General features: G+C 42.4%; 2 protein-coding genes and 1 non-coding gene across 5 annotated transcripts; all 3 read left to right on the top strand.

Moving 5' to 3' along the window:
• The first annotated feature begins 1,422 nt into the window (after positions 1-1,422).
• On the top strand, positions 1,423-108,213 carry RPS6KA5 (ribosomal protein S6 kinase A5). Of its 2 annotated transcripts, XM_029067687.2 has the most exons (18): positions 1,423-1,592; positions 27,290-27,361; positions 36,341-36,559; positions 50,275-50,390; positions 53,474-53,581; positions 61,299-61,382; positions 63,372-63,475; positions 73,791-73,941; positions 79,792-79,953; positions 80,902-81,027; positions 81,989-82,122; positions 82,987-83,080; positions 85,422-85,592; positions 89,642-89,833; positions 90,947-91,106; positions 97,663-97,826; positions 101,626-101,894; positions 102,711-108,213. In XM_029067687.2, the coding sequence occupies exons 1-17, from the start codon at positions 1,520-1,522 to the stop codon at positions 101,863-101,865; spliced, it is 2,370 nt and encodes a 789-aa protein (XP_028923520.1). In that variant the 5' UTR covers positions 1,423-1,519; the 3' UTR covers positions 101,866-101,894; positions 102,711-108,213. The 2 variants fall into 2 exon arrangements, with proteins under 2 accessions (XP_028923520.1, XP_028923512.1); XM_029067679.2 differs by having other exon boundaries at positions 101,626-108,213.
• Positions 108,214-140,451: 32,238 nt separating this feature from the next.
• On the top strand, positions 140,452-398,573 carry TTC7B (tetratricopeptide repeat domain 7B). 2 transcript variants are annotated; one of them, XM_029067900.2, is made up of 21 exons: positions 140,452-140,653; positions 167,082-167,236; positions 170,622-170,790; positions 191,790-191,920; positions 197,540-197,661; positions 198,400-198,423; positions 226,541-226,619; positions 231,945-232,117; positions 236,878-236,941; positions 242,683-242,820; positions 257,686-257,769; positions 260,102-260,206; positions 262,668-262,785; positions 266,210-266,267; positions 283,628-283,700; positions 286,050-286,210; positions 305,788-305,904; positions 312,692-312,789; positions 326,897-327,037; positions 345,471-345,673; positions 397,531-398,573. In XM_029067900.2, the coding sequence occupies exons 1-21, from the start codon at positions 140,533-140,535 to the stop codon at positions 397,750-397,752; spliced, it is 2,556 nt and encodes an 851-aa protein (XP_028923733.1). In that variant the 5' UTR covers positions 140,452-140,532; the 3' UTR covers positions 397,753-398,573. The 2 variants fall into 2 exon arrangements, with proteins under 2 accessions (XP_028923733.1, XP_001506427.1); XM_001506377.4 differs by lacking the exon at positions 198,400-198,423 and having other exon boundaries at positions 140,453-140,653.
• On the top strand, positions 180,624-180,761 carry LOC114817466. The gene has a single exon (XR_003765325.1). It is a non-coding gene; the product is annotated as a small nucleolar RNA SNORA7 (small nucleolar RNA).
• Positions 398,574-574,551: the final 175,978 nt, after the last annotated feature.

Genomic DNA, 574,551 nt, shown 5'->3' with positions numbered 1-574,551 from the left:
AAAGAGCACAGGCTTTGGAGTCAGGGCTCATGAGTTCGAATCCTAGCTCTGCCACTTGTCAGCTGTGTGACTGGGGGCAAGTCACTTAACTTCTCTGTGCCTCAGTTCCCTCATCTGTAAAATGGGGATGAAGACTGTGAGCCCCACGTGGGACACCCTGATTCCCCTGTGTTTACCCCAGCGCTTAGAACAGTGCTCTGCACATAGTAAGCGCTTAACAAATACCAACATTATTACTATTATCTCCCCCAGCGCTCTGCACCTAGTAAGCGCTTAACAAATACCCCCATTATTATTAATAATAATAATAATGTTGGTATTTGTTAAGCGCTTACTAGGTGCCGAGCACTGTTCTAAGCGCTGGGGTAGACATAGGGGAATCAGGTTGTCCCACGTGGGGCTCACAGACTTAATCCCCATTTTACAGATGAGGGAACTGAGGCACAGAGAAGTTAAGTGACTTGCCCACAGTCACACAGCCGACAAGTGGCAGAGCTGGGATTCGAACTCATGAGCCCTGACTCCAAAGCCCGTGCTCTTTCCACTGAGCCACGCTGCTTCTCAAATTAAAATGGGGGTGAACACTGTGAGCCTCACGTGGGACCACCTGATGACCCTGGATCTCCCCCAGCGCTTAGCACAGTGCTCTGCATCTAGTAAGTGCTTAACAAATACCAACATTATTATTAAAATGGGGATGAAGACTGTGAGCTTCACGTGGGACCACCTGATGACCCTGTCTCTCCCCCAGCGCTTAGCACAGTGCTGTGCACCTAGTAAGCGCTTAACAAATACCAACATTATTATTATTATTGTTATTAAAATGGGGATGAAGACTGTGAGCTTCACGTGGGACCACCTGATGACCCTGTCTCTCCCCCAGCGCTTAGCACAGTGCTGTGCACCTAGTAAGCGCTTAACAAATACCAACATTATTATTATTATTAAAATGGGGTTGAAGACTGGGAGCCTCCCGTGGGACCACCTGATGACCCTGTCTCTCCCCCAGCGCTTAGAACAGTGCTCTGCACAGAGTAAGCACAGAGTAAGCGCTTAACAAATACCAACATTATTATTATTATTATTAATGGGGGGAGCAGGCGGGAGTCGAGAACGGCGCGCGCGCGCGCTCCCCCCAGGAGGGGGGCGGGGCCTAACCCGAGCGTTGGCCAATGGGAGCCCTCGACACATCCCTCCCTCCCTCCCGGCCCCCCGCGAGCAACAACAATCCGGACGGGAGGGGGCGGGTGGGCGGGGCCAGAGGGCCGGCGCCCGACGGCCGCGTCCAATGGGGATGGAGATTGGCGGGCGCGCGCGGCCGCCGGCCAATGAGCGCCGGCGGCCTGCCTAGCCCGCTGGCGGAGGGGGCGCGGGGCGGTTTGGTTGCGCGGTACGAGCAGTGTCCGCCGTAGGAGAGAAGGAGGAGGAGGAGGAGGAGGAGGGAGCGGGAAGGGCGCCGGGCTCCACGTCCGCCTGTCGCCCCGGCCTCGGCGCAGCGCTTGGAGGGAGACCGCGCAAAATGGAGGAGGAGGACGAGGGCCCCAGCGCCGACGGAGAGCGCCTCCTCACTGTCAAGCACGAGCTGCGGACGGGTGAGTGACCCGCCCTCCGAGCGGGGCGCGCGCACGGCGCCGGCGGGGAAGGGGCGCGTGCGGGGGGGGGGGGGTGGCGCGCGCGCGACGCCGGCCGTTGGGCGCGCGCCGCAGTGGGGGCGCCCTCCCCCCCTCCCCCCCGCCTCGGCCTCCCCAACTTTTCTCCCTCGGGCTGGAAAATGTATTTTTTTAAAAAAATTTAAAATAAATACTAAAAAATAAACGAGGGGGCGCCTCGGAGCGCGCACCTGACTCTGCCTTCGGGCGAGCGGCGAGCAGTGTGGCCTGGGGGGCGGTGTTCATTCATTCAATAGTACTCATTCATTCAGGAGGAGGCAGTGTTCATTCATTCATTCAACAGTACTCATTCATTCAGGAGGAGGCAGTGTTCATTCATTCATTCAACAGTGCTCATTCATTCAGGAGGAGGCAGTGTTTATTCATTCATTCAATAGTAGTCATTCATTCAGGAGGAGGCAGTGTTCATTCATTCAATAGTACTCATTCATTCAGGAGGAGGCAGTGTTCATTCATTCATTCAATAGTAGTCATTCATTCAGGAGGAGGCAGTGTTTATTCATTCATTCAATAGTAGTCATTCATTCAGGAGGAGGCAGTGTTCATTCATTCATTCAATAGTAGTCGACCATCCCCTCCTCCTCCATACCTTATCTCACCTCGGCTTCACGGACTCTGTCCTCTCCTGGTTCTCCTCTTACCTCTCTGGCCGATCATTCTCGGTCTCCTACGCTGGAGCCTCCTCCCCCTCCCATCCTTTAACTGTTGGAGTTCCTCAAGGGTCAGTTCTTGGCCCTCTTCTGTTCTCCATTTACACTCACTCCCTCGGTGAACTCATCCGCTCTCACGGCTTTGACTACCATCTCTACGCAGATGACACGCAGATCTACATCTCCGCCCCTGTCCTCTCCCCCTCCCTTCAGGCTCGCATCTCCTCCCGCCTCCGGGACGTCTCCACCTGGATGTCGGCCCGCCACCTAAAACTCAACATGAGCAAGACTGAGCTCCTCATCTTCCCTCCCAAGCCCGGTCCGCTCCCAGACTTCTCCATCACCGTGGATGGCACGACCATCCTTCCCGTCCCGCAGGCCCGCAATCTCGGTGTCATCCTTGACTCGTCCCTCTCGTTCACCCCACACATCCTATCCGTTACCAAGACCTGCCGGTTTCACCTCTACAATATCGCCAAGATCCGCCCTTTCCTCTCCACCCAAACGGCTACCTTACTATTACGGGCTCTCGTTATATCCCGGCTAGACTACTGTGTCAGCCTTCTCTCTGACCTCCCTTCCTCCTCTCTCGCCCCGCTCCGGTCTATTCTTCACTCCGCTGCCCGGCTCATCTTCCTGCAGAAACGATCTGGGCCTGTCACTCCCCTTCTTAAACAACTCCAGTGGTTGCCTATCGACCTCCGCTCCAAACAAAAACTCCTCACTCTAGGCTTTAAGGCTCTCCATCACCTTGCCCCTTCCTACCTCTCCTCCCTTCTCTCTTTCTACCGCCCACCCCGCACGCTCCGCTCCTCTGCCGCCCACCTCCTCGCCGTCCCTCGGTCTCGCCTATCCCGCCGTCGACCCCTGGGTCACGTCCTCCCGCGGTCCTGGAACGCCCTCCCTCCTCACCTCCGCCAAACTGATTCTCTTTCCCTCTTCAAAACCTTACTTAAAAATCACCTCCTCCAAGAGGCCTTCCCAGACTGAGCTCCTCTTCCCCCTCTACTCCCTCTGCCATCCCCCCTTTACCTCTCCGCAGCTAAAGCCTCATTTTCCCCTTTTCCCTCTGCTCCTCCACCTCTCCCTTCCCATCCCCACAGCACTGTACCCGTCCGCTCAACTGTATATATTTTCGTTACCCTATTTATTTTGTTAATGAATTGTACATCGCCTTGATTCTATTTAGTTGCCATCGGTTTTTATGAGATGTTCTTCCCCTTGACGCTGTTTAGTGCCATTGTTCTTGTCTGTCCGTCTCCCCCAATTAGACTGTAAGCCCGTCAAACGGCAGGGACTGTCTCTATCTGTTGCCGACTTGTTCATCCCAAGCGCTTAGTACAGTGCTCTGCACATAGTAAGCGCTCAATAAATACTATTGAGTGAATAGTCATTCATTCAGGAGGAGGCAGTGTTTATTCGTTCATTCAATAGTCATTCATTCAGGAGGAGGCAGTGTTTATTCATTCATTCAATAGTCATTCATTCAGGAGGAGGCAGTGTTTATTCATTCATTCAATAGTCATTCATTCAGGAGGAGGCAGTGTTCATTCATTCATTCAATAGTAGTCATTCATTCAGGAGGAGGTAGTGTTCATTCATTCAATAGTATTCATTCAGGAGGAGGCAGTGTTCATTCATTCAATAGTACTCATTCATTCAGGAGGCAGTGTTCATTCATTCATCCAATAGTATTCATTCATTCAGTAGGAGGCAGTGTTCATTCATTCATTCAATAGTATTTATTCATTCAGTAGTAGGCAATGCACATTCATTTAATAAAACTTATTCATTCATTCAATGGTAGGCATTGTTCATTCAATAGTATTCATTCATTCATTCAGTAGTAGGTAATGTTCATTCATTCAATAGTATTTATTCATTCAATAGTAGGCAATGTTCATTCATTCAATAGTATTTATTCAGTAGTAGGCAATGCTCATTCATTCATCCATTCAATATTATTCAATAGAAGGCAATGTTCATTCATTCATTCAATAGTATTTATTCATTCAGTAATAGGCAATGTTCAATAGTATTTATTCATTCAGTGGTAGGTAATAATTCATTCATTCAATAGTACTTATTCATTCAATAGGCAGTGTTCATTCATTCAATAGTATTCATTCATTCAACAGTAGGCAGTGTTCATTCATTCAATAGTATTCATTCATTCAATAGTAGGCAGTGTTCATTCATTCAATAGTATTCATTCATTCAGTTGTAGGTAATGTTCATTCATTCAATAGTACTTATTCATTCATTCAGTAGTCGGCAATGTTCATTCATTCAACAGTATTTATTCAGTAGTAGGCAATGGTCATTCATTCAATAGTATTCATTCATTCGGTAGTAGGCAATGTTCATTCATTCAATAGTATTTATCCATTCACTCAGTAGTAGGCAATGTTCATTCATTCAATACTATTTATTCATTCATTCGATAGTAGGCAGTGTTCATTCAATAGTAAGCAATGTTCATTCATTCAATAATAATCATAATAATAATAATAATGATGGTATTTGTTAAGCGCTTACTATGTGCTGAGCACTGTTCTAAGCCCTGGGGTAGATACAAGGTAATCAGATTGTCCCATATGGGGCTCACAGTTTTAATGCCCATTTTTACAAATGAGGCAACTGAGGCACAGAGAAGTGAAGTGACTTCCCCAAGGTCACACAGCAGAAAATTGGCAGAGATGGGATTAGAACCCACGACCTCTGACTCCCCAGCCCGGGCTCTTTCCACTAAGCCACTCATTCAATAGTATTTATTCATTCATTCAATAGTATTTATGGAGCGCTCACTGTGCAGAGCACTGTACAAAGTGCTTGGAATGGACAATTATAATAAGAATGATAGTGATATGTGTTAAGCGCTTACTCTGTGCAAGGCACTGCTCTAAGTGCTGGGGGGATACAAGGTGATCAGTCGGTCCTGCATGGGGCTCACAGGTTTAATCACCATTTTAATAATAATGTTGTTATTTGTTAAGTGCTTACTATGTGCAGAGCACTGTTCTAAGCGCTGGGGTAGATACAGGGTAATCAGGTTGTCCCACATGAGGCTCACAGTCTTAATCCCCATTTTACAAATGAGGGAACTGAGGTCCAGAAAAGTTAAGTGACTTGCTCACAGTCACACAACTTCCAAGTAGCAGATCCGGGATTCGAACCCACGACCTCTGACTCCCAAGCCTGGGCTCTTTCCACTGAGCCACGCTGCTTCTCTTCGCTTGGAATGTACAATTATAATAATAATGATGGTGGTATGTGTTAAGCGCCTATTGTGTGCAAGGCACTGCTTTAAGCGCAGGGGAGGGATACAAGGTGATCGGGTGGTCCCACGTGGGGCTCACAGGTTTAATCCCCGTTTTAATAATAATAATAAAAATAATGTTGGTCTTTGTTAAGCGCTGGGGGAGATACAGGGTCATCAGGTTGTCCCTCGTGAAGCCCACTGTCTTCATCCCCATTTTAAAGACGAGGTCACTGAGACCCAGAGAAGAGAAGTGACTTGCCCAGAGTAACACAGCCGGCAAGCGGCGGAGACGGGATTAGAACCCGTGACCTCTGACTCCCAAGCCCGGGCTCTTTCCACTGAGTCACGCTGCTTCTCTCAGCAGAGGCTTGGGTGTCAGAGGGCGTGGGTTCATTCATTCAATCAATAGTATTGAGCGCTTACTACTACTAATAATGTTGGTATTTGTTAAGCACTTACTGTGTGCCGAGCGCTGTTCTAAGCGCTAGGATAGATACGGGGTCACCAGGTAGTCCCCCCTGAGGCTCACAGTCTTCATCCCCATTTTATAGATGAATTTTAGATTTTACACATTTGAGTATGTGCGGAGCACTGTACTACGCACTTGGAATGTACAGTTCGGGTTCTAATCCCGCCACGTGGCTGCCGCGTGACCCTGGGCGAGTCGATAATCTTGGGCAAGTCACTTAATCATAATGATGGTATTTGTGAAGCGCTTACTATGTGCCCAGCACTGTTCCAAGCGCTGGGGGAGATAAGTTCATCAGGTTGTCCCACATGGGGCTCACAGCCTTCATCCCCATTTTACAGATGAGGGAATAATAATAATCATGATGGCATTTGTTAAACACTTACTGTGTGCCAAACACTGTTCCAAGTGCTGGGGGTGGATACAAGGTAATGAGGTGGTCTCACGTGGGGCTCACAGTCTTCATCCCCATTTTACAGATGAGGAGTAATAATAATGATGACATTTGTTAAATGCTTACTATGTGCCAAGCACTGTTCTAAGCACCAGTGTAGGTACAAGGTCATTAGGTTGTCCACTGTGGGGCTCACAGCCTTCATCCCCATTTTACAGATGAGGGAACTGAGGCACAGAGCAGTTAAGTGACTTGCCCAGGGCCACACAGCTGATAGGTCGCAGACCTGGGATTTGAACCCGTGACCTCGGGCTCCCAAGCCCGGGCTCTTTTCACTGAGCCACGCCGCTTCTGGGCCTCAGTTACCTCATCTGTTAAATGAGGATTGAGACGAGAGTCCCATGTGGGACAGGGACCATGTCCAACTTGATTACCTGGTAACTACCCTGGTGCTTAGAACAGTGCTTGGCACATAATAAGCGCTTCACAAATACCATAATAATTATTAATATTACTAGGTGCCGGGCACTGTCCTAAAAACTGGGGTGGAGACAAGCAAATGGATTTGGACAAAGTCCCCCTGTCCCACGTGGGGCTTTTACAGTGTCCATCTCCATTTTACAGATGAGGGAGCTGAGGCACAGAGCAGTTAAGTGACTTGCCCAGACACACAGCTGATAGGTCGCAGACCTGGGATTTGAACCCACGACCTCTGGCTCCCAAGCCCGGGCTCTTTCCACTGAGCCACGCTCCAGAGAAATGAAGCGGCTTGCTCAAGATCACACAGCAGACAAGTGGTGGAGCCAGAATTAGAACCCGCGACCTTCTGACTCCCAGGCCCGTGCTCTATCCACTACATCATGCTGCTTCCCTAAATATCATAATCTCCCTAGCGCTCAGTAAGGTGCCCCGCACACCGTGAACACTCAGTAGGTACCACTGATTGATTTGCACCCCGCCCTGTTAGAAGAAATACAGTTGCACCTCACCCGCAACTCAATATTTCATTGTCGTATTATTGAGCGCATACTGTGTGCAGAGCACTGTACTGAGCGCTTGGGAAAGTACAGCACAGCAGTAAACCAGACACATTCCCTGCCCACAATGAGCTTATAGTCTAGAGGACTAGAGACTCAATATTTGAGAATCTTTGCTCTGCAATCAGTTGGTGGTGTTTATATAGCGCTTACTGTGTGCAGAGCACTGTACTAAGCGCTTGGGAGAATACCGTATAACAGAATTGGTAGACATGTTCCCAGTCCACAATAAGCTGTCTGTATGTCTATATATGATGTCTGTGTTGTTCCCGACCTGCCCACTTTTCATTACATTTGTGTCACCACATTATTTGGAGGGGGAAACTAAATTCAGCGCTCAATTTTAAAATAAGCGTGCGATAAATCATATTTGGTGCACTTCTCTTTCTCCATCGCCTGCTTCCTCTGAGTTAATTGTGGCTGCCTTTGTGGCTGACTAACACGGAGAGGTGTTTTTAGCCTTTGAAAAAGAAAGCTGGGTCCCTTTCATTCGATGACAGTAATATGAAAATTGAGCTCCCTAAATCCAACAGCACAGAAATCGCCGATTAATTTTCCCGCATCCTGAGCCATACCAGCTCTTCAGTCAGCTGTAGCATGTACAAACTTACTTACGCCCGGGTATATATGCCTGCGGAATTTCTTTATTCTGGCCATTCTAGTTGTAAATAGCATGTAAACTAAGCTCCTTTGCGCAGGGAGTAGGACACTTCATTATTCCCTCTATCCAGATAGCCTAGTACAATGCCCTACACCAAGCGACTGCTCAATAAATGTTAATGCTATTACTACAGAGGGGTATTGCTTTTATTTCTGTTACGGTTAAGATATGCATCTTGTGGACATTGTTGTTGTCTAAGGCTCTGAAAACTTGAAAGTGAAGCTTATGAAGACCCTGAAGCAGATGAGTTAAGTAATATGTAAATATTTCAGGTCAGAAGGGACTGTTTTGAGGTTCAGCACTTTAAAAATATTCTGTAGTTTGGGAGAAGTAAAATATTATATTAATTTGCATATAATTACTTGGGAAAATTGGAGGGAGAATCTATCTCTGATTAGAGAGATCCTACCGTATTTTTTGAATGTCAGAGCTGAATGTTTTTGATTGAATATTATTTTAAATTTACGAAGCGTGTGGAAAAGTGCGCAAGTTGGCATACCAGGAAGTAAATACCTACAGGTATCTAATGCAAAACGTGTGCGCCTATTTGATTGCCTCTTGGACAGAGACCATACCAGAGGCTGAGAATTATTTCACCCTTCCTTCCTGTACTTTGTTGTTTTCACGTCGCTGCCAATTAAGGTACCAGTGTATGTCAGTTGCGGTAGCTTCCTATGTTGTAGTCTAGGTCCCATTAAATAATTTACATAGAGATTATTAAACTGCTTTGCTGGCTTTGGTCAGTACGGAAAAGGGTAAAGCAATTGCTCTGTAATTTATTAGGGTGTGTAAATACTTTAATCCGTTTCCTTGAATGTGTTCTTAATCTAATTTTGGTTTTATTTTTCTTCTCGGGCTTTAGTTTATTGCCAAATGGCATTTCAGAACAGGCTACAGCAGGTCACTGCAAACAATTCTGTAGTATTTTGTTTTTCAAAATGTGAAGTGTAATGGTAGTCCGGAAGTGTCACTCAAGTCTAATCATGTTATCTCTGACCCGACATGACTGCACTGAACCAAATAGGTGCTCAAGATACAATTTGATGACCTTTGCCGTTCTGAATAAAAGGCCCTGCACAAATGGAAACCCTCTCCACTGAACTCAACTCACTTGCTCCCCTAACCCTCCGCGGATCTCGTACCTCTAATCTGCAACCGGGAATCTCCTCCACAGCTTGCTGCCTTCACTCTTGTGCATGAGCCATTCATTCAGTCGTATTTATTGAGCACTTACTGTGTGCAGGGCACTGTACACAGACCGGACATCTCCTTCTTGCCAAATCCATTGCTTTTACCCCGTCTTCATCCTCCTCAACCTCTCAGCTGTCTTCGACACTGTGGACCACCCTCTTCTCCTAGAAATATTGTCTGAATAGTGTATCCCCGATCTCTCCTCTCCTGATTTTCCTACTGTTTCTCTGGCCACTCATTCTCAATATCTTCTGCGGGCTCTTCCTCTGTCCCCCACCCCTCTAAGTGTGGGAGTCCCTCAAAGCTCAGTTCTGGGTCGTCTTCTCTTCTCCGTCTTCACCCACTCCCTTGGAAAACTCACTTCCATGGCTGCAACTACCATCTCTAGGCAGAAGATCCCCAAATCTAGATCTCCATCTCTCCTTCTCTGCGGTCTCACCTTTCCTCCTACCTTTTTCTCATGCTTAACTTGTCCCAAATTCTGTTCCTCCCCTCCAATCAGTAGATTGTATTTATTGGCCACTTACTCTGTTCAGAGCACTGTACCAAGCGCTTGGAAGAGTACAGTTACGTTTCCTGCCTGTAATGAGCTTACAGTCTAGAGGGGGAGACAGACATTAATAAGAAAGAAATGTATAATATATAATTTATAGGTATGTACATAAGCGCTGTGGGGTTGGGGGTGGGGCAAATATCAAATGTTCTAAGGACACTTCCCCTGACTTTCCCATTTCTGTAGACAGCACAATCATCCTCCTTGTCTCACAAGTCCTTAATCTTGGCATTATTTTTGACTCATCTCTCTCATTCAACCCGTGTATTCAGTCGGTTATCAAATTCTATCAGTTCTACCTAAACAACGTTGCTAAAATCTGCCCCTTCTTCTCCATCCAAAGTGCTAATATGCTGATCCAAACACTTACCCTAGCCTGTCTTGACTACTGCACCAGCCTCCTCGCTGATCTCCCTGCTTCTTATCTGTCCCCAGTCCAGTCCTTACCTCACTTTACTGTCCGGATCATTTATCTAAAAATAGTTCAGCCCACGTTTCCCCACTCCTCAAGAATCTCCAGGGGTTGCCCGTCCGTATTCTTATCAAACGAAACTCCTCACCATTGGCTTTAAAACACTCAAGGACCTTGCCCCATCCTATCTTACCTCACTGATTTTGTGCTACAACACACCCTGCTCACTTCAGTCCTCGAACACCAAGTACTAGCATTAACCCCTTTTCCATGTCTTCCTCTGGCCTGGAACTCCCTTCCCCTTCATATTCAACAGATCACCACTCTCCCCACCTTCAAAGCCACATTAAACTTACATCTCCTCCAAGAGGCCTTCCCCCCCAAGTCCTCATTTCCCCTCACCACCCTTATACTTGGATTTCTATCCTTTAAGCACTTGATACTCCCCCCGCCCCCCATTAAATCTTCAGGTCTAATGTACATATGTGCAATTTATTTTAATGTCTGTCTCCCCCTCTAGACTGAAAGCCTGTTTGAGGCAGGGAGCCTTTCTACCAACTCTGTTGTATTCTTGCAAGTGCTTATGGTGCTCTGCACCCAGTAAGTGCTCAGTAAATACCATTGATTGGTGTGTGTGTGTGTGTGTGTGTGGAGGGGGATGGTGACAACATTGGGGAAGATGGAGGAGGAGCATCAAGGGGGGAGAAGGGAAGCAGGACTATGGATAGTTTTTTCTGATGCTACTCCTACTCTGCCTTTCCCTGGCTTGGGAGGTTGGATGATTGGGTAGAAATTTTGAAGGAGTTTCTGATAAATCAACAGACATCTATGTTACTACAGAAGTTGGGCAGTGAGTAACACACATTAGTAGTATCTCGGGGATTTTTTGTTTTCTCTCTCTCTCTCTCTCTTTTTTGCCAAATGCCTGTTTTAAAGAAAATGAGCCTGTTGAACTCCATTAGTCGCATGTGAATCATAAGCCACAAGTTAGCAGTTTAGAAATAGTTTTGATAGATGGGATGATCATGCTTAACTTGTTTGGTAATCAGTAAACGGAAATAAGCATTCATTTTGAGGTATTGGTGACTGCAGAGATGTCTGACCAAATATGGGTAGTCGTAGTGAAATAAACTGCCAAAATCTAATATAGATAATGTGTTCATTCTTAGGTACCTTTGAAAGCATCGTGCTTTCCAGGAATAAATCAGGGCAGAAAAGCATAATGGGGAATTTTCCCAAAGCGTGATCTGCCTGTATTTGAATCCTTCAATTAATCGGTGGTATTTATTGAGGACTTAATTGTATTTATTGAGAGCTCACTTTGTGCAGAGCACTATACTAAGCACTTGGGAGAGTACAATACAACAGAATCGGTAGACACGTTCCCTGCCCATAATAAGTTTACAGTCTAGAAGGGGAGACAGACATTAATAAGAACGAAAGTAATTTACAATATATAATTGAAAGATGTGTACATAAGTACAGTGAGGTTGGGGGTGGGGTGGGGTGAATATCAAGTGTCCAAAGGTCACAGATTGAAGTGCATAGGTGACACAGAAGGGAGAGTGAGCCGGGGGAACTCGGAGGAGAGGTGACTTTAGTAATGCTTCGGAAAGGGAGTGGTGGTCTGGAGTACACAGAGCGGGAGGGAGTTCCAGGCTAGGGGGACTGACACGGGAAAGTGGTCAGCGGTGAGATAGATGAAATTGGGGCCCAAAAAACTGACGCTAGAGGGGCGATGTGTGCGAGTTGGGCTGTAGTAGGAAATTAGGGAGGTGAGGTAGGGTGGGGTGAGCTGATTGAGTGCTTCAAAGCCAAGCTTTGTGTAGAGCACTGTACTAAACACTTGGGAGAGAACTGTACAATAGAGTTGGTAGACATGTTCCCTCCCCACAAGGGAAGTATAATCTAGAAGGAGTTGGAATGTATATTGGATTGAATGGGACAAAGGTGCTGTGAAATTATAAGGAGTGGCAGTTTGTGTGCCTACAATTTCCTTTTCCCCTCCCTGCTCACAGAGAATTTATACTTTCCAGTCTAGAATTGAGTTCAGAAAGAAGGCTGATGCAATAATTGCAGGAGGTGGTGAGCTTGAACCAGAGGGTGGGAAGGAAAGGGGCACATTTGGGAAATATGGAGGTTGAGAAACCAGTGGGATTTAGAGACAGACTGAATGCAGGAGTTAAACGTTAGAGAAAAATCAAAGGTGATACTAAAGTTGCCAGCTTCTGTGGATTTGCGGTGGTGTTAACCAGAATGGCCAAGACAGTCAGTCAATAGTATTTTGTCAAATGACATTTTTTAAGCACTTTGTGCCAGGCACTGTGTGAAATGCTGGGGTAGGTACAAGCTCCCTTTAGTCTGTAAGGTCATTGTGGGAAGACAATGTGTCTGCTTACTGTTGGATTGTATTCTCCCAAGCACTTCGTACAGTGCTCTGTGCACAGTAAGTGCTCAATAAATACAATTGAATTAATGAACAAGCTAGTCAGGTTGGACACACTCCATGGGTGAGGGCGTGGGTGAGGTTCACAGTCTTAATTCCCATATAACTGATGAGATAACTGATGCACAGAGAAGTTGAGTGACTTGCCCAAGGTCACATAGTAGACCCCTGATAGAGCTGGAATAAGAATCCAGGTCCTCTGACTCCCAGGCCCGTGCTTTTCCACTAGGGCACAGAGAGCGCTTATTCTGGAAGAGCACAGAAGTGTTACTAAAACACTTTTACTCAAGGAACTGACAATTTAGTCGGGGAGACAGACACCAAAATAAATTACAGGTGGGGGAAAAAAGAGTTTAAGGATATATATTCAGCGGAGGGGCGGGGGTGACTGTGCAAGGGCTTTTGGGAAGCAGAAATGCTTAAGTGGTAGAGCAGGATGGGAAATAGGGAAGAGACAAGGGAGATTAACTAGGAAACAGTCTAGTCTTTCTAAACTATGACCTTGTGATGGGCAGGGAAAGTTTACCAACTCTGTTGTATTGTTCTCTCCCAAGCACTTAGTACAGTGTTCTGCCCACAGTAAGCGCTCAATAAATAGCATTGATTGATTGGACGGCCTCCTGCAGATGTGATTTCAAAGGGTCTTTGAAGATGGGGATAGCACTGGTCTGCCAGATGTAAAGAGGAAGGAAGTTCCCTCTCTAGATTGTAAACTCGTTGTAGACGGAGAATGTGTCTACCAACTCTGTTATAGAGTCTGCTCCCAAGCGTTTAGTGTAAGTGCTCTGCTTACAGTGAACACTTGATAAATATGATTGACGTTCCTGGCAGAGGGGAAGGCGTGAGCAAGACGTCAGTGGCTAGAGCAGAAGGAGGCACAGTAAGTAGAATATCATGAGAGGAGTGAAGTGAGTGGGGCTCGGGGTTAATGGGAGAGGAGCAAAGGTGTTCTCTCTGACTCATTCTCCCAAGACCATTATTTCTCTTCCTCAGTATCCTCAACTAGGCTCTCAAATGCTCTTACTCTTTCAGCTTTTTTAAGGTCAGTGCCATTTCTATTGGTGAAGGACTTTGATTTTCCTACATTCCCTCCTAAGGGCAGCAGTTTACCCGTGCTGCCTTGGATTTGTGGTGCTGTTAACCAGAGTGGCCAAGACAGTCAAGAGTATTTTTTCAAATGACATTTGTTAAGCACTTTGTGCCAGGCACTGTTTGAAATGCTGGGGTAGGTACAAGCTCCCTTTACTCTGTAAGCTCATTGTGGGAAGGGATTGTGTCTGCTTACTGTTGGTTTGTACTCTCCCAAGCATTTAGTACAGTGCTCTGTACACAGTAAGTGCTCAATAAATACAAGGTTATGAGGGTTAGGAGGAAATATTCTAATCTTGCAAGTAATAATGATGATGGTATTTAAGTGCCTGCTACACGTCAAGCATTGTTCTAAGCTCTGATGCTTCGACTAGTTGGCTAGCAGGGAATGTGCCTGCTAATTTTGTTGTACTCTCCCAAGTACTGAGTACAGTGCTCTGCTCATAGTAAGTTCTCAGTAAATACCACTGATTGATTGGATACCAAATAAAGGGCCTTTTTGTGCCCTTTTTAAAATTCCCGAGTACTTATACAATTTTAGTGTGTTTATTTTCTATATAGGTGAGAAACAAATTTAGGTATATTTATAAATCCACCTTTTGAAAAAGATGAGTGTACACATATGTAGTCTGCCATATGTATATATAAAAAGTTTCTCTGAAAAATCAATCAGTGGTGTTTATTGAACGCACACTCTACTAAGTGCTTGGGGAAGTACAACACAACAGAGTTGATAGACCCATTGCCTGCCCACAATGAGTTTACAGTTTAGAGGATTAAAGATTTTGCAGTTATTTCACTGTATTCAATGATGTGGAAGTAATATACATTTGCCTAGTGTAAAGAGCATGGGCCTGGGAGTCATAGGTCCTGGATCCCTTAATCTTGGCTCCACCACTTACCTGCTGTGTGATCTCAGGCAAGTCACTTTACTTCTCTGTGCTTCAGTTCCCAAATGAGCATTCAATACCTGTTCTCCCTCCTACTTAAACTGTGAACCCCATGTGGGACCTGGTTATCTTTACGCCAGCACTTAGTACAGTGCTTGGCACATAGTAAGCGCTTAACAAATACCATTATTATTATTATTACTATTGTTATTATTATAATAGTTTAATCAGCATTTCAGAATACCCTATAATGTGGGATTGTGTTAAGGCACACTCGTCCTATAGTACAATTCTTTTCTAATGTCCGCTGCCTCAGATGTGCCCAGCCATTTCTTCCAAAGTTGCATTGTATCCGATCAGAAATAGGATATCAGGAAAATCTTCTCTAATTCTGTTGTATTCTAACCAAAAATAATCTTAACCATGGAATTCATTACATGCTTATTATGTGGCAAACACTACTTTAAGCACTGGGGCAGATGCAGTATAACCAGATCAGACATAATCCCTGTGTTATATGGGGCTCCCAGGGAGGAGGATTTAAACCCCATTTTACAGAGGAAACTTAGGCAAAGAGAAGGTAGGTGACTAGCCCATGGTCACTCAGAAGGCAAGTGGCAAAGCTGGAATTAAAAACCGTGACCTCTGGCTCCCATGCCCTTGCTTTTTCCACTAGGTTGGCCTGCTTTGCCCAGTATGGTAGAACCAAATCTATTTTTGTTACTTGAAAAATGGTATTTGATAAAGAATCTCTTCAAACACGAAAAATTCAATTTAATGAGAATATCTATACCTCTTTATATACATACAAGCACATATTTGAAGAATAATTCAGTGTGTTCCATTCCCAATGAGATTTCAGTTATGTATTATGCATTTTTTATATATGTATAATTTTTACTAAAGGATCTTCACCTTATTTTAGACAAACACTGAAGAATCTGAAGTTTTTTTGATTATTTTTTTTTTAACTAGCAAAATTGCCAATTATCTGATCATGTTATATAGCTAAATCATGTCCTCTGCTCATGCTGGGGCCATCTGCATTTATGTAATTGATGTTTCCCCAGGAGGTGTGGGAGTATGTGTGGGTATGTGGCAGGCAGACCTACCCATTCATGCCACATTCATATGCACTCATGCCTGTCTGCTTGGATTGCAAAGGGTCCCGTGACACCAGAGCAAGTGAAGATAGTCTGGAGAGAAGAGAGAAAGAAGTGGAAAAGGGAGTCCCAGAAGAGAGACTCCAGAGGGGGGAAGTGAATATATAAAAGTTGGTAGCATTTGAAGCTGAGGGAGCGTGCCCCCAAGTTGAAGAAGGAGGAGGTGTACTCCTCTGTACTCCTCCCACAGTCAGGGATGCTTCTCCCTGGACTTGAATGCTAACAAGGCCTTACAGATATTTTTTGAAGTACCAGTCTTGTATAGGTGCCTCTGGTTTATAGAAAGGCAACAGTATATCTACCCCTGCTCCATTTTTGCCCATGTGCTAAATGAAAAGTTGGCACCTCTGACGTTTTGCGCACTCCCTCCATGCCCAGATGCTGAACCTCAGCATTTATGCGCTTGACTAGGGATAGAAAGCATGAGTCCAGGCACCTAGATTTAAATGTTGTCCAGAATCGGGGGTGCAACTGGGTGTCCTTGTAATGTTTGCTAATATTTTAATTCAGTAGATTTTTGTTCCACCTGAAATGTATTCCAAGACCAGGGTTGAATGTGGGGAAAAAATATTAGTCAGCCAAGAAAGCATTCTATCATCAGAGCAAAAAGCAATAGGTCTTTATCTAGGTTAGCCTCATCCTACTTTCTCTTTCCCTTGCTTCTTCTTTCCTGGTTCTTCCACCCCAAAGATAAGCTCTTTTGAAACTTTAGCTGCCTTCCCTTCCTGAAGCCTTTACCAAAGGCTTTCTAAAGGGAGAATATTTATTTGGGATGCTTGTATCTTCTTTTTTTTTTAATCTCTTTTCATAACAGTGAAACATTTAGAACTCAAATTGAGTATGGGAAGATATTTTCTGGGAAGTTTGTTATTCTTAAAATGCTGAGCATGATTATATTGTGTTTTTGAAGGATGTGCAAATTCATTTATACTATAGGTTTTGAACTTCTGGACAGTAGGGACCACTTTTTTTTTTTAAATTGTGTGCGTGTGTGTGCCCTCCCAAAATTTAGGACAATGCTCTTCACACAGGTATTCAGTAAATATTATTCAAGGTGCTAGGACCCTATGGAATAGATGTGTAATAAATTAGAACATGGTGGGGTGTGTGTGTGTTTGAGAGAGAGAGAATATTCCACATCTCTTTTACTCCATATGATTCCAAAGTGTTGATATATAATAAACTGAGCATAGTGTTGATATCTGTGTGTTAATAGCACCTTTAGTCCATAGAATCTCTGAAACCTGTATTTACTTTCCAAAATGTGGGTGAAACAAGCACGATAAGTATTTTATTTTAAAACAAAATGAAATTTGGTAATTATTTGTCACCATTTCCCTCTTTCTCGAAGGTTTTACATGTTGGATTGTTTAAAAAAAGTTCATTGATTAAGTGATTTATTTTTTTCCAGAGGATAAAAATGTAGTGTGATCCAGCTCTGAGGAACATGAAGTTCTTACCTTAGGTCCATTTTATGTGAGACCCCATTCTAGGGAGGTCCTTTTGAAAATGCAGTCTTATATTCCCTTTCCCCAACCCCTGTGGATGTTAGGGTTCCCAAACATAAGGACAACGTTTGGGAGTACACATTCCACCCTCTATAATGGACATGAAATGTCGAATTCCATTTTGTAGTAAAGGTAAAATACTTATAATAAAACAACTCAGTACCTGAGCCAAGAGGAGTAGCTGTTCTGACATTGATTATCATCCAGATTAGTCTAGAATTTTAAAAAGCCTCTAGGACTAGAAAAGCAAAATTTATTATATAAGGATCTTTGAGTTTGGAAAAATTCCATCTTACCATTACATCGAAACCGTGTTTTAAGTCAAATTATTGGAACCGAACAAAAAACCTTAGGGATTTTGTTCATTTTCTCTTTTTAGGGTGATTATTTGTTTTAATGGCATTTGTTAAGCACTTACTATGTGCCAGGCAATATACTAAGCACTGGGGTAGATATACCTTAATCAGGTTGAACACAGTCTAAGCCTCACTTGGGTCTCACATTATTAAACCCCATTTTACAGAGGAGGGAGTTGAGGCACAGAGAATCAAGTAACTTGCCCAAGGTCACAGCAGACAAGTGGCGGAGCCAAGATTAGAATCCAAATCCTCTGACTCCCAAGCCCGTGCTCTTTCCACTAGGCCACACTGCTTCTATTGTGTTAATTCCGTCAAGTAACTGTTTGAAACTTACTAAAAAGCTGGTTATTCACTGCTGCTTTTTAAGCAGTTGTTTTTTTAGCGACTCAATGATTTTCTCACTGAACCCATGATCTAATTTCAAAACAGCTGGATAAATACAGTGTCATTCTATCTCCACACACAATATTGTAAACCTGGGAGGAAAGTGATTCTCATACTCAAAGCATGGCATTGTTTTAAAGTCCATAAATATGGGATGTGTGTTTGAAAGAATTCTGGAGAGCAAAACAGTTGGAAATTGATCAGTCTCAGAGCTCTGGAAGTGCCTTTGTCAGTTGGCAGGTGAAAAGAGTCTAAACTGTTAAGGAAATCTCTAGCCATGTGGAGTGTTTTTAAGTCTTCATTTACCATCTAGAGTTGAGCTAACTAGATCGCCTGGCAGTTTGGATTTAAAAGGTAGGAATGAACCTTGTCTCATACTTGTCGAAGCTTGAAGCAGCTAAATGAATGACTCCATTGAGAATCACAGTGGATTTTTTTTTTGTTGGGGATTGGGCGGGGTGGGGGTGGGGAAACATTCACATATTAAAAAGGATTTATTAATGAGAACATTTTGTGCAATTTTCACTTTTGGTCTAAAACTGAAATTGGAAAGTACAAAAACTAGAGAGTGTATTTTTGAAAACTGCAAATGACACAAGACAGATCTTTAAGGCAAGTTGTTTTGCAGCTTTAATTATTGGGTTAGCTTTTGTAAATGAAATGCTAAATACATATTCTAGGACTTGTTAAAATGCTGCGCAAAGATCATTGTGCCAGAGAACCTAAAACCAAGGCAGGCATGAATCCATAAAAAGAATGGGTTGCATTTACTTATTGTTTGCACCCTACATTAGCTGTGACTTGCTTAGGAAGATATGCTGAGCCTCTGGATCTTAGGGCTTTAAGCTGCTTATTTTCGTAGAGAAAGAAGTGGATCAATATGAAAAATTCTTGAGTTTGCATAAAGACGGTGAAAAGTCAAATTTTTCCATATACCTCTATTACATAAACAGTCCCTTATTTGAAAGTGGTTTTTTTTCCCATCAATTCTACTTACCTCTAATATTGTAGAGTCAAAATCATTGAGTAGTTTTAAAACAAGCCTTGGAATGAGTCATGGCTCTACTTCACACTGCCTATGAAAATGTTCTGCAAAATTACTGTTTTTAACGGAATAACTTTAGTATATAATTGACTCCTTAATATGTACCTTGCTGCTATAGAAAAAAAAGTGTAACTCCATGTTTCATGTGCCATAAGACTAAAATTCCACACATTTATTCAAATGATAATTTTGGGTTTTAAATGGCCAAAGCTTAAGGCACTGGGAGCAGATGGCTGCCTTTGAATGTAGGCGTGCCTGCCATGTTTCTGTCTGCTCAGGTAATGTTGCTTTCCAGCACCCTGGAGAGGTCACACCTGTGTTTCTCTCTAATTGGTTTTTGGAATAAAGGACTTGGAGAGCATTCGCACTGGCTAGAGAAGGGCCTGCCCTCTTACCAACCAATATACTGCTCTGCCTACATTGCTATTTAGATGTGAAAATGAGTTTGATGTAATGGGCTCTGGGAGGGCGGAGAGAGAGAAAGCAAGAGAGAGAGAGAGCTGTTCTTGTTTTTCACAAATCAAAGGACTCTGTAATGAAGTAGATAATGTACTATGCCCAGAGTTACCCATCACATCCTTAAAAGACCTAGACAGCATTGTTTTTTGGTTCAATCCACTCCAAGCACGATCAGGGTGTTCAAAAATCTGGGGAAGTCTAAATGGGAAATTGTTTTCTTGGTAGAGAGTTATTGCCTGTATTTATGTACTTTTTTCTGAGAATTAATCGTATTTATTGAGCGCATTGTACAGAGCACTGTACTAAGTGTTTGGGAGAGTAGAGTGTGACATAGCTGGTAGACACGTTCCCTACTCACAATAAGCCTACAGTCTAGATTCAGAGTACATTACTACAACAAAAGCGAGTGATAGCCGGTGGAAAAAATTATATGGTATTCTGCATAATTAATAATATATGTTTAGGTCAGAAATGGGTCCTAAGCATTCCTTCTCTCACCAATCAATCAGTGGTATTTATTGAATGCTTACAGTGTACAGAGCACTGTACTAAGCACTTAGGAAAGTATAGTGTGACAGTTTGTAGATGTGATCCCTGCCCACAAGGGGCTTATAGTCTACACCAGCAGCTCAGTTAATCAACTACTGGCATTTGAGAGCAACCTGCTGAGAGTAAAGCTCCTTGAGGGCTGGGATCGTGTCTTTTTTAGCTTTATTGTATTGTGCTCTGTCAAGTGCTTAGTACAGGGTTCTGCACACATTAAGTGCTCCCTTGATCAACTGAAGCACTTTTCTAAGTGCTTGGGAGAGTCCAGTAGAAGCAGGACACAATTTTCTTGTCCTCAAGGAATTCACAATCTTTTGGGGAAATGGAGTGAGGTGCGATGATGATGATGTTTATTAAAGTGCTCACTACCTACCGAACACTGTGGTAGATACAAGATAATCAGGTCAGACACATCCCTATCCTAGTTGGGCTTTCAGTCAGTCTAAGAACCACCTAAACTCCCACCACACTCAAGTTTGTTTCTCAGCCACCTCCCCTCTCAGCTCTACTCGTCTACTGGTCAGGTGATTGTGCTAACTCTTAGACACCCCTGAACTGAACTTAAATATACCTGTTTTGAGTCCCGAGAGGCTAGAAGGGGAAAAAGTACCTTATTTTTCTTCTTGATCCAGGGTTACGGGAGAATGAGAAAGTTTTGCTGAATTTGCCTAATACAAAATTGGCTAAAAAGTCAAAAAATGCTTTTTAGAAAACCTGAATATGATTGAGGAAAAAGGCCAATCTCATCTGTTGTCTTCATCTGTACAGATGTCATTCCCATCTTTCCTTTCCCTTTTTCCCTTTTATTTCATCCTATCATTCCTCTCCAAACTTCTTGAGCGAGGTGCCTACACCTGCTGCTTCTACTTCTCCTCCAGTTCTCTCCTTGACCCCTTGCAATCCAGCTTCCATCCCCTTCACTCCAGGGAAATCTCCCTCTTGCCAAATCCAATGGCCTCTACTCCATCGTAATCATCCTCGACCACTTAACTGCCTTCAACACTGTTGACCACCCCCTTCTTCTGGAACTATTATCCAACCTTGACTTCACTGACACTGACCTCCTGTTCTCCTAGCTCCCTGGCCACTCATTCTCAGTCTCTTTCACGGGCTTCTCCTCTGCCTCCCACCCCTTAACTGTAGGAGTCGCTTAAGGTTCAGTACTAGCTTCTCTATTTTCCATCTCCACCCTGTCCCTTGGAGAACTCATTCACTCCCATGGCTTCAACCATCATCTCTATGTGGATGATTCCCAAATCTGCATTTCTGTCTCTGACATCTCTCCTTCTCTGCAGTCTCACATTTCCTCCTGCCTTCAGGACATCTCTACTTGGATGTCCCACTGACCCCTCAGATTTAACATTTCGGAAACAGAACTCCTCATAATCCCACCCAAACCCTATCCTCCCCTTGACCTTGCTGTCACTGTAGACAGCACCACCATCCTCCCTGTCTTACAAGCCCGTAACCTTGGCATTATCCTCAACTCAACTGATCTCATTCAACCAACATATTCAGTCTGTCACCAAATCCCATTGGCTTAGCCTTCAGAGCATCGCTAAAATCTGCCCTTTCCTCTCCATCCAAACTGCTACCATGTTAATCCAAGCTCTTATCATATCCTGCCTGGGCTACTGCATCAGCCTTCTTGCTCACCTCCCTGCCTCTTGTCTCTCCCCACTCCAGTCTATAGTTCACTCTGTTGCCTGGATCATTTTTCTACAGAACTGTTCAGTCCATATATTTCCCCACTCTTTAAGAACCACCCATCCACCTCTACATCAAACAAACTCCTTAATATGGGCTTTAAAGTACTCAGTCACCTCGTCTTCTCCTACCTCATCTCGCTGCTCTCCTACTACAACCCAGCCCACACACTTTGCTCTTTTATTGCCAGCCTACTCACTGTACCCCAATCCCATCTATTTAATTGCAGAACTCTCGCCCACATCCTGCCTTTGGCCTGCAATGCCCTACCTCTTCATATCCAACAGACTGTTATTTTCCCTACCTTCAAAACCTAATTAAAAGCACATCTCCTCCAGGAGGCCTCCTACAACCAAGCCTTCTTTTTTTAATGGTATTTGTTAAGCATTTACTATGTGTCAGGCACTATACTAAATGCTGGGTTTGGTACAAAATAATCAGGATGGACACAGTTCCTGTGCCACATGGGGCTCAAAGTCTTAATCCCCATTTTATAGATGAGATAACTGAGACACATTTAACAGAGAAGTTAAATGACTTACACAAGGTCACACACAGCAGACAAGTGGTGGAGCTGGGATTAGAACCCCAGGTTCTTTTACTCCCAGACCCATGCCTTTTCCACTAGCTACATTACTTTCCCACTCCCTTCCATGATGCTTTCACACTTGAATTTGCTCCTTCCCTCATTCCCACAGCCCTTAATGTACATATCTGTAATGTATTCATTTATATTAATGTCTGTCTCCCCCTCTAGACTGTAAACTCACTGTGGGCAGGGAACATGTCTACCAGCTTTTTCGTATAGTACTCTCCAAGAGTGTAGTACAGTGCTTTGCCTGCAGTAAACACTCAGTAAATACCATTCATTGATTTTGCATTTCTTAATACATCAATCATTTGGTTATATCTATCCCAGTGCTACATTCAGAATTATCAGAGGGTGTCTGGTTTGAGAAGAGAGCCTGGGTGGGTGTCAGAGGAAGGTTGTTTTCCTCTTCAGAATTGAATTCGTTGTTGCACCCTCTTGGAATTATGATGAGAATCAGATTGACTATTAGTTTCAGGAGCATATTAAACTGCAATCTCTTTTTGTAGGCATAAAATAAGGAGATATTACTGAACAGAATAACTGAACAGGATACTTAATCAAAAAGAGAGTTAAAGAAAATTACTTTATCATCAGTAGCCACAGAAAGAGTGTTTATTGAGAATCTAGTTTGTGAAGAGCACTGCATTAGCTCTTTCAGGGAGGTACCAAAGAAAAGAAAGACATGGTGCTCCACCTCTAAGAACTGGATCGATTTTGGCTCTTTTGCACTGAAATCCTTTAGGATACAAAGGTTTAATTCTACCCTCTTACTGAGTAAATTCTTTGTCATACTACCTAGTATTTAAGACTTTACGAATCTCTTTTTTTCTTCTTCCAAAGAGTCCAGTTATTTTGTGTATATATGTATATGAAATATGGTATTTTGGAAGAGTTAAGAAGATTAGATGGTGCACACTTATTATTCTCAGAATGGATATGAAGGAGGGTAGTCAGCATTTGGTGTCTCCGAACACCCTCTGGGGCCAACATTAGGGTCGGCATATTTGGCACACAGACTTTTGGTCTAGTGTGGCATTAATTTAGACACAGGCCAAAGGAGAGCCCCAGCCAAGCCTTTGCCTGTGGCAAAATCTCTGTCTGTTTAGACCCAGAGCAGAATTTTAGTTCTCCCTGGATGGAATTTTGGGCTGCTTCTCCATATACATGGGAAATCTGTGGTTTGGAATTTGACATTGAATGCCTTTGGGACAATTTTCATGTCCTCTACTCAAATGGCCTTCCAATTATGAAGCCTAAATGTAGGCCACGTTAGAGACTTTCATAAAAACTCTTGAGATCTTTCTTTGGCTGAATTTGCCTAGGGCCAAGGGATTTATTTATGATTATCTGAATTAGGTAGATGTGACTGTAATTATGGCATGCTTACTTGTAAACATCATGGCCTGCCTGTGATGCTAGTTTGTCTATCAATTTTCTGGAGTGTTCTTTTCATCCATCAACGTGACGTGAACATCAGTGAGAAAATGAACTGAGTGTTCTCACTGCTTCAGGTATTCCCTTGGAGTAAGTTCATTACGGGCAGGGAGCGAGTCTGCTAATTCTATTGTGCACTTCCAGGTTTTTAGTTTAGTTCTGTGCACATAGTAAGTACCCAATAAATACCATTGATTAGTTCATTAAATTAGTCATTTTGAAAAACAGCATTGTTTCATTCCATTCAGTTTCAATTCAGGGATCCAAACCTTACTTTCCTGAAGGGTGGAGCACACACACTCAATATGACCTGCACCATGACTCCCTTTTATTGATTGCCAGAACACATAGTTCCAGCAAATGCCCTGGGACTTTTTGTGCTTAAAAAATTCTTTCCAGGAGGCATGACATCCAAGCCACCATGCTTGCCAGGAGCAACTATCTTCACTGGCCGCAGACTGGTTGATGCTCTTCCTGGGGAAGAGGCCTTGCCCTGTAAAAGAGGCCTAGGGCCAGGGCTCTCAGAAGGAGGAGTTTATGAACCGGGAGAATCTAACACAATATGCCTAAAGTCTCCGAGCTTCTTGGGGAAACAAAAGGCTATTGACATAGCACCAAAGAATCTTACCACAAATAGTAATCTGTTCTAAAGCAAGGATTGTTCTTGAGCTACTTATTATTTGCAGTGACCCTCTAAAAGTGTGCAGCCTCAAGACAGAATTACAGGCTAATTGTAAATTCCAAGCCTGGTAGATTCATGGGCAAATAAAATGCAGACTGACACTCCGGCAGAATGTAGTCTAGAAAATAAAGAAATGTTAAGAGTGTTGATACACTACATTTCCAAAATAGAATTCAGTGTAGAAGTGACAGTAAAGTTGCAGAAGAAATTAGCGCCTAGAAGGAATGAAGTGTTGCCATAACTTGTCTGGGTTTAGCTACATCCTAAGGCTGCCAGCCCTTTTTTTTCCACCCAAGTTTTGAAGTCTGTGGTCATACCTCCACTTTCTTTAGAGTTTAAGGGGTAGCAGAGAGTTTGATGAGCAGAAGCTCCCGTATTTCTCCTGACTGTGTGATTAGTGCTGTGAGTTGGGGTCTTGTGGCCATGCTAGATATTTAATGGTTTCTGGAGTGAGGAGTAAGCATCCCTGGCTCCTCAAACTTGATGAGCACGTGATCTGAAATGGCTGTTGTGTAACTCCTCTAAACACTTCAGGGGGAGAATTGGCTGCTACACTGCTTTAGACATTTTAGTATTTATTTAGATCATGTAAAATTTTCCACTTTTTAGATTAAACATTAAACTGACTCCCCTCAGAAACATTTTGCAAATACTTGGGAAATGGAAAGTTTGTCATGCAGTTCTACACAGATACATTGTTCTCATCCAGTGTGGCATGGCCTGGTCAGTCATACCAGTGAATTGAACCCTCTAGGGATGATCACATTTGCTTTTCCGTGGCAGAGAAAACACTGACCTTTATGGAAATGAGGAAAAAGCGCTAAAAAGGCGACCCTGCTTCCTCGCAGTTAGATGTCTATTGGCTGATTCTGCCCCCTCCCTTGGAAGCCAATAGGGAAAACCCTGTTATCTTCAGATTCATGGTTTAAAATTTTAAAATTTTTCATGTTTTGGGGTAAGTGGGAATGTTCCTATTGTAATTAATAATAATGGTATTTGTTAAGCCCTTACTATGTGTCAAGCATTGTTCTAAGCCCTGGGGTAGATACAAGTTAATCAGGTTAGACACAGTTCTTGCCCCACATGGGGCTCATAGTCTAAGTAGGAGGGAGTAGGATTTAATCTTCATTTTACAGTTGAGGAAACTGAGGCACAGAGCAGTTAAGTGACTTGTCCAAGGTTACTTAGGCAAGTGGTGGAGCGGGATTGGAACCCATGACGTATAACTCCTAAGCCGAAGCTCTTTCCACTAGGCCTTGCTCATCATGGCAAAAGGTGACTAAGAACAGGGGTTTTTCATATTTTTTTTTTTGTGTGTGTGTGTGTAAAAAGTTGCTGTGACAAAAACCTTGAAAATACATTAATGTATACACATCCAGGAAATAAATTCTTAATAGGCTTAAAAGTTCTTGTCATAAATTGAACTTCACCATCTAAGGCTGAGCCTGATGAAAACTGGGCATACTTGAAACAAAATCTCTACATGTCCAGTACCCTGATTCTGTTCATTTTAAACCTAGGAAATTTAAGAGCTAAAGATAAAATTTCCCTAATATTAGTTGGCTTCATGAGTTAAATCAGTGAGCTACAAAACTTCCTTTACTGGATTGGATTTTGTCATATCTAATGAAGTTCTTGCTCTCAACAACCGTTATTAAGATTGTTTCTTCATGGTCTTTGTTAATGTGATACTGCTTTTTAAGAAAATAAAATTGATAAACACCACCAAAAGCATCAGAACTGTGTCGGAGCATTGTAGGACAATGACTTATGAGTAGAAAATTTCTTAAAATGAAAACTCAGTACATGTTTAAAGGCATTGCAATTATGGCTTTTAGTCTTACATCCTAATTATTTCAACTTCAACTGAAAACAGCTGTGGTTTTCAGTACTTCCTATTGGAGTCACAACACTCGGGTTTTGTATTAGTTCTCTTTTTCCCCTTCCTGAAATAAAAATCTGAAAATTACAACTGATAAGTCTCAAATATCTCACCCAGAACAGGACCATCCCCGCTTAGGTGTCAAGTAAGTGCTGTTTAGTGGTGATGACTAGGGCAGCCTGATTTCTTGAGATACACATGTTAATTCTTCAGTTAAATTCTCTTATTAGGAAATTTAGATCACATTACAATTTCTTGTCCATCTCTGCTTCAGTAGTAATTACAAAAATCAGTAACCTTGTATTTTAATAAGCTGCAGAGCTTCAGGTAAACTTATTTTTGTAATTGATGTTTTTTTGAGGGGCAAAGATGGTAATCTCCCTTTTTACTTAGAGTAGGGGTGAGGCACCCTAAGAAGTGGGTATGGGGCAGTGGCTTCACCAGTTGGTCTTACGAGAGAAATGGCCCCTAACAGCGTTATTGTCATATATGTGAAACTCTTATTTATTTCTCACGTAGCCTGGGAAAAAATTGAGAAATACTAGTCTGTCTGGCCCTGCTAGATGTTTTCTAAAGCAAACTGTATAAATTTCAGTGTATCTTTAGCTGTGCACAATTGCGGACTTAAAAGGACAAAGCCAAGCTGTACTCGATCTACTGAGGAGTGTGAAAATTTTGAGTAATATATATCGGCTAATGTTTTTCACTTTTATGTGAAGTTGGGTCTTGGATAGCAGCTTTCAGTGCCCGGGGACAATTCATTGAGCTGATTTTTAACATTTTTTTTCTTTTGTTTTTATTTAGCTAATTTAACAGGGCATGCAGAGAAGGTGGGAATTGAAAATTTTGAACTCCTGAAGGTTCTAGGAACAGGAGGTAAGATTTTTACGGCGACTTTTGAAAATGCTATTCTACTCACTTAATTCTCATACTGAAACTTTGAAATTTGAAAAGAGTATATTAAGTGGTTAGTTGAAATGCAGAGTCTCTGCTTAAAATGGTGATCACTGTACTCTTATTCCTTCTGCCTCCCTGTCTTTTTTTAAATTCTCCCCTGTTGTTCTTTTCCTCTTGCCCTATGCAGATTCATTTTTCTGGTCTTTATATACGTGAATCTGCTCCTTAAGCTCCCATCTGCCCTGCAAATTGTTTTTGGGGAGTAAATTGAAAATATAATCAAGACTCTGTGAAGCTTTCTAAATAATTGGATGAGTTGCTCTACATAATGTTGTAATTTCTAAAATTAAGTTTTAGAAATGGTCTTTCCCATCCTAAATCTTCTATTGAAAGCCTTATTCTAGTCTCATCATTTAAATTCTTCTTAGATTGTGAGCTCCCCGCAGAACGGGGACTGTGTTTTAATTCCCATCAGTGTATTCCTTTCCAGTACTTAGTACAGTACGCTGCACTCAGAAGACACTTCAAAAATACTGCTACTAAATAGTCTTACTACTGTGTCTCTCAACTCTTGGTTGTCTGTATTTCTATCTCTTTTTTCTCTTTGTATACTCATGTATCTCTGTATTTTTCCCTTTGTCTGTCCCTGCCCCTTTTCTCTCCGGCCCTGTTCCCCTGCTGAATTTCCTTATTCCCTCTTTTGTTCTCCTTTATTCCATCATTTAAATGTTCCTCTGCCACTGCCCAGTCATGTAGACTGTCCCATCTGTTTTGCTCTCCTGTTGTTTTCATTGCCTGGCAGTTCTTCTTTCTTGGACCTTTCTAGTCCTCATTCCTGTCCTAAAAACTTTTTTTTTCTTTTTTCCATTTTTGACTGTTCTATTTTACCCTTCCCCCTTCTCTCCTGTTTTCTGTCGCACTATTTTCCTTGCTTCCCAGAGTCCCCACATCTAGCAAGAAATTGCTACCATTCTTCTTTGGAAGTCTCCCCTGTGTGGCTATTAGTAGCTAGTTTTCAGTGGTTCACATACTTAAGTCAGACAGGGGAGAAGGGTCCCATCCTCCCTCCTCATTGATAGCTTTTGAGGAATTTCATGCGACTTAGATGGGGATCTGGACAGAGAAGATGGACTCATGCCCATTTTCCTCAGCAGTCTCTGCTCCGGTGATGGAATTTCTTCACCTCTGTGATGGGGACCTTCTGGGGAATATGGACAGTCTTCCTTGATGCTTTCCCTACACAAGCATGTTATTATTGGTGCATAACTCTAGTTTGTAAGCCCAACCAGAAGGAGTCATTGATCTCACTGTTTTCAGTTCCTTCATTTTGTAAATTTGGAATTTACATTATTATGTATCCTCCTGGCAGAGGCGCCAACTTTCATTGTGATCACTGGTGGTCACTGGAGGATGAGTTCCCGCCAGGGTCAAGAAAGGGTCAAAAATCTCTCTCTCTCTCTCTTTTTCTCTCTTTCACACACACACACACACACACACACACACACACACACACAAAGTAGCTCTCTCTCTCTCCCTTTCTCTTCCTCTCCCTCTCTCTCCAATCCTTCTCCCCCCACAACTCTGGCTGGCACAGGACCCCTGGAGGTGGAAATGTGAATAAGTAAGTGCAGTGCTCTGCACACAGTAAACACTCAATAATTGCTGTTGATTGATGAATTAAATGTACAGACTGGGAGTTGGGAGATGGACACACGGACGGACACAAGCGAGTGACCTGCTGTCACCTGAGGCCAGGATTGGGAGAGCCATCGAGCGTCATCTTTCTGAAACCAGGCCTGGGACGGAGCTGCTGTCTGGACCCCAATCGTTGCGCTCTGATGCCGCTGATCCCCTATTTATTGGGCAGAGCAAGAAACCCCCAAAAGTTTTGAGATAATGCCTTCCGTTGTCCCTTCCCTCAGCATTGGTGATCCTGCTTGTGTGTACTACCTCTGAGATAAATTATAAACTGTTCCCAACTTCATGTGTAACTCTTCATCTTATAGATTTAGTTACCCCATTCTTTCCATCCAATCAATCAATACTGTTTATTGAGCGCTTACTATGTGCAGAGGACGCTAAAAACTTGGGAGAGTACAGTTAAAACCAACCATTACAATCTCTGGACTGTAAGCTTACTTCTTAGACTTTAAGGTTGTTGTGGGCAGGGAACGCCTACCAGCTCTGTTTTATCGTCCCCTCCCAAGCACTTAGTACAGTGCTCTGCACCCTGTGTGCGCTCAATAAATGCGACTGATTACAATCAGATACTGTAGAATCGAGGGGAAGAAATTAAACAATCAGATTTGTGACTCTCGTTAATGAGATGTCATTTTTGAAAGCTTTGTTTTTTGCAGTGCTTGAGGTTTAGAACCATTAATTTTTCTCAAAAGATAGGTGTAGGTCTCATCAGCACAGGGATAAGGTGGTCCCTTCAGAGGTGCCCGAGAAATCGGAGCTGCTGTAAAATGCTTCAGGGCCGACCTGCCAGAAGGAGATCACGAGACCCTCATATCTGAGCAGGTCAGCCCTCCCCCACCAGATTTCCTTGAAGACTAATAAATCACTCCTTAGCCCCCACTACTCTGTGCTAAACAAGCCCAAATCTGTTTCCTTTATTCACAGAGCTTAGTTTTCATCCCTTTTTCATCCCTTTAATTTTGTGGCTCTTCTCTAGGCCTCTGCTAGTGACTTTATATCCTTTTAAAGTGTGATCACCAAAACTCGACTGACCTATGCAGGGCAGAGCAAAATTATCTACTGTATTTTGAATGTTATACTCCCGGTTAATACCATTGTGCTGCTGATTGATATTTAGCTTCTTCCAACGTAATCTCTGAGGTCTTTTTCTGTTGTGCTGTGCATAGTTCGTTTTTTCCACTGGCTATATTCTAGTTTGTGTGTGTGTTTTGCCGTAAGTTTATGATTCTCTATTTATCCCTGTTGAATTTTAACCTGTATTTTGAAGGACCACTCTTCTAATTTGTCTAAGTAGCTTTGGATTTTTTTTCACTTCTTCCAACTGGGGTCAACCCCACTTGATTTAGCATCAACTACAAAGTGGATGAGTAAGTTCCTTATTCTTGTCATTCAAGTCAAAAGCAAAGATTCAGAATATTATTGTTAATATTATAATTAAGTGCTTACTTTGTGTGAAGCACGTACTAAGTGTTGGCGTAGATGCAAGTTAATCAGGTTGGACTCAGCCTGTCTCACAAGGGCCTCACAGTATAGGTAGGAGGGAGGACAGGTATTTAATTCTGCATTTACAGTTGGCGAAGGTGAGGCACAGAAGTTAAGTGACTTGCCTAAGGTCACACAGCAAACAAGTGGCAGAGCTAGGATTACAACCCACGTCCTTTGATTCCGAGTGCCATGCTCTTTCCATTTGGCCACAATGCTTGTCTTGTACTGAGAAGAATATTACATAGTGGCTAATCCTAAGGATGAGCTTCCTGAGAGCAGGGACCATATTTACTAACTCAATTGTACTTGAATAGTGAGTGTTTGGCATACAGGGACTCAATACTCTTGATTGACTGAGTCATAAAAGTTGTAAAGGCTTACACACTACAGTTTTTAATTCAGTTTAATTCTGATAGATGCAAGGAGTAATTTTTGATTGCATACTAGAATAATTTTATTCTAAAGCCCAAATCTGTATATTCAAGAGCTAATTAGTCAATTTGATGGTAATTAGTCTCTTTTTCTCTCCACCTCTAGCCATTTGTATTTTGACTATTTGGGAAATGATTAAAATAGTGAATTTTTAGTGTCCAGAGACAAGATAAGTAATGGAATTAATTACTTTTCCATCTCTTTGAAGCATAGATTTTAGGAGGTTTTATATGCGGAGTTCATTTCTGTTGTTCTTTTCCTTTGTGATGGTAATGCTTTAAAGTTGAGTGTATTTTCAAGTTCTGATAATATCTTGCCGCCAGACTTAGTTTAGTGATGAGAAAAAAGGAAAAGCTTTTTGTACTACTTATGTTCAGAAGTTCACCTAAGTTAACTTCCTCTTTTATGAAAGTGCAACTACCAAAGTTAGATTGGAAATGCTCATTGTAACATTTGAATGCTTCTAAAAATGGTCCTTTAGTTTTATTCAGTACCCTCAGCTTCTAGAACCTCCTGTAATTTATTCCACCAGATAATTTACCACTAGAGGGTGCTGGGAATTTGCCTTTAAAGATACAATACTGATAATACACAACTATCTATTGATAATGCTTGAAATGAATAGCCTGTGTCTGAGTCACAAGTCAAGGTTATATGTGTACAGGTATGATGTGTGAATCATCTGTTGTCAGTTTTATTCCCTTTGTTGGAAAGTGCCTCTTGTGACATTTATTCATTAAACTGTCAAAGTTGGCATTTAAATTGTTATGCAACTTTGTGTTCGAACATCTCTTTGTGTATGCGTAGGCATATGTATATGGATATATAGTATTTCAGAGAAGAACGAATATAGAACCCTTTCAGGGGAGAGCTAAAAGTCAGCCAACTGATGAGGGATAAATGCAATCCATAGATAATCATTCTTCACCAAATCTTTCCTTAAAGCTATCAGCAATGAGCAAAACTAAAAGAATTGAATTTTACCATAGTCTCCTTGCACAGCTCATATCGAGCAGGGAAGTGACTCAAAGACTGACAGCAAGAAGAAATGAGGAGGTGAAGGGAAAAAAGTCAACAAACTTAAACAGATGTTGAACATCTGAAGGACCTGGGTTGTAATCCCAGTTCTGCTGCTTGTCTACTCCTCTAAACCTGTGTAAACTCGTTGTTGGTAGGGAATGTATATACCAACTCTGTTGTATAGTCTTGTTGTACTTTCCCACGTGCTTAGTCCAGTGCTCTGCACACAGTAAGTGCTCAATAAATTTGATTGATTGTAGCTTCCACTAAATTGTAAGGACCTTGAGAAACAGCATGGCCTAATGGAAAGAGCCCGGGCATGAGACTCAGAGGACCTGGGTTCTGATCCTGTCTTCACCACTTGTCTGCTGTGTGACCTTAGGCAAATCACTTAACTTCTCTATTCCTCAAGTTACATGATCTTTAAAATGGGGATTAAGACTTAGAGCTCCACAAGGGACATGTATCTACCCCAGCTCTTAGTATAGTGCTTGACACATAGTGAGCACTTAATGAATACCATAAAAAAAAAAGGAGCTGTTTTGGAAATTCTGCTGTACTCTTTCAAGTGCTTGGTACAGTGCCCTGCACACAGGTGGTCCTTAGTAAATACTGTAGATTGGTTGATAAGGTTCGCCCAAGAACTAAATTTTCTTGGTCACTGAAAGACACTTTCAGATTCATTTCCTCTTGTTGTTTCATACGTTGGTTGTTTCACTTTTCTTGACCCACGGCAGCTGTGCTCCTTTACTAAGTAACTTTGCCTTCATAGCTTTTATGTTTCCAAAAGTGAGGAAGAGCCTGTTTATCTGATGAACGCTTACAGTTTTCTCTTTGGAATTTATTCTTTAGGGTGAATTTTTGTGGCATTCATACCATGTTCTAACAAATGATACTAAATGGATCTTTGTTTGAGTTTGTGTCATTATCTTGTTAGCTGAAACCCAGTTGGCTTTAAAGTACTTCTCCCTAAGCTCAAGTTTCAATTTTCTTTATTTTTGAAATGTGAATTGAAGTGAAATGGAGGCAAAATGTTCTGAGGAATTGTGAGGATGAGTATTTCTAATTAGTGTGTGGGCAAAGCCCTTCAGATTCACTAATCTTTAAATAAACCTACCCACCTAAAAGCCCCCATCCTGGATTTTATGGCAGATATGTATTTTATTGGTAAGATGGCACTGATGCCGTAACTTCAGTAGGACAGATCCTGCCAAATAGTGTCAGAAAATCCAGAAGTTTTCCACCTCCAGGCCCAGCTTCAAGCTTTAGCCAAATGACTGGATTCTAGACCATGAAGTAGTCAAACCTGCCCCTGCAGACCAGAACACTTAGAGGGCTCTTAATTTACTGTGGGCCACAAAGCAGGATTTTAAGATTTATTCTGGGCATTTGATGAGAGAAAAAAATGGAGGTAAACTCCAATATCACTTTTCTTGTCATTTTGTTTATTTCCATATTTCTTGTTACTTTCTGTCACTTCACCATGAAGCTTGTGTTTGAAGATGGTGACCTCTTAGCCATCATTATTAATAACCAAGAAGCAACAATAGAGAAATAGTGCCAAGTGGCATTTTTTTTAATAAGCAGCTTTATTGCCTGGACATTTGCTCATGCTATCTCAAACCTCCTGCCCTCTTCTGGGCTAATACCCCACATTTGGGCAATGGGAGTTTCTCAGGGCTTTGCTTTATCATGATTTACAATATTTTCTTGGATTCAGATTTTTACTGGGTAATTAGAGTAAGTCACAAAATTATCACTTCAGTTGCAGAATTAACTTTCAGGTTACTAAAAATAGCATTCAGATACAGTAAGATGGAATAAAGGAATCTGGATTGAAATGCATATGGATAGATGAACTATTTTTCACTTTCATTTTTGATTAGCTAATGATCATTCATTTTATCCCACCTAGATTATTGCATCAGCCTCCTTGCTGACCTCCTCACCTCTAGTCACTCCCCACTCTAGTCCATACTTCATGCTGCTGCCTGGATCATTTTTCTACAAAAATGCTCAGGACATGTCACCCCCCTCCTCAAAAATCTCCACTGGTTCCCTATCCACCCCATATCAAAAGCTCCTCACCATTGGCTTTAAAGCACTCCATCCCCTTGCCCACTCCTACCTTATCTCGCTTCTCTCCTTCTACACCTCAGCCTGCATACTTCACTCCTCTGATGCTACCCTCTCACTGCACCTCAGTCTCGCCTGTCTTGCTGCTGACCCCTGGCCCACATCCTACCTCGGCCCTGGAATGCCCTCCCTCCTCAATTCCGCCAAGCAATCACTCTTCCCCCCTTAAAAGCCCAACTGAAGGCACACCTCCTCCAAGAGGCCTTTCCAGACTAAGCCCCCTTTTCCTCAGCTCCCGCTCCCTTCTGCATCACCATGACTCTCTCCCTTTGCTCTTCTCCCCCGTCCTCACCCCACAGCACTTATGTGTTTGTGTATGTATATGTGTGTGTGTGTATGTATATGTGTATATGTGTATATATATATATGTGTATATATATATATATATAATATATATATATTGGAGAAGCAGCGTGGCTCAGTGGAAAGAGCACGGGCTTTGGAGTCAGGGCTCATGAGTTCGAATCCCAGCTCTGCCACTTGTCGGCTGTGTGACTGTGGGCAAGTCACTTCACTTCTCTGCGCCTCAGTTCCCTCATCTGTAAAATGGGGATTAAGACTGTGAGCCCCACGTGGGACAACCTGATTCCCCTATGTCCACCCCAGCGCTTAGAACAGTGCTCGGCACATAGTAAGCGCTTAACAAATACCAACATTATTATATATATATATATATATATATATATATATATATATATGTAATGGTATTTGTTAAACGCTTACTATGTGCCGAGCACTGTTCTAAGCGTTGGGGTAGATACAGGGTAATCAGGTTGTCCCACATGAGGCTCACAGTTAATCCCCATTTTACAGATGAGGTAACTGAGGCACAGAGAAGTTGTGATTTGCCCACAGTCACACAGCTGACAAGTGGCAGAGCTGGGATTTGAACCCATGACCTCTGACTCCCAAGTACAGGCTCTTTCCACTGAGCCACGCTGCTTCTCATATATATATATATATATGTGTGTGTGTGTGTGTGTATATATATATATATATATACATATATATAATTCTATTTATTTATTTGATGCCTGTTTACTTGTTTTGATATGTCTCTCCGCCTCTAGAGTGTAAGCCTGTTGTGTTCAGGGATTGTCTGTCTTTATCGGTGTATTTTACTTTCCAAGAGCTTAGTAACAGTGCTCTGCACACAGTAAGCACTCAATAAATATGATTGAATGAATAAATGAATGATTTTTTTTTTCCTTTTTCAAGAGAATGTTTGTACATGGAAGGCATTTAGTAAACATGCTTGGTAATACTGATGATAGCCCATGGCTCTTAGTTCACTTCTCTCGTCCTAGCAGCTCAACTTAGAGGTGCCATGCTTTCAGTTATCCAGGCTGTAAGCTCTTTCTGGGCAGTTTTCGTTTCCACACACAGTCAGTGCTCAATAAGTACCACTGATGGACAACTATGGTACTACGAACTACAAATACAACTCTGATAGTTCATTCAACACAACATAGCAATTTTTTCCTATTCTTCACAGCCACTACAAGGTGGTGGTAACATTCTTTTCCTGAACTCTGCATTTCTTCATTAAAATTGTCAAGTCATTTACAAATCTTTGCTATTCATTTGGCCTGAAATCTACCTCATTAATAAAGAATGTCAGCAAGGTTTACTTTGGCTTATGTGCCTGCTATGAGTGACTGAGAAATGGAGCATTCAGTCACAAGCTAACGTAGCCTTTTATTTTTGTATGTAGTGGCCCACTGAGGTGCCAGGATATATATGGATGTACAAAGTTCCTATTAAAGGACCTGTATTCACCTGCCTATGATTTGTTTGCTGCTGATAATGGATGCCTCGAGGTTTTATTCCATGTCCAAAATGTACTATACTTTTCCAGAATGGAGTTGTGTTTGGTTAACCATAATGACTCTGGCTGTTTTCCTGCTGCTAAAAATACTGAAGAGTGAATAACAAAGTAAAAGAGTGCATACATAGCTCTGCTGGCAGTGGTGAAGTATGCAAACATAGAGGGTTTAAATTGGAAATATACTGGGGCAGAGTTGAAGGAACCTATTAAAGAACTTTGTCTAAAACATGACTGGAGATTCATTTCTTACATGCCTGAAAAATAATGTTTTTGTAAAGAATTATATGTAGTCTGATGTTTCAATTTCCAGTTTATTTAAAATCTCAATGCCCTTTTTTCTGTATTCTTGGTTTCAGCTTATGGGAAGGTGTTCCTGGTCCGTAAAATAAGTGGCCATGATGCCGGGAAGTTGTATGCCATGAAAGTTTTGAAAAAAGCAACGATAGTTCAAAAAGCCAAAACAACAGAGCACACGAGGACGGAACGACAAGTACTGGAACATATTAGGCAATCGCCTTTTTTGGTCACGTTGCATTATGCTTTCCAAACAGAGACGAAACTTCATCTCATTTTAGGTAAATGACCGTTGGATTCAAGCTTCCTTGGGAAGGATCTCTTTCATTTTGGGGTAACTGTGGGTTTCTGGGGCTGACGTACTAATTTGGGATGGCAGATTTCCTTTTTGAGTTAATGAAATTCCTTGTCCCCTCACTATTCTTATTTTTGTGGCATTTTCTCTCTTGTGCTCTTCTGCTTTTTTTATATTTGGTTTTGTAATATTCTATCCCAAGGGAGACCATATTGCAATTCTGAAGGACCATCCTTATTTTGAAATCTAGCAGAAGCCTTTTCTGTAACTTAAATTGCAGATCTGTGATAACAATTTTGGTCTAGAATTTGTCTATCTGTCAATGTAGTATTGTGTTTGTGCACGTTTCCCTTTCCAACTTCTGTTTGGGACTTTTGGCCACTTTTCTTTATCAGTTTCCCTTATCTGAGTATAGAGTTTTGAGTAAAGAGTGTTTTGTGGCCAAGCATAATATTATTTATGATTTCAAGCTAATATGCTCTCATTTGCTAGCCTCTTCACTCTCAAGGACCTGCAGTCAATTATTTAATTAATCATGGGACCACCAGATTAAACAGTTATTGCTGTTGACAATCTCACCTATAACCCTTCAACTTTTCAGACCCCACCATGTCCCCTCAGTTCCTTCTCTCCAATCAGGCTATCCCTGTCCTCTCTTCCTAGCACCCCCTTCCTGCCCCTCCCTTCAACTCTTCACCCCTTCCCCTCCTCCCTTCTTCCCCCTTGCATCCCTGTTGTCCTGTCCCAGCACTACCCCACTTCTCCCTCCTCACACACCAGTTCATCAGCTCATCTTCACCCTACCCCTTCCTGCCCCTTGTGGCGTCCCCTCCCCTGACACCTTCTCCTTAGCCATCTGTAGCCTGTGGAATCCCTGCTCTGTTGTGGGAAAGCTTCCTTCATCCTTCACCTGTTCCTGTTCCAGTCACTGCTCAGGTTCAGAGTCGGAAGGCCATGGGTTCGAATCACGGCTCTGCCGCTTGTCTGGTCTGTAACTTTGGGCAAGTCACTTTACTCCTTTGGGCCTCAGTTTTCCCTGTCTGTAAAATGGAGGTTAAGACTATGAGCCCCATGTGGGACAGGGACTCTCCAACCCAATTTGCTTGAATCCAACCCAGCGCTTAATACAGTGCCTGACTTAATAACAAGTACCATTATTGTTATTAGTGGAGGGCTCTGATGAAGAGGGAGTGTACTTTCCAAGCTCTTAGTACAGTGCTCTGCACACAGTAAGTGCTCAATAAATACAATTGAATGAATGAATTGCTAAAATCTGCCCTTTCCTCTCCATTCAAGCTGCGACCATGTTAATCTAATCACCTGTCCTATCTCTCCTTGATCTCCTTGCTGACCCCCTTGCCACCTGTCTCTCCCTACCCCAGTTCATACTTCACTATGCTGCCCAGATGATTTTTCTGTAAAAATGTTCAGGCCGTACTTCCCCACTCCTCAAGAAAACTCCAGTGGTTGCCTTCCACCTCCACATCAAACAGAAATTGCTCACCATTGGCTTTAAGGCATCAATCACCTTGCCCTCGTTACACTCCCACTGCAACCCAACCCTCACACTTCACTCCTGTAATGCTAACCTTCTCTATGTACCTCAGTCTCGTCTGTCTCGCCGCTGACCTCATGCCCACATCGAACCTCTGGGCTGGAATGCCCTATCCATATCTGACAGACAATTACTCTCTCCACCTTCAAAGACTTATTGAAGGCACAGCTCCTTCAAGAGGCCTCCCATGATTAAGCCCTCCTTTCCTCTTCTCCCACTGTCTTCTGTGTCGTCCTGACTTACTCCCTGACTTGCCTCCTCCCAGCCCCATAGAACTTATGTACATATGTTTAATTTATTTATATTATTGTCTGTCTCCCCCTCTAGACTGTAAGCTCATTGTGGGTGGGAATGTGTCTGTTTACTGTTGTACTTTCCCAAGTGCTTAATACAATGCTCTGCACTCAGTAAATACTCAGTAAATATGATTGACTGACTGCTCCTCCTCACCATCACTGGGTCTCCTCAGATGACACCATCTCCCCTGTTGCTCCCTCTAAAGGGGGCCTCCTCTTCTTCCACTCCCCAAGACTCACTAGGAAAAGGGGAGGAGCAGGTTTCCTTTCACTCCCCAATGCTGTTTTTGCATCATTCTACCTCCTCCATCCCTCTTTTGCCCTTCCTATGAAGCCCATATCGTCTGCCTTTATCACCCACTCTAGTAACTAGTCATAGTCTACTGCTCTCCAGGCATTTCCTCCAATTTTCTGAACCATTTTGATCCCTTTATCACATTCTTTCTCCCTCCATCCATTCATTGATGTTTGGGGACTTCAGTATTTATGTGGGTGTTCTTATGTGGCTGTTTGCTCTCTATCACTCAACTCCAACTGACCTCCTGCTCCACGCCACGTCACCCACTCACCAACTTGGACACACACTCAATCTCATCTCCTCTAGCCACTGTACAGTCTCTCCCCTCTCCAACTGTAAAATCCATCTATCCAACCACAATCTCCTCACCTACCTTCTCTCCCACACACTCCCTCCCCACAAATCTGTCCTTTCCCCGGCAAAGAGACCTCCGATCTTTTGACCCACAGCAATTTTCTCAAATCATCATGCCCCAAACTACCTTCCTTTGGTGACTAAATTGATGCTCTCAACGCTACCCTCTCTATTGAATTTAACTCACTCCTCTGACCCTTTGCCCATCTTGTACCACTAACACTCAGCTCTGGATCATCTCTACAGTCTGCTTGCTTTGTTCTTATGCATAGGTCTTAGAGCACTGCTGGCAGAAATCCAGGTTTTAGGCCTACCTCATCCACTTTGATTTCATCTTTGTCAGCTTTAACACATCCTTTTTCCTATGCCCAGCAACATTATTTCTTTAACCTTATTGACTCCCAGGCCCATTGCCCTCGCCAGTTGTTTCAGATATTTAACGCCTTCCTCAAACCCTCTGTCCTCCCGCTCTCACATCTCTTGCCCCTAATTATGTGGTCAGATACTTTATTGAGAAAATTGAAACCATCAGGCATGATCTTCATAAAAATCTCCCCAGATGCTCTCCGGTCCCTCTGTCCTCCTGCCCTTACTTTCCCCTTCTTTTCTAGCAGTATCTCAAGAGGAGTTCTCCTGCCTCCTCACACTCTACCATAATTATTATCATCATCATTATTATTATTATTATTCTTAAAGAACTTGCCCCCTCCTTTCTTCCCTCCCTGACTGCTGTCTTCACCTGTTCACTTTCCAGTGGCTTCCTCCCCACTGCTTTCAAATATGCTCATGTCTCCCCTAACCTAAAAAAATAACCCTCCCATCACCCCATGGCTTCCTCCAGTTATCGCCCCCATCTCCCTCTTATCATTCCTCCCCAAACTCCTTGAGCAAGCTGTGTACACCCACTGTCTCTGCTTCCTCTCCCCAAGTCTCTCTTTGACTCCTCCCCCTTCACTCCATGGAAACTGCCCTCTCAAAGGTCATCAGTGGTCTCCTTGCCAAATCCAAAATATGCCCATGACACTCTCCCCTTTTCTCTCTCTTTACACCTGACTGGTCCTGTTGGCCAGATGTTATCCTAAAATAGTGTTGGGGCTCATGCAATTGAAGTCTGACATAAAGTCCACTTAAATCCAACCTTGAATTACCATTTTTGCATCCTTCTTTTTGTTCTGACAAACTTTGATGATCTCTTAGTTTTTTCTTAAAAACCCATGGTAGCTCATAATGGAGACTCAGCTCTTTTTGGAATGTTTATTATGCTTTGTATTGCTGCAACAAGAAATGTGTAAACATTCTGAATTTAAAACAAAGCCCTCATTCATTTTAAATAACAAGGGAAAGGGAATTTCATGAAGAAAGACCATTCTTATAAAATTTCTCTTAGTAGCTTTTAGTGATTTTCATGTCAAAAACCCCAGGAGATGTAAGACTGTATCAATTGTCAGATTAATTGGCATAATTCATAAGCTACTGAAGAAGCAAATCACAAAGGCATTAATAAAGGTAATGCCAAAGAGAATTCTTGGCAGTGTATGCCACCCCAGCCTTTTAGAAAGTTCAAAGTCATGAATCACTCACCTCGATATGAGTTGCAAAGCAACTAAGTTTTTGACATTAGTAGTTTAAACCATATCACCTTAATTGAGTCCTTTAAATTGCGTGATTATTACAGTGTATTAAAGTTGTATAGTGCTTTCCGAAACCCTTGCCCTAGTTTTTACATGAAACTTGTGCCTGTTCAGTTATATTTGGTTTGTCCAAATTAAGTAATATGGTGGGATGCCTAAGCTGAACAGATCCAGGTCTGTCCAGAGCACCATGAAACCAAAAACTTCTCAACTTAGCTAAAGATATTATATAGCATGATGCATGCCGTCACAGTAACTCTGAAAAGTGAAGATGATGCCATCCTCCTCACAGACAATGAAGTAACCTTCAATTTCAGCCTTCCTTCTACTATTGAAGATGAGGCTCTGCTGCGTATACATCTCCCAGTATGTGAAGACCTGGCACTTTCATTCATTTAGTTCTATTTATTGAGCGCTTACTGTGTGCAAAGCATTGTACTAAGCACTAGGGAGAGTACAGTGCAACAATAGACAATGCAACAATTAACAGACACATTCCCTGCCTGCATTGAGCTCACACTCACTTGTACCCACTATTGGAGAAGTCACCCCAGCAGTTGGAGCCATGAAAAATGGAAAAGCAATTGGACTGGTTGACATTCCTGCTGAGAGCTACACTCCGCCTACAAACTTGCCCAACTTCTTTGTCAATGTATGGACCACCTAGGCAATAAATCAGTTAATCGTATTTATTGAGCACTTACTCTGTACAGAGCACCGTACTACGCGCTTGCAGAGTACAGTATAACAAAGTTGGTAGACACGTTCCCTGAAATGTATAGTCCAGAAGGAGGGGAATATCACAGAGAAGCAGCATGGCCTATTGGATAGAACCTGGCCCTGGGAGTCCAAAGGACCAGGGTTCTAATCTGGCTCCACCACTTGTCTGCTTTGTGATCTTGGGCAAGTCACTTGACTTCTCTGAGCCTCAGTTACTTCATTAGTGAAATGGGGATTCAAATTGTGAGCCCCATGTGGGACATGGACTGTGTCCAACCTAATTAGCTTGTATCCATCTCAGTGCTTAGTGTAGTGTCTGGCACATAGTAAACGCTTAATACCATAAAACAAAATAAAATTTAAAAACTCTCAAGGTTGTCACCCTCATTACCACCTTCAAGAAGAAAGGTGAAAAATCAGATTGTGACTGTTATCTTAGTCTTCTTTTATGGCCAACAAGATCCTAGCCATGGCACTCCTGGCTTGGCTACTAAGGACTATTGTTGAGCTAATTTTCCCATAATTATGTGGCTTCAGGCCACGGTGTGGTGCAGTGGACATAGTAATGGACGTAGTAATTGCTGCTTGTCAGATACAAGAGAAGGCCAGTGTAAAGCACCAGGATCTTCACACAGCTTTCATTTGCCTTATAATGTCATTTGATAGACTGTAAGCTCATCATGAGCCAGGCATGTGTCTGCCAATTCTGTTGTATTCTCCTAAGTGCTTAGTACAGTGCTCTGCACATAGTAAGCACACAATAAATACCATCTATCGGTTGGTTAGCAGATCTGGGCTCTGGAAGTTACTAAGCAAATCTGGCTGCCCTGAAGAGTTGATCAGGATTCTTAGAGAACTTCATTGACGTCACAGCTGATGGCATCAGAGCCGAGGGTGTCTTGTCGGGTCCATTACCCGTCGCTAGTGGAGCAAAGCAAGCACGGGGTGGGCGTGATTCCGTTAAACTAACTCTTTTCGGCCATGCTGTAGAATGTAACTAGAAATCTGGACGCGAGTGTTAAAATTTGCTTCCGGTCCTCTGGGAAACTCTTCCAACTCTAAAGACCCCATGCCTCGTCCAAAGTCTTGTAAGCAGTCATTCAAGAATGACTGCATACAGTTGCCTAGAGGCCTTCATCCAAAATGATCTGCAGATGAAGTAAATCAACGTTATGGTCTACAGGAAGCCAAGATGTTTTTATCACACTACCCCAGGGAAGCCATATTCACAAAGAAAAATTTACATTGGCAACACAGAGCAAAATGCTGTCACGGAATTCAGTCGTTTAGGCAACACCCTGACTCATAAAGTCACGGTATATAAGGAAGTAGAAAACTGAATCAAGGAGGCCCACACATTCTGTGGGACACTGTCAAACAGTGTATGGTGGCAGCATCATGGTATCAGGCTTTAGTTTGGTCGACTTTCCTTGAGCAATCAGTGGTATTAATAGAGTGCTTACTGTGCAGACAGCACTGTACTAAGCCTCGGGGAAACTCCAACACAATCCCTACCCACAAGGAGATGACAGTCTATGAGGGGAGGAAGATATTAAAGTAGATTAAGGATAGGGAAAATAGAGTGTAAGACTCCTTACCTAGTCAGCTCCATTAGCATCATACGCGGGTCATAATGTTAAATGGCAAGACAAGAGCACAGACAGTGACATTATGGAACATAGTCTATCTCCTAGCATCAAAACTGTTTTCACTGTAACACAGCTGTGCAGGGTGAGACATATGTGGAGAACGAGTGACAGCAGGATACCCAAACAGTTGCTGTAGGGAGAGCTAAAATTGGGGAACTGAAAGTAAGAAGGGGCAAACAAAGCTTTAAGGACTCAATAAAACAAAGCCTTAGCGCTGCCTGTTTGTGCCTGTTGGTGAGACGTACTTCTGATAGGCGCACCTAAGACTCTGCTATGGGCTTTGAGTGGTCTGACAGAGCTGACAGCTCAAGCTGTGAAGCACTCAAGAGAATTTTGCCGTTTACAGAGGTATTTGCGCTGTGGCACATGGCCAGAGTACAGTTGATTTTTCTTGAGTCATCCCCAGCTAATCAGAGTGTCCACTGAGGCAGCTGTGCCTGAAGCCCAGAGTAGGTTTAGGAAGGCTTGAAGGAGTAACTTAATGGATCCTCCAATGAGCTACTTCTATGCAGTACTTAGGGAGACTCAGCTGTTGTTGACCTTACTGTTGTTGACCTTACTGATTACATGTGCCTGCAGCTCTCCCAAGCCACCAGAATTGTGAGAACAACCAAGGCTGAAACACAGTAAGCACTGAACAAAGCATTTAAAAAAAAAAAAGAGGGAGGCTTCCTCAGTTCCTCAGTGCCTCTGTCAATTGATTCTGATGATCTGTCCAAGATCAAACTCCTCATCTTCTCTTCCAAATCCCCTCCTAAACCTGACTTTCTCATCACAGTCGATAGCCACAATCTTTAAGGCCCACCACCTTGGAGGGACAGTTATAAGTGTGTATAAAGGGAAACGGTGCTAATTGACTGAAACCTGTAATCAATATCTCAAAACAGAGCAAAAAATATTTAAAGACGCTTTTTTGAAAAAAAACCCCAAAACCACAGGATCATGGGTACCGGGGTCAATGGATGGAGGCAGAGAGAATTTAGTGGTTTTGTTGTTACCGAAATGTATTTGCATAAGGCTTGCAGGTGGTGACGTGCCATGTTAATTGACCTGTTTCAGTTATTTAGGGGATTTTGTGAAAACAAGGCCCTAAACTGTGGGAATCAGTTGATGAGAAATTTGGGTGGTGTGAGGGAGGGAGGGTAATGTGAGATGAGAAGAGAGAAATAGGTGGGAGGGTAGGTGAAGCTCTTCTGAAATCAAAGTTGGAACTTGTTTTAAAGAAGACATGTGGGAGCAAATGTAATAGCATAAGAAACATAGATACTTGGTAATAGTCATAGGAAAAGAGAATGATCCTTTGCAAACTTAAGGATCTGTGGCAAACACTTAAAGAGTGGGAGGAAGCCATCAAGGGGAAGGTGTCCTGAAAAACAGGTTGATGGTAGTTGAAGTGAGATGTGAATTCCTTATCTTCCCACCCAAATCCTGTCCTCCCCCTATTTTCCCATTACTGTAGATACCACCACCATCCTTCCTGTCTCGCAAACCCCAACCTTGGCATTATCCTTGACTCATCTCTCTCATTCAACCCACATATTCAATCTATCACTAAATTCTTTCAGTTCAACCTTCCCAACATTGTTAAAATCTGTGATCATTTTTCTAAAAAACCGTTCAGTCCGTATTTCCCCACTCAGGAACCTCCCACGGTTACTTATCCACCTCCACGTCAAACAGAAACTCCTTACTCGATGGAGTACTCAGTCAACTTGCCCCCTCCTACCTCACCTCGCTGCTCTCCTACTATAACCCAGTCCATACACTTTTCTCCCGTAAGACGATCTTGTTTATCTCGCTGCTGACCTCTCACCCACATCCTCCCTCTGGGCTGGAAACCCCTTCCTCTTCGTATCTGTCAGACAATTACTCTCCCCACCTTCTGATTCTTATTGAAGGCATATCTCCTCCAAGAGGCCTTCCCTGACTAAGATCCCATTTCCTCTTTTCCCATTCCCGTCTGGGTCGCCCTGATTTGTTCCCCTTATTCCCCTCTACTTCAGCCCCATGGCAGTTATGTATATATATCTGTAATTTATTTATTCATCTTGATGTCTGTCTCTCCCTTTAGACTGAGCTTGTTGTGGGCAGGGAATGTGTCTAATAATAATAATAATAATGTTGGTATTTGTTAAGCGCTTACTATGTGCTGAGCACTGTTCTAAGCGCTGGGGTAGACAGGGCATTCAGGTTGTCCCACGTGGGGCTCACAGTCTTAATCCCCATTTTACAGATGAGGTAACTGAGGCACCGAGAAGTTAAGTGACTTGCCCACAGTCACACAGCTGACAAGTGGCCGAGCCGGCATTCGAACCCATGACCTCTGACTCCAAAGCCTGTGCTCTTTCCACTGAGCCACGTCTACCACCTCAGTTGTATTATAATCTCCCAAGTGCTTAGTACAGTGCTCTGCATACAGTCAACATTCAATAAATAGTATTTATTTGTTGATGTAAGAGATCTGAGGGTCAGACAGAGGAAGAAGCAAAAGTTTGGAGAGTGAAAATAACTATGTGGGTAGGTGGGCCCAAAAGGGAAATGGAATTATGTGCTTCCTTTCTTTACTTACTGATGTGACTCCTTTTCAATAGCTCTGTACTGCCTCTCTTCTTGTTGGAGTACAGGTGAACAAACTACAGCCCTATAGGCAGAAGATTCTTTTCACAATCATCCTTTGGACCATTTGATGGAAATATAATAATAATAATAATAATGTGGTATTTGTTAAGCACTTACTATTTGCCAAGCACTGTTCTAAAAACTTGGGTAGATACAAGGTAATCACTTTGTCCCACGTGGGGCTCACAGTCTTAATCCCCATTTTACAGATGAGGTAACTGAGGCACTAAGAAATTAAGTGACTGGCCCAAAGTCACACAGCTGATAAGTGGCGAAGCAGGGATTAGAACCCACGACATCCAACTCCCAAGCCCATGCTCTTGCCATTGAGCCATTCTACTTCTCAATATCTCCGTTTGTGTCATTTCTGCTTCTTCCTCTGGGTTGAAGGGTCTATCTAGCTTGGCCTGGCTTTGTCTCAGCTAGTCAGACCATCCTGGAGAGGTCAAGCATAAGGCACACCCTGTCATCAGGAGGCCTTGCACTTCTGTTAGTAGTGATGGTTTGTGCTGAGACATGTACACTTTCTTGCTCAGATCCCTGGAAGCCAATAGTATGCCTTGAGAGAATGGTTGGGTAGGTTATGGGTGCAGTCTGTGGCCGTGTCCCAGGCTACCCTCTGAGCAACAGACCCTGCTGTGCCTTCGCGCAGTCTGTGCACTGCAGTTAACTGAGACAGTCACATCCTCTCAGTATTTGTCACTGGAGTCTTTCTTGGAATGTGGCCATGTGGGACAGAAAATCTCTGTGTGCCCTCTCAGTGGCAGACCCTGCTGTGCCCCCAACGGGCCTGTAGAAAATTAGGTATAGCTTGTGGAAGTACAAAGTGTATTTTGTGAAGTTTTAAATGGAAAAGAGTGAAGGTTCAGTTACCAGTAAGAAGGATGAGAACTGCAAAGGAGAAAAGCAGTCTTGGGACTCATATCCCACTCTCAGCAAGTCCTCCTTGCTGCCAGGGAGACCCCTTTTGGACACATGGCATCCGAAAGGTATCCACTCTGTCCAAAGGACCTGCCCAAACCCATGAAGCGAAAAGGAATGCAGTGCTGATTTGAACTTTTGACACTCGAGTTTCCTACCTTTGGGTAGAGACTGCATTCTTTCTATTTGTACAAGAACTTTACTCTTAAGAGGCTTTCAAAATTCTTCATAATTTTGTGAGTACTTACTTTTCACGGATCTTTGACACATAAGACATCATGACAAAGTTCTTAAAAAGCTTATTATTTGCATTTGAATAATAAAACATCATTCATTGAAAGCCATTGAGGACCTAAATGGATGTCAGTTACATAAGAAACATTTGCATGTGAATATGGCATAATTGTCTAGCAGCACACTTAACTGCTCTTGGGTTTTGCTGTCTAAAAAAAATCTTTAAAGCTCATTCCTGTTATATAAGTGTATATTAATGTCTGAAGACTTTAAATTCCTTTTATTTGAAATAGGTGAGAAAAAACACAGCATATTTGATTTAGATTCATTTGAAATATACCTCGAGCCTATATTTAAATTCAGTAAATTTGTTCAACAAAGAAGGGGAGAGTTTGGGCTTGAATTTTCATTACATCTTAGAAAACACAAATATTTCAAGATTATAGGGGAACTATATTTGTCGGTATAGGGCACACATTTGTCATATACCATATATGGTACACATTGTCATTTACAAGCAATTCAGTAGAAAGTGCTAGCTTTTGAAAAAAGCAGATCTCCGATCGACCCAATCATTTTTCAACCCAGAAGGTTCTGGGAAGAGACACCCTAAATCCTCAATTCTGGCTGCCAGTCACAATTTCCTAATCCCAGGACTAGCTCTCAGTCCAGTTCCTAGTCCAGTTTAAAAAATGTCACCTCTCCCTTCCTTGAAAGTGCTCAGGACTGAAAGAAAGGTAAGGGAGTCACTAGACATGGTTAGCTGTGCATGGAAATAAAAGGTAGGTAGTTCATAGCAGCTATCTCTGGAGTCTCTAAATGTTTGATATGTTGTGTATTCAGTATCTCAGTTTTATTGGCTCTAAGGACACCAAATATTAGGTGTACTACCTTCAATACCTTATTAAAATTAAGGCTTCCTTCAGCCCACATAATTATCCATCTCTCCTTCAGCTTCTTCGAGGCAGATGATGATGATGACCTTAGAAGTATTTCCTTTTCCAAGGTGACCTTTCACTTTTTGATTGGACAACTGTGTTATGAGATTCTGGCCTCGAGGCAAACTAGGCAAGAGGCTGTCAGAAGACATGAGAGAGATAGGACTCTGATGGGAGCTGTATATAAGCCTTAGTGGACATGGCTGAGCGAGAACGTTGTGGTTGTTGTTTGCAATTAAGAACATTGGAACATAAAATTAAGCTCTTCCTGGAAGAAACCAATGGCCCATCTAATCTAGTTAGCATTCAGTCTCCAAGAGTGTGAGCAGGGTGCTTGGAGGAAGAACAAGATGGTTGTCCTCAGTGACATCTATTCTAACAAAATAAGGTTAATATGTGAATGCGCATTGAATCAGTTTCCCTTTTGGACCAACCAATGAGCTCAGGCAGCTGCAAGCAGTAGTACTTCCTCCTTTTTCGCTGAATGTCGTTTCCACAGATTTGTGGTCACCCAACCTTAACCCACACGTCTCTGAAGGTTCATTTCTAGGAAGGTGCCCTATAAACCGAGGGGAAAGGAGCTCAAAATATAATAGAAAGAGCTTTAGTTTTGGTAACCTTAGTGTCGCGTTTTCAATCTGTCACTAAATCCTGTTGGTTCAGCCTTTACGACATCACCAAAATCCACCCTTTCCTCTCTATCCAGACTGCTACCATTATAGTTCAGGCACTTATCCCGCCTTGATTACTACATCAGTCTCCTTGCTGACTTCCCTCCCTCCTGTCTCTCCTCGCCCTGGTCCATATTTCATTCTGTTCCCTGGATCATTTTTCTATAAAACATTCAGTCAATGTTTTCCCCACTCCTCAGAAATCTACAGTGGTTGTGCAGCCACCTCTCTATCAAAGAAATGCTCCTTACCGTTGGCTCTAAAACATTCAGTCACCTTACCCCCTCCTGCGTTACCTCACTGCTCACCTACTTCAACCCAGCCAACACACTTCACTCCTCTGTTGCCAACCTACTCACTGTACCTCGATCTCATCTATCTCACCACTAACCTCTTGCCCACGTCCTGCCTCTGGCCTGAATGCCAGTACTTTTCAAATCCAGCAGATCCCTCCCCACCTCCCACTCCCTTCTGTGTTACCCTTGCACTTGGATTTGCTCCCTTTCTTCCAACTCCCTCAGCCCCACCACATTTATGTATATCTCTGTAATTTATATTAATGTTTTTCTCCTTCTAGACTCTAAGCTTGTGGGCAAGGAATATGTCTACCAACACTGTTGTGTTCTTAGTACAGTGCTTTGCACACAGCTCTCAATAAAAGCGATTGAGGGATTAATTGACTTTTGAACTTCATAGAGACTGTTGAGATCCTGGTGCCTAGTGACATTTACAGATTTTAAGGTGCCTAATACTAGTTTATTAGTGCCTCTGGAGACCATGTAAGCATAAATTCTCCAAATTTACCTGAAGCTAGAATAATACATACTTCATTAAGAGTAGGGAAAAGTGAGTTTCCAGTAAGACTGCCCTCCTTTACACCTTTCTTAATATTTTGTGAAAACATATGATAAAATGTCAAGAAGTTTTAGAAAATAAATTATTTATAATTTACACTGTTCTTGTAATTTGCAGGACAAACTAGCCCATTTATTAGGCTTGTTGTACTTTCTTGGATCGGCTTTTCTAAATTTGAAGCCAGAACTCCAAGATGAAGTGTCGAGATGTGTTCCATTATCAAGTTTTCATCTGGTCAGTTCATACACCTTACGTACAGTGCTGTTCTTATTTCTGTGCTCTGATGTCTTGTCACACAGAGTCCAGAAGATCCCAAACCTAGTGTTTATTTTCTTAGTTTTATATTTTTCAGGACTTTTCTCAGTGCAGCATCTCATTCTTTCTTTAAAAAAGCCCATTGTGAGACAAAATGTTGATTTTTCCCAAGGCTGTCCAATTCTTAGCACCAGCTCTGCAGGCACGCAGTGCTCATGAAAAGAGAAAGAAAATCAACTTAAGGAATAACTGACAATTACTATGGAAAACAAGATGTTTTATTGGCAGTCATAGTTGCTGCAATGTTTAATACCTGTTCTAAACTGTTATACTTCAGCAGCAATATTTTTTGCAATGCCAACTTGAAATCATTTATGGAAGTCATTCTTCATGTACAAATATAATTTGACTAGAAACCTAAATTGAAATATTAGTAAATGTTTTGAGACAGTATTTGATTTGCATATTCTATTGTTTATTTAAAGATGTGATAATAATTATGAAGGCTTTTCTTCATCCTCAATAATTAAGGGATCTCAGCCCAAGGGTTACTAAGTTGTAAGTATCTCAGTCCAAGAGATACAAAATGATGATCAAAATATTAAAAGCTGATCTGTAGTCCTTATCTGTATGGTCAGTCTTTTAATTTTTTTTTATGTCGTGAATGCAAATAAGAGAAAGAAGATATCTGTTTTGTTTTGATAGATTATATAAATGGTGGAGAACTTTTTACTCACCTTTCTCAGAGGGAACGATTCACAGAAAATGAGGTACAGATCTATATTGGAGAAATTGTCCTTGCCCTTGAACATCTCCACAAGGTAAGAGATTTCAGCTGTTCCCCTCCTTTTGGGATTCTTTGGCCCTTTTATTTCCATCGTGAAAATATGTTGATGGGCAGGCACTGCAGGATGCTATAATTATCTTATTTAGTGCATCTCTCTTTGTTTGGCAAAGAATTAAAGATTAACAAATTGCCAGCAATGAGGAATAGCTCTCTCATTTCAAAGGTTTTAAAATGATAAACTGTCAGCAGTGAGTTTTAGTTCTCTTGGACTTTCTTTTTCAAGCAGACACATCCTTCAAAGAGGAGACAGGTTGGGATTGCAGCATCTAAAGTGATGCAGGATGAGGTCGATGAGTGTAGGAAAATATTACCATTTCTTGCACAGGCACTGTGATTGTCCAAAATACAAGCCTGGCAATATGTGCAATCAGTGGTATTTAGTGACCACTTAATGTTTGCAGAGCACTATGCTAAACACTTGAGAAAGCACAATGCCACACTTAGTAGACACTTTCTATGCCCAAGAAGCTTACAGTCTAGAAGGGTAGAAAGACATTAAAATAAATTACAGATATATTTATAATTATTATGGGTGGAGTGAATATCAAGTGTTTAAATGGTGCAGATTCAAATGTGGAAGGGGAGTAGGGGAAAAGAGGGCATAATTGGTTATGCCTCTTAGAGGAGATGTAGTTTTAATTAGGTTTTGAGGTAGGGAGAGTGGTGGTCTGTTGCATATGAAGTGGGAGGGAGTTGCAGGCCAGAGGGAGGATATGAGTAAGGGATTGGCAGCAAGAAGGATGATATTAAGGGACAGTGAATAGGTTGGCATCAGAGGAATGACCTCTGTGGATAGGGTTGCCATACGAAGTCAGCTGGGTAAAGCAGGATGGAGTTGAGCTGACTGAGTGCTTTATAGCCAATGGTAAGGACTTTCAGTTTGACGTGAAAGTGGAGGGGCAATCATGGAGCTTCTTGAGGAGTTGAGAGTCGTGGACTGAACTTTTTTTTTTTTTTTTTTAGAAAGATGATCTGGGCAGCAGAGGGAGGTGTAGACTGGAGTGGGGAGAGACAAGAGGCAGGGAGGTCAGCAAGGAGGCTGATGCAGTAGTCAAGGTGAGATATGAGAGAAGCAGCATGGCTAGTGGAAAGACTACAGGCTTGGGAGTCAGAGGACGTGGGTTCTAATCCCGGCTCCGCCACTTGTCTGCTGTGTGACCTTGGGCAAGCCGCTTAACTTCTCTGTGCCTCAGTTACCTAATCTGTAAAATGGAGATTAAGACTGACTGTGAGCCATGTCGGACAACCTGATTACTTTGTATCTACCCCAGCGCTTAGAACAGTGCTTGGCACATAGTAAGCGCTTAACAAATACCATAATTATAAGTATTTGGATCAGCTTAATAGTTTGGATGGAGAGGAAAGCGCGGATTTTATCATTGCGAAGGTGGAATCATTTGGTGACAGATTAAATATGTGGGTCGAATGAGAGAGATGTGTTGAGGATAATGCCAAGATTATGGGCTTGTGAGACAGAGAGGATGGTGGTCCTCTCTACAGTAAGAGGAAAACCATTTGGGAGACAGGGTTTGGGTGGGAAGATGAGTTCTATTTTGGCCGTGTTAAGTTTGAGGTGTCGGCAGGACATCCAGGAAGAGATGCACTAAGCTTTTGGGAGAGTAAAATATAACACATAAAATAGACACATTTCCTGCCCACAACAAGCTTAAAGTTTGAGTCAAGCTGTGGCAAATGTTATCATATCTAATGGAACATTCAATATGAAATAGCAGCAGAGTAGTTGGCAAAAAAAAATTGAACTACCACATTTGTGAGCTGCAATTAGCATGTGAAAATTCAGTCCTGCATTTTGTAGAGTCACATATGAGTGACTATTTTGTCTGAATGTTAGTGTTCTCATTGGATAAAATGATGTTGGTCTAAAGAGATAGATGAAGATATTGAAGGTATTTCAGGAAGCCATGCAATTGATTATTACTTTTAAATTTTCAGTAGGCTGTATCCCCATAAATGATTTTGATTTAGAATTGGAGAAGGTGCAGAGAAAGGCAACCAAGGTGATGAGAATTGGCAGTGTAGCACAAAAGGAATTAAGAAACTTGTTGACAGAATCAGTTATCAAAATGAAGCACAAAAGGAAATGCCGATGGAGCCGGAAGAAAAGAAGGGATGGGAGAGTGTAGCATCAGCGGAGGAGAGCAGTGAATGGGCAGAAGACAGTGCCTACAGGTTTAACAGAGAGATATTATACAGATGCTGACTTTAGCTGGATATAGCACATTTTGAAATATAACACTAGTTTTGAAGGGATGTCATCACCATTTACAATCTTCTCACAATCATCAAGGACAATGTCAAGTGGAAGAAATTCCAAAGGAAATGCATCTTAGCTTAATTCTCAACTCAGCTTCTCTATGATGTCTTTCTTGTAAATATGTTGGCAAATTTTCACTTTAAATCACATTAACCTATTTAAATGGAAGTCAAATTTTTCCTCCAAAATGCATCAGGAGCAAAATGCCCTGCAGTGAAATTTCCTTAGAATCAATACTGTGAGTCAAATGACCTGAAACCATTCCAGTTTTTCCAAGTGTGGGATGTATGGCTTAGACCCTGGAGGGCAGGAACTACAGGGAGACAGTGGTGGAGAGAATCCCCCCCACTCAAGTTGGTAATCACCAGAGGACTGATGACTATATGGATAGAGAGTCTGGTTCCCAACTTAGCAATATCGATAAGGGCTACCTTCTCAGGGGATCAATCCATCAGTCATATTTATCTAGCACTTACTGTGTAAGGTAATGATAGCTGCTTAAGCTGATTACTCTGGAAGAACTCCTGACTAGGAAACGGACTATACAAAGGGTATGAGAACAAATGTATATAACAAGGGGAAGGGTAGTCATCCAAAGGGAAATACTAGAACAAACAATACTCTTTCCCAGATGTGCAAGCTTTTTAATTAACTCAATAGACCTGATCAGTAAGGAGCAAGGGAAATTAAGCTAACTATTCTCCAAATTTAAAATCAGTCTCATAATTCTGAAACTGCCTTTTGAAATTGTTTTTTAAATTTTTATTTATTCACTTTTACAGTTGGGGATTATATACCGTGATATTAAACTTGAGAATATTCTACTTGATTCTAATGGCCATGTGGTACTGACAGATTTTGGCCTGAGTAAGGAGTTCCTTGCTGATGAAGTGAGTATTTAACCTTAAACCATTGGTGGCAGAGTCCTGGTAATAAGAGTAATAACTGGTTTGCAGTGCTTTGGCAAAAAAAAAATATTTCCACATTATTGAGTAAGTCAGTTCAAGTGCAAATTTTGGGATGAATCAAGCTAAACATTTGTTTTTTGAAGTATCAGGTTGAGATGGTCTTCAATCATTCAATCCTAAATTGAATTCAGTCAGGAATCAAGAACGTGTGACAACTGATGATGGAAAATTATGTTTCTGGGGAAGTCTTGTTATGAAAGAATCAGTCTCTAAAATGCGAAAAAGTACTCTTTTTATGTGATGTATTTATATGCTGTTAACTCTGATTAAGTGCAACAGAAACTAAAATTTCCAAGAAAAGCTGAAAGAAATTAATTACCTAAATTACTTGAACAAGTTTGATTTCCAGGCCCACTCAGCAGCAATTAGTTGGTGGAGAATATAGGCCTGAGCAAATGGATTTCCTTGAGAGAGCTTGCTGACCTGAAGCTTGTGATGCATAGGTTCTGGAACATCAGCCTCTTTACTTCCAGTTTTGATTCAGTATGGTATCCATAAATTGTGCCACATTCTATTGTGTAGGACTGGTGGCCTCCGTTACTAGGGTTGGGCCAGAGTAGGTAAAAGTTTACAGTCTCCATTGGCCTGGGGAAGAGAGGGCTTTTCTTTACTTCTCAGGAATTCACTTTCCCAAACTGGTTTGACCAAGCATCAGCTTGTTGACCTTCAGACCCCAGCTCAAAACCTTTCTGTTTTATATGGCCTGTGCATAGTTGTTATTGAAGGATCAGCAAACTCAACTATTGATAATGAAAATGCAGACACTTGGTGTTTAAAAAAATTGGCCAGTGCTTTAGATATTGTAAAATGATACTTTGACTTTGTTTACTCTTTCTCCAAAAATTCTCAAAATCATTGAGGATACTTTTCACTAACTCCCTCAGATTGACAGGAAGAAAACATTTCTATGGAAATCTAATGGACTTGTGAGTCCTTAATGTTAAATAGGTTTGTTTGAAAGAGAGGATGTCAGGCAAGAATAGTACTGGCACCTCTTTTTGGCAACATTTGAAAATCCCTTGTCCCTGTTTTCCTAGGGTGAGACCAATGCTATTAATATTTTTCTTTCAAGTGCCCTCAGTTTCACTCTAATTATATGTGGGATAAATGTATTTCTTTAAAAACTTTTAAATGAATTTCCTATTTGATCACCACCTCTTAACTGGTTTGGATTAAAAGCAGATTTTCCTGAGAGTTTTCCTCTGTGTACTTTAACTATTACCCACAATTAGAATTTAAAGGACTGTGTCCGACCTAATTAACTTGTAACCTACCCCAGTGCTTAGAACATTGTTTGACACATAGTAAGCACCTATTAAGTACCATAAAGCAAACAAAGGGCTGTGGTCATTATGACCCCCTGCCATAGAAACAATATTGATCCTGAGTTCCTCCCTGACTAGAGGTTTAAGGATTGCTGACAGAATGACATGAGGCAAAGCTACTGTTTATAAATCAGATCTGAAATGCACCACCCCTGGTTCCTGCACTTTCCTTTCACTATGATAACTTGTTACAAATATTGATCTAGTTTAAGAAAGATTAGGATTTATTAGTGCAGAATCCTGATTTTTAAAGGGTAGAATTTTGTGAATTTGGATTTCACTCTCAAATGAGTAAATAGGCATGTCTATCTTAGATTGGATTGATATGCCTCTGTCCATTTCTGGTAACAGTACTCAGACTTCGCTGAGCAAAGACGGAGTTGCTTGTTTTGTATGTGGTGTGTTTTTTTTTCAACTTCACTGTTTGCAGAAAGTATAAATAAAATGTACACCACCATTAATTACAAATGCATGTCCTTGGAGGTGAAAACTTCAAATTGTCCAAGGATACCAACTAGATTTATTTCAGATGGGGGCAAATAGTTTATTACATGTAAAACCAAGTGTACAACTATAAGGAAATTTTGAGTTAACTATGCCCCCTGACTAATAATCAGATATTGGCATACATTCACAGTCTTTTTGCATATGTGCCAGGGAAAGAAACAGTTTTGCTTACTCTTATAAAATGAATATAAATTTGTCTTATAAAAATATGGATATTTTATAGGATCATTAAAGGGAAATGATTGGAAAGAATCCACATCTCTCCAACACTGCAGAGTTATATTTTTGTGCAGTAGATAATTTAGCTCTATGAGGACTAATGGAAAATGGTTTGGAAAGTTATCAGAAATCTGTCCATATAATTAAGTTTTGATGAAAAGGTGCAGATTTACTACCAGGGGACCAAGCAAATACATCTAGGCCTGTTACCTTTTCTCTTGCTAAGCTTAGAGCTTGCCAGCAGCTGCTCAGAACTGGGTTTCATGATGCAGCATTTAATACTCTCTCTCATTCCCTTGAAATCAGACCATCGGGTTGCATTTTTTCCCCTCAAATCATTCAAAAACATTTCTTCTGGATTACATTCAAGTACATTTCCAGCATTTTGGTGGGGGGGGGGTGGAATTTTTAGGGGCAGCATATCTTAGAGCTAAACAGTATGCTTGACAGGTTAACCAACTGTTGATAGCAGCACAAGTTACAATATTAAGGATGCAAAGCTGCTTTTCATTGAAAACAGATATCAAAAGCCAGACATTCAACCTAGAGGTTAATATTGTTTCTGATGGATCATATTTTCGGTAAGTAATTTGAGATAATGCGTAAAGAGATTTCACTACTGCATTTTAATAGATAAGGAGATGAAACTAAAGGGATGATAGTCCCCTATGAAATCTCTTCCATTGCAGCAAAAAACGTTCTTTAAAGCTGGTCACTAGGGCAGCACACAACTTCCTTTTTGGAACACTGCTATTCTCATTTGGGTTGTCAACTTGTGGATAGCGGCTGTTCTGAGTGTACCTCAGGATATATGGAAGTGGGAGAAATTGGTAAGTGATACTTGCTGAAAAATTGAAATTTGAAAAGCAAGACCTTTGACTAAGATGTCAAACTCTGGTGCATATGCAAATCAGGTCAGCAGGCATGCAGTTAACTCATTTGCAGGTTTTCAAGGAGGAACTCTCAAGGATCCATCATAAAATTTGGACTGAAACAAAAACCACTTTTGTGGCAAATACCGAACTAGGATGTTTATTTTTTGTAGATTTGATGAAACTTGAGAAAATATGGTGCTGTCTAATTTCTAATAAATCTTGATGTGCAAATGCTCATAATCTGGAGTAAATAAGAACCAGTAAATAAATCAGACCCCTATCATTTTTCTAACTTAAATCATCTTACATTCATCTCTCCATCATGCTCTCAAAACACTAGATAGTACTTCCTGCTGCACAGGGATACCATTTATTTCATTCGTATCCTATTCCACTGCTCAGAAGCATAGCTATTTTTACATTCAGAAAGCTCTCACTCATCAGGCTCTTCATGATTTATTGATAACATAAATGGAATGTGCTCAGATGTTATGTAACAGCTGTATTCTAGGTTCTACTCAGAAAATAGATTTTCTGAGAGGGATTATATTAAAATGGGACTTTGAAATGGCACCTCTCCAAAGGGGACATTTTGAAACCCAGCTCATCTTCAGGGTTTGTCCATATGTGTGTATACTTATTTATTTTTTAAAATGATACTCTTTCAAAAATTATACCCTTCTTACAATTGTATACACTAACAGCCAAAGTTTATACACACATGCAAAGGAGGCTGGATGGAATTCATCCCAAGGAGGTTATGGGGAAAAAAATAAAAAAGAATAGCCAATTTAAACCTTTGGTTACAGAGTGAAAAAAAAGTAAAAAAAAAAAAAAAAAGAGGCCATAGAAGTAGGAAAATATGGGGAAACCAGGTTGGGTTGTGTAAGGGGAAGGAGAAAAGGTCATTTCCCTAATTCAAATGTAGGCTCTTTGATAAAAATGAAATTTATGTCACTGGGGTTTGGGGGGTTTTATTTTAGTTATTGATAATAATAACTGTGCTATTTGTTAAGCACTTACTATTTGCCACAGACTGTCCTACACCCTGTCCTACACCTGATACAAGCAAATCAGGTCGGACACAGTCCCTGTCCCACGGGCTAACAATCTCAATCCCCATTTTACAGATGAGGTAACTGAGGCCCAGAGAAGTGAAGTGACGTTTCCAAGATCACACTTCAGATAAATGGCAGAGCCAGGATCAGAACTCATGATATTGTGACTCCGAAACCCATGCTCTGACCATTAGGCCATACTGCTTACTTTGTGCCAGGCACCGTTTTAAGTGCTGCGGTAGATACAAGGTAATCAGTCCCTGTCCCTCATAGGGCTCACAATCTTAATCCCAATTTTACAGATGAGGTAACTGAGGCACAGAAAAGTTAGGTGGCTTGCCCAAGGTCAAGCAGCAGACAAATGGTGAAGCTGGAATTAGAATCCAGGGCTTTCTGACTCCCAGGCCCATACTCTATCAACTAGGCCATGCTGCTTCTCTTCTTTTGTCAACATAAAATGTGCAGAGCTGTAGTTGCATCCCAAAGGTAACTATTCTAAAATCTTCCAAGTAACCTGAGATTAAGCAAACATTTGATCAATCCATCTATCTGGGAGGAAGCAACCTCGTCAGTTTAAGGTTCTGGAGAAGCAGCATGGCTCAGTGGAAAGAGCCCGGACTTGGGAGTCAGAGGCCATGGGTTCAAATCCCAGCTCAACCGCTTGTCAGCTGTGTGACTTTGGGCAAGTCACTTCTGTGCCTCAGTTACTTCATCTGTAAAATGGGGATTAAGATTGTGAGCCCCATGTGGGACAATCTGATTATCTTGTATCCCTCTGAGTGCTTAGAACAGTGCTTGGCACGTAGTAAGCGTTTAACAAATGCCATCATTACTAGAACAGTGCCTTGCACATAGCGCTTAAATGCCATCATTGTTATTATTATAAAAAAGACCAAGTACCTTAGAAAGGTAGACTGTAAGCTTTTTGAAGGCAAGAGTCATGTCTACCAATTCTATTGAATTGTACTCTTCCAAGAGCTTAGGTCAGTCCAGTGCCTCCCAGAAGTGCTCAATAAATAGCATGGTTTGAATGAGAGAGGCAGAGGTAGCTGCAGCATAGTGAGAGATTGGACATAGTGAGCCAGGTTGGCTGAGGAGAGAGGGGAGAGGAATCGAGGGGATTTCACACCTTATTTGATTGGATTTTTCTTGATTTTTTTACCCTGAAATGGACTTCCTGAAAATTCATCACTAGCAAATTTTACTGAATGCCCATTATGTTTTACACTGCTCATTTTGTTAAAGTACTACAGACTATTCGTGGAAGTATTTATTCTCTTTTCCTCACGGATATTTGGGACATGTTGCTTTTAGCTTTTGGGTAGGCCTATTATCAAAGCTAATAATCTCCAGTGACAGTAATGAAAGTTAGACACACCCTTATGGAACAAAATGTATAATTTTTAGCTTCTTCCTTAGGCACTAAGTGATGTGGAAGAGATTGTGCCAATGAAGTTGAAGAGCTATGTAGGCTAAAAGCTTTGTGGGTGGTGAGTTGTGTGGTCTTTTGAATGTGCTACTGAATCTAGAAGCAAGAATTCAGATTTGCTTGTTTGTCCAAGATAAGTAAAGCCAATGTGTTTTAAAATATGTATTTCCCAAATAGTAAATTGACATTTAATGGAAGGAATAACCCAAAAGACTTTTTTTAAAAAAAAAATAAGATTGCTTAGAGAATTGGCTGGTAACATTTGGGTAGTGAATTAACATTACACAGATGGTGAATTTCCAGAGCTTAAAGCCCAGCAACAAATAGATACAGTCTTTCACCCATTTCATTTTAGATTTTCATTTGCGAATTCAAATGAATAGTGCAATACATTTTTTACATAATTGTTGTTAAGCTTAGTCTCAAAATACACAGTGTCAGGAAAAAGTTATTCCATTTAAATAAATACTGTTACATTCTTATTTGGAAAAAAAAAAAAACCCTAAAAACCCCCAAAACAGTATCCTAAAAAATAAGAATGCTTAATACAGATATTTCTTCAAATGCTCCTAGAAAAGTGACACTTTTTATTACAGCTACAGATTTGGTGTTTAAATTTAATGTATCAATTTATCTTAAGTTTATCCTTCATACATTCAGGGTTACAAAGGAAACTGCATGAGCAAATTGATCTGGAAATGACTAAATAAGAATGTAAATATTTAATGTCTGAATTGTATTAGCTATTCAAACATACTGTCCACTAAACACATTTTAAATGTAGGAGTACAAATATGTGATTTCCTTTCATTTCCTTTTGTTTTTTCTTTAATTTTCAAAATAGATGTAAATGGTAAAAAGAGAGATACAAATCTATGAAAAAAATGTAGGTGGTCTAGATTTTCTTATTCAAATTTTAATAAATTAATAACCAGGGTGTGCTGACAACTCACCTCAGGGAGTTGTATGCTAAGCACTTAAATAATACAAAGGAAGTAAAACAATGCCACTCTGCCCTTGTTGAGCCAATCTAATGGGGCCAACAGTTGGCATGAAGTGGCAAATATACCATAGTTAAGTGTACTCTTGTTAATAATAATAATAATACAATGATAATTTAAGTGTTTACTTTATGCTGAGCACTGTGTTAAGCATTGAGGTAGATTCAGGTTAATTCAGATTAATCACAGTCTCTGTCCCACATGGGGCTCACAGTTTAGAGGGCAGGAATACCCATTTTAAAGAGAAGGTAAGTGATTTGCCCAAGGTCTCACAGCAGCCAAGTGGCGGAGCTGTGATTAGAATCCAGATCTCCTAGCATCCAGTCCTTTTCTCTTAATGTTGGTATTTGTCAATCGCTTACTATGTGCAGAGCACTGTTCTAAGCGCTGAGGTAGACACAGGGGAATCAGGTTGTCCCACATGGGCCTCACAGTCTTAATCCCCATTTTACAGATGAGGTAACTGAGGCACAGAGAAGTTAAGTGACTTGCCCACAGTCACACAGCTGACAAGTGGCAGAGCTGGGATTCGAACCCATGACCTATGACTCCAAAGCCCGTTCTATTTCCACTGAGCCACGATCTCTTTCCACTAGGCCTCATTGCACCCCAGAGAATAAGATAATTATTATAAGTAATAGAATTAAATAAATCAATGCATGAATCCCAAGGTGACTGATGCAGTAGTATCAGGGATTATTTTAAGTCACTCAGTGATATGAATTGAGCACTTACTATGTGTACAGCACTCTGCTGAGTCCTTGAAAGAGTATGGTTCAACAGAATTTGCAGACATGTTCTCTGCCCATAATGAGCTTACAGTCTAGGTGTGCAGGGGGTCTCACGCACATACAACACACATAAAGTAACAGGAGCACTTATGTTTTCGTGATGCAGTGGAATACTGGGAAAGAGTTTAACCTGCAACAGAGTTCAGGGGAGAGCGGAAGGTGCCTCTCACTTTTCCCTTCCAAGCCTACGTATTGAACTTCAGTACGTATATAGCCCAAACCAGGCCCCACTGAAATACTCATTAGAATATTAGATATTCGCTCTTGCAAGGAGGAGCAGGTGTTTTCACACTAATCATTTTATTTATGCAGTACTGTATGACTAGTGGATGATGTAGATAATTGAACATTAGTTTGGAATATGGTAGCCAGGTTTTGCCTATTTTATTCTTTTGTGCTATTTGAAATGAGTTTGAAAATTATTTTTTTTTTAGAATGAAAGAGCGTATTCCTTTTGTGGAACCATAGAATATATGGCACCAGATATTGTCAGAGGGGGAGATACAGGACATGACAAGGTATAGTCTCTTTCTCACCTTCTGTTTGTTTTGCTCAAAACCTGTTACGTTTAAGTAGTAATAAAAAAGCTATCTCATGACATGGTTCAATTATTTGCACAACAAGGTCCCTGTAGTCCATTCATCTGTGTTGACCTTAATTCCTATTGGTGCTAGGTTTCCTAGCAACTATGAAGAGAGAAATATTGCCTAAAATATTAAGGATTAGAAACTGCCGGGCCAACTTCATTGATTTTAAGACTGGTGGAGGGTACATGATGTTAAATAGAGAAAGAACTCCAAAATCAATTTTAAAAAAGTTTTATTTTTAAGCCAGGATTTTTAGCCAAAATGTCTAGCAAAATCCAGTAAGTGCTTTATATTTTATAACTATAACCTTTTTAGCTAAGATGCTATTTATATGAGATGTGCCAAGACAACTAGGATCAGTATATACTGCCAGTATGAGATTCTGCCCCCAAATTGTCAACATTGTAAACTGTACAATTTTACCCTACTTGGCTTGGGCTTCCTTGATATTTGCTATTTGAGAGATTATTAAACAAAATAGCTTTGCAAACAAAAAAACCCCCAGTGTTGAATGCATGTTAAATAGTTCATAACGTGTTACTGTCATGTTAAAATAAAAATTAGATTTTTAAATTCCTCTTCTCTTTTCTATAACCCCTCTAACTTTTTCTTCAATTCTCATAGCACCTTGTACATAGTAAGGTTTAAAGTGAAACCTCCTTAGGATGGCTGTTTGTAGAAAAATCTACAGCATGTATTTTTGTTTCAGTGAATCTCAATGAAGATTTCTTCCTCTTGCTCTTTACACTCTTGTGTGATGAGAGCTATATCACATTCCTGTAAAGCCTTTCTGTTGGCTCTCGGCAACCAGGGGAGTCAAAAAAATAAATAGATCTGCGAATATTCTTCCAATTCTGTACTTGCAGGTTGGTTGATTGTTGGCTGGGGACCAACTCTTTTCTGCCAGTGGTTTCCTAGTCGTTCACTGAAGCTCCCTCCGTGCATAATTAGAAGTCACCTCCAAACAGAAATGCACCCTAAACAACCTCCTCTCCCTATTCCTCTGCCAGTCTCATAAGAATGGCACTGCATTTGGAGCAAGGAATAGCAACAGAGATTCTGCCTGAATTAATGAGATTCTTCCCGCCATGGTGCAGATTGAGTGGGGAGACCATCCTAATGGTGGGATTTTTACATCTAATATCAAAATACTCAAATGATACTACTACCTTTAGTGGCTCCTTTAACTCTTTAGAAGAGCTTTCGATCCTCTGGAAAGTTCAATCATTCAGTCCTATTTATTGAGTGCTTACTATGTGCAAAGCACTGTACTAAGCGTTTGAAAGTTGGTTAGAGAAGTTAACGTTCGTGTTCCAGGTTTGATTCCATAGGGAGTTTGTGGCAGTTTCCTAACGAAATATAAAACCCCATTGGTGGAAATAAGGGCATGGATCAATAATTCACAAGATGTACTCAATCTGCCAATTTTGGCTTTTGTCTGGTCTTTGGTTTATGTGGTATTCCTTGGGATGTATAGCAAAACCTAGATTGGGTTATATTGATCCCAGTAGATATGGATGAAAGTTTGTGGAGCAACCAAGTTGTGCTCTCCCTCAATTGGATCATTTCTGGATATTCTTCATTAACAATGACTGAAAAAAGTGTTACTACATTAAAGCAGATGAAAGCTATTTAATCTTTATTTAACAAATTCTGATCTTTGGATTTACTTTACTATATTTAGTTTCATTAGTAAAATTTACTTTGAGATTGTTTCCAGTTTTGATGGGTTTTTTTTAGTGAATTGGGTTATCTAATCATTTCCCAGTTTTGTTTAAGTTGTTTGTGTGACAGCATTGTTATCCTTGTGTTAAATATTTCCTCCCCAAATTGTTTTATTTTCTTCATGGCAACAATTTATTTCCTTTTTAAATTTTTTTGTTAATAATTCCATAAAATGCAATGATTACTGTTTTATAGGCAGTTGACTGGTGGAGTTTAGGTGTTCTAATGTATGAGTTATTAACTGGAGCATCTCCTTTTACTGTTGATGGAGAGAAAAATTCCCAAGCTGAAATATCTAGGTAAGCTAAAAGAAAATAAAATGAATGTCTTTTTATCATAGAAACTGATTATAATGATAAAATAGATCATCTTTCTAATTTGTTTTTAGCGAGTAGGAAAAGTTTAACTGGTATATTTTAGTTTACTAACATTTTTCATATTCATAGTGAGCTTTTTTAAAGCAACTTTAAATCTCAATGAAGTAGTGGCCCTTTTGCACCAATTTGTACAATTGTAAATGAAAATAAACAGATGTAAAAATCAAAGCAACCTAAATATTTTGTTGAGTATATTTATACAGTTATTTTCTAAGCCCTCCAAAGGCCATGATTGTATGTTTGAGGTACATTTTAGAGGTCTTGAATATTAGAGGTGAATAACCCAAATACCTAATAACTGAATTATAATTGCAATGATATGTAGACATTTTTAAAATAAAAATTTCAAAGTGATTTTAATGCATAATATTTCCAGCTCCTTATGAAAAAAAATTTATACCTAAATATGGATATTGCAATTCACTATAGTAACTTCTATTGCGCTTCCTTCTACAAATGATGCAGTCACTCAAACTGGATACTAGAATATTGTGAGAAATTCCTGGTGTTTTATCAAAATGTGTGCGTGCGCGCATGCCTCTATGTAAAGGCTTGGAGAAATGTTTAAGTGGACAGTCCTCAGAGAGTCCAGATTAGATCCAAAATCTTAGGTTATTTTAAAAATGTAAGGTACCTCCTAACTTTTCAGAGAGAAAAAAATTAGTATATATGAGAAAAGCAGACCTGTTCCAGAAGAAAAAAAAAATCTGACTTTTTTGTAAGCAACTTGAGCGTAGGATCATTTCTTCCAACACCATGCCATGTTCTGTCCATTCAAGACATTGTTGGAAGAATGTTTTCTAATGCTGCCGTTTGCATTTCATCCAAAAAGCTTAGTGAACACATACATTATGGCAGAACTGACTCTACTGTTATTCAGTTACTCACTGTACCCCGATCTTGTTTATCTCACTGCCGACCACTTGCCCACATCCTGCCTCTGGACTGGAACGCCCTCTTCCTTCATATCCGACAGACAATTACCCTCCCTACCTTGAAAGCGTTATTACGGGCATATCTCCAAGAGGCCTTTCCTGACTAAACCCTCATTTCCTTTTCTTCCACTCCCTTCTGTATTGTCCTGATTTTCTCCCTTAATTCACCCCTCCCTCAGCCCCACAGAACTATGTACATATCCATAATTCATTTTATTAATGTCTGTCTCCCCTTCTAGACCGTAAGGTCGTTGTGGGCAGGGAATGTGCTTGTTATATTGTTATATTGTACTCTCCCAAGCATTTAGTACAGTGGTGTGCATGCATTAAGTGCTCAATAGTTACAGTTGATTGATCAGTGCCAGTAATAATAATAATAATTTTGGTGTTTAAGTGCTTACTATGTGCCAAGCACTGTTCTCAGCACTGAGGTAGATACAAGGTAATCAGGTTGTCCTGTGCGAGGTTCACAGTCTTAATCCCCATTTTACAGGTGAGGTAACTTAGGCACAGAGAAGTTAAGTGGCTTGCCCAAAGTCACACAGCTGACAAGTGGCAGAGCCGGGATTAGAACCCATGACCTCTGACTCTCAAGCCCGTGCTCTTTCCATTAGCCATTAAGTGTGAGCTAGTGGGTAGAGCACAGGCCTAGGAATTAGAAAGACCTGGGTGCTAATCCCGCCTCGGCCACTTCACTGCTGGGTGACCTTGGGCAAGTCACTGAGCTTCTCTGTGCCTCAGTTCCCTCAGCTGTAAAATGGGGATTAAGACTGTGAGCTCCATGTGAGATGTTGAACACAGTCCAACCTGATTACCTTGTATCTTCCCCAGCCCTTAGTACAGTGTCTGGAACATTCTGAGTGCTTAACAAATATTAAAAAAAATTAAAATATATTTTCTGTGGAGGATGAAGCCAGTGGAAGTGGGCCTGCAAGAATGCACTGATTCCACAGGTGGCTGTCAAACCTTCTCTTACTTGCTCTCCAACATGCTCTCATCGGCTATTTTCATTACCAGGGACACTCACTATGTTTCTATCCGTAAGCTTTTGCAACCAGAGCCAAATCCTCTTATCTAGTAGAGTAACGCTTGCTAATCAAAATCTTAAATAAATTTTGCGTAATTGATTTTCTTCTGCCAGCTCAATTTTGTAGTGTAGATGTCGTCTGTTAAGAATAGAAATGGATACGGTTTACTGGGAAAAATGTTTTATTTTAGTCCCAAATCCACAAAATAATTAATTGGAAGATTGGCAGAAATAACTTCGGGACTTCAGTTTCTCCATTCCTAAAAGGGACTTGCTATTTTGTGCTTACTAAATACTTTGAGACCCCAAGAGAAATATGCCTTGAACTGTTTTTTTCCAATTTCACAAACTGCATTCCTATCGATTATTTTATCTTATCTTAGATATATCCATTTGTGGTAGAGGGATGGATGGATCATTACCTCCGTTTTATAACTGAGGAACTGAGGCCCAGAGATGTTAAATTATTGACTTGAAATTATATGTGAAGTCATTGGCAGGGCTGCGGCCAATCCCAAATGTCTTGGTTCATACACAAGATCATTCTGCCTGTATATGCATTGTGGTCTAGAGGAAGGTTAAAGGCACTTAAATGAAGAAGATTTGTTTTTAGTTCAGTAGTTGCCACTATGTGTTGTTACTAAGGTTTCTCAACCCTAAATCATTCAACCGTTCAATCGTATTTATTGAGTGCTTACTGTGTGCAGAGCACTGTACTATAAGTTCTTGGGAAAGTACAACAGTAAACTGACACATTCCCTGCCCACAATGAGCTTAGAGTCTCCTAAATAGCCCCCCTAATCACTTTAGGAGTACCCAGACCCACTGGATCCGAAAGCCCACCTGTTCTTCCATTCTTGAAAAAGCAGATCTGGAGACCTTCTGCCCATGGACCTCAAGTCCTTGCAACCCTATCTCTGACACTTCTCTTCTGGAGCATGGACCTCAAGTCCTTGCAACCCTATCTCTGACACTTCTCTTCTGGAGCCCAGGCCTTTCCCCAACACCTGGAGCTTCTCCTCCAGCCCTTCCTCAGGCAAACATCAAAATCAGAGAACTCAATAACGTATAATAGTATTCTTAATTTGGTAATAATAAAAATAATTCTGGTTCAAATCGCCTTTCTCTAGGTCTAATACTTCTCCCTCTGGGACTTTGTGTTTTTCTTTAGGCATGTTGACACTCACATTCTCCTGGTCCTTTCCCCTCTTCTCTCAAGGCATCCCAGGTTCCAGTCTCACCCTCTCCAAGTCCTTCAGGTGCTAGGTTCTCTCAGCGTCATTCTTCCCCCTCAGGGGCAGGAGCCTCGCTCCTCTGGAGTCTAGCCACCGGACCCCAAACCTTCAGGTTAGCCTAACCCTCACCCGGAATCTTCCTCAATCCCTCCTGGTGTCCTGTGTCTATTCAAAGTCACAGCACGAGCCTTCCCTGAGTCCTGCCCTCCTAGGCACAAGGCTTTGCAATGCCTCACCTCCAAGATGGCTGAAGATCTTTTTCCCCAACTACCTAGACTGTCCCACCACCCTCATCTTACTTCCCAATGCTTTACTCTGATTGGTTCAGTGCCAAGAATTTCCATTCAAGACTTGAAGTACATTTTCATCAGTGAGAGGCAGCACGAAGTGACTCCCCTGACATCCTGTTCCCCCTCCTTAGAGTGCAGGCTAGTTGGTTGGACATCTCATGCATGTCTGGCAATTGTATGCTCTCCAATTAAGGTGTCAGTTTATTGGCTACTATCAGAATTTTTCAGATTTTCTTGTTCTTGTCCCTCTCTCTTTCCCTGTCCATATCAGTGCTCTTTATCCTGCAACGCCCTGACCTTCTCCATCCACAGCCACACTCTCTCCCCAGGGATGGGATCTCCTGGTCTTTCCAGCTCCAGGCTCTTGACTCTGAACATTGGCCCTCTTGTTTCCCAGGTCCCTCCTCATCTTCCTAATTCCAGCCCCTCCCCTGACCTAATACCCTCAATCATTTGATGCCTTGGAATCACAACTTGGACAATTAGAGCTCTTCATGAAGAGCCTCATATATTGTAAAACTCACATCGTAGTACTCGGGCTGTGTCTTAGGTTGCCCTTCAACACCCCCCATCAATATCGCTCACGTAGGTGCACGTTGAAAAACATTCCCTAATTCCAAAGTAGTGTTCTAATCGAAACATTAATGAAAACATGGCAAAACCGATTATACACAAATTTTTAAGTTTAATTTTTAAGATTAAAAAAGGTCAATGTTGTAATAAAATAAGGACTGTTAGTTCTAATTCATGGTATTTGAGACAGCACATGCATGTGTTAGTTTAGGCATAGTTTTATAAAATTATTGTGATATTTTAAAGCACTTTTTAGGGGCCAAGTACTGTATTAAGTGCCAGGGAACAAACAAGGTAATCGGATGAAACACAGTAAACAAATTAGAAAAGGTCTTGTGCTATAAATATTAAGGACCCATAGTTATGTTCTTATTAGCAGTATAACCTACCCATTATACCTTTTGTCTGTGTGTGTCCAAGTGGACACACGGCTAAGTCCTTGACTGTCTCTAACAGCACAGTTTCAAAAAGTTAAATTAATTCTGAAGTCTTAGAAGTGAGAGAAGTGGCAAGAAGAATTCTCACTAGATATTTTTTCTGCATTTCACTTGGGGTAAAGCATGCCCTAATGTCTAGAGCATAGGCCTGGGAGTCACAGGGCCTGAGTTTTAATCCTGGCTCCACCACATATCTGCTGTGCAACCTTGGGCAAGTCACTTAACTTCTCTGTGCCTCACTCTGTGCCTCAGTTACCTCATCTGTAAAATGGGACTTAGAACTGTGAGCCCTAAGTGGAACAGAGACTGTATCCAACCTGATTATCCTATGCCTACCCCAGGGCTTAATACATTGCCTGGCACATAAAAGTTTTTAATCCCGTCATTGGGTAGACATTGTCTCTATTTGCTGCCGAACTGTACTTTCCAAGCACTTATTGCAGTGCTATGCACACAGTAAGCGCTCAATAAATATGATCGAATGAATGAAATACCATTTTTTTAAAAAAAGAGGTGTTGTATGTGCTGTGTTTCTGTGATAGACCTATGAAGGGTTATAGCAACCCTGTTGTTTTGTACTCTTCCAAGCGCTTAAAACGGAGCTCTGAACACAGTAAGCTTTCAATAAATAACATTGTCTGATAAAACAGCGAGCATGTCCATGAAAACATTGATGAAATCAAGACTTCCAGAGATTTAAATTGATTATTTAAAAATCAGATCCTCCCGATAATAATGCACTGAGTGGCTTTAGCTTTTCCTTTTAAGCTAGGCTTTCTAATAATCTTCCTGCCTGTTCTGACTCGTGTATTCCTCTTATAATTTATATCTTTGAGAATATGTGCCTCATCATGTCTCCAGATGTCTTCCTTTTGTCTCTTTTCTTCAATAGTGAGTTCTGATTATGCCCTTCCCAGAACTGACTGCTTCATATGCCTTTTTCTTTTAATAAGATGTCTTCAAAGCTATATGAACTTAAATTATCGGCTTTATTTCTTACTGCTATCAAAAGTATTGCTGGAGTTAATTTGTCACAGTTCATTTTATGTAACTGTACTCCTTTCTGTCAAAATCCTTTCTGATATTTTCATCCAATATGAATTTTTAATTTTTTTATATTTGAAAAGTAGGTGAAACCTTGATAATAATTATTATAATTGTGTTATTTGTTAAACATGTACTATGTGCTAGGCACTGTTCTAAGCACTGGGATGGATACAGGCAAATAGGATTGGACACAATCTCGGTCCCACATGGGGCTCTCAGTCTCAGTCCCCATTTTACAAATGAGGTAACTTAGGCACAGAGAAGTGAAGCGACTGGCCCAAGATTCCTGATGTACTGTACTGTACTTGTACTGATGTACAAGATCCTGATGACTGTGCCTAGATGAAAATATTTTTATTTATTGATCAATCAGTCATATTTATTAAGCACCTAATGTGTGTAGAGCACCATTCTAAGCACTTGGAAGAATCAGTCTAATTGGTAGATATAATCCCTGCCTCTAAGTAGTTTACAATCTAGCATGGGAGGCAGACACTGAAGTTAATCATAGTGAGAGGAAATAAGGAAAACAAAGGCAAATAGTGAATATTAAGTTGTCTTTGTAAAAACATACTGTAAATTATTTTTGAAATTTTATTAACTCTCATATCTAGGTTTCACTTTATATTACTCTTCTATCCAGAACTTTTGGAATTCATTAGAAGCAATAACGTTTGCCTGGCAGTTTACAAATCTAATGGTTTATTAACCCATTGCCCCTATTAATAATTTGGTTAACATAAATTTCTCTATACTGGTGTATATAGGTACTAGCAGTTGAAGTTGTATCTCAGAGTAATTTCTGGAACCCTTATTACCCAATTGTAATCATTGTATCATGTTTCATTTTCTAGTCATTTTATCTTTGAATATCTTCAAAACTCTATTGTTCCTTCCTCATCTTTCCGCTTCCCAGCTTTTTCTCAGGAGGAGAACTCTCATCTCATCTCTAATTATATCCCCTCTATCTCCATTGGATCCTATCCCCTCTCACCTAAAATCACTGGCTCCTACTCTCCTCCCCACCCTGTCATCTTCAGCATATGATGATTCCCTTTCTACTGCTTTCAAACGTGCTCAATTATCTCTCATTCTGAAAAAGTTCTTCTTTCAATCCTACTATACCTACTGGCTATTGCCCCATCTCCCTTCTCCCATTCCTGTCTATGCTCCTGGAATACTCTCTGTCCCCACTTCTTCTTGACTCCTTACAGCCTGATTTCTACCTTCTTCACTTTACTGAAACTACACTTTCTGAGGACACCAGTGACCATCTCCTTGCTAAAATCAGTGGTCTCTGTACCATTCTAATCCTTCCTGACTACTTAGCCACCTCTGACACTCTGTATGACTCCCTCATCCGGGTAAGGCAATCTAATCTCACCTTCACCATTTGGTTTTCCTTTTACCCTTTTGGCTGGTCTTTCTCACTCTCTTTTGCTGGTTCTTCTTTCATCTCTTACCCCCCAAAGCTGTGGATGCCTCTACAGGCTCTATTTTGGGTTTCCTACTCTTCTCATTCTTCCTTCTCTATCCACTTCCATGCTTCAGTTACCACCTCCCTGTGTGCAGTTGATTCCCAGACTTATCTTGCTAGCTGAGTTAAAGAACAACAGTAAATTTGTGGCAGAAATTAGCCCAGGGACTCTCAACCTCACACACTTGGGAGTCAGAGGTCATGGGTTCGATTCCCGGATCTGCCACTTGTCAGCTGTGTGACTATGGGCAAGTCACCTAACTTCTCTGTGCCTCAGTTACCTCATCTGTCAAATGGGGATTAAGACTGTGAGGCTCACGTGGGACAGCCTGATTACCCAGTATCTGCCCCAGCGCTTAGAACAGTGCCCTGCACATAGTAAGCGCTTAGCAAATGCCAACATTATTATTATTATTATTACATATCTGTAACTTATTTTAATATCTGTCTCACTTTCTAGTCTGTAAGCTCCTCATGGGCAGAGATCGTGTCTACCAACTCTGTTGTATTGTTCTCTTAAGTGCTAAGTGTAGTGCCTTGTACACAGTAAGTGCTCAGTAAATGCAATTGATTGATTTCTACTAGCTGCATTCAGTCAGTCATATGAATTGAGCACCTTCTTTGTGCAGAGCACTGTAGAAAGTGCCTGGGAGAGTACAGTAGAATTAATAGGCATGATCCTTGCTCTTAAGGAGCTTAAAATCTAGCAGGGGAATCAAACACTCAAGTTACAGGTAGGAGGAAGCAAATTGGCATAAAAATGTGTATATAAATATCACATATCTGTAATTTTATTTATTTATATTAACGTCTCTCTCCATCTCTAGACTGTAAGCTCCTTATGAGCAGGGAATGTACTAAACACCCTCCCAAGTGCTTCATACAGTGCTCTGCACATAGTAGGCGCTTAATAAATACTGCTGACTAACTGAATACCCAGGTGATGCAGAAGTATTGAGATGGTAGTTGGGGGTATGGAGACTTGGGATAGTTGGAATAGTTGCATAAAGATAGGATGTATCTGTGGGGAGAGAACCATTTTGTGGTTAGGGAAGATGAGGGTGAGAAGCAAGTTGGAAGGTTGTGGTCACCAAGTGGTATTTTAAAATTGGGGAGCAGGCGAGAATGGCACAGTGACCAGTGATGAAGACATTCATTGTGCGTCCAAGTTGGTTGGTGGAGCGAAGGTCTTCAAAGTTGAGGAGTGAGAGAAAGTAGGTAATTATGGGAGGATGGGGTGGGGGCCGTTGAGTACATTCATGTGGGTATCGGCATCTCCAGGGATCAGTGTAGGAGAGACAAGTGTCTAAGACCCTCAAAATCCAAAGCAGTGTACTGTATGCCTGAGGGAATACAATAAAGATAGATGACACGGCCCCTGCACCAGCAGGAGCTTATGGTCGAAAAGAGGACAGAGGCAGACATAGATAATATATGTACAATGAACACAAAGGAGAAACAGTTACAACTGATTACAAAAAAGATAAAAAAGTGTTGAAATGAATAAGTGGAAAAATAAATCGGCGAACTCTAATGCGACAGCCGATGAGTTAACTCCAGTAATTTCCAGTGGTTGCCTTCATATCAAATAGAAATTCCTTACCTATGGCTTTAAAGCACTCAGTCATTTTGCCCACTCTATTTTACATCACTGATTTCCTGCTACAGTTGTCTTCGTTCCTCTAACACCGATCTACTCACTCTACCTCGCCCATGTCATCCCTCTGGCCTGGAAATTCCTGCCCTTCTTATCTGATAGACCCTTGCTCTTCCCACCTTGAAAGCATTATAAAAATCATATCTCCAAGAGGTCTTTCCTGACTAAGCCTTCATTTCCCCTACTCCCTCCCCCTTTCGTGTCACCCTTACACTTGTACCCTACCCTCAGCCCTACAGCACTTACGGAAATATTTTTTACTTTGTCTAATGTCTGTTTCCCCCTCTAGACCATAAGCTCCTTATGGGCACAGAACATGTCTACCAACTCTGTTTTATTGTGCTCTCCCAAGCACTTAGTACAGTGCTCTGCACACATAGTAAGTGCTTAATAAATATGATTAATTGATGACAGACTCATGGAGGTAGGATTATTTGGGACATGGGAATGGGGAATACCTCCTAGAGAACTATTTTTAAGAGGGCTTTGAAGGTGGAGACAGACATGTTCTGGCAGATTTGAAGGTAGCTCCATGCTGGGGGAAGAGTTTGGCCGGTGGGTCAGCCTTTAGGAGAGAACTAAAAGCAAGGTGCAGCTAGGAGGTTACCTTGTGAGGGCCAAGATGAAGTATAATGGAGTAGAAGCTGGAGTACAATAGAAAACTAAGAGGTAAGAAAGAAACAAACTAGTAGGGAGCCTTGAATCCTATGGACAAGATTTCTTTTTGTTGTGGAGACAATAAGTAGGTTTTTGAGGAGGGCAGTGTCATGAATGGCATTGTAGAAAGAAGACTGAGGCATCAGAGTCTAGAATAGGCTGGAGGGGAAGTGCAGTAATCTAACTGGTATGTGATGAAGGCTTGGACTAGGGCAGTGACCTTAAGGATGAAAAAGAAGGGGTGAGTCCAGCAAATTTTGTGGAGGAAAAACTGGCAGGATTTAGATGCAAATGAAATGTGGAAGGTAAAAGGCAGGAGGTCATGAGCTTCTGGGACAAGGAAGATAACTGTGATAAGAATGACTATATTAGAATGATGAGAAGGGTCTTTGGTGGAGTCATAAAACAGAATACTGAATCACCATAGTCTCATAAAAAGGGAATATCTAGTCACTGAAACCAACTCCCTCTAGACTGTAAGCTTGCTGTGGGCAGGGAATGTGTCTATGGTTGTATTGTATTCTTCCATGCGCTTAATACAATGCTGTGCGTGCAGTAAGCACTCAATAAATATGACTGAATGAATGAACTCCACTGCTGGATTCAAGTTTCCTTCTTTTTCTCTTCCTTAAAAAAAACTCCTCGCCTGTCAGAGGAAAGAGGGAGTGGTTAAGGGTTGATCTGAAGTCTGTAATTCTGCTACTCGATCTAGGTTCCTTTTCATTTTAATTTCATTTCTAAAAGCTGGTGCATTTTCAGAAGCTCATTTAATTTTTATAATAGCTTTTCTCCTTAATTCAACCCTCAGCTGTTTCTCTCTGGTGTGTGCTTTTCTTAAAGAAATGCTCCATGTGACCGTATTTTTCTTGCTATGTTTTCAACCTCATTTTATTTGTCTCTAGGAGAATATTAAAAAGTGAACCTCCATATCCCCAAGAAATGAGTGCATTGGCTAAAGATATAATTCAACATCTGTTGATGAAGGATCCCAAGAAACGATTAGGCTGTGGTCCACGCGATGCTGATGAAATCAAAGAGCATCTCTTCTTTCAGGTGAAATTAAATACTAAAGGCCACCTTCAAGTGGTTCATATTCATTGTTTTCCATCCTTCTCACAGTTGTGAATATAAGGAATATTAACCCAGGTTTTCTTTTTTTTCCCTAGTAATTTGGTTTCTACTGCATGAGAAAGGTCTTCAGAGTTGGGTTTCCATTTGTGCGCTCTTAAGTCCAGGCATTTGGTCTGAAAAGATCAGTTTTACTTCTAATGTTTCTGCAGAGTTGTGTGTTGTTTAATCCATTTCGTTTCATCTCTTAAATCCGAGGAGATACCTGTATTTCCTCTTTTGACTTTTCTCTTTCCTCTAGTTTTTTCCCGGAGAAAGTATTTAGATCTGAGGTGCATTCTGTGATTGAAGATCAAATTACTGTTGTGCAGTTCTATCTATTTATTTGAGAAAACATTAGTCACAAAGGAGCATATCATGAGGAGATTCCTAAATCCCAAACTTCTGGCTTTTGAGCAATAACATTACAGGTGTCATCCCAGTTCCGACTGACAATAATATGTAAAATCACATCTTGCACCAATTGCTGGCGAAGCCCAGGTTCCTCAAAATCAGTCAGCCCAATCATTGCCGGAAAAGCAGTTCCCTTTCCCTGTCCCCACACTTTCCCTGCCTTGGCCTTGCCCAGGCCTGTGCCTACCCCATCTCTGCCCTGATGCTTTGGAATCAGTGACTTTCCGGCCAGGTTCCCAGCTTTGGCTGCATACTTGCAAGGGAAGCAGCACAGATGGGGCAGGAATGGAAGACGAAAGTTTAGGCTGTCCCTTCTCTCCCTCCCTGATTCTATACGGCCATGGGGAAGGCATCTTGGCTGGGGATCATTGTCCCATCCTCTCCCAGCTCCCTTTGAGCTCTGATCAAACTTCTTCCTTATCTGCTTCGGGCTTCTTGCTCTGCCCTCTCCTCCCACCCCCTCCCCGGTCTTGTCATTCAGGCTGTCTTCGGCAGCTGCAAATGCCAGCAGATTAAATCTATGCCTGGTCTCCATGATGCTTAGAGCAGACAAACAGCTTGAGCAGGAACGGAGGTGCATGCAGGGAAAATCACAACTGACAGGGTGTGAGAGGGCATTTGTCTGGGTCATACAGAGCAAGCTCGTTATTGTTAGGTAAAGAGGCGTGGAAAAGACTCTGTCAGATAGCCAGTCACTGGGGTTCCATTTGGGACTCCTTCCTTTCCTTCTCCTACTGTCAGCAGTGGTGACACATGGTTTGAGGGTGGATGCCTCATGAATCCCTACTTTAAAAAGAAAGTACTGGGGAGAGCAAAGGGGAATTGGGGAGATTGATGGAGGGTACCATATTTAGGGTACATGGGGGGTCAGACTAAGGTAAAAGATACTCCGTGATGCAACCCTTCACAGAATATCAACATTTTCAAAGAACACATCATGGCTGTATCGAGGAGTATGCCTCTCTCTATATTAAGTCATGGACTAACTTTATATCTATAACTCTGCAACTCACCTATGGAAAAATCTCATTTGACATTAATAAATTATAAATAATATGGACACTCATTCAAAGCAAGAAAGAACACAAGTAAAGAACAAGCCTTCATTTTTTTGTTCCTCCTTCCCCAAACAAAAATGTCAGCATCTTTCATCCAATCATATTTATTGAGCACTTACTGGGTGCAGAGCACTATATTAAGCACTTGTAGGAATACGTTACAACAATAAACAGACACATTCACTGCCCAAAACAAAGCTTACAGTCTAGACCGGGGGAGACAGATATCAACACAACAGTCTAGACCGGGGGAGACAGATATCAACACAAATAAATAAATTACAGATATATACGTAAGTGCTGTGGGTCTAGGAGAGGGGAAGAACCAAGGGGCCAAGTCAGGGAGATGCAGAAGAGAGTGGGAGAAGAGGAAAGGAGAGGAAGGCCTTTTGGAGATATGCTTTCAGAAAGGCTTTAGAGGGGCGGAGGGAGTAATTGTCTATTGGATTTGAGGAGGGAGGGCACTCCAGGCCAGAGGCAGGATGTAGGCTAGGGGTCAGAGGTGAGATAGACAAGATGGAGGCACAGTGAGAAGGTTCACATTAGAGGAGCAAAGTATGTGGACTGGGTTGTAGAAAGAGAGTAGTGAGGTGAGGTAGGAGGAGGCAAGGTGATGAAGTGCTTTAAAGCCAATGGTGAGGAGTTTTTGTTTGATGCGGAGATGGGGTAATAATAATGTTGGTATTTGTTAAGCGCTTACTATGTGTAGAGCACTGTTCTAAGCACTGAGGTAGATACAGGGTAAGCACTAGTAGTTCTTGAGAAATAGGGAGACATGGATGGGAAGAGGTTTTTTTTAAGAAAAATGATCCATGCAACAGAGTGTAATATGGACTGGAATGGGGAAAGAGAGGAGGCAGTTAAGTCAGTAAGGAGGCAGATGCAGTAATCAAGGCGGGTTAGGTTAAATGCCTAGATTAACATGGTAGCAGTTTGGATTGAGAGGAAAAGGCAGATTTTAGCAATGTGAAGGTTAAATCCACGGAATTTGGTGACAGATTGACTTTGTTGGTTGAATGAGATAGATGAGTCGAAGCCAACACCTAGGTTGTGAGTTTGTGAGAGGGAGGATAATGGTATTGTCTACAGTGATAGGAAAACCAGGGGGGAGGAAAGGATTTGAGTGAGAAGATAATGATTTCTATTTGGACATCCTTAGTTTGAGGTGTCAGTGGGACATCCAGATAGAGATGTCGTGAAAGCAGGAGGAAATGCGAGACTGGCAAAGAAGGAGATCCTAGGACTGGAGAGGTAGCTTTGGAAATCATCCACAAAGTTGAAGTAGTTGAAGTCATTCTTAAAAAGGAATTTTAAACTTCCTGCCTATACATTCAATTGTATAACCTGGGTGTTTCAGCTTACACTGCTCCATGCTAAGTAAAACTCACATTATAGTACTCACCCCATATTTACATCACACTAGATTTAGATACACCTGCATTGCTGGAAAAATGTTCCCTGATTCTGCCGTTGTGTTTTAGCTTAAACCCACAGCAAAAACACAACTGAATGTATTTGTGTCCAGAATTTGTTTAGAAACCTCTGGGCATGTAATGTATGTACTCTATTCTAAAGAAAACACAGATTCAATATACCATGGTGGGTTTCTCAGCATAAAGTTCCAGGATGGTTTTGTAGTTTCACGTTTGTGTAAAAATAAATTTTTCAGCTATGGATACCATTGGTGTTTACATTATTGGCATCCCTCTCTCTTTAAATCTGCAGAATGCAGTTTTCCCTATCCTCAAAGCACTTCTGAAATCATATCTCCTCCAGGAGACCTTCTCCAATTAATTGCTCTTTCCAGCTGCCACTGCAGCTTTTAGGTGCCAACTAAACATTTGTGTATAGCAACCTCCCATAGCACTTTGGTACATATCCTACATGTCCTAATCCCTAAATTCTAACTCCTGGATATATCTCCTTTCCTTTGTCTTTCCATGTTTAAATTATTGGAGAAGCGGCACGGTGTAGTGAATAGAGCACAGGCTTGGGAGTCAGAAGGTCATGGGTTCTAATCCTGACTCTGCCACTTGTCTACTGTGTGACCTTGGGGAAGTCACTTTTCTGGGCCTCAGTTATCTCATCTGTAAAATGGGGATTGAGACTGTGAGCCCCATTTGGGACAGGGACTGTGTCCAACTTGATTTGCCTATATCCACCCCAACACTTAGTACAGTGCCTGGCACATAGTAAGCACTTAAATACCATTATTATTATTGTTAGACTATTTCCCCTTTCCTCTTCTCTCCTTCATCCCTCCATCGCTAGATCAAAACCTCTTTAAGGGCAAGGATTATGTCCCTCTCCCAAACTCTTAGTACCTTGTTTTGTACTTTAGTAGGTGCTCAAAAATTACTATTGATTAATCGATCCCGACTTTCCTGCCTGATAGGTCCGGATCTGATTGTGGTTCAGGTCCTGAGATCTATATTGCCTTCTACATTTTAAGTGCACTGTAGTTATCACTCTTGGGTCCCATACTTCTTTCCACACCATCTTGGAGTTCCTTCTTTTCTTCCATGCCAGCCCGGGCTCTACTCAGCCAGAGATATCATGGGTGACCCAGGACTAGCAAGACACGTGAGTTATGAAGATCACAACCAGAAGTAATGATGGCATCTGAGATGCCCCCATGCCTGTTACAGTGAACCCCGCAGTATGCCCCACCCACTTCCCTGTTTACCCCTCTGGAACTGCCAGAGCAAAACCTTTGCCCTGGCCTGGTGTGGAAGTTTGTCTTTTAAACCCTCCAATCAAAAATCACAGAACACATTTTGTTAATGTTGCAGTGTGTCCAAGAGCATGTTTCATCAGAATCTAACTTCCTGCATGATTCCCCTCTGATACGTGGATGTTGCAATTGTCTCGTCTCACATCCTTCCTTTTAAGGATGATACTCTGGTTTTTATTCCTTGAAATGGTAATTTCACTTTCGGTGGGTTTTAATAGATCTGACTTATAAAAGTCACAAAGACTCCGAGTTAGGCTGAAGTGTAATTTTAACACTTTGGGGGAAGAAAGGAAAGCAGGTCACAATAACAGGACTTTTGATTCAATGTTCCCTTGCCAATAACACATTTATTTGAACTCTTTCTCTCTCTGGAGGTTTGTTACATATGCAAAAGACAAGAGATGAAAATTCATTTTGTGTAGAAATTATTGCAATAATCAACCTTTGATCCCATCTCCATCCACAAGAGGGCATCATAAAGGCACTTTATTTTAACAGATTAAAATTGACAGAAAAAAGCTTTGCGGGATAACTTGGATTTTTTTTTGCATAATTTCAATACAATCAAGTTCTTTCTTTGGAAGAAAAAAATGCTTTCCAAATGCATCTGATACTGAGCATTCAGAATCACTTTTGAAGAGCTGTCTTGGACGATTTATTAACCACTAATTTTAAAAAAACTATTTTTAAGAGGAATAAAGGAAACTACAAAGAAGGATGGAGTGGAAATAGAAAAGAGAAGGTTCTGGGTATTATATTTGAGCTTACTTATCATAGACTGCAGTATGGTAGAATGAAAATGGTTCAGGCAGTAGTTGCACCTATAGAATCAGGCTCTTTTTAGGCAAGAAAACCTCCTTCTTCAAAAGAGGCCTTTTTCCTCTACTGTCATGTTAGTTATGTACATATTCATAATTCATTTATTTTTATTAATGTCTGTCTCCCCTCCTAGACTGTAGTAAGCTCATTTTGGCAAGGCTCTTACCTACCAATTCTGTTATATTGTACTCCCTCAAGTGCTTAGTTCTTGACTGATTGGCTGATGTAAAATAATCCCAAATACTATACCTTTAAAAGAATGCTTCTTACCTTTACTATACCTTTAAGAATAGTTCTTAGAATATAATATGAATCTCTTGGTAAAAGCACCCAGTTTATAATATTAGCTGAGTTAGAGGTTCAGGGAAAAGGTGGTTTTTCTTCCTCTGTACCTCCCAACTTCCATTCTCTCTCTTTTTCTCTCTCTCTCCCTCTCTCACCTCCCTCCCCCCCAAACACAAAGGGGACACTGCAAGGACATTTTCCTTCCAGTTTGCCCAAATGGTCACTGGGAGAAGAAGCCATCCACTCCGGCTAGTTTACTTACTTGCTCCCATCCCATCTCAAATACTACTTGAGTGCAGGCACAGCAATAGTTTTGCTCTGTACTATCTTAAGGTACTAATTTAGACTCAAACTTGGCCGTCTCTGGAGCTTCATCTAAGGATGAATTAATTATGAAAATATGGTGATGCTAAGAATTTGCCCATCTCTTTATTATGTCCAGTGTTGAAATATGGCTTAAAGTTTAATTTGCTGTGTTTCTTTTAGCAAATAAATTGGGAAGATTTAGCCGCCAAAAAAATGCCAGCACCATTTAAACCAGTAATCCGAGATGAATTGGATGTCAGTAATTTTGCCGAGGAGTTTACAGAAATGGATCCCACATATTCTCCTGCAGCCCTGCCTCAGAGTTCAGAAAGGATATTTCAGGTAATCTCAATTATGAGTTTGCCCTAAGTGTTCACACATATGTTTACAGTAGTATTTTTCAAGTGAGATAAATTGTTCCATCTTTAATGAGATTTTTAGGATTGTATTTAAGGAGTTTATTAAAAGTTAGGTATTATTAAGGACAAGCAGATTTGAATTAGCATCAAAGGAGTGAAGTGTGTGGGCTAGGTTGTAGTAGGAGAGTACCGAGCTGAGGTAGGATCTAATATTCATTCATTCATTCAATTGTATTTGTTGAGTGCTTACTATGTGCAGAGCACTGTACTAAGTGCTTGGAATGTACAGTTCGGCAATGGCGACAATTCCTGCCCCTTAACAGGCTCACAGTCTAGACGGGGGAGACAGCAAAACAAAACAGAACAAAACAAAGCAAGTAGTCTGGCATAAATATCATCAAGATAAAAAGAAGCATAGATATATAACCAAACTAATAGTAAATTTGTTTTATTGAATTTAATATTACTGTAATTGGTGAAGGAATGTATCGGAGGTTCATATTGTCCCTTTAGTTAAATCTTGAAGGTGAAATTTGTTTTTACCAGGGTGAAATATTTTAGAAGCTCACTCCATCCTGTTTGTGTGTTTATTACTTGGCTTGTGGGCTTCTTGAGAAACTAGCTCTTTTGATATATATTTTTGAGAGCAAAAAAATAAGCTGTTAGATATTTTGGAGAGCATTTTCATCATCTCTTAATTTTGAAATATTAATTAGACCAGAAGATGACATAACACACTTCAGGAAGATATATCTACTGATTTGAATTGAAACTTCATCTTAGCCCTTGAATAAAATGTGAGGTCACCATTTCTTAGTTGATTATTTTTTCTTTCCCTGAATGGTAGCTTCAGTTGTTAATGATTAGTCTTGTAACTTAAGAGATCCCAACATTTCGTGTACTTTTCCATTCTCTTGCCTTTGTTTTCCAGGGATATTCTTTTGTTGCTCCTTCTATCTTATTCAAGCGTAATGCGGCCATAATAGACCCTCTTCAGTTTCACATGGGAATTGAACGCCCAGGAGTGACAACTATTGCCAGAAGTGCAATGATGAAGGTACAAGGAAGAACCCAAAAAATTCTGAGACTTTTGCTTGGGGACATTGAAATTGGGACTGATTAAATGTATAATCCCAAATTAGGACCAGAATCAACCATTCTATCTTTAGGACAAGCCAGGAGAAATATGGGATTAAAAACTCTAATCCAGGACCTAGTTAAAAGTTCTGTTTTACATCATTTTAAAACGGAGAAAAGTTTTACCACATGGAATCTTTTCTGGCAGGATCTCAGGAGAGCAGGAAAAGCAGCATACCACTGGGAGCTCCAAAAGGAATTTCTTCTCCCTGAGGAGAATTTAGACCCATCCTCAGGGGAATGGGCTTTTCTATTACTGGCAGGGGAGCCAGTATCCCTCCAGAATGTCCTAGTAGCTTTGGGGAATTATAGGTGAAACCAGTCCCCCTGCTCCTTGGGAATTAGAGGCTGTGTTTACTCTAGCTGTGACCTTGTTCTCTAATACTAAATGTTATATATGTAACTGGTTATATTCTATCCTGATAGAACCGTTTATGAAATAATAGTGGCATTTAGTGTGGAATGTAGAAAAACAAAAATTAAAAACTTGGAGCAAAATGAGATTTATGCATGTTTACTGTTTAGGTTCATTTGTGTGACCTTTGTTTTTAGGTACAATATAGTTTGTGAGTATAACAAAAATGAATGACAGGAGAAAACCAAAGCAAGATGTATTTTAGAACTCAGCAAATATTTTTGAAGTATGCAGTCCAATCAGATAAACACTGTAGTATTCATTGAGCCCTTACTGTATGAAGAACACTGTAGTAAGCGCTTGGGAGAGTATAATGCAACAGAATTAGGAGGCATATTCCCTGCCCATAAGCAACTTTCAGGCTAGAAGACTAATGGTCTAAATATTTTAATTAAACAGTTTTCACTTTAGCTTTTGCATTGTAATTTTTCTTCAATTTAAAATTGTTTGGGTTTTTTTTGACCAGGACTCTCCTTTTTATCAGCATTATGATTTGGATCTGAAAGATAAACCACTGGGAGAAGGAAGTTTTTCCATTTGTAGAAAGTGCTTACATAAGAAAAGTAACCAAGAGTATGCAGTCAAAATCATAAGCAAAAGGTATGAATTTACAAAAAAAAGGTTTTTTTGGACCTAGCTGCAGTTATAAACAGTTTGTTCAGTGACGGTGGCCAATGAAGTTATCTAAAAATAACTTCTTGTATGAGCAAGTTTAGAGTTTGCCAGAATCACTAATCTTTGGTAAATCAATTTTTCATCCTGTTCCTAGATGTAAGAGGTGATTTTACTATTAAAAAAATCTCTGAAAGAAGAGATCTCATAATGTTGTGGAATAGAATTTGATCTCTAACTTTCTCACTGTAAAATTATTTACTGCTTTCTTATGATGGAACATATATATACATATAAAATGTTCGACACTGTTTTAGTTGTTAGTATTGTTAATACTAGCGTTAAGCATTTACTGTATACAAGGGACAATCAATCAATAATATTTATTGAGCACTTACTGTGTGCAGAGCACTGTACTAAGCACTTGGGAGAGTGCAATATAACAAATTGGTAGATCTTGTGTTTGTGAAGGTTATTTTATTCTGAGACTTTTAGAAGGTCTTTTTCTGAGGTCCCACTAACAGGAATTGGTGCTAGAATCCAGATGGACAAAGTAATAAACTCTTTGTTTTGGTTAATGGTTATCATGTCCATGTTGTAGAGTGGTGCACAAACTGTGCAAGATTAATGGGAAAATCTCTTATTCATTTCCCTTCACATGGGGATCTGCTGATGATTTTTTTCCAGAATAATTTCTCCATCTGACCAAGTTGATTGTATCATTTAATGCATCCAAAACTGGCTTTGGCCTTTGGATGGCAGAAGATATATAAACTAGATTAGATTGGGGCAAATTTTAACATAAAGATTTAATCAAGTAGACTGGTGTAAACTGAATGCTTAATTTTCTAGAATGGAAGCCAACACTCAGAAAGAAATAGCCGCTTTGAAACTCTGTGAAGGCCATCCCAATATAGTGAAGTTGCATGAAGTTTATCATGATCAGGTATTTCATAGTGAAACATTTGTATTACCTTTTCCTGTTATCTATTTATACCTAACATTAGTTTATTTACAAATTAGGTTAGTTTGACCATATGATACATAAACACTTCATTTTTATATTTTGGCTAGCATTTTTAGCCACATTTTAAATCATATCCATATATGTAACTCTAAAAAACTATAAAACTAGTGGATTAATAATAATAATAATCACAATAATAATAATGGTATTTGTTAAGTGCTTACTGTGTGTCAAGCATAATTCCAAGCACTGGGGTAGATACAAGGTAATCAGGTTGGACACAGTCCTTGTCCCATATGGAGCTCACAGTCTTAATCCCTGTTTTACAGATGAGTAACTGAGGCACAGAGAAATTAAATGACTTACCCAAGGTCACACAGCAGACAAGTGGAAGAGCCGGGATTAGAACCCATGTCCTTGGACCCCAAATTGCCACTAGGCTATGCTGCTGCTTCTGTACTGCTGCTGCTTCTGTACTTAGTGCCATTTGACCTACACCCTCCCCTCTCGAAACCACTTTCCTAGTCCTGCTCCACTTAATGGTAGAATTGATAGTGACCAGAAGTTGCATGATGACAGAAATGACCCTTGCGTTCTCTTCCCAAGTATCTTTCTCCTTCTCACCCACCATGCTGCTCCCATGAGTGGTAGCAGAGAGAGAGAATGAGAGATCAAGCAGGGTATCCCTATTTTCATGCCCTCTTTCTTTACTTTAACATTCAGTAAGTTGATCTGACATATTTATCTTGATTCTATTTATTGCTATTGTTCTTGTCTGTCCGTCTCCCCCAATTAGACTGTAAACCCGTCAAAGGGCAGGGACTGTCTCTATCTTTTACCGATTTGTACATTCCAAGCGCTTAGTATAGTGCTCTGCACATAGTAAGTGCTCAATAAATACTATTGAATGAATGAATGAATAAAGAGTCATGAAACTTCTTTACCTAAGTCTTAAAAAAGGAACCATTATTCCATTTTTCTTCCCTTGGTTTTCAAAGCTTTAGGTGTTAGCAATAAAAGGTTGGGCTACTTTGTCTTTTTAGAAAAAATGCAGCAATAGCTAGCTTCAAAGGAAAGGATAAATGAGTTAATTTGTCTTTATATGCAAGGAATATTGTCATGGTGGTAAACCTTATTTTTCTACTACCTATTAATTTTGTATGGGGAATCCACTGCAATTATGCCAATAAATGTAATGAAATCCGTTTTCTTCCAATATATCATGTTTCAGAACTAGTTTGTCCATCGAAAGCCTTAGTTTCTCTCAAGAAAGGGGGAAAAAAATCAATTTTGATGTATGACTAGGGGTTTTGAATAAAAAGTTTAACTTGTCATTTGTCAGTTATTCTCCTTTTGAAATACTGTATTCATCTCAGATACTGTCAGTTAAATGACTGTTAACTTGATTTCATGTAACCCTTTCATTTGAGTTGCTGGGCTCAAGAGTGCGCAGAGCAACATAAAAGGATGTGATTTATTGATGGTAATAATAATAATAATGGTATTTGTTAAGCGCTTACTGTGTGTGAAGCACTGTTCTAAGAAGAGCAACATTACCAAGAGAAGCAGCGTGACTCAGTGGAAAGAGTCCGGGCTTGGGAGTCAGCGGTCATGGGTTCGAATCCCTGAACCGCCGCTTGCCAGCTTTGTGACTTTGGGCAAGTCAGTTAACTTCTCTGTGCCTCTGTTACCTCATCTGCAAAATGGAGATTGACTGTGAGCCCCACGTGGGACAATCTGATCACCTTGTATCCCCCCAGTGCTTAGTACAGTGCTTTGCACATAGTAAGCGCTTAACAAATGCCACCATTATTAGTATTAACTTTGGGATTAGAAGAAGCTATGGGAAAATACGCATAGATCAGTTTTCAGGATAGTACTTAGGAAGCAGTCTAGCATTTGTTTGCAGGTCACACGAACCTTGGTATTTTTGAGATATTGGCAGAATGCTCTCTCTATCTTCTTTAATGCAGAACCTGTCATCAGATAAATTCATATCTCCCATTAGTGGGGACATCTAAGGTCACCCATTAATTCAACAATTCAAAGAAGCAGGCCCATCTTAGTGCTATCTAATTGAAATTAAACACAAATACAAATCATAAAAAAGGCCAGAAAAATGTGTGTAAATATTTTGCTTAAATGCTTTGACTTTTCAAATTCTAAAGTGCTCCATTTTTCTCCATGCCACCTTAATTGGCATTCTTCCTTTTAAAATATAAATAATTATTAGTCAAAATGAATGGAAAGGTATGACAACATGACTCTCATAATGACACCTCCTGTTGCTAATGGAATTTGTGATTTGTTTGTTTTGGAGCTTCACACATTTCTAGTGATGGAACTGTTGAATGGTGGTGAGCTGTTTGAACGGATTCAGAAGAAAAAACACTTCAGTGAGACTGAAGCCAGTTCCATCATGCGGAAGCTTGTTTCAGCTGTAAGCCACATGCATGATGTGGGAGTGGTACACAGAGATTTAAAACCTGAGGTACGGCGGACGTTAGTCTGATGACCTAGTGTTGTGGTTATTTGTTCAACCGTAGTATTTTTTCTACTCATCAACATTTTTCTTTTAATTTATAAAACAAATAGCCTTTGTTTCTTTGGCTATTTGGTCCATTTTAGAATGAAAACTAAATATTGCTACATGATCCTCTTGAAATTACACTTTTAAGAATGGATGAATAGCTTGTATACGGATCATGAATTAAAAATAGTGCTCACACTTTTTGTAGCAAATATCCAGTTCAGTCAGTTCTTTTGTAAGAGGTTTTCATTATGCATTTTGAAGGTAATATTAGGGAATTTTCTTTCATTGTGCTGCTACATGGATATAATGTTGTGTGATGTCAGAAGAAATTATTTGGCTCATATGCTCGGTATCAGCCAAGGCAGCGTGGCTCAGTGGAAAGAGCACGGGCTTTGGAGTCAGAGGTCATGGGTTCGAATTCTGGCTCGGCCACTTGTCAGCTGTGTGACTTTGGGCAAGTCACTTCACTTCTCTTTGCCTCAGTTACCTCATCTGTAAAATGGGGCTTAAGACTGTGAGCCCCACGTGGGACAACCTGATTCCCTTGTGTCTACCCCAGTGCTTAGAACAGTGCTTGGCACATAGTAAGCGCTTAACAAATACCAACATTATTATTATTATTGAGTATAGTGCACAGATTTTCTTTATGGTTAAGCTCTTCATGAATGCACTGGGAGAAAACCAACTCTGCATGTAATTTCAGAATTTCGATGGTTTTCTTCCCACAGACCTTGTGATGTGTTAGCATGGTTCTAAGTAAAGTGTAGAAACAAACTGTAGGAAACTTCATATTTAGACATTAAGAATCTCCTTTGGTTTTGTTGGTTTCCTTGATGTTGTTGCGTATATCTTTAGCATACTCTAGTGTTCTGTATTAGATTATGAAGATGTGTTGTGTAAGGTTTTACTACCGACAATAGACTCCACTCATGATCGAAAATGGCTTCTGGGAAAGTGGTCTGGGAAAGTGATGGCAGGCAGATTCATTTTAGTTTGCCTTCCACTTAGTCCTGCATTGAAGGGGAGGAAGACAATTAATTAAACTTTTATAATGCTCTGCTCTCAGCAGGAGCTCAGTAAATGAAATGAATGCTGAAAGAAGGTAAAAAAGGTTGGGAAACTGAATAATAATAATAATAATAATAATGATGGTATTTGTTAAGCACTTATTATGTGCCAAGCACTGTTGTAAGCCTTGCGGGGGATTCAAGGTAATCAGGTTTTCCCATGTGGGGCTCACAGTCTTAATCCCTATTTTACAGATAAGGGAACTGAGGCACAGAGAAGTTGTGACTTGCCCAAAGTCACACAGCTGACAAGTGGCAGACCCGGGATTAGAACCCATGACATCTGACTCCCAAGCCTGTGCTCGTTCCACTGAGCCATGCTGCTTCTCATATATCTAATATTCAGTGCTGCAGATTTAACACTGCTTACGATGAAACTATATTCTGATAGCGAATCTCTAGTGCACTTTGCCCATGAAAGGGCAGCCCCCCTTTTGCCCCTTTCCCATGTGGGATTAGCATTGTTGAGACACCAGTGACAAAGAGGGAGAAAGTATCTTGTCCCTTTGTGCAGGTTCTAGAAAAACTATTCTAGAGCTTGTGTCAAGAATTTCACAGTAGAATTGAGAGATGCATACAAAATAGGGTGTGTGTGCACATGTGCATTTACAATCAAAGAGTAGTATTTATTGAGTGCTTAATCTGTACATAACACTCTACTAAGCGCTTGGGAGAGTATAATATAAGAGAGTTGATAGATATGTTCCCTGCCCACAAGGAGCAGAAACAGACAATTGTTGACAGAAAATTGTTTCTGCCCCAAAAAAGTCTTTGATTTGTGATGGAGATTAAAATTGCACAATTTAAAGCCTAATTTAGAAAATCATTAGAAATATTGACCCCAATTTTAATTCACTTCTATTTTAGAAGTACCATACTTTTTATTTTTATTGATGTGAATGGACTACAAACCCAGTGGTATTTTCATGTATTTTGTGAGGCCACCAAAGATATATTTATCAACATAGTATTCTTCCCTTGAATTTAAATAGATTGGATTTTTTTATGCAGATTTTCCATGGCTTACCAAAATAAAATGGGTATGCTTCTTCCAATCACTGAAGCTTGAGTAACTAGTTTCTTTGCTTCCCTCACTGCAGTTCTTGCTCTCCTACATACCACCCACCGACAATATGGTGCTCTGGGTGTGTTAGAAATTAACTGTCTATTTTAAAATGATTAAAATCGAACAGCTTGAATATTTTCCTCAAAGACAAGGACATATGTGTAATTTAAAAGTAAAGCACATGCAAACATGCATGTACTCTTGCAGTATCCTTTTTAGGTCACTCATCGTGAGATATAATCATTTTCGGTGAGCTTTAATAATAGTGAAATTTTCCAAATGTTTATTGTGTGTCAAACACCATGCAATCTCGTATTCCTCTTGCCCCCAGGGCATCTTTACATGGGTGTTCTGCCATCTCCTCAAACTCCACATATCCAAAACTGAACTTTGCATCTTTCTTCCTAAATCCTTTTCCCCATCCCTATCTTCCTGTTAAACTCTCAACTTTATCTTTCACCCCTCCCTCTCTTTCAAACCCCATGTTCACCATTGTATGACTACTGAATCATTCTCCTAACTGATCTCCCAGCCTCAGTTTCTCCTCTTTCCAGTCCTTACTTAACTCTGCTGACTGGATCATTTTTCTAAAATATCCTTCTGTGTATGTCCCCTCCAGTCCTCAAAAACTCCACTGGTTGCCCAATGCCCTTTACATCAAATAATCAGTAGTATTAATTGAGTGCCATCTATGTGCAAAGCATCTGCTAAGAGCTTGGGAGAATATAATAGACGTGGTCCCTGCCTTATTTATATGGTATCCTCCCAAGTGTTTATTAAAGTTCTCTGCACACAGTAGGTGCTCAATAAGTGCTATTGATTGACTCATTAAATTTCCCTGTTAACTTTTCCTTCTTAAATGTTCTCTTTTTCTTGCTACTTTATTCTATTGGACTGGGGTTGTCATCCTTGTAATTGCATTGATCTTCATTATTGATTTCTTCAGCCTTCTCTGTCACATTTTCCACTTCAGGTACACTGTTTAAGGTTTAAGTCCTGAAAAATGAGAGTTGAGAGTCAATTTAGAATGAAATGAGGAATTTTAATGGATTTCATTGATGTTGAAAGAGCTAAAACAATGTGGGTTATTACAACCTGATATAATCTAGTTTTTCCTCTAATTTGGAAAGATTGTAAAAGATTTTAATTACAATGAAAAGTGATGATAACCTATCTGGATGTCAGGACGGGCCAGGAGAAATTAATCATAGGACGAGAGTCTACTGAAGTTTTAACTACTATACTTCAACATTGACTGACAGTGGTTACTTTTATCCTTTGCTCCATTGCTTTAAGAAAAGGTTATGAAGAATCTGGGGTGGCTTTTGCCTATGCTAGTATTAGTAGGATTTAGTAAATGGCTTTTCAATTGATGCATTTTAAATCACAGAAACTTAGGCTTTTGAGGTTGCACATCCTTCAAGTCTGAGCCAAAAGCAGGGACCATTGACTTTCTCTTCTCACAGAGCTCTAGGACTGGAATGGGACCTTCCACTATGATATCCAAGTTCATAACATCCAACTATTCCCAGAATAGCAGTTGATGTTGACTTTGCAATTGTGTGTGTGTGTGTGTGTGTGTGTGTGTGTGTGTGTGTGTGTTGCATGCTTAGCTTCCCTCAGAGCCAACCCCAAATCAAATACAATATTGGTGTGAGGTCGGAGACATGCCAGAGGCCAATGTATTGATTGGTAAGTGTCATTCCAATGCTGGTCATGTCTGAGAAATGACAACTTTTTCTTAAAGCTGGTGTCAAAGCCACAGGGCCATATTGCATTTAAATAGATCATATTTCTGTATTGATTGTTCCTTTCTAAGTTTCTAATTGCATTTTACTATTACATAACTCTTAGTATCGGTTTCTATCTTACAGAATTTATTGTTCACTGATGAAAATGATAATTTGGAAATAAAAATAATTGATTTTGGATTCGCACGTTTAAAGCCACCTGATAATCAGCCTCTCAAAACGCCTTGTTTCACTCTTCATTATGCGGCTCCAGAGCTTTTAAATCATAATGGCTATGATGAGTCCTGTGATCTGTGGAGCTTGGGAGTCATTTTAGTGAGTTATTTTTTTAAAATTAATAGATTTACTTGTTCTCTTTATTTCAGTTAAAGCTAAAAAATATCAGTGAGTGAGGTTTTAGGTGTCTGAGAATATTTGTAATGACTATAATATGAATTTTGATTGACTATATTTGGAAGGCTTCTTACTTGAAAATATTTATGAATTGAACAATTGCGCTTTGTGAGTGACTATGATGTGTGAGAATAACCTACCATGAAAATAAATGAACTATTTGTTTATACAGAAACTAGTGTGGTATTAAAAGATGTGAATAGTGTGTTACCCAAAATGAACAGAGAAAGTGGACCAAATTATAGAATGTTTAAGCATTCAATATTTTTGGAAAATTATAGAAAGTCCTAAAACTCAAATGGTTTCATTTGCAAAATTCTTGATCTGTGATGATGTGTAACTTCAAAATTGCAATGCAAATCTCATAAAGTCACCGATGATAATTTTTTCAGCAAATATCCCCTTTATTGGGTTTTGTTTTTACATTCTTTCATTGGCATATATTTTGTCAGTCTTAATCCCAAAAATAATTTCTTGGTCTAAATAAAATTAGTATTTCATTTGAGAAGGACTAGCAAAGATTACTTATTCTTGTGAAATTATGATGAAGTGTTATTTTGAAAATAATCCAAATCATTTATTTAATCAGTTTTTAAGATTGCATTCAAGACTGCAGTCGTAGGCCTATTTGATCAGGTGAGGAAAATATACAGTAATTTGTAAAAAGTTACAGAAATGACATTTATAGCAGTGGTAATTATTCAGGTAGTAGAACTTAAAAACTTGTGCCAGCCAGATGAGACTAATTTCCAAACCTGTGGCTCACTGCTAAGACTTGTTGGATTATAGAGTTTAAACTCTTAGAAACCACAGGAGAGCTTACTCACCATGTTACTGTAGCTCTGTAGATGCTTTTAGAACTAAATATTCATTTAGATTAAATGTTTCCTTTCTGAAAATAATTTATTCTATGCTTGGTTGTTGAATAAAATGATAACGTTTGGAATATAGGAATTGTAGACTATACTTATATAGTCATCAGTAAAATGGTTAGTTATAGCAATGATCATACACTTTGATTTATTCTCTTGCTAGTATACAATGCTGTCAGGACAGGTACCCTTTCAGTCTCATGACAAAAGTTTAACATGTACCAATGCAGTGGAAATTATGAAGAAAATTAAAAAGGGAGATTTCTCTTTCGAAGGAGAAGCCTGGAAGAATGTATCGCAGGAGGCCAAAGACTTAATTCAAGGTAAGGGCAAATGATGATAATTCTTGGATTTAGTGATATAAATCCTCCTACCTAGACTGTGAGCCTCATCTAGGATAGGGACTGTGTCTGACGTGATTAACTTGTATTTGCCCCTGTGCTTAGAACAGCACTTGACTCATAAAGTAAGTACTCAGCAAATACCATAATAGTAGTAATGGTATTTGTTAAATGCTTACTATTCTTATAGTTGAAGCATTGAGGGCAGGGAAGGTGTCTACTATACTCTCCCAAGTGCTTAGTACAGTGCTCTGCAAACACTAAGCACTCAATAGAAACCACTGATGATAATATGGTATAGCATTACTTTCTTGTCCGACCAGTGGGGCTGCCAAGATGTCCTTTGGCAAGCTCCACCTATTGGTCCATAGTTACCAGAAAATCACTTTTATGACTCTGAGGGGGTAGCCACTCCTGGCTCCTTGTTCTTAGCTTCCTACTTTCTGTTTCCCATATTTTTAAATTTACTTTAATGTCTGTCTCCTTTTTATGCTATAAGCTGTGGGCTGGGAGCATTGTGTGCCAACTCTATTGCATTTTACTCTCCCAAGCACTTAGTACAGTGTTCTGCACCCAGTGAGTGCTCAATAAATACCATTGATTGATTAATTCTCCTCATCCACTCCTGCTCTGGGCAGGTGGAGAAGTGGATGGTAGGGCACAAGAACAGGACCTGAGCATTGGGGTATTTCTGACCCTGACTTGTTTCCTCTCCTGACCTAGAGTTCTCTAAACCAAGTAACTAGGGGAGAGAATGGAGTCGGGAATGGTTGTAGTTTCTGGGGACCAGAAGAGCATATACAGTTCATGAGTACAAGAGATTGGGAGAGGGTTCAAGGTTTGATATTGTTCCCCAATTTCTAGCTTATTCACATGACCTTCACCTCCCTAGTAGCACCTCAGTTCAGGGTAAAGACACCTGATACATCCCTTCCCCTAATCCCTGGCTACTCCCACCTCCCTAACCCACCAAGCCTAGCCAATCAATCATCAATCAGTAGCATTTATTGAGCACTTACTGACTACTATGTGCTTGGGAGATTAGAACTGTAACAATGGGAGAGTTAGACCAAAAATATTTATAGCTAGTGGAGGTCAGAAGAAGGGGGAGTATAAAGCCGGAAGCAGATCGAACAAATCAGATGAAGCAGGTGAACAACTAATTGAATGTACAGATGAGTATGTAAATAAAAATATACACAGGTACATGAGTGCTGAGGATAGGATTAAAGTATGCAAGTGCTAAAGGTGTTGGGAATCAATCAGCTATTACAGTCCTTCCCACCTTTACAGTTCCTGACACCCATGTTTTCCCATCTCCCTTCTCTGTCCTTCCAACTGTCTGCTCCTAACTCCTAACATTCCCTTCAAGATGCAGAATTCATACTTTCTCAGGCCCCCAGAGCAGACTCGGGGGATTAAGTAGACAGTAAAATGTCAGCAACTCAGGAATGGAGCATGGACAGGAATCAGGAACTGCAGAAATTGGGGATCAGAGAACAGTTGGTCCTGGTAGGTTGGAAGAAAGGGAAATGCAGCATTCAGGAGTGAAAGTTGTTGATTGCTCTTGGGCCCTGAATCCGCAGCATTTGGGATTTGGCAGCACCAGGGCTGGTGAGATGTTCAGGAGATGTTAGTGGAAAGAGCACAGGTTTGGGAGTTAGAGGATCTGGGTTCTAATTCCGCTTCTGCCACTCATCCACTGTGTGATCTTGGGCAAGTCACTTAACTTCTCTGTGCCTCAGTTACCTCATCTGTAAAATGGGGATTAAAAGTGTGAGCCCCACGTGGGACAACCTAACTGCCCTGTATTTACCCCAGTGCTTAGAACAGTGCTTGGCACATAGTAAGCATTTAACATATACCATGATGATTATTATTTTTATTATTATTATGTTTACAAGATCTGGCAGTGTCAGATATAGCTGGGGGAGAACCCAACCCTCATATTCCCCTCCTTCCTCAGTGTAACAGGACTCCGTTCTTGCTCACATCTCATGGAGTTGATAAACCCTGGGGCCTGATTTTATCTTCAACTGTGCTAGCATTAGGGGATAGATTGGGAATGGTCCAACTACTTTGGGAATTGTAGGCAGGTTTGGTTGCTTTGGTTTGGTCCCACAGTCCCTGGCCCTGTTGGATCTGGACCACATCCCTAGTGTTAATATTGTAGTACCTTAAAACCTCAGGATATGGGGCCCAGCAGCACCAAGCTGAGGGGAAAGAAACTAGACTGTGTGAACTCTGGGAAGTGGAGTCCACTGATCATGAAACCTGGGATGGAGGGGAGTGACTGGGTATAGGGGTAGCAAAGGTGGGAGGATCGGATCGGGTCTGTCCCAACCCCATCATTCCCTTGTAGCTCAGAATATGGGTCAGAAGTTTGGAAGCTATGGCAGGGCAGGGGATAGATGGGAATCAGGACAGGGAAGGGCTTGTCCTTCCACCTCTGCTCTATTCTACAATCAAGCCCCTTAGTCACTTGGTTCTTTGGGGATTGACCAGAGCAGGATGGGGCAGAGGTCAAAAGCACTGGATGGTGGGAAGGCAGAGTGGGATCCTGGCTAAGTTGCTTAAAATAAATGCCTAGGGAACACAGGTGTACATATTCATAAAATCTGTACCTTTTGATTATCCAGTGTTTGGTGAATTTATGTTCTTTTGTCTTTGTGTCTCTTTGTTCATCTGAAATTTGAGTGTTCTAAATGATAGAAGCGATTACATCAAATGTTAGAAGTAATATTTCTTGCTTGTGATGTTTTCTTTGAAAAATGATCTCGACATGAGCTGCAAGGGGACTATTATTAGCATTTAGTTGTCAAAAAGATTTAAAATCTTTAATAAAGCATGCTTTTGTGTTATGAATCTCCCTCTTACTTAGATTGTGAGCCCCATGTGGGACCGGACTGTGTTTGACCGATGAACTCGTAACTACACCAGCCCTTGAAACAGTTCTTGGCATGTAGTGAGTGCTTAACAAATAGAATAGTAATAACAATAGTGATAATAATAATGAATATTCCAGATTTATCCAGTATTCTGTTTTTTCTCTTCTTTTTTTGTACCTTGAAACACAACTGAGGTCCATGATGAAATCTTAATAGTCTTGTTTTTTATTTTCTCCAGTATGCTCTTCTCTTATCATTATCTTCTTTTCATCCTTTTTTTCTCCATCTTTGATTCTTATTCCTCTCAATCCTTTGTCTTTCTTTTACCTATCTTCCTCAATTTTTCTTCTGTCTTTGTTTCTCTCAATCAGTCAATCAATGGCATCTACAAGCACTCAGAATTTATTGAGTATCTACTGTGTGTAGAGCCCTATATAAAGTTCTTGGGAGAGTAGAGTAAAAGACCCAATTCTTGCCCTCAAGGAATTTACAGTCAAACTCAGGAGAAAGGCACAAAATAATTGACAGATAGGCGAAAGGATGAAGAAAATGGATAGGCGATGGATGATAAGTGGCTATATAATAAGGCATGTAAATTGGGGTGTTCAAAAGTACTGTTGGTGAATGTGAATGCAAAACTGCTGATGTGGTAGATGGGGAGATATTACATGGGGAAAAGGAAGATTAGTTTTAGAAAGTCTCTTTGGGATGTGAGTTTGAAAATGGTCATTTCTAAGGGTACCTTTTTTCAAAGGGACTAACCTTGGTCTAGCAGACTTTAAGGGAGAGAGAGTTCCAGGAAGGAAGAAGAACATGAACAAGGGATGAGAACCAACAAGAACAAAGTACAGTGAGAAGGGTAGCCAGGGTGGAACAAAGAGCGCAAACCCAGGGGAAGTAGGAGGAGAGAGAGTCTAGGTAAGAGGGGATGAGCTGATAGAAATGCTTACCCTTTGGCTTTAAAATACTCTGCGTGCTATGGAGAAGAAAGAGGGTTTTCCATTTGAAGATTTTTGAGAGAGAGGAGAGAGAATCTGGAGCTTCTCCTATTGGTGATTTAATTTAGTGTTTGTCTCCCCTTCTAGACTGTAAGCTCCTGTGGGCAAGGTCCATGTATTGTATTTTACCAAGCACATAATACAGTGCTCTGCACACAGTAAGCAGTCAATATTGACTGATGAACAGGGCAACGTTTTTAGAAAAATTAACTGGGTAACAGAGTGAAGTATGGAATAGAGATGGGAGAGGCTGAAGTAGGGAGTTCAGTTTGAAGACTAATTCAGTAATCTAGCTGGGATAGGAAAAGCCCCTACTACCAAAAGAATAATGACTGTAGTATTTAAGAGCTTACTGTTTGCCTAGCACTGTACCAAGTGCTGGGATAGATCCCTGGTTGATGAGCATTTGGATAGAGAGGAAGGGATTGGTCTGGAAATGATTGAATGAATGGGCATTTGGGAAGGGAACGAGTAACATAGTTCCCAAGCGTTTAGAACAGTATTCCACACATATTAAGCGCTCAATAAATACTACTGAATGGTTGACGGGCTCGGCACTGAGGAGCACAGAGCTGGGGGCAGGGTGGGGAGAGGTCTTACTAGATAAGCTTGATTTTTCTGCAGAGGAAAACCCAATAGGATTTAACAACAGCCTGAAAGATAGCAAGGAATAAAAGATATCAAAGCTGCAAGCTTTGGATGATGGAATTGTCCACTGTGATGGGATGGAGGAGTGAATGTGAGTTCATTTTAAGCATATTTAAGCTTAAGGTACCGGGACAAGTGGAAATGGATAAGAGGCTCAAAGAAATGCAAGACTGCAGATGAGGTGAGAGGTTAGATGGGGGAGGTTAGATTTGGGATGGAGTAAAGTGAATGAGCTCCCTGAGGAAGTAATTATAAAGAGAAAAATAGGGACTCAAGACAGAATCTTGAGGGATACCACAGTAAGGGAACTGGAGGTGAAAGAGAAGCTAGCAAGAGAATCTGAGAAAGAGCAGCCAGAAAAGTAGGAGGAGAACCAGAAGAGAACTGTATTAGTTTAACCAAAGGTTGGATCAACATTTCTAGGAGAAAGAAGTGGTTCACTGTGTCAAAAAGGCTGAAAGGGCAAAAAGGATTCAAATAGCCAAGAGGGGAAGAATGGTAATTTTGGAGAGGGTGGTCTTACAGAAGTGAAGTGGGTGGAAACCAGAATGTGGTAGGGCAGAAAAGAATTGAAGAAAAGAAAATGGAAGCAGTGGGGATATACAACCTTTTTGGAGAGTTTGGATAGGAATAGGAGCAGGGAAATTGGGTGGAATTGGGAGGTGGGATTCCAAGAAGGCTTTTTTTTTTAGTAACAGGGGAGACTTGAGTATGTTTGAAGTCAGAGGGGAATGAGCAATGAGAGAGAGAGAGGGGAGGAAAGTGGGAGCAAATATTTTTAGAGGATGAAGGGGATGAAGAGCTTAGAGATGCAGGAAATAGAGGTAGATTTTGAAAGTATGCAGGAAACCTCCTCTTAATAGACATTTTTTTCCTTATCTTTCTCTTACTCTCTCCCACTTCCAATTTTTCATCTCCACTGCTCCCTCACCTCCCCCTCCTAACTCCTACTCTTACCTCCTGCACTACACTGGTGGGTTTGTGTTTGTGGCTGTCATTTCAGATCAAACTCTTTTTCCCTACTCACTCTGCCGCAGGGGTGCCATTCCATTTCTTGAATAGATCCCTTCCATAGCTGACTTCTTGGTGACAGTAATAGCACTTCTCATAGTTTACCCCTGTAAGGCCCATAAGTACTCTGTGGCCAGGGGTCTTACTGATTGGAAGTCTCATGGTCTGCAGCTTGTCTGATTCCCCAGTAGCAGCACTGTGGCCACCATCTTTTTTTTTACAGTATTAGTTAAGTGCTTACGATGTGCCAGGAGCTGTATTAACAATGGTATTTATTGAGCCCTTACTGTGTGCAGAACACTGTAATATGTGCTTGGGAGACTACAAGAGTGGACACAATACAATTTGTGGACACACTCCCTGCCCGTAAAGAGTTTACTAAGGGCTGGGTAGATACCAGATAATCAGGTTGGCACAGTCTCTATACCACATAGGGCTCATAGTCTTAATCCCCATTTTACAGATGAGATAACTAAGGCAGAGGAAATAAAGTGACTTGCCCAAGGTCACACAGCAGAAAAGTGATAGAGATAGGATTAGAACCCAGGTTCTCTGGCTCCCAGGCCCATGCTCTTTCTATTAGGTCACGCTGCTTCCCATTCTCTCAAACCTTACCAACCACATTTGCTTGTTTCATTTTCTTCCCCTTTGACCTTGCTTCCTTGTTTCTGTTACAAGCTTCAGCTTTGTTTCCCTGTTTCATTTCTTCACCTTTTGCCTTCCACCTTCCTGGGCTCGCTCTCCCGACCTGCTTTCTTGGTCCTGCTTTCCGTTAGCCCCAAGTTTCCTGCTGCCAGAGGCTCACACCTGTGTCATCCTTACCTAGGTCTTGCTCACCGAGTTTCTTTCCCACTTTCCTCCTGCTGGTGCCCCCAGGATTGGTCCTCTGCCAGGCCCGGGCAAGCTACCACCTTAGCCAACATCTGACCATTTTTTTACTGTATTAAAACGGGAAGCCGGTAATATAATAAGGATGTATTGCTTTTCCCTCAGGACTTCTTACTGTGGATCCAAATAAAAGACTCAAAATGTCTGGCTTGAGATACAATGAATGGCTTCAAGATGGCAGCCAGCTATCTTCAAATCCTTTGATGACTCCAGATATCTTAGGGTCCTCAGGAGCTGCTGTACACACTTGTGTAAAAGCAACTTTTCACGTAAGGTCAACTATTCCTCAGAACTAGCCTTTAACAATTTTCTGTTGGGTGTAACTCCTTTCTTTCTACTATCAGTCCATTCTGTTATAACTCGTGTTTAATTTTGCAATTTGAGAAGCGGCATGGTCCTGAGAAGCAGAAGGACTTGGGATCTAATTCTGGCTCCACCACTTGTCTGCTGGGTGACCTTGGGCAAGTCACTTAACTTCTCTATGCCTCAGTTACCTTATCTGTAAAATGAGGATAAAGACAGTGGATGCCTTGTGGCTTGTGTCTACCTCAGTGCTTAGTACAGTGCCTGTCACAGAGTAAGTACTTAATAAATACCATTAAAAGAAAAAAAATGAGTGCAATATGATGGAAGTATTATAGAACTATATTCCCAAAATATGAGTCTGTTTTGGCAGTAGCATAATCCATAAATTGTTGCAAATAGTCATACACAACTCTTTTTCCTCTCTATGTGCTAAGGAAATCTATCTGGGTAAGTTTGTGTGCCTTTCTGAATGAGGGAACGTGCAAAGTGTCTGTCTCTGTCTGCCCTTGTGCTCTTGTGTTTCCTTCTTTTTGTTCTCTCTCCCTTCTCAACCATTGGTGCATGTTTAGAGCCTGCCCAGGAAGTAGGTATAAGGGTACTAATACCATCTGTTTTCCCTGCTGTTAGTTTTTCTTTTCAGGCAGGCAGCTATAGTTCTTATCTTTTCCACCCCTGCCCAGGCTGTGGAATGTTGCAGGCCTTGTCAGGGGTGGAGATGGCAAAGGTGAAACTGCTGCTATCCCTGGGAAAAATAAATAAAATGGAGGAGCCTCCGCTCTCCACCCAAAACACTAGAGTTTCTGTGGAACTGATCCATGCTTCCAGATTCGATGGGTCAATCAGTCGTATTTATTGAGCGCTTACCGTGTGTTACTGTACTAAACGCTTGGGAGAGCACAACACAATAATATATAACAGACACGTTCCCTATCCGCAACAAGCTTACACTGTAGGGGGGAAGCTTACAGTCTAGTGGGTGAAGCCAATCAGCTTCATATCACTCTGGTATGGCCACCTTTATCCTCTAATGTGCAAATATGGGCTATTCAGGTACTTTACAAATGAACAGAATTCTAGGGCATTGTTTCCCAACCTTAGATTGTGAGCCTCTTGCGGGACAGGGAATGTATTATACTACTACTAACAATAATAATAATAATTGTATTAGTTAAGCGCTTACTATGTGCCAACCACTGTTCAAAGCACTGGGGTAGATACAGGTTAACCAGGTTGGACACAGTCTCTGTCCCATATGAGGCTCACACGCAACCCCATTTTACAGATGAGGTAACTGAGGCACAGAGAAGTTGTGACTTGACCAAGGTCACACAGCCGACATGTGGTGGAGCTGAGATTAGAACCCAGGTCCTTTGGACTCCCAGGCCCATACTCTACTAAGCCACACTGCTTCTCTAAAATGGTTCATTAATTAGTTCATTTCAACCCTCACAGTAATCCTGTGAGGTAGGTATTACTCTCGCCAATTTACAGATGGGGAAACTGAGGTACAGAGAAGTTAAGTTAGAGAAGCAGTGTGGCTCAGTGGAAAGAGCACGGGCTTGGGAGTCAGAGGTCATGGGTTCAAATCCTGGATCTGTCGCTTGTCAGCTGTGTGACTGTGGGCATGTCACTTAACTTCTCTGTGCTTCAGTTACCTCATCTGTAAAATGGGGATTAAGACTGTGAGCCTCACGTGGGACAACCTGATTACCCTGTATCTACCCCAGTGCTTACAACAGTGCTCTGCACATAGTAAGCGCTTAACAAATACCAACATTATTATTATTATTATTATTATTATTATTAAGTGCATGGTCACATGGCAGGCTAAGAGCACAGCTCAGACTCACACCGGGGTCCTCACCACACCTTTTCCGTGACTATCGTATCTTCTCCTCTAGACTGTAAGTTAATTTGGGCAGGAAATGTGTCTGCCAATTCTGCTATGTTGTACTCTCCCAAGCGCTTCATACTTTGTTCTGTACACAGTAAGCACTCAATAAATACCAGTGATTGACATATAATAATTATGGTATTTGTTAAGCAATTACTATGTACCAGGCACTGTACTAAGCAGTGGGGTGGATACAAGCAAATCGGGTTGGACACAGTCTCTTTCCCGCGTAGGCCTCATGTTCTTATTCCCCATTTTACAGATGAGGTAACTGAGGCACAGAGAAGTGAAGTGACTTGCCTAAGATCACACAGGAGACAAGTAGTGGAGCCGGGATAAGAACCCATGACTTTCTGACTTCCAGGCCCGTCCTCTATCCGTTATGTTATGCTGCTTCCCTCATTATCAGTTGGGAATATGGCCATCTTGAGTGTCTTGCCCAGTTACGTTTCTGAGTTAGGTAGTATACCTCCACAGTGGGGCCCCTACAACTTGGGGACACAGTTTGGGAAGCATTTATTTAGGGGAGAGTCGGGGAGAATGGTGAATACTCTGAACCATCATTTTTACATGATACCATCCATTAGAAAGTAGTCAGTTTTTCTCACATCCGTCTCTTTTCTACTTCTTCATTCTTCATTCAAAGCTGTGGATTATAATGAAGTCTTTTTGGTCCTTTTTGAACTTCCATTCCCAAGTTCTACATCATTCCAACCTCTAGTCGTGAATATTATTTTATGTTTGTCATTGGGCTGTAAGCTTCTTGTTGGCAGGGGACATGTCACTTTGTTACTGTGTAATTCCTAAGCACCTGGTACAGTACACTGCACCTATGCTGCTACTAGTTCCACTCAAACTTAATCTTACTCTACAGTGAAATTATATGTATAATCATGGGACAGAAATTGAGCCCTGTGGCTCTGGTTGATTATAAGACTCCGCAGGCATGAATTTGCAAGGAAACAATTATAGCAAAAAATAGGGGAAAAGGAAGTTTATGGCCATTATCTCTTCATGCCTGCTGATAATCCGTGTCTCAGGGCTCTATTTCCTAGAATCCATAACTTTATTGCAAATGAGACTCTATTAGTAGCTTGTATTCTTGGCTAGCTGTTGTGGATTTGAAGAATAAGATGGCTGAGTAAGAATTAATCTTAAAGGTACTGTTGGGGATTTCTTTTTTTTTGCATTGGATGTATTTTCTGGTTAAAGAGAAAACAGTCAGTTTCCTTTTATTGAAGTAGCCTTTTCAACTTTATTTTATGTGAGAAAGTTGCAATGCTCTATAAATTTCAGGAACCAGCCATATATTGTTGGCATTACAGTGCTTTCTCAAATATCTGGAGCCTGTAGAATTACAGAAAATTTTGTAAGCATTTGAGGAAAGTAAGGAGTTTGTTCTCAGTTATTGATCAGTGAAACACAAAATTGTAATGGAAAAAATAAATTTTCAGAGTGACTTCAGAAAACATTCAGAAGTACTCAAATCTGGAAAATTCCAAAATCCAAGTTTCAAGCATTCCACATTTAATTAGCCTTTAATTAGATTATGGCTTTACATCACTAGTTTTTATTATTATTGCTTTACAAGAGCAGTTTCTAATGGGCACACCTCTTTTCCTTTTGACCCTAGTACAAAAGAAATTGAATAGGATTGGAAAAAGAATCTTGAATTATAAACCTCCATTTTAAAAACTACAAAACCAGTTGTGTTTAAGGGAATTTTTTTGATTGAGAATTCAATGACATACATACAGGATATAAGTCGTTTACCCAACGGACATTTTTCAGGCATTTCTAGTGAAGTATGATTTTTACGCATTACAAAAAGCACCGATATACCAACTGCTACTTTTTTTTTTCATTAGGCCTTTAACAAGTACAAGAGGGAAGGCTTTTGCCTCCAAAATGTTGACAAAGCACCTCTTGCGAAGAGAAGGAAGATGAAGAAGACCAGCACTAGTACGGAAACACGTAGCAGTTCAAGTGAAAGTTCTCATTCTTCTTCCTCTCATTCTCATGGTAAAACTACACCTACAAAGACATTGCAGCCCACTAACCCTCCTGACAGCAATAATCCAGAAACCATCTTCCAGTTCTCAGACTGAGTAGCAGAGCAATGGCGGGAATGTCTTTGGTAACTAACCATGCTTTCGTTTTCCCCAGTTTACAACAGAGGAACAAATGAGGAAGTCCCTATTTAGAAACCCCTGTTTTTCCACATTGTTCTCATTACAGCCTTGCTTTTTAGTGAACTTCTTTAAGATAGCTGCTTGGTTTGTCCTTGTCCAGGAGCACTGGGCACAGTGTTATATTACTGTGAATAGAATAAGCATTATATACTGTTCGGAACTAAAATGATTCCATACCATCAGTACTTTTCTTGCAAAGGGCAGTGGTTTTGATGAATTTGGTCATGGGTGTCGTGATTTTGTTCCGTGCTAATCAAAAATACCCTGACCTTAGTTTTCGTAGATGTGTGCCAAAATGAGTTGGTGTGAAGTCCCATGATGCCATTTGTCTTCAAATTACAGAAAATAATTTTTGTAAAAGAGATATTCCCACTCCACTGAGCATTCGTACCCTCAAGCATAGCCCTGCTGTTGGTCCAGTGGAAGGAGCCTGGCTCCGAGAATCAGGAGACCCGGGTTCTAGTCCCAGCTCTGTAGGTAGTAGAAGGCATTGGAGGGTGGGAGGCATCGGTTGTTCAGGTTTCTGACCTAAGAACCATCCTAGGGCATTTGGTGCTAAGTGGATGGACCCACCAGGAATCCTGAAAAATACGGCAGCCATCCAGGCAAACACTTGCTGGGTTATGGCACTATGGCCCAACACTGGATGTGCTGCAGTCACTTTGGTCGTAAATGGGTCCCACACGTAAATAAAAAAAAGCTTTGCATGCACTGTGCGATGTGCTGCGCCCCTGCCCACCTGTTGACTTGTTGCACTCTAGCGGGAACACGACCGGCAGGGACAAGAGAGTACAAATGGCGGTACGCAAACCATTAGCACGAAATCAGTCATTTTGGGCAGATTCCTCATCTGGAAGCCTCAAGAGAGCATCGTGGTCATCACTGTCATCATCATCATCATCACCATAGAAGATTGCTGAAATTTCCCGAGGATTCTGTGGTCAATTTCATATGTTAAATAGATGTCTCACATGAGAAAAGAGTTTATTATTTTTCTGTTTTGTGGTTGCACCCGATGACAACCTGCTAGTGTTCACCATTTTCTGAAATGGAAAAAAGGATGCAAACAGGTTAGATCCCTTAGTCTTGTGTTTGGGATTTCTACAAAATGCATGCCAAGATATGTATGTTTTTATTTTGCACTGCATTCTCCTAGCAACTTATTTCATTAGTTATTGTAAAATAATAGAGCATATTTATCCCTTTTTCTAAGTAATACTGCACTTTATGAAAGAGTGGAAAAAACACCAGGCTGTTTTATAAAGTGCACTGCTTAGAGCATATGGCCTATGTACTGTATTTTCACCATTTTTTCATCACCTAGACTAAATCACGCCTCACATCCCTATTTTATATTGTACAAACAAATAGAATAGGGCCGCTTATATAGTGTAATTGTAAGTCACTAATGCACTGATGTGAGGAAACTAAAGGGAAATTATACTAAACACTGTGCTTCATAACTGTACACTGTGTTGTACTGCAGAGAGGTATTTCCTGCTGTGGTCATATATTATGTACATAATTTGTTGAGACTCATAAATGGGACTTGTTTTGGAATTTCAATTGTTAAATTTAAATTGGAAAATCCTATATTAAAACCTTATACAGAATGCTTTTATTACTCAAATTCTGAATGCATATGGAAATCTTAGTGCCAATTCTTTGACTATGAAGCATAAGTAAGAGCTTGCTGCATTTTAAAGCTAAATGAACTCATCCCTTATGCAAAAATGTTTTAGGAGCTGTTCTCATTAGATTGTATTTCACAGCAAGTGTCAGAATTGGGGAAAGTGAGTTTAGTCGTGTTTACAAGGATTGTCTGTATCTAAAGCAAGCCCTATATGTTTGTTGTTTTGTTTGTTCTTTTGTTTAGTTTTGTTTTCAATTTTATCAGTGCTAGCCTTTCAAGTATTTAGGGGAAGATTTGGGCATGAACTTTCTTTAATTATTACATGATGGTAACATCAAAGGCGATAGCAAAATTATTTTTAGCTTGATGTGAATATTGAAATTTTGCACTGTTTATGTAGAAGTAGTATATTTAATATTAAAGATTGATGTAAGTACAAATGGCAGGCACAGTTGAAAGGGGCTGATACTAAAATCCTCAAAATGCTGATATAGATTTGCCTTCTCGGTAGTTGTCGATAGAAATATTGTATAATATAACCAAGGGCCATAAATTGGCATTATTGTATCAAATCCAATGAGAATTAAGCAAGCATCCAATTTTTTGTTATTCAGGTTAATGGGTTAAAGCTAAATTGATGAATTTGTGTGTCATCTCTTCTCTTTAGCTCAGCCCACCCCCTGGTGGAGGAGTTTGTGAGCTGTTAAATAGGCAGGTGGTAAGCAAAGAGAAGAAAAAATTGGGGTTAATTGGACAGCTGGATAACCCACTTCCTGAATAAACACGGATGGATTGGTTGATTACGGGACCAATCACACCCCTTCCCTATGATAAATACCAAAAAGTCAGCAGTTAGTATATTTTTCTGGCCCCAGTAAGATGCATCAGTAATTTGGGTTGAAGTTGCCTCCAATGTACAATAAATTGCACTTTGAAATATAAAGAGAGCTTTCAGAGCACTTTGAAAAATTAAATATAAATAAAAGCCTGGCCCCTATTCAAGTGAAGTTTTTTGGGTCCAGATTTTGAAAATACAGGGAAACTGCTTTTTTATCCTGCAATTTGTTCTTGAAAATCCAAATTGAGTTTAATTTTGTAATTTATCTGTGAAGTTGAGAGAAGATAACTTTTCTATAGAAGCAAAGGGAAGTTGTATTCTTGTAAAGATTATGATTTTCAGAGTGATCAAGACCCTCACGAGATAAATTCTATAGGCAGCTAACTTCTTGAGTATTAATTTGGAATATCATGAGGTACATGAATTCTTCCAGGATTTTAGGACCTGCCCATTCCATTGGGGCTACCTCCATGGTAAAATAGGTAAATGGAACCTAATGGAAGAATTAACTCACCTCCCAAAGTGCCTGCTTAGAATACTGAAGTTGCTGAAATTAGTGTCTACTGAACACATTATAATGGTATGATAAATAGATTATTTTAAAGAATAATATGTGCATTGCTGTGCCTAAATATTTTTATTTATAGAAGTTGAAAAGCATATTTTGAATAAATGTCTCTATTAACTTTAAAGAAAGTAGATTTTGTATTCTACTGGAGTATAATTACAATTTAATATGCACTTGTCCATCTCTTCAAATAGAATTCCAATCATTCATTAGGAAAAAGGAACTTGAAATTGGTGACTGTTTCTAGTTGTCATTTTCTAGTACTGTTGCCTGACTGCCTGTTTAGTTAATGGGGACTATGATGGTAGTACTAAGACAAGGATTTGGGCTCAAATTTTAAGTAATGACTTAATTCACATGTAAGTGATATCAGAATAGTGATAGTACAGGATGAAGATATTTGTGGTACAATGAAATATTTGGGTAGTATTTTGAAGATGTTTGCTTGGCAATTTTAGGAAAATCCCACCACGTTATAATTTTCAAGAAATATGCTCCTATCCAGATTAAATTTAAATCCTCCGTGAACACTTTCCTTCACTCACAGACAGAAGGATTAAAAACTACTTCAAAGCTAAATCTATCAGAAACACTTCAAATACAAATTGAAATAGGAAGATATGCAAAAAGAAATTAGAGAGCCGAAGTAATTTAAAAATAATTCTCTTGAAAGAAAAGCCCAATCAGATAGTGTTCTAAGTATGCCTTTCCCCAGAAAAATAGTAGGGGATGCAATACCATATCAATTTTGTGCACCTATTGGTTGTTCTGCATAAGCCTCATCCCCAGAATGTTTCCATTCTCATCTTCTACAAAGTATCACTGAAAATCTACTTCATGTAGAATACCATATCAGGTGTTCCATAAGGAGTTACATAAAAAGAATGTTTCATGGGAAGAATGTGGTATAATCTATACCCTCTGTGAACCTATTGTCTATCAGAAACCAATCAGTGATATTTATTGAGCTCTTACAGTGGCACTAAGCACTTGAGAGAGCACAAGACAATAAAACTGGTAGACACTTTCCCTATCCATAAGATGCTTACAGTTTAGAGGGAAACTTAGATCAAACAAAAAGGTCAGAGTTCCTTTTATGAAAAGTTCTTGAATAATGGATAGGTTTGATTTAAAGTAGTAGACACATTTAGCATTTTTAAATGTTTTACAAGCTGTATTTCAGTCTGTTTCATGAGCTTCAACTAGAGTTTCCTTGCGGGTGCTTCCTTTGGATACCTCTCCTCCCCCTGCTCCCAACTGTAGTTTTTCACTAAATAGATAATAGTTGTAGGAGCTTTTACCCTAGGTTAAGGCTTGTGTCGGGCATGTTTCGAGGTCTTAAGCATTGGGCAGCTATCACTGTTCGATTTTCTGCTCCTGTCACGTGAGGAATAAGTAAACGAAGCATCTCCCAAGTACAACTGACTTTCCTTATTTCTAACCCTTGCAGAATAAGTACTGTTTTCTCTCCAGTTTATACCTTTCATTGCGTTAAAGAATTGATGTTCCTGTGCAGAAAGATTCACATAAGTACTTTTTGCTAAGAGTGTACAGTCTTAAAAATCTTAGCATCTCTTGACCCAAAATAGAAAACTTGCAGTATTTCAACTTTAGGCATGGGAGTAATTTTTTTAAAAAAGAAAGGAGTTGTAAGTGCAGTGCATAACTTAAATGTGATTAGTGTAGTAATTTTCCTTAGAACTTGCAGTTCTTATTTAGCATGTCAAAAAGTGCTACTTCCTTCTTTTTCCCATCTTGACTGTTTTTTGATGGTTTGTTTTTCTCATTTTACTTAAAACGCATGTTTTTCTACTTCCACAGGGAATTCTAAAATTGACTTAAGTAGCAGGTTTTTCCTAAACCACTATAAAACAGAACAGAAGAGGATTTTGAAATTCTGGGATTTAAGACTGGAAAGACGAGTTTTATTAGGAGTGTTCCAGGATTTTGACCTGCGCACAACCAAGGCTAGGTTTAATTGTCTGTAGATTAACAAACTGATTTTCCTTTCTCTTTTCTTCTCCAAAATAGATGTTTCACTTGATATTAGTGGTTCACTGGAGCTTTGACAGATTTCCAAAATATTTACTGATTAACAGTTGGAAATTTTAATGAGGGGTCAGAATTTAGGATTCAGGAATCAGAGTAAGAAGAAGGAAAAGTTTGGATGTGATCTAAACTTGCAGTCAAGATTAATAGGGCATTAGAATTTGACAGATTTTGGGGTTTGGTTGAAGAATAGATGATTAGGGACACAACAATTTGGGGAGTAATAAAAGGCAACTACCCCCAAAAAAAAGTTACGAAAAGGTTATTTGCCCATTATTAAGGCTATAGGGCTATTTGCTCCACAGTAATCATCTTAATTTTAAACAAGAAGCTTTAAAAGATTGTTTTTCTACAAAGGCAGAGTAAATTTGTGGGTTTGAAATCTCTCAGGATGAAAGCTGAAGTTGCTACTTTCTCATATCCTAGGACAGTCTCTCATTCTCACAAGCCCCAGTTGTTGCCTTCTTCCCAGCCCAAATATACCGTAGGGCACCCAACACAGAACGCAGCCTATTGACACTGCCTGCATGTTCTGATGGGATCACTCATCAAGCAGCACCAGCTTTTATGTAGGGGATCAACTTGATGACTGACTGTTTGCTAAAATCCCATCCTTGCCTTTGAGAAGGCAACCTATTGAGCACTGTTTTTTATAAAAATGCTGCACATTGCCTTCATGAAATTTCTGACTTTAATGGGAAATATTTGATATTCAGATTTTTTTTACAGGCCACCAAAAGCAAGCCTGATTTACGTAGACTATATTTAGTTAGCAAACACTGATTATTGCAAAATTCATGTTGGAAGAAAAAGGAGAGGACAAGGAATGCTTGGGCCAACACTTTTGGAAGTCGGCCACGTATCTTTTCAGCTGACATGTTTCTATTTGAAGTGCAGCCCAGGCCAGCAGTGATGAAGTCATTAGCGTGACGACTCCTTGAAGAAATAACCTTTGTCAGGCCTGGATCACAAAAGGTATTTTTAGTAACTTGTTGATTGAAATGCCATGGATGAATTTAAACTTGGCCCTGAAGTGCACTTTTTGAGCAGGGTCAAAATAGAGCCATATAGAAAAACTCTCACTGTTGGTTTTATTTTCCATTTTAGCTTCCTATTTAGCTTTGCACATTCCATAAACTAAAAGCCCACTTGGGTAGATTTGGTCCTATTAAAACTGTATTAAATGTGTTTTTGATATGCCAGAATTTGAAAATTGCAACTGGCACCAGCCTACACCTGGCACACTAAGCTTTTAAGCGGAGTATGAATGGTAGATTTTTGTGGCATTGTGAATAAACCTAATCACCTAGGCTGTGGTTCCAGTGGTTTTATTCACTGTTTTGAAATGGCAGAACTTTTACCTATTCAAAACAGTAAAAATAACTCAGTTTGAGTTTTTTTCTTGTTTGGAGAGGGAGCAATTGCAGAGCTATTTTTAAAAAAATAGTGATGTGGCATTTTTTCCATTCTGCCAGATTGTTTTTCTCAGAGAGAGCGAGCATTCACTTTGTCAGACATTCTAAGCCTCCTAATGTGAGTTCCTAGAGCAGAAGTTCCTCTGTAATCATTGAACGTTATACACTGAATAGGCTTTAGCTTTATGTTTAAAGAGGTAAAATGTCCCTGCACCTGGCTATTCGAAACGCACTCACCCCCGCACATCTAACTTTGGCAACTCTCTTATTAAATTTAATGTTGCCACTAGTGTCTTCAGGCAAAGTTCAGGTGATTTCAACAGAGTAGGTTTCTCACCATTGAAAGAGTTTCTTTGGTTTGGAGAACAAACTTTTTCCCTAATATAGGGGCGTATTTTACCCTAACAAACATCATTTGTGCCTTAAAGGGATCGGTACCAATTTATTTCTGTTGTCTCCACAATAAGGAGATTTAAGAGAAAGAAGTGGTGAGTACCTGAAGAGAGGCCTGGGGAAATGATAATTTGTACCCTTTCATTTTTATCATTCATTCATTTAATCAGTCATATTTAAGTTCTTATGTGTGCAAAGCACTGTACTAAGTGCTTAGGGAAGTATAATACAACAGTGGAGAGTGACAATCCCTCCCCACCGTGTGCTCACAGTTTAGAGAATGAGCTCACATTTGAACCAACAGTATGTCCAGGATTAACTGGGAGAACACTGCATTTTCATATTTGGGGCCTGGTAATTTTAGTTTTATGCATAAACCAATTAGACTGCATTGCACTGATTCCCTAAGGGAACTTTCTCACTTTAAATTGGTGATTAAACTAGAGCTCAATTTAGGTTCAACAGCACCCTACCTTGCAATAACGACATCCCAGAATCCTTGGAGATTTTACGCTACCTACGCTTCCACCGAGCCCCATCTTTCAGTCAACAAGGGGAAAGGGAAGGCGTATAATGTGTTTTGATGTTCTGGTCCTCAGCAAAAACATTTTAGCCTAGTGATCACAAACTTGCTTTCTCCATTTTCATCATAATGTAGCTACCAATCAAATACAGAAGGTTCCAGCTCTAAACTAATACTTAAGTCACTTATAAAGGGAGAGAAATTATCCTTTCGTTTGGCTTGATTCCCATTAATTGTAGGACCAATTGAGAGTTAGGATGTCTCCCAGACTGAGTGTTTACCAGGCCATAGTTGAGGAATTCCAAGAGAGTTCGGTTGGCCGCTTATATTTTTTTTCTTTCCTGATTTTTTTCCCACCCTCTCATTACACTTCTGGTGCAGAGGATTTATGTCCATCGAAGGAGAAGGGATAGAGAGAAAAATAAAAAATTGATGACTGTAATTGAAACAGTAGGGTAATTTTCAACTATAAATTGCCTGAGAATACTCTGTCCAATACAGGCATGAAAATTCAACCAAATCAATCAGTCGTATTTATTGAGCATTTACTGTGTGCAGAGCTTGGTACTAAGTCCTTGGAAGAGTACAATATAACAGACACATTCCTTGCCCAGAATGAGCTAACAGTCTAGAGAGGGAGATGCCCCATACTGTATCACAGAGAAAATTCCAGTGGAAATTCTTAGTCTAATCAGGCCTTTCATTAGGCAGTACTGACCAAAAGATCTTTGTCACAACATTCTTTTTTTCTTTTAGAAACTTGAATGTTACATTTGAAGCAGGCTTGGCTTAGTGAAAAGAGCATGGGCTTGAGAGTCAGAGGACTTGGGTTCTTATCCCTGATCTGCCACTTCCATGCTTTAACCATGGACAAGTCACTTAACATCGCCATGCCTCAATTTCCTCATCTATAAAATGAGGATTTAAATACCTCTTCTCCCTCCTCCTTAGACTGTGAGCCACATTTGGCAAAAGGACTCTGTCAACTTGATTATCTTGTATCTACCCTAGTGCTTAGTACAGTACTTGCCATATAGTAATTACTTAACAAACACCACAGTTGCTACTATTGAATGTACCACCAAAGCAAACAACTCTTGGCCCTTAAGACAACTGGAGGATTGGTTTGGCACCATTATTTAAGCAACAGCTCACTCTTATTCAGCTGCCAGAAGAATTCTCTTTCTTAAGAAGCAGTTCTCTCTCTTATTAGTGATATTTATATTCTTGCCTAAACTTTATTGTGTAGAAGACAAGTATTTGAGTGCAAGTGTGGTAATGTCATGGAAGTGCTTTTTGAAATATTCATGAAACTTCTGAGTATATAATTTATTGCCAAGTCAGGAAAGAATGGGCTAGTTTATGCATGCTAATTGTGGGAGGCTTGCCATGTCATCGGTGACAAAATTAACTTATTGCTGTCTGTTCACTGTGAAGAGGGATGGATAATATTTAAAAATTTGTAATATTGAATATTTTTACACCCATTACATGCAATTTTAGATTTCACCAGCACTTAAATAACAAATGTAAATTTTTTTTGTTAGCAGGAATGTCTAGCAAAGATGGATGGTTTTATTACTGAAGAGAATTAAATTTAGAGAGCCTCAAAATGGTCATATTGAAAAAAAGACCTTAGAAAAACTAGTAACACTGATTCAAATTGCACACCATTTTACATAAAATTGTTCTGTGTAGTGAGATACAATCAGCAGTTTTTACAAATTTTAATATTAAATGTAAAAGATATTTTTGAATAGTAACTAGTCATGCAAAGCATTTCCTAAGAATTAAGCGCACCTCATATTTATGATAAAATTTTAATACATTGTTGCATCTTTAGGAGAGTAACGTGTGTAGAATTATTAAGACAAAGATTATGAGCTGGGAACATAGATTTGTTGGTACTCACAAATGTATGTATTTTACTAAGTGGTTATTTCTTAGAAATATTTTAGATGCGTAAGTAAAATGCAGAATTATGAGTAGACTTGAATTTTAGATTCCTGAACCTGTGCTTGCTTTATTAATACTTCTGAATTTATTTTTATTATCAGTCTGCTGATATGAGCAACTAGGTCCAAATTTTTTGATCTTCAGAAATATTCTCAGTCATCACTTTCTTAGTGCTAACTTGCTGTAAGGAGAAGCAAGGGTTTCTGTATTCTACGTTGAGTTCCAATTTGGCTGTTTTTGACACTGAGCTTAGCCAAACCCCTAAAGTAGCTGCACATAATGTATAGGCCACAAAGTATATTATGGAGGGTAAATTGTATGTTGGGAGCTGGTTTCTACAGCATTTTCTTCTTAAACATGCATGTACCTCTCCAAATAGCAGAGCTCAGTGAATTTTCCCAGTGATCTAGGCATGCATTGAGGAATTCTTGAATTCTAAACAGTACAGCCAAATTTTGTGACTTAACGGATCACTTTCTCTAAAATGAACAGTTAAATGATTAGTTAAATAAATTGTAATTAGTGCTCATTGATTGGCATTTAAACTTTAGGGCAAGGATCATATTATTTCAAAGTGCGACAACGATAGACAAAACTAAAAGGGGGGGCTCATATGGATTTGCTAGAGGCCGTAACTAAGAAGGCTACTCAAGAAAAATTTGTTTTTAACTAATCTTAGTGGAATTTGATTTAATAAGGAAATTCCTAGGTCCTAGTTGATTCTTTAATACAGCATTTGAATATTAACAGCTTTAAGCATTATTTACCAGTTGATTAAAGCAGAAGTTGCCTGGTGTAGGGGAAAGATCATAGGTCTGGGAGTCAGAGGACCTGGGTTCTAATCCCAGTATGTGACCTTGGGTATGTCATTTAATGTTTTTGTACCTATTTTGGGGTTTTTTTTTTAAATGGTACTTGTTTAGCACTTACTATGTGCCAGGCTCTGTACTAATTGCTGGAGTAGTTACACAAACTAATCAGATTTGACACAGTCCATGTCCCACATGAAGCTCACAATCTTAATCTCCATTTTACAGATGAGGTAATTGAGGCATAGAGAAGTTAAGTGATTTGCCCAGGGTCATGCAGTAGACAATATGGTAGAGCTAGGACTGGAACCCAGGTCTTTCTGTCTTCCAGGTCCACGTTCTATCCACTAAACCAAGCTGCTTCTCAAACTGCCTCTTAGTCTCATCTGTAAAATGGGGATTAAATCCTACACTCTCCTACTTGGGCTGTGAGTCCAGGTGGGATGGGGTCTCTGTCCAACCTAAATATCTTATATCTACCTCAGTGCTTAGTTCAGTGCCTAGCACATAGAAAGTATTTAACAAGTACCATTTTAAAGAAAAAACCTTTAAAAAATGGATTCATCACTAAAGTACTCTAAATTTTAGCAAGATCAAATTTTACTAAAGTATCACTTTACTATCATCTGAATCGCCTACGTTTTCTTCACCTCTAGCTAGAACATTTTTGGCTAACAAACTTCAGCCTTTCTAATCAGTTGACTCCTTTTATTATTTTTTGTGACTCTCGAGGCCTTTTGGGGTAAATGCCGCTAAGTGCCGTTTGTGATATTAAGTGAGAAAACTTATGAAAACGTCTATGGAGATAAAAAAATGTTTTGGAGACAAACAGGATAACAAAAGAAGGTGGTTTTTAATTGGGATACAGAATAAATTACTTTGGACTGTTCTCACAAGAAGCATGTGATAACGGTTTATTCTGTGGACTTGGGACCAGGACCAAGACCAGTTCTCCTGACTGTAAGCTCCTCCTCTAGACTCTAAATTCCTTGTGGTCAGAGAATGTGTCTGCCAACTCTGTCATATTGTTCTTTCCCAAGAGCTAACTACAGTAAGTGCTCAGTGAATTCCATTGATTGATTGTATAATAGTATATTGCACTTTGGTGACTCAAGTGTACCTGCTTTTAATAATGCAAAAGCAGTGTGCCCTTTCTTTAAGAGTATTTAAGATCTCCTATTCAAAAATTGCTTCTCAAAGTTGAACATTGTTTATTGGTACTAGATACCTATGCAGATTTTAAAGGGTAAGAACTTACAATACAGCTCCTTCAGCACAGATATGCCAGTTCCCTTTGATCAGAGGTTTCCTGGTCTTTACATCTATTTAAAGATGAATCTCTCTTTCTATGGAGCAAAATAAGGTAGTGTGGATACCTTTCCTGGAAACACTAAATTAGCAGTGCTGTTTTACAGCCATTCTGTTCCAAATGTGCATAAATATACGGTGGGATTGTAAGGCATTTATATTGCCCTTTCCATTTGTAAAGTGCTTCTGAGTCATTTGTTATTTACTGGGATCCAGTCAGTTTCCTGGAGACTCAGAAATACTTATTGCTTCTTTTTAAGGCACTGTATACTGGAAGCTAGAAAATTGCTTAAGAGCCCTAAATCTGCAAAACCATCTTGGGTGAAACTAGAGTTAACATACCATTTCTTAATCAAAAGGCTTTGATGATCTATCATCATCTGCTTTGTAACTAGAAAGGGTTTCATATTCCTGTGTCTGGCAATATCAACATGACTAATAACCTGCCTTCAGAAACACAACTCTTAATGGTTATGCCTCTTTTTTTAAAAATTTCCTCAACTCTGGGATGATTTGTGAGGTAACTGAAAGGGGGGAAGGTGGGAACCTGATGAATATTGAGTTCAGCAGCAGGACCTCCTGTTTAAGAAAAGAAATTATGGCAATCCTCAAATTGTAGTAAGGTGGAGAACTCCATGATAATAGCTCACAAATGTCTAATCCATGACTACTGCAATGGCAGACATTCTGTTTCTAGTAACATGATTTTCAGTGAGAAAAACTCATTATACTTTTAAAAGACAGTAAAGTTTCCAAAAGTACAAGTTTTATTGTTTATAGCCCCTCACTGTCCCCTACATTATTTTAGATCAGGGTGGCACTGCAACAGACATTGGGTTAAGAACCTTGGACTCTTGGGATGATCCAACCTTCTCCTCTTTCCCTCTGCTCCCCTCAGTAAGACTCCTGGCTTTCCTTAGAACAATCCCGAACGTCCATGTTTTGGGCTTGTTTGACTTTCGGACATTTGCGGTCCTTGAAATCCCGCCTGGGACTACATTTCCCCGGGGACTTGGGACTTCAAATTGTGTTTATCCTCCCTCCTCCATTTGACAACATGATACCCTGAGTCAGAAAGCAGAGTCTTACCCCAGAAGCTTGCTGAAATTGTCCTGCTGCTGCTTGGATCAAAATCCCAATTTGCATGAGATTCTTTCAGTGCAGTTTAATGAATAGAAAAAAAGAAAGCAATGCAGATACAGCTTTGTATTACTAGTCCTGAGAAATTTTGTGGTAGGCCCTGCTTTACTGTAAGCTAACTGGCTAACTCTCTATGGGGCAGTGATATTTTTTTGAGCAGATTTTTAAATAAATATTTTTGCTGGAAATGTGATTGGGACTTAAATCTGCCCATGGCACACCATCTCCAGTGCCTAATTAACACATATTGGAATATTTCTGGGCAGAGAAGGGAACTTGTTTGAGGTTCATATCTTAGTTGTGCATTTGCTAGCTTGTGCGTTTGTTAGCCCTGAACCCGAACATCAACAAACCCCCTGATTGACAGAGGGCATTTCAAGCTTTTCCATCCCTCAGCCCTGCCGCCTCCCAGTTGGGGCTCAGAGCAATTCCTGGAGTCCAAGACCAGAAGAATGCTGGCAGCTGCACTTCCAAGGGACAGCTGTCCCAGATGGATACCTGAACCCATCGAAAGGCATTCCTGAGGACATCTAATCATGACACTGCAAACCACCTACTCCCAAAAGCAGAAACGGCTTTGTGATTTTTTTTATGGTATTTCAGCACTTACTGTGTGTCAAGTACTTTTCTAAGTGCTGAGGTAGATTAATTAGATTGGATGTAGTCCCTGTCCCGCATGGGACTCACAGTCAAACTAAGAGGGAGAACAGGCATTTAATCCCCATTTTATAGGTGAGGAAACTGAGGCACAGAGAAGTTAAGTGACTTGCCTAAGGTCACAGAGCAAGCAATTGGTTTTATAACTCCCAGGCCCATGCTGTTTCCATTAGGACATGCTCCTTCCCCATCTTATTTTGGTTTTAACAACTGGATATCAGTTGGCTCCAAGTACTCTGCACACAGTAAGTGCTCAATAAATACAATTGAATGAATGTAGACATGGGCAAGGTACTTAACCTGCCTGTGCCTTAATTTGGGTTTTTTTTTTTTTTTTGCAGGGGGTGGGAGGTTGTTTTTTGTTAGTTTTTTACTGCCTTCCCTCCCAGATAAGGCTGATGTTGGGGGCGGAGGAGAGGGTGAAAAAATGAACCAGTCTGCAAAATACATTGATAGGTAGAATGTAAATATGAAGACAGATTTAATAATGAGAACCTTCTAGGTTGAACAGCCGTTGGTTGGAATAATGTTGAAACTGCAGTCCATATTGATGTGAAGCTATTAGAACAAAGAGTAAGAGATTCAGAGTAACAATTTTAAAATAAAAGGTAAGACACGTCATTAAATCTGCTTTTCAGGTGACAAATTGTAATCGGTTTTGTGGTCTTGGTTTGATTTTTTTCAAATAGAATATTGCACATGATTAGTTTGTAGGAATTGCATCCTTTTTATGATTTTAAGGCCGTTAGAATATATAACTAATTGCAATGGCTACATTATTGAACTGGTAAAACTAGTATTTTTTGTAGGGTACTTTGTGTTCAAGACCTTCCTGAAATATGGATGTGGCTATTTATTGGTCTGGCTATAGACTCTTTAAGATTCTTTGTAAATTAAAACTTTTCCATTTGAAGAAGCCCTACTGAATATTTTTTATATTTTACAGAAATTTCTGTACCAGGATTCTAAGTTTGGAAGCCAGTTGTTGTTTTTTTTAATGGTATTTGTTCAGTGCTTACTATATGTCAAAAACAATTCTAAGCACTAGGGTAGATACAAGCTTAATTTCCTTCCAATTTGTCTTTCTGCCATTAGGAATACATGAATTTTGTTTGCATTTACAATACTTAACGCTGTTCATTTCAACTGAACTATCAGAATGAACAGCAACTAAAATTCTTTCTTTTTGGCTCTATCCTTTTTGCTGGCACCCCAAATCTATTCCTGGGCTTTGCGTGGGGGTTGAATTTTTGGTAGAGTCCAGAGAATTTTCTGGTGGCACTGGTGGACATAAGCACTCTGGGTCCCAGAGCAAGTGTGGTGTTGGGGCTCCTGGCCTGATGAGCAGGGATTTGCGGGGGAGGGGGGTTGGCACTGATGTTCCAGCAGAGGTACCAGTCTCCTCCTAGCTGAGGCCTCCAAAGAGGCTAAAGTTAATGATAGTTTATTTAGATTCACCGAGGATGAACCCCAGAACCGACTTTGGTGTTGCACTTCTGGCGATACGCCTGATGGCAGAGCTGAAAGTCAGTGTAAAGAGGGTGAATGCCATTGGCTCTACAAGAGCTGCACTTCCTCTCCTTCCCCCTGCCATATTATGGGCCCCGTACTTCTACACTGGGCAAACCGAGGTAGTTCCACCCCCAACTATAGGTCCATCACAGGCTGACAGGGCCTACATTTTCTCAGAAGAGTCTTTTTAACATTCCTAAGTTTTCAGACTTTTTCTGTTTATCCCATCACTAGCTAAAATCGTGTTTCTGGTCGAAAGGTTCCTCTCTGAGGTCTCAGTTTCCCCCTTCTGCTGTTCATAGTGGCATGATTTGCAAAGCTGGGGGATCACTATTCGATAAAAATGGAAAGGCCCTGCAGTGGGTGGCTGGGTTGACCTTTGCCCTAGGCTTCCTGATGTTATGCGAAGCTGGGCTGGAGGGGAACCCATGGCTACCATCCAAAAGCTAAGTAAAGACAAAAGATACAGTATATTTATGTAAAGGATGCTATAGGGCCCAGTGGTTGAAAGCTACTTGTGTAGGTGAGTTCTCCCTTTGAGGGGAGGAGGCTTTATGTAAATACAATTGCAGTTCAATTCAGTGAGTTAAAAATCCATTTACAAAGCCTCTGATATGATTTAACCTCTGGCTGGTTTGCTCATTAGCCTTTAATTACTCTTTCACTAGCAGGCCCTTTAAGAGGAACGTAAGATATTTTATTATGCAGTTAGTAAACATTTCTACATATCAAGGACACATTTCTTTTCCTAGTCTCATAGATGCCATTTTTTCTTGTTACTAATATTTTTAGTGACTTCCTTGAAGAGTAATTTTGTTCACTTAACATGAGCCGAACATTTAGTAATTTTCTTTCCTTACCTGCTTCCTCAAATTCTAACAATTATACACTTTAAATGCAAAGCTTTAGTTAACTATAATAAATCACTTTTTGCAGTTGAACAGTTCTAGCTGGGCTAGTACTTGAACGTGTTAACTTATTATGTAACATTGAACTCTGCCTCTTCTGGAGTCATTTGGAAAATTGAAATCTGTCAGTCTTGTTTTTCTTTTGTTGCTGTTCATAGGCTCAGTGGTATTAATGGTCTTTGAATTATTATTATGGTGATGGTTGGCACTGCCATTAAAGGTAAAATTCACAGAGTAAAGGATTTTTATACTATGGATTATTTATTGAAAAATTTAAGAGTTCAGTTGATACTTGTCTTAACAGTTGTGGGAGGCATGCAATTTTTTTTCCAAATGTCTTGAGGTTGGTTTTCACTTTGTTAGGCAAGTGCTGAATGAGTTGTATCAACTTAACAACACATCTTCAAAAAGTGGAAAATGTAATATGTATTGTGGGAATAAAATGTTTTCTTGCTTTTGGGGTTTTGCTGAAAAGCTTTGTGTGGGTTTGATTTTAAACAAAGCAGTAAGGGCTTACATTTATCAATTTCTGTGTGTGTGTATGTGTGTATTAAGATGGATTTGTTCTGCCTTTAAAAAACAAATAAACTTGTCTATGTATAAATTCCTGAAACCTGTGGTGGTATGTTATAATTAGTTTTGCTTTTATTCATGATGAATTAGTCTGATTAGATAAGTCTAAATAAGACATTGCATAGTTTTTCCACCTAAAAGATGGACTTATTTGCATTAATTCTCACTGATTTAATATTATTTCTATGTGGCTGAAATGAAGCTTCTTAAGCTTGACTTCGTCAACATTCATGATGTACACAACCCAACTGAGCATGCTCCACACTTATTATGTTCTGACCCCATTATTTGGAAGGAGTAAAGAGCAGCCACTTCTCCAAGTGCCTGAAGTTTCCTTTTCTTCCTTTTCCCATCCACCACTTTCCCTTTGTTTTTATTTTTTTTTTAAAAAAGGGCTGTGTGAAGAGATATAGGGACTGGTTTGCATCCTTTTTCCCACCCACACCTTTCTTCTGGCTTTTCCATTTCTCCTGAAGGACAGGAAGTCTTTTGTGAGGCAGTGACACTCCTAACTTGGCTGTTATGAAGAAAACTTGCTGAAGTGATATTGCATATGACCCTAGGGAATGCGTTAACTTTCTTCACCATGTGTGGGCATAATTCTAGGAAAACCAGCTTTATTGGATCAGAAGGAAAGTACAAATTTAGAGCTGCATTTTTTAGGTCAAGCTTGTACAGCTGGGTTTGGAAGACACCAGTTAGTCCCCCTGTTGGAGGCTAGTAGGGCTGGAACTGGAGCAACAGGGGTGCTACTGTGCATACATAACCTTTTACACATTGCCATTTTTTTCATAGTATTTAAGCGTTTATTATGTGCCAGGCACTGTACTAAGCACTGGGATAGATACAAGCTAATCAGGTGGTACACAGTCCTTGTCCTACAGGGAGCTCAAAGTCTTACTCCCCATTTTACAGATGAGGTAACTGAGGGACAGAGCAGTGAAGTGACTTGCCCAAGGTCACACAGCAGACAAGTGGTGGAGCTGGGACAAGAATCCAGGTCCTTCTGACTCCCAGGCCCATGCTCTATCCACTAAGCCACACTGCTTGCCATTCCAAGGAGCTTCTGGCAGGAACTTAGTACAGTGCTCTGCACATAGTAAGCACTCAATAAGTACAATTGAATGAATGAACTACAGGTCTCCACATTCTCCAAGATATCCCTCTTATTTCTGTAGGACCTACTTTGTGTACTGTACAAGCACTATGAAGAGGCAACGTGGCTTAGTGGAAAGGGTTTTGAGTTGGGAGACAGGAGAACTAAGTTTTAGTTCTTACTGGGATCTACTACCAGAATGATTCCAGAGGGAGGTGGAGTGTTCTGGGACAGGTGTGTCCATGGCATCGCTATGGGTCAGAGATGACTCCACGGCATAAGACAAGATAGCCACTCGCCTGCTGAGTGACCTTGGGCAAGTTGCTTATCTCTCAGTGCCACAGTTTCCTCATCGGTAAAACAGAGAATAAGGTAATTGCTGGCCAAACATAATAGATTATGAGCCGAGTGGAGTTTAGGGACTGTTGCATTTCTGATTATCTTGTATCCACCTGGAACTTAGCAAAGTGCTTGTTACATAGCACTTAAGAAATACCACAGTTATTTACAGAGACTTAAAAGACAAAGTCCCTACCCCAACAGAGTTTATAGTCAGGACATTGTGAAGAAGGCAAGCATGCAACATGAAAAATGTACAAGGGCTTAAAGGAATTTATAAAAGTGGAGCACTCTGGTAGATGGTGTGTCCAGAATAGTTGGTGAGTTAAAACAGGCTTGGTTTTACGAAATGAGAGCTAAAGCGATAGCGTGATTATGAACTCCAGGCAGGAGCAAGAACTCCATGCATGAATATTGGTAACACCTGGAAGTCAGTTGTCCCACTGAAACCTGCTTTCAGTTTAACAAATGCTGATTCTGGACATCAATCATGCTGCTTCTCAACCATGATTCCTGCCCTGGAGATATGGAAATGGCTGAAAAATCACGAATAAAATTGACAGTTAAAGGAACAGAGCAGCCTTGGGCAGTAAACAGAAGAGACCCACATGTTCCCAGATAAAACAAATGGGCAAACAGGTGACCCTCATTCCCACTCTGAGCAGCAAATACCGGGGTGCACTTACCAAAGAGGCTTGGACCCAGAACCCCCTAATATGTTGGAAGGAACCATCAGAGATAAAAAGCACCACCTTACCAGTTGAAAGCAGTTTTAGAATGGGGCTTTTGGGAGGGCAAGGTCTGTTCCATGCATTTTTCGGCTAAATCCTGGGCAATAAAAGAAGCAGTTTGACTAGTGGAAAGAACATGGGCCTGGAGTCAGAGGACTTCGATTCTAATCCTGTCTCTGCCACATGTTTACTGTGTGACCTTGGGCAAGTCACTTCTCTGTGCCTCAGTTAGCTCATCTGTAAAATGGGGATTAAATCCTTCCTCCTATTTAGACAGTGAGCCCCATGTGGAACAGGGCTGTGCCCAACCTGACTAACTTGTATCTACCCCTTCCACCTTTACTGCACGGAAGAAGGCAACAGTAAACCACTTCCATATCTTTACCAAGAAAACTCTATGGGTATACATACTAGAACGACTTTATGACCGAGAAGCAGCATGTTATAGTGGAAAGAACATGGGCCTGGGAGTCAGAAGGTCATGGGTTCTACTCTCAGCTCTGCCACTTGTCTGCTGTGTGACCTTGGGCATGTCACTTAACTTCTCTGTGCCTCAGTTACCTCATCTGTAAAATAGGGACTAAGACTGTGAGCCCCACATGGGATATGTGGATTAGTTAGCTTCTATCTAGACCAGTTCTTAAAACAGTGGTTGGCACATAGCACTTAAATACCATAATTATAATTATTATTACTAGAAGATGGGACCTTCCTAAGAGGGTGTGTCCATGGAGTTGCTATGGGCCAGAAACCACTGCACTTAGAACGGTGCTTGACACATAGTAAGTGCGGAACAAGTACCGTAATTAATTACCATAATTAAAAGGCCTAGGCTGATGGCATAACTGACAAAGATCATGTCTGCGATTTCCCCTTACTGCTTCAAAACCCCATCCTGTCAGATACAGTATCCATTCTTTCTCTTCTTTCAGTCACCTGCAGCTCAATTAGAGCACTGTTTTCCAAACCATTTTTTATGGTATTTGTTAAACGTTTACTATGTGCCAGGCACTGTACTGAGTGCTGAGGTATGTACAAGAAAATCTGTTGGACACAGTGAAATGGGGTTCACTGTCTTAATCTCCATTTTACAGATAAAGTAACTGAGGCACAGAGAAATTGATTGCCCAAGGCCACACACACCAGACATAGTAAGCCAGGATTAATTAATTAATGATGGTATTTGTTAAGCGCTTACTATGGGGCTCATAGTCTTCATCCCCATTTTACAGATGAGGTAACTGAGGCCCAGAGAAGTTAAGTGACTTGCCCAAAGTCACACAGCTGACAAGTGGCAGAGCCAGGATTAGAACCCATGACATTTGACTCCCAAGCCTGGGCTCTTTCCAGTGAGCCAAGCTGATTAGAACCTAAAGCCTCATTAGGGACAAGAACTGTATCCAACCTGATTACCCTGTACCTACCCCACTGGTTAGAACAGTGTTTGGCACATAGTAAGTGCTTGAGATACCATTCTTAATATTAATATTAGATTGTGAGCCCCATGAGAGGCAGGGACCGTGTCTAATTCCCACCTGTGTATTCCCTCCTAGTGCTTAGTCTTGATGATGATGTTTTGTTTTGTTCTGTTTTGCTCTGCTGTCTGTCTCCCCCGATGAGACTGTGAGCCCGTCGTTGAGCAGGGATTGTCTCTATCTGTTGCTGACTTGTACATTCCAATTGCTTTGTACAGTGCTCTGCACATAGTAAGCGCTCAATAAATACTATTGAGTGAGAGAGTGAGTGCCTCTGACTCCCAAGCCTGTGCTCTTTCCACAAAGCCAGGTTCTCTACTGGTCCTTTCACACCACTTAACCGCCTTCCTAACACCCCACCCCCCAGCACTTAAATACTTACTTTATTTACCCTATTTCTTCCTCCTTAACTGAAATTTACTTTAATGTCTGTTTCCCCCATTAGATAGTACTTATCTTGAGGGCAAGGATCCTGTCTTCTATTTGTACTCTCCCAAGTAGAGAACATTGTTCTCCACACAGACACTGAAGCAGCGTGGCTCACTGGAAAGAGCACGGGCTTTGGAGTCAGAGGTCATGGGTTCGAACCCCGGCTCTACCACTTGTCAGCTGTGTGACTTTGGGCAAGTCACTTAACTTCTCAGTGCCTCAGTTACCTCATCTGTAAAATGGGGATTAAGACTGTGAGCCCCACGTGGGACAACCTGATTCCCCTGTGTCTACCCCAGCGCTTAGAACAGTGCTCGGCACATAGTAAGCGCTTAACAAATACCAACATTATTATTAATAACTACTACTGATTAATCGATTGATATGATCCCTAGGGGGCTTTGGAGCCCACACGGTTATTTGGGCTATTTCAAGGGAAGCAGAATGACCTAGGGGAAGAAACCCTGGACTGGAAGTCAGAGGATGCGGGCTCTTCTCCTGGCTCTGCCACTTGATGTGGGACCTTGGACAAATCACTTAACTTCTCTGTGCCTCAGTTTTCTCAACTGTAAGCTGAGGATTTACTATCTCCCGCCTACTTAGAGTGTGAGCCCCATGAGGGACCTGATTATCCTGTATCTACCCTAGCACTTAGTACAGTGTTTGGCACATAGTAAGTGCTTATTCATTCATTTATCCTTCATTCATCCTCCCTCCTATCCCCACAGCACATATGTATATAGCTGTAATTTATTTATATTAATGTCTGTCTCCCACTCTAGACTGTGAGCTCATTGTGGGCAGAAATGTGTCTGTTGTTTATCTTATACTCTCCCGAGCATTTAGTTCAGTGCTCTGCACACAGTAAGCACTCAAATATGATTGAACGACCTTAACAAATACCACAGTCATTATCATTATTATTCTCCACCATCTCCCCCCTCCTTAAAAAAATCACCCTGTGGTTTGCCTTGCAGCTGTCACTACCATCAAACAAGAGCTCAAATTTTGCTGCTCCAATCTCCCCAGCATTTCTGCAGGCTTTAAAGGCTAGTTGGGAGGGAAGGACACTGAGCCTGCAGGTGGGGAAGGAAAGAGATAGAGCCTGTAGGTAAGGGGAAGGGCCCAGGAGCTGCAAGGAGCCCCAAAGAGCCCCATTCACTCCCCTCACATTAGCCCCAAATAGCATTTTGGCAACCCCCAGTTCTCTCTGTGAATCCCATGGTGACTCTCTGTCCTTTCACACGCACTCTCACCCAGTTGGAGAAACCCTGGCTTAGAGCGTGTTTGCCTTGTTCTACGCATCTTCCCTGTCTGAATCAACAGGGAGGGATGAAGAGGCAGGAAGAGCTAGCACAGCAACCTGCTACTATCTAGGGCACTTCCCTGGTGGTGAGGATGGGGGCAGTGACAGCTAGGGAGCCCTGGAGGTGCAGAGATAAGGGCTCTATGTTCTTCAGTGACTCTGTAAGAAGCAGCGTGGCCTAATGGAAAGATCACAGACCTGGGAGTCAGAGGACCTGGGTTCTAATCCCGGATCCACCACTTGTCTGCCATGTGACCTTGGGGAAGTCATTTAACTTCTCAGTGCCTCAGTTTCCTCATCTGTAAAATGGGGATTAAATCCTACTCTCCCCTACTTAGGCAGTAAGCCCCACGTGGAACAGGGACTGTGTCCTCATTATCATATATCTACCCCAGGACTAAGTATAGTGCATGACACACAGTAAGCACTTAAATACCACTGTTATTAATTATGATTATTCCAAGCACATGACACAAATAGAATGTAAGAGGGAGGAACAGAGTTGGATTCTAGACGAGTGCCTCGAGTAACTGCCAGTAACCATCTCTGGACCCGACAGCCATTCCCACTCAGAACAGACTCCCTCCTGAGCCATTCTCCCACCAAAGCCATGCAGAATCACAGTGCTGACTGTCAGTTCAGGGTAGAGACACTATGTCTCTCCTTAGGGGTTTCCTCCAGAAGGGTGGCTTGGGGCAGGCAAACAAAACCACATGCTTAAACCCATGGGAGATGATATCATCATCTTTCAGCTCTCAAGTAGTGCAGCCTATCCGAAGAGCCTGGAGTCAGAGGCCTCGGGGTTCTAATCCAGCTATGCCACATACCTCCTGTATGACCTTAGGTCAGTCACTTAACATCTTTGGGCCTCAGTCCCTTCATCTGCAAAATGAAGATTCAACACCTGTTCTCCTTCCTACTTAGACTGTGCCCCCTTTTGGGGTCTGATTATCTTGTATCTCCTCCAGTGCTTAGTATAGTGCTTGGCACGTAGTAAATGTTTAAAAATACCACAGTTCTCTCTAATCACCATGTAAGTTTTTTTGGACAAAATAAAGAAGCAAAAAGAATGTGGAGTGCAGGAGATCAAGGCAGTGGGCAGAATGCAGATGGGGTCGAGCCATTTAAAATATTTTTTCCAAGTCCATTGGGATTGTATCTGTGTTCCAGATGAGAGCTGCTGATCTGGGAGTGGAGGGAAAAGGCCAATTTACAACCTGATAAACTCAAGCTGGATACCGGATCTCCACAGAAGGCCTTTCCCAAGGTGAGAAATCCAGATCAATTTTAATTAAGCGGATATGTATTGAGTCTGTGCAGGGTGCCTGGCCCTTTCCTAAGCACTGGGATGGGTCTTTCACACCTCCTGGGGAACACTATTGGATAGGTTGATTAGTGCACCTTTGGGTCACCGCTCAGTGTGGGTTCATGGGTATTGGTGGGCCCAATGAACTCTCCCTGCAGTGATCCTTTGCAGTTATCCCTGTGGCTTTAGAGATGGGCATGCTGGGCACTACCCTCAGTGCACAGGGTGAGTTCCAGCAATCCCTGGCCCTTTCCAGATCAAGGAGTTTCTGGTCAATGTTTTACCTTAACCAGGTCAGACTGGTCCAGTTGAACTCTGGACCTCCTCCAACTCCTCTCTCAGAGCAAAGGTTTCTTACTTGGGGCACTGTGGTGGATGGTAATTAGGGAAATACAAGTATGGGGGCTAAGAGAGCCATGACAAAAAGGTTGGAATGCATAAATGCTAAGTACAGTGCTCTGCACACAGTAAGTGCTCAATAAATATGATTGCATGAATAATGGCTCATGTATTGTAGAAGGACAACAGATGATATCCAGGCTTCACAGATACTAGTCCTTTTTTTTTCCTCTGGGAGTCCCCAGATGTCACTTGGTGGGAATCTATCATTGCAAGCTGTTGAGCGGGTTCTTGCTCTGGCCAGGCAGATACAGTTTTTGGTGACCCATTCTGATAACAATAATAATAATTAAATCATTTGCTAAAGTGCTTACTATATGCCAGGCACTGTACTAAGTGCTGGGATGGCTACAAGCAAATTGGGGTGGACACAGATCCTATCCCATGTGGGGTTCATAGTCTCAATCCCCATTTTACAGATGAAGTAACTGAGGCCCAGAAAAGTGAAGTGACTTGGCCAAGGTTACACAGCAGACAAGTGGCAGAGCTGGGATTAGAACCCATGACCTTCTAACTCCCAGGCCCATGCTCTAGCCACTCTGCCATGCCACTTCTCATTCTACAGAGCAGCAATTCCTAGCATGCCCACTGACCTCCCTGCCTGCCGAGCACTGACCATGGCCTGCCATTGCCACTTTCCCCATCCACTGCCATCACTTTAGCTTTCCAGCCCACTTTTCTTTTTCCCCTCTGCTGAGAGTTGTCTGTGATATGTAAGGGATCTGGTGCCAGAGTAATTGCAGGATCCCTGAACCTGTGGGTAAAGAAGAGGGCCTGTTGGGGCTGAAACCCCATTGATGGGGGGCAGGCAGGGCGATTGGGACCTGGGTCATGGAAGGGGCGAGAGCTGGGTTGGGGGGGGCAGAGCAGGGCAGAGCCAAGTCAGCAACCTCTTGCTCCTCCTCCTCCTCTGCTGCCTTGACTTTTGGACGTTGTGCCTCCAGTCGGGTTTTGGGAGGGGCAGAGAGAAGAGTCAAAATTCCACCTCACGTGTGTTCTTGGTTGCTCTAGAGAAAAGATTTACTGGGAACACAGTGTTTGACTCATAATAAGCGCTTAACAAACACAATTTAAAAAAAAGACAAATGACTGGAGAAAATGAGGATTTGGGATCATCTTGGGATTTCAGCCATCTCTGCCTCTATTTCTGACTTGAACAAAGTACTGATTGCTCATCTCATCTTCCAGGGACAGGGGAGGCAGGTGGGCAGATTTCAGAGTCTGCTCTCCAACCTGGGGCCTGTTTGGCAGGGGAAGGGGAGAAGGGATGAGGAAATGTGCTCTCAAATGCCTCAGCCTCTTTCTTTTCCTCACCAAACCCTTAAAAGGCAGTCTGGTTGGGAAACAAAGTTGGGCTTACTGAGTAAACCATTTTGGATTTGGAAAAGGAAGGAAGCACATTTTGAGGAGAACAAATTAGGAGAAACAGCATGGCCAAGTGGATAGAGCACAGGCTTCAGAGTTAGAAGGACCTGGGTTCTAATGCCGGCTCCACCACTTGTTGGCTGTGTGATCTTGGGCAAATCACTTAACTTCTCTGTGCCTTAGTAAAATGGGGATTAAGACTGTGATCCCCATGTGGGACAGGGACCGTGTCCAACCTGGTTAGCTTGTATCAACCTCAGCACTTAGTATAGTGCCTGGCACATAAGCGCTTAAGAAATACCCTAAACAACCACCACAACAACAAAAAAGCCACCACAAAGAGCTTTTACATTTGATTCTCAACACTTTCAATAGTAATAATGATGGTGTTTAAGTACTTACTATGTGCTAAGCCCTTTACTAAGAGCCAGGTGAGATACAGCTTAATCAAGTCAGACACACTCCCAGCCCCATGTGGGGCTCACATTTTAAATCGGTTGAAAAGGTAACGAATCCCTGTTTTACTGATGAAGAAACTGAAGAACAGAAATGTTGTGACTTGTCCAAGGCCATGCAGCAAGGAAATGGTGGAATCAGGATTAGAACCCAGGTCCTCTGACTTCCAAGCCCATGCTCTTTCCACTGGTCCACACTGTTTTCTGTCCCTGAGTAACCCGTTGTGATCTCTCTCAATGCTATAAGCTGTCCTGACCAATGGCCCCCTTCTGTTTTATTACTGTACTAGCTCAGCTTCATAATTTATGGCACATAGCCTTTCCAGATAGAGCATAGATTCATTTGTTTATTTGCAGGAATCTAAAAAGCACATCCTTCACTTAAAGATATAAGCAAGCAAGCACAATAAAATCAGAAGCATCGCTGAAGGATGGCCTGGCTGTAATCACGCTGGCTGTACTATAAGCTCTCTGCTGACTGATTTCCAGTTAGTTGTCTCTTTCATTCTGTGCCTGGAAAATGTCAGCCAGAGCACTGCTGTCCACTAACCCAGAACAGCTCCCTCTGGCCCCGCTGATACAAGCAGAAAACACTCTCCTTTTCATCCCTGCAATCTTTTCATCTGACTAACAAACAATTTGGGAGTCCTCCAATGAAATAACCCATAAGAATCATGACTTCATCAAAATAAACCATCATTGGCTCATGCTACCCTGCTGGCACAGCCCTCCTACTTGAACTCAGCTTCAGAGAGCTCCAGTCTTTGCTCGTCTTGGTTAGATGCCTTACATTTATCTTCACGTCACCTTGATATCCCAAACCTGTACATTTCTCTTTAAATGAAACAGGTCACCCAAAAAAGAAATCCCGTTTTGTTTTTTTTTAAAAAAAAACAACAGTATATAATTCTCTGCCTAGCTCTTAGGCACAATACCTCAAGATAACAGTCTAAGACAAACTTGTGATTTTTTTCAGTTCCCAAATTTACACCTTCATTTGCATTTGGAAATATTCTGTCACTTAGGACTTTGTAGACCTTTACTTTCTATATATCTAGCTGATGATTGCTACCTATTGGCTGCAGTCATTTCTTGGTTATTTCTATCAGATGCCTGTAAGGACTGACTGCCTTCCCTTATGACTCAGTTTCTTTAGTTTCTCCTTCCCTATTTACTGTTAGAAGGAGAAAGGAACTAAGAACACATCATCTTCAGACCCAGGTCTGGTTCATTGCTTATGGAATAGGCTTGAAATCTGGGGCTATGTGTGTTTAAATAAGTGGGTTATGTGTCAAACACTTACTATGTACCAATGAGCACTAGAAGAGAGGAAAATCAGGTCAGATACTCTCCCTTTTTTTTATGGTATTGCATAAGTTCTTACTATGTGTCAAACACTGTTCTAAATACTGGGGTAAAAGCAAGTTAATCAAGCCAAATACAGGCCCCGTCCCACATAGGGCTCACAGTCTAAATAGGAGAGTACTGAATCCCCATTTTTCAGTTGAGGAAAGTGAGGCACAGAGAATTTAAGTGACTTGCCCAAGGTTACACAGCAGGCAAGTGGCGGAACCAGGATTAAGAACCATGGTTCCAGACCCCCAAGCCCATGCTCTTTCCAATAGGCCACATTGCCTTTGTTTTCACATGTGCTGGAATAGGATAAATTTAACAGATAGTACACGGGACTGATGACAGAGCTTTTAAAAAGAACAATTCGGTTCCCTACAGCTTTTGTTGTCAGGACAGAGGAGTACCTTTGAGGACAAACAATTAAAAATACTTCCCTGAAATGTTTTGTTTGAATCTCTGCTTTTTGGCTTTTGTTCTATTAAGATCCAGCACCAACCTTTCACTGGGTGACCCTATTAGATGCTAAGTAGGAGGGAGGACAGAATTGAATCCCCATCTATAAACTAGAGCACAGAGAAGTTAAATGACTTACCTAAAGTCACATACCAAGCAACTGACAGAACAGGGATTAGAACCCAGGTCCTCTGACTTCCAGGCCTGTGCTCTTTCCACTAGGCAACTCCGCTTTTCTAACATTCAGCTGTTCTAATATTCTAACAAAACTGTTCTGAGAAGCAGCATGGCTTAGTGTAAAGAGCATAGGCCCGGGAGTCAGAAGGACCTGGGTTCTAATTCCGGCTCCACCACATGTCTGCTGTGTGACCTTGGGCAAGTCACTTAACTTCTCTCTGCCTCAGTTACCTCATCTTAATCCTCATCATGGGGACTAAGACTATGAGCCCCAAGTGAGACAACCTGATAACCTTCTATCTACCTCAGTGCTTGGCACATAGTAAGTGCTTAACAAATTCCATCATTATTATTCTGAACCCAGCAGCACCAGCTAACTGCTAAAGTCCGCAATAGCTGAGAGCTGTCCCAACACTTAGGTGACCACAATGTTCTTGGTTTATGCAATGACTTCACAGCTGCCCCTCCTCTGAACCTGGTAGCTGGTTTTCTTTTTTCTCTTTTGTATCCTTTACCCCAACATGGGTACCTGTTCCGAAGTAACAGGCCACATCTAGCCGTAGAATGAGCTCTTCTACTGATATCACAATTATTCACAAAATATTTTGTGAAATGCAGTGGGAACCATTACTCCAATTCCTTACCCTAGTAATTGTGGTCTGTGGTAGTTTTCTTGGATTCTTTTTGAATCGAGTCTATTGTCACCTTGGGATTTTTACCCAGAGAGAGGTAATGATCCAGGAAATCCATGCAGTATTTTGGCTTGCTTCTCTGGGCACCTGGGTGGATCATTCAATCATTTATTTAGTGCTTACTATGTGCAGAGCACTGTACTGAGTGCTTGGGAGAGTACAATATAACAGATATGGTAGACAGGTTCCCTGCTCACAGGATCTTGCAGTTTAGAAGGGGACACAGGCATTAAAATAAATTACAGATTCATACATAAGTGTTGTGGGACTGAGGGTGGGGTGAGTAAAGATGGTTGGATAATTTAAGTTTCCACTCACAGATCTTGTACTGATAGCCTGTAAAAGTAGGAGTCCAGCGTGATCAAAGTGCTTAATCATTTCCCCTGTGGAATCTACTCATCTCAGGAGACTCAGCTTCCCCACTTGCCAAATGGAATAGATACTCTTGCCCCCTGAGTATCTAATTTTTGGTGCTGATAAAATGTATGAAAGAGAACACGAATGACTATGCTCATTATAAGAAATTAAATTCTGTGAAACATAACAAAGCAGGAAAATAATTGAGATTGTTTTCCCCTAGATAATATTCAGAAAATGGAAGTAGATAAAGAATCACGGTTTATTCAGGTTTACTGAGCCATATTTCCCTTCAAAGGGCTGGAAAAAGTAGCCAACAACATGGTCCCAGCACAGTCGACTATCATCTGGGCAAAGCTTATCTAAACTGTAAGCTCATTATGTGCAGGGAACATGTCTATCAACTCTGTTATATAGTACTCCCCCAAGGAACTGTGCCTAATGTATAGAGCACATACTTGGAGTCAGAAGGACCTGGATTCTAATTCCGGCTCTGCTACTTTCTGTTGTGTACCTTGGGCAAGTCACTTCAGTTCTCTGTACCTTACCTCACTGAAAAATGGGGATTAAGACTGTGAGCCCCATTATGGGACATAGACTGTGTCCAACCTGATTAGCTTGTCCTTAGCCAGGGCTTAGTACAGTTCCTGGAATTTAGCGCTTAACAAATACCATAAAAAAGGGTAAGTACAGTGCTCTGCACACACTAAATGCTCAATAAATATGACTGATATAATAAATAAATCCATAAATATGACTAGTCTGATAGATCATTATCAGCTTCCAGAGTGGAGCATAGAGGACCCCAGGGGAGAGCAGAGTATCCATCCAGGCACTGCTTTATGGTGACCCAAAGTAAGGCATGTATAAGCAAGGAGGGCAGTACAACAATTTCAAATACATAATGAAGCGATTATCTCAAATTGTGGTGGATTGTTGCTGTGTGTCAATCAGAGGAGTGGTTATCAACCTTGGGTAAAGACACTGGGAAGACTGGGATATCAAGAGGCAGATTTTAATACACAGGAGCTGTGAGGGGCAAACACATTTGCACAGCAAGCCATTATCTCATTGAGCACAAGCATGTAATAGATTGTGGGTCACAGTTGGTCTTTAAGCAATTGCCACTTGCATGATAAGGCACTCCCTAAGAGTAGCATCATCTTCCAATATGGAGAACAGCTACGGGGATCTCTCCTATCTCTACACTGCTAGATAAAAGCAGCCTTTTCCTGTAGAGTGGCCATTGTCACAGTGTCCATTTACGAAACCTTAAGTTAGAGTAGTCCAGGCCTATGTAATGTTCCCATAAATTTTTGATTCGTAGAAACCTGGCTAAAGATGAATACTGCAATAGCGTGGGGTCTTGCAATCGACTGAGAGCCTCCTAATCTGTTACCCAAGGGCACTTCTGCACTTTCTTTCCCCACACTATGTTGTACAAATAATACCCGACTCCTCTCTTGGTTATGGAAATAACTGACATACTGAGTCTGCTGATAAAATGTCAGGGGTCTAGCAATTCCTCTAGTCCTGTGAACAGTGTCTGTAGTTTAAAACCTGCCCTTGAGGGCAAGGATCGTGTCTTCCCTATTCTACTTTACCAAGGATTTAGCACACAATAAGTCAGTGTTCTGCACACAATAGTGCTCAGTAAATACCATTCATTGATTGGGTTCAAGAGGTGGATTGTTTTCATTTAAATTGTAGACTGTAAGTTTGTTATGGCTAGGGAACGTTTTTAATAATTCTGTTGTGCTGTACTCTTCTGAGTCCTTAGTACAGTGCTCTGCAACATAGTAAGCCCTCAGTAAATACAAGTGATTGATTTTCCTGATGCTCTTTGTTTCATTTATCTGGTTTCCTCTCCACCTACTGGCAGAATCTCAGCTCCTTCATGGTAGCTTGTGGAGACACTCACTCTTATATGTCTGTCATCTCCCCTCGCACCCTCTAAGCATGCATCTGAATAGTGTCCAGACAGAAACAATTGTAATTATTTTGCTGCTTTGCTCCCTGCTCCCAATCCTGCCCAAACTCCTGAAACTGACAGTACACAACTCACTGCGTTCACCTGCTATCCCCTTTGACCTCTCAGCCAGCTGTGACCATTGTGGAACCCTCTTTCTTCTTGAAAATACTGAATAGTCTTGCCTTCACTGACACTGTTCTCTCCTGCTTTTTTTCCTACCTGTCTGGCTGGTTTTTTCCACCTTTCACTGGCTCCCACCTCCTAACAGTGGGTGACTCTCAAGGCTGTCTGGTTACCCTGATCTTCTCAGTTTTTATACTCATTCCCTCAGGGATGTGGTCCTTAAACTGTAAGCTCATAGTGGTCAGGGAATGTGTCTACCAATTCTGTTGCACTGCTTTCACCCAAGAACTTAAGTACAGTGCTCTGTACACAGTAAGTGTTCAAAAAGTACCACTGATCGATTGGTTGATCCACTCCCAGTGTAGATTCAGCTGACTCCCAAATCTATCTTGCAAGCCCTGACTTTGCAAACCCCTCATCTGCAGCCTTCCATTTCCTCCTGCCAGCAAGATATCTCCATATGAATGTCCTGCCTGTGCTTCAAAGTTAAGATGGAAGAAACCAAATTCATCTTCTCTAATAAACCCTTATCTTCCACCTATTTTCCCATTACAGTTGACAATTCCATCCTCTTCCCTTTTTCTGAAGCCCACTATATTGGGATTATCCTTGAATCCTCACTCTAAACTCTCACATCAAATCTGGTATGTTTTTTCCCTCCACAAAATATCCTGGATCAGAAGCTTTCTCTATAACTGGCCACCAAGCTAGTCTAGGGATTTATCTCCCAATTTGATGGCTGTAGTGACCTCCTCACTGGTCTCGGTACCTTCACTCTCTCCTCTTCAGATCAGAACACCTTTTTAAAATGTCATTCTGCATACATAACTCCAGTCCTTGAGAACCTCCAATGATGACCCATTCATCTTTGTATCAAATAGAAACTTCTGGCCTTTGGTTTTAAGGCACTCCATAAACTCTCTTCCTCTTTATAATCCACACTCTTCTCCTACTACACTTCAGTTTATATTCTCCATTCTTTTGGAGACAACCTACTTACTGTATCTCATTCTTATCACTGTCCCTTTGCTAATCCTCCCTTTCCAGCCTGGAACTTCCTCCCCCTTAAAATCCACCCGACCTTAGCTCTGCCCATCATTAAAATCCTTCTGAAATGCCACTTCCTCCAGAGGCTTTCCTTGAGTATGTATTCTTCTCCTCTGATAACACCCTCCCTATAGCCATCGCCACACTTTGCACTCTTCTCCTCTGATAACATCCTCCCTATAGCCATCGCCACACTTTGCACTCCGCTCTCTCATACAACCCTCATCTTCAATCCATCACTAAATCCTGTCGATCCCACCTTCACAACAGCACTAAAATCCGCCCTTTCCTCCCCATCCAAACTGCTACCACGCTAATACAAACACTCATCCTATCCTGCCTGGATTACTGCATCAGCCTCTTTGCTGACCTCCCAGCCTCCTGTCTCTCCCCACTCCAGTCCATACTTTACTCTGCTCCCTGGATCATTTTTCTGCAAAAACGTTCAAGACATGTTGCCCCACTCCTCACAACACTCCAGTGGTTGCCCATCCGCCTCAGCATCGAACAAAAACTCCTCACCATTAGCTTTAAAGCACTCAATCACCTTGCACCCTCCTAAGTCACCTCACTACTCTCCTACTACAACCCAGCCTACACACTTCACTCCTTTCATGTTAACCAGCTCACTGTGCCTAGATCTCTCCTTTCTGGCCATCTAACCCTCGCCCATGTCCTTCCTCTGGCCTGGAATGCCCTCCCTCCTCAAATCTAACATTTACCCTCTCCCTCTTCAGAGCCTTAATGAAGGTACCTGTCCTCCAACAAGCCTTCCCGAAGGCCCCCCTTTCCTCTTGTCCCACTCCTGCATTGCCCCATTTTGCTCCCTTTACTTATCCCTCCTCCCAGCCCCATAACACTTATGCACATATCTGTAATTTCTTTATTTATATTAACGTCTGTCTCTCCACCCCACCACCCCCACAGACTGTAAACTCGCTGTGGGCAAAGAATATGTCTGATTATTGTTGTATTGTACTCTCCCAAGCACTTAGTACAGTGCTCTGCACACAGTAACTGCTCAATAAATACAATTTAATGAATGAACTCACTACTTCTCATAGTGTTTTCAAATATATTGCTTAACATAGTATAGGGTTTGAACACTTCCTCTTACTTGTAAATTATTTTATGCCTCCCTTGCCTGATTGGAAATTCCTTGGGGGCAGGGATTGTATTCTCTTCTACTGTACTCTCCCAAATGCTTAATATAATGCCTTGGAAGGCTTCTAAAATGACCAGGAGTTTAGACCCTTACCTGCAGGGCAGGTGAATGCACCAAAACGGTCTAACAGGTAGAAAAGGCTTTTGTGTCTGCAGGGGCAGAGGAGTGTACTTTTCAGTTTCAGCAGTTGCCCTTCAAGTGCTTATTTACATCAGAAACCTCCAGGGTTGCTATAATAGCTGGGCTGAAGGGCTGTCGATCAATTTCAACCTTTCCCAAACTCAAAGGCTCTAAATATTTTGAATCCCAGCACTATTCGTACCTTGAATTTATTGTGATGAAGTTTCAGTGGGAATGTGGCAAGATTTTTTCAAACGCAGGTTCGAGACTCTGGAGACCCACTTCGTCCCTGCTCAAGATCACATATACCGAAGTCAATCGCTGTAGCACCTTAAATCTAGAGTCACTGATGACAGGATGTTTTCTGTGGAGGGTCCCTGTCTTCTTTCCTCCCCCTCTCCATTTTCCACACACACATACATATATGTGACTGATGACTCAGAGAAGTTAAGCGTAAAACTTTGCATAATCAGACTGCAATTGATTATTGCAGGTTGGGGGGGGATCTTGATCATGTTAGGTATAGACTGGTTCGGGAGTCAGAATGTGATGGGTTCTAATCCTATGCCACTGCTCTCCTGTGTGTGACCTTGGTCATGTCACTTTACTTCTCTGTGCCTCTGTTACCTCATCTGTAAAATGGGGATTGAGACTATGAGACCCATGTTCATTCAATAGTATTTATGGAGCACTTACTATGTGCAGAGCACTGTACTAAGCGCTTGGAATGTACAATTCGGCAACAGATGTTGGAGAAGGGATTGTGTCCCACCCAATTTGCTTGCGTGCATCCACCCCAGCATTTAGTACAGTGCCTGGCACATAGTGAGCACTTAACATACCACATTATTATTTTTTATTCATTGAATCATATTTATTGAGCACTTATTGTGTGCAGAGCACTGTACTAAGTGCTCAGGAAGTACAATTCAAGAATAAATAGAGGCGATCTCTTCCCATTGGGCTCACTGATGTATTTTAAGAATCCAGTAAGCAGTGTGGAGCAACCAGCTCTCCTTTCTGCCAACCTCTGGGGGTGGTGACCCCCCCATTGGTGTCAGCTGAAGGGCCTGGGAGGGTGGGCACAGCTTTTGCTAGGGCAGGTCTTCTGTTGCAGATTCTCAGGTATTGATATTTAGCCCTAAAGACCCTTCAGAGAAAACTGGCTTCCAACAATTGTAAAACACACTCTCACACACACACACACACACAGTAAGTGCTTAACAAGCACCCTCATTATATGTGTATATATATGTCTGTCATTCTGTTTATTTATTCTGATGCTATTGATACCTGTCTACTTGTTTTGTTATCTGCCTCCCCCATTCTAGACCGTGAACGCTTGTTGGGTAGGGATTGTCTGTATCTGTGGTCGAACTGTACTTTACAAGCCCTTAATACAGTGCTCTGCACACAGTAAGCAGCCAATAAATACGAATGAATGAATAAACACACACACACACACACACACACACACACGCATGAGTACATAACTAAATTCACCTGTCACATTGTTTCCACGTGCGGGCAGTCTGCATAGGCCCACCTGGCCTCACTACTGAGCCCTCCCTTTCCCTCTGCCCTTCCTCCCCATTCCCCCTACTCCCTCCCTCTACTCCACCCCTCCCCCCAGCACTTGTGCATATCTGTATATATTATTTATTTCTCTATTTATTTTATTAATGATGTGCATATATCCATGATTCTATTTATCTTGACAATATGGATACCAGACTACTTGTTTTGTAGTCTGTCTCCCGTTTGGACTGTGAGCCGGCCGTTGGGCCGGGATGGTCTCTGTTGCCGAGTTGTACACTGCCGGTGCTTAGTACAGTGCTCTGCACCTGGTAAGCGCTCATTAAATAAATAAATGAATGATTCTCCATCCCCGCTCCGCTCCTCCTATTTCTGTTTGGGGAAAGGGGGCCTTTGGTCTGGGATTCATCCTAGATTCCTTCATTCAGTAATATTTATTGAGCACTTACTATGTGCAGAGCACTGTACTAAGTGCTTGGAATATACAGTTTGGCAACAGATAGAGACCATCCCTGCCCAATGACGGACTCACAGACTAATAGGGGGAGACAGACGGACAAAAACAAGACCACATAATCAAGATAAATAGAATCAAAAGGGATGTACCCCTCATTAACAAAATAAATAGGGTAATAAAAATATATACAAATGAGTGTTGAGGAGAGGGGAAGGGAGAGGGGAAGGAGCAGAGGGAAAGGGGGCTTTCATTCATTCATTCAGTAGTATTTATTGAGCACTTACTATGTGCAGAGCACTGTACTAAATGCTTGGAATGTACAATTTGGCAACAGATAGAGACCATCCCTGCCCAATGACAGGCTCACAGTCTAATCGGGGGAGACAGACGGACAAAAACAAGACCACATAATCACGATAAATAGAATCAAAGGGGATGTACCCCTCATTAACAAAATAAATAGGGTAATAAAATATATATACAAATGAGCACAGTGCTGAGGGGAAGGGAAGGGAGAGGGGGAGGAGCAAAGGGAAAGGGGGCTTTCATTCATTCAATAGTATTTATTGAGTGCTTACTATGTGCAAAGTACTGTACTAAGCACTTGGAATATATAATTCGGCAACAGATATTCATTCATTTAATAGTATTTATTGAGTGCTTACTATGTGCAGAGCACTGTACTAAGCACTTGGAATGTACAATTCTGCAACAGATAGAGACAATCCCTGCCCATTGACGGACAAAAACAAGACAACTTAATCACGATAAATAGAATCAAGGGGATGTACACCTCTTTAACGAAATAAATAGGGTAATAAAAATAGATACAAATGAGCTCAGTGCTGTGGGGAGGGGAGGGGGGAGGAGCAGAGGGAAAGGGGGCTTAGCTGAGGGGAGGTGAAGGGGGGAAGGGAGAGGAAGTAGAGGGAGCAGAGGGAAAAGGGGAAGCTCAGTCTGGGAAGGCCAATTGGAGGAGGTGAGCTCTTGGAGGGGGCTTAGCTGAGGGGAGGTGAAGGAGGAGCAGAGAGAAAAGGGGAAGCTCAGTCTGGGAAGGCCAATTGGAGGAGGTGAGCTCTTGGAGGGGGCTTAGCTGTGGGGAGGAGAAGGGGGAGCAGAGAGAGAGCAGAGGGAAAAGGGGACGCTCAGTATGGGAAGGCCTCTTGGAGGAGGGGGGTTTAGCTGAGGGGAGGTGAAGGGGGGACCCCGGGCCCCATCGCTCCTTTCTCTGTCTTTGTCTCTCCCCCCATGTTTCTGTCGGTCTCTCTTAATAATAATAATGTTGGCATTTGTTAAGCACTTACTATGTGCAGAGCACTGTTCTAAGCGCTGGGGGAGATACAGGGAGCCCGGGCTTGGGAGTCAGAGGTCATGGGTTCGAATTCCGGCTCTGCCACCTGGCAGCTGTGTGACTGTGGGCAAGTCACTTAACTTCTCTGTGCCTCCATTCCCTCAGCTGGAAAATGGGGATTAAGACTGTGAGCCTCGTGTGGGACAATCTGATTACCCTGTATCTACCCCAGTGCTTAGAACAGTGCTCTGCACATAGTAAGTGCTTAACAAATACCAACATTATTATTATCAGGTTGTCCCACGTGAGGCTCACAGTTAATCCCCATTTTAATAATGTTGGTATTTGTTGAGCGCTTATTTTGTACAGAGCACTGTTCTAAGCGCTGGGGTAGACACAGGGGAATCAGGTTGTCCCACGTGGGGCTCACAGTCTGAATCCCCATTTTCCAGATGAGGTAACTGAGGCCCAGAGAAGTGAAGTGACTTGCCCACAGTCACACAGCTGACAAGTGGCAGAGCTGGGAGTCGAACCCATGACCTCTGACTCCAAAGCCCGTGCTCTTTTCCACTGAGCCACGCTGCAACTGGTGCCCAGTGAAGTGACTTTGCCACGGTCACCCAGCTGACAAGTGGCAGAGCCGGGAGTCAACCCCATGACGTGTGACTCCCAAGCCCGGGCTCTTTTCCACTGAGCCACTTTGCTACTGCGGCCCAGAGAAGTGAAGTGACTTGCCCACAGTCAACCAGCTGACAAGTGGCAGAGTCGGAATTCGAATGCATGACCTCTGTCTCCCAAGCCCGGGCTCTTTTCCACTGAGCCACGCTGCGCCTGAGGCCTAGAGAAGTGAAGTGACTTGGCCCCTGAGCCACACTGCGCCTGAGGCCTAGAGAAGTGAAGTGACTTGGCCACAGTCACCCAGCTGCCAAGGGGCAGAGCCAGGACTCGAACCCATGACCTCTGTCTCCCAAGCCCAGGCTCTTTTCCACTGAGACACGCTGTGCCTGAGGCCCAGAGAAGTGAAGTGACTTGGCCACTGAGCCATGCTACGCCTGAGTCCCAGAGAAGTGAAGTGACTTGGCCACGGTCACCCAGCTGCCAAGGGGCAGAGCCGGGACTCGAACCCATGATCTCTGACTCCCAGGCCCGGGCTCTTTTCCACTGAGCCACGTTGCGCCTGAGGCCTAGAGAAGTGAAGTGACTTGGCCCCTGAGCCACGCTGCGCCTGAGGCCTAGAGAAGTGAAGTGACTTGGCCCCTGAGCCACGCTGCGCCTGAGGCCCAGAGAAGTGAAGTGACTTGGCCACAGTCACCCAGCTGCCAAGGGGCAGAGCCGGGACTCGAACCCATGACCTCTGTCTTCCAAGCCCAGGCTCTTTTCCACTGAGCCACGCTGCGCTTGAGGCCTAGAGAAGTGAAGTGACTTGGCCACTGAGCCACGCTACGCCTGAGTCCCAGAGAAGTGAAGTGACTTGGCCACGGTCACCCAGCTGCCAAGGGGCAGAGCCGGGACTCGAACCCACGATCTCTGACTCCCAAGCCCGGGCTCTTTTCCACTGAGCCACACTGCGCCTGAGGCCCAGAAAAGTGAAGAAGTGACTTGGCCCCTGAGCCACGCTGCGCCTGAGGCCTAGAGAAGTGAAGTGACTTGGCCCCTGAGCCACGCTGCGCCTGAGTCCCAGAGAAGTGAAGTGACTTGGCCACGGTCACCCAGCTGCCAAGGGGCAGAGTCGGGACTCGAACCCACGATCTCTGACTCCCAAGCCCGGGCTCTTTTCCACTGAGCCATGCTGCGCCTGAGGCCTAGAGAAGTGAAGTGATTTGGCCCCTGAGCCACGCTGCGCCTGAGGCCTAGAGAAGTGAAGTGACTTGGCCCCTGAGCCACGCTGCACCTGAGGCCTAGAGAAGTGAAGTAACTTGGCCCCTGAGCCACGCTGCACCTGAGGTCCAGAGAAGTGAAGTGACTTGGCCACAGTCACCCAGCTGCCAAGGGGCAGAGCCGGGACTCGAACCCATGACCTCTGTCTTCCAAGCCCAGGCTCTTTTCCACTGAGCCACGCTGCGCCTGAGGCCTAGAGAAGTGAAGTGACTTGGCCACTGAGCCACGCTGCGCCTGAGTCCCAGAGAAGTGAAGTGACTTGGCCACGGTCACCCAGCTGCCAAGGGGCAGAGCCGGGACTCGAACCCACGATCTCTGACTCCCAAGCCCGGGCTCTTTTCCACTGAGCCACACTGCGCCTGAGGCCCAGAAAAGTGAAGAAGCGACTTGGCCCCTGAGCCACGCTGCGCCTGAGGCCTAGAGAAGTGAAGTGACTTGGCCCCTGAGCCACGCTGCGCCTGAGTCCCAGAGAAGTGAAGTGACTTGGCCACGGTCACCCAGCTGCCCAGGGGCAGAGGCGGCACTCGAACCCACGACCTGTGCCTCCCGCGCCGTCTTTCGGGGCCCTAGGCCTCCGGCGGTAGCCCCGCCCTCTCTCTCCCGGCCGGCAGGGGTCGCTGTCGGCGGGCCGGGCTCGCTCCGCCCGCCCCCGCTAGGCCGCCGAGCCCGGAGCGCGGAGCGCGGAGCCGGAGCCGGGAGCGCGGGGAAAACCCGGAGCCCGGAATCCGGAGCCGGAGCCGGGCGAGGCCGGGCCTGGGCTCGGGGTCGGAGCGGCGACGATGGCGACCAAGAAGGCGGGCTCCCGGCTGGAGGGCGAGATCGAGCGCTGCCGCTCCGACTGCCAGTGGGAGCGGATCCCCGACCTCATCAAGCAGCTCTCCGCCAAGCTCATCGCCAATGGTAGGTCCTGGGGGGGGCGGCCATCGCCTCCCCCCCCCCCCGCGGCGTCTACTACACTACCAGCCGTCGGCCCCCACCGCTAGGACGGGAGGAATGACAGGCGGAGGTCGAGGGAGGGGAGGGGGCGGCCAAATCAGCCTCGTAACCCTAAGTCATTCGGACCGATTGAGCCTGGCTGGGTGCAGAAGCCTTCATTCAGTCGTATTCATTGAGCGCTATGTGCAGAGCCTTCATGCAGTCAGCGGTATTGAGCGCTATGTGCAGCGCATTCATGCATTCAGTAGTATTGAGTGCTATGGGCAGAGCATTCAGGCAATCAGTCGTATTTCCTGAGCGCTATGTGCAGAGCATTCATGCATTCAGTCCTATTTACTGAGCGCTATGTGCAGAGCCTTCATTCAGTCGTATTAATTGAGCGCTATGTGCAGAGCATTCATGCATTCAGTAGTATTGAGTGCTATGGGCAGAGCATTCAGGCAATCAGTCGTATTTACTGAGCGCTATGTGCAGAGCATTCATGCATTTAGTAGTATTGAGTGCTATGGGCAGAGCATTCAGGCATTCAGTCGTATTTACTGAGCGCTATGTGCAGAGCCTTCATTCAGTCGTATTAATTGAGCGCTATGTGCAGAGCATTCATGCATTCAGTAGTATTGAGTGCTATGGGCAGAGCATTCAGGCAATCAGTCGTATTTCCTGAGCGCTATGTGCAGAGCATTCATGCATTCAGTAGTATTGAGTGCTATGGGCAGAGCATTCAGGCAATCAGTCGTATTTCCTGAGCGCTATGTGCAGAGCATTCAGGCATTTAGTAGTATTGAGTGCTATGGGCAGAGCATTCAGGCATTCAGTCGTATTTACTGAGCGCTATGTGCAGAGCCTTCATTCAGTCGTATTAATTGAGCGCTATGTGCAGAGCATTCATGCATTCAGTAGTATTGAGTGCTATGGGCAGAGCATTCATGCAATCAGTCGTATTTCCTGAGCGCTATGTGCAGAGCATTCATGCATTCAGTCGTATTTACTGAGCGCTATGTGCAGAGCCTTCATTCAGTCGTATTAATTGAGCGCTATGTGCAGAGCATTCATGCATTCAGTAGTATTGAGTGCTATGGGCAGAGCATTCAGGCAATCAGTCGTATTTCCTGAGCGCTATGTGCAGAGCATTCAGGCATTCAGTCGTATTTACTGAGCGCTATGTGCAGAGCCTTCATTCAGTCCTATTAATTGAGCGCTATGTGCAGAGCATTCATGCATTCAGTAGTATTGAGTGCTATGGGCAGAGCATTCAGGCAATCAGTCGTATTTACTGAGCGCTATGTGCAGAGCATTCAGGCATTCAGTAGTATTGAGTGCTATGTGCAGAGCATTCAGGCATTCAGTCGTATTTACTGAGCGCTATGTGCAGAGCATTCATGCATTCAGTCCTATTTACTGAGCACTATGTGCAGAGCCTTCATTCAGTCGTATTAATTGAGCGCTATGTGCAGAGCATTCATGCATTCAGTAGTATTGAGCGCTATGTGCAGAACATTCATTCATTCAGTAGTATTGAGCGCTATGTGCAGAACATTCATTCATTCAGTAGTATTGAGCGCCATGTGCAGAGCATTCATTCATTCAGTAGTATTGAGCGCTATGTGCAGAGCATTCATGCATTCAATCGTATTTATTGAGCGCTGACTATATGCCGAGCATTCATGCATTCAATCGTATTTATTGAGTGCTGACTATGTGCCGAGCATTCATGCATTCAATCGTATTTATTGAGCGCTATGTGCAGAGCACTGTACTAAGCGCTTGGAATGTACAGTTCGGCATCCCAAAGAGACAATCCCTGCCCAGTGATGGGCTCATAGCTCCCACTTGGCGGATGGGCTGACTGAGGCACAGGGAAGTGAAGTGGCTTGCCCAAGGTCACACAGAAGACAAGTGATGGAGCCGGGATGCCCGGGCATCCTAGGCAACTGAGGCTAAGGGGTGAATACAGCGAGTTGGTGGGGCTGGGAGCCACTTTTGGGAAATTTTACAGTATCCATTTAGATATGTGGTAGGGGCCCCCTTGGGGAGATCTTACAGTATCCATTTAGGTAGGGATTGCCATACTGGAGTAAGCTCCTTGTGGGCAGGGAATGTGTCTATTGAATTGCACTCTCCTAAGCACTTAGTACAGTGCTCTGCCACAGTAAGTGCTCAATAAATATGAATGAATGAGGGTGGCAAGCACACTCAATTCTATAATATAGAAGAAAGGGTGGTAGTTACAATCTTGACACACCTAGTGTTAAGAAAAACTCTAGTGCTATCATATGTAATTTGGTGGTGTATTTTTCCAGCCACCTCCCCCCACCCCACCCACATTCACAGCCTTTTTCCAAAACCACATTGTATTCTATCCATATAGATGCACTTGGGGGAAGAATGTTCCTTCATTCCCAAACCGTATTCTGTCCAAAACATGTAGTGGAAACATGTCATGGAAGAACTGAGAATATTGGGCCCCGGGGTCTACACTTGGAGGTAGGACAGCTTTGATTGGCAGGTGAATAGTAGGAAGGTAGTAAATTAGTCTTGGGTTTGAGGAGGGATGAGAGGTGGAAATAGACCAGTTTTGTCTGAGTTTACAAAATTTCTTCTTACACCATATGGCGTACAGTCACGGATTGTCCGAGATCACATTACTCAGAAGGCCTCCCACCTTTGTTTGCTTCTGAGACAACCACCTGCAGGTCTTTTAAGGAGTTGAAAATAATGCCTTAGAGGATATTTGCATTAGTCTTCACCTCTTGCCTCTAAAAGAAGCAGTCTACCCCTAAGCACATCCCACTTTTATCCCTAGTATTTATTCCTCAACATCCGCTTCCAGTGTATTTTCTTTGTGTGTGAGCTCTTTGGGATGGGAACCTACGTAGTGCACTTTCACCTATTGTAGAGTACTTGGGATATTTTCTGACTCTCGTAATAAATGTCCTGGGATTAATAAAAATGCAAGAAAGCAGGGAGAGGAGTCAAAAAAAGGAAGGCGTGCTGAATTGTCTTGTTTCCATTCAGGCAACTTAATTTTTGTTAACTTCCCAGATGTTTTTTCACAGTGTGCATGATGGTGTAACTAAAGAATTAAGTGAAAATAGCTAAAACACTTGGATGCCGAAGTACCCAGGTGTAAGAATTTAGTTATTCAATGACAGATTCCCCAGACCCTTTGTCCATTTTAATTCTTGCAACTACAAGAGGTGAGCCAAGAGAAGGAACAAGAGAAGAAATTCCAGGCTCTTTTAAGGTTTTGACTAAAGGGGACAGCTGAACTGCTACCTAAAATAAAGATGTGGTAAGATCTGCGTATTTCAGTTGTCCTTGCTATCAATCCATCAGTGGTAATTATTGAGCTGGCATTCTACTAAGGGGTATGGGAAAATGCAATAGGATAGGGTTGGTAGACTCTCTACTCACCTGGCTCTTAACTTCAGATCATGGAGAGAGTGACAGCACCTAAATACTGCAATATACCAGTTGAGGCTAGTATCTCCATGGACCATTGTTATTCCCCTGAATAATATTGCTCTAATAAGCAATTTTCCCTTTGATGTTGAGGATCTGCTCAGAAGGCTGGGGTTAAAAAGCCCTCAAAACTGCAGTTGGAGAAAACTTAGGGGTTACATTTAAGGAGATTTGTTATCTGGCCAGAGAAGCCTCCCTCCTTTAGGGTTCATGGAATGTGAGATGCTGCTTTCTTGGTGACTGAGACACCAGTCTCCTGTGGTGCTCTCAGAAACAGTGACAGGAAATGCGAATTCACTTTTCCGACACTGCTTCTGAGAGCACCACAAAAGCTCCTTGGAAGCTGTGGAAACCACCTCTCTCTGCTCCTCCTCTTTCTACTCCTCTTTCTTGGGGCTTGCACTCTGTATCTTTCTGATCTGCCTCATTCATGAGTGTGGAGAGTTGTTGGAAGGGGTTAGCTCCTCCCACCCCTTTTTGGAGCTGTGGGTGGGGTGGAGTGGAGAGCTCCATTTGGGTCTTGATGAAGGAATGAATTACAGATCACTGAGCCAGAGAGGAATGAGACGTTAATACTTGAGTTCCATCTCCTACCCAGATGATGGGATCCTAGCTGCCTTTTTCCCATTCACCCAGTCATCTATTAAACAGATTTGTCTTGCTTTCAGGTCTGAGAAACACCCAGGCGTAGCTAGTTCTTCATTTCCCTCTAGCTTGTGTTTTGTTGTAACTCTCAGACATTTTTCTTGGTGAGAGTGGAATTTCATGGAAGTATCATGACGATGTCCTGTTTTGTTCACTTTTACTCCTCCTAATCGACAGACATACATCTCTGCTGAAGGAAGTCCATAGTCTATATAACAGAGTCGCAAATGCTCTCATCCCATGGTTTTCTCTTCCCATCTCCACACTACTCATCTGCAAAAGAGTTCTCCAACTCCAAATCTACCTTCCAACCAAAGAACAGCCTACCATATTTATTGAGCGCCTACTGAGAACCCTGAATTTGGGAGCTTGGTAGAGTCCAGAAGAGTGTTATGTCCACTTGCCCTTGCAGCAGGTGATCCAGGGATAGAGTTGTCCTTTGGTTTGAAGCTGCTGCTGTTGACAGGGAACGAGGAGGAGGTCCTCGAAGATGGGCCAGGCCGGGTCAGTTCAGCCTGTTGATAAAGCTTAGAGTTTTCTGCTGCTGCCAGTTATTGAGCTCTGGTTCCTGACCTGGCTGGACCCCTTTGTTCCTCCTGGTGTGAGGAACACTGGGCTAAACATTTCATCCCACCACTGCCAGGGCAGGGTGGCAGAGTCCATTGTCAAGTTATGAAAAGTTCTCTTACTGAACCTAGGGAGGCCCCAGGCCACAATTGAAATGAAGGACAAAGATTTACACAGTTCTCCTAGTGAAGTGTTGTAATTACACTTGCCTTTCCACTTCAGTTGAATTTTATTCGTAAAGAACTTGTAATAGAATGTGTCAGCTTTAGAATGCAGGACTGAGTGAGTTTTGAGGTGATGCCAAGTGTGAGTCTCTTCAGCTGGGCACCTGACTCATTGTCAAACCTGGGTCAAAGCAGCTGTGTCCTTGAGCATCAGCTGGGTAGAGAAGGCAGAAAGGGAAGTGAGACCTCACAGTAAAGACACCACACTTTGTATGGCCAAGTTTTCCTGAATAACCTAAGAGGGAAATAGGAAAATTATAAAACAAATAATAAATGGGGAGGCAGCTGGACCAGAGACCTCAGATCTGCTTTCTCATGCAGGTGCAACTTGCTTTTCTTACATAATCAAGTCTTTTTTAATGCAATGTAGAGAAACAGCTTGACCTAGTGGAAAAAACACAAGCCTGGGAGTCAGAAGACCTGGATTCTAATCAATCATCTATTATTTATTGAACACTTACTGTACTGTGTACTAATTACACTTACTTCAGTAGCACTTACTGTTTTAAGCACTTGGGAGAGTATTCATTCATTCATTCAATAGTATTTATTGAGCGCTTACTATATGCAGAGCACTGTACTAAGCGCTTAAGTATAGAGTATAGAACAACAGAGTTGGTAGTCGCGATCCCTGCCCTCAAGGAGCTTAGAGTCTACAGGAGTCAAAGTAGATTGGGACAGGGGAAATTGTAGGGTATAAGAAGAGTTCCGTAAGTAAAGTGCTTGAGGGGTACCTAGCCCAGTGCATAGTTAATGCAGAGAGGAGGGCAAATAGGGGAACTAAAGGATCTAATCAGGGAAGGCTTCTTGGAGGAGTTGTAATTTTAAGAGGGTTTCGAAGGTGGAGCGAACTTGGGCAAGAGGTTGGGGGTGGGCTAGATGAGATTGAGGTGCAAAGAGTCGGTTGGTGTTACAGTCAGTTGGGTGTGCATGTTGGATTGGAATCAGAGATCGGCGACATGAGGAAGGAGAGAGCGAGCTGATTGAGTGTTTAAAGTCGATAGGAGTTTCCGTTTGATGCAGAGGTGGATGGGCAACCACTGGAGGTCCTTGAGGAGTGGGGAGATATGGACTGAACGGTTTTTCAGAAAAGTGATCCAGGCAGCAGTGTGAAGTATGGACTGGAGAAGGAGGAGATAGGATGGTGGGAGGTCAGCGAGAAGTCTGATGCAGAAGTCAAGGCAGGAAATGATGAGCACTTAGATCAGTGTGGAAGCAGTTTGTATAGAGAAAAGGGTGGATTCTAGAGATGTTGTGAAGGTAAAACTGACAGGATCTCATGACAGATTTAAGGTGTGGTTTGAATGAGAGATATGAGTCAAGGATAATGCCAAGGTTATGGGCTTGTGATCCAGGGAGGATGGTGGTGCTGTCTACAGTGACAGAAAAGTCAGGGGAAGGACAGGGTTTGGGTGGAAAGAGGAGTTCTATTTGGGCATGTTTAGTTTGAGGTATCGGTGGGACATCCAAGTAGAATGTCCTCAAGGCTGGAGGTAACCAGAGACTGTAGAGAAGAGAGATGGGGGCTGGAGAGGTAGATTTGGGAATCATTTGCGTAGACATTGTATTGAAACTGGGAGAGTGGATGAGTTCTCCAAAGGAATGGGTGTAGGTGGAGAATAGAAAGTGACCCCAAACTGGGCCTTGAGGCACCCCCACAGTTAGATTGGGAGGCAGAGGAAAACTTGTGAAAAGAGACTGAGATGAGCAGCCAGAGAGGTACGGGGAGAACCAGGAGAGATCTCTGTCAGCAAAACCAAGGTTAGCTGATGTTACCAGTAGAAAGAGATGCTCCTCAGAGTCAAAGGCAGCTGAGAGGTTGATGATGGTGATGATTACAGTATTAAGTGCTTACTATGTGTCAAACGCTGTTCTAAGTCCTGGGGTATCTACAAGTTAATCAGGTCGGACATAGTCCCCGTCTCACATGGGGCTCACAGTCTAAGTGGGAGGGAGATCAGCTATTGAACCCCCATTGTACAGTTGAGAAAATTGAGACACAGAGAAGTTAAGTGATTTGCCCATTTATAGCATATAAGTGGTAGAGCCAGGATCTAGATCCTCCGACGCCCAATCCTGTGCTCTTTCCACTAGGCTATGCTGCCTCCTCCTGTCAAGGAGGATTAGGATGGGATAGTGGTCATTGGATTTGACAAGCAGGTCATTGGTGACCTTAGAGAGGGCTTTTTTCAAGGAATGGATGGGATGGGAGCCAGATTGCAGGGGTTTGAGGAGAGGAAGTGGCTTTAATTCTGGCTCTGCTACTTACCTGCTCTGTGACCTTGGGCAAATCACTTCGCTTCTTTGGATCTCAGTTTTCTCATCTATGAAATAGAGATTAAATACCTGTTCTCGTTCCTACTTAATCTATGAGCCCTGTGTGGGATGGGGACTCGTCTGACCTGATTATCTTGTATCTACCCCAGTGCTTAGTACAGTTCTTGGCACATAGTGTTTAACAAATATCACCATTATGATTATTATGTGTACCCAGTTGCCATTTACCTGAGTGGTGACCATGCGTATTCAGCTTCCTCAGGACAACTGAGCTCTCAAATGGTCATTTCCCTCTTCATGTTTTTTTTTCCCCTTTCATGTTGATTACATCCTATTTTGGATCATTTTTGCTAGGACAGATTCCTCTGAGAGCAAAGATTAATTTAATTTAAAAATGGATCTAAACTAGTGAGTGAGACCGAAGTCATTCTCAAAATTGCCAGTAACTGAAGTTGTGTATCTTCTGAAGGAAGCAGGGTATATGTCATTGTCATCTCCAAGTTCCCAAATTTCCTCCTCATAATGGAGGGCCAGTTGGTTAATGAGATATACATTTAAACTCACTAGTGCTCCAGAGGATAAAAGTCCTGGCTAGTTGACATCATCCCTGTCTCCATAAAGAAGAATCTGGGTGCCATGTTTTCAGGGCTTGACCGAAAATTTATTTATACCGCATGTTGTGGCAGAGTAAATAGACGTAACATAGTATCTCCCCTCTACTCTGTAAGCTCCTTGTGGGCAGGGGATATGTCTACCAACTCCCAAGCACTTAATACAGTGCTCTGCACACAGTATACTCTCAATAAATTCCTTAGATTGATTCATTGATAACCACCTCCATTGACGAGGTGTGATATCTAAACTGGAGGGAGTTGTTCTCTAGCTCTTGAGGAGAGGTCAGTGAGCAATGTTGTTGTCCTCCTAGCCTGATTGGCTCATTCATTTATTTTTAGGGAACCTCTGAAGTTGAGGAGTGGCAGAATCCTCTGAAATGCTGACCCCAATCATTTGAAAATTTTGGCTGGGTAAAGAAAAAAATAAGGCTGTGAGTAGATGGCTTGAGTGCCCTTCCTCAAGCTCATTGCTTACATTTGTCTTCCCCGTGACACTGATGTGTACAGAATTCTAGTATCTGGTCCACATTAGTGCCAAGGGTAGGAATAAAACATACATGTGATCTAAGTAGCAATGAGGCAAATTCATCAGGGAAGGCTATCTTGGGGAGGTGGGATTTTAGGAGGACTTTGAAGATGGAGTGAGCTATGATCTGGTGGATTTTGTTGAGAGAAATTCTAGGCTAGGTGAATGGTGGGAGCAAGGAGTTGGTAGTTGAGAGAGTCGAGAGCAAATTCCAGTTAAGTGAGCTTTGGAGGAGCAAAGAGTGCGAGTTGGGGAGTAGTGGGTGAAAGGAGCTGATTTGTAATAGAGAAAGCTTGTTAGAGAGCCTTGAAGCCCATTGGTAAGGAGTTTCTGCTTGTTGCTTGAGGAGTGGAAGCAACACTTGCCGGGGAATGGTTTAGGAAGATCCTTTGTTCAACTAGGAGTGTGAGCCGCAGGGAGATGCAATGGGGAGACTGAGGCAATAGTCTGTGATATGAACAGATTTTGGACCATTCACTAATTCATATTTATTGACCGTTTATTGTATGCAGAGCACTATACTAAGCTCTTGGGTGAGTACAATGTAATAATAGGCAGACACATTCCCTGCCCACAGTGAGCTTACAGTCTAGAGGAGGAGACAGACATTAATATAAATATATTATGGATATGCACATAAGTGCTGTGGAGTTGAGAAAGGGGATGAATAAAGCCGCAAGTCAGGGTGATGCAGATGGGAGTGGGAGAAGAGGAAAAGGAGGGCTTAATCAGGGAAGGCCTCTTGGAGAAGATGTGCCTTCACTAAGACTTTGGGTAGGGGGGAGAGTAATTATCTGTCAGATTTGAGGAGGGAGGGGTTTCCAGGCCAGAGGCAGGATGTGAGTGAGGGATCAGTGGCAAGAAGGATGTGACTGAGGCACAGTGAGATGGTTAGCATTAAAGCAGCAAAGTGTTCGGGTTGGGTTGTAGTAAGAGAGTAGCGAGGTGAGGGAGGAGGAGGCAAGGGGATTGAGTGCTTTGAAGCCAAAGGTGAGTTTTTGTTTGATATAGGAGTGGATGGGCAAACCCTGAAGTTTCCTGAGGAGTGGGGCAACATGTTCTGAACGTTTTTGTAGAAAAACGATCCAGGAAGGAGAGTGCAATATGGACTGGATTAGGGAGAGACAGGAGGTTGGGAGGTCAGCAAAGAGGCTGATAGAGTAATCAAGGTGGGACAGGATAAGTGATTGTACTAAAGTAGTAGCGGTTTGGATGGAGAGGAAAGCGTGGATTTTAATGATGTAAGGGTGGAACCCACAGGATTTAGTGATAAAAGTGTGAACTATCAAGGGCTCTTGGAAACTGAGGGCTTTTTCTTTCTTATTCCCCACCCCTACCCCACTCTAGAGTGAGGAAGCCAACCCGGCTCCCTCTCTCTGCCAATCCTCATGGTATGGGAAACATACCCAAATAAGTTGTGTTCTCAGCTAGTTCACATCCATAGACGTCGGGGAAATATTTGGCTGCTAACCGTTTGGTTGGAGCTGAACGGGCTGATCCAGGAAATGCTGTGAGGGAAGAACTAGCAGCATTTAGTAGTTTCAATAAGTGCGAGAACTGGAAGAGTGAGGAGACAAAGATGACATCAGAGTTACTTTTGGGACAAAAGGAGGATGGAAGTGTTACTGCCTAAAATGGGAAAGTTCAGAGGAGGTGCTTTTCATCCAGGGCTCGTTGGGTTGCTGAGTCCAAGTGGGTCATGTGCAGAAAGAATTTGGGGTAAATGGGAATGTACCTTGCTGCCTGGAATAGTCTGTGCCATACTTGACTCCTGATCTGATATTTCACTTGGAATTTCGAAACTAGGTTTGCTACTCTGAAATCGAGCCATGGCATGGATGCTCAGGTCATTCTTTGTGACCTGTTTGGCAGGAGGACAACATTAATCCTCTTGGCTAGAACATTGGTGTTTTCCTTTGAAAACTGCCAATGTACCTGCCATCTTTGGAAAAGTATTTTCCAATTTGTTAATAAACAGTCCAGACAGTAACAGATAGAATGAGCCTTTCTTGGCAAAATAGGTTCGTTTATTCAAAAAATACAACCAACAAACAACTACAAAAAGCCAAATTAAACCAATTTCCCTCCACTGCTGCCCCCCTACCCCCCGAAAAAACAGAGGGTAGCACTATGGAGAATAATACCCTGCAAGTCCTCAAACACTGGCAAATGATAACCATAATTTGGAAATACTGAAAAGTTGGAAATAGCCAGGAAACAATACAACCTGTTTTAGCACAACACAACATCTTAGTGTGTGTTTTGGATAGAACACTGCTAGGAAATTAGGAAATGTTCTTCCAGCTGATACCTATCTGGATAGGACAGGATGAGGTGTTGGAAGAATTAGTTATGTGCGCATGGGAAGCATTGGTTAAGGTGCAATAACATGATTTTTCCGTAACACGGGGTTTGTCAGGAATGTCACCCCTGCGTTATAGGAGAACTGAGTTTATTTACAAAATGTCACTGGTTTGCAGCAGTAATGCTAGTTGCTGAGGAGGTTCTGTGAAAAGACAAGACAGACCCTTTTTAAGGATGTTTTAAAATGATGGAAGGCAGGACAAGCACAAAGGTGAAACATTCCATTCGTGGTTCAGGGGACAAAAGCACTTACAAGATGTATTAAAAAACAAAGATTTGAAGCACACTAAAATGTAGAGAACCATTTTTGTAGGAGAAGTAGAATTTGTGTCCTTCTCAGGATCACACCTGGAGAGTTTCCAGTCAGTTCTCTACCAGTCTTGACTATGGGAGGGAGAGTCAAGCAGAGACCTACCCATTCCTAGCTGGGGCAGTGGCTAGAGAGTGGAAGGCAGTCTGCTACAAATCAAACCTTACCTTTGCTAGGCAGCAGAGACGTGGGAGAAAATCAAGGGCAGGGATTCAAATTTACTACATGGAAGGAGGCAATGACTTCCGTATTTTTACCAAGAAAACTCTATGGATCTCCTACCAGAACGATTGCAGGTGGAGATGGGGTGTTCAGGGAGTGATGTGTCCAGGTTGCTAAGCGTCGGAGATGACTCAACAACGTAAGACAAGACTTTGTTAATGCAAAATCCCGTTGGCTCAACTTTCACAACATTGGTTAAATCCACGCTTTCCTCTCCATCCAAACTGCTACCATGTAAATCCAAGCATTTATTCTATCCCACCTTGATTACTGTATCAGCCTCATTGGTCCCCTCCCTGCCTCCTGCATTTCCCCACTCTAGTCCATACGGTCTGTTGACCAAATCTTTTTTTTCCCAAAAACATTCAGGCCATGCATCCCCACTGCTCAAGATCCTCCAGTGGTTGCTCATACACCTCTGCATTAAACAGAAACTTCTTGCCATCAGCTTTAAAACACTCAATCACCTTATCCCCTCCTACCTCGCCTAGCTTCTTTCTTACTAAACCCAGTCCACACATTTTCCTCCGCTAATGCTAACCTACCCACATTACCTCGATCTCCTCTGTCTCACCGCAGACTTCTTGCCTACATCCTGCCTCTGGCCCAGAGGGCCTTCCTCTTCATATTCGATAGAATTATTTTCCCCTCATGCAGATCCTTATTGAAGGCACATCTCTTTCAAGAGACCTTCCCTGACTAAACCATCTTCACCTTTTCTTTCATTCCCTTCTGCATTGCCCTGACTTGCTCCCTTTATTTTTTTCCCCCTCCCAGCCCCACAGCACTTATGTACATATCCATAGTTTATACTAATGTTTACCTCCTCCTGTAGACTGTAAACTCATTGTGTGCAGGGAATGTGTCTGTTATATTGTACTCTCCCAAGCACTTAGTACAGTGCTCTGCACACAGTGAGCACTCAGTAAATACAATTGATTGATTATCAGGAAATGTACATAAGTGCTTTGAACGTGGGGTGGAGTGATATCAAAATGATAGGGGGGTCAATACCATTGGCGATTAAAAGAAACCAGATGAAATTTAGCCTGACATTGCACTGTCTTTATAACCTCAATCAAATGACCTCCTCACCACTCTTCATTGTCTGCCTCTAAAATGGGGATGATACTTCATGTCCCAGCCTATTTCATAGTGCTGTTGGCAAAATAAATAAGACAGTGTTTTGAACACCATGCACTTTTGAACTGACGAATGGACTGGATCTAGGCCAAACCTATCCAATTTAGAAGCTTTTGACTTAGAAGTTCTGTGAAGCCAAAGAGAACTATAGTTATCTTCTAAAGTAGGTGTCTCCTGTTTGTATGAGAGTTCTTTGGGCTCAAAGGGCTGTTTTGGAGAAGGGGGCCAGTTCTGAAGAGGAAAATAGGAAGGGCTTTGAAGAGAAGAGAAAAAGAGGGAGTCCTGAAGAAATTGGCAAAGGAAAGGAGTGTTCCTTATGGGCCAGTTGGAGAGAGGAGAAATTTCAGGTGAAAATTTAGAAGTGGAATTAAACTGTCTGATATTCCTTCCCAGAAAACGATGGTTACATAATATTTTTTGTTTTTCCTGAATAAGAGATGATAAAAGTAGCAGTAGTAATGGTTTCTATTGAGCAGTTATGGAGCGCAGTGCACTATACTTAGTAGTTGGGAAAGTGCACCAGAAACACAAGAGGGTCCCTGCCCACAATGAGCTTACACTAATGAAAGAGGAATATAAAAGGACTACCCTTCCTGCTTTACAACACAATAAGGAGTGTCTGCATGCTAATTTTGTTGTATTGTACTCTGTCAAGCCCTTAGTAAATACCACTGATTTGAAGATGCTGCCAGTGTGACAGCATTATTGAGAGTGGCATTTAGAACTGTAGGCACACTTTCTCTAAATACAGTCATGTGTCTTTTCTGACCCCTTGCCTTTTCGGTGACCAGTGTTAAGTGGGTTAAGAGGGGAGAGATATCTTCTGTCTCCAGCAGAACATGTGCCTGAGTAGGTTTTGTGTGAAGGTGGTGGTTTGTGCTGAGCTATTCCCACTCCCGCGTTCAGCTCCTCTGAGCTCACCAAGATGGCTGGTAGACTGAACAGGTGCAATCTTAAGATCCCTCTGAGCTCTCAACCGCAGCAGCTCCTCCTGCCACCCCTCCCATTTGGTCTGCCGTTCTTGAGAATGATTTTTGGAATTGCCGAGTAAGGGTCTCAGGGAAGAGGAGACGAGGTTTCTTTGTACTTTCACAAACCAGAGGAAGAGCATAAAACAAAGAACATCAACAACAATAAGAGGTTGTCCTCTGCTCGAATAGACTGGAGCAGGCAAACAGCAGAAGCATCTGAGCAGGGCTTAAACAGACCAGGCCAGGGCTGAGGTTTTTGGAAGATGGCAGCTTTTAAAAAAAATTATTATTTTAAATGGTATTTAAGTGCTCACTTTATGCAGGGCATTATTCTAAGCACTGGGCTAGATACAAAATAATTATTCTCCCCCACACACAAAGCCTTACTACAGGAACATCTCCTCCAGGAGGCCTTCCTGGCTAAGCTCCCCCTTTCCTTTTCTCCCATTCCCCTCTGCATCACTCCAGACTTGATCCCTTTGTTCTCCACCTCCCCTCTCACAGTCCCACAGCACTTATGTACATATCTGTAATTTATTTACATTAATTTGTCTCCCCAGCTCTAGTCTGCAAGCTCGTTGTGGACAGGGAATGGTTCTATTTATTGTTGTACTGTCTCAAGCACGTAGTTCCGTGCTCTGCACACAGTAAGTGCTCAGTAAGTATGAATGCAAATAGGTTGGACACAGTTCATGTCCTACCTGGGGTACACAGTCCTAAACCCCATTTTATAGATGAAGTAACTGAAGCACAGAGAAGTGAAGTGGCTTGCCCAAGGTCACACGGCAGACAGGTGGCGGAGCCAGGTTAAAACCCAGGTCCTCCTGACTCCCAGGTCCATGCTCCATTCACTAGGCCAAGCTGCTTTACCAGACTTATATTTCTGAGAAGCTTTGAAAGGCCTGATCCCAGCAATTGTTTGCCACTGACGTCCTGTCAGCTCCCACCCAGGTGAGGAAAGACCTCTCTGAAACAAGATGCCCTGAGATCCTGTCTTGATGAAGCATCCTTTATCAGGCTGGCCTGTCTCACCCGATGCTGGGTTGTTGTATCCACACCTGACCAGTTTGTGGGCTACAAGTGATGCCATAGTTTCTGGGCAACCAATTATCATCATCCAGTGCCCCAGTCCCAAGGAGTACAAGATGGACGAGACACAGGAAGTGGAGAAGGGTGGAAAAACTTTTAAAAGTCCATCCTGTGTATCACCCCAGGCAGGAGCAGGGGAGCCAGGAGTCCTCAGAGGTTCCTTTTTCTGGGTCTGGCCATTACTGTCCTCCTGTTACATGTACAGCTTGAAGTTGTGCTCTGTACAACACCTTTGTGCTAGGTGGTATCCGAAGGCGAGTGGAAGACAGCACTGGCTACCCAAGGAACATATTGCATTCACTGGTGAATTTTGCCATCAATGGTGTCTTCTTTGAGTATGAAAGACAACTGTGTATACAGTGTGCAGTAAGTTTGTGAAATGTACAGACCTTCCCAGAATTGCTTTAACTCCTGACTTTCTGTTTCCAGTGCCTAACCCACCTCTTTGATGTAAGCCCTTTAGTTATCAACCCCGAGTAGTTTTACACTCCCCTGCCTAGCAGGGAGTGTATACTCCAGTCTATAGTCTTTTCAGGGGAGTTCAGCTGTAGAATTTTGCTCTGTGGGCCCAATTAACCCCATAATGGAATTCTGTCCCTTTAGGACCAGAGTAATCCTGACAAAGTTTGGAATACTTCACTTTGTGCGGGAGTAGCATGGCCTAGTGGAAAGAGCACAGGCCTGGGACTCAGAGGACCTGGATTCTAATCCCATATCCACCACATATCTTTTGTGTGACCTTGGGCAAGCCACTTAAATTCTCTGCACCTCAATTAAATCATCCATAAAATGGGGATTAGGACTGTGAGCCCATGTGGGACATGGACTAGTCCAACCTGATTAGTTTGTATCTTGTACAGTGTCTGGCACATTGTAAGTGCTTATTAAATACCATTTATAAAAACAAAACAAAAAACAAAAGCCTTGTGGCTCTAAACCACCTGTATGATCCCTGAATTTCTGTGTTAAACTAATGATCTTCCTGCCTCCTTAGTAGTTATCTCCTGCCCTTCACATCCCGAGAGACTTTGGCTAACTGCTGGTGCCGTGGCTTGTGAAAATCGGCTTTCTGCTAAATTGGGATGAGTAATTAATTACCTGCCAAACTTGGGGAGCCTTATGTGGGCCAGCAGTGTGCAGCATGGCATAATGGATAAAGGATGAGCCTGCGAGTCAGAAGATCCTGGATTTAATCCTGGCCCCACTACTCATCTGATGTGTGACCTTGGGCAAGTCATTTCATTTCTTTGTACCTCAGGTACTTCATCTGTAAAATGGGGATTAAGACTGTGAGTTCCACATGGGACAGCAGCTGTGTCCAACCCGAATTCCTTGTAATCACCCCAGCACTTATTACAGTCCCTGGCACAGTAAGCGCTAAACAAATAGGAACGGCGTGGCATAATGGATAGAGCATGGGCCTTGGAGTCGAAAGATCTTGGGTTTTAATCCCGGCTCCACCACTTGTCTGCTGAATAACCTTGGGCAAGTCACTTTTCTTCTCTGGGCCTCAGTTCTCCCATCTGTGAAATGGGGATTGAAATTGTGAGCCCCATGTGGGACATGGACTATGTTCAACCTGATTTGCTTGTGTTCACCCTAGCAGTTAGTACAGTGCATGGCACATAGTAAAGGCTCAAAAAATACAATTATTATTATTATTGTTATTAACCAGGTGGAGAGGGGCCCAGACTGAGGACATGCAGTAATTTTTGTCTTGGACCACTACTCTTTTCAGGTGTTCTAACTATTCAGAAAATGTCCCTCATCTGACGATGACGATTACCTCCTCTGCTATTGGGTTGAGCTTGGAAATATCAGTCGCACTTTTGTTTAAGAAAATACTTCAACTGGGACCACTTCCTGAAAGACAGTTCCTTTTCTTCATGAGGAAGGGCAGTCTGATAATATTTTTTTAGCAGACTTCCTGCTGTACAGAGCACACAATGAAGGTAATTCAATTCCTTGAGTTAGGGATCTTGAAAAGTCATAAAGTTAGTTCCCTTTTCCCCACCCAGAGAAGCTGACTTCCTGAGGAGCAAAGCTCCTAAACATAGTAGCCTTTAGAAATGTCCAAGAGAGTTGTCCATTTGACCCAGGGTAGAAAATACATCCTGGCCCTACTTCCAAGCTGGGGCAGAGAACTTAAGTCAGATGGGGCAGCTTATTAAAGTGCTTCCTTGAGTGCCACGTGGCGGAGCCTATAAGGATCCATCACCTGCTACTGCTCCCCATGAAGTCAGTGAGTATCCATGCTAACACAAATGAGACAAGACCACGTTAGTGGCAAAAGCCCTGAGGAGGAACCTGACCTAGTGGATAGAGCACTGGTCTGATAGAAGGACATGTGTTCCAGTCCTGGCTCTGCCACCTGTTTGCTGGGTGATCTTGGGCAAGTCACTTAACTTCCCTGTGCCTGTTACCTCATCTGTAAAATGGGGATTACGACTCTGAGCCCCATGTGGGACATGGACTGTGTCCAACCTGATTACCTTGTATTTACTCCTTTGCTTAGAACAGTGCTTGGCGTCTAAAGTCTAAATCTATTGTACTCTCCCAAGTGTTCAGGACAGTGCTCTGCCCACACACAGGTCTTCAGTAAATACCACTGATAGACTGTCAAAATTTTGCAGCAAGAAGCCCTAAACTTTCATAAAAACAAAACAAAACCCTGGATTGGAAACTACGATTCCGCCAAGTGACCTTATCCAGTCACTGGCTGACTTAAATGTTACCTCAGGTTATTGGGCTTATAAACAAATCTTCTCCCTAGTGTAGAGTTGCAGAGCTTCCAGTGTTTCTTTGGGTTTTAATTGGAATAAACTTGTCAAAGTGCCAGCATGATCACCTGGGCAGCAGTTTTGTTTCACCACTCACTGGGTGTTGTAAATGAAGAAAGCATCATATTCATTAATGGAGCAATGTCACAGAAACCTGATAACATCTGGGATAATTCTTTCACTGGGTGGATATGAGGGTTTGATTAAAAAAAATGCGATTTTTTTTTCTACTCCTGCATATTTAACTGTGTCTACTGCTTTAACAGTGGAGGCTCTTGTTCTTATTCTGACAGTCTCCCAGTAAGCACCTGGGAGAGCATTTGATGTGGCTGCTCCTTCACACTGATCATGCAAATTTGGAAACAAGACCCAGTTCAGATAAGCTCCTACTTGCCCCTGGTTACCACTTGTAAGGCCACTGGTTGTGTAGATTTCTAAAATGAAGCTCTGGGGAAGAGGAGGGAGGAGATGTGGTCTTGTGATTGAAATACACTTTGGCTTGTGAGTGTCAGAAATTTCTGAGTGTCAGAAATCTCCCCATTACAGGTATAGTGTCTAAGCTTGTTGTGGGCAGGGAATGCCACTGTTTAGTGTTCTATTGTACTTTCCCAAGCACTTAGTACAGTGCTCTGCACACAGTAAGTGCTCAATAAATACAATTGAATGAATGGGCATCTCATCTAGTCATCTTTCTTCTCCCTAGTCCCAGCTCTATAGCAGCAGACTTCCTTCAAGGATCTTGAGCAAGTTTAGGGCTTTCTTGCTGCAAACGTTTGGCAGGCAATCAGTGGTATTTATTGAAGACCTGTGTATGGGCAGAGCACTGTCTGAGCACTTGGGAGAGTACAGTAAATTTAGACTCTAGGATCCCTGCCCTCAAGGAGCTAAATATATAAATAGCTAAATATATAAATTTCATGAATTATAGGATAGCTATAAAAATAAATTATAGATAGGAAGACTTCCCAGAGGAAGAAGGGACTTCAGAAGGGCCTTGAAAATTGGGAGACAGATGTGGTTTGGCAGATTTGAAGGGAGAGGGAATTCCAGGCAGGAAGAGGAGTGTAAGCAAGAAGTTGGAAGCAGGACGGGGAGAGATGGGAAAAAGGCACCATGATTATTTTTAGAGGAACAAAAAAAAATGCAAACTGGAGTGGAGTGGGAGAAGTGGATTTAATAAGAGCTAGAGAGTTGATGGACTTTAAGCTTCTTGTGGGCAGTAGATGTGCCTACCAACTGTGTCATATTGTACTCTCCCAAGCACTTAGTACGGTGCTCTGCACACAGTAAGAGCTCAGGATATATCGATGGAGGGCCTCAAAGCCAATAATTGGGAGTTTCAGCTCGATGAGGAAAGAATGAATAATGATTGATGGTTTTGAGGAGTGGGGAGATGTGGGCAGAATGAAGTTTTAGAGATAAAATATAGGGAGCAGAGTGATGTTTGGAAGAGTCTGTAAGCTCATCTCTAGACTGTAAGTGTATTGTAAACAGGGGATGTCTATCAACTCTGTTATATTGTACTCTACCAAGCTCTTAATACAGTGTTCTGCACATAGTAAACACATGATAAATATGATTGAGGTAAGAAGACTAGGTGATGAGACTGACAGTGACAATTTTTCTTTGGAATTCAGATTGTTTGAGAATTGGAAATCTTTAGAGGCTAAACCAAACCCTAATTTGTTGACCTTCACAGGGCACTGTGCAAAACTAGTCTTAAACCAACATGCCAAGTGGATAGGCCCTTCATTTTTCCTAACTTTCGTTCAGTGCTTATTGACTAAGTGACAGACCAAGAGCTAGAAATAGTGTAGACCAAGCCAGTGATTACAGTGATAATGGAGCCCCCTATCTAGAGCAGAGATAACCCTCAATTCAGGACAGAGAATTTGTATGAAGGAATTGATTCCAGTGCCAGCCACATGCTCTCAGTTCTGTGAAGAAAATTCCCAGTTCCTGCTGGGGACTGAAGAACAGCACACTGCAAGAGTTTTATGTACAAAAGCCCATATATGGCCAAAGTGACTGCACCGTAATGCCAATTTTGTATAGTAGGAACTCAGACTGGCAGGCCTCGGTAGCTGCTTCGATCTTTGCTGACCATTTCAGCCAGCCCTTTTCAGCAACCTTGCTGCTACTGTCCACTATGCGAAACACCCTAAGAGCTTCTTTGGTTAGAAATCTTCACCACTGATGGCCAAGCCTGGCAGTTTCACGTCCCTCTACCCTGTTGGTGAAGTGTGTCAAGGACACATAGGTGATACTGTCCCCTTGAGTCCATTTTAGCTGAATTTCTTTCCTCCTGGAAGAATTCAGTTTCATTTGAAGGGCTCAGGATTCGGGGTGGCAGCCGGCCATTTTTTTCTCTGCCCGCTCCTGGCCTTGGAGGCCATTTTCTAGTTCCAGGGAAGGCGCCATATGGCACGGTGACCCAAGGGAGGTCATTCCCTCCCTTGCTGCCTTCCATGTGTGGAAGCTGGCCAGGTCCTGATAAGCTAGTGGGGGGGTGGTGAGTTGAAAGAGTAGGCAGATCTATTTTAAAAATTATGACTACTTTTATGGTTGGTGACACTAGAATAAAGGGAAATGTCATCAAAGAGTAGAAAGGCATTTCCATAAATGTCAAGCTAGAGACATTTTTAAGCTATTTTTCAAAATTGCTCCGAGTTTCCATGAGGGAGGATTTTGCAGGCATTGATCAAGAAAACCTCAATGACATACTAGCTTTGAAAACAAACTCAAAACTAAGTTCATTCATGTCATGGGTTTACAGGCCTTTGAAGTCAAGCTTTCCAGGAAAGAAAGATTTCTTTGGAAGAAAATTCTAGGTCAGTGTGATGTAAGATCTGTTATCCCTCTTCCTCCCTCATGCGTCTAATGTAGAAACATCACTTTAGGTGGTGGTTTTCTGTGACTTTCTTTGGAGTCAGTTCTTTCCATACTGCTGAGATCTGTGTTAGAATTTAGAAATATTTTTGGGAGGTGCAGAGTGCCAGGGAAGCTAACCCTTTTCAAATTGGGGGCAATCATCAGCTCTGCTGATTTAGGACCTTAAAATTGTCATATGTTTGTATCTTTTTTTTTTATGGTGTTTGTTAGTGGTATCTGAAAATATGATCATTTGGTTGTGTGTTGGGGATTTTTAAGCTTCAAAGTCTGCTGACAAACATGGAGCGCCTTTCTGATCTAATAACCATATGAATGGGAAAAACACGGCAGCTTAGAACATCTTGAGAGTAGAAAGAGCCAAAGTGGTGATAAAATTTTCTTGGGGAAAAATTCCAATCCCATGACCGAACAAATGGATCAGGATAGTTTGGCAGGACTTTGTCGTGAATCGTTTGAGGAGCTGGGGTTGTGGGCACCAGTGCTGGAGATCGGCCAGCCCCTTGAAGGGTATGGCCCGGGCCTGCTGTACTGGTGGAAGCAGCCATGTTCTGTCCTCAGTTTGTGAGAGAGCTCCACTGTGGTGAGGGGTCCCTTGAGGTGCTTGTCTGCTGTTTCTCTGATTCCAGCTGACTTTTGGCTTCGAAACGTTGAATTCTGGGTTAACCCACATTCAGTTGAGTGTGGTGTGGTCTGGCTTGAGAAGCCAAACATGCTTGTACCTCTCAGTCGTTGCCAAACAAAACCTTCCCTTGAGTATATGAGGCTGCCGAAATCAATGGTATTTGAGTGCTTAATTTGGGCAGAGTACTGTACTAAGTGTTTGAGAAAGTAATAATTGTGGTATTTGAGTGCTTGCTAGGTGCCAAGCACTACTGAGCACTGGGGTAGAGACAAGATAAATCAGGGCCCACATGGAGCTCACAGTCAGTGCTCTGCACATAGTAAGTGCTTAACAAATACCATTATTATTAGGAGGGAGGCAACTTGTGGCCTGGGAACATGTCTGCCAACTCTGTTGTACTGTACTCTCCCAAGCCTTTAGTACAGTGCTCTGCACATAATAAGTGCTCAGTAAATACCACTGAAGATGATTCTGTATTTTACTGATGAGGGAGCTGAGTCACAGAGAAGTTAAGTGACTTTCCCAAGGTCACACAGCAGGCAGGTGATGGAGCTGGGTTTAGAATTCCAGTTCTCTGGCCAAGGCTGGGCTCTTCACTGGGCCATGCTGCTGGGATTAGAACGCAGTTCCTCTGGCTCCAGAACTGGCCTCTTTCTACCAGACTAGGCTACACTTCCCAGTACAGTACAAAAGAGTTGGAAGACACGATTGCTGCCCCTAAAGAGCTTGCAGTTTAGTGGGAGAGAGAGACATTAAAATAAATTAAAATAGGTGAAGCAGTTGAGTATAAGGATATATATGCAAGTGCTGTGGGGGTGGGGTGAATATCAAAATGGTTATGGGCAGGACAAAGCACATCGGAGTAAGGTGGGGAAATGAGGGAAGGTTTCTTGGAGGATATGTGGTTTTAATAGGGCTTTGAAGATGGGGAGAGTAGTAGTTTGTCATGTATGAAAGGGAAGGGAGTTCCAGGCCAGAGGACGACCTGGGTGAGGGGTCTTTGGCAAGAGAGATGAGATCTAGGTACAGTGAGTAGGTATGCAGGCTGCACTGGAGTAGATTAAAAAGTTTAGATAGAAGGGGGAGAGATGATTGAGTGCTTTATAGCTGATGATAAGATGTTTCTGTTTGATGTGGAGATGGCTAGCAACTGTTGGAGGTTTTTATGGTGTGAGGAAATAAGGACTGAATTACTTTTCAGAAATAATCGTGGCTCTGCCATCTGTGTACTGTGACCTTGGGCAAGTCACTTAACTTCTCTGTGTTTGTTATCTCATCTGTATAATGAGGATTAAGACTGAGAGCTCCCCGTGGGACAGGGACTGTGTCTTAACCCATTTTTTTTTTTTTGGTATAGTATTGGTTAAGCGCTTACTATGTCCACCCACTGAACTAAGCACTGGGGTAGATCCAAGCTAATTGGGTCGGACACAGTCCCTGTCCCACATGGAGATCACAGTCTTAATCCCCATTTTACAAATGAGGAGTTGAAACACAGAGAAGTAAAGTGACTTCCTGAGGTCACACAGCAGGCAAGTGGCAGAGTCAGTATTAGAACCCAGGTCCTTTTGACTTTCAGCCCTTGCTCTATCCTCCAAGCTTTGCTTACTGTCTTGTAACTATCCCAGTGCTTAGTATAGTGCTTGACATCTAGTAAGTGCATTACAAATACCATTTAAAAAAATCTGAGCAGCAGAGTGAAGTATGGAGTCTTGTGGGAAGAGACTGGAGGCAGGGAAGTCAGCTAGGAAGCTGATGCCTAAATCAAAGTAGCATATCTTAAGTGTTTGGACTAGTGTGGTAGCAGTTTGAGGAGGAAGGGGTGAATTCTAGAAATGTGTAGGAGATAGGATTTGGTGACAGACCGAATATGCAGGTTAAATGAGAGATTAGGCTTGGATTTCGGTAGGAAATTTGGTCAGAATTATCACTACATTTTAATGCCATTAAAATGCTTCCTGAGGCTACTTTTTCACCATCTCAGTTCATAAGCCTGCAAATGTCAAATCAGTAAGTGGATGGATACATTTACCTTTTGTAAGTGCCTTGAAAGCCAAGGACCCTAGAAGTTAGAGAAGCAATCAGAAGGAACTGGATTCTTATCCTGGATCTGGCACTTGTCTGCTGTGTGTCCTTGGACAAGTCACTTAACTTCTCTGTGCTTCAGTTACCTCATCTGTAAAAAGGAGATTAATACGATTAATACTTTGAGCCCCATGTGGGACGTGGACTGTGTCCAGCTTAATTGGCTTATATCTACCTCAGTGCTTAGTACAGTGCCTGGCACACAGTAAGTGCTTAACAAATACCATTGAAAAAATGAGCTTGAAATTTTACTTTGTAATCGGTAAAATATTGAATAAAATGATCACAGACTCAATTTGCAAACTCTCTGAAGAAAATATGGACCCAGTCAGCATGGTTTCATTTTAGACTAATCCAGTTTCCTATGACAGACTAATGGGAGTGGTCAGTTAAGGGAAAGCCAATAAATGCAGTTATCTCGACTTCAAAGAGTACTGAATCTGTGCTGCATGACATAGTCCTAAAGGGACAGCATGGTCTGTATCACACAATTACTTGGGAGCTCATAGTTGGCTAGAGCCTACTAGCCAAAGACTGGGTTGGTGTTCAGAGAGTGTTTGGTCTTGGGTCATACATTGAGTAACATTTACTTGAGATAACTCAGATGATGGAATAGAGAGTGTTCTTATGTTCGCAGATCCAAGATGGGGGAGTTTCTGCTCAATTGGAGAAGTGGTTGCAAACAAGCAGAGAGAAACACAGTAGGGACAAATGCTAGTTGGTAGCCTTAGGGGGAAAATAAAAACACTCAAGTACAAGATGAGAATGAGTGGCTGGCAATGGGTAATCATGACTGAACTATCCAGCGGCCACAGAGGATAAGAAGTTGACTGTGAATCAGAAATGTGGTGTAGCAGTTAAAAAAAAAAAAGGAACACCTTTCTAGGGGGCATAGGAGAAATTCAGTGTTTCACGACGGTAAGGTGGGTCTCATTCATTACAGTAGGGATCATTTCTGGGCCTCACCACTAAAGAGCTCACATCTGATTCAAGTGTGCAGATTCATAAAGGTTGTGGGCAGGAATGATCGCAGGATTGTTGGGCATGAAGTCCATCAGAAGAGATTGAAAGACCTTTCATTAAATCTTGAAGTTGATTGGCCCTGAGTGACCAAACAAAAACTCTTCTCTCTGCAAATGGTAAACAGATGGAATTTGTCATGTAGTCCACTAGACTGTAAGCCTCTCCTCTACTGCAAGCTCCTTGTGGTCAGGGAACATATCTGCCAACTCATTTTTTTAATGGTTTTTGTTAAGCACTTACTATGTGTCAGGCACTGCTAAGCACTGAGGCACTATACAAAGCTCTGATGTGCAAAGCTCTGATGTACTATCAAAAGTGCTTAGTGCAGTGCTCTGCACAGTAAGCATTCAGTGAAAACTGTTGACTGGTTAGTTGAGATGGTCCCAGAGGAGCTCCGGGAAAATCCAGGGGGCTCTTTTTGGGTTGTGTTGTATTGAGGGTCAAGGGGGACAGACCTTCAGCAGCTGCCATGCTGCAGGTCCTCCAGAAATAGAACAGGTTCAGCCCCTCAAACCCTTCCTATGTCTTTTCTGTCCCCACTTCTCTCCAGCCTGCATTCTAGGGAAGTTAGATTTCCTGGCAAGCGTTTCACCACGTTTAAGGCTGTGTGTAGATCAAACAAATCAGAATGTTTAAGGTGGGTTTTAGATGAATTAGTGGACAAGAAAGCAATGATGGGTTTCTAGAAGGAAAACTCGGGATGCTTGTTCATCCCTAACCAATAAGATGGATGTCAGAGATGGCAGCTTATACACTGTTCTTCCAAGTATCTTGCTGCTTCTGTCAGACACTGCATTTTTTTGTTGGAGTGACCATTGCTCTAATCCAGTAATGGTATTTCTTGCACTCCTTCTTAGGTCCTTAGAGAGGAATGTGAAAAGTCTACAGAAGAGTGTCACAAAGATTATTAAAGGTGTGGAAAATTAGATCTTTGAGGAGCAAGGCCGGAGATTTGGGTTCATTCAGTTACTGTAAAGGTGGTGCATGAGTGGCCTTTAAGTATCTGAAGGATACTTAACGGAGGGTAGCCAGCTGTTCTCCTTCATCACCGAATAAAGGAAACTAATTAATTTAATCTGCCTGAGGAATTTAGATTAAATATAAGGAATGTTTTTTCCATCAGGTCATCAAGGAGGGAGTTGTGGTATTTCTAATAACAGGGGAAATGTCGTTCTTCCTGAAAGAAGGGGGTGGACTAAGGTGACCTTGCAACTTGTTATGATCCTATATTATGGGGTAGTGATTCATTTGTATGGATTCTTCTTTAGGTAGGGCCATCATCTCTAGATGACATCATGGGGCAAGATATTCAAAAATAGAAGGCCTACACTCAGGGAGCATGTTTTAATGGGACCACTTGGATGAGCAAATCCATCTCCTTTTCTGTATTCTTTAGGGGTGGTGATGAGGCTCTTCACTTTTGCCAGTTTTGTGATTTGGGATAGGTGGGGAAGGATGCCTCCTGCTTCCCTGTCCTTCCCTGCCTGGTAGGCAGCTGTCCTCTGCTGCGACCTGCCCAGTGCCCAGGTGGGGACAAGGGCTCCCTTTCTGGGCTTTCTCCACCTCCCCCAACCTTACATGCTAGGCGTCACTCCTGCTGCTTGTGCAGATGCTTGGGGTGGCATTATAGCACCATCAGCTTGCTCTGCTGCCATTGAGGATGGTGGGAGCCCTGCCCATCCTGACGGCAGAGGGCAAGGGGTGGAGCCGCCATCTCGACTCCCAGTTGGGCCCCTTTCCGACTCAAAGGGGTGAGGTTGGGCCAGCTGCTTCCTGCCCAGGAACGGAGAGGGACAATTAATGGTGTCACCCTTTTCAGGCCATGCCTGCTCATATTGTGGGTGTCTGTGCTCTGGTATCAAAACAGCCTTAGGTTGCTGACCTGTGATCTGGCTTGGAGTAGTCTGATGGGTCATTCATTCACTTGTATTTATTGAATGCTTACTGTGTGCAAAGCACTGTACTAAGAGCTTGGGAGAGTACTATATAACAACAAACAGACATATTCCCTGCCCACAACGAGCTCACAGTTTAGAGGGGAAGACAGATATTAATATAAATGAATAGATAAATAGATAAATTACAGATATATGCAGATGTATACATATGTGCTGTGGGTATGGGAGGGAGGATGAATGAAGAAGCAAGTAATCATGGTGCAGAAGGGAGTGGGAGAAGAGGAGAGGAGGGCTTAGTCAGAGAAGGCTTCTTGGAGGAGATGTGCCTTCAATAAGGTTTTGAAGTGGGGGAGAGCTGTTGAAAACATAAAGATAAAGCATTTGTATTGAAAAATGTCAGTCAAGGTGGTATCTTCAAGCCATCTTCTTAGACCGCGAGCCCTGTATGGGACATAGACTGTGTCCGATCCGCAGATGTTGTAACCACCCCAATGCTTCATACCAATGCTTCATACAGTGCCCCTCACTGCCCCTAACACAATACTTTCCTTGGAATCAGTGAGCACAAGGTTCTTCAAAGACAAAACTTCATAATTATGGGAAAATTGGGTAGATTTCCTTCTTCCGTATCAGGCAAATATAATGCTGCCTGACCTTGATTAATTTTTTTTTTTTTAGATGACATGGCTGAACTGCTACTTGGGGAGTCCAAACTAGAACAGTTCTTGAAAGAAAATCCATTTAAACAGGGTACCAGTCCTCGGGGCCCCAGACCAAAGCTGACAGAGGTCCGGAAGCATCTTACCGCTGCACTTGACAGAGGAAATCTAAAGGTACTTATCAAAATCTGGAGAAGAAATGAGCACTTGGAAGATTGGCATGGGTATTGAAAGTTTGAGATTTCCAGCAATCCTTAAGTGGGTCTCCATGACAGAGAAGCAGCATGGCTCAGTGGAACGAGCACGGGCTTGAGAGTCAGAGGTCATGGGTTCAAATCCTGGCTCTGCCACTTGTCAGCTGTGTGACTGTGGGCAAGTCACTTAACTTCTCTGTCCCTCAGTTACCTCATCTGTAAAACGGGGATTAAGACTGGGAGCATCATGAGGGACAACCTGATTACCCTCTACCCCAGCGCTTAGACCAGTGCTCTGCACATAGTAAGCGCTTAACAAATACCAACCTTATTATTATTATTAATTTTATACCTTCAAGAATATTAGAAGAAATTTGAAATTGTTTTTTATGGTATAGAAGTTTAGAGACATTTGTAATAGTGGAGAGTTGCTCCTACCATAGTTATTAATGTCCTTGATCCTAGTGCTATTTTCCAAACTTTCAAGTTCTCGTGTTGGTAGTGTTTACATGTGAATATTTCTCTAAATGGATTCTGGAAGGCCACATTCTTATTTTCTGTTTGCTTGAAATATATCACAGTTATATAATTTCATGAACTCAGGCTTTTTTTAGAAAATGAAATCAATCAGTGATATATATGGAGGTCTTTCTGTGTGCAGAGCATTGTGCTGAAGATCTGGGTGGATATGAGAAGCAGCATGACCTAGTGGATAGAGCACAGGTCTGGGAGTCAGAAGGACCTGGGATCTAATCCCAACTCTGCCCCTTGTTTGCTGTATGACCGTGGGCAAGTCAGTTCACTTCTCTGGGCCTCAATTACCTCATCTGTAAAATGGGGGATTAAGTCTGTGAGCCCCATGTGGGAGAGGGACTACATCCAACCTGATTTGCTTGTTTCCCCCAACGTTTAGTACAGTGTCTGGCACATAGTAAGTGCTTAACAAATACTATTACTATTTTTATTATTACAGTAGCATTGGTAGACACAATCCCTGACCTCAAGAAGCTTACAGTCTAGAGGGGAAAAATGACATATTCATTGTAAATTTGCCCTGATAGAGATTTTCATATTTTAGATAGGCTTCCTCATAATCCTGTTTTGAGACTAAAGCCCATGGAGCTATTCAACACTAGTGAAAATAGTCATATTGCATTTGGTGGAGAACCACAGTGCTAATTTCTACATCGGTTATTGCTGAGTTTTGATGACATACCAAAGAAATTCTTAACTTTTAACCTTCCTGTTTTTTAACCTCTCACAATACATTGTATATGTTAGTCTCCTCCTTCCCTGCTTTAATTCCTTCCCTTTCTCTTACTTGCTATTCTCCTTTCCCATATTGTCAAACAAGCATTAGTGTTTTCTGTTTTTCTGTGTTCCTCTCTTTTATTTCCATAGTAGTCCATTGTCTCTTTACATTTCAGGCATATAAGTGTCTCTCTCAGCCCAAAATCTCCCTCTGAGATTCCTTCACCAAGCTACTCTGGTTAAAACTTAGTCACTCCCCCCCACACCCCACCACAGACTGTGAGCCTATTGAGGGCAGGGATTGTCTCTATTTGTTGCTGAATTGCACTTCCCAAATGCCTAGTACAGTGCTCTGCACACAGTAAGTGCTCAATAAATACGATTGAATGAATGAATGAACCTGGACCCCAAAGTAGGGGTGAGGATGGGGGTTAATCTGGCCCAGTGGCTGTGCATAGGTGGGGTGAGCCATGAGGCATTTAAAATCTTTGCCACTATGAGGGATAAGGGTCAAAACACTTATAACCCATATATCCAGTCTGTCTACCTTCACAACAGTGCTAAAATCCATCCTTTCCTCTCCATAAAAACTGCTTCTGTGCTGGTCCAAGCACTTTTCCTATCCTGCCTTGACTATTGCATCAGTCTCCTAACTGACCTCCCTGCCTCCCTCTCTCCCCTCCCCAGTCCATACTTCATTCTGCTGCCTGGATCGTTTTTCTAAAAACCAAAAAGTTAAGTTCCCAACTCCCAACTCAATAACCTCCAGTTGTTATGCATCCACCTCTGCATCAAACAGAAACTCCTTACCTTCGCTTTAAAGCACTCAGTCAGCTTGCCACCTCCTACCTTGCCTCACTACTATGACCCAGTCTACAACACTTTGCTTCTGTAGCACTAGCTTGCTCACTGTAGCCCTAAGCTTGTCTACCTCTCTGCTGACCATTTTCCCATGTCCTCTCTTTGGCCTGGAACACCCCCCTGCCTCCCCACCCCCCTCAAACGATATGCTGCAGACCACCATCCTCCTCACCTTCAAAGCCTTACTAACGTCTCATCTCCTCCAAGAGGCCTTCCCAGATTAAGTCCTCTTCCCTGACTCCCTCTCCCTATTGTGTCATCTGTATACTTGGATCTGTACCCTGTGGGCACTTGATATTCATCCCACCCTTAGCCTCACATCAATTATATAATTATCCATAACTTATTTAAATGTCTCCTCATCTAGAATGAGTAAACTCCTGGAAGTAAGGGAACGTATCTACCAACTTTGTTGTACTCTCCCTAGTGCTTAGTATGGTGCTCTGTAAAACGTAAGCACTCATATATCACTGATTGATAGCCATTACATTTTCAAGAAGTAAGTTATGATAATGTGCACTAAAGTTGTATGGTTGCCTCTGTGTACCAACAGCTCAAAGGTTTCATTATGTTTGGCCCTTGCCACAAAAAGGTTGCTGACCCCTGCACTAGAGTAAGAACATTAAGAACATTTAGAATAAGAACATCTGCCTGCATCAAATATTCAGAGTTCCCATTATACAACTCTAAAAGGGAATAGAAAGGACAAACAGTATATTAAAGTTTTTTTAGGTTCCTCACCTAATTTCCATTAGGCCATCCCTGATTTTTTTCATCCTAAGCCAATGCTAATATTTCTGACTGCCCTCTTCCCTTCTTGAGTCTGTTCTGGATGCTTCTTAATGGTCTCTTGAATGGAAACCTCGCTTCAGGTCATCCGCAATGCTTTTGTCTCTCTCTACCATGAGGCATCAACATCCCCTTATTTCCATTGTCCACAGCTTGCTTCGTACCCATGTCTCAGTCTCCTTTGTTCATCTTCACCTTCTCTTGGGGGCTGTCCTTCTGTTGCCCTGGGTCACTGTAAAATCATTAGTGGGGGAAAGAGAGAAGGGATTGATTGGTTTTTGGCAGATTTCCTGTTTTGTTTCCACTGAGAGTTTTACCAAGAATAGTCCTTTCGATCCATAATTCTAACAAAACAGTGCACGTACCTGAACAGGAGGTGAATTCAGCTATAGCAGATGGCTCTGCAGGAAGAAAATCCTAAATGCAATATTGCTGGAAAATATTTTTCTTCCTTTTCCTTCTAGTCAGAATTCTTACAAGAATCCAATTTGATCATGGCCAAGTTAAACTATGTGGAAGGAGATTACAAAGAAGCTCTCAACACATATGCCAGGGTTGGCCTGGATGATTTGCAGCTAGCAGCCGTTCCTCCTTACAGACTGAGGATGATTGCTGAAGCATATTCTACCAAAGGTGAGTCAGTTTCTTTTATTTATTTGTTGTTTTTTCTTTGAGGACTTTTTCCTAATTGGGAAAAGCAAGACATTTATATGTGTTTGGTATTTTGCCCCTCTCTATCTTACAAACACTGCTTCTACCTTTGGTAATAAAGGTCCACCAGTTAATGAGTCTCTTGTTAACTCTAGGTCACCAAATCTAAAATGGAGAATTGGGAAAAATGAAGGGAAACCGTAGCATGAATGTCTTATAACATAGAAAATTTAGAGAATGTGGACATTAGGGTTTATTTGAAACCTGCCCTTTGGAATTCTAGTTAAGATGAATATGTTTAAGAATGGATATTTGTGTAGTCTAAATCTGTAAAAAAAATTACAGTACTTGAAGGGTAAAGGGTTTTCTCTTTCTACTTGTAATAATAATAATGGCATTAAGCACTTACGATGTGTCAAGCACTGTTCTAAACCCTGGAATAGATACAAGTTAATCAGGTCAGAAACAATCTCTGTCCCACAGGGGGCTTACAATCTAAGTAGAAGGGCGAATAGGTTCTGGTTCCCCATTTTGCAGATGACAAACAGGCACAGAGAAGTTAAGTGACTTGCCCACGGTTACACTGCAAACAAGAGTCAGAGTCGGGATTAGAACCCAGGTCCTCTGACTCTCAGGCCCATGCTCTTTCTACTAGGTCATGCTGCTTCTCTGTGCACAGGAAAGCATTTCAGCAATTGCACTGCTGCTGCGGCCTTGCTGTGTGACACAGAATCAACTCACTGATGTTGTTCAAGTTGAGGTTTTTTTTGGGCCTCTCTCCTGCTTGCCCACTTTTGGTGATTCTAGATGACCAGAACGTGGCCAGGAGTTGGGCAAAACAGGAGGGAGGCCTTGATAACCCACAAGATCGTGAGATGCTATATTCACATAACCTACTGTTTACGGAGTGGCAGACTCTGCCGGGCATTTGCCAAGATTCTCAACTGTCCTGTGGGGCAGAAGAAAGATGTCTAATCTCCTGGTAGGGCTCTATTGTGACTTATTTTGTACAGTATTTGGAGGCCCCCTAGAAGAGTTGAGCTTGCGAAGTTTATAGTTCTCTTGGTCTGTTATAAAACCTGTTTTTCCTCTGTGATAACTTCATTTCGTCTGCTCTGGGCTGATGTAAACCAGTGGTTATTTCAGACCTGCTGTTCTTTGCTAGTGGGGGAGGCATTCATTTTTCAGTTTGCTAATTTTCTGGCCATCAGGCCCGTTCTTAGGGAGTTGATATAGATCACTTCAGCCAGTCTGAGGCATGATAGCCTGTGGCTCCGGACTGGGGATTTTCTGTTCTTTTGTGTGAGACATACCCGGGTAATAAGAGCCCTGCTCTTCTGGTTGACTCTTGAGGGGAATCTCAGTGACAGCTGTAATGAAGGTGTTGTGTCTAAGGGTGGCAGTGCCCCTTCAGTTTAGAGATTTATTGAAGGAGAGAGGCCTGTGAAGCAGAAAGCCAATTCATTGTTTTGAGGTAGAACTCTTTATGTGTCATGGCGTTATAGTGACCCCATAAAGACAGAACCCAGGAGGGTTGGCTCATTAGGCATTAGAGCTGCCCTTCTGAGTCGGGAATCAATTAAAACAAATTTTATTTATGTGTGTTTGCAGGGTGAGCGGGCTGTGTCAGAGTGGACCCGTGACAGACTGTGAACTCTGCATAAAGGAGATGACTGAGCTGTATTTGCTGATGACTGAGCAGGGAAGGTTTCTAACATTAGCTTAGGAGAGGCTGCCTGCCACCCCCTCAGTTTCCATTACTGGGAAACTGCAGAGCAACTGTTGAGAGAGAAATAGGGAAAATGGCAGCCTAGGTTTTGTAAATTCTTTTTTTAAATGCTCTTACACCTTTTTAACTGGGTTGGAGCATTGAACAAAACATTGTAAGGATATTTATGCGATTACCGGACAAGCCCTGGAAATATTTTATCATGAAGTCAGTATATTCATCTATTTTACAGGGTACCTAATCCTATATTACGGTAACCCCTAGGCTCTCCCATGTCACAGGTTTTTAGCTGGTTTATATTTGAAGAGGCTGTAAACATCAGGGTACAGTACAGTTAATTCTTCCTCTTCTCCCTCAGATGCCCCCTGGATTTTCGATAGCATATAGAGCAGAACTGGTTTGGATTATATGAAACCTCAGAAGATGGAAAACTACAAGAAACTCGGTTCATTTACCTGGAAATAATGTGTGGTTTGGTTCACCAAGCTAGGATTTTAAAGTGGGAAACCATGGGTACACTTTATTCCCAGAGTAATTATTTAGGTGTGTGGCCATGAACTTGCAGAAAATATTCCTTACATCTTTTAAATTGAAATTCTAAGTCATTTCCTGTCAAACCCATAGTTCCTAAAAATAAATGTTTAGGGATATTGCAGTCCCTTCAAATGAATCTCTTCAAAATGAGGAATTTTTTCAGCAGCATTTCCCAGCCAATTTCTAAATAGACTCTGCTTTCTTTTCTCCCCACTCAGCCTACTATAGGCCTGAGAGAGGGGAAGGGGGTATGGAAGAGGAAGAAAGACACTTGAACTCAGTTTGTAAGCCTTAACCTTAAGAGGTACAATCAGTTCAAAATAAACCCTTGGACAAACACATTTTCATTACCAGAATGTGGCTGGAGGCATACTGTTGATTTTTGTGGGGACAGGACAAAAAGTATCTCGTGAAAGATAAGCTTTTTGGATATTTTAAAACTTCGTGTTTCTGGAGCTGACATATGTAGGCAGACATTAACTGGAAACATCTTGACTCTTCCCCCCTACCCCCGGGAGTGCTAAAGGGCAAGGGTCATTCAACAGAATCTTCATTCAGAAGGTGGGAAAAGAATTGGAGAACAGAGCAGGAGAAATATCTGAATGGGTTAAAAGCGATTGAGCTAGAGTTGTGGTGTTTGGGCCAGCATTAATTATGAGCTGCAGAAGAGTTTGGATTTGAACCTACTTTTATTACTGGGCCTGGAAACGTGTCTCCCAACTCTGTTGCATTGTACTTGCCCAAGTTCCCACAATGTTCTGTTCACAGTAAGCACTCAATACATATGCAGAACATTGCTTATAATAAAGCACATCATCTTTGAGTAGAATCAGAAGTAAATTGCTCCCCAGCTAGATTGTACACGCCTTGAAAGCAGGGATCATGTGCACCATTCTACTATACTCTACCAAGCACTTAATTAGTAATAGTATTTATTAAATGCTTGTTGTATGCAGAGCATTGTAGTAAGTGCTGGGAGAGGATACACTGGTGGGAATTAGACATGGTCCTTGTATCTCAGGGCTCACAGTCTAAGAGTATAAGTGGGGAGGAGGGACTAGAGACAGCGCATCAGGAATGAGGAGACATTAAACACAACACCGACAAATACATAAAAAACCCCCAAATCAGTAAGGTGCTTTGGCTAGAGGAGAATTTCAGGCTTCTTGTGGCAGAATACAAGGCACCTCCATGGTTAGGCAGCAGCCACCAATCTTCCTGGGGTTTCAAGGAGGCTTAACTTGTATCTATCCCAGTGCTTAGAACATGCTTGCTGCATAGTAAGTGCTTAACAAACAGCACAAAAATGTAGATTTCACTGACATCTTTATGCTTGCAAAATCTTTGGGTTTTTGACTACATAAGCTTTGAAAGAATCTCGTTGGATTTTATTTCTGTCTTGAGTCTCTTTGCTTTTCACTCTGGCTGTCAGGCTCCTCAGTGGGATTATAAAAGGGATTTGTCTGCATGAATCTCAGAGGGAACAATTTGGAAACTACCCAAATAATAAACAAGTCACTTGGAATAGCAGAAACTAATCAGCAATAACTATCTTGTCAGTACAGTTCTTTCTAAAACACTGAATTTTTTTTTTGTTAAAATTAGATTTCTTTGTGTAGGCAAGAAGATGACAAAGTTATTTTGAGCTTTTCCACTCTTACTTTTGGGGTGGAATGCCTTAGTTTGTTGATTCTCCGTCTCCAGCTTTGTCTCTTAATAATTGCCACCCTAAAGTTAAGCTTTGAAAGCGACTGAATATTTGGCATAGAGTTATCTGTACTGTCATTGTGGCTAGGACTATATATTATATAATATGCACATGTGTATATATTAAAAATGCCATTTCCTGTCTTTATTAACCATTTGGGAAATGCTTTACTAAATGCCCTTAGCTCCAAGGCTACAACCTTATCTAAACTTTCCTTACAGCTTTGATTTAGACATCCTTATTGCTTAGTTTTAAGAGGAGTTGTTAATCTGTATCTTCTTTGGGCTTGGCTTTGTGATGAGGGGTGTCTTTTTTTCTTCTTCATACATTACAGCACTTAGCTATATATCCTTACTTTCTGTCATTTTTCCTACTTGTAATTTATTTTAGTGTCTTTCTCTCCAACTAGACGTAAGTTCCTTGTGGACAAGAATCATGTCTACCAATTTTTTGGTATTGTACTTTCCCAGGTCCTTAGTACAGTGCTCTGCAAACAGTAAATGTTCAATAAATACCACTGATTTATTTGAGGTGTTGGGAGAAATGAAAAAATCACTGAACCTGGACTCCCACCTCATCTTTTCATGAGTCTAGGGGCAGTTGGGCCTCGTCCACATTTCTTAGAAGAAGGAAAGAGTGAGTGTACATTAACCCCTTAGAAAACTAAATTGCTCAATTTTTTTAACTTTTATTCTTCCATTTAATAAGAAGAATTCCCCTAACATTTTAAAGGAAAAGTACTAAATACCAGATACTTGAAAAATTAAAGTAGCAACCAAACAGCAACCCATGTGTCCATATGTTCAAGCTAGACTTCCATTATGACTTCATCAACCAACAGTCATAATGGAATCTATAAAATCATGACTTCAGGGTGAATGAAAATGCTGGTCTAGAATATTAATAATAATAATAATAATGTTGGTATTTGTTAAGTGCTTACTATGTGCAGAGCACTGTTCTAAGCACTGGGGTAGATACAGGGTTATCAGGTTGTCCCACGTGAGGCTTACAGTCTTCATCCCCATTTTGCAGATAAGGTAACTGAGGCACAGAGAAGTTAAGTGACTTGCCCCCAGTCACACAGCTGACAAGTGGCAGAGCTGAAATATTATTGTATTTAGGGGTATGAACTGTTTAATGAAAGTTTAAACTTTAAACTTATGGACACTGGGAAATATCTTTGGAGCAACCACTGATGAGGTTCCAAAAATTCTCATAATACAATGAGAAGTTTGGATCTGAATAGACTGATGGCTTTTAAAAGGGAAAATTCCAAAGGCAGCTTCTCTGTAGATGTGGTAAGATTTTTGAGAGTGCAAAACCAAAAAGAAATAACATATTAGTTGCCCGGTGCTGTAACTGCATTAGTCTCTAGTTCTTTACCCTTTTTGAGCCTTCCCTGCTTTCTGGGTAACCCTCTCGATTTTCCTGTCTTGGAATTTTTCTGTTCAAGCCTCAGTGCTTGGAAACTGCAGTGAAGCATGATACCACCAGAGGGCTGTGTGGAACTACTTTCTTGTACATAAATCAGCCCTGTATTTTTCCTTCCCTATTTGTAATTGTTGTTATTAACAATAACTTTTATTAAGCATTTTCCCTGTGCAAAACACAGTACTTAGTGCTGGGATGATTGCATAAAACTCGATTAAGATGTAGTCCCTGGCTCCCAATTTGTAATAGAGGACAGATATTCAGAACAATCTAACTTGGAATCTAATCAGTAAGAAAAGCAGACTAAAATTCACCAGCTCAAAAGATCAATAGCAAAATATGTAATTATTAATTGATAATTGGAGAGTACTGTCCTTGGATCCTCACTGCTCCAGGCAATAGCCCTCAGTGAGAAACTAATCAGTGGTATTTATTGAGTGCTTACTGTGTGAAGAGGCCTGTAAAAAGCACTTGGGAGAGTCCATACAACAGAGTTGGCAGACATGTTCCCTGTCCACAAGGAGGTAAAAGTCTACAGGGCATTACTTAGACTGTGAGTCCCATGTGGTACAGGGACTGTCTCACCTAATTAACTTGTACCTGCCCCAGTACTTAGAACAGCCTTTGACACATAATAAGCATTTAGCAAGTATCATTTAAAAAACCAAACAAAAAACTGTCCAAATGTTCTGAATTTTGGGAAGGTAGGTTTCCTTCTGCCCCTGCATGGTGAGGGCTCTAGGCTGTAAGCTTGTCCTCTAGATTGTAATCTCAATATGGGCAGGGAATGTATCTGTTTATCATTGTACTCTCCCAAGAGCTTACCACAGTGCTCTGCACATAGTAAGTGCTCAGTAAATGCAATTGGTTGAGTGAATGAAAGGGAAGAAAGTAAGGGAGGGGAGTTGACAGAAACAGCCCCAGCCTTTGGGTCACCTCACACAGAGACTGGAGTCCCGAGGGCAGAGGAGCCAAGGCTGGCCAGGAGCTGTGGCTTTTGCCAATCTTGCCCTCTTGTGGGGAGCAGAGCGTGGTTCTCAAGGTGTTAGGTGGAAGAGTGGTTCTTGCCCTGAGCATTCCAATTTTTTTATGCTATTTAAGTGCTTACCTCCCATACACCAAACATTATACTAAGTCCTGGGGTAGATACAAGCTAATCATTCATTCATTCATTCATTCATTCAACTGTGCTTTGCACTAAACACTTAGGAGAGTACAAAACAAAAGTAGACACATTCTCTGCCCACAGTGAGGTTACAGTCTAGAAGGGGAAAGACAGACATTAATATAAATATATTCATTCATTCAATCATATTTATTGAGGGCTTGTTATGTGCAAAACACTGTACTAAGCACTTGGAATGTGCAATTCAGCACCAGATAGAGACAATCCCTGTCCAACAACAGGCTCACAGCCTAAACTGGGGAGACAGACAGCAAAACAAGTAGTCTGGCATCAATATCATCAAGATACGTAGAATCATAGATATACACATCATTAGCAAAATAAATAACATCAAGATAAATAGAATCATAGATATATACACATCATTAACAAAATAAGTAACCATCTATGTCCCGCATGGGGCTGACAGTCTTAATCCCCATTTTACATATGAGATAACTGCGGCACAAAAAAGTGAAGCGACTTGCTCAAGGTCAGACAACAGACAAGTCGTGGAGCTGGGATTAGAACCCAGGACTCCCAGGCCTGTGTCTGTTCACTAGGCCAGGCTGCTTCTCTAATATGGAGCTTTTATTAGAAGCAATAATTATAATGGCATAGAAGGGGAGACTCTACTATGAGAAAGTTGAAGAACTAGGCTGAGTTTGGACAATCAAAAGGGAAATTTCAGTATGGAAATCTCAGAAGGGAAGAGGAAGGAGGTCTAGTTTTTTTTTCCTAATTGGACGTAAGTGGTGAATTTCTGTGTAGGGCTGGTAGTCCACAGGAATAGACCTTCCCGGAAATGTCTAGACATTCCCTTGTTGAGTGTAAGAAGCTGTTGAGAGATCTATAGAGTCCATCTCACGTGGGCACATCTTCACAGTATGGCCCATTAGAAAGAGCACGGGCTGGGACTCAAAGGACCTGGATGCTAATTCTGGCCCTGCCACTTGTCTGCTGGTGAACTTGAGCAAGTCACCGAACTACTATAATAATGATGGTGTTCGTTAAGCACATAATATGTGCCAAGAGCTGTACCAAGTGCTGGGGTGAACACAAACAAATCGGGTTGTACACAGTCCCTGTCCCATATGAGGCTAACAGTCTCAATCTCCATTTTACAGATGAAGTAACTGAGAAACAGAGAAGTGAAGTGACTTGCCCAAGGCCACACAGCAGACATGTGGCAGAGCTGGGATAAGAACCCATGACCTTCTTACTCCCAGGGCTGTACTCTGAAGCAGCGTGGCGCAGTGGAAAGAGCACGGGCTTTGGAGTCAGGGCTCATGAGTTCGAATCCCAGCTCTGCCACTTGTCAGCTGTGTGACTGTGGGCAAGTCACTTAACTTCTCGGTGCCTCAGTTCCCTCATCTGTAAAATGGGGATTAAGACTGTGAGCCCCACGTGGGACAACCTGATTCCCCTGTGTTTACCCCAGCGCTTAGAACAGTGCTCTGCACATAGTAAGCGCTTAACAAATACCAACATTATTATTATTATTATTATTATTATTATTACCCCAGCGCTTAGAACAGTGCTCGGCATATAGTAAGCGCTTAACAAATACCAACATTATTCTTATTATTATTACTACACCATGCTGTTACTTTATGCCTCACTTACCTCATCTGTTAATTGGGGATTAAATACCAGTTATCCCCTTTATTTAGGCTGTGAGCCCCATGTAGGATGGGTACTGTGTCCAACCTGATTACCTTGGATCTACTCCAACAGTCAGGGCAGTTCTCAACACATAGTAATCATGCAAAAAATACCACAACTATTATTATTACATTGGTATTGCCCATCGTTTTTTCTGTATTGTACACTTATTCCATGTAGCCTATTGAATGACATTCCCAATAAAAGGACAGATTAGGAGCACACACTCCATCCTCCCGCAGCCTTAGATTGGGGGCAAGCTAATTTGTGTGTACACACTTGTGTTGGTATTCTAGAAGTCTCTGAATGAATGAACTAGGTAGATGTGTTGAATGCAAATGGCAGTGTCCTCATTGTACACCAGGGTGCCTTGGGTATATTCATTGAGGTAGCACCATGTTAGAGAATTGGGAGGCTGGGTTCGGATAAGACAGTAAGACCTCCAAGGTGGAGGTTACAATATGCTGCCCAATTCTATGAACTGGAGTAAGAAGCTATGAATAGTATAAGAATTTGGCAAGTTGTCCCTGTGTGCTGAAGAGAGTATGTTGGGCTTGGAAAAGAACTCCGACATAGTCCACGTGAACTAAGGGATGACTGGGGAGTTGTGCAGAAAGGTCTTCCCTGGAGAATAAAGTCAAGCCAGAGTGAGGGAGAGGTTTGAAGATTTTGTTTTGTACTGACTTAGTAGTAGTAGCTGTCAGTGACTACTCATTCCTCTCTGCTTCAAGCAGAAACTCTTGTCCATTGCCTTAAAGGCACTCAACTCTCCACCTCCTACATATTCACTTTGTTCTTCTACTATAGCCCAGCTTTCCTTCTTAATTCCTTTGAAGCTAATTCACGCACTGTGCCTTGTTCTATTCTCTCTCGCCTCTGACCTCTTCATGCCCTTCCCCGATCTATTTCCTTCCCTCAAATTCACTGCTCTTCCCAAATTCAAAACCCTTTTGAAATGGTATCTCCTCCAGGAAGTCTTCCCTGATGAATTTCTAATACCTCAACTTCACCATTAGCTACTCCCTTATGTACTCACAGCAATCCCCTGTAGCACTTTTTTATATAACATTTTACAGTACCCAACTATTTAAGCACCAATTAATATACACTTCGCTGCCTGCCAGTCAATAATCATATTTATCGAGCACTTACTGTGTGCAGAGCACTATACTAAGTGCTTGGGAGACACAACAGAGTTGATAGATGCATTCCCTGCCCAAGATAAGCTCACAGTCTAGAGGAGCGCACATCTGGAAATTATTTGTCTCTACCACCTCTACTGGCAGTGTGGCATAGTGGATAGAGCACGGGCCTGGGAGTCGGAAGGTCATGGGTTCTAATCCCAGCTCCGCAACTTGTCTGCTGTGTGACCTTGGGCAAGTCACTTCACTTCCTCTGTGCTTCAATTATCTCATCTGTAAAATGGGGATTGAGACTGAGCCCCACGTGGGTCAGGGACTGTGTCCAACCCAATTTGCTTGTATCCACCCCAGTGCTTAGTACAGTGCCCAGCACATAGTAAGTACTTAACAAATACCATTATTACCATTATAACAAATACTAGTATTAGTAGATTGTAACCCCTCTCAAGGTCACACCTGGAGAATTTTCAGTATTCTACCAGTCTCGACTCTGAGAGGGAGAATCAAGCAAAGGCATACCCATTCCATTCCTAGCTTGGTCAGTGGCTAGTGAGTGGAAAGCAATCTGCCACAAGTAAAAACTCACCTGTGCTGGGCAGCAGCTGCATGGGAGAGAATCGAGGGTGGAGACCCAAGTTTAATACGCTGAAGGATGCAATGGTAAAGCACTTCCGTATTTTTATCATGAAAACTCTAAGAATATACTACCAGAAGAATTGCAGATGGAGGTGTGACATTCTGCGAGAGATGTGTCCATGGTGTTGCTATGGGTCAGAGGTGACATGACAGCATCAAGACAAGACTCGATTGTCAACTCCTTGAGGGCAGAAATCCCTCTAGACTGTAAGCTTCCTGGAGGCAGGGAATGTGTCTACCAACTCTTTTATATTACCCTGTCCCAGATGCTTAGTACAGTACCCTACTGTATGAGTATGAGCCCGTTGTTAGGGATTGTCTCCATCTGTTGCCAAATTGTACTTTCCAAGCACCTAGTACAGTGCTGTGCACACAGTAAGCACTCAATAAATACGATTGAATGAATGAATATGATTGACTGAAATCATATAACTAGTCATTCATTCTTTCAGTTGCATTTGTGTGCTTAGTGTGCAGAACACTATACTAAGCTCTTGGGAAGTACAGTTCAGCAACAAATAGAGACAATCCCTGCCCACAATGGACTCTGTATTCTCCCCTGCACCCAGAAAGCACTCATTAAATGATAATGATGGATTAGTGAAGGAGAGTGTGGGGAGGTGAATTCATTTAAAACTGGTTCAGTTTGAGTCCTTGACTTGGACCGCTATAATAGGGAGCGGCTAGTAGATTCCAATAGACACCTAAAACAAACCTTAGAGAGAAGTACCAAACTTAAACATTAGCTGACCCCAACATTAAAAAGATCTCTGTGTTATCAAAAGCAAACAGATTACCCTCATCTCACCTAAGAAGGTCAAAACTAAAGAGGTTTGTTTCTGGCCCAGGGGTGAGCACCACTTGGTCAGTTGTGAAGTTCCACGGGGGTAATAGAAGCACTAGTTCTAAGTGCTGCTTCTTTAGCTTTTTCATGGCCTGACAAGCACAATGATAGTTGTTCAACTCTCCAAATAAGACTTCTCTAAGAATACTAATAATTGTGGTATTTTTTAAGCACTTCCTAGGTGCCAAACAAACAGAAGCAGCATGGCCTAGTGGATAGGGCATAGGCCTGGGAGTTGGGGGACCTGGGTTCTGGTCCCAGCTCCACCATTTGTTTGCTGTGTGACCTTGGGAGAGTCATTCAATTCTTCAGTAAAATAGGGATTAAAACTGTGAGCCCCATTTGGGATATGGACTGTATCCAACCTGATTATCTTGTATCTACCCTAGTGCTTAGTACCACGCATGGCACCTTGGAAGCACCTAATAACAAATACCATTTTTTCCCCCAAGCATTGTACTAAGCTCTGGGATGGATACAAGATAATCAGGTCCCCCAGGAGTCTCACAATCTAAGTAGCAGGGAGAACAGGTACTAATCCCCATTTTGCAGATGAGGAAACCAAGGCACAGAGAAGTTAAGTGACTTGCCCAAGGTCAAACAGCAGACAAGTGGAGGAGCCAGGACCAGAACCCAGGCCCTCCAACTCCCAGGCCTGCGCTCTTTCCACTAGGCCACACTGCTTCTCTAAGTTATTAAATGGAAAAATTCCCTTCTGTAGAATGCCCAGCAGGAATGTGTAGGCAGAATATAAACCTTACCCCCTTTAACCACAGAACATGACTGTCCATATACTGCCTTTTCTGTTCTGCCTGTTTCCTTCCCCCTCTCACTTGACCTCTTGGGGTTTCTCTTCTACTGGGAATCAATTTTACCACTCCACACCGCCCCCCCACACACACCCCAATATCCACCCCCTCCCATCCACCCACCCACACACCAGCTGCTTAGTTTTTCCTCTCTCCCAATTTTGCCAAATATGTTTGTTTCCCAGAAATCTCAGGATTTAATCAGCTTAGCATTGTCTCCAGTCTTCCCACCTCCATTGGCCTCTCATTAGCTGGCACTTGCTTCACTTTGCCCCTTTCTTCCTCTACAAAAATGTCAACAGGAGTCTCTCTCTACTGCTCGTGCAGCCAGACTCCCTTGCTTGCCAGACCCCTCTTCCTCTCTCTCCTTTGTAAAATGCAGGAAGGAAATCAATAAATCAGTTGTATTTATTGAGCGCTTACTCTGTGCAGAGCACTCTATTAATAAGCACTTGGCAAGGTAAAGTATAACAGTTGGTAGGCATGTTCCCTGCCCACAGTGAGCTTACAGTCTAGAGGGAGATGTTGAGACTCTGGAGAAGACCCTGTTATTTGTGGTTCAAATCAGGAAAAACAATTTTTAGTTTAGGCAATGTTCTTTTCCTTTGGTAATTTCCAGTATTTGGAGGACAGTTCCAACATCAGGAAAAGATCTCTACTATTTGAAGCTCTTCATTAGAGCCAATGTTCTGGGTTTGTAAATACTATTTCGCTGTCTCTGGCCAAACCAATACAATTAAGGGTTGAACTATTATTTCTGATCATTGTAATTTAATGTATTATCTGTGCCTTGCTCTGAGAGTTAAGGAAACCATGAAACAAAGTCTCAGATAGTGCTGCATCCCAGCTAAAGCCTGAGTCAGTGCTGAGGTCTGATTTGTATCTCTCACTGCCCTTAAGAAGGGGTAGCTCTTTTTGAGCAAAAGCTGCATATGCAGTGAGAGGCAAGGAGGCAAAGGAGAAAACAGCTTCAGGCACTACAAATGATAACAGAAGAAGGGAATTACTTTTTTCTGTGTTCATTGTAGCTGGGAATATAGATTCTGCATTGGCCTTTTTATCCACAAATGCAGTAATAGGTGAACTTCACTATCAGTGATGTCTTCTTTGAATACAGAGGACAACTGTACACTCTGAGTGTATAGTTACCAGTCCTCCTTATTAACCATGAATTCTGAGTCTCCTAGGGGAAAATAGTATGTCAGCATTTATACTGCTCAAGGGGATTCTTTTTTTTTCTTTTTGCAGATGTTATTTTCCATTTGGCTGTTATTACAGACATGAACAACATACTAATTTTCTTTCAGTAGATAATGCTTTCAGGGACTCAAATGTTAAAGAATTTTAATCAGTTAAATTTTTCTTGTCCTAGATCATTTCCTTAGTGTGCTGAAAGGAAAATATTTGAAAGCATGTCTTCTCATCGAACTTCAGCAGATGTTGAATCCCCTTTTTTGATTTTTCCTTTTCATGGCTAAACTTTGAGTGGCATTCAGTGGCGCCTGGGCCAGGAGAAAGCTGGAGTCCTGAATTTTGGGAGGCCCCTTTTGGCAATCATGTTCAGTCTTAGTGCCAAGCTGCAGCACCTATGCTGTCTTAGAGACTGTGATAATGGCAGCTGCTCCTTTTTTAATTTAACAAAGTAGAGCCTAGAGTTCTTGCTGCCTTTTTGGGGGAACATTTTTGGTTTGTGTTATAGACTATATATCCCAGAAGTGCTTGTGTTAGAGAAACTTCTCCCCACCTGTCCCCAAGGACCCCTGTGCTCCTTAACTTGTCAGCTGTGTGACTGTGGGCAAGTCACTTAACTTCTCTGTGCCTCAGTTACCTCATCTGTAAAATGGGGATTAAGACTGTGAGCCCCATGTGGGACATCCTGATTCCCCTGTGTCTACCCCAGCGCTTAGAACAGTGCTCGGCACATAGTAAGCGCTTAACAAATACCAACATTATTAACTCTACAGTGGCCCATGATTTCCTGTTTGCCTTATTGGCATTCAGGTTGTATTGGTATAAGGCTGGCTTCCAAATTATTACATACATTGCTCACTGCTCCTCTCTCATTTTCATATTGAAATGACAACTTCTGATTAGGCATTTTTCCCTGAATCAATCATTCGGCTGTGTATGGAGAGGAAGGACAGTGAAAGGAGCAGATTATGCTACTTCACTTGGTTTTTGTTTGGCAGGGATATGATTCCCTATTCTAACAAGACTTTCCTTCTCTGCTATCTGAGAATACTGAGATATAAGCCGTATTGTTGCACAAGGGCTGGCATTTTAGATTGCCAGTTCAAGCATCCCTATTTATATCTAGATGGTGTAAGAAGAGGAAAGTAAGATGAGTTTTACAGCCACTGACCCATGTTCAAATTTAATGTTGCATTTGGTGATTTAAGTGATTGGCAATTCATTAATTCTATTTACAGAAACAAGCAAAGACTTACAAGGTACAGAGACAGTATCGGGTGGAAGAGTTTTAAGTTTTTTGGTTGACCAAAGTACTCTAGTTAAGCCTTAGTTTAAGGTTAAACTCAGGACAGAAATGTGATCTGAGTCATCATCAGCAGTGCTTAGGTGCACTTTGGAAATCATTAGAGCCAACTTCATTTAAATACATGAAGTAATAAAGGAACTAAATTCAAATTATAGACTGTTACAGTTACACTGAAGAAAACTTAAGTTGTGTATGTGATTAGGTATATGTATATTGAACAGTGTTAAGAAAAACATTAGAAAGTGTTCGGTTAGGCTATTTAGAGCAAAGTAATACTCAAACTTCTATCTTGAATAATCACAAAATTGGATCACCTGTTAGTGGATGAGACTAGTTTGGAATCCAACTTCATATTTATGAAATACATTTGCAATTTTTGTGTTTGTATCATAATTTTTTAATAAGTTGGCAAATGGGAGTATTTGTGGACTGTTATACCCATCTATGTTTTAAAAATTTCCATGGAGACTCATTTCTAAACCATAGCATTGAAAAGTTAAGAAATCCAGTATCTTTTTCATGTCATTAAAATAGCCCTAATTCTAATCATAGTTTTATCCTCATTTGCTCTGGTGAAGAATGGAATACATTTCTTTAGTTCTACCAAATTTTCTACTTATTTTTAATAGGTTTTTGTGTGTCTATTCAGTATTACTCTACTTGATTTTTCCAGTGGATAGAAATCAAATGTTTTGTGCTCTGTCTCCTGCCCTGCCTGCTCTCTTTCAAATTAGATTCTGGAGAAAACTTTTTATGTTACTCAGAACTGTTTTCATCATCAACATGTGCAAGTATTCACTGCCTGACCCTGTGTGCCTGTCACTCACTTTACCGAGCTCACTGCATGCTGGGATCAAGTTAGAATTTCCTATCTTCTCTTTCAGTCAAAATTTTCATAGATAAAAGAATTTAAAACCTGTTTTGGAAAGCTTCCTGCCTCCCGATTCATATTATCAGTATTGGTTAGTTGTCTGCCTTTAGAGACAGTGTTCCCTTTTGAAGCCTTTTTTTTTTTTGCCACTCATGCAGAGGTGGATACTTACGATGGTAGTTGCCATGTGAAGGCTGAGATGTTCATTTAAGTTAGATTTCTATCTAGTAGGAAGGCAAAATTGAATTAGTATTGAATCCAAGTATGGATAGCAGCATAATTTTAGTGGAAGAACACAGAGCTAGAGGTCAGGACACTAACAGTTTAGCTCTTGCTTTGCCAGTAACTTATTTTGTGCCTTAATCCCTCTGCCCTTCAGTTTTTCCTCAGTTTAGAAAAGGGAGATCACCTGCCTCCCAGAGATGCTAGTAGGATAAATCACAGTATTTTTGTTAAGCATTTTGAACTCAGAAAATAGGCAGTACGTGCTTTAAAATGGTAGTATTGAGCTAATTTTTGTAGGGGATTACTTTTTAGTGAATCAAGTCCCTAAACATTTTATTAAGCTGTTTTAATTTTGGCTTCCAAGCACTTGTGTTTTTCTTTTATGGAATCAAATGGTATTTTCATTATTATCATTATTATTACTATCCAGTAATTTATATGGGACATCCTGTACCTGTCTCAGTGATGGTGTCATGCCAAATTGTGCCGCTTTCACCACAAAACAATAGAGTGCCTGGAATTTTATTGTGCCCTTGATTTTATTAATCCCTGTCGATGTAGCTGTCAATGACAGGTAGCTTTAATAATAATGTTGGTATTTGTTAAGCGCTTACTATGTGCCGAGCACTGTTCTAAGCACTGGGGTAGACACAGGGGAATCAGGATGTCCCACGTGGGGCTCACAGTCTTAATCCCCATTTTACAGATGAGGTAACTGAGGCACAGAGAAGTTAAGTGACTTGCCCACAGTCACACAGCTGACAATTGGCAGAGCTGGGATTCGAACTCATGACCTCTGACTCCAAAGTCCGTGCTCTTTCCACTGAGCCACGCTGCTTCTCCAAAGTTCTTTAAGAACTTTCTGGCAATTAATCGTATATATTGAGTACTCAGAGTGTGCAGAGCACAGTACTAAGTGCTTGGGAGTGTGCAATATAAGAGAGTTGGTAGACACGTTCCCGCTCTAAAACGAGCTTCTCTTAGTCCTTTCATGGAAAGGAATGATTGCCTAAGTTTCTGTGAGGCATTTAAAGAGAGGTTACTGAGAAAGAATTGCTTAACTGAGAAGCAGTGTGGCTTAGTGGATAACGCATAGGCCTGGGAGTCAGAAGGACATAGGCTTGAATCCTGGCTCGCCACTTGTCTGCTATGTGACCTTGGGCAAGTCACTTCTCCGTTCCTCAGTGACCTCATCCGTATAATGGGGATTAAGATGGTGAGCCCCATTTGGGGCATGAACTGTGTCCAAACTGATTAGCTTCTATCTACCCCAGCACTTAATACAGTGCCTGGAACTTAGTAAGTGCTTAACTAATACCATTTTTAAAAAATGATGATGAGGTAGGTTTCTTCTTTAGAGGAATCAGGGAATAGTAGTAAATGCTTAACAAATAATAAAATAAAATATAAAATAAAAATAATAGTACTGTAGGAAAGGAAACATTTCATAGTAACCAAGATTTAGGAGATTTACTTTTTTGGAGATTTAAATTATATATTCCCAAAAGGTTTAGGGAGTAACAATTACTTTGTATTTTCCACTTCAGGAGCAAAAGCACTGTAACATTCAACTGAATTAAAAGTAACTGTCCTATTGATGGTTGCTCCTATTTAGCTGAGGAAAATTCATTTGGCAAATTTAATGGTTGCTCTTTCAGGCCGTTATAAGTTTGCTTCTCAGACCATGTGGACTGGAGGCTTATGGAAATTTTTAGGTGAGGGTTAGTAAAGGACTGGTTTGAAACCTGCAGTAGTGAATGTAAATAAGTTTGAATGGAGCTCTCAGCCCCCAGTGTGATATAATTGGAGCCTCTGCTTTTGCTCTGAGACTTGACTCATGCAGCTGGTGGCTTTAGAATTTGGGAGAAGGTACAGATAGAGCAACAGAAGTTATAATGTGATGGGGTAGAAACTATTGAATGTGCGAAGTTCTGTCCCTAGGGAGATGTTGGCAACTTTTATTGGTGCATTCCACTAGATTGTAATAAGTCCATAAGTGGTATTGCTTGATTGCTTACTTTGTGCAGAGTAGTGTATTAAGTGCTTGGGAAACTACAGTACAATTAGTAGACACAGTCCCTGTCCTTAATAAGCTTACAGTCTCTCTTTGAGGATAGGGAACATGAGCCTTGCTTCTGTGGAACTCTCCCAAACACTTGGAACAATGTTTTGCATCCACAAGAGCTCAGTGAATACCCTGATTAAATGTCTAGAATATCACTAACCAGAGGGAAGCAGCATTTAAATTTTGTGGCTTGAATGAGTTATCTCACCCAATTTACACTCAAAGAGTACGTCTGGCCCAATATTCTTAAACTTTGCAAAATGTATAATTGAAAGCAAATGTGTGAATCTCTAACTGGTTCATATATGCTTAATTACCCTCTCAAATGGTTAGATTTTATTCTGAAAAAATTATTTGAACTTTTCTGTTTTCATTGATTTACTATAAGTGAAAGTACGGAGATATTGTAATCAGCGTAATCTTCTGAATATCTTCTGAATATGAAGGCAATAATGAATTTTACAGACACATTACAAAACTAAAAACCTAAAAAATTGAGAAAAAAATAGAAAGGAAATATAAGTACCATAATTTATAATGTAACAATATAATATGCTATAGAGCAAGCTGGGCATGCCCTATTTTTATCCATTTTCTTAATATTTAGGGACCTCCTTTGAGAAAATGCCATTTTTTTAAATCCCAGTGAAACCTACAGCAAATGACTGAAGGGCTAGGCACTGGCGAGAAGAGAAAAAACTTAAATTGTATTTAAAAGAAAAGCCTCAGGAGAGCTTTTTTGTAATTAATCAATTACTTGTGAGCTTGTTATGGTGGGGAATGTCACTGTTTATAGTTGTATTGTACTTTCCCAAGCGCTTAGTACAATGCCGTGCACACAGTAAGCACTTAATAAATACCATTGAATGAATGAATAGATTTCTTATAGCTTCCTTTTAACCTGAGTTGAATCTCATTCCTGGAATTGGGACTTTACTCAAGTATGGAGTTACAGTCATGAAAACAAGTGTTGGTGAAGAAAAGTCAATTATTAAAAAATATTTTGCACATAATTCAAATTGCTAGCTGTGGCAAAGTCACAGCAGTGAATTCAGCCTTGAATTTTGCATTTGAGAGTGGCAAGGGCAGCCATTCCCAACCAAACCAGGCACTAGAAGGTAATGACTGTGGTATTTAATTGCTTACTATGTGCCAAGCAATGTTTTAGGTACCAGGGCAGATACAAATTTGTCAGGTTGGACCTAGTCCCTGTCCCACGTGGGGTTCACAGGGTAGCAGCGAGTAGAATTTAATCCCCAGTTTACAGATGAGCAAAATGTGGGGCAGAGAAGCTTAGTAACTTGCCCAAAGTCACACAGCAGGCAACAGGCAGAGCCAGTATTAGAACCCAGGTCCGTGCTCTTTCCACTAGACAATACTGCTTCATCCTTTGGACCTCTCCATTAGCGTGTGCCTTGGGCACCTCTGCAATGGATCCCAGTAAATTTAAGAAGCTGACCATGGCAAGGAAAGGCAGTTAGTTGGTAATGGTGATGGAGAACTTGGACTGCCTTTAGGACAGCCACTCATTCACCAACCCCAAGACCTGCTGCTAAGCACCAGAAATAAAGCTCTCCTTTAAACCTGTCCACTCCTCCCACCCCATTTCTCTCACTCCAGGAAATTGGTTTTCAAACAGTATTTTGTACTCGGTGCTATTTTGGCCACTACAACATTTTGTGATTCCACCTTGTTGAGAGCAGGCAAATTTGATCCAGCCATCAGTGAACGGTGCCAAGAAAATCAAAATGATGTAATAGGAGCCAAAATAGGCTGCACCAAAATGATCAGTGAGTAGAAGTTGAGAACTTCTGCTGTAGAGACTAGTCATTTCACCCTCTTTGAGTTTGTTGGAAAGAAGGAGCTGAGTGAGGTCTCTGGAGATAAAGGCTGCATGCTCATTAAGAATAATTGGTACATTAGATCCCTGATTCCCCAAGCCACTTGAAATTGGTCATAAATTTACATAATCAATCTAGATATTCCACAGTAACATTCAGATAGGCTCCAATACTGACTATGTGAAATTAAATAATCCAGAGTCAGAGCATTATATGAGTTTTTTAAGAGTGGATTGGGTGATTGTAAAAAAACAACTGCATAGCTAATCCAGAACCTTAGGGAATGGGTCTGGTCTGACTGCTGAAGAAATCCATGCCATAGTTTGTAAGATCCTGTCCTCTGTTGATTATTTCTGAGAGCAAATGCTTCTAGTATTTGCTCAGTATGCTGCTTCTTGAAGCAGCGTGGCTCAGTGGAAAGAGCACGGGCTTGGGAGTCAGAGGTCATGAGTTCGAATCCCGGCTCTGCCACTTGTCAGCTGTGTGACTGTGGGCAAGTCACTTCACTTCTCTGGGCCTCAGTTACCTCATCTGTAAAATGGGGATGAAGACTGTGAGCCTCATGTGGGACAACCTGATTACCCTCTATATCCCAGCACTTAGAACAGTGCTCTGCACATAGTAAGCGCTTAATAAATACCAACATTATTATTATTATTAATATTAGTAGTAGTAAGGCTGACTGCCTTTTTCCTTGAAAGGAAATGCTGACTCAATTACATGCTGAAACCAACAGTGATCCAAACTACCTGGAGAGCTAGAGTATTGAGAATTGGCTAGCTGAGGATCCTCTGAGCTTGCATGGACCCCAAGCCTAAGAGGAATGTTGAGTAATATTTGTTGTCACAGAAGAGAGGAAGAGCAGAACAATAGTTATTTAAAATGGATTCCATTTGTGAAATGTGTTGTGGCCTAGTGGATAGAGCACAGACCTGGGAGTCAGAATAATGTTGGTATTTGTTAAGTGCTTACTTTGTGCCAAGCACTGTTCTAAGTGCTGGGGTAGATACAAGGTAATCAGGTTGTCCCACACGGGGCTCACAGTCTTCATCCCCCTTTTACAGATGAGGTAACTGAGGCACAGAGAAGTGAAGTGACTTGCCCAAGGTCACCCAGCTGACAAGTGGCAGAGCCAGGATTAGAACCCATGACCTCTGACACCCAAGCCCGGACTCTTTCCACTGAGCCATGCTGCTTCCGGGCCCGGGTTTTAATCCAGGCTCTGCCACTTGTCTGCTGTGTGACCTTGGGCGAGTCACTTCACCTCCGTTACCTCATTTGAAAAATGGGGATTAAGACTCTGAGCCCCATGTTGGACAGGGACTGTGTCCAGCCTCATTAGCTTGTGTCTACCCCAGTGCTTAAAACAGTGCTTGACACACACAGTAAATGCTTAATAGTATCATTATATATCTACTAATCAACTGATGTATATTAACTGATGTATATATTATTGAGCTTTAGTCATTTACACAGGCTTCTCCAAATTGAAATCTGTTCTGCTCTAGTAGTTCTGGGACACTAGCAGGTGGGAGGGATTTTTTTCCCATGCCTCAGAGGTGATCATTCGACTCCATCCCTCGGACCCAGTGACATTTAGTTTAATTGAACTTTTTCCCAGTTTGCATATCTTCAACCATTTTTGCTGTATTCCTCTCTTTTGAGCCCAAACCCAAATGGAAGACAGCAGTCACAGAAGGGACTCCTGCATCTTTGCTTTTAAACAAGATCTTTTCCTCTACTGAGCTTAACATGAAGGAATTTCCATACTTGAAAAGGAGTTCACTCCCATTTTTGTTTGTTTTTTGTCTTTCAGGTCTTTGTTTAGAAAAGTTGCCAATTTCTTCCTCCACTAGTAATCTCCATGTGGACCGGGAACAGGATATCATCACCTGCTATGAGAAAGCAGGGGACATTGCACTCCTGTACCTCCAGGAGATAGAAAGGGTAAGTGAGGATGATGCATCCATTTCATGGGGCATGTGCTCTCTCTCTTTTTTTTTTAAGTGGTATTTGTTAAGCACGTTCCGTGTGTCAGGCACTATACTAAGCGTTGGGATAGATACAGGTTAATCAGGTTGGACCCAATCCATGTCCCACATGGGGCTTACAGTCTTAATTCCCATTTTATAGATGAGGTAACTCAGGCACAGAAAAGTGAAATGATTTGACCGAGGTCACACAACAGCAGATAAGTGGTGGAATTGGGATTAGAACCAAGGTCATTCTCACTTCCCCACCTGTGCTCTGTCCAATAGGCCACACTGTTTCTCTGTTTGAGGTTAATGGACTAGGGCAGCGGGATTGCTGGATTCTGTTTTCAGCTCTACCACTGACATCTTATGGGACTCTGGCCATATGCTGTTTTTTTTTTCTCTAGTTATAAAAGAGCTAAGATCAGAATTTTCTTCTTTGTGGAAAAGGTTTGGATTGTGCTTTGTTTCCTGGTGAAAATAATATTGTGCAGTTCCTAATATGGGAGAAAATCAATTAGCTATACTCTGGTCATCAAAAAAAGAATCAAACCCCAGCTATTTTCACAAAGATAATTGCAATAAAAACCTGATGTGTTTGGGGGGGGGGAAGAAACCCACTCAGCATACTTTTTTGAAGTAGTCAAATTTGATTATTTTGCAAATAGCTGATTGTTTAACCACAATTCTACCCTAGTTTAGTTTGGATGATCTGTTCTGGCTCCCATACATGTTGCTGTGTCATTCTCCCTCCAAACATCTTAACTTCCAACCAATGTTTTCTGTATCTACAGGATAGATAAACTAAGTGTGTAATTTATATAATTTTAATACAAGACCATTTCACAGACTAGCAAACTTGGAGAAAGGAGAGGAAGACTGTCGAGCTTTATGAAGTAAAATGACATTGCAAGAGAGGACCTTCCCAAGTTAGGTTATATCTAGGTTATTTGACAGGCTTGAGAGACTCCTGCAGTAGTCTGACCTTGTCAGGAGTCAGTGTTCTTGCCTAGACTGGATCAAGAGAAACCCAACAACCTGATCCTTGGCAGAAGAGGTGTCAGATTTTCTTATGGGGCCACGTTCAACTGAGACACCAGTTGGCAGTAAAGGGTGTCCCCAAATCAAAACATAATCCACTGTATAAGTATTCTTCTCCAAGCGGGAGTGTTAAAATGACATCATCTTGAAAGTTTCTCTGTAAAGTCTCCTGGGAGCCTCTCACTGGATTAGTGAAGAGCTGCTAGGGAAGGGCTGGCAAAGGTGATGAAGAGGTGGGAGGGTGATAGAAGAGCAAAAACAACTTGGTTCACATGAGAGGACAGCCTGGTTGAGATTCTAGGAGACAAGAAAATGGTCCCTTCCCAAAGTGAAAACCACAGAGGGTGGGTCATTTCTGATTAGGCAGGCAGTGTTCAGCCTTGGGCTGTGCTGAATGTGAAAGGATATTTTGGGGTTTCTAGAATGTGTATTCTCCATATTGTTACCCGAATGGGTGCCAAAATCCTGGTGAATGTCACCTATTATAAATATTTGGCAGCCATCTTGTAAATTGTACCTGCACTTGTATTTGCTTGACTGAAGTCAAATGAAGTCATTTGAACCTTCTTCACAGTATTGCTTTTTGGTAGCCGTAGGGGGCCACTGTGGAAGTCATAGTTCAGGAAAGAATGGGTGAGAGTGATAAACCAAGTCTCGTAATATTAACATAGTAATGTTTAACTAGACCAGGCTGGGAATTGGAGAAAATATTTGGCTTCTGGACAGAAATATCCAGATTGAAGACTGCTGAGAGGAGCGGGGGAAAGGGTATGAATTTAGAGATGTTGGTATCCTCCTTAGGAAAATTCAGTAAAATAGTACTAAAGCCCTGAAGCTCACTGATTTTTTAAACATTACCAACTCTTTCACTAATTAAGAAATGACTGGCCTTCCCTTGGGGATTGAGATTTTCCTCTTGCCTTCCAACCTTGTGGTATTGCTTTTGCTCTCCCTCATTCAGTTACCTGATTTTACAGGCCTCTACTTTTCTTCTCTCTCTGGCCTTCTTTTGAGCTTTGGGATTTTCTGACTCCTGCTCCCCTGGTTCATGGAGATGATTTCACCTGAAAATTGGGTCCTTAATGACTTGGAACTAAACACAATGAGAGAACCATTATTTGTTGTACTGCCCTGATCCTTTTAGCCTTGTTGCAGTTCTGTCTAGAGAAAATGATATTTTAGTAGCACTCAGGTGTACTGGCTTGGTAAAAGTCTGTGTGCCCTGGAGAAAAGGACAGCTACATCTGAAAAATGCTTTTAAAAATTATTAAATGAATTAATTATTTTGGAATTTCAGTGATTCTGCTGAATTTGGAAAAGTTAGGGAAGAGCAAAAGCTGGAGAAGTGAAAAACATGAGTGCTCAGTCACAAAGATAAATGTAGACCGCTTGGATAGCAGATGCATTATTTAAACTGAAGTCTCCATTACAATATTTGAAATGCTGGGTAGTCAGTAGTGATTAATATTTTTAGGGTTATGCAGATGTCCACTCCTTTTTCTCTAGGAGGAACTTAATCCCCAAAGGGGAAGAAAATATTCCTTACGTAGATGCTCCGAGCTTCCTTCTAATGAATAGGGTAAATCACATTAGGTAAAGCAGAATTAGATATGATATATTTATAACCCTAATTAGTTTGTCTTCGGAATAGTGACAGCATGCCAAAAGTAAATGAAGTTGTCTGCCCTTCAAAGAGCTTCTGGTGTTGCATTTATATTAATAAAGATGACCTCATAATTGTATATCATCATATGGATCCAGCTTTTGGCAAATGAAATCATCACTACTCTGTCCTTTGCACGTTAGCTAACAAATGGTCTCTGCTTCCTTTTGCTGCATGAGCAGTGCCAAAATGATTCAGTTCTTTGGACACTATTTTTGAAAAATAAGCTAACATTCATTTGCAGGGCATCCATTGCTTTCTTCATATGGATATTTTAGTTTGCAGAGCTGTCAAAATCATGAGGTTAAAACTATTAGGATATCCACGTTTTGAAATAATTTAAAATAGATTGAAACTTTTTTTAGTAATTTCCCAGTTTCAAGCTGTAAATTGGTATGGTGTCTCCCTGCTGATCATTGAGTTTTTGCCTGCCCACCAAATGTAACCATCCACTCCCATAACAGTAAACTGTCTCACTGTATGGAGGGAGGCCTGCTTGGAGCTCACAGTTCTGTTACTGAGGGCTGCATGTTTAAGTTTGTTTGAGACCCAGGAATGTAGTGCATTTATATTTAGTGACTATCATAGAGCAAAATCTTCTTTGTCTATTTTTGGTAAAGCAGTGTTGTTGTTGGGAAAACTGTTTGGTGACAAGCAGTCAAAACTCAAGGTTTTATCACCAAGGTTAGTAGGTCATAGCTACCAAACACTTCTTCATCACTGTGTATATTACCATGATTTCTGTAAGATTGGGAAGCCAATTCAAGATTCATATTACTTCCTCTGACTGTACATGCTGCACTTCAACCCATTGTCTTTATTAGGTAGTGCCCTGAGCATCTCCTGATTTTTTTTTTTCTGCCCCTCTTTTGGCCTCTGGATTCCATTACTAAGTAGCACTTCTACTGGTTAGACCTTTGGTTTCTTTACAGTTGTCCTGAATAAGTAGAATGATTGTTAATGCAGAAGGGTAAAACCTCACAATTTGGACTAAAGTGGGCATCCAGTCTGAAGTAGTGCAGAATTTGAATAGAATCATTTTTATAGTAACTTACAATTGTATTGAGGGTGTGAGTTTGTGTCTTTGTGCTAAGGATAAGCTTAGCTTGCTGACATGTGTTGCTTGGTCTCCTTCTCTGTTTATCTAAATCTGTTTAAGGCCTCCAGATAGTCAGGAAAGATCCATCTTTCCCTTCCTTATCCTTCCACTTCTGTACTCCCCCTCTGCTGCTCTCCCTATTTCCTCTCTTGCACTTACCTGAGAACTCAATCCTACCATTTCAGGGAAGCCATTGCTAGACAAGAGAAGTGTTTGTCGAATGCATAAGAAGGTCTTTTGAGACTTGTGTCAAGGTACATGATGGCATATCCAACAACAGACAAGCCTCCATCTGGTCACAGAGATTTTTGGGACCAAGAACCTGTGTGAGGGAATTGAGTTATAGTGCTAGTGTTTTGTGCAACACCATTAATGCTCTCTTGTTCTAGTGAAGGCAGTAGACACAACAAGCAAGTAGGGGGTAGAAGGGCTAGGTTAGGGCATACCCTAATTTTATTTACAAAACCCATTTCTGCCCCAATTGTGCACTGTCCAGTGGCCCAATTGTGCTAAGGTTGGTCTGAAGCACCACAGCTCAGAAGGCATTGCCAGGGTAGTTCCTTCGTAAGTCACAGGGTGTCTGCTGCCCACACTAACCAGCAGTTCTTCTGGATTTGAACTGAGCTTTTCTCTACAAGTGGAAACACTTTAGGTTCTTCTGCCAAAAATCACCAACACTGGTGGCATAGCTCCAACAGGCAACCCTCCTCTACATGTGGCTTCTTCCTTCTCCCCACCCCTTCGCCCCTACCGCAGTGGGGAGGAGACTGGGCTTTTCTGGGAAGAGCGAGGGGCAGGGTCAAGTTATTTATTTGTATAATTTGGCAAGTTTGTAATCTGTGACTGTACTTTAAGCTTTCGCTTTATAGAGTAAAATAACTCTGCAAATCCTCTTTTAAAAAATTGTCTTTAAGCTAAATAGCAAGTAGGTTGCCTTTTCGTAAATGTTATATTTATCTTGGTTGTTCTTAAAGAGATATAGCAAATGGGATATGAGGTCCGCTTAAATTGGCTGACATACTTTCTCCAGAGCACATTTCCTAGCTTTGGAAGAGACACACTTCCTAAAAAGTTGGGCAAATGTCCACCACAATAGTTTTGTTCCCATTTTTAAGGAGATGGAATCCTGGGGTTCCCTTTATCTGAATGACCTAAAATTGCCCTTGGAATTTGTTTGTTCTGTGTTAGAACTTGTCTGTAGTCTGGAGCTTGTAGCCTCTCTGTTTAGTGAGTTTCAACTGGTCTTGTTAATGCGAAGAGTAATGGTGATCGTTGTTCTTCTTACCCAAAGATGGAGCTACCAGCAATGTGTAACGCTGAGCCTGAGAATGTTGCTGAGAAAGCCAGTGCATTACTGGCAGGCTGCTCTCCCCTGACTGCCTGGGTCATCTGTCTTGTGTATACTGACTGCACTCACTGTTTCACTGGGCCTGCGTGGCTACTCTGTGTGATCCTGTGTGATCCTGTGTCTCTGCCTTCCTGTCAACACGACAGGGTTCAAGCAGAGTCACCTCACTAATGCCTTCTTGCCAGAACCATCCTTCTGCTGCTGTCATTCCTCAGCTAGGCATGTCAATGTTACATTGCTTCAAGTTACATTTCACTGTGTCCTTGGAGATTGTCATCATCCCACCTTGCATTTGAAAGTCATCTTTCAGTTTTCACATACTGCCCACATACAGCGTTGGCATATACATTTATTTTTGTACCTGGTCTTAAATCTCATAGCAGTCCACATAGGTGCTGAAGTGTGGATGTGCATCTGATTATTTTCTTTTCTGCCCCTTCAGGTAATAGTTTCTAATATTCAGAACCGAAGCCCTAAACCTGGGCCTGCACCTCATGAGCAAGAACTGGGTTTTTTCCTAGAAACGGGACTGCAGAGAGCCCACGTGCTCTATTTCAAAAATGGGTAAGACATAATTTTATTGTCTCTTTAAATTTGCTTCCCCCAAAAAGATGTGGATTGAAAGCTGTTTTGCTGTCTTTATTCAAAGTAAACTGTTAAAGCTGTGGTTGGAATTTGGATAGCAATTTGGATCTAAAAAAAAAAAAGTACCACCCTAAAATCAAATCAGGTGTCCATTTTGCCTTCTTTCCACTGGCACAAAGGGGAGCAAGGGCATGCGAAAGGTTGTGCCTTAAGGTTGGAGCTTCTCTTCAGCAGCTTCACCTCTCTTCAGTGGAGTGTATGGAGAGGGCCTAGCGGTGATTGCCCCAGGGGTAGTGATTGCCTACCCCTTTTGCATGACCGAACTATTTGGAATATTCAGTCAATTATATTATTGAGTGCTTACTGTGTGCAGAGTTCTGTACTAAGTGCTTGGGAAAGTGCAGTATAGCAGAGTTGGTAATCACATTCCTGGACAGTAGCGAGTCTGTAATCTAGAGAGAATTTGCAAGTCCCAAATCATTTATTTTAAATTTTGGGGTAGAGTGGGATGTCAAAAATGGTCAGGATCCTAAAAATCAGCAATTTGTATTTTATCCTCTTAGAAAATTGTTTGAGCTTAATTGGGTAACAGCTGGAAAGTGTTTCTTCAAAATATTTGGTGATCAAAATTCAGTAATTTTCATTACTTTAAAATTCAAATAATAGATTATTTTCCAAATCTCTTCAGTTGTCACTTATTTTAACATTGTGCTGCAGGATAGATGTGCATGAAGATCAACAGTATGTATATGGATTCTCTTGGTCTTGTCTCCTTTAGCCCACCCCTTCTTAGAATTTTGCATGGGAAGCCATTCAAAGTTTAACTCTTGTAGAAAACAAAATGCGCTTTGAGATACAGAAGGAACACAGATTCCACTTCTTAGAAAATGAACAAAGGAGTTCATCTCTCTCTTCATTTTTAAGAGCTTCAAAACTTGGGGCACATAGAAAATGTAACTGAATTTTATGGAGGTGGCCCAAAGTTAATGACCATGTTTAATTTTTAGAAAATAAGTAATTATTTTCCAAATCAAAAGAAATATCTGGAGATGTTGTGTTCTGCCCATAAAATGTTTCAGATTGGAGGCCGTTAATAAGGAAGATAAATGGGAAGCAACATGGCCTAGTGGACAGAGCATGGGCCTGGAAGTCAGAGAACCTGGGTTCTAATCCCAGCCCCTCCACTTATCTGCTTTGTGAACCTCTCTGTGCCTCACTTACCTCATGTGTAACATGGGGATTAAGACTGTGAGCCCATGTGGGACATAAACTGTGTCCAACCTGATTGCTTGGCCTATCCCAGCACTTAGTATAGTGAGTGGCACATTGTAAGTGCTTGACAATTACTAAAAAAAAAAGTTGTGAAAAAGGCTCCAAGGTTTGAAACTATTCAGTGGCTTTGGCATGAAAGTGCTCACTAAGTTTGAGTTCAATTGCAGTGGTTTGAGAGAGAGAAATAATGCATGGTCTGAGCTGTGTTTTAGTTATAGTTTCATTGCAGCTGTGAGTAATGTGGTGCGAGGGTGGAAGAATGGTATATTGCCTTTTTTTCCTCCTTCCATTTGAAGTAAAATGCCAAGAACAAATCAGCTCCCTTATGGTTGTCTGCCACAGCCTGGACAGACCACAAGCAACTGATAATCTTTGTGGTGAGAGACTACCTAGGGCAGGGGTTGACCTGTGGTCAGACCAGACAGGCTTCCTAATGGAATTTCTTATTGGTATTAAGTATCTGTGGTTGAGAAGACTGGGGAGAGAGGGTTAAGAATATATATATATATATATATATTTATTTTTTTTCACCATGAAAATCCTGCTTGAGGAGAAAAAGAAGGAAAATGAGGGGTTCCAGACCCTTCTTTCTATAAATTGTTGACCTAAATAAATCTTTACACTTACTGTAATCACAGCATCGTTCATTGTATCATTGAATAAGTATGCCCCCTCCCTTAATGCCATTTCCTTTTACTTATAACAACTGATCAGCAGAAAAGATTTTTCTCTCACATGTTTTTTAGGTGACTGTAAAAAGGCCCTTTTAAAAAATCTTTTAAAAATTAAGAATCTAGAGTTTTGTGAAACAGCTCCAGATTTGCTTTTGGACTTTGGGAAGTGCAATGGACTTGGAGTATTGGTTGCAGATTCTGAAGCAGTGTGGAAAGAGACCTCTAGTAGACAATATTTGGGATTATGAAGCATTTTTGCTTCTGCTGAGTAGAAAGAAAAGAGTTTTCAGAGTGGAGTCTGCTATGTTGCTAGAATCACTGTTTAATTTGTAATTTTTGGCAATAATTGAAGAATATGCAGGAGAGAACTTCACTCATTTACTCCTGTAGGAAAAGTAGAATCAGCAGGACCACAATGAAACTAGATCTAGGTGGCTATCCTAAAATTTGCAACTTGTTTTGTTTTGAAATCAGACTCATGGCCTGCAATTCAGGTCAGAATAAGTAAAGTACAACTAAGGGGAGAAACCCACCAGACCATCCTCTTTAAGAAGAATAATTTATCCTAGTGGAAAATATTGGCCACTTGAGCACACTAAGAGATGGAGAGTTGAAGAGGGTTCTCTACTGTGGCTCAGTGGAAAGAGCCCGGGCTTGGGAGTGAGAGGTCGTGGGTTCTAATCCCGGCTCTGCCACTTGTCAGCTGTGTGACTGTGGCCAAGTCACTTAACTTCTTTGTGCCTTAGTTGCCTCACCTGTAAAATGGGGATTAAGACTGTGAGCCCCACATGGGACAACCTGATTACCCTGTATCAACCCCAGTGCTTAGAACAGTGCTCTGCACATAGTAAGCGCTTAACAAATACCAACATTATTATTAGAGAAGCAGCGTGGCTCAGTGGAAAGAGCATGGGCTTTGGAGTCAGAGGTGATGAGTTCGAAACCCAGCTCTGCCACTTGTCAGCTGTGTGACTGGGCAAGTCACTTAACTTCTCTGGGCCTCAGTTACCCCATCTGTAAAATGGGAATTAAGACTGTGAGCCCCATGTGGGACAACCTGATTCCCCCGTGTCTCCCCCAGCGCTTAGAACAGTGCTCTGCACATAGTAAGTGCTTAACAAATACCAACATTATTATTACTGGTGGGAGGAATAGTTTCCCACAGTTTGAGTTGAAGAGGGTTCTCTACTGGTGGGAGGAATAGTTTCCCACAGTTTGTCAGCCCTATCAGGGTCATCGACAACCATTTCCTTCACTTGAATCAGTTGTTCTCCTTCCCTGTGCTTTTTGTGTTGGAAAATGGCTGTAACTTGTTCATCTTTTAGCTCTGGTTAGTAAGAAACTTTCTAAGCCCAAATGGTGGATAAAGTGAGCCCTTGGGTGGGTCCGTACCTAGCACATGATCCACACTCAGCACTACCTGGGTCCAAAGAAATCAATCAGTGGCATTTACTGAGTGCTTATCGTGTGTGGAGCACTGTACTAAGTGCTTGGGAGAGACTAACTATAACAGAGTTAGCAGACACAACAAGGAAGGTTATTCTAATGAATGGGAGGTTCCCTGTAGTTATTCAGTTAATCAATCAATATTATTTGAGTGCTTACTGTGTACTAAGCACTTGGAAAGCACAATGCAACAGAGTTGGTAAACATGATCCCTGCCCACAAGGAGCTTACAGTCTATAGAAGTGTTGTTTAAAAACAAACAAACGGGGGAGGGGAGTACCAGTAACATTTTAGCAATTTAATTTGTATTCATTTACATAACATTTTTAAATGATTGCCTGTCTAATCAGATGTTAATTTACGTGAATTATGCTGAAACCAGTAACATTTGGTTTAGTTGTCATAAGAAGCTATCAACAGTTTCCCAGTACTGTGAAGCAAGTGCCAGATTTAATTATTACTGCTATGTTATGTTGTACCTTGTATGGCACACCAACATTAAATGAATGTACAAGGAAGTAGTTGGGAGAGGGGGAAATAGAGGAGAAGAGGGAGGAGGGTTTAGGGTGGAAGTCATGGGCGATAGTTGGTGAAAAATTTCACAGTTGAAATCTTCATTTATATTCCTAGACAGAACTATGTAATTTGGAAAGTGATTGTGGAAGCTATTAAGCATTCGTTAAAAGCAAAAATTCAAATTATTTCAAGCTTCTATGTTGCTTGTCAGCCGGGTCTGAACAAATTTTTTTTTTAAATTTAAAACATTGGAATTCAGATTTGACTGAGTATTGCCTGACATATGCTGTTCTGAACAGCATTTTCCATAATACCTTACTCCAGTATTTTCTTCTTAAAATGGTTGAGGTGGGGCTGGCAGTGGTTATTCCCCTGGGATTCTGGAGGGTTATTTATGTAATGTGGAAGAGAAAGGAATATTTGATTGTGAAAAGCAATAATCCCCATCCTGATTTTTTAAAAAGGAAAAATAAAACCAAGTATCTTTGTTTTTACTCTCAGCTCAGCCCCACAGCACTTGTATACATATTTATATATTACATATAAATTATATTAATGTCTGTCTTCCCCTTCAGACTGTAAGCCTGTTGGGTGCAGAGTACGTGTCTACCACCTCTGTTGCATTTATAATATTGCCAAGATCCGCCCTTTCCTCTCCACCCAAATGGCTATCTTACTGGTACAGGCTCTCATAATATCCTGGCTGGATTATTGTGTCAGCCTTCTCTCTGATCTCCCTTCCTCCTGTCTCTCCCCGCTCCAGTCTTTTCTTCATTCCGCTACCCGGACCATCTTCCCGCAGAAACGCTCTGGGCATGTCACTCCCCTTCTTAAAAACCTCCAGTGGTTGCCAGTCAACCTCCACACGAAACAAAAACTTCTCACTCTAGGCTTCAAGGCTCTCTATCACCTTGCCCCCTCCTACCTCTCCTCCCTTCTCTCTTTCTACTGCTCACCCCATAGGCTCCACTCCTCTGCCTCCCACCTCCTCAACGTCCCCCATTCTCGCCTATCCCGCCGTCGACCCCTGGCCCATGTCCTCCCGCTGTCCTGGACTGCCCTCCCTCCTCACCTCTGCCAAACTAACTCTCTTCCCCTCTTCAAAGCTCTACTGAGAGCTCACCTCCTCCAAGAGGCCTTCCCAGACTGAGCTTCCCCTTTTCCCTCTGCTCCCTCTCTGCCCCCCCTTCACCTCCCCTCAGCTAAGTCCCCCTTTCCCTCCCTTTCCCTCTGCCTCTCCCTCTCTCCCTTCTCCTCCCCTCAGCACTGTGCTTGTCCACTCATTTGTATATATCTTTATTACTCTATTTATTTTGTTAATGAGATGTACATACCCTTGATTCTATTTATTGCTATTGTTTTTGTCTGTCTCCCCCAATTAGACTGTAAGCCCATCAATGGGCAGGGATTGTCTCTATCTGTTGCCGAATTGTACATTCCAAGCGCTTACTACATTGCTCTGCACATAGTAAGCACTCAATAAATACTACTGAATGAATGAATGAATACTCTCCCAAGTGTTTGGCACAGTACTCTGCACACAGTAAGGACTCAATGAATACCATTGGTGATGATGGTGATCAGCTCACCAGGCTTAACTTGGGTGGCCAAGTTATTCAGCAGGGCCCTGGTTCGGGTTACAGAGAAAGAGAAGAGCTCCAGCAAGTATAGCGAGCAGGGCTATTTCCCCATCTTCTGTTCCTCTCTGTTGAAGAAGAGCATTTCTAGATTTCATTGGTCATTGAAGACCTAGGGCACTGATTCTTTTTGGAGATCCTGTAAAAGTGGTGCTGCCTGTTAACTTTAGCTGTGTCCCTGAAACTGAGCACTCATCTTTCCTTGGAAAGAACGGACAGTTGTTTTTTGCAGTGGCTGTTTCATCCACCCTTAGGAAGTGATGAATTTGAATTGCTCTGTTTTTAAATTTCTTCCCATATACTGTAAAATATATTGAATTGGCTTGAAAATATCACATTTTAAATTCAGCACAATACAGTAATCTACCATTTTCAACTAAAAATAATAATAATGATGGTATTGGTGGGGTGCTTACCAGGTGTAAATCATAGGTCTAAACACTTGATTAGACCAGATTAATCAGGCAGACACAGTACTGTCCCACATGGGGCCCACAGTCTGAATAGGAGGGAAAACAGGTACTGAATTCACATTTTACAGATGAGGAAACTTAGGCACAGAGAGTTGAGTGTATTGCCCATAGTCAGAAAGCTGGCAACTGGCAGAGATGGGATTTTAACCCAGGCCTGTGCTCGTTCAACTAGGCTACAGTGCTTCCCTATTCTGAGTGATCCTTCACACTTTTTAAATAAATATTTTTACTATTTTGACTGTGTAAACTTGGATTTAGCTACAGCAAATGTATAAAAAAGTGGAGTTTTTTTGAAAAAATATATATATATTTCTCCAAAGTCAAACAAATGTAATCCACTTCAGTATAAAGGGGACAAGGCAGTAGCAGGTTTTCCTAGAGATCAATTAGTCCATGGCCTGGGTAGCCCACTTTTCTGCTGCCAGTTCATTGTGCTGCTGCCGCTGTTGCTTCTTCTCCCAGCAATTTGGAACCAAATTGGGCTCCACAACCCAACTTTCTCCCACCCCCACTCCTCTCCCCTCCTTCAGGCAGGGAAAAAATGTAAATGCTGCATCTTGTGGAAGATTTAATCTTTGAGGCCAAAAGATTGGTTTAGGAATGGCACAATGCCAAATTTGCTACTGGGGCAAGTTTTATTCCTTAATGTTACCTCACCTTTTGTAGTGAAATAGAGTTTATCACTTTGAATTATGAAAATCAAGAACCATTCCTTCTAGTGATGGAATAAGCCCAACTAAACCCTTTATTTCTGATACCCTCTCCCTCTGCGTCATCTGTGCACTTGGTCATTTGGTATTCACCCAACTCTCAGCCCCACAGCACTTATATACCTATTCGTGAATTATCTGTATTAGGTCTGTCTTCCCCACTAGGTGGTGAGTTTGTTGTGGGCAGGAACGGTCAACCAACTCTGAATTGTACTCTCCCAAGTGCTTAGTACAATGCTGACATACAGTAATCACTCAAATGCCATTAATTGATTAAGAGGTATAATTTTGGGGGCTAAGAATTTGCTGTTTATATATTTTATAAGGTTAATATCATAATCATTAGAAACTTCAGCAGTGTAAAAGCAGATCAGTGTTTAACAACATAATCCTTCCTTTTCAGATTCATTTTCTTTGTTTAGAAAATGTGAACAAAATGATTACTTAATAATAATGTTGGTATTTATTAAGCGCTTACTATGTGCCGAGCACTGTTCTAAGCACTGGGGTAGATACAAGGTAATCAGGTTGTCCCACGTGAGGCTCACAATTAATCCCCACTTTACAGATGAGGGAACTGAGGCACCGAGAAGTGAAGTTACTTGCCCACAGTCACACAGCTGACAAGTGGCAGAGCCGGGATTCAAACTCATGACCTCTGACTCCCAAGCCCGTGCTCTTTCCACTGAACCACGCTGCTTCTTGAATCATTGATTCATTTCCCAGAAACTATTCTGTTCAGTGTCAGTCAATGGTACTTACTGTGTTCAGAGCACTTTGGGAAATAATAATAATAATAATAATGTTGGTATTTGTTAAGCGCTTACTATGTGCTGAGCACTGTTCTAAGCGCTGGGGTAGACATAGGGGAATCAGGTTGTCCCACGTGGGGCTCACAGTCTTAATCCCCATTTTACAGATGAGGGAACTGAGGCCCAGAGAAGTTAAGTGACTTGCCCACAGTCACACAGCCAACAAGTGGCAGAGCTGGGATTCGAACTCATGAGCCCTGACTCCAAAGCCCATGCTCTTTCCACTGAGCCACACTGCAAATTACAATACCATTGAGTTGGTAGACAGGATCCCTCCCCACAAGGAGCTCACAGTCTGCAGGGGGAGACAGACATTAAAATAAATTACAGGTAGGGGAAATAGAGTACAAGAAAATATACATAAGTGCTGTGGGGCCAGGATGAGTTGATACTTTGATAAGTGTTTAAGGGGTACCCAATCCAGTGCGTAGGCAATGCAGAAGGGAGGACAGATAGGGGAAATGAGGGTTCACCTTTCTGTTAGGTTTTTTTTGTCCTGGAAGACCAGGTCCAGATCTCGATAGTTGGTAAATGTTTCACAGTAAATGCTCTAATTTAGCCAGAAATTTTCATTCTCTTAAGGCAGCAACAAGATGCATCCCCTTCAGTTGGCTTTATGCTTAGAATCCACACAGAGTGATGTGTCCCTGGTGCTCAGTTTGAGCCCCACACTGACAAAGTGAGTACTGGCAAATCTTTTGCTGTGGTCCTCAGTGTCTTTCTCAGAAAAATGGGTCAGAGAACCAATTACCTCCAAGATACACAGATTGACAAAGAAAAAAGGATTCATTTTGCAATATGAAGTGGTACTAAGTATGATTAATTTGGAAAGGTATGTTCCAAGCTTCAAATCTGTTCCATTTTCAGTACCATATCTAATACTGCAAGTCTTAATCCTTTTCATTATGTTGTTCGATTTTTAACTTCAGTCATAGACTATTTTGGGATCTAAGCTCAAAGACCCTGAATATGCCATATTTAATAATAGTAATAATATTAATAATGCCATACCAGAATCATTATTATTATTATGCACTTTTTTAAGTGTTGAGGTAGGTACAAGGTAATTAGGTTGGACATAGTCCCTTTTCCACACAAGGGTCATATTCTAAATTGGAGCAAATAGGATTTAACCCCCATTTTACAAATGAAGAAATGGAGGCACAGAGAGGTTAAGTGACTTGCTCAAGGTTACAGCAGGCAAGTGGCAGAGCTAGAATTAGAACCCAAGTCCTTTGAGTCCCAGGCTTATAGGCCTAGCTGCTTGGTAATTACTTATACAATAGCCTCACCTTTTTACATAATTTTTGCAACCTTAAAGCAGGTGAGGTGCTATTGTGCAAGGAATGAAGTCTAGGAATAAGGGGGTAGGAGAAAAAAAGAGAAGAGGAAGATAAGAGGAGAGCTGAGATTAGTCTCTTCTACTTCATTCTCCCCAAGTACTCCATACAGTAGGCAGCAACCCTGGGGCTCACAGTCTAAGTAGGAGGGAGAACAGGGATTGAATCCTCATTTTGCAGGTGAGGTAGCTGAGGCACAGGTAAGTGACTGACCCAAGGTCACAAAAAAGAGCTGTTCCTAGGTTGGTGCCACTGAGGCAAGAGCAGGGTGAGGGTGGGAATTGTTGGGTGTATGCCCACCCCTCTCAAACAGGGCTGGATTAACGTTGGGCCTGACAGCATGTCTCTCACTGCGGCCCTGCCCTTCACATGCTTCTCCACAAGGCGGTAGTTCTTCGGTGTCTACTTGGCCAGGCAAGATATAGACCAGGGCTGTCTTGAGTTGGGTGGGGAGGTGGATTGTGGTTGGAGGAGACTGTATAATGTGAGAGGAGATTTAAAGGTGAGACTTTCACCTTTAACCCTCTTTTCCCATCACTAGATGTTCAGGGTCCTGGGCCTCCCTCCCCTCCACCCCTACAACAAACATTCTTGGAGAAGGAAGTTTCAGTCATATTTATTGAGCACTTACTGTGATCAGAGCTCTGTAGTAAGCATTTGGGAGAGAACAATATAACAACATTCCATGCCCACAACAAGCTTACAGTCTAAAGGGGGGAGACAAACATTAGTATAAAAAAAAAATTATAGATGTGTATCCAAGTGCTGTGGGTCTGGGAGGAGGATGAATAAAGGGAGCAAGTCAGAGTGATGCAGAAGGGAGTGGGAGAAAAGAAAAAGAGGGCTTAGTCAGGGAAGGCCTCCTGGAGGGAATGTGCCTTCAATATGGCTTTGACGACTGGGCGAGTAACTGTCTGTTAGATATGAGGAGGGAGGGCATACCAGGCAGGAGGTCAGTGGTGAAATAGTTGGGATGGAAGTACAGTGAGAAGGTTAGCATTAGGAGAGTGAAATGTGCAGGCTGGGTTGAAATAGGAAACTGGCGGAGGGGACATAGTGATTGAGTGCTTTAAAGCCAGTGGTGGGGAGTTTCTGTTTGCGGAGGTGAATGGGCAAACACTGGAGGTTAACAACTACTTACTGTGTGCTAAACACTGTACCAAACCCTGGGGGGGAAATATGCAGGTGGGATTTGAACATGGTTCCTGTTCCCTGGAAGCCTCACAATCTAATGGTATCGCCTCCCTCCTCGCAAGTGCCACCCCCTCCACCTGCGCCTCGGACCCCATTCCCTCTCACCTTATTAAAAACATTGCCCCTGCCCTCCTCCCTTCCTTAACTTCTATTTTTAACCACTCAATCTTCCCCTCTGCCTTCAAACATGCCCATGTCTCCCCCATCCTAAAAAAACCCACTCTTGACCCCACTTCCCCTTCCAGTTATCGCCCTATCTCCCTACTACCCTTCCTTTCCAAAATCCTAGAACGAGTCGTCTACAATCACTGCTTGGAATTCCTTAACTCCCATTCTCTCCTGGACCCCCTCCAATCTGGCTTCCGTCCCCTCCACTCTACCGAGACTGCTCTCTCTAAGGTCACCCATGACCTCCTTCTTGCCAAATCCAATGGCTCCTACTCCATTCTAATCCTCCTTGACCTCTCTGCTGCCTTTGACACTGTCGACCATCCCCTCCTCCTCCATACCTTATCTCACCTTGGCTTCACGGACTCCGTCCTCTCCTGGTTCTCCTCTTATCTCTCTGGCCGGTCATTCTTGGTCTCCTTGGCAGGCACCTCCTTCCCCTCCCATCCTTTAACTGTTGGAGTTCCTCAAGGGTCAATTCTTGGCCCTCTTCTGTTCTCCATTTACACTCACTCTCTTGGTGAACTCATCCGCTCTCACGGCTTTGACTACCATCTCTACGCAGATGACACACAGATCTACATCTCTGCCCCTGTCCTCTCCCCCTCCCTTCAGGCTCACATCTCCTCCTGCCTCCAGGACGTCTCCGCCTGGATGTCGGCCTACCACCTAAAACTCAACAAGAGCAAGACTGAGCTCCTCATCTTCCCTCCCAAGCCCGGTCCTCTCCCAGACTTCCCTATCACCGTGGATGGCACGACCATCCTTCCCGTCTCTTGGGCCCGCAATCTCGGTGTCATCCTTGATTCGTCTCTCTCGTTCACCCCACACATCCTATCCATTACCAAGACCTGCCGGTTTCACCTTTACAATATCGCCAAGATCCGCCCTTTCCTCTCCACCCAAACGGCTACCTTACTGCTACGGGCTCTCATTATATCCCGGCTAGACTACTGTGTCAGCCTTCTCTCTGACCTCCCTTCCTCCTCTCTCGCCCCGCTCTAGTCTATTCTTCACTCCGCTGCCCGGCTCATCTTCCTGCAGAAACGATCTGGGCATGTCACTCCCCTTCTTAAACACCTCCAGTGGTTGCCTATCAACCTCCGCTCCAAACAAAAACTCCTCACTCTAGGCTTCAAGGCTCTGCATCACCTTGCCCCTTCCTACCTCTCCTCCCTTCTCTCTTTCTACCTCCCACCCCGTACGCTCTGCTTCTCTGCCGCCCACCTTCTCACCATCCCTCGGTCTTGCCTATCCCGCCGTCGACCCCCGGGCCTCGTCCTCCCACGGTCCTGCAGTGCCCTCCCTCCTCACCTCAGACAATCTAATTCTCTTCCCCTCTTCAAATCCCTACTTAAAACTCACCTCCTCCAAGAGGCCTTCCCAGACTGAGCTCCCCCCTTTTTCCCTCTGCTCCCTCTACCCCCCTTCCCCTCTCCGCAGCTTAACCCTCTTTTCCCCCCATTTCCCTCTGCTCCTCCCCCTCTACCTTCCCATCCCCTCAGCACTGTACTCGTCTGCTCAACTGTATATATTTTCATTACCCTATTTATTTTGTTAATGAAATGTACATCGCCTTAATTCTATTTAGTTGCCATTGTTTTTATGAGATGTTCTTCCCCTTGACTCTATTTATTGCCATTGTTCTTGTCTGTCTCTCTCCCCCGATTAGACTGTAAGCCCGTCAAACGGCAGGGACTGTCTCTATCTGTTGCCGACTTGTTCATTCCAAGCGCTTAGTACAGTGCTCTGCACATAGTAAGTGCTCAATAAATACTATTGAATGAATGAATGAATGAACCTCGGGAGAAGGAACTGAAGATACATTATGAATTTTAAAACGTTAAAACACAGCCCAGACAAATACGCAAAATAACGACAAAATCAGCAAGGGTGCTGTGGCTAGAGGAGATGAATTTCAGGTTTGATGTTAGCATTGGTTAATAACAATGGTTTCTTCAGATGTCCATTTTTACAGTAAAGGTCCATCGTCTGATCACATGCTTACCCAAATGAGGTACTCGTCAGAGCTGGAACTGTGGCTGCAAGCAGAGGCTAGTGACTTTGGGCTCAGCATGAATGCCATCTTGATTTGGTGGGGATGGAAGTTGTGGGGTGTTCCTAAACCATTTGGCCTTAGAAATGAGGCGACATAAGGATAAAAGACCTCCCCTACACATACCCACCCACCCACACTTTCGCCTCAAATTATAAATGTTTAAACAATTGAAAACTGTTTAAAGACAATTGATAATATTACCAATTTCATAATTTTATTTTCATTTGACATTTTTCATTTTGCAGGCTCTGGGCAGGCAGGCCAGTGGTTATCGTCTTTTCATTCCAAAAATATTGAAACATTGTGGGGTATGATCCAGTTTTGTATTTGCAGTCTCTAAGCAATCTCACAAATTGAGTCTTCACTCTTCATTGAATCTAATTCATTCTTATTTGGTTCTGCAGCTCACCTTCATTTCTTCTCTCTGGGCTGCTTGACAAATAATTTTGAATGATGCTCCCCTAACTGCTGTCTCTGCTGCCTTGTTGTTATATATTTTTTTTTTCCTCTTGTGGTGAACTCAGAGAACAATACCCGCAGGAAGTGAGTTAATTGTTTCATCAGACACTAGGAGCAGATGATCAGCAAAGACTAATTTGTTTTGCTTACCCCAGGTTCTTCAGGTCTCCTCTCTCTTTTTTTGAAGATAATTTAAAATGCATGCACATGCATTTGAGCTTCTGCCAAGATGGTTGAAGTTTGTTGAGATAAAAGCCTAAAGATCTGACATCATTTTGAATTTCATTGCTTTTTTCCTTGATTGTCTTCTTGCTGTCTCACTCATCTCATGGGCACTTGCAAGCAGTCAGACTTAATCAAGTGGTCTCGGTTCAAGAGACATCTCTCTCCCCAGTTTTGCCTGTGGTTGGCCTCTTGTGTATAGGAGTAAATGATGATTTGTAAGTGGAGTACGTTCCTGGTTCAATTTGTACTCCCCTAAAATTGGGACACCTTTTAAAAATATTGATTTCAGAAGAGATTTCAAGATTTCAATGCTAGGATTACAAAATTTAGGGCCGTGATATATGGTAGCAGGAGAAAGTTAAAATAATAATAATAATGTTGGTATTTGTTAAGCGCTTACTATGTGCCAAGCACTGTTCTAAGCGCTGGGGTAGACACAGGGGAATCAGGTTGTCCCACGTGGGGCTCACAGTCTTAATCCCCATTTTACAGATGAGGGAACTGAGGCACCGAGAAGTTAAGTGACTTGCCCAAAGTCACACAGCTGGCAAGTGGCAGAGCCGGGGTTTGAACCCATGACCTCTGACTCCAAAGCCCATGCTCTTTCCAGTGAGCCACGCTGCTTCTCTGCTTCTCACTTAAAACAAAGTGTCGTCCTTGATATTTGGTTAATTTTATTATTGAGTTGATGGAATTCAGTATTTTTTGTAATTTAGTGAATGTCATAAAAGAAAAATCAGTCCTTCATCTACTCCATCCTAATCCTCCTATACCTCTCAGTTGCCTTTGATACCATGGAGCACCCCTTTCTCCTGGAAACAGTATCTAACCTTGGCTTCACTGCATTATCTTCTGGATCTCCTACCTGTATGTCTGCTCATTCTCAGTCTCTTTCGCAGGCTTCTCCTGCTTCCTACCCTCTAATTGTGGGAGTTCCTCAAGGCTCAGTTCTGGGTCCACTTTTATTCTCCTTTTACACGTACTCCTTTGGAGAACTCATTCACTTTCATGATTTTAGCTACCATCTCTACATGGATGATTCCCAAATCTGCCTCTCTCCTTCTCCTTGTCCCGCATTTCCTCTTGTCTTCAGGACATGCCTACTTGGATGTCCCACTGGCATCTCAAACCTATCATGTTCACTGATGCTTCCTTTGTTCCTGTGCATGAGCTGTGGAGTGTTGCTGGTGGAAATTCAGGTATCGACCATTCTTGTCCATCTCAAAGTCATCCTTGCCTGTGCCCAGTAACACTCTTTCTTCATCTTTTCTAACTACCATGCCCATTGCTCCAGCAGCTTTCAGATCTATAACTCCCTTCTCAACCACTCTACCCACCCCATCTCTTGCCCTAGTGGTCTTGCTCCTAATTCATTGATAAAATTGAAACCATCAGATGTGAGCTTCCTAAAATTTTCCTTGCTCCTTTCCAGTCCCTCATCTTGAACCCTCTCTGACTCTTCAGTCTTTTCCAGCATTGTCTCGATATCTCTCGTATCTTCCCAATCCACCCCCTCCACCTGTGCCTCCAATCCCATTCCTTTGCAGTTTGTCAAATCACTTGCCCCCTCCCTTCTTCCCTCCCTGACCACCATCTTCAGCTGTTCACTCTCCAGTGCCTTCTCCCCACTGTTTTCAAACATGCTCATGCCTCCGCCAGCATAAAAAGCCTCCCGCTGACCCCATGACTCCCTCTCCCTCCAATTATTACCCCATCTCCCTCCTACCATTTCTCTCCGAATTCCTTGAGCATGTGGTCTACACCACCTGCCTCCTTCCTTTCCTCCAATTCTCTCCTTGACCCTGCTTCAGACTGGCTTCCGTCCCCATCACTCTACAGAAATGGCCCTCTCTAAAGTAACCAATGACTTTCTCACCAAATCTAGCAGCTACCTCCTTCATATGCAACAGACAGTTCCTCTCCCCGGCAAAGCCTTATTAAAATCGTGTCCAAAAGGCCTTCCCCAAATAAGCCCTCATTTCCCCTACTTTGTCTTCCCTGTGTCACCTATGCACTTGAATCTGTATTCTTGAGCCCTTAATATTGACCATAACTGCACCTGACAACACATTGTATGTATCCACAATTTATTTTAATATCTGTCTCCCCTTCTAGACTAAAAGCTCCTGGTAGGCAGGGAATGTGTCTTCCAATTCTGTAGTATTGTACTCTTCCAAGCACTTAGGATAGTGCTCAAACAAACCTCTGATTCCTAAGTTTCTTCATCTTGCTTTGCTCCAACAACTTTAGAGATTCAAGATAACTTGATTTTCATTTTAGACCTTAATGCCTGAAGTCAGTTAACTTTCTATATTCTGGGGAAATTTTTGAGTTCTCTATAAAATACATAAATGTATCCCATGTTATAAGCATAGTAATAGTATTGAACTGCATACTGTGTATGGAGCACTATATTAAACACTGGGAGAAAATAAAGAGGTGGGAATTTGACATGGGCTCTATCCCTCAAGGAGAATTTTAAACTTAAAGGGATGCTCTAACTGGCATATCATGGATAATATGTTTTGCCTAAGAAACCACATGGGTATTCCTCAACTGTAGAAACAATTTGCTTTGCAAAATTTCCAACGCTTATTCATTTTTTTCACAAAAAATTAAGTATTTAAATTGAAATAGTTTTAGTGTAGCTGGTCAATAAAAATACCTGAATTTGTTCAAAAGTAGGGGTTTCCAGGCAATAACTGGAAACAATTTAACAGATAAATGTGCTTTTTAGAAGGGAGAAGTTCTCATCCTGCTTGACCCAGGAGCAGAGCATATTTCAGCCAGATACTCACTGAAACATGTTGAATTTTAGAGTGCTTTCTTGTCAATGTATTGATGTGCACCTCACAGACAAGGCATAGATTTTTTTATAGTAATAAACAAGATCGAGATTAGTGAAGAGTTCAAAGACATGAAAACAGACTTGTTAGTCCAGTTCAATATGGCTTTTCCTTAGAAAATTCTCCCTGGCTTATAACTTGTGTTCTCAGATCAGTGCATCATGATGCTTTCAGTTACTCTGTTTTTAAAATGGAAGCTTTCTCAGATTTCAATCAGAAACTTCTGATTCTCTTTTGCATTGATTTTTAAAAATCTTCTTTAAAGTGCAGGTTGTGTTTCAGAGTTAAGAGTGGATTAGAGAAAATTGAAGGAGATTCAGTGAGGCCTTCACGAGTATTTTGAGAAACCTTAAATTTCTATTTGAAATGAGTGGCGAACCTCAGTTTTTCTCTAAGTGCATGCACATGATTTCATGGTGAACCTATAATGTGTGTGATTAGTAAACACACTATATTAATGCATAGCTGAATTTGTAATTTTCTAGGGAATCCTTTCATTGTATTTAGAGAATTAGAAAAAATTTCAAAATTTGAATTGACTTTTCCTCTTTTCTTCTTACATTTAGAGTTATGATTCCTAAATATTTTGATAAACCTTTGGAAGGTTTGGCTGGGCTCTTCATCAGGCATTGACAGCATTCCACTTGCTGTGCTAATGAGAGGAGGCAGCAAGGGAGAAGTGAGAGGGTTTTGTGCTGAATTCCCAACAGTAACTGCACACTGCCAGATGCTTTCACTTCTGGAATTCTTACCTGCTGCAGCCACCTGTGCTTTGGTCCCATGCTCCCATGATTCCTGCTGCCTGAGGAGAGGAAGAAATTGCCAGAAAAGAGTAATAGAGGATCAGAAAGAAGGAGCAAGGAGAGCAACTAAAACTTGACCAGAAGCAAGGTGGATGGACAGGATGGCTTGGTAGGCCATTCTTAGACATATATGTTGGGAAATATAGATGCTGCTTTAAGTGGACTACTCCTTTCTCCCGCAAACACTGTGTAACTTGGACTTCACCAACATCATTCTCTTGGATCTCCTCCTACCTGTTTGGCCACTCCTTCTCAGTTTTTCAGTCTCCTTCTCTGCCTCCCATGCACCCTTCTATTCTCTATCTACACCCACTCCCTTGATGAACTAATTCGATTCCATGGCTTTAAGCAGATGATTCCCAATCAAGTTCTCCAGCCCCAGATGCTCTGCTTCTCTGCAGTCTCACATTTATTCCTTCCATCAGTGCATTGTCTCTTGGATGTCCTGCCTACACCTCAAATGTAGTGCATCGAAAACTGAACTCCTCATCTTCAATCATTCATTGGTATTTTAATGCTTACTTTGCGCAGAGCACTGTACTAAGAGCTTGGAGAGTTTAACAGAGTAGATACAAACGTTTCCTGCCCACAGTGAATTTACAGTCTAGAGGGGGCTACAGACATTAACGTAAATAAATTACGGATATGCATGTAGGGCTATGTGAGGGGTGAATGAAGGGAGCAACCCCAAGAGCAAGGGTGACACAGAAGGGTTTGGGAGAAGAGGAAATAAGGGCCTAGTCAGGGAAGGCCTCTTGGAGGAGATGTGCCTTCAAAAAGTCTTTAAAAGTGGGGAGAATAATTATCGGATATGAAGAGGGAGGGTATTCCATATCAGAGGCAGGACATGAATGAGAGGTCAGTGCCAAAATAGATGAGATAGAGGTATACTGAATAAGTTGGCATTAGAGGATTGAAGTGTGTGGTCTGGGCATAGTAGGAAACCAGGGAGGTAAGGCAGGAGGGAGCAAGGGAATTGAGTGATTTAAAGTCTATAATGAAGAGTTTCTGTTTGATGTGGAAGTAGATGGGCAATCACTGGAGGTTCTTGAGGAGTGGGGAAATGTGGCCTGAATGGTTTTCTAGGAAAATGATCCAGGCAGCAGAGTGAAGTGTGGAGTGGAGTGGGAAGAGACAGGAGCCAGGGAGGTTAGCAAGGAGGCTAATGTAGTAATTAAGGTGGGATAGGATAGGTGCTTGGATTGGTGTTTTAGCAGTTTAAATGGAGAAGAAAGGGAAGATTTTTAATGATATTGTGAAGGTTGTCACTAAATCCTATTGGTTCAGATAGAATATATAGGTTGAATGAGAGGCGAGAATCGAGGATAAGGCCAAAGTTTTATGTCTGTGAAACAGGGAACATGGTGGTGCTGTCTGCAGTGATGGGAAAATAATGGGGAGGACATGGTTTGGGTGGAGTTCTGTTTTGGATATGCTAAGTGTGAGGTGTCAGTGGGACATCCAAGGAGAGATATCCTGAAGGCAGGAGGAAATCCGAGACTGCAGAAGAGGAGAGAGATTAGGGCTCAAGTTGTAGATTTGGGAATCTTTCACATAGAGATGGTAGTTGAAGCCATGGAAGCTAATGAGTTCTCCGAGGGAGTGGGTATAGATGGAGAATTATAAGGGAACCCAGAATTAAATCTTGAAGGACTCCCACAGTTAAGGAGTGGGAGGCAGAGGAGGTGCCCACAAAAGAGACTGAGTATGATTGGCTAGGGAGGTAGGAGGAGAACTAGGAGAGGACGGTGTGAATGAAGCCAAGGTTGGATAATGTTTCCAGGAGAAGGGTATGGTCGATAGTGTTGAAGGCAGCCGAGAGGTCAAGGAGGATTAGAAAGGATAGAGGCCACTGGATTTAGCAAGAAGGTGACATTGGTGACCTTTGAGAAGGGAATTTCTGTGGCGTGAAGGTGATGAACCAGATTGGAGGGGGGCGAGGAGAGAAAGTGAAGACAGTGGGTGTAGATAACTTGCTGAAGGAGTTTGGAGAGGAAAGGTAGGAGGGAAATGGGGTGGTAACTGGAGGAAGCTGTGGGGTCAAGGGAAGGTTTTTTTAGGACAGCGGTGATATGAGCATTCATTCATTCAATCATTTATTGAGTGCTTACTGTGTGCAAAACACTGTACTAAGCACTTGAGAGAGTACAATATAACAATAAACAGACACATTCGCTGCCCACAATGAGCTTACAATCTGATTTGTAAGCAGTGGGGGAAAAATAATTATGGTATTTGTTAAGCACTTACTATGTGCAGAGCACTGTTCTAAGCGCTGGGGTAGATACAGGGTAATCAGATTGTCCCATGTGGGGCTCACATTTTTTTTTAAATCCCCCTTTTTACAGATGAGGTAACTGAGGCACAGAGAAGTTAAGTAATTTGCCCAAGGTCACACAGCAGACAAGTGGCGGAGCTGGGATGAGAACCCACGACCTCTGACTCCCCAGTCCAGGCTCTTTCCACTAAGCCACGCTGCTTCTCTGAAAAGCCACTGGAGAGTGAACAGTTGAACATGGCAGTCAGGGACAGAAGAAGGAAAGGGGCAAGTGCGGTGATAAAGTGCAAAGGGATGGGATCAGAGGTGCAGGTGGAGGGAGTGGATTTTGAGAGGAGGAAGGAGATATCCTCTTGAGATTCAGCTGGGAAAGATGAAAGATTTGAAGATCTTCCCACCCCAAACCAATCCTCCCACCTAATTTACCATCATGGTAGTGTTTTCTACCATCTTCACAATCTTACAATCCCGTAACCTTGACATTATCCTTCTCAACCTTTTCAGGCAACCCTCATATTCACTGTATCATCAAGTCCTGTCAATTCTTCATTCATAACCTTTCTAGAATCTTCTCTTTCCTCTCCATCCGAACTGCTACCACCTCGCTCTCTGTATTTCCTCATCCATAAAATAGGGATTAAATCCCTATTGTAAAAGCAACATAGTGTTGTGGGTAGAGCATGGTCATCAGAAGGTTCTAATCCTCATTCTGCCACTTGTCTGCTGTGTAACCTTGGTCAAGTGACTTCACTCTCTGTGCCTCAGTTACCTCATCTGGAAAGTGGGGATTGAAACTGTGAGTCCTTTATGGGACAGGAACTGTGTCCAACTCAATTTGCTTTTATCCACCCCAGCGCTTAGTACATTGCCTGACTCATAGAAAGCACTTAAATACCATCATTATTTTTCACCCTCCTACTTAGCTTTTGAGTCCCAAATGGGACAGAGACTGTCTGCCCTGATTAATTTGTATCTACTCAAATGCTTAGAACAGTGCTTGACAGTAAAAGCTTAACAAATGCTTTAATTATTATTTCAATGTAGGTCCAAGCACTTATCAATAAATTTCCCACTTTGATTACTGTATCAGCCTCCTGACCTCCCTACCTCTGGTCTCTCCCCACTCCAGTGCATGCTTCACACTGCTGCCCAGATCATTTTTCTAAAAAAAAGTTCTGCCTATAAATCTCCACTCCTCAAATCATCCGTTGGTTACCCATCCATCTCCACATCAAACAGAAACTCCATACCATCAGTTTTAAGGCACTCAGTCAGCTCTCCCCTTCCTAACTTCACTACAGCCCAGCCTGTATAATTGGCTCCTCCAGCACCAACCTACTCCCTATCCCTTGATCACAGATCTGTCATTTGATCTGCCTGTCCTCTGTCAGTTGATCAGTGGTATTTATTGAGCACACGTTGTGTGCAGAACACTGTACTTAGTAAACGCTTATAGTACAATACAGTAGAATTGGTAGACACAATCCCTGCTCATAAATAGCTTACAATCTAGAGGGGGAGACAGACATATAAATTACATGTAGGAGAAACAGGAGAGAATGAGGTTATATATATAGGTGCTGTGGGGCTCAGGATATTGTGACTATCAAGTGCTTAAGGGGTACAGATCTAAGTGCATAGGCAACACAGAAGGAAGGGTGGGCTTTAGTCAAGGAAGGACTTAAAGGAGATGTGATTTTAGGAGGTCTTCAAGGGTGGGTAGAGCAGTGTTCTGTCAGATGAAGAGGGAGGGATTTTAAGGCCAGAGAGAAGACATGGGGAAGGGTTTTTTTTAAAGGGGTATTTGATATGTGCCAAGCACTGTACTAAGCTTTGGAGTAGATCCAAGATAATCAGGTTGGACACAGTTCATGTCCCACATGGGGTTCACAGCTTTAATACCTATTTTATTCATTCATTCAGTTGCATTTACTGAGCACTTACTGTGTGCAGAACACTGTACTAAGTGCTTGGAGAGTAAGATTTAAAGATGAGGTAATTGAGGCCCAGAGAAGTTAGGTGACTTGCCCAAGATCACACAGTAGGCAAGTTGCAGAACCAGGTTTAGAGCTGGGTAGGCAGTGAGGTAGATGAGCTTAAGATAGATTGATTAGGTTGGTGTTAGTTGGTGCTGGGAGCAGAATAGGCAGGCTGGGAGATCAGCAAGGTAATCTAGGGTGGGGAGAGCTGATTGCATCCCTTAAAGCTAATGGTAAGGAGTTTCACTTTGTGGAGTTGAATAGAGGTCTTTGAGGAATGGGGAGGCATGGGTTGAACCTTTTTTTTTTAAATGATTCGGGCAGCAAAGTGAATTATGGACTGGAGGCAGGGAGATGAGTGAGGAGGCTAATGCATTTGTCAAGGCAGGATATGATGAGTGCTTGGATCATCATGGTAACAATTTGGATGGAAAGGAAAGGGTGCATTCTAGAGATGTTGGAAAGTTAAGTTCTGACAGGATTTCATGATACAGATTGAATTTGTGGTTTGAATGAGAGAAATGAGTCGAGGGTAATGCCATGGTTATGGACTTGAGATGTAGGATAGTGGTGCTGTCTACAATGATGGGAAAGAGTGAGAACTGAGTTGTTTTTTTAATGGCATTTAAGTGCTTATTATGTGCCAAGCTCTATAATAAGCACTGGGTAGATACAGGATAATTAGAATGGACACAGTCATGCCCCACATGGAGCACATAGTCCCAATCCCCATTTTACAGATGAGGGAACTGAGGCATAGAGAAGCCAGGTAACTTGCCCAAGGTCACACAGCAGACAAGAGACAGAGCTGTAATTAGAACCCAAGGTTTGGGTGGGAATATTAGGAGTTTTGTTTTGGACAGGTTATGTTTGAGGTGATAGTAGAAATAATAGTATTTGCTAAGTACTTAGTGTATGCATAGCATTTTACTAACCACTGGGAAGAAATAAACAGGTGAGAATTAGACACAGTCCCTGTCCCTGTGTTTGTAGGGAGAAGGGATTGGAAAAAGGCACAACATGAGTGGCAAAACACTAAAGCACTACACAAACAGACAAAATAGACCCAACGTCTTCACAGTGATGAAAGAGTCCGAGGGGGCAAGCCAGAAGCAAGGGACTCTTGGTAGCAGAAGGGAAGGTGGCAGTTACACTCTGCTTTTCTTAGCACAGTGTTAGTATGCATGGGCAGCACAGGGTTTACAGGGTGTACCCGGAGTGGGTATCCTCAGTTGCAGAAGGGAAGGAGGGGGTTACTGTGATGTTTTCTCGGCAGCGATCGAAGAGTCTTGGAGCACATGTGAGCAGCTTTAATCCCCATTCTGCCCCATATGGAGTGTGCTGGGAACAGGGACCTTTGTGGAGGGTCAAAGGCAGCAGTTAATGAGGTGCTTTTCTTGGGCATAATAGAAGATGAATTTTGGTGGGACATCCATGTAGAGATATCCTGAAAGCAGGAGGAAATGTGAGACTGAGAGATCAGGTCTGGTAAGGTAGATTTTGAAATCATCTAGGTAGAGATGGTAGTTGAAGCCATGGGAGTGGGTATAGAAGGGAACACAGAATTGAGCCTGGGACTGACTTACTCTTAATGTCTGTCTCTTTTTCCCCTTCTAGACTGTAAGCTCATTGTGGGCAGGGAATGTGCCTGCTTATTGTTGTAGTGTACTCTTCCAAGGGTTTAGTACAGTGCCCTGCACACAGTAAGCGCTCAATAAATGTGATTGAATGAATGAATGGACCTGGGTTCTACTCCAGGCTCCACCACTTTTAAGCTGTGTGAACTTGGGCAAGTCACTTCACTTCTCTGTGACTCAATTATCTTATCTGTAAAGTGGGGATTAAGACTGAGCCCCCCATTTGGGACATGGACAGTGTCCAATTTGATTAGCTTGTAACTACCTCAGTGCTTAGCACAGTGCCTGGCACACAGGAAGCGCTTAACAAATACCATTAAAAAAGCAGTTTCATCCGTTGGTCCTTCCTTCATAATGACCATTTCCCAAAACATTTAGCCTTTGCGTTTTCTTTGTCACATACGAGAGGCCCATTCAAGTTTTTCCAAAGTGGTGTGGAGAAGATTAATGGTGCTAGAAGAGGTCGTTGCTTGGAAAGGGAATTAAAAAATGACCTTGAACACTAGCACACTAAGATCGCCAAAGGGCCTTACCTCATTAAGCCATCTTTTCCCCCAGTTTGTTCTCCTTTCTGCATCATCTATGCACTTGGATCTGTGGCCTTTGGGTATTTGATATTTGCCCTACCTTCACACCACAGCACTTAAGCACATATCTTTAAATTATATATTATAAATTATTTATATTAACATCTGTCTCCCTCAGTAGAGTGTAAGTCCACTGCAGGCAGGGAACATGCACCCAATTCTGTTGTCTTGTACTTTCCCAGATGATTAGTACAGGGTTCTGCACATAGTAAGGGCTCAATAAATACTATTGATGATGATGATGATGATGATGAAAAGGAAAATGAAATCACACAAGTGATGCACTCACCATGATAAAAAATAAATCTTTCTAAGGTCCCCAAAAGAAAATTATTTTCTACAAGCCCCTCTACTTTTGCACGTCTCCAGTGAGTAAGCAGCAAATACAGTTTGCCTCAAAATATTTCCCACACAAATTATTTAGAATAATTTTTAGCTTCAAACCTGCCCCAGCAGTTAGGTAAAGAAATTTCCTTGCTTTGGAAATTATTACCTCACTTCATCGTCCTACAATAACCTTGATCAGAGAGTTCCATGATGTCAGAATTCATTAGAAGAAACTGTGCTCAATCAGTGCCTTTGCCAGGATGTAGACTTCAAGGAAAAATAAGTACTTGGGCACCATGTTAGAATTTAAGACTTTTTCTTCTAGGCAAAGGATACCGAAGCAGACCATAAATTCCTACATGTCACAGTGCAAAATCTAATTAAAAGGGGAAAAAAGAGTACTGGTAAAAGGGGAAAAAAGAGTACAGGTAGGTCCTTCTCGTTCTCAGTCCTGTGCTCTATACACTAGGTTGCTCCATTTCTCTAAAACTGAAACTGTTTAGTTCAGCCAGTCCTTCCAGTTTCTGATCTTTTTCTGGGTTGATGTTTTAGCCAAGTTAACTAATCCCATCATGGGCACTGTTTAATGTTTAGGTCCTTGCAGTGTGTTGGGTCCATCCAGCCAGATGCCAGATGGTTAGTGTTTGCCCCTGGTTCTTTCTACTGCTCACTGTTGAATGCCCTTTGGAAAGCGCATTCCACCTTAGTGAATCTTTATTGCCAGTTGTAACTACAGTTGCTTCCTTGTGGATCTCTTAACTGGCAGTAACAGATCCAAATCAATGAAGTTATGACTTTACCATCCTTCATTCATTCATTCAGTCATATTTATTGAACAGTTACTATATGCAGAGCACTGTACTAAGCACTTCTGTTTTGCTTTGCTGTCTCCCCCCCGTTGAGACTGTAAGCTTGTTGTTGGGCAGAGATTGTCTCTATCTGTTGCCGAATTGTACATTCCAAACGCTTAGTACAGTGCTGTGCACACAGTAAGCAGCACACAGTAAGCACTCAATAAATATGAATGAATGAATGAATACAAGACAACAGTAAACGATGCCATTCCCTGCCCGCAACGAGCTTACAGTCTAGACGGGGGTGGGGAGGCAGACATCAGTACAAATAAATGAAGGTACAGATATATGCATAAGTGCTGTGGGACTGGGAAGGGGGAATAATAATAATGTTGGTATTTGTTAAGCGCTTACTATGTGCAGAGCACTGTTCTAAGCACTGGGGTAGATACAGGGTAATCAGGTTGTCCCATGTGAGGCTCACAGTTAATCCCCATTTTCCAGATGAGGTAACTGAGGCACAGAGAAGTGAAGTGGGCAAGTCACACAGCTGACAAGTGGCAGAGTCGGGAGTCGAACTCATGACCTCTGACTCCGAAGCCCAGGCTTTCCATTGAGCCACGCTGGGGAATAGCAAAGGGAGCAAAAATCACTATGATACAGAAGGGAATGGGAGATGAGAAAAAGTGGGGCTTAGTCTGGGAAGGTCTCTTGGAGGAGATGTGCCTTCAATAAGCCTTTGAAGGAAGGGAGAATAATTACCATCGGTAACAGACCATTATATCTGTCCTGAAAATGCAAGCCCACCTTCAATATTCATTCATTCAGTGGTATTTATTGAACAGTTGCTGTGTGCAGAGCCCTATTCTAAGGGCTTGGGAAGTACAATTCGGCAATAAAGAGAGACAATCCCTACCCACAAAGGGCTTACAGTCTAGAAGACCCCCTCATAGGTAGAAAGGCACTGGGGAGAGCCAGAGTCAAGTTCTGGATGACCCATGCTGATATCATAGATGTCAGTTACTGAAAATAGCTGTTAACTATATTCATAATAATATTACGGAAGTCATCGTGTTTTCTGTTTCTGTATAGGGGACTGTCGCTACTTACCCGGCCCCCAGGAGATGCTTTGATGTTGTGCTCTGCTCATTGCTGCTAGAAGTTAACTTGAAATATGTTTTCTTTGTTTTGAATGCATCTTGTCCTCTCTCAAAGAAAAGAGGCCGCTGTTTCTAATTAATTCTCAGGATGACTGCACGAGGCAGGAGTCCCCAACATTTTCCACCAGAGGGCCTCAGCCCCTCATGGAAGAAACCATCATTGAGGACGAAAGGGGAGATTAGTTTCCCTTTGCAGGCTTCACATTGCCAGGACAAAGTTTTTCTGAACCGAAACCAAAGCCGTTCACACTGGCTACCCGATAACCATATTTTATTTCTAACTGGGGCAAAATTTAAGCTACTAGTAAAAGATAATAATAATGCTGGTATTTGTTAAGCGCTTACTCCGTGCAGAGCACTGTTCTAAAAGCCCTGGAGTAGATACAGGGTAACCAGGTTGTCCTACGTGAGGCTCACAGTCTTCATCCCCATTTTACTGATGAGGGAACTGAGGCACAGAGAAGTAGAGTGACTTACCCACAGTCACACAGCTGACAAGGGGCAGAGTCGGGACTTGAACCCATGCCCTCTGACTCCCAAGTCTGGGCTCTTTCCACTGAGCCGTGCTGCTTCTCTACCAGATCCTTACCAGTTATGGACATAGAAATGATCACTGTAGTGTTTGTTAAATCCTTAACGTGTGCTGATACTGGGGAAGATTCAGTAGTCAGACACAGGCCTACAGGGTCTTCACAGTCTAAGGGGGAGAGAGAACTAGTTGGTTTTTTTTAATGGTATTTAAGTGCATACTGTGCCAAGCACTGTTCTAGGGGAGATTCAAGTTTCTCAGGTTGGACACAGTCCTTGTCCCACTTGGAACTCACAGTCTAAATTCGAGGGAGTAGGATGTAATCCCCATTTTATAGATGAGATAATGGAGGCACAGAGAAGTGAAGTGATTTGCCCAAGGTCAAACAGCAAGCAGTTGGCAGAGTTGGGATTAGAACCTAGATCCTTACAGATGAGGTAAATGAAGAACAGAGAAGGGCCTTGTTCAAGGTCACATAGCAGGCAATGGTGGAGGTGGAAAAAAGAACCCAAGTCCTTTGACTCCCAAAGTCCTGCACTTACCACTAGGCCACACTACTGATATATTAATCACTTGTGTAATATTAGATGATTTGCATATTGCATGGGATTGGAGGTACCAGAATTGCCCCTTCCCAAACCCCTAAATATATACCTCTGGATCTTAACACCTCTGGATCTTACTCTTCTGTTTCTCTGCTGCAGTGTAATTTATTCTCAAAACAAAAACTAGGAGAATACAAGGTAGTAATTTAAAAATCTTCCACCGTGACTGGATGATTGTGTTCAGTGTTGAGATGACATCTGGTCTTCTGCTGTAGATTCTATTTTTATCATGATAAACAACTTCTGAGGTTCACAGAATTCTTCTCCATCTACCTATGCATTGCTCCATCCCCACTCACCCATACATGTTTGGCCAGGCTCACCTCCTTCCTCTAAATGAAAGGCTTAAAGAGAATACAAATATCTTTCAGCAAATACACCCTGCTTGTCCCACCACAAAAAGTGGCCTGATGTTCATATTTCCTTTAGCTCTGCCTTGGGCCCAGGGAATATGCATATTTTTTATAGCTGGAATCACGTTTTTGGTCTGATATGCTGTGCAGGTGAGTGGGAGTGTTATAACGGCTTTTGTGCATATAGAATCACAAGGCTTGGTTATGTAGCTGTATGATTCTAGGCTAAAGGTGCAACTTGGCATGATGTGGCATGGCAGTTCCCATAGAACAGAAAGTCTTCTCACACACAAAAAAAACAACCTTGAGGAATTTAAACCATGGTCAGAGCAGAGAGCAAAGAATCTAGGATCATTTGCCCCAGGCTGCAGAGCTTGGCTGTCTGTGCTTATAATGGCTGAGCCAGCCTTTGATTCTGAGGAAAGATGAGATGTGTTCTAATAAGATGGTTATTAATAACATAAAACTAATGTCATCTGTTTGTCCATATTCAATATGATGGAAAAGTCTGGGGAATGAGTCTGACTAAAATGGCTTGTCACTTTTGTCCAGGAGGAGAACTAGAGAGAATTCAGGCTATTTGGCAGGGAAGGATGCAAACAAATATTTGTTTTTAAATGAAATATTATTAATTGTGCTTATTGAGTATTACTGGGTGCACTGTGCTTGGAATAATACAGTATAGCAAGTTGACAGACACCTTCCCTGACCTCAGTGAGTTCACAGTCCAGAAGCTGGGGGCAGAAACTAAAGAAATTACAGATATGCACGTATGTGCTCTGAGGCTGAGGGTGGAGTTTATAAAAGGTACAAATCCAGGTGCGAGGGTGACACAGAAGGGAGGGAGTGGGAGAATTGAGGGTTTAGTCAGGAAAGGCTTCTTGGAGATGAGATTTTAGTAGTCTAGACCCTACGCTTGTTTTGGGCAGGGAAAGTGTCCTCCAACTCGGTTATATTGTACTCTTCCAAGTGCTTAGTACAGTACTGTACACATAGTGCTCAATAAATATGATTGAATGGACTTTGAAGGTGGGGACAGTAGTGGTCTGTCAGATATGAAAGGTGAGGGAGTTTTGGGCCAGAGTTAGGATGTGGGTAAAAGGATCAGCAGTGAGATAGATGAGATCGAGATTTAACAAGTAGGTTGGCATTAGAGGAGCAAAGTGAGCATGCTGAGACGTAGAAGGAATTGGAGTTATTGAAAGTTTTTATGAGGGGGGTGAATCTGACAGTTAAGATGGGATATCTGTTGGCTACCCTGGCTACAGTTCTTAGTATTGGTTCATGAGAAGGTTTCCCCACTCATCTATGCTTTTTTTTAGAGAGGATTTCAAAGTCATATTCTTTCAATCAGTGAATGATATTTAAGTGCTTACTGTACTAAGCACCTGGGAGAGTATAGTACAACAGACTTGGTCAGCATGTTCCCTGCCCACAAGGAGCTTATGGACTAGAGGAAGTTTACAGAGTCTAGAAGTCTTCTTAGATGCCATTATTAAACATTTCCATTTTTTAAGGATGAGATTTTTGTAGGTTGTATCTCTAATCTCCTCCAAGGCCAGGTCTTCATTGGCAATGTCTGCTACAAGATTATGATGAAGTTTGAGCAGAAGTCATCATCTTGGGTGTTTATGACTGATCACTGATTTAACAACTGGACAGCCAATAGTGCTGTGAAAGGACTTACTTTATCAACTGGACTAGTTTGCCTTAATGTAACATAAAAAAAAATTATTTAGTGAAAGGAGAGGCAATTATCTATCTTGATTTTTATTTACATTATAAGATCAGCAGCCCTAGATCTCACCTATCTGTGGGAGTTTAGTGGAACTGAGAAATTTCAGCCTAGAAACAGCTAGCTTGGAATTCAGCTAACAGGTTTTACTTCAACAAAATACATTGAAATGTGCATATAAAAATGTTCAATATTAATACATAACAGATGGAAACCTTGTCGAATTCTGTGTATATACAGGAACTTGACGAGAGGAGTCGGTAGATTTAGAGAAATTTTAAGAGCTGTTGAAACAAGAACTACACAAAACCTGCGAATGGTAAGTTTTACTAACTTCTGTGACTGAATATCGTAATTGCATAAATGCAAGCAAATGAAGTAAATGCTTAGAAGGGATGATCAAATCTCATCTTCTTTGAGTGCTATGGAGTAGCAAAATATCTGATAACTGTGCTGTTTGAAAGTTTGGGTACAGAAATACAAGGGTGATTGTTTTAACTTGGATATAGAACAGCAGCCTCCCCAGCTAGCTGTTTCTCAATCTCTAGCCCTGTCCCTCCTTTTTCTTCTCTTCATTGACATCTCTGATGAAATAAAATCAGGACAACTGTATTTCTGGACTCATTGAGCAACACCCTTTTGGAAACTGAACAGTGGTTTCTGAGTCTTTTATCCTGGTACGCTCCTATCCCATGCAAATGAACCATCACATTTGAGCTGCCATTTCTAAATCACTCCTCCACTGGGTGTCTTGATTTCTTTTTTCATTTATCCTGAACTCTTGAAATACATCCTAATCACCATGAAGTTGAGACCAAAAAGAATGGCTGTCAAGGGGAACTGGAGAGATTTAGGTTGGAAACCTAATTAACACTTCCTGTCACTGGAATGGGTGTCCATGGAAGATGGGGGACTTCTGTGCCTGGAGAGAAGACATTTACTTGTTTGAGATGATTTGGGATCAGGTATAGGAGGGAGGATGGACTAGATGAACTTCTGAAGTCTTATCAAGCCTGAAGATTTCAGGTAACAAATGTCAATTTAACGAGATGTTTAACCTGTGAAGTTCAACCAAACCTTTTCAATTTGCTGGGGTTATTGTTCTCTCTTAGAAAAACAGCAGAAGTTTTAGAGAAAATGACTACCACATGTTCCTTTTTCTCAAGAATCAATTATCCCCAAAATACTCTAAAAATGTCTCAACAGGTCACTTCTTATTGTTCCTTCAAAGATTTCCAAATGCTAATAAAGTAAAATGCCCAAATTCATAAGTGGTTTTTTTCGCTTCCAAAAAGCCATTCTTTGAGAATTAAGTGGGGAAAATTTGTACATACGGTTGGTCCAATCATAGTCAATAGTGGAATTAGCTCATTTCCTCCCCTGGGAAGATGAGAAGTTTGAAACTGTCATAGATTTATGTGTGTTACCTAATGCTGTTTTCCATCTCCACGCTTTCTGATGGTTAGAACATGCTTCCCACTTCATTCAGAGATTTTTGAATTGTCCATTTGTGAGTCACTTTACTTTGCATTTTACAGTTTGGGTTGGAAGCATTTCAGTTGTGAAATTGATGAGGGGGGGGTGAAGAAGTTCAAGTTTCAACACAATCACCCATAAGATTGTAGTAGTTCAGCTTGGATGGCATTTCTTAAAGTGCCATTTCAGTTGTATAGGACCACTTAAGAGCAAACCATCGGAAAAGTATTCTGATTTTTTTCATGGAATTATGGAGTTGTAAAAAATGATATATCTTAAAATATTTCACAAACTTTTGGCGATGAAGTTGTGACTGTTCAAACATTTGAAGTAAAATTCAAAGATGGCTGAATTTTTTTGAAAAGAGAAAGTCATGTCCCAGGGTTTTGGAGGCCATAGTTATGAACTTGACTTCTCATTATTTTTAGTTGTACTATTAGGGGTTTAGATGAGTGCAGCCAGATGGCAAGGTACTGCTCACCAGACAACCTTTTAAAAGCTTTTTTATTCAGGCTTGGGGGAAAGCTATATTCCTTAAGAAATCTCTCGAGAAAATGAATCCCGAGATGGAGAGCACTGTATTTATAATGTATAGAAGACAATTTTTTTCATGTAAAATGAGTGCTTGGCATGTTTAACTTTTAAGAAGCACTCATACTTTATAAAATGAGGGAGGATGTCATTGTCAGCTACAAGTTCCAAGACATATATTTTTGAAATAAGCCAAGCACTGTTCTAAGCACTGTTCTAAGCTACAAGTTCCAAGACATATATTTTTGAAATAAGCCAACCACTGTTCTAAGCACTGGGGTAGGTACAAGGTAATCAGGTTGTCCCACGTGGGACTCACAGCCTTAATCCCCATTTTACAGATGAGGTAACTAAGGCACAGAGAAGTGAAGTGACTTGCCCAAAGACACACAGCTGACAAATGGCAGAGCTGGGATTAGAACCTACGACTTCTGACTTCTAAGCCCAAGCTCTTTCCATTAAACCATGCTGCTTCTCTAGTAGTCTACAGATCTAGAATAAGATAAACATTTGTCGGTTAATGAAAGGTTTTAGGGAAAATAGCTCAAGTAAAATAGTTTAACTCCTAAATATTGTCTTCATTTGAAATTCTCATGAATTCTTTTTGGCACTACAAGAATGCAATTGGTTTTGAATTTTACAGATCTTTAAGACCATTGGGACCTATTTGGGGATAATATAAAAATGGTTCCATTTACTAGTGGCTATTGGAAACCACTAAGTCAGGCACTTGGTTGCAGTTGTTTCCGTGTTGTTTTAAGAAAATATTTCAAGTAGATAAAAATCTTGAGAAATACTCTTTTGGGGTATATTTAGTAGACAATTTCCATAAAATATCATTGTACAGTTCAGGTTAGAGCCACTTGAAGTTCAATATTTGAAAGAGAAAGTACATTTTATTGGTAATTTAGGAGAACTGTATTGCAGTCCAAATTCCTTGTGGGATCCTGATCAAGAGACTGAATAAAAAATTCAAGACATGTCCCCTGCCCACTGGGAGCTTAGACTCTAACTGAGGAAGACAAACATAAAAATACGTGCAGGTTGGTGTCTGATCCAGACTTGGGTAAAATTCAGACTCCAGCCTGTTGTTGCTTCACTTTTGTCCTTATCTGATGCCACTGAGCAAGTCCTGAGTTAGACATTTTTGGAAGGCCATGTGTGTCATTTTAGGTGACAGATCCCCATAATGCATTAGAACAGTGTAAGCATGAGCCATTTTCTGTACACATTTTCCACCTTCTTGGGATTACAGACTTTCTGGGTAATCAGTTCAGGCAGAAGCCATAATTTTTGTGGATGCAGGGCTCTATTTCCCTGTTTAAAATGGGGGGTGGGGAAGAAAGGGATGAAATGGAAGAGGTTAGGGTCTAGGTTTTACTTCTTTAATATAAAATTTTGAGGGTTAATAGGCTAGCCAAGATCTGACCAGAACTTTGGCCAGGAGAGTAATTATTTGGGTGAAAAGGAATAGAATAGATCTGGGAGCTATTAAGTAGGAAGAAATGGCAAAATTTGGCAGTAAATTGAATGTGAGAACTGAATGACAGCAAGGAGTCCAGCATGACACCGAGGGTGTAGGCTTCTGGAATAGGGAGGGTAGTAGTGATATTGTCGGTGGAGAAAAAATTAGAAGTTGGTTTAGGGGAGAAGATGAGTTGTTCCATTTTAGACATTTTGAGTTTGAGCTGCTGACCTTCCATCCAAGTAGAAATGTCCCGAAGGCAAGAGGTGATGCAGGATTGTAGTTTCGATGAGAAGTCAGGACTAGTCATCCACTTGGCTTTGGGAGGTGAAGCCATGTAAGTGAACTCTGTGGGCGTGAGAACAGAGTAAAAAGTGTAGGGAACCTAGAATAGAGCCTTGTAGGACTCCCACAGTAAGAGGATAAGAGAAAGAAGAGAAGCCACCAAGCAAAACTGTGAAGGGTCAATCAGAGAGGTAGGGAGAGGAACCAGATTAATAATGTTGTAGCAAAACTGAGTTCTGATTGGGTTTTAAGAAGGAGAGAGTGGTTTCCTTAAGGGAAGATGAAGATGAAATAACATCTAATTCTTTCTTCCATCACTACCCCAATTGTATTTAAGTGCTTACTATATGCCAGGCACTGTACAGAGTGCTGGAACAGATTCAAGCTAATCAGGTTGGACACAGTCCATGTGGGGCTCACAGTCATAAAAAAAAATCCCCATTGTACAGATGAATAAACTGAGGCATAGAGAAATTAAGTGACTTGCCTGAGATTAAACAGCAGACAAGTATGGAGCCGGGATTAGAACCCACATCCTTTCTCTCCCAGGCCCCTGTTCTTTCCACTAAGCCAATCTGCTTCGGAAGCTGGGACCATGGGGCCATTCTGGCAGCCAAGCCCAGAAGGTGACCATTTAAGTAAAAATGCACCTTTTTACTTAAAAAATAAAATGATTTGGGTGGGCCTGACCCCAAATCCTTTTAATGCTTATTGGGTTCTGTCCAGGCAAAGTTAAGGTCAAATCAGGTCAAGCCCCCCCACAAAATTCAGCCCATGCAGGGCTCTAGTACACTGGCTATTTGAAGAGCACAAGCCCTTCATCTTGAAAGAAGGCCAAAATGTCTGGGGACCAGGTGGCCAGAGTCACCCAAGCTTCTGCTTGCTTGCACGGAGAAGGACATTCCCTTTAGTGTGCCAGAAACAGGCCTTATAGGGTCCTGAGAATAAGGCTCTTGTAGTAACATTATCATGATGCTCCAAAAGATTTGTGGAGGTAATGAAATTTCAGGCTGGATGTTGTAATTTTCTTAATTTTTTTTATTCAGCTGGCATCAACTGAAGCTTCATTACAGTATCTGCAGTTTACCTATCAGTTAAGCAAAGTTATACAGAAGTTTAGCCAAGTTTAGGAGTGTACTGAATATAATTATTTTCAGTAATGCAGGGTATCTAAGATGTGTTGAGGCATGTGGATCACTTTGGTAAACACTGGAATAACATCAAATTTTTCTTGTTTTTGAACTGGGATAGTCTAAATGAAATGAAAAAATCTTCAGGTATTCTATCTGTAATGGGCAATTTCACAGCCTGGGCAGGAGAGCAAGTGAACTAACCTTTGTTAATTCCTATTTGGAAGGATGTGTCATCCTCCCTCTCAAAGTTTGGTTACTAATGACATTGAAAACCCATGTTTTTTCACATTTAGGTGAACCTAGTCTCTGATAAGATCATTATTGTCTCTCAAGCTCTTAGTACTGTGTCCTGCACACGAGAAGCAGCATGGCTCAGTGGAAAGAACCTGGGCTTGGGAGTCAGAGGTCGAGGGTTCTAATCCCAGCTCCGACACTTGTCAGCTGTGTGACTTCGGGCAAGTCACTTAACTTCTCTGTGCCTCAGTTACCTCATCTGTAAAATGGGGATTAAGACTGTGTGCCCCATGTGGGACAACCTGATTACCTTATGTCTCCCCAAGCGCTTAGAACAGTACTTGGCACATAGTGCTCAACAAATGCTATCATCATCAGAAAGTGCTCAATAAATGCAATTGATTGATGGATCAGTACAATTCTGTAAACATCATCGACTCTTAAGTGAGGAAGTTTTTATTGGAATTGAAGAACCTCTGTGTAAATTACCACTAATTTTTTTTTTCTATTGCATTCACAGACAATAGCCAGGCAGTTGGCTGAAATTTTGTTACGGGGCATGTGTGAACAGAGCTACTGGAATCCTCTGGAGGACCCTCCTTTCCAGTCCCCTCTCGATGATCCTCTGAGGAAGGGAGCAAACACTAAAAATTACACTCTTAACCGAAGACCCCGTGTGTATGCAGGAGAGAAGTATGAGATTGTTTTCCCTGTTGTTCATATTTTTGGGATTAGCAATGGGAGTATAATACTCTGGAGCATCTGAGCCCGTTCTTCACCAAGTGCTGAGCCTTAGTGACTCCATAGGAGCCCATGGGAACTATCAAATCAGTGTTTTCTCCTCTAAGAGATAAATGTGCAGTGGGGAAGGCTTTTCTTTTTAACTCCTACAAAATTAATAACAAGCCAATGTGTTTGGGTACAAGAATGGCAAGAATTGCAGATTGTCTTGAATCTTGGTTTGCCCTGAGAAAGCAAGGGTTGAGGCTTTAGTGGAGATATTCATGATGTTGGGGACAGGTTTGAAGAAGTCTTGAAAGTGCTTGGCAGAGGGACTGTGTTACTCCAGGCAACTGCCTCCTAATCCTCTTAAACCAACTTTAGCTTTTCTCCCTCCTGATCTTGTTCAATTTGCTGTTCTTCCTCTTATTCAGCAAATGGCTATATTCTTAGATCTCTTCCTGGACTGGTTTAATTTAGTCTGATCCTTCTTATCCACTGCCGCTTTGAGCCATAATCTCTCTTAATTTGCCAGCCATATTTACCTCCAAGTTGATCATCGGTCTTTTTGGGATGATGTCTCCCTCTTCCTCCCTCTGGAAATAATGATTCTAGAAGTATGATTTGGAAGCTCTTTAGAAGCAAGACCGAGGCGGGTGTTTTCAGTTTTGTTTTTTCATTAGTGTAAATGTCATTTCTAGGGTGGGGGGAAACTCTCTTTTATATAGTCTGCTTTTTGGAATGTGATTTTACCTATTACTGCTTTTGGCACCAAAGAGAAACAGCTTGTTGAGAGAGAAATCTGAGCATACCTACTAGCATTTGTTTTTTGAAAATAGGTACTTGATGTTTTCTTCCCTGGAAGCTTCTTAAAGCCAACGCACCCTGTATGCTTTGAAATTCAGTTCTACACCTACCACCCATCATACTTGACAGCAGCAGTTATGTTCCTGTGTTGGTGTTAATACTGTATGCACATAAATTATCACTGTTAGCCATCACTGTTTGACTCTTTTGAACCACTTCCCTGATTTTTTTCACTCCCAAGCAGCAGCACCCCTCCTCATTTCCAGTTGGTGCTAGGAGAATGTTGCACTAAAGAAATTGAACTGGAAAGAGAGTTCAGTAAATTCCAATTCCAAGACCCCTAGCAAAATGATAATTTGTCATCACCATTATCATCAGTGGACTTTTGTTTAAATGCCTATTGAGTATGAAGCACTATCCCAAGTGCTTATTGCCAAGGTTGTTACAAAAGAGCAAGATGCAACCACTGCTCTCCAAAACCTTTCAGTCAAATGTGACAACTTTGACTCCCCCTCCTCCCTGGCACTCTGCCCTGGCATCCCCTCAAATTTAACATGTCTAAAACAGAACTCCTCATCTTCCCATCCATACCCTGTCCTTCCCCTGACTTTCCCGTCACTATAGACAGTACCACCATCCTTCCTATTTCACAAGCCCATAACCTTGGTGTTACCTGACTTATCTCTCTCATTCAACCCACATATTCACTCCATCACTAAATCATAACAGTTCGACCTTCACAACATCATTAAAAATCTGCCATTTCCTCTCCACCCAAACTGCTACTACATTAATCCACGCAGCTATCCTATCCCGCTGTGATTACTATGTCAGTCTCCTTGCTGATTTCCCTCCCTCCTGACTCTCCCCATTCCAGTCCATACTTTACTCTGATGCCCAGATTGCTTTTCTACAAAAACATTCAGGCTATGTTTCCCCACTTCTCAAGACTCTCCAGTGGTTGCCTTTCCACCGCTGCATCAAACAGAAACTCCTTACCATAGGCTTCAAAGCACTCAATCACCTTGTCCCTTCCTACCTCACCTTGCTACTCTCCTACTACAACCCAGCCCACACACGTCTCTCCTCTAATGCTAACCTTCTCACTGTACCTCAATCTCTTCTATCTCACCCCCGACCTCTCGGCCTCGGGCCTGGAAGGCCTTACCTTCTCAAATCCGACAATTACTCTCCCCACCTTTCAAAGCCTTACTGAAGGCACATCTCCTCCAAGAGGCCTTCCCTGACTAAGCCCTCTTTTCATTTAGCAATTATGTATACGTCTGTAATTTTATTTATTTATATTAATGTCCGTCTCCCCCTCTAGACTGTAAGCTCGTTGTGGGCAGGGAATGTTTCTGTTACAATGTTATACTCTCCAAAGCACTTAATGCAGTACTCTGCACACAGTAAGTGCTTGATAAATATGATTGACTGACTGACTGACTATCTCCCACCTCCATTCACATTTTGAAGAACTTGGGACCATAAGAGCCTTGGAGACAGCAGGCCAAATGTATAAACCTTGGAGGCTGCATCCTGTCATACTGTTCCATCTACACCTAGTTTCAGATGTGTATAGACCTTGAATACCTACTTTTCTAAGCTCTCATTTGGTCTCCGACCCTGGTCAGAACACTATTACACGTCACCAAGCTCTATATCAAGTCTACAGAAGCAGTGTGGCCTAGTGGAAAGAGCATGGGCCTGGAAGTCAGAGGACCTGGCTTCTTATCCTGGTTCTGCCATTTGTTGGGTGACAAAGGCTCATTACATGGAGGTGGAGGAATGGTTTGGAATAGATAAATAACTGATTAATAACCAGTGATGAAGGAAAAAGAACCAAAGTTTGAATGTTTTTTCCTTCAACTGCCTATGTAGTGGGATGACATTCAGCAGTGAAACGAGAAAAAATTGGGCACTGGAGCGACCCAGATGAATCCCAAGCTGACTGTTTCATCTCTTGATAACCAAGGAGTATGTCCTTGTGCCTCATGCGGCTGTAAAAAGTGAACTGCAGAGCTGGGCTCTGTTTTTAAAATTTAGAAGTAGGCTTGCAGGCTGTCTTTTACTCATTAGCCATTATTTCCTTGATAGAAGAGGGCCCTGATAAACTGCTTACTTCCTTGTCAAGGTGAAGTTAGTCTTTTTTTTTCTTGCTAAAAATTACCTTTGTTTCTTAGAAATACCCAAATAACCAGCTCATTTTTTTAGAGATGGATTTTCTAGAACCTTAACTTTTCTGCCTGCTACACAACCCTTTTGGCCATCCTGTTGCTAATGACTCTCTTACATCAGAGATCAGGCAAGAAAAAGGAAAGGAGATGAAATTTAAATTAGTTGATGCGCATCCTTATGGCTGCATTGAGGAGAGGCAGGGATGAATGGCTAAAATGAGATTTTGGGATTAAATGTGGATTTCATTAATCTATGGTATTCTCTCATTTGGAATATAGGCAACCCTCAATTTTACCTTTTGCATTTAAGGCGAATGGGACTTAGGTTATTGGATGTAACTAAGTAGATCCATTGCTTTAAAATCTAGGTAATTTCATGATATGGCAGTAGTGATTTCATCAGTTTAGGAAGGGGCAAAAGTAGGCTTAATGTAATCAACCATGATGCCTAGTCAGTTTCTTACCCAAGTTAATTTTAGTTCAAACCCTTCTCTTCTTCCAAAAAAAAAAAAGTGATTGGATCCAACCAGGAATGGCATTCATAGGTCTACACAAAAGCCCTTAGGATCTTTCTGAATACAAAGGATTTTATGCTTAGTAAATGAAAATGTGAACAATAAATTGCAGAAAATGCAGAGATTGGAGCTTTATTATGGTTTTATTGGTCTGTAACCCTGAGCAGCCTTGAACTACAGGAAACCTGCAGATTAGTATAAAAGCCTTCCTTATTAATCCCTGGAGTTCAGATTTCAGCCAGATTTAAGTAACAGATTGATAAAGTAACTCCTGCCTGTTGCCCTTTAATAAAGTTTTGTATGTTAAGGTGAGAAGCAGCGTGGCCTAGTGAAAAGAGCACAGGCCTGGGGATCACAGGACTTGGGTTCTGATCCTGGATCCTCCACTTATCTGCTGTGTGACCTTGGGCAAATCACTTAACCTCTCTGTGCTTCAGTTCGCTCATGTACAAAATGGGAATTTCAGTACCTTCTACTTAGACTATGTGAGCCTCTTGTGGAATAGGGACTTGTGTCCAACCTAGTTATTTTGTATCTTCTTTAGCCCTTAGTCCAGTGTCTGGCACATAGTAATAATAATAATAATTATGGTATTTGTTAAGTGCTTACTATGTGCAGAGCAGTGTTCTAAGCGCTGGGGTGCATACAGGGTAATCAGATTGTCCCACGTGGGGCTCACATTTTTTAATTCCCATTTTTAGAGATGAGGTAACTGGCACTTAACGAAAGTACCATTAAAAAATAAATCTCACTGAATTCCTCCAGTGGTAGAAGACACTCTAAGGTTACCCAGTTTTTCTTATCCAAAAAAGGAAGCACTATGGTGAATTACCATCAGGGAGTAAGATCAATCCTATCATTAACATGACTGCAGTTTATCTACTTGTAAAATTTGTGTAGGAGGCTTGTTTTATTGTACATAATATCATTTCATAGCTGTTGAAATATATTTTTTCTCTAACATTTTTCGTTATTCATCCTGACAATATCTAGGTGGTTAACTTTTAGTTCCCTGGTTGAAACTCTTCTTGGTTTTGTATGCTTTTCAAGGGGGCAAATAAAATCAGGTAATAGTATCAGGATAGAAATAGTAAGATTTAATACTCTCCCTGAGGAAGGATACCAATTAGCTAATATTTTCCCATGGAACTGAATGGAGGTATGAACATGATTTCAGGAAGATATGGTATTGAATTGTTTGGGGACAGATACTAAGATTGATGTTTTTATACAGCATTTTTTGTCCTCAAGAAAATACTGAAGAAGCCCTGTTATTGTTGCTGATCAGTGAGTCAATGGTAAGTACTACCTTCTCCCCCAGCCTATTCCCCTAGTGGCAGTGTCTTGGATATAAATTTCTTGCAAACTAATGCCAGTGTCTTCAGGACCAGACCCATATTTAAGTCAAAAAATGAGAGGCACAATTGTCTATTTTTCTTAATGGCTGGGCTCACTGTCCTGAAGCTATTCTATTAATATAAGTTTGGCATTGGCATTTCTTCTCTAAAACCATGTCATCATCCATTAAGTGCTTTGGGGATTGCATTCATTACCCTTACATTAATTTAGTTTGAAAAATCCCATTGGATTGGGGCAATGAAAATATTTCAGCTAAAATGTGATCAGGACATTTGCTTATCAGGTGTGGAGAGTAGTGATGCATTTGTATAGTGTAGACCATTGATCCCCAAGCCAATAAATAGCTTGTGAGGTATTTGCAAGAGTGGGTTTTTTGTCAGAAATACCCTCTTTTTCCACAGTTACCTTGGTATTACTGCTTCCTAAAATAACAGGTTGCAGTTTTGCTTCCCTAGCAGATGTTTCTGCTCCTTTGATAACTTGGGACAGGGTGAGTTGTATCCTGTACTTTCCCAAACCTTTAATAGAAAATGCTTTTCTCTTGAACAGTAAGTCTGATCATGTTGCCAAGTTTTGCAGGGTATTCTCGGATGTTGGTTGTTTCAGGAATTTTCCCTATTCTAAGTTTGGCTTTTCCCTGCCTTGCAATCTATTCTGCCTTGAGCATATGCTTGCTCTAACCTGCTCCATGCAATATGTAGTAAGACCTCATGACTTCATAAGAAATGACTCCATGAACCCAGAATTTATTGACGTGTGTGTGTGTGTGTGTGGTTTTCCTCCCTGAGACTATCAATCAGTGGTTTATTGAGCCCTTATTGTGTGCAGAGCACCGTACTGTGTCTGGGAAAATATAATGCCATATAGTTGGTAGACATGATCCCTGCCCACAAGGAGCTTACAGTTTAGAGAGGGAGGCAGGCATTCAGTAATAATAATAATGATGGGGTTGGTATTGGTAAAGCGCTTATTATGTTCTAAGCACTGGTATAGATACAGGCTAATCAGGTTGTATACAGTCTCTGTTCCACATGGACTCACATTCTTAATCCCCATTTTACGTATGAGGTAACTGAGGCACAGAGAAGCTAAATCACTTGCCCAAGGTCACAGGACATTGAAATTACATTCAAATTACAGATAGGGGAAATAGATATCCTGAGTATAGGGTGTGGTGTGGTGGGACGGGGGTGAATATCAAGAGTTTAATGGGTAAGACATGATGGGATAAACACAGTTTAAACTAAACCCAGTGGGAGATTACCATGGGGAGATAGGCAAAAACTAAAGAAAAGGAAACAAAAAGCCAACTATCTTTTCAGCAAGAGCCTTTGACAGAACACCTAACTGCTCAAAATGGCTTTGGCCTTAAAGCCTCAGGTTATAAGAGAAAAGTGCAACCTTAAAAAATAGAGTAAAATTAAATACATTACAATTAAGAGAAATTGGTACTGTCAAAGGGCAGCCTAAAGACTAATTTGCCCAGTGACTGCAGTGTAGCTGGCCTAGATCTTAAATAGTTCCCCATAGATTTCTGCCCTAGAGTCAATCCCTCTACCCTGGCAAACTGGGAAGCAGCATGGACTAGCAGAAAAAAAAAACTTGGTTTTGGGAGTCACTTTGTTCTAATCCTGGCCTACCACTTTCCTGCTCTGTGACCTTGGGCAAATCACTTACCTTCTCTGAGCCTCAGTTTCCTCATCTTTAAAATGGGGAATCAATACTTGTTCTCCCACTTTCTTAGATTGTGAACCCTGTGTGGAACAGGAACTGTGTCCAAACTGCCTTAGAGCTTACTGCAGCACTTTGCTGCATAATACATATTACTATCATCATCATTATTATTATCAGTATCATAGAGATTATAAATTATTATTATTACTACTAATAATAATAATACTTCTTGTTGGGAGAGAGGGCCTGGACATTCCCAGGCAACTCAATATTCGGATATATTGTGCAGCTTCCCCAGGAAGGGCAGCCAGTGCTTTCAAGGACAAGAGAATGCTGGAGTAGGAATCTTTAGGTAAGAGAAATAGGATATGAGGCAGAGAATGGCGGAGAGAACAGGATGCCCCCTACTTTTCTCTCATGTTTATTTGCAACTCTGTATTTACATGCTTGTTCCTAAATTATTTTTAAAGAAGAGTGGAAAACTGAAACTTCGAAAACTTTTTCCCTTTTCCCCAGTGATACTGTTTGGAAGGGAGTCGTAGTAGTAATAGTAGTAGAAGTCTGCATTGAGTGCCCACTTGGGGCGGTGCATTTTATTAGATGCTTGGAAAGTACAGAATAATGAGGTGACACTTTACCTGCCCTCATTACACTCTAACGAGTTGGTTAAACCTAAAACTACTTGGAACTAGAGAAGTCAATAGTAAAATGGACAGGTATACATGAGTGCTGATGGGGATATAAATAAGTTGAATACTTGCTATACTAAGCTTTTGTGATCCCTGCCCATAAGGGATACACAACCCAGTGTATAGGCAACGTAGAGGGGAGGAGGGATGGGGGAAACGAGGGCTTAAAAGGGAGGCCTCTTGGAGAAGATGTGATTTTAGGAGAGTTTTGAAGGAGGTGGGGAGAATGGTGAACTGTTGGATATGAAGGAAGTTCCAGGCTAGAGGGAGGACATGGACAAAGGATTGTCAGTGGGATATTTGAGGTACAGAGAGTAGGTTGGAGTTAGAGGAGCTAAGTATAAAGATGGGTGGGGGGGGGGTTGTAGGAGATCGATGAGGTCAGGTAGGAGGGAGAGAGCTGATTGAGTATCTTAAAGCTGATGGTCAGGAGTTTCTCTTAGTTGCATTCATTCATTCTGTCATATTTATTGAGCACTTACTGTGTGCAGAGCACTATACTAAGCGTGTGGGAGCGTACAATACAACAATAAACAATCACGTTCCCTGCCCACAATGAACTTTCAGTATAGATGGGTGACACTTGACATCAATACCAATAAATAAAATTACAGATATGTACATAAGTGCTGTAGGGCTGGGAGGGGGGAAGAGCAAAAGGAGCAAGTCAGGGTGATGCAGAAGGGAGTGGGAGATGTGGAAAAGTGGGGTTTAGTCTGGGAAGGCCTCTTGGAGGAGTTATGCTTGGAGGAAAGGCGAAGATGAAAGGTAACCATTGGGGGGTTTTGAGGAGTGGAGAGAGGGACTGAATGGTTCATCAGAAAAATGATCCAGACAGCAGTGAAGTATGGACTGGAGAGGGAGACAGGAGGCAGGGCGGTCAGCAAGGAGCCTGATGTAGTAGTCAAGGCAGGAAATAAGTGCTTGGATTGGCATAGTGGCAGTTTGGATACAGAGAAAAGGGTGGATTTTAGTGATGTTGTGAAGGTAGAACTGACAGATTTTGGTTCCAGATTGAATGAGAGAAATGAGTCAAAGATAATGGCACAGTTATGGGAGGATTCATTAATTCAATAGTATTTATTGAGTGCTTACTATGTGCAGAGCACTGTACTAAGCGCTTGGAATGTATAAATTGGCAACAGATAGAGACAGTCCCTGCCCTTTGACAGGCTTACAGTCTAATCGGGGGAGACAGGCAGACAAGAACAATGGCAATAAATAGAGTCAAGGGGAAGAACATCTCATAAAAACAATGGCAAATAAATAGAATCAGGGTGATGTACATCTCATTAAACAAATAAAATAAATATGGTGATGTATGGTGGTTTCTAGAGTGATGGGAATGACAGAGGGAGAATAGGGTTTGGGTGGAAATATGAACTGTCTTGTTTAGGACAGGTCAAGCTTGGGGTAATGGCAGGACCTCTAAGAAGAGACATCCTGTAAGTAGGAAGGAGGAAATGGGAGACTTCCGAGAAGAGAGGTCATGGTTGGAGAGGTGGATTAGGGAATCATCCCCGTAGAGTTGGTAGTTGAAGCCTTGATAGCAAATGAGTTATCTAAGGGAATGGGTGTATATAAAGAATAGAAGGGGACCCAGAACTAAACCTGGAAGCACCCACACAGTTATACTTAGTGAGGCAGAATAGGAACAGCAGAAGAGACTGAGAGAGCAATGGTCAGGGAGACCCAGGAGAGAATGAGGTCAGTGAAGCAAGGCTAGATAATCTGTCCAATTACGTTGTCTACAGTGTTGAAAGCTTCAGAGGGGTTGCGGAGGATTAGAATGCAGTAGAGGTCACTGGATTTGTCAAGAAGGAGGTCATTAGTGACCTTAGAGAGGGCTCTATCTTACAGATTCTAGCTCAACTCTTTCAATGAAAAATAATGATTTTTAAAGTTAAATATTGATGAACTCTTAAGGGAACTTGGCACAGAAGACTAAGCCTATTTTCTAAGGAGGTAGAGCGGGAAGCCCCTAAATAACTGACCATATTTATGGGTTTATTACCTCACATGCCACCTGATCCACATAACTGCCGCTCTCTCCTTGTCTCCCTCATTTCACTGTTGGAGCCAGCTTTCCAAATTTTAGCCAAAGAGGAAAAAAAGCCAAGTAGAATTTAATATGATGGATTTTTGCCTATATACTTGAGTCCATACCCCTTAAGCACTTTGATTGTCACCCCTCCCTCAGCCCCATAGCACTTATGCAAATATCCATCTTTATTTTAATTTCTGCGTACCCCCTTAGTTTATAAGCTTTGTGGGCAGGGATCATCTATTCCTACTCTTCTGTATTGTACTCTCCCAAGCATTTAGTACAGTGCTTTGCACACAGTACATGCTTAATAAATACCTTTAATATATATGGGGGCTTAGTAATAGGGAAAGAGAAAAATGAACTAATCCATAATTGCAATGTGTTTATGGGAGTCTGAAAATAAATCACATTTGACTGGTAATGAAAACAAGTTGCTGTAAAGAACATTTGATTTATAGCTAGACGAATGTGTATACATAAATGTGAATGTTTATACCTAACATATTTCTATGCTAAATTGTAAAAACATGAAATTGGAAACTTACTCATTGGAGACTTCTGTGATATTATCATATAAACTGGTTGCCTCATTCCCTATTCAGCTGTTTTGAAGTTAAGTACCATATTCACAATTAGACTCTGTTGGTGATTTACAAGGAAAATTTATCACTGAGCCATAGGAAACAAAGAAAATCTCAGTAGAACCAACATATATGATGACACTGATTTAGGGTTGCATAACATGTGGAATAGGTTTGGGATTTGTCTTGTTCCTTCATGGAGGAAAAGTGTCATACAATTGTAGGGCAATAATAATCCATATACCAAAGCCCAGTTGATTCTCACTGCTGCTGCTGCTGCATTAAAACACAACTCTGACTGAAGGATCCTGTAGGAGAATTTATGCCCTGGGCAATTATCCTGCTTTGCATTGGCTTTCAGAAATTTCCTGTGGTTACCTGCCTTATTAGAAGTACACCTTCAGACCACAGTTTGGATAAGACAAATGGAGTGGTAATAGTGTTTAAACAGTATATGTATTGCTGTAATAACAGCCTTACAGTCCCTAAAGTGAAGTGATGTATATTTTTGTGCCCCTTTTCATCAGCCCCCTGGTCTTTTCATTTATTTCAACCAGCTATAAGGTAGATTTTATGCACAAAGATTGTTACTGAATTATTGGAGTTTCATTATGTTCTTGATGGGTATATATATGTGTATGTGTGCATATATATATATGTATATATTTATATTTTGATGTTTTCTTCAGGCTAACAGGGATGCTGTGTTAAGCAGGATACCAGAGCACAAAAGTGATCGGATCATCAGTTTGCAAAGTGCATCAGTGGTGTATGACTTGCTTACTATAGCACTGGGAAGACGAGGTCAATATGAAATGCTCTCAGAGGTAGGTCTCCTAAATATCGATTTCCTCGTTACTGGGGACAGCTGACTTAAAGTGGTTTAACTGATGAGAGATAGTAAAAGAAGGGCAGTGTAGCATATTCATCTTCCAAAGTAACTTTCACCAACCAAAAAGCTCTACAATTAGAAAAAGTATCTTGGCTATAATTGATTACCTCACAAAATAAATTAATTCCCAGCAGCACTCCGTTCTTCTTATTAGCCTCAGCATCATTTCAAGTATTTAAGTGCACTAACAGTGTGCTTTTAGTTACAGTGACTTTTTTTATACTTTGAAGTCAGCACCTTTAAGTTTGCTCTTCAGTGCAAGACAGGCTAGTATAGTCATTGAATTGTACATGTTGTGTACTTTGCAAAATTAGTCTCTGTCCCATTGTACTGTTTTGTTTAGGTAGCCTCCTTGTCAGTGTAACTGTCGTAGTTCATAATAACTCACAATAATGAAGTAACAGTCATATGTTACTATTTATCTCTGGAAAAAAACTTTTCTGCACTTTCTAGGTCGACTTACTTTCACTGTTACTGGTTGCTTTTTTTCCTGAAACTACTCCCATTGCCACAGCCTCTGGGCACATGGACAAAAAATGGTAACAGTAACAGATTGGCTGAAACCAAATTAGCTTCCCTACTGCAGATCTCCTAGCCTGCCAGCGCATCGCCACATTAGGCAGGAGCCTCGGAGAACAGATGAGCCTTTTATGGTTTGGGTTTTTATTTAAGTATTTGGATTTTGAGAGGAAAGTGGCCGGTCAGTTTGAGAAACATTACAATTGTGGCTTTATTAAACCCCATAGCCTCAGGGCCTGAAAAAGAGAAATCTGTAAGCTCTTCTCCAATTTTGGTAGAGACTCTGCCTGAAGCTAGTAGGAGGCATTGTTTTCTCCAGGGAGTTAGTCAACCTTCAGAAAATATCTGAGGGTGTGGACTTCTTCCTAAGAGTGATTAATTTCAACGCTATCTTTTTATGATATTTGTTAAGCATTTATCATGTGTCAAACACTGTTCTTAAGTACTGGGGTAGATCTCTTTGAATTAGGTTGGACACAGTCCTTGACCCGCATGGGGCTCGCAATTTAAGGAGGAGGGAGAACAAGAGAAATGAGGTACAGAGAAGTTAAGTGAATTACCCAAGGTCACTCAGCAAGCATTTAGCAGAGTTGGGATTAGAACCCAAGTCTCCTGACTCCCAGGCCCATGCTCTTTCCACTAGGCCATGCTGCTTCTCTCTCTCTCTCTTAACATTTTGACTTTTCAGGCTTGTGCCTAACCCTGGAAGGCTGATAAAAGTTTCCTTAGGTCCAAAGAGAGCTGTCCCTGTACTCAGTGATCATAAACCAATGGGTTCTTGTTACCGCATTTCTTCTGACAAGAAAATATACTTGTTCTTTGTCCTACCTGACCACTTAAAAGAATATTTTCCCAGTTGTGACAGTTTCAATCCAGTGTTGTAAGTAACTCGTTTGATCCTGACCTCCCCATTGTCGTCGTCATATGAATATAACAGTATTCCAAGGATGTGAATTTGTTTGCGTCTGGACAGTGACAGAGCCATAAGAACTGTGTGCCTTAGCTCTGCAGTACTCAGAGTTTTCTCTTTGTGTTGACTTCTTCATTCCCTGGAGCATTCCAGTATTCATTACGTATTTATTTGTGCCCTCTCTCTGGACTTTTGTCTACAGGTATGCTCAGTTGTACACTGTATTTATTCAGATGATTCTATTTGTAAATATTTTGACTTCTGTTTCCCCTGTTAGAATGTAGCCTTCTAGAAGGCAGGGAAAAGTCTCCTACTTTTGTTGTACTTTCCCAAGTACTTGATACAGTGCTATTCACCCTGTGAACACACAGTAAAAACCTTTACTAGTACTACACAGTAGGAATGCTGAAGCCTGAGCAGCAGTCCACCCAGAACACATTTGCCCTGACATATGTTTCCTCCTGAAGCTGCATTCCACAGATGATTTAGATCATGCCAGCAGATGATGCTGGGATGACTCAGCTAATGAGCAGACATAAGATTTTTCTTCAGCTCTGCAATTTAGAAATTAGGTACTTTTTTTCCAAGAAACATTAATATTTGAAATGGCGAAATTCCACCTGGTTCTCAGTGAGCTTAGAATTTTGGGGCCCAAGCCGAGCTGAGTTGGAACCTTTCAGCCTGAGCCCAACAAGCACTGAAAAATTCAGGGTACATCCCTATCAGACCTGAATACTTTTCAAAATATGCTTACATATTAGGGCTGATATTGAAAGGAGAGAGAGGGTGTGGCCTCTAAGTGGCCTGATAGTTGGCTGTGATTGCCCATTCATTCATTCAATCGTATTTATTGAGGACCTACTGTGTGCAAAGCACTGTACTAAGTACTTGCAGCACATGCAGCATGGCTGGTCTCAGCTCAGGCAGCAACAAAGAATAAATAGGTATTTTAATTTCCTTGTTTTGATTTCATCTCCTCCTGAGCTCGGCACAGCAGGAGAGGAAATCAAAACAAAAATGACATTTAAATGTGTATTTAGAATCTTCCTCTCACCTTGGCCCTGCATTGTTCAGACAGCAGTAGAAGGGGAGGTAGCCTGTGTCAGGCCCGACTTAAGTGGATTTAGCTTTATGCCACAACCTGACATGGTCCCAGAAGGTCAGACCCATGGGACCTGTGAATAGGCCGTGTCCATGAAGGCTCTAGCCTCAGCCACAGCCAGGCTGCTCTTTATGAAACTGGATGGAAAAGAAACAGAGAAGAGCTAGCAATTCCTAGTTGTTAATGTTTTATATTTGTGAAGTTCTCTTCAGTGACTCATGAGTGAAGGCACACAGTATCCCAGTTGGTAGATGCAATGTGGATTTCAAAGACGAGTTCCCAGACACACAGCAATTGGGGTTCTTGCCCAAGATATTTGGCAAAATGGAAAGAGCCAGATTTGGGTCTCCTTGCCTCCAAACCCTGCCTGGAAAGAACTTATAACGTCACTGATTTCCATGCCTGTAGCATCCCACTTACTCTTCCAGATCTTTAACTCCTTCTTGAAATAATAATAATAATAATGTTGGTATTTGCTAAGCACTTACTATGTGCAGAGCACAGTTCTAAGCACTGGGGTAGACACAGGGGAATCAGGTTGTCCCACGTGGGGCTCACAGTCTTAATCCCCATTTTACAGATGAGGTAACTGAGGCCCAGAGAAGTTAAGTGACTTGCCCACAGTCACACAGCTGACAAGTGGCAGAGCTGGGATTCGAACCCATGACCTCTGACTCCAAAACCCGGGCTCTTTCCACTGAGCCACGCTGCTTCTCCCAGTGTCCCCACCTTCCCTTTCTGTGACCCACTGATAACCCTGCCAACCACTTGGTTAACAGAGGATGAGCTCCCCTAAGCTTTCTCATTTACCCAGCTCCCTCTCACTCTAACATCCACAGACGTCGCCTCTCCACCCAGCCCCTTGCTTTCAAAATGTGTCCAGCCCTCCTGGACCTCGAAACCCCATCCTTTCTCTCCTTCTAAAAGTACAGCACTCTTCCCCCCGTACAATCCCTATCTTTTTAGGATGCTGGTAGGTGAGGAAATCACGACGCTGTATTCCAGGCTGAGGTTGTGACTGGCTTACCTGTGGGGATGGTCTTAAGGTAGGGAGAATGGTTCTCCTCAGGCACATATATATCACAGCTGCTATGCAGTTATTGACTTTGTGCTTGAAACATAATAATAATAATGTTGGTATTTGTTAAGCGCTTACTATGTGCCGAGCACTGTTCTAAGCGCTGGAGTAGACACAGGGGAATCAGGTTGTCCCACGTGGGGCTCACAGTCTTAATCCCCATTTTACAGATGAGGTTACTGAGGCACAGAGAAGTTAAGTGACTCGCCCACAGTCACACAGCTGACAAGTGGCAGAGCCGGGAGTCGAACTCATGACCTCTGACTCCGAAGCCCAGGCTCTTTCCACTGAGCCATGCTGCCATCCCTGGTTCATTAGAGATTAGTGTGCAGGTGGAGGAAGATTTCTTTCTCCCTTGAGGTTTTTGATAGTGTGTTGCTGAACCGTTGGTAGTTAAGGTGGGAGAACTGAGGTCAACAACAATGCCTTGTAATTCAGTTAGAATTCCGGGAATTATTTTTATGGACTTTAGCAGTGAGCGATCCAGTCAATCTTAATAACTTTAATAAAAATGCCTTGAATTCATATGACACTTTTACCTCAGAGAGCGTGAAGTGTTTTAATGTAGAGTGCTTCAGTTATCCTCCCAAATTTATTTTTTATTTGAAAAGACTTTCCTGGGGCAGTGAATAAACAGAAGGTTCTTTAAAAAGGCATTTAAAAAAGATATCAGTGTTGAAACAATTTCAGTGAGGAAGATGTTACTAGGACAACTAAGAAATCACTGAAGTAGGAAATTGCTGTGACCCCTGGAGTCAGTCATGGTAGATTATGGGAAACCAAGGTGATTCACTGGGCATGGAGGGGCTGATAAAACACATTCTCCACGCCAGGCCTTAGATGTCATTGCCCATAGAGACGCAAGGCTCCTACCTTTTCCATTTTTGAAATGCTCTTCTGGAGCCTTCGGCTCCTGTTCAGTTCTGATGAAGATTCCATTTGCTTACACCGCTAGTGAAAAGGGCTGATAGTTAGCATCTCCCAATCAGAAGCCATCCTGTTTCTGCTTCCACTGTGTCTTTGTTAGCTGGGGTCTGCAGTCCCCTGAACTGCCAGCTGAGAGTACTAGAACAGTAATAGTAAACAGAATCCTGGCATCAATGCATCTCAGAGGATTGAATCCCCTGGCTCAGTTCTGGACCCATATGTCATCATATATAATCAAGTTTGCTGCATTGCACCTATGGCCATCCTCCAGGGCTCCACATTTCTCAGTTACGGATGCTACACTCTCCTAATGATTTCCCATTTTACTGACCTCTGCCAGTTGTTGCACTGACACAGGTCTGTTTGAGTAGGATGAGAAGCAGCGTGGCTCGGTGGAAAGAGCCCGGGCTTGGGATTCAGAGGTCATAGGTTCGAATCCCGGCTCTGCCACTTGTCAGCTGTGTGACTGTGGGCAAGTCACTTCACTTCTCTGGGCCTCAGTTCCCTCATCTGTAAAATGGGGATTAACTGTGAGCCTCACGTGGGACAATCTGATGACTCTGTATCTACCCCAGCACTTAGAACAGTGCTCTGCACATAGTAAGCGCTTAACAAATACCAACATTATTATTATTATTATTAATGATGTCCTGAAAATTTTTGGTTTTCTGACCACTATGAGTGTGGAATTGATCTCTTATAAAATCCCACCCAGCCCCACACCCTTCCAGATCAGATTTTGACTTTTCTCTTGCCTCATTCTACTGTAGAAATTTAAAATGGAAGATTCCTTTCTAGAACCTGCCACTTCTTTTCCCATAATTCTTGGTATGTTTTGTGTATTCTCCAGTGTTCCTCAGCCATGTACTGAACACGTGGCAGGAAGACATAAACAGAATGTTTATCTTGTCCCTAAATTTGTTGGATTTTTAAAAGAAATTATATTTATGTATCACTAATGCTATAGGTTTTAATGTTTTTGAGGACAATGAGGGTTGTGTAAGAACGGAAACTGTTTTTCAATTTAAATAACAGTGCTTGTTGGCATGACAACTGGAGTTATTAAAAGTAAAGCAAGAAATACTGTTTCCCCTCATTTTTAGAATGAACTAAAACTGCTAAAAAGATTTGATATCTGCATTTACTGTTAATGTCTCAATCTTGGCAATAAATTATAAAGCATTTTCTTCAACCTATACTTTTTTAAAGGGCGGAGGTACTATATGTAATCAGGGCATTCAAGTTCAGATTTACTATTTTTAACCATTTCCATTTAAGACCACATACATTTCTTGACAGTAAAATTTCATCCAAATTTAACCCTATGGTTGGTACTTCTCGACTAGTGACTGTATTAGGTGTGTTTCTATAAAGTAGATCATAGATTATCCTTGGGATAATGCATAATTAGAGAGTAACATTTTCAGGTTTAAAAAAAAAACAGGATTCAAGAGGTGATTAGAAGTGATTATCAGATTTTTTTTAGTTCACTTAAAAATTTGGTCTAAATTTTAAAAATAGTGTGGTTGTTATTCCAACAATTATTGCTATTACAATATAGACACTTTATGAATTAATTTGAGAAATAATAATGCATATCACTTGTTGCCTTTTACCCCTTTACCCAATTAGGTAATTGACAAAGCCTTTGCGTCTAATTAAGTAATAACTTCAGGTCTGCATGCCTCCCACCTAAAAGAAATCTATGTGATTGAATGGAAATTGGGCAGGGTACCCAAAAGTTCAATCAATGGAATTTAATGAGCGCTTAATGTGGGCAATCAATCATATTAATTGAATGCATTCTGTGTGCAGAGCACCACCCTAAGCATTTTTTTATGGTAATTGTTAAGTATCTATATTGTGTCAACCATTGGTTTAAGTGCAGGAGTAGATACAAGTTATTCAGGTCCCTATCCCACATGGGGTTTACAGTCCAAGTAAGAGGGAGAACAGGTATTTGCAGTTGAGGAAATGGAGGCACAGAGAAGATACGTGACTTGCCCAAAGCCACTCAGCAGGCATGGGGGAGTGGGATTAGAACCCAGGTACTCTGGCTCCCAGGTCCACGCTTTAGCCACTAGGCCATACTGCTTCCCCGTGTTTGGGAGACGATAATATAACAGAGTTAGTAGATACATTTCCTGCCCACAGTGAACTTACAGTCTAGAGGGGGATACAAACAATATAAATGAATAAATTAAGGATATGTATATAAATGTGGCAGGATGAGGGAGGGATGAATGAAAGGTGCAAATCCAATTGCAAGGGCAATGCAGGTGGGAATGGGAGAAGAGGAAATTCATTCATTCATTCAATAGTATTGAGCGCTTACTATGTGCAGAGCACTGTACTAAGCGCTTGGAATGTACAAATGGGCAACAGATAGAGACATTCCCTGCCCATTGATGGGCTTACAGTCTAGTCGGCGGAGAAAGACAGACAAAAACAATAGCAATAAATGGAATCAAGGGGATGTACATCTCATTAACAAAATAAATAGGGTAATAAAAATATATACAAATGAGCGGACAAGCACAGTGCTGAAGTTGGGGGGAGGAGCAGAGGGAAAGCGGGGAAAAAGGGGCTTAGCTGAGGGGAGGTGAAGGGGGGGTAGAGCGGCAGCAGAGGGAGCAGAGGGAAAAGGGGAAGCTTAGTCTTGGAGGAGGTGAGCTCTCAGTAGGGCTTTGAAGAGGGGAAGAGAATGAGTTTGGCGGAGGTGAGGAGGGAGGGCATTCCAGAACAGCGGGAGGTCGTGGCCCAGGGGTCGACGGTAGGATAAGTGAGAACGGGGGACAGTGAGGAGGTGGGCAGCAGAGGAACGGAGCCTACGGGGTGGGCAGTAGAAAGAGAGAAGGGAGGAGAGGTAGGAGGGGGCAGGGTGATAGAGAGCCTTGTAGCCTAGACTGAGAAGTTTTTGTTTTGTGCAGAGGTTGATAGGCAACCGCTGGAGGTTTTTAAGAAGGGGAGTGACATGCCCAGAGCATTTCTGCGGGAAGATGAGCCGGGCAGCGGAGTGAAGAATAGATTGAAGCGGGGAGAGACAGGAGGAAGGGAGATCGGAGAGAAGGCTGACACAATAATCCAATCAGGGTATTATGAGAGCCTGTACCAGTAAGATAGCTGTTTGGGTGGAGAGGAAAGGGCGGATCTTGGTGAGACCAGCAGCTCTTGGTGATGGATTGGATGTGTGGGTGAATGAGAGAACCGAGTCAAAGTTGACACCAAGGTTGCAGGCTTGAGAGACGGGAAGGATGGTCGTACCATCCACAGTGATAGGGAAGTAAGAAAGAGGACAGGGCTTGGGAGGGAAGATAAGGAGCTCAGTTTTGGACATGTTGAGTTTTAGGTGGTGGGCAGACATACAGGTAGAGATGTCCTGGAGGAGATACGAGCCTGAAGGGAGGGGGAGAGGACAGGGGCAGAGATGTAGATTTGGGTGTCATCTGCATGGAGATGATAGGTGAAGCCGTGAGAGCGAATGAGTTCACCAAGGGAGTGAGTGTAGATGGAGAACAGAAGAGGGAGGGCTTAGTCAGGGAAGGCCTCTTGGAGGAGATGTTTTAATAAGTCTATGTACTTTTAATACGGCTAATAATTTAATAAGTGCAGAACACTTGAGAGAGTACAATATAACAGAGTTGGTAGACACATTCCCCGCTCACAGGTATACAGTCTAAAGGGGAAGACTGAAAGCACACTGTCTGCTCTTTATTTCCATGAAAAATCTGTTTACTTGGGAACTTTGAACATGTTGCTCTGCCAGATGCTATAGGTATCCTGTAAGGATCAGTGGTCAGGTCAGAACTATTTAACATACTATATCTCTATTTGGGTATCCCACCGACACCTCAAACTTAACGTATGCAAAACAGAACTCCTTATCTTCCCACCCAAAATCTGTCCTCACCCTCAACTTTCCCATAATTGTAGAGAGCGCCACCATCCTCCCTGTGTCATAAACCCATAACCTTGGTATTATCCTCTACTCATCTCTCTCATTCAACTCAATATTCAATCTGTCACTAAATCTTGTCAGTTCAAACTTCACAACAAAGCTAAAATCCACCCTTTCCTCCCCATCCATACTGCTATCACGTTAATTCACTTACCTCTTCCACCTTGATTACTGCATTAGCCTTCTTGCTGACCTCCCTGCCTACTGTGTCTCCCCACTTCAGTCCATACTTCACTTTGCTGCCCAGATCATTTTTCTACAAACCATTCTGTCCATGTTTCCCCCTTTCTGAAGAAGTTCCAGTGTTTGCCCATCCCCTTCTACATCAAACGGAAACTCCTTACCGTAGCCTTTAAAGCACTGAACCGCCATGCCTTCTCCTACCTTACCTCCCTGATTTCCTACTACAGCCTAGCCTGCACATTTTGCTTTTCTAATGCCAATCTACACACTGTACCCCAGTCTCATCCATCTCACCACAGATCTCTCGCCCATGTCCTGACTCTGGCCTGGAATGCTCTCCCTCTTCATATCCTACAAATGATCCCGCTCCCGCTCCTCATCTTCACAGCCTTGTTAAAAGCACATCTCCTTCAAGAGCCCTTTCCCAACTAAGCCCTCATTTCCTTTTCTCCCACTCCCTTTTGTGTTTCCCTTGCATTTGGATTTGCACCCTATATTCACCCCTAAGCCCCACAGCATCTATATACATATATATATATCTATATATCTCTCTTCATACATATATATATATATATCTCCATAATCTATTTATGTTAATGTCTATCTCCCTCTCTAGACTAAGCTCATTTTTGATGGTATATAAGTGCTTATAGTGTCAGCCACTGTACTAAGCACTGAGGTAGATACAAGCTAATCAGGTTGGACACAGATCATGTCCCACATGGGGTTCACAGTCTTAATCCTGATTTTACAGATGAGGTAACTGAGACACAGAGAAGTTAAATGACTTGCACACAGCAGGCAAGTGGTGAAGCCAGGATTAGCTCATTGTGGGCAGGGAGCATGTCTATGAATTCTGGTATACTGTCCTGCCTCCAGAATGTCTCCACCTGGATGTCGGCCTGCCATCTAAAACTCAACATGAGCAAGACTGAGCTCCTCATCTTCCCTCCCAAGCCCGGTCCTCTCCCAGACTTCCCTATCACCGTGGATGGCACGACCATCCTTCCCGTCTCTCAGGCCCGCAATCTCGGTGTCATCTTTGACTCGTCTCTCGTTCACCCCACACATCCTGTCCGTTACCAAGACCTTTACAATATCGCCAAGATCTGCCCTTTCTTCTCCACCCAAACGGCTACCTTACTGCTACAGGCTCTTGTTATATCCCGGCTAGACTACTGTGTCGGCCTTCTCTCTGATCTCCCTTCCTCCTCTCTCGCCCCGCTCCAGTCTATTCTTCACTCCGCTGCCCGGCTCATCTTCCTGCAGAAACGCTCTGGGCACGTCACTCCCCTTCTTAAACACCTCCAGTGGTTGCCTATCAACCTCTGCTCCAAACAAAAACTCCTCACTCTAGGCTTCAAGGCTCTCCATCACCTTGCCCCTTCCTACCTCTCCTCCCTTCTCTCTTTCTACTGCTCACCCCGCACACTCCGCTGCTCTGCCGCCCACCTCCTCACCCTCCCTCGGTCTCACCTATCCCGCCGTCGACCCCTGGGCCACGTCCTCCCGCGGTCCTGGAATGCCCTCCCTCCTCACCTCAGACAATTTAATTATCTTCCCCTCTTCAAATCCCTACTTAAAACTCACCTCCTCCAAGAGGCCTTCCCAGACTGAGCTCCTCCCTTTTTCCCTCTGCTCCCTCTACCCCCACTTCACCTCTCCGCAGCTAAACCCTCTTCTCCCCCCATTCCCTCTCCTCCTCCCCCTCTCTCATCCCACCCCCTCAGCACTGTACTCGTCCGCTCGACTGTATATATCTTTATCACCCTATTTATTTTGTTTATTTTGTTTAATGAGATGTACATCACCCTGATTCTATTTAGTTGCCATTGTTTTTATGAGATGCTCTTCCCCTTGACTCTATTGCCGTTGTTCTTGTCTGCCTGTCTCCCCCTATTAGACTGTAAGCCCGTCAAACGGCAGAGACTGTCTCTATCTGTTGCGACTTGTTCATTCCAAGCGCTTAGTCCAGTGCTCTGCACATAATAAGAGCTCAATAAATACTATTGAATGAATGAATGAATGTACTCTCCCAAGTGCGCAAACCCTCAATTAATGCAGTTGATTGGCTGATATTAACATTCAGGGCAAAGGAATTGAGACTGTGTTCATTGATTGGCAGGTTTTAGTAAATTAGGTCAGGTTCCTAACACTTTGGAATTGAAGTGGCGTAGTCCAACTTGTAAAAACGATTCTGTAAGAATCCAGTAGAAATTAAGTACAAAAAAATAGAAGTAGTAGCAGAAAACAACATAAATCGATTGTCTTATTCAACCACAAGCTGAAAATGAGTCACTAGTGTAGTACTGTTATTAATAACAACATGGTACTGAGAGCAATATGATAGCAACAAGAATACAATACACAAGAGTTGGAAAGAGATTTTTTCTGTCAACTATTACTAGAGTACTGGGTCTAGTTATGGTTACCACGTACTGAAAAGAATATAGAGAAACTAGACAGTGTCTCTAAAGTGACAAAATGAGAAAAGGAAGTGAAAATAAATCAGAATTGGAAAGATGAAAGAATTTGGAATTGTTTATCTTAATAGAAGGCTGAAGGGTGACGTAGTAAATGCCCCCAAGAATATGAAAGATATTTATTACTCTTGGCTACTAAGAGCAATAGAAAATGGTTTATGTTATAACATGCTCATTTCTGATTTTTTTTAACAAATTTTTAGAGCTTAGGATATTCTTGTCAATATTTTCAATAAATTTACTAGCCCCCTGCCATTCTTGTGGCTGCTCCCCCCAACAGAATTTATTTTTGCTTCATGTTACATCTGCCCCTGGCATGTGCTCATAAGTAATCCAGGGACACTTGAAGGCTCTGGTGAACACTGGCAAAGACTGAAAAAGAGGTATCCCTCCCATCCTCTGCCAGTCTCTCCCATGTTGCTGACTCCTGCCCTGTTGCTTCTGGTTGTGCTCTTGGGTCCCTGCCTGTCTCGTTCTATGCTGCAAAAGATGTATGTGCATATCTCTACTGCTTGGCCTCCCATTTTGAGCCCAGGAATCTGAGCTCTTATATCTTCTTCATCCCCCAAATGGAGAGGAGAATATGTGGAATGGCAAAATGGCAGCCATTTGTCCTTAGGCACCCCTCCAGTCCCCAGCTATGGGAGGTACTGGGCAAGTGGCCATTTTGCCTTATAGGTAAAATGGCCCTTCTTAATGATGAAATTCAGATATCCTTTTTTACCTTTTAAATCTGCTGATAACCTAGAGAAAACATAAAATCATATGAAAGTAATAAAATTATTTATTACCAGTCTCCCCTAAATGTATTTACCAACTTGCTGCTCAGTTGAACTTCCTGGTTTGGGAAACAGCTGCTTCAGTAAAAAACTGTGCTTAGGCAGCTGAGTGTATTCTGCTGAGTTGACTTTTTGCTAACAGCATTCCACCAGTTTCTTGTGATGCACGGCCTTCATTTTCTTTCACCAATCTGACTCAGAAATGGCGAGTCCTGATTTCTGAGTATTGTACGGCTATTAAAACTGTGATGATGGCAAAGTGTTTTTGTGATTCATTCTAGATTTTTTTTCCAGAATGATCTATGCATTACTCTCTCTTGGCAATCTTAGCTTTCTGAAGGAACCCTAAGGAAATGCATCTAAGTAGTTCTTATAGTCAGTAGTAAAATAACCCATTAATATGGACAGCTCTTTTCTATTTTCCAAGAATGAATTTCTCATATCTTTTTAAAAGGCAGTAGTTACCTAGTTCATTTGTTCTGAATCCCTAATGTCCTGTGGAAATAAAAGATCAATTTAATATTTGGGCTCATTGTAAAGTTATTAATGAGGCTGTGGTTTGTGAATACTCTTAGTGTAGTTAGTGTTTCATTTAATTTCTGCATGAAAAACAGTTTGGCCAAGTGGAAAGAGCATGGGCCTGGGAGTCAAAGGGCCTGGGTTCTAATCCCTGCTCTGCCAGTTGTCTGCTGTGTGATCTTGGGCAAATCACTTAACTGCTCTGTGCCTCAGTTTCCCCGATTGTAAATGGAGATTCAATACCTGTTCTCCCTCCTACTAAGACTGAACCCCATGTGGGACAGGGACTGTATCCAACCTGATTAACTGTATTTAGTGCTTAGAAGAGTGCTTGACAAATACCATACTAATAAAGAGGATTTTAGAAAAATATTCTTGGCATTTTCCTTGACTGTCAACATCCTACCTGAAGAGGCCCCTATTCTGGATATAGTCTACCTTGAAAATTCTGGGACCATTCAAAAGCATCCCCAAGTTTTCAAACTCAGTGCTTAAATTTGTTCCTGGCTTTTTATAGGAAATTTCACCCCCCGCATTGTCAAGATTGTCATCCTTTTTTTTTTCCCCACTCCAAATTCATAAATCTTGTAGCTATTAATCCTAACTTTGCTGCCCCATTCCTGTATAATGAATATCTCATATTATTAAAAGTGGGATAACTTGCCTCTAATAATTCCATCAAACTTGGAGGTTGTGAACTGTTTCATGGCCCAAGCGTATGTGAGAAATGGAAATATTTTGGAATTATTGAGCCCTACTTCTCTAAAAATCATGGTTTTAGAGGATAAAAACATATAATGAGAGCTATTAAATGTTGCTCCAACATTTATTCGCTGAAAACAATTTTAGAGTGAAAAACTTCATATACTGATGAAAATTCACAGTAGAAGGTGCCAAGGGATTTTTGAAAACATACTAATTAAATACATAAGTAAAGGGTTTTTTAAAATAACTTTCACATCAGTTAAAGAACTTGTCATAAGAAGGCATAAAATGCAATCAACTATAGCATATACAGCTGAGTAATGAAGACTGTTAATTACCCAGTTTGTTCTAAAGTGGTGTTACATTTCTTTGCTGAATTGAATACATATCTAAGTGATTGTTTTGTTGTAATTTTCATAATTCTCTAGTCTCTCTCTTGAATCTCTAAAATAGGAATTGGCTACTTGGTTATGGTTTTATACAGCTGTCATTGTTCACCTAGTGTTATCTAGTTCACAGATTTGGGCTCAGTATGCCAGAAAAATAATTGCTGATCGGTTTCTTACATCAAAAAAGGTTCCCATTTATGGACACTCAGGAGCTGGCCTGATTTTTTTTTTTTAAAGCCAGAATCGTGTATTGAAAAAGAATGAGCTTGTTTATGCCGAAAGCAGATAATTTCTGGAATTGCCATTTTGACCACAGTAGAGCACGGGCCTGAGAGTCCGCAGGTCATGGGTTCTAATCCTGGTTCCACCACTTGTCTACTGTGTGACCTAGGGCAAGTCACTTAACTTCTCTGTGCCTGTTATCTCATCTGTAAAATGGGGATTAAGACTGTGAGTCCCATGTGGGACGGGGACTGTGTCCAACCCTATTTGCTTGTATCCACCTCAGTGCTTAGTGCAGTGCCTGGTGTGTAGTAAGCACCTAACAAATACCATTATTATTATTATATTAGCTCTGTATATGAATGATTAAAATGCCCTTCTAATTACTATTCTGAAAAAGAGCTACAGATTATTTCAAGGCAGTAAAATTGCTATGTGTGATTTTAAGGAAGAGATAAGATTTGACTGGTAAAGGGTTCAGCCTTAATGTTGGAAATAATATTTCTGCCAAATCAGTAAGGTACTTCTTCCTAGTCAGAGGAGTTACTTTTGTTGTAATAATTAAATGCTCAGTATGAGACAGTAAATGTTTCTGCTTATTTTTAGGAATTTGATTTTTGGTTCAGAACAGTCTTTTACTTGCCAAGTTCCATTGGTTTACCAACAAGACAGTTCTTTATAATTTTTGCTACCAAAAGTAAGAAAAAGCATAAGACTATTTAAATGGGAGCAGTCTTTTTGTTTGTCTTGTGTTAGGAAGGTCTGTTGGGAAGACTGATTCTTACAAAAGCAAGATATATTTAAATGTAATGTTCAAAACCTAAGGTAATTGAAGTCCATATTTTAAACAAAGTAGGCAGGGTTTTCCATGACTTTGCTCAGAATCCCATAAATCGGGTTGCCTACACAATTAGATCGCACTCATATTTTAAATTAATCACATATGAATACTATTGTTTCAGTATTTTATATATTATTGATTTAACTTTTTTTGTCCTTTTTTTTTTAAACAAAAACAAAAACTAGTGTTTAGAAAGAGCTATGAAGTTTGCATTTGAAGAGTTTCATCTTTGGTACCAATTTGCTTTGTCGTTGATGGCAGCAGGAAAAGTGAGTCATCCTATTTTAAGTGTATTTCCTTTTATTGAAAATTAGTGCCCGAGAATTCAAGGGAAGAAATCAGTACATGTAAACCAAAATCCATTGTTTGAAGTCCCTTCTGGGCATATTTAAACTAAAGATTAAAAGCAAATGGACTAGCTAGAAACATTGATTTTAGATGTAATGGTGTTCAGTCAATCAGTGGTCTTTATTGAGTGCTTACTGTGTGCAGAACACTGCATTAAGTGCTTGGGAGAGTACAGAATTGGTAGATAAATTCCCTGCCCACAGTGAGTTGACAGTCTAAAGGGGAATGCAGACATTAATAAAAATAATTTATGGATATGTACATAAGTGCCGTGGGTCCAGGGTAAATACCAAATACTCCAAGGGCACAGATTTAAGAGTATAGACGACACAAAAGGGAGAGGGAGTCGGGGGAAAAGAGAGTTAGCCTCAGTCAGACAGTCAGTTGTATTTTTTGAGTGCTTAGTATTTGCAGAGCACTGTGCTAAGTGCTTGGTAGAGTACAATTATAACAGTATAACAGATGCATTCCTTGCCTACAACAAGTCTTGGCTAAGGCCAAGAAGGAAGGCCTCTTGGAGGAGATATGACCTTAATAAGGCTTTGATGGTGGGAAGTGTGGTGTTTGGCATCTTTGGAGGGGGAGGGAGTTCCAGGCCAGAGAGAGGATGTGGAAAAAGGGTCAACGGTGATAGAGATGAGATTCGGGCACAGTAAGCGAGCTGGCTTTAGAAGAGCAAAGTGTGTGGGCTGGACTGTTGTAGGAGATCAGTGAGGTAAGGTAGGAGGGGGCAAGCTAATTGCTTTACAGTCGATGGTGAGAAGTTTCTGTTTGATGCAGAGGTAGATGGGCAACCAGTGGAGGTTCTTGAGGAGCGCTGAGGAATGGACTGAACTTTTTGTATAATAATGAGTTGGGCACCAGAGTGAAGTATGGACTGGAGTGGGGAGAGACAGGAGGCAGATGCAGTAGTCAAGGGGGGATAATAATAATAATAATGATTATTGTATTTGTTAAGTGCTTACTATGTGCAAATCACTGTTCTAAGAGCTGGGGTTGATACAAGGTAATCAGGTTGTCCCACATGGGGCTCACAGTGTTAATCTCCATTTACAAATGAGGTAACTAAGGCACAGAGAAGTTCAGTGACTTGCCTAAAGTCACAGAGCAGACAGGTGGCGGAGGCTGGATTAGAACCCATGCCCTCTGACTTCCAAGCCCATGCTCTTTCCACTAAACCACGCTGCTTCTCAATAGGATAGGATAAGTTATTGGATCACTTTAGTAGCAGTTTGCGTGGAGAGGAAAGGGCGGATATTAATGTGAAAACAGAAATGACTGGACTTTTTGATTGAATATATAAATTGTATGAGAAGTGAGCTGAGGGCACTGCTAGGGTGTCTAGCACTTAGAACAGTGCTTGGCACATAGTAAGCACTTAACGAATACCATAATTATTATTATTATTATTCAAGAAAAATGTCCAGAGCAGCAGCAGCTGATCTGGAGAGTCCAGGACAAAGGCAGGATCCTCTAGTAGATGGGGACTCAGGGGCTTCCAGCTGGGGGAAGTCCCCAGAGTGAATGGACCAATGTTAACAAGTTGGTAATAGGTTAGTGTTAGCAAGTCATTATAGCCAATGTCCAGAGTGACTGGGCAAGCTCTAAAAAGTCATTAGTTGTTAATGGGCGAGTATTAACATGTTTGTCAATGTAAAAAGTACCAGTTGTAATGAAGAGGTTTGTTCTGAATTTAAAGTCAACTGCTCATCCTGATTTCTGATGCTCACTTGAGGATGAGAGATATGATAAATTAATGCTGGAGGGGAAAAATCCAATAGGCATTTTATTTAGATTGGACCCATGGTGTCATTGATTGAATAATATGTGAGATTGTCTCGGGAGGTAAAGGATTAAGTTCATATATATTATAAATTCCACATTCTATTTTTTGTTAGTATAAATGTAATTGTGCTCCACATTTTTTCATCTGTAAGGGAAATATATAAGGAGAGAATCTGGAACCATTATATGGATCCTGGTAAAGGATGTCTTCCCTTCCTTTTATCCTAACTCAGGAAGTGAAATCATATTTGTCTCCAGCAGAGATGGAAATATTTTACATAATTCACATAGGTGCTCATGGCCATTTTGTTAGAACTATGTTCTTTGGCACTTGGTCTATCATAAATTTAAATCCGTATTAAAAACCTATTTGTGTCATAGTAAATACTTTGCGTGAATTATTAGTGGTAGGCTTATGCTTTGCAGATTTTAAGTTTGTTTTCACTGAAAGAATCTTCTTTTGTCAAGTCTGCTCGGGCTGTGAAGGTCCTGAAAGAGTGTATCCGTTTGAAGCCCGATGATGCTACCATACCTCTCCTCGCGGCCAAGTTGTGTATGGGGTCACTTCATTGGGTAAGAGAATGTGCCTTCCTCTTTGAAACAGGTTTAACAGAGTGATTGTTTTCATCTAGCATGTTTTTGAAAGGCTCAGAAGTGTGGCTGTTACAGTATCTGGATGTATTAGAATTATTTTATCCAGTCACCTTGTTCTACTGCCTCAAACATTAATTCTTATTAAAAATTTAAATTGTATTTATCTAAAGCAGAGTCAATCTATGAAGTGCTGAAATACTGCAAAGTGCTTCCACTTGAATAGAATTATAGAGCTTGTTTGCAAATTCAGATATCTGCTATGTTAGAGATGGATTTCAGAGGCCATATTAAGTACCTGGTTGAGTGATTGATTTCTTCCCCTCATCGCAGGAACTATTAGCATTAGCAAAAATGGTTTAGTCAAGAAGATAATGCTGGTTTTATGTCTTGGCACCTGTGTTAACCACCTTTTTTTCCCCCCAAATCCATTAATCTAGTTCAACATTGGGAAAGTATGTATACATACCAAATAAACCTTCGAAGTTATTGTTTAATTTTTAAAGGACATACCTAGAAAAGGGACCAGCTTTTCAGAGAACAAGTTTCCATGGTTCTGAAAGACTTCAGATATCAGATTTTACTTTTAATCCTGATCATTTGGGTCTGAATGTTGGAGGAGTATTTTTAGCAGAGGACATAGAACAAGCTAGGGAGTAGGCAGAAAAAGGAGTAAATTCTAGTGACTGACATCAGAGTACTCATTAAAATGCTTGTTCATAAACTAGACTGGGTAAACACAGTAACTTTACGGGCTGCAACCCAGCGCCTTAGACTGAGTAGGGGGGCACCTAGAAAATAAATTGATCATTATATCCATGAATATATAGATCAAACTATGGTAAAGATAAATTGATAATAATTTATATATAAATATATTTATGAAATATATAAGGTTTGGCATATGTATAAAGGCTGTTGTAGGGTAAGAAATAGGTTATTTTGATTTTAAACACTGCAGGAGGTGGGTTTGATTTAGAGGGAGGAGCACGACGGAGAGTAAGAAAGCCTGGGCTCTCATCCCATCTCTGCCACTTGCCTGTTTTGTGGCATTGGACAGCTCATTAATTTTTTTGTGCCTCAGTTTCCTCAACTGTGAAATGGAGATAAAATGCTTTTTCTTTTTCTGTCTTAGACTATGAGCCCCATGTAGGATAGGGATTGGGTCCATTCTGATTATTTTGTGTCTACCCCAGTGCTTGCTGCATAGTAAGCACTTAATATATGCCATTGGTATTATTAAAACTATATTATATATACTTGACTGAAATTTAGCCATAGAGTGGTATAAAATGCAATTTTAGTATAGCATTAATGGTTTCAGTCAACAAGGCCAGAATTGTGGTCATTTTGTTTTAAATTAAATTAAAGGCATGTATACAGAGGACACAAAATCTAATATTCGCAGGCCTACAGGAGAATTGCTCTGGTTTGCTCACAGTGACATCTGGGTTGTCTTCTCAGGAAGCACTGGTTTGAGGGACAGACAGGTATTATATAATTATTTCAGGTCTTCAATATCTTAAAAATGCTATGTATACATTTTACCTTTTAAATTTATAAGTATTTTCATCCTCTCTAATTGAATGATTGCTGGGAGAATGCTCATATCAATGTGTGATTGTATTTCAGGAGTACATTTTATGTTTAGAAATATATTAAACCTACAAGTTGGTCTAATGAAAGATTCTCAGTGTTCTTTGTTTTTGACTTGACCTTCATTGACTAGAAACTAGGACTAGAAACTGCCCAGGAAAAAATAGTCTTTTTCTGAAAATATCAGCTAAAGTCTCATCCTAAAACATTCCAGCTAGTTTTATTCTTAATTAGTACTAATGATTCTCCAGTCAACTGTCATTAGTCTTAAAGTCTTATTTTCTCTCACCAGAGAAAATATTGAAAGAGGAGAAAATGTATAGAATTGGTAGTTTTATGACACTTTTGGACAAGGATTAAAATTGAGAGGGAAAGTATGAGAGAGGAATCACGCACATTAAAATGACAGAAACGAAAGAGCAAATTGAGAAATAAGAGGGTTGTCACAAAGCTGAAAGGTTTGAGGCTCTTGATGGCAATCATGATAAAAGATCACATTAAGCAGCCAGAAATCAATACCGGCAGTTATAAAATATTCAATAATTGACTAGCAAGAGGCATTTCTTGACTTTCACTGGTAACTCTATTCTTAACCTACATGGGTAAGGTATTGCTTGTCGATAGTAGAGTTTGTGACTGAATTTCAATATTTGGTGAGGCAGATTTTCAGTCCTTAATAAATGGAAATGGTCTTTTGTCATCATTAATACTTTTGAGTAGATTTTTTAGTTTTGTCCAGAAAATATTTAGCAAAATTCTGAAGCAGGCTCAACAATAAATATTGTTTTGTCTGCAAATTATTTCAGTTGAACATCAGTCAGCTTCTAACTTTGGTATTATTTTTCAGTTGGAAGAAGCTGAGAGTTTTGCAAAGGCAGTTGTTGACGCTGGGGAGAAAACATCAGAGTTCAAAGCAAAAGGCTACTTGGCTTTGGGACTGACTTACAGTCTGCAGGCCACTGATGGTAAGAGACTAAGTTGCATCCACAGACGGATGCGCTTTAAAGCTCTCTGTTAACTGGGACAGAAAGCTTCAGAAAATGCAGATTGAAGACCTCAAAGAAAAGCATTTCCTTGTTTTGGTGGGTTTTTTTTTTTGTAACTGCACCATCCTCATTCCCACAGTCTCCAGTAATCCAGTGGCATATGAAGCAAGTCAACCACCAGGGTTGAGGGTAAAATGGAAGATGTGTTAAGCAGCAGCTCTAACCTAGTGACAGTGGCAGGATTCCCTGCCTCATGGACCTAGAAGTATCTGTTGAAGGTTGATTGATTTGTGGTAGAATCTCCTTGGCATCTCCTTCAGGAAGCTGTGCCTAATCTGGCAAGGAACTGGCCCCTTCCTAATTTGTTCCATAGTATTTACTGTCTAGTGTGTGCAGAGCACTGAGAAGCAGCACTGTGGCCTACTGGAAAGAGCACAGGAGTCAGAGGACTTGGGTTCTAATCACAACTCTGCCACTTACCTGCTGTGTGACCTTGGGCAAGTCACTGAATTTTTCTGAACCTCAGTTTTCTCATCTGTGAAATGGGAATTTAATAATAATAATTTAATGGGAGGCTGTTCTTCCTTCTACTTAGACTGAGCCCCATGTAGGACCTGATTTTCATGCATCTACCCCAGTGTTTAGTACAGTGCTTGGCACATAGTAACAATTAATAATTGTGGTATTTGTTGTTACTAAGCACCTGGAAGAGCATAATAGAAGTAAAGGACACTTGAGGAGTTTGCAATGTAATGGGGGAGAGAAACAGGCAAAAATTTTTTTACAAATAGTGGGTACAAGAGGCAAAACATAGTTACAGTCAATAATAGTAAGAATGGGTAAAAATGAATTTCAGACTATAAGCTCATGGTGGGCAGAGAATGTGTCTGCCTACTCTGTTGTATTCACCCAAGCGTTTAGTAAAGTGTTCTGCACATCGTAAGCACTCTGTAAATGCCATTGATGATGGAAGTATTTTTATTGAGCACTGATTGTGAGCAGAGCACTCTAGTAAACACATGGGGGGAATACAATAGGCATGATGCCTCCCCTCAAGGAACTTAATCTAGAATTAATGAACAAATGAATGGCATTTTAAATCAGTATATAAATAAATGCTGATAGTGGCTGTGTATTTATGATTGTGTGAAGGATGGTTGTTGAGATGACACCATCTGGGCTGGTGGAAATTAGTTGGGAAATGCCTCCTGGAACACATGAGTTCTTACAAGGGCTTTAAAGGTGGGGAGGGTGATAGATTGGATTTGACGGGACAGGGAGTTTTATCCACATGAAAATACATGAACAATGGATCAGTGATAGAATTGGGAGTCAGAGGTTCAGTAAGAAAGTTAGCTTGTGAGGAACTAAGAGCACAGGATGGAGCAAGGCAAATGATGAGATCAGGTAAAAAAGAAGAGAACTGATAGAAAGCCTTGATGTCCAGGAGCTTCCATGTTAGGTGGGAAGTGGAAAACTACTGGAGGCTTTTGAGGCATGAAGAGATGTATGGGATGATATTTTAGGAAGATGATCCAGTCAGCAAAGGGTCGTATAGACTGAAGAGAGATGTCAGATTGAGGGATGCTAGTGATCCATATATTTTAGTTAGGAGAAGATGAGACTTTGACCCAGGTTGTTGTTTGCTGTTTGTAGGGGTGGAGAGGAAATATGGCATAGATTGTATCAGGATGTATAGCAAAGTACCAAATGTGAAGAGGAAAAGATAAGAGAAGGCAAAAGATCTTGAAGCAGCATGGCCTAGTGGAAGGAGCACGGGCCTGGGAGTTGGAGGACCTGGGTTCTAATCCCAGCCCTGACACTTGTCTGCTCTGTGACCTTGGGGAAGTCACTTCTTTTCTTCGTACCTCATCTGTGAAATGGGGATTAAGACTGTGAGCCCAATATGGGACAGGGATTATGTCCAGCCTAATTACCTTGTATCTACTCCAGGGTTTAGGACAGTGTTTGGCACATAGTAAGTGCTTAGCAAATACCACAATTATCATTATTAGTAGTAGTAGTAGTATCCTCCCCAGCAGTAAGAATAGTGCCTGGCACATAGTAAGCATTTAACAGATACCATTAAAAAAAAAAGACACCAAGATTCCAGAACAATTTTTAACATTAAACTTTGTGCATATAAGATGATTGTTTTTCTGTTTTATAAATTTGACCATAAACTACATGAAGATGTAGATTGCATGATTTCATTGTGTGACCTGATACCATAATATTCATTACTATGGGCACTCAATAAGTGATGATTCAATTATGAATTAAGCACCTCCTTCCATTTGTGCTATGGTTGATTTCCTGGAGACTTTTCTCTGGTAGCTCATTTGTGCTCCAATTCCCAAGGAACATAGATGGTGATTTGGCCCCTTCATTGGCTATTACAAATGGTAGAGGAGAGATTTTCCTTAAGAAACTTCCCAGGTTTTCCCTTTGTATTAGGGGCACGGCCACAATTCCCAGATGCCACCAATTCATCCAATTGTATTTGTTGAGTGCTTCCTGTGTGCAGAGCACTGTACTAAGTGCTTGGAAAGTACAATTTGGCAACAGATAAAGACAGTCCCTACCCAACAACCGGCTCACAGTCTAAAAGGGGGAGACAGACAACAAAAGAAAACAAGTAGTCCTGCATCAATACCATCAAAACAGATAGAATCATAGATATATAAATATCATTAATAAAATAGAGTAATAAATAATATATACTAATATACACAAGTGCTTTGGGGAGGAGAAGGGATAGAGAAGAGGGAGGGATGGGTCAGAGTGGAGGGGAGGAGGAGCAGAGGGAAAAGGAGGGCTCAGTCTGGGAAGGCCTCCTGGAGGAGGTGAGCTCTCAGCAGGGCTTTGAAGAGGGAAAGAGAGTTAGTTTGGCAGATGTGAGGAGGGAGGGCATTCCAGGTCAGTGGTAGGACGTGGGCCAGGGGTCGACGGTGGGACAGGCGAGATCGAGACACCATGAGGAAGTGAGCAGCAGAGGAGTGGAGTGTACAGGGTGGGCTGTAGAAGGAGAGAAGGGAGGTGAGGTAGGAGGGGGCCGGGTGATGGAGAGCTTTGAAGCCGAGACTGAGGAGTTTTTGCATCATGCGAAGGTTGATAGGCAACCACTGGAGGTTTTTGAGGAGGGGAGTGACATGCCCAGAGCGTTTCTGTAGAAAGATAATCCGGGCAGCAGAGTGACCTATAGACTGAATCGGGGAGAGACAGGAGGATGGGAGATCAGAGAGGAGCCTGATGCAATAATCCAGTCGGGATATTTGTTGACTATCCCACAGGCTACTAATTGTTTAACAATGTTTTGTAGTTGTAACACAAATGCTTTGGTACCTTGACACTTGACTGATTTCTTTCCCTCATCCCCTGCCCCCCACCTCCTTTGTTATAGCTTCTTTGAGAGGGATACAAGAGGTGTTGCAGCGAAAAGCTCTTCTTGCATTTCAGAGGTGAGTGGGTTTTAATCTTTTTGTTTTCCTGTACTCTACTGGACCTGGATGACATAAGAGTTTGGGGGGCATCACATCTGATTGGCAGAAACCTTCCACTGAAAACATCTGACTGGAGTTTTCAAACTTCAGTCAACCCCCAAATTTTCTTAGGTGCTGAGAGTAGGGGTTTGGGTGTTCTTTGTGTGAGTGAGAGCCAAGAGAGAGGAAACTGGTGATTAATGAATCATATTGGGCCTGTCAAGGAAGCGATGGGATGGGGAAGGCAGCTATTGCAAACCAAGAGTATCTGCCTCAATTGCCTCTAGCTAGGTTTCTGACCATAGAGAAGCAGCATGGCGTAGTGGATAGAGCACGGGCTTATGAGTCAGAAAGTCATGGATTCTATTCCTGACTCTGCCACTTGTATGCTGAGTGACCTTGGGCAAGTTACTTCACTTCTCTGGGCCTCAGTTACCTCATCCGTAAAATGGCTATGCAAATTGTGAGCACCACATGGAACAGGGACTGTGTCCAACCTGATTTGGTTGTATCCACCCTGAAGCTTAGTACAGTGCCTGGCACATAGTAAGCACTTAACAAATACTATAATTATTATTATTAGTTGTCTTTCTTTTTGAGTTCTGAACATAATTGTCTGAAAATGCCTTCCATCTGTTGTTGTTTAAATCCACACATGTGGTCTTTTTATTTTAGCAGATGTTTTTATCCTATGTTAACTCTCTTAAAATCCTTAAAGGGATCTCCAGAATAAAAATAATTATGTGATATTTCTGTAAGCACTGGCACTAAAATCTCTCTCTCTCTGATTTAACGAGTGTCACCCTATAAGGGAATCAGAAAGTTTCCAGGCCATTTCTGATATCTGCATGAAAATGGCTTGGGAATATTCCCCTGTTCTAATGTTAAAAACAATCTTGTATGAATGCAGAGATTCCAGAGGAAAACTTTGCTTGATACTGGTTTTAAGGTAATTTTAGAGATTTTAATTCTGCCAAGAAAGGAATGGCTCTTTTTGAACAAAGTTTTTGGAAGGAACAAGAATAAGGATGCCAATATCAACCATGATTATGCAAGGGTCAACCTTTTGGTGAGTGCAGTGTGACTGCCCATTGCCTCATTAGTTGCACATCTCACTGTGGGCAGGGAATGTGTTTGCTGATGTTCTCTCCCAAGCTCTTAGTACAGTGCTTTTTACACAGTAAGCACTCAGTAAATACGAATGAACGAATGAATAGGTGAACTTCTATGTCGTTGATATTATCATCTAATATGGAGGACAGTTACACCAAAAGAGAATTAAATACTGAGGTCCCTGCAACATTGGAAGCTTTAACATAATAATCTGCCATTGTGCCCTGCCTTAAGAGGGGAACAGACTTTTAGTGAAAAAGTTATTATTCCAGTTGTCAGCCTGAGAGAACTTTTATTCATTCATTCATTCAATTCTATTTATTGAGCACTTACTGTGTGCAGAGCACTGTACTAAATGCTTGGTAAGTACAATTCAGCAACAAATAGGGACAATTCCTTCCCAACAATGGGCTTTTAGAGAAATAACCATAGCATGTCAAGTATTCAAATTAATTGGAAATGAAATTTATTAAACTTGGGGTTCTTCAAACTCTCACTGTGTTATTTAAGTTTATGTGTTAAGCATGGTAGTAAACTCTGGGGTAAACACAAAATAATCAGGCCCTTCATGAGGATCACAGTGTAAGTAGGAAAGAGAATGAGCATTGAATTCCCATTTTTCAGGTGAGGGAACTGAGGCATAGAGAAGTTAGGTGACTTGCCCTAAGGTCATGCAGCAGACAAGTGGCCAATCTTACACTTTGGAATGACTGGAAAAATTTTATGGTTAGTCCAGATGTTCTCAGATCACCTGAGAAAATCTTAAAATGGCAATTTAGATTTAATTCTGAGAAACAAAGGAGGGAGATTAAAAAAGGTTGTCCACCCTTCTACTTTGAATTTAAAACAGAGGTGCCAACTTTTCATTTTGATCATGGAGAGAAAAGTGGAGCATGAATTTTGGGAGGTCAGAGACAGGAGGAGACAGGTTTCATAGAGCTAACAGGTTAGAATGCCATCATTTTGGGTGTTTTTGTTCCTGATTGAAAACTCTCAGACCTTGTCAGAGACTTGGGATGAGCAAGACTGGGAGTCCAGCTCAAGAAGCTGCAGAGGCAATCACTCCCATCACCCTCAAAGAGCTGGCCTCATAGGATTTAAGCCCTGTCTTATTCGGTAACTGGCTGAGGTTTGGCCTGGCTGAGTTTGACTGTTCCCATCTCCCAAAGGATTCTGGGAAGTGGGCTATTCTGAATTCTGATTAATGTTACCAGAAAAGAAAAGGTTGCTAGAATAGGCTTCCTAGTCTTGTTAATCCTCTTTGATCACAATTCTAACCACCAGGAGAGGTCTGAATATTTATGCAACCAATTTTTTTGCCAGTTGAGCTTGCTTGGAAAATTTGAACTATGGATTGTCTGTTTTTCATTCTTACGTTTTATAACCAATTTTTTTGATCTAAAGATAGTTCTTACTGGAAGGCACTGTGGCCTCTACTTATTGCCTCTCATCTGACCTTGATCCATGTCACTTAACTGCCCTGAACTTTCCTCATCTGTAAAATGGGGTTAACTCACTGATTTCCTACTACAACACAACCTGCACGCTTTGCTCTTCCAATGTCAACCTACTCACTGTATCTCAGTCTCACCTATCTCACTACTGACCCCTTGCCCACATACTCCTTTTGGCCTGGAATTCTCTCCCCCTTCAAATATGACAAAACCCCTCTCCCCACCTTCAAAGCCTTATTAAAAATTACATCTCCAAGAGGCCTTCCCCAGTGAAGCTTTCGTTTACTCTCTCTGCCTTCTTGTGTTGCCTATGCTCTTGGATCTGTACCCTTAAGCACTTGATATTCACCCCACTCTCAGGCCCTGAACACTTATGTAATTATTTTAATGTCCATAATTTATTGGATTGCTCTTTTGAATTGAATCCCCTGTGGGATAGGGGCTGTACCTGATCTGATTGCTGTATTTACTGCAGAGCGTAGCATAATGTTTGGCACATAGTGAACACTTAAGGAAAAGTATGTTATTAGTATTACTCTTGCTGAATTCAAAGCCCAGTGATTCATGAACTGACATCTAATCCTTGGGGTACTTCCAGCTGGCTATGCCCCTTTAGAGTGAATGAATGCCCCCCATGGGCCTTCCCGCTGTACCCTGACCCATCTTTATCTTGTGCTGTCCCTTGTCAGGTAAGTTTGAGCCCACTAGGGCAGGAAGTCAGCTGGGAAGCTGTCCAATTAGGCCTGAGTTAGCTTTAATGGCTATTGATGAAGCTTTCCAAGACTGTGTTGGGTTCAGATCAGTCAGTCAATTGATTATTGAGCACTTACCCTGTGAAGAGCACTGTCTGAAGAACTTGCGAGCATACAATACAAAAGTTGGCTGACACGTTTCCTGCCCACAATGAGCTTACAGTCTAGAGGGGAAGACAGACATTTAAATAAATTATGGACATTAAAATAAATTACATAAGTGTTCAGGGCCTGAAAGTGGGGTGAATATCAAGTGCTTAAGGGTACAGATCCAAGAGCATAGGCAACACAGAAGGCAGAGAGAGTAAACGAAAGCTTAGCTGGGGAAGGCCTCTTGGAGATGTAATTTTTATTAAGGCTTTGAAGGTGGGGAGAGGGGTTTTGTCATATTTGAAGGGGGAGAGAATTCCAGCCCAAAAGGAGTATGTGGACAAGGGGTCAGTAGTGAGATAGGTGAGACTGAGGTACAGTGAGTAGGTTGACATTGGAGGAGCAAAGCTTGTAGGTTGTGTTGTAGTAGGAAATCAGTGAGGTAATACCGGAAGGGGCGAGCTGATTGAGTGGGGTGAGCTGACTGAGGGTTTAAAGCCGATGTAAGGAGTTTCTCTTTGATGCAGAGATGGACAGGCAACCACTAGAGGTTCTGGATGAGTGGAAAGATGTGGACTGAACATTTTTTTAGGAATGTGAGCCAGGCAGCAGAATGAAATAAGGAGTGGAATTGGGAGAAACAGGGAAATCAATGAGGAGGTTTATTCAGTAATCAGGACAGGATAGAATGTGTGCTTGTATCAGTGTAGTAGCAGTTTGGATGAAGAGGAAAGGGTGGCTTTTAGCAGGTTGTGAAGATTGAACCGTCAAGATTTGGTGATCGAGGACATTCAGGTAAGTGTCTGACCATTTTGTACACAAGCTGCTATAGTTAGGAAAACCTTTGAAACAGGGTAGTGGCAGGTGAAAAGATGAAGCATATTTGATTTTGAGGTCATAAAACAAGTAATTCACTTGAAAAATGGTCTGAAAGTCACCCAGGTTTTCTGGGTTATCTATTACTAACTTAAATATTTAAAAAGAGTAAACAAGAGGGCCCCAAGATCAAAATACCTATGTCAAGAAAGGACTTCACTCATATTTGAGGATGAATCGCTCAGACAGTGGTATTTTTTGAATGCTTACTTTCTGCAGAGCACTGTTCTAAACTAAGCACTTGAAGGAGTCCAATAGAGCAAGCAGATTATTCCTTAATCGGGGGAGGTAGACATTAAATTACAGATAAGAAAAGCACTCGAGTATAAAGATATGAACAAAAGTGCTGTGGGGTGAGGCGGGTGGGATAAGTACTTATGTGCTTATGGGATGGGACTGAGGACATGGGGAAATAGGGTTGGGGGTGAGAGTTTAGTCAGGGAACTCTTCTTGAGGAGATATGACTTTAGTAGGGCTTTTAGTCGGGGAGAGTAGTTCGTCTCTTATGAAAAGGGAGAGAATTCTGGGCAGGGAGCATGAGCAAGGGCTCAGTGATGGGTAAAATGAGAGTGATGCACCAGAAGTAGGGTGGAATTAGAGGAGCAAAGTGTAGAATGGGTGGTTGTGGGTGAGTCAGAAGCTTCTCCATTGTGCTCAAGAGCAATTTGGGGATAAGGTGAATTTGGAGAAAATAGATACTCCAATTCTTTTAGAGCATGAGGTTTACAGTGTTGCAGAATCCCACATTAAGGGGTTCTGACTGGTTCCAGTATCGCTTATATGCACACAAGCTGTTTCTTCGGTTTCCAAGGTGCACAGTAACCAAACACACTTGTGCTATTGGATAAACATTCTCTACTTCCTTAACAGTGTTTTAAGTAAACCACATAATGGTAGAACTGAAGTATTAAAAAGTTCAATATTTTTTCCACCATGTGCCTGTAAACTAGAAAGGAGGAGGCCCTCCATTGATTCCTTTCTTTCCTAGAGTTTCATCCACTTCTTATGCATGAATAATCTCTGCTGTGGATATACACAGCCACTTAATAGGGATGGTGGGGCAGGGAGGAAACGTTGATTAAGTAACACACCAATTACCTAAATGAGAAAAAGTGTACTCACTGCTTCTAAAGTTCCCCTTCCACTCTTTTGAATGTCCCTGTCTGATTTTAAAAAGCTCATATTGTTTAAGGGATTTTACAAGGTTTTATTTTTTTTTAATCAATTGAGTAAAAATTTGCATTGTTTCAGAAATTTAATTCCAAATTTTGATTGTCTATAGTGGAGCAAAACTATCACATATAAAAGAAGTAAAAACTAACCACAGGTGCTAGTTATTCAAGGAAATTCCTTAATCTTTATGGTGGGGAGGAAGGGAATTTCCCCAGGAAAAAAAAATTGATATTTTTTAAATGAACTAAACTTCCAAATACATTCCAAAATAAGTACATTTTCTAGTGATGACATTAGAAATTGATCATGCATCCCACAGATGTGCTAAATAGACTGTATTAAGATTGAATAATATATTGTTGTAATTCATTTTGGCAGTGAAAATTTTAAGAAATAATAAAAATATTTTAAAATTAAATTTTGGAGTCAAAAGAGCAGGGGTTGGGTTAAATCAGATGAAGCTCTAAAATCCATATTCTCTCCTAAGCAGGAGTTGAAAATCACATTTACTTTTTCCCTCTGGTGGTGTTAGAGAAGCTTAAGATCTATTCTTCTATTTACTTAACTTTATAAGGATGATTTCCTTTTAAAGACTTGTATTCATATTTAGCTTCATATACTGTGTATTGATATATGTTTATATGTATTTCTCATCAATATTCATACATAAAGCACACAGTAATGGGCTCAATAAGTATAATTATGAATTTATGGCATCTACTAAAATAGTTTATTCTTACATGTTTAATAGCTTGGAAAGCATTCAAGGTTTTTAGTGCCTATCACTGTACTCATGTTCATGGACATTTTTTCCTCTGTAGATATACAGAGTTAATGCTGTTGTATAACTGTTTGCCAACTTACTGTCTGTTCATGTGTGTTTCTTATAAATAGTTCCAAATTACATTTGTTCTCAAGAAAGTTAATTATTTGTATAGAAACCCATGAGGAATTCTAAATCTTTCATAATGTGCATTAAAGTATTTCTTCCTTAAAACTGTATTTGCCAGGAGACTTGAGTACTTTTTTTTTTTTTTTAAAGAAAACCATTATCATTTCCTTTCTGTTTCTGTTGTTCCCAGGAACTTTTCAATCTCATTCCTTACAGCCAACTAACTGGCTTCCTGTTGACTTTTTAACTATGCCATTTCTTAGCCTGGTGAAAGGTGAGAAGAACAAATTGACATCAGAAAACAAATCTGTTTGTTTAGTGAACTCTTACTGATGTTCTTCCACATAGTGTGTGTATAGAATTTCAATTCATAATGATTTGTAGCCTTAAGATCTTTGTTCAGGCACAGCATGTGAGGCCCACACATAAGCTTCTTGGAAAATGGTTGTTACCCCTGTTTGACTTCTTTAAAAATCTGCATGTTTTCTGGCCTTTTATTATGTTTTGCCATGACTGATTGAAAACAGTCACTGGGATATTCTGCTTTTTAGTTGAAAAGCATAATTTCATCTTATTGGACACCAAAATGATATACACTCTTTCTTTTTGCTGGCATTCCTTTTATTCAGTTTACATAGCATTCAATTTTAAAGTGATTTTAGAGTTACTGAATGGTGAGGGGCAGGTTTTTCAATAACAGTGGCCAGAAAAGTAACTCATTCAAACATAAAATGTAATTGGAAAGAGCTTAGGACATCATTTAGACTGACCCCCTTGCCTCCAGGCAGGTTCATTTTTATAAACATGATTATTATTATTACGAACATTTATTAAGTACTTGCAGTGGGAAAAGCACCATTCCAGGTTTTGGGGTAATTACCTGAAAACCAATTAAGGCACAGTTCTGGCTCACAGTCTAAATGGGGGTAGTCAGACAAATAGATCAATAAGATTGTAATAGTCCAATTAATAAAAACAAGTTTAAAATTTAACAATCAAGAAGACAACAGCAAAATGCTAAGTAGAAACACTTAATGGTGGTACTTGTTAAGTGCTTACTGTGTTTCAAGCATTGTTCTAAGTGCTGGGGCAGACAAGTTAATCAGGGTGGACACAGTTCCTGTCCCACAAGAGGCATACAGTCTTAATCCCCATTTTACAGATGAGGTAACTGAGGCACAGAGAAGTTAAGTAACTTGCCCAAGGTCACACAGCAGACAAGTGGATGGAGCTCAGATTAGAACCCAGGTCCTTCTGACTCCCAGGCCTGTGCTCTTATCCATTAAGCCATGCTGCTTCCCAACTCTTCTTGGAGAGGGCAGTCCTTGGTACGTTACCATTCCAGGCCTATCAGTTCTTGGTGAGAAGCTGTCGCAGCCACCCCAACAGACTAAACCATCCAAGACAAATGGGCCTATTCTTTCCTAAAAGATTATTGAGAAGAAGTCTCCAAAATTTGCCCCCCCAACCCAATATCATATTCTATTTTATCACCTTTAGTGTCATATGTTTCCTTTTTTCCAACCAAAATATCTCTCATTTTCTTTAGTATAGTCTGCAGTGGGCACAGAGAATAACTGGTCAACATCTTGCTCATAAAAGCCCTTCATATACTTGTGAACTTCTCATTTTTCCTCCTAACCCCCCACCCCTTCTAAATTTTCCATCTTTGTCAACACCGTCACCTTCCCTGTTCTAGAAGTCTGCAGCCTCACTCTTCACATCCCAAAAGCAGGCAGCCTTGAGGTAATCATGATAATTTTTCTTCTACATCATTTCTTGGATCTCCCCCATCCTCTCTACCTAAACAGCCACCACCTGTGGTTCAGGCTTTGTTCTCCTCACAACATGACTGTTGTATCAGCCTCTCCTTTCTTCAAGAAATACTCTGTGCTGCTGCTTTGATGTTGGACCAAGCAACATCAACATCTTTGGTAAAATGTCATTTGGCACGTGTCTCTCCTCCAAAACCTCTGATGGCTATCCGTTTCCCACCACTTCAAGGAAACACTCATTATCATTGGCCTTAAGGCCCTCCACCAGCTTCCCCCATCTTTTATATCAACTTTCTTCCCAGGCCACAAATGCATGCTCACGGTCTCTCTCTCTCTCTTTCTCTCTCTCCCTCTCTCTCTCTCTCTCTCTCTCTCTCTCTCCCCCTCTGTTTCTCTCTCTGCTCCTCCCAAGCACACCTTCAAACTGTGCCCTTTTCTTCACTTTCCCACTTCAGACCCCAATCTTACATTGAATCTCCTCCTTCCTTCTGATTTAATCCACCATTGAACAACTCCCCTATTTTTGGAGCCTTTCTAAAATTCCATGTCATCCAGGAATTACTCCCCATTAATTCTCCAAATCTCAATTCCTATGAGTCCGCAGCCACCCTTAGTGTCATTTTCCCTCATAGGTGCTCATGCGATGGGGTTGATGACCCCCACACAGTTTCTTGAGGTATATTCCCAGATTTGACAAGTCCTGAAAGTTTTGTCAGGACTGAAGCTCATTAAGGACCAAAATGTGCCTGTTGTGTTGTTATATTGTATTCTCCCAAGTACTTAGTACATTGCGCTGCCCACATTAAGTGCTCAATAAATATGATTGACTCAAAATGGTGGCTTTCTGGCCAGTTAACTCTTTGAAGCCTGTTCCCTTTCATCCCTCATCCCCCTATGTTCACCAACTCCACTTCTGCTCCCACAGTCAAAGTGAAAAATTAGAAGCAGCATGGCTCAGTGGAAAGAGCCCGGGCTTGGGAGTCATAGGTCATGGATTTGAATCCCGGATCTGCCACTCGTCAGCTGTGTGACTGTGGGCAAGTCACTTAGCTTCTCTGTGCCTCAGTTACCTCATCTGTAAAATGGGGATTAACTGTGAGCCTCCCGCGGGACAACCTGATGACCCTGTATCTACCCCAGCACTTAGGACAGTGCTCTGCACGTAGTAAGCGCTTAACAAATACCAACATTATATCTATCTTCAGCATTTACGTATTGGTTTATATTCAATTACTTATTCAGATATTTCAGATATTTCAGATATTATGATAGTCTCATGATTACCTATGTTGTTTACCCTTTTTGGTCATTTTTTCTGTCATATTCTGCTTACAGTTGTAGTTTTGTTTTTCCTTCTGCTCTATTTGTAAAAAAAAAAAACAACCAAAACCATTCACCAATATCCCCCATTAGATTGTAAGGTCCTTAACACAAAGACTGGGTTTTGCTTCTGGAGTTCTCCCCTAAACACTTAGTACAGTGCTCTGCATGCAGAAGGCATTCAGTAAATACAGTTGATTGCTTACCCCTTGGTCTTTCCTTGGACCAAGCAGCATCAATATCTCTGGTAAATTGAGTATTTATTGTCTGTTGAGCACTGTATTAAGCACTTGGGAGAGTATAATAGAACAGAGTTGGTAGACACAGTGCCCTCAGTGGGTTTACAGGGAGACAGACATTAACAGATGGACTATTTGCTATTTTCTTAATCATTTTTGTGACACTTTGTGGACTTTCTGCAATTTCTCCAAATCCTTTTTTGAAGTGCAGTGACCAAAACTGTACCTATTCTGATCAATCAGAGGTATTTATTAATATTTTCTTTGTGGGGACCCCTGTGTTAAGGACTTGGGAGAGTAAAATAGAAGTTACAGCCCTTATCCTCAAGGGGCTTACAGTCTAATGAGAGACTCAGAAAGACACAAATTATTTACAAGCAGTGGAAGCCAAAGAAAGAACACCAGTATAACTATAACTCTTGGGAGCAGAATAAATTACTATTAATAACATAAAAGGAGATATGCATAAACACTTGTGATATGTTTAAAAACCTAAGTGCTGAGGGTGGTTGTTGCCCTGACATAACTTGGAAAGGAGATGAGTACCAGAATCAGAGCAAGCACATCAAACTCGTGCCCACATAGGGCACACCTGCAGCAGGGAATAGGGAGGGGGAGAGGGCCATACAGCTATACCCAAACTCCCTCACCCCCCATTCCACGTCTGTTTCCCTTCTCTGAGCTGAAAGAGCTGCAGCTTCTACTACCAGGAAACTGTTCTTCTGGATCCTGGGGTTCAGGGTGAGTCACCAAGCCTGCATTCTTCCTGGCCGGAAACTCTAGGGAGCAGTTTCCTTAATGGGAGCGGCAGCAGCATCCCTTTTGCTAAGTGTAAGGAAGAATCAGGTGGGCTGCTGATTTGGAGAAGAGGGAGGCTCAGCTTTGCTCAGTCCTGCTGTTGCAGGCCACTGTCCTCCACAGCCAAAGTTGTGTGTGTGTGAGAGAGAAATATTGATATTTTGGAAAGGTGTCATTGTGAATTTTTCTTTTCAGTCTTGGTCTGGTGTGCTCCAGGAGTGGCTATAAACCACTAAAAACTGGGACATGAGGAAAGGGGACCCCAAAAGCAGCATTTTTCCATTGTATGAAATGGGGCATGTCCACTCCTGGAATACCACATTTAGTTCTGGACAGGACTAATAGAACAAAAGAAGGTGGAGAGAAGGGCAACCAAGGGAATTGTGGGGATGGGTGGAAAAGTTTCCATGTGAGGATAGACTGAAAAAATTAGGACTCTATAATCTGGAAAGAGTGAGTGTTGTGTTGTTGGGAAATGGTAGGGTGAACCCTGATAATGGAAAGGATTTGCTTTTTTTCTGAGGTGATAAAGGTCACCTCACACCTATAATAATAAGGATGATGGTATTTAATAAGTGCTGACTATGTAGCTGGAGTTGATGCAAGATCATTCCATCAAAACAGTCCCTGTTGTGCACAGGGCTCATTGTCCAAGAGCGAGGGAGGACAAGTATTTTATCTCCACTATTATTTTTAAGGGTGTTTAAATGTTTACTAAGTGCCAGGCACTGTACTGAACACTGGAGAATGTACTAGACAATCAGGTTGGAAACTGCTCCTGTCCAATATGGACCTCACAGTCTTAATCCCCATTTTACAGATAAGGTAACTGATCTACAAAGAAGTTAAGGGACTTGTCCACGGTCATAAAGCAGAAAAGTGGTGGATCAGGAATTAGGACTGTGGGTTAGAACCATTAGAACCATGGCCATGAGTTCTAATGCTGACTCCACCATATGTTTGCTGTGTGACCTTGGGCAAGTCTTTTTACTTCTCTGAGCCTCAGTTACCTCATCTGGAAAATGGGGATTGAGACTGTGAGCCCCACATGGGACAGAAACTTTGTCCAACCCAATTTGCTTGTATTCATTCTTATAATTGTATTTATTGAGCACTTACTGTGTGCAGAGCACTGTACTAAGCCTTGGAAAGTACAATTCGGCAACAGATAGAGACACTCCCTACCCAACACCGGGCTCACAGTCTAGAAGGGGGAGACAGACAACAAAACAAAACAAGTAGACAGTCATCAATACCATCAAAATAAATAGAATCATAGATATATACATATTAATAAAATAGAGTGATAAATATGTACAAATATACACAAGTGCTGTGGGGAGGGGAAGGGGGTAGAGCAGAGGGGAGGGAGTAGGGGCAGTAGGGAGGGGAGAAGGAGCAGAGGGAAAGGGAGGAGGAGCAGAGGGAAAGGGAGGGCTCACCCCAGCACTTAGTACCGTGCCTGGCATATAGTAAGCCCTTAACAAATACCATGTGCCTCAGTTACCTCATCTGTAAAATGGGGATGAAGACTGTGAGCCTCACGTGGGACAACCTGATTACCCTGTATCTTCCCCAGCACTTAGAACAGTGCTCTGCACATAGTAAGCGCTTAACAAATGCCAACATTATTATTATTATCATCACCATCATTAATTGTATTAATAATTAATAATAACCCAGTTCCTTGCCTCCCAGGCTAATGCACTTTCCATTAGGCCACTCCTGCCTCTTTTACAGTTGAGGAAACCTAGGGATTTGCCCAAGTTCATACAGCAGGCAAGTGATAGATTCAAAACTAGAATCCAGGTTTCCTGACTCCCTAGCCCAGGCTCTTTCCCTTAGACCACATTGCCTTCCTTCCCTCCTCATCATAAAGATTAATGGATTCATTCTGATATATTATTCAGGCCTTGGTATGGTTTTTACTCTGTCCAAAATATGGCTGAATAATGGGTCATAGAAATACACCGGGCAGTGGGCAAGGACCCCAGTCAGAGGCTCCTGGTATCTGATCTGACAAGTGGTTGCTCTTGTATGGTGGGATAAACATGTGTCCTCCTCCCAAGCCCTTTTCCTCACCTCCATTGGAACCAGTGGGGATCCCCAACACCATGGAAGGGCACCTCTCATCAGGCTACGGACCTTACAGAACTGGGGAGAAACCAAAGAACTCTAGAGTTGGCACGTGGGGGAGCAGGCATGGTAAAGTACCCTGGTTATACACTGAGTAGGCAGGAAGCATCAGAATCAATTTCCGTATTGTCCTTTGGGTATATGAGCCAATGGAATTTAAACCCTTCTTGGTAATATGTTACAAATGGAATTCCTAAGGATGTGGTGTTGTAGAAAGGCCAGAAATTTAGTTACCCATGAAAAATTACACGGGCCTGATATTCCTGTTGAGAGCACGCAGCTAGTATCAGCTGTGTGACTGTGGGCAAGTCACTCAACTTTTCTGTGCCTCAATTCCCTCATCTGTCAAAGGGGTATTAAGACTGTAAACTCCCTGTGGGACAACCTGATTACCTTGTATCTACCCCAGTGCTTAGAACAGTGCTTGGCACATAGTAAGCACTTAACAAATACAATCATTGTTAGTAAAAACAATGAAATTAGCATTCTGTCCTCTTCACCTTTGCAAATAATTACTGGCCATGGGCCATGACCATTTCCAAGGTTGTATTAAGCTTGAACGGTTTTTATAGTGTTTTGTCTTGTGCTCGTTAGACTCTTCAAATAAACTGATCTTCTTACAATTGCCTGAATGTGTGTGCGTGTGTCTTTTTTAATCTAATGGGCTAAGTACTGATATACCGAAAGGTCTTCATTTATCATTGTGGACTTCACTGTTGAGATTGTTTTGCATTACTAACATAACTTTGCCACAGAGTATTTACAGGAAAAAAAGCACAATGTACTTTTTATGGGTTTTTTTGGCATTCTTGTTATTTTCTATTTTTTCCAGGCTGATGGCAGCAATTTAATACATTAGCCAAGTTAGCAAAAAAATTAATTAATTAAGTGCATTAGGAATGTGGTAATTGGAGGAGATGGAGGAGATGAACTCAGCATTTAGCATTAGATTATTAACCCAGTTGAAGATTATTTAAATGCCACCAAACTGTTCTCTGCAGATACAAACCTCATAAACACTTTTTGGGGGACAGTTCTTTTACATGAGCTGGTATCCTCTAGTAATTCAAAATCAAAAACTTTGGAAATTGGTGCTTATTACAGTGGTGAAAAATGCCTTTTGTGGTTTTAGGAGACCACTGAGGCATTGGCTCTGAAAGAAGATACATTAGGGAAACAGTAATGCAAATTTTATAGTTCTGTATTAGATTCTCTTTTCCATAGAGGGTGGGTCACAAGCCACAGCACTCCAGGCTGTAGCTTTTTACAGACAATGAAGAAGAAAATTGTTCTGATGTCCAAAGAAGTGGGAAGCTGAGAAAAATACAAGATTGAAAGAGCACGATGCACAGACATTGCAGGGAGATTTAGATATTCCCAGATGACATGGCAAAATAGTACAAAGAATGGAAACTTTTTGGGTTCAGAGCAAACAATAGAACTTCAAGACTCAGCAGATTCTTAAAATCCTGGATGAGATTACTAATGAAAAGACTTATTCAGCAGTAGTCTTTGGGAATATTATGATTATCATTAAGTGGTGAAGCAACATGGCCAAGTGGATAGAGCAGGGGCCTGGGAATCAGAAGGTCATGGATTCTAATTCTGGCTCTGTCAGTTGTCTGCTGTGTGATCTTGGGCAAGCCACTTTATTTCTCTGTGCCTCAGTTCCTTCATCTGTAAATGCCGAATTGTACATTCCAAGCGCTTAGTACAGTGCTCTGCACATAGTAAATGTTCAATAAATACTATTGAATGAATGAAAATGAATGTAAAATGGGGATTAAGACTGTGAGCCCTAAGGTAGACAGGGATTGTGTCTAACCCAATTATCTTGAATCTACCCCAGTGCTCAGAGCAGTGCCTGGCACATACTAAGTGCTTAACAAATACCATAATTATTATTATTAAATTAGATTGCTTTTGCCCTGAAACTAGAGAACCTGCATACCCACACTTTATCTGACCTGAAGCATAATTTTGGGGTCAGTTCAGAAAATCAGTGTCCAGGTGCAGGTAACCTTGGCTCGTGCTGCATTGAATTAAAGGGAAGCATCCTAGGGCAGTTGAGTCTTGGGGAAGCAGCAAAGCGTAGTGGATAGGGCATGATCAGAATATCATGGGTTTTAATCCCGGCTCTGCCACTTGTCTACTCTGTGGCCTTGGACAAGTTGCTTCACTTCTCTGTGCCTCAGTTACCCTCATCTGTAAAATGGGGATTAAGACTGTGAGCCCAATGTGGAACAGAGACTTTGTCCAACTCGATTTGCTTGTATCCATCCCAGGCACTTAGTACAGTGCTTGGCACATAGTAAGCCCTTAATAAATACCCCAATTATTATCATTAGTACAGGCCTGGGAGCCATGGGACCTGGCTTCTAATCCTGCTTCTACTTGCCTCAATTTCCTCATCTATAAAACAGGGTTGAAATACCCATTCTCCCTCAACCCATTCTCCCTCAACCTTACACTGGGAGCCACATGTGGGATGGGGACCATGTCCGATCTGATCATGTTGAATCTACAGCAACGTTCAGTGCAGTGTTTGGGACAGAGTAAATGTTGAACAAATACCGCTGCCCTCAGGATACCTCTGGTTTTGGCCAGGATTGTGCCATTCCACCACCACCTCCTTTTTTCTCTTCTCCCGTCTCCCTCCTCCTCCTGACTCCTCACCACCTCCAACCAGGATCATGCACCAGTCTGCCTAGAGGGGAGAATGTCAGGCCATTAATGCATCTGCCTATGTATGTGCAGCTGTGCTGCAGTCAAAACCCATAGTTTATCCAGCCCAGCACATAGGCATCTGGGGATATCCACTGCAAAGTCTATGGCCAGGCCAGAAACATTCATATTTTACTGTAGGTTTCAGGCAGGAATAAGTGGGTGGCCTGCCAGCACAAGGCACGTCAGGTACTTGATATATTGTGCCCATGCAGGTCTCTACCACAAAAGTAATACATGGCTAAAGAACACTTAAAGTTTTACTCACAATCCATTAGAAGAGCAGAAGGAATTTCCTAAGTTGGTGAAAGAAGTGTGTTTAATGATTTTAAAAAAGGTTGGAAAAAATCTGTAGTGTATCTACACAATATTCTGTCCATCTTGATATCTAATGATATATGATGATAGGCACAGTTAGTGTCTGAAAGCCATCCATCTTCAATGTGATCATAGCTAAATTAATTATGACTTGGATTTTTAAAAAATTCTGAATCCTTCTTGAACCACAGCATGTCAGCATAACAGATTAGTGGTTTATTTATGGTTTAGGTCCTGACATTTTTAATTTTTCTGCATTGCAGTGACTTATCATTTTCCCCTTTCAAGCAGACTGCTAAACATGGCATTGTGTCTCCATGTATTGAAGTGTTGAGGAACTTAACAGTGAATAATAGTCTCCCCATAAAGCAAGATATTCATGTTTGCAAACAGTTAAACTACTAAGAACTTCATTTTTCTGTTCCAGAGTTCGAAGAAGCCTCAGGTTAGACTTTACTACCAGGTCCCCAAAATGTAAAAGTTAAAGTAGCTAGCTAGACTTCAGTTCAGTGAAAGTTTTGAAAGTTTGTTTGAGGGAGTTAGCTACTCTTCCCATTCTTACTTGTCAAGTAGAAAAGCCTTTTTTTTAAATGGGGGAAAAGCCAAGCTTTTGTTTTTCATGTGTTTTCAGTTGAATTTGAGTAATTTTAACAGAAGTTGAAACCAAGCCGTTGAATTATTACTGTCCATGCAGAGCAGTTATGGACTCTATCTAGTCCCAGATGCCACATCTAAGAAAACTTGTGTGCCTTTATAAATTTGCCCATGGGTTGAAAATCAACTAGCACTCTTAAGATTCATGCCTTTCACTTTTGGGGCTTCAAACCTGAGGATTTAGACCTTAATTGACACTAACAAAAGTAATTTGCTATTACAGCTAGTGTTAATATTTATTGCATCACCTGTGCACTTGGATCTGTACCCTTTAAGCACTTAATATTAATAATGATGGCATTTGTAAGTGTTTACTATGTGCAAAGCACTGTTCTAAGTGCGGGGTGGGGGGGATACAAGGTGATCAGGTTGTCCCATATGAGGCTCACAGTCTTAATCCCCATTTTACAGATGAGGTAACTGAGGCACAGAGAAGTTAAGTGACTTGCCCAAAGTCTCTCATCTGACAAGCGGCAGAGCCGGGATTAGAACCCATGACCTCTGACTCCCAAGCCCATGCTCTTTACACTGAGCCACGTTGCTTCCCTGCTTCCACTTGACAATCACCTGAGCCTCACAGCACATTGTGTACCATGTAATATCTGTAATTTATTTATTTCTGTTAATGTCTATCTCCCATTCTAGACCGTAAGCTTGTTTTAGGCAAGGAACACGTTTAACAACTTTGTATTGTACTCTCCCAAGTGGTTAGTACAGTGCTCTGCACACAGTAAATGCTCAATAAATCCAACTGATGATTCCCCAAGCACTTAGTACACCACTGAATGATTGATATATAGGCTTGGTTTAAAGGAGAATGGACTTTCTTTTTGAAGATAGCAAAATTAAAGGCAGGTTCTGTTTTATTGGTCTGTTAATGAGAGTGAGAATATTTTAGCTATCACCAGTACATGAAAGAGAAAGTCTGAGTCCTGGAGAGGAAAAAGTGCAAATTCAAACATGTATCTGATAGGGGTGAATACCATTTATTCGTGTTAATGGCTAAACATATTTACTTTTTTCAGAGCCCACAGTTTGTCGCCTACAGATCACCTGGCAGCTTTTTACCTGGCTTTGCAGCTTGCCATTTCCAGACAGGTCAGTCGACTTCACTTTCCTCCAGGGGTTAATGCATCCTGAATTTAGGTTTTTTTAGCCTCTGAGTTTGTTGTGATAGTTTGTCATCTGGATAACTGTGAATTGAGGCCCTGAATATTTCTAAGAGGAGGAGCACTTCCTTCCCAGTTTAGAGTCATGACCCCTTAATCCTTAAGGACTCCTTAATGCTCTGTTTGGAATATCAGCATCCTGCTTTCAGGAGCAAAATAACCTTTCTTTAGTTCAGTGTCCACAAGGGAGCGCTGCGCTCTTAAACTGACGGGGATTGATGACAATTAGCTGCCTCCTCTTGATATCAGTGGTGCTTGTGAGAGCCTGATGCTACATGATGCTGCATCTCGTGTCAGCCGCAGTCACCCTCAGAAGTGGGTATCCCAACACTAAATCCATGGGCCTATTGTTGCAACCTGTTCACAGCTCCATTTCCCAACACTCCTTTTTGTCCCTCTGGATGCAATAGGCATCTAGAACCTCCCTTTATCCAGGTCTATGAGGTCGAGCAGAAAGAGGAGGGGCCACTCCCATGAATTGCTGTAGGATCACTTCTGTGGCAACGGTTTATTCCCTGGAGCCACGTTAGGGAACAGAAGGTGGTAGACAGTTTGTGGCCTGGTGCCTGATCATCCTGAATGACTACTACCTGGAAGCCTTTAAGTTTGTCTCTGGATAGTTTCCCTGCCAGCTAGGACATTTAAAGCTTGTCATCTCCCTTTGTTAATTCAGGACCAATTATAGTAAGGCGTTTATCATTCGATACGTAAGATGAAAGCACCGTCAGTGAGCAATAGCATTGTTTAGAACCGAGAAAAACGACGCAGGCTATGAAGAACCGAGGTGGTGCCATTAAAGGCGAGGGAAGATTCCAGAAGACGTGAGGCTGGGAAGTGCTGACCCATCTTAAGCCTGGACTAGGATAAGAAAAAGGGAATCAGCTTTGGGGTTATTGTTAATGGTGTTTCAGCAACACTATTAGAGAAGCAGCGTGGCTCAGTGGAAAGAGCATGGGCTTTGGAGTCAGAGGTCATGAGTTTGAATCCCAGCTCTACCACTTGTCAGCTGTGTGACTGTGGGCAAGTCACTTAACTTCTCTGGGCCTCAGTTACCTCATCTGTAAAATGGGGATTAAGATTGTGAGCCCCATGTGAGCTAACCTGATTCCCCCGTGTCTCCCCCAGTGCTTAGAACAATGCTCTGTACATAGTAAGCGCTTAACAAATACCAACATTATTATTATTATTAATAGCAATAGAGGTGTGGTTCTAATTCCTTGTAGTTGTAAATCCTTGTTGGAATTCTGAGTATCCTTGTGTCAGTGATGTATACATGCCTTTCATTCATGGCTGGTTTAATTTGAAGAATATTACCAACACGAGGGGAGAGGTCAGTGGAGGGAGGGTGCTGTGTCCCTCGGGTGGAATTATTTAGTAAGTCTTATTCACTTTTCTTTATAAAGACAATGAGGTTGTCTTGTAACCGTACCCGGCGTGAATTTGAATTTGTCTGCTCTGTGTCATTGTAATTGTCAGTTTCTTCCTGTGTTGAGTTATATTTAAAGTATTTTGGAGAAAAGCTGCTTATGTATTATAGATAACTACCTTTTATTTAATGTGGTCACGTAGAACAAAGGAATCTGTTCTATTTGAAAATAGGAAGATTGATCAGTATTTAATAGCATTTATTTTAATACTGCTTTTTATTAATTTTAAAGGCATTACTTCAAAAAGCTGCTTAATTTCAGCAATTAGAAATTTTTTGAATGAATTTATTTTTAAAATCTACACTTATTTTCATGTAAATCAGTTCAGGGTACAACTTTTTGGATGTCATCAGAAGGAGAATGAATGCGGGGAAAGTAAGTGCTTATCCAGTAACAAATTCTCAGGGTCCCGTATTTATAGGTATTACTAAACCTTCAATCAGTTACTGTGGAGCAGTAAATTCTAATTCAAAAAGCCCAAGTCCAACAATAATATCTTTGGTTTGTAAATGCCATTATCAGTCATATTTATTGAGAGCATAATTATGTACAGAGCACTGTACTAAGGGCTTGGGAGAGTACAGTAAAACAGAATTAAAAGATACACTCCCTGCCTTTAGTGAGCTTACAGTCTAGAGAGAAAGACAGAAGTTAATATGAAAAAATAAGTAATTTATAACATGTAATTTAAATATATGTGTATAAGTGCTGTGGGGTTGGGAGTGGGATGAATATCAAGGGTCCAAAGGTTACATTATAATACACTCAGACCCTGGTGATTCAGGTGAATGTTGATTAAAATGTTAACGCAAAACCCATAATCTTTTTTCCCTTTAAAAAAAAAACAACAGATACCAGAAGCTCTGGGTTATGTTCGCCAGGCTCTTCAGCTTCAAGGAGATGATGCCAACTCTTTGCATCTTCTTGCACTCCTTCTGTCAGCCCAAAAACATTACCATGATGCTTTGAACATCATTGATATGGCCTTGAGTGAATATCCAGAAAATTTTATGTAAGTACCTTGTGTAATTTGTTTTTCTTTCATTCATTCATTGTCGTATTTATTGAGCGTTTACTGTGCATTATCTTTGACTTCTACCAAAGCTAGAGCTTTACTAATTTGGGAGGCTTATATTCAAGTTGAGTAATTTGAGGGGGTTTAATATTCAAGTCTTATCATCAGTCCTGAATGGCCACTTCAGTATCCTCACCTAAGGTTTTGCAACAGAATGAGGGCTCAGTTACTAAAACATTCTAACTTTATTAAATATGGAGTGGCACATGTTCAAGCTTAATCCAATAGAGGGGGAGTTTGGATTTAGTGAAAATTTTGTTTGATTTGTATTTTACTTTCTCTGACCTTTGTCATACTGACCACATCTTCCCCAGTTGAAGCAGAGTGACCTAGTGGATAGAGCATGGGTCTGAGAGTCAGAAGGACCTGGATTCTAATCCTGGTTCCAACACTCATCTGATGTGTGGCGAGTCACTTGACTTCTCTGGGCCTCAGTTACCTCATCTGTAAATTGGGGGTTAAAACTGTGAGCCCCATGTGGGGCGGGGTCTGTGTCCAGCCTCATTAGCTTTGTATCAATCCTGTGCTTGACACATAGTAAGCACTACACAAATATTATTATTACTGTTATAAAATGTGCTGCCAGCCTTGACTGTATCTATAGTTGGGATGGAGAGGCCTGATCTTACTCGCTCTGGATGCTGTCATCATTAACGTCCCCCAACCGTAACGACAGGGCTGCCTGCATACTTCTGACAGTGCAGTCTGCTTTGGAGTGGTTGCTCCAGTGGTTCAGCTGCACCTGTGAAAACCCAGCCATTGAGTAACCCTGAATCCGTCAAAGCGGGTGGCCCAACCTCTGGGAACATCAATTTCATTCTCTCTGAAAAGGGGATGCTATAACCTGTTGGATGAATGAGTTCGTATGTGTCAAGTGTTTGGAGAGGCACTAAATCAGTCTGAATTCTAATCCCTGGGATAGTGAACAAATGCCTAACGATCCATTTTTCTCTGTGAAAGGGCCTCCCCAGGTGCAAGTTGGGTGCTTTGTGATGTGCCTTTTCTCCTTCAGGCCACCAGGGTGCCATTTCTTAGCTGTAGTCATAACGAAGTGCGAATTTACCCCTTCTCCCTCAAATGCTTGTGTTATGCCCAAGAAATCAATCACTTACTGGAAAGCTCTAACGATCAGGTTTTTAATGTCCTTGTCAGACACAGACAGGGGAGCAAAGCCTCCCTTCCTCTCTGCAGTACGGTGTAGTGTGGAGGTTTACAAGTGGGCCATCTTTGACTTTCTTTGCTTGTCATCTAATTTTCTTCTTCAACCAAGGAGTTTCTGCAGCTCTGCTTAGAATAGTTTCATACATTTACATTACAAGCAACTCTGCTGTCTAAACGAAAAAGTTACTCTTCTCCCCAACAGAGAAAATGCTAGTTATTAAGGGAAATGTAGAGGCTTATTTATTTATTTTTATGTTATTCAAGTCCTAACTATGCACCAGGCACTCTAACTTGCGCTACAGTCCGTGTCCCACATAGGGCTTACAGCTTTCATCCCCATTTTACAGATGAGGTAACTGGGTCACAGAGAAGTGAAGTGATTTGCCCACACAGCAGACAACTGGCAGAGCCAGAATTAGAACCCAGGTCTTTTTGATGCCCAGGTCTATGCTCTTTCCACTAGGCCATGCTGCTTCTCCAGCAAGGCTTATTGTGGGTTCAGATAATTTTGCATTGCAATATAAGGTTATTTTTACTGTGTCTTCACATTTCTCAGTTGGCCTTCACTCACTAAGTGTATTTCTAGATTTTGTCCAAGGCCACTGGGGCTGTGAAAACTTTAAATACCTTTTTATTAGGTTTCATCCTTTGCCCATCAATAAATTACCACGTTGAGGAGCAGAGTTCTGTTTCTCTCTCAAATATTTATGAAGCTGCCTTTTCTCCCTCAGTTCTATTTTTTAAACCGACAGTGCTGTATTACAGTATTGATAACCTAGTCTGTTATCTGAGAGGAGTCTGATTTAACCAAAAGCCATCACATGCAATAAGCAGTAAACAATTACTACTAGTATTATACTGTGAATTGTTGATGGCTCCAAGTGACAGCAGCTGAGAGCCTTTTCAAGTGGCAGAAGTAAGGAACAGCAGTGGATATATTTGAGGAATGCAAGCCTTTTTTGAAAATGTTAAGCAGTAAGCTTGAAAAATAGGCATATGGTAACAGAGCTGAAAAGCAACAGAAGACTGGGGTTTCTGTTTAAATGTTTGTATTTCTCAATTCATGATGGAAATTTTTTCTTCCAAGAATCCCACATTAATAGTTTGGGTCAGACCTGTTTCGCTCCCTCCTAGAATGAAAGTGGGTCCAGTGCTCGCCAACTGTTGGCAGTCATTTCAGAACCAAGTTCAAGGGGATTAGTGTTGAAAAGAATCTTTCTTCCACTAGCTCAGGCCTCTGACAAGTGGCCTTGTAAAACCAAGCCAGTCAGTCAGGTTATTCTCGGACAGACACCCACCTCTTGGCATTCTTGAAAATCCTCCTTTCTCCCAGCAGAAGCCTCCCTGCATAAAATAGATTTCATGGCAATAGTGCTGCTGCACCTTAGTGTTTGTTGATGATGCTGCTGTCAGTGAGATTGCATTTTTGAGCCTGAGGATCATGAAGAGACAGGGGCTTGCATGCTGTACCCTTGAAAAGAGCAGGGGCACCTTTTCTGGCCTTTTGCCATTCACATTGTGCAATCCTTCTCTAAGCTGATGCTGGCATTACTGCCTCTTCTCCTTCTACAAGAAAACAAATTGGGGCTGCTTATATTTCTTAGGACTTTAGGGTGGGCAGAAGAGGGTGGGGCTTAAGGTGTTGTGCAGCAGGGATGACGTTTAAGGCTTAACCACCCATGTCCTCTCTTCCGGTGCCCTTGTGTCCAACTGCCCACACTATGAGACAGCTGGCAGTGAGAGTGGATGCGGGCTGCAGTCAAGGAATTGAATAGCTATGAGAGGCAGCAGATAGCATTGTGCCAGTCACCCATTTTGTAAACTGTTATTGAGAACGACACTAAAGAAAGGTTTAGTAAATCTTGGGGAGTCTCTTCTACTTTTTGTATGAAAACCAGGTGAAGAGTAGAAAAATAGTCTTATTTGAAAAGTGCTTCTGTGCAAAGCACTGTGGTAAGAGTAGGGGTAGATATGAATTTAAGTAGTTTAGACACAGTCCCCATCCCAGATAGAGCTCAAACTTTAAGGGGGAAGGAAAATGGATATTTTATCTCCATTTTATATGACGAGGGAAATGAGGCACAGAGAAGTTGTGTCTTGCCCAAAGTCACAGAGCAGGCAAGTGACAGAGCTGAGATTAAAACCCAGGTCTCCTGCCTCCAAAGCAAGCAAGAAAAAAGCCCAAAACAAAACGTTGTGTTTTGTACACTTGGTCCAACCCTGCCAAGGAAGAGAGGGAGCATCAGAGTAGGGCAGATGTGGCAAGTCTTGTTATTTCAGGGGCAATTGTAAAATCCTCAGATGGTCAGTTTTGGGAAGAATGGAAAGGGCCAGGGCAAATTTGAAAAGCCCAGTGCTAAGATTTGAAAGTCAGATGCTAATTCAGTGATGTAAGGTCTCTTCAAAAGCAAATTCATTCAGTCGTGTTTATTGAGCACTTACTGTGTGCAGAGCACCGTGCTAAGCTCTTGGGACAGTGGAAAGAGTCCGACCTTGGGAGTCAGCGGTCATGAGTTCAAACCCTGGCTATGCCACTTGTCAGCTGTGACTGTGGGCAAGTCACTTCACTTCTCTGTGCCTCAGTTACCTCATCTGTAAAATGGGGATGAAGACTGTGAGCCTCACTTGGGACAACCTGATTATCCTGTATCTACCCCAGCGCTTAGAACAGTGCTCTGCACATAGTAAGCGCTTAACAAATACCAACATTACCCATCTTTGCCAGATACTGCAGTATCCACTCCACACCCAGCCAGTGAGTTATAGGGACCACTCTTCATCCTGGGAGGTCATAGTCCTCATAGTCATGCAGTGTCCCTCTCAGTCCAATTTGGAGGAGCCAGGTATGGATGTGTAGGTTAGAGACACTGAAGAAGCGCTTTGGGAAAAGTTACCCACACTCTGCCCCATGTTAGCCATGGAACTAGGGGCCAGGGAACCACACTTCCTCAGAAATCTCACTTTTTGGAGCCACCAGTGTAATGACATGGGTTTGAATACTGAACTGCCCTCCTTTGGGATGAGCATTATCTTACACTCCTTTTATTTTTTTTATTTTTTAATAACTTCATTTTTAAATTCCCAAGTTTTGGCATGTTACTGAAATATCTTGTTAAGCTGATATTGGTTTCTTCAAAATAGCATACAGTTTCAAGCAACCTCAGTTCCCCAGTGGACTAGATGACCTATTGTTCTTTAATAAAAACTACTGGATAATTAAATCTTGTTAATTTAAAAATATTTTTTCAAGATTCGTGTATTTCAAGTTGATAAGGTTATATTGTATTCTGTAGCAATATACAAGTACAAGATCTATCCTGTAGATCCATTGATATGTGGAAAAATACTGTTCAACTCAGTTGAGTGTATGATCTGTGCACAGCCCTGTACTGAACACTGGGAGAGTACGATGGAGTTAGTAGAAAATAATAATCAAATTTCTTAAATAATAGAACCAGACTAAGGGAAGTTGTAGAATTTTCTTTTTCTAAGGAGGTCTTTGAGAAAAAGAAGAGCAGGTGTCTGTCTAGGTTGGTTTGGCATAATCTTACCAGGTGATAAGGGTCTTAATGCCCTCAAGTCAGCTGTCCAGACCTGCATTCTACAAAGTAAAGCCAATTTTTGTATAATTATATTGATTTACCCTAGTGCACCGTGGTGGAAACGTGAAGTTGCATATAATTTCCAGATTTTCAATACTGTAGGATCATTTGTTGCTAATGAAAACGATCTACTTCTCATTCAGGAAGAGTAAGAAGTAATTATTGTTGTTTACATGGCTGATTTTAATAGTAACTTATTTAACTGGTGTCTGTAGCCAGGTATTGTAGTTCGTCAGATTCTAATAAAGTTGGGCATGTAGCCCCAAGCAGTTTATCCATAACTGTTAAATTTTCCAGGTAAAGGTAGGCAGTGAATATATCATCAGAATTTGATAAAGGACATCATTTCTACAACTTGAGTTGAGAGCCCCAGGGTGTTTGAGGCAAATGACCATTCAATGAATTTTGAAGTCCGGTTAATTTATTTCAGCTTTAGTCTTCATTATGTATTTTTTTCCATCGAAAGACTCTAAAGTACCTTTAGCTTAGTGAATAGAGTAGCCAGCATGTGTGACATACAGAAGGGAGAACAAGAATCAAACCTATGGTTTATCCATAAAGGAGGAGTTGGGGCAACAAAATTGTCATTGTCAGTAACTCCGACTGAACCTCCACTGGATGACTGGAATTGGCTTAGAGAAGAATCTGAGAATCGTGGTCAAAAAACTGACACCAGCATTATTGAGTGCCAGTTCGGGAGAGGGCAGTGATGAATTTTCTGCGTATGTCTGTGTACTAAATGTTGGTGATTTACGTCAGAGAGTCACAAAGGATTTGCTCTTCACCTTATACCCTGTGGAGAGACCCCAATCTACCATGAATCTTTAAAAACAGGGTAAGAGGAGGAGAAATAAAGGAATATCCGACAGAACAAAAGAGATGGGGTGATTATTTTTCCCAATAGATCTGGAGATGGTGCATCTCCTTCTTAATTATGCATCTTTTTGCAGACTGAAAGCTTAAAATGCGGGATCTTCTTAAAAGATCACTTAAATTAATTAATTAGATGATAAAATGCCTAATGCCCTAGGTCAGGCCGTAGTATACCATGTTAGTTCTGCAAAGGCTATTAGAAATCCAGAAAATGAGGTTCCCCTTCTTGTATCTTTAATTGGTGACTTTCTAGCCTAGAAGTTCTTTCACTGAAATGTGCACATTATTGAAGAGTTGGCATATAATAACAAAGATGATTTTTAAATCAGGGGTAACTTGATATCAGTCTTTTTAGCATGGCACAAAGGGTGGGGCTTTTATTAATAATGTTACTAACTATAGTTTCTTATTTTGACATCTCCTTTCTTTGTTACCAAACTGGATCATTTGGAAGAGTAGTGTACCAATGTGATCATGTTGGAGGTTTGGGGGGTTAGGGACTTAAGGTATTTGGATTAGGGATGGGGATACTAGCCCAGCCTCAGGTTCATGTTAGTCAATTGTACTTATTGAGCGCTTACTGTGTGCAGAGCACTTTACTAAGCGCTTGGGAGAGTACAATGCAACAATAAAACAGATACATTCCCTGCCCACAACAAGCTTAGTATAGAGAGGTTATTGGGGCTCAGTGCAGGATCAGGTACTATGGAAAAAAGAAAGTACACTACAGAGATGCCCCTCCCAGTGCCAAAGATGGCAGGTAACAGGGGAGCCACATCTGCTTGCTCCCAGCTGGCCCACTACCACCCGTCCCAAAACCCTTCGAAAGAAAATAAACAAAGCTTGAGAGGTTAGAGAATGGAGCAAATGACTTCCTGGGAGAGAAGTTCAAAACTGTCTTCTGCCGATTGTTACAGATGACAGTTTTGGAGGTGATTTCATGGGGATTGGGTGGGACCATTTTGAATTTCCTTAAACTATTTTTTAAACCAATTCATTGAAAGGCAGTGAAATTGAGGTTGAGGATGTAGTGGGGAAATATCACTGAATTGGGGTTTCTCAAGGTTTCTTGTTCTCACACAACTGTTTGTATTAAAAGCTGTGAGGAAAATAGGGGAGTCATTTCAGATTGTTGGTACTTTACTGAAAGTGCGATGGAAATGTGACTGATGGAGTCTGACAGGAGTGTTACTACCCATCATAACTATAGGGTAAGATAAGAGTATTGAGAAATTGCCTGAGCCAGAATCATAGTCAAGAAGTACCCTCATTCAAAATTGTAACATCTTTAATTCTGTGTGTTTTTTCAAAGCTGACCCAATAAAAAAGTGATTTTTTTTTTAATTTTTAGGATTTATAACCTGAGTCTGCACTTGTTGACTGTAAGATTCATTACAGTATTAAGTTTACTGTCCATTTAGTAAGCAAGTCCTGGAGTCTAGATTCCATTGTTAAAATGAGATACTTTGCAGTAACTAAGCTCATTGTGTAGCTTTCATATTGACATTTTCTGCTACATTAGCTACTGTAATTTTAAGTTATCAGGCTTCTTTCTCTGAGTGCCACACAAATTAACAGGCAGATATATGCCAGAGGGCAAGTGTCATTTGTAAGTGAAGATATTACATTTGTAAGGAAAGAACTAAATCTATAAAGAATTCAGGCAGGGAACTAAGGTTCTTTTATAGCTTTGGAGGAAGCATGAGCAGTGTACAGAGGAACCTGTAGACCCAGTATAGATCTGTCTCTTCCTAGAAAACTTAATCCAGGTCTGAGTTCCACAATTTAATAATAAGGTATTTGTTAAGTACTTACTCTGTGCCAGGCACTGTACTAAGTGCTGGGGTGGATATAAGAAAATTGGGTTGGACACAGTCCCTCTCCTACCTGGGGCTCACAGTCTCAATCTCCATTTTGCAGATGAGGTAACTGAGGCACAGAGAAGTGAAGTGACTTGCCCCAGGTCACCCACCAAACAGGTGGTGGAGCCAGGATTAGAGCCCAGGTCCTTCTAACTCCCAGGCATGTATTGTAACCAATAAGCCATGCTGCTTTTACTTTGTTCAACTACCACCTTGACCCTGGCCTGCTGGGAGACCTTGGGCAAGTGACTGAATCATTCTTGACGTTCTTACAGTTTCCTCATATGTAAAATGGGAAAAAATGGGAAGAAGACTAGAAAGAACTGAGAGAAGATTCAGAGGATAGCTCTAATGATGAATAAATGTTTGGAAGATAATCTCTGTGAAAAAGGAACAGCATTATTAAAAGTAGAGTAGTAATGACTGAAGATCTCTGCAGGCCTTTGAAATAGATTCAAATAGATTCTCGTCTGTCTAGGTGACTTAGAGGTGATTTATGAAAACTCACTGCCTGAAGAACAGCAACTTGATTTCCCAAGGGTCAGTGAACTCGCTAGGAAGGGATTGGACTGTGGCTTTTCATCAATTAATCAATGGTGTTTATTGAGTATTTATTGTGTAAAGAGCACCCTACTAAGCATTTGGGAGAGTACAATACAGCAGAGTTGTTAGACTTTTTCCATGCCCACAACAAGCTTAGTCTAGAGGATGTTTCCATCTTTTTCCCTATATTTTAAAGTTTTTTCCTCAGAGCTTCAGACTGTAGTTCATGTCTTTAATTTCTTCTAGCTCAGAGATTCTGCAGGGAAAACTCCCTGAGATGAAACTGAATTTGAGGAAGGGGTAAATAAAAGGATCTAGAATTCCTTGCTGAGGTTACTTCCCCCTGTAGAAGATGGAGAGAAGAAGGCCACTTCCTCAGCAGTAATTTGTGACAGCAAGGTTTAGGGGGAGACTGCCTGAAGGCAGGGTGGGCTTGGGGATCTCTCAAGGAGACTTCCATTAAGATGCAAGGAGTTCAGATTTCTGGTGCACTGGGAAATAGTTCCTTGGTGACCTGGGAACAATGGTACTGCAAGGAAACTATTCAGTCAACTGTGAAAGTAGTTTAAAGACTTTGTCTTCCACTCCCTCCTACCCATCTCTGAGATTTGAAGTAATGGGGTTGGATAAAAAATCTCACTAAGGTAATTTCATCCTTCACGCATTCCACCATTGGTCTCTGGGGCAGCCAGTTAGGCAAAGCAACCAGAGGACTCAAACCAAGTGAGTAAGATACCTGTATTTTCCTAGGCTGTGGTATATTCTCCTACGTGGTAACTGATTGTGCAGAGCACTGACTTGGTACTTAATTTGTACTGGAGCTTGCTGAAGCTGAGCCCTGGAACACAGAGGATCCGTGGAAAGCTAAGACCTTTGGGCAGAGCCTGAAAGCCTCTCATGTTTCAAGGGTAAATTCATAGTCTCAAATTGTCCACTCAGGAATTTATCTCATTCCACTTCCATTCAGAGGGAGCAGTGCAGATTCTGGACCCAAACAGGGAGTCTCTGAGTAATCCTCAAAGTACAGCCGGTACTGGGCTCTCGTCTCCCCCCACACCCGGACTTTATGCTACTCTCCATCTGCAATGTCAGTCAGTTTATATTAATGTCTATCTCCCCCTCCTTTGGGCAGGTAAACCCTTTTGGGCAGGGAACATGTCTACCAACTCTTTTAGATTGTACTCTCCAAGTGCTTAGTACAGTGCTCTGCACACAGTGAGCACTCAGTAAATACCATTGATTGACTGATACAAAAGTTCACACTCCTCAATTCCAGCTTTCTCCCTTCCTGCTCCTTGAGTCTTGCAGCCAGAGGATGGTTCCTTGTGGGTGGAGACTGGAAGGCTGCAAATATTCAGTGTTCCAGTTTTTCTTCCAGGACAAATTAAACACTGCACCAACTCTTGAATCACGAGAACGAGGCAATAAAATGGGCATAAATATATCTAGGGAAGCAGCGTGGCTCCGTGGAAAGAGCACAGGCTTGGGAGTCAGAGGTCATGGGTTCTAATCCCGGTTCAACCACTTGTCAGCTGTGTGACTTTGGGCAAGTCACTTAACTTCTCTGTGCCTCAGTTACCTCATCTGTAAAATGGGGATTAAGAACCCTCTGTGGGACAACCTGATTACCTTGTATCACCCCTAGCGCTTAGAACAGTTCTTAGCACATAGTAAGCGCTTAACAAATGCCATTATTATTATTATCACAAAAAGAACATGGTCATGATTCACTTGATTCTCTTTCAAATTCAGTTTTCATGTGTTCTGCATGTCTATATCAACTAATTGGTAACTGTGTTAGGTATCACTATGAGTGTTTTCTTACTCAGTGTACTTAAAGAATTTATTTTTCATTTGGCCAAGGGAGAGTAGGAGGGAATTATTACCTTAGAGTTCCCTAATCATTTTTAGTTTAATACTGTCAAGTGTTCTTCAGTAGAATGCTTTGCTGAAACCATTAAATTTCAGCTGAAATAGAAATGGGTAAAATTTGGATCATTATTAAAAAAAATATGAAATACCATAATGAGCTCTCTTTTTGAGTTAGAAGCAGCATGGCTTATTGGATAGAATACAGGCCTGGGAGTCAGAAAGACCTGGTTTCTAATTCCAGCTCTGCCGCTTGTCAGCTTTGTGACCTTGGGCAAGTCACGTAACTTCTTCATGCCTCAGTTGCCTCATCTTTAAAATGGGGATTAAGACTGTGAGCCTCATATGGGAAATGGACTGTGTCCAACCTGATAAACTATCTAACCCCATGCTTAGCACTGTGCCTGGCACATAATAAGCGCTTAGCAAATACCATTTGGAAAAAAAGTGAAATTGATTGCAAAACAAGCTCACTATCTTGTTAATAGTATGGCTTATCTTCAGGGCCAGCAGTTGTATGTGACCCAAAAGCCACAAGTCTCTCCAGCCACTCATAATGGCCAGAGGTACCCAGTCCTGCTCCTAGTTGCTTTAAGTGGCCACAACTCTGTTGGTGGGCCTCTTCCAAACTGACATTCTGTGAGGGTCTGTGGGCACCTCCCTGGCACAGAGGAAGTGATGGGGTGGCGTGTGCTTATTTATCAAGATTTACTTGTAATCTGAGCTCTCTGCTCTGATTTGACTGAAATGTAATTTGCCAATTTTGGTGCTGAACCAGGTTGTAAGGAGTTGGGATTAGGAATCTTGTTAAATTGGTCTTCATCTTCTTTAAAAAAAAAAACCAACAACTCTTCAATCATATTTATCCATCTGTACCTCATAAGAGTACAGTGTTCACAAATGTTGGTGATTTGACTGATCTATACAACATTTTAGTGTCTTATTTCACAGTGCTCTTCGAACAAACACATGTCACTCGAATGATAGAGAACTGAGAACCTTGGTGGCTGTGGTGGAGTTGGGGGAGCAACCCGTGCTGCTGTAGCAGAGGAGATTCACAGCCATTCCACTCAAGGTGTATCACACGCTCTTTTCCATTCTTTTGGTAGGGGACAGGGAACAGGTGATTAGAGGAAATTCTGTTAGTATACTCTGGAGCTGATGTTTGATTCTTCAGTGGAGGTGCAGATCACATGTGATAAGGAATACATAGAGAAAAGCATTAGTTGGACATTTTTAGGGAGAGTGGCTTATTTAGGAGGAGAAAGGATTCAAGAATTTTAAACTGAGGATTTGAATGAGGAATAAATAGACACAGGGAAAGTGGGTGATGAGTCCAGCCATATGGGTTAGCCTGAACAAAGAAGCAAAATGGCAAAAGGGAACTGAGAGCAGGTTGGCATGATAGGAGGGATGTCAGTGAAGGAAAGGAGGGTAGAGGTTGTCAAGATAGCTCGGTAGAAGTCCTGAGATTGTGAGCATGTGATATCTGCTGAGAAAGGAGGCCAAATAGGAAGGGAATGGCCAGCCATTATCAAAATGGCAGATGAGAAAATAAATCTTTCTAGCAATAGTTTGAGCAGTTTAGAAGATATATCGCCTATTTTTGTCCAGGCACAGCTGTAAAGGGAAAGAATGGAAGAAGTGGAGCCACCAGAAGGAACACTGAAAGAGTAGTCCCAAGATTAGGAGAAATCTGGGAAAGGGAAAGGAGAGAAAACAGAAGGAATGGGTGAAGCCTGTACCCTTGAGGAGAATGACTGTGGCTGTATTAGTAATATTAATAATTGTGGTATTTATTAAATGCTTACTGTGTGCAAAGCACTATGCAAAGCACTGGAGTCAAAACAAGATAATTAGGTTAGACAGTCCCTGTCCCATATGGGGCTCAGAGCCTAAGGGGGAGAGAGAGCAGGTGTTGAATCCCAATTTTCCAAGCAAGAAATTGAAGCACAGTGAAGTTGTGATTTGCCTAAGGTTACATGGCAGGAGAATAGTGGAACTGGGATTAGAACACAGGTCCCCTGACTTCCAGGTTCATGGTCTTTCCACTAGGCCACTTCTCCTAAGTAGCAGTAAGTAGTATTTAAGACACTTTTCCTGAACACAAGAAGCTTAGACTTTGAGATCAGCTTGCAATTATAAATAGTGGGATCAGAACAAGTAATTATATATATATATATATATATATATATATATATATATATATATATATATAAAATGTATAATACGAATATTATATATATATATAATATGTATATATGTCATATGCATGTACACCCACAACTCTGAGGTTAGGTTTAAATAAATGCATAGAGCCAAGAGGGGTAATATGACACCACCTCCCTGCTGAATCTCTATTGAGTGTGTGTGCTTGACTTGGCTTTCAGTGCATTTTGTTTAGTAAGAGAGGAGGAATAAAATGCATTTCTGTAGATTTTGCATATTAAATCTATTTTTATATTGGGAGTAAATTGGGAAAAACTTGTTGGAGAAGATGGGATTTTAGGAGGGCTTTGAAGGTGCAGAGAGCTGAGGCTGAGCAGATTTTGTGTGAGCAGGAAGTTTCAGGCTAGAAAGGCATAACCAAAGGTTGGGGTGTAGTTGAGAGCAGGGTACAGTTAGGCGAAATTTTGAGAACAGTGAAGAATGTGACTTGGGGAGTAGGAGGTAAAATAAGCCAACATGTAAAATGGAGATTGTTGTGGAAACTCTCAAATCCAGTGATAAGAAATTTTTGTTAGATATGGAGAGAGTTGGGCAGCCATTGGAGGTTTTTGAGAAGTGGGAGAGTCATTCATTCGATAGTATTTATTGAGCACTTACTATATGCAGAGCACTATACTGAGCGCTTGGAATGTACAATTCGGCAACAGAGACAATCCCTGCCCAGTGACGGGCTTACAGTCTAATCGGGGGAAACAGATGGACAAAAACAAGACAATATAATCACAATAAATAGAATCAAGGGGATGTACACCTCATTAACAAAATAAATAGGGTAATAAAAATATATACAAATGAGCACAGTGCTGTGGGGAGGGGAAGGGAGAGAGGGAGGAGCAGAGGGAAAGGGGACTTAGCTGAGGGGAGGTGAAGGGGGGAGGGGAGAAGCAGAGGGCGGGGGGGAGCAGAGGGGGAGCAGAGGGAAAAGGGGAAGCTCAGTCTGGGAAGGCCTCTTGGAGGAGGTGAGCTCTCAGTAGGGCTTTGAAGAGGGGAAGAGGGACGTGAGGAGGGAGGGCATTCCAAGGCAGGGGTAGGACGTGGGCCGGAGGTCAACAGCGGGATAGGTGTGAACGGGGGACGGTGAGGAGGTGAGCGGCAGAGGAGTGGAGCGTGCGGGGTGGGTAGTAGAAAGAGAGAAGGGAGCTGAGGTAGGAGGGGGCAAGGTGATGGAGAGCCTTGAAGCCCAGAATGAGGAGTTTTTATTTCGCTGTGGAGGTTGATAGGCAACCACTGGAGGTTTTTAAGGAGGTGAGTGACATGCGCAGAGCATTTCTGCAGGAAGATGATCCGGGCAGCGGAATGAAGAATAGACTGGAGTGGGGAGAGACAGGAGGAAGGGAGATCAGAGAGAAGGCTGACACGATAATCCAGCCGGGAGATTATGAGAGCTTGAACCAGTATAATAGCAGTTTGGATGGAGAGGAAAGGGCAGATCTTGGCAATATTGTACAGGTGAGACCGGCAGGCATTGGTGATGGATTGGATGTGTGGGGTGAATGAGAGAGCTGAGTCAAGGATGACACCAAGGTTGCGGGCTTGAGAGACGGGAAGGTTGGTCGTACTGTCCACAGTTACAGGGAAGTCAGGAAGAGGACAGGGTTTGGAAGGGAAGATAAAGAGCTCAGTTTTGGACATGTTGAGTTTTAGGTGGTGGGCAGACATCTAGGTGGAGACGTCCTGGAGGCAGGAGGAGATTCGAGCCTGAAGGGAGGGGAAGAGAACGGGAGATGAGATGTAGATTTGGGTGTCATCTGCATAGAGATGATAGGTGAAGCCATGGGAGCGAATGAGTTCACCAAGGGAGTGGAGAACAGAAGAGACCCAAGAACTGACCCTTGAGGAACCTCTACAGTTAGTGGATGGGAGGGAGGAGGAGCCCGCGAAGGAGACTGAGAATGAACGGCCAGACAGATAAGAGGAGAACCAGGAGAGGACGGAGTCCGTGAAGCCAAGGTGAGATAAGGTGTGGAGGAGAAAGGGATGGTCAACAGTGTCAAAGGCAGCTGAGAGGTCAAGGAGGATTAGGATAGAGTAGGAGCCATTAGATTTGGCAAGAAGGAGGTCATGGGTGACCTTTGAGAAAGCAGTCTCGGTAGAGTGGAAAGGATCGAAGCCAGATTGGAGGGGGTCCAGGAGAGAGTTGGACTTGAGGAATTCAAGGCAGCGAGTGTAGACGACTCGTTCTAGGAGATGCGCTAAACAACATTTCAAAAAGATGGCCTGGGCAGCAGCCGTAAAGCATTAACTCAAGCAAGGTGAGGCCCAATGTGGCCTATCAGTCAATCAGTCAAACTGTGTGCAGAGCACTGTACTAAGCATTTGTAAGAGTACTTAGTATAGAACTTCACATAGTTCCCACAGGAATTATATACACATTTGTAAATTATGTTAATACCTGTCTCGTCTTCTAGACTGTAAGGTCACTGTGAGCAGAGAACGCATCTACCAACTCTGTTCTACTCTCCCAAGCATTTAGTACAGTGCTTTGATTATGGTAGACAGTAAGTAGGATTGACTGATTAAAATACAACAGAGTTGGTACACCTGATCCCTACCCACAAGGAGCTTACAGTCAAGAGAGGGAGACAGATATTCTTATAAAGAAACAACAGCTATGTATGTAAGTACATGGGCTGGGATGAATATCAAGTACTTAAAGGGATGAATATCAAGCACTTAAAGGGTACAGATCCAAATGCATAGGTGATGCCGAAGGGAGATGAAGTAGGGGAGAAGAGGACTTAATTGAAGAAGACCATTTGTAGGAGATGTAATTTTGATTAGGCTTTGAAGGTGGGAAGAGTGGCGGTCTGGCATATATGAAGGCCAAGTGAAAGAGCACAGGCCAGAGAGTCAGAGGACCTAGGTTCTAAACCCAGTGTTACTTACCTCTTCGTGACCTTGGGGAGGTCACTTCACTTCTTTGTGCCTCAGTTTCCTTATCTGTAAAATGGAGATTAAATACCTATGCTCCCTCCTACATATATGGTGAACACCATGTGAGAGAGGCCATCCAACTTGATAAACTTCTATCTACCCCAGTGCTTAGAACAGTGCTTGACACATAGTCAGTGCTTAACAGGTACCATAATTTTTGTTAGATGTGGAGAGAGTTGGGCAGCCATTGGAGGTTTTTGAGAAGTGAGAGATGTACTGAATAACATTTCAAAAAGGTGATCTGGGCAGCAACGTAAAGCATAGACTCAAGCAAGGTGAGGCACAGTGAGGCACAGTTAATCAGACATCATAATGATTTTAAGAAAAAGAGGCTTGTTTGAAGGAGGCCAGTGAGTAGAATGGTCTTGTATTGGACAGTGCTAATAAGACAAGTATCTGAACTGGATTGGATCCCCTTGATTCTATTCATCCCCTTGATTCTATTTATTGCTATTGTTCTTGTCTGTCTGTCTCCCCCGATTAGACTGTAAGCCCATCAAAGGGCAGGGACTGTCTCTATCTGTTACCAATTTGTACATTCCAAGCACTTAGTACAGTGATCTGCACATAGTAAGCGCTCAATAAATACTATTGAATGAATAATGTTTTGGAAGAAGAACTAGCAGGATTTAGTGGTAGATTGGATGTATGTACTGGGTGCCACGTACTGTACTGAACATTTAGGCAGATGCGACAGAAGCCCAAAGAACATCCCCAGTTCATGCCTAAATATCATCAAAAAAATAAACCATATAGCAGGACTTAAAAACGTGTTTTGGGGCTGTAGCTATATTAATAGAAATAGCATTATATTTACACTTACAATCAATTATTCAATGTGATTTCTGTGTTTATAAATAGTTTTATAAACTATTAAAACACTTGTGCTTGTGCACCCAGTGATTGCTCCAAGTGGATGCTCAATAAATATTACTACAATTATTGGATGTAAGCAGAGGAGTGAATGAATTTTATATACTGGAGAGTGAAGAAAGAGTCAGGAAAATTGTACTTTCTGAGGTTTGGAGAAAACAAACAATTTTCTTCCAGCTAGCTACTCAAGAAAACATCATGGAGGACCAACATAACTGTCAGCACACCAGTTTATATTATATTACAAAGTTGTCATCCTTCTCTTCCTTCTCCCTAATGGCCTTACAGGCCACGTGGAAGGCCGTTCATTCTATGTCTCTTTGCACACCAACTGCTCCAAGGTTTCAATTTGTTTGGCTCTTCTGCAAAAATATGTGCACTAACCCCTGCTCTAAAGGGTCAGTCTTATCAAGGAGGTAAACCATCCTGCCAGGGTCCAATAACTCAATAAATCCATTCCCCATTTGATCTTTGTGTTGCTTGTCACTCTGCAATCATTCTCACAATACAGTGTCAGAACATAAAAAGGAAGTTATAATTTTACTCTCTTCAGTCATGTCTATCATCACTTTGCTGAAATAACATGAAGTGTGTGTCTGAGTGAATCTTTCTGAAGAAAATGCTGGGTTTTTGGACTCAATGAAGATGGTGATCATTGGCTTGTATTTTGGAAATTCATTATTTTCCTGATGAATAACTTATTAGCATTTTTCAAGCAACCTTATTTACTTTGCATTTTGAATGTAGGTTATGACCCCCACATAATTGCATTAGCCTGATGATCTACTAGGTCGTTCTGTCCGAACTAAGTAATTACCCATTTACACTTGCATTAAACGCTCCTTTTATACTTTTGGTCCAGTTTTTTGTTTTTTTTTGCTTTTTTGTTTTTTAGGGACTTGAGCTTGTTATAGCTTGAGACATGGACTATAGTAAATAAATGTTAATCACTCTCTGGGAATCTTTTTCACTTATAATTTAATGTACTCAGGCCAGTTGTTTTAAAACATATTGAAACATGTAAACAGCATTTGGTGATTATACTGACAACTACCACAGGCTCCATTATTATTATTTTTCTATTGATAAAACAGCCTGAGATATTTTAAAGTTGTGATAAGAAATATTTTTCTCATCCTCATCATTCCTTCATTTCCTTCCTTCTCTTATCATTGCTGTAAAGATTGTGTAGATGATCGACCATGGTTGTGGTCTTGTTGAACAATATGATTTACTGCAAGATAGGTTTTTTTCTCTCTCTCTATATATATACATACATACATTCCAACTTTCCACTTTCCTGTATTTCCACTTTCCTGTATTTTAGAGATGTATGTTTTTCGTTGCCAGCTTCCCTATTTCATGCTGTTTCTTCCTGCCCAACTTCCAGGTGTCGATGCTGGTTTTCCCTTTAATTTCTGCGCACTGCGTTCTTCATTGTTCTCTGTGTCTGGCTTCCTTAAATTCAACCCACACCTTTTCAATTCGATATCCTGAGTCAAGTGTTTGAAAGCTGTTATTTCATGTTAATTAGAAGTTCTTTTCCAGTAGGATTGTTGTTGCCTATAACTTTTTTTCAAGCTGGGAGTTAAGAGCAAGGCTCTTAGTTTTCTGTAACTTATGTACAGTTGAAAGAATTACAACTATACCACATATATCTTAGGGAATCTTTTTTTTCCCTCTTCCCCTTAGAAAGGGATGACATAATATATAAGTAGTCAAGATAGAATTTATGTCTCCTAATGACAAAATATTCAAAACTTTTATAGTTGCTCATGGTATTCTGAAACCCGGCCCACTCTCCTGGTCAGTAATGTTATTTCCTGGGCTGTAGATTGTCCTCTTGTGACACTGAACCACACCTTAGGCAGTTCCATCAAAGGCAGTTTATGGTCTCATTGCTCTGTTCACTGAGGTTTTTGGGTGTTCTTTTCCTTAATACTTTTTCAAACAAACATACTATATCTCTGATGCAACCTTGAGAGGTTTTGCTGTAGGAAGTAGTTAGTCTGTTTGCAATCCATTCTTTCCTTCCCCATTTTTGTTCCTCGTTTTTGCCCAGCTTTCTAGCCCTGATCTTCTAGGTTTGGACAAGGCATGCAAAATTGGGATTAAAACTTTGATTAATCAGTCGTTGGTATTTATTGAGCTCTGAGTACTAGGCATTATATTAAACACTGAGAAAATATTTTAGTAGCATGATACATGTTCTCATACCTCAAGGAGTGTACAGTTTAATAGGGGAGACAAAAATTATTTACAGATAGTGAAAAGCCAGAAGGTTTTACCTGATGAGCCTTGCCACCAGACTGATTTTTGTATATGAATAAAATTTGAGAAGTTTGGATGTTTTATAAAAAAAAATACATGTTAATAGTAGTTCTTTTTTAATGTGCCAGGCACTGCACTAAGCATTGTGGTAGATACAAGTTAATCAGGCTGGATGCAATCCATGTTCAATGTGGGGCTCACAATATTAATCCCCATTTTATAGATGAGGTAACTGGGGAACAGAGAAGTCGTGACTTGTCCAAGGGTCCATAGCAGACAAGTGGTGGACCTGGGATTAGAACCCTGCTCTTCTGACTCTGAGGCCCATGGAATATTTATGTGCTTACAATGTGCCAAACCTGTACTAAGGACTGGGGTAGATACAAGATAATCAGGTTGGACACAATTCCATCCCTACATGGGGCTCTCACTGTCTAAGTTGGTGTTCACAGTCATATTCCCAAGAGGATGCATGTAACAAAATTATTTCCACTTGGAGTCCTGAATAAAATGAAGTCACGCATTTTTAGTGCTTTACTTGAATCATCCTGAACCTAATTGTCTTTGTCATGTATTATGGGAAAAGGTTATTTTCATGCCAGGCAGTGCCATCTACTAGTTAGATCATAGCCCCCCGTTTTAATTGTGTGTGTTGTGTTCACTAAGTACCAAGCCCTGTACTAAGAGCTGGAGTAGGTAGAAGAAAATCAGGTTGGGCAGTCCCTTTCCCACATGAGGCTTGGAATCTAAGGGGGAGGGGGAACAGGTATTGAGCTTCCATTTTATAGATGTCAAAACTGAGGCACAGAGAAGACAAGTTACTTGCTATGGTCACAGCAGAGAAGTTGTAGAGCTGAGGTTAGAAGCCGGTTCCTCTGACCATCAAGCCCACACTCTTTCTGCTAGTCCAGCAATACTAATTGAGCACTTACCATATGCAAATCATTGTGCTATGAAATTTAGAGGAAACAATGAAAGCAGAAGATGTATTCCCTGCCCTCTGGAAATGTACAGTCTCCTAGCTCCACCAGACTGTGTGACTTTGGACAAGCTCCTTGAACTCTCTCTGCCTTCAATTCTCCTGGTAAAAAGAAGAGAATAATATTTGCTCAGCTACCTCAGAGGTGTGATGTGCGAACATGTGGGAACAGTGGGTGGGAGCACTTTAAGCTCTTCCATGTAATGACATTCTGTAGATCTACCATATTACAATAGTTCTCCCTTTATTCTGTTGAGTAGCAGATGGTGGACTTGAATCTTGTTTGTTGTTTCCCTCCTTTCCCTTATTCTGTCTCAGATTATTGTTTTCCAAAGTGAAGTTGGAATCACTGTGCCGGGGTCCTGATGAGGCACTACTCACCTGTAAGCACATGTTGCAGATATGGAAATCCTGCTACAATCTCACTAATCCCAGGTAAAATATCAAAATACCTCGTTTTGCCTCTTCATTGTCTGTTACCTCAATTGTCAGCATTTTTAAATTGTTAATTGTTCCTTAAAAATGTTTGGCTCATTTTTGGTGTGGAAAGTGTACAGAATCACCAAGAAGAATGTTTTAGTGTCCTCCATATATAGTATTTACAGTTGGTCTGTGAGTTTGAAGATGATTAATAACAGTGAGATTTTATCCACTGGAGTGATGTGTTACGGAACACTCATGTACACTAAGCACTCAATAAATACCCATGATGGTGATGATGATGATGTGGATAGACAATTCCCCAGGTGGATTCTTTTTATTCTCCTTCCATTATGGTTTTCAAGCTCAAATCAAGTTTAATCTCTCCTCAGTAACATAGTTTATTTAATTCCTTTTAAACCTTGCTGATTTTTTTACTGGGCCCTGCATAAAATTTTGCTTGCAGTACTTCAGGCCACAGATCTAGGATTAATTGGTTAAATATGCTTTGTTTTGTTTTGTGTTCTCTTCCTTAACATTACTTAATAATACTTGCCGTGACACTGGTCTAGAAACTGGTCTGATTCTGTTGAGAAAGGAGAAAATTATTCACTTCTTTGAATCACCAAGTTAGCGTTTCATTCCTCAGGAAGATACAATTTGAAAAAAAAAAACCCAAGTGGATGGAGTAAGGCAGTTTACAAGGAACCTTTTAACCAATTGATTCTAAATCTGAAGGCTGTAGAAAACAGTCCTGCAAAGGGATGTTAAGAGGAAATATAGGCTCCTATCTCCAAACAGGTAAATGAGTAAATCACTCAAGCAAAGAATCACATGTTCTTTTCATAAAAATCCCCAGGGATGAAAACTCCACACCCTCCCTTGGTAGGGAGGTTTGTCACTCTGGCAGTCAAGAAACTCTTTATGTCCAAACAAAATCCTATTTTAATTTTAGCTCATTTCTTCTTTAAAATGTTTTCTTGCCTGAAGCAGGAGAGGCAGTATTGCCTAATGTTTGGAGTAAGCAATCATTCAGTGTTATTTGATGAGCATGTATTGTGTGCAGAGTACTGTACTAAGCCCTTGGGTGACAGAGGGCTTATAACAGAGTTATAACAGAGTTGGTAGACATGGTCCCTGCCCACAAGGAGCTTGCAGTCGAGAGGGAGTTTACAATCTAGATGTGGATGAGGAGCCAGAAGATCTGAATTCTAGGTCCAGGTCCACTTTTGAACTGACTGTGTAACCTTTGGAACTCATTTCTCCAATTAGTGAGACCAGCCCCAAACTATTTCAGGGATTTATATGCGACTAACTTTCAGCTCAACAAAATATCTGGGAGGACACAGGAAAGTGTTTTAATCCCCATAGAAGTCCAACACTTTCAATCTACAGTGGGGGTTTTGAGGTTATTTTTTAGACCCAGGTTTATTTTTATTCATTTGCAAGCCTTTAATTATGTTACCTCCAGCAAGTGAGCAATTTTGTTCCTCAATTGGATAACAAAAAGCATTTTAGAGAAGTGTCACCCTTTACAAATTTAACCCCCTGTGATACCTGAATTAAGAGAAAAACAGATTATCGCTTTTTATTTAAAAAGTTTCAGAAACAGTGAGCACACAACAAAGAGCAATTGCTGTGAGACTGTCATGAGATTAAATTGGGGGAAAAGCCAAGGGCACATTGAAGAGGAGGACATAGCACTCATTTAAATGTGCTTAATCAATCAGTCAATCATAAGTATTTATTGAGCACTTACTTCGTGCAGAGCGTTGTACTAAGTGCTTAGGAGAGTAAAGTACAATTGAGCATGGTAATCATGATCCCTGCCTTAAAGGGCCTTATAGTTTAGTGGGTTAATGGAGAGTGAGCTCAGCAGAGGAGAACAGTGACCAAATGTGATATAAATAGAACCGCTTCTCAGACAAAACTTTATCAAATTTTCCAAAGGGTGTTCTGAATGTTCAATTCTGATCTTTTTTTTAAATTAAAGGTATTTATATTTTTCCTATCTTCAAAATCAATTGGATTTCCTCAGATCTGGAGTATCTCCTTTGCTTCCTTTTAAAAGCGGGATGGGGGAAGCCCCACCAATTTTTATGTTTCATCATTTACTTAGATTTCTACACTTTCCTCTTAGCCAAGAATGTTGAAAGTTTTAAGGCTGTCTTGAAACCTTTGACAATCTCGTGTGCCCATACTATTTCTTTTAATTGATGGACCTTGGCCTGGAATCTTATTTTTTTTCTGTAGAATCTCTGCCCTCTGGACCCTTGTTGGCTTTCACAATTGTACCCATTCTCTGAAAGGGACAAACCCATTACATTTTGGAAAGAGTAACCATTTTCATTTTAGTTTTGAGTGGGAGCCAATACAATGCATCTGGGCCTCCAGTGTTGTTCCTATTTTCCATTTTGCAGTGCAGTTCCCCCTATTTCCTAACTACATCAGGTTCCATTTGTATGAAAAAGCAATTAAATTCACATTCATTCAGGAGTGGCCACTTAAGTCATTTTTGCCTGGCTGCAATTTCCAAGGTAATTGGTACAAGTGAGGGTCAAAGAAATGTGGGTGGTTTTTTTTTAGAGGAGAAGAAACAGCATGAACACCTCTAATTTTTTAAAAAGTTCATAATTAATAATTTTAATATTTGTTAAGCACTTGCTATGTGCCAGGCATTGTTCTAAGTGCTGAGGCACTGTGAATACTCATTGATTCTCTTGGAAAAATTGGAAAAAAAGTTTTGTTGAAGAGGTTTGGTTTATGCTACATTTGGTCCATTGTGCTTTTTCCTACTGAACTCATTCTGTATTTTTAAGTGCATTTTCATGAGTGCCGGGCCCTCCCCTTTGGTTTCATTCTCAAGCTCTGCTGTCTTTTTTTCAGGGACCTGATTGGGTCTCCACAGAAGTTGACGATACTGTTATAGTAGTGGGTATGGGCAGTGATGGAAAGTGAACAGCAGAAATTCATCCATTTTTCAAAAACAGAAGTTATCTTCATGGAGTGAACCCCCAACTTCCTTATTTTACAATGGGGTAACAGTAGAAATTGTATTAAAGTCAGTTTGTTTATGGAGATTGCCTTCTAAGATGCATTAAGCAGTTTTGACTGGGAAAATGTATAAATGTAAATTTAGATAGATGTAAGCTAGACTTTAAGCTCATGAGCAGGGAATGTTTCTACCAACTTTGTTACATTGTTATATTGTACTCTCCCAAGTGCTTAGTACAGTGCTCTGCACACAGTAAGTGCTCAATAAATACAATTGACATTTATATATATTAAAGAGAATTCTATAGTTTATATTCCGGTTCTGCTTGATCTTAGTTCAGAAATCTTACACAAGCTTTGTCCCTTCTTGTTCATGAGGTATAATGCATCACCAGTTCTTATGTTAAAGTAGTAAGTATTTTTTAAGTGTTTACTATGTTGAGAACACTGAACTGAGCACTGCGAGGGAATACACAGGTGGGAATTAGACATGGTCCTTGTTCCTCAGGAACTCACAAGTATACATTAATCAAATTGCAGCTACTTAAGATCACTTAATTATTTTGTATTTGCTCTTTACCTCAAGGTCATAGAATGCTCATAAAATTTTAACCCACTCTTGGAAAATGGGGGCCTTTTTACTACAGTGAGGAGTTATAAAGGTTTGGTAAAGTCTCCACATACTGTCTCTTAAGATAGTATGCTCTGCCTTGGCTTCACTTTAGTGAACCATGATAATAATAATTGTGGTATTTGTTAAGTGTGCCTAAGTTCCAAACACTGTTCTAAATGCTTGAGTAGATGCAAGATAACCAGGTCCTACATGAGGATCACTGCCTATCTAGAGGGAAAGCAGGTATTGAATCCGCATTTTGTGGATGAGGGAGGGAACTGAGACAGAGAAGTTAGTGACTCACCAAAGGGCACGCAAAAGGTAAATTGCAGAGCCGAGATTAGAACCCAGGTTCTCTAACTCCCAGCCTGGGGCTTCCCCCCAGAAAGATGGCCCCCAAAAATCTGCTAATGGAGGCATGGTTGGGAATAGCAGCTTCATAACCTCTCCATCTCCTGTCATAAAAGTGTCTCCCTTGGCCTTGCCCCAGTTTCTCAGCAAGCCACTTTCTCACTACCATTGTGGAGTGGGGCATCAACTCCAGCTTCATGTTCTACTATTTTTTTTTGTCCCTTTCCCCGGACAGTACTCCATTCCCATCCCCATCTTGCTACATGGAATGGAAAAGCCAGGGTAGTAATGGAGCTGTTTTGATCATAACCATAAAGCAGTCAGATGTCATGTATGAATGAATAGATATCCTCGTCATTCCATGAGTGTTAGAATTGTAGAAATACTATGAAATAGTCCTTATTGGATCTCAAGAAAGAGAACTGTAAGTCTTGTTAGTTCTCTCTCATTTTATGACCATAGTAATTTATTGTAGGAGGGCTTGTGGATACAGTGGAGAAAGGAGATCACCAAATAATCCAAAAAAGTCTTGTGTAAATGTATAGTGTCAATGTCTTCTCCAATCAAAACCTTTGCCTGAGATTCCACAAGGAAGCATAGCTCACATTAGTTTCACCCTTTTTCCTTTATCCTGGCCCACCTTCTGGTGGAGGGCCTATTGACCAATATCCCAGCCAAAACATGGGCAGCAGGAGGTAGAATAATAGGAAAGGATCTCAGTAATCCACAACTGGATACACTGTTCCTAGATAAGTGGAGTCGTTAACCTTAATTGGCCCAATCTGATCTTGTGGCTTCATAGTGTTGCAGCATGTTAGGAGAGAAGAATTTGAATAATAGAAAGAGGGCAAGCACCAAATCCAGTGGAGTGATTGTTTGAGTTAACCAGGAAAAATGAGTTTCCTTGGGAGATGGAGGCTTCTTTACCTTCTGTCTAGCTTGATAGATCAAGGGGAAGTCATGGTTTGAATATTTATGACTGAACTGTAAAAATGAAGAACTGCAAATTGCACCAGACACCCAACAAAATTTTTAATCAGTAACAAAAGCCTGATTATTTTTAGTGAATTTTAAGTGTGGAAACAATAGACTCTCTGCTTTCAATAGATAATTGTTGCTTTTACACTTTTTAAAAAGAAAATGTGGAAGACAGCAAAATAGTCACTTAAGTCAACTTCTTTTTGAGGAACAATTGGTCCCAGTGACTGAAGCTTCATGAAACAGAAGTGATCAAGGGTAATTTTGGTGGGGGCATTGGGGAAGGAAAGAAGGGGCAGAAGAGGCAGTAACTCCTAACATCTGATGTTATTAAGGAGTAATTAGAGGTAGAGATAAAATAAACATTTTCTCCTTTCCCTGTCTTCTATGGCTCTAAAGCATTATATAAGGTCTTTTAGGTTCTGGATAATCTTAGACCTGAAACAAAGCATCTTTAGCCTATTTCCTGAGATATGGTCCATTGAAAACTGAGATAAGTCCTTCCTTTTCAATACAAACATCTCTTTGTATCCTTAAATTCCTACACTTTTTTATAACTCTTGAATCTTTTGAGGGTGGGGAAGGTTAGAGATATGTCCAGATGAAATCATTTGCAGTTATTAAAAAGAAAATACATATTTGAACAATCCATTGCTGTGATAAGGGATATCACTGATAATATGATTAATTGATCATTTGCATTTGCTTTAGCCTTAGTCTCCCACTCAGACATTTTTTGTGCTTGGTTTTACTTCTAATTGAGGAAAATAATTGATCAATTACCAAAAATATGTGTTGAACATATCACAAAGTTGATGCATTGTTTGTACCTAATCAAAGCCCTTTCTGTTCAAATGGATTTCTGCAACTGCATCACTGTACAGGAAATTTGCAGTTGTGCAAATGGTATTAAGCCTTACATAAAATCATTTCTAACACTTTTAGCAGCAGCTGCACAAAGCAAGAGAATGGTTTCAATCTATTGTAAAACTTCATAAAATTTGTAGTCTTTTGGAGACACATATGTCAGAAATTGATTAAAAAAAACTTTAGGATTTAAATCTCCAGAGGCAGATGTTTATGTCTCAATATGCACAATTCTAATTGAGGCTTTCATGGTGGAATATTCCAAAGGTGAAAGAATGTTATATTTGGTTGTTAAAGAATCTGGATTGAGCCACCCTAAAGTCAGAGTCACATGTCTCCATAATTCATCTTGGCTGAACATAGTATCACACATAGTTTTCCCCAGCAGTCCTAAGCTGGGTCTGTTCCAGATACATGGAAGATTCCACAATGACCAACATGCCTAATTAGGAAACATTTGCTGTGTAGTACTTTGAGGGGAATAAGGCCATCAACTTCATTTACACTATTTGGACCAGCTACTCAGTGTCAACATTTTGTGTCACAAAGGAGATAAAATGGATTAAAATTAACCTAGAAATGACCTAGAGGTGGAAAGCTGCTTGTGTTGCCACTAATCTCTGTCCACCAAAGGGGCCAATATAATTTACTGAAGCCAAAACTATTTCCACTTAGAACTGTGTATGAGATAAAGCTATAGAAGATTAATCACAGTTTGGCAAAGGTTCAGATTTAGAGACTCAGTTGGGCAATTCTAGTTTTTGTTTTGTATATCGAGGGATCTGCAATAACTAGGAATTAATTGGGGATCATTTCAATTCTTTACATTCTGGTGTGGCTTGGACGGAATCCTAAACAGTTAAAATATGAAACAGGTCTCTTCAGTCTCCTAATCTTAAGAAAGAGATGTTGGAGAAGACCAAGTAAGTGATTGCATCTCAAGAATCAATATTCACTTTTTTTCTTCAAATGATTGACATTTATAGCTGTGTTTTACAGTGACTCTGGACGTGGGAGCAGCCTCTTAGATAGAACCATTGCTGACAGACGACAGCTTAATACAATTACTTTACCAGACTTCAGTGATCCTGAGACAGGTGAGAATGAAGAGTGGAAAAAAATGGTAGAGAGAAATCATTTAGCTCTCCATATTTTGTCATGATGTTAAATGAGGCTGACAATAATTGGGATTGGACAAATCCTTTTCATGTAAATATCTTTAGCATATTGGTGTATTTTTTTAAGCTTCTATTGAAAGTGTTTGTAAATAGATTTAAGCAGTTAGCTGACAAAGCCTGTTACAGAAGAATCTGGTTTTGATCTGTTGAACAAAAACAAATGTTGTGAAAAGGGAGATAATACCACATAGCTTGCATCCAGTGGGTGATTCTTTGGGACAAGGTTGGAAATTATAATATAATAGGGTTGACATCATAACCAAGTTCTACTGTTTATGGACAGTGGAACATTCTAGACCAGTGATTTTTAATATGCTCTACTGGGGCTATTTTGGCCAAGGGATGTAGGCAAATAGGAACTTAAATACATAAAAAATGGACATTTTTGTGAAAAATTTAATATTTTGATTTTAGATTATTTTTCTACTGATGGCACCAAAATTACCAGAAGGTCCTATTCAAACAACTGGTTTAGACAGGCATTGGCAACCTCCCCTGAAAATGTGCTAGAAGCCAGCAGCTAGGCACATCCATCTTGGACCATCCACCTTCCTCTCTGCCTCAGAAACCCATCACCTTGGCGTTATTTTCGACTTATCTCTCTCATTCAACCCACACATTCGATCTTTCACCAAATCCTGATGGTTCAGCCATCACATCACTAAAATCTGCCCTTTCCTCTCCAACCAAACTGCTGCCACAATAATCCAGACATTTATTCTATCCCATCTTGATTACTGCACCATCGTCCTTAATTACTGCATCATCCTGCTTGCCGACGTTCCTGCCTCCTGTCTCTCCCCAAGCTAGTCCATACTTCACTCTGCTGCCCGGAACATTTTTCAACAAAACCATTCAGTCCATGTTTCCCCACTTCTCAAGAATCTCCAGTAGTTGCCCATCCACCTCTGCATTAAATATAAACTCCTTTACCATTGGCTTTAAAGTACTCCAAAGCCTTGCCTCCTCCTACCTTATCTCACTGTTCTCCTACTACAATCCAGTTCACACTCTCCACTCCTCTAATGCTAACCTATTCACTGTACCTCAGTCTCATCTGTCTGGCTGCCGGTCTCTTGCCCACATCCTGCTTCTGGTCTGGAGCACCCCTCCTTCTGTCCGTATCTGGCAGACTATTACTCTCCTCACCTTCAAAACTATTATAACACATCACCTCCAAGAAACCTTCCCTGACTAAGCCCTCATTTCCTCCTCTCCCACTCCCTTCTGTGTCGCTCTTCTACTTAGGTTTGCACCTTTTATTCACCCCTCTCCCTCAGCTTCACAACACCTGTGTACATATCCATAATGTATTTATTTATATTAACATCCATCTCCCCCTCTAGACTGTAAGCTCATTTGGGGCAGGAATGTGTCCGTTATAATGAACTCTCCCAAGCACTTAGTACAGTTTTCTGCACACAGTAAGTACTCAGTAAATATAACTGATTGGTATTTGTTGGGGGCTGCCATTTTTCCCCACATTCCAGGATTTCATGTGGTCCATGTTCTGCCACTCCCTGGTTTCTCCCAATCAATTTGATCAATCAGTCAGTGGTATTTACTAAGTGCTCTCTGTGTGCAGAGCACTGTACTTGGGCAAGTACAGTATAGAAGAGTTAGTAGATATGATCCCTGTCCATGAGTTGCTTTAGCCTAGAGGGGGAGGCAAACAACATAAATTGCAATAGGGGAAATGGCAGAGTGTAAGTATATATACATAAATAGTAGGGGACTGAAAGTGGAGTGAATATCAAGTGCTTAAGAGGTACAGATCCAAGTCCCTGCCATTCTGCTTAGTTTATTTGGGTTCTTATGCCCCTCTGCTCCAGAGGCATAAAATGGTGGTATTTGTTAAGCGCTTACTATGTTCAAAGCACTGTTCTAAGCACTGGGGGATACAAGGTGGTCAGGTTGTCCCACATGAGGCTCACAGTTTTAATCCCCATTTTACAGATGAGGTAACTGAGGCACAGAGAAGTGAAGTGACTTGCCCAAAGTCACACAGCTGGCAAGTGGCAGAGCAGGGATTAGAATCCACGACCTCTGACTCTCAAGCCTGGGCTCTTTCCACTGAGCTATGCTGCTTTTAAGACCTGAAGGCAGTACCCAGTATTAAGAGTGGGTCAGATGGTAAAAGGAGATATTTGAGAAGCATCCAGTGCTGAGCATCAGCTATCTGCTCAAACACAGCTCCACTCATGGCCCAGCAGCTCTAGGAAAAAGCCCATGCTAATTAATGCCTGCTCTAGATCTTTGGAACACTCAACTTTCTCCTAAACCATGTTACCTTTTCCCCCCCAGCCTCCTTCTCTTCCCACTAATTGTTCTGATTTCTTTTCTTTTGTCTTGCATGAATATGCAGCATAGCATTGCTTGAGTTCAAAGCAGGTTCACGTTTTTCTCCTAAGCTTTTGTTTCTGTCGACTTAGAATTTGACAGTGAAAATATGAACCGTAATTTGGTGGCAAAGCAAAATCTCCAGGTATAGGCAATTATTAAAACTATTCTTTGAAGATGTTTTAATAGAGAATAATTTAAATGGCCTGGTTTAATCACCATTGGCTTCAAAGTATGCAACCTCTTTGCCCCCTACTATGTCACCTCTCTACTCTCCTACTACAACCCAGCGTGCACACTCCTCTCCTCTTATGCTTACCTTTTTGCTGTGCCTCTATCTCGCCTAACTCGCTGCCAACCCTTTGCCCACATCTAGCCTCTGGCCTGGAATGCCCTCCCTCCTCAAACTGACATACAATTACTCTCCCCCTCTTCAAGGCCTTACTGAAACCACATCTCCTCCAGAAGGACTTCCCTGTCTAAGCACCCACCCTTCCTCTTCTCCCACTCCCTTCTACATCACCCTGACTTGCTCCCTATGTTCTTCCCCCCTCTGAGTCGCATAGCTCTTATGTACATATTTGTACTTTATATTAATGTCTGTCTCCCCCACCCTAGACTGTAAGCTTGTTGTGGGCAGGGAATGTGTCTGTTTATTGTTGTACTGTACTCTCCCAAGTGCTTAGTACAGTGCACTGCACACAGTAACTGCTCAAATACAATTGAATGAATGAACCACCTAAAGTACAGTAAAGAAAATGGTCTCATGATTTGCCCAACCCTTCTGGATTAATCAACAGAGCCAGTGGTGTTGGACCCTTAAAACAGGGAACCTGAGTTCTGGTAGAGGAACATACAACTTTGAGCAGGTGCCAAGGCTTTGCCCAAGGCCCTATCAAATCAAAACAGGACAGGTCAGCAGTAGAAAGTTGTCCACCTGATCCAGAGGAATAGTTAAAAACCATTTTTAGGTGTTTCTATCCATGTTGAAAGGATGTCTTGCAAGTGGGTTTAGGACTTGTGTAGGGTGAGCCATTTTACACTGGTATGACTCAGGAGAATGCCTGACAATAGGAAAGGAATAGGCGTTCCATTGTGATTAAATTCTGTGGGGACTGATTCCATCATAGCTCAAGGAAGGAAAGAACCAGGGCACGTTACAGCACCTGCAATGATTTAGATAAGTTTGATATAGCTGCTGTGGTTCTCCCCCTCCTCCTCCCTCTTCCCTTGTGAGGCAGATCAGACCAAATTCAAAACATGTTCCCTTCCAGCATCACTTGGAGACAACTAGCAAAGGTGGTTACGTACTTGAAAGATTGGTGCCCCTGGAATCTTTAGACTTCCTGAGTACAGCAGTGCATTCCAAACTTTCAGAAAGAGAGGGACTGGTGATTTCAAAAAACAAATTTTAACATCTACTGTACCATCACTTACCCTTTGCTTCTCATGCCCTTTTCCTTTGGCTGCTTTCCCTATTTGGTTTAAAGCTTTCCAGTCACAAGGAGATGCTTCCTGGTAGTTTCTTGGGTGTCCTCTGTCTTCCCTATCTACTTTCCAGGGGCTTAAGTAAAAGTATTTATTAAATCCTTGCTGTGTGCAGAGCACTTTTCTTGCACTTGGCATTAAACCCTCTTCCCCCTTCCCAAATGCAAGTTAACTATTTGTTTGGCCTTAGGTATGTACCTGTTGACTGTATTCTTCTAGAGTGGGGAAATGCAGCAAACCTGACCCAGCATTTTCAGGGAGAGTTTTACCTGCCTGAAATGTTTGGAGTTGGCCCTTTAAGAATCCTATGCAACACTTGCTGTCTTCTTTCCATTAATTTCTACATTTAAGGGGCTAAGGAATAATTTCTAATTCTCACAGGTTGTCATGAGATTGTGTTTCCCATTCATAGGGCACAAATATACTAGCTTGGAAAAAGCTACACAATTTTGTCTGACTGCATAAAAGCAAGAAAACTCAGTCACTTGTGCCCTATGGTAACCTATTGACAGAAGGGAAATATAAAAATCATCTGCTGCTTAGAAACCTCTGTGATGACAGTTTAGCTTGAACTATTTTGAATTTAAAGTTGCCTCTAATGCTTGGGGAATAGGTTGAACACTTAGTGCTCCTTCTGGGAGTGCAGTTTTAATTTTCTGGGGTTATTAAACTTGCATGTAAGAAACCATCTCAAGAAGGAAGATCTACCCAATGTTCAGGCCCAAGTAAATATAAAATTATTATGATCACCTGGCTGCTAAAGACCATTCTGGCTGTTGCTCTCAACCCCCATTAATGATGTCCCAGAGACAGTTGCCTCTGCCTTGTCCTACATCTTGCTCAGCACTTAAAATAGTGCGCAGTGCTTAGAAGAGTGCTTGGCACATTCATTCATTCATTCAATTTTATTTATTGAGTGCTTACTGTGTGCAGAGCACTGAACTAAGCGCTTGGAAAATACAGTTCGTCAACAGAGACAATCCCTACCCAACATCGGGTTCACAGTCTAGAAGGAGGAGAAGAGTAAGCGCTTAACAAATACCATTATTATTATTATTATTATCTACCATCGCAGCCAGCAGAGAAGGGGAGTACAACTGATGAGTGACAAGTTTGTCTTTGGAAATTGTGACTCACTGCCTTGTGTTGGAATAAGTTGGTAGGTCCTTAAATAGAAGTAGTCTTTTTAAAAAGTTTTTCTCCCAGTGTCTTTGAAGTAGTATGTGGGGTGGGGAGGATGTGTTTCATGGAAGGTTGAAATGACAAAACTTACTTGTGTTTGGAGAATAGCCCTTTTTTTAAATTTCCCTGTTGGAAGAGTGGATCTATTTGGAAGTGGTCTAAACTTCCTCATTCACCCATCTAGCAGGTAAAACATGAAATGTCAGTACAAACTTCCTTCCAGAAGTGCATTAGCTAGATACCATATCATTCTAAAAGTTTCCACATTCCATTTTGAGAAACTCTTCTCAATGTATTGTTTTATTTCAGTGGCATGCCCCAAGTACTGAGTCACAGAATTCAGATAAACTAAATAGATTGGGTTTTTTAAGTTGGTTTTCAATAATTCCCTCAATCCAATGGGTGATAAATAGAATATGACAATTCTAACATTAATGATTTCAATGTTTTTTCTTTTTTTATCAAAATAGAAAAGCAGTCAGTAAGTACTGATTAAATCTGTGTATTTGAGTTGATTTTTGTGTAAAAAGCCTGCAGGGTAAACTTCAAATTAATTTTTCCCTTTTCTTTTTTCAGAATGTACAATTTAACATATCCATTTTTAAGAAAAGCACTTGTTTTCTATATAATGCCCTTTTCATATTGTTATTAGGTACTGGGCTGACTGTGCATTGTTAAGTCACTTTTTTTTATACAATTTATGTGAATGTTAAAATTCTGTTTGTCACTTTTTCTCACAGTTATTTGGTTTTATCCATTTTTTCTTTTTCTTTTTCACTTTTTTAGCCTCAAATTCATCCTCCTCCTCCTCCCTTTCAAGGACAGAATCTCTTCACCTGTTTGTATCTTCTCATCTTCCTCACTCTCATCCTAAATCTGATACTTTTGTCTGGCCCCACGTAACCTATTCATTCAGTGATCCTGGGCCGCAACGCACACCTTCTCTCTGTAAAATGTTTTCGTATTTTTTTTGTTGCTATTGTTGTTGTTTTCTGTAGGCCTCTTAATTTGCTTGGTGCTTTCTTTTTTCTGATAATCTTTCTAGCTGAAAAGCAACTCTAGCAGTGAAAACCTAGTGAGGCCCAGCACATTTAGAAGGGAGAAAAGTCATCCTAATCTCACATCAGAACATTTGAAAAACAATATTTTAACACGTAAATGTAAATCCCCAGCAACATTGCTCATATGTTGAGTATTCTACATCACAGTCAGAATGCCTCTTTCCTGGGGGAGAAGCAAGGAAGTTCCTGTCTTTGCTGTTTTTCAGCATCAAAGTAGTCCAAGTTTATAGAGTTGTTAATGCAGTGACATATTTTTGAAAGTAGAACAGAGAAATATTTTCAGATGTTTGAGATTTTCTGTGTACATTTTTTAGGAATATCATTTTATTGTCAATAATGAATTCTAATTTTTTTCTTAGAATAAGAAATTTGCTTTCTCCAATAAGAGGATCTGTGAAAAAGATTTGTATCAGATCTTGTTTATTCAATTAACTGGTAAAATGAAAACAAAGGATTTGGAATGTCTCTTAATGGGATAAGGTTCTGTCAGATGGAAAAGTTTATTTCTTGATCAAATTGAGGTGTTTTAGGTGGTGATTGAACAAATGGTACCCCAGTGGCATGTACAGACATCCCTGTTAAAGGTCTACCAACTCAGGGAGTAACTTAACTTACCTAATAGGATCTATCTCCTTATTTTCCTGGTTATTGCTGTAAGCACCAGCCCTAGGTATGACTATTGGGTAATTTCTGCTAATATACCATAATTCATAATTATCAGTCTTTGTTACCCACTTTAAAGTAGCATATACACTAAAAGGCAAGGGCAAAAAATGACCTAGTTTAATGAGTGGAAATATAGCAAAATTATTTCTTTAGGATATGAGGGGTTTGGTTTCCTCTTGAATCAGTTAACCCATTAAGTTGAACTTTAAATATAATGGATTTAAAAAAAACCAAATTTTACATTTAACTCAGTGGTTCCTTTTGTTCTCTTAAAGGTTTTGACAACTGAGTCTTCCTTGAGGCATTTTGTACCTGATGAATTAGTAGAGTATTGAGTTTTTGTCACAACCTCCACAGGGCAACTTCTATATGTGGCTCATCCTGGGCAATGCTCAATGGTTTCTTTTTTCCGGAGCTCTGAGTCACAACCAATTCCTTCAGCAGTGTTTAGTCAATTATGAGAAAATGTAGAGGCATTTGCCCAGAAGCAAGGATTCCAAGCCTCTTGTGGTATTTCCCCTCAAATGAAGGAAATGGTATCATGAAAAAAAAATTGTTCATTTTCAAATGTAGAAGGTTAGTATATGGCCTTGACTGATTGGTAATGAAACTGAATTACTAGTTTTCTTTCAATCTAACCAAACCTGAGTAGTCCAAAGCTCATTTGGGGTGTTTTTCACTCTGACTCTAAAAGGTCCATCTTTTGTGAGTTCCTGGAATCCATGATGGGTGCTGGTGAGTGGAAAGATCAGTTAGCAACTATTTTGATATTCCTTGGGAATTTCTTGTCCTGGACATCTCATGAATTTGTAGGCATTCTCCCTATTGAAATCTACCCCCCAGGACATGAAAACTAAGTAGCCATTGTTGTTGCTTAGAAATACTTTCTAATTTAATAAATTTATTATTATTATTTATTAATTTATTAATGTTATTAATAAAAAATTCCTCTCTCCCCCCCTCACCTTTATTTGAAACTTGAATCCTTCCACTGAATTTCCAGCCAGAAGGTTATCAGAAATGTATCTGCTTTCTTTTGGTTTTTGCTTTTCATTTTTCCAGTGTTTTTAATTTGGGGTTTGATCTGTTGTTCCAAGGCAACCTTCAAGATGCATATTTTCATGGTTTGTCTTCCATTTTATCAGTTAGTAAGTAGCTTAGAAATCTGTCATTGAATTTTAAGCAGCCTCGAAAATCCTATCTCACTTCACCAGAGAATGCCTGTGTTCTGTTGATCAGTAGTGAAAGTTTGAAGCTGTGTGTAAAGTAAGGCTGCTGCTCTTTACCCATTTAGTCACCCAGAGGGCTGTAATCTTAGGAGACCTGAGTGCACTCAGCCATCACTGGAGTTGAATTATTAAAGAGACAGTATTCTCTTCTTGAGGACCACAAGAAAGGTGTTTTAGGAAAATAGTGTATGTAATATTGGGAAATTTAGATTGAAAGCCCAGATAGGTCTAAACTTTAGTTTGTTGTAGTTGGTGAAATAGCTCAATCCAGCCTGTTCTTTGATCTTCTGCTGAGCCAGCATTATTGGGACCTGACCCTTGGGTGTAAGGTGGGACTGTCAAGCATTTTAGGAAAAGAATTAAGGTTTGAAACTATCAAGGAAGTATTTAAGGCTCCAGTTCACCCTAAACAGTTAATTTACCTCTTAGAACACTGGCTTTTCCTCAGGAAGCAATTTCTCCCTTGTAGCTTCTAGCCCACAATGTTTGCTTTCTTAAAGGAACAGAACACTTTTATAACGATTCCATCTTTTTAACTTTTGAAGTGTTTTAGGGATGCTTTCTGCCACTCCCTGGCAAAACGTCAAAGGGAGTTGTATCTAGTTCTTGGGACAGTTTTTTTGTTTTTTGTGGAGGTTTTTATTGTGTATTCTTGGAAACTGTTACAGTCACTGAATTTAAACAATGATTCTTTGAAAAGAAGCATCTAAAAAGAGGAAATAAACAATGAAATAAAAATTGCTCATTAGCAGTTGCTTATTGATTTAGCTTTTTTAAAAGCAGAAATTCATATTCAGAAGGTAAATGCCTAAATTATTGGGCAGCATGTTCAGAAATATATGATTTTAATGACTCCGGAGTATCAAATTCCATTGGACGCTCCCATTTTTCCTTAGGCTACCTAGTGGGTTTCTTTTAATGCCTCACAGTGTTTTAATTGATTAAATTCAAGCATATTTATTAAAGTACTGCTCTTCTTTTTCCTTTCAATTTTAGATTTCACTAAGTGTGAACCTAAGATGTTCCTTCCTATCAGTAAAGTTAAACAAGGAAGGTAGTGAATAACTGCACAAACTATGTAAGAATAGTTTTTAAACAGGGATGAAGCTAGTGCAAATGGTAACATTCATACATATTTACATTAAATTCAGTTAACTGTATGTAGGAATTAGTGATGGGAACGTTAGCATAAATCTTGTAAACTATGTCTTGTCTCTCCACTGCCTGCATAAAACAAGCCCTTGTTCCTAAAATCAATAACATTACATTGGTAAACAGAGCAACTCAAGCACAGATAAGCCTTATGAATATTTATCATAAAGTATTTAAATTTGAATGAATGCACCTGGACCATGTAGTCCTCCAGAAGAGTGTACTGTCTCTTAGCAAATGTGGGAGTGTATTTGCTTACTATGACATATGGTGATTTTCTGCATGTTTTGTGTATGCTTTTCTTAAATGCTTTGCTGTTTGTCTTGCATGGAAAGTTTGCTGTGAAGTTTGCTGTGCGTGGTTCTTTCTGACATTGAAATCTCACCCTCCCAGTGGGATTATTTCATGAAATTTAATTAAAAGTCCAATTTTCCACTCGGAGGAAGAGAAACAAATTTGAATTAAATCAAGTGCTGATGTGCTATAGTTATTTGGAAATCACAGGTTTGGGGTTATGGGCTTGGTCATTTCTCAAAAGAGGCTTATAAAATGAGTGGAAAAGGGAATATTTACTTGAACCTGTCATTGTGGCCATATAACCTAATTAGAGGGAAACCAAAGACCAGGTGGATAGGTTTTGTAGAACCTGATTACGTGACCGTCACAGAGCAATTGCAAATAGAGATACTCAAGGATCAGTCACTTCTATGCCATTTTCAATCTTTGAACAAATGGGAGATGTGTGAAGTTTTGTTGAATTAGAGGAAGTCTATGAATCTGGATTGCATGGCATTCTGTGTTGGAAATGTCTCCCTCCATAATATGGGCACTGGGAAATCCCCAAAACACACTGGTTTTAGTGCCTCCAGTGGAAGATGCAGATTTGAGTTGGGTCTGTTATTTGATTGTCTAAAAAGTATCCCAAGAAGAATTTGGGGTAGGAAGAGGTGGATTTTTTGAAAATTGGAAATTCCTTTTTAGAGGGAAAAAATAGCTTAGCTCTTGGTGGATTGCTTCATTACAAATAATTACTATTTAATATTAAAGTCATATGAAAATGCACACTCTTGTTTTTTTCAAAGCTTCTTCTTAGCCAGATAAGTATAGAATTGGGAAATCTGTGGACAGATGACAATGACTTTGGGGCTCTGTAAAGTGGATTTCAGTAATTTAAACGTATTATGTTGTACATGCCCATTAATGAAGCTTTGATTAATAAGGTTTAGTGAATTACAAATTAAAAGTAGGTCTCCACATAAAAACATTCCATTTAGGGACTGTAGACAATAAATATAAAAGCAGGACAGGCTGGAGTTTTTACACACATCCTTGTTCTCACATTTATACATACGAACACTTACATGGGGAAAGCTATTTAAAGCCACTTTAAATAAACACAACTCCAAATTCTCAAGGACTGATTAGTTTATAGTTTAGTGTGTGATACATGAAACACAGAGTTAATTTTTAGTATGAAAGTAGCGTGTGTCCCCATGATGAAATTTAGGCCCTATAAATTCCATGAAAGCTGAAGGTAAAATAGGAACATTACTGAGCAGAAACTCCTTAGATCCTTGTGCCTTAGAAAAGGAGATTTTAGAGGAGAAAGATTTTAAGACTAGAAGCAAATTGAGAGAGCCATCCTTAGAATCTTCTGAATTCCTGCTACAGTTGTCTAAACTCTTTTGCCATCCCTTTTCTGACTGCCCATTTTACTCATTTGGCCAGGAAAACTGAACCAGGATGGAATTAAGGAGATAAATTCTAGTGAGTCTCTCCCAAATGTTTTGTACAGTGCTCCACACAAAGGAAGCACTCAATAATTACTATTGATGGTGATAGTCTGAAAATAGCATTTCTTTTTCCCAAGGTGGAAGTCTTTTCAGAGTTCCTTATTCATTTTGCACATTGCTGTAGCCTTTCTCTGAAAAAAAAAAAGTCACCCCAACCTTTGGGTAGTAGCCTGTTTGGGAATGGAAGGCTACCAGATTGAAGGAACCAGATTAAAGTTCCAGGTGTGATACAGAAAAAATGGCATTGATGTCTTGAGGCACTTTTCCAGTCAGAGATGGGAGCCACTGTACTGGGGGTCACCTTTTAATTGAAGCCTGAAATAGAGATCCTTTGCTTATTTGACTCTTTGGGCCCTCTAGATAAGTTAGTGATTTAGCTGTGGGAGCTAAGACAAATATCAATTTGCTCCTATTTACCTACATCAACTGTAGCTTCATATGGTTATATTCTTCTTCTTTTCCATTCAAAACTGTGTTATCTTGCCATGGCAAGTTGCCATGTTTGGAGTCCAGCAGCTGGGTAACAGCACCCAGCACTGATAGTTGCTATGGTAATAAGCACTTCTTAAATTAATGAGATAAATAATAGATGATATGCATCTTTCCGTGGCCTACCTGCTGAACCTAGATTGTTCTGAATTTACTTGGAATATAATGCCTTTCCCTAGAGCACCTTAAAGTGCATTCATTAAATGGAAAATTAGGCCCATAGTAGTTTCAATGTATTAATCGTCTTGCTTCCTTTGAGTCAAGTCCAAAATTGTTCAGGCTTGGTTTAGATTACATCAAGAGCAGTAGTAAGAACATACGTGTGCTTTGATAGAAGGCACAAAGCTGTAACAAATGTATTCATTAAGGGCTGATCATCCTAAATTGCTTACAACTTGGCCAGAAATCTACTTTAAATTTTAATCCATCAACATGACAACCATGCTAAGTAGTTTTTAAATTTTTTTCTTCCATTTTTCCTTAGTTTTTTGCCTCCTTTTACTCTTGCCTTGTTCTGTGTGAATAATTTCAATGAAAGACAGGGTTTCAGCATGTCTAAGGATCGATCAATCAGCAGTATTGAGTGCTTACTATGTGCAGAGAGCTATACTAAGTGCTTAGGAGTGTACCGTGCAACAGAATTAGCGGACATGTACCATGCCCATAATGAGCTTACAGTCTAAAAGGGAGAAAAGTTAAGTGGAGAAATATTTTATTATTAAGAAGTCAAATAATAAAAATTTTTGCCCACAGTGTCCCAGGAATCTTCTAAAAACACATCCTCTACCCTCAAGGAGCAAATTTCCTCAAAAGCACAGTTCACTTAGTTGTCTTGTAAAGCAGAAAAGATCCATTCATGGACTTACAATAGTTAGAATATGGATGAGTTATCTTCACTAATACTCATGTATATTTTCCTTTTTTTCCTATATTTTGTTAGAGCAGTTAAGCATAAATTAGAATCACTTGGCTGATGGTTTTGCCCCAGTTGTTTTTGTGAAATCTCCTTAGATCTCCAGTTCTCCCTACAACTTCTTGCTCTTTAAGAATTTTAATTGCTTTGGAAGGAACAGTAGAATAGATTGTCAGCTCCTTGCGAGCAAGGGATATGTCTTTCGATTCTATGGTATTGCTTTCTCCCAAGCAGTTAGTACAGTGCTCAGCATGCAGTAAGCACTCAGTAAATACATTTAAATATCTTCCTTTACAGTAAGGAAGGAGTTTGGCTTTGGTGGAGTTAGAATGGATGTGAGGGTCAGGGGACCTGGGTTCTACTTCTGGTCTGTTGCCTCCTCTGTGACTAGAGGCAGGACATTTAATTTTCTGTGCCTTAGTTTCCTAAACAGTCAAGTGGGCATTAAATGCCTATTCTCCATCTCCCTTAAACTGTAAAGCTCACTTGGGATGGGGAGTTTCTTACCTGATTATCTTTTAGCAACACTGGCATTTAGTACAGTGTTTGGCACATAGTAAACACTTAACAAATGCCACAATTACTATTACTATTGAGACTCACTCCTGATTCCACCTTGTGTGAGAGCCTGCGAATCATCCTGAGTCCCATGCATGTCAATTTCTATTCTTAGATTGTGACCCCTGCTGAGAGAAAGGAACCGTGTCTAATTTCTACATTTGTATTTTCTTCCAGCACTTAGTATAGTGCTCTTCACACAGTAATTGCTTAATAAATACCACTATTATTAAGTATGATAATGAACATGGGGAGCAATACTGCAAATTTTAGGCTTATCTCTACTGACTAAAATGTTAGCGTGAACCACATTCTCTTAATTTGTTGAAATTTCACCATAGAAGAGGCATTTATGTTAGTGAATAGTTTTAAATATCAGTTGAAAAAAACTGTTAATTGAATATGATACTCACCAGAAGTGGTCAAAAAAAAAAGCAACCAACCAAAAAGGCATCAAGAAAACCAGGAAGAAAATTCATCCAATCGCCAAGGGTTTTTTTTTTTCTTTTTGGTTGGGGTCGGGGGTCGGTGTTTGAGTGAGGATTTCATTGGCATTCTAGTCCAACAAAATCAAGGGTTGGGTAGAAGAGAGAGTGAGGATTCTAGCATGAAAAAAATTTGAAAATTATCTTCAGTTTTCTTTCAAATAAACATTTTGTATTTGATTTACCACACTCCTGGGTGAGCACACACTATGAGCTCACTCATTTTTGCTCCCTCCTCACCCCTCAACACACACACACACATACACACACATTGTATTATTAGCCTTAATAGTAGTTATCTAATTGCACACACTGAAAAGGCATTGCCTTTGGTTGCATTACCACTACACTGCAAAATGAAAGTCCTCATAGTGACACCACATGCATCCTTTGTTTCAGAATGCATCAGTGGAGTTCTGAGGAATATTGCATTCTAAGAATGTCTGCATTGAACTCTAATCATTGTAGTCAAAAGTTGATTTTAGGAAGGATTCCTTACATTTACATTATATCTGAAAGGATGCAAGAAAGTATTCAGAAGCCAATTTGAATTGCATTTGGTCTTGGTTTTAGAAAGGATTAAAGGGAAGTGTATGCACAAAAATTCTGTTCCACTTCTTTTGCTGTGATGTAAGTTTTTGTTGTTTGTTTTTTTAAAAAACTTCCACAGGCTCCATCCATGCAACATCAATAGCAGCCTCACGAGTGGAACAGGCACTATCTGAAGTTGCTTCCTCCTTGCAGAGTAGCGCTCCCAAACAGGGTCCCCTGCATCCGTGGATGACTCTGGCTCAGATTTGGCTGCATGCAGGTACAGTGAAACCTACCCATTCTCCTCCTTTCCCCTTTCCCTGTCTGCACAGCATTGTAATGGGGGAGACTACAGGAATTTCTATGCATTCACTAGGTTAGACTGTGATCACTCGTCAGCTGGAATTGAAGTGCTAAAGGACATATATAAATTTTTTTTTTCACTTGCCTTTTAGAATTGTACTTTTGGAAAATTTTCTGACCAATTCATCAGGAAGACTCAATGTTTCCATTTTCATTTTATAAATCTGAGTATCATTTATCAGTCTTGATATATTGCCTAATCACTGCTTAAGTTGCTAGCCCTTATATTTGTAAATATCTTGCAATACAAGTGTGAAAAGTTGTTGTATTCATACAGCCTTTTAGCTACCTTTGATTGGAATATAAATTATTTTGAGCTTATTGATGGTAAACAATTCCTTACCAAACTTGAAGGTTTTTTCTGTCTTTCTATAAAAGTAACCCAATGATTCTGAGCAGGTAACTTCCATATATTCAATTACTGGATTAATTTCTAAAAGGAAGATTTGCAGAGGTTAGTTTTTAGGTTTAACTGTATAAATACAACCAATACCTACACAGGCTGTGTATGTGCTTGTGTGAAGTTATTAAATGAAACTGTGAAATATCCTTTCATTACCTTCTTTACTGAAATGATCCTAGTGAAAATTTTTTTCCAGTAGGAATTCTAATTTTTGTTCATTTTAAGTTGGTGATTTTGGAGGTGATTATAAGAATAAAACATAAAGGAATTGGTACTCACATTGTAGTTGGAACCAGATTGAGATCAACTAGTCAATCAGTATTTATTACTTACTGTGTGCAGAACACTAAACTAAGTACTTGGGAGAGTACAGTATAATAGAATTGGTAGATATGTTCCCTGCCCACAGTGAGCTTACAGTCTGGAAGGGGATAATATTAAGTAAATAACTATATACGTAAGTCCTGTAGGGCTGAGAGAGGGCTGAATAAAGGGTGCAAATCCAAATGCAAAGGCAGTAATACAGAAGGGAGTGGGAGAAGAGGAAATGAGGGCTTAGTTGGGGAAGGCTTCTTGGAGGAGATGCTTCATGTTCCTTCTTTGAGTTATGTCTTGGTCAAGTTTGGGTATTTTGAGGAATATAAAGAATTACTTTTTGGATAGATTAGGGAGAGCTCGGTTGGTGTTTTCAAAGTTGTAGGGAAGTCTTAGTCAGTGTTTTACAGCTCCAGATTAGAGCCAGTTATCTATTTGGGGAATTCTTCAAGGCTACTGATTATCTCCCCTTCTTCCTCCCTTCCACTGTCTTCTGGACTTTGCACCACTCAGTAGTCCCACCTATGAGGACACCACCACCATCTCCCCTTTCTCACAAACCCCATAACCTTGGCATTATCTGCAATTCTTCTCTCTCATTCCACCCACTTATTCAGTCTGTCATCAAATCCTGCCAGTTATACCTTCACAACATTGTGAAAATTCTCCCTTTCCATCCAAACTGCTACTATGCTGATCCAAGCACTTATCCTGTCCTACTTTTCATTCATTCATTCAATAGTATTTATTGAGCGCTTACTATGTGCAGAGCACTGTACTAAGCGCTTGGGATGAACAAGTCGGCAACAGATAGAGACAGTCCCTGCCGTTTGACGGGCTTATAGTCTAATCGGGGGAGATGGACAGACAAGAACAATGGCAATAAATAGAGTCAAGGGGAAGAACATCTCGTAAAAACAATAGCAACTAAATAGAATCAAGGCGATGTACAATTCATTAACAAAATAAATAGGGTAATGGAAATATATACAGTTGAGCGGACGAGTACAGTGCTGTGGGGATGGGAAGGGAGAGGTGGAGGAGCAGAGGGAAAAGGGGAAAAAGAGGGTTTAGCTGCGGAGAGGTAAAGGGGGGGTGGCAGAGGGAGTAGAGGGAGAAGAGGAGCTCAGTCTGGGAAGGCCTTGGAGGAGGTGAGTTTTAAGTAGGGTTTTGAAGAGGGGAAGAGAATCAGTTTGGCGGAGGTGAGGAGGGAGGGCGTTCCAGGACCGCGGGAGGACGTGGCCCAGGGGTCGACGGTGGGATAGGCGAGACCAAGGGACAGTGAGGAGGTGGGCGGCAGAGGAGCGGAGCGTGAGGGGTGGGTGGTAGAGAGAAGGGAGGAGAGGTAGGAAGGGGCAAGGTGATGTACAGCCTTGAAGCCTAGAGTGAGGAGTTTTTGTTTGGAGTGTAGGTTGATAGGCAACCACTGGAGGTGTTTAAGAAGGGGAGTGACATGCCCAGATCATTTCTGCAGGAAGATGAGCCGGGCAGCAGAGTGAAGAATAGACTGGAGCGGGGCGAGAGAGGAGGAAGGGAGGTCAGAGAGAAGGCCGACACAGTAGTCTAGCCGGGATATAACGAGAGCCCATAGCAGTAAGGTAGCCGTTTGGGTGGAGAGGAAAGGGCGGATCTTGGCGATATTGTATAGGTGAAACCGGCAGGTCTTGGTAACAGATAGGATGTGTGGGGTGAACGAGAGACGAGTCAAGGATGACACCGAGATTGCGGGCCTGAGAGAAGGGAAGGATGGTCGTGCCATCCACGGTGATAGAGAAGTCTGGGAGAGGACCGGGTTTGAGAGGGAAGATGAGGAGCTCAGTCTTGCTCATGTTGAGTTTTAGGTGGCGGGCTGACATCCAGGTGGAGACGTCCCGGAGGCAGGAGGAGATGCGAGCCTGAAGGGAGGGGGAGAGGACAGGGGCGGAGATGTAGATCTGCGTGTCATCTGCGTAGAGATGGTAGTCAAAGCCGTGAGAGCGAATGAGTTCACCGAGAGAGTGAGTGTAAATGGAGAACAGAAGAGGGCCAAGAACTGACCCTTGAGGAACTCCAACAGTTAAAGGATGGGAGGGGGAGGAGGCTCCAGCGAAGGAGACTGAGAATGACCGGCCAGAGAGGTAAGAGGAGAACCAGGAGAGGACGGAGTCCGTGAAGCCAAGGTGAGATAAGGTATGGAGGAGGAGGGGATGGTCGACAGTGTCAAAGGCAGCAGAGAGGTCAAGGAGGATTACTTTGACTACTGCATCTGCCTCCTCACTGACCTCTCTGCCTCCTGTCTCTCCTGACTCCAGTCCATACTTCACTCTGCTGCACGAATAATTTTTCAGCAAAAACATTCAGTACATATCTCCCCAGTCATCAAGAACCTCCAATGGCTGCCCATCTACCTCCACATCAAACAGAAATTCGTAAACATTGCCTTAAAACCTCTCAATCATCTCGCTCCATCCTACCTCACTTCACTAATCTCCTACTGCAGCCCAGCCCGCACACTAAGCTCCTCTAGCTGCAGTTTACTCACTGTGCCCAATCTCATCCATCTCACCACTGACCCCCTTTGTACATCCTTCCCCATGCCCAAACTTCCACCCCACCTGTTTATTGTCATATTGTATTCTCCCAAGCAGTTAGTACAGTGCTTTGCACACAGTAAGCTTGTAATAATTACGATTGAATGAAATACGCAATACTAGGCCTCTCTCCACCTTCAAAGCATTACTAAGGTCACATAGCTCAATGTGTTAGACTGCTGTTTTCCTGCTAGACATTAGCTCGTTGTGGGCAGGGAGCATATCTACTAACTCTGTTATAGTCTCCCAAATGCGTAGTACAATGCTCTGCACACAGTAAGCACTCAATAAATACAGTTGATTGATTGACATGTGAAGTGAAGGTCAAATTTTGCTACTTGTTAGCTTCATTACAAATCTTCATGGGAAGGAGGAGGTTGAAACCACTGAAGATTTTTTTTTTCAATTGGCCTGGACTGTACTTAACCATGTTATCCTCATCCTTCATTACCATGGAAAATTCAGAGTGGATTGTATGCCCGGAGAGAGCTCACATTATCTATATTAACAAGCATAGCATCTAAAACTTAATCATTTTCAAGCAGGTGGGACCAAGTTACAAACATCGGTGCCAGCTCCCACTTTGGCCTCACTCGAGGATTTTAGAGTAAAGTTATCAGCAGTTCTAAGTGATGAGGTTTGAAATTCACTTGTACCTTTTGGAGAATGTGTGTGTCATGGCAAAAGAGAGGAAAATGAATTTTCAGCCATAATAATTATGGTATTTGTTAAGCGCTTACTATATGCCAAGCACTCTTTTAAGCACTGGGTTAGATACGAGGTAATCATCTTGGTCACAGTCCCTGTCCCACATGGGGTTCACAGTCTTAATCCCCAGTTTACAGGTGAGGTAACTGAAGCATAAAGTGAAGTGACTTGCCCAAGGTCACACAGCAGACATGTGGTAGAGCAGGGATTAGAACCCTTGCCCTCTGACTCCCAGGCCCGTAATCTTTCCACTAGGCCACACTGCCCACTGGGCCTGGATATGCCTTGCCCCTTCGCTCTCTTCCCCCGAACTCCTTAAGCCAGACTGAATGTTGAGTCTTTTAATCTGTTACCTTGAGTCTTGTAGTCTCTTAGATGAGGGAAATGCCACCTCCTGTTTCTGAAGTATATTATGAAGTGTAATGAGCTGATTGAAAAGCACTTTCATGCCCCTCATCAATATGGGTCATTTACATATTCAAAAACACTATTAAAATTGAATACACAATTACCTCAGGGATTTATAATTGCCGTTGAGCTTACTCTGTATATGGCTAGTTACAAACCTCATTTTCTTTGTAGAATTACAGTGCCCATAAAACAAAACTATCCCAAGGTACAACGTCCTCCTTCAGCATCACAATTTACTAAATTGAAACTTGGGTGCCTTCACTGTCTACCTAGTTAATACTACCTACCTGCTACATCCCAGTTAGTGTTAACTGGGTTCATGAAAATAGAGTTAAGTAAAAGAGTGTTAAGAAAAGCATAATTTCCCATAGGAAATAATGTAAGATGCATTAATGCATTTTCAAAATTAAAAAAAATTGGCCCAAACAATAAACATGTCAAATATAAAATAGGTGAAAAAGCCCAATAGAGTTACATGACCAAATAACAATATAAACAGATATTAGTAATACATTTTGAATTGATTGCATATTTGTAAATACCTTCCAGAGTGTTGTCTTTCACACCCTATTTAGCCAAAATGAAGCAGCATGGCCTAGGGGGAAGACCATGGGCCTGAGAGTCAAAGGGCCTGGGTTCTAAATTCACTTCCACCACTTGCCTGCAGTGGGACCTTGGGAAAGTCACTTAGCTTCTCTGTGCCTCAGTTTCCTCAAGTGCAAATTGGGATGAAATACCTATTCTCCCTGCTACTTAGAAAGAATCCCCATTTGGGACAGGGACTGTGTTTGATCTGACTAACTTGTATCGACTGCAGTGCTTAGAACAGTGTGTGATACAGAGTAAGTGCTTAATAAATACAATAATAATAATAATAATAAACACATCCGGAACTAACATTAGAAAGTTTTCATTGTATGTATTAAATAGGTGGGTCATTATCTGGTATTGAATTGAAATGGGATTTAAATCTCTATTCAAGTCCGTCAAATTACTTTGGAGGTGGAGAGGAAAAGAAAGAGAGATTCAGGAGTGGGGAAGCCAGGTTGAACTTTGTGAGCGATATTTGTGCTGTAAGGAATTCTGGAATGATAATTCAGTTAGGTTATCACAAGAGCACTTTAAGAGGAACATTATACAGGGCACCCTTACATTCAGGTATGTTTGAGTTTTGCTCTAGAAATTTCTGAATTTCAAGTGGGGAATGCTGATCGAGCTTATTTTCACTTTTCCTGACTGTTGTAGGTTCAAGTTTAAAACTTTAACTTGCACTGAAAATTTTCCATAAAATATCCTCATTTTGGTGGTATTAAAAACCACCAGAAGCAAAAGGGGACCCAATAGAAGCACACTTTTAATGGTGAAGTAAATGAAAGGTAAAACAACAAAATGCAGTTACTTCTCCCAGTATTTTCCCACCCACCCACAGCTATGAAATCTATGTAATTTTTAAATGGAAAGTTGTAGTTCAAAGATTTATATGATTATTGATTATTAAAATAGGTCTAGCAGAACTAAGTAGTAATTTTATTTATTAATGCTTACTATGTGCTGAAGACTGTACTGAGCACTGAGAAAGAACGCACAGGTATGAATTTGACAAAGTCCCTGGCCCTCAGTGCCTCACTAAGTAATTAAATAAGACTCTTTGGAATAGCTTCAGATTTTATCTGTGTTTTCAGGGAGATCTGAAACACCCTACTAACTTTAGCAGACATGATGGTAATTTTGGTTGTTTTTTATAGCTTTTCTAGGTCCCCCCCGCCCCTCTAAAGAGGGAGAGGTTCTAGACTATGAGCCCTTGTGGGCAGGGATTGTCTCTATTTGTTGCTGCATTGTACTTCCCAAGTGCTTAGTACAGTGCTCTGCACACAGTAAGCTCTCAATAAATGTGATTGAATGAATGAATGAATAAATCTGTGCCTGGAAAGGTATAGTCCTTTTTCCTGGTTTCTTTAATTGAAATGTTATACAACACTATTTTTTTTTTACTTCCTGCACTGCTAGAAGTGAATCTTGTCCAAAACTGCACAAAACTAGGTGTACATTTGATGGGATAATTACACAGAGCAAACCCACCTTGAGGACCAAATTGCCATTGTAATGATATTTGTTAAACCCTTACTATGTGCCAAGCACTTTGCTAAATGCTAGCTAGATACAATGCAATGCAGTCGTGTCAAACACCGTTTTCCCACATAGGACTCAATACAGGAAGGATAATAGGTATTTAATCCCCATTTTACAGATGAGGAAACTGTGGCACAGAGAGGTAAGTGACTTGCCCATGGTCACACAGCATGCAAGGGCAGAACTGAGATTAGAAGTTAGGTCTTCTGACTCCCAGTCCTGTGCTCTTTCCCCTAGGCCATAGTGCTTCTCAGCATTTGCAAATATTGCCCCATGAAAGTAAAACCTATCCCAAGAAGTGACCTCAGTTCTACTCTTATTGTCAGCTTAACATTTTGGACTTTTCCACACCCTCAGCCATGTGCCTTTCTTTATCCCCTACTATTCCAAGGGAGATGATTCTCAGCAGGCTAACAGTAGAGTAGGAAAGAGGAGCTCTACAGAGCTAATAGACTCCTCAGAGTGCCTCAGGACAAAAAGATATTTATTTTGTGCTGCTTCAGGAACTGATCCTGAAAAACCCTGGCCCTAGTCTTACAGGTGTTGGGATGGAGAAAAGAAGAGGACCTAGAACTGAGCCTTGAGGAATTCCCACAGTTAGTGGGTGGGAAGCAGAGTAAGAACCCATGAAAAGGACTGAGAAGGAAGCAGCCAGAGAGACAGGAGGAGAACCAAAAGAGGACAGTGTCAGTGAAACCAAGATTGGATAATGTTTCCAGGAGATGGGGGAGGTCAACAGTGTCGAAGACAGCCAAAAAGTCAAAAAGGATTAGGATGGTGAAAATGGCCATTGGATTTGGCAAAAACAAGATCATTGGTGACCTTTCAGAGGGCAGTTTCTTTGGAGTGAAGGGATGGAAGCCAAATTGGAGGGGGTCGAGGAGAGAATTGATGGAGAGGAACTTGAGTGGGTGTAGACAACCCGCTCAAGCAGCTGGGAGAGGAATGGTAGGAGGGAGTTGGGATGATAGGAGAGATCCATGGGGTCAAAGGAGGGTTTTTTAAATTTTAGGATGGGGAGACATGAGCATGTCTGAATGGAAGCAAGGGGAAAGCCATTGGAGAGTGAACACTTGAAGATGATGGCCAGGGAGGAAAGAAAGAAGAGGGCAAGTGTTTTGATAAGATACAAAGGTATGAGCTTAGAGGTGCAGGTCGAGGGGTTGGAATTTGAGAGAAGGCAGGAAATCTCCTCTGAGAAAGATGGGAGAGTAGAAGAAGAGACAAGGGGAGGGAGGGTCAGGAGAGAAGCAGGGGAGGTTTTAGGGGGATCATGCCTTTTGGTTTCAATCTTCTCAAAGTACATGGCCAGGTCACTAGGGCTTATTTTCCTTAGATTTCTTAAATACAGAGGTGGTCCCAATTTCAATCTCCTGAGGAAAAAGCCTGTAACTATAATAAAACCCAAGTTTCTTGATTTCAAACTCTGTGTTCTTTCCACTAGACCAGGGGTCTGCAGAAGAGCCACATAAAATGAAATCTCTTGGCTCCAAGCAGGAGCCAAGTCAATGGCTCTTTTCCTTGCCCCCTTTCGGCAGGATATGGCCTTGCCTGGCCCAGGGATCTGTGGGGCTCCCTCCATTCTCACTGGTTGGCAAGACAAACTGGAGCTGTTCTCACCCTGGTGCTAGGAGGGTGACCCTTCTCCTTCCCTAGTGGTGAGCTAATTGGTCCCTTCACATGTGGCCTGCCCATCTCTGCAGTCATCAACAAGATGCAGGAGCAGCACTGAGTCAGCCAGGTGAACCGGGCATCTAAGAAAACCCCTCACCCCTCACAGGCAATGGGGTAAGCAAAGAGAACTGCTCACCTTCCACAGGCACTGGGGCAAGCAAAGGGAACCACTCACCCCACCGTGGGTGCTGGGGCAGCAAGAGACCCCAAGAGAACAAGGGACGGGGGCAAAGGCAACCCTGTGCCGGTGTCCCACACTCACTGATCGTGGCCCACCCAAGGACCAGCATAGCTCAGTTTGTGCCCCAGCACTAGAGGAGCAAGCTGAGTGAGAACTGCTTAACTGCTTGGTATCACTCATGATACTGCTTCTGTGTCCTCTCAATGGGTTGCTAAGCCTCTTCTTCCCTCGTGAAGGTAAGGAGATATTCAATTCCAAGCAGCTTCCCTCCCTTTCCCACCCATTTACGAGGAAGCTTGCTTTGATTTGTTTTCAATCCCTTGGTGTGTTTTTTCTTCCTTCCCGCAAAACCTGGGCAACTGAGCCAGTGTCTCCTTTTACCTATCCCTTGTGGCAAAGGAGCCCTGTTCCTGAAACTCTTAACTTTCAGCAGAGTACCAGCAAAGGTTTTACCTCTAGAACTTCCATCAAGGCTGACATCTAACACCTTTGAACATGCCTGTTTAATTTGCGTTGCTTTAAAACAATGACTTCCCCCCCTGCTGCCATCCTTAATAGAATAAGAGGAAGAACAGGAACTGGTTGCTTTTCCCTCCATCCTTCTCTCTTTCCCTCCTTGTACTCTTTTCCTTTTCTCTCTCCCCCTCTTTTTTACTTCATAATCATATTTCCACAATGAAGTTTGTGAGAAGAAGCATGGCCTAGTGGATAGAGCACAGGGCTAGAAGTCAGAAGAACTTGGGTTCCAGTTCCAGCTCCACCATTAGTCTGCTGTGTGACCTTGGACAAGTCAGCTAACTTCTCTGTGCCTCATCTGTAAAATGAGGATCAAAACTGTAAGCCCCTTGTGGGAAATGGACTGTGTCCAACCTGATTTTCTTGTATTCCAGGGGTTTCAATCTTTCAATCATATTTATTAAGCACTTACTATGTGCAGAGCACTGTACTAAGTGGTTGAGCACTGTACTAAGCGCTTGAACATAGAAGCACTTACCACTAAAATATATGTTAAAGTTAATTTAATGTGTGTTTTATGTGTATAATTGTCTCTTTATATACTGTTAAAATATTTCATTTTTTTTTGGCTCTGCTGCATGAATAGATTGCAAATCCCTGCAGTGGATGACACAGTCAACAGGTGATGTATATGCCAGAGCCACTGCCAGTTACACATAGTTGCCCTTTACCATCAAGTAATTTCCTCAAAAAACCTTGCCTTAAAGGAAAACTCATGCTGTAATGCTCCCCTGTTCATTAACGTGGCATGCCAAGTCCATTCAGGCTCATGTAAGCAAGTAGGTTCCTTGATTGTTTTTAGCCAAAAGGCATATTGAAAATACGCTTTCTGGCATAACTGAGTTTAAAGGTTTTTATTAAGTGCTTATTTTGGGCTAAGCTCTGAGGTTTTATTCAAGATGAACAGAACCAAAAGTGTCTGCCTAAAATGGGGCACACGTCTAAGAGGTAGGAAAAACAAGCATCTTTTCCCCATTTTTTAGATGAAGAAACAGTGAGGTTAGGTACTTGCCCATGGTTTCGTAGCAGGCTAGTGTTAGAGTTAGGAAAATAACTCAGGCCTCCCTGATTCCCATTCCCATGGTTTTTCCACTAAACCACACAACATCCCATATAAATATTTTGTTTTCTGTATAGTGCTTGTTTTCCCTAATAATAATAATAATTTTGGTATTTGTTAAGCACTTACTATGTGCCAAGCACTCTTCTAAGCGCTGGGTAGATACAAGGTAATTAGGTTGTCCCACGTGGGGCTCACAGTCTTAATCCCCATTTTACAGATAAGGAAACTGAGGCACAGAGAAGTTAAGTGACTTGCCCAAAGCACTTTCAAATCAGTAACATAGTTCTGTCCACATGTTACAGACAGTGACTATTAAAATTGAACTGTAACCTCTCCAAAGCCAAATTAGTGTCTCGGACCTGATCTTTCTACTTAAAATTGTTGGGATGGAAGTTAAAAAAGATTTTGAAGTAGGTGGTTTAATTTCTGGTTGTTACTTACTAATAATTATAGCTTTAACTTTGGCACTTTTCACAGTCTCAATGGCTGGCTATTCTTAGACTGTACAAGATGAGATTTTGTGACTTCCTGAAGCCTGGCTTTGGAAGATTATTAAAGTTGTGGTCGTTTTGTGAACTCCTTGGCTCTGGCTTAGGTAGGGCTGATGTGGAGTTCATGATTTCATGCTGCTCTATTACTGTAATTCCTTTCATGAAGGTCCTTATTGCTTAGCTAGCGTTGGAGGGCAGATCATCTTGTGTAGTGGCAGTTTGGCAGCAGTGATAGGAAATATAAAAGGAGCAGCAGCGTGGCCTGGTGGAAAGATCACAGGCACAAGAGTCAGAGGACCTGGGTTCTAATCCAGACTCTGTTAGTTTCTTGCTATGTGATCTTGGGCACGTCACTTAATTTTTCTGTGCTTCAGTTTCCTCATCTGCAAAATGGGGATTCAGTGTTTGCTCTCCATCCTTCTTAGACTCTGAGCCCCATGTGAGACTGGGACTGTGTCCAACCTGATTAACTTGACATATAGTAATAACTTTAAAAAATACCATAAAAAAGATATCTCTCTAATGAGTGGTAGGTTCACTCCAATTGAAGATCTCCATTGGAAAAAAAATATTTTTAACAAGAGGCAGCACAATCTAGTGGATAGAGCCAGTGCCATGAGTTGGGATATTTAAATTCTAATCTTGTCACTGCCTTTGTAATTATTATTATTATTAAGGGCTTACTATGTGTCAAACACTCTTCTAAGTTCTGGGGTAGATACAAATTTATCAGGTCGGACACAGTCCCTGTCCCACATGGGGCTCACATTCTGATTAGGAAGGAGGACAGGTATTGATATTAATAACAATGATAAAGAACTCTTTTCTCTTCTGACCACACCCCATAAAAGTACTCTATAAATCATTAAGATTAACCTCTGCTACATAAGGTTTAAATAGTCAGGGCTCCTGCAGCCCGGAACTGTTCCATATTAATGTGTAAATCCTTGATGAATGATTGTAAAATGGTTTGCAAATATGAAGGGATATGTAAATATTGGCTAATAGATTTAGACTATTGTAGTTGGAGTGCCTATCTCATTTTCAAGTACAAAGCAATACCCACACACAAGCTGCCAGGTAGTGATAAGAATTTCTGAGTGACAGTAACCAACTGAGAAGACACTGTCCCCTTACTATAGATTCCATTTTACTGGACAGACTATAAAGAAGTCACCTGAAACAGTATACCTCAACCTAGAAAACATTTACTCAAGACACATATATAATCAAAGGAAATATCAGCTGATATGACAAATTTCAAGGAAATCCCATTTTTATACACACATACACACACATACACACACCCGTATTGTCAAAAGATTAATATCTTCTCTTTTCAATGACACCTATTCAAGGTGCATCCAGGGGAGTAGAAGCCAATAATTACATTCTTGACAGAACTGGCAGTGCAATGGATTGCTCTAATCAGGCTGACAAACCCAGAACAGTACTTTTAAGTGAAAGGTAGCAATGCAAACAAGGCATTGAGAGGTTGCTTTTGCTCAAGGCCTTCCCAACTCATGCTTGTAAAAGGAGACATCAGGATCATCTCTAAAAGAGATGTTAGTTGCAGTGAATACTGATAGAGATCAGGGAATTCCATCCAGTGCCCTCTGTTCTAATTTTGAAGGGAGATAATAGTCTTCCCACCACACATGCCCCTTCTCTCTCCAGGCAGTGTCTTTTCATTAATTTATGAAGGAGTCAATTCATGAAAATCTATAACCTGGGATTAAATGGATCCTTGGGTAGATTTTCACATTCCCAACCGAAAAATTTCAAATCTCATTGACTTTGGCAGTGTTCTCTTTCCCTTCATGTGGATGAGTGCTCTGTGAGCCATTTTGATATCTACTTTGGTCACAAGAATGATGAGTATGACATCTTTTGGTTAAATCATGGTAAGAGGAAGTGTCAGTGCATGGATTGAGTACATACAAGTTTCAATTAATGCCTGAGTTTACCATATTTGACATGTAGAACCCTTTGTTTTCAGATCTTATGAGATGGTCTTAGGAATTTAGAAGGTTTCATTTCTTCAGCTCCCCAAAAAGGATGAAAATTGAATGACTACTTCACCCCAACAAAGGGTGGAGGCAGGGACTCTTAGAAAAGATTTCAAAGGAGCCAGAATGCCACCCCAGCAACCCAGCAACACCTTCTCTCCCTTGACCAGTTTTAGACCGCAAGAGTATGTTCTGGGGAGAGTGCTAGGGAGCAGCAGGAAACTTCCATTGGGCAAGTCTTGAGGTTTCTGGCTGGATAACCTGCCCCAAATGTACCCTGGAAGTATTGCTGTATGGATTTTGGGGAGAAAGGCCTGCCCTTGAGCTGGACTTCTCTCAGCACTCTCCCCTACCTGTGCCACTTCTTAAGGGCGGCATCCATGGTCCTGCTTCCATTTTATTTCCAACTTGGTAGCACCATGGGTAGTGGCGTTTTAAAATAATAGTTTAGGGCTTTTCTCTTAGTTACCTGCATAAATAGGGGAATTAATCTGTGAAAATAATTTTTAGTGGTCAGAGCCTGAAATGAATTTTCAGAGTGCCCTTGACTGCCCTGACTGTGCTCTTATCTTCTTATTAGAGGCTATCAAACTGAGGAAGGGAGCAGGAAGTTGTAATAACTTGTTTGCCTGCACCTTTGAGAGTTCACAGCTTGTTAACACTAAGTTAACACTGCATTTGTATGTTGTTCATGTTTGGACAAAATTTGATTTCAGTGAATAGTACACCACTAGCTTTACTTAGTGTCTTTGTTCCTTTGCAATTGTACTATGTTCTTATACATTGTTGGGAAATTTAAAAAACTGAGGACTTTGTGGGTTTTTTTTTTCATTTGAATTTAGTCCTTGAAGTAGATTATATGGTGAGAGTCCCTTAGGTTCTTGTTGGACTGGGGCTATCTGATGGTTGCAGAATACTTTTCAATAAAAATTTTAGCTATGCTTCATTCAGTCTGTTGTGACCCTAAATAGGTGAATGGGGGTCAAAAGCTAAATGCTTAAATATCAATCTTTGTCAAATCCCAACACAACAACTGAACAACTGTTGACATTTGTCCCTAATCTGGACCCTAATGAGATTTTGAAAATGTCAGTGGGTTGATTTCACTCTGGGGAAATATTTGACCTCAGAATTTGTCAGTACCTGACCTATTTAGGAGCATTTCAGGCAACCTTTTGATTCCCCCAGATAAATGAGAGGAGTGACCAAGTGTTCCATGATCACTCTGTGGCACTGTGCTGGGCCCTGGACACAGTAGGGGGTGAGGGACACATGAGAAAATCCAAAATGACCTTTCTTCCATGTTCACCCAAGCCCCACCTCAGATTCTAGATGGCTTCCCCAGTCCCCTGCTCTGCACTTCAGACCCATTCCTGATATGCTGCGGAAATAGAGGAGTGAGTGGAGAATCTCTAATCCCTTAATCCAAACTCAAGGTAAATCACCTGAAAAGTGGCTGACAGTGCATGGTTCCTAATTCTTATCATGTGTCTCAGCTGTCATAGCCACCACTACTCTAGCAACATTGGGAAACAGAGACCTAATGGCATTCCTGGCATTCAGCAACCAGAGATGGGATGGCACTTTGAGCAAAATTATTTAATGGAGAGTGGCAAACAGCACCAAGTTTCTGCAACCCAAAGGTAAAAGAGAATCATTAGGTGTATTCATTCATTCATTCAATAGTATTTATTGAGCGCTTACTATGTGCAGAGCACTGTACTAAGTGCTTGGAATGAACAAGTCGGCAACAGAGACAGTCCCTGCCGTTTGACGGGCTTACGGTCTAATCGGGAGAGACGGACAGACGAGAACAATGGCAATAAATAGAGTCAAGGGGAAGAACATCTCGTAAAAACAATGGCGACTAAATAGAATCAAGGCAATGTACAATTCATTAACAAAATAAATAGGGTAATGGAAATATATACAGTTGAGCGGACGAGTACAGTGCTGTGGGGATGGGAAGGGAGAGGTGGAGGAGCAGAGGGAAAGGGGGAAAAGAGGGTTTAGCTGCGGAGAGGTAAAGGGGGGGTGGTAGAGGGAGTAGAGGGAGAAGAGGAGCTCAGTCTGGGAAGGCCTCTTGGAGGAGGTGAGTTTTAAGTAGGATTTTGAAGAGGGGAAGAGAATCAGTTTGGCGGAGGTGAGGAGGGAGGGCGTTCCAGGACCGCGGGAGGACGTGGCCCAGGGGTCGACGGCGGGATAGGCGAGACCGAGGGACGGTGAGGAGGTGGGCGGCAGAGGAGCGGAGCGTGCGGGGTGGGCGGTAGAAAGAGAGAAGGGAGGAGAGGTAGGAAGGGCCAAGGTGATGTAGAGGTGTACAGAGTGTACAGGTGTACAGAGTGCTGAATTAACCGTGGATTAGTAGTTGGTCTTTTGTACACAGCTGCACCAATGGAACACAATCCCCATTATTAGCATCATCTTTGTAAACTTAAAGCAGTGGTTAATAAGAGGCAAAATTTTAATTTTCTCCTGGAAAGTGGAACTAAGAATTAGAAGCATGGTTCTCAAATACCCCAATCTCGGTACATCCTGAGAGTTTAGTTCAGTACATTGCATTCAGTAAGTGCTCAGTGAATACCATCATCATTACTAGTACTACAATCATGTTGTGAAAAATATGACATTCTGGGTGAGGTCTTTCCAGCTTCTTAGTAAAAAGCTGTTCTGTAACGACAAGAGATTTTAATTAGATCATAAACCATTTTTATTTAGTACCTCTTGGGTTCCATATATTGAACTCGACTCCAAGGAAAAAGAAGATAAGACAAGATCCCTGGCCTCAAAAAACATACAGTCTAACTGGGGAAGTAAGCAAGTATAACAAGGCAAGTGTACATGTAGATAGGAGAACATGGTCATAAATAAAAACAGCAATATGTATTAAGATGAGAATTGTACATATGAATGCTCAGAGGACTGAATTGAATAATATTGCCATGGAGGAGGAAGAAATAATTAGGAAAAGCTTCACACAGGCGGTAGGAGAAGCTGTAAGATGTCCTCCCTCTGGTTTGGAACTTCCTCTTACTTCATATCCAATAGACCACCACTCGTCCCATTTTCATAGCCCTACTTAAATCAATTCTCCTTCAAGAGGCCTTCCCTGCTTTAGCCCACTCTTCCCCTATTGCTCACTCTCCTTTCTGTTTTGCCAATCCACTTGGTATGTACCCCTTAATCACTTTGATATTCATACCACCCACAAAGCATTTATGTACATATCTGACTGTAACTTACTTTAATGTCTGTCTCCCCCTCTAGTCTGCAAGTTACATGTGGGCAGGGAGTGTGCTTACCTATTCTGTTGTATTGTACTCTCCCAAACTCTTAATACACTGCTGTGCACACAGTAAGTGCTCAGTAAATACCATCGATTGACTAGGTTTGTGTTCCAAGACTGACCCGGATGTGAGGTGCCATGTGGAACTGGCCAATCCCCAAGAGCCCTTAGAAATGCATAAAAATGAATAGAGCACAGACCTGGGAGTCAGAAGGACCTGGGTTCTAATCCTTGTTCCACCACTTGTCTGCTGTGTGACCTTGGACAAGTCAGTTCACTTTTCTGTGCCTATTACCTCATCTGTAAAATGAGGATCAAGATTGCGATCCCCAAGTGGGACGGGGACTGTATCCAATCTGATTAGCTGTATCAACCCCAGCCCTTTTTACAATGCCTTGCACATAGTAAGTGCTTAGCAAATACCACAGAAAATACAAAAGATGGTGTATGTACAACATATGCAAAAGTAAAGAAGGAAAGCCAAGTGGGCACTCTGTAGATTTCTCTGCACAGTTCGCCCAAACAATTATCAGATAATCAAGTAATATAAACCATGGGTGAGCTTGCAATTAATTCTCTTTAGTTTGTACCCTGCGAATTACTGAAAGACATAATTGCAGGTTCAGAGCCCATTTTATGAGCTGCTTGTCTTCTGAAGGATAGAGTTTTACTTTTCACCCAAATTGAGGACAAAAAGATTTTATTAATGAGTGGGGATACATGATTTAGAGTATTTTTGCACACTGTGTATAAATTAGATGTGAATGGCATGGACATGTTTCTCATTTTATAAGAAAGACAAGACTGCTGCTAAGAAACAAGATATGAAAAACATGATCCTTTACTGTATTAGTGTAGAAGTGTGGTAAATATAGTTTAGTTGAGTTTAAATGTCCTTTAGGAAGAGTGTCATTTAGAAAGTACTCCCTACTGCCTGCACTGCTAGCCCTTGTTCTGCTGTGCAGACTTGCGAGCAGTCATCACCTATTATGTAGCCTAAATTGTTATTACTGTTAGGTGGTAGTCATCTTGCATAGTGTTTGGAGGGTAGATTGTTTAAAGATGAGTGATATCTCAAAAAAATACTATGTAATCATGATGAACTTAGTCTCAGTAATCACATTCTGTAGAGAGAATGAGAAGCTGCATGACCCAGTCAATAGAGCACAGGTCTGGGAGTTAGAAGATCATGGGTTCTAATCCCAGCTCCGCCTCTTGTCTGCTGAATGACCTTGGGCTAGTCACTTCACTTCCTCTGTGCCTCAGTTACCTCATCTGTGAAATGGGGATTAAGACTGTGAACTGGATGTGGGACTTGGAATGCCTCCAACCTGATTTGCTTCTATTCCCCCCAGTGATTAGTACAGTGCCTGGCACATAGTAAGTGCTTTAAAAAATGCCACTACTATTAGTATTACTATTACTATAGAAATATGTTTCTGCAAAGTAGCACAGTCTAGTGGAAAGAGTGAGGAAACTTGGCTTCTGACCTTGGGTGAGTCACTTAACTTCTCTGTCCCTCAGTTTCCTCATCTATAAAATGGAGATTAAATACCTGTTCTCGCTTCTCCTTAGACCATGAGTCCTGTGTGGGACAGGGACTGCATCTACACCAGTGTTTAGCACAGAGCTCAGTGCAAAGATAGCACTGAACAAATACCACAATTAGTATTATTCTCTTAATATGCGGATCAAACTGTGTGATTAGGACTTATCTGGCATATTTTTTTCAAAGACCAAGGACTCTTTCCTCAGAACAATTTGTTTGAAGTAGTAAGAATGTAGGCATTCCATATTGGTGCTGAACCAAACCCGCTTGTCCTGTGGCTGAAGGGCTGGGTATGATAGGCAGCTCCCAGGTCCAAAGGCCCCCTTGGCTTCAGGGGTCCAGACCAGAGGGAACAGGATGTGTTTTCCCAGGGGAAGACTAGAATGAGAAAGTACTGTGCAGTTACAGCAGCATCGTCCAAATGGTGCTCAGGACAGTGTCCAACCTGGTGCTCAGGTTTGGCAGCCCAAGATTGGCACTGGTCTAGGACAAGCCCTGAATTTCCAGTCCACCCACAGTGCTTTAGAATGCCACTGTGGTGTCCTGATTGAAGGGGGAAGTGTAATACTTAGCCTTCACATGTTCTAATATCAGGAAATGTGAGAGTTAAAGATCTAGAGATTAGCAACTAGATTGTGAGTGTCAGTGTGGTTTGTCAAATTAGGGCTAGTTGGGAAATAGATATTTACCAGTGGACAGCAGGAGTAGAAGAGTTAAATCATTTTCTCAGGGGCAGTAATAGGGTTTGGAAAGTGGCAAACTCCTCCGCATACAGTCTCTCAGTTAATTTCTTAGGGATAGTTGTAATAGGTGTCTGAAACAGATGGGTAAAAATGAATGAAATGAAGAGTGGCAGTAATAAAAGTTTGGAGAAACTAGTTCTTTCTCTTATTCCCTTTCCCAGGTAGATCTCCTCATGAGCAAAGTAGTCTTGTTTCATTTGATAGGAATTAAAAAATATAATCCAAGTGGAATAAATTGCTATTGCCCAGGAAATGTCATAAAAAATGTAGTTAATATCCCCTCCTTCTCATCTCTCAACAGCGGAAGTCTACATTGGAATCGGGAAGCCCGCTGAAGCCACAGCATGTACCCAGGAAGCAGCAAACCTCTTTCCAATGTCTCACAATGTCCTCTACATGAGAGGCCAAGTCTCAGAGCTCCGGGGAAATATTGATGAAGCAAAACGTTGGTATGAAGAGGCCTTATCAATCAGTCCTACCCATGTGAAGAGCATGCAGAGATTGGTAAGTCAGAAAGCCTTTCTGGAAACACCACTGCTACCTTCAGATTTCTCATCAATAGGATTTGGGAGATGTCTGTTCCCAACATTGGAATTCCCTTTCAAAGTGTAGTGTCAGTTGCGCTTAGCTCTAGTGCCATCGTTTGAGATTGTGGGCAAAATTCAAAGCAAGGAATTTTGCTTTCATTGCAGACTGTGCAAAAAGAATGTATCTGAAACTAAAGTACCCCTTATCACTGACCTACAGGCTTCTACTTGTCATCTTCAGGCAGGCTTCAAATGGGCAATTCCATCCTTCATTCCTCTTTTTGAGGATTTGCAGAGTTGTAGAGTGGAGGGACAGCTCAGGCGAGAGCAACCTGTGGGCATCTAGGGCATTATCTTGAGGATTTTGGCCCAAGTATTCACATTGTTTTGTAGAACTTACTTCCTTGAAAACAGTAGTTGGAAAATTAATAGGAGTCACCTAGGGGGAAGGCAGAGAGGCCCCTCTAGCCTACCCCAGCAAAGGGCACCGATTCCTCTTCTCCTGCAGGCTTGGTGAGAATTTTGGAGGATGGGGAAATTGAGGAGAAAAGGGTTTGTCTTTTGGAAAACAAGGGTTATGAACGAGTAACCATATGTCTGTAAAGAGGTCCCATCCTACATTTAGCACTAATGTATTTGTTAGAAAAACATAGTTTTACCTGACCATAATAATTAATTAAAAAATACTTGTGTTTATTAAAACCTATTTATGCGAAGCATTGTACTACAGTGAGCCCCACGTGGGACAACCTGATTACCTTGTATCTACCCCAGTGCATAGAACAGTGCTTGGCATGTAGTAAGCGCTTAACAAATATCACAATTATTATTATTATTACTAGATGCCTAGACACATTGCAAGCAGATTAGACTGTGAACCCAAAGTGGGACATGGATTGGGTCAAAGCGGGGAGGGAGCACAGATTTAATCCTCGTTTAAAGATGAAGAAACTAAGACACAGAGAAGCTAAGAAACTTTCCCAAGGTCACACAGCATACAAGGGACACAACTGAGATTAGAACTCGGGTCCCATGACTCCCAGGCCCATGCTCTATTGACCCACGCTGCTTTTCCTACATCACAGCTGCCCTGGTCAACAAATACCAGGTGGGAAATCTAAGTTTTGACAGAGCTTCTTTAAAGCCATGTGCTTCACTTGAATAGTAAGAAATCAAGCAGGAACTTTGGCGTTCCAAAATCAGCTCTGCTTGAATGACGGACTCAGAACAAGTCAGTTCACATTTGGTCAGAGTTGTAGGGTGGGAGGAGGAGGGACTGGAGGGAGAGTGGTGCCTTGGTTACGCAAACAGTGAAACTGAAGAATCGGTAGATGTCTCCCATCGCCCAACAGCACACCCCTGCCTCCCCTGCTCAGGGAAAATCAGAAAGCCTTGGCAGCCATACGTGGGTGACTGGAAGCTTGGGGAGTTAGACTCATTCCACTAGACTGCTGCTGTCTGCCTGAAATGTTTAGGGGAAAGCCACTCTGTGTCAGGGGAAATGGCCTACCTAATCTCAGAAGGTCACTCCCAGCCTCCATTTGGAAGGTTTTAAAATGGAATAACATCTGCAGTTTTAACCTGTTTGAAACCAAAATACTTGTGGGAAAATCTGTTGCTCTTTTATTTACTTTACAGGCCAGGTCTCAAGTTCAGAAGGTGTATTTCTCCTCCACCTGTAGGCATCTTGCACTTAAAAAGTTCAGAAGAAAATGGTCCACTGATAACTTTTGGGTAATTTTGGTACTGCCAGTACCCTGGAGCTAGTAGAAAAACCAACTCACTAGATAAGTTGAGGAATAATAAATAATATAAGACTTTCTCCAAAGGAGCTCAAACTCTTTTGGTTAATTCCAACTGCCCTTCTTTGAGAGGAGATGAGTATTATTTCCCATCTTAGAGAGACACTGAACCTAAGATGACTGACTTTAAAAAAACTTTTAAAAATAAAAATTTGTCTAAGGATTCTCTCATCTCTTTAAACTCCCTTTACCTACACTTTGTAGATGACTGCACCTTAAATTATTTCACATAATACCTGAACTCTGGGATGTTTGATTTGAAGTATTAGATGACTATTAATTTTGGTCTCACTATTGTAATGGGAATTTTTAAAGCCCTTTAAGATCTCACTGTGGAACAGCTATAATCAGCTTCTTGTACCCAACCTTTTTATTCAAAAGGATAAGCTAGTTTCTACCTAGGTGCTTATGAATTATTCAGAGAAGCATTTCTCATACATCCCTAAGGGGAACACATGAGACAAAAGATCAAATAGGAAAATCGCACAGGGGAAGTTTTATGTTTCACCTTTGCAGCTTTTCCAGATATTTGAGCTCACTGACAAATGCCAGAAGCTTTACTTTCTGAAGGAAGCAGGCACTGGACCTAAAATAGGAGTGCTAAGTGAAAAAGAACATATATTATGGAGTTTGGCTCTTCTTTTTGAATCCATCTGAAATAGTTTGAATTACAAAATGTTCTGCAGTCTCTGGCATGTTTTGCACATTTGGTCAAGTAAAACCAGAAAACAAAAATTACACTGCTCACAAACCTTTGACCAACAGGCTTCTGTTTCCTAAGCTTCTTGGTTTCTCTGATTATGGGGTTGTCAGAGAGCAAATGGGACTATAGGCTGGGCAGGCCTGAGATGCTCCCTCCCAGCCCAGTCCCAGAGCTCCAAGTGTAAATGGCTGGAGAGGAGGCTTCCATGGCCAGGAGAGAAGTCCTAGGTATGCTCACTTAGATTATTCTGTTAGATTAGTCTGTTATTGAGGTCTCCAACAGGAACTCAAAGAGTGGTAGCACAAGGATGGCCATTAGGCCACAGGAAGCCCCATAGCTTAGTGAAATGAACATGACTCTGGGAGTCAGAGGACCTGGGTTCTAATCCCAGCTCTATCACTTGCCTCCCGTATGTCCTTGGGCAAGTCACTTAACTTATCTGTGCCTCAGTTTCCTCAATTGTAAAATGGGGATTCAATACCTGTTCTCCCTCATTCATTCATTCAGCAGTATTTATTGAGCACTAACTGGGTTCAGAGCACTGGACTAAGCTCTTGGGAGTGTATACAGTACAACAATAAGTGGACACATTCCCTGCCCTCAACGAACTTACAGCCTAACATAGTCTATGAGCTTCATGTGGGATAAAGGACTGTGTCCTACCTGATTACCTTGTATCTACCCCAGTGCTTAGAATAAATCAATCGATTGATCAATACTATTTGTTGAGCACTTACTATGTGCAGAGCACTGTACTAAGTGCTTGGGAGAGTACAGTGCAAAAGAATTAATTAGCAGGCACATTTCCTGCTCATAACGAGCTTGCAGCCTAGAGGTGCTTGACACATAGTAAGCTCTTAACAAAAACCATAATAATTTTTAACCCCTTTTACCTGTCTCCACAACTCCTATTTTTCATCCCTTATTTTTGATCTCTTTGCAACCTTCAATTAATTTTGAATGAGTAATAATGTATTTTTTTAAAAATAATGACTATGACAGAAATTCTCATACCTTCCTTTCTCTCTTTTCTTTCTTTATATTTTCCATCCCCCTTGTGTAAAGACAAACTTGTGGATTTGCATTAACAGTAGTTATCCCTAAATACCATAGTAATCATGGCAGCTTATATTTAATGCTGCCTCAGTTGAGTGTAGTGATTTTTCTTCTAAGAAATTCAGAGCATATCTCCTTTCTTGTCCATTAATGCTTTTGAATTTACAATGCGTGCCCTGCGAAATACGGGAAAATGAAGCTCACTGAACACTAGTGCTATTCCAGAGGCCATGCAGAAGATAATTTTAGACACTATTCCTGTATAGTCAACAGATGGGCAAGAAGCCTGAAATACACAGAGAGTTGGGAAACCTGTTTTGGAGGAAGATGGGTTGATTTCATCTGTTTCTTAAGACTGAAGGAGTGTCTTTGGTGGTTCCTGAAGAAGGTGGGGAAGAGGCTTTTATATGTGGGCAATTAATGTGATTTCTTATAGAGTTTTCCTGAAGCAAGTGAAATCAAGATGATGTGAAGAAAGCGGGTTTGATTGACATGAACAAAATCCAGAATTGGGAGGAAAGAAATTCAGGTGTAATAGTGGATGGTCTTGAAATGAAGGGTCAAAGCTAAAGTTTGAACCAGTAGGCAAAGGGGAGCCAGGGAAGAGATTAGCTGTACATGGGAGAGGAGTAGTAGACACAATTTTTCAGCTGAAACCCGAAGAGCATTGGAAGACAGTGAGAGCACAGGAATGGAGACCAGCTAGGGAGTTGGAAGGGCCCTCACACAAAGAAGGGCTTTGGCAAGAAAAGCTAGAGTGTGAAATGTGAGTGGAAGTAGCAGGATTTGACCATTTTAATGTGGGGAGAAAAATAGGGAAAAATGATCGTATATGTGTATGAAACAAGAAAGAAAATGGACTTTGCCATCAAGTGGCTAGTAATTGGAGAAGTATCCATATTACATTTGAAGAAATATCAAGCATTCAGGTGTTTTGCCAGAGTCCAAAGAAAAGGACAGGTCAAGGTGGAGAGAAAGAGGCTTTGGAAAAAGGGAAGATTCAAGTCAGCCAGTATCTAGTAAAAGAACAAAGAGGGAGAAGAGTAGTGGACTGATAACTGAGCCCTGAGGGGTCTCAAAAAAGTGAATCTGCACAGGCTGAATGAAGTGGAATAAAGGATTGAGAAATAATTCAGGGGATTTGCTCCCTATAGTTAACCTGGTCATTTAGTCCTCCACTTGTCTGCTTTGTGACCGTGGCAAGACACTTAACTTCTCTGTGCGTCAGTTATCTCATTTGTAAAATGGGGATTAAGACTTTGAGCCCCAAGTGGAACATGGACTTTGTCCAATCTGATTAGCTTGTATCTACCCCAGCACTTAGTTAAGTGCCTGGAACATAACACATAACAAATGCCATAAAAATGGATTTGGGGTTGCAGAAGTAGCCATTTGGGCTGTCTACATAGAACAGATCAACCAGGGATTGGCTCAGTTATCCATTTTACCTGGGGTGGGCAACCCCAAAGAATGGAAGAGATGAGGAGAGAGAATTTCCAAAAAAAACCAAGGAGCAGAAGAGAAGTAGAACTGAAGGAGGGTAAGAGTCAAGATTGGACAAGGTGGGGAGAGGTTGATCCATGGATATGCAGTGCTGAAGTGAAAACAACATTCTTACTGGCCCTCTGATGAGCAGCAGGTTGGCAGAGGAGTTAGTAGTTGCAATGGTGAGTGGGCTTTTGGTGGTGGGGCGGGGAGGGGGAGAAGTGGGTGAGCGAGCTTGCCCAGTGTGGGGAGGAAATCTCAGAGCTGTCGCCCTTCCACCCACTTCACCACCCTGGAACAGACATTCCGAGACTTTTTATTCTTCTGGAACTGAATTCCAGCCAGTTCCAACTTACCTCCAGCATTGTTGGCTTATAAAATGACAGGGGGGTGGAGAAGGATGTATTTAGAAAAAAGACGCCTGGATTAGGACAAGGGGGTTCCAGCTGAGGAAAATGATTGGAATTTGTATTAGAGAGAGTTGAGATTTAGAAGATGGAAAGTGTTAAGGAGGCCATAGCCACAGTCAGTGCTTGAATCACTCTAACAGTGGTATTTATTGAGCATTTACTGTGTGTAGAGTACTATACTAAGCATTTGGAAGAGTACAGTATAATACTGTTGATAGACACAGTGCCTGCCCCCAAGGAGTATATAATCTATTGAAAGAAACAAACATGAAAGTAAGTCACAGTTAGGGGAAGCAAGTATAAGGATATAATACATAAGGCTGAATATCAAAGGACTTAGCTTAAAGGGTACAGACCCAAGTGCACACGGGTCTTGCAAAGAGGAAGGTGAATAGAGTGGGGAAATGAGGGGTTAGAGAAGGCCTCTTGGAAGAATTATGATTTTAGTAGGGCTTTCAAGATAGGAAGAGTGATGGTCTGACATTTGTGAAGGGAGAGGGAGTTCCAAACTGAGTGGGAATGTGAGCAAGGGTTAAGAGGTGAGATTGGGGCACAGTGAGTAGTTTGGTGTTAGAGGAGTGAAGTGTGCAGGCTGGCTTGTAGTGGGAAAGAAGTGAAATTTAGTGGGCGGTGGGAAGCTGATTGCCTTAAAGTCAATTATAAGGAGTTTCCGTTTGATGTGGAAGTGGATCAACAACCACTGTAGGTTTTTGAGGAGTAGGGAGACAAGCCTGAATGTTTTTTGAGAAAAGTGATCGGGTCAGCAGATTGAAGTGTGGACTGAAAGGGGTAGAGACTCATTGCAGGAAGTTCAGTGAGGAGGCCATTGAAGTAGTTAAAGCTGCATGTGACAGGAGCTTTGACCAGCCAAGAAAAGTTTGCTTTTTTCCAAGAGTGTTTGAATTAGACAAAATTGAGGCAGTTGCTAATGAATTAAGCAAAAAAGATAAAGGAAATAGAGATTGGTAGATGGAAAAGGAATTATAGTCAAGCCTTAGATGTAAAGGGCAGAAAGAACCATTAAGAAACAAGAAAGAAAGTAAAAAAGATAGTGGGAAATTTGTGTTACAATGTAAGGCAATCAAAATATTTATAGGAAATTTAGGGGCACACATTTTCATGTGTAATGAATAATGTGTAATGAATAATGTGTAATGTGTAATGAATGTGTAATGAATAAATTTTAAAAATTGGGAACATAAATTTGGATACTGTCCTCCAAAACCTCCAGCTCCAACTTAAAAATCCTCTTATTACAGCCAATAACGACATTCAAATACAATAGTCTGTAGTACAGCTCTGTTGTACTTTCCCAAGCACTTCTACAGTGTAAGGGCTCAATAAATACAATTTAATGAATAAATAAAATGCTGTGCATACGGTTAGTGCTCAATAAATGCCATTAATTGATTGATTGAATATTCTGTGTCCCTGAAGAAGTGGGACCAGTCAAGTCCTACAAGGCAGGTTGTGGCTTCTTGGGCCTGCTCTCCCAGGCCATCAAAGTTCCAGTGACCCAGTATGTAGCCAGGGCAGCCAAAACAAAGACATCTGTTAGCCACGTTATCCCCTCAATCCATCTTTAAAGAAAATTGTGAGATCTGTAGGAAGAAAAGGAGCAGGCATTTTCCGGATAAAGTTGAAAGTGGAGAAGAGCCAGGAAGTTGTAGGCATGGGAACAGACGAGAGAAGAATACTAGTGAGTAAGAAGGAACTGCAGGAAGAATGTGTGAATTTACCCTAGTGGAGGTCAGCAAGATGCTTAGTCTTTCTCCAAAGCACTTGACAGATTGAAAATGGAAGTAAAAGGGAAACAGATGGTTGGGATAAGGCAGGGCTTGATGAGATAGACAGTGTGTGAAAAGAGGGAGCAAAGGTGTCCAGTGCATGAGAAAGAAAAGAATTAAATGAAGTAACTAGGGACTTCAAGGGAGATTGGGAAGCACAAGGAGATTAATTGGGACTGGGACTAAGAGAGTTATTTCTGAAGACTTTGTAGATGAAATGATAGTACTGATGGTAATCAATCAGTCATATTTATTGAGCTCTTTCTGCGTGCAGGGCACTGTATTAAGTGCTTGGGAGAGTACAAACAAAAATATAACAAACACATTCCCTGCCCAGAACGAGTTTACAGTCTAGAAGGGGAGACAGACAACAATATAAATAAATGAATTACAAATGTCTAACATAAGTGTTATGGGGCTGTGGTGGCAGCAGTGGTGAATAAAGGGAGCAAGTCAGGACAATGCAGAAGGGAGTGGGAAAAGAGGAAATGAGGACATAGTCAGGGAAGGCTCTTCAATAAGGCTTTGAGGTGGGGAGAGTAATTGTCTTTTGGATATGAAAAGGGAGGGCATTCCAGGCCAGAAGCAGGATGTGGGAGAGAGGTAGGGGGCGAGGTAGATGAGATGGAGCTATAGAAAGTAAGTTGGCATTAGAGGAGCGAAGTTTGCAGGCTGGGTTGTAGTAGAGTAGTGAGGTGAAGTAGGAGGGGGCCAGGTGATTAAGTGCTTTAAAGCCGTTGAGAAGGAGTTTCTGTTTAATAATAATAATAATAATAATGTTGGTATTTGTGAAGTGCTTACTATGTGCAGAGCACTGTTCTAAGCTCTGGGGTAGATACAGGGTAATCAGGTTGTCCCACGTGAGGCTCACAGTTAATCCCCATTTTACAGATGAGGGAACTGAGGCACAAAGAAGTGAAGTGACTTGCCCACAGAAGGCGTTTAAATCGCAAGTGGATGCACAACCACTGGTGGTTCTTGAGTAGTGGGGAAACACAGACTGAATATTTTTGTAGAAAAATGATCCGGTCAGCAGGGTGAAGTTTGGACTGGAGTGGGGAGAGACAGGAGGCAGGGAGGTCAACAGGGAGGCTGATATGGTAATCAAGGTGGGATAGGATAAGTGCTTGGCTTAGCATGGTAGAGGTTGGATCAAGAGGAAAGGATGGATTTTAGCAATGTTAGGAAGGTTTGACCAACAGGATTTAGTGACTGATCGAATAAGTGGGTTGAATGAGAGGAGTCAAGTATAACAGCAAGGTTACAGGGTTATGAGACAGGAAGTATGGTGGTGCCTTCTACAGTGATGGGAAAGTCAGGAGGACAGGATTTGGGTAGGAACATGAGTTCTGTTTTGGATATATTAAGTTTGAGGTATCGGAGGGATATCCAAGTAGAGATGTCTTGAAGGCAGGAGGAAATGTGAGACTGCAGAGAGGAAGTGAGATCAGGGCTGGACATGTAGATTTGGGAATCATCTGCACAGAGAAGATAGTTGAAGCCATGGAAATCAGTGAGTTCTCCAAGGGAGTGGGTATATTCTCCAAGGGAGAATAGAAAGGGACCCATATCTGAATCTTGAGGGACACCCAGTTAGGGGGTGGGAGGCAGAGGAGGAATCCACCAAAGACACTGAGAATGAGTGGCCAGTGAGATAGGTGGAGAACCAGGAGAGGACAATGTCAATGAAGCCAAGGCTGGGTAATGTCTCCAGGAGAAGGGGGTGGTTGACAATGTCCAAGGCAGCTGAGAGGCTGCTGAGGATTCGGATGGAGTGGAGATCGTTGGATTTGGCAAGAAAGAGATCATTGGTGACTTTTGAGAGGTCAGTTTCTGTGGAGTGAAGGGGACCAAAGCCAAATTGGAGGGAGTCAAGGAAAGAATTGGAGGAGAGGAACTTTAAACAACTTGCTCAAGAACTCTGGAGAGGAATGGTAGGAGGGAGAAGGGGTGATAACTGGAGGGAGCTGTGGGGTCATGGGAGGGTTTTTGGGTTTGTTTTTTTTAGGATGGGGAGACATGAGCATGTTTGAAAGCACTGGGGAAGAAGCCATTGGAGAGCGAAGATGGGTCAAGGAGGGGGCAACTGCTTAGATAAGGTATGGAAGGATGGGGTTGGATGTACAGGTTAAGGGGGTGGATTTTGATAGAAGGCAGGAGATCTCCTCTTGAGGTATTGCTGGGAAGGATGGGAGAGTTTAAGGAGCAGGAGGAGGGAGGAACCAAAGAGGAGCAGGGGAGATTTTAGGGAGATGGCACCTGATAGTTTCAATATTTTCAGCATAATAGGTAGCCTGCTCATCAGGGGCATGGGTTGGGGAGACCGGGGGACAGGAGGCTTGAGAATTGAGTTAAACATCTGCAACAGCTGGTGAGGGTAATGGGCATGGATATCAATAAGGATGGAGAAATATTTTTGCTGGGCAGAATTAAAGCACGCAAGGATGAACTTGAGGTGGATGAAATTGGCCTGTTACCTAGATTTCTGCCAGCAGCGCTCTGCAGCTTGTGCACAGATGATAGTGAGAAATGTTGAAGTGAGGGAAAATTCAAGTCTAGAAAGACAGAAGAAATCAGAACAGAATATGGAAGCTAACTGGAGAAAAGAGAAGGAAGAAGTTCAGGGTACAGTAAAAATCATAGGGATCAACATGAACATGGAAGTTCTCTTGGAATAATATTTGTGGTATTTATTAAGCATTTAATATGTGCCAAGCATAGTGATTGGGTAGACACAAGATAATCAGCTTTGAGACAGTCCCTTTCCACAAGAGGCTTACAATGTAGAGGGAGAACAGGTATTTCATCTTCATTTTACTGAGGAGGAAACTGAGGCGGAAACTGAGGCACAGAGCAATTAAGTGACTTGCCCAAGATCACACAGCAGTCAAGTCACAGAGCTGGGATTAAAACCCAGGTCCTCTGACTCAGCCCTGTCCTCTTTCCATTTGGCATGCTTATTTGTTCCATTTGGTAGAGTATATGAGGAGAGGCACCCATGAAGAGAGAAAGTAAATTGTGTCTGCTCTGCCACTGGCGGGCTGGGACCCTTTATGCAGCAATTAGGCTTAGAGAATGAGAGGCCTTTGATGAGTTCCGTTTAAGTGTTCAGGGTATCTTTCTAACCGGTTTTCCTATTGTAACCTTTTGTTTTCTCTTCCCTACTATATGTGTTGCTTTTCTTTTGCATTTAAATTATATTACTTTTGGGCATCAGTGGAAACGTTCATTCATAGAGACATTAAAAATGGCATTGAAATTCTCATATCTCTGTGTATTTTTGGCAAATTACTAGAGGAAAGATGAGGTGAACAATTCAGTAATTTATTTTGAACTCTCCAAAGGTGCAGTCATGACACATTGCTGAGTTTGAAAAGATGCCCACATACATGGTAAATTGGAGAATGTTTTAGGGATTTTTCACTTCATATAATTGTTTTAAAAGTTTTGAAGTACTGACCCCGAAATATTAAGAAAAATACAAGCAATAAAGGCACTGTATATTCAATGTCTTTTGAATTTGAAGATGATGTTGATAGTAAGGTGTCTTTTGTGGGTGTGAGTACAGTTGGAGATAGTCCCTTCCAAGTCATATATATGAACAGATAGCAGATCACATTTTCTTGCTCCATACTACAGACAGTGTTCTGGAGAAATGAAGGACTATTCCACATTTCCAAACTCAGTTTCAAAGAGTTGAACATGGAAATGAAGTTGCACAATCTGGTTACAGTGTATGAAAATACCTCATCAAACAAGTAGAGTAGTACAAAGGGTTAAGGCATTGCTGGTGTGTGCATAATAAAACTTTCTTTGTCCTCATTTTACCCAAATTATCCATCTGTTTAACATTGCTGGGAGGCATTTACTAATTTTCTGTCAATCAATGGTATTCAGTGCTTACTGCGTGTAGACCACTGTACTAAGAACTTGGGAGAATTCAGTACAGTAAAGTAGGTAGGAGAGCTTACAGACTAGTGAGAGACAAACGTTAAAATAAATTACAGATGGATATGTGCATAAGTAATAATGATTGTGATATTTAAGTGCTTACTATTTGCCAGACCCAGTACTAAACATTGGGGTGGATACAAGCAAATAGTGTTGGACACAGTCCCTATCCTAGATGGGACTCAGTCTCAATCCCCACTTTTCAGATGAGATAACTGAAGCACAGAGAAGGTAAGCGACTTCCCCAGAGTCAGACAGGAGACAAGTGGCAGAGCCTGGATTAGAACCCAGGTCCTTCTGACTCCCACACCCATATTCTATCAACTAGGCCATGCTGTTTCTCAATACTGTTGGTATGGTGGTGGGATGAATGTCAAAGAGCTTAAGGGCTAGAGGCCCAAGTGCATAGATTTCACACAGAAAAGGTGAATAGGGTGGAGAAATGAGAAGTTAGTCAGCCCGGAAGGCTTCTTAGAGGAGATAAGATTTTAACTGGGCTTTGAAGATGAGGAGGGAGTTCCAGGCTGGGTATAGGATGAGAGCAAGGGGTACAGGCAAGAGAAGTGAGATTGGGGTCTACTAAATAGGTTGGTGTTAGAGGAACAGAGTATGTGGATTGGGCTGTAGTAGATCAGTGAGATAAGGTCAGAGGGGGTGCACTTTAAGGAGGTTTTTGAAGAGTGGGAAAATGTGAACTGAACTTTTTTTTTTCCTAAGAGTACAGCTTGGGCTGGAGAAGGGAGAGTCAAGAGGGAACTGGTCCTTTGTCAAGTTGTACTTTCTATTCGGCATCATCGAATGAGGTGGAGAACTTTTCTAAAGCTTGTTTGGGAAGTGTTTTCCTTTCCATCATATGTGAGTAAGTGTATTGCCCAGGATGCGAGGTCATGAGCTGTATTTATGACTAGTGTCTGAATGTTTTCTTTTTTGAGTTATTGAAATATTTCTTGAAGACAGTGCCCTGAATTCCCTCCAAAACTGATTAAAGTTAAGACATTTTCAAATCGTTAATGATCTATAATTTGTGTTCCTGGAGACACCTTTTGTATTCAAATCCAAACTGTAATGGATTCTTTTTAATCAGGAACATGAATAGCTTCTTGATGTCCACAATGAAGATAGTATGAAGGAAAACAAACTTTAAAATAGCTGATTCAGAACTCTTTCATTCATTATTTATGTAGGTTCCATTCAGCATTTTCAAAAGGAGAACTGTAAAAATTAAGGTAATTTTTTTTTCCTTTCAGCATGTAATTTCTTCAGTTATCTTTATTATGAAGGGTATTTAGGTGAATTCTCACGTGAAGTTGAAACTAAAAGTGTTTAAGAAAAATGGATAATAGTAACACAGTCTAACCACATATCACTCAAACCCCCTTCTTTTCACTTTGCCTTAAAATAGATACAAATAATTGTATGATTTGCAAATTGTATTACTTTTTTAGTTTCATATCTTTCCTCTTTTTTACTGAGAAATTTTGATACCTCATTATATACAATAAAACCCAAATTTGCTGTCCCAAGTGCTTATCTTCAAGTGTTCTTGATTGATTGAACTGTAGAAGTATTACTTTCAAACACAATTCTGTAGCAGATCTCCAAGTGTAAGACTATTTTGTGTGCCTGAGTGTGTGCTCAATTTAATCTTAGTTTCCTTATATTTTGAATAACTGCTTAGAGCAGCTAGAAATCCAAGTGCTCTGCACCCCTTCCCTACTACACTCAACCTTCACCCCACCCATGCTGTTCCTTGTTGACTTCCTTCTACATTTCCTTTTCTCCCATTGCCCTTTTAACTAAAATGTACTTCAATAGGTTCCTTCTTTACCTTAAAGACCCCTTGGGCAGAAGTGCAGAATAGCAGGAAGAGCATGGGCCTGAGAGTCAGGAGATCTGGGTTCTAATTCCAGCTCTACCACTTGTATTTTGTGTGACCTTGTGCAAGTCATTTAACTTTCCTGTGCCTCATTTTCCTCATCTGTAAAATAGGGATAAAATACCTGTTTTTCGACTTGAGACTGTGGGCCCCATGAGGGATAGAGCCCGTGTCCCATCTCTTAATATTGTATCTATCCTCAGCACTTAGTGCACTGCTTGGTACATAGTAAAAGCTTAACAAATGCCATGGTTAAAGCCAGTCTTGTTTTGACAGCAGTAGAGATGGCAAAGGGAAGATGTGGGGGTAAGTATAGAGAAGCAGTGTGGCCTACTGGATAGAACACAGGACTGGGAGTCAGAAGGATCTGGGTTCTAATTCCTGCTCTGCCACTTGTCTGTTTTGTGACCTTGGGCAAGTCACTTAATTTCTCTCTGCCTCATTTACCTCATTTGTAAAATGCAGATCAAGACTGTGAGACCCATGTGGGACAGGGACTGTGTGTCCAACCAGATTAGTTTGTATGTACCCCAGTGCATAGTACAGTGCGTGGAGCATAGTAAGTCCTTAACAAAAAACATAATTATGATTATTAAGAAGTATTGATCTAAAATAGAATGAATCCTGGATTAATGGGGTCTGAAATAAGGTTTTTCCTGTAAGAAAGGGAGAAGTGGTGAGTATTTTATATCTCATTTGACAGGAGGGTAAACTGAATGAGCTGACAGGCTGTATACCATTTTAAAATTAAACATAAGATTAATCCAAATTGGCTTGCTGAAAGGCGTACTGTCGTATTTAACCAGTGTGATGCTGTAGTGCATTTGAAATGCACTTTTAGGTATTTTGAGAATCCTTGGATCCATATTGTTGAATATTGAATATAATTTTATTTTTAAAAGTATAAGAATCAAAGAAGTTGGTATTATAGCTAAAGATGATTGTTACATCAATGAATGAATTTGAGAAACATCCATAACTTCTTAATCGAGTGGAATAGAGAAAGACACTGTGAGCATGCTCTGCACACACTAAGCACTCACTAAATACAATAGAATGAATAAAGCAGAATTCATCATTCAGTCATTTATTGAGTGCTTACTGTGTGCAGAGCACTGTACTAAGTGCTTGGGAAGGTACAATACAACAATAAATAGTCACATTCCCTGCCCACAACAACCTTACGGTCTAGCAGGGGGAAACAGATATCAATACACATAAATAAATTACAGATATTTCATAAGTGCTGTGGGGCTGGGTGGGGAGAAGAAAAAGAGAGCAAGACAGGGCAACGCAGAAGGGAGTGGAAGAAGAGGAAAGGGGGGCTTAGTCTGGGCTTAGAATGAAGTGAGAGGACCAGGTCATGCAGAGCGAGTGAGTTTATACTGGAGAACTCCAGTGTATAAGCTGGTTGTGGGCAGGGAATGTATCTACCAGCTCTCTTGTACTCTTCCAAATGCTTAGTGCAGTGCTCTGCCTGTAGTAAGCACCCAATAAATATGATTGAGGACTCTGAGCATTTCTTAAATGACACACTGTGTAGAAAATGAACAACTAATCTTGTTCATTTCCTCTCATCTCTTAACTTCAGAATTTTAAAACCCAGACCAACTTTTTTTAGGTGGCACAGTACCTTGTAAGAGAAGAACAAATGTTTGTGTGCTTTTTGTCTTGAGCAAAAAGGTAAGGTTAATCATTTTCAACTGAAGCATGTATTTTGCAAGTCAGTCTCAGCTCACCACTCTTAATACAGTTTGGCTGAAGCTTCTTTTCAACTTGTATTTGGAAATCTTTGGTTAAAGTATTCAGAGCCAGTTTTCATTTCTCATTGCACCTGTCTCCTTTCTCTTTCCAACTTCCTTCTGGAAAAAGGCAAAGGCAGGTAGGGATGGTGAGACAAGCACATGTTATTAAATTGGTTTATATATGTGCCATCATGTCAGTCCCCAGCTCTTCCTTCCCTTTCTCCTCCTTATACTGATGGCATGTTGGCTTGCCTCAAGATAAACATTATGTAGAAGTGGAATTGTGTTCTTCCCAATCCAAACTCTTCCACTGTACTCTGCTTGCCTCCTCACAGTTTATTTGGGTTCCTAGAAGAAGTGTTCCCAGCACTAGGGATTCCGTCTATGTGTGTACCTTTCTGCATAGGCACTTATTGGAAGATTCAAGACACTCTCTGAGCGAGTTGTTATCTGATCAGCCCTGTAATCTGAATCTTCTGTTCAAAGCCACAAATTCTTTATATTGGACAGTAAACATTCTGAAAATTGGCAAGATGTGGTCACAGGAAGGTAGGTTATTTTTCTGGGCCTTTTAAAACACCCCATGGCAAGCTAAATAAGGTGGTAATTTATTTTTAGACTCTGTAGCTCATCTTACGAGGAGTTGTCATCCTCCATGTATTTTTACAACCTCACTGTTGATGCAGTTGTTCTCACTGGTTAATAGGACTTGTGGGTAAAATAATTCAAGAGGAAGTTCCTCCCCTGGAGCGACAGTAGGTAAAGAGCCCACAGGGAATAGAGTGCTGTTGCTGATCATTTTAGTGCACTCCATGAGCACACTAAAGTAGTAATTGCTGCTTGAGGGCAAGTCATGCAGAGGAGAGAAGATATGGGCAGAGAAGGGAAAAGAAACAAGAAATGGGATGAGGGAGAATGTGTGGGAGAGAAGGGAGGAAGCAGTCAATCAGTGGTATTCATTGAGCCCTTACTGTGTGCACAACACTTAGCACTTGTGAGAGGATAATACAATAATAAATTTAGTAGACACAACCCCTTTCTGCCCTCAAGGATCTTAAAGTCTAGTGGAGGGAGGCAGGCATTAAAATAAATTACAGCTAGCGGAAGCAGCAGAATATGAAAATATGCACATAAGTTCTGTGGTTCTTGGGGTGGGATGAGTATCAAAGGACTTGAGTACAGACTCAAGCACATAGGTGTAATGCAGAAGGGAGGGCAAATAAAATAGGAAAATGAGAGGTTAGTCAGGGAAGGCTTGTTGGAGGAGATATTTTAATAGGGCTCTGAAGATAGGAAGGTGGTGGTCTTTTGGATATGAAGGGGAGGCGGGGAGAAGAAGGGAAGATATGGGCAAGTGACTGAAGATGAGAGAGGTGTGATTGAGGTACAGTAAGTAGGTTGGTGTTAGAGGAGCAAAGTGTGTGGGCTGGGTTGTAATGGGAGAGGAGTGGGATTTGGTAGAAGAGAGAGAGCTGACTGCCAATGGTAAGGGGTTGAATTTCTCTTTGATGCAGAGGGGAGTGGGCAACCCTTGGAGGCTTGTAAGGAGTGGGGAGATACGGACTGAATGGTTTTTCAAAAAAAATGACTTGGGAATCAGAGTGCAGTGTGGATTAGAGTAGGAAGAGAGTAGTGTCACCAAAGAGACTGATAACAGTAGTTTAGATGGGCTATAATAAGTGCTTGGACCAACATGGTAGCAGTTTGGATGGAGAGGAAGGTGTGGATTCTAGAGATGTCATGAAGGTAGAGCTGATGGGATTTTGTGACCAACTGAATAGCGTTAAATGAGAGAGATGAGTCAAAGATAATGCCTTACAGACTCTTGAAACAGGAGGTGTGGTGGAGTTATCAACAATGATGGGAAAGTTGGAGAGAGGAGAGATTTTGGGTGGGAAGTTCTGTTTTGGACATGTCAAGTTTGAGGTGTTGGTGGGACACCCAAATAGAGTTGTCCTGAAGGCAGGAGGAAATTCGAGACTGCAGAGAAGGAGAGAAGCCAAGGTTGGAGAAGTAGATTTGAGAGTCATCTACATAGTGATGGTAGTTGAAGCTGTGGGAGTGACTGACTGTTTGAGCAAGAAGGTGTGTCCTGTGTGAGTGTATTTGCTCAAATGTTGAATGATCTCTTTGCACCTGTAGGAACTGCAGACAAATTAGGTATGGTAGTTTAAATAATAATAATTATGGTATTTGTTAAGTGCTTACTATATGTCAGGCACTGTAGTAAGCACTGGTGTGGATACAAGCAAATCGGGTTGGATACAGTTTCCTGTCCCACACGGGGCTCACAGTCTCAATTGCCATTTTACAGATGAGGTAACAGGCCTAGAGAAGTGAAGTGACTCACCTAAGGTCACAGAGCAGATAAGTGGCAAAGCCGGGATTAGACCTCATGACCTTTTGACTCCCAGGCCCATGCGCTATCTACTAAAGCAGGCTGCTTCTTTAGTTTTCAGGATGATGTAGCATTTTAATATAACAGTGGTGAGCAGGGAAGTATTGTTTACTGCTCCTGAGTTAGATTGTACTAAAGAAGCTCATTGAAAAGGTTCGTGTCTTGGCTCAAGCTGCTCTTGTTATGGGCTGCTATTATATCCCCATCACTACTCTCCTGACATACATGGCTCAAAAGTCAAAACCAGGTATTTGAGCTAAAAACTATTGCTAAAAATTGGTCACATATTTCAGGGAATGATAGCAGCAATAACCTGCTTCTAGCATTTGAGGGCAGTGATTCCAAATCTGTTTGATTAAAGATTGGCCTACTGAAGGCCTCTTTCATTGGTTACATTCTCAGTTTACAGTCAGGGAACTTCTTGGAGAAGCTGGGGGTGGGTTGATCTTTCACTTGAGAAAAGCGATGAGTGATTTGGGGGAAGAGGAGCAGGTCAAACTAATTAGAACCCTCATCTGTAAAATGGGGATGAAGACTGTGAGCCCCACGTGGGACAACCTGATTCCCCTATGTCTACCCCAGCGCTTAGAACAGTGCTCGGCACATAGTAAGCGCTTAACAAATACCAACATTATTAGAACAGAACAGGGGGAACTAGCAGCAAATTAGGAGCAGGAGGAAGGGTGAAGTGGACCAATTGAAGATCTTGAGGACAGTGAACAGGACAGAACTACATGACAATTACAGAACTATATGTACAACTACATTGTACAATTGTACAATGAGGGCTGAAGACTCTCAAAAGGATAATTCCTGAACGGTAGGTTGCCCACTTGCAGACTTTGAGGCCCATTTTCCCTGTTCTTTTAAAGCTGCTTCCAGGGCCTCAAGCATCATGGTGTGGGTAAGCACCCAATTGGCATTTTCTAAGCTCCAGGACTACAATTCCCAAGGGCACATAAGAACCCTAGGGTCAGGAGAAAGCGGGGCTGGGGCTTATAGTTCTGCACTGGAGTGGGGCAAGTGAAGATCTTTGGTGAGGACTATCACCACTAGAGAAGCAGCATGGCTCAGTGGAAAGAGCACGGGCTTTGGAGTCAGAGGTCATGGGTTCGAATGCCGGCTCGGCCACTTGTCAGCTGTGTGACTTTGGGCAAGTCACTTAACTTCTCAGTGCCTCAGTTACCTCATCTGTAAAATGGGGATTAAGACTGTGAGCCCCACGTGGGACGACCTGATTCCCCTGTGTCTACCCCAGCGCTTAGAACAGTGCTCGGCACATAGTAAGCACTTAACAAATACCAACATTATAACATTATTATCACTTGATTATTCTTTTCTCTCTGGGATTATGAATAGTAAAGCACATTGAATCAATCAATTGTATTTATTGAGCTCTTTCTAGGTGCAGAACACCATATTAAGCGCTTGGGGAAGTACAGTTCAATACACATGGTAAACGTGATCCCTGCCCACTAGGAGCATACAGTCTGGGTAGGGATTGTCTCTATTTGTTGCCGAATTGTACTTTCCAAGTGCATAGTCCAGTGTTCTGCACACAGTAAGCACTCAATAAATACAGTTGAATGAGTGAATTTTGCACAATGCTTAACATTACTCATGTCATGTTGTCCTCCTAACATTCCTGCGAGGTAGAAGGAGGTGAGTATTGTTATCCGTTTACACAGATGAGGAAACTGAGGCATAAATAAAATGATTAATGAACTTCCCAAGGTCACACAGCAGGCCAGAAACTAAGTTGGAGTTAGACCCTAAATCTCCTGAGTCCCAGCCCCATGTCCTTCCCAGTAGACCATACTCCCTTTAAAGTAAAACATACTGGAATGTACTATGGCATTGGGCTACAGAGTCCAATAATAGCAATGGCAGCCAGGATGGGGAAGACCATGTTAAAAATATTCTTTAAAAATAATTTCAAAGAAGGGATAAAGACAGTAAATAAGAATGGTAAAATCAGCTGTAATGGGATTGAAACCAAGCCAAGAGATGAAAAGACTGGAGTGGTAGCTTGCCTACATGTTGGACAGCAGTAAAGAATAATGTTGGTATTTGTTAAGCGCTTACTATGTGCAGAGCACTGTTCTAAGTGCTGGGGGAGATACAGGGTCATCAGGTTGTCCCACGTGAGGCTCACAGTTAATCCCCATTTTACAGATGAAGGAACTGAGGCCCAGAGAAGTGAAGTGACTTGCCCACAGTCACACAGCTGCCAAGTGGCAGAGCCTGGATTTGAACCCATGACCCCTGACTCCCAAGCCCGGGCTGTTTCCACTGAGCCAAATCAAAAATTTTTTTGGCCAGCAGTAGGCAGTCAGGTGCTACAAGAACAGTCTTTGAAAAGAAAAACATGCATCTATCTCTAAGGTTGACCAGTCTAAGGTTCCATTGTAGCTACAAAGTCCTGGGACTTGGATAGTGGTGTATGTTTAGCTGAAATTTGTCCCATTACACAAGAGAGAACTTTATTGAATGATTCACTCTTTTCCTTGGTGTGGAAGCAATTTCATTGACTCCTGAATTTTGGGTGCATATCAAAGCAGCGTAGCCTAGCAGAAAGCAAGGAGCTGTGAGTCAGAGAACCTAGGTTTTAATCCTGGCTCTGCCTCTTGCCTGTGGTGGGATCTTGGGCAAGTCACTTAACGTCTCTGTGCTTCAATTTCTTCCTCTCTAAAATGAGGGTTTCAGTCACTCTTCTCCCTCCCACTTGGGCTGTGAGCCTTTTATGGGACAGGAACTGTTTTTAACTTTATTATCCTGTGTCTACCCCCAGCACTTTGCACTGTGCTTGATGCATAGTAAGCGCTTAACATACTATTATTTTTATAATTATCATTCCTATTTTTATCATTATATTACAATCAGTTCTCCTAAAATGTGGGAGTTAAAATGCGGGGGGATGATCCTCATTTTAAGGAGAAATCAAATTGTGGTACCTATGCTTTGATTGACACTGCCAGCCTATGCCCGGCTGTCTCCTAAAGTAATGGGTAGCAGTTTATCCAGACAGACATGTTTGGACCAAAGGATACTCCCTAATTCCTCAAGAGCATCCTATCCAAATATGTAACAAAAATGGGCATTTTGGCAGGACTGACTGTACTTGTATGTGCAGTCTACCCTGTGAGGTCTGTCAAGTGCCTCTACTGATTTGAATACATCACCCAGACGTTGTTTCTAGAACCAGCTTTCTAGTTGTTTGCCATTTTTTCTTCTTCTCACCAGTGCACTGTTTCCCTGGAAGCTGGCAGGGTTGACACTCAGTGAAACCCCCTCTAATTGATGGCTGAGATCAGAGAGCCAAATGCAAACCCTTCCTTGTAGAGATTCTGTAGTTCAGTCTGTTCTGTGCATTTTGTCAGTATACAGTCACTTGACACTGCATAAAAGAAAAATCAATTTCATGGTTATTTCTGCTGTAATTTCTGGAATCATAGATGACTAATTATGGGTAATGCTGTTCAATCTTACATTAATAGTTATAGATTTAAAATTATTTTAAAACCTTACATACTGCAGTACAGATTCTGTAGTTCATTCTGTGCATTTTGTCAGTATACAGTCACTCGACACTGCATAAAGAAAAATCAATTTCATGTTTATTTCTGTTGCACTTTCTGGAGTCTTGGATGACTAATTATGGGTAATACCATTCAGTCTTCCATTAGTAATTATAGACCTAAAATTATTTTAAAACCTGACACACTGTATCCAAACCTCTTATTCTTAGAAATTCGGGTACTTTATTTCCGAGACTTGACATTTTGGTTCCTTTGCCTTATTACTTAGCAGCTATTATTCTCACTTGGCATAGATTTTGTTATTGTAGGATTATCAGCAGTAAGAATTAGCTTTATTTTTGCACAATAATTTTTTTCCCAAACCCTATTTTTATCATTTCTGGATTTTAGTCCTGCTGCTGACATCCTGTTTTTGTAACATATTTTCTTCACGGAAAGGTGACACTACCCTTTTTTTTTTTACCTTAGACCTTGTTAGCTGGTCTGGAGAGGTTGAAATGATCATGGTATGATGGTCAAAGTGTTATCGTCCAAGGGCCTTGCCTCCAACTCTGGGGCAATATCTGACTAACCTGGGACTGTCATGATGAGGATTCAGATCATTGCAGGGTGACCTCAGGAGACCCATGGGGCTGAAAGAGAGCTGGGGGGAGGGAGTGGGAGCGCAGGCCAACTTTCTCCACCCCCCATGCCACCCAGAGCCATATGCTTTAAGGTACTTTAAGGTAATTTATCCAAGAATAACTGCTCCGGACCCTCCCACAGAAGTTTCACCTCTGGTTCCATCGGAATCTCTTCAGAATACCCCTCCAGGAAATCAGATAATAGTATTTATTGAGTGCTTCTTCTGTGCAGAACATTGAAGTAAGCAATTGGGAGAATGCAATAGCAATAGTGGATATGATCCCTGCCTTCAAGGAGTTTATAATCTAGCAGGGGAGGTGGACACTACAATGAATTACAAGTAAGGGGGAAGCAACAGTGTTGTTGGGAAAGTATCCAGGTGCTTAGGAGATGAGCGCTCTAGTTCATGTAGGGACTAGGAAGCTCATTGTGGGCAGGGAATGTGTCTGTTTATTGTTATATCGTACTCTCCCAAGTACTTAGTACAGTGCTCTGCACACAGTTAAACACTTAATAAATACGATTGATTGAATGAGTGAATGAATGCAGTGACAGCACATCTCTCCATGCAGCTCCACAGTAGTCACACCCTCATTTGGGGAAGTAGAGTCAGAGCGAATTCCTGAATTGGAGCTGTCCATACCCTGGCTTGGAGCTGGCCCTCCTCTGCTGTCTCAGGACAGTCCTGGGGTATCCTCAAGGTACCACAGGTTCAGGGAGTCTGGGCATCTCATTTTGAATGATTGGCCTATGTTTCCACCACAAGAAGAAAGGCATGCAAAGATATGCTAATTTAGATTGTATCATCTCCATCTGGGGCCCATGTCATGTAAGCTATTCTGTCTGTACAGGCCTGATAGTCTCTGAAGCAGTGGTTGGGAATGTGACAAGGGATGTGGATGCCAGCATTAAAATTTGCTTCTATTACTCTGGGAAACTGTTTCAACTCAACAAACTGGGCGTCATCAAAGTCCTCAAGGCAGCCTTTCAAGAGTTGCTCTATGCAAGTGACTGTGCCCTAGAGGCACTCGAGAATATATGCAAATGATCTGAAGACTGCTTGGCAAAGTCACTCAAATTCTAGGGGCTGACAATAAGTTTAAAGGAAAAGAAGGTGAGGCAGCAGCCTGGACCAGGGAAAGTCTTACATGCAAGCAAAGATCTTTATTGGCCACATGGAATCAAGTCCTGCCAGAGAATTCTATTATGTAGGCAGTGTTCTGTCCAGTGAAGCATGGAAGTAGGAAATTGAATCAAGGATAGGCTGTCCTTTGTGCAGGTGGGTTGGGGGGGAAGAGGGAAGGGTTAGAATAGTGACAACAGGCTTCAATCAGTCAACAAATCAGTGGTATTTGGTGAGCACTTACTGTGTGCAGAGCACTATACTAAAGTGCTTGGATGACAAAAGAACAGAATTGGTAGACATGTTCCCTGCCCATCCAGGAGCTTATAGTCTAGAGAACAAAATAAAGCCAAAAAGTAGAGTCTTCAGAACAAAACTAAAGCAAAAGAAAAAGACTGACACGGTGCTAGCCGGCTTGCTGAATGGTTGTGAGACTTGGACCTTCTCCACGTGCCACATCTAACTCTGAGCCAGGTCTATGAGTGTCTCTTACAGGACAGACTCAACCTCAAGATGCAAGCAAGAATGCACACAGAGAAGCAGCCTGGCGCAGTGGAAAGAGCACAGGCTTTGGAGTCAGGGCTCCTGAGTTCGAATCCCAGCTCTGCCACTTGTCAGCTGTGTGACTGTGGGCAAGTCACTTAACTTCTCCGTGCCTCAGTTCCCTCATCTGTAAAATGGGGATTAAGACTGTGAGCCCCACGTGGGACAGCCTGATTCCCCGTGTCTACCCCAGCGCTTAGAACAGTGCTCTGCACATAGTAAGCGCTTAACAAATACCAACATTATTATTATTAAGTCACTGTAGTAGCATTGAGGTGATTCTTACTTCAGCACACTTTAGCTGGGTGGGTACAGCTTTTGATGACAAAGCGGGGCAACCAGAGACAAGGAAGGTAGAAGAAGTACTTTAAAAATGCAGAGAAGCCAAGTCTCAGACTGAAAACAGGAGAGATTTCCAACTGACAGGCCAGCATGGTGCACTGGCAATTGGGAAAATGACACTTTTTGAACAGAAGCAGATTGGGAGACAGAGATGCAAAAGCAAAATAATCATAGATAGCAAATTCAGTGGTACCACAAAGGACGGACTTTATGCGACTGAGTGGTTTGAGCTATCGGCTTCATATTGGCCTCATTGTCAGGGGCATCATCTTCAAATCCAAAGGAGATGTGTATGTGTCTGTTGTTGTATGGATACATATACAGCAGTCCTTTTATATATTATTCAAGTGGAAAGAGTACAGCTCTAGAAGTCAGGAGTCTTGGGTTCTAGTCTCTCTGCTGGTGCTATACCCTCACTGATGAAGGTTTGGGAAGAATCTCCTTGTATGTTCTGTGATGTGAACAGTCCCAGAAGGTTGCTGAAAATTTACTGGCTAATATAGACAGGAAAGACCAGAGAATCTGCCAATTCAACCACCTGCTTGGTTAGCTGGGGTGTCACACCAGCTGTAAACGATTCCTGCATGTTAGAAGCATATGTGTACATTCTGCAATTTGCTGCACTCCTCTGCCTATTCGACCTTCACAGCAGCACTAAAATCCTTCCTCTCCTTTCCATCCAAACTGCTACCACGTTAATCCAATCACTTATCCTATCCCACCTTGATTACTGTATCAGCCTCCTTGCTGACCTCCCTGCCTCCTGTCTCTTCCCACTCCTGTTTACACTTCACTCTGCTGTACATCTGGAAGTTGGATGTTTAATGCATTCTTCTACGGAAACGTTCAGGCCATGTTTCCCCAATCCTCAAGAAACTCTGGTGGTTGTCCATCCACCTCCACATCAAACAGAAATTCCTCACCATTGGCTTTAAATCACCTTGCCCCCTTCTACCTCACCTTGCCCCTTCTACCTCACCTGTCTAGTCTCCCACCGTAACCCAGCCCGCATACTTCGTCCCTCTAATGCTGACCTCTCACTGTACCTCTATCTTGCCGCCTACCTCTCACCACATCCTGCCTCTGGACAGGAATGTCCTCCCTCCTCATATCCAATAGACAATTACTCTCCCCACCTTCAAAGTCCTTTTGGAGGCACATTTTGTTAATTTATCCCCCTTTATTTTTCCCCCTTCCCATCCCCACAGCACTTACGTACATATATGTGATTCATTTATTTCTATTAATGTCTGTCTCTCCTTCTACACTGTAAACTCATTGTGAGGAGGGAATGTGTCTGTTTATTGTTGCATTGTATTCTCCCCAACACTTAGTACCATGCTCTGCACACAATAAACGCTCAATAAATGATTGATTGACTGCCTGCCTGCCTGCCTACTGGCTCTTTGCATTCCATGTCCCAGTGAGAACATGTCTGGCAAGCACCAGAAAGTGTAAGTGGAGCCACACAAACCATTATTACTAATAATTATTTCACACAGGTTCTCAGTCCTGAAGACTCAGAACGAAAGCTCATCCATTGTTCTTGATTGCACTTCTGACCTACATACTTGCATAATACTGTTCATTCACTTATTCAGTCGTATTGAGTGCTCATCACGTGCAAAGCACTATACTACTGTGTATGTCTATAGCCACAAACACATTTCCTTTGGAAAACTCTTCCAAGTCATGACTTATGATTTTATTTTCATATATCTATTTATATGCATGTAAATATGTGTGTGGAAGATATAATTCATTTGCTATTTTGTACCTCAGTAAAATGGGCCTAATGGTGAAATGAGCTGCTCGTGATATGTCTCCACAGCAATATTGATCTAATCTCATGCATTCTTATTTGTGTTGGATGTTTAATGCTATAAATCTGAGTGGATTTGAGAAATTCATTCTTTGTATTTTCTGTATTGTTTAAGCATCTTTAACGTGTCATTTTTCTTATCAAAAATGGACTGTTGGCTTGCATCTCCTCTCCCTTAAACCTGTACCCTGTAGTGCTACTTCCCAGTTTATAAGCTATTCAGTCTTTCCCACCTCTGCCATCAAACCCACTGTCATACTTTGCTTCTGCATTGACTTATGGCACTGAGGGAAGCAGCTCAACTTCCAGTTGCAGCAATTGGTTCAGTAGGGGAAGGGAAGAAGCTGCAAGACCAGGCAAGGAGAGAAACAGGAATCAATCAGTTAATCATATTCATTAAGTGCTTACTGTGTGCGGACCCCTGCACTAAGCAGTTGGTGCAGTGCAATATATCAGAGTTGGTAGACACATTCTCTGCCCACAATGAGATTACAGTCTAAAGAAGATGGTATTTAAGTGCTTACTATATGCCAGGCACTATACTAAGTGTTGGGGCATATTCAGGATCATCAGGTTGGACAGGAATCCCTGTCCCACACGGGGCTCACCATCTTAATTCCCACTTTACAGAGAAGTAACTGAAGCACAGAGAAGTGAAGTGACTTGCCCAAGGTCACACAGCAAAGAAGCGGCACAGCCGAGATTATAGCCCATGTCCTCTGACTCCTTGGCTCATGCTCTTTTCACTGAACCACACACAGAAATGCTGAAAGACAGAATTGTAAGCTCCTCCAAGTCAGGGATCATAGATCATATCTCGCCATTCCAAATTTTCATAGAAGGCCCAGCACAATGCCACAGGCCCAGTGGAGGCTCAAGCAAACGTGAATTGATAATAATGAACTAGAAGAGAGGTGGCAGAGGATGGGTAACTATATTTTTGCATAAGGCCATCATCAGTTCCTGTTAACCTTTCTCTAGTCCAGCAGCAACTATCCCTGCTGCTCCTCAACTCTTTCATCATCCCCTTGTCCATGTGTCTTTTCCTTCCCCAAAAGAGGAGCGCATCATATTCTTAACTTCTCTCCACCCAGCTAAATCTGCTTCCCCTTTCTTCTCCCTCCTCAGAATCTTTTTCCTTTGGTCTCTCTAGATATGAATTATCCTTCAGTTTCCCTCGGCTTTAGGGGCAGTCAGGAGATTGGGACATCCTGGTTGCTATGGCCAGTTTTTCAGGCTCCAGTTCTGAAGGAAGGAGCTGCAGTTGATGGCAGCGAAGAGGAAGAGGTGGAGACTGCCATGCAGAGGAGAGAGGCAGTGGTAGTGATGGCGATGAGGGCAGTGGCAGTGAAGAAAAGGAGGGGAATGGTAGTGGCAAGGAGGAGATGGGGGTTTAGAACAACAGTAAAAATAAATATTTAACATTCAAGTTGTACTGAATGCTCCATTTTCAAATTAATCTGAAGTGTTGCGCTATAGATTTGAATGTTGACAAACAGGCGGAAAATAATGCCAGACTCAGAGTGATTAAAGATCAAAGCTTCCATCTGGGGAGCAGCATGATGGAGTCAAGTCGTCCCTAGTTCTGCCCGGGAAATCCCTCGTGATGTTGTCAGTGTATTGCCAGGTTAGAAGTGGACAATAGAAAAATAGCTAGCTCCCTAGGGACTGTTCTTGGGGTCAGGCTGGGTGTGATGCTGTAACAAGGTTGATGTTCAAATAAGAAACAACATCTCCAGGTTGTTCCTCTCCTGACCCTGATCAGACTCCTTACTGCTTCCCTGGAAATGTTCTCTTTCACACAGTACGTGTTCACATAAACTCTCTCTCAGCAACAGCAGCATCCCAAGAATTTGAATAGCACCTGTCGTTTTGCAGAGCTTAAAGCACTTTGAGAAATCATTTTGCTTATCTTTGGTAGGCTCCACTTCCACATACAGTTCTTTGTGCTTAGTCGGGTATGTGGGATTTCTCTTGAAATTGAACAGTCCTTCTCTTCAATTCTTAATAGAAATCTGAGGCTTTCTGCTCACTAGTTCTGCACCAAGGGCTGATCTTCATGCGGTGTCCCCGGCCCCAAAACCAGCTTCTAGAGAGAGAAAAAGCTGAACTCGGTTATGCCGATTATTATTTTTGTATGAGAGAATTAGCAAGTGAAAAACACAACCCAGATCCCTGGCATGGCAGTGGATTAAGCACGGTGCATCCGGGCTAGCTAGGAGGTCAGTCTTTTGATTATATCCATAATTGAAATCCTTGCAGATGTCCCTCAAAATTAAAGGGAAACGAGGTGGGAAATATCCGCTTCAGAGAACTGGGTTTGTGCATTGCAGCCTGTGGGATTTGATGGAGTTTCTATAAAAAAATGTATTCCAGTGGCAGCATTTCCTTTAATATCCTTTCTCTCCTTGTGCATCACGGTAATATCTAGTATTAAGGTAAGTGCACAAGGCCAAATAGAGCTTAAAATCAAATGAGAAATCCCTGCGGGAATCTCCCAGAACACACTGGAAGCAAAACCTGCTTTTTCCTAAGGACAACATGCGTTCTTGTAGGCATTTCAAACCAAGACAGGTCAATCTAGTTATAATTGGCTCTCTAATTAGAACTCCCACAAGCTGTTAAATTCTTTACCTGCTGCCTAGCATCTTTCAAAAAGGTGAAAAATCTTTTTCTGCCTTGAAATGATTAAAGAAATTGTTATACAATCTTATTCTTACAACCACCAACCCCCACCCTTGGAAACAGTGCAGGCTATATACATCAACATGCAAGGAAATTGGCTTTGGGGAAATAAGATTTTGACCTGCATTGCGAATAATCAGTATGCAGTATAATCAAGGAAGCCAAAAGCCCCATTTTAGATATGTTAAGATTTTCTTAGTGGTTTGAGATGCTTTACAGCTCCTCTAATTCAGCCTCTCCCAACAAAGGAAGAAAGATTCCTGATAAGTCCCTATTTCTACCACCCTCTTCTATAATAATATTTAATTTGGAGCATCTTGGCTTTCAGAAGAGTATAGTTTTAATGGTAGGGTGGGCTTGCATGTTTTAGTCATTCAGTATTTTCTTCTTTGCTTTTATCCCCTACCCCCGCCCCCTTTTTTATGTTATTGAGAGATTCTTGTATTTTAAATGCTCTGTCAGTGATGTTGACATTGGCCTTGGAGGTGAGGATTTGTGGTTTTGAGTCCAGGTGGTTTGGAAGATCACAGAGAAAGGGAGGGTCAAGAACAGAAAGGAATAGGGGAAATGAAGAAGAAAGGAAGAAGGCAGGGCAGTTCAAAGACCTTGAAGAGGCTGTAGAATCCCACTTCCATCTATTGACAGAGATGATAGTTGACCAGAAGGTTGAAGGAAGGGCTGAAGATTCGGTGCTGGACGTTCAGACCCGTATTGCTCTACTTTGACCAGGTGAGCTTCTTTCACCCTTCCTCTTTGCCCCCTTGCAGAAGAGCTGTAGAAGTGTCATAACTGGGGAGTGACCCTGCTGCCAACATTGAAGTCTTAAGACCTACTGAAGACCTACTAAGCTACCTGGGACTCCTTGTAAAGATGGGAAGGGTTTGATTATGTTTCCATAAGAAATATACTCAGAATAGCTTGTGAGTTTTACAATTTAAATTTAACCTCAGATTGGAGAAACAAGCCATGGCACTCCAATTTTTTTAAAGTGTGAATTGGAGTTTTTTAATTGAGTGGGGCCATTTCCCTGCAGTGGATGACAATACAGAGGGAGAGAGCTTTCCCTCCTTCTGGCCCCCTCTTCTGGGGCTCCTCCTACTCTCCTGCCCCCCAGCCTGCCCACGAGTGTGACTTGACTCTGCATCCATGGACTCCCATGGTCAAATGAGCCTAGAATTGCTCATCAATTCTTCTAAGGCTCTTCCCAAGCCTTTACTCTCCCTGAGGCAGTGTATTCATGTCTCTGCCATTTGTCTGCTGTGTGGCTTTGGGCATGTCTCAGTGCCTGGTACATAGTAAGCACTTATCAAATAGCCACAGTTATTATTATTATTCATGCCCATTCAACTTTTTGTTTAAATGGAATTTTTTAAGCACTTATTGTATGCCAGGCACTGTACCAAGCCGTGGGGTACATACAAGACATTCAGGTTGGGCACAGGCCATGTCCCATATTGGGCTCACGGTCTTAATCCTCATTTTACAGTTGAGGTAACTGAGTCCTAGAGAAGTTAAGTGACATGTCCAAAGTCACACAGCAGACCAGTGGCGGAACCAGGAATAGATCCCTGCTCCTTCTGCCTCCCAGGCCCGTGCCTTCCCCAGCCATGACAGGCCAGGGGCAGGGTTATTCTCCAGAAGTTAGAACAGCCCAGGCATCTGAGAAAGCAAGGTAGGAGGGGGACAAGAAAACCTCATCTTCCCACCATGCACTTGTGGCCTGGTGTTGCCGTGAGCCTCACAGCAGTGCAGAATTCTACTGTCAGTGAGGGTTGGGGCCTGAAAGTGTCTATAAAGTTTGGAATTTGAATGCTCCTTTCAGTGTCTTTCTATAGAGCTCTATCTCATGTATATCTGGAATGGGTATTCTCCTGCCAAATGCTTTCAGGTGAGTGGGACACATTGTCGTGCCTCCTCCTGATAAGAGCCTATTCCGGGATTTTGGAGGAAATGACTCTAATTTTGAGTTTAATTTATGCCGTACTTAGGTGGTAAGTGATAAGACTTCAATTGTACAGGAAATGAAAGTGCCTGGGTGAGAGAACAACTCTCACATCCCCAAGGCCCAGTGTGATTTATACCATGAATGTAAATGTTTGAACACCAATTTTTTCCTCTGTGATTGTTTCTGGTTGAACTGGATAGTTTTGTTCTCTGGAGAATATTTAGGGCCTGCATTTTAAAGGTAGTGTCAGGGGCTAACGATGAACTCATTAAAGCATTTATGAGTTGAGCTGCAATTCCCAGACAAACTGGGAGTTAATTTTCCACAATGAATCTCATCCCAGCACTGTCGCTGGTGTACCTGAAATTTCCCGTGTAATGGGGAGTAGCTTTTTTGAGTTTGACGTAACTTGCAAAGTGGTGCTTTTGAAAGAGACTCTACCCAATTTGAGCTTTCCGTTTATTGTCTGTTCTCTCATTATCTGTGGAAAATGATTTTTTCCAACATTTATCAATTCCTATCCTCTCAGCCAGAAGTGTCTTATCATTTCTGTTTGTTCCTGTTTAAAAATGGAAAATTAATTAGTGCACGGACCCTGGCAGGCAGAGGAAAGGCTGTAGCCAGAATGACTGCATTAGATTTAGCAAGCCGTGAATCATTCCAACATTTTGATCGTATTGTATTGCCCTGATAGAATTATTTCTCTCCAGCAGAAACACAGTTTCGATTCAAGTCGCTGCTTTGACTCGGTGGTGACGTTTGGTGTGCAGGCCCATGGCACGGCACAGAGCTGCTCTTTGCGTGCTTGATTGACTGTGTTCCCTTCAGAGGCATTTTGCGTTTTCTCAGTTTGGAACCTTTCCTCAGCCAAGTGGGGTAGTTGGTTCTCAGTAGGTGGCGCCCTTCCCCAAGTCAGATAGGGGTCACCACATCCCCCCACTCCGTGCAAGGCCTGGTGAGAGTAGCCAAGGAGTGAACCCATGATTCGTATTAGTCATGAGATCTTCCCTGACCATTTTTTATACTCCACTCTAAGCCAGACTCGGGTCTTCGAGAAATGTACCGAATTCCAACTGTGAGGCAGGAGATCTCATTGGGCCTCTTGCAGTATCACTGGGCTGTAGAACATATTCTACTTCTACTTCTCCTCTCCCTGTTGGGAAATGTTGCTCCTTAGTATCTCAGAGTGTGGTCAGTTCAGAAAAGACATTGGCCCAGCATGGGATTAGTCTGTCATTTTGTTCTTAGTGTCCTAGAATACTAATTCTCTTGATGCTCGCTCCCTTAGTAGTCTACCAAGTGCTTAGCACAGTGCTCTGCCCCTAGTAAGCAATCACTAAAGATATGGTTGGGTGGATTGGAGTCCCTGCTTCGAGCTCCTTTGCAAGCAGCCCATCAGCTACTCATCCCGTGAGAGTAAGAACACACATCTAGACTGGGAACACTGGTAATCTCTTGTGGCCAAAGAGATTGATTTTAAGGACTGGGCTCCTTAAAAACATGCATTTCCATTTATTTTCCAAGCTCTGGGCTCTTAGGTTTGTTATACCTAGTCTGTTTCAATCAATCGTATTTATTGAGTATTTTCTGTGTGCAGAGCACTGTACCAAGAACTTGTTAAACACTTACTATGCGCCAGGGACTACCGTACTAAGTGCTGGGTAGATACAGGCTAATCAAGTTGGACACAGACTGTGTTCCACATGGGCCTCACAGTCTTAATCTCCATTGTTCAGATGAGGTAACTGAGGCACAGAGAAGTGAAGTGACTTGCCCAAGGTCACATAGCAGACAAGTGGTGGAGCCAGGATAGGAATCGAGGTCCTTCTGACCCCCGGGCCCATGCTCTATCCACGAGGCTATACTGCTTCTCATCATTCCCTGCCCACAGTGAACTTACAGTCTCTAGGGGGAGACAGGCATTAGTATAAATAAATTATAGATACATACATCAGTGCTGTGGAGCTGAGGGAAGGGTGAATAAAGGATGCAAATCAAAGTGCAAGGCCGACACAGAAGAACGTGTCTATTTATTGTAGTATTGTGTTCTCCCAAGCACTTAGTAAAGTGCTCTGAAAATAGTAAGCACTCAATAAATATGTTTGAATGAATGAATGAATGCGGGCTTAGTCAGAGAAGGCTTCCCAGAGGAAGCGTGCATCACCAAAAAGGACAGCATCTACCCTGAAATAAAATTCCATAGTCAGGTTGTTTAAACTTTAAATAGTCCAGGCAAAGCCTTACCTATCATTGGATTTTCTGAAAATCAGCAAGGTAGTTGAATGTTGTTGACCCATGAAGTGTGTGTGTAAAGTCTGCATTAGAGAATTCCAACTAGACCCAAGTGACCTGTATCCCTCTTATACCAAGCTAGGTTCTCTGAATGAAAGATGTTAGGTTGGGGATGGCTGACAGGAATGAAAAGGCATTCCACCAGATATTTGGGTAGAAGATCCCCTCAATCAAGCAGGAGTATTTATTACCCATCTCTGGTGTGCAAAGCACTGTGCTAGGCCCTTGAGAAAGTTGACATGATCAAGGAATTTACAGTGAATATTACCAGACCCTAAAACAAGTTTGTGATTAGCCCTTCACTAGGAAAAATAGTTTTGTTCCTCAACTAATGTCGTGGATTTTACTAGTTGAGCCTGGGTGGAGAAGGTCACAGGTCATGTTGGTTGTTTTTGTTGCCTTGCCTTTCCCGGTATATTTGTTGTATTCTTGTGTAAAGCTCTAAAAGCAAGGGAGCCTCAAAGCTTTTGTGTAGTCAGCATATTTTGAGGGTATTAAGTTCATAGAGTGTTCCATAGGAAAGGATGGGTTTTGTCTATGCCCCAGACCCACACGGGTGTGTGGGTGTGATAGGATGTCTGAGCCTCCCATGAAAGCATCTCAGTGTATTAGGCAAGAGAGGTATCCTGGTGCCTGGAGCTCCAGTGGGGTGATTGTCTCAGAACTTCATGCTGCCTTAGATCATTGCCATATGGGAGTTATTTGACTCCCAGCCATCCTTTGCTATTCCTTCCATGACTGTTGCTGGGTAGGGTTTGCAAAAAAACAAAAGACAAAAAAACCAAAACAAACAAAAATCTTTGGAAACCAATGGAAAACTACTAGCAAGAGAGGCCATGTTATCACAATCTGAAAATGTTGGCTGCTATTAAAAGCCTCAACTTCTGAGTAAAATCAGTGCTTTTCGTGTCTCCTAAGCACCAATATGGAATATTAATCTTTCATTTAAAACTCTAAACTTGTACATATTTGAGCAGTGATAAAGACCCAAATGATGGATGGAGGTGAAGGAACAATTCTGAGAGGCTGTTCTGCCTCCCAGAAGCCAGTAGGAAAGAGAAGCTGCCACCCCTGGTTCTTCTTTTGACAAACTTATCCATGTGTCTTTCACAGAGGCCAAGAATGATGTCAGAGTAGAATGGATCCTGCCTTATGATTTGTTCTTTTTAATTGCTCTTTGCTAGCAAATGAGAATTGCTCTGCACAACACTGCAGAAATTGGGTCAGTCCACTGGCCCATGCATTGGGATGATTATGATTATTTGCCTTCTCTGGGCATTTCAGCGTGTTCATTGAATTTATTATAGCATCACTCGAGAGCAGCAGCGAGGACCTTCCCTGGCAATTGGAGCTACGTGACACCTGGCACGCATGGCTGTCTTGCTGATATCTGGTCCCCAAGGACCGGTGCCTACAGGCAACATCTGGTACTTAGTGATTTGTAATTGTTCTTCGGTGTAATTAATAAGAATGATTCCTCTTTAAAAGTGGGCTTGGGGAAAAGGAGACTCAAACCATTGAGCACCTCTTGGTACAGGCTGGAAAGAGAGAAGAGCTGCCCTGGGGAATCGGTGGATCCGAAAGTCAGGGGCTGCAAGAAAAATATTTGTATTGAGAAGAAATCAGCCTCCCATTACTACAGTGGTTCCCCACTTGCTGACAAGTGAAATTAAAAAGTCATTGATTTTCAAGGGCACCATGAAGGGGACACATTGTCCTACATGTATATTTCAGTAAAGTCAGAATGTGACAGGACTACTAAGTGTGTGGGAGGGGGAAGGGGGATAATATATATATTACCCATTTAGATAGCTCCCTTTCAGATAATATATTGCCACTCTTAAAACTGACTTGGGCAATTACCTAAGTGGACTCCTCGTTCAGCCAAAACATCTTAAAATAATGAATTATAACTTTAGCTCAGTAACCCAACTGATCAGCACTGTACTATAAAAATGTTGGATGTGCAAGGATGAACTGCGCTTGGCATGTTGGCAAGTTTCTTTTGAGAGCCACAATCCGAAATAAGCTCAAGCAGGGAAGATGCTCCCTGGAAGGTAACATTGACTGGGGGCCTGGATTTCTCTTTTTGGCTGCCTGAGCTAACGTTGGCTTGTCATTCTTGCCCCAAATCTTCCCAGCTTCCCCTTGGCCTGCCACACCAGTCGGTATCAGGGATCCAAAGGGCTGGGTGTCGGCAACTGTGGCTAGTCACTGCTGCAGGCTGCCCCAAACTGAGGGCTTAACACAGTGCTCTGGAATCAGTAGGCACTCAGTAAAAGCAATGGTTTGAGTAAGGTATGCTGGTTGGGCATCCTGCTGCTGGGAGAAGGGGTGTAGGCCTTGCTCCTCTCCTTTCTCAGGCCTTGCCCCCACAGAAATTAATTCTTCGGAGGATCCAGGAGCAGCTGCAGTGGCAGTTGGTCACAGAGTGGGACAGACAGCAGATTGGCCCAAATGTGTCTTCTGGGTAAGAGTGTTGGTAAGAGTGTTTTATTCTGCACCCTCTCGGTACCGTCTCTGTTCCAAGCCCCCCGGGAATCCAGGGTGTGTTCTGGGTGGTCCAGAATGTGTTACCAAAAACTGAGAATTGGCCTCGTTCCTGTGGCTGGAGCAGGCAGAGCTTTCTGATTGCTCTTCTTTCCTGTTGACTGCACTACTAAAGGCTCTGGCTCTCATTGCTAGGAGCTGGCTGGGGTAGAATGGCAACGAGAAGGGGGAGGGTTAACCCAAGTTTAACCCTTTCTTAAAATCCTCAGGGAATTCTGAGCAATGTTTTGGGGGCTTCTTTAATCACGTTCCATTTTGCAGCTAGACACCAAACAGGAATTTTTTCACTCTGAGAGAATACACAAGCCTTCTTTTGGAAATAATGCAAGTTATTTTTTATATTTCTCTGAAAGCCACAGAGTGTAAACTGAAATTCATTGCAACAAATCTACATTAAAGGGTTTTGTCCTGAGTGCTCTTTTCTCCATTAATTCTTTGATGCATTTTTAAATTCCCTGCCTATTACATTTTGGCTCTTCTCGGAAAACCCGTTGTCAGTTTTTGTCATGCCCACATTCATTTTTGTGCTTCATTGCTTAGGTTTTGAGCAGAATGTCTGGGTTGGGTCCGTTGGTAAAAAGCAGGAAGAACTAAACCCCATATTTCAAGATGAAAGTGGGATAGCCAAGTGTCCTTTCCAGTTCTTGAACCAGGGGCTGTTAGGCTGTCGGAAGAAAAGAAATTACCTTAGAGATTTGAAGTAAATCTTCACTGATCTTCTGCAACCTACCTTTACACTGGCTATACTGTTCCTTGAAACATCTTGGGATGTTTTTAAATTAATGAAGCAAGAGGCCCAAAAGGTCCAGAACCAAGAGATCTGAAGAATGGAGGGAGCAATGCATGTCGTTTGGCTTTAGCACCCGTTCAGCAGGGCAAGTCAGCTCATATCAACCTTTAACCAGAAAAGAGGGCCAGTTCTAGGGAGTTGAATCTCATGGGTACCTCTCCTGAGTCTGCCGAGAAGGAAGCTAGAGATGTGAATTAAAGGTAGGGCCTTTCTGAAAGCCTTTATAACATCCAGCAGGGTATTTTAGGCTTAGAAGTAACAAGAGTGTAGCTATATAAGGACTTCAATGAAAATGCAAAATCAGGCCCATAAAATTGATACTACATATCTGTTCATGACAGTTTTGGAGGCATCATAATAGTACCGAATATCGGCAAACTTCTGATAGGCTCGCAGAACTTTATCCTTAGCTGAAAGTCAGAATTAAAACAGTTTATTAAACTAATGTTCAATTATTTTTGTTGTGGACAAAGGACGCACTCAGTTTAAGATGTAATTTCAAAGGAGCCATGAAACCGCATCTTAAATTGAGTGGGTCCTTTGTCCACAGCAAAAGTAATGCATCTTTCACAATGTTCCTTTGAGCACTGTTGTCTTGGGAAAACTTTTTACTTTTTTTAAAAGAGACTGTTTGCAAGCCACTGGTTTAGAAAATGAGTTAAAGGAAAAAAATATTATGTTAGCTTGGATACCCCAAAAAGGGCTTTGGTACCCAGGAGGCATGCTTCTTCATGAAAACCTTTTGACCCGGAAGGAAGACCTACAGCTGTACAGTTACACATCCTCAAATACTCAATTGCCTGATCCATTAGTGGAGCCTCTCCTTTTCCAGCAACACAAAGACCTACAGTTGGCTGTGCTGTTAAGAATTGTAACCAACTCCCCGAATTTCTCTGAAGGGAAGCCACTCAGGTGAATGTATTAACCATCTCTTCACCCTCCCTCCCCACACCCTGCCTCTCAATAAATCAGCGCTTTACTAAGGAAGGCCTCCAGGTGTCTCCCTTCTCCCCTTGCTTGTCTCTGTAGGAAATTGCAATAGAACAGCTTTTTGAGAACTGAAAATCCTCTTAGATTTAATTTTGTGAGTTCTCTGTCTGTGGTCCTTAAAGTATACCGATGTATATTGAGTTTTAAAGAGGTTTTCCTTCTGTTCTAACGTGACCTATCCTAGTGTTGTGTGCTTGATGTTAGATAGCAATTTCTCCTTAGCAATTAATACAAGAGAGGATGTCTCTTTTATCTCTACCCTTTTCCCTTCTACCGTTTTGATTGTAATTACAAAGACAAGTTTTGAAATTTAAATAGTTTCTGGTGGTTTAGTCATCAGGTACCCCACCAATGGGGCTTGCAAGCTTGCTTGGCCACTCTAAATCAAGTAATGTGAACAAGCACTCACTGGTATTTATCAAGTGTTCACTATGTGCAGAGCACTGTACTGAGCTTTGGGGAGAGCACAGTAAAACAGAATTAATAGGGAAATACTTATGATACTTATGATAGGCTGCATCAACAGAAACTTGCCATCGGCTTTAAAGCACTCAATCGTTTTTCCCCTCCTATTTCACCTTGCTACTCTCCTACTACTACAACCCAACCTGTGCACTTCACTCCTCATGATGCCAATGTACTTGCTGTACCTCGATCTCATCTATCTACTGCCGACCTCTCATACACATCCTGCCTGTGGCCCGGAACACCCTCCTTCTTCATATCAAACGGGCAATTACTCTCCTCCATTTTCAAAGCCTTATTCAAGGCACATCTCCTGCAGGAGGTCTTCCATAACTGAGCCCTTTTTTCCTCTTTCCCATTCCTTTCTACATCACCCTGATTTGCTCCCTTTATTTGCTGCCCCCTCAGCATTTATGCACATAGCCGTAATTTATTTACTTATGTTAATTTCTGTCTCCCACTCTAGACTGTAAGCTCACTGTGGGCAGGGATTGTGTCTGAAATATTGTACTCTCCCAAGTGTTTATTACAGTTCTCTGCTCACTCACAGAAGCACTCCATAAACATGATTGATTGGTTGATAAAAATGCACAGTAGACAACAATTAAACTCCTTCCCTAGAGTTTGCTAGTTGAAAATTACCAGAGACTTATGAATTTAGATTCTAGGGTATTTGTCGGAACTTGAATGAAATGTCCAGGAGCGGTAGGATGGGGTAATGCCCAATCAATACACCTAAAGCACTGGAACTGCTGAAGAAAGAGAGGCAGTTGTGGCTTTCAGAAAAGGTTTCTTAGTGGCAACACTTGCTATTTTCACTTGGTGAAAATTTCTGCAATGGAAGGGCCAGGGCACAACTTTAAACACAGCTTAGGAACCGGGGAAATCTTAGAGAACGATCACACTGGAGCTAAAATGCAAGAAGAAGAATAAAGTGTGGTAAAGATCTCAGCAATCATAAAACTTTAGCATCTTTTTTGACATTGGTTCTACTAGTAAGCCTGTTACATAAGAGACCCTTCCTAAAGAGTTTTGATCCATTTCTTGGCTTTCTTCAGTGTTGTGATCATCTGATGGGGCAATTGTCGAGAACTGTGTCTACTGGCAAGAAAACTCTAAGGGTAGCGGTGATTGATATGGACATTACTGCGGTAGCTTTGTTATTCTTCAGTGGTGAGGAAATATGAGAGAATTGTATCACAAGTCAGCACTGCTTGGGGTGTGAGTTTTTTCTTTTTTTAGAAATGTCCTTCCCTGTCGATCAGTCAGTCAGTCAGTTGTATTTACTGAGCACTTACTGTGTGCAGAACACTGTACTAAGCGCTTGAGAGAGTACAATATCCTGAAACTTTTCTCCACATTGTTTCTAGGTAATTTCTGGAAAGGCAGCCATGCTTGAGCCCCCCACCCCCCCGCTGCAGCTGTAGCAAACAAAATCCTGTTCTCAAAACTCAACAGCTCTGTTAATGTTTGCCAAAGAAGAAAAGGGCAGAATTGGAAAGGAAGAGAGCCTTGATTTTCTTATTTCTTTAAACCAAAAAAAGCACTTAAATCAATAGTTCCTGTCATCTTCCCGAACTGAGGGAAGATTGCAATTCTGTTTATGTTTCTGATTATATAAAAAAGCTTTCAAATCACTGTGTTCCATTAAAAAAAAGCCCCTGGAAAGCTAATGCCTTGGATTAGAACTGTGCTCCTTATTTGCTGTTTTATATTTATTCATATCTTGGTGCTTAGCTTATGCCACCTCCTAACAGAATCTTGACTGTATCCGGAGTGAAGGGCGGTTGGGTTTTTCCTCATTCAGAAAACTCCCTGTGGCCCACTTTTTCACGTCTTCAACCCAAACACCTCTCAGCAGCTCCATGGGAAGTAGACAAGAAGCTCATTGTGGGCAGAGGATGTGTCTGTTGATTTTTATATTGTACTCTTCCAAGTGCTTAGTACAGTGCTCTGCACACAGTAAGTATTCAATAAATACGATTGAATGAATGAAATGAAGGGTTGCAAAATTGTGTCTGTGTTTTAAAGAAGCAGTTACATCTGGGCTATAGGAAGAAAAAAATCTGGTATGTGATAAGGCACTCACATGTAGCCTGTTAGCAAGAGGTAATGTCACTGTACAAGCAGAGCAAGCTCTTCTTCATCTTTGGGTGGAAAGATGGGAACTCCATCTACCCGGCCAATGTGCTGATAATATTGGTTATGTCTTCAGTTTGTCCTTGGTTTTCCTTGCCAATTCCATATTAATATGGTATAGAGTTTCTGTCCTTTTTGACATGGCATAGAGTTATTATTTTTAACTTGGGCTCGTAGTTTTGTTGGGGGAATTGATGTTTCTAACCAAGAATGTGGTTTTTAGCAAGGAAAATTGCCTTTAGGCTGGTGATTCTCGAGATTTTTCAGCATTCAGCTGTTTCCCCCTCACCCTCCATCATGCTCCATGCTCACACACTGCTGTGAGAAACAAAAAAAAAAATCCCATAGTCTTTCTCCCAGGCAATCCCTCCACCCAATGGCCGTTGGTAGCTCTGCAGTGGTGACCTCCCATTCCCCTCTTGAGGGCTGGGAGCCAGAGCCCTTTGGTTGAAGAAGCCAGCACCTTCCCATTCCTATAGGTCTTGGCTTCCCAATGCCACCCGAGGAGCTCTGCTGCCACTTCCATCCAATGCCGAGCTTTCCCAGGCCCTTCTGAGGGTGCTCACCTTTGCTTCAGCCTAGGAGGATTGAAATGGTCCTAATTCTCTCATTCCATCTTATGGAACTGATTATCATTCCCAATTCTCCAGCCTTTCCCAAAGTTCCCAGATTCCCATAAACTTCCTTCTTTGTGCCTTGAGCTTCCTTGTAGACCAACCTGGCCTGAGCAAATTGTAGGGTCCTGGTGGACCAGAGAAGCTGATTTTGATCAGCCCTCCTTTCCTCTTCTCCCACTCCATTCTGCATTGTCCTGTCTTGCTCCCTTTGTTCTTTGCCACTTCCAACCCCACAGCACTTATGCACCTATCTGAAATTTATTCATTTATATTAATGTCTGTCTCCTCACCCTAGACTGTAAGCTCATTGTGGGCAGGGAATCTTTCTATTTATTGTTGATTGTACTCTCTGAAGAGCTTAGAGTGCTCTGCATACAGTAAGCGCTCAATAAATATGATTGAATGCATGAATGAAATGGGGCATGATGACTTTTTGATGTAATAAGAGCTAAACTTCCTCTTTCTGACTTTATACCTTTTATTTGCATTTGGAAGGGCAGCCTACATGTCAGCACTGTCTCAGAATGGAGTGCTGCTTCTTGGGTTTGAATCCCAGCTCTGCCACTTGTCAGCTATGTGACTGTGGGCAAGTCACTTAACTTATCTGTGCCCCAGTTCCCTCATCTGTAAAATGGGGATTAAGACTGTAAGCCTCATGTGTGACAACCTGATTACCCTGTATCTACCCCAGCGCTTAAAACAGTGCTCTGCACATAGTAAGCACTTAACAAATACCAACATTATTATTATTAAAGCACTTAGTACATTGCTCTGCACATAGTAAGCGCTCAATAAATACTATTGAATGGAAAAGGCAGTGAGATTCTCCCTTACCCCTGCAGTTTCATTAGAGAGCTGCAATTCGACAGTTTGCTTTGTGGGACTTAGTCATGAATGACCTAGTCTGCCCAGCTTCTTCATTATGCTTAGGGATAAGCACAGCACTAAAATGAAGGCCGTAGCTCATTACCTCTGCTATTGTCTATGTCATTAATAACTGTGGGATTTGTTAAGCACTTACTGTGTGCCTAGCAGTGTACTCAGAATTGGGATAGATACAAGATAATCAGCTCAGAGTTCCTGTCCCATATGGGACTCAAAGAGTGTGTGAGCATTTGCATTTCCTACCTGTGCATGTTTTCAAATCCATTGAATAATAATAATAATATTGATGGCATTTGTTTAGTACTTACTATGTGCCAGGCACTGTACTAAACTCTGGGGTAGAAACAAGCAAATCAGTTGGTTACAATCCCTGTTCCATGTGTGACACAGTCTCAATCCCCATTTTCTAGATGAGGTAACTGAGGCCTAGAGAAGTGAAGTGACTTGCCCAAGGTCAGACAGCAGATGAGAGAGCCAGGATTAGAACCATGACCTTCCGACTCTCAGGCCTGGGCTCTAGCCACTACAGCTTGCTGCTTCCCCACACCATGCTGCTTCAGAATACATGCCTCTGGAATTGACCATGTAACAAGATGAGAGGAGGTTTTGTGGACTTTAGATTGTCATATTTTTTTTTTCAATTATTGCACACAGCTCCTAATTCACTCCCAGTTCTCTAGGCTTTCTTGCCCTTGAATTTCCGTCAGTGTCCAGAAATGTTTCAGAAAGATGATACCTGCCTCCTTTCACCTTCACAGAGGAGTGGTGAGATTAAGTGACATGATGGATAGGAAGCTCCTTGGAGAAAAGGATACCCAGGTTCCAGTAGAGTCACTTTTATCATCACCGAGACAAGAGGAAGGAGCCTGCGTTCCCGCAGAGTAACTGGAGTCTGTATTGAATAGGCAAATCCATCAATCCTCACTGGATTACAGCCAGCAGGCTCACTGCCTTGGAATAGATCCCTCTCCTAATCTCATTATTATTATTGTGGTATTCATTAAGCACTCACAATATGTCAAGCACTGTACTTAGCCTGGGTAGATGGAAGATAATCAGATGAAACACCGTCCCTTGTCCCACCCAGAGCTCACGATATAATCAATTAATCAATAGTGTTTATTGAATGTTTACCGTGTGCAGAGCATTGTACTAAGTACCCGGGAGACTACAATCCAATAGACTTGGTAGACATGGCCTCTGCCCACAAGGAGCTTACAGTCTAGGGCAGAGAAAAGAAAAAGCTTCTGAATTTTAAAAATTTTTAAAAAAGCTCTGAATTTTAGAAATTGAAAATAGGGAGGGAAAATTTATAGGACAAACTGACAGAACAGGAGGGTATCTCGGTGTAGTGTCCCTTTCTTGGGATAAAAAAATATTTGGAAGAAGGAGTGAGCCCTCTTCACCCTTCCTGAAAACATTCTCCAAATTACTCTGCACCTGTCTTAGAGATGTTTAGTTTAATGTGGTGGGAATAATTCTACCCCTAACTAAACAGAGTTTCTTCTGGGTGCGTTCTATGCATCAGGTCGGGGGGATGTGGTGCATCAGCTTATGCTATGGTTAAACTATGCCTTTGATTCTAGAGACCCAAGTCCCCTAGCTGCTTTGGCCAGAATCTGCTGGGGAAGACTAGAGGTAGAATCTCACCTGGGGGTCCTTTATATGACTTTGAGCAAGTCACTTCCCATCTGTGTGCCTGTGTTTTCCTTCTTTTTCAAATGGGGATATTAGCACCTTTGCCCTTCCTTCCCTCTAAATGGAAGCTGTTAAGATCATAGACATAGAGGGCTTAACTAAAGGGTCTTGAGCACCTATGTGAAATGCTGTCTGGAAGTAATGATTAGTGACTAGAGCACGGGCCTGGGAGTCAGAAGGCCATGGGTTCTAATCCTGGTTCCACTACATGTCTGCTGTGTGACCTTGGGCAAGTTCACTTCACTTCTGTGGGCCTCAGTTACCTCATCTGTAAAATGGGGATTAAGAGTGTAAGACCTATCTGGGATAGGGACTGTGTCCACTCTGATTACCTTGTGTCTACCCTAGTGCTTAGAACAGTGCTTGGCACAAAGTAAGCCCATAACATCCATTATTATTATTATCATTATCCTTTGGAAAAGGACAGTCGAATCGTGAAGTTACAAAAAATTGTCAAAGGGAGGAAAATGGATTAACTGGGGTGAGTGCTCATTTCTGCATGCCCTATGTGTAAACGCAGTGGGTCTTTTAAGAGAAACTGAAAGGGACTCTCCTTACTCTCTCTTCCTCAGCTGAGCAGTGAGTAATCAGAAATGTTTGGCTCAGAGACCAGAGGATCAGCCACTTTGGGCAGCAAGCAGGAGAAAAGCCCATTTCACAGCGAAGACTTTCTTCCCTAGCACCCTGGCTACTGCTGCTGTTTCTGGTCCTTGTGACCATCTTTCAGGAGAAAAAGCCTTGAATTTAAGAATTAAATTGAAACAGAACACCCGCCTTGAACTGTGCCAGAAGCAGAGCAGGAGAGAACACGGCCTTCAGGGCTCGGGTGTAATGTGTTCAAAACTGCTGGCCTGCTAGAGATTGATGATGCGGCAATTCTATTTTTGCTGCTCTCATTGAGTATCTATTGCGGGAACTCTCTCCCTTTTTGCATCTCTTTTGCATTCGCAGGGCAGGCTCCTCCCTCGGTCACCTCCAGCACTGGTTATACAATCCCTGCTCAGAGATCGGGGCTTTCCTTCAGGAGCTCTACTGGTGGCTTCTTGGTTCATCCCACACCTGTTGGAATTGCAAAAGAGCGATTATCATATACCGAATCATGCAATACTGGCTGAATCCACCCATCTCGTTCCAGGGCTGGAAAAGGGTGTGATGCAGCCCAGCCCAAACATAAGTAAATTACTATGTAGTCTCAAAAATGCCACTTCTTAAACTCAAACAAGAGTGGCAAACCCCTCAGCCCGAGCGTACGGTAAATTACCATGTAATAATAATAATAATAACGTTGGTATTTGTTAAGCACTTACTATGTGCAGAGCACTGTTCTAAGCGCTGGGGTAGACACAGGGGAATCAGGTTGTCCCACGTGGGGCTCACAGTCTTAATCCCCATTTTACAGATGAGGTAACTGAGGCACAGTTAAGTTAAGTGACTTGCCCAAAGTCACACAGCTGTCAAGTGGCAGAGCTGGGATTCGAACTCATGACCCCTGACTCCAAAGCCCATGCTCTTTCCACTGAGCCACGCTGCTTCATTATTATTATCATAATAATAATGATGGTGTGTGTTAATTGCTTAATATGTGCCAAGCACTGTTCTAATACACTGCCACTTCTTAATAAAACAAGAGCGACAGACCCTTCGTCTGACTTTTAAATAGGCAGGGATCAGCAGTACAAGTTTTCTGATCTGAACTGCAGTAGACTACCAAATCTCCAGGCAGCATAAATCCAAAAACGCTTACTAGAGGACCATCATTTTTTGTTTTTTTTTCTTAAGCAGGGTAGGAAGAAGATGTAAAGATGACAGACCTCTCACACAAATACACACCTTACCCCCTCCCCCACCAACACTGGATGTTGAAGTATTTCCCCCATGTAGACAAAGTGAAAATCAGGTCAGGGCACTGGCCCTTCAGCATCTGGAAGATCTGAGGTTAAAGACTCCTGGCTGTTTCTGCCCTTCGAAAGCTGGGAGGGGGCAAAAACTGGCCCTTGGCTTGAGCTTCTGAGAGTCAGAATAAGCAAGGAGACAGGGTGTATGGGTGTATGTGAGTGTGTGTGTGTGTGCATACACACATATGTATGCATGCACATATCTGCACCAAGAGCATGTCCTACACGTAGGACTGTATGACGGTGTGCATGTGGATGGTCTGCCAGAATTGTCAAGAGCAGTTTTTCATCCCCATGTTGACCACTGAGTATTTAATTTCAAGGCTATTTATTTCTGCTGAAGAAGAATATGACAAACAAGCATAACTGTTTTGAGGCAGTCATTCTGCATTGGCAAACCCAATTAATTTTCAAACCTAAACTTGTGTTTTAGCCAAGATGTTTTAAAACCTGAGGAAAGGAGTGGCTTTAAATTTGTGCAGTTCAGTTTTCTTGGCATCTCTAGGCCTCTGCTTCTGAAACTTAAAGGGAATAGCCCTTGTAGACACTATTCTTTTACTGAAGAAGTCATGTATTTCCTAGAGTTGGGAAATAAATGTATGTGTAAGTGCTATGATATTAAAATAAAGGACACCAAAGAGCCTTAAATAAGTCTCACATTGAAGGATTCACCACTTAAGAGGGGTCAGTATCCTGTGGCCAGCTCTCTTAGAATCACGTGTGGTCACTGAGCACCACTGTGAGGATGACGCTGTTGAGAAAGCAAGGGCCAAGATGGCCCCGGGCCTTCCCCGAGCTGCAGTGCTCATGTCCACCCCCTGCAGAAAGTGGCAGGAGCAGCAACAGTGCTGAGGTTGATGGGGGTGCCACGAGAGCCCCTGTGCTGGGCGCCCGTGCTCACTGATAGCAGCCATGCCCTCTGGCCAGGGAAGTGCTGGGCCGGGGGTTGGGTATTGCAAGCCTGCAAACACCAAGCCCAGAGCATTTAAGTAGAAAGGGGAGGAGAAAGAAAACAACCAGAAGTAAGTTTGTCCTCTCCACTCTCTCTTTTCCCACACTGGTCTTTCAGACTTACATTTCATACTTACATTCCCTAACAGCATTTGATCTGAAATGTATGTGAAAAATATGTGATCAAAGAACTGAGTGTACTCCCAACAGCAAAGTTGTATTGCTGTTTCCTGCAACTAGGAAGAGTTTTCCTAGTTTTCACTTTTCTCATCTTCTTCCATCCTAATCATGCTAATTCTTTAATAGTCTGGCCTATTTTCCACTTTTTGTAGCTTTCCCATTCATCCTCAGGGCCCTCAAGAATTATGGATTTAGCCAACTTGACATCTTGTTAGCTGTAATTCCCTCCCTCTTCATGGGTAGTTTGTTCCTCTGGCCTCAGAATCCCCTTTTTAAAGGACAAACAACTTTGGGAAGTAGGGAAGTGTATTTCCAAAGTCTAAAGATCAGAAAACACAAGCGAGAGTGTGGGATTTTCAACATCATGATTTGGAAGTGACGTGTTTATAAGCACAAGAAGATTTATTCTTCCAAAGTGGCATCCCTGGTGTGTGTAGACATTTCTATCTCTCCCAGGCTAGGGCTGTGCTCTTTTTGTAGCCATGCTGTTTATAACATCTCCATTGCCACTCTTTAACTTGAGCCCTCATCTCCCATGTGTCTTCCACACTGTCTATCACGGAAAGAGGTCAAATTGGCCCAGCACAAATTTACTTTTAACGGAGTCATGACAGTTTTTTTGGAGGGTGGCTGCCAAGTGTTTACAAATTTTTTTCTCCTGCCTTCCCAGATGTAATGACCATTAGAGTTTTCCTTTTTCCTATTGTTAAAGATGGACACATCATTTGTCCTTTTCCAAACAGCAGTTTTCAAATTCTCAAAAAACAATAGCTAGGGCCTCAGCCATGACACCCAACAATTTCTTTAGTCTGAATTCTTTCATACTTATTGTAACTTGTAGCCAGTGCTTTATTCTTAATTATTATTGGTAAAGCAGAAGTGAAAAAAGATTAAAATCTCTTTTTCTGTCCTCTGTTATCAACTCTCCCTTCCCTTCCTGTTTACCAAGGGGCAACATTTTCCTTGTTCCCACTCTTTTGCCTTATATAATTTCAGTGGTTTTGTTGTCATCTCTTAGGGCTCCTATTATTTGCATCCTCTTCCTAGTTCTCAATTTTCTCAACTTCTTCCACCCTAATCATGCTAATTCTTTAGCGGTTTGGCCCATTTTCCACTTTTTGTAGCTTTCCCATTCATCCTCAGGGACCTCAAGAGTTTTGGGTTTAGCCTTGGCATCTTGTTAATTATAATTCCCTCTCTCTTCATGGGTAATTTGTTCCTCTGGCCTCAGAACCCCCTTTTCAAAGGACAACCAGCTGCCTTTCTTGGACACTGTTGCCTCTTCGGCTTTCCTAATAGTGCCCTACTTTTTCTTGATCTTGCTGACTTCTTTCCTTCCTTCCCGTAAGATAATGCCTTTGATCATCTTGGGGCCTCTCCCACAAAGGTTTCCATCTCCCTTTAGATGTTTGACTAATTCTTCCCTGGTTTTGAAGAATCAAATAGAGGGGGCCACTTGTTCCACTTGATTCCTCTTTTTCTGCACTGGGAAATTGCACTGGGCCACTGGATATGACTAGAATTAGCTGGTTGAAAAAGGCTGCACATGACTCCCATTTTTCCTCATCTGTTTTCCTGAACCACAGTACCCTTCTAATCCAGCACTCCAATCATGAATGTTATCATTCAGTTGTTGGTATTTATTGAGAGCTTACTGTATGCAGAGCACTGTACTGAGTGCTTGGGAGAATGCAGTGCAACAGAGTTGGTAGACACATTTCTTGCCCAACAGAAGCTTACAGTCTACAGGGGGAGACAGGCATGACAGGATATGTATATAAGTGCTATGGGTCCAATGGTGTGGTGGATATTAAGTTCTTAAAGGGTAAAGATCTAAGTGCATAAGCAACACAGAAAGGAGAGGGAGTCATGGCTCAACCAATCAGTGGTATTTAGTGAGCACTTATTGTATGCAGAACACTACTAAGCACTTGGGAGAGTACAGTATTACAGAGTTGGTAGACATGTTCCCTGCCCACAATGTGCTTACAGTCTAGATGGGAGAGACTTCAGCTCCCCCTGTTTATTTTCCCTGAATCTTTCACTGGTATTTGAACATTTTAAGAGAAGCAGTGAGGCCTAGTGGCTAGAGCATGGGCAAGGGAGTCAGAAGAATTTAGGTTCTAATCCCAGCTCCACCACTTGTCTGCCGTGTGACCTTGGGCAAATCACTTCACTTCTCTGTGCCTCAGTTACCTCATCTGTAAAATGGAAGTTGACTGGGAGCCCCATGTGGGACATGGACTGTGTCCAACCTGATTAGCTTGTCTCTATACCAGTGCAAGTGCTTAAAAAAAAGTAACTATGAGATGATCTTTCTGTTTTCCTTGTTGCCAGAAGAGGCAACCCCTGACTACATGAAATGTTTTATAAATATGTAGGCCTTGTGTTTTAGAATTGAAATCTCCCAGCACCAGCCCAGTGCTGGTGGCAGGGGATAGCTGAAGTTGTTTCCCAACCATCCAGCCTTTGACTACCGCAGCCACTGCCAACCATGTTAAAGGGCTTCATTTCTTGTCTACAGAAACATAAACTGACAGAGCAGTCAGCTTCTGCTACCTGATCGTGCAATGGGGAAATGGAGCTGAGGACAACTGGGCTTGTTCTAGGTAAACCCACGGGGTGGGGAGGCATCACAAGGCCCACCCTGTCCTTTTCTTCCCTCTCCTGTTTGCAACAGGGAGAGAAGCCGTTAACTGCCTTTACACCACAATGTCACCTCTGTTTTTTTTTTTTTTGGATCCATGTCAGCTGGGGAAAGAAAATATATGGGCTGCTTCATGTCCTGCAGAGTGCATGTCAATCTTTCCCCTCTCTAACACTGCGGATGTGACCACTGATAGATTGGTGAAGTCTCTCCAAGCAGCTCTATCTTTAGAAATTAATTCTACTGAACAGGTTTATTGGGAATCGTCAAGGTTGTGAAGTTCATCCAAAAATAGCTCAGGCACTGTCTGCCTATAAAAGGCCAATCCCAGAGAACACCAATGGGAAATTTCCAGGTAAATCAGATCAGAAAAGAAAAGATGAGGAGAAACGAGTGGCTCCTAAGTTCACAGAGGGGGAGTTCAGACACTATCCAAGTGAATGTGTCAACCAGTCATCCTGAAAGACTGACTCTTTTTACACTCTAGCAGAATAGCAATACCACCTGTTCTTTGGGGGTGAAAAGGGTTAAGTGAGGTTTTCATTATTTAAAGGAGATTAAGACATTTGCAGATTTGATTTGTGTCTGTTCAGATTTTGAGATTTGAGCATTTAGTCATCTACCGTTTTCAGCTAAGGAATTCCAGCAGAGCAAACAGGAGGGTAATACTTGATAACTGAAGCAAGCTAATTATTCCATCTTTGAAACTGATAATTCAGTTCAAAAACTAGCTGGATAGTTCTGGTTAGTGCTTTCTGCATTTTGTTTCTGCAGTAATGGTGTCTTCTAAAAGAAGCTGTCCTTGTTCATTTTCTGCCGTAGATGCCTTTTAATTTTCTGGGTTAGAGTGAGTAATAAGTCTGTTTATTACTGCAACATCAATCACTGTTTATCAGAATCAGCAAAATAAGACTCCCTGATAACTTGCAAAAGTCTAAAAGGACAATATGCCAAATAGTCAAGCTATAGAAAATTAACTATTTGCAAAAAGTAGATGTCAAATCATAACGATTTGGAGAAGCTATGAAATCAGTAATTAACAGTTGAAAAAGAATTAAAGGGAAGGACAAAAACATCACATGGCAGTTTGGTGCTACTGAAAAAGAACTAGGTTATTGCCTAGATGCATTAGCACATTATGCTGGATAAAGTTGCTGGATGCAAAGCAAAGTTTTCCTTTTCAGACAGGGAATACCTAATGTCTGTGTTCTTGCTCAAGTAGAGTTGAATTGGGACTGAGACAGACAAAGCCACCTAAAATACCTACTGTATGGAACTTCGGAGGTAGGAAATTTCCCGTCTGTCATAGCTGCATTTATTTTCTTACATAGCCACCTGGATTTCCTCCTTGAAATTATACACACACACATACAAACACACACACACAAACATGTATATTTTTATCTTTAAGATCTTTTTCAAGAGCCCTCATTGCCAGAGTTTCTCAGTCCTAGCATCCAAACATTAGCATTTTCACGTTTTTCCAAATCCTATGATTGGCTTTACAGCCTTCCTACTTGGGCACAATCAATGGTATTTGAGTGCTTACTGTTGCGGAGCACTATATTTAGCACTGGGGCGAGTACAGTAGAGTAGTTAGACTCGACCCCTGCCCTCAAGGAACTTGTCTAGCAGGGGAAGCAGATATTGCAATAAATTACAGGTAAGAGAAACAACAAAGTATAAGGATATGTACACAAGTGCTATAGGATTGGGGTGAGTACTGACGTGCTTATTGGGTACAGCTTAAGAGATAGATAATGCAGAATGAAGAGAGAATATAGTGGGGAGATGGCTATTAGGGAAAGCTTCCTGGAGGAGATGTGATTTTTAGTAGGGCTTTGAAGATGGGGACAGTGATCATCAGTCTGATACTAAGTGGGAAGGAGTTCCAGGCAGAAGGAAGGATGTGAGCATGGAATTGAGAGCGAGAAAGATGAGAATGAAGTACAGTGAGTAGATTGGTGTTAGATGAGCAAGGATAAATAGGAGGGAGCACGCTTATTGCCTTAAAGCGGATGGTGAAGAATTTCTGTTGGATGTGGAGGTGGGTGGACAACAATTGGAGATTTTTGAGAAATGGGGAGATGTGTGCAGAAATATTTTTTTAGAAAGATGTTACATGCAGCAGAGGAGTTTGTACTGGAGAGGGGAGCGTCTGGAGACAAGATGGTCAGTGAGAAGCAGATTGGCTTCTAATTCCAGTTCCTCCCCATGCCTGCTCTGTTACCTTGGGCAAGACACTTAACTTCACGGTCCTCAGTTACATCATCTGTAAAATGGGGATTCAGTCACTGTTTTCCCACCTACTTAAATTTCCTACCTACTTGTGGGAGACAGGGATTGAATCTGACCGGATTATCTTGTATCTTCTCCAGTGCTTAGAACAGTGCTTGTCACATAGTAAGCACTTAAATACCAGTATATATATTTATATATAAACAGGATATGACAACTGCTAGGACCAGCATGGTAGCAATTTGGATGGAGGGGAAGGGATGGATTCTAGAGATAGGAAAGCTCCTTGTGGGTAAGGAATGTGTCTACCAACTCCATTATACTGTATCTCCCAAGCATTTAGGGCAGTGCGCTGCCCACAATAACTGCTCAAGTACAATTGATTGATTGAAGTGAAGATAGAACCACTGGATGACTGAATGAATATGTGGTTGCAAAAGAAATGAATCAAGGATACTGCCATGGTGTCAGGCTTGTAAAATGGGGAAGATGGTGGTGGTGTCAACAGTGATGGGAAAGTCAGGGAAGGAAGAGTTTTGGGCAGAAAGATGAGGCATTCAGTTTTGGAGATATTGAGATCAAGACCCTGGAGGAAATTAATTCTAGGTTACCATCATAAAAATCCCCCAGCCTCCAGGCCTAAGCCACTACAACTACTGAAAAGAAACCTTGCAGCCAGCCACCTCTATTCCAAAGAGCAGTAGGAGGATGGTGATGTCATGGTTGCATGACCATGTCAAAGATGGTTGCCAAAGGCCATGGAAACTACTGCCAACACCACTATCTAGAACTACCTCCATCACCAGCCTAGAATCCAGTCTGGCCCTTGCCTTCATAGTTTCAAATCTCATCCACTCCCTCACCTCTCTCTTCCCCCTGCCCACCCTCCCCGCTTGGGCTCCACCCCCAAAATGGAGAGTAAGTATCCAGACTGTCCAAACCCAGGCCTCCCTAGCCTTAAGCACTGCCACTGCACTAGGCTCCCCAGCTCCCTCCCCCGGTACCCTGGAGGCCAGCCTGGAATAAGAATGGCTTTGCCCCTACTGTGCTGACTCTGACCTTCTCACAAGAGCCAGAAACCACCAATCCTTTCCTTGGATTAGGATTAGGATTTCTATGAGGGACGAGACCTTGGTCCTACTTGCCGGGTAAGTTCATCGTCCTGGCTTTTGGAGGAGGAAGGTGAATGCTGCAGCCTTGTCTCCAATTCCATGTCTCTCCTGTAGCCCCCAGATAGACACCCTGAAAGAGAGCTTAGAGCTAAGGACAAGGGAGTCAAGATAACTGATTTGAACTTCTGACTCTTCACCAATTGAGCCAAGATCCAGAGAACCTGTCTATCCTTTAGACTTTGCCACTGTTCAACAGCAAAAAGACTGACCCTCCTCTCCCACACATAGGTAGAGGCAGCAGAACCACAGAGTTTTATCACCTCTCAGGGCCATACTATGGTTGCCGGAAGCCAGGTACCTTTCCGTCAGTCCTCTAGACTGTGTGCTCGTCGTGAGCTGGGAGTGTGTCTACCAACTCTGTTATATTGTACTCTCCCATGGGCCTAGTACAGTGCTCTGCACCCAGTAAATGCTCCATAAATACACCTGACCGATCAATTCCGCCCCAGCCGCTGACACTTCCCTTGCTCCCTCTGTGTGTGATTGCAGGCTCTGATACTCCACCAGCTGGGCCGGTACAGCCTGGCCGAGAAGATCCTCCGAGATGCCGTCCAGGTTAATTCCACTGCCCATGAGGTTTGGAACGGGCTTGGCGAGGTCCTGCAAGCTCAGGGCAACGACGACGCCGCAACAGAATGTTTCCTGACAGCTCTGGAGCTGGAGGCCAGCAGCCCCATCGTCCCGTTCACCATCATCCCTCGAGTGCTCTGAGCCTGGCCAGCAGGAGTCAGGGCAGGTCGGTGACTAGAGACAAGGTTGAGCAAATACTTAAGTTAAAACTGCCCCCCACCCCTCTCCCAAGGCAGGAGGCGTTGGCATTTAGCTCGACAAGCGGGGAGCCCCTGATTGACAGTGGAGGAGAGGAATTAGACAAACTATTCAGCCTGTGGACAGATGATGAACCAGACAGAACACAAATCATCGCTCGAGTCACGTGGATTTGAGGCGTGGGGCCTGAAGGTAGTTTTCAGATCTAATGATATTGTCCAAATGGATTATGTGCCATATTTTGTTAACCGACATCTGAGTGTTACGTAAAATTATAATGGAATCAATCACCAAATGTAGAATAACATATTCAAAGTTAAAATTCAGTGGCAGAACAGATTATTTTGAACAGACCTGTAATGAAAACTGTTCTCTCCTCCTTGCTCACTCCCCACCCCCAACCTTGGCCCAGAAACAAAATGTGAATTTTCTGTTTTCCATCTCAGTGTCGTCCAGGCCCGAAGACCAGTTGACAAGTTCTTGGTTTTAGTTGTCAATAATTGTAATGTGTGGCTGATTATTGTCTTCATTAGAACAAAGCCTGAGTCCAGAATATTTATATTTTACCAATATATGCCTGTTATCAGAGAAGAAAATGTGAGTTATTTAAGTTTAACTTTTTTATGTGAATTCAGAGTTTATTTATCGATGGAAATATGTAAAAAGAAACTTCAAATGGAATATTTACCGACATTCCTTATACATTACCTACACTTGGCTAAATGGGAAGATGATGTTAATAATAAAATGATTTTTAAATGGGATCTGAGCCCGTGTTGTTTTTAAAAGCTATACAAAAAGCAAAGTAGATCAGATGACCCTTCCCATGCTGGGCCGCAGCATCGGCTGCTGGAGAGCTTGTCCCAGGCAGATCGGTGGGATTGCAACCAGCAGCAGCAGAGTGGCCTCTGGTTGTTTCCAGGGCTGGGGCGAGTTAGGGAAAGTTGCCCCTTCAGCCAGGACTCTAGGATCATGTATACCCAGATAGAGCATGGGCCTAGAAGTCAGAAGGTCATGGATTCTAATCCCGGCACTGCCACTTGCCTGCTGTGTGACTTTGGGCAAATCACTTCACTTCTCTGTGTCTCAGTTACCTCATCTGTAAAATTGGGATTGAGACTACGAGCCCCACATGGGACAGGGACTGAGTACAACCCAATTTGCTTATACCCACCCCAGCGCTAAGTACAGAGCCTGGCATCTAGTAAGCACTTAAATACTATAATTATTATCATTACCTCCTCTGTCCCCCAACCCCTCCGATGCCCACCCTCATGTCATACTCACCTTGTGCTGAAGATGGGGCATACACATCCTGGGCTTTGCCCCCAGTGGATGCTGGTGACATGGGAAGACAGAGAATGGGCAGGGCCACCATTGTCCGTACATGGCTGTGCTAAAAAATTGGGGCCCAGTGCTTAAGGAAAAGTGCCCATTCTTTTCCTTCTCCCTGAGACTGACCTCGGGGGCAGTGAGAGGGTGGTCACTACTGTCAACTTCAATCATTTTTTGATTGACACTCCCCAGTACCCCATTGCTTTTCATAGCTCTGTGACAAAAGTCAGAACCATTATTTGAAGTTGTACAAGACCCCCTCCACTCCCGACCCCCAAAAGAACAGGAGGACAAAATAGCTCGTCTCCAGCTCAGATTTCCATTTGGCTCTCCTCACCTCCCAGAAACAATTATCCATTTCTAATATCGTTCCAGTCTGCTGCAGAGACTGTCAATCTGGTGGCAGAAGGCTTCCATTAAGATCTGGGCTTCATTCTTGGGTTCCAAACTTCCTGCTATCCTATAAGAAGAGGGATGGCAGCTCCACCCCATTGTAGCATGTGAGGGTAGCCCAAGGGAGTTAGAGTTTCAAAGCCTCCCCCCTCCTCCTGCTCGCCACAAGAGGAATGACAGCTTTCTAAATTTCATGACAAGATCTCACATTACATCCTAGTGATACCTTTGGACACCCTCTAATTTTGTCTTTCATCCATTTATATTGTTTTATCCTAGGCTATTAAAGAACAAGGACAAGAAAATGTCTCTTGTCTTTGGACTTTCTCCTGAATGGAACTCTTCCTTTCTTAAGAAATTAGGCTTCTGCCTGAGACAGCCAGAAATGCAGAGATGTGGGTGTTTCTATTTGAAGGGCCTCTGTAGGGACAGGAAGTCACCAACTGCAAAGTCCCAGTAAGCAATTCAGCAGTGACTCAGAGGCCACCTCTTTCTAAGCCTGAGAAGCAGCGTGGCCTAATGGAAAGAGCACCAGCCTGGGAGTTGGAGGACCTGGGTTCTAATGCCTGCTCTGCCTATTGCTTGCTGTGTGACCTTGGGCAAGTCACTTACTGCTCTTTGCCTCAGTTTCCTCAATTGTAAAATGGGGATTAAGTGCTTGTTCCTCAGTTTCCTCAACTGTAAAATGGGGATTAAATGTCTGTTCTCCCTCCTACTTAAAACTGTGAGCCCTATGTGGGACAGGAACTGTGTCTGACCTAATTGACTTACACATTTGCCAGCACTTAGAACAGTATTTGACATATTGTAAGCACTTAAATACTTTTTTTAAAAAAAAAAAGTTTGACAGACTAGATCGGATCTCTGAGGCTTGCACAAAGCAAGGACTTTTCTGTCTGTCACACTTCCCTCAGACGTCCTGAACTCATTCCCAGATTGCAAGCATCAGGCTTGACAGTAAGGATAAGAACTGGAAATTTCTCAAACTACTTTGGCTTTTGGGAGCCCAGAACATGATGAGTTCTTTTGATGTGATGGACTTATTCCAGTTGGCAGAGGCCCCAGCATCCTCTGGGGTATGGGAACTGGTGGTCAAGAGCCCTAAATTGACATACTTCTCTGTCACTAACTCCCTGAATGACATTGAGAAAGCCATTTACCCTGTTGTTACCTAAACAGACCCATGGTCTAGAGAGAAGAATAATCTGTGCTATCCACAGAGAGAGGGCTGGTTTAATAAATCCATTCTTGGGCTGAATTGTACTTATTAAGTACTTAATGTGTACAAGGCACTGTACTAAGAGTTGGGGTGAATACATGGAAATTGGGTTGAACACAATCCTCATTTTAAAGATGAGGTAACAGGCAAAGAGAAGTGAAGTGACATGCCTAGGCTCACATAGACAAGTGGAGGAGCTGGGATTAGAACCCAGGACCTCCTGTCTTCCAGACCTGGCTCTATCCACTAGGCCATGCTGCCTCTCTATGTAGGCTGAATGTAAGTGGTCCAGAGCCTCTGAAAGCTAATCAGGGACTTGGGGGGGACTGACCCTAACCTCATTCGGGGTTAACATCTGGGAACAACCATCCTGGTGCATCCCTCAGTTATGTATTATTTGAGGAAGCCAACAGGAGGTGGCACAGGGCAGTATAGGTTCCAGCATTCTTTCCCTTTTACTCATTCCCAGGACTCTTTTGGCTCTACCCTCTGAGGGACACACCATCACACTCATTGAAGTTGCAAGTAGAATTTAGCGCTTGTACAATACCTGCAAAGGGTTCCATAGAGAAATGATCTCCTTGGCATGGCAATGGTAATTACAGGAACGGAGTGGAGTCTTCCTGCAGTATTGAATGTGGTTTCATGCTCCCCATTTAGTTCTGGGCCCTGAAACTGCATCAAGATAGGGAGAGTTTGGAGAGGGAGCAAAGGAGAACAACAAAAACGGAGTTGTGTTGGCAAAGACCCTGTGAGGGAGGCTTGAGGAGTTGGGATTATTTAGTCCACAAAAGAGAAGGCTGAGAGAGATGAGACATGGGAGATGGTGAGCAGAAGTTCTTGACTTCCATGGAGGGCAGAACAGAAGAAATGAGCTTCAGTTTCAGCAGGAGTTTGGTCTGTTAGATGACTCTTGAGGCGGGACAGTTTGTCCTACTTAGTTACCTGTAGAAGTTCTAGAATTGCCTTCAAAGAAGAGTTTTAAGAATTGGTATTTCCCTCGAATGTTTTAGGTAAAGTCTTGCCTGAAAATCAATCAATCAATGATATTGTTTGACCTGCTGCTGAGTACTAAACATTGTACTGAATGCCTGACGGCAGGTAACTCTATCAGGGATATTCAAGAGGCTTGTTCTAGCCTGGAGATTCTGATCTTTAGGCTTGCTCTAAGGTGAGCAATGGTCTGTAGGTGTTTTCTGTTCTTCCTGGGCTGGCCATATTGTGTCTGCAGAACTGAGACATTGCCAATTATCCTGGGATACTCCTTGTTTATAGGAGGTGGGCCCTCATCTGTGAAGTAGGTGTAGGAAAAGCAAAAAAGAAAGATGCCAGACTCTAACAGACCTAGGTATTGGTGAGGGCTGGAAAGGTGGTCCAAAGAGATTAAAATATCCTCAGTTATACAGTTGTGAAGGCCACTGGGCAAAATGCCCTAATTAAACTTCATTCCACTCCCATGAGGAAGGGCAATGACAAGTGGCCTCTTGGCTCTACTCCAGCCCCACAGCCCTTATGTAAATATTCTTAACTCTATAATCTAATGTCTGTCATTCCCCCAAGCCCCCCATAGACTGTAAGTTCCTTGTGGGGAGGAATCACATCTATGAACTCTGTTGTAGTTTCCTAATCAATCAACCAATCATATTTATTGAGTGCTTACAGTGGGCAGAGCATCATACTAAGCACTTGGGAGAGTACAATACAACAGAGTTGGTAGATCAGTCTAGACAGGGAGACAGACATCAATATAAATAAATGAATCTATTGACTGATTGCAGATGGAGAAAGGAAAGTGAAGCCTAGGGCGTGACAAGAGCCCCAACACCGAGCCGAGAAACAGACAGAGGCCTGAATCCTGCCTGAAGCCCTGACTGGGCCGAGCTCCATTGCTTCTATGGTTCTTCCTGTGGCTGTTGGGACCTGGCTTACCCCGTGAGCACCCAGATTCTTTCACTTGGGTGTGAGGGTACCAAAAGCCTCCACTCTTCCCTTCCCCACGCCGGGCTCCTCTCATCCCACAGACTGCCAGGTTAACAAGTCCCACAGAACAGGCCTTCCCCAGACAGAGCTCTGTGGGACTCACCCTCCACCTCCTGAGGGACTTGTGGCAGAGACCAGAAGCCTAACCTGCTCTCAGTCTTTAAAGCCTCAGAGCATGAGGTTGAGGACTTGAAACCATCAGGTGTGAGCTCCCCAAAACCGACTCCACAGCTCCCTTGCCCCGTCCTGTAAGTTTGTTATGGGCAGGGAATGTGTCTGTTTATAGTCATACTGTAATCTCCAAAGTTCTTAGTACAGTGCTCTGCACACAGTAAGGGCTCAATATATACGACTGACTGACTGACTACCCCCCATCCACTCTTTCATCCCTCCCAGTCGTCTTCCCGCCTGCTTTCAAAATGCCCCCCCTCCAAATGTATTCCTTCTTACTTGGTAAAATACTTGCACCCACTCTGCTTCCTTTCCTGATTGCCATCTTCTACCACTCACTCTCTGATGGCTCCTTTCTGCTTTGCTTTCAAACATGCCCATGCATCTCCTCTATTAAAAACCCTCCTTTCTTAGGCCCACTTCCTTATCCAGTTACCACCCCGTTTCACTCCAATTACTCCTATCCACACTCCTTGAATGGGTTGCATATACCACTCCTGTCACTTCCTCTCCTCTAACTCTCAGCCTAATGGAAAGTGCCTGGGCCTGGGTGTCAGAAGGATCTGGGTTCTACTCCCTTCTCCACCACTTGTATGCTGTGTGACCTTGGGCAAGTCACTTCACTTCTGTGGGCCTCAGTTACCTCATCTGTAAAATGGGATTGAAGATTGTGAGCCCCATGAGGGACAGGGACTGTGTCCAACCTGATTACCTTGTATCTACCCCAGAGCTTAGTACGGTACCTGGCAACTTATCTTTCTCCCCAATACCCTCCTCCTCCTAACTTTCCATCACATTTGACAACACCATGTTCCCTCTATCATGCTTACAACCTTGGCATTATCCTTGACTCATATCTCTCTTTCAATTCCCAGAGCCCATCTGTCCCCAAATTCTGCTGCTTTATTCTTCTAATCTCCAGCATCCCCACCTTTCCATCTGAACTGCCACCATTCAGGTCCAAGCACTTGTCAATTCCCCCTCTCGACTTCTGCATCATTCTCCTCACAGATCTTCCTGCCTTCAGTCTCTCCCCTCTCCAGCCCACATTTCCCTCTGCTGCCCAAATCATTTGTTTAAAACATCATCTTTCACATGCTTCCCCAGAACTGAAAAAACCTTATTCCTCTTATTCCTCTCCATATCAAGCAGAAAATCCTGATCATTGACTGTTGCTGTCAGCTCTCTCCCTACTGTTTATCCTCAATCCTCTCTCACTAAACCCCAGCTTGCATGCTTTGCTCCTCTCAAACCAACCTACTACACCCTGTCTTGTTCTTATCTGCCTTGCCACCAACCTCTTCCTCACCATCTTCTCTATGCCAATCAATCATTTATTGAGTGCTCACTGTGTGCAGAGCACTGTACCGAGTAACAATAATAATAATGTTGGTTTTAGTTAAGTGCTTACTATGTGCAGAGCACTGTTCTAAGTGCTGGGGTAGATACAAGGTAATCAGGTTGTCCCACTTGAGGCTCACAGTCTTAATCCCCATTTTACAGATGAGGTAACTGAGGCACAGAGAAGTTAAATGACTTGCCCACAGTCACACAGCTGCCAAGTGGCAGAGCCGAGATTCGTACCCATGACCTCTGACTCCCAAGCCCGTGCTCTTTCCACTGAGCCACGCTGCTTCTCTGGAGAGTGCAATACAACGGAGTTGGTAGACACATTCCCTACCCACAATGAGCATACAGTCTAGATGGGGATACAGGCATTAATATAAATACATAAATTACGTATATGTATATATAAGTGTATTATGTACGTGTACATAAATGCTTTGGGGCTGAGGGAGGGGTGAATCATGGCAACACATAAGGGAGTGGGAAAAAAGGAAATGAGGACGTAGTCTGGAAAGGCCTCTTGGAGATGTGCCTTTAGTAAGGCTTTGAAGGTGGAGAGAGCAATTGTCGGATATGAAAAGGAAGGGCATTCCAGACCAGAGAGACGTGAGAGAGAGGTCAGTGGTGAGATAGATGAGATTGAGGTACAGTGAGTAGGTTAGCATTAGAGGAGTGAAGAGTGCTGGCTGAGTTGTAGTAGGAGAGCTACAAGGTGAAGTAGGAGGAATCAAGGTGATAGAGTAGTTTAAAGCCAATGGTAAGGAGTTTCTGTTTAATATGTTCTTGAGGAGTGGGAAAACATGGACTGAAGATTTTTGCAGAAAAATGATCCATGCAGCAGGGTGAAGTTTGGACTGGAGTGGGGAGAGACAGGAGCCAGGGAGATCAACAAGAAAGCTGATACGGTAATCAAGGTGGGGTAAGATAAATGCTTGGATTAACATGGTAGTAATTTGGATGGAGTGGAAAGGTTGGATTTTAGCCATGTTAGGAAGGTTGAACCAACAGGATTTAGTGACTGATCCAATATGTAGGTTGAATGAGAGAGAAGAGTTGAGACTAACACCAAGATTATGGGCTTGTCAATCAGGCAGTCATATTTATTGAGCACTTACTATGTGCAGAACACTGTACTAAGCACTTGGGGGAGTACAGTATAACAATATAACAGACACATTCTCCGCCCACAACGAGCTTACTGATTAGAGGGGGAGACAGCCGCTAATATAAATAAATAAAATTACAGACATGTACCTAAATGCTGTGGGGCTGAGGTGGGGATTAATAAAGGGAGCAAGTCGGAGTGACATAGAAGGGAGTGGAAGAAAAGGTAAAGAGGATTTACTGAGACAGGAATGATGATGGTGCTGTTTAAACTGATGGGAAAATCAGGGGGAAGACAGGGTTTGGGTGGGAAGATGAGTTCAGTTTTGGACACGTTAAATTTGAGGTGATGGCAGGACATCCAGGTAGAGATGTCTTGAAGGCAGGAGGAAATGTGAGTCTGCAAGGAGGGAGAAAGATCGGGACTAGAGATATAGATTTGTCTGCCTTCACATCCAGCAGATTACTGTTCTCCCCATCTTCAAAGCCCTTCTGAAATAACATCTCCAAGAGGCCTTCCCTAATTAATAGCTCATCTTATAGTAATTATAGTACTTGTTGAACGCTTACTTTGTGCCAAGCACTGTTTTAAGTGCTGGAGTAGATATAGGTTAATCAGGTTGGACACAGTCCCTGTCTCACAAGGAGCTCACACTTAATTCCCATTTTACTGATGAGGGAACTGAGGCACAGAGAAGTAAAATGACTTGCCCAAGGTCACACAGCAGATTAGTGGCAGAGCCTGAATTAGAACCCAGACTCCCGGCCCACCATACTGCTTCTATACATATAGACACACACATATATATACACACATATATATACACACACACATACATCTTTAAACTCTGCTTCCTTCTATTTGTAATTTGTAATTTATTTAATGTTGGTCTGCCTCACTGGATTGTAAGGTCCTTGTGGGCAGGGATAGTTTCTACCAACTCTATTACACTCTCCCAAGTGCTTAGTATAGTGCTCTGCATGGATCAAACAATCAATGGTATTTATTGAGCACTAACTGTGTGCTTAGCACTGTATTAAGTGCTTGGGAGAGTAAATATAACAGAGTTGGTAGACGTGTTCCCTGCCTACAGAATAAGCACTCAACAAATACTTATGGATTGATTACTCTCCCCCTCTTCAAAGCCTTATTGAAAGCATATCTCCTTCTAGAAGCTTTCCCTAAGCCCTCATTTCCTCTTTTCTCATTTCTTTCTGTCACCCTGATTTGCTGCTGTTATTCACCCCTCCCTCAGCCCCACAAAAGTGCTTATGTATATATCCATAATGTATTTATTTATATTAATGTCTGTCTCCCCTTCTAGACTGTAAGCTCATAGTGGGTAGGGAATGTGTCTACCAACTCTGTTATACTGTTATATTGTAAGCTCCCAAGCACTTAGTACAGTGCTCTGCACATAGCAAACACTCAATAAATAAGATGTATTGATTGGTGTTCTCCTGGGGAGGAAAGAGGATAGTAAGCATTAGTCAGGCTGAATGAGAAGGATGCTGACAACATTCTTATTGGGGGTAGAAGGGAGGGGATCCAGGATTTGCACCTTCTTTCTCCAAATGATTCCCAAGGCTTCTGCCCCCTTACCTCTCATTGGGAAAAGTGAGGAGGTCTTGATGCTTACAGAAGGGGCAACCTTGATATCTGCCCCCCAGATTAGGTTCTGGCATCTTGCCAATGCTGCTGGGTGGGCAGATATCCAGGTGGTAAATCCTGTGGTGAAAAGGTAATGTGATTTGAAGAAATAGTGGGGAAGGAACAGCAGGTGGTCTCCTAAAGGCTGGAAAAGAAGTGAGTTTCTTATTTTCCCCAAAGGAGCCAGAAACCCAGTGCCTGCAAAGGTGCTGTCAGTGGAGAAGCAGGGAAATGAGATGTAGCGAGTGGAGCAGACCTCCCAAAACCATTTCTAGCAGGAAGAGCCCTGAGCCAGAAAGCGTGTGCTTTTAACGAGCCATCACGCCAGACAACCCAGGCAGTATTTTGGGGGCATGGTGGGCAGTAAATTAGATCTGAATTTGCAATGCGATATGACAGCAAAAATGACAAGTCAGCCCTGGGCTGCCTACAGAGCGGCATCATGTTACACGGCAGGCGGGAGGGAGGGCGGATGGGCCAGGGATCTCAGTCCCACTGCAGGAGACTGCCAAGGGAGGAGGGGAGCTGGGGACTGGAGGCTGGGGTGAGGGGTTTTGGCACCTGTAACTCCGGGCTCCATTTTGAACCCTTTCAATACCCAGAAGGTGCAGACAAGTTGGCAGCCATCCAGAAATGAATGGGAAATGGCAGAGGGGGCTGAAGGGCATGATTTATGGAGGCAGGGTGTTTTAAAAAACAAATACAAGCAGGCTGGTTAGGCAGCAACTCCCAAAGAGCGAGGGAAGAAGAACACAAGATATTTGAGTTAGGGCTGAGCTGAATCAATCAACCAATGGTATTTGAGTGCTTACTGTGTGTGCAGAGCACTGTACTAAGTGCTTGGAAGCATAGAATACAACAGAGTTGGTAGACAAGATCCCTATTCACCAAGAGCTTAAGACCAGAGGGGGAGACAGACATTAAAATAAATGTCTAGAAGGGGAAAGCAGCGAGGCTTAGTGGAAAGAGCACAGGCTTGGGAGTCTGAGGTCGTGGGTTCTAATCCCTGCTCTGCCACTTATCAGCTGTATGACTTTGGGCAAGGCACTTAACTTCTCTGTGCCTCAGTTACCTCATCTGTAAATGGGGATTAAGACTGTGAGCCTCATGAGGGACAACCTGATGATCTTGTTTCTACCCCAGCGCTTAGTGCTTGGAACAGAGTAAATGCTTAACAAACACCATTATTATTATGGGAGAGAATAGGGATATGTAAATAAGTGCCGTGAAGCTAGAGGTGGATCAGAGGATCAGAGTGTTTAAGGGATACAGATTCAGGGGCATAGGTGAAGCAGGAGAGAGAGAGCAAATAGGGGAAATGCAGGCTTAGTCAGGGAAGGCTTCTTAGAGGAGATGTGATTTTTAGGAGAGAAGGTGGGGAAGCGGTGGTCTGTTGCCTATGAAGTGGGAGGTAGCTCCAGGTCAGAGGGAGGATGTGGGTAAGGAGTTGGTGGCAACATTGCTTACTTAATTCTGGTATTTGTTAAGTGCTTACTATGTGACCAAGCACTGCCCTAAGCACTGGGGTAGATACAAGCTTATAAGGTTGAACACAGTCCCTGTCCTACATGAGGTCCACTGTCTAAGTAGGAGGGAGAATAGGTACCGAATTCCCATTTTCTAAGTGAGGAAATTGAAGCACAGCCAAGCACAGTGAAGCGACTTGCCCAAGATCACACAGCAAGCAATTAGCAGAGCCCAAATTAGAACCCAGGTCCCCTGACTCCCAGGCCCATGCTCTTTCCTGTAATACATGCTGTTTCTCAAGAGATAGACACGATTGAGGTACAGTGAGTAGGTTGGGTGTCAGAGGAGCAAAATGTGCAAGCTGGGTTGTAGTAGATGAACAAGGTAAGTTAAGAGATGAACTGATGGAGGGCTTAAATCTGATAGTAAGGAATTTCTACTGGATTCAGAGGATGGGAAACCAGTGGAGATTTTTGAGGAATGGGGAGACATAGACTGAAGTACAGAATACAAGGGGGAGGGGTTATGACAAGATTCAGAAAGAAAATATGGTTCTTTGAAACCCTTGGAGTCTGGCCCACTCTAGAGGATGCCATGGAACCTTTCAAATTATATACACCATGTTTTTCAGTGCATAGTGGCTTCTACCTTAATTATATTCACCCTAGGCCTCAGTACTGTACCAAGCACAAAGGCACTTCAGATATGATTGATTGATATTGACCAATCTCCAGTTGGGATTCACAGCATTTTAAATCAGCATGCACTCTTGTGGTCAGAGAGTGTGTTTCCACCTTACTCTCCCAAGAACTTAGTACAGTGCACTGCACAAAGTAGATATTCAATAAATCAATAGATTGATTGATGGAGCTACTGCTTTTCTGAGGTAAAACTGTAAAAGACCATTGGGCCCCAGGCTGCCCAGCCTTGCCAACCAGTTGCTCACCAGGTATCCCCTGTGGATGAAGGGTCTGGCTGGAGGCCCGAGGCGGGGAAGAGGAGAGCAGGAAGACACGGGGAGGTGGGGGTGGGTGTCTATGCTTCATTTCAATGCTGGTGCATGTTTCTGTTGAACCAGACTATGTCTAGTCCTCTTGCTTTAACGGTTACAGCTCTTCTGCCCCCTTTAATACTATGGTCCACCCCCTTCTCTCGGAAATATTATCCAACCTTGGCTTCACTAACATTGTCCTCTCCTGGTTCTCGTCCTATCTCTCTGCTGCTCATTCTCAGTTTCTTTCATGGGCTCCTCCGCTGCCTCCCTTGCCCTAACTTTGTGAGTCCCTCAGTGCTCAGTTGTGGGTCTCCTTCTATTCTCCATCTTGCAGACATTCCCAAAGAGAATACATTGTCTCCCATGGCTTCAACTACATCTCTATGGATGATTCCAAAATCTATATTTCCAGCCCAGAAATCTCATTCCTTCTTTGCAGTCTTGCATTTCCTCCTGCCTTCAGGACATCTCTATTTGATGCCTACTGACACTTCAAACTTAACATGCCCTAACAGAACTTTTCACCCAAACCCTGCTCCCCTGACTTTCCCATCACTGGAGACACCACCACCATCCTTCCTGTCTCACAAACCTATAATCTTGGCATTATCCTCAACTTCTCTTCTCTCATTCAACCCACACATTCAATCTGTTACAAAATCCTATCAGTCATACCTTACAACATCACTAAAATCTGCCCTTTTGTCTCCATCCAAACTTCTACTTCACTGATCAAAGCACCTATAGCCCACCTTGACTACTGCATTAGCCTCCTTGCTGATCTCCCTGCCTCCTGTTTCTCCTGCTCCAGTCCATACTTCATTCTGCTCTCCTGATCATTTTTCTGACAAACCGTTCAGTCCCCATCTTTCCACTCCTGAAAAACCTCCAGTGGTTGTCCATATACCTCCAAATCAAACAGAAACTCCTTACCATAACTCTTAAGGTACCCAAACATCTCTCTCCCTCCTACCTTACCTTTCGTATCTCCTACTGCAACCTAATCCGCACACCTCACTCCTCTAGCATCAACATAGTCTGTGTACTTCTATCTCAACTGTCTGGCTGAGACAGTTGACTGAGAGGCTCTTATCTCCCCCTGCCTTCAGGACATCTCCACCTGGATGTCCGCTGCCACCTAAAACTCAACATGTCCAAGACTGAGCTCCTTATCTTCCCTTCCAAACCCTGTCCTTTCCTGTCACTGTGGATGGCATTACCATCCTTTCCATCTCACAAGCCCACAACCTCGGTGTCATCCATGACTCTGCTCTCTCATTCACTCTACACAGACAATCTGTCACCAAAACCTGCCAGTCTCACCTTCACAGTGTCGACAAGATCCACCTTTTCCTTTCCATCCAAACTGCTACCTTGCTGGTACAATTTCTCATATTATCCCGACTGGATTATTGCATCAGCCTCCTCTCTGATCTCCCATCCTCCCATCTCTCCCTGCTTCAATCTATACTTCACTCTGCTGCCTGGATTATCTTTCTACAAAAACGCTCTAGGCATGTCACTCCCCTCCTCAAAAACCTCCAGTGGTTGCCTATCAACCTTCGCATGAAGCAAAAACTCCTAACTCTTGGCTTCAAAGCTCTTTATCACCTTGCCCCCTCCTACCTCACCTCCCTTCTCTCCTCCTACAGCCCAGCCCACACACTCCACTTCTCTGCCACTAACCTCCTCACTGTGCCTCATTCCCCCCTGTCCTGCTGTCGACCCCTGGCCCATGTCCTACCTCTGACCTGGAATGCCTTCCTTCCTCACATCTGCCAAACTAACTCTCTTCCCCTCTTCAAAGCCCTGAGAGCTCACCTCCTCCAGGAGGCCTTCTCAGACTGAGCCTTTCCTTTCCCTCTGCTCCTCCTCCCCTCCCCATTGTCCCTACTCCCGCCCTCTGCTCTACCCCCTTCCCCTCCCCACAGCACCTGTATATATCTGTACATATTTATTGCTCTATTTTATTAATGATGTGCATTTATCTATGGTTCCATTCATCTATTTTGATGGTACTGATGCCTGTCTACTTGTTTTGTTGTCTCTCCCCCTTCAAGATTGTGCGTCCGTTGTTGGGTAGGTACTGTCTCTATCTGTTGCCGAATTGTACTTTCCAAGTGCTTAGTATAGTGCTCTGCACACAGTAAGCACTCAATAAATACTATTGAATGAATAAATGAATGAATGGCTGCTGACCCCTTATTCAAGTCCTCCTTCTGACCTGGAACTCTCTCTTCTTTCATATCCAAAAATCCACCAATCCCCCTACTTTCAAAACACTGCTAAAACTCATTTCTCCTCCAAGAGATCTTCCCTGACCCAGCCCTCATACCCACCCTCCTCTCTGTGTTACCTCTGCATCTGGTTGTGTATCCCTAAGCACTCTGATATTCTCCCCAGCCTCATAGCACTTTTGTATATAGCCTTATTACCTTGTATCTACCCCAGTGCTTAGAGCAGTGCTTGGCACATATCTAAGTCCTTAACAAATACCATTATTATTTTTATTATTGTTATTATTACTATTTATCCATCAGTAATTTATTTTAATGTCCATCTCCACCTGCAGACTATAAGCTCTTTGTGGGCAGGGATCATGTTTACCAACTCTACAGTACTTTCCCAAGCACTGAGTGTGCTCTGAACAAAGTAAATGCTCCATAAATACCATTGATTGATTGATTTGATCCCCTTTCTCTCCATTCCATTCAGAGGGTCTTTCCCACCTCCATACAAAAAAATTCCAAGAGGTAGTTTCCCGGAAAGTCCTGCCCAATGTGGGAAGTCCTGCTCAATGCAAAAATCAAAGAACTGAGAGATCCTAGAATCTTCCAGAGGAGTTTGAAGGGAAACTGTTACTTCAGCAACTTTCCAGTTCCACCTGCCCCAAAGTTTGTGCATTTGACTGAACAGTTTGCCCCAGCTTCACTGAGTGCTCCTTGCACCATCCAATGAACAAAAATTCCATTTGGCCTCCAACTCTGCTTTGAATCAACCCACCCTCTGGTTTCACACTCAGTAGACTAAAGGAACATAAGTACCCTCGTACCCACCTAGTCTCCTTCTTGCTCTGGGCCCTTGTCCCAGATTATCAAGGATGCCATGATAAGAACCCAAAGATAAGAGAGAAGAGAGGCAAGAGGCATTCCAATCTCTTTTAGGCTGCAGCCTTATTTTTTCTAGTCCCTGAGCACTTTTTCTGATGTATGTTGCTCCTCCTGAGAGTTGCATTTGAGACTTGGAGTCCCAGCATTACATACCTCTATCCTGAGCCCAGCCTGACAGAGCTTAATCAACAAATGCCGAGACAGAACCATATACAGTCCTAGCTCATCCTGTGCCCACACTAGTGCAGTTGGGTGGACTGGTTGGTTTCCAGCAGAAGGAAATCTCGGATTTCTTCTGGGGTGAGAGTGCTAAGCCTATTTGAGAAAGAACCAGGATGATCTCAAAATATCTCAGTGGGCTGACAAGTCACTAAATTATGCAAGTCTCCCACGCAATCCCAAATTCTTGCACTGTTTAGCACTTGGATTTGCAAAATGTGTAAAATCTTCTGGGCCAGAGTTGCTAGGGAATGAATTTGCGGTTTAGTACTGGGGAGGGGGAGGGAGAGAGGGAGATGCTTTCTCTGGAATCCAGGCTCCCTGACCTTCAGCAGGAATTGGGCACTTGGAATTGATCAGTTGGAACTTTCCAATTCCTTACATAGAGGACCTGGATCTGCTTGACCCTCTGGAGATTGGAAACCTGATCAGCTTTCAGCCCATTTGTCTGTAGCCATAAAATAAGCCTCCAATCTCAAAGTGTGTGGTTCTGTTTCTTCTTTATGGTATCCTGCCTGAATCCATTTAGAGCAAATGAACCACAAAATTCTCTGATAGCTAATTATTTTGTTTGTTGACTGCTTTTACTTTTCAGATTAATACTTCAAACGAATGCCACCGACCACTTCTGCATGTGCACAACTCTCCCAGAACCTCCCCACCCCTGGCACTGGCTCCCGGCTCCAACCAGCATAGTGCTCCCTGCCCGAACGTGGGATGGAGGCAGCCTGGGTCTCCCCTGGCACTGGCTCCCCGCTTTAACCAGCAGGCGGCTCCCCGGCTGAGTGCAGAACAGTGGTAGCCTGGGTCTCCTCTTCTCAGAGCCAATTAATGAGGCACAGGTAGAAACAGATTAAAGAATTGGGAAAAGTTAGTGGCAGGAAGTATGGGGATAAGTGCTTTTAGGTTGACAGCAGGAGAGGCTGTTATATGCCCCTGGCTGCGAGCCACAACTAAAGGGTTCCCACCAAGAGGAGGAGGAGTCATTAGGTCAGGGCCAGAGGCCAGAATGTTGGAAAGTGATATATCACTGGTGCATCCTGGCACCCTGTCCCATTCTGGTGGCCCAGGTGCTGAATGACCGGGCACACTGGCATACCGTCGGACCTCAGGTGAGGTCACGCAGGGAGATCTAAGACACCCAAAGGATACAGAGAGGCGGGACAACAGAGCCCAGCCACCTAAAGCATGGTTGAGTTCCTGATGAAACAAATCAGTGCTGCTTGGGAAAAGTGAACAGAAACTAAAGCATTTTTTTCCTTCACCACTTGAGACTGGGACTTGGGCACAGAATTTGTATTTGTGGATCACAGTCTCCCTGTTACAAATGAATATATCTTAAACTTGCCCAACCACATGGTGCGGGACGAGGATATATTTTACCTTATATGCGGTGTACTGATGAATCCGTGACCATAATGAAATTGAGGTATCAAGACGGGGCTGTTTTATACACCAACTAGCTACCAAGCCAGACTTGGAACACATGAAAAAGGCATCATGGACTTTACCAGAATGGGATGTTCCCACTTTCTTACCTGACCCTCTTATTTCTGTGTATCCAAATGGTGCTTATAGTTTCCAATTGACACTTACATTTAATCTCTCAGGTTTCCTGAGAAGGTGATAGGAACCCATTTTACAGGTGGATAAACTGAGATCCAAGTAGTAATGCAATACTTACAGAACCTTAACCGCCATATGGAAATTATTCACATGGTTCACTCTGTGACTATCTCTAGGTCTGTCTCCCCCATTAGAGTGTCAGCTCCTTGTGGGCAGCAGGTATTTATAGCAATCAGCAGGTGCTCATTAAATTCCATTACTACTACTACTACTGCTGCTACTCCTACTACAACAAAATGTGATCATAGAGACAGACAAGGGAATCCTGCCTTCCAGTGATCCTGCTCCAACCTTTATGCTCTTCCCTCCTCCCAGCCCCAAAACACTTATTTACATATCTGTAATTTTATTTATTTGTATTGATGTCTGTCTCCCACACTCTAGACTGAGCTCATAGTAGGCAGGGGATGTCACTGTTTGTTGTTGTACTGTCCTTTCCCAAGCACTTAGTACAGTGCTCTGAACACAATAAGTGTTCAGTAAATATGATTGAATGAATGAATTAATTACAAGTTGTTTGTTTGTATGAGGAAGACCATCTGGCCAGCTCTGTTACCTCTAGAAAGCCGGAGGGCAGACCAAATCATCAACTGGAAGTATATTTGTTGTGTTGTCAGCCCATGCCTCCTCTCTCCCCCTCACCTCCCCTGAAAATAATTGTCTGCCCGATATCAGGCGATCTGAATTTACCTGCTGTGTGGAGATGTGGGTCCTGCTGCCAATGGGACATCCTGAAAACTGGCCGGGAACCTGAGAGGGCAAACAGAGAGCCTACATCCACTCGTGCCTAGATTATAAACTTGTTAGGGGCAGGGAATGTGTCTACTAATTCTGTTGTATTGGACTCTTCCAGGCACTTTGTAAAGTGGTCTGCATATTTTTAGTAATAGCTCAGTAAATACCACTGATTGATTCATTCATTTAATCGTATTTATTGAGAGCTTACTTTGTGCAGAGCACAAGCGCTAAGCACTTGGGAGAGTACAGTGTAACTATTGATCCACCTGTTCCACGGGCATCTTCCCTGGGCCACCAGCAGGCAAGCCAGCTTGTCTCTGGCTCGGAAAGCAACGGCACGTCAGACTCCTTTCCTTTGATCCTATCCCTAGAGGGCTTTTTTATGCACTAGATTGAAAAGAGCAGTCAGACCAGGGCTAGAGAGCTGAGCTGAGTAATGTGAACTGGTGAGGCGGAGAGAGTGGAGAAGATTGGAAAGCTATGTTTTCATCAGGCCCTGGACCTTTACCAGGGATTATGGGTCAAATACCGCCCGAAAAATACTTAAAAGCTCTGGAAGGTAGATTGACACAATCATCCTACTGTAGGTTTTTCTCAATTAGCAATGTGCTCCAGGATTTATAAAGCTTCCTCCCACAGGCAGAGTTCGGTAATTTCCTGTTCGCTCATCCTACACCCTTGCTTCTGCCATACGTCCCTACGCTAGACACCATTCCCTTTAAAAAAGCATTACATGAACTTCTCTATCAGTCACATAGGCACCGAGGCTCTGGAAGTTTCCTCAGAGGCCAAAGTCAAAATGGTACATTCATTCATTCAATGATATTTATTGAGCGCTTACTATGTGCAGAGCACTGTACTAAGTGCTTGGAATGTACAATTTGACAAAGATAGAGACAATCCCTGCCCAAGAACGGGCTCACAGTCTAAATGGGGGAGACAGACAACAAAACAAAACAAGTAGAAAAGCACATGTCACATGACTGTCATAGGCTGACAGGCTGTGGTTATGCTATGCAGAAATACCAGACTCCAGTGACTCCCTACCATGATGCATCCTCAAGGCTAATTAGAAAAGGTATGGAGGGGAGAAGGGAGCAAAATGCATTTGGAGAGGGAGGCCACTTAGTAAGCAGGAGCTTCAAACTGATCAAAGAAACAGTGTCTCAGTCCTTTCAGGGGTTGTCTATAGCCCAGTTTCCTCACCTGTAAAATGGAAATGCAATACTAGTTCTTCCTCCTACTCAATAACTCAACGAATGGTATGTACTGAGTGCTTTCAATGTGCAGGGCACTCTACTAAGTGCATGGGAGAATACAATATAGCAGCCTCATGTGAGAGAGGGACTGTGTCCAACCTGATTATCTTGTCTCTACCCCAGAGCTTAGTACTGTGCTTGGCACATAAGTGCTTTAGAAATATTATTATTGTTAATATTAGCAAATACCCCTATTCTTTTCTTACTGTTCCAGGACTCCAGGGGCAGATACAGGTGTTCTACCTGTGATGTCTGTTGTTTTTGGCAGCTGGAAACACTTTTCCTCCTTGAGAGCCGAGTTTCCACTGCTGTCAGATCAAACTCCCTCTTGCAGATGACAGGAAAATTCCCCACTCAATCCCAATTCCCAGTCCCATTCTCCTCAACCCCCCAGCCGTGGTGTGAACCAACTTCTAGGTTTTCAAGGGAATTATAGGAAAGCTATTTTACCAAGAAAATTATTATCCAAATGAGGAGAGCTGCTTCCAAGCCCTCCTTTATCTCAGCCCCCTGCTCTCAGCTGGGAGGAGCCTGTAACAAGACACTACCATCTGCTGTTTGGACACTAAGGAACCTTCTGGAGCTGAAGCATCCACACAACTGTCAGAGGTCATACCACTTTCTTTCAAAGGGAACAATAGAGTGCAGAGGGGTAGTATGAGCTCACAACCAGATATCACTGAACTCTGCCCCCTACCTAGAACCCTGCCCTCCCCTCACCCCCAAATGATATTTACAGTCTCCCCAAAATGTTTGGACAGTATTTCTGCTTGTACTTTACGAAAGGCCACCACTCTCCTTATCTTCAAAGCCCTGTTAAAATTATATCTCCTCCAAGAAGCCTTCCCTGGCTAACCTCTCATCTCCCCACCCTATTCTCTCTCCCTTCAGCATTGCCTATAATAATAATTTGTTGTGATATTTAAGAGCTTACTATGTGCCGGGCACTGTTCTAAGTGCTGGGGTAGATATAAGATAATCAGGTTGGGCCCAATCCCTGTCCATAGTCTAAATAGGAGGGCGAACAGGAGAACTGAGGCACAGAGAAGTGAAGTGATTTGCCCAATGTCACACAGCAGACGAGTGGCAGAGCTGGGATTAGAACCCAGGTCCTTCTGACTCCCAGGCTCGTACTCTAACCATTAGGCCACACTACTTCTCTAATTCTGATATATTGTATTTTCCCAAATGCTTAATACAGTACTCTGCATAATAAATACAATTAATCCAATCAACTATTACTACTAATCCTGCTTACTACTTACAACTGGATCCAGTTTGTAAATAACTGTTGAGTGAAACACATTCAGTTTTCAAAGTATTAATAATGAATAGGGGTTCAGTAATAGGGGTGCTAGCAGCAGTTGATGAAAGAATGAGAAAGCAAAAAATGAGTTTAAGGCATGGCCATGATAGCCAAGAGGCATGGTGTAGGGAACCACAATTCCCTAGAAGCCTCCTCCTCTCTTTTCTTGATTAATCAATCAATAAATAGTACAGTAAGCATTTAAAAATATGATTGACTGACTAGTTATTGATTAGTGCAGAATTTGTATTTGTTGTGTTTTAAATGTTTCATCACTCCTGTTGTGTCCGTTTCCAATCCCCTCTCCCTTCTTAATCTTCTAAATTGTGAGGCTCATGAGAGACGGGGACAATGTTTAATTCCAACCTGTGTAGTTTCTTCCAGCTCTTAATACAGTGCTTGGCACATTAAGCACTTAATAAATACTATTACTACTACTCTTTCAGAGTGCTGTACTTAAGCGCTGGTTAAGCCAAAGGAAGGATGTGGAGGGCCAAAGAAAGAAAATAGTCATAAAGAGAGAGAGAAGAGTATTTAATACAGTAAAATATCAGTGCATGACAAGCATGCAAATCTTTCTGCCAGTGGTGGACATAGCAATAATATAGAAACTTGTATAGAAAAATGTCCAACTTGGTCCTTCCTTCAACCCATCAACCCCATACACATCATTTCTCAAGTCAGTGGTTACTATAACATGATTTTCCCAAAATACAGAGTTTTTATCTTGTATCTACTCCAGTGCTTAGTACAGTAAGGCTTGGTACATAATATGAGCTTAATAATTACCACAATTATTATTACTTCCATGAATAGAACTGTTATGTTTCCCCAGCTCCAAGAAAACACTTGGTCTATGTCCTTTCACTGAGTGTAAAGTAAAAATTCCAACAGCTGCCCAACCCAAAGAGCAAGAGTTTGGCCCCTACCACCCCATATCAGCCCCACAGTCAGAGCCAGCAACCATTGGAATCTTATACTGGGAAGTAAAAAAAAAAGATAGGACAGGACAGGAAAACATGTCAATATAGCAAGGGGTCATCTTTGCTCCCATTTCCTCCTCATCAAGCAAAAAGTCCTCACAATTCTCCTTACATCTCAGGTCTCTTTACCCACTACCTACTCCCCTTTATTCTCTTTATTCCTACCAGGCTCACCTTCCAACTGCACTTTTCTCTCCATTCTCCTGCCTCTGTCCCCTCCTTCAACTATTCCCCCACCTGAAAATACCACTCCACACCAAATCTGCCAGACCACAGCTCTGCCATCTTTAAAGACCCTCTGAAATCTCACTTCCTCCAACAATAATAATAACGATAATTATGGTATTTGTTAAATGCTTACTATGTGCCAAGCATTGTTCTAAACACTAGGGTGGATAAGAGGAAATCAGGTTGGACACAGCCCCTGCCCCCATGGGGCTCACAGTCTTTATCTCCAGTTTACAGATGAGGTAACTGAAGCACAAAGAAGTTAAGTGACTTGCCCAAAGTCACACAGCAGACAAATGGCGAAGTTGGGTTTCTAACCCACATACTCTTGACTCCCAAGCTCGTGTTCTTGCACCTAAGCCATGAAGCTTCCAACAAGCTTCTAAGGATTAATTTCCATTGCCCTGAGTCATTGTCAACCCAAACATACTTATATCCCCTCTCAACCATACACACACATGTCAATTTGAATATACAATTATTTATTCTCCCTCCACTAGTTATAAATACCTTTGAATCTGGGCCACCCACTAAAATGTAAGTTCACTGTGGAGAGGGAGCATGTCTCATGCTAATTTTGTATTTTTCCAAGCATTTAATACAGTGTATTTAGCCTAGTAGTTGCTCAAAATAGCCACCCCACTCTGCCTCATAAGCAGAACGGAGGAAGTAAGCTGTGTTAAAGCTCCTGCACACACATGAAAGATTTGTGTGTGGTGAAAGGGAACTAGGAACCAGAAAAGCAGAGAAGAAGGGGGTCCTGAAAAGGGGATATGGTGAGACAGAACCTGAAAGAGTTTAAACTGGAGAAGCGAAGTATGGAGTGAGGGTGGGGGGAACATGGGGGAAGGAGAGAGATGGCATTGAAGCAGGGATGGTAGATGTCAAATCTACAAACAGGAAGTAATATCCCCAGATTGAAGCCCAGAAGTCCTGACTGCAAACCCTGTGTTGTAACCTAAAATACTCAGACAAAGAGATTGTCTATCACAAGGGATCAAATTTGGTTGACTTAGTAGGATTTCTGGCAGTCAGAGAGTCCATTGCTTGATGTATATAAAAAGAAATTTCCAAATGGTTTCTTGTTCCTCATCCTCTTTTCAGCCCAATCCTACTCTGGAGAGCAATGCGGGGGGGGGGGGGGGGGGGGGGGGGGGGGGGGCGGGGGAAGGCAGTTGGCAGCTCTTTCCAGCCTCTTCTGCACCCCCCACTGCTAGGTATTCACCCTCCTCAGGCAAAGGAAGCCACTAGCAAGCTACTGCTAGTACTTCCTGTCCATCCGCCCTAAATTCCTCCCTGAATTCCTGAAAGCATTCCTTATCAGCACTGGTGATTTAGAAGTAGAGTTTGTGCCTGCCACCCAGGAGGCCCAGGTTTGATTTCCAGTCATCACTAAATGTAACATTTAAAGACGCAGTGTGGTCTAGTGAATAGAGCACAACCCTGTGAATCAGAAGTACCTGGGTTCTCATCCCAGTTCCGTCACTTGTCTGTTGTGTTACCTTGGGTAAATCACTTCACTTCTCTGTTCCTCAGGTTCTTCATCCATGACATGGGGATTAAGACTGTGAGCCACATGTGGGACAGGGACTGTGTCCAATCTGATTATTTTGTATCTATCCCAGTGCTTAATATAGTCCTTGGCAAATAGTAAGCACTTAATACCATTAAAAAAAAATTCCTGAAGATTTCTGAAGAAGAAGGCCCTCTCTGGTAATGCTCTCTTTGCCTTTGGTAGAACAGCAGCAACCTCCACAGTAGGACAGGCTGAATCACTGAGCTGTCTGGGGCTCACAAATAGAAATTGGTTCCCACAGAGATATCTGCATGACAGAATCTGATTTTTCTGGTCACTAGTTGTACTGTTATCGGTTTCTTTACTTCAGGTGATCCAGCATCCACAATGTGCTGCAGAGAACAGAGAGTCATCCCCGGCTCTGCTTGCTCTCTGAATTAGATGGGTTCATGGGATAAAGATGAGAAGCAGCGTGTCTTAGTGGAAAGAGCCTGGGCTTGGGAGTCAGAGCTCGTGAGTTCTAATTCTGCTTCTGCAACTTGTGAGCTGTGGGACTTTGGACAAGTCACTTAACTTCCCTATGCCTCAGTTACCTTATCTGTAAAATGGGGATTGAGACTGTGAGCCCCACTTGGGACAACCTGATTACCTTGAATCTACCCCAGTGCTTAGAACAGTGTTCGGCACGTAGTAAACACTTAACAAATACCATCATCATCATTATTTTTATGAGGGGAGAGGATAGAAATAGAGGCAGAGGAAGGATACACCACACCCCCAACACACACACACACACACACACACACACAGTTTCTGGTGGACTAATGAATACAGAAAAAAAACAATGTGGGGAACCAGCAGCTCTGGGTGGTGACTGATCTTTTGAACCAGTTTGGGAGTGGGCTAAGATGCAGAGGGTGGGGCTAACAGGACCTTAGGGGAAAAATGACCACCTCACCCCCTCCCATTCACGAACTGGGCAATCATGATGCCACCATCCTCTTTCTGCTGCTGCAACCCAAGAGCAATGGTGATGGATGATACCCCCTCCACCTATCCAAGCTTGTGTCTGAAAAAAGTTAGATGACAACCCAGGAAGACTTTTAACACTTTTGAAATTTTAGAATCTCAACTGAAAACCTAAAAGCACAGTCAGGGGAAGTTGTAGCCACACCCTTGGAAAAGAGAGGTGGGCTAGTAAGCGCCACAAGCTCCCATTGAGCACAGGTCCCATCCCTCTGTCCTGGTTGCCAGAGAGAGGGTGTGTAGGGGAAGGAGAGAGGGAAAGGGAAGGAGTGATACCCACGCCCCCTGAAGCTCTGTCATGGGCTCCCTGTGGCCTTGGATCCATTGAGATGTGGAGGATTAAGGAGTTTCCATCCCTGAGACTTGGAAGAAAGGAGCCCCAGAAACCCAGGAATGCAGCCAGCAAAGGGGCAAATGCTAAGTCCCTCGACCATCTTGTCAGAACAAAGCTGTATCACTCCCTTGGGGCTTTCCAGTATCAAACACCCAAAACTCACCCCTAACTGAAAAAAGAATCCAGACTCTCAGACCTTCACCCCAGAGACACCGCTAAGGGGCCCAGTCTATACACATCTTCAGTGGCCCTCCCACCTGGAGGGAAGGCAGCACACCATGAAGTCTGATTCCTATTAATCTGTAAGTGGCAAGGCCAGCATAATAGTTGTTTACAAGACTCACACTGAGGAGCTGCCTCAGTGCACCTCACCGGTAATTAGTGCCTGAGTGAAGCAGATGATACTTTCCTCCCTGAGTACAGTGTGAATTCCCTGGTGCTCTTCCTGTCTCTTGCTCGATCTCTCTCTCTCTCCCTCTCTCTCCCTCTCTCCCCCTCCCTCTCTCCCCCTCCCTCTCTCCCCCCCCCTCTCTCCCCCCCCCCCACAAACCAACCCTGGGACACCTGGTCTTCCCCACCTCTGACACTTTCCCTTCACATCTGTGAGAAGGAGGAGCTAGGGGATATGTGGAGGGGAGGATATGTGGGCATTCATGTGAGCAGCATCCATGGCTTCCATTTTAGCTGCAGGAAAATCTTTTTTTGGTGATTCAAATATAGAGGCAGGAGTGCAGGGTGTCTCCCCACATCACACTCCATCACCCCTTGACCCCCCATGCTATCCGTGTTGTTAACTTTGGATATGGGTGGCTACTAGCTGGGAGGGAAGGACAGGACCTATGGTGAGCCAGGACCTCTTGAGACCCACCAGGTTATTCTGATGGTCAGCACCCTGGGCCAACTCATCAGACTAGAAATGATGTCCAGCCTTAGGGAATTCAGCTCTCTATTTGGAACTGCTGGGGCCTGTTGATTCTCTGGTGGTTCAGGACCAAGTTGGAGCCACATGAGGCTGTGTGAAACTTTATGTAAAAGAGGAGCAGATATGTCCTCTCTCTCCACCCAAGCTTTTCCTGAATGCACATAGTTTTGATTTAGAGTGGTCTGGGATGGAGCGAGGCAGAACAGGCAGCAGGAATGTGTTTCTGTTATGGATCCATCTTGTCCCTTCCCTGAATTCTCAAAACGGATTGGACTACAGTGAATCCTGGATTATCCACAGATGGATTGTTTGTAGATTCCTTTTTTAACTTCTCAGCTCTGAGCTGGACTTTCTCTCCAACTTTCTCCCATGCTACAGCATCTAGAGTCTACAGCCATGGTTAACTTCAACCCCTGCTGGTCCAGGGTTGCTCCTTCATCACTCCAATTGGTCTCAGGGTTCCCCTCCCTTCCTACTGTCATTTTTACATTAACCCCATCCTGTCTAGAACTCTCTCTCACCTTCCCTTCATCAAAACTCTTGTGAAACCACACCTCCTCCCAGAGGTCTGCCTTGACTAATCTTTCATCTTCCCATCCAAATGCCACTTCACCACTTACCGATCACCTAAGCAGTTGGGGGTCACCCTGCACTCCCTACCCAACCCACATAGCACTTATGTACATATCTTTGTGATAAAACTTTATGCAATTTATTTTAGTGTCTGTCTCCCTACTTGACTGTAGTTTCCTTGAGGGTAGGGATCACATCTGCTAATTTTATTGGACTCTCCCAAGCACTCAGTACACTGTTCTACACACACACTAAATGCTACTGATTGACCATCTTTCAGGGATGTAGAAAATTGGGAACTGAATGAACTCAGCCATCCCACCAAAGTGTTCCATCCCCCCATCAAGGCCCAGAGCTTTACTTAAGCAGCATGGCCTAGTGGATAGAGTACAGGCCTGGGAGTCAGAAGGAACTGGGTTCTAGTCCCAGCTCTGCCACATGTCTGCTGTGAGACCTTGGGAATGTCACTTCACTTCTCGGTGCCTCAGTTACCTCATCTGTAAAATATTAATTAATAATAATACTAATGTTGGTATTTGTTAAGCGCTTACTATGTGCAGAGCACTGTTCTAAGCGCTGGGGTAAACACAGGGGAATCAGGTTGTCCCACGTGGGGCTTACAGTCTTAATCCCCATTTTACAGATGAGGGAACTGAGGCACAGAGAAGTTACTTGACTTGCCCACAGTCACACAGCTGACAAGTGGCAGAGCTGGGATTCGAACTCATGAGCCCTGACTCCAAAGCCCGTGCTCTTTCCACTGCGCCATGCTGCTTAATTAAGACTACAAGCCCCATGCGAGACATGGGCTGTGTCCAACCTGATTAGTTTGTATCTATCCCAGGGCCTAGAACAGTGCTTGGTGTATAGTAAGTGGTTAAGGAAAGCCTTAAAAAAAATTTCAGCTGGAAAGGCAGAAAATGTAGCCCAGACTTTCCAGATCTTTCCTGACAACTTAAATCTGCCAGACACATCTAGCTTCAACCATTTGGCCATCCTGCTGTTGGGGAGGGGTGGGGAGGAATGTGTATCCATTCCCCCATGTACCACCCCTGCCCCCATTCCATATGTCATCATTACTCTTCTCCATGTATGCATGTGTAAAGCAATGATGTCATAACAGACGTTGGAACCACCAAGCCTAACGCATTTCTCCCAGATGCTCCTGCTGCCCCACTTTACTCTTGTAGCCTGGTTTCACCTTCTGAGATTTCTGATCCCAGGGGCACCACTTTCCACTCCGCCTGGGCACTTTTAAATTATTAACCACCACCATGCCCTGGCCCGCTTCACCCTGCTCTGAAGTTTCACCCTGAGGCTGTTGCCTCAGTCACTTACCTTCTGCCAGGGGAGGCCGGAGCTGAAGGAGTCTTCTAGGACAAAAGCCACACCGATGGCAAGTCAGGGGCGTGAAGACAGAGTGAACAGCAGCCTTTCTTGGGAGAGGAATGTCTCTGCTGTTCCACTGGGATGATGATTTAGGGAACTTAAAAGAAAAATCATCAAGTATTGATCATTTCTTTGTGTAAACAACATCTCGTTTAGCTATAAATGCCATCTTTGGAAGAGATACTTGAGGATGTTTCCCTTAAAAAGACTCAGCTCTATTAGCAGTTTTGAGAGCCTGATTATTCTCTCATGGCAACAAAAATAAAATAGCCCCGATCGAAACATCTTGGGGTCACAGCATCACATTAGAAAGTCATCTAGCCCATCCCAATGCTTCCAAGCAGACATGGTCCTCAATCCCCTGAGGGAGGGAGGAAGAAGGCAATGTGTTTGTTCTCTGGGACAGAGATTTTATAACCTGCCTTAGGGGCCCCATAACCTGCCTCATGAACTTCCTCAGTATTCTTCTAAATTTCCCATCAGCATCAGCTTGCTTATATCTAACTTAATACTTTGCTTTTCGCCCTTCAGGTCTCCTCTAAAGCCATGCTTCCCAAATTAAGGGTCGTGACTTTCTGGGAATTCCAAGGAGATCACAGAGACTGGAACTGCAGAATCACAAATAGGGGACGGTGTTGGGGGCAATAGCAAAACAGTCCAGTAGCACAACTTCCCCCTGCTTTTCCCTTTCCCTGCAGCCCCCAACTCTCTTCACTTATTATTAATACTATTATGTTTGTTAAGCAAGTACTATGTGTCACTATTGTTCTAGGTGCTGGGGTAGATACAAGTTAATCAGGTCAGACACAGTCCTTGTCCCACATGAGGCTCAAAATCTTAATCCCCATTTTTTAGATGAGATAACTGAGACACAGAGAAGTTAAGTAATTTGCCCAAGATCACACAGCAGATAAGTGGCAGAGCTGGGATTAGAACCCAGGTCCTTCTGATTCCCAGACCTGTGCTCTATCTCCTAGGCTGCAGTGCTTGCTCCTCTAGCCCCACACTCCACTTCCCAGTATCACCTTTCTCCCCTCACTCCCCAGCTGCCCCTCCCTGCTGCTTCTGCTCTCCAGGGTGAGGGCCTGATGAAACATTCTAAGAGTTGACATCTCCAGTAATAGTAGGGAACATCTTTCTAAAACACCATTTTGCTCATATCTCACTCCTCAAAAACCTCTCTGAGTCAAGCAGAAACTCCTGACCACTGGCTTTAAGGCACTCAGTCAGCTCTCTTACTACTAATCCTGAATCTTCTCCCTCTACAACACAGACTGCATCCTTTTCTCCTTTAATACCAACCTGCTCACTGTATCTCATTCTTCTCTCTCCCTTCTCCAATCTCTACTTCTCTCTGAACCTCAGCTGAGCTTTTTAAAACATCATTTGGCACGTCTTTCTGTTCCTCAAGAACATCCAATGGTTATCAGGGCCCAATTAACACAGGCACTAACAGGGCTGAAGCCCAGGGGATTGAAGGATAATAGTCAATCAGTCAGTCAATCATATTTATTGAGTGCTTGCTGTGTGCAAAACACTGTACTAGGCACTTGGAAGAGTATAGTATTACAGACACATTCCCTGCCCACAGTGAACTAAAGGTCTAGAAGCCAGTAAGGGTCTATGGAGCTGACAGGTTAAAGGAAGAAAAAGTGACACCATCTTTGGGGCAGGAGACAGTGGAGTCCGCAGTTTGGTTGCTCCTGTGTAGGCTGAGGGACTGGGGCACAGAACAGTGCCACCGGGGCTTCACACAGCTGGCATCTCCCTGTCTGTTGGCAGCAGTTGCCTTTTTGGTCCAGAAGTCCCCAACAGCTGCAGTCCTAAGAAGCGCTCCATGTTCTTGGTTAAGGGGAAAAAACAAACAGCATCTTCTCCCTCACTCTGAATCAGGAGTTTGGTGTTACTCCCTGGGAAGGCAGGGAGATCCCAGCCTGGTGAATGGTTTTAAAAGGTGCCAAATGTGGCTTGCAGCTGTCCAAGGCCACCTGTAGGGCTAACAATCAGGTAGCTATCCTCCCTTTCACCTCCTTGGCTGAGTGGACATTGTATGCACTATTCAGAAGTTCCTGGGGAACTGCTCAGAGATGGAGGAGAATGCTGCAGGGGCTCTAAAGGTGCCAATTGGAGGAGCCTGGATACCTAGGTGTGCCCCCCACACCATCACGGGTTCCAGTGTAATGATGGAGGGCAGGAGGGGAGGTCCTGGAGACTCTGACGGGAGCTTTCTCTCTCATTCTGCTGCCGCTGCCCAGTGGCACCATTTACTGTGTCATCTGATATCACACACCACAATGAGGCCTTACTGAATTGATGAGCCCCTAAAGCAGGTGGGGGTTGATCTGGCCCAGATGATTACATAGTCAACTCTGCATCAAACAGAATCACCCAACCAGCATCTTTTTAGGCATTACATTAGCACTCTTCCCCTTATCTTTCCATTCTCTTCTCCCACTTCACCCCAGGTCACATTCTTCATTCCTCTTAAGTTACCTACTCACTCCTTTGTACTTGCACCTCCCACCTCTGACCTCTGGTGCAAGTCCTACCTTCTGCCTGGAATTCCCTCACCATCACCACAACTTTCCACATCTTCACAGCCCTTCTAAAATCCTACCTTCTCCAGGGGTTTTCCTCAGTTAATTTTTCTTCTCCCTAGGTCATTACTTTACAATTATCATCTCAGCACTTTCACGCTCACAAACTCTGATCGTGCTTTTGTACATATTGATTTCATACTCTACTACTGAGCCCTTTAATCCTGCATTTCCTCCTACCTCCAGAACATATCTGCATGGGTGGCCTGCTTCAAGCAAATCACGTCCAAAAACTGAACTTATCTTCCCTCCCCCAAAATCAGCTGTTTCTCTAACTTTCCTTTCTGGGTCAATAACACCTTTTCTCTCTGACTCAGGAGCCCACAACCTTGGCATAATTTTGGACTTCTCTTTGTCTTCCAGCCCTCACATCCAGTCGGTTTCTAAGTCTTGCTTTTTTTTTTTATAGTATTTGTTAAGTGCTTACAATGTGCCAGACACCAGCACTGGGGTAGATACAAGCTAATAAGGTTGGATACTGTCCATGGAGTACAGTGTACTCACACCATGTACAGTGCACTCACAGTCATAATCCCCATTTTACAGATGAGTTAACTGAGGTACAGAGAAGTTAAGTGACTTGCCCAAGGTCACACAGCAGACAAATGGAAGAGTGGGGATTAGGACCTAGGTCCTCTGACTCCCAGGGTTATTTTGTAATCCACTAAGCTATACTGCCTCAATCAATCATCAATGAATGGCATTTTTTGGGTGTTCACTATGTGCAGAGCACTGTACTGAATGTTTGGTAGAGTACAATACAACAGAATTAGTGGTCATGTTCCCTGTTAATAACGAATTTACAGTCTAGAGGACAAGCCTCCTACATTGATTCTTCATCCATAATACCTCTTGGATCTATGCTTTCTTCTCCACTCAAACGGATACTACCATAGTCCAAGCTCTGGTCATATCATGATTAGACTATGGCATCAGCCCCCTCACTGGCCTCTCCCTCCTCCCACATCAATATAAACTCAAAACTATTGCCTGAATTGGTTCCTGGCAATGCCAGTCACCTCTTCATTCTTTCAAAAATTCAGATGGTTACACATTCCCCTGCATATGAAGCAGTAACTCTTTACCATTAAGAACAAGGCTGTCTACCAGCTTTTTCATATCAGTCAGTCAATCAATCAGTGGTATTCACTGAGCACTTACTGTGCACCAAGAACTGTCTTAAGTGCTTGGAAAAGTACAATACAACAGAGTTGGTAGACATATTCTCTGACCATCAGGAGCTTATAGTCTCTCCCTCTTACATATCAACTCTCTTCACCTGTTCTTCCCCATCCTCACTCCTCTCAAGCTCAACTTCTAACTGTATGTCACTCTTGACTGTGCCTCTGATCCTTAGCTCATGCTGGTCTCCTGGCCTGGAGCTCTCTTATGAACCAAATTCACCAAACAACATTTGCCTTTCTAAAGCCCTCCCAAAATCCCACCATCTCCCAGAGGTCTTCCCTAATTTATTTTCAGGGCTCACTGCATTGGTACATGTGTATTTTAATCTTATTCTAAGCACTCTTGAACACACACACACACACACACGCGCACACACACACACTTAGAGTTTCTATATTTATTAGGCTGTTTCATTCTGATATGTGTGTACTGATTCCTGCTTTGCTTGCTGTGGGCAGGGAACATGTCTACCAACTGTTATATTGTGCTCTCCCAAATGCTTAGAACAGTCCTCTACACATAGTAAGCACTCCATAAATACCAGTGATTGACTTGTTGCTTTATGCTTGCTTTTGTCTGTCTTCTCCACTGAACTGTATAGGGTACATGGGCCTTGCTGATGCTGTTCTCTCCCAAGTGCTTAGGATGGCCTAGTGGAAAGACCATGAGAGTCAGAAGAGTCAGAGGACTTGGGTTCTAATCCTGGCTCTGCCACTTGCCTGCTGTGTGACCTTGGGCAACTCACTTAAATTCTCTGTGCCTCTGTTTTCTCATCTGTAAAATGTGGATTAAATACCTGTTCTTCCTCACACTTAGGCTGTGAGCCCTATGTGGAAAAGGGACCATGTCCGACCTGATTATCTAGTCTCTACTTGAGTTCTGTGCTGGGCAAAGAGAAAGAGTCTTTGATGAAGTGATCAAAATGTTGATCAAAGACAATGGCAGAGACTCAGGTTTTTACTGTGCAGAAGAAGGCAATGGTAAACCACTTCCACATCTTTACCAAAAAAAACTATATGGATACACATGCTGGGACAATTTTATCACAGAAAACGGGACCTTCTGAAGAGGGTGTGTCTATGGAGTCGCCATGGATCAGAAACAACTCAGTGGCATTTGAAGAAGACATTCAAGCTCTAAGTATATAATAAGTGCTTAACAAATACCCCTGAGTAGATGCTCAGTAGATGCCATTGATTGTTTGGAAAGGGGCCTCACCTGCAGACCCAGGGGACCAATGGAAGTCAGGCTTTAGTGACCAACTGTAGATAGTAAACTCCTTGCAGGCAGAGAATGTGTCTACCAACTATGTTATATTTATTCTCCTGAGGGCTTAGTGCAGTGCTCTAAACACCATAAGCACTCAAGAGGTATAATTAATTGATTGACAGCCTGGAGTTGGGTGTCACTACCATCTGCTGGGTCAGAGCTGGTTTTTTAAAATTTCCTTAAGAGAAACAGATGATGCGGGTTTTACTTTGTGGTTTTTCAGCACAATTGTCTATAAATAGCCTCACTTATTGGCTATTCCTTTTTAGGAAGAGTTTTTACAGCCACACAGCCTGTCATCTTTCCCAGGAAGTGGAGGATTTGGGACTTTCTAGCTGCTGTGGTTGGTAACCTCGGTGCACAGCTCCATTTCCTTCTCCCCTCCCACCCTCCCTCCCACTGGCCTCTATGTCACTCCAGCTACAGCACACCCAGGGAAAGCTGCAAGGGAAACCGAAGTAACAGCTTGCCTGGGGAGACCTCAGGGGAAGCAGCATGGCTTACTAGATAGAGCACGGGCCTGGGAGTCAGAAAGACCTGGGTTCTAATGGTGACTCCATCACTTGTCTGCTGTGTGACCTTGGGCAAGTCACTTCATTTCTAATAATGATAATGATAATAATGATGGCATTTGTCAAGCACTTAACTATGTGCCAGGCACTGTACTAAGCGCTGGGGTGGATACAAGCAGGTCAGGTTGGACACAGTCCCTATCCCACGTGGGGCTCACAGTCTCAATCCCCATTTTACAGATGAGGTAACTGAGGCCCAGAGAAGTGAAGTGACTTGCCCAAAGTCACACAGCTGACAAGTGGCGGAGTCGGGATTAGAACCTATGACCTCTGACTCCCAAGCCCAGGCTCTTTCCACTGAGCCACACTGCTTCTCCAGGCTGCAGTTACCTCATCTGTAAAATGAGGATTAAGACTGTGAACTCTATATGGGAGAGGGACTATGTCCAACCTGATTAGGTTGTATCTACCCCTATGCTTAGTAGAGTGGTTGACACATAGTAAGTGCTTAACAAATGCCATCTTATTATTATTATTTCCTCAGGGGCTCTAGAAGGGGTGCCACCTTTGATACAGGCACCTGGCCTGGCCCGTGACTGGAAAGTTGTTGGCTTGGCAGGGCAAGGGAGCTTTCTCTCTCCTCCTCCACCTAAAGGGTGGGGGGAGGCATCCCATCCAAACTGGCATTCCAAGAAGGTCTCTGGGGGTCTACCTGGCTAACAGCCTAACCATATTCATGTTGTTCCAGCCCTTTCATCCTTTACCCCATCTGCCTCCCCCCATCTCCCTGCTCAAACATCCTTTTCTAGATTTACCAGAAAATTCAGTGTACGGAGAGCAAGAAATTGGGCATTTTCTAAGTGTTGTAAGGCTGCCTGGTGTATATATTTATCATCATTACCAATGATATTTATTGAGTGCTTACTATTTGCAGAGCATCGTACTAAAAGCTTGGGAGAGTACAGTACAACAGATACTCATATAATTAGATATATTTCCTTTTAAAATGGCTTAAATCCAGACAGAAAGAGGGAGGAAGGGAGAGAGATGTTTCTATTGTTCCGCTCTTTCTTTTTTTCTCTCAGTGGGCTACAGGGGGACCTTGGATCAGCTGTTTACACACACTCTCTCTCTCAGAGCCAGGCCTCTGGGGGTGTGGCTCTCCCTTGACCCTAATACCAAGGACAGATGTTCTCCCCAGGGGCTTTCTCTTATAGTCCTTGTTTTGTTCTGCCAGAGTTCCCTGGATTGATTTCCTGTACTGGATTTTTTTGTGTGTCTCACCTCCGGTGTTTTCCTCAGTTTCTGAACCGTGGCATGGCTCAAAGCTGTTGCTCTATCCCTCATTAATCGTCTACTATCCCAAGTTGCGGAGAGGAAAACCTCAAGAAGAACCAGAGTCACAGAGGCTTCAGTTTCAGCCATGTTGGGCGGGAGGAGTCAATCATGCTAAATCACCTGACCTCTCTGGGCCTCAGTTTCCTTATTTATCCTTTCCTGCCTTAACTCTGCCCTCTCCTCCGCCAGGCAAAGCTTCTTCTCCTCCCTCATCGACACCCATACCCGTCACCCCCGCCGATTGTTCCGGACCTTTAACTCTCTCCTTAGGCCCCCTGTTCCTCCCCCTCCCCCATCTCTCACCCCCAATGATCTGGCCACCTATTTCCTCACGAAAATCAACACGATCAGGTCTGAGCTCCCCAAAGTCACCCCTCCGCCTCTCCCCTCCCCCCCACCAACCCCCTCCCCTACTTTCCCATCCTTCCCTGCAGTATCCTCAGAGGAGATCTCCTCCCTCCTCGCAAGTGCCACCCCCTCCACCTGCGCCTCGGACCCCATTCCCTCTCACCTTCTTAAAACCATCGCCCCTGCCCTCCTCCCTTCCTTAACTTCTATTTTTAACCACTCAATCTCCAAGGGCTCCTTCCCCTCTGCCTTCAAACATGCCCACGTCTCCCCCATCCTAAAAAAACCCGCTCTTGACCCCACTTCCCCCTCCAGTTATCGTCCTATTTCCCTACTACCCTTCCTTTCCAAAATCCTAGAACGAGTCGTCTACAGTCGATGCCTAGAATTCCTTAACTCCCATTCTCTCCTAGACCCCCTCCAATCTGGCTTCCGTCCCCTCCACTCTACCGAGACTGCTCTCTCTAAGGTCACCCATGACCTCCTTCTTGCCAAATCCAATGGCTCCTACTCCATTCTGATCCTCCTTGACCTCTCTGCTGCCTTTGACACTGTCGACCATCCCCTCCTCCTCCATACCTTATCTCACCTTGGCTTCACGGACTCTGTCCTCTCCTGGTTCTCCTCTTACCTCTCTGGCCGATCATTCTCGGTCTCCTACGCTGGAGCCTCCTCCCCGTCCCATCCTTTAACTGTTGGAGTTCCTCAAGGGTCAGTTCTTGGCCCTCTTCTGTTCTCCATTTACACTCACTCCCTCGGTGAACTCATCCGCTCTCACGGCTTTGACTACCATCTCTACGCAGATGACACGCAGATCTACATCTCCGCCCCTGTCCTCTCCCCCTCCCTTCAGGCTCGCATCTCCTCCTGCCTCCGGGACGTCTCCACCTGGATGTCGGCCCGCCACCTAAAACTCAACATGAGCAAGACTGAGCTCCTCATCTTCCCTCCCAAACCCGGTCCGCTCCCAGACTTCTCTATCACCGTGGATGGCACGACCATCCTTCCCATCCCGCAGGCCCGCAATCTCGGTGTCATCCTTGACTCGTCCCTCTCGTTCACCCCACACATCCTATCCGTTACCAAGACCTGCCGGTTTCACCTCTACAATATCGCCAAGATCCGCCCTTTCCTCTCCACCCAAACGGCTACCTCACTATTACGGGCTCTCGTTATATCCCGGCTAGACTACTGTGTCAGCCTTCTCTCTGACCTCCCTTCCTCCTCTCTCGCCCCGCTCCGGTCTATTCTTCACTCCGCTGCCCGGCTCATCTTCCTGCAGAAATGATCTGGGCATGTCACTCCCCTTCTTAAACAACTCCAGTGGTTGCCTATCGACCTCTGCTCCAAACAAAAACTCCTCATTCTAGGCTTCAAGGCTCTCCATCACCTTGCCCCTTCCTACCTCTCCTCCCTTCTCTCTTTCTACTGCCCACCCCGCACGCTCCGCTCCTCTGCCGCCCACCTCCTCACCGTCCCTCGGTCTCGCCTATCCCGCTGTCGACCCCTGGGTCACGTCCTCCTGCGGTCCTGGAACGCCCTCCCTCCTCACCTCCGCCAAACTGATTCTCTTTCCCTCTTCAAAACCTTACTTAAAAATCACCTCCTCCAAGAGGCGTTCCCAGACTGAGCTCCTCTTCCTCCTCTACTCCCTCTGCCATCCCCCCTTTACCTCTCCGCAGCTTAAGCCTCATTTTCCCCTTTTCCCTCTGCTCCTCCACCTCTCCCTTCCCATCCCCACAGCACTGTACTTGTCCGCTCAACTGTATATATTTTCGTTACCCTATTTATTTTGTTAATGAATTGTACATCGCCTTGATTCTATTTAGTTGCCATTGTTTTTACGAGATGTTCTTCCCCTTGACGCTGTTTAGTGCCATTGTTCTCGTCTGTCCGTCTCCCCCGATTAGACTGTAAGCCCGTCAAACGGCAGGGACTGTCTCTATCTGTTGCCGACTTGTTCATCCCAAGCGCTTAGTACAGTGCTCTGCACATAGTAAGCGCTCAATAAATACTATTGAATGAATGAATGAATTATTTCATAAAATGGAGATAAAAATAGGACAAACTGAAACTGTTTCCGTGGCGATACTGTGGGAAAATAAGGGTGTTCTCCAAGTTGGAGGAATTGTAACCATTCAGCCTCGTTTTAGAGATGGAGAAGAAGGAAGATTACAGGATAGACCCTCATGCTGGCACAGGCCCTGCCAAAGCCTCTACCTCAGGAGCAGACACCACCACCTTCGTTTCAACCCTGGAGTTTCCTTCTCTGTTGTTAACATGCTGTTGCTCAGAACGGCTAAAAATTCAGCTGGCATCAGATACTAACCTCAGAGAGGCCCACGGGAGGAAAAAACAGTCCACTCTACAGACAGGACCAGGCCAACTGCCAAATCAAAATCTTAATTATAAGGGATCAACGGCCAGGAGTTTTTCTACCTGCTGCGAGCTCCAGGGGTGAGAGAGAGGGCACAGATCTGACTGGAGCAGCAGTGCATGGCAACAGGAGCACTGGACCCTTGGCTCAGTCTCTCAGAGGCCATCGGGGACAAAGACAACAAAGCTGAAAGAATCGTGCTCTGCTCCCATTCCGATTATTGCTCTGTGGAATGTTGGGTTTTCCCTCCATCTTTTTTTGCCAAATGGAATGGTGCTGAAAAGAAGGAAGATAGAGGAAAGCACGAGGTCTGTTTGCCTAGCAGAGGAAGGAAGGGGCTGACCTACCCCCTCCCCTGAGCCCCTTCTCAGCAAGGAAGCTCCGCAGGTTGCTGATAAAGGGGCTAGTCAGGGCTTTGGGCTGGAGGAACCCCTCACTCTGTTGAGTCGGGTGGAGGTTGACAGAGGCAGAAGACTGGGCTGGGGACCCGGGAGCACCACTCCTCACCCTTTTGGTGTCATCTTCATCCTCCCTTTAAGAGTGATCACGGTGTCCATGCTTACTGTCACTAAGTGAGTTGGCTGGGCCCCTCTGCTACCTCACATCTCAGTTCCCCAGCCTTTCTGATTCAACAGGATCCCCTTCTTCCAAGCCCAGAGAGCACTGGTAGGAATTGAATCCTACCAGTATTCTAATGGTAATAATTACAACTCTATTAAGTACCTACACTATGTCAAGCACAGTGCCGTATACTGAGAAAGATACAAGATAATCAAGTCAGACCAGCCCCTGGCCCACATGGGGATCACAATCTAAGGAAATAGGGGAGCAGGTGCCATCTCCCTATTTTGCAGGATCTGAAGACTGAGTCTCTTGCATGGGCAGGACCCCTAGTTAAATGTGCTGCCTATAGCAATCAGAAAGATTTTAACATCTTGTAATAGTGTTTTTCAACCACTGTACTCTACTGAATGAAACTCCTTTTGCCTGCTAGAAAACAGGGCCAAACAAGCTGATGTTGCACAAGTTAACTACTTCATTTTAGATACTGAAAATAGACTGAGTGGCACATATGCAAGGTACTAAACACACGTAGTATTACTATTGTGGTATTTGTTAAGCATTTACTATATGCCAAGCACTCAACTAAACATTAGGGTAGATACAGTATATTCAGAGTGGGCACCATCCCTCTCCCACAGGGTGCTCACAATTTAAGTGGGAGGAAAAAGAGTATGGAGTCCTCATTCTGCAGATGAGCAAACTGAGGCACTTATAAATTAACTTGAGGCAATTATAAACTTGCCCAGGGCCATACAGCAGGTAAATGGAAGAGCCAAAATTATTACCCAGATTCTCTGACTGCTAGGCCATACTGCTACCTGGCATAGGCCTGTCCTGTAGATGGCATGGCCCACCATGTTCCATTCTTGTAACAGCATGCAGTACTGAGCTACATTGAAGTTAGCTTTCAATAATCTAATAATAATAATAATTGTGGTATTTGTTAAATGCTTATTTTATGCCAGGCACTGCCTAGTGGATAGAACAAGGGCCTGGGAGTCAGAGGGATCTGGGTTCTAATTCCGGCTCCGCCACTTGTCTGCTATGTGAATTTGGGCAAATCACTTTATATCTCTGTGCTTCAGTTCTCTCATCTGTAAAATGGGGATTAAAACTGTAAGCCCCATGTTGGACAAGGACTGTGTCTAACCTGATTTGCCTGTATCCTCACAAGAGCTTAACACAGTGCCTAGCGCATAGTAAGCACTTAACAAATACCATTATTATTATTATTATTACTAAGCTCTGGGGTGGATGCAAGCATATTCCTTTTCTTTTTTTTTTGTTTCTCTTTCTTTTTCTTTCTGTTTCTTTTCCTTTTGGAAGTTTGACAGCCCAGGACTAAAGTAGGGGTGAGGCTTCAGAGGTTCTGGGTGGGGCAGGGGGAGATTTATCCTAACCCCACCAGCATTTCTTCTCTCCTTCATCCACCATCACACATTTCCCTCCCACCTCATGCCCATCTGCCACCTGCCGGAAATGGGAAGGACCCCCATATCATAGGTTAAAGCCCCACCCTCCACTTGTTCTCCCTAGCAGTGCTCTGCCCTGCAGGTATCCAATGGAAAGGTGGGAGGGGTATTGGAGAGGACTGTGTTGCCAGTGACATCTGAAGAGCCTGAGCTCAAGTGGCTTGGCCTCCCCCCCATCATTCCTAGTGGGCAGACTGGCTTCTCCAAGGCCGTGTCCTTGATGGCACCAGTGCCGCAGTGCGGGGTCATAATGAAATGCCAGGATCAAATTTCTGAGTCACAGGAGGGGGAGAAAACCAAGATGAGCCCTGGGCATAAATGTTTAAAAACCTTTCCATAAAGGGAAGAAATGTAAAAGAATTTATCCCTGCCAAAATGGTAACGTCCATGACGAAAAGTTGGGACTAGAGCAGGGGTCAGGGAAAAAATGACTCCTGGAGTTGATAGTTGGTCTTATCCCTGCCTAGAATCCCAGAAAAGGACCCTTCACCTCACTCTGCTTTAATTTGCTTAGCTATGACAGTGGAAACAATACATTCCCCCCTCACTGGTGAGGTGGGGGCTGGGATAAGTAAGCAGTAGAACTAATATGCATTCAGTGTTTATTATGGACGAGGCATTGTGCTAAGCAAGTGGTGAGCAAAATCCATGGCACTAATTCAGATCATTCTTGGTTCACAAAAGGCTCAGAGTCTAAAAGGGGTAGGACAGACACACAGGGAAAAAAGAATAGATCAAAACAAACAATAGTGAAAGGAAGCCACAGCTCCTTTCTTATCTCCTCACTGTCCCAGTCTGGGCCACCAGGTCCCAGTGGTCATAACCTTCAAGTTGGGACAGGGTCTCATGTCTTTGGCCGCTGATGGCCCTCATGGATATTGGACAAGGAGAAGCCCATGGTATCACATGCATTGTGTTGGGCATCTAATGTGATGCCATGATATCTCATGTGCCATTTTGAGGAAGCATGTTAATTTTACCTGATTCTGGAGGCTTTCTTTTGGGGTGTGAGGGGGCTTCGTACCTCCTCACTTGCTCCATAGTCTGTGAATGCCCCTCCCAGACCCTTCCGTACTCCGACATCACAACCAAGTTGCAGAGCTTGGCAGCAGGAGATTTGGCAAAGGGACACTTGGAAGTGAAAATTTAGAGGACAGACATGAAAGCGTTCAGTTCTAGGCCACTCCTGAACAGGGGGCAGACCAGTGGAAAACCAGACGGTCTGATATAAACCCAGTTGAATGAAATAGTGTTGGTTTGGAGAAGCAAGATAGCTTTGGCTCTCAGGCTGATCCCACAGTCACAATGGTCTCTGAGGCCTTAGCTTTCAGGCTTCAGTGGAAGGAATGTTATCATTAGAGAACAAATTTTACCTCTAGGCAAAAGTCAGGGTAGGACAGATTAAAAAAAAAAAGTCATGAGATTCAGAATGGGCTTTGAGCCACCAGATCTCTTCCTTAAAGACTGATCAATCAATCATATTTATTGAGTACTTACCCTCTGTGCAGAGCACTGTACTAAGCACTTAGGAGAGCACAAGAGAATTAATAGAAACATTCCCTGCCCTTAACAAGCTTACAGTCTACAGGTTGAAGCCTCGGTGTTGAATGTCACCTCCAGGGATCATCTTGTCTAGTCCTCTGCCTCCAGTCCACAAGTCAACAGCTAGGCAATCTTTTTATGTTTTTTAAATATTTGTTAAGTGCTTATTATGCACCAGGTACTGTATGGAGTGCTGGGGTAGACACAAGCAAATTGGGTTGGACACATTTTTTTAGAGATGAGGTAACTGAGGCACAGGAAAGTGAATTGACTTGCCCAAGGTCACACAGCAGACAAGAGGTGGAGCTGGAATTAGAACCCAGGTCTTCTGACTCCCAGGCACATACTCTATCCACAGGACCAAGCTGTTTCTTTCAAAATACATTCTCTCATTAGGGAGAGTTGTTGGGGAAGCTGTTTGTGCCTGAACCTGATTGACAGTGTGGATCTCTGAACCCAAGATACAAGGGAGCAGAGCTGATGCCCCTATTCCTGTCTCATCCTGTTCTGAAATACAATTGGATTTCCCTTCCACAAATATCCTAAAGCACAGAGATGAACTGGGGATGAACCAGAAGTTCAGAGGGAGGAAGTGCTTCCTTCGCTCCTTTTAAAATGGCTGCTCCTTTTATCACTTCCTCAGCTGACCTCACACAGTGGTGCTAAACAGGGCAGAGTAATTGTTATTTCCTAAATGACCTCCGCCTATGCCTGTCCAAAGCTCCTGTTTAGACAAGCTCTGTTACCGAGGTGATGGGGTGCAGGTAAAGCACTGGGGAAAAGAAATCTTATTTTTTAAATATGCTCTGCCCAACTGTGGTCACCTCTCCCCCACTGAGTATTTCCCCAGAGCTGCCAACAAGCAGGAAAACAGGCTGATTTGAATTTTGCTTTCTTTCAGTGCCCCTTCCCACTCTTTGGCAGCAGAGTGGAGGACCTGGAAGAGAAAGAAAGGCAAATTGGTTTGGATAATCCACACACTGGATACTCAGCCCATTAATAACTGCGAGTACAACTGTGGGATCTCCCTCCACACTAAACATTCCTGGCTGCTTGCCGACCTCCGAGGCCTCTTTGCCTCATCTTGCTCTTCCCAGCAAATCTTGCTGTCATTTATCACTACCATCACCACGGCAACTGGAGATGGCTTAGCCATTTGAGTTCATGGCCGGGGACTGAGACCCTTTTTTTCACCTCATCCATGAGGCAGGCAGCTCTCGGGTATCCAAGCAGCCCTTCATCTCAAGAGGGGACAGTGGCTGAGTCCTAAACTGAGGCAGTACTTTTCTATTGCTTCTTCAGTCCTGGGATTGGGCCCCAGGACATTCCTCTCTCCTGACCCAAGCCCCACTGAGCCACCATCCTCAGCAGGGCAGGTTGGAACAGGCACTGGGACAGGCCACACGAGGGAAATGAACAGCAGGTTGCTTCTGTATTTGATCTCATTCTGTCTTCAGGAAATTCTTTCTGAATCCCTCTACTTCCCATCAATCAATCAATGGCATTTTTTGAGCGTCTATGTACAGAGTTCTACACTAATTGCCTGGAAAGGTATAACCAAGACACAATCCAAGCGGCATGGGGAAATGGATTGAGCACGGGCCTGGGAGTCAGAGGATCATGGGTTCTAATCTTGGCTCCACCACTTGTCAGCTGTGTGACCTTGGGCAAGTCACTTCGCTTCTCTGGGCCTCAGTTACCTCATCTGTAAAATGGGGGTTGAGATTGTCAGCCCCACGTGGGACAGGGACTGTATCCAACCCAATTTGCTTGTTTCTACCCCAGTGCTTAGTACAGTGCCTGGCACATAGTAAGTGCTTAACCAATACCATAATCATTATTATTATTATATGGTCAAACAGAAGAGACTAACAGACGTGAGTCATTCACAAAATGCTCTAGCTGTTATAGAAAAACTAGGAAAGGATGAATAGATAAGTGTAGTTGATCATGACAAGAACAAGAACATGCATCAATCAATAAATCAATCAATGGTATTTACTGAGCTCTTATAATGGGCAGAATACTGTACTAAGCACCTTGAAGGGTGCAATACAGCAGATGCACAGATGATAAAGGGTATAAACATAAGTGCTAAGAGTGCCTGTTCATTCATTCATTCATTCAATAGTATTTATTGAGCACTTACTATGTGCAGAGCACTGTACTAAGCGCTTGGAATGTACAAATCAGCAACAGATAGAGACAGTCCCTGCCCACTGATGGCTGTTGGCTGGACACTGCCTGTTCTCCACTCTCGTGCCTCCTCCAGTTCTTTTAAAACCCCATCTGGTCCTGAGAACTGAAAGATGTAAGTAGCTTCCCCTGTCTGAGGCCAGTACGAACATCTCTGGAGACTATGATAGCAATAGCAGACAAGATCTCTCTTTTAAGGAGCTTACAATTCATTCACTCTTTCATTCAGTTGTATTTATTGAGTGCTTACTGTGTGCAAAGCACTGTACTAAGCACTTGGAAAGTACAATTCGGCAACAGATAGAGACAATTCTTACCCAACAATGGGCTCACAGTCTAGATATCTAGCAGGGGAGAGAGTCAAATTAAATAAATTATAAATGGAAGGAAATGATATAGCACATAAAAAACCATACATGAATGTCGGGGAGAGAGGGTCGGGGGGGATTGTGAGAATTTAAATCTTACTTGGCACAAAAGTCCTGAAGTGGTGGTTCTGAAGACATAAAGTGGGGTTATTAAAAATTAATCAGGGAAGTCCTCCTAGAGGAGATATGACATCAGAGGGGCTTTGAAGACAGGGCAGGGTGAGTCTAGGAAGGGAAAAAAATAGGAGGAAAAAAAATCAGAAGAGAGGTGTCGTAAGAGGAAGAGAGGGGGAGAGTTAAGATACACAGGCCCAAGCTAGGGGGAAAGGAATGTGGAGGACAGCTGTCCTCAGTCTATGAACAGCACTTCTCTGGGGTTGCCAAGCCATTACCCTGACTTTGAAGAAGATTTAAACCATTAAGAGATGAATCCCACTCCCCCACAGCCCTAGCCCTGCTCCCCCTCTCCCCGCTCCACCCTCCCCTCCCACCCCCCAAACACCCTACTCCTTCTCCTCCTCAACTCCCTATTCCTTGGGAAAAGAAGAAGAAGGTGGGAAGAACTCTCCGAACCTAAGAGCAGGTTGTCTCAGCACCTTCCAGAGGCTCCAGGTTCTCTCCTCTTTAAAAAGAAATGGATCATTTCCCAAGGGGAAGGGCACAAATTAGCAACCAGTGTGTGACATTGTTTGTCTTTCTCCTGACAGATGAGCAATTTTTTCCTCTATTTTAAAAGTAGTTGTTGGCTGTGCTTTCTTTTTAATGAGTTTTTGGATGGGATCCCAAAACTGATCAAAGCCCGGGGGTGGACGGGGGTAAAGGGGACGGGGGAGGGAAATTAAGAGGGTGAAGGACACTACATTGTTGTTAGGAAACCAGAGCTCTCCATCCCAGTGGGGACGAAAGAGATGAGGGCAGTGACAGCGGTGAGACAGTGGCTGGCACAGAGGCTCTTAGCCCCCACCTAGCTCTTCAGCTCGGGACATGGAAAGGGCAGTGGGGGGAGGGGGTGGGTCAGGAAAGGATAGGCCACACTAGCCTCACACTCCCAGAAAGAGGAGTTTCCTTCCAGTTTTCCTATGTGGACGAAGAAGGTCAGGTGTTATGGGGAGGGCAGGGGAAGACATTCTGCAAAAAGAGAGTTCTCCTCTTGGCAGGCAGAGTCATCATTTGAGGGGAAACTGAACATTAGAGGAGGGATTGCCCAATGGCTTTCCCATCACTCGGCTGTAAGGGTGGCTGCCACTGTCACTGCACCCTGGCTCCGGATTAGCCTGGCAGAGGAATAGACTGGAAGGTCCGCCTGGAAGAACAAAGACAAATGTGGACTAGGGCTCATGGAGGAAAGCTGGCAGGGATGGCCAGAATGACCTACTGGGAGCTGGACTTCCACTGCTGGAACTCTCAAGAATCTTTTTTACTTATTCATATGCTTGTTCTCTCTCATTTATGCTTTCCCTCGCTGTCATACAACAGCCTCCAACTGGATGGAATTCCTTTGGTGTTGTGGTCCCTGGACAGTCATACGAAGGAATCTTTCTCCTCTCTGGCATCCGTGTGGACACTTCTCCACTCCTATCACTGGGACTTTCAGGAGGAAGAGGAGAGGAATCGAGAGTCATGAACAGAATACCAGGCAGGGCTCGGCAGTGAGTGTAAACAGGTGGTGGCGGGAGAAGAGAGCTGTGGTAAACAGGAGGGAGATGAAATTCCCCCAAGAGCCTTTGCTGCTACTGCTGTTGTTGTTGATGTTGCTTTTGAGAGGGGAACTTGGAGATGGCCACTGTGGAACCATGATGCCCGGCCCCCCCCCCCCCCCCCCCCCCCCCCGCCTGCCCCCAGCCCCTCAGGAGACTCAGCATGGTGCTTGCTTTTGGAACTAAAGTTACTAGACACAGAAAAGCCAGGGAGTGTTTAGGCATCCAAGGATGGCCCCAGGGGCGGTCAACAACAGGCTCTTGTAATGATAATAATAACTGAGGTATTTGTTAAGCACTTACTATGTGTCAAGCACTGTACTAAGTGCTGGGGGAGATACAAGATAACAAGGTCCCACATGGGGGTCACATTCAAGCAGGAGGGAGAACAGGGGTTGAATCCCCATTTTGCAGATGATAGAACTGAGTCAGTTAGAAGTTGTGACTTGCCGAAGATCATACATTCAGTCAATCAATCAAGCAATGGTATTTATTGAGCACTTACTTTGAGCAGAACACTGTACTAAACACTTGGAAGAATACAATATAACAATGTTGGTAGACACATCCCCTGCCCACAGTGAGCTTTCAAGCTAGAGAGGACATTTTCAAGCAACCAGTCAGTGAGTCAATTGTATTTACTGAGCACGTGTGTGAAGAGCACTATACTAAGTGCTTGGGAAAGTATAGTATAACAGACACATTTCCTGCCCACCACAAGTTTAAAGTATACAGACTGCTTACAGCAGACAAGTGGCAGGCCAGAATTAAAAGTCTTCTGATTCCCAGGTCTGTGCTCTTTCCACTAGGCCATGTTGTTTCTCAGCTTACCCAGGGATCAGGAAGAAAAACTTCCCTTAAAAGTATTTCCACCAAAATGTTTGCCTTCCTGGCTTTTGTTTTTCAACTCCCTCCCCTCTCCTCACTTCCTTCCTCCCCTAGCTGAGTCGTTTAGAAAGAGTACTGGGCTGGCTTAAAGAGAACTGGATTCTAATTCCGGATCTGTCATTTACATGTGCTGTGACTTTAGGTAAGTCACTTAACCACTCTTTCCAGATCTTTAAATGGGACTAATAATTCCTGTATGAGCCTCCCAAGATGACTGGAGAACACAAAAGAAAATAATTACAAAAGTACTTTTGTGCACCTGAAAGTCAAGGGGAATCATTGTTCTTTTATTTTATTGCCACGGCTATGGTATTCAATCCCAGAGTATTTATTGAATAGCTACTGTTGTTTACTAGGCACTTGGGAGAGTATAGAGAATTTTGCAATCTTAGGAGAGTGAAGGAGGAAGGGAGAGACAGACACCAAAATAAATTACACATAGGAGAAAGCAATAGATTATGTTAGATATGTATATATTGGCTACAGAGTATTATGAGTGCCTAAGTGGTGTCTGAAGTGGCAGCTGAGAAGGGGGAGTGGAAAAGGGTAGGGAAATGTGAAATTATCAAGGAAGGCCTCCTGGAAGAGATGTGATTTCAGAAGAGCTTTGAAAATGGGGAGAGCTATAGTCTGTTGAATGTGAAAAGTGAGGGAGTTCCACACAGGGAACTGGTGGCAGAGAAAGAAGAATGAGGCAAGGTGAGGAAGTCAGTTTGAAAAGAATAAGGAGTGCAAGCTCTGTTGTAGTGGGAGAGTAATGTGGATACGTTAGCAGGAGAGAGCTGATTGAATGCTCTAAACTAGCCAGGGCTTTCTGCTTGATGCAGAGAAGTATAAATAACAAGTGGAGGTTTTTGAGGAGTGGGGAGATTGATGCAACACAAAGTTTTAGAAATGTAATAATAAAAATAATAATAATGGTACTTGTTAAGTGCTTACTATGAGCCAAGCACTGTTCTAAGCACTGGGGTAGATACTAAGCACTGTGTCAGGTTGGACACAGTCCCTATCCCACATGGGGTTCACAGTCTCAATCCCCATTTTCCAGATGAGGTATCTGAGGCCCAGAGAAGTGAAGTAACTTCCCTGGCCCACGCCCTGCCTCTGGCCTGGAACCCCGCCCTCCTCAAATCCAGCAGGCAATCACTCCCCCCTCTCCTCCACTCAAAGCCTTATTGAAGGCATTTCTCCTCCAAGAGGCCTTCCCAGACTTAGTCCACTTTTCCTCATTCCCCACTCCCTTCTTGCTCCCTTTGCTCTTCCCCACCCTCTCAGACCCATAGCACTAATGTATATTTTTGAAATTTTATTTATTTGTATTAATGTCTGTCCCCCCCGCCTCTAAACTGTGAGCTTCTTGTGGGCAGGGAATGTCACTGTTTGTTGTTGTGTTTTACTTTTCTAAGTGCTTAGTACAGTGCTCTGCACACAATAAGCCCTTAATAAATAAGATTGAATGAATGAATAAATGAATGAGTCAGAAGACCTGAGTTCTAATCCTGCCTCCACCATTTATGTGCTGTGTGACCTTGGGCAAGTCACTTATTTTCTCTGACCCCCGTTCCCTCATTTATAAAATGGCAATAAAATACCCGTTCTCTTTCTTACTTAGACTGTGAGCCCCAAGTGGGACTTGATTATCTTGTACCTACCTCAGCACTTAGTACAGTGCTTGGCACAAAGTAAGTGCTTAACAAATACCACTATTACTATTATTATTACTACTATTATTATCAGATGTGGTATATTAGAAACTCCTTAGGGGCAAGGAACATGACTTCCAGCCCTGTTATACTGTACTCTCCAAAGAGTTTAGTTCAGTGCTCTGCACACAGTAAGCCCTCAATAAATGTTATTGATTGATTGACTGATTAGGTGTGATCCCCTCCCACCAGAAGCTTGCAGTCTACAAGACAGTCATTAAAAGACAGTACAGACAAGGGAAATTGTAGAGCAAAAGAATATTTAGGCATCAGCCAAACCGGAACTTGAAAAGCTCTGGACCAGTGTGGTGGCCATTTGGAGAGAGAGAAAGAGTGGATCCAGAACTAGTGTGGAGGAAAAATCAACAAGTCTTGCTAACATACTCAATTTGTAGATTGAAAGAGTGGCCCAGGGCTAGGGGTTGTTGGGAGTGGGAGGGAGTTGAGTTTGAAGATGAGGTTAGGTGCAGCAGTGGGGATGAAACACAAGATAAGCAGCATGACCTAGGGGAAACAGCATGGTATTGGGAGTCTACACCTGCTGTCTCCATTTCGGAGCCTCCATTTCTCTCCTAGATCCCCTCCAATCTGGCTTCTGCCCACTTCACTCCACAAAGTGGAGACCTCTCTAAGGCAACCAATGACCCTCTTCTCACCAACTCTGATGGCCTCTATGCCATCCAAATCCTTCTAGGCCTCTCAGCCACCTTCAACAATGTAGACAAACCCTTCTCCTTGGAACATTATCCAACTTCAGATTCACTGACACTGTCCGCCCTTGGCTCTCCTATCTCTCTTTGACTGCTCTTTCTCAGGCTCCTTCATTGGCTCCTCCTCTGACTCCCACCCTCTGACAGTAGGGGTCCCTCAAAGCTCAGTTCTAGGTCCCCTTTCATTCTCCTTCTAGGCCTACTCCCTTGGAGAACTCATTTGCTCGCATGGGTTCAATTACCATTTCTATGCAGATGATTCCCAAATCTATGTCTCATGTCCTCACCACTCTCCTTCCTTGCAAGCTCTTATTTCCTCCTGCCTTCAAGACATATCTCCTTGGATGTCCCTCTGACATCTAAAATTAAACATGTCCAAAATGGGATGCCTTATCTTCCCACCCAAACCCTGTCCTCCTCCTGTCTTTCCCATCATTGCATACAACATCATTATCCTCCCTATCCCACAAGCTCATAACCTTGGCATTGTCCTCAACTCATCTCTCTCATTCCACCCACATATTCAATCCGTCATCAAGTCCTTTCAGTTCTCCCTTCACAACATTGCTAAAATCTGCCCTTTTCTCTCCATCCAACTGCTATCATGCTGATCCAAGCACTTATCCTCTCCTGCCTTGACTACTGCATCTGCCTCCTTTCTGACCTCCCGGCCTCCTGTCTCTCCCACTCCAGTCCATACTTCACTGTACTGCATGAATAATTTATCTACAAAAACATTCAGTTCATGTCTACTCACTCCTCAAGCCCCCCAATGGCTGCCCATCCACCTCCTCATCAAATAGAAATTTCTTACCACTGGCTTTAAAGTACTCAGTCATCTTACCCCACCCTACCTCACCTCACTAATTTCCTTCTACAACCCAGACCACACACTCCATTCCTCTAGCACCAGCTTATTCACTGTGCCCTGATCTCATCTATTTCATGGCCCACCCTTTTCCCACATCATCCTCCTAGCCTGGAACTCTCTCCCTCTCCATATAGGCCAGACCACCCTTGTCTCCATCTTCAAAGTATTACTAAGGTCACACTTCCAAAAGGCCTTCGCAAATTAAGCCCTCTTTTTCCCAGCTCACTCTCCCATCTGCATCATCTATGTACTTCAATCTGTGACCTTTGAACACTTGATAGTCTCTCCACCCTCAACCCCACAGCACTTAGGTACATATCTTTAAATTGTATATTATAAATTACTTACTCATTCATATTCATATCCGTCTCTCTCACTAGACTGAAAGCTCATTATGGGCAGGGAACAAGTCTGCTAATTCTGTTGTAATGGAATCTCTCAAAGAGTCCACATAGTACATGCTCTATAGATATGATTGATTGATTGATTGATTATGTCAGAGGACCTGGGTTCTAATTCTGGCTCCAATCCTTGTGTGTTGTGTGACCTTAGACAAATCATTTAACTTCTCTGTGCCTCAGTTACCTGATCTGTAAAATGGGAATTAAGACTGTGAGCCCCATGTCAGACAGGGACTGGTTCCAACCTGATTATCTTTTAACTACCCCAGCACCCAGTATAGTGCCTGGCCTATAGTAAGCACTAACAAGTACCATTAAAAACAAAATCAACCCATATGAGCTCCCAAAGTTCATCGGAGGTCAGTAAACCTTTAAAAGAAAAAAAACACTATTTTTAACTGCTTTCCCCTTCTGTACTTCCTTGTTCTGAGCAAGACTGCAGAGGAAGTGCTGAAATGTCTTGAAAAAGCTTATTCCCAGGGAATTTTTGGCCTGAAAATCAGCAGAAAATCTCAGAGAATCCTTGCCCACAGCTCATAGTTTGTGGTGGGGAATGGGGTTTTGTTTTTTTGTTTTGTTTTGTTTTTCCCAGATGCAAAGAATTCAGATAGTTTGGGTCAATCCCTGGCCGTGCTGAAGCTTGCCAAATAATTCAGACCTTGCTATCCTCCTTCAATTCCCCCAGCTATCATTTAATAGTAGAGAAGGATTATAGTAGGGGGTGGATGATGTAGGGCTCAGGGGGCACAAGCCCCAGGTCTCTCAAACATATGGGGGCCCCTTAGTTCCATAGAGTTGGCAAAGTTTCCACTTCTTAGGCTTGTCTAAAAAGCTATGGGCCCTTCCCCCGTCTCACTGCCTCCTTTTCTTGGAGCTCCACTTCTTGAAGTCAGAAAAGGACGACCACATGGAACACTGACCAACAGGCTGTGGACTCCAGGTCTCATCCCAGAACTCAGCGGATACCTCTCACCTGCTGGGCTCCAAAGCTGAGTGGGAAATGCTAGCTCCTCAATCTGATGTGTCCTTGGGCCTCTCAAAGCCTTTAACCAATTCTGGAGGGAGAGAGAAGTCTCCTTTAATGTCAGGGGCTTTTCATTATTTAATGAGCAGTCTTGAATTATGCCCAGGAAAGGGAAATCCAAACTCTGTAGGCCAGTCATAGCTAGAGACCTGGTGTCATCCCTCCCCATCTCACCTCATGTTGCAGGGCTCAGCATTGTGTAAGAAAAAAAAATCAGTAGGATGGAGAAGGGTCCACACAGAAGGTCTGTATGTAATGGGGAATTGGCTGCCCATCAACCTTAGGGTTTTTAGCCACACCCATAATTACTACATCTGTGTGTGCATGCAGAGAGAAAGAGAGAGAGAAAGCATGATAGAGATGTTAGAGAGGATGACAGGATGCTAGAGCTATTAGCGAGGAGGAGAGGATGGTAGAAATATTAGTGAGGATTGGAGGATGATAGAGATGTTAGAGAGGATGAGAAGATGTTAGAGAGGATTAAAGAAGTTGACAGGATGTTAGAGATGTTTTCAAGGATGACAGGATGGTGAAGATCCTAACAAGGATGACTGGATGTTAGAGATATTAGGGTGGGAGGATGTTAGAGAGGATGAGAGGATGTTAGAAATGTTAGAGAGGATGACAGAAGGATAAGGATGCTAGAGAGAATGGCAGGATGTTAACAAGGATGACAAGATATTAGAGATGTCAGAGAAAATGACAGGATGTTAAAGTTGTCAGAAAGGATGGGAGGATGTTAGAGAAAATTGGAGAGTGCTAGAGATGTTAGAGAGGATGAGAGGATTAGAGAGGATGAAAGGATATTGGGATTGTTCGAGAAGATGACAGGATAGGGATGTTAGAGAGGATGGCACGATGTTAGTAAGCATGATGGGATGTTAAAGATGTTAGTGAGAATGACAGGATGTTAGAGATGTTAGAAAGGATGAAAGGATGTTAGATAAGTAAGAGAAGATGACAGGAGGATAGGGATGTTAGAAAGGATGAGAGGATGTTAGATGTTAGAGAGAATGAGAGAATGCTGGAGTTGTTAGAATGACAGGAGGATAGGAATTTTAGAGAAGATGACAGGATGTTAACAAGGACGACAGGATGTTAGGGATGTTACAGAAGATGACAAGATATGGGAGATGTTAGGGAGAATGACAGGATGTTAGAGATCATAAAAAATATGGACGCCAAGGAGGGTAGTGGAGTCACTTTCAGAGACAGAACCCCAAACTGATAGATCACTGGTGTGACCCTTGTGCTCCTATGACCTAGTGGGCTCCAGCTGGTCTTAAAATGCTTCTGATTAGGGTGTATGCAGAGTGCAGTCCCAAATAATCCTGAGGAATGTCTTCACCAGGGAATTTGAAACAGCAGTCCATTAGATTGCTCCAGGAAGGCACCAGAAGAAGAAGATAATGGTTCACTGGGAATATTTTTAAAAATGATTTTTAGTCTAAAATAATGTTTTTAAATTAATTTAAATGTCTTTGCATTCTCAGCTCAGTACAGAGGCTACTGGGCCCTTTAGTTGAGCATTCAGTATTGTACTTTAGTTACTCATTGATCCTGTGAAGCCCAAAATGTCAGTGAAAATTTGCAAAGGGCCCTTCAGGAAACCCTTAAAGATGGGCAGGAGGCATCTGGCAAGTGATGCTTTGTCAGCCCAGGTGGGTCTCTGATGGCTCATCTAGATACTGGTGAGTCAGGCAATCAGCACACACACAATAGAAAAACCTGTTAAGATACCCAAATAAAGACAAAAGGGGGACTAAAATTTACAGTAGTGACTCACCAAGTGCTAATGGGCATTCCCTAGAGTTCATTACACCCCAGGCCACTTTGTGTTTCTGAAGGGGAAGTAGCAGTGGAAGCAGGAAAGCCATTGCGTAGGGTATTGAAATCCTTTTGGAAATGGAGGCATCACATGGGCTGCGGGGGAGCACACTTAGCTCCAGAAGGGGTCTGATCCCATGAAAACGTTCGAGAAACCATAGGAACCTGGGGCCTAGGACTTTCGGTAAAAGTCTGAAAAGCCATGGGGGCACAGGGGATGTGTAGGGTGAGGGCAGAGGAGAGGTGCTACAGAGAGGCTGAAGAGCTGTGGCTATGGAAAGCCAAGTGAAATGGGACAGCGGCCAATTTAGCTGGGATGTCAAGAAGAACAGCTAACTACTAAGATCCATTAGCAGTACAACAAGGCTGGAAGGGAAGGTGCCTGAGTCCTGATGCTGGAGTTATTAAAACTATGCTGGAAAAACAAGAGGGCCTTAAAAATGTGGTCCTACCAAAGTCTCCAGCAGAAAGCCATTCCTGCTTAAATATATCCTGGCCTCTCATCTCTCTGCACCTTCCTATGTCAGTGGTCACTCAAAAGGAGAGGCAGCACAACAATTTTATTTATTTGGATTGATGTCTGTCTCCCCCAATCCCAAGACTCTAAGCTTGTTGTGGGCAGGGAATGTCACTGTTTATTGTTGTATTGCACTTTCCCAAGCATTTAGTACAGTGATCTGCACACAGTAAGTGCTCAATAAATACAACTGAATGGTTGATTGAATGAATGAATGAATGAATAAATGATTCCTGGCTCACCGTCACCATGAGGATAGATATTAAAGGAAGGCATATTCATTTAGCTAGGCAGAGTCATAATGATTGGGACAAGCTTGTCCGATTCCAATTGGTACAGTTAAGAAGAGGGAAAAGGTGACATTTATCTGGTGGTTGGATAAGGGACCCAATTGACATGGGTGCAGTGGATAGCAGTGGGAAGGATCTGTCCTGCTACAAGATTCATAGTGCAGTGAGCCAGAGACAACAACGACCATATGAGGGTTATACAGAAGGCAAAATCTCCTCAGGAGTTGTGGATTTTAGGGGCTGATTTTGTTGACTAATGGAATGCAGTCATTAAGAGTCTCAAGGGGTTAATCGCAGTCATTAAGCCTCTAAAGGGGTTTAACCCCATCTTCCCCTGCCCCTCCACAACCATATCAAATCAATCAATGATATTTATTGAGGGCCTACTAAGTGAAGAACCCTGTACTAAGTGCTTGGGAGAGTACAACAGAGTAAGTAGACACTTGGGGAACCCTTCTCTAACACCCCTAGGAATTCATGCCCCCAGAGGCAGACTCACTCGCATCACTGTCTTGTCCCTGTGCCCTTGCACACCACGTGTCCAACTTCACGAGGAGATTCTTGCAGTAACAACCCCATTTATCCCAGGAAGATAATTGCACATTAGGCCCCTTGCCAAAATCAGGGCCGGCCCTCCCCGCTCCCGGCCCACTCTCTTAACTGACAAGCTGCTCCGATCCAGGTCACCCTGTCCCTTCCATGGCTCCAGGGGGAAGCCGTCCTAGAGCGGGAGGACAGGGACGGACAGAGGACAGGGTGGGGGTGGGGAAGACAAAGGACCAACCAGGGATGGGGGTGGTGCACTTTGCCCCAACAATGCCAGCCCTGGCTCTCCCAAGGCTGTCTCTATCTAAGCTGTTGCTTAAGCAGGCTGAGTAGTCCCAGCAGGGCTTGCCTTGGTCCAAGTAAGGCCAAGGGGTAGCCAGAAAAGCTCATCAAGGAAGCTCACTAAAGGATGGTCGGGGGGCAGATGGCAAGAAGGCAGGATGGACCCTGATGGGGACAACTAACTGCTACTGTTTCCCTGCATCTGGTGGCTTCAGAAAGACAACTGTAAACTGGTCAAATCTAGGGAATCTCAGCATTGAAGTACAGGGAATCTCAGCATTGAAAATTCAAGGAGAAAATTAGACCCCATTCACCACCCATCCCTCCTCCTTCCTTCCGGCTGGGAGTTAAGTAACCACAGAGCTAATTGTCTCCATCCTTCTAGGGGCAGCTTTAATACAGACATGCTGAGACCCCTGCTGATGATCCTAACTGTTCTGTAGGATGCAGCAGGGCAGCTAAAGCCAGAGGGCTGAGGCCAGGGCAGGGTTTTAGTGTTAACCCTGCTACTTCCTGCCTCTGAGGAAGAATAGCCTGCGACTGAGAGGGAGGAACAGTTATGAAAGCTTCTTTGTTGTTGTTTCCTCAAAGGCAGCAGCCTTATTTGAAGACCATGCAAAGAGCTAGTGAAGGCTTGTGGGCTTTTGAAACATTCTAGAAACTGATTTGGGGAGCGGGTGGGAAGAGCTGTTATTTGGAGTGTGAAGGTAATAAGCACAAATTACAGTCATCATTCATGGGCAGGCTCACCAGCCCCCAGGGCACAGGCTAGGCAGAGCGATATTGAAGCACACTCATCTCATTACCTTTCCCCTTGACCCTCCCTGAAGGAGTATGGGATATGTGAGGAAGGACAGCTTGTTGGGGTGGAGCAGGGGGCTGCGTGGTGAAGGGGCAGTAATCAGCCAGCTCTCACAGCCCCTAGCTGCACCATCTGTGCCCTGGGTGTAAGCCCCTCCAAGAAAAAAGGTTTACCCCAGACCCTCATACATAACCTCCCACTGCCCCCAGCCTCCTGGTGCTGGCTAGCACCCAAGGGAAGGGTGAAATATTTCCAGAAGCTCAAATATTAGCATCACCATGATGATCAAACTAGCTTACCAAGTGGTAGAGAAGAAAAGAGAGAAAGAGAAGGGGATGGAGAAGGATTCTAATCCCAGCTCTGCCAGTTGTCTGCTGAGTGACCTTGGGCAAGTCACATCAATTCTCTGGGCCTCAGTTTCCTCAACTGTAAAATGGGGATTCAACACCTATTCTCCCTCCTGCTTAGACTGTGAGCTCTATGAGCCCCATGTGGGACAAGGGGCTTTGTCTGACCTGATAAACTTGAATCTACGCCAGCACTTAGAACAACGCTTGACACATGGTAAGCATTTAACAAATATGATAATAATATAACAATAATAATAATAATGATGATAAGTGATTGGATACAAAAGCATCTACCTTAGTTTTGATGTGGGACATAAATGGAAATTCTTTTCTACCCAAATCCAGAAATAAACAGTCCAGTAGGGGTTGATTGAAAAACGCAGGAGTATAGAAAAATGACTCTGTTTTTCCCCAGTGAGAAATTGAAGGGCTGGGGGAGGAGCTGAGGAATTCAAAGCAGCTCAACACCCTAATCCAGTCCTGATTCATCAGCTACTTGAAGGTAGGGATCTATTTATTGACTCTATTGTACACTTTCACACTTAGCACAGTGATCTGCATAGAATAGGCACTCAGTATATACTACTGACTGCTTGATGAGCAGGTCCCCTCCAAGAGTAGACTTATCCACTGGAGGCCTCGCCTGTTAACAAAGGAATTCCAAAGCCACTCTGATTTCAATATACAGAAAACAATTGCATTGCATTGCAATGCTTCCACTTCCAGGTCAGAGATCATCTTTATCTTTGGGAAAACTCTGCATCCTGACCATGAAGTAAGGTAGCCATTTGTCTGCTTTTATACTGAACAGTCTCGTTTTCAGCCCATCTGCCCCTGTTCAATAGGGATACAGCTTCAGTTGCCTTTATGAGCGGAGTTTTTATATTTGCAACTGCTTTGGAAAAGATTAGGTGGGGAGAGAGAATGGTCAGAGGCCTCCCCCAGCTAAGTACTTCAGCTCCTGGATTTGAGCAATAGGCTCCATATGAAAAAAGCACAAGCCTGGGAGTCAGAAGGCCCTGAGTTCTAATTCCTGCTCCACCACATCTGCTTTGTGACCTCGAGAAAGTCACTTAATTTCTCTGGGCCTCGGTTACCTCATCTGTAAAATGCGGATTAAGAGTGTGAGGGCCATGTGTGACAGAAACTGTATCCAACCTGATTAATTTGTATCTACCTCAGCTCTTAGAACAGTGCTTGGCAGATAGTAAGCACTTTACAAGTACCATAATTATTAGTATTGTTATGCTGCATAACCTGGGTAACACTTATCTATTACCTCCAGGGGGGCAACAGAGTGCCCTGTACTCCCACTTGTGTCCATGACTACCCCACAGTGAGAGCAGCCACAGACCTGATGACTCAATCCTTCCCTCATGTCTACAGTCTCACCATCAGCAGCACTCTCTATGAAAAGAAGGACAACTGTACATATTTAATGCAGACATACTTGTCCTCCTGCTGATCATCTTTCCTGTTCTGTACAATGCAGCATAATTTAGATGCATCTGCCACCTAAGATCTTCGGGGCCAGGGGTTACACATGGGACCCAACCCAGACTGCAGCTGGATCCCCATTTCCCCAACTCCCAAGCTCAGGGTTCAGCACTTAGTACAGCGCCTGCCACATAGTAAGTGCTTAACAAATACTATAATAATAATTATGATTATTAGAATTTACTGTCCTTGGATGAGGCACCCTTTCCCCCTGCTTTTCACCTCCCGGAGCACAACTCCAAGGGCCAGCTCCCACAGTGGCTGCTGGGGCTCCGTTGGGGATAAATGAAGGGGTCTAATTCATTGTATGGTGTTCTGCACATAGTAAATGTTCAATAAATATGATCAATTATTGATTGATTAATCCAACCATCCTCATTGTCTCAGAAGGAGACTGAACCTGTACCCTTGCTCACCCACTCCAGGAACTCCAGGGATTCATCCTCCTTCTTCAGAGCTGAAATTAGTGTTAGAAAGCCTCAGCCTCTCTTTTCCCACAGCCAGGTTGTTGTGATTTTTTGCTATTTGTTAAGTGCTTGTTATATGCCAGGCACTCTACTAAGATCTGGGGTAGATACAAGCCAATGAGATTGAACACTATCTCTGTCGCATATGAGGCTCACAGACTTAATTCCCATTTTACGGATGAGGTAACTGAGCACAGAGAAGTTAAGTGACTTGCCCAGGCTCACACAGCAGGCAGGTGGCAGAACAGGATTAGGACCCAGGTCCTTCTAACTCCTAAGCCCATGCTCTATCCTCTAGGCCATGCTGTTTCTTTATGATGTTCCACCATGATGACTGTATTATACTCCCATTTTCCCTGATTCAGTCTCCTCCCCCAGCCAGGCTTTAAAAGCCTGGTGGTCTGCAAGCTTCCCTATTACTCAAGTCCAGAAATGCTCTCCGAGCAACTGAACTGCGCTGAAATCGAGAGAGCCTCTGGACCAGTTTGCTAATGGAGAGTCATCTGGAGTTGGGCAAGGAAGGGATTGCTGGTTTTGTATAGATGGAACTACGGTGGAGCAGGTCCAAGAGGAACAACTGCTGGTGCTTGCTTTCATGGAGGTGAGGTCATCAGAAGGTTAGGGAATGACTCGTGGGCCTGATGGAGGATATCCCACTAGAGGCCTAGAATTCGCGAATTGACCCCATCACACCCACACCCACAAACCCACAGCATTATAGGCTGATCCAGAAGAGCGAAACTCAGCAGCTGCAGACTTGGAACGAATAGCTTGGGATAAATGCTAGAATATGCATTCTGCTGGAGGTATTACATCTTAACTCATTCTAGTTCCCTGGAAAAAATACTCAAATAATCTTAGTAGGATCAAAGGAAAGGCAGATCTGGTCTACCCTCCTTTGTAATTGCTGCCTTTTATCCAATGCCAAGTGCTACTTTTCTGAGGATCTTTTCTTGAGTGTTTGAATTCTGGGGAGAAGTAAGCTAATTCCCCTGATCTCCACTGCCCCATCAGTTGATCAGGGATAATAATTGACCCTTCAGGTCCTCACGGCAGAGCCCAAAATGTTAAACCATGATGCTGGAAGGCCTTTGTGCAATTCAGGGGTGAGACTTTAGATCACTTGGTGAATTTCTGGTTCAATCATTACCTAGAAGGACAAATCTTATGGATGGAACTTTCCTACTTTCTTCTCACCTGAATGCAGCTCCTGTAGTAGTAGTTGTGATGGTGTTTTATTGAGAGCTCCATGGGTGCAGTGTACTGTGCTAAGCAGTTGAAAAAGCCCTCCAGAAGCACAAGACATGTTTTGTGCATACAAGGTGTTTGGCCCCTCGCAGCCATCCATTAGTTTCCTCCAGTCCACTTACCACCACTCTACCTCCTTTCTCACAATCCCCTGTGCCCCAGGCGTAAACCACCATCCACACTGGCCACAGCTGGTGAAACACTGCATGCGTCTAGAGGGCCAACAGCAAGAGCATTATCATATTGGAAGTGACTTGTCCACTGAATTTGATGTTTTGAGACTTTGGAAAGATAAAGAGGGAAACAGAGTGAAGAGTCTTCCCTCTACAAGGGGCCTAAAATGAATCCAGATCCCAAAAGCTGGTGGACTGGTATTGCTGGTCCAGTTTTAGAGTTGTTACTAATGGGTCATGTGTTTTGCCCAAACTTCTGTGAGCATTTGAAATGTACTTAAGATGCAATGCTTCGCTGAGAATTCCTGTGCCCAAGGCAGGGAGCCACTCTGTTGTTAGCAGAGACCGATTTTCCTGAATGAAAGGGAGGCTAGAGTGATATTTCTTTTTTCCTAAAAGGTTATTATGGTTTGTTTTGGTCGATAGTTTATTTTGTTGTATTAGGTAGGGCTCAGCAGAGATGACATGATTAAGCCTCGGGGAAAGATAGGATACAATGGAGCTTTTACCACTGAGTCTCTTCCTGGCCTACTCTCTAAGGAAAACTAAGTTCCCTTTCATTTCCAAAAGGGCAACAGACATTTCCTTCTCTTTCAGCCCACATGTTTTTTTCTGTTTCACCCACGGAGGCAGAAGACCCGAGGGCGGCACCTATACAGATTTCTAGGGGTAAATGGTTATGAGAAACCTGTCAGTGAGCCTGGATATTGGAGGAGCACCTAGCCTCTGTCACACTGTTATAGGAAAGTTTTTTTTTTTTAAATAATGGCATTTAGTATGCATTTACTATGAGAAAAACACTGGGATAGGTTCAAGATAATCAGACCAGATACAGTTCTTGTCCCACATGGGGCTCAGAGTCCCAGATTAAGAAAATGAGGCACAAAGGTCAAGTGACTTGCCCGAAGTCATGCAGTAGGCAAGCAGCAGAACTGGAACTTGAACCCAGGTTACCTGCCTCCCAGTCTCACATTCTGCAGAGAGCAGCTGTACAATCTGTGTTTTCTCTTTTCTGGGCCTGAGCGGTCTCATGGGGAAAAAGTTGGTAATCAATCAGTCAATCAATCAGTCACATTTACTGACCACTTACTGTGTGCAGAGCACTCTTCTCAGCACTTGGGAGAGTACAATATGACAGAGTTGGCAGACATGTTCCCTGACCACAGGGAACTTACAATCTAGAGGGGGAGACAGATATTAATATAAATAAGATCATAAACAAAGTATAATCATTAGCATCTTCACCATTATTATCTTCAATCAAACTGAATCCCACCTATGTGGGCAAAACACCTATGCTTAGGGAAGAGAAAAACAAAAAAAATAAAAGATGCTTTCTCTAACATCTGTGGGGAACTAGGTTATTTCAGAAGGCCCAAGACAGTGGTGTTGCACCAGCCACCAGCAGCTAAAAAGAACGACTACAGGATTTTATTACTTGCAAGTCATTCGGTCAGCTCTCTCTCCCCTATTTATTCTAGTCTTCTTCCACTACAACCCAGCCCACATACTTTGCCCATCTAATGCCAACCTACTCACTGGGCCTTGTTATCCCTCTCTCCATCATCCCTCCTGCCTTAGTAGTAAGCGTTTAGGACAGTGCTTTGGACAGAGTAAGTGCTCAATAAATATGATTGAGTGAATGAATGAATGCCTGGAACTCTCTCCCACATTGTAGACATTGCAGAGCAAGTTTCTGCCTGCAAGAATCTTACAATTTATTTTATTTGTCTTACTTATGGCATTTATTAAGTACTTACTATCTGTCAATCACTGTTGTAAGTGCTGAACTGGGTAAAATTTAATCAGGCCAGACACAGTCCTTCTCCCACATGGGGCTCACAGTCTAAGTAGGAGGAAGAACAGGCTTTGAATCCCCATTTTACAGTTGAGGAAATTGAGGCACAGAGAAATAAAGTGACTTGACCAAAGTCACACAACAGGCAAGTGGTGAAGTTGGAATTAGAAGCTAGGTCTCCTGACTCACAGACCCGTGCTCTTTCCACTAGGCCATGCTTCTCAATTAATGAAGAGAGGATGTGGGAAGGTGCGGGGAGGGGGCAGGTCCCAGAATATAGGAACTCAGATTGTTCCTTCTGCAAGAACAGTCTATTCCCCACTTTGCTACTCCCAGCCATTGGACCAAGCTCCCTAAGCATAGCTCCAGCCACTAAACCTTCCTGACTCACTGTTTTGGGTGGCTCCTCCAGGCCAAGGCCTCATCCTCCAATGATAGGTTTATGATAAAGACAGGTTTTGTGGGCAGGGTACGTTTCTATCAGTTCCATTATGTTGTACCCTCCCAAGCGTTTTGTACAGTGCTCTGCACACAGTAAGAACTCAATAAATACCATTAATTGATTGACAGGTGTCTTTAAGAAATGGCTTTGAGTTTGACAGCTATCATCATGAAAACAATGTGGTCTAGTGGAAAGAGCATGGGCCTGGGAGTCAGATGATTTACTGTGAGCCTCATGTGGGACAACCTGATTACCCTGTATCTACCCCAGCGCTTAGAACAGTGCTCTGCACGTAGTAAGTGCTTAAAAAATACCAACATTATTATTATTATGATCTAATCCCAGCTCTGCCACTTGTCTGTTGTGTGATATTGGGCAGATCACTTCACTTCTCTGTGCCTCAGTTCCCTCATCTATAAAATGGGGATTCAAAACCTGTTCTCCTTCCTACCTAGACTGTGAGCCCCAAATGGGATCTGATTATCTTGTATCTAACCCAGCGCTTGTTACAGAGCTTGGCACATAGTAAACACTAACAAATGCCATAGTTATTAATATTATTACTAATAATGATAATAAACTGTTTAATAAGAAACTAATAGCCCTATCCCTACTCTGTATTTAAAACTCATTACTTTTTGTACATATCAATCACAGAGTTGCAAGACAAGCCATTTAGTGGTAGTTGAATTGTACCATAAGTACCATATCACCATAATATAAATGTATCACCTCATCTGACTAGAGTAACAGGAAATTGCTCCAGCCCCTATGCAACAAGGGGAGGCATCTGCAAAGCAGCTGCATGCAAGCTCACCCATCTACCTGATAGAATCCATGTAATTACTGTAAATGCAATTAAGGAATAGCACTGAGAGATTTAAACATTGCAAGTACCAACTAACTGTTTCTTCACAAGAAGCACAGCCTCATTGTTCTGGAGGATTAAGTTCATTTCTTGGAGGACACCAGCATGGCCTAATGAAAAGAGCATGGACCTGGGAGTCAGAGGACATGAGTTCTAATCACCACTCTGTCACTTGTCTGCTGTTTGACCTTTGGCAAGTCGCTTAACTTCTCTGTGCCCGTTACCTCATCTGTAAAATGGGGATGAAAACTGTGAGCCCTATGTGAGACAGGGACTGTGTTTGACTTGATTATCTTGTATCTAACCCAGCTCCTTGTATAGTGCCTGGAACACAGTAAGTGTGTAACAAATACCAATCAATCAAAAGTAAGGTGAACTTTGAAGTTACCTGATGAATGTGATAATTTGTTGGCCCCAGAAGCAAGAGGCCATCTCTTCTATTTTCATTTTTGCCCCATCCTGAACTTAGCATTCTAATGAAAGGTCATAGGATGACCCAGGCCTCCTAAAAGCATTTTTCTAGACACCATTACATAAGGTTATGGCTCGCAGGCTTCTGCCCCAATCCACACACACACACACACTGCCAGAGGGAAAAAGCATTTGTTTTCTGAACCCATCGAATATTCAAATGTATGCTCCTATGTCCGGGACATTGAGCTTCCTGTAGAAATGAACTCAACAGTTGTTTCTTCCTCTACCCACTCTCCCCCGAGAATGTTCTGTCCCTCAGCTAAATAGGTGGAGTGAGCCCGGGAGTCACAGAAAGCAGAAAGGGCAAGCTGTCACTGAGAGAGCAGCAAGAGCGAGTAGGAATTGGGGAGTCTTGGCTGAATGAGAACAAGGGCTAACTCCCTTCTGGCAGAGGGTCGGGCTGTAGATTACGAATTGCACAAACTGTATGCACTGTCTGTTCCCAGGGCATCCTTAGTATAAAGAAGTTTTGACCAGGAGCTGAGATGAAAAAACAAGGACAGCTCCCTGGCTGGCAGGGCACCTTGAAATCTGACACACTACCCAAAGCCTTCCGACACTTGATGCATCTCTACACTGATGCATGTCCAAATCACCATGGTACCTGGAACTACGGAAATATGCCCACAGTGTGCCTCAAACATCCTCTTCTCCCTCCATCCTCCAGCCTCCCTCCTCCCCGACTCGCTGCTGGAAAGTTGTGAACATGGATAAGAGATAAAACTGGGTGGGAGTTGGGAAACCTGGATTCTAGTCCCTCTTTCACCACTGAATGGCTCTGTGTGACCTTGAGCCAACTGTTTACCTTCACTGAACCCAATTGCCATCAGTAAAATGGCACTATCCATACTTGCCACTGGCCTTCTATATGGAAATTTCTTGGAAATTTGTGAGCTCATGCCTCCAAGGGCCTTGGAAAAAAGTCTCACCAGCCAACACCCACTATTGTATCCCCCAACACACACACTCTAATTCTAGAAGTTTTATGATTCATTTCTGGCCAGAAGCCTGAGCATGCTGTTTAAGATGCCGAAGTCCACCCATTCCTCTGCTCTGTCTTCTTTCTTTCCCCACCTTCCTCCTTACCTGCCCCGCCCCCTCTAAGAATTGGTTAAAGTAATAAATTCATGAGATGAGTCACCAGTCTTTATTCCAGTAATGAAAGACTGAACTGAAACATCTCCATTTCATTATCGCAGGAGCAAGACGATGACCTGATCGCAACCTGCTCAACCTCCGGCTCCCCTAACTCATCACTTTGTTAATTGGGCCCATCTACTTCAGGTCTGTTTTCATTGGCTTTCACTGCAAGCTGGGACAGAGTTACCACGGCGTTCCATTGCCCTATCGCTCCATGGCCCTTATCTGAACACGAATAATTGTCTTCCTTCATAGCCACATCAGTCAAGCTTTTGAATTTTTTCAGGTCCGTGTGGCACTGCAGATCTGGTTCCAGATTGGAACCTTTGTTATGTCACTCAGTTCATTATCATCTGGCAAGTTCCCATGGGTCGCCTGTAGCCTCTGGCATTTCCAATTCTCTATTCCCACCCAGTACAGTATTCTCCGATAGAGAGATGGCCAACAAACTCTTCTTTGTCTTCTTAGTTGCCATGTGTGCTAATGTATTTGCTCAGTTTTAGTAAACAGGAGTGCTTAGAGCTTCCAGATTCTGTTATAGCAACTTGGAGAGCACATCCTTGCTGTGCTGAGACCTTATCTTCCTCCATTTAACTCCAGTCATGCCGCTCATTGGGCCAGCACTTATCTTCTATGCCGCATGGCCTAGGGGATAGAGCACAGACCTGGAAGTTGGAAGGACCTAGCTGCGAATCCCGCCTCCACCACTTGTCTGCTGTGTGAGCTAGGGCAAGTCACTTCACTTCTCTGTGCCTCATTTACCTCATCTGTAAAATAGGGATTAAGACTGTGAGCCCCACATGGGACAGGGACTGTGTCCAACCTGATTACCTTATATCTATTCCAGCTCTTAGAACGGTGCTTGGCACATAGTAAGCCCTTAACAAATATGATTGTTATTGACATCAATCAGTCAATGGTATTTATTGAGCACTTACTGTGTGCAGAACACTGTACTAAGCGCTTGGGAGACTGCAATACAATAGAGTTGGTAGACACAATCCCCTGCCCACAACTAACTGATGTTTGGCTCCCAGGATTCCAGTGTACCTGCTTTGTTTTATACGTTGTTCCTGCACTTCCTTTTCTCCCTTTCATTCACCATTTCCCACCCAGTGTTTTCCCACTCAGTGACTATTGTCTGATGTCTGGGCCAAACCTAATGTACATTTTCTGCATTCCCAGCCGTGAATTGGAAGAAGGATACAAAGATGCCATCCAAGATGTTGATCTTGTCCTTTTTATGTCTCAGTGTCAACAACATTTACTGAGTATTGAGGGCCTACTGAGTGCAGAACCCTGGGCTGGGAACTTGGAGGGCCTTCAGAAGTAAAATACACAGTCTCTGCAGTGGGATAGCTTACAGAGAAATCACAAAGGCAAGAACTACATTCATAATAATAAAGATGATGATGGTATTTGTTAAGTGCTTACTATGTGCCAGGCACTATACTAAGCACTGGGGTGGATACAAGCAAATTGGGTTGGACACAGTCCCTGTCCCACGTGGGGCTCACAGTCTCAATCCCCATTTTACAGATGAGGTAACAGGCACAGAGAAGTGAGGTGACTTGCCCAAGGTCACACAGCAGGCAAGAGGCAGAGCTGGGATTAGAACTCATGACCTTCTCACTCCCAGGCTCGTGCTCTATCCATTACACCATGCTGCTTCCCATGCTTCTTCATAAAGTGATGATTATACAATAGTTTAAAGTGGGAGAGTGTGAGAGGGTATAAAAATAATAAAGATAAGCAGAAAAATCATTCCATGCCATTAATAAACCAACAAGTATGTAAGAAGTAAAAGCATGACTAGGAAGGTGGGGAGATTAATCAAGGAAAGCTTTATGGAGAAGTGACTTTTGAAAGGATTCTGAAAGAAGCAGGGTGGCCTAGTGGATAAAGCATGGGCCTGGGAGTCAAAAAGACCTTGGTTCTAATTCCAGCTCTGCCACTTTTCTGCTGTATGACCCTGGGCAAGTCACTTAACTTTGCTGTGCCTCAGTTACCTCATCTGTAAAATGGGGATTAAAACTATGAGCCTCAGGTGGGACATGGACTGTGTCCAACCTAATTATCTTGTGTCTATCCCTCGCTTAGTGCAGTACCTGGAAGACAGTAAGCACTCAACAAATATCTTAAAAAAAAAGGAGTGGAATGTGTGGTTCGGCGAAGCTGAAGGAAGAGATGGCCAGGAACCTGTGTTCTACCTGAAGGAGCTTGATTTCCAGGTGAAATTGTCTTGCACATTACAACACTATGGATCATCGCTGGATACTAGAACAATCTACTGTTTACATTTTAAGAAAATCCTCTCTAGGTGAACGTATTCAGAAGAAGGAAACAGTCTCCTGGAAGTTGTCCTACTGAACTACCATCACATAATGAAACCCCATTTCTGATGCTTAGTTAGTGTTTGTGGAGTCAGTTGCAGGCAGGGAATATGTCTAATCATTGTTGTATTGTACTCTCCCAAATGCTTAGTACAGTGCTCTGCACACAGTAAGCACTCATATACAATTGAATGAATATACAACCTGTGTCCAATTTGATTACTGTGTATTTACCCCAGTGCTTAGTACAGTGTTTGGCACATAGTAAGCACTTAACAAATACAATTATGATCATCATGATAATCAATTTACTTGCTGCACTTAATCATTACTCCTTGGCCACAGTGTCAGTTGTGACAGTAAATGTCAGCAGCAGCATGGCCTAGTGGAAAGAATTGGGCCCTGGAGTCAGAGGATCTGGGTTCTAATCCCAGCTCTGCCACATGTCTGCTGTATGACCTTGGGCAAGACACTTGACTTCTCTGTGCCTCAGTTACCTTATCTTTAAAATGGAGACTCAATCCCCTTTCTCCCTCTTATTTAGATTGTGAGCCCCATGTGGGACACAGACTGTGTCTGACCTGATTTTCTTATATAATAATAATGTTGGTGTTTGTTAAGTGCTTACTATGTGCAGAGCACTCTTCTAAGTGCTGGGGTAGATACAAGGTAATCAGGTTGTCCCACGTGAGGCTCACAGTCTTCATCCCCATTTTACAGGTGAGGGAACTGAGGCACAGAGAAGGGAAGTGACTTGCCCACAGTCACACAGCTGACAAGCGGCAGAGCCGGAATTCGAACCTATGACCTCTGACTCCCAAGCCTGGCCTCTTTCCACTGAGCCACACTGCTTCTCTAATCTAATCTAGTTTATATCTACCTGAGCACTTACAACAGTGCCCATCACATAGTAAATGCTTAAAAATCATTGCTATTATTATTATTAGTATCCTGATGTCAGAGGACTAAGTGCTTAGGTATGGGGTACCAAGGTATTGAGTGCTTGGAGATCCTGTTATTAAACACACATAGACATTGCCCCTCATAGAGTTGGAAATATAACATTTGGGCTGAAGTGTGTGGCAGAGTGAAGTTGTCCTTCCACCAATGGCCCCAATCTCATAGGACTATACTTTCAGCGTCTCCCATGCAATGATGGAGTTCAGATGGAAAAAAGTGGGAGAAGGGCTGCTTCTCCTTGCTGCCTTTCCAGGCAGAGTACTGTCACAGGGTAAGTACTGACACTCTCACCCTTAAACATTCTCCCTCAACTAGACTCTCTGGAATGCCCAGGAGTCTACCACTGTTGAGAGCAACCATTCTGTTGGTCTAGGCCAAGGCCCAAGTCCTCGTTGAACGCTGAGTTCCCTGAAGCAGTTCCAGAAATGGTGGCCTACTGTCTTGGTCATCAGAGAGAAACAGGCTTCAGAAGCTCCCGTACCCTGGTGACAGGAGACCATCTAGGGCCGCTGCCACCACCCACTGCCCCCATTCCTATTCTCTTTCTCTTTCCCATGGCTGCTGACCCTGATACCTTCAGCTGCCTCCCAGCATCTATCCCTTCCAGTGATAGGCAGTAGCTTCTCTCAGACTGAAGGCCAAAGTCCATGGACCTCAGGGTTGAAAAGGCTATGATGCTTTCTGGTACTAGAAGGATGCCCCAGTTCTATAGCAGTGAGTCTCAGTGGGATCTCCCTTGGTTCTGTCATGTGACTTTTGATGTGCCCATCTTTCAACTAGATGGGTTCAATGGCCAGCAAAATCCTTACCAGTAGCCAGGCTTGGAGGCAAAAAAGCTGTCTTGTAAATGGGATGTCTTAGTCCTTGAAATATTAGTCATCACTCTCTCAGGCTTACCAGGGCTCTCTGACTTATGCAGCAATGATTAAGAGGAGAACTGTCACTCAGGAAGCAATCTAGGAATTCTCCTGCATCTCTAGAGAACTGGGAGGGGAAATTGAATATAGTGTCCATTAGCATGAGTCAACTTCATGTCTTTGGGCATGCTGGTTGGTGACTGTTTTTCTAAGGTGTGGTTCGCTCCCGAAGTTAACTGTTGAAACAGCTCTGATTCAGTGAATTACAGTCTGAGACCCAGTGGAGGGCAATGAGGCATGGGGAGCAAGCTGAGCCACACTAATAAGGTGTTCCTTCTGGACCAGGCAGCTGGCAAGGTGAGCTTGTGGAATTACCTCATATCTGGCACCATGGCCTAGTGGAAATAGCACGGGCCTGGGAGTTAGAGAACATGGGTTCTAATCCCGGCTCTACCCCGTGTCTTCTGTGTGACCTTGGGCAGGTCATTTAACTTCTCTGTGCTTCATTTACCTCATCTGTGAAATGGAGATCAAGACTGTGAGCTCCATGTGGGACAAGGACTGTGTCCAACCTAATTAGGTTGTATCTACCTCAGCATTTAGAGCAGTGCTGGACACTTAGTAAGAGCTTAACAAATGCCACAATTATAATTTTTATTATTATTATTGATCCTAGGGGAATGAAGATGTTTTCATATATTCCCCAAATACTATCCTTTGAACCAGTCATCCTGTTTGTTCCCTAAAATCATGAAGAATTTGGGGGGATACAGTGGCCTGGCTCTCTTCCTTTGCCTCTGACTTTTGCAAAATACCAACCCAAAAGAGCTCCATTGTGGTTACTCCTCCCAAAGACACAAACATCCTGCATTTGTTTAGTGGGCCCGGAGACTAATTTGAAAAGAGTGAACCAATAAGACAACTTGTCACCCTAAATTTGTTTACTATTATCAACGCTGACAGAGGATCCCAGCTGATTAGTCAAATCACATTGTGACAGTTTGTTGGTGATTGATCTTCAATGAAGACGTCAGTTCTCTGGCAGTGACGAGAGTGCCTATTTCCTCCAAGTGGAATCTGGAAAGAAATAGCGCCTCGGGGTGGAAAACAAACTGGAATCTGGCTGAGTTTCGCTTAGAGTGACAGAAAAGTGGGTGTTTGTGTGGAGAAGAATTCTCTTCATTTAGGAGGAATAACTGTGTGGGCAGCAGAATAAGATCAGTGTTCTAAAACTGATTCTGTTATAGATTCACTGGCCATGACTTCAGGGACCAAGAATATTTTTGAATAGAATTTGCCTGAAGAAATATCTGGTTTGGGCCTGAACCTAAAATTAAGCAACATCACCACTTCTGCAATTACATTTCCTACTCAAGCCTCTTCACTCACCATCAAACCCCTTCATTTTTTCTACCTGCCAGCCTTGCGACTCCCCATCCTGTTACCCACTGCAGGGGGAGGTGACCTCAGAGCAGGCTCTAAACCGGATGGGGCCTGGAATGGGGGGCTGGAACGGAAGGGAGAAGTATGGATCCTGCACACTCCCAATCAGCAGCTTATAGCTCTTCATTCTAGACTGGCAGCTCGTTGTGAGCAGGGAACGTGCCTACCAACTCTGTTGTATTGTACTCTTCCAAGCAGTTAGTACAGGACTCTGCACATATTAAGCTCTCAGTAAATACGACTGACTGATATTCACCCCCACTCAGCCCCGCAGCACTTATGTACATATTCATAATTTATTTATATCCCCGTCCATAGTGTAACCTTGTTATTGTCAGGGAATGTGTCTATAAACTGTATTACATTGAACTCTCCTAAGTGCTTAGTGCAGTGCTCTGCACACAGTGAGCATTTGATAAATACAACTGACTGATTGGTCGGACAATCGAGGCTGGGCAGAAGAGTCAATCTCTCGAAAAATATTCCCTGTTCGTACCACTGCATCCTAACAATTTTGAGCTTTTCTAGGCTGAATTGAGATAAAATTTCTATTATGAAGTTCTAGTACTATCTGGTTAATGACTGCTATTAGCCTCACTCATCCAGATGTATGCTGACTCCATGAAATATTTTCAAGCAGCTGTTAGTTGGCCTCATGCTGAATCAGCTCCTGGGTGACTTTGGGCAAGTTTCTCCACCCTTCTGTGTCTTGGTTTTCCTATTGTTAATTGAGGGGAAAGTACCTGCCCCTGCCTACTATGCCAGGATATCAGAAGGATAAATTAGAATGCGCTTTCAGCATTTTAGAGGAAAAGGGAGCATAACTACAAAGAATTAGTCTTATTACAATCTTAAATCTTTGCAGGATTTTCAAGGGCTCCCTGGTTGTTGTGCATTTTAAACATGTATTTACATAGTTAAAAATGGAGCTGCTGACTTATCTTAGCACCACTCAAAATCTACCCTCTAGAGGATGCCAACATGAGAGGGCAGCTATGTGGTTATCCCAAGGTAATATTAAGAGCCACAGATCCTTAACTCTGAAACAACAACATTAAAAACCACAGTTATGTCACTGTTATACAATGAGGCTGTGTGTCCAGGGAACATCGTGAGCATGGAAACAGGTCATTCTAAGGGCTTCAAATGACAGCCACTTTCGTTTGGGTTATTCATTTATATGTTTATTTTCACTCAGCCTAGCAGAATGTACAACTGGAACTTTGGTATGTTTCATTATCTAAAAAGTGCTGTATCAACTTCCTCACCTTCCTTCTTCCTCCTCCTGCAAGCAATGTTTCCCAAGAGACTTGGGGTGCTGGGATGGGGGCATTCCTCAGGAATGCCAGTGATTTTGTCCTTGCAGAAGCAGAAGGAGGGATTGGCAGATGGTCTGATCAGACTTGGCTTGGTCTGATCAGGTCGCTCTCTTTTCCTACAGACAGACTCTCCCCACCTTCAAAGCTTTACTGAAGGTACATCTTCTTCCTCATTCCATCTTCTCCCATTCCCTTCTGCATCACCCTGATTAGCTTCCTTTATTCACCCCTCAGCCCCACAGAATTTAAGTACATATCTGTAATTTACTTTTTATATTAATGTCTGTCTCCCCCTCTAGAGTGTAAACTTGTTTTGGGAAGGGAATGTGTCTACCAACCCTGTTATATTGTACTTTCCCAAGCACTTAATACTGTGCTCTGCATAGAGTAACTGCTCAATAAATATGATTGATTGATACATAGTCCTAGTAGTAACAGTAATAATAGTATTTCTAGAGCTCTCACTGGGAGAAATGCACCTTACTAAGCACTTGAGATGTATGAATCAATCAATAGTATTTATTGAGCACTTGCTATGTGCAGAGCACTATACCAAGTACTTTGGAGAGTGCAATACAACAGAATTAGTGGACATATTCCCTCCCCATAATGAGCTTACAGTCTAACAGGGCAAGAGATACAAATCAAGTGATAACATTTTCTGCCCATAAGGAGCATACAATGTGCATGTATGTCTACTCCCTTATTCATTCACTAGCACTTGTCTCTTTCTCTATTCCCTCACTCTTTTTCCTACGTAAATTTGACAATTTGTGTCCGCTTGTCTCTCTTGCTGCTTTGCATCCCCCTTGTGGGCAGGAACTAATCCCAGCTCCACCACTTTGCTGTGTGACCTTGAGCAGGTCACTTCACTTCTCTGTGCCTCAGATACCTCATCTGTAAAATGGGGATGAAGACTGTGAGCTCCATGTGGGACAAGGACGGTGTCCAACCTGATTAACTTGTACTTACTCCAGTCCTTAGAGCAGTGCTTGACACATAGTAAGCACTTAACAAGTACCATAATAATAACTATTATTATTATGTCTTCCTTCTAGAGTGCATTCCCAAGTGCCTAGCCCCATACTCAGCACCCAAGAAGTGCTTAGTAAAAGTTGTAGCTGATGACAATGCTGGAGGAAATAACCTATGAGCTTAGCACAACTGTGGTCAGAGAGGGCCTGGAGGGGGGGACTGGGGATAATGAAACCAAGGCCTGGCAGAGGGGAGTCTTGGTTTTCTTACAGCCACAACAGCAGAGGAGAGAGGAGAACTCCAGATTGAAACAAATGAAAGGCTGAAATCCCAACCCAGTGGGATGCTGAATCTGCCTTTAGCAGCAGCGACTGGTGAGCTGGGGTCATTGGCTGGAAATGGGTGTTGGGTGTTTCTGCTAAGGGACAAAATCAGAGGGTCCTCTGAACTCCCCCCCCCCCCCACTGAAACAAAGAGGCACTTGCTGTTCAGATGAATTTCAGTTCACGTGCAAATCTGGGGAAGACCCAGAGAAATTCTCCTCCATCTACTCAGGTGGCAGGAACCAGGGCATTATAAATAAACTTTCCATAACAGGAAGATTCTGAAGCAAGGATTTTTGAAAGAAAATAAGAAAGGGGATGTGAAAAGGAAATCCAAGATAAGTTAGCAGAACAAGTAAAATCCCCACTTGCTTGCCCATGAGCTCATTGCCTGGGTACAATAAAGCCTTCATATCCCTTAAAATTGAATTTCTTATCTGGCAGGAGTTGGAGAGTAGCCAAGATCAAAATATGTACTACAAGGGATACTGTTTTGCTAGCAAATTACAACCAAGTGCATTGATTCAGTTGTTAAGCAGTGCTTTGGGTCTAAATTTAAACTACCCAGAGTAGGTTCAAAACACCATATTTTCTCCCAGATAAATGACACCCTCAGTCTTCAGGGACTTCTTTTTCCCAGCTTTTTCTGTTCCCCTCTTGTCTAAGTCTCATTAGTTTCCTCTCCTCTCACCTCTGTTTCCTTCCCCCACAGTCTCATCTGCTTCCTGCCCTGTCTGGAGCTGTCTCCACTCCTTCCTTTGCCTCTTCTCCTTGCCAGGTTCCTTTCTCTTTCCTCTTGGGGTGATGTGGATAGGCTCCAGCAGCTGGGGAAGGCATCTGTTCCCTTTCTCCAGTGATCTTCAGAGAGTCCAGGTGTGTGCTGGGGAAGGTGAGCCAGGGCTAACTGGAAATTAATGCCAACAATCATTCCCCTTGCCACAGATAAACTCGGACATTTAGAGGGTTAAAAAGATCACAATTCTACTTTTTAGGACCTGAGTCCTCTCACTCCAGACCAGGGCGTATTTCTTCAGTGGGTCCCAAGGAAGTGGGAGTCAGTGTCAGAGAACAGCAAAATTAAAGCCACAGCTACCGAAGGGCTCAACTCTATCCAGTGAATAAAGTTGCTGTGGCATGAATATGACTGAGAACCTAACTTCCGAGTTGTATTCAGCGCATCAAGGAAGATAGTTTGATTTCTCCAACTGACCTTGGCATAAGCGGGAAAGTGGATGGGGAAGTCCTAATCCCAGCTCTGCCACATGTCTGCTGTGTGACCTTGGGCAGGGCATTTAATTTCTCCGTGCCTCAATTACCTCATCTGTAAAAGGGAGATTAATACTGTGACCTCCATGGGCACATGGACTGTGGCCAACCTAATTTTCTTGTATCTGCCCCAGCACTTAGTACAGTGACTGGCACTAACAAATATCATAAAAAAAAATAATTTGCTGACTCAGAATTTTGTTCCTTGGGAAATCTGGGGGTTGTAACTACCTGTACCAACCAGCCAGTGAGTTTCTGAAATTGTAATGTGGCTCAGGTGAGAACACAGTTCCCAGAATATCTAGATTCCACAGAAAACTCTGTTTTCACTCTTGGCTGCTTTAATGGGGATGGTGGGGAATTTTTCCCCTTCTGCAGTAAGATTTAGCTTCAATAAAATCTCCTGGAGTCTCTCTTCCTTCTCTCACTGCTTGGCAGTTTACTCTCTAACACCACCCAACTGTGCTGAATGCACCACAGGTACCTTGCCTTCCCAGATCTGTGACCTGGGAGTTGCCTGGCTACCAAAGCACTGACTTTCCCCGTGAGTAACCCACTGCTGTTGCCTCATCACCAACCTGGAAATTTTTCAGGTCAGCTCCATGCATATAAATCAGAGCAACAAACAATGATTAATGGTTAGAGGGACTAGCTTGGGAGAAAAGCTATAGAGCCTGGGCGAACAGCTGGGTTGGTGACGGTGGAGGAAATAGGAAGAGGTGAGGATTAAAGAAGCAGAGTACACGGATTCAGAATGGAGGAGGAAATGAAAAAGTTAAGAAAGTCCAAATAGCAAGAAGCATTTTCCAGAAGCAGCATTCAGCTCTGTGCAATTGCCTTTTAAGGGGAATGGTTAGGTGGTTAATTTACTGACTCAAAAACTGAAAGCCCCAGTACAGTACAAAGTCCTTCTTCCACTGGTGTAGCTTGGATTAAGTCTTTGATTTTTCTATAATTTCTTGAAACTCAGTAATTCTGCTCCAGCTCAGAGACATCCTAAAGCATAACCTATTTTTGGACTTCCAGAATTGGACTGAAAGGAAAAGAAGAGAGGTAGAATGGTTGTCTTGGTGGAGTCAAATCAGGAGCTTACTCTTCCTCCTCTTTTCCTCCATGTTTCATTTCTATTCCTAGGGTAAATGTGATAGGGGATGGATAGGGGATGTGATAGTCATTAAATGTCCCTGGGAGCTGGAGGCCCACCAAGTACATAGTATGCTGTTGCTCTTACTATCAAAGGAGGTGTTTGGGGATAAGGGCTAGCCTGTTTCTGTTTTTTTAAAAATGGTATTCATTAAAAGTGGTTACTATGTGACAAGCATATAATAGACAATCAGGCCGAATACAGCACCTCTCCCACATGGGATTCATAGTCTAAGTAGGAGGGAGAACAGGGAGAACAGGTATTGAAACCCAATTTTGCAGTTGAGGAAGCTGAGGCAAAAAGAAGTGGCTTTCTTAAGGTCACCCAGCAGGCAAAGGTGGAACCTGGAATAGAACCCAGATCCTCTGGTTCCCAGGCCCATGCTTCATCCACTAGGCTATGCTGCTTTCCATACTCAGTTGTGGTCTCCCCACACTTTATTTCAGAAAAGTGCAGAAAAACCTCACAATCTGGTGATTCCCATAGCTGTGTTCAACACTGAGCCACATTCCATGGTGAACAGCATTTCTGGGATGAAAAATGACTGCACTCTAACTTCTGTGGGGTTTCTGAACTTCATCAAAGCCAGCTACTTTCCTTGTGTCAACTGAATGGTAGCATAATGTCTTTTCATTGATTTTAGCAGAGTCCCCTTATCTGATATCACACAAGTGAACATCTTTTAAAGGGACTTTTCAGATGCTCAGGGCATTCTTTTTTATGAACAACTCTGGATAGATCTGCTGTTATGGGGAATCCAAATGATAACCTCCTTAGGGTCTCAGTGGTCCACACTGACCATTCACCAAGAGGCTTAGGACTCACAATCAATTAATTACATTTATTGAGTCCTTACTATGTGCACAATACTCTACTAGGCACTTGGAAGAATATGATATAATAATATAAGAGAGTTGGTAGACACATTCCCTGCTCACAGAGAACTTCCAGTCTAGAGGGACTGTAAGCATCTTGCACCTAGGGGTCTGTATTGGCTTCCTTCGCTTTGCTCTGTTGGACATCTTACCTCTAGCTGGCAACCCTGTGGTTTTTACAATTCTGGATAACGCTGAGTCATCTTGTCTAACTCTCTGATGTCTTTTTGAGGATGAGCCAAGCACACCAAGCTCCCTGGCATATGTGTGTGTGTGTGAGAGAGAGAGAGACTCCTGGCCAAAAGGCACAGGAGCCTGAGGCTTCCAGGATAAAAGGCCAAGATGGGAGTTCACCAGCAGATAATGGAGCATTTGCTGCCTTTGACCCAAAATTAGACTCCTTGGGAATCTCTGTATTTTAGAGAAAAGGGGATGGAGGAAAGGAGGGAGGGAGGAAGGGAGAAGAAAAAGAGGAAGGAGGAATTATCTTTTGAAGATGACCCTCCTTTTGCAAATGAAATAAAAATGATCATTCCCCAACCTCTTCTGCCACTTGTCCACAGAGCCAGAAGTCAGGGGCAAAAGTTACAAGTCGGGGCAGGAGGTCACGAGAGAGGGGTTCAGGCTCTGTTGCTCCCTGGCAGGACAAGAATGACCCCTGGGGACTGGACTATGGGTGGCTAGTAAACCACTGCAATTCAGATATCTACCTTACTGCTTGTGAATATTACCCCAATCCAAGTCATCTCACTGACTGAGGACTAGAAAAGACTATGAAAGCACCACACAGGTGGCCAAGCCAAGACCTGCAAATACATCAAAAGTTCAGCAGGAATCTCTCCCTGTATGGAGCAATGTGGCCGGTAAGGCAGTGTTCTAAGTTTGGACCAATATCCCAACAGAGCAAGTAGGATGAGGCATGGCTCAAGTGCTCTGTCAATCCATCAATGGTATATATTGAGTGCATACTGTGTGCAGAGCACTATACTAAGCACTCAGGAGGATACAACATGGCTGGCAGATACATTCCCTCCCCAAAAGGAGTTTACACTCTAGAGGCCAGGAGAGAGATATTAAAATAAATTACAGATATATAGAAAAGTACTGTAGGGGTTGAGGGTGGGGTGACTATCCAGTACTGAAAGGGTACAGATCCAAGAACATAGGTGACACAGAAGGGAGTGCAGGTAGGGAAAATGAGAGTTTCACTGGGGAAGGTCTCTTGAAAGAGATGTGATTTTCATAAAACTTTAAAGGTGGGGAGAGGAGTGGTCTGCCATATATGAAGGGGGAGGGAGTTCCAGGCCAGAGGGAAAACGTATCTTGTCCAAGCCCCACTTGTGGGGTAAGGTAAAGTTCCAGGCTGCTCCTTGTGAAGATTTGAAGCATTTTAAAGCCTCTCCTCTTTGTCTCCCCGCTCAGCCCTGAAATCTTATTTCCTTATTGACAGAGTTTCTTCTTGCCCTCGTTTTCTGGGAGGAGATGCCCAAGTTTGGGGTTGATGGCCCTAAGGAATTTATATGGACATATAACCAAATCCTCAAGCAATTCTAGGGAAGGAGGAAAAAAGAACAAAACACATCCCTCAGATTTCTCAGACACAAGATTTTGGCCAAATTTAGGTCTTAAACCACCTTGACTAAGTTGATTTCAGCAGGTCATTTCTGCTTCTCTGCAGGCTAAAATCAAGTTTCCCTGGGGCTCAACCATGGTGTGGTGGGGTTTGACAAACCCTGAATTTAGCAGTTGACTTCCTAATCAACAAAGAGATAAGTTTACACTTAGGAAGCTGAAAATGGATTTGATTTACACACCCACACACATGAACCGCCATACACTGATGCCAAGTAGAAAATCTACCTCGTCCATTTTTCGATCACCATAGCAACTGCTGGCAGAAAGCAAAATTCATTAGAATATTGAGATTAAGGCTGTTTAAAAACCAGTCCCCAAGGGACCCCCAAAGAATGGCATGTGTATTCACCGGCATGCAAGGAGCAAACCTTACGCACTCTACTCATGGTACAGTCCCCGCAAAAGACTGACAATAATTATGTTTTTTGCCAAGCAGTTTCAGAAATAATGACAGCCAAGATCTTCTAAATCTGCACAGTGTTTTTGGGAGGTGGAGAGAGACAGGTGTTCTATGGTAGCTGGAGAAACTGAGGAACAGAAAGGTAAAGTGAATTGCCCAGGGTCACTCAGGCTCAATGGCATGAGAATTCAAGAAGTGTCAACCCTAACCCTGGCTGGGCTGCGCTTATTTTCTGGGAGCTCACCTGCCTTTACTCTCTGACTTCTATGAGAGATGTATTTTCCTTTCCACCTTCTGCATAAAAGACCATAGAAACCGTCCACTGCCCTTCCACAGTTTCCTTCGGATATGCGTTCTTCAAACCCCCAGGGTAGCATTTTATGCATATTTACCAGAATTCCTCTTATATTTCATTTCTGCTTAATATTTTTGGCCCTCCCAGGAGTTTCATTAGTGTTAATCACTTTGTGGAAGAGGGAAAAAAAAAACTCTTGAGCTTTAGCCTGGGGTTACTAAAAAAAAAAATAACCTCTTCCTCTCCAATAGCTACCTCAGGGATAGCTTCTGCCTGCATTTCATTTAAACCTTTCATTTAAAAGGCACCAGAGAAATATATTTAAGGTGATGTCAGATCTCTTGTGCAGCGGGAGGGGCAGATCCTGCCCAGGGTCTGAAAGACATCAAATTCTGATCAAGCCATTGCAACGAGAATGCATAGTTTCCTTTTTTGTTTTTATACTTATTGTATATCATATACATTAGGGGCACTTCTTTATTCCCTGTTCCCTTTATTATCCCCTATTCCCTCATTTTCTGTCTCTCTTCCCCCCCGGCCCCACCCCGGCCTCAAGAAAAAACACTTCTTGGCAACCAAAGAAGAAGCTTGGTCTGCTTAATAGATCATGGTCCTGGGAATCAGAAGGACCTGAGTTCTAATCTTGGCTCTAGCCATGTGTCTACTCTGTGACTTTGGGCTTATGACTTAACTACTCTGTGCCCTCTGTGACTTTGGGCTTATGACTTAACTACTCTGTGCCTGAGCTACCTCATCTGTGAGATGGGGGTTAAGACTGTGATTCAAACTGATTAGCTTGCATCTACTCCAGCACTTATTACAGTGCCCGGCACATAGGAAGTGCTTAACAAATACCTTTAAAAAAGCAATAGCCACAAGACCACACTTGCGGCCTCACTGAGGGTTTTTCCAGATCATGGGAGGGATCATGTGGCAGGGACTCAGTGACTACTGAGGAGTAAGATGTCATGTAGCATTCATCCCAGCCCAACACATGACATTTCAGCAAGTTACCTTATGATATGGAGCCAACACAGTCTAAAATCTTGCCTTACCCTATTCATACTGAGTAGCCACCTTCCAGTTCTTTGATAAGAACTCTAGGGTGGATTTTATTTTCATCCTCTCTCTACCCTCCCCAATCAGTCTTTGACAAATTGTCAAATTGTTTCTCTGGTTTCTCTGGTGAAAGGGAATAAGATAACCAATCTGGACTGGGTATTGTTTCAGTGGATGCAAGGTAGAGGCTACCCACTGGAGCGATCCACCTGGATGAGTAAAAGGACCTTTCTTCTTTCCTTCCAATTCTAATCAAACTGCTATAATGACTCCAAGAGAAGCCAGTCAATAAGGCTTGTGCACCAGAAGCAGGAAAGAAGAATTGCTTTGGTTTGTTAGCATCAAACAATGCTTAAGGCCATGAATGGAGCCTGCAACCTCATTGCCTCAGATGGAAAATATGGGAGGAGCCAGACCCTTGAAGAGCAGGCCACTTCCTGAATTTGAGATTTACACTGGGGAAGATGTTGCTGAGAAAAGAGAACTGACAGAGGCCTGCCATTGGGAAATAACTTACTGCCATAATTTTTATTTAGTTTCCTTAACCTGACATATTCCTCTCTCTTTTTTCTTTCCTGCCCTCCTCTTCTCCTTTCTTCTTTCCTCTTTTCTGGAGATACTTTTGACAGTGATGTGGCCATGGACAGCTATAAAGAAGTTTTGTTAAGCTGATGATTTATTGAAATGATCTCTGGATGAATGCAGCAATAACTTCAGCTTATCACTCAGCCACCTTTGTAAAGGACTGCAGGATTTACATAGTTCACTCAGTCCACTGGATTGAGAAGTAGAAATTCAATGAAAATACTATTTATTTATAAAGCTGTACCTCTGTCTAAAATGGTCTTATCTGCACTTGTGTTCTGTTGCTGTACTGAGGAGAGGTCCAATTTGTAATTTTTTAGCAGCTCTTCTTTCTTTTCTCCAACTCTTTCCATCCTTGTCGCCAGTCATCTTTTCTCTTTTCTCCTCTTCTTTCCCTCATTTCAGATGGCATAATCCAAGTAAAATCTATTTTATTCCTTAAACACAGATTTGAATTTCTAAAAGCTGTGTTGATATTTCACTACTTAATACAACATCTTTCCCTATTTAATTTTCATGTGCTCTATACATATATTGTTATATCTGTTGATTCTGATTTTTTTAAATATTTCATGGCACTGCTACCAAAATTAATTGCTCTCATCTTGTTTTTAGCAGATCTGAAGCTAGTGCTGAAGTCATCTCTTGAGGAAAGCAACAAATCTAGTAGAGTGACATGAATTTTATCTTCTGGGACTCACTGTCATGACTTGAAATTGCTGGATGGAATTAAACAAAAACACAGGGCAGAGACCAGATCTCTCAGGACTCATACCCCAAGTGAACAATAAAGCTGAACTTTCTGGGTTTTTTTCCTTTTCCTTCTGCCAAAATTAATGCTGTCATGTTTGAACACTTCTCATGGAGGCCACTGGGGACCCTTAAGCTCTCTATTATCATTTTATTTGTAATTTTTTTAAAGAGAGAGTAAAACTCAAGACAGCTTTAAATAAAAGGAAACCAGGGACAGGAGTCAGCTAGGGTCCTGAGAGAACAAGAGCAGCAATCCATACCACAGTTTCTCAGCCCAGAGATTCAACAGACTAAAACAAAGCCAATAAAACATCCCTTCTGCTCGTGCCAGGACCCGGGAGGTGGACCCTGCCTCTACAGTTATATTCTGTGTCACCAGGCACTCAATCCACTCACACAGTTGGATTAAAAGAATACTCTGAGTGAAAGATTAAACCTTACCAATTAAGGGTGTCTTTGCATTTTTTGCATAGGATGGAAATCTTTCTTCCCTTGTTTTGACTTTGTCTTTTTCTCTGCCAGGTGGCTTAATCAAGCTAACAGACTTATTCCAGGTGAGCTCTCATCAGCAGGTGTCCCAGGACCTGTCAGGGAAATGACATAACTATCAATCCAAGGAGAACTAAAGCCCACCCTGTTCACCAAGAGAAAAAAACCTCCAGATTGTTTGATTACTGCCTGAATGCATCTGGGGGCATTTCTCACAGATGCTAATGGGTTCTCCCTTTCGTACTGAAGATGTAAAAGAGTCACACAGGTAATTTCCACTGCTCAGACATGAATAATCGGCCTAGTACAGGCTTGACCTAAGTGGCACACCCACATTCATTAGATCTACTCAAATTGGTGCCCAGCCCCACTGCCAGCCAGGGTTTTCCCATATCTGTGAGACCCTGAAGGGAGATTGTTTCACTCTGACTGGGGCAGAAATCACCTCATAACCAAACCATTGAGGGGTCTGTTTTCATCTTCTGTCCCTGTTGATTCGGGATGTTTGGCCCCTTGCACAGTCTGACTAAACAATGACAGCCTAGGAAGGAATGAGGCCACAGCCACTGGTTTTCTGACCTTTCTGGAGTGATGAGATAGGGTGTCGTCAAAACCAGACCTTTATTAGATTGCTATCAGACACTCTTCCGGGAAAAGGGGAAATGGAGAGCCTCAGTGATATCTTTCTGTACTCAGAGAAGCTGAACCACCAGCACTGCTGCAGCTGGCCCTTCACTGGATATGTTTGCAACATCTTGACATCAATTTCCATAAATAGCCTGCTTCTCATTACTCACCGGGCACAGAGCTGCAATGAGGACCGTTGACAAAGCTGCCCTAGTTCCTGCTCCCCACTGGTTTCCACTGGGCAGTCAGTTTTTCCATTTCTCTTACTCTCGTCTTACCAGACATCCCAGTCTCCTTCTAGAGGGTACAGGGAAGCTACTTCAAAACCAACTGTTTTAAAATGAAATGTCTGCACTCTCTCATAATCCTGACTACTCACTGTGTAATCCCCTACCTTTTTATATCAGAAAGAACTTCCATATGACAAAGCCCCTCTAAAACTGGCCCTTTCGGTTTGGTTATAAATAGGCTTTGTTGCACTTCTCCAACTGGAGATCATGGATTATGGAAAGAGTTTGACGGAGTTGTAGGTTGGTTCCATTGGAGAAATCACCCTGTAGCTCCATTATCCCTCAGTTGTTGCTGTAACTGGAATGTCATCAGTCTTGATATGGATTCTGGAGGATGGTCCTATGCCTCCTCATCAACGGTATTGTCTGAGTGCTTGCTGGGTGCAAAGCACTGTGGTAGGCACTTGCAAACATATCACAGAAGTAAAAGATGAAGACCTTGCCTTCAAGGAGCTTAGTGGGATGCAATCTTTGCTGTGGGCTCCCTGTTCCAGCTCAGGCAAAAGAAGACCAGGGAAAGTCTCTTGACCTCAAAGTGGGGAAGGCCTCCTGAGAAGATGCTAAACTGGCCTTCCCAACTGAGCTGGGCTTCTGTAGTTCCCAGGTCTGTACTTAGGTGCTCAGCAAGAACCCCTCTCCTGTGAGCCCACAGATAGCTCACCTCCCACCCCTCGGACTGTCTGGCTAAATAAAAATGGTTTAGGAAGGGATGTGGCCACATTGTACCCTGCTGACCCAGGCCCAATCAAGGTAGCACAATGGTCTCCAGGATCAGGTGTGCAGTGTTTCCGTTGGAAAAAGGATAACCATTCGATAACTATCAGATACTGAGTTAGCTCTCTGAAGTCTAAAGTTCTTGGACTCATTTCACACCTGTGTGACTCAGGCACCAGTTGCACCCTACAAGTAACAGTGTAGAAGTGCTGAGTTCCTTACTGGGGCCCAAGAGTTGATTTCCTTTCTGTGAAATTTGGAAATGTTTTCCTTTAGCTGAACACAGCCTCATGTTGCTCAGACTCAGGAGACTTAAAAATTCATTGTAGGCAGGGAATATGTCTACAAACTCTGTTGTACTGTACTCTCCCAAGCACTTAGTACAGTGCTCTGCACACAGTAAGTGGTTAATAAATACCATTGATTGACTGAACTACTCATTTTCTTTCCCAAATCATCTCTTCCTTTAACTTTTCCATCACTGCTAAAACTACTGTTACCACCCTCTCAATCTTTCAGGTTAGCCTTCCTCTGTCTCTGCCTGTTTTTCTCTCTGTCTGCCTGCCTGCCTGTCTGTTGGTCTGTCACTCTCTTTCTCTTCCCCCGCCCCCCAGCATGACCTAAAGGAAACAGTACTGGCCTGGGAGTGCGAGGACATGAGTTCTAATCTCAGCTCTGCCACTTGCATGTTGTTTAATCCTGGGCAAGTCTGTTAACTCTCTGCACCTCTGTTTCCTCACCCTCACTGAATGAGGATTCAATGCCTAATCTCCCTCCTACTTAGACTGTGACTTGATGTCTCTATGCTATATTTTGTCTCTATGCTAATATTTTGTAGAGTGTAAGGACTTAACAAACACCACAGTTACTTATTAATCAAGCAGTGGTGTTCATTTAGAGCTTACTGTATGCAAAGCACTGTGCTAAGTGCCTGGGAAAGTACACCATTTTTCTTTTTGCAACCAAGCTGCCAATTGAGGCGACTACTTGGGGAATGTCTTTTTTCCAATACCATCTTCATATTGCCCCAAGCTGTGACTGTGTTGGTAAGAGCTAGGGTTGGGGGTTGGCCAGGGGTCCTCCTAAGATGTAGGCTAGAAATCTAACCTCCATTAATCTCTAAATTAATCCACCTCTGGTTTCAGGAGGAGTAGGATGAAGGTGGAGGGGGCTAGCCAATATAAAGACTTGTATTTGTGACAATGAACATTTGTGGCTTAGTGTGCTCTCTCTTCTTTCCTCCTTCTTTCCTTCTCCCTTCCCTCTCTAACTCTACCTCAAGCCATCATGCACCAAATTCTTATGATGAGATTCATAGAAAACTCATGTCCCAGTTTAGAAGAAAATCTCCCAGAATTCCCTGGGAATTCTTTCATCCCTGGAGCTAATAATAATAATAATGGTATTTGTTAAAATGCTATGTGCCAAGCACTGTTCTAAGTGCTGGGATAGATACTTGACAATCAGGTTGTCCAATTTAGTGCTCGCAGTCTTTATCGCCATTTTACAGATGAGGTACCTGAGGCACAGAGAAGTTAAGTGACTTGCCCAAAGTCACACAGCTGACAAGTGGTGGATCTGGGATTAGAACCCATGACCACTGACTCCCAAGCCCGTGCTCTTTCTCCTAAGCTACAATGCTTCTCTCCTAAGCTACAACGCTTCTCTATCAAGTCCTTTTCCATGAATCACAGGTTGCTGTTACCAAACATGGCACAAGTGTAAGGGAGGGAAAATATGCTCTGAGTTAATATAAGGAAAACTCCCACTGCTGGGTTCAGCTCAGCCTGGGACCCCCATGGAACTAGGTTAAAAATCACATTGGTCTACTGGGGTGTTCAGACTGAGAATGATAAGAGACCAGTCCAGACCTCTGTGAGAGCCTTGGACGTGGTCCTTTGGGGACGGACTTCAGCCCGACTGGCCTTTAGGGTTGTGAGATGAGGAGCAGGGTGAACAACCATTTTTCCTATCGCATTCCTTTTAGCTTCAGCATCCTTGGGCCTGGAATAACTGTCACCCAGTGTGAATGTTACACCCAGTGTGAATGTTACACCCCTCCCTGTTTAGCTTCTCAGATGCTAAGAAAGAAATTGCTTCCCTTTACAATCTCTCAAGCCACCAGTTTCCCCAAACATAATAAATTATCGTGACAGCTTTGGAGTTTCCTCTGAGTCTGTCATATGGTTATGTGCCTAATAGGCTGTCTGTTTGAGCTGCTTCTGCAAACACTTCAAAGCTTTCGACTGGAGATTGTGCTCCGGATAAAAGGGGCTGCTTCCCCCTGGACAAGGAAGTTAATCAGAAATGCAAAACTGCTTCCAGACCTTAGCATCATCTCCATCCCACGAGCGTCTGGTTGAGTTTGCCGTGTCTCTTCCCTCATCCCCTTTTGCAGTATCTGTGTTATATATCTGTATATGTATAGACGCGCACACACACACACACACACACACACATATTCACACACAAATGATAAAATTAGATCTAGGATTCTCTTGCCCTTAGGGAAATACAGAGTTAGCGATATCACTGGCTTTTTTTTTTCTTACATATGCTCATATGAGTCATTCCTTTTTCAGGAACACACTGTGCAGCTTTTGGGCTGTCATCGCTGCAGAAACATGAAGGGGCTTGTGTGTGGCGCATTGGAGCTTGTCTCCAAGAACCCCTTGGGTAGTCTGGATATGGCAGTTTTGTGGGCTAGAAGGAGTCAGAGCAGCACTGAAGTTTCCCTGAGGAAGAAGGAATCTGGTTTGGAAACACCCAGGATCTCCTACCCCCATTCTTTCAGAAGGCTGTGAGTGGAGATAAGAGGATAGTGCTGACTGACCTCAAACAGAGTCAGGAGCATCAGCCTCCTCCCAAGGTATTGTGGAGCCAGACTGGCATCCATCTTGGGAGTCAAACTTCAGCCCTAAGCAAGAACTGGGAAAACATTATGAGGTCATTGACAGGTCCCATTTCTCTTTCTAGTAGTTGATGTGCTGAACAGCACTCTGACCTTCACACCATTCATTACGTTTTTCCCCCACAGTTTTCTATCCTCTTCAGAAGCTAAATTCATCCAAGAATAGCACTTCATTCACACAGCAAGGAGCAGCTAGTAGATGTGGAATTGATTACTCCAGGAAGATTTGCAGGCAGAAAATGTCAATGGGTTTAGAAAGATTTGAATAAAGAGAAGGGTGAAAGCATTATTTTGAGGTTTTTGAAGAAAAAGTTAGGAGTAGTAAAAGAAAAAGTAAAGGATGGTAGAAGACTCAAGAAGAGTTTAGATTGAGCTGGGCAACTATATTTACCACAGACCATTTATGGAGTTTTAAGGATTGTGAAGAGCTAGCCATGTGCCAAGTCTTGCCAAGATGAGATTGAGGAGGAGAAAGGAGGGGGTTTTAAACTGAAGAAGTGCAGCTGCTTCCATGTACGGATGTGCTTACCTAGCTCGAACCCAACCATGAATTCAGTCTCTGCCACCCACAGGACACCTAACCAATGAAAGCACGCTATCCACATCAGGTTTGCAGGCTGGCTTGGAGCTACGTAGGAGATGCCACAGAGGGAAGCAACCAACTCTGTGCAAAGAGTGGCCCAAAGGCCAGACACTAGACTGATTGGCAGGTCTTATCCGGGCCATGGGCAGTATTTTTGCCTATAGACAATAGGTTCATGATGAATTATTAGGGATTTTTAAATGATGTCAACTATCAATTATTAGCATTTATTGAGCACCTACTGTGTGCAGAGCACTGTATTAAGCACTTGGGAGAAGACAGAAGAATTAGTAGACACGATAAAAGAACTTACAGTCTAGGGAGCTGGGAGAATACTTATGCACCCTCCCTGAAAGTGTTCTTTGGTCTCCGTTGTCAGGGAGAAAAGTTATAGCTTGGTGAAACTCTGAGCTGACCAGTACAACTTTGCATATCTTATGTTCTTATACTGCTCAACCCTGCTCAACAGGGTTCTTCATTCTCTGTCTGCTAGGCAACAAAACAAATGTTTAATATCTTTCCTACAGTTACATGATCAAAGGGAATTTCAGATGCTTTTCAAATGTATTATTCGTCACACTATGTTGGCAGAAATGGCCAATTTAATGCTATGTGCTGCAATGCCCAGGGACATTTTTATTCAAAATGGAGACTGAATAAACACAGTGTTACATAAGAACCTTGCTTCTTCAACTCCGCTTAATTTGGACACATAAAGGGATGAAACAAAGACATAAAGGAAATCCCGCCAGCAATGTCTCTGGCTTAAAAGTAATCAGACCTAGGTCGAAGAGAACTTAAATAAGTTCTGCTTTGCTTTGCCTTTATCTGTTCATCAGGCTAACAGAGGAAATCGGTTTTTTGTGCCTCTTAGCCTGGGGACATGGAGGAGTGGGGAAGGCCATCTTGGGAATGGTGATGTTGGTAAGAAATGGTCAGGACAGATTCTGTGGACTGGTAGAAACTAGGGGAGGATGGGCAGTTTTATAAAGCAGCCCCTCAAGTTCACCTAAAGAGATGAGATGGTGCAGCATAAATGTACCACTGGGTCCCTGCCAGAGTCCTGTCTCTCCATTTTTCTGGTTAGTTCTGCAGCAGAGATGCTGATACAAAATAGCTTCTTGGCTTCTGCTGTCAATTTTTTTTTGACCTGTTGTCAGTGTTCAAAAATGTGACATAGGTTGAGGCGAATCACTTCTTTGCCTTTTTTCCGCTCCCCAATTAGCCATAACCCACGTCTTCCATCAACACTTCTGTCTCTTTCTATCATTGCTGCTGCTTGCTCACCACCTTTCTCGGAGATTACAAAAGAAGCCTAAAGATGGGAGCTGGGGGATGGATGGATGAGAGATGCTTCTATTGGAGGGAGAAAGCACAGAAAGCTCGGATTAGAGTGAACAGCTGGTGCGAATTCAATAATCAACTGCTCTGAAAGAAAAGCCTATTTTTCCTCATCCCATGGCATTAGAGAACAGGATACCGTAGCTGCCAGGCTCACAATTGAAATCTGCCCACACAGAATAGCAAATTCCCCCTAGCTTGAATTTAAATGTGCCTGGCTCATTATAACTTCTCTAAAGCCTTGAGAACATACATGTGGTCTTCATATTCCCCTCCTCAAACAGAGCAGCACACTGCCTCTCTCAGCATGCTCCCGCCTTTGGTTCAGCCCTGGATGTGGGGAGGTGAGGAATGAGGGAAGCATTCGCCCACCTATCCAGTTTGACCTGGGAGGCGGCTGTCGTTGTGGCCTGCCACTACTGCTTTTGCTTTTCATGTTTTTGCCGAGGATATTGGGGTTTTTTCTTGCTGCTGGGTAAGGGTAATTCTTCCTTGCTAGATAGAGTAGTTCAGGAATCAGTATGAAGTGTCCTTTGAGAGATGAGGAGACTTGCTTAATTGAACTGATTCAGCAACTTTTGTCATCCCTGACACTTAGAAGTCCAGATCTAGCTAGGAATATCCCTGTCACAGTCCTTCCTCCCAACTGAGCTTCTTTTTTCATAGTATTTGTTAAGTGCTTACAATGTTCCAGGCTCTGTACTGGGATAGATACAAGCAAATCAGCTTGAACATAGTTCATGTCCCATGTGGAGGTTATGGTCTTAATCCCCATTTTACAGATGAGGTAACTGAGGCACAGAGAAGTAAAGTGATTTACTCAAGATCAAGCAGCAGGCAAATGGAGGAACTGGGATTAGAGCCAGGGTCTTCTGATTCCCAAACCTGTGCTCTATCGACTAGGCCATGCTGCTTCTCATGCGGCTCCCTTGGCTCCAGGGGCTGACAGAATCTTCTCCTCGGGTGACACTTAAAAGGATCTTCCTTTTCTTTCAAAGAGGGAACTGCAGAGCTGAGTCCAACTTTGAGCTAAGCACAGAAGTATGTGGAGGATGGAACAGGCATTCAGCCCAGACAACCACTTGTGCTAACTTTCTCTTCCAGTTTCTTTGAAACTGATGGTTCTTCCAGGCTGGCAGCTGGTGCCCTGGAGCGATGCATCCTCTAGGAACACTGAAGGTGCCAGCTGGCCATCTCTGGGCTGCCCCTCTTGTGTCCGTGAGGTGCTGTGAGACCCTTGGCCTCGGCCATCCACAGGAACTTTAACAGAGGCAGTGGTTAAACTGCTGATTTCAATCCTTCATGTATTCCCCTGTGTGCCTTTCTGTACTTTCTGGTGGGTGCATATAGCTGCTTGTCACAAGGAACTGTAGCGTGGGCCTCAAAAGGCTGGCACCTTTTCTAGAGGTGGGAATCGAGATTGCTAAGGAACAGGAGTCCCCAGTGCCCGTGCTCTGCTCTGAGGTAAGGATACCTTCATTTACACCCTCTCTTTCTTCCTCTCCCCACTCCTGTTGGGAAGGGAAGGAGAGCTCAGTCACCCCAGATGAGAAGAAACATGGCTCAGTGGAAAGAACCTGGCCTTGAGAGTCAGAGGTTCTAATTCTGGCTCCACCACTTGTCAGCTGTGTGACCTTGGGCAAGTCACTTGACTTCTCTTTGCCTCAGTTACCTCATCTGTAAAATGGGGATGAAGCCCATGAGCCCTATGTGGGGCATCCTGATTACCTTTTATCTATCCCAGTCCTTAGAACAGTGCTTGGCACATAGTAAGCACTTAACAAATACCAACATTATTATTATTATGATTTCATACAGGTCAATGGGACTGGCCAGAGCAGCTAATGCCCTGCTGCCAAGGATGACCACCTCTGGCCTTTCTCCTGATTTCCCTGTCCACTCTCTTGATGACTGTGCTGGAACAGTGGAGATGGAACATTCCTTAACATTCCTTAAGTCAAAAGGACAAACGAAGGACAACCACTGGAAGAGAGTGCCCCTTGCCTTTATTGAACCAGGTGAATTCCAGGCAGGGCTGAACAACTCCCTCTCTGCAAGTTGCAAGTTTCCCACAGTGCTTTCCTAATGAGCAGGGCTTCTACAGGGCAGATCTTCTGGGGATCTGGATTTTGGGGGTTGGTAACCTTAGTGGATAGGGCAGGAATTGGGCAAAAGTGGCTCTTAGCAGCTGGCTCCCTACAGTGCCTCCCTCCATCTCCTTGAAGAAGGGTAGTTTGTCCTGGGGGCCACTGGGAAGATGCCACTCTTTCCCACAAAGTTCTGCTTAGAGGATTCTAAGATTCTGGGACATTTTTGCCTGGCCTCGTCCAGATTTGGGGAAAGAGGTCTGAAAAAGACCCCCTGGAGGAAAACCCCTACCAGAAATTGCTAAGAACATCAGGACAGCAAGCCCATCAAGCCAAGCCCTTTATTCATTCATTAATTCAATCAATCAGTTGTATTTATGGAGTGCTTACTTGTGCAGAGCACCGTACTAAGTCCTTGGGAGAGTACAATACAACAATAAACAGTCATATTTCCTGCCGACAATGAGTTTACAGTCTGAGAGAGGGGAGCAAGACATCAATATAAATAAATACAAATACTGATATGTTTATAAGTCCTGTGGTCCTGGGAGGGGAGAAGAACAAAGGGAGCAAGTCAAGGCAACACAGAAAGGAGTGGGAGATGAGGAAAGGTGGGGCTTAGTCTGAGAAGGCCTCTTGGAGGAGATGTGCCTTCAATAAGGCTTTGAATGTGGGGAGAGTAACTGTCTGTCAGATTTGAGGAGGGAGGGCATTTCAGGCCAAAAGCAAGACGTGGGCTAGGGGTCGGCGGTGAGACAGGCAAGATCAAGGCACATTGAGAAGGTTAGCACTAGAGGATCGAAGCGTGCGGGCTGGGTTGTAGAGGAAGAGAAGTGAGGTGATGTAAATTTATTCATTTATTTAATAATAATAATAATAATAATAGTGTTGGTATTTGTTAAGAACTTACTATACGCAGAGCATTGTTCTAATCGCTGGGTAGACACAGGATAATCAGGTTGTCCCTCATGAGGTTCACAGTCTTAATCCCCATTTTACAGATGAGGTAACTGAGGCACAGAGAAGTTAAGTGACTTGCCCACAGTCACACAGCTGACAAGTGGCAGAGCCAGGATTCAAACCCATGACCTCTGGCTCCCAAGACTGTGCTCTTTCCACTGAGCCACAATTTATTTCTGTGGCATTTGCTAAGCACTTACTATCTGCAAAGCACTGTATTAAGAGCTGAGGAAGATACGGGCTTATCAGGTTGCATACAAACCCTGTCCCACTTGGAGCTCATCGTCTTAATCCCCATTTTGCAGATGAGGTAACTGAGGCACAGAGAAGTTAAATGACTTGCCCAAGGTCACACAGCAGATAGTGGCAGACCCAAGATTATAACCCAGGTCCTTCTGACTCCCAGGCCTGTGCTCTATCCACTATGTCATGCTGCTTCAAGCTGCTTATAGCAAGGAGAATGTGACGGCAAAGCCCGTAGACAGAAATGATGTTGAATTTGTGCCATTTTTATCACTGATGTAGGGGTGGACTTCTCCAGATTTTTCTGAACAGGGGACAACTGATTCTGCATAAACCTGGGAAAGCTTTTTCAGTAGACTGAAAGCTCACCAGGCCCCAACTTCACTGATAGCAAAGGGGGTTTCAGGGACCATCCCCTCCCTCTTCCTAACCTGTACTCCCTACTGCCTTATTTCACTGTCCCTTGATCAGGGAAGGGAGTGAAAAGCTGACTCTGCCTAGAGGAAACATATTACACCTTGTCTGGAATGGATATTGATGAGGTTTTCTGGGATTGCTGGGGATTCTTCCATGAATGGTCAGATCTCTCCCAAATGTATCAGAGATGCAGTCGGAGTTTCCATGGAAAATGCACAACCAGACTTTTGCCGATGAATGTTCTATCTCTAAGTTGCTACTGGAAGGTGTCCTATTACTATTGCATATCACTCCATAATTCAGCTGGCTCTTCTGTTATCCTCCTTTCTGAGATCATCTGTAAATTCAGAGGCATGTTCAACTTCTCACATTCTTGAGGGCCCCTCCCCTCATATCCAGCATTCATAATGTTGCTATTTGTTAAGCGCTTACTATGTGCAGAGCACTATTCTAAGCGCTGGGGTAGATACAGGGTAATCAGATTGTCGCACGTGAGGCTCACAGTTAATCCCCATTTTACAGAAGAGGTAACTGAGGCACAGAGAAGGTAAGTGACTTGCCCAGAGTCACACAGCTGACAAGTGGCAGAGCCGGAATTCGAACCCATGACCTCTGACTCCCAAGCCCGGGCTCTTTCCACTGAGCCAAGCTTCAATCAGTTAACAGTATTTGTTAGGTGCCTACCACGTCCAAGGTACTGGGCTATACTGAGTACTTGAGAGAGTGCAGTACAAGACACAATCCCTGCCCTTGGCCCTTGCAATCTAACTGGGGAGACAGTCACAAAAATTTACTGTTAGGAGTAGGAAGAGAATATAATTAGGTATAGGTGAATAAATAAGTGCTTAATATGGAGTACATGCATTAACACACACAGATTACACTGGGCAACTTTGAATGTAAAAGTGCTGACGTGGTAGATGGGAAGATAAAACTTGGGGAGGAAAAAAAAAGTTAATTGGGTTAAGCTTCCTAGAGGAAGTGCAACTTCAGGAGGGTGTCAAAGATGGTGAAGGCTATGGTCTAATGGATTTGAGAGGGCAGTGAGTTGCAGGCTGGAGAAAGGGCAAGAGTTGTGGGTCAGAGGTGGGAGAGTCAAGAACGAAGCCCAGGGAAGTTAGCCTTGGAGGAACAGAGAGTGTAAGCTGGAGTGTAGTGAGAAAGGAAAGCTGATATAGTGCCTTAAAGTCAATGGTCATATTTTCTGCTAGATGCAAAGAGGAATGAATGACTAGTGGAGGTTTTTGCATTTTCATGTTCCTTTTGTTTGTCTTTTACTTGTTCTTCTGAGGGGAAAATGGTGAAATTGAACCAACATGAATAAGATTCTTTTTCTCTCTCCCTCCCTTTCCCATCAACAGCTGTGTTTGGAAACGTAACTCCTGATTTAGTTTTTCATCTTCCCCAGAACTCATCCTTCAGGTTGAAAAAATCATTTCTCTAAAGATATTTTGATAAAATATGAGAGGCTGGCAAATTGGCTGCCAGAGCTTTTCCGTAGGTCTGTTTCCTGAAACTGCAGCAGATGTCTGAGTGCTTGGAATCACATCACACAGAACTATCATGAACAGGCTACATTCTAGCCAACAAACCTGCAGATGCAAAAAGCACAAAGGTGCTCTAACTCCAGGGCTGGAGAGGTCACTTGAAAATAGAGAGACATGAAAAACAGCTATGTCTTCAGCCCTGGCTCCGGAATCAGTGAGTGTTGTCTATCCATTTGCCTACTGTCAATGGAGGACTGCTAAAATCATTGCAGCTGACACTTTGGAGTGATAACTAGACTCCATCTTTCATTCTCTTACTGTGGTTGTCCCTCAGGCTCTATTTTCAGTCCCCTACTCTTCTCATTTTACACCCTCTCTTGGGGTGTTCATCCACTCACATGACTTCAGCTGCCATCTCTATCACTCTAGCCCTGAACTTTCTCTTCTGATCTTCAATTCCACATCTCCCTGTGCCTCCAGGACATCTTAATTTGTATATCCTGCCAGCACCTCAAACTCAGCATGTCAAAAAGCAAACTTCTCATATCTCCCCCTTAATTCATTCCCCCACCATTTTCCCACCTTGGTGGACAGTTCCACCATTCAACCTGTTCCAGTAGCTGCAACCTTGATGCATCCTCAATGAAATATAGTACTGATAATAATAATTGTTATATTTGTTAAGTGCTTACTACATGTGGAGCACTATTCTAAGTGTAAGGGTAGATACAAGTTAATCAGGTTAGACCCAGTGCCTGTTCCATACAGGGCTCACAGTCTAAGTAGGAGGAAAATGGGTCTTGAATCTCCATTTTACAGATGAGGAAAAAGAGGCATAGAGAAATTAAGTGACTTGTCCAAAATCAGATGGCAAGCAGTAGCACAGCGTGTAGAGCTGGGACTCTGTCCAACCTGATTATCTTGCATTTATCCCGGTCCTTAGTACAATGCCTGGCACTAGTAAGTGTTTAATCATTATTACTACTACTATTAGACCTCTGACTTCCATGACCATACTAGTCCATGCGGTTTTTCAATTCTTAGCTATAATTCAGTTCCCACAACCAGTCCACTACTAAATCCTGCTGGTTCTTCCTGCATATTTCCCAGATCTACCCCTTCTTCTCCACTCAAACTGCTGTCACCCTGGTACAAGCTCTAGTCTTGCCATGGCTAGACTATTGCATTAGTCCAGCGCTTAGTACAGTGCCTGGTACTAACTTAACAAATACCATGCTTAACAAATACCATAATTATTATTAGTCTTATCACAGGTCTCCTAGTCCCTAACCTCTCATCTCTCCGGACTTTACTATATACTACTGTACAGATCATCTTCCTGACCTACATCTCTACTCTCCTTGAAATCCTCCACTGCCTGTCTTTTCACATCAAACAAAAATTCCTCACAATCAGCTTCAGGGCTTTCCACCACCTGACCCCACCTTATCTCTCTGCTCTCTTCTTTCACTTCTCCTTAACTCATTGTCTTCTTTCCTTGCAAGCCAGATTCTAGCTGTGCCTTGCTTTCAATTTTCCTGCCTCTGTTTCCTTGCTCATGCTGTCTCCTAACTTGGAACTCCCTCTCTTCTCATATCAGACAGACATTTCTCCCATATTTAAATGCTTCCTGAAACTCCATTCTTTCCAGGAAACTGTCCCCGATTAATTTTCTAGCACCCTGAGATGAACCAACCATCCCTTCACCCACCCCTGACATTTATGAACTTTTTACACACTCTTTTAGCACTCATGTATATATGCCCCTTTATTTTTGATCACTTTCTTTATAATTTTTTTTTGTCTGTCCCATTAGAATGTAAGCACCTCAGGGACAGGGAATTTGTCACTTTGTAATTCTGTAATTCCCAGGTGCCTAGCACAGTGCACTGTTCTTAGTGAGTGCTCCAAAAATGCTACTGCTACTATTACTACTAGTAAATTACTATGAAGAATGAGAGAGGTGAGCTAGAAAGGTAAAAATTCTTCCCCTTTTCTCTCTCTCTCTCTCTCTCTCAAACACACACACACACACAACACAGAAACATGCACACATCCAAATGGATCGTATCTTTTGTTATTGACTCTAGGGGTGGCCCCAGTGAATGAAGAGTCTAGTGCTGACTAGCAGTGAGGAAAAGCCAAGAGCTCTAGCAACACACATAAGTAATCTTTAAACACAAATATATTTCTTACTAGCATCTCCTGTATCTTTGGGAAAGAACTGGAAAAGGAAACAGTTTCTAAAATGGATAGGCCAAAGCTTGCAAGACACTTCATATAAACCAAAACAAAAATGAATTTGTTTATCCTTCATGGATTCACTAAAAGCTCCAATTCTGGGGTGAGGAAAGCAGCCAGTCAGCTATATTAATCAATCAGTCAATCATATTTATTGAACACTTACTATGTGCAGAGCTCTGTGTGCGTGTGTGTGTGTGTGTGTGTGTGTGTGCACCTTGTGTGTGGTAAAATACAATATAACAGAATTGGTAGACACTTCCTTGCTCATAATGAGGTTGCAGCCTAGAGGACTGTAATCACAGAACAATAGGGAAAGGGGTCTTTTTTTTCACTCAACAAAGGGCAGGACCAATAGGTCCAAAGGCAAAGCTAGTGCTCTAACTTCTTTGATCTTGGAAACTGCATCTCATGTGTTAAGATAGTTTCTTCTACTTAAGGGGATGAAGTTCCCTGAGGTTTTTGTAACGTTGAAGTAGAAAAGGTCACTTTCAAAGGCAAAAGAGTTATTGAGGGAAATGGAGGGTGGTCTGTTGAAGCTCAGTGAGGCAAGCTGGCACTGGAGAAACTTGGTAAACAGATGACTGTTAACCCACTGTAGGTAGAAATGGCAGTCCCACCTGGGTGTCACAGAAAGCAGGTGCAAATTTCTTTAGAACAGAAATTCTTTCTCAAAGCTAAGCCAGTAACATCTCTAGGTGACCTGGGTTCACTCTGGGGCCTACCATTGCTGCAGCCCCTTTAGCAGACTTTCACCTCTAGTAAGGGGTAATACCACTTATTCCTCATATTCTCCTCACCTGTGGAAGGAGGTTCTCCATACACTCCCTGACCCAGCTGGCCTCCAGCCTCTTTTCCAGCTGCTGTTTGGTGTGTCCCTGTTGTGAAAATGGAAAGCAATCAGGGAACAACTGGATTTGGGGCTGATGCCCCCAACCCAATCTCCACTGAGGCATGACTGGAGGAGTATGAAGTGAAGGGGAAGGTAACTTGCCCAGATAAGATTGCCAATATGCTATTTTATTCCTCTCAAAGTGGTTCATAGTCAGAAAATTAGAGGGCTACTTGACTTAAAGAGCATACCAAAGTGAGAACAAGATGGAAGAAAAGAAGGAAAACTTCACAGGGAAATCACCATGTCCCCCTCTCTCTCCCTTTCCCCTCCTCCTTTTCAGTCAGCTCTAGGTAAGAACTAATGGGTAAATGACTCCACAAGCAAAACTATGATATTTTCTCTCAGCAGCACACACAGATGCGATGTTTCCCACTCACAGTGCACTCCTCCATTTGCTTTTCCTCAGCCTCTTGGAATGTTATAATGGCATTATATTTGCCTACTGTTGGGGTATGCGTGTTTTTCTATAAAGGTGCCTTTTTAACAATTAACATAACGTAACTCTCACCCGCCTTCCCTGCCATCTCAGGCAGCCAGACTCAATAAGAGACATAATGCAGCCAAAGCAAACACTTCATCATTTTGAAAAGATTTTTTATTCGCTGTTGTTTACAGATATTTGTTGAAGATTAAAATCAGAAGCAGTTTCCGTACCCAGACTCGCTTTCCTCTCTTGCTCTCTCCCATGCTTGGGAGTTGTTGTGGGGTTGCTTGAGTTGATGCTGGTGCCAATCATAGCTTAATTTTTTAGAATTTATTTTTGCTGAAAACAGTAGGAAGAACCTCAAGAACCCAAGCAAACAGTGCTAATGCGGGAATGACCATCACAACCCTAGCTTTCCAGTGAGTTAATTAATACTATTAATTGAGTGCTTACTCTGCTCTAAGCGGTGGGAAAGTACAGTAGAGTTAGGGTATGCAGTCCCTCCCCTGACGGATTCCAAAACTGATGATGTTTTATAAACCCAAGAGGAAGGGAAACACATTCTTTAATGGTATCTAGATATTGAATTAAGGACTTGCCCAGCTAAAATGCTCTACAACTAAAATTTGTTTATAATAATAATAATGGCATTTGTAAGAGCTTATTTTGTACCAAGTACTGTACTAATCAGTGGGGAGGATATAAACAAAACAGGTTGGACACAGTCCCTATCTCACGTGGGACTCACAGTCTCAATCACCATTTTACAGATGAGGTGACTGAGGCCCAGAGAAGTGAAGTGATTTGTCCAAGGTCACATAGCAGACAAGGGACAGAGCCCTTTGGAGTCTCAGGTCAGTGCTCTATCCACTATGCCATGCACCTTATTGTGGGTTGTAGCCATAAGTATAGCAGTCAGTTGTAAGTTTTTATGCCAGACAGGCGAATTTTAAGTTGGGGTCTCTCCTCTGTCTAGTACATTGTCATTTTACATTTGAGAAAACTGAGGTCAGAATAGTTAAGAGACTTGTCCAAGGTCACCAGAAAGTAACTGGCAGAGCTTGGATTAGTACACAGCACCTCTGATTCCTAGGCTCATGCTCTTTCCACTCTGCCACACTGTTTGACAAATACCATTATTAATTATTATTATTGTTGTTGTTTTTATCTGCTTTGCAGTCCTTATGTAATTTTTTTGTACCATTTATTTTAAAAATAAAAATTCAAGAGAGAGCTACTGTGACACTAGATTGAATTCTTGTGAATTGTGACTGTAACATTTGTCAGCTGACAGTGACTCTCAAGAGAACCCTCTAAAGGTAGCAACAATACTTCATTGATATTCTGAGTAGGCCTTCCACCACTGAAACCGAGGCCTTACAAAGATTTGGAAGCAGCATGACTTACTAGAAAAAGCAGAGGCCTAAGAGTCAGAGGCCCTGGGTTCTAACCCCGGCTCTGCCATTTACCTGCTATGTGACCTTGGGTAAGTCACTTAACTTCTCTGTACTTCAATTAATACAACTGCAAAAAATAGAGATTCAGTACTTAGACTGTCCCATGTGGGACAGGGACTGTATTCAACTTTATTAACTTGAACCTACCCCAAAACTTAGGACAGAGCTTGTCATGTAGTAAGCACTTAAAAAATACCGTTAAAAAAAGGCATACCCAACCTAGTGGCCTAGTGGAAAGAGCATGGGCCTGGGAGTCAGAGAACCTGGGTTCTAATTCTGGCTCCACCACATACCTACTGCTGCTAATCTCTTCCCTTCTTCAAAACCCTACTGAGAGCTCACCTCCTCCAAGAGGCCTTCCCAGACTGAGCCCTCCCTTTCCCTCTGCCCCTCATCCCCTTCCCATTCCCCCTACTTCCTCCCTCTGCTCTTCCCCCCTTCCCCTTCCCATAGCATCCCTTCCCCATAGCACTTGTACATATTTGTATATATTATTTATACTCTATTTTATTGATGATGTGTATATATCTACGATTCTATTTATCTTTATGGTATTGATGCCTGACTACTTGTTTTGTTTTGTTGTCTGTCTCCTCCATTGTTAGGCAGGGATTGTCTCTATCTGTTGCCGAACTGTACATTCCAAGCACTTAGTACAGTGTTCTACACACAGTAAGCATTCAATAAATACAATTGGATGAATGAATGAATAACCCTGGGCAAGTCGTTTAACTTTATGTCTCAGTTGCTTCATCTGTAAAATGGGGATTCAATACCTTTTCTTCCTTCTACTTAGACGTGGGCCTTATGTGGGACCTGATTATCTTGCATCTACTTCAGCACTTAGTATAGTACTTGGCACATATTAAGTGCTTAAAAAAGGCTACTATTATTATTAGTAGTAGGAAGACCTGTCACAATTTGGTCATAACTTGGCTTCAAACGCCATAGCCAAAGCCATGAAGTTTGGTAAAATTTGTGGACTCCACAAGCAAAAAAGGGTTTAAAATCTTAGGCACCTGGAAGACTTTTTTTATTGTATTTGTTAAGTGCTTATTATGTGCCAGGCACTGTTCTAAGCACTGGCGTAGATACAAGGTAATCAGGTTGGATATAGTCCATGTCCCTCATGGGGCTCACAGTTTTAATTCTTATTTACAGATAAGATAACTGAGGCCCAGAGAAGTTAAGTGTCTTACCCAAGTTCCCACGGTAAAGAATTAGAACCCAGGTCCTACTGACTCCCAGGCCTTTGCTCTATCCGTTAGGCCAAACTGCTTCTTAACATTTTCCTCCACATTAGAAACCCTGACGACATACCAAAGGACTTCAATAAATATTGGCTGATCCTTTGGAGACAGTTGGGCTCAGGATATCTGGGGCCATTGTTTAAAGCTGACGCCTTATCTTTCCCAAAATTACCCATCATCACCTGGGCCCAGTGCCCCCTGGAATGCCCTGGGTGCCTGCTGTTAGTCGGGCTGAGCTAGATTTTAGACTTGAGAGCCACCATTTTCCATCCGGGGGCTTCTGCCATCACAGTAAATGAATCCAATTGTGAATCCAACAAGCATCATCCCCTGTCTCCCACGACCATCTTCTCCCTCCCCTTCCTTTTCCCTTATTACATTGTTGCTGGGCTCTGGTGTAGTCTAGAGTCCAGACAGGAAGCTGAGCAGGGCAAGAAAATGCCACTCCCTGTGGTACCAAACATGGCCCCCAGACTTGATGGAACCACAGGAGAACTGTTGATGCAGGAGGATTTGAAGTAAAGAGATCCTGGAACAGCAGGAGTTGCACTGGTACATCTGCTAGGAAGAGAATTTATTTTTTTCTCAACTCATGCTGAACCCAGAAATCAAGTGGTAATTTTAGATATTTTTCAACAGCTAAAATGCATTGTGTTTCCAGAGCACGCTCTGTCTGCTAGTTATTTGAGGGAAGGTCAGGCGGGAGAGCACTGGTTTCTACTTCTGAGATTTCAAGGCTCCAGAAAAGATTTTTTTTTTCCAGGCTCAACAGGAGCTGTTTCCTCTTGCCCAGTGACAAGCTTTCTGCTTACTTGCTGCCTTCTCCAGCTGGACTAAACTGAAAAACACAGGAGTTTCCTCTGCAAGAGATTTTAGGGGCGTTTTCCCATGCTTACCCGTGATCATGTACCAGAAGAACAATGCAGATGGCATTTTCCACTGAGTTTCCCTGACCACTCCCCCTCCGCTGCCCCTTCCTTGTAGCCACCCAAACTTTGTGTGTACACACACACACACACACACACACACACACACACACACACCCATGTGTCTGATCACACCAGAGTAACTTTGGTTAAACACACACGCATACACACACACACACACACACACACACACACTCAGTCTCTCTCCTTCCAACAGAACTCTCACGCTAGTGCTCCCAGTTGCCCTGCCTCAATCCATTTCTGACATATTTGGAAATGTGCTGGGTCTCTGCAATCTGGCCCGTGTCCACCCACGTGCCGTGGTATTAATACTCCACCCACACGGAGCAGTATTAATACTCCACCCACAAGGAGATGAGTAGGTCGCCCTAAAACAGAGAGAATTACAAAACATATTGAAATGAGATGAAATTTGTCCCATTTGCGACTTGAGTGCTAGGAGATAAATGACGTCCTTAAAAAGAACTGTGGGTTCAATTAGACACCCTGTTCATTAGACATTTGCTGCACAATTCATGCCATCGCCGCCCTCTAAGTTTATCCTCTGCCATGAGTGGCCCAGGGCCTGCACCCAACCAGAATCAGACTGCTCTCTTTGACACCAGAATAGGCGGTGTTTTCCTCTAGCTACTTAGGTTTGGCCTGTGCCATATGCCATGTGGAATCCTAAGGGGTCTTCATACTGGCTTTATGGGTCGCTGGGGATGGGTCGCTGAGTTAATGCAGGTTTTCCAAGCCCCGCCGTAGCACCTGCTGCCGGATTGGGGGATGCATCACGTCCATTTCTATCTACCAATGCAGTACAATGTGGTGTTGGTGTGGATGCCAGTGGCACTGTTGTGCCAGACGTGGGCATGATGCATAGAGTGAAGCAAAGCTACAAACAAGCTGCTGAGACAGGGTAATGTAAGCATGAGACATTATTAAGCAAAGTCAAGTCACAAGCAGTTCACATCCCATTTTTCCAATTCTAAAGATAAAAAGCCAAGCATTCCAACCCAAAGCAGGTTGTTTCATACAGGGCATCAGGACATGGTGCAAATGGCATCAGGAAACAGCGTAGGTTTGTGGTTTGAATAAAGAATGAGAGTGAAATCTCAAGTTCTAACTCCTAGCCCTACCTATCTCATGGGACCTCAAGTAACCTTCAGTTTCTTCATCTACAATGTTAAAAATCATTAAACTTTCTGATGATTTGGCAGACCTAATTAAATTTTACCTAGAAAAGTGTTTGCAGATCAAGTCCAAGATGCTACAGAAATGTAAACCTGATGAGGTTGAATTTACCAGTACCTGTTTTCAGAAAGTAGAGGGGTGTTGGAAGGTACTAAAGATCAGCCGCAGCCCAGTGGAAAGAGCATGGGCTGGGAGATCAGAGGACCTGGGTTCTAAACCCTGATCTGCCAGTTGCTTCCTGTGTGGCCTCAGGCAAATCACTTAACTCCTCTGTGCCTCCATTTCCTCATCTGTAAAATGGAGATTCAATCCTGTTCTTCCTCCTACTAAGACTTCGAATCCCAGGAGAGATAAGAATCGTGTCTGATCTAATTAATTTCTATCTACCCCAACACTTAGAAGACTGCTTGACACAAAGTTAGCACTTATCCAAAATACTACTACTAGAGAAGCAGCATGGCTGAAGTGGAAAGAGCACAGGCTTGGGAGTCAGAGATCCTGGGTTCTAATCCCGGTTCTGCCACTTGTCAGCTCTGTGACTTTGGGCAAGTCACATAACTTCTCTGTGCCTCAGTTACCTCATCTGTAAAATGGGGATTAAGACTGTGAGCCCCATGTTGGACAACCTGATTACCTCCTATCTCCCCCAGAGTTTAGAACAGTGCTTAGCACATAGTAAGTGCTTAACAAATACTATCATTATTATTACTACTGCCAATAATAACGTTTATAATAAATGTTCAGGAAGAGAGAAGTAGTATGAATAAAGTTATATACTGCCGCCTTTGCTGTTGCCATTCCCAATTTCTTTTTCAGTTTTCACTGTCTACTCTCCATACTAATTAGGTTTTTCGGACTCTGGTTTCGAGAACTGAAAGCTGGCTTGTAACAGAAATGTTACCTTTGAAAGTGCCAAGATCTTCATATTTCTCTGAGAGTTAACTGTGGGTTGGGTGGTGGGGATGTGGTTCAGAGACAAGATCGGAATACCAAATGAGCCATAACCCACTCCCAGGCTCCAGATTTTCTTGCAGCTCTGGGAAGAGTTGCTGGATATTTTTCTCATTCCGTAGTATCTTCTGAACCTGAACATGTGAAAACCAGTTCCGGGGAAGGATGCCCTCAGTACCACTACAGGAATTCATGTCATTTCCAAATTGCTAGCTTGATTTAGGGGTTCTAGAACTTTGAGAGTGAATGTAAATTATATCTCCTTCACTCCAAACTGTTTTCAGGCTTAATGACCTGGTTTTGCCCAAGTTCAGAATGGACACTTTCTCACAACCCCCAACCTTATGGATCACAAGCCTGGAAAGGAATCTTCTGCAAATAGGCCAATTCAGAAAGAGCGAGCCATCAGTAAATCAGAATCAATCAATCAATTTAATGAGTGCTTACTGTGTGTAGAGCACTGTATTAAGTACTTGGGAGAATATAACATAATAGAGTTAGTAGACATATTCTCTGCCCACAAGAACCTAACAGTGAGCCTACAGTGCTTAATGTTTCAGTGGGAACTTATTGTCTAAACATTAGCCCCTGAATTACTGAAGACAGCAGACAGTTGTCTCTCCAACTCAATCAATCAATAGTATTTATTTAGCACTTACTGGGTAGAGGACTGTACTAAGCACTTGGAAGAGTACAATATACTGGAGTTGTTGGACATGCTCCCTGCCCACATGGAGCTTACAGTCTAGTGGGGAAGACAAATACTAATATAAATAAATTATGGATATGTACATAATAATAATAATGTTGGTATTTGTTAAGCGCTTACTATGTGCAGAGCACTGTTCTAAGTGCTGGGGGAGATACAGGGTCATCAGGTTGTCCCACGTGAGGCTCACAGTTAATCCCCATTTTACAGATGAGGTAACTGAGGCACAGAGAAGTGAAGTGACTTGCCCACAGTCATACAGCTGACAAGTGGCAGAGCTGGGAGTCGAACTCATGACCTCTGACTCCGAAGCCCAGGCTCTTTCCACTGAGCCAAGCTGCTTCCCCATACATAGTGTTGTGGGGCTGAAGATGGAGTGAATAAACGTTGAAAATCCAAGTGCAAAGGCCACATAGAAGGGAGTGGGAGAAGAGGAAGTGAGGTTTAGTTGGGGAAAGCTTCTTGGAGGAGATATGCTTTTACTAGAGCTTTGAAGAGGGGGAGAGTGATCATCTTTCGGCTATGAAGAGGAAGGGCATTCCAGGCTAGAGGCAGAATATGGGCAAGAGGTCAGTGGCAATAGACTAGATTGAGGTAGAGTGAGTAGGTTAGCATTAAAGGAGGGAAGTATGCAGGCTAGGTTGTAGTAAGAAATCAGAGAGGTAAAGTAGGAGAGGTCAAGGTGACTGAGTGCTTTATCTCAAGCAGTATCTCAAGAGGAAATGGCCTAACTTCTCCCAAAATCCACCCCTCCACCTGTACATCCAGCCCCATCCCTTCACACCTCGACACTTGCACCCTCCCGTCTTTTCTCTCTGACTACCATCTTCAACTGTTCACTCTCCAGTAGCTTCTTCCCCACTTCTTTCTAACATACCCATGACTCCCTATCCTAAAAAAACCTCTCCCTTGACCCCATGTTCCCCTCCAGTTATTGCCCCACCTCCCTCCTACCAATCCTCTCCAAACTCCTTGAGTTGTCTACACCTGCTGTCCAGTCCATACTTCACTTTGCTGAGTGGATCATTTTTCTACAAAACTATTCAGTCAATGTTTCCCCTCTCCTCAAAAACCTCCAGTGATTAGATTGACCATTCATTCATTAATTCATATTTATTGAGCACTTACTATGTGCAGAGCACTGTACTAAGCACTGGGGAGAATACAATACAACAACAGATACATTCCCTGCCCACAGTGAGCTTACAATCTAGAGAGGGGGAGACAGACATTAATATAAATAAATTACAGATATGTAAAAGTGCTTCAGGTCTGAGAGTGGGGAAGAACAAAGGGAGCAAATCAGAGTGGCACAGAGGGGAGTGGGAGAAGAGGAAAGGGGGGGTTAGTCAGGGAAGGCCTTCTAGAGGAGATGTGCCTTCACTAAGGCTTTGAATGGGGGGAGAGTAATTGTCTGTTGGATTGGAGAAAGGAGGGTGTTCCAGGTCAGAGGTAGGACTTGGGTGAGGGGTCGGTGGCAAGAGAGTTGAAAAGCATTGGGGGAGCAAAATGTGCGGCTGGGTTGCAGTAGGAAAGTAGCAAGATGAAGTAGGAGGGGGCAAGGTGACATGTCCAGAGCATTTTTATAATAAAATGATCTGAGCAGCAGAATGAAGTACACTGGAGTGGGGAGAGGCAGGAGGGTGGGAAGTCAGCAAGGAGGCTAATGTAATAATCCAGATAGGATAGGATGATAATAAATAATAACAATGATGGCATTTGTTAAGTTCTTACTATGTGCCAGGCGTTGTACTAAGTGTTGAGGTGGATACAAGCAAATCGGGTTGGACACAGCCCCTGTCCCATATAGGGCTCACAGTCTTACTCTCCATTTTACAGATGAGATAACTGAGGCACAGATAAGTGAATTAACTTGCCCAAGGCCACACAGCAGATAGGTGGAAGAGATGGGATTAGACCCCATGACCTTCTGACTCCCAGGTCCATGCTATATCCACTGTGCCATGCTGCTTCCCATGCTGCTGTTAATACAATGAGTGATTATATTAATGTGGCAGCAGTTTGGATGGAGAGGAAAGGGAGGATACTGGTGTTGGGAAGGTGCTAGCTGCAGGATTTAGTAATGGATTGATTCGTGGGCTGAATGAGAGAGAGGAGTCAAGAATAACGCCAAGATTATGGGCTTGTGAGACCAAATATCCCTGGGCCCCCAGGTTGGTCGGGAAGTTAATCTGGCTCAGTATCTGCTGATCAGGCATTGCAGGGGGGTGAAGTTGTGGACAACCACTAGTATATGGAGAGGAGGACTAGGAATCATTTCAAACCATTAGATGATTTACAATGAAGTAAACTATGTAAATGTGTGTTCAAATTGTATGATTGGCTCATTTGCACACCAACTGCTCAAAGGTTTAGCTCTTCTGCACACAAAGGCTGCCAACCCCCGTTCTAAAAGATGGTGTGGAGCCATGTTCTATCATACAGTAGTCACTTCATTTATTCTGACTTCAGTTAGAGGTGAAAAGCTGTATGTCATCATGTAGATCTGCAGTAGAGAACAGTACTCCCCCTGCCTTATGGTCTCATTCACACTCCTCTTGTAATATTTCCATAGATATTACCCAAATACAGAATAACGGTATGGGGAAGCCTCAAATCTATCAGAAAAACACTGTCCCAGAGAAATCTAGGTAACTACAATCTGGATGTGAAAATGTGTGTGTGTGTGTGTGTGTATGCGTGTATATATGTACACACACACATAAAGAAAGAGGGAGAGAGAAAGAGAGAGAGAGGGAGAGAGGAAGGGAGAGAGAGAGAGAGACTAAGTTTAACAAACTAAGAGAACGAGGAAATCTCTACCTACAGTCAAGGGCAATGATAGACAAAGTGTAATGGTCTTACCACTAAAACTGACTTCTGGAGCATGTGGACTCTCCCTGATCCAGAGTGCTCACCTGAGAGATGATAGGTCACCTGGATTCCAGATCCCAAGATTGATGCTGGGATCAGGATTTGAGAAAAAAAAACACATGCTATTAGTACCAAGTTATGCAGAGAAAAAGGAAAGTCCCTGAGTACCTTGTCATTTCCCCAATATGAGAAAAAATGAGATAGTGTCTCTCCACTGAATTTCAGTCATTTGTTGATTGGGCAATCTTGTTACAGAATCAGTTAATATCTTACACAGGAGCATGTGTGAAAATGATTGCTGGTAGGGTAGTTATAAAGCCAGACTTTCAGTGATTGCCGCAGTAAACCACAACCTTTGAACCTGCTTAACATTCCCACCACCATAATTCATTGTGTGTGTGTGTGTGTGTGTGTGTGTGTGTGCACTTTGATCCAGGTTCAGTGTTTGGCAGCAATCAAAAAGACATCAAAATCTAGACATCATCAAATCTAAAGGCATTTATATATATATATATGTATGTACATATATATATATATATATATATATATATGCATGCACACACACACATGCACACACACTCATATATATATAGTTTATATAGTTAATACACCATAGGTATCCATACTGAATATTTTGTGCAGTGCTAGTTTCACAGTTGAAGAAGGGTAACCAAAATTGTTAGAAGAATGGAGTAGCTTCAATGTCAAAATGGGTTGAAAGGATTAGATTTCTTCAACCTGGAAGGTTGAGAGAAGTCATGGCAGGTCATAAATCAAGAAGCAGTGTGGTCTAGAGGATAGAACAATGGGCCTGGGAATCCAAAGGACCTAGGTTCTAATCCCATCTCCACCACTTGTCTTTTGTGTGACCATGGACAAGTGAGCTCATTTATCTGTACCTCAGTCACCTCATTTGTAAAATAAGGGTTAAAACTCTGAGTCTCCTGTGGAACATGGACTATGTCCAACTGATTAGCTTATATCTACCCCAGTGCTTAGTATAGAACCTGGCATATAGTAAGTACTTAACAAATATCATATAGAAATGAAACATGCACATGCAAGTGGGGGTTACCAAATCCCACAATATTTTGAATTTTGAACATTATTCCAGCAAACAAAAGAAAATAAAACTGTTTCAAACAATGAGAAGCAGCATGACCTAGTGGAAAGAGCATAGTCCTGGGAGTCAGAGGATGTGGGCTCTAAGCCCAGCTCTGTCACTTGCTTCCTGTGTGACCACAAGAAGTTACTTCACTTCTTTGTGCCTCAGTTTCCTCAACTGTAAAATGGGGAGTTGATACCTGTTTTCACTTCTACTTAGACTGGGAACCCTATGTGGACCAGAGGCGGTGCCCAACCTGAGTAATTTGTATCTTCCCCAGCACTTAGTACAGTGTTTGTCACCCAGTAAGCCCTTAAGAAATATAATAATAATAATAATAGCAAACATGTGGAACATTTTTCACCACCCCAGGTCATGCCAACCCCAAAGCCACCCTTAGAACTTCAGTCCCTAGTACTTGCATATGTATTTGGATTTTTAGTACACTACTTGTTTTATCACCTCACTGTTCAGCTAGTCATCTTTTCACTGGTGGCCCAACGACTGCATCTGAATCACTGTTCATGTATTTCTCTCGACACTTAGTACAATACAGTGTGAACCTTTAATAAATAATGAAATAAATTTGTTTTCAGATATACTTATGATATGTCCATTATGAGTTTTTAGAGGGAAAAGTTAGAGTGCTAATTATGTGTTCTTTGGAAGGAGACAGAGTACTGGGCTCAATTGGATGTGTATTTAGTATGAGTTTTTATGTTCTTATGTGAATTATCCAGTTCCTTATAGTTTAGCCAAAGTTTTGATAGGGTGCAGCTAGACATGATGTGTTAGAAGAGTTGACTGGGTTAGAGAGATGATTTCCTCTAGGAACATCAAGAGTATAGTGGCTATTAATAGCTGCCCTTCTCTACCCCATAGAGCTAGCATGAGGATAAATGACTCTGAAATTTTTGAAGTGCACTCTAAATACAAGGTGATATTATTATCATTAGAAATAATGATTTCCCTAGTGTGGGACTGGGATGACCCAGAATGTTTTCCTCACTGTCACTCCATTTCCATCACTCATTGGCCGTTTCCTTTTCCTTCATCATTATTACTGATTTCAATTGCCCATGAGGTCCTGAAGATACTCCCATTGCAGTTAGAAACCTGCCCTTCTCCCTTGCTGAAAATTCCATGTAGGATGCACTTAGTAGACTGAGTTCTTGCTGGGGAAGATAATAATCATGGTATTTGTTAAGCGCTTACTATGTGCCAAGCATTGTTCTAAGTGCTGGGGTAGATACAAGGTAATAGTATTGGACACAGTCCCTGTCCCACATGGGGCTCACTGTCCTAATCCCTATTTTACTGATGAGGCAACTGAGGCACAGAGAAGTGAAGTTACTTGCCTATGGTCACACAGCAGACAAGCGGCAGAACCAGGATTAGAATCCATGTCCTCTGACTCCCAAGTCTCACTCTTACCACTAGGCCAAGCTGCTTCTAGGCTTGTTTCTGGATGGTTGAACTTGTTTCTGTGCAATGGATCTCACTTCCAGAGTCAATCAAACAATTAGTACTCTACTTAGTACAGAGCACTGTTCTAACCAGCTGGAAGAGTATGGTAGACACAGTTGGGCAGCAACTCACACAGTTGCTGCCCTCAAGAAGATTGCAGTTTAGGAGGGAGATGAACAGTAAAATAAACTAGAGGTAGGAGGAATCAATAAGGGTATAATGATACATACAGGGGATGAGCGTGGCTCAGTGGAAAGAGCACGGGCTTTGGAGTCAGGGCTCATGAGTTCGAATCCCAGCTCTGCCACTTGTCGGCTGTGTGACTGTGGGCAAGTCACTTAACTTCTCTGTGCCTCAGTTCCCTCATCTGTAAAATGGGGATTAAGACTGTGAGCCCCATGTGGGACAACCTGATTCCCCTATGTCTACCCCAGCGCTTAGAACAGTGCTCGGCACATAGTAAGCGCTTAACAAATACCAACATTATTATTATTATTAGAGGCTGCTGGATCAAGTCTTCTTTCTGAATTTCCTGGCTTGGGCAGCTTTCCCTCTGAGTGGAAACATGTGGCTTTAAGAAAATGGTTGAAGCATTCTTTCTGATGTTACCAAGAGGGAGTCTTCTGTCAGCTTGACCAACTGCTCTGAAAGCTGAGTCCCCTGTCTGAAAGCTTAACTATAATATTTAAACTTACTCAGGACAGGTACAGGGGAGAGGGGAAAAAACTAAATGAGAAAAGGAGGGAGAAGGGTAGAGGGAGCACCAATAGAGACCAAAACAAGAGAAAAGGTAATGGGACAGAATGGAAAAAGAATGTCCCACAATACTTATGTACATATTCATAATATATTTAATATCTGTCTCCCCCTCTAGACCGTAATTTCCTTGTGGGCAGGGAACATACCTCCCAACTCTCTTGTATTGTTCTCTACCTAGTGCTTAATACAGTGCACAGTAAGCACTCATTGAGTGCCATTAATAGATTGATTAAAAAGTGCCAGGAGAGTAAAGCAAACAGAAAGTAGTCTTTGGATCTTGTCCAATGATTTGTTGTCAGTAACACAAAGCTGATGAAATTCAGGTGGCTGATCTTCAAATAATCTCAAATATAGAGTCTCACTGTTACTCAGTTACTATACCTCCCACTTCCCCCCTCCCAAGATTTGGAAACACCATTTTGGTTCCAACTCAACTAGCCAGGAATTTAGGTTCCCCAAAATCAAGCCAAGGCTATTCTGACAGTAGTGAAGATGAGTTCATTTCTCTGAGGTTGGTAGAGACACAAATTTCCCAGTGAATTAAGAGAATACTCTCTAAGCAATGTTGTTTCATTCAAAACCTCCTTTGTTGCTCAAAAGGTTCATGATGATCAAAGGACTTGAAGGAGTGTCATTTCATTTCCTCATAGATCATGAAGACAAATTCCATATCATTACAAGGAATATACCATTTTTTAGAAAGATCTCTCTTTCTGAGATGGACAGAGAAACAAACCAATATCTATGCTAGGTAAATGGAGCTTGGAAAATAAAATGAACTCTTAAAAATTAATTAGCATTGCATAGAGTGCCCTTGCATGCATTTAATTTATCATGTCTTTGGTGAATAGCTGTCTAGAGAGCATCTTCAGAGCTTGTTTGTTTGGACTACTAAAAAGACTACACTGGGAAAATAAGTATCAAAAGAAAATCTATTTGTTGTATTTAATTCTATGAGAGTACGTACCACTCAACATCCCCAGTGTCTGGTTAATACAACATATTTCCAACACTTTAAAGAGATAGTCACTCACCTATTTAAAACCTTTCAGTAACAGAAAATAGATGAAATGGTAAACTGCCCCATCTTTCACTTTGCCTCCACAGTGTCTTCTAACTCTCTTGTATTCTTTCAAGCATTTAGTATACTGCCCTTTACCAAGAACTCAATAAATACTATTGATTAATTGCTTATCTGAAAGTCTTCTGGAAACCAAAGGGAGGACTTCAGGAAAAGTTGCACTAAAAATCCTGTGGCACACAGCTATCTATTTTGGAGATGTGACCAATAGCAGAACACACAGTATGAGGCTCTGTGGCAACAATACAGCAAATTATTGAAAATTGAGTATTTATAGGTAATCCATCAGAAAATGAATGCCCTAATGTTTAGTCATCAATAGTTAAAAAAATTCTAAATGTAGACAGGAGTCAGAAATGGAGGGGCCAGAATAATTCCTTCTCTTACTGAGCTGAGGTTGGGTTCCCTTTGCTGGAGCTTCAGTGGGTGCAGCCCCCTCTGCCCAAACTGGGTCCCAAATTCCATCCTCTGACTATTTAGGCAGTGGGAAATTATCTCACTTTTTGGTCAAATAATGACCTAGCAGTTGATCGAATTTCCATCTTGGGTAGCTGCCATTCACCATTCTTGGAATGGCTTCAGTTGAGTTTGCTGGAGCCCTTCCATGGGTGGGAATTTCGACCCAGATTGACATTGGGTGACTGAAGGGACAGTTGGTGGCGAATGGCAGCTATTTCTCCTAATAGGCACTAGTCAGAGGCATCACAGCCCTCCAGTTCCACCTCCCATCTATCCAGTGCCACCTAGGACAAAGTATATCAGCTTGGCTGCAGTACCTTGGGCCTTGCCCTGGTGGACCCTACTTGGAGCCCTAGTTCCTGGAGAAGAGGAGCATGTTTCATCAATATAGTGTTCTCAACAACTGAGGTTGAAGAAGGGTTCATTTTGATTTTTGGAAATGCCAGTGATTAGAATTCGATCATGAGTCACTTTTAGAAATTTCATTTGAGATGATGTGACTCTCTCCCCATGGGCCTTCTGGAAACTCAATAAATTAAATACTCAATCATGGTCATAAAGAAGAAAACCTTCTTTTTCGAAGTTCTCAGTTAACTCACATGAAAGTGAGCATGACTGTTGCTGAGATCAAACCTTTCTGACCACAAATTGATCATCGTTGGAAAGTACTAGACTGGTCCAGCTCCCTCTATGTGTGATCCTTATAAGGTGAAGGGTCTTGTGCCACCCTCAATACCTAATGCCAAGCTGATACACAAATGTCCGGCAGGGCAACCATTAGATGCTTTCTCCAAGCATCCCATTGCCAGAAGCCTGAACTGGATGGGCTATTGGACTGATTGAGGCACACTACTGCTTGTGTTCTGAGGGCCTTACAAATAGCGACTTCCTAAACCAGTCAAGACCACCAACACTGAGGCGATGCTCAAGACAACACAGCTTCACTAGCCTGGTGTACGAGAAGAACAGACGATAGCAGGATGCCCAAACAGCCCCGATATGGTGAGCTTAAGCATGGAAACCATAAGCAAAGAGAACAGAAGAAACATCTTAAGAAACAGTGCCACACACTCTTGGGTGTTACAGAAGAGCAGAGGATGCTGGGAGCCAAAAACAGCCAACAGAGCAACCTAGAATGCCCCAATCAGGAGAGCAGTGGCTATTTTAGAGCAGAGGCTTCTGGAAGAACATGACACCAGTAAGCAGAGCTGAAAACAACACCAGACCCTGCAAATAGCAAATGTGGGGACAGAGGAGGGTCAAATTAATCCTGGGGCAACTAGTCTCGGTCCTGCAACCCTAGGGGTTCCAGTGGCATCCTGGAAAATCCTAATGGTCCAGTGTTCACACAGTCCATTGTTGCCTGGGCAGACTAAGTATGTCTTGGAAGCTCCTTTTCTTTTCACTGCATCACTTTAACTGGTGCAGAGGCATTGAGACTGTAAACCTTACGTGGGACAGGGACTGTGTACTACCTGATTAGCTTGTAACTACCCCACTGCTTAGTACAGTGCCTGACTGACACATAGTAAATGCTTAACAAAAACCATAAAAAAATAAAAAAGGATATCTCAGGAGTCAAGTGAGAAAGTACTATGATGAAAGAAAAAGAGCTTTTGTGTCACAGAAAGCCTCTAATCGTTCTCTCAGGGTCCCAGGATGACTTTCAGGGGGTCCCAAAGCAACCTGCTCTGGGCCATGGCAACCTCAATCCGGCCTAGCAGCAATGCATAAGACAATCTTTCATTTGCACAGTGTGGCTAGACCAGCAGGGGCTGTACTTGGTCTCTCCAGTCTCATCTTCCCACGTGGTTAAATTATATCCATAATTTATCAATTTCTCCATAATTTATTTATTATACTTGTAATTTATTCATTTATTTATATTAATGTCAGTCTACCCCTCTAGGCTCTAAACTCACTGTGTGTAGGGAACATGTCTACCAACTCTGTTGTATTGTACTCTCCCAAGCACTTAGTAAAGTGCTCTGTAGATAGTAAGTATTCAATAAATACAATTGATTGACTGATTGATTGTGATAATCTCCCCATCTTTGAGCACATCTTCAAGGACAGAGACTGGAAAGGGAAGTAGGTGGATACTGCCTGGGTGTAGTGGAGAGAGAAAGCCCATATTCTCTATGTGGGCTTTCAGCTCCCAGGTTTGGCACCACATTTCCCTCCTAGGGCAACAGTGGAAGTGAAGAAGGAAGCACAGCTCCTCCAGGAGGCCTTCCCCAATTCATTTCTAAATCCCCACATTATATCTTTCAACTGCCACATCAAGAAGTTCACCTCACCCAAGTACTTAGCAACTGGGAAAGGAACACAGCTGGGAAAGCACTGTGGCATAGTGGAAAGAGCATGGGCTTGGAAGTCAGAGACTGTGGGTTCTAATCCCACCTCCATCACTTGTCAGCTGTGAGACTTTGAGCAAGTCACTTAACTTCTCTTTGTCTCAGTTCCCTCATCTGTAAAATGGGGATTAAGACTGTGAGCCCCAAGTGAGACAACCTGAGTAGCTTGTATCTACCCCAGTGCTTAGAACAGTGCTTAGCACATAGTAAGCACTTAACAAATACCATCATCATCATTATTATTATTATTACTCCAACCTTCTGTAGTGCTTGTCTTAATAGTTGTGGTATTTGTTCAGCATTTAAACACTTTATAATGATGATAATAATAATAATAATAATAATAATGGTATTTGTTAAACATTTAATATGTGCCAATTAAGCACAGGAACTGTGTCCAATCCCATTTGCTTGTACCCACCCCCATGCTTAGTACAGTGCCTGGCACATGGTAAGTGCTTAACAAATCCACAATTATTATTACTATTATTATTATGAGCCAGGCCCTGTATTGAGCACTGCCAGGGATAAAAGCAAAGCAGGTTGAACACAGTCCTTGTCCCACATGGGGCTCACAGTCTTAACTCCCATTTTCAAATGATGTAATCGAGGCACAGAGAAGTTAAATGACTTGCCCAAGGTCATGCAGCAGACAAGTGACAGAACCAGGATTAGAACCCAAATCCTTCTGATACAGACCTGTGCTCTATCTACTGGGCAACATTCCAGTCTTTCCTCCTAGCTATAATGTATTTAAATGATTTATTTATTCTAATTTATTAAATTAGAATAATTTAAGAATTATCCTCATTGTCTTGTTTTTCTCCCAAATGCTCAGTACAGTGCCCTATACACAGTAGGTACTCAATACCATACAACAGAAGGGTTGTCTGTCTCCTCACTTCTAGACTGTGAGCCCGATGTTGGGTAGGGATTGTCTCTGTTGCTGAATGGTACTTCCCAAGCACTTAGTACAGTGCTCTGCATGCAGTAAACCCTCAGTAAATAGGATTGAATGAATGAATTGATGAATGGGGTGTCTGGGCAAGGAGGGACTTTTTCCTCTGCCTTAAGGAGCGAGGCAGTAGAGGGCTAAATATTCATAGTTTCTGAGCTGCAAATCTGTTTCAGTTTCTTTCAGTTCATTAAATCTCCCTAAATTCAGCACCCACTGCATCAGGACACCCACTTTCCTGAAATGAGGCTGGAGCCTTGGTTCCTGCATTGAAGAGTTTGGCTAACGAGGAGGCCTGGGGCTGGGGAAAGATTTACTTCTTGAACCGGCTGATCAAGTGCCTCACATCCAACCAAGTGGAAAGAGTCCCTGATCGAGCCCAGGAAAGCAATATGACATTTCATTTTTTTCACAGAGGCTTGTTTACCCTCTCGGTTGACAGAGGTGTATTATGTTTCTGAACCTACTTGGCACCGCTCCTCTAAATGAGTTTGTTGAACCCTAACCCCAGCTGCTGGAGGACTGTCACCTAGGAGATAACCAGTCAGTGAGAGAATGTGCCTTGGGGCAGGGACACACAGCGGGATCAGGATCAGGGTCAGTTATCTCTTAGGAGAGGCTCTATCCCTCCCTCTGTACCTCCCTCCCTCTCTCCTTCCCTTCCTCCTCCCCACTCCACCCACCTCTCTCTCCCACATTGGAAAGACATCTTTCACACTAACTGAGCTCTAGAGCTGAGCCTTGAGATGAGTGTAGATTCTTTTAACCTAACCCAGTCAGCTGTAAAGGAAGCATGTAGTCAGGCTACATTTTGTTTCTATGGTATTTGTTAAGTGCTTACAATGTCCCAGGTACTGTACTATGCACTGGGGTAGATATGAGCTAATCAGGTTGGACACAGTCCCTATCCCAAATGGGGCTCATAGTCATAATACCCATTTTACAGATGAGGCAACTGAGGCTCAGAGAGGTTAAGTGACTTGCCCAAGGTCAAACAACAGACAAGTGGCAGAATTGGGATTAGAACCCAGCTCCTTCTGTTTCCCAGGCCTGTGCTCTATCCACTAGATCACAGTGCTATGGAATGATAATAATAATAATGACCATGGCATTTATTAAATGCTTATATGCACTAAACCCTTACTAAAGTTTGGATTAGGTACAGGATCACCCTTGTTCTTTTTGCTAGGTCACTAGGGAATTAAGAAGGCAATTCCCTTTAAACCAGGGCTGCAGAGATCCAGGCAGAGTGACCTTTGCCTGTCTTCACAAGTCTTGGCATTTATTACTTATTGGTGGGCATGTTGAGGTGAGGGAGAATAAGGAAAATTCTGTTTGTTTTACATGCGTCCAGGGGCCTGGGTGCACTTTTCAATTCATCAAAATAATAAATAAGCAATTAGTAAATAATTGAATGAAATTGATTTTGTAAAAAGCAAGCAAATGTGGAGCGATGGGCTTTAGATGAGTGGTGATTAACAAGCCCAGAGAATGAAAATGGAATTTTCCAGCCAATGGAGGTGGGTGGGACTGCTGCCCGTTGCTTCAGAACACCACAGCTCCAGTGTCCACTCCAGATACAGTCGACGCTGTCTCCTTTCCTCCCACTTGTGTTTCCTCTCTCTTCCCTTCTGACTTACTCTGTTATTCCTCTTTCTTGATCTTGTCTATTTTGTTTCCATCCCCTTTTTTTAAAAAAATTATTCTGAAAGTCTCTCTCTTCCCTCACTGTACTCCATCCACCATGAATCTGCTCTTTACTCTGGGGTATTTTAGTGCTCCCTATCCCCCACCCCCACCCCGACACACATTTCGCTATCAGTCACTCAATCAATGGTATTTGTTGAACACTTACTGTGTGCAGAACACCGTATTTAGTGCTTGGGAGATACAACAGAGTTAGTAGACACGATTCCTCCCTTCAGAAAGCTTGCAGTCCACTAACTGTCCAATTGCAGAGCCAAAGGCCCCTCCCTGATGGAAGCTGAGATTGGGTGGCGGTTGCATGTGGGACCCCCCACCACCATCATTGAACCCCACCTCCTCAACTATCCCTCAGGCCTTGTGAGGAAGCATGGAGAGGGACCTGTGGCAGGAGGCAAGGAGGGCTTCGCAGCTGGCGTTCTCCACCAGCTGTCAGGGTAGGACATCGTACTGAAATGTTCGGCGGGAAAGGAGAGCGAGGCTCTCTGTCCTCCTCAGGGAGCTAGTGATGGTGGTGAGGCCTGAGGACAGTTTTGGCTCGAGTTCAGTTGTAATGGGTGGTTCTAACCAGTTCATCTTATAAACTTAGCAGCAGCATCTTTTGAATCCAGTGTGCTAATGTGTGCTAAATAATAGGAAAATTTATGATTTTATTTTTTCATCTGAAACTTTTTTGTAAAAGATTGGAATCCTTGACAGAAGTTTAGGAACTCAGGGCCAATCAAACAGGACATTTCATAAACATGACAGCCAATAATAATAATAATAACAATGGTATTTGTTAACCATTTATTATATGCCAAGCACTCTACTAAGTGCTGGGGTAGTCTACCAATCAGGTTAGACAGAGTCTCTTTCCCACATGGGGCTCACAGTCTAAGTAGGAGAGAATGGCATTGAATCCCCATTTTATATCTGAGGAAACTGAGGCACAGATAAGTGAAGTGACTTGCCCACGGTCACACAGTAGATATATGGCAGAGCTGGGATTAGAACTCAAGTCTCTTGACTCCCTGGTCCAGGCACTGTCCACTAGACCACACTGCTCCAGAGTACCTAAGCAATGGTATAATTGGCTCAGACCGATGGCCCATCCAGTTCAGTATTCTATCCTGGTAACAGGATGTTTGGAAGAACCATACATATGAGAAGTAGCATGGCCTAGTGGATAGAGCACAGGCCTGGGAGTCAGAAGGACCTGCGTTCTAATCCTGGCTCTGCCATTTGTCTGCTATGTGACCTTGGGCAAGTTCCTTGACTTCTCGGTGCCTTAGTTACCTCATCTGTAAAAGGGGGATTAAGATGCTGAGCCCTATGTGGGACAGGAACTGTGATCAACCCAATTACCTTGTATCTACTCCAGCACTTAGTACAGTACCTGGCACTTAGTAAGCGCTTTACAAATACCACAATTATTATTAAGTGAAAGAAGGCTGCCTTTTTTGATGTCTGCCCTGGAGTTTAAGGATGGACCATTTTAACACTCTCAACTTTCCTCTACATCCCTGAAATGAAAATAAGCTGAATTTGGAATCATTACAAGACATGTTGCGATGGTATCAGGAGAGTGTGAGCGGCCTGCCTGCACCTCCCACAGCTCTGCCACAGCTGTTTTTAATGCTGGTCGAAGGAAAGGATTCAGATAAGCCTCAACTCTGAACTGCCTTTTTATTCCGTGGGTGTCATACCTTTAACATTTTCAAATGGAGGCTTGGGGTATGAAGGATGAATACCTACAAAACTCTTTTGAAATGCCTTTTTAGGTTGCTAGGATACATAGCTCCCCTAACTCTAGTTAGGAGCTCAGAAAATCCTTAACTTGCTTTGATTAAGGTGAGCTGTAAAGTCGTGAGGAAAGAGAGATGCTTGGCACACTGACAGCATGAGAAGCAACATGGCCTAGTGGATAAAGCACGGGCCTGGGAGTCAGAAGGACTTGGGTGCTAATCCTGGCTCTGCCACTTGTCTGCTGCATCACCTTAGGCAAGTCACTTGATTTCTCTGGGCCCCAGTTACCTCATCTGTAAAATGAGGTAACTGTAAAGCACTTAGAACAGTGCCTGGAACATAGTAAGCGCTTAACAAATACCATTAAAAATGTAAGGTTTACGAAAAGGGGACACCTACAAAGGTCATTTTTTTGCTCAGAATGACCTCCCTACTATAACATGAGGAAACATCTAACCAAAGTCATTTTTACATCAAAATTTCTGTGCCATCTGATTAGTAGTCTCCATGGTCTCTTGAGAGCTGTTCCCTTAATAGTTGTGAGCCATAGGATTGTTCATTAAAACGATGACTTCCTCTAAAAGGTGAAGAATGACCTATTTGTTCATAATTATGTTGACCACTTGTGTGCCTTTGTTTTCTCTCCTACTAGATTGTAAACATCTGGAGGGAAGGGACACTCGCTCTTCTTTAACCTAGATGCCAAATGCTTCATCAGTGCAGGACATCCCATGAGTTAGTTGTGTGCTCCATACCTCCAGACTACAGAGGTGATTCACTGTGGTTCTGTAACAGCCTTGAGGTTGACATCCCCAAGTAATCTGGGGTAAGAAAGTTAAATTCTGCTTTGAATTACCTTTAATAATGATGGTATTTACTAAGCACTTACTCTGGGCCAAGCACTGTGTTCAGTGCTGGGTAGATATAAAATAATTATTATTATTATTGTGGAATTTGTTAAGCTCTTACTATATGCCAGGCACTATACTAAGCTCTGGGGTGGATAATAAGCAAATAGAGCTAGACACAGTCCCTTGTCCCATGTGGGGCCCACAGTCTCAATCCCCATTTTACAGATGAGGTAACTGAGATACAGAGAAGTGAAGTGACTTCCCCAAGGTCACACAGCAGACACAAGGCAGAGTTGGGACTAGAACTGTCCCACAAGGGGCAGTGGGCTTGCTTTGTCTCTAGTCTCTAAGAGACCTTGAAAGTCTTGGATGAACACTGCTGATTTTCTCCATAAAATGAATATCTTTGGAGCACTTAGATCTCGAAGTTTGGTGGAAGTGCTTTGAAATCTTCAGTTAGTGACTGTTGATGTCCATTTTATTTGTTTTGTTTTTCTCCTATAATTAGTAAGGTGCCTTCCTGAGGCCTGATGGATAAGGTGGAGATACCTAGGCCACTCACTCTGTTCACCATCTTTGCCCATCAAAGGCCCACCCGTGAGAAAGCCCCCCAGGCTGCATCATGTTTATAGATGCCCTGAGCTCACCCTACAGTGCCATTGTGGAAACAGAATTGAGCAGAACACTTTCATCTTGTTGAATTCATTCAGAAACATTTGAAGACCTTTCATACATTTTCGCTGATATGGCTGTTATTAGATAAGGCTTCCTCAAATGATTTATGAGCCGTGGTTCCAAGGGTGAGAAATTGATTAAATTATTTTGGAAATCAATAAAGAGTTCTCTTTGCAGGTTAACCACATCATGAAACAGGTCATGGCTAAGATCATTGAACCAAATCAGACTCACCCCTGACAAACCTCTTAGATGACATCCTACTCTGAACTCTCTCCAAATTGTTACTGTGCTGCACAAGAGGCTTAGAGAATAATATCAGTGATCTGGCACTGGCTATATATTAGCCTACTGACCCTAGCTGTAGGATCAAACAGCCATATGGAAAATGCAAATTGATTGAAATTTTTCTCCATCTTTTTCAATCTAAGATGTGAGCAAACTTACCTGGAGTCAATCTTTGTCTCTTTCTAGTGTAAAAGGTGGTTGATATAATATGCATACAAGGGGAGCCTGTTTGGCTTGTCCTCATATCTTCTTATGAAAGCATAAAACCCCACCTCCACTTTCCTTCCACCAACCCACTGAGTGATATTGATTGGCATGGAGACAGATTTGCAATAAACAACTCTGTTTATAGCAAGCCTGTGAGAATGTCTGTGTATTCGCTTCCACATCGAATGCAAATTGATGCCTCAAGTCCTCTCTGAGCCATTGATGGTCTTTCTGCCTTCCCCAGGGATAAAAATCATTCAGTGGGAAAGGGGCTCACAACCCTGTTTAAGTGGCTGCTTTTCCTTCCAAAGTTCCTTGTACTTTAAGGATGGTCCCAGGGGTTCTCCCAGGCTTTGTCCGTCTTCATTCCCTCCCGCTTTCTTGCCTTATCTCCCCTCATGAGTGTTTTCTCCTTTTATCCAGAAAAGCAATATTTGCTTTTCTGCTCTAGACGGCAAGCTCCTTGTAGGCAAGGGAATGTATCTACCACCTCTGTTGTACTGAAATCTCCTAAGTGCTTAGTATAGTGCTCTGCACACGCTAGGTGCTCAATAAATTTCATTGATTGATTTGCATTTCAGCCCGTGCAAAACAGCATCACTTCTATCCTCTTGATCCGCCCACCAGCCCGACTGAGAAAACGTCCGGGGGGTTCACGAAAAGTGACATCTCCCTGCAGGAGAGGGCTCTGACATCTCCCAGGAGCAATGGGATCTTTCTGACAGGAGGGCAAACGAATCCACTCAGGGCTTCAGGAATACAAATAAAAGCCGCGGTTTCCCTCTCCCTTCCTCCCTTCATGCCAGCCAAGGGAGCAACTCCAAAATTGCCCCAAGTCCTCCCTGTTCCCCCCAAAACACTTTACCCCATTGGACCCTTCAGTGTGACCCCAAAATGTAGCCTTGTGACATAAGGACAAACCACCCATCCGCTCACACTAAAATATCAACGCCGTGAGACTTGAAACCTGAGGTATGTGCAGTATCTATAACGGAGTTGATTTGATAAAGCAAAAACGCTTCCAACCAATGAGACTTTGGGCTGATGATGTAATGCTCAGATGAGTCTGGCATGCAGCAATCAAGACTGGGTGGTTCTTTTAGAGCTGAGGCTTCAGGGGGATCATGAAACCAAGAGGCATAATTGAAAACAGTGCCAGGCACTGCAAATAGCAACTGCAGCAACCCAGCAAAGGATTATCTTTACTGTGTCCACTCTGGAAAAGGATTGTCAGTTATCCCTGTCTTTGAAGCCTCACATATACCCCTGGTTAAAATCTCACCATCAATAGGGTAATCTTTGAATTTGAAGGTAAGCTATACTATATTATACCATACTACAGTCTGCTATCCTAATGCTCTGTAAATGGTCCTAACTCATTTCGTTGGTTCTGCGTGAAGTCACTCCAGATCCCACCGCAGGGAATGGTGGCCAGGTTTTGAGGCTCAGAGAAAGTTCTTTGTCATCTGAAAATCTGCAGCTAAGTTAAAATGCCTTGCAAATAAAATCCCTCTGCACAGACCCTGTGTCAAGTTTTGAGGCTTTGAGCAATGTGTGTAGGTTGTTGCCAGCAGTCTCTAGAGTGTAAGCTTGTTGTGGGCAAGGAATGGGTCTACCAATTCTATTATATTGTACTCTCCCAAGTGCTTACTACAGTGCTCTGCACACAGTAAGTGCTCAATAAATGCCATTGATTGTTGTTACTTATAAGTGAGAAGCAGCATGGCCTAGTGGGTTAGAGCACAGGCCTGGGAGGCAGAAGGTCCTAGGTTCTGATCTTGGCTCCAACTCTTATCTGCTCTGTGACCTTGGGTAAGTCACTTCACTTTTCTGTGCCTCAGTTACCTCATCTGTAAAATGGGAATTAAGATGGTGAGCCCCACATGGGATGGGAACTGTGTCCAAATCAATTTGCTTGTATTCACCCCAGCATTTAGTATAGTGCCTTGCACAGAGTAAGTGCTCGACAAATACCATTATTATTACTATTATTATTATTATATATGTGGTCTGAGGAATTCTAGGCTACCTCAGTGAAACTTTGGTCCCTGACACTTCAGGGAGCATATATTCAGGGTTAGAGAAATTTCTATGCTCTGGTTCAGTTTCTCAGGAAGAGAGATCATAGTTGCTCTACTTTGGTGATTTGATCTGGTTCCTCCCATGCCTGCTTGGAGATCCCCCACAGACATACTAGAGGGGGAGGAAGAGAGGGCGGGGTTGTGAGCAGCCCACTATTGCAGTCAAAACTGTTGTGTTTCTGATGTCGGCATCAGCCAGGTCCTGTATAAAATGGTAGCTGAGCACAGACAGACAGAACAAACAATGCAAAGCCACAACATATTTAGTCCTATGTGGGGTAAAGCTAAGGCTTCAGGTATGGGTCTCTTTCCAATATATAGCACTGGTCTGCCTAGAGTCTCAATTCTTCTTGAAAATTAGAACAAAAGTCCCACTATAACTTTAACTACCTGTTATTATTCTTTATCAAGTTGGTGGGATGGGTTTCCTCTGCAAAGTAACCAAACAGGAAGAGAATTCAAATATTTCTCTGAGAAAACATTAAGGAACACTTGGAGCTTTAGTCGCACCGTTGCATTGTCATTCTGCTTCGAGGGACTTCAGTCTCAGGGCAGACTTTCCTTTGCATCTGGTCTAAAATATTACTAGGGAGGATGTTTTTGATGATTATTTTGCAAAATACTGCATTCTCACTGGACTAAACCAAAAGCATAAATGCCCAGAAAAGCTGTTTTAAGCTTCCCCCACCCCCCGCAACCTCCTCCCACTTAGTCTATAAATTGAGGCGGCAAAGTCATTATATAAGCAACCTCCTAGACAGCTCTAGAGGTTTTTGTTAAAGCATGTCTCTGCTAGCTCCTTCTCTGAAAAGAACTATCGGTCTCTGTAAATAACCCTGGACAAACATACCTAAAGTACAACAGCCAGGCAGTCTCAGAGAATTCCACTCTACAGTTATTTCAGATGAGGTGTGACGTCTAGGCATCGAAGGGCTAATTAGGAGGAAAAAACAGGCACAACAGCACGGATCTTTACTTTCCTTGCCCTCCTCCGAGCCACTGTATTTCAGGCAGCCAACAGACCTGAATGTAAATTGGCCAGCTGAATGACCCAAGCTTCTACCTGCAATTACCTCCCCCTATCTTTTCATACCAGCAAACTCTGCAATGCAGCAGTAAGTGCTGTGCACTTTGATAAGTGTTTGCTTGTCTCCCTATGTCTGTGCCAGTGAACGTGTGCAGGCAGCAGGGAGTTTTAATAAAGCAAACTCTGCAGTACACTGCAGAGCTGGCTGATTAGCAGTTTTGAAGTTATCCATGGAACCCACAGAAACCTACCTCTTGTCCTACTCCAATTCCAGCCCTCAAATCTGAGGGATAAAAGCATGGGACTGACATCAGGTGGTTTGAAACAGAGTTCATTAACTCTTATTCCTTTCTGCCAGGTTGCCAAAGGATGTGGAGAATGGCAGCAGAGGTTACCAGTGGTGGTTTCAAGTGGAATTTGCTCACTGGCATTCTGGATAGCTCATCTCCTGGCTGGCCAGTCAAAGGCCATCCTTCCCCACCTGTGTTAATTCACTATCCTGCCGAAGATGGACAGACAGATGATAACCAGTGATTAGCCTTCCCACGGGGGAGTCAGGGAAAATGTGGCGTGTCTGGGACAGAGCAACATCTTTGCATCATTTGCCTACTCACTGTACCTGGATTTCATTTACCTCACCTCCGACCTCTCACCCACCTCCTTTCTCGTGCCTGGAATGCCCTCTCTTCATATCTGACAATTATTCCCCACCATTTAAAGCCTTACTGAAGGCATATCTCCTCCAAGGGGCCTTCCCTAAGCCCTCCTCTCCTCTTCTCCCACTCCCTTCTTTGTTGTCTTGACTTGCTGCCTTTATTTGTCTCCCTTCCTAGCCCCACAGCATTTATGTACATATCCGTAATTTCATTTATTTTTTTTAATGTCTGTTTCCCCCTCTAACTGTAAGCTCATTGTGAACAGGAAATGTGCCTTGTTATATTGTACACTCCCAAACACTTGGTACAGTGATCTGCACAGGTAAGTACTCAATAAATACAAATGACTGACACTAATCCACCTGTCCCAACTCACTCTTAGCCTATTCTTGCTGTGGTTTAGCCTCTGACCCCATCTGGCTTGGGGCCCTTCCTGATGAGAGATTAGGCTATGGATCTCATTGCCTTCCTAAGAAAGGATTTTCTCTCCCCTCTCCCTTTGCCCTAGGACCATTTTGAAAGGGTGCACTAATGGCCCATATGAAGGAAAGCACCAGATGTTGCAGTAGGCAGAGAGAGCCCTGGCAGCTGGTGCCGTTTAGCCATTAAGCGCACAGGGCCTTGGGAGCAGGTGGGCAGACCTCACTCAGGAGAGCAAGTATGCCCACCACACCATGCCCACTAGAACCACCTTCCAGTGGCAGCTCAAGGGGAGAAAGTAAATCAGCTCCCAGCTGCTCTAGGGAATAGGCCATTATCTGGCCAAGAAAACTTGGCAGGACTGCCTAGGCTCTTCTCCCTACCTCCCACCAAGAAAGGTGGAAGATTAGAGATTCAGGAAGATTTAAGCTCTCTCAATGCTCCTCCTCTGCTTTTTTCACTGCCCCATGAACCAAATCCCTTTCCCCTCAAAGAAGTGCCACCTCTAGCTTTCAGCTTCTTGCTCCCTCTGGCTCCTCTGGTGCTTGTTCTGTGCAGGGCCTGATCTTCCCCAGTGGAACAGGGACACCCCAGGGAGCGCTAGGAGCTTTGTTGTGGGTTTTTTTTCTGGAACTTGAAAGACAGATCTGGAGCCCTAGGAATGGCCCGAGGAGGAGAGAGAGGAGAAGGCTGGTACTGGTGAGGGGGGAAAGCAGGAAGAATAGAGATTTGTTCTGGTTGTTTTCAAGCTCTGTCATTGGGGGGGGGGGCGGAATTTATCCTCAGAAAGAAAAAGATTTTCACTCTCTGCCGCCTGTCCACCCTCTCCCTCCCCACAGCCCCCCCACCCCTTGATCACTTGGCATGAAACCCCACCCTCATCTCCACAGCACTCATGTACATTTCTGTAATTTATTTATGTCAGTTTCTTTCTCCCCCTCTAGACTGTAAGCTTGTTGTGAGCAGGGAATGTGTCTACCAACTGTGTTGTATTGGACTCTCCTGAGTGCTTAGTACAGGGCTCTGCACACAGTAAGTGCTGAGTAAATACTATTAATTGATTGACTGAAGGAGGGTGGGTGTGTCCTTGCCACTGCTTTCTACTCAACCTCACTGGGAGCAAAAACACTGTGCTTCATTTAACTGGAAAGTAAATAAGAATCTAGGATCGTTTAAGAAGAGGGATGAAGGTAAAATGAAAGCTCATTATCATCAGGCAACGTGTCTGCTAATTTCACTTGTCTTGTACTCTCCCAAGCACTTAGAATAGTGCTGTGCTCATAGTAAGCACTCAGTGAGTAATACTGATCGATTGACTGGTAAAGTGATAGTGTGTCATGACCTGTCCCAGGAGAGTGCTAGAGATCCAGCAAGGATTCTCAACTTGAAGAGGGTGGATACTTTCTTGGAGAATGAGCTGAGGAGATTTGGGTGCAAAACCAAACAACTAGAGGACTTGATTAAGAAGTAAAAACCCAGCTCTCCATAAGCAATGGACAAGGTGGCTGAGAGGAGAGACCTATTAGGATCCTAGCTAGGCCTAAAGAGGTAGTTTTAGTAGGAAGGTGAAATACCTCTCCTTCCGTAATTTATTTTAATGTCTTTCCCCCCATCATATGCACCTTGTGGACAAGGATCGTGTCTACCAGTTTTATTGTACTGTACTTTCCCAAGGTCTTATTACAGTCCTCTGCACACAGTAAATGCTCAATGATTACCACTGATTGACTGACTGATGAAGAGGAGAAGGAGAGGAGTGCTCCTCTCTCACTAGGATCACAAAGAGAGTAAAGGTTCCAATCGATATAAGGTGGTTTCGGCATCGTTGCCAACTTTTTATTTTGAACATAGGGTAGAAGTTGGGTGGCAGGGGACAGGATTCAAAGAACCATTAGGCTGGAAAAATTCCATTTTCAGTCTTTTCGGCCCTATTTGGAAACTCACAGGTCTTGTCAGAGATGAGTCATGACAATAGATGGAATGAAGGAGACTGGTAGTGGTAGTCCAGTACAAAAAGTCCAGTCCAATCACCCACTTCACCCACTTCACCCCTGAGGAAGTGGGGGCTGTGGGTTTCAGGATTTTCATAGTCAGTTGTCCTCCTTCCTACTTAGACTGTGAGTCCCATCTAAGACAGGGAATGAGATCAATATGATTTACTTGTATCTACCCCAGTGCTTCGAACAGTGCTTAATGCACTTAACAGATACCATTATCATCATTTACAAACTCTAGATTCATCATCAAAGGGCAGAGATAGACACTCTTTCCCTGAAAAATTTGTAAGTTGGTTGCATACCCACCTGAAAGGTTAGTTGAGAAAAATATCTCCTGTCCAACAGGAAAGATCTAGAACCAGATGGCTGCAGGTCTCTTTCCTGGCCTCATTCCTTCAGCATGACTTATATGTAGAGGGGTGGAGAAAGCATGTGTTTTCTGGCTTGCTGCAGAACATATCTAGATTATCATATTTCCTAAAAAAAAAGGAAATTTCTTCAATTTAGTTTCCCTTAAAAACTGAATCAGTGCAATTGCAAACAAGCTGCTTACGCTATCCCTCCTTCGAAAACTAGGCCAGGAGGCAAGGAGGCTGAAGGATGACCATGACATGAGGAGAAGCTTTGCCCCCAGTGACAGAGGTTGAAATCTCTGGTTATGAGCAGCTGAGAATGCTTGACTAACACACATCTCACAGGCCGGACTATGAATAAAGAATCTTATCCCTTCATCCTGATATGTCATTTGCTAAACCGACCCTCGAGTTGCTTCCATCTAAAGATTTGCCCTCTGGATTATAGAAAGGCCAAAAGTTCATGTGTGAAAGTCTAGGAGTCACGTTAAACATTCTGATAATAATGGCCTTTTTTTGTTTGTGCGTTTTTTCATGTGTGGTATGTATCATTCAATCGTATTTACTGAGCACTTACTGGGTGCAAAGCACTGTACTAAGCACTTGGGAGAATACAACAACAGACATATTCCTGCCCACAATGAGCTCACAGCCTATAAGGGGAAACAGACATTAATATAAATAAATTAGTAAATAAATTAAAGATATAAATACAGATATATACATATGCGCCGTGGGGATGGGAGGGATGGGGAATGAAGGGGGAAGTAAGAGCAGCGCAGAAGGGAGTGGGAGAAGAGGAGAGGAGGTTGCTTTGTGTCAAGCAGTGCTTGAGACTGTTCTAAGTCCTGGGGTAGATACAAGGTTTATCAGGTTGGACACAGTCCCTGTCCCACCTAGGGCTCACAGTCTAAGTACTCCAGACAGGCACAAAGTGGGGAAGCCTGGGTCACTACCCCATTTACTAATGAGGTTTTAACATTTTTAGGGCCTGAACAAAAACCCTGAGCCCATAGTGGGATGGTAAAGCAATGAACCAATAAACGCTCCAAATATAATAATGATATTTGTTAAGCATTTACTATGTGCAAAGCACTGTTCTAAATGCTGAGGTGGATACAAGGTGATCAGGTTATCCCACGAGGGGCTCACAGTCTTAATACCCATTTTACAAATGAGGCAACTGAGGCACAGAGACGTTAAGTAACTTGCCCAAAGTCACACAGTTGACAAGTGGCAGAGTCGGAATTTGAACCCATGACCGACTCCCCAGCCCGGGCTCTTTCCACTGAGCCATGCTGTTTTTCTGAGGAAAGCTTGTTGTGGGCAAGAAACATGTCTACCTATGTTGTTGTATTGAACTCAATAAATACTGATTGGTTGATTGAAAAAGAATCATCTTCCACATTTGCTGAAACCCAAATTCCCAATCAAAGATCCCCACTGAGAATTTTAGCCCTGAATTTATAGTGTCCCTACAGTTTGGGAAAATCTGCACTTATGGGAAAGCATCTTTCATGCAAATTCAAGCACTCTGGTATAGAAATGAGAACTGAACACAGAGAAAGAGCATAATTAAGAGGTAGGCAAGGAAGGAGAGAGAGGTTTTTCCAATGAGCTTTGAAAATAGCTGGAGAGTCGATGAATCAGTAATAAGCTGAAGGGAATCGTGTGGTATAAATTATTCAATATTAACTGTGCCATATGTTCAAATTTGGACAAATATGTGAAAGAGGATAGTGCTGGGTGCTGTTAACTCAGCAGGAGGGGAGGAACCTTGATAATCTATCTGGTTCTTTAGACTTAATTGCCTGAGCCTCTTCATGTGCAAATGGAAAGCAGAGCCCTGAATTTGCCACATCAGATTGGAAAATGAGCCCAAGATCTGTGTTCTGCCTTTGGCAAGCAATATTCTCTGATGAGCCCGAAGACCATCCAGACTGTACCCAGCAATTGTGCAGTGTGGACCTGGGAGGAGTGGAAGAGGGGAGGAGGAGAGGAAGGGGGGTTCCTTCCTGAGCTTGGCGATTAGTTTGGGGAAAGGGCTGCAGAGCCAGGGCATTCCCTGTTATGATAGAAATGCCCAGGTGTCCGCCCTGAAAGTCACAGAAATGATTTTGCAGTGTGGTGTGGTATGCCTGGTCTGGCAGTGTTGGAGCAGATGCTGTATCACACAGTAAATAGGAGGAATCTGTTACTCTTTGTCGTTTTATTCATCCAGGGAACATCGAGTGCTAGATGGCTAATCAGCCCACTAAGCCTCACCAACCCCCCAACAAGAGGGAAAGATGGAATATTTGAAGTGGAAAAGCGATAGGCAAAGTCAACTAATCAGCCATGTGTATGTCTCAGCTTTCAGAGCACAATCCTAGGTATTTGGGGGTCAATTTATTGAAACAGATAAGCTCCTGGGGAGAGGGAACCTGTGATCTTCCTGAATCAATGAGGGAACAGAGCAGGGGCATGATTATATATAGCTGTCCTTCGTATTTGAAGACACCACTGACGATGAAATGCACCCGTTAGTGAATATGTGAATGAAAAGGCCACTATGGAACCCACAGTCCTGGCCATGTTGTGCACATAAAAGGGGTGTACTTGTGGTGATGTCAGATTTAATGTTTGCAGTGCCTGGGCCTGTTTCCTTTCTTGTCATCTATTTTTATTTTTTCTTTAATGATAATTGTTAAGCACTTATTATGTGCCATGAACTATACTAAGATAATTCAATCTATCAGTTTGGGTACAGTCCACACATTTTGCTCCTCTAATAAGATTTTGAGCCTCATGGGACAGAAACTGTGTCTTACCTGATTACCTTGTATCTACCCTGACACTTAGAACATAGTACACAGTAAGTGCTTACTCTCACCTCACCCACTATTTAATAATAATAATAATAATGATGATGGTATTTAAGTGCTGTTCTGAGCAGTGGGGTAGATACAAGGTAATCAGATTGTCCCATGTGGGGCTCACAGACTTAATTCCCATTTTACAGATGAGGTAGCTGAGGCCCAGAGAAGTTAAGTAACTTGCCCAAGGTCGCACAGCTGATAAGTGGTGGAGCTTGGATTAGAACCCACAACTTCTGACTTCCAAGCCCGTGCTCTTTCTACTAAGCCATGCTTCTTCTCACACCCTCCCTCTTACCTGGAGCTCCCTCCCCTTACAAATCTGACAAATAACAATTTCCTTCAGGAAGCCCTGCCTGACTACATTTTCATTCCCCATTCTATTTTCCCTCTGTATTGTCTCACCCAAGCATTATTCCCACCCCCAAAGCTGTTTAGGAACAGACCCCACCCCCATCCTTCAGAGCACTTATGTACATATTCTACTCTGTCTCCCCAACTAGACTGTAAGCTCCTTGAGGGCAGCGATCATGTCTACCAACTGTACTATGCTCTGCACCAAGTAAGGACTCAATGAATACTACTGATTAATTGTTGTTTATTGGCATCTAAGGGACTGGGTAAAAAAGTGTGCAAGGCTCAGCACAAATCATCACCAGTGAATGAGAAACAATTCAATTTCAAGTCCTAGTGATGGTGAGATGTCTCATATCTGCACTCACATAGGTCCTGTGTGAGGAAGTGGTCCAGGATTTTGGTCACTTAGGCCATTATAATGACAAAGTATGACAGCTAGCCTTAGCAGGGCATTCTGAAGCTTCTTGAGGAAAGTGCTCATGTTGGGGGACCAGGATATACACTCAAGGCAGCATAATACAGATCTGGAATGACAACTGCCAACCGACATGCAGATCATTTTTTGGTTTTTTTTTTTTTGCTTTTTAATGGTATTTGTTAAGCGCTTACTATATACTAGGCACTGAAGTCAGCAATGGGGTAGATACAAATTGATCGGATTGGACACAGTCCAGGGTGACTCACAGTCTTAGTCCCCATTTTACAGGTGTGGTAACTGAAGCACAGAGAAGTTAAGCAACTTGCCCAAGGCCATGCAACAGACATGTGGTGGATCTGGGTTTAGAACCCAGATCCTCTGACTCCCAGGCTATGCTCTTTCCACTAGCCCATGCCACTCCTCATATCGTGTCCACTCTTTGTGGTTGGCTGGAGCAGTGACTTGGGGAGAGGGGATCTGGTGTTCCCTACCTTGGTTACACTGCTTCCCCACCCCTTCCACTCTCACCACTGCTGCTACTGCTGCTGCCCAGGGGTGATAAGAAACACTGGACTAATGATGTGGGTGGGAGTGGAAATTCGAGGAAAGGGGGTACAAATGTTCCAGAACAAAAGTATCCAGATATGGCACTGGGGTTGGGAATGAACTGAAGGCTACTTGAAGCTCATCCTTTAGCTGTAATTAATAATAGTGATAATAATAATTATGGTATTTGTTAAGCACTTACTATGTGCCAGGCAATGTTCTAAGCAATGAGTTGGTACAGGCAAATCAGGTTAGATACAGTCCCTGTGCCACGTGGGGTTCACAGTCCCAATCCTAATTTTAAAAGATGAGATTTTAACTGAGGCACAGAGAAGTGAAGTGACTTGCCTAAGGTCACACAGCAAACAAGAGGAGGAGCTGGGGTTAGAACTCAGGTCCTGCTGACTCCCAGACCCAGGCTCTATTCACTATGCCCTGCTGTGTCTCTATTATTAGGGCCCTCTCAGATTCTGGGAGGTTCTCTGGCCTGGAAAATTGTATTTGCATCTTCTTTTCCTTTTTCTTCCCTCCTTCACCTCCCTCACCCTTTCCCCTTTTCAACCCCTCCTCCCTAACTCCTCTTCCCCTACCTTTCAGACAGGGTCTAAGGAAGCAAATTATCCCATCAATTATGGCCCAAAAGTACACATTAGATTTATTCCTATGGGTCCCACCTGCCTTCTTAGGAATCTCTTATTGATGTTGGCATTGCTACCTGAGGAGCCCTAGGCAAACATGATCTTCTGTTGAATGTTCTTAGCTGTGGAATGCAATCTAAGAGTAATTAGGACTAGTTGTTTCCACACTGGTTTCTTCAATGGGCTGATGAAGTGTGAGTGGGTGAGGCTCAGAACATTGTTTTGCCAGCATGAAAAAGCAAGGCTGAGAAAGCTAGGGGTGACTTCCTAGGTATTTCTTATCCTGTCAGGGGGAGTCCTGGAAATCCCACTTCTCTCTATACTCTATAAATCATGTGGACAATGATGATGATTTTGATGAAAGTGATGATGATGTGACTATGCTGTTTTCTTCAAAATGGGTTAGAAGCTGCTACTTTTCTTCAAATAAATGTCCACAGCAGGGTGAGGAAGTGCAGCCTTAGCAAATATTCCTTCATCTTTATTCCAGTTCACTCTCCTGCTCTTTTTCAATTGATCAATCAGTCAAACAGTCAATGGTATTTACTGAGCACTTACTGTGTTCAAAGCACTGTACTAAGCTATTAGGAGAGTATAATACAATGGAATTAGCAGACACAATCCCTGCCCTCAAGGAGCTTACAGTCTACAGTTGGGACAGACATTACAATGAATTACAGGTAGCAGAAATAGAATATAGCATATGCACATAAGTTCTGTGGGGCTGGGATGAGTATCAGTGTGCTTCTGGGATACACAGCCAACTACCTAGGTGGCACAGGGGTAGGATAGGTAAAGGAATTGAGGGCTAAATTAGGGAAGACTCTTGGAAGAGATATGACTTTAGGAAGGTTTTGAAGGTGAGGAGAGAGGTGGACTGTCGGATGTGAAAGGAGAAGGAGTTCCAGAACAAAGGAAAGACATGGGCTAGGAGTTGGCAGCATGATACATAAGATCGAGGTACAAAGCGTAGGTTGGCTTTAGAGGAGCAAAGAGTGTGGACTGGGTTGTAATGGGAGATCAGTGAGGTAAGGAAGGAGAATGCCAAGAAGCATATGGTAAGGAGTTTCTGTTTGATGCGGAGGTAGATGAGGAGCCATTGGAGGTTTCTGAGGAGAAGGGCGATATGGACTGAGAAGTTTTTCAGGAAAATAATCCAGGCAGCAGAGTGAAATATGGACTGGGAAAGGAAGAGACAGGAGACAGGGAGTTCAGCAAGGGTTGCAGTAGTCAAGGTAAGATATGATAAGTGCTGGGATTGACTTGGTAGAAGTTTGGATGGAGAGGAAAGAGTGAATTCCAGAGATGTTGTGGAGGTAGAACTGACAGGATAACATGATAGAAGGAATGCATGGGTTGAATGAGAGCAATGATTCAAGGATAATGCCAAAGGTGCGGGTTTGTGGGATGGTTGGAATGGTGATGTTGTCTACAGTGATAGGAAAGTTAGTGGGAGGACAGGGTTTGGTGGGAACATAAGGAGTTCTGCTTTGGAAAGGGTTTTCCTGAAGCTTAAATCCAATTAGGCAGAAACACAAAATCCCTTGCTGGCAATTCTCTCTTTTCATCAGAGGCCCCCATAGACACTAAGGTATTCTCTGGAAACAAACCACTAGAGTAGTCTTAATTAATTCCCCCCAATGTTGCTGGATAAGCTTGCAAAGACTTAATGTAGCTGGTTGTCTTTCAGCCCTCTCTACATTTTCATCCATCTGGAGTAATGGAGCAGTGGTGCCGTCTCCCTGCCACAGAGCTCCTTATCTTCCCTTACAAACCCTGTCCTCTCCCTGACTTTCCTGTCACTGGATGGCACTACCATCCTTCCCGTCTCACAAGCCCACAACCTCGGTGTCATCCTTGACTTTGCTCTCTCATTCACCCCACACATCCAATCCGTCACCAAAACCTGCCTGTCTCACCTTTCACAACATCACCAAGATCCGCCTTTTCTTCTCTACCCAAACTGCCACCTTGCTGGTACAATCTCTCATAATATTGCTACTGGACTACTGCATGGGCCTTCTTTCTAATCTTCCATCCTCCTGTCTCTCCCTGCTTTGGTCCATACTTCACTCTGCTGCCCGGATTATCTTTCTTTCTGGGAATGTCACTACCCTCATCAAAAATCTCCAGTGGTTGCCTATCAAACTTCGCATGAAGCAAAAACTCCTCTCTATTGGCTTCAGAGCTCGCCATCACCTTGCCCCCTCCTACTTCACCTCCCTTCTCTCTTCCTACAGCCCAATCCACACACTCCACTCCTCTGCCGCTAACCTCCTAACTGTGCCTGGTTCCCACCTGTTCCTCCATTAACGCCTGGTCCATGTCCTACCTCTGTCCTGGAATGCCCTCCCTCCTCACATCTGCCAAACTAACTCTTTTCCCGTCTTCAAAGCCCTAGTGAGAGCTCATCTCCTCCAGGAGGCCTTCCCAGACTGAGCCCTCCCTTTCCCTCTGGCTCCTCCTTCCCTCCCCATTGCCCCTACTTCCTCCCTCAGCTCTACCCCGTTCCCCTTCCCCTCCCCACAGCACTTGTATATATTTGTACATATTTACTGCTCTATTTATTTTATTAATGATATGCATTTATCTATGGTTCTATTTATCTATTTGATGGTAGTGATGCCTGTCTACTTGTTTTGTTTTGTTGTCTGTCTTCCCCTTCTAGACTGTGAGACTGTTATTGGGTAGGGATTGTCTCTGTTGCCAAATTGTACTTCCCAAGTGCTTAGTACAGTGCTCTGCACCCAGCAAGTGCTCAATAAATACGAATGAATAATTAATTAATTAATTAATGGTCTGTAGTCTGGGGCTAATGCAGGTAGGCAGATCTGCCTCTGCGTCTTGGCCCTTTCTTCTGTCTTCAAGGTTGGGAGATGGCAGGAATGAGCATTCACCACCTACTTCTCTGCAGCTCCTGAAGGTCCAACTGCCCTCCTCACTTGGAGCTCTGCCTTCTCTTCCTCCCAGGACTGCCTTCTTGTCTAAATCCAGTATATCCAGTTCTTCTCCTCCAAATCTCTCCTCGAGCCCCTCCAATCTGGCTTCTGTCCCCTTCACTCCACAAAAATTGTCCTCTCAAAGGTCACAAGTGATCTCCTTTTTGTCAAATCCAGTGACCTCTATTCCATTCTAATCCTCCTCTGATCTTTCAGCTGCCTTGAACACAGTTGACCCCTTCTCCTGGAGGCATTATCCAACCTTGGCTTCAGTGACATTGTCCTTTTCTGGTTCATCTTCTATTTCTTTGGCTGCTCATTCTCAGTCTCTCTTGTGGGCTTTTCCTGTCTCCCACCCGCTAAACGTGGGATTTCCTCAAGGGTCAGTGCTGGGTCCCCTTCTATTCTCCATCTAAACCCACTTCCTTTGGAGAATTCATTGGCTCCAGTGTGGGCAGGGAACATGCCTACCAACTCTGTTATATTGTACTTTCCCAAGCACTTAATGTGGTGCTCTGCACACAGTAAGCACTCCATAAATACAATTGATTGATTGATTGATTCTGTCCTCCCTTCCTCCTGGCAAAGATCTTTGCCCTTACTGTATGTGCATACATCTCTGGCACCCAGTGGTCAAAGATTTACCTTCCTCCATATATAACCAGTCACTGAATCATTCTCAAGATAATTCCATCTTGTAAAAAGGCAATCTAGACAGTTCTTGGTGTGGCTAGGAGGCAGAATCAATCCATCAATCAATCAGTGGTATTTACTGAGTATTTTCTGTGTGCAGAACACTGTACTAAGGGTTTGGGAGAGCTGGTAGCCATATTCTCTGCCCAAAAAGAGCCTGCAATTTTGCAGGAGGGACAGAAATTAATCAAAATTTAAAAGTATGAATATGTACATCAGTTCTGTGGTGCTGAGGATGGAGTGAATGAAGGGTGCAAATCCAAGTGCTCAAGTAAGTGCTCAATAAATACAATTAAATGAATGATGATAATAAGGCTTTGAAGGTGGAGAAAGAGATTGTCTGTCAGATATGAAGAGGGAGAGTGTTCCAGGCCAGAGTCGGGATGTGGGCGAGGGGTTGGAGGCAAAATACTTGCAGCAGGACACAGTGGAAAGAGACTGGTCCTGGGAGTCAGAAGTTCTTGGGTTCTGAACCCAGGTCCACCAGTTGTCTACTATGTGACCTTGGGCAAGTCATTTCTCTTCTGGGTCTCAGTTACTTCATTTGCAAAATGGAGATAAAGACTGTGGCCCCCATGTGGGACATGGACTATGCCCAACCTGATTAGCTTGTTTCTACCTCAGCACTTAGTACAGTGCCTGGCATATACAAAGCGTTTAACAAATACCTTAAAAAAAATAAATAAACAAGATCAAGGTGCAGTGAGTAGGGGGGACAATAGAGGAATGACGTATGCTGGCTGGGTTGTGGTAGGAAATCAGGGAGGTAGAGTAGGACAGGGCAAGGTGATTTAATGTCTTAAAACCTATGGCAAGGAGTTTCTGTTTGATGTGGAAGTGGATGGGCAACCACTGGAAGTTCTTGAGGACTGAGAAACATGGACTGAATGGTTTCGTAGAAAAATGATCCACACAGGAGAATGAAGTTTTTACTGGAGTGGGTAGAGACAGGAGGCAGAGAGGTTGGCAAGGAGCTTGATGCAGAAATCAAAGTGGGATAGGATAAGCATTGAATTGACACGGTAGCAGTTTGGGTAGAGAGGAAAGGGTTGATTTTTTAAATGTTGCGAAGGTCAAACTGACAGGATTTCATAACAGATTAAATATGTTGGTTGAATGAGCTGAGATGAGCTGAGGATAATGCTGAAGTTATGGGTTTATGAGACGAGGGATGGTCGTGCTGTCTACAGTGATGTGAAAGTTAGTGTAAGGACAGGGTTTGAGTGGTAGTATTAGAAGTTCTGTTTTGGACATGTTAAATTTGAGGTGTCAGCTGGAAATCCAAGTAGAGATGTTCTGAAGGCAGGAGAAAATGCTAGATTACAGATAAGGATAGAGATCAGGGCTGGAGATGCAGATTTAGGAATCATCTGCATAGAGATTGTGATTGAACTCATGGGAGCAAATTAGTTCTACAAGGGAATGGGTTCAGATGAAGAAGAAGCCTCAGAAGAGAGGCTTGAAGGACTCCTACAGTTAGGCAGAAGTGAAGTGTTTGAAAAGAAGATGGATGCCTGGCATGGTTTATAACTATCACTCTTCTAGAAGTGTGTAGGACTGAGGAAGAGATTCTCTTCCCTCACCATTAGTCAATCTCCCAGGAATGAGCAAATATATTAGATTAAGCTAGTCGCCCTGAGGAAGAGACCTGTGATTCATCCAAGTATGGAGCCATTGCCTTCTGGGATACCAATTTTTCTTGAATTACAAAGCACCATCTCTCCTGGGGTTTTGTTATTTTCCCTTCCTAAGCTTTCTTTCCAGTCACAATCTTCATCCGTGACCCAGTCTCTCAGTCACTTTTTCCTACCCTGATTCAAATCCTAGGAATCTGTCTTGTTAGCAAAATAGGGTTTAGAGGCATTGGGTGGGTCTGGTATTTTATAAAACATTTTAGAAATTTGAAAGAAAGTTTTCTTATTCTCAGGTGTAAAATCTCATCTAAATTTTGAGTTCCAGAAGCTTCAAATGATCTTTCCTTCCCTGTGTATTTTCCCTACCTAATTTTCTACCTGAGTTCAAGATTCATTCTTTGAAACTACATTTTCAAAGGTCATCAATGGACTCCTTTTTGTCAAATCCAGCCTCCTCTACTCCATCTTATTCCTCCTCAACTACTCATCTGCCTTTGACGCCATTGACCACCCCCTTCTGGAAACACTAACCAACTTTGGCTTCACCTAACATTGTTCTCTCTTGGTTCTCCTCCTATATGTCTGGCCACTCATTCTCAGTTACTTTTGTGGGCTTCTCTTCTGCCTCCTACCTCCTAACCGAGGGAGTCCCTCAAGGATCTATTCTGGGTCCCCTTCTATTCTCCATCTACATGCACTCCTCCAGAGAATTCATTCACTCTCATGGCTTCGATTACCATCTGCATTCCCAAATCAGCAACTCCAGCCCTGATCTCTCTCTTTCTCTGCAGTCTTGTATTTCTTCCTGTCTTCAGGACACCTCTACTTGTATGTCCTCCTGTCACCTCAAACTTAATACTGCTAAAACTGAACTTATCTTCCCACCCAAACCCTGTCCTCCCACTCACTTTTCTAGCACTGTTGATGGTGCCACCATCCTTACTGACTCTCAAGCCCGTAACCTTGACATTATCCTTGACTCTTCTCTCTCATTCAACCACATATTCAATCGATTACTAAATCCTGTCTGTTCCACCTTCACAACACTGCTAAAATCTGCCTTTTCCTCTCTATCCAATTGCTACTACATTCATTCAAGCACTTATCCTATCCCACCTTGATTATTATACCAGCCTCCTTGCTGACCGCCCTGCCTCCTGTCTCTCCACTCCAGTCCATATTCTATTCTGCTGCCCAAATCATTTTCCTTCAAAAACGTTTAGACCATATTTCCCCACTCCTCAAGAAACTCCAGTGGCTGCCCATCCACCTCTGCATCAAACAAAAACTCCTACAGTTTCCTTGCTGTAGGCTTTAACTCCTTGTTTTAAAACTCCTTGCTTTTTGCTTTAAAAACTCCTTTAAAACTGCTTGCTGTAGGCTTTAAAGCATTCAATCACTTTGCCCTCTCCTACCTTTCCTCCCTGATTTCCAGCTCCAACCCAGCCCATATGCTTCACTCCTCCAGTGCCAACCTACTCAATGCACCTTGATATCATCTATCTTACTGTATACCCTTCACCCACAGCCTCCCTCTGATCTGGAATGTCCTCCCTCTTCATATCTGACAGACGATTACTCTCCCCTCCTTCGAAGCCCTATTAAAGGTAGATCTCCTCCAAGAAGCCTTCCCTGCCTAAGTCCTCATTTCCCCTTCTCCCACTCCTTTCTGTGATGGCCTTGCACTTGGATTTGCAAACTTTATTCATCCCCTCCCCCCCCCCCACAGCCTTGTACCACCTGTGTACGAATCTATAATTCACTTAGTTATACTAATATCTGTCTCCTCCACTAGACTGTAAGCTTGTTGTGTGCAGGAAACGTGTCTACCAACTCTGCTAAATTGTACTCTCCCAGGCATTTACTACAGTGCTCTGCACACTATAAGTGCTCAGTGTTCTGCATACAGTAGGAGCTCAATAAATACGATTGATTGATAACTGGTTTCATTCTTTCTTTCAGATCAGTGGACTTCCAGCAATTAAAGCTCTTCATGTTACTGTAAGTCATTTGTTAATCTATATCTTCTTACTGCTTGCTCCCTGTCCCTCAGCCCCCTTAATTTGCACCCAGTGGTTTTAATTAAAAATCTCATTAATCAAATTATTTTCTAAGAATTCTTAATTATGGAGGGTTTTTTCCGGTTGACTCAATCTCTAGTAATAATAATAATGATGATGATGGTGGCATTTGTTAAGCGCTTACTATGTGCAAAGCACTGTTCTAAGCACTGGGGAGGATATAAGGTGATCAGGTTGTCCCACGTGGGGTTCACAGTCTTCATCCCCATTTTACAGATAGGATCACCGAGGCACAGAGAAGTGAAGTGACTTGCCCAAAGTCACACAGCTGACAAGTGGCGGAGCTGGGAGTTGAACCCATGACCTCTGACTCCCAAGCCCGGGTTCTTTCCATTGAGCCACGCTGCTTCTCTAAGTATAATCCAGGACTTTAAATCAGAGGACTTAGAACAATATTTCCCCTTATTTTCCATTTTACTAGATCTTTACACCTGAGATTAATTGATAAAAAATGCCTAGGAAGTCCATTTTTAAGGATTCCTGTCCTTTGTAAAGGGCTCCATCCTTCTAGAGTAAGAGATGAAGAGACAGATATTTCTGTGAAGTGTTTAGACAGATGAGGATGGGGGTCAAGTTTTTGAGCTCTGGGTTTTATGACAAAATCAATCAATCAGTAGTCTTTATTAAGTACCTGCTGTGTGCAGAGTGCTGAACTAAATACTTGAAAGGTTATTGGTGAACTAGGAGAGTGCAGGTTCAGTGGAGTGAAGGAGGCAGAAAGTAGGGAAGACATCATTATGTTTGAAGGCAGAAGGGAAGAGTCATCAGTGAGTGAGTAGTGGAAGATGGCAGTCAGATAGGAAAGGAGAGTGGGCACAAGTGTTTTTAGAAAGTTATGGGGATGGGGTAGACACTCAAAAGTAGGCTCAGTTTTGCAGCATATGAATATGACACTGAACTACGTCACAAAAAGGCTAGCTAGAATTTACAACTCTGTCTAAATGCTGTTGCAGCTATCAAAGGGTCTCTGATAGAAGGTTAAACCAGAAGTCCCATTGGTCATTGTGGAGTCAGTTCCCATGTTCTACACATGTATGTACTGAATAGTAGCAGTAGTAGTAATGCTATTTATTAGGCCCTTACTGTGTGCAGAGCATTGGACTAAACACTGGGAAAGAATGCACAAGTCTCTGTTTTTGCCTTTTTGTGCCTTGTCTTTCACTTAGCTGAGTGGTCTAATGGATGAGACCATGGGTCTGGAAGTCAGAAGGATGTGAGTTCTAATCCCCGCTCTGCCACTGTCTGCTGTGTGACCTTGGGCAAGTCACTTAACTTCTCTGGGCCTCAGTTACCTCATCTGTAAAATGAAGATTGAGACTTTGAGCCCCACATGGGACAGGGACTGTGTCCAACCCAGTTTGTTTGTATCCATTCCAGTACTTAGTACAGTGCCTGGCACATAGTAAGCGCTTAATAGATACTATCATCATTATTACTATTATTTTCTGTGCCTCAGTTACTGCATCTGTAAAATGGGAATTAAGACTGTGAGCCATATGTGGGACAGACACTGTGTCCAACCTGATGATATTGTATCTACCCCACCATTTGGAAGAGTGCAGCACACGGAGTAAGTAGTTAACAAATACTATCATCATTATTATTATTATCACTTAGGACATATTCTAGCATCTGTCCAAAATTCTGTCATCACAAGTTTATTAGTAAGGCATCCTTGCCAGTAGGCTCAACAATGGAAACAAGACCAAATTCATTATTACTTTTCAGAGGCCTAATATTCAGCGGATCTCTTGGAGCCAAACCTCTTACTAGCAGATAGCTTCCTTACAGGATGACCCAGTTCCAAAGATTACAGATGACTATTTGAACCTGGAGTCTTGACTATCCTTTCCCCAACCTACTATTAGTTTGACCCTGGTGGATACTTGTAAGTTTGTTGCTATTTGCTCAAATTATTTCCTGTTTCTCTGGCTGTCCTTTGCTTCAGACTTCTGCTTTTCTATATAAGAGCAAACCAGGATTGAGCCAAGCTAATTATCAGCATTTACCCATAACTGTATAGCCTAACCCCTAAGACAGAGTTTCATATCTCAGTTGTGCCTCTGTTCCTTTTCAGAGTCTAATCAGCTGGAAAGACTCCCAACAAGGGGGCTATATGGTTTTTGATGAAAACGGAGACATTGAGGCACCATCCCTTCCTTCTCAGGGATTATGAGAGTAGCATGAAAGTAATAATAATAATAACTGTGGTATTTGTTAGGTGCCAGGCATTGTACTAAATGCTTGTGTGAATACAAGCAAAGCAGATTGGACACAGTTCCTGTTCCACATGGGGCTAACAGTCTTAATCCCCATTTTACAGATAAGGTAACTGAGGCACAGAGAATTTAAGTGACTTGCCCAAGGTCACACAGCAGACAATTGGCAGACCTGCGTTTAGAACCCAGGTCCTTCTGATTCCCCAGGTCCTTCTGATTCCCAGGCCCATGCTCTAGCCACCAGCCATGATGCTTCCCAGGCAGGGAGATGTGAGGTTAAACTGCTCTGATATTCTGGCAGTTCCAAACTACAAATTCCAGATTGCCATTGGCTTTAAACATGCACTTTGCTGAACAAGCTCCAACCCAAATGTGGATATCCAAAAATTTAACAGTAAGAACAATATAGAGTGTCCAATTTAATTAGGAGGGTCCCTATTCCAGAACATTTGACAATTTTTCTATTATGCAGGATACCATACAAAAATCTGGGACCGTTCCGTCTGTACAGTTTTTTGTTTTTTTAAAGGTATTTGTTAAACACTAATTATGTGCCAGGCACTGTACTAAGCATCGAGTAGCTACAAGATAATCAAGTTGGACACAATCCATGTCCCACGTGGAGTTCTCAGTCTTAATTCCCATTTTACAGACGAGATAACTGAGGAGTAGAGAAGTTTAGTGATTTATCCAAGGTCACACAGCACACAGTTTAGAACCCAGGTGCTTTGACTCCCAGAGCACTTTTCATTAGGTAACATTGCTTCTCAGCATGGCACAGTGCCTAGTTCACTGTGATAAGCTACCCAACTCTGTTCCAACCTTGAAGGATAATTAGCATTTCCCCAGCCAGGATTTCCCAAAGTTGGATTCAAGAGTTCTTGAAGGCCACAAATAAAATTACATGGCCGGGAGGATCCTTAAGAGGCACACAGGACCTCACCTAACCCATTACAGACAGACGGACAGGAAACATCCCTGTTTCTAAGGCCCATAAAGTGAGGGAACTCTACAGCAACCTCCCTTGATAACTCATTATATCTAACCTCACTCCCTTCTGTTAGATAGAAGCCCAGTGCTACCTGTCCTATCCTCAGTGGAGAAGAATAGCTGATTATTATCCACCAGATGCTCAATTTTCATGTACTTAATGATCATTTTGGCCCAACCCTATGCCCTTTCCTGAAAAAATAATCTGAAACTGTTGATTTTTAGATCCACGTGTGACTGTCAGACCTGAACCAGGTGGAATGGAGGGAGGAGGAGAGAAGAGTTAAGGATTCTCAATAATGTTGAACCTGAAGATGAGCTAGCATGCTCTTAACAGCTCTTGGTAATGGTAGGAGAAGGACAATTATTTTAAAAACCTCCTCCCTGACCTTATCCTCTTGTGTTGAGTTTTTTTTCTCCTGCTTTTGACAGTGACCTTTATTGAGAGCTTACTGGAAGTTTTTCTCCTCCCCCAGCGGTACCAGACACAGTTTCCACTCATTCCTACAGTAAGAAAGCCTTTCTTCTTCCAGCCCTCTTAACAAACTTTTCTCTGGAACAGCTCCAAATTCTTTAGATTCCTCTGAAGTTGTGGAACCCGGAACTGGATGTAAATCTCTACTCTGAATTTGACTGGTAAAGAACAAAATGAATTGTTTTGGATTTTTTTTGGGGGGGGGTGGTTTGTTAAGGTTTGTGGGCCACCCTAACCCTCAGATCTTTTGCTGCCATTGTTATTTGAAGTCAGTTTGTCCCTATCACAAATGTGTGTATTTTAGTTTTGGTTTTTTTCTTTCCTTAGCCCCACCACTGAATCTATTGAATCTTCATATGAGTGAGAGTTGAGTGAGCTCCTTAAAATCAGTGGTCAGGAATTTCTTCTTGATCCAGAGAAGAATGGGCAGTCATCTGAGGTTTTTAAGAGTAGGGGAAATGTGAGTGGAATAACATTTTAAAAAAAATGATCTGAGGAGCAGATTGAAGTGTGGACTAGAGATGGGAGAAACTGGAGGCTGGGAAGACTTCTAGGAGAGTGATGCAGGAGTCAAGTTGAAATGTGACAAGTGTTTGGGCTAGCAGGGTGGCTGTTTGGATGGAGAGGAAGGGCCAACTTGCCCTGATAAAATAGATAACTGGAGACCGAGGACTGATTACTATAAAATAGCATATTACTTGTGAAGCTCACTCTTTGTGTTCATCAAAGTAATGCTGTCATTTCTGTAGTCCTGTGAGATAGTGAAAGGCAGGAAGTCACAATTATTCTCATTTTGCAGATGAGAAAAATGAGGCACAGAGAATGATGGTACTTGTTAAGCACTTTCTATGGGCCAAGCACTATTCTAAACACTGGGCTAGATACAAAATAAGTAGGTTAGACACAGTCCCTGTCCCACATTGGGTTCACAGTCTAAGTAGGAGGTAGTAGGATTTAATCCTCATATTTAATGACGAAGAAACATAGAGAAGTGAAACAACTTGCCCAGGGTCACACAGGGGACAAATGACACTTAATCAGTCGATCAATCAATCAGGCAATCAATTGTATTTATCAAGTACTTACCCTGTGCAGGGCACTGTACTAAGTGATTGGAAGAGTACAATACAACTGAATTAGCAGACATGTTCCCTGCCCATAATGAGCTTACATATACCCGAGCTGGTAGACACATTATCTGCCTTCAATGAATTTAGTGTAGAGGAGGAGACAGACATTAATATGAATAAATTAATTACAGATATATAAATAAGTGTTGTGGGGCTGAGTTAGGGGGTGAATAAAGAAGAAGCAGCAGAGGATCAGCGTGGCTCAGTAGAAAGAGTCCAGGCTTCAGAGTCAGAGGTCATGGGTTCTAATTCCGACTCTGCCACTTGCCAGCTGTGTGACTTTGGACAAATCATTCAACTTCTCTGTGCCTCAGTTACCTCATCTGTAAAATGGGGATTATAACTATGAGCCCCATGTGGGACAAGCTGATCATCTTGTATCCGCCCCCCAAGTGCTTAGAACAGTGTTCTGCACATAGTCAGAGCTTAACAAATACCACTATTATTATTATTATTATTGTTATTATTAATATTATTAAAGGGTGCAAATCCAAGTGCAAAGGTGATGCAAAAGGGATTAGGATAAGAAATGAGGGCTTAGTCAGGGAAGGCTTCTTGGAAAAAGAGATGCGCTTTTAATAAGGTTTTGAGGGTGGGAAGAGTGATCATGGTTGGATTTGAAGAGAGAGAGTGCTCCAGGCCAGAGGCAGGAGGTGGGCAAGAGGTCAACAGCGAGATAGATGAGATCAAGGTGCAGTGAGTAGGTTGGCATTAGAAGAGAAAAGGGTGCAAGCCGAGTTGCACTAGGAAAGTGATGAGGTAAGGTAAGAGGGAACAAGGTAATAGAGTGCTTTAAAGTTGTTGAAAAAGACTTTTTGTTTGATATGGAGGTGGGCAGAAATGGGATTAGAACTCAGGTCCCCTGACTCTTACTCTTTCCATTAGGTCTTATTCTTCCCAAAGCCAAACAGCAGGCTGGTGGCTAGTCTAGGACTACAACCCAGATCTCCTGCCCCCCCCAGACCATAGGACCTATGCTCCTTCTTCTAGTTTCACTGCTTCCCTAATCCAACCAATCGAATAGCTTCTGAGCAGCTATGTGGCCTAGACCATATTTTCTCAGAATGGTCCGAGAAGAAAGCTAGATCAATCTGGCATGTCACACTGTTTATTACCCAAAATTCCATTCTCTTTCCAGTGGGTTTTTTGGTCTCATTTTATCCAGTAATTTTCCAGGTATCTAAGTAAAGCTGACAGTGCAATCAGGTAGAAACCTAAAGCTGACAGAGCTTTTCATCTCATTTGGAACCAGTTCCAGTTTCCCTACATCCACAGCCCAAAAATCACCATGTGCAAGTTTCTTACCACCCACCACAGATCTCCAATGTTTTCTGTTCCCAAAATAGGTAGAGTTGCTTAAAGAGGAAAAAGACATTACCTCATATACCTAACCCTTTGGAACTTTTTCTGTATATCCTCCTAAGATTTTTTTTAAAAGACTATTTTTCCCATTGCAGGTGCATCAGATATTTCAGCGAGGGCATAAATTCTATTTGGGCAACTCCATCATGACCACTTCAGTTCAGCAGATGTGACCCTTATTTTCCTCTGAACAAATCACAGCACACTTGAGGCAGCAAGGGAATTTTACAAATGTTCCGCTCTTGAGCCCTGTAATTTGCCAGAAATTAACAATGACTAACATACATTATCCTTCTTTTGTTCAAAGAGGTACCAGTGTGCATCTTTTCAACTCATCTGAGCTCAGGGACACCATCTTAATGCCGTCACTGGCAAGAGAGTCCCAGCATCTAACTACCACTAAGAGACTCAGTCGATTCCCATGGGAAGGTTAGGTATCTGTCCTTACCTACTGCTGATGGCTTGTGTCATTATTCCCCCACCCCTCCTTCTTAGAGGACCTGTAGATACAAGTCACACCATCAAAAATTTGCCCTCAAAGTACATCAACCTCTTTTTCCTCCCCTTCCTATTCACACATCCCAGAACAGGAAAACAGTATGGGAGGCAGAATCATCCAATCAAGCAGTCAGTTGAGCATTTGCTATGTGTAGACCATTGTACTAAGTGCTTGGGAGAGTAGACTGTAACAGAGTTGGTAGGCATGTTCCATGCCCTCAAGGAGCTTACAGCTTAGAGGAAGAGTTTACAGTATAGCAATCAGCCGAGCACTGTAATTTTTTAAAGCCTTAAGAGATTAGTGGAGCCTCTTAAGGAGCCTATTAATACTAAGTCACTCCAAGTTCCTTCCTTCCTTCCTTCATTCATTCAATCGTATTTATTGAGTGCTTACTATGTGCAGAGCATTGTACTAAGCGCTTGGAATGTATAATTTGGCAACAGATAGAGACAATCCCTGCCCAATAACGGGCTCACATTCTAAACAGGAAGACAGACAACAAAACAAAACAGAACAAAACAAGCAGTCTGGCATCAATATCATCAAGATAAATAGAATCATAGATATATACACATCATTAACTAAATACAGTAATAAATAATATATACAACTATGCACAAGTGCTGTGGGGAGGGGAAGGGGGAAGAGTAGAGGGCAGAAGAAGAGGGACTGGGGAGGGGAGGAGGAGCAGAGGGAAAGGGAGGGCTCAGTCTGGGAAGGCCTCCTGGAAGAGGTGAGCTCTCAGTAGGGCTTTGAAGAGGGGAAGAGTTTGTGGATGTGAGGAGGGAGGGCATTCCAGGTCAGTGATAGGACCTGGGCCAGGGGTCGAAGGAGGGACAGGCGCCAACGAGGGACCATGAGGAGGCTAGCGGTAGAGGAGTGGAGTGTATGGGGTGGGCTGTAGAAAGAGAGAAGGGAGGTGAGGTAGGAGAAGGCACGGCAATGGAGAGCTTTGAAGCGAAGAGTGAGGAGTTTTTATCTCAGTGGTTGATAGGCAACCACTGGGGCTTTTTGAGGAGGGGAATGACATACCCTGAGCGTTTCTGTAGAAAGATGATCCGGGCAGGGGAATGAAGAATAGACTGGAGCAGGGAGAGACAGGAGGATGGGAAATCAGCGAGGAGGCTGACACAATAATCCAGTCAGGATATTATGGGAGCTTGTATCAGTAAGGTATCAGGGTCGATGGAGCAGAAAGGGTGGATCTTGGTGATATTGTGAAGGTGAGACCAGCAGATGTTGGTGACGGATTGGATGTTTGGGGTGACTGGGAGAGCAGAGTCAAGGATGACACAAAGTTTGCGGTCCTGTGAGATGGAAAGGATGGTAGTGTCATCCACAGTGACAGGGAAGTCAGGGAGAGGACAGGGTTCCTTCACACAAGGCTTGATATCCTTTCTTTAGTTTTTGAGGAAATCCATCTGGTTTTGATTTAAACTGTTAACTTTTATTTCTTCCACCTAGCTACAGGCTTGCCTGTCACCACTGAGCAATGAATGCTTCACCACAGCAGGGGAGTTTTAATGATGCATTGCACTAATACATCAGCAAAGAGATAGTGCCCCCTTGATAGATGAGCGTGATAAATCACTAGGTTGCGACACTCTTTCTGATGCATTGCTCCAAAGATGTGACTGCAAGGGAAGCCACAGATCAAAAGAGCATGGAGCGCTTAAATTCATTAACATTAAAAAAAAATCAAATATGCAAGGTGACAAACAGGAGTATAGACAGAGGCAGAGCTTTAGAAGCTAGGTCTCAGTGGAACAGGTCAACAGTGCTGGAATTACAACCCTTCTTCCTTGAGACTTTTCTGTGGCTGGGGAATGGACTAGATGACCTCTCCAGGATCATTCCAGCCATATGTAAACCCCCATCCAGCTGCTGTTCTTCATTCACCATGAGGCCTGACCAAATTGCACATCAGCAGTTTCTTGCATTAGCAAACTTAAATGGCTGTCCAGGAGAGTTAATGTCTGAGCCAGCCAATGCTTCCACACTTTGCCTTAGTGTGCTGTGGGCTGGGAGGGGAGGATGAATAAAGGGAGCAAGTCAGGGTGACACAGAAGGGAATGGAGGAAAAGAGGGTTTAGTCAGGGAAGGCCTTTTGGAGGAGATGTGCCCTCAATAAGGCTTTGAATTGGGGGAGAGTAATTGCCTGTTGGATATAAAGAGGGAGGGCTTCCAGGACAAAGGCAGGACTTGGGTGAAAGATCAGCAGCAAGATAGGCTAGATTGAGGTACACTGAGTATATTGGCATTAGAGGAGTTAAGTTGGAGGTTTGGATAGTAGTAGGAGACTAACAAGGTAAGGAAGGTGGGGACAAGGTGATTGAGTGCTTTGATGCCTATGGTAAAGGGTACAAATCTTAGTGCAAGGGTGACACAGATGGGAGAGGGAATAGAGAAAACAAGGGCAAGTGCCTCTTGGATGAAATGATCATCTGTGGCATATGAAGGGGGAGGGAGCTCCAGGCCAGGGGGAAGACATGGGTGAGGGGTCAGTAACGAGATAGACTAAAATGAGGTATAGTGAGTAGGTTGGTGTTAGAGGATCGAAGTGAGTATGACAAATTGTAGTAGGAAATCAGTGAGGTAAAATAGGAAGGGTCAAGGTAATTGAGTGTTTTTAAGCCGGTGGTAAGGAGTTTCATATTGATGTGGAGGTGGATGGACAACTACTTGAAGAACCAGCCATTTTTTCCTAAGTAGGTGCTATCTCAGTGCAGGGTGAGAAGGGATCGTCAGAGGAAAAGAGGAAACTGTGAAGTTGGGGCCTGGGGGGATCTCCACCTGCACTATTGTTGCTGGAAAGCTCTTCCTTCAAGCTCAGGCCCAGCAGACTGCAGAGTAGGGGTGTGACCTCAGTGAAATTGCCACCTGAGTACAGGGGATGGGGGTTGAGGGGAGGATGGAAAACCTTTGTCTTCTCTCCAACTCTATTCCTCTCCTAAGGTAATAAACACATCCAGATTACATTGCTCTTAAAGAAGTAGAACCTGAAATATTACCATATTAAACTTCTCTAGAACAATTTGGATGGAGAGGAAACAATGGATTTTAACATTAATAATAACAATAATAATAATAATGAGGGTATTTGTTAAGTGCTTACTATGTGCCAAGCACTGTTCTAAGCACTGGGGTAGATACAAGGTAATCAGGTTGTACCATATGGATCTTACAGTCTTAAACCCCATTTTATAGATGAGGTAACTGAGGCACAGAGAAATTAATGACTTGCCCAAAATCACACAGCTGACAAGTGGTGGAGCCAGTATTAGAACCCATGACCTCTGACTCCCAAGCCCATGCTCTTTCCAATAAACCAGGCTGCTTCAATGCTTTGAAGGAAGAACTAACAGAATATGGTGATAGATTGAATTTGTGAGTTTAATAAGTCAGAAGAGCCAAGAATAATGCTAAGCTTACAAGTTTGTGAGACAGGGAGGATGGTGGTGCTGTCAACAGTGATAGAAAAGTCATGGGGAGGACAGTGTTTGCATGGGAAGAGAAAGAGGTCTGCTTAGGATATGTTAGGTTTGAGGTGTCCGGGAGACTTCCAAGTAGAGATGCTCTTAAGGTAGGAGGAAATGCCAAGACTGCAGAGCGGGAGAATGATCAGGACTGAAGATATAGATTTGGAAATCATCTGTGTAGAGATGGTAGTTGGAGCCATGCAAGTGAATGAGTTCTCCAAGTGAGTGGGTGAAGATGGAGAATATATAGGGAATCAGAACTGAGTCTTTAGAGACTCCCACAGTTAGAAGGTAGGAGGCAGAGGAGGAGCCCATGAAAGAGATTGAGAAGGAGCAGTCAGAGAGTTAGGGAGTTAATCAGGACAGGACAGTGTTAGTGATGTCAAGGTTAGATACTGTTTCCAGGACAAGGGGATGGTCCACAGTGTCAAAGGTAGCAGAAAGGTCAAGGATGATTAGGATATGTTGTACCCTCCAAAGCACTTAATACAGTGCTCTGCACACAATAAGTACTCAATAAATACAATTGATTGATTGATGAGTAGAAGCCATTGGATTTGGCAAGATGAAGGTATTGGTGACATGAGAGAGCAGTTTCCTTAGAGCGAAGGAGGGAGAAGCCAGTTTGCAAGGGTCAAGGAGAGAGCTGGAGGAGAGAAAATGGAGGCAGTTGGGAGACAAATTGCTTAGGGAGATAATTGGAGGGTGCCGTGGGGTCACAGAAAGATTCATTTTAGGATAGAAGATATATGGACACGTTAGAAAATAGTGGAGAAGGAGCCACTGGGAAATGAATAGTTGTATAATGAAGCTGAAAGTTTGGAGTGAGTAATTAAGGAGTAAAGACTTCTTCACTTTACAAGGAAAACTTTATTAATGATTTCCACAGTGAGGGAATCCTAATACCTAGCAGCTTCTGTGGAGGATGACAGGTATAATACTGTATGCTCTGAACTTCTCTGAAGAAAATTGCTATTCATCGATTTTGTTGTGAATAATAAGGTGTTTGATGTTAGCTGTCTTTGGCACCAAAGTCCAAAGCTTATCTGAATGTTTAGAACCTGAAACATGCAAAAAAAAGTAGGAACTGAAAATTCCTACGTACAGTATCAAAAAATTGAGTGTTCCATCAAGGGAAAGAAACCCCACGTCACTGGGAATACTCAGAATGAACTGGAGACCTTCATTTGATGAACAAGAGTAATTGTAGGACTAGGAAACATCATGTGGAAGGCTAAAGAAATCATTATTTCATTTAATGAAAGGAAATTTAAGGGTAATTTATGATTTACCTAAGGTGCTGTTAAGGAGTACTATTTGCTTCCATCCCCACAGAAGACAGAATACCATCAAGGACTTCACAATCACACATTCAAGGTTCCAGCATGGGATGGTCTAGGCCCCATGGCTCTGCTGGCCTCTGGTGAAGTGGACCATCCTGGATTGTTTTGCACAGTTACCATGACCTCCACATTCTTCTGCCTGAGGACACCAATCCAATGGATAGAACAGGGGCCTGGGAGTCAGAAGGACCTGGGTTCTAATCCTAGCTCTGCCACATGTCTGCTTTGTGACTTCGTCTAAGTCACTTAACTTTTCTGGGCCTCAGTTACATCATCTGGAAAATGAAGATTGAGACTGCTCTGTGTGGGACAGGAAATTGTGTCCTACCTGATTAGCTTGTATCTACCCCAGCTCTTAGAACAGTGTTTGGCATGTAGTAAGTGCTTAACAAGTACCACAGTTATTACTATTAGATTGTAAACTGCTTGAGGTCATGGATCAGTTCTTCTAGACTGTAAACTTGTTAGGGGCAGGGAACGAGTCTACTTATTCTTTTGTATTGTCCACTCCCAAGTGCTTAGTACAGTGCTCTGCACACAGTAAGCACTCAATAAATACAATTGATTGATTGACTGATTCAACAGTAAAATGGGGGTTCAATACCTTTCTACTTTCTCTTTCTACTTAGACTGTGAACCCTATGTAAATCAGGGACTTTGTCCAACCTGATTAGCATGTATCTACCCCAGCACTTAGGACAATGCTTGACACATAGTAAGTGCTTAAAAATAATAATTAGCTTCACAAGCACCTTTAAGAATTGAACAACCAGCTGATTCAGGTGGTTTAGTTGTGGCCATGCCTGGAGCCAGAGGGTTAGTCTTAAAAGAGCCTCTCAGTCTTAATATCCAACATGAGGGCATAACAACCTTGTGTAAGACTCTTTATAAAGAAACTCTTCCTTTTGACCTGCATATCAACTCCTATTTTTCATCTCCAAAACGGCTGCTTCTTTCCAAGACCGGTTCAGCCTCAGAACAACAACTCTGCTTAAATCCCTCTGTTTAGCTGTAATATCCAGCTCCATCATTCATGGAAAACTAATATGGCAATAAACACAGAGCATATATTGTATTCCAGGCAGAAAATATTAGGCTTTAATTAAATGAAGTAAACATCTCATTAAACGTCTGTTTTTACTGCTTCTAATTAACATGACTGCTGAAGGGACATGGCAAAAAAATGTTGACAACGAGAACAAAGGAAATGAAAAGAAGCCCTTGGTCTCAAAAAATACCAAATGGTAATGTGATTCAGAATGTAAATCTTTTCTAAGACCCAAAAGAGGTTTCTCTGGAACACCTGGGTGCTAGTAAAGAGGCATAAATCTGTCCAATTAGAGACTAACAAAGCAACAAGCTCCTTCTTGGCTTTCCGGCTTCCTCTTGGCTTCCCTAACGGTTTCCAAATTCAACACAATCTGTAGAAAAATCTGGAAAAACTTCAAACAGCAAAGAACTCCCCCAAGAAATTTTCTACTTTCCTTGTACATCTTTGTAAATTTGTTTCTGTTATCCTGTTGTGACTGTATGCATTTTCATGCTTCTGAGCCCTCTTTTTATGCTTTTATGCTTTGAGTCTTGTGAATCTTTTTGTGTTTCTCCCTTCCCTGCATTGACTGTAAGCTTCTGAAGGGTAGTGACTCTATCTTGTGCTTCTTTTGAAGACTCCACAGTTCCTAGGGCAACGCTCTACCCATGATGACCGATTGATATATACTATATCCAAACTGATTGATGGGCTGCCATCTGGTCACCATGTGATAAATACTTAAACAATTTCTTGACTTTGCTTTTCCTTAAATTACCAACCGGTGGAAACAGTGTGGTTTAGTGGAAAGAGCATGGGCTTGGGAGTTCAGAGGACATGAGTTCTAATCCTGGCTCCACCACCTGTCTGCTGTGTGACCTTGGGAAAGCAACTTAACTTCTCTGTGCCTCAGTTACCTCATCTGAAAATGGGGATTAAGAATGTGAGCACCACATGGGACAAACTGATTACCTTGTAACTACCCCCATGCTTAGAAGAGTGCTTGGCACATAATAAGCACTTAACAAATACCAAAGTTACTATTATTATTAAAACATTTTTACCAGCATGATCACTCTGTATTTTCTTCCCCTTCCCTCCCCCTTTTGAATGGTGGTTGTTGTCCTTACTCTCACTGTCATTCTACGAATGGAAAATCTAGACTAAATCAGAGTCAGTGGAAGACCTGGGAATAAAAACTCCCAGTTGCATGTGTCTCAGGAAAGCAGGGAAGATAAATACATCTTTTTCCAGAGATACGGCCCATGAGAACTGAACAATTCTTTTTGACCTCATTATGTGGCTTGTGTCCCAGCAGTCCTTTCAACGGAATCTCTACTTGCAAGGATGTTGTTAATTTCACCACCTGAAAGAAAATAATCTATACATTGTTTTACAGTATTTTCATTAGTTTCCAAAAGATAAACCTATCTTGAGTCCATGTTTTCTTCATTCCTCACACCTGAGAAGGAAATATTCTCTAGAAACTAGTGTTAAATAATGTCAGAATATCTTTGATTTTTGTGACCTTGTGACATATAAATTAGTGGTCCATTCAGCCCAATAATCTGTCTCCAACAGTAACAACAGCACTTTTTCAAGACCCATCAATCAATCGATGGTATTGATTGAGTGCTTACTGTATGCAGAACATCATTCTAAGTGCTTGGGAGGGTACAATGTAATAGAGTCAGTAAATATGTTCCCTACCCACCATGTGATGGCTTTTTGACAGCTATCCTAATAGTTAAAGATATTCCATCAAATATCCCTAACTTTCCACTTTAAATCCCTAAATTTATCTCTATTAATCTATTTGGACCAATTATCCATGAGGTTACCCAAACCCTTCTTGAACCTATTGTTATTTTCTGCTTGCACGACTTCCTGTGGATTTAAATTCTAAATGCTTACCACCTGATGGGTGAAAAAGTGTGTCCTTACTTCACGTTCTAACTCACAAAACCGCAATAGTAAAATTGACCCATCCCAAAGGGGTTAAAAATGACTGCAAAACATTTTGTGAGAATTAAGTAAAGTAATAATAATAAACAGTAACTTTCTTTAATATTAGCCTTCAACCATTACATATGCACTAACATTGTGCTTAGTTTCAAAAGCTCAAAACTGTGATGACCAAGTGTTGTTTACTACCGAACTAGAAGATCTGAAAGTGAGAGGATACAGTATTTAAAACCCATGGGTAGTTTACCCCATCAGGAAAGGAACTACTTTTTAGTCTATTATTCTCTTTTCTTGTAGTTCTTGCAACATTGTCATTTTCATTCATTCAGTCATTCATAAAGCACTTACTGTGTGCAAAGCACTATACTAAGCCCATAGGAGGGTATACTATAATAATAAGCAGACATATTTCCTGCCCACAACGAGCTCACACGGTCACCTTTCTTATCATCTGTCCTGAGCTTGACTTACACTTACTGTATATTCATTCATAGATACCATTCCCCCTACCCTCCTTCCATTTTTTACAGTTCCTCTTCTGTGGTCTGATTATTGCCTCAAGATTTCCAAGCTGATTAATCAGAAGAGACAGGGTCATTTGTAGATCTAAGGTATCACAATTACTCTTCCTTTATCTCAAATTTGAAATCTCTGACTTCCTCTAGAAGATGTTAGGAAGTTGTGGAGTAAAGTTTGAGCAACCAGAAAGATCAGGAGATGGAAGAAATCATCTATTTGTTCTGATGTCATGGCAACAAGACAAGCAGAGAAACAGTGTTTTCTAGTGGAGAGAGCATGGACCTGGGAGTCAGACGGACTTCAGTTCTAATCCCTGTTCTGCCACTTGGCTGCTGGATGAGCCCAGGCAAGTCATCTAACTCCTGTGTATTTCAGTTACAGCATTTGTAAAATGAGGATTAAGACTGTGAGCCCCTTGTGGGATGTGCACTGTGTCCCACCCGATTAGCTTATGTCTACCTCAGAGCTTAGTACAGTGCCTGGCACACAGTAAGCACTTAACAAATATCATTCAAAAAGAAATTCTCAATTCCTTGTTACTTGTAAAAGACATGGACCCCAAGAGGGAATAGACTTTTCAGGGGGAAAATTCCACAGATCACTTTATTCATTTAGGAAGTTAAAACCTCCTAAGGGAGCTTCCAGTCGGCCAATCATAATACCTGTAGCCTAGTACTCTGGGGGAGTACAGAAGGCCAACGAAGGCCCTGGCCACAATCTATATAATGGTGGAGGCAGGACTACACAGATAAAGACACATACAAAATAAGATCACTGCAAGATACAATATAAAAATATAGAGAGAAACAACATGTGAAGCATTTCAACATTTTCTAGAGATAGCCATAGCTGATGAGGGAAACTGGAGTGAATGGTGTAACGGGAGTCAGGAAGGGTTCATTTTCACGACATTGCTTAAATCTGCCCTTTTCTCTCCATCCAAATTGCTATCATGTTGATTCAAGCACTTATCCTACCTTCCCTTGACTACCGCATCTGCCTCTTCTCTGACCTTCCAGCCTCCTGTCTCTCCCCACTCCAATTCCATACTTCACTCTGCTGCACAAATCATTAATCAACAAAAACGTTCAGTTCATGTCTCTCCACTCCTCAATAACCTCCAATGACTGCCCATCCACCTCTGCAACAAATAGAAATTCCTTACCATCGGTTTTAAAGCACTCAATCAGCTTGCCCCTTCCTACCTCACCTCCCTAATCTCCTATTACAGCCCAACCCACACACTCCACTACCCTAGCACCAACTTACTCACTGTGCCCTGATCTCGTCTATCTCACCACCTACCTTTTTCCCACATCTTCCCCCTAACCTTGAATCCCCTCCCCCGCCATATATGCCAGATCACCACTCTCTCCACCTTCAAAGAATTACTGAGGTCATATCTCTTCCAAGAAGCTTTTCCCGATGAAATCCTCTTTCCCCTGGACCATTCTCCCTTCTGCGTCATCTATGCACTTCAGTCTGTGACCTTTGGACATTTGATATTTTCCCCACCCCTAGCCCCACAGCAGTTATGTATAGCACTTATTTACACGTATATATTAAATATAAAATATATTATATATAATACACTACTTATTTATTCATATTAATGTCGGTCTCCCCCTCTAGACTGTAAGGTCATTATGAGCAGGGAATGTGCCTGCTAATTCTGTTGTACTTTCCCAAACACTTAGTACTGTATTGTACTGAACTTTACTTTCCAATCACTTAGTACAGTGCTCTGCACAAAGTAAGCGCTCAATAAATACAATTGAATTGAATGAATAAATGAGCTTAGTATAGTGCTCTGAACATAGTAAGAGTTTAATAAATATGATTGATTGAGTCCCCAGAAATTAGAAGGTCTATATTTTTCCTCATAGTAAAAGCACAAATTTGGTGGGAATGAGTAGGAATCTGTTCCAATGTGTATGGGCTTATCTTGAATAGATGAATCTAAAGGGAGAAAATGAAAAACTATACTTTCAATATAGTACTATAAATACTGCAGAGAACCATTGAGTCAAGTTATATGACTGGACTTGAAAAAGTAGGGTAATACTTGAAATTAAAATGTCATCTGTAGCACTCAGGAGGACAGAAGCAAAGTCTCACTCTAGTCCCTAAATTTCTTGTGAGCAGGGTAGGTGCCTGCCAACTCTGTTATGTTGTATTCTTCCAAGAACTTAGTATAGCATTCTGCACACAGTAAGCACTCAATATATACTACTGATTGATTGTTTTTGGTTCGATTCCAGAAGGATCCCTGCTTCCTCTCTCTCCTCATTCTAGTCTAAATTTCACTCTGCTGCCCAGATCATTTTTCTATAAACATGTTCAGTCCATATCCCCCACTCTTCAAGAACCTTCAATGGTTGCTCTTCAACCTCCACATCAATCAGAAAATCTGTACAATTGACTTTAAAGCCCTCAATCAGCTCACCCCCTTCCTGCCTTACCTCACTCAATTTCCTACTACAACCCAGTCTGTTCATTTAATTTTTCTAATGTTAACTTATATGCCATACCTCAGTCTAGTCTATCTTGCCACAAACCCCTTGTCCACATCCTCCCTCTGCCCTGGAACTCCCTTCCCCTTTCTATATGACAGATAATGACTCTCTCCACCTTCTCTTTTATTAAAATCACACTTCTTCAAAGGGGTCTTTTTTCCCCTTCTCCCTCTCCCATCGTCCTCGCCTATGTATTTGGATCTATACTCTTTAAGCACTTGATATTCACCCCACTCTCAGTCCCGCAGCACTTATGTACATGCCTGTAATTTATTTACTTTAATGTCTGTCTCCCTGTCTAGACTGCGAACTCCTTGTGGGGAGGGAACATGTCTACTACACAATTGTATTGTACTCCCCCAAGCACTTTGTAAAATAGGGATCTGTAGGGATTCTCATCTGTAAAATAGGGATTAAGACTGTGAGCCCCACGTGGGACATCCTGATTCCCCTGTGTCTACCCCCACGCTTAGAACAGTGCTCGGCACATAGTAAGCGCTTAACAAATATCAACATTATTACTTTGTCCAGATCCACCTCGAACTCCTTACCATAGGCTTTAAAGCACTCAATCCCCTTGCCCATTCCTACCTTACTTTTCTGCTTTCCTACTTCAACCCAGCCCACATATTTTACTCCTCAAATGCCAACCTATTCACTCTACCTCCATCTCATCTATCTGGTTGCCCTGATCTCACCCATGTCCTTCCTTGGGCCTGGAAAGCCTTCTCTGTTCATATCTAAAAGACAATCACTCTCCCATACCTTCAAAACCCTATTAAAAGCACATCTCCTCCAGGAGCCCCTTCCTAACTAAGCCCTCATTTTCTCTTCTCTCACTCCCTTCTGCCTCATCCTTGCACTTGGATTTGCAACCTTAATTCACCCCTCTCTCAGCTCCACAGGATTTATGAACATATACATAATGTATTTATTTATATTAATGTGTCTCCTCCTCTAAAGCATAAGCGAATTATGAGCAAAGAACGTGCCTACCAACTCTGTTATATTGTACTCTCCCAGTTGCATAGTACGGTACTCTGCACACAATAAGTGCTTAACTTGATTGATTGATTGATTGATTGATAGTAAGTTCTCCATAAATGCCATTGATTGATGGATAATGCTGATCTCAAATATCAGGAAGGAGAATTTTCTTTCCCTGCCTCTTTCCCCTCCTCTCTTCCTGCTACCCCATCTCCCAACCTCCTAGCCCCCAAAATGTGCTAATAAAATCCCAGCATTGTCCAGTTGATCCAGGTACAAGTTTTGGCATTCTTCTGAAACTTCATCTCTAAGTCAATACAGAAAGAGAGTTTCCTGGTTTGGTTGGTTCAGGATGACCAATCCCAAGTTCTAGTAAGTGATGATCTACAAACAAGCTCACCATTTGCTAATTACTCTAGATGACAATTGAGTTGCCTTAATCATTTTTTGGCCTGCTTTCTTCATTTCAGTCCAGTAAACTGGTTTTACCTTTCTGAAGCTGGAATAGAAACTTAAGGTTTTGGTCTTTTGCATTTTAAATATTTATTCAATGCTTAATTTAAACCCTTGAGACTAATTCTGGAGGTTTGGCTCACCGCTCAGCTGAAGAGTTTGAATCATTCTTTTCCTCATCCAGTGCATCTCAGGAAAATTGGTTCCACATACTAATATGGTACAATGGGATTTTTGTTTTAAAAACAACAACAGTGTTACAAGATATTAAACTGTTGTTTTAGCCTTTTAAATTATAGATGGTATCCATAGCAACCATCAAGTTTTCTCTTTCCCTATCTTGTGTTTCCTGAAGAAACAGATAGCAGTCTTCATTTTAGTCTGAGACATGCTAATGAGCAACTCCCGCATTTTAAATAGGCTAAGCAAGAAGGCTTAGTTGGAGGAATGCTAATGGTCAACTAAGGGAGGGAACAAGAATTGAAGGTGACTGCTAAGTAGCTGATCATTAGCCCCACCTCTCCATTCTCCTGCCACCCTCCAAATCCAACCACATTACAATTCCACCGGAAGAAAAATCTGGGAAAGGACCACCAGGCACTGTACACAAAAATCCCTTGTTAACCAACTGCCAGAGTCAATAAATCCAAAATATTTCCCCAGGATCCAGTCTAGCTGTAAGGAAAATATGACAAGGCTCAAATAGGGAGAAACACAGTCTTGTTAAGATGGTGCTGGAGGCAGAGAGCTCACCAACAGAAAGTGGAGATTATTCTACTCACAAGTCCCAAACTGCCACCACACCATCTTTCACTTGGGATGCAGAACCAAATATTGGCTCTCGGACATCACTGGTCTCTTCCCAGGGCAGATAAGGTACCAACAACAGAGGTAACTCCATCTCTGACTTCTCACTATCCCTTCAGCCCAAAGACTTGATTCAGGAACACGATTATTGCAGTAAAGCTCAGTGGGCTCCTATCCAGGTGCAGTTAAAGCTCACTGAACAGATATCGGTTATGTCAAATACAATACAGCTGTCCCTCAAGTTTGAAGATGATTCTTCCTACTATGAGATTTTATTAGGGAGTGTAGGTATGAACAATAAGCTGTTTAGAACCGACAATCCCTTCTGCATCATGAACATACAAAGATTGCCTCTCACTGCACTGCTATGTTTGTTATCTGCAGTCTTGACATCATTTTCCATATCTCTTCTGTATGTTACGGTTTTTCTGAAGCCTCAGCTCCAAGACAGTGACCCCATTGCTGTTCCCCAAGTGGACCTGTGTAGTGCTCTGACTCCCAGTGCCCACTTCACAGCGTGTGGAATTTTACTTTCTTTCAAGTCATGCATAATTGAATGTAACTACTATTCCCCCAAAACTAGCCTCCCATTTCCTCTTTACTAAAAATATAGAAAAATCTAAACTCGGTTATTCGATGGCTGAGTTCTCCAAGATCTGATGTTTGAAATTTTGAATGTGGCGAGAGCAGATCAAGACTTTGTAGATCAGCCACAGCAGATTACAACCTCTAGTCAATGGTCCAAAGGGAGGAAGTCATTCAGGAAACCAACCTTGCAAAGAAGAGCCCCAAATTTACCAGCCCACAAATGAGATTTACCAGCCCATATTCTCCTATGAAATACAACAGTCAACATCAACATAATCTTATGGCATAAATTGTTTCTCACCTTGATGGAGAGGTATTCACAAGGCTCACATAAATATATTTGGGGTCTGCTTACAAAGTTACAGATGGAATCTGTAAACTCAAGTTAAATTTAATTTAATTTTCCAGAGAAGCTCCTCAGTTCAGAGTAGGTTTCACTCTAACTGAAAGTGCAACTGGCATATTGCAACGTGCCAAAACAATCTGGGACTCGTCCTTCTTTGCTAAAATTGGAGTTTCACTATATTCACACTCATTAAAATTATGTGTAGAAGCAAAAATAACCATGTTTCATAGAAGAAGATGCACTTTGGATGGATGTAGTGTGTCTCACCACTGGAGGCCAGCCCATTAGCAAAATGGGTAATTCTGAAACCTATCATTGGAGCCCCTGGGGAAGCAAAGAGTAAAGACAGGAAACAGTGAGGATGACGACAGCTGAAAGGAAGCAGGGGCCAGGAGCATTCTTAAATCTTTTCTTCACAACTGTGGAAATCCCTGGTTGTCACAGATTAGAATCCTGCCCAGTCTAGAATCCTTGGGCCTGACCCTCCCAACCCCACTTTCAAAACTTTCAACTGCTGCCACTCCCTCTTACGTTGCACTTTTTGATAGTGCTTCACAGGCGTAACGACTAACGAGGTCCTCATCAGGCCTAGAAGGAGAACACGGTCTCCCTTCCAGAGAATAGTTCAGGTTGATAACAATAATAATAATAATGACTGTGGTATTTGTTAAGTGCTTACTCTGTGCCATGCACTGTACTAAGCACTAAGGTGGATAGAAGCAAATCAGGTTGGACACAGTCCCTGTTCCATGTGGGGTTCACAGTCTCAATCCCTGTTTTAGAGATGTGATAACTGAGTTCCAGAGAAATTAAGTGACTTGCCAAAGATCACACAGCAGACAAGTAGCAGAGCTGGGATTAGAACCCATGACCTTCAGACTTTCAGGCCCGTGCTCTAGCCGCTACGCTATGCTGCTTCTCATGGTGCCTTCAGTCCCACCCCAGGACCCTCAACGGTTGCCACTGGGCATGCAAAAATTCATCACATATGTGTAGCAGTGCCTCAAATACTGAGCCAAAGGTCATCATGGCTCTAGAAGGCCCCAAATTAAAAGGTGTCGGAGCAACAGGGCAAAGTCTGAGCCAGACTCAAGTCCACCTAGCTCTTTACTTAGCCCAGACTGACCTGAGTCCCTGCAGGGCTTTACCATAAATGCCACTTTACATCATTGTCATCAATTAATATTAATTGAGTGGCAACTGAGTGCATGATCCTGAATAGATGCAGTCTGTGGGACTGGATGTTACGGTCCCCTGGAAGAGCTTTATTGATCATGAATTAGACTATGTTAGAGAGGAGTAGTATATTTTCAAGGAAGCCAATAGACAATTGATTTACCTAGTAACACTACAAGTATCAGCATTATTTTCACAGCTATAAAATAATAATAGAAGTAACTGGTAACTGCATCTTTACTCTAAGCGCTGGGGAAGACACAGGGGAATCAGGTTGTCCCACGTGGGGCTCACAGTCTTAATCCCCATTTTACAGATGAAGTAATTGAGGCACTGAGAAGTTAAGTGACTTGCCCGAAGTCACACAGCTGACAAGTGGCTGAGCCGGGATTTGAACCCATGACCTCTGACTCCAAAGCCCTTGCTCTTACCACTGAGCCACACTGCTTCTCAAGAAGCAGCTGCTTCTGTAGAAGACACTATACTACACACACACACACACACACACACACACACACACACTTTCCTGATTGGTTATTTGGCATGTCTTCTAGACACTGTTCTCTGTGACCCGCTTATTGAGTCTGTAATCCTGACCAGACACTGATTAATGAGATGCCAAAATGAAGTGAAGGAAGCTGTGACTCATTAAATAATCAAAATCACAACACCAATTTTGCTTAAATATTTTTCATTACTGATTTTCTCCAGGAAAGTGTTTCCTTCACTGAAGCACAAATTTCTGCCTTTTCCATATTTCAGGCAGCTCCCAGGAACAAGACCTTACCTGGCTTGAAAGTTGTTCACTTTCAGCATCTCCATTTCCCCCAGGGCTTTCCCAGATCAATCTAAGGGAAACCACCTAATTTCAGTTTGAAAAGGAAAAAAAAATTGGTAGCCAGAGGGCTGCATTGTAAGAGAGAATGGATTTGAATGAGAAAGGAGGGTATCACTAAGTTTAATGGGACAAAACTGACAAAAGGAAAATATCCTCTAAATTATCTGAAATTAGAAGGTGTCTTTTCTTCTGGGGAAAGCAGTGCAGAACATCTCATTCTTTTCTGGCCTGTCCATCCCTGCACCCCACAGTCATTCCGAGAGACATAGTGACACCTCAGACAGTCTCAACTTTTGTTTAGTTCTCAAGCACAGTGCAAGACTACTTCAACTCTCCTCTATGCTCACTGATTCCAACATGTGTTCGTCAGACCCACTGGCAGATGGAGAAGGTGAGTACCTCCAAAGGGCAAATACTAGGGTTTCCTCCTATGTCTGTACCACAAGGCATGTGGTGGCAGCTTTATCGCAAAGCTGATGAAACGTCCTTTCTAGCACCTTATGTGTACATTGCCACCTTAAACAGGTTTTAATGCATCTTTGGCTTCTCCAGTTCCTGAAAAAGCCTCATTCTGTACTTTGTATTCACAACAATTCCCCACTGACTACTTTTGAGGGTTTGATTTATGTATGGGCCAAAAGATACAATGATTTCACACACACACACACACACACACACACACACACACACAAAAAAAAAACCACACACACACCACATTAATAAGTGAATGTCAAACAAAGCAGCTTGGCAAAATATCCTTGCATTTGGGAGAGCAAAGACTACTTTACAATATTTTGGGGAGCTCACCTGTTCACATTACTTCAGCTACCACCTCTGTGCAAACAACTCCCTTATCAGTCTCTCTACCCAGGAACTCTCATCTGACCTGAAGTTCCACATCATTGATATTTTTGAGTACTTGCCATGTGCATTTCATTGTACTAAATGTGCTCGGGAGCGTTCAGTAAAATTGGTAGAGCCAGTCCCTAACTTCAAGGACCTTACAATCTAGAGGTGGATTTTTCAATCCACTTGAATGTCCTGCTGATACCTCGAACTCAAGTTGTCCATAGCAGAACTCCTTATTTTCCCACTCAAGCCCTGTCCTCCCCCTAACTTTCCTGTTATCCTCAACTATCTCTCATTCGACACCCATATCCAATCTGTCACCCATTCCTTTCGGTTCAACCTTCAGAACATCACTAAAATCCACCCTTTCCTCTCCATCCAAACTGCCACCATGTTAATCAAATCATATTCTATCCTGCCTTGATTACTGTCAGCCTCCTTGCTGACCTCCCTGCCTCCTGTCTCTCCCCAGTCAAGTTCAAACTTCACTCTGCTGCCCTGATCATTTTTCTACAAAAGCGCATAGTCCATGTTTACCCAATTCTCAAGAACCTCCAGTGGTTGCCCATCTACCTCCACATCAAACAGAAACTCTTTACCATCGGCTTTAAAGCACTCAATCACCTTGCTCCCGCCTACCTTACCTCCCAGATTTCCTACTACAACCCAGCCTGCTCACTTCTCCCCTTTTAATGCGATCCTACTCACTGTACCTCAGTTTTGTCTATCTCACCACTAAAGTCTCGCCCACAACCTATCTCTGGCCTGGAATGCTCTCCATTTTCATATCCTACAGATGATCACTTTCCCCACCTTCACAGCCTTTTTGAAGGCACATCTCCTCCAAGAGGCCTTCCCCTAGTAGGCCCTCATTTTCTCTTCTCCCATTTCCTTTTGCCTTGCCCTTGGATTTGCACCCTTTATTCTTTCCTCCTTCAGCCCCAATGCACTTATGTACGTATGTGTAATTTATTTAGTTATATTGATGTCTGTCTCCCCTTCTAAATTGTAAGCTCATTGTAGGCAAGAAATGTGTCTACCAATTCAGTAATATTGTAGTCTTCCACATGCTTAGTACAGTGCTCTTCACACAATCAGCACTCAATTAATACAATTGATTGATTGATTGATTGATTGCCACCTCTTCTCCACCGAAACAGCTAACAACAGCCAATTCTCATTGGTCTTGCTGCCTCCTGTCTCTCCCTATATCTGTCTATTCTTCACACTGCTTTTTCATCATCATGAGGCTTCATCTGACCCCCGTCTCTTCACTCCTCAAAACCTTCCACTGGTTTTCGGTGTCTCTCCACAGCCCACAAAAACTTTCCCAGTCAGCTTCAAGGCTGTCCACTAACACTCTCTGCTCTACCTTTATGTTCTCTTCACCCGTTATTCTCTAACCTGCTCTTTTCACTCCTCCCAAGCTAATTTGCTAACTGTACCTCACTGTCAACTCTCCCAACTTTTTCTCCTCACTCTCATTGTTTCCTTGGCTTGGAACTCCCTCCTTTCCCAAATCCAGTGAACAACAGCTCTCTTTACAGTCAAAATCCAGTAAAATTTCACCTGTTCCAGTAAGCTTTCTCTAATTAAAATTTCCAATTCCCTAAATTGAATAAGCCCATCAGCCATCTTTAACACTTACGAACTTATTTAGGCTTGTCCATTGTATATGTATGTATACATACACAATATATATAAAGTATACATATATGTGTGTATGTTTATATACCTACACACACATATACATATAGGTCTATAATGTATGTGCTATGGATGAGCCCAAATAAGTTCATATGTATATATGTTCATACATTCATTCATTCAATCATATTTATTGAGTTCTTACTCTGTGCAGAGCACTGTACTAAACACTTGGAAAATACAATACAGCAATAAAGAGAGACATTCCCTGCTTACAGTGGGCTCACAGTCTAGAGTGGGGGGAGACAGACATCAATACAATAAACAGGCATCAATATAAATAAATAGAATTATAGATGTATACATAAGTGCTGTTGGGCATGGAGAAGGGGGAAGAGCAAAGGGAGAGAGTCGAGGTGTCGCAGGAGGGAGTGGGAGCTAAGGAAAAGTGGAGCTTAGTCTGTGAAGGCCTCTTGGAGGAGTTGCGCCTTCAGTAGGCTTTGAAGGGGGGAAGAGAGATTGGTGGATTTGAGGAGCAAGGGTGTTCCAGGCCAGAGGTAGGGCGTGGGCCAGGGGATGGCAGCGAAACAGGTGAGGCACAGTGAGAAGTTTAGCATCAGAGGAGTGGAGAGTGAGGGCTGGACTGTAGAAGGAGAGAAGGGGGAATATGAGAATATGTATATTCCATAAATGTATTCTCTCTATATATTCAATTGTACATTCAATTATTTATCTTAAAATCTACTCTATTTATAAATAGTTATATGTCTGTCTCCCCCTCTAGACTATAAGCTCTTTGTGAGTAAGGATGATGACACTTTTTAAAATTACATTTTATGAATTATTCCTTTGTACTAATGTCTATCTCCCTCACTAGACTGTAAACTCATTATGGTCAGGGAACATGATTGCTAATTCTGGTGAATTGTATTCTCCCAAGCTCTTAATACAGAGCTCTACACAAAGTAAATACTCAATGAATACTGATTATTTGATTTGTTTTGTCCTCACCATGCCCTTAGTACAGTGAAATGCACCAGGTGTGTCCTCAGTAACTACTACCACTATTACTACTGCTACTTGAACTTATATGTGATATGGTCCTGCCAGGAGGGGAGAACAACAGATGATCTAAAGTCATATGCTTATGTCCTTTCATTGGCAACCTCCTATAGTTGTTATTTCCAAGAATTGTAATAAGCCTGGAGCAATCTTTTCATCATAAGCGTCAAGAACTGTCCTTCTAGGTCCAACCAATGGTCCACTCAGTCCAGCAGTCTGTCATCAACAACTCCCACAACAGACATCTGAGGAAAGAGTGAGATAGTTGACCTCCTTGCCATCCAGCCTCATTGTTCAGGAGGGATCTTCTAGTATTCCTAACTTTTCCTTATCAAGGATCCTTGTGAATCAATTCATAATGATAATAATTATTATGCTACTCGTTAAGTGCTTACTATATGCCAGGCACTGTACTAAGCACTGGGTTGGGTACAAGCAAATCAGGTTGGACACAGTCCCTGTCCCACATGGGGTTCACAATCTCAATCCCCATTTTACAGATGAGGTAACTGAGGCACAGAGAAGGGAAGTGGCTTGCCCAAGGTCACATAGCAGACTAGTGGCAGAGTCAGGATTAGAACTCATGACCTGACTACTAGGCTTGTGTTTTATCCACTAAGCCATGCTGCTTCATCTAAACTCTTCATGAGTTAATTAAGATTGTCTTCCAGTACAAATTCCTGCACATTGTATTCCAGGCACTAGAGAACTATGGTTTAATAGAGTGGCAAAATCATTCTTTATATTTTCTTAGTTCTATATTTTAATGCTTCATCTCTAAACAGTAAACTGCTTGTGGCCAGGGAGTATGGCTACCAATTCTGTTGTATTTGTACTCCCCCATGCACTTAGTACAGAGTTTTGCACAGAGTAAATATTCACTAAATAACATTGATAGTTCAATTATAGTTAGTGTTAAGTTTAGGGCTAGCAATTGGGTTAGGGCCAAGATGAGAGTTAGAATTGGCTTTGGGGTAGGATTAGAACAAAATTTGGAGTTAAGCTTAGATTTTAGGTTGGGGAAAGGTATTTGGTATTTAAGATTATCAGAGTATTGGTGACAGACTATTAGACTATTGATTTTCGATGGTCTACAAACTAAAAGTCTCTAAAGGTGAGACGGTGTAGTCCTACTTCAGAAGGCACATGAATCAATCAATCAGTGCTATTTAGGGAGTGTTTACTATGCATCCACCTTCTTGAGAAGTTTCACCGGTGTAATCTCTGAGCCATGCCCATTGTGGACTCAAGGGTCTTCACAACATCCCTGGTACAAAATATAGAACAAAAGCATAATTGTGCCCTTTTTGCATTTGAGAAATTGGGGTGCAGAAAGGCTAAACCAAGTCAGGCTTCAACCTCACATCTCACAAATTTAGCACAGAATGCTCTCCACTCCACTCTGCCGCTTAGACGACCTTGAAAAGACCAAATTTAACCTGTATCTACCCTAACACTTAGAACAGTGTTTGACACATAGTAAGTGCTCAGCAGATACCATAAGAAAGCTGAATAGACTTAAAATATGAGGATTCATCCACTCCAAAACCGAATTTATAGACTAAATTTAAGTCAATTCCTAAATCAATCAATCAATGGTAATTACTGAGCACTTACTGTGTGTAGAACAATATACTAAGTGCTTGGGAAAGTACAATACAATAGAGTTGATAGATGTGAACCTTGTCTACGAGGTGCTTACAGTCTACAAGGTAGACTGAAGTTTCGGGGTAGTCCTGAAGGCCAAATAGCAACAAGTGAGCAGCGCCATGAGCCAGAAAGCGAGGAAGAGCCCTCAAATGAAAGGGTGGTCAAATGGGGAAGTTCAGAAATCAGCACTGAAGCTCAAGGAATTTTGACTAGTCAGTCAATCGATCAGTAATGTATAATGAGCACTTTCTGTGTGAGAGTCCAGTATAACAGAGTTAGTAAACAAGTTCCCCACTCACAAAGAGCTTACCATCTAGAGGGGAATACAAACCTCAAAATAAACTATGGATATGTATATAAATGCTGTGTAGTTGAGGGTGGAATGAATAAAGGGTACAAATCCAAGTACTAGGGAAACATAGAAGGGAGAGGGCTTAGTCAGTGGAGGCCTCTTGGAGGATGTGTGATTTTAATAAGGCTCTGAAAGTGGGAAAAGTGGTGTCTTGTCTGATGTGAAAGTCATGGTGAGAAAGGCCAGGTCTGAAGATGCAGATTTGGGAATTATCCACATAGAGATGACAGTTGAATCTCTGAGAGAGAATGAGTTTTCCAAGGCAGTGGGTGTAGATGAAGAATAGAAGGGGGCCCAGAACTGAACCTTGAGAGATTCCCACAGTTAGGGATGGAGGCAGAGGAGGAGCCTACAGAAGAGATTGAGAATGAGTGGCCAGAGAGATAGGAGGAGAATGAAGAAAGGACAGTGTCATTGAAGCCTAGGTTGGATAATGTTTCCAGGAGAAGGGGGCTGTCTACAGTGTCGAAGGCAGCTGAGAGTTTAAGTATGATTAAGATAAAGTGGAGGTGGCTGGATTTGGCAAGTAGGAGATCACTGATGACCTTTGGGAGAGTAGTTTCTGTGGAGGGAAGGGGCTGAAGCCAGAATGGAGGGCGTCAAGGAGAGAATTGGAGGACAGGAAGTGGAGGCAGTAGGTGTAGACACCTTGCTCCCTTGAGCAAGGAATGGTAGGCAGATGATGGAGTGATATCTGGAAGGAGCAATGGGGTCAAGGGAGTATTATTTTAGGATGACAAATGCATGAGCAATTTTGAGAGTAGTGGAGACGAAGCCATTGGAGAGTGCATAGTTGAAGATGGTGATAAAGGAGGGAGCCAGTGTTTAGATAAGGTGTGAAAAGATGGAGTAGGAGGTCAAGGTGGAGGTGTTAGATTTTGAAAGGAGGAAGGAGATCTCCTCTTGAGATACTGCTGGGAAATAGGGGAGAGTCATAGAAGGGGCCAGAGAGGGAGGACCTGGAGAGGAGCAGGGAAGATTTAAGGAGAAAATGCCTAACAATTTCAATTTTATCAATAAGTACATGGTCAGGTCATTGGGAGCAAATGATGGGAGGATGGGGAGGATAGGGGGCTTGAGGAGGAAGTTGAATGTCAGAGATAACTGGTGATGACAACAGACATAGAAATCAAAGATAAAGAAATCAGAGTGCTGGATGGAGGAAAGGAAAGAGTAAAGTAGGCAAGGATTAATCTGAGATGGACAAGGTTGACCTGGAATCTAGATTTCCACCAGCAGTTTGTGCACAGAACCAAAGGAAGCTAACCCAGGGCTATGGGTTAGTGATACAAGATCAGCAAAAGGAGGAGAAAGTGAGTTCAGTTCAGTAGAAAGGGTGGTATTGAAAGTGTCACTTTGTGCATCAAGGGAACATAGTTTGTGTGTGGAGGCTAAATGGGCCATGATGACTTGAGAAAATTGTTGAGGATCAAAAGTTCGGAGGACTTTGTGGGGCAATAGGACTGATTTGTTGGGAGAGGGCGTGTGGGAGAGAAGGCAGGTGAGGAGGTTGTGGTTGGGAGAGGGATTTTAGAGTTGGTGAGGGTAGAATTGTACAGTTACTAGAGAAGATGAGATCAAGTGTGTGTCCAGGTTTGTGAGGGAGTTAGATGGAGTTTACACAGAAAAGGTCTTCAGAGCTGCTCCACCAATTAATTGCCCCCTGACTTGGCTGAGTAAGCCTTACATATGAGTGAATAGTAAAGGATTCTGACAATTTATTTTGACTTCCTGTGTGCCCCCATAGGGAGAGTGGGTTTATAAAGTTTTGTACATATTTGCAAGATTTTAGCAGGAAAAAGAAAGGGAACTTATAATGAGTCCAAGCACACAATATAATGCAAAACAGGCCATTGTTGTTTTAAGAAAGTTCCTGCAATTTTTCTCTCACTTCTCTCATTTCTTTATTCCCCATTCTGTTCCCTCTGATTTCAAAGAAAACATCAGGCTGGAATCATTTGAGGAATAGCAGCAGTTTTCTTGCTTTATTCTGTTTGTTTCAAATTGAAATATTCAGGGTGAAATTTTGTTGGGCGATAACTGCCCCCCTGGGGCCCTCTCCAAAATGTGATGTATATCTCCTGAGATGTATGCAGGCAAAACAATTTATATATATTGCTTTACATATATACATATATATTATTAACCATTCTTTGCCATTTGGAAGGAAAATAACTTGGTTAAGAAAACATTTGAAGCCACCCAAAAAGGATGGTGTCTGAAAGGCCTATTGGGGTTTGGTGGATCAGAGTATCATTTTTGAAAGGTGAAAGCAGAGACATCAGTTTTCCCTCAGTCAGGGTTTGAGTTCAGTTTTACCAAAGTCTTTGTGAATTTTTCAGAAGTGACAAATGGAAGGTTTTCTGAAGGGTGGCTTATTATGAGATGGTGTGCTTTGTCATGGATCTCAGGGTTCAATACTTGCATGTCGGCATGTTCTCATAGGATGACCTAATTAAGGTCTCACATGCTCAGATACTGCCAGACTCAAAAATCGAAGCCATTTTCTTAGGTCCTCCAATGAACTCTAACTGGGTCAACCAGTTCTTCTATAACGCGTAGGTATATCCTTGCAAAACTTCACGTAAACTTACATAGTATCGATAATGTGGTGCACTGAGCGCAAACAGCCCTGTGCTGTTGAAAGAACATTCCTTAATTCCATAAGAGTGTTCTAGCCAAGCCGTATAGTGAAAGCACGCACTATGACAGCACTGAGAGAATGCTGACATGACAGCACTGAGAGACAGCACTGAGAGATTTTTTTTTATATTGATGCTAGTAATGCCTGAGTATACTTGTATCGGAGAAGTATACTTGTATCGGAGAAGCTAGTAGTTTTTGTTTGTTAGACTTAATTCTGGTTTCAGTCTCAGCTTTTTGTAAACCTGTTCTGGTAGAATATTAACCAGTGCTCTGGTGTCCAGTTTAACTGAAACTTTGTTTCCTGAACTTCTGCAGGTAGCATCCAGCCTCTTTCTATAGTTCCTCTTGAATCCACCACAGGCACGAAAAATTCCTTCTCCAATCAGGACCCAAGGAACTGTGTTTAAATTGGGTTGGATTGTATTGAGATTTTCAGCACTTTACAAAATGATTGTTTTTGTCACAGTCGTATCCCATTACAGGGAGAGTTGAGCTTCCTTGGCAAAACTAGAGACCCTCTCCTAATGTTCATTCTACTTAGACACACGTAAGGAAGTGTGTCTTAATATAAACTTCACCAAATGGAAAAGATTTACAATCACTGCTTTGTAAATGAAAAGTACAGTCCAAATCCTGGTGCTATTTGCCTCTATAAGCTCTTAGATTTGAACCTTTAAGAAAGTAGGAATGAAAAAGTAAACATTGTCAAATCTCAAAATAGGAAAAGCATGATTTGAATTTGGGATCAATTTATTAGGAGTTGCAATATTTTATTCAAGAAACAAATAGCATTTCTAAGCCAGTTACTGAAGAACTAATCTATGTCTTCAAACAGACCTTAAATGAATTATCAGAGGCTGGGCCAGAGCTTGCATGGTTAGATTTAAAATGTACAAATAAGTCATTATTTTAAAAGAAGTGTTTACCTTCAGCCATCTAATGAGATTAGCTTAGCCACTTTGTTAAATGATTAACAGGGTGTAGTTACCAAAATATTGAACTGGTTTCTTCAATTATTTGCTCCTCTTACCAAAGGTGGAATTGGACCAAACAAAAACAGCTCATACACGTCTCTATCTCCACTGAGGAATTTGGAGTAATCCATAAGGAGCATCTGTGGAAAGTGATCACATTTTCCACTTTTAAACTTATTTTGCCCAAGGACAAATATATGATGCTTGTGCCTAGGCCTACTACTCAGCAAGATGGGGTAGAAAATATGTAGTTCAGAATTTTGAGTATTTTGGCAATGCCTCTCACTCTGCATGAATGTTTTCTGGGATTGATATGTTTTCCCAAACCCAGGTTAGGCCTAGATCAAAAAATAATCCCAAATGGAGTCATTTACCTCCTGACTGAGACAGGCTATGGATTTCTTTGAGAATCTGAACCTGAATCTGAAACAGTGTCGGCTCAAGGCTTTTTGGCACCGTGAGGCAAAAGAAAATGGCAATGAAGTAGTTGAACTTTGAGGGGAGGAGTAGAAGTCAGAAAGAGAAAGAGTCGTCTCTTGGTGTCTGCATCCTTTGTATATGGGATAGAGCTTGCCCTACTCTGGAGGGTAAGAGACTTAGAAGTCTCAGCAGGACCAGTTGCTCCACTGGCCTTCATTCATTCATTCAATCATATTTAATGGGCACTGATTGTGTGCAGAGCACTGCACACACTGCAGTCTTGGAGATAACAATAAAGGGACACTTTACTATGTGCAGAACATTGTACTAAGTGCTTGGGAGAGGCAAACATATTCCCTGACCACAGAAACCGTTTAGTCCAGAAGGGAAACACTTCATGTTAGTGGGAGAGTCATGATTCGAATCACCAGGTGGAAGCAACCTGCATAAATGTGAAAAAGATGCAGGAACATGTCCCTGGAATCCAGTGTGGCTGGTCCAAGTTACCACTGTCTCTGGTAACTTGGGTACTGTCTCTGTCTCTGGTAACTCTTCTACCTGAGCTAGGGTAGAAGAGTTTTTGGCTGGAGGGCCTAGGATGGCCAAGACAGCCTTCATGAATTCTGGACAAAAAGATGCACCTGATATCACATGCGTTATGCAGGGCACATAGCCTATATCTCATTTTAGGGAAACCCTCCTGAGTTTGGTTGTTCCTACAGAATTTCTCCAGGGAGACCCCTGACCTCCCCACCTGTTCCAGAGCTTTTGTAAGCCTTTCTTAGGTCCATATGAGCTCTAGCTCTGCATCCAAACCACAGAACTCAGCAGTAACAGCCATGGCAGAGGGTGACTCAACAATGAAAATTTTAAACACGAACAAAAAAGTGTCCAGTTCCATAATGATGATCCTCAGGGGACAAACCAGCTGGAAACCAAACCATCCAGGATCAAACAGGCTTATGATCCCCTATACTGGCTGCAGCTGAACTTCTACCATTTTCCCTCCTCCATTCCTTCAGTCTGTGAGGGGCGGGGGCAGGGGTTCTGGGGGAGAGTTGGGATGGGGGGCTTGGGTGTTGTAAGTCTTGGCACCTCTCAGGCCCGGGGGAGAGAGTAGATGCAGCCTGTAGGATGTGGTTTATCGACTATTAGACTGTAAGCCCGTCAATGGGCAGGGATTGTCTCTATCTGTTGCCGAATTGTACATTCCAAGCGCTTAGTACGGTGCTCTGCACATAGTAAGTGCTCAATAAATACTATTGAATTAATGAATGACTTTTATATACTGATAACAAGATGCCTGCTGAGAAGCAGCTCTTTGTTCTAAAGTGCTTCAGCATAGGGATCCATATTGGACTTGCTTTCATGCACTACAAAAGTGTCTCACAAAATACGGTCTCTGTATCTCCAGTTTCATATCTTAGAGACTATTTCTCAACACCAAAAATTTGCAAACACCAAGGAAGATTTGCCTGGGGAGTATTATTGATCAAGAATAATTATTTTTTTAAGAGCCAAGATTTGGGATGTTGTATCTGTTAGGAGATGTTGATGCAGTTGTTGTTGCCTAGGAAAGTCAACTTGATATATGAAGGTGAAAATGGAACCCACCAGATCTTGTCTGATATTTCTGAATTGTGTGTGTGAGTTTTTCAGGAGATTGTCTTGGCTTTACAATTCCATATATCAGCATGGGACATTACATGGCTTAATAAAAGCTGGCATTAACTCCATAAAGATAAGAGTATCTGGAGGTGGTAGGAAGGTTGGTAGAGGGGGGTGGAGTACATTCCCTTATTTCTCATTGAAATAATAGCTCTCAGAAGCCAGTTTTGCTAGTAATAATAAGTATTATTAATAATAGTATTTATGCCAAGTACTGTATTAAGCACTGGTGTGGATATGAGGTAATCAAGTCCCACATGGGGCTCACAGTCTAAGAGGATGGGAGAACAAGTATTGAATCTCCATTTTCCAGATGAGGGAACTGAGGCACAGAGAAGTTAAGTGACTTGCCCCAAGGTTACCCAGCAGGTAAATAGAGGAATCAGCATTAGAACCCAGGTCCTCTATATCTCAGACCTGAGCTCTTTCCACTAGGCTGCGTTGCTTCTCAAGCTCTTTAGAGAATGCACCCATCAGCATTAGCAAGAGTCTCCTGAATAATCCCACATATGAGCCACTGATGGAAGTCAAGGTGAGAAAACCTGGAGGAAGTCCAATCAACAACAGCTGCTGCTATTAGCACTCTCAGCTCCTAAAGATCTGGCTGAAAGAACTCCTAACCATTGGACCCATGAGCTCTCAGGGACAGGAAGAGAGAACACTAGCTCTACCAAATATCTGCTTTGGAACCTTGGGCAAGTCACAACTTCTCTGGGCCTCAGTTCCCTCATCTGTAAAATGGGGATTAAGAATGTGGTCCCCATGTGGAACTGGTACTGTATCCAACCTTATTAACTTGTTTCTACCCCAGCACTTAGTGCTTGGATCATAGTAAGTGCTTAACAAGTACCATAGTTATTATTATTAAAACAGTTCTGAACTCAGATTTTCATGGTGCATTTCAGTGTAGGAAACTGTAGATTATTTCATCTCTGGGATTTCTTTGGCTTTCATCTGACTTGCAAGGCAACTTTCATTTGGAAGGAAAACATCTTGCCCAGTCAGTGTTCCTCAGATCTGGCAATTTGGACCGATAAACAATCTCCAACTGGATCCAAGAAGGTTCAATTCCACCTTGAGCAGTAGAGGGAGAACAAACAGAACCTGTTCCTTCCACTCTGACCAACCTGGGAGGGCTGGTGTGAGAGTTGTAGACTACACGGAGACATGGATCACCTCTCTGGGAACAGGGTAAACAATCAATGGTATTTATTGAGTACTTACTGTGTGCAGAGAACTGTATTACATGATTGGAAGAGTACAGTGTAATAGATATGGTAGATGTGAGGAGCTTATAGTCTGCAGAGGGAAAAGGCATTAAAAGGAATTAAATTATATTTAGGGGAAAGAGTAGAGTTTAATGATATATACATAATAATAATAATGGTACTTATTAGGCACTTAGTGCCAAGCACTGTTCTAAGTGCTGGGGTAGTTACAAGGTAAACAGGTTGGACACAGTCCCTGTCCCTCATGGGGCACACACTCTTAATTCCCACTTTACAGTGAGGGAACTGAGGCCCAGATAGGTTAAGTAAGTTGCCCAAAGTCACAGAGCAGACATGTGGTGGAGGCAGGATTAGAACCCAGGTCCTTCTGACTCCCACATAAGGCTGCAAGGCTGTGGCGAGTGCTGAAAGTGCTGAAGAATACTCAACTAAGTGCATAGTTAATGCAAAAGGAAGGACAGATAGGGGAAATGAGGGCTTAGGGAAGGCCTCTTGGAAGAGATGTGATTTTAGGAGGGTTTTGAAGGTGGGGAATGGTGGACTGTCAAATATGAAGCATTGGGGAAAAGGTGGGGAAAGTTCCAGGCCTGAGAAAGGAAATGGGCAAGGGATTGGTGGTGGGAAAGAGGAGATCTGGGTATAGGGACCAGGTGGGCAGTAGAGGAGCAAATTGTTTGGATTATGCTGTAGTGGGAGATCATGGAGGTAATGTAGGAGGGAGAGAGCTGATTGAGTGCCTGAAAGTTGATGATTAGGAGTTTCTATCTGATACTGAGGTGGATGGGCAACCATTGGAGGTTTTTGAGGAGTTGGGAGATATGGACTGAATAGTTTTTCAGAAAAATGATCAAAACAGCAGTGTGAAGTATGAACTGAAGGAGAGACAGCAGACAAGGAAGTTAGTGAAGAGGCTGATGCAGCAATCAAGGAGGTTGATGCAAGGTCAAGGAGCCAGTATCAGTTGAACATACTCAGCTGAGCAGGAGACCTATTTATTGTCAATTATGAGTTGAGTGTATTTCTAATAAGGTACCCAGAAGACAAACTACAGATACACCTATTAATAAATGGTTATTGTCTCTGTTGTAGTTGCTGTTATCAGTGATTCGTGGCTCCTACACACTACTAATGAAGCTTCTTTCTTGGGAATTCATTTATGAAAATCCCTGGCTTTGTTTAGGTTTTTTTTCAGATTAAAACATTTATTTTTCCTAAAATGGGATTGGTTCAAGTGAAAAATCAAATAATCCACCTGGTCAGTAATTAGTTTCCAATTGATTTCATCCCTTCCAGAGAATGAGCAATCTCCTTTTGTAAAAGGAAAAATTCTAATCCTGGCTCTGCCACTTGTCTGCTGTTTGACTGTGGACAAGTCACTTAACTTCTCTGTGCCTCAGTTACCTCATCTGTAAAATGGGGATTAAGATTGTGAACCCCATGTGGGACATGGACTATGTCCAACCTGATAAGCTTGTGTCTATCCCAGCGCTTAGTACAGTGTCTGGCACATAATAAATGTTTTAATAAATACCATAAAAAAATTCAATTTAATATTTTGTATGAGCACCTCCTCTTTCTTAATGCCCTAAAATTTGCTTCCATATATCTTCAAATGTGTTCAATTGAGTTTATAGCCAGTTAATTAGCCACTCCTGTGCATCTATTTATTTTGAAGCCACTGTGGACTATTTCTGTGGTAGTGAGGGAGGAGTCCTAACTTCTGAAGTGTAGGAATATTTGGTTATTACTATTAATAATAATAATAATTGTGACATTTGTAAAGTGCTTACTACATGTCAAGCACTGTACTAAACACTGGAGTGGATACAAGCAAATCTAGTTGGACACAGTTCCTGTCCCATATGGGACTCAGAGTCTTAATCCCCATTTTACGAATGAGATAACTGAGGCCCAGAGGAGTGAAGTGACTTGCACAAGGTCACACAGCATACAAGTGGCAGAGCTGGGATTAGAACCCAGGTCCTTCAGACTCCTGGGCTCATAGCCCAATCTCTAGACTATGTTGCTTATGCATTCCATTCCATTTCACAGGATCCAATGGCCAAAGTCTTTATAAATGTTTGCTTCATAAGCAGGGAAATGGAAATAGAAGAGTTGGTGCCGTCAACAATTTGTGTTATTTATTGAGAGTCCTGAGGGTGGAATCCTGGGCTGGGCATTGAGGAAAGTTCAGGCCAGCAAGACAGTAGGAACAAAAAAGAAATATAGACACAGGGCTGCCTTGGCTACAGAGGATTCCTGCACCCTTCAGAAAGTACATCCAGACCCTACAGCAAGGATTACAGTGTTTTACAGAGATTCTATGGAGCAAAGGTGAACTTGGTCCTGGTTGAAACCTGTAGCTTAGTTCTTTCTCTGGGTCTCCATGGTGAGATCCAGGATCTGAACTTGGCTCTTTGGATTGTGTTAGCACAGCTGTGCATGCCTCCCGGTTCACAACTGTTGGCTATTTGACCTAGGCAAAGATGTTTTGAGGCCAAATTGGACAAGAATCAGTGTCATCCTAGAGCCAGGAGTTATAGCAATAATAATAATAATTGAAGTGTTTGTTCATTCATTTATTCATTCAATTGTATTTATTGAGTGCTTACTGTGTGCAGAGCACTGTACTATGCGCCAGACACCATACTAAGTGCTGGGGTTGATACAAGGTAATTGGGTTGGACACAATCCTTTTCCCATATTGGGCTCCCAGTCTTAATCCTCATTTTACAGATGAGGTAACTGAGGCATAGAGAATGGAAGTGACTTGCCCAAGGTCACACAGACTAGTAACAGAGCTGGGATTAGAACCCAGGTCCCCCAGCTCCCAGGCCTGTGTTCTTTTCACTAAGCCATGCTACTTCTCTAAAACCATACCAACACCACAGAGATCATTTAACCTACTCCTCACCTTCAGAGAGAGCCTTACATAAAGATGTCCAAAGAGCAAAATTAATTTCATGTGCCCTGGTGAAACACTGCTGTGTCTTATAACTTTCTCTAGTTAGGAAGTCCTTTCAAATGACTAATTTAAAATCCTTGCTGCAGCAATGTGATCCCCTTCCATCAGTGGAGACAGAAGACCAGTTCACCCACCACGCTCTCCATTAATATACAGGAATACAGAAGTGCCCCTTCAACCTGCTCTTTCCTAAGCTAAATGATCACAGCTTTTTTTAGTTGTCTGCATTGGATGATTGTTTTCTTTACTTTTCATTATTTTTGTTGTTCTCATTGGAACTAAATAAATTTCTTTTTTTAAGTGGTGAGTGCTTTCTCTGTGCAGAGCACTAGATTATGTTATTTGGAGAGCACAGTAGACTTATTCATTCAATAGTATTTATTGAGTGCTTACTATGTGCAGAGCACTGTACTAAGCGCTTGGAATAAACAAGTCGGCAACAGATAGAGACAGTCCCTGCCGTTTGATGGGCTTACAGTCTAGGAGACATGATCCCAGGCCTAAAAAAGTTTATAATCTAGAGGGGTGGAGACAGACATTAAAATGAAATGCAGGTAGGGGGGAGCAACAGAGTTTCAATATATTTGCTATGGGGCACATATACACTTTAAGCTCTCCTCTCACTTTTGATGTGTGGTTGTGGTGTAAAAACGGGCTCTACTGCGGAAAAGAGAGAGTGGGTGGCTGTAGGGAAATGTGAGGTTAATAGCACTTCTGAGGCACAAGTATTACTCTCAAAAGTAAAATCTCTGAGGCAAGAATCAGAGCGCAATAAATCTTCCCATTTCAGTCAATCAATTAGTAACTCATATTTATTTAGCACTCACAGTAGGCAGACCATTGTACCAAGAACTTGAGGTAGTACAATATCACAGAGTTGGTAGACGCATTCCTTGCCCACAATAAGCTTGAGTCTAGAGAAGGAGGCAGACATTAATATAAGCAAATAAATTATGGATATTTACATAAAGGGCTGTCAGGATAGGGGTGGGGTGAATAAAGGGTGAAAATCCAAGTGCAAGGGTGATGTAGAAGGGCATAGGAGAAGAGGAAATGAGGGCTTAGTTGGGGAAGGCCTCTTGGAGGAGATGTGCTTTTAACATGACTTTGAAGATGGGGAGAGTGATTGTCTGTCAGATATGAAGGAGAAGGGTTTTCCAAGCTAGAGGCAGGACATGGGTGAGAAATCAGAGGCAAGATAGATGAGGTTGAGGTACAGTGAGTAGGTTGGCATTAGAGAAGCAAAGTACATGAACTGGGTTGTAGTAAGAAATCAGAGAGGTAGGAGGGGGCAAGGTGTTCGAGTGCTTTAAAGACTATTAGTGAGGAGTTTTAGTTTGATGCAGAGGTGTTTGGTCAACCACTGGAGGTTCTTAATGACTGGGAAAACATGGACTACACATTTTTGTAGAAAAATGATCTGGGGAGCAGAGTGAAGTATAGACTGAAGTGGGGAGAGTCAGAGGCAGGGAGGTCATCAAGGAGGCTGAGCAGTTATAAAGACAGGATAGTGTGGTAGCAATTTTGATGGAGAGGAAAAGGCAGATTTTAGTAATGTTGTGAATGTTGAACTGACAGGATTTGGTGACAGCGGTCACAGGAGTCACTAAGGAGAGACAAATAATGTTCCTGGTTGGAGGAGAATGCAGAGTAAAAGAAGGCAAGAATTAATATCAAGATGAACAATGTCAGTCTGATATTTGGATTTCTGCCAGCAGCACTTTGCAGCTCATACACAGCAGCGAAGGAAGAGAACTGTGGAGGTGATCCAGACCTGTAAGTTAGTGGTATGAGATCCGTGAAGGGATAGGGGAGTGAGTGAGTTATTCAATAAAGAGGATAGTGTTGAAGGCATCAATTTGTGTGTCAAGGGAAGGTAGTTTGGGTATTGAAACTAAATGAGCATCATGACTTCAGAGAAGTGAATGAACTCTCTGTGGAGAACAGGACAGATTTGTGGGGAGGGAATGTGTGGGAGAAAAGGCAGGTGAGGAGGTTGAGATTGGATAGAGGGATTTAACAGTTGGTGGGGGTAAAGACTGTACAATGAACAGTGATGAGGAACCTTCCTGCAATATGCCAATAAATATTTCTAGATTATTAATAACCTAGTCGACCCTCCAACCTCATACTTTGCTTGTTGATTTGGCAAAGGCCAAGGGTCACTTGAAGATAGCAGAGATTGAGATCAAAAGCCCAGTCTTGAAGATTAGTAGTAAAACTAGAACTATCATTGGCTCCTTCTGCCATAAAATAATG

This window comes from Ornithorhynchus anatinus, chromosome 1, assembly GCF_004115215.2.
Source record: "Ornithorhynchus anatinus isolate Pmale09 chromosome 1, mOrnAna1.pri.v4, whole genome shotgun sequence".
NCBI classification, from domain to species: Eukaryota; Metazoa; Chordata; class Mammalia; order Monotremata; family Ornithorhynchidae; genus Ornithorhynchus; species Ornithorhynchus anatinus.
Note: the sequence above shows the minus strand (reverse complement) of the source record. Positions and strands in the feature narration are given on the sequence as shown.

Coding starts and splice junctions, on each gene's coding strand:
- TTC7B (XM_029067900.2), top strand. CDS start 140,533: ATGGCGACCAAGAAGGCGGGCTCCCGGCTGGAGGGCGAGATCGAGCGC. Junction 257,770..260,101: donor CGTTGATGGCAGCAGGAAAA/GTGAGTCATCCT, acceptor TCTTTTGTCAAG/TCTGCTCGGGCTGTGAAGGT. Junction 345,674..397,530: donor TGAAGAGCATGCAGAGATTG/GTAAGTCAGAAA, acceptor GTGTGATTGCAG/GCTCTGATACTCCACCAGCT.
- RPS6KA5 (XM_029067687.2), top strand. CDS start 1,520: ATGGAGGAGGAGGACGAGGGCCCCAGCGCCGACGGAGAGCGCCTCCTC. Junction 61,383..63,371: donor GAGATACAGGACATGACAAG/GTATAGTCTCTT, acceptor ACTGTTTTATAG/GCAGTTGACTGGTGGAGTTT. Junction 97,827..101,625: donor GTGTAAAAGCAACTTTTCAC/GTAAGGTCAACT, acceptor TTTTTTCATTAG/GCCTTTAACAAGTACAAGAG.